Source organism: Canis lupus, chromosome 8, assembly GCF_003254725.2.
Source record: "Canis lupus dingo isolate Sandy chromosome 8, ASM325472v2, whole genome shotgun sequence".
In the NCBI taxonomy this organism is placed as follows: Eukaryota; Metazoa; Chordata; class Mammalia; order Carnivora; family Canidae; genus Canis; species Canis lupus.
In genome coordinates, this window is record NC_064250.1 from 22,552,232 (window position 1) to 23,128,947 (window position 576,716).

Consider the following 576,716-nt stretch of genomic DNA (forward strand, 5'->3'; position numbering starts at 1 on the left):
ATTAGGTGATTTTTAAGGTTCTCTCTTGTTCTAAAATTCTGTGCTTCTGTCGTAGATTACTCGGTGATCACTTTATTACAATTGTGAACTATCCTTGTTCTTTTTTACTTCTTATGTCATTGACTGGTTTTCTAATGTATTTGGCTGCCTTTTAAATTGTGATTCTTTGTATTACTCCATGACTGCTGAGGGAATAAAAGGGGTTTTACAACAATTCGAAGCTAAGCTGAATGGAAAGTAAAGACTTGGTTACCATGGAAAGTAAAGACTTGGTTACCTTTTCTGTTTGTAGGTATTGTTATATATATATTCATAGTTACATATATGCTTTTTAAAAATGCTTTATCTTTTCTTCTAAGTGTATTTTATGTTTCTATAGTTTAGGTCTGAAGTTGACAAACCTTCTGTAAAGGACCAAAAAGTAAATATTTTTGGCAAGGAGATTGTGATATATTTTTTTTGTTTTTTGTTTTTATTTTTTTTAAAGCCCTTTAAAAATGTAAAAAACATTCTTAGTTCAAATCAAACAAAAATAGATCTCTGGCATAGTTTGTCAGCACCTGGTTTAGACTCTTGATGTCAGTTGTAAATCTGAAATCATCATTAAATTTTGCTTTAGCTCTCAGTGGTATACACCATTGAAACAATAGTCACAGATTCCAAGTATTGTTAATTTTGACCATTGTCCTTGTGTCATTGTAAATGTGCCTACTAAATTCGCATTGATTGATTGTTGGATATATTGAAGGTAAATTTTAAATTTCAAAGGCAAAAGACCATTACTTTATGTATAAGCTTAATTATCCCTTTTACAAAAAATATGTATACTACGAATTTTCCATTGAAAAAGTACAGTAAAGGGGCGCCTGGGTGGCTCAGTCAGGTAGGCCTTCTTCTCAGGTCATGATAGCAGGGTCCTGGGATTGAGCCCTGTGTTGGGCTTCCCTGCTCAGCAGGAAGTCTCCTTTTTCCTCTCCCTCAGCCCCTCCCCCCTGCTCATACGTGCACAATCTTTCTCTCTCTCAAAAAAAAAAAAAATCAATAAAATCTTAAAAATAAAAATACAATAAATATAATCACTACTACTAATATGAGGACTTTACATAGAAAATACTCATTGTGTAACAGAGTCCCAAGCCTTAAAGATTTCCTCTATTTTAGTAACTTATTGATATTGAACACTCAGAAATCTAGCACTCTGTTATCAAGAATTGTTATCAATCCAGAAGTCAACAAAGAATTTGGGGGACTGATCACTGATTGAAAGAACTAAAGGAGCCGAAAGACTGAATAAATTGGAATGAAGGAATTCTTTGTACAAGCAATAATAATAAAAAAGTTTATCCCCATCATCAGTGCAACTAAAAACTAAAAAAATTTAAATGGCATAAATAACCAGTGGAATCTATATCATATAGTCGTTGAAAATGTTAAATAATCACAGGACAATATCCATAGTGTGTCAAAAAAAAAAAAAAAAGCCTGACCTCAAAATAAATACAGTTTCTCTAACATATATGCACACAGAAAATAGAACTGGAATTATATACCTCTAACAACATGTTAAACTATAGTAAACTATGAGTAAAGAAGTTAATTTTTTTAGTTTACTATTAGGCAGTTTCTATTTTTTCAGAAATGAGCAACATGTATTGCTTATGTAATATAATTTAAATTACAATAAGTGAAAGTCTGAAGAGAATCTGAAGAAAAGGTAATGTGAGAAAGAATATGGCAAAAAAAGAATGAATATTAGTACTAAGGGAAGTGAAAATAACTAGAAAGGAGATGACAAAGGGAAGCAAGTTACTATAAAGAGCTTAACACTGATTTAGAAAGCATTGATTTGGAACCTCGTTTGTTTATTTTTAAGATTTTTATTTATTCATGACAGACACAGAGAAAGAGAGGCAGAGACATAGGCAGAGGGAGAAGCAGGCTGCCCATGGGGAGCCCGATGTGGGACTCCCAACAGGAGACTCTGGGATGACACCTGGAGCCGAAGGCAGACACTCAACCACTGAACCACCTAGGTGTCACTGGAACCTAATTTTATTATTACTTACCAAACGTTACGTATGTTCTGAGTTACTGTGGGATCCAAAATTAAAATGGGATTATGTATACGAAAACATTTGTAAATCTCAAATTTTCTACAAAGGTAATTTATTCCCAAGAGCAAATGAAAAAAAAAAAAAAAACAAGCACAAATCTTTAGTGCTAGGATAAGTTAAGCTACTTACTTCATTGCTAGTTAGAGGATTGAATATGTCAAACAGGCAAAATCAATTAAGCACTATATTATTGATTTGTGGTGTCATAGCATGTACTGTAAAAGAGAACCTAAATTCTCACTTCACAGTTAAACTCTGGGCAGAACAATGGATAAACATAGGCTTAAATTTAGGCATTAAAGTGATTTACAGATTTAAGCAAAGTAGTCAATTAAAAAATACATGTAATATAAGTGCTTGGGTAGCTCAGTTGGTTAAGCATCCAACTCTTGGTTTTGACTTCCATCATCATCTCAGGGTGCTAAGATCAAACAAGATGTGGAGCCTGCTTGAGATTCTCTCTCCTCTCTGCACCCCCCAACCCCCACTCATGCACGTGCTACAAATAAATATCTTTTTTTAAAAATACATGTAATGGGACAACATTATGTAAAATGAAGATAGAATAATCTGGTGGGGGATGCCTGGGTGACTCAGTGGTTGAGCATCTAACCTTGGCTCAGCGTGATCACCAAGGTCCTAGGATCGAATCCCATGTCGGGCTTCCTGCACGGAGCCTGCTTCTCCCTCTGCCTGTCCCTGCCCCTCTCTCGCTCTCTCTGAATAAATAAATAAATCTTTAAAAAATAAAACTCTGACCCAAAGGGACTAATGGATTTTATCAAATGTTCCAGTCTAATGACAATATCAGCCTGTGCAATGTGTTGAAAAAGATTATAAAATTATATCAAGTTTCAATAGGAAGGAGTGTAGAGATCCGCCCAGAGCCAGACTCTAGATAGTAAAGATCTAAACTATAGTAGAAGCAGTGAGAACTAAAAAAATTGATCTGAAAGAGGATCAACTGAATTGCTGACACACTTAGGTTTGGAGGATAGAAGGGTCAAATATTAATGAAGTTTATACCACTGGTGATTTTCTCCAGAGGTTCTGCTTTTTTATTTAGGAAAGGAGGCCCTTTTTATGTACTTCTAGGTACATCTCATTGACTATTCTTGGATTCAAGGGAAACTAGGGAACTGAGTATTTCATTTTTTTTCTTAGTCTCAGTAGTAGAGGAAGATAATGAGATTATAGTGAGAATAAATATGACTGACTCAACCTACAGGATCTACCATATTCTGTAAGCCCCCATTTTGTCTGATGAACCACAATAGCACTTTATACCCCTGGGAACTGATACTAGTTCAGATCCAGTGTTCAGTAAATTCTGAAAAGCTCATGTTTTTCCCCTGTATGAAATTACCTTGATAAGTAGCCATAGATCTCTTTAAGGGAATAGGAGGGTTTTTCAAAACAATATTACTGTAGAATTCTTAAAGATTACTTGCCCTTGGGGAGGAAGCAAGATGGTGGAAGAGTAGGGTCTCCAAATCACCTGTCTCCACCAAATTACCTAGAAAACCTTCAAATTATCCTGAAAATCTATTAATTCGGCCTGAGATTTAAAGAGAGACCAGCTGGAATGCAACAGTGAGAAGAGTTCCGGCTTCTATGAAGAGAAGACGGGAAAAAAGAAAGAAAGAAACAAAAGGCCTCCAAGGGGGAGGGGCCCGCGAGGAGCCGGGCTGAGGCCGGGGCGAGTGTCCCCAGGACAGGAGAGCCCCGTCCCGGAGGAGCAGGAGCTGCACCGACCTTCCCGGGCGGAGAGGGGCTCGCGGGGAGGTGGAGCAGGACCCAGGAGGGCGGGGATGCCCTCGGGCTCCCGGGGACACTAACAGACACCTGCGCCCGGGAGAGTGCGCCGAGCTCCCTAAGGGCTGCAGCGCACGGCGGGACCCGGAGCAGCTCGGGGGGCTCGGGGGCGGCTCCGCGGAGGGGGCTGCGGGGCGGGAGCAGCTCGGAGGGGCTCGGGCAGAGGAAGAGGCTCCGTGCGGAGGGGGCTGCGCGGTTCCAGGAGCAGCTCGGAGGGGCTCGGGCGGCGGCTCCGCGGAGGGGGCTGCGGGGCGGGAGCGCGAATCCAACAGCCCAGGCCCCGGAGCACAGGGCGCCGGGACACAGCCCAGGATCCCGCCTCCCCCGGGACAGGCAGAGGCCGGGAGGGCCCAGGACAGCGAGGACGCTCCTGCCCGAGCTGAGCAGATCAGCGGCCCCGCCCGGAGCCTCCAGGCCCTGCAGACGGAGTTCCTGCCGGAGCTGAATCCAGGTTTCCAGAGCTGCCCCGCCACTGGGGCTGTTCCTCCTGCGGCCTCACGGGGTAAACAACCCCCACCGAGCCCTGCACCAGGCAGGGGCACAGCAGCTCCCCCAACTGCTCACACCTGAAAATCAGCACAACAGGCCCCTCCCCCAGAACACCAGCTAGACTGACAACTTCCAGGAGAAGCCAAGGGACTTAAAGTACACAGAATCAGAAGATACTCCCCCGTGGTTCTTTTTGTTTGTTTGTTTGTTTGTTTGTTTTGTTTTGTTTTTGTTTTGTTTTGTTTTGTTTGCTTTTTGATTTGTTTCCTTCCCCACCCCCTTTTTTTCTCCTTTCTTTTTCTTCTTTTTTTTTTCGTGTTTTTTTTTTCTTCCCTTTTTTTCTCTTTCTCTTTTCTTTCCTTCTTTCTCTCCTCTCTTTTTCTCTTTTTCCCAATACAACTTGCTTTTGGCCACTCTGCACTGAGCAAAATGACTAGAAGGAAAACCTCACCTCAAAAGAAAGAATCAGAAACAGTCCTCTCTCCCACAGAGTTACAAAATCTGGATTACAATTCAATGTCAGAAAGCCAATTCAGAAGCACTATTATACAGCTACTGGTGGCTCTAGAAAAAAGCATAAAGGACTCAAGAGACTTCATGACTGCAGAATTTAGAGCTAATCAGGCAGAAATTAAAAATCAATTGAATGAGATGCAATCCAAACTAGAAGTCCTAACGACGAGGGTGAACGAGGTGGAAGAACGAGTGAGTGACATAGAAGACAAGTTGATAGCAAAGAGGGAAACTGAGGAAAAAAGAGACAAACAATTAAAAGACCATGAAGATAGAATAAGGGAAATAAACGACAGCCTGAGGAAGAAAAACCTACGTTTAATTGGTGTTCCCGAGGGTGCTGAAAGGGACAGAGGGCCAGAATATGTATTTGAACAAATTCTAGCTGAAAACTTTCCTAATCTGGGAAGGGAAATAGGCATTCAGATCCAGGAAATAGAGAGACCCCCCTCTAAATCAATAAAAACCGTTCAACACCTCGACATTTAATAGTGAAGCTTGCAAATTCCAAAGATAAAGAGAAGATCCTTAAAGCAGCAAGAGACAAGAAATCCCTGACTTTTATGGGGAGGAGTATTAGGGTAACAGCAGACCTCTCCACAGAGACCTGGCAGGCCAGAAAGGGCTGGCAGGATATATTCAGGGTCCTAAATGAGAAGAACATGCAACCAAGAATAATATATCCAGCAAGGCTCTCATTCAAAATGGAAGGAGAGATAAAGAGCTTCCAAGACAGGCAACAACTAAAAGAATATGTGACCTCCAAACCAGCTCTGCAAGAAATTTTAAGGGGGACCCTTAAAATTCCCCTTTAAGAAGAAGTTCAGTGGAACATTCCACAAAAACAAGGACTGAATAGATATCATGATGACACTAAACTCATATCTCTCAATAGTAACTCTGAACGTGAACGGGCTTAATGACCCCATCAAAAGGCGCAGGGTTTCAGACTGGATAAAAAAGCAGGACCCATCTATTTGCTGTCTACAAGAGACTCATTTTAGACAGAAGGACACCTACAGCCTGAAAATAAAAGGTTGGAGGACCATTTACCATTCGAATGGTCCTCAAAAGAAAGCAGGGGTAGCCATCCTTATATCAGATAAACTAAAATTTACCCCAAAGACTGTAGTGAGAGATGAAGAGGGACACTATCTCGTACTTAAAGGATCTATTCAACAAGAGGACTTAACAATCCTCAATATATATGCCCCGAATGTGGGAGCTGCCAAATATATAAATCAATTATTAACCAAAGTGAAGAAATACTTAGATAATAATACACTTATACTTGGTGACTTCAATCTAGCTCTTTCTATACTCGATAGGTTTTCTAAGCACAACATCTCCAAAGAAACGAGAGCTTTAAATGATACACTGGACCAGATGGATTTCACAGATATCTACAGAACTTTACATCCAAACTCAACTGAATACACATTCTTCTCAAGTGCACATGGAACTTTCTCCAGAATAGACCACATATTGGGTCACAAATCGGGTCTGAACCGATACCAAAAGATTGGGATCGTCCCCTGCATATTCTCAGACCATAATGCCTTGAAATTAGAACTAAATCACAACAAGAAGTTTGGAAGGACCTCAAACACGTGGAGGTTAAGGACCATCCTGCTAAAAGATGAAAGGGTCAACCAGCAAATTAAGGAAGAATTAAAAAGATTCATGGAAACTAATGAGAATGAAGATACAACCGTTCAAAATCTTTGGGATGCAGCAAAAGCAGTCCTAAGGGGGAAATACATCGCAATACAAGCATCCATTCAAAAACTGGAAAGAACTCAAATACAAAAGCTAACCTTACACATAAAGGAGCTAGAGAAAAAACAGCAAATAGATCCTACACCCAAGAGAAGAAGGGAGTTAATAAAGATTCGAGCAGAACTCAACGAAATCGAGACCAGAAGAACTGTGGAACAGATCAACAGAACCAGGAGTTGGTTCTTTGAAAGAATTAATAAGATAGATAAACCATTAGCCAGCCTTATTAAAAAGAAGAGAGAGAAGACTCAAATTCATAAAATCATGAATGAGAAAGGAGAGATCACTACCAACACCAAGGAAATACAAACGATTTTAAAAACATATTATGAACAGCTATACGGCAATAAATTAGGCAATCTAGAAGAAATGGACGCATTCCTGGAAAGCCACAAACTACCAAATCTGGAACAGGAAGAAATAGAAAACCTTAACAGGCCAGTAACCAGGGAGGAAATTAAAGCAGTCATCAAAAACCTCCCAAGACACAAGAGTCCAGGGCCAGATGGCTTCCCAGGGGAATTGTATCAAACGTTTAAAGAAGAAACCATACCTATTCTCCTAAAGCTGTTTGGAAAGATAGAAAGAGATGGAGTACTTCCAAATTCGTTCTATGAGGCCAGCATCACCTTAATTCCAAAACCAGACAAAGACCCCACCAAAAAGGAGAATTACAGACCAATATCCCTGATGAACATGGATGCAAAAATTCTCAACAAGATACTGGCCAATAGGATCCAACAATACATTAAGAAAATTATTCACCATGACCAAGTAGGATTTATCCCTGGGGCACAAGGCTGGTTCAACACCCGTAAAACAACCAATGTGATTCATCATATCAGCGAGAGACAAACCAAGAACCATATGATCCTCTCATTAGATGCAGAGAAAGCATTTGACAAAATACAGCATCCATTTCTGATTAAAACTCTTCAGAGTGTAGGGATAGAGGGAACATTCCTCGACATCTTAAAAGCCATCTATGAAAAGCACACAGCAAATATCATTCTCAATGAGGAAGCACTGGGAGCCTTTCCCCTAAGATCAGGAACAAGACAGGGATGTCCACTCTCACCACTGCTGTTCAACATAGTACTGGAAGTCCTAGCCTCAGCAATCAGACAACAAAAAGACATTAAAGGCATTCAAATTGGCAAAGAAGAAGTCAAACTCTCCCTCTTTGCCGATGACATGATACTCTACATAGAAAACCCAAAAGTCTCCACCCCAAGATTGCTAGAACTCATACAGCAATTTGGTAGCGTGGCAGGATACAAAATCAATGCCCAGAAATCAGTGGCATTTCTATACACTAACAATGAGACTGAAGAAAGAGAAATTAAGGAGTCAATCCCATTTACAATTGCACCCAAAAGCATAAGATACCTAGGAATAAACCTAACCAAAGATGTAAAGGATCTATACCCTCAAAACTATAGGACACTTCTGAAAGAAATTGAGGAAGACACAAAGAGATGGAAAAATATTCCATGCTCATGGATTGGCAGAATTAATATTGTGAAAATGTCAATGTTACCCAGGGCAATATACACGTTTAATGCAATCCCTATCAAAATACCATGGACTTTCTTCAGAGAGTTAGAACAAATTATTTTAAGATTTGTGTGGAATCAGAAAAGACCCCGAATAGCCAGGGGAATTTTAAAAAAGAAAACCATATCTGGGGGCATCACAATGCCAGATTTCAGGTTGTACTACAAAGCTGTGGTCATCAAGACAGTGTGGTACTGGCACAAAAACAGACACATAGATCAGTGGAACAGAATAGAGAATCCAGAAGTGGACCCTGAACTTTATGGGCAACTGATATTCGATAAAGGAGGAAAGACTATCCATTGGAAGAAAGACAGTCTCTTCAATAAATGGTGCTGGGAAAATTGGACATCCACATGCAGAAGAATGAAACTCGACCACTCTCTTGCACCATACACAAAGATAAACTCAAAATGGATGAAAGATCTAAATGTGAGACAAGATTCCATCAAAATCCTAGAGGAGAACACAGGCAACACCCTTTTTGAACTCGGCCACAGTAACTTCTTGCAAGATACATCCACGAAGGCAAAAGAAACAAAAGCAAAAATGAACTATTGGGACTTCATCAAGATAAGAAGCTTTTGCACAGCAAAGGATACAGTCAACAAAACTCAAAGACAACCTACAGAATGGGAGAAGATATTTGCAAATGACATATCAGATAAAGGGCTAGTTTCCAAGATCTATAAAGAACTTATTAAACTCAACACCAAAGAAACAAACAATCCAATCATGAAATGGGCAAAAGACATGAAGAGAAATCTCACAGAGGAAGACATAGACATGGGCAACATGCATATGAGAAAATGCTCTGCATCACTTGCCATCAGGGAAATACAAATCAAAACCACAATGAGATACCACCTCACACCGGTGAGAATGGGGCAAATTAACAAGGCAGGAAACAACAAATGTTGGAGAGGATGTGGAGAAAAGGGAACCCTCTTACACTGTTGGTGGGAATGTGAACTGGTGCAGCCACTCTGGAAAACTGTGTGGAGGTTCCTCAAAGAGTTAAAAATATACCTGCCCTACGACCCAGCAATTGCACCGTTGGGGATTTACCCCAAAGATACAGATGTAGTGAAACGCCGGGACACCTGCACCCCGATGTTTATAGCATCAATGGCCACGATAGCCAAACTGTGGAAGGAGCCTCGGTGTCCAACGAAAGATGAATGGATAAAGAAGATGTGGTTTATGTATACAATGGAATATTACTCAGCCATTAGAAATGACAAATACCCACCATTTGCTTCAACGTGGATGGAACTGGAGGGTATTATGCTGAGTGAAGTAAGTCAGTCGGTGAAGGACAAACATTATATGTTCTCATTCATTTGGGGAATATAAATAATAGTGAAAGGGAATATAAGGGAAGGGAGAAGAAATGTGTGGGAAATATCAGAAAGGGAGACAGAACGTAAAGACTGCTAACTCTGGGAAACGAACTAGGGGTGGTGGAAGGGGAGGAGGGCGGGGGGTGGGGGTGAATGGGTGACGGGCACTGGGGGTTATTCTGTATGTTAGTAAATTGAACACCAATAAAAAATAAATAAAAAAAAAAGAAATAATACACAATATGGAACATGTAAAAAAAAAAGATTACTTGCCCTTTTCTTTTTTCTTTTCTTTTTTTTTTTTTTTAGATTTTATTTACTTATTTGAGGTAGCACAAGCACAGTAAAGGGGGTAGGGCAGAAGGAGAAGCAGCAGGGAGTGGGGGGAGGGCAGAGGGAGAAGCTGGCTCTCCACTGAACAGAGTCAGCTAAATGGGGGGCTCCATCCTCGGACCCTGGGACCATGACCTGAGCTGAGGGGAGAGAATCACCTAAATCTAAGCCACCCAGGCGCCCCACCCTTCTCTTATTTCAAGGGGTGAAAGTTGTGACACTTTTTTTATATATATTTTATTTTTATTTATTCATGAGAGACAGACAGAGAGAGAGAGAGAGAGGCAGAGACACAGGCAGAGGGAGAAGCAGGCTCCACACAGGGAGCCTGACGCGGGACTCAATCTCAGGTCTCCAGGATCAAGCCCTGGGCTGAAGGCAGCACTAAACCATTGGACCACCAGGGCTGCCCTGTGACTCTCCTCACTAGAGGGTTTTTAAAATTATAAAACAACCAAGACCTTAGTATTTTAATCATCTGTTTTGATCAATTAGATATTGCTAAATGTCCCTACTGGTCAGACCATTCAATTACCACAAAGCTCTGCTCCCTATTATCCTTATCATACTTCTTTGCCACTAATAATTGAGTTCTCTGCCATCTAGGAACCTTTGTATCACCATTGAAATCATGGCACCTATATCAACAGAAGACTACTCTAGCATCCTCTAGCCACAGAGAATAACCACTATATAATCTTCCTTGACTTATGATGGGGATATGTCCTAATAAATCCATTGTGAGTTGAAAATGTAAGTTGGAAATGTGTTTAATACACCTAACCTATCAAACATCATAGCTTAGCCTAGACTAACTTTAACATGCTCAGGAAACTTACACCAGCCTATAGCTGGGGAAAATCATCTAACACAAAGCCTGTTTTATAATAAAGTGTTAAATATATCATGAAATTTATTGAATACCATACTGAAAATGAAAAAACAGAATGGGTGTATGGGTACAGAATGGTTTTAGGTTGGTTGTTTACCCTCATGATTGAGTGGCTGTGTGTGCTTAATCACTCTTGTACCACTTTGAAGTCGAAAAATTAAGTTGAACCATCATAAGTTGTAGTACTTTCCAAAGATGCTGTCCCTTCACCGGTGTGTTTCTTAAATCTTGGTGAAGGGAGTGTACCTGGCACTCCTAGGATACATAGTTATAGATGAGTGGAAAGTTGTTCATCAGTAGTTCATGCTAACACTCCTATAGAACAAACAGTACCATTCCTGGCTATTTAAGCTAGCATATTGAATTTATACATACATATATATGTATATGTTAATATGTAATATTACAAATATACATATTGCATATATATAGTCTAACCTAAAATCATTTCCTCCTCAGTCTAGCACTCAATGAAATTTCTCATGTATTCTTCATATTTTTGTCAACATAAATTTGTAAAGTTTCAACTGTCTTCCTACATAAATCCCACTGTACAGGTTTGACATTATAATTGGCCTCCACAATATGCTGAAATCTGATTCTGCTGTAAGTTTAGAAAAGACGGTAAGTAGGCCGCCTGGGTGGCTCAGTGGTTGAGTGTGTCTGCCTTTGGATCAGGTCGTGATGATCCTAGGGTCCTGGGATGGAGTCCCACATCAGGATCCCCACAGGGAGTCTACTTTCTCCCTCTGCCTGTGTCTCTGCCTCTGTCTGTGTGTCTCTCATGAACAAATAAATAAAATCTTAAAAAAAAAAATGAAGATGGGAATGTAACTGAAGAGGATGGCTAAGTCTGTCAATGCAAGAAGCCTTCACTCATTTTATATATTCTTTTATTTATTTTTAAAGATTTTATTTATTCATGAGAGACACAGAGAGAGCACAGGGGGCGGGACAGGGGACTCGATCCCGGGTCTCCAGGGTCACGCCCTGGGCTGAAGAAGGCAGGCGCTAAACCGCTGAGCCACCGGGGCGTCCCTATATATTCTTTAAATGATCACGTCCCCAAGCCCCTCATTTGTTTCCACTACGGTTTCCTCTCTTTTGTTTGTTTTTGATGTTTCCTCTTGAGGAAACCTGGGAGGACCCAAGATCTGTATCATCCCGAAGAATGGAGATTTAAGGATGAATTTTTGCTCATGTTCAGGTGGAGGGGTAAGACCTGGGCAGTCGTTGGGAAAACCTTCGGTTTGCTCCATAAGACCACGATAGTTTTCTCTGAGGGGGGTGAGGCGCCGTCTACGGTTAAGATCGAGGATGTAAGAGGCCCTAAACACTTGTCTTTTCGCTTAGAAAGTCGCCGCGGAGCGGAGCAAACGGCGGGCAGCGGCACCGCGGGCCCGGGGCGGGGCCGAGGGCGGGGCCGGGGGCGGGGCCGAGGGCGGGGCCGGGGGCGGGGCCGAGGGCGGGGCCGGGGGCGGGGCCGGGGCCCAGGATCCCGCGGAGGGCGAGGCCCGAGCGCAGCGCCACCACGTGACTCCTTCGCCTCCCGGGCCAGCGGCGCATGCGCGAAGCGCTCCCGACGAGGCGGTCGTGGTGCTGGTGGCGGCTGCTGCGGGACGGAGACGGGGGAAGTGCCATCTTCGGCTCGGTTGGCCCAGACTGCGGCTCATGGCATTGAGTGGCATCCGTCGTCAGGTGGGCTGGGGCGGGCGTCTTGGAACTGGCTGGAGGGGGTGGTTTGCGGGGCAGGAAGGGGCCTGCCGGATTTCGGGCCGCGCTGGGGTTGCGGCCTCCGGCTCCCGCCCCCGCCCCCGCCCCGCTTGAGGCCTGGCCTGGCCTGGTCTCGGCTTCCAGCTGTCCCTTCCTTTCTCCTTCCCACCTGTTGGGTGGAGCAGGGCGAGGCTTCCTTTCTTAGTTAGACCAAACGTTTCTCTGACGGGTGCGCCTTATAAAGGGCGGGTGTCTGTGGGCCTCCACCTGGGCTTCGGGAGCGCGTTGGGGTTACGTGGGAAGCCCTAGCTTCGCCAGGAGCCGGAAGGCCGCGTGCTGGGACGACTGGAAGTGGAGGGGGCCCCATAGTAGCCGGCAGACGACTGCGAGAATTCAGATTCTGTTCGTAAGAGCTTGGAGGCGCCTTGTAGTGGCGCGTTCCGCGTTCCGACCGCCCCAGCCGCGCTGTTGCGACCCTGAGTCACAGCACCGCCAGCGTCGCCCAGGGCTTTTGGCAGCGTAGGATAGAATCGAGAAAAACAGACATTAAAGGTCCCGGTAGGATCTCTTAAAAGGAGCCTGTTTTCAATCAGAGGCCAACACTGGCGTTTGTCTCGCTCTGAAATCACATCTTTAATAAGTAGTACTGCTCTTCATGCGTTATGGATGATCATGTAATACCGTATGGTTTTATGCGGATTATATTGTTACTTTTTAGTTGGATGTTTATGTTGCCTTCCCTTGAAGGACTTTAGGTTATTTGGCAACTGATCCAGTCTGTTCAGAAATACTTTAAACTTGGGATCCCTGGGTGGCTCAGCGGTTTTGCGCCTGCCTTTGGCCCGGGGCACAATCCTGGGGTCCCGGGATCGAGTCCCGCGTCGGGCTCCCTGCATGGAGCCTGCTTCTCCCTCTGCCTGTGTCTCTCTCTCTCTCTCTGTCTATCATAAATAAAAATAAATCTCAAAAAAAAAAAAAAAAGAAATACTTTAAACTTTTTTTTTTTGTTTTTTACAGCTGGAAAGGTTGGAAGCTTAAAGCAAATTTTATACAGGGAAGTATGAAGCTCATGTTGGGGAACCTAAGTATTTTGGTTTCTCTGAGAGCTTAACTGGATTAAAAAAAAACAAGCCCCCCCCCCCCCTCCTTTCTCTGTCCCATTTATCACCTTATTCTAGAGTTGCAAAAGTTGGAACTTTCTACTGTTCAGCTTCTGGTAGGGATAACGTGAACGAAAGGAGTTCTGCTAAAGAACTCTAGTTCCTGGATTGTGAACTCTGGAATAATTAGGGGTTGAGCAAAGATAGGTAGTTAGTAAGTGGTGTGAGATATTTGAAGTGAGAATTAGAAAGCACAATTTTTTTTAGTGTCAGAGTATTTGGTAATATTTTTATTTGCTTACCTATAGTTGAGTAAGAAAAAGAATTTTATAAATCAAATGATAAAAGGTGTGTGTGCACACGCGTCTTAAAGAGAAAGAACAGAGGCGCCTGGCAGGATTAATCAAGAGAGCACGTGACTTTTGATCTCTGGGTTATGAGTTTGAGCCCCACATTAGCTGTAGAGATTATTTTTATTTTATTTTATTTTTTTTTTAGATTTTTATTTTATTTATTTATTCATAGAGACAGAGAGAGAGAGGCAGAGACACAGGCAGAGGGAGAAGCAGGCATCATACGGAGAGCCCGACGTGGGACTCGATCCAGGGTCTCCAGGATCACGCCCTGGGCTGCAGGCGGCGCTAAACCGCTGAGCCACCCGGGCTGCCCTAGAGATTATTTTTATTTTTTATTTATTTATTTATTTATTTTTAATTCATTTTCTGCTACGTAGCTTTTATTTTTTATTTTTTATTTATTTATTTATTTATTTTTACATTTTTATTTATTTATGATAGTCACAGAGAGAGAGAGAGAGAGAGAGGCAGAGACACAGGCAGAGGGAGAAGCAGGCTCCATGTACCGGGAGCCTGACGTGGGATTCGATCCCGGATCTCCAGGATCGCGCCCTGGGCCAAAGGCAGGCGCCAAACCGCTGCGCCACCCAGGGATCCCTAGAGATTATTTTTAAATCTTAAAAAAATAAAGAGAAAGAATGGAACTTTTTGTAGTATGTTAATAAGTAATCTGCATAAAACATAAGGTGTGTGTGTGTGAAAAATATTCAATGGAGAAAGAAAGTACTAGTTCCAGTCAAGTGGTGATTTTTTTTCCCCCCAAAGACTTGGAGGTGATGCAGATATTTATGTAAATATATGTATATAAAGTTGAGTTTCTGGAACATACTCGGTGTCTAATATGTGGAAAATTGAAAAAGGTCAATCTGTGAACATTCTACTTAGCCTCTGAAAACAGTTGCCAAAACCGGTGGTTATGATAGTCTCTTCTTACCAACTTGTGTCTTCATATTGGCTTATCTGTGGAGGAGGGACAGAGTAACTTGCAGATTGTGAAGCTAGTTGATTTGCAATACTCAGATTGCTGACTTTTTAGTCCTTAGTGATGACTTTAGATTTTTTTGTGTTGCTCCGTTTATCAAAAGAGTGTATAGTATGGTTTTGGGTACCTATAGAGAGTTAAAAGGGAAGGTATTTAATTAGACTTCCCACTTTTAGTTAAGTGTTGGTTAAGTGAGCCTCCAAAAGACCTTTTAAATTTTAAGGTGGCATGCTAAATTGTTAGTGAAATGTTTAAAGTATGCTGTAACTGAACTAAAAGTTGAATGTGATATAGCATTGTATTTTTTAGTGTACTACATAGTCACTTCATCATATTTCATTCTTGTGGACTTTAGCCCTCTAATATGATTTTATAAGAAAATGAAATGTAAAAAAAAAGTGAAATATAGTAAAAAGGCATTGATTGATTTGTGAGTTGAGAAAAGGAGGAAAGTTTTGTTAGTCTAAGAGAATAGAGTAAGCCAGGGTTCAGACATGAAAATTATATTGGGCTCTGTAAACTGCAATGAGGAGGAATACTATAGGATTAGTATGTTTGAAAAGTTAAGTGGGGACCAGATTTGTCACTCACTTTTTCAACAGATTTAATGTGCTCTTACATACTAGACACTGTTTTAGGTTCTAGGAACACAGTAGTGAACAAAGGCACTACCTCTGTTCTGCTGAATTTAATATTACACCAATATTAATACATCCGTAGCAGTAGTGTAGCAATGTTTTTAAATTTTTTGACTAGGACCCATAATAGGTTGTACATGTAAATTTTGCAACCCAATAAACAGCAGTTGTATTCTGTATATATTTCAACGGTAAGCCCTTTTGCATGCATGAACTTTGATATATTGTTTTCTTTTTTTTTTTTTTTTTTTAATTTTTATTTATTCATGATAGGCACACAGTGAGAGAGAGAGAGACAGAGACACAGGCAGAGGGAGAAGCAGGCTCCATGCACCGGGAGCCTGACGTGGGATTCGATCCCGGATCTCCAGGATCGCGCCCTGGGCCAAAGGCAGGCGCCAAACCGCTGCGCCACCCAGGGATCCCTTGATATATTGTTTTCAATTCTATATTTTTCCATTAAAAAGAAGAGAAGCTGATTTGTAGCAGTCTGAAATTTGAAAAACATTACTCAAGAGGTATTATAAAATAGGGGTGCCTGGCTGACTGAGTAAGTAAAACATGCGGCTCTTGATCTCCAGGTTGTGAGTTAGAGCCCCGTGTATGGTGTAGAGATTGTTTAAATAAATAAATGAACTTTTTTTTTTTTTTTTAAAGAGCGGAGATGGTAAATAACCTAAATTGTAGTAATAGCAGGACGCTGGGGTGGCTTAGCGGCTGAGCACCTGCCTTCGGCCCAGGGTGTGATTCTGGGATCAAGTCCCACATGGGGCTCCCTGTGGGGAGACTGCTTCTCCCTCTGCCTGTGTCTCTGCCTCTCTCTGTGTGTCTTTTATGAATAAATAAATAAAATCTTTAAAAAAACTGTAGTAATAGCAGTGTGAATGAAAAGAAGTCAACCTTTATGGCAAGGTATTTGTGATTATTTTGTGAATGAGGCTTAGAGAGGTTAACTGTTTTGCTCAGTGTTCCCTAATTAGTTTCTGGGCCAGATGTTTAATTCACTTCTGTCTGACTCTAAAGCTCAAGTACTTTATTATACCATTTCTTATTTGGTTATGAAAATGATATGTTAGTATTTAGTTTGGGGGAACTAAGGACTATAATAGCATCTATTATTCAGTGAATTGAGTGTGTAGTATTAGGCCTCTGGGTGTGCTGTATCCCTGTGTATTGGTAGATCTGGTCCTTACTCTCAGGAAACTTGTAGTTAAGATTACAAAGTGATGATATCAAACAAGTAAAGAAGGTTATTACAGAAGGTTATTACATCACAAATGTAATTTCTTCTTTGGAGAAAAAGAATGCTGTGGAAGCATCATGGAAGGAATGTAACTAATATGGAGTGTATGGGAATACTTTTCAAGAAGTAATGTTTAAACTTCATACAGAAGAATGAGTAGGCTTTAGCTAGGTTGAGGTTTCTAAGTGGGGATGAGCTAGAAGGGTAGCAGAGTATTCCAAATGGAAGAAACTGGGTACACTAAGGACTTGAAGTGGAAAGGAGCTGAACTGGGAAACAAAACAAAACCAAACTTCAACCAAAATAGAATTTGTTGGCTGCAGAAATTAGTAGAGAGCAGGGAGAGTTTTGGTGTTAGAAGAGGTTTGGGGAAAAAAAAAAAAAAAAAGAGGGCAACCACGGCGCAGCGGTTTAGCGCCTCCTGCAGCCCGGGGTGTGATCCTGGAGACCCGGGATCAAGTCCCACGTCAGGCCTCCCTTCATGGAGCCTGCTTCTCCCTCTGCCTGTGACTCTGCCCTCTCTCTCTCTCTCTCTATGAATAAATAAATAAAATCTTTAAAATAAAAAAAAAAAAGAAAGAAAAGAGATTTGAATGCTGTGTCTGTTCCTTACCATGTAACCGTGGACAGATTATTTAATCTTGTCAGTTTTCTTTTTCCCATTCTTAAAAATGGCTGACATTCAACAAAATACTTGTTCAGTCAATAGTGTCTCAGTATTATCCCAAATAGCTAGTAATTGAAATGATAGCAGTATATGATGACATGCTTTCATTCATTCTTTCACAAGTAATGTCTTCAGTATGCCAGGCAACTTAGGATGCAATAATTGAATTTGTGTGTGTGTGTGTGTGTGTGTGTGTATAATCACAGCAAATGTCACAAAAGAATGTACCTTACTGTGTGTGTGAAGTACTCTGATAACAATTCTGTTTTATTTTTCACATGCAAAAAAGGAGAGAAAGCTGGTCTGAAGCAGTCTGCAGGTTGAAAAAATACTGGTCTAGTGGGGAGATAATGATTACTTAAACTATAGCAGTAGTACTGTGAATAGAAAGGGGGTAGTTGATTCCTATGTTAGGGTATACTAAATAAGTAAATTATTATGTTAGAGTACAATATCATGGATAAAAGAAAAAAAAATGAAGGTAAAGGGGATCAAATATGGGAAAAGGGATCATGTGTGCTGGGGATGGGAGCAAGTGACAATTTTAAATAGGATTGCCCAGGTAGGTCTTATTGAGAAGGTGAGTTAATTTGTTTCTTTCTAGATTTATTTATTTATTTGAGAGAAAGGGTACAAGTGGGAGTAGGGGTGGGGAGGGGGAGAGAGAGAATCTCAAGCAGACTGCCCACTGAGTACAGAGCCTGACACCAGGCTGAGATTATGACCTGAGCCCAAATCAAGAGTCAGACTCCCCAAGAGGTGACATAACAACAAAGGAGGAGATCTGGGAGAGGATCACCCTGGGTGGAGGAAACAACCAGTTTAAAGGCTCTGAGGCTAGAGAGTATGGTCTGTTTTAGAGAAGACAAGATGTCAGCGTGGTTGGGGCTGAGTGAGGGTAAAGTAAAAAAAGATGAGGTCAAAAGGTATATATAGTAGGAGAGGGGCCATGGCCTATTGCAAGGACATTGACTCTTACTCTGTGAGATGGAACAGTGGAATGACATAGTCTTTTTTATGTTTTAGAAAGAGTGGTATCTGCTGTGCTAAGAATGGACTGGGGACAGGGCAGTAGGGGTAGGGTGCAACCAAAGGGGAGAAGCGTGAGACCTATAGAAGGTTATAGAAGACTGTAATAGTCTAGATGAGAGATGAGTGGTTTGAATGATAATTATAAGGAGTGGTATGCTGAATCTATATGAAAGATTCCATAACAGAGTGGTTGTTTGTAAGAGAAAGAAGAGTCAGGGGTGACTCCCAAGATTTTTGGGCTGAGCATCTGAAAGGAGGGATTTCCTTTCAGCAGACATGGAAGGCAGTGGATGGAGCACGTTTTTGGGGAGATATCAGAAGTTCACTTAGGGACAATTTGTAATTTGAGATGTCTCTATGTGCAGATGATAAAAGTAGCAGTGGGATATATGGATCTTGAAGAGGGCTGGAGATAGAATTTGGGACTTAGCATATAATTAATATTTAAAACCATGTGAGATTGGGAGTTAATGGAGATAGAGAAGGGTAGATGACCTTGAAAGAAAGATCAGATGCCTCAGTAGGCTAGCTCTCATGCCTCTTCACTCACGAAGAAGAGTGATTGTGAAGTAGGAGAGGTGATGATGTGACTTGGAAGTCAAGTGAAGAAAATATATCAAGTGGAAGAACACTATTAGCCCAAGGAGAGTGTTGATTGAAAAAAGGAGAGAGCTGAGGACAAAATCTCGGGTGCTACCAATTCTTACAAGATTGTTGAGAAGAAAAAGAAATTCTTAATTGAATTTAAATTAAAAATAAATATAAAATATAAAAAAATTATTCAGAATGGTAGGAGGAAAGCTAGGTGAAATATGTCAGGGAAGGCAAGAAAAGAGAACCTTTCAAGTAAAAAGTCATTACTGTTGGATGCTATTTAAAGAGTAAATCAGAAAGATGAATTAGGAAATGTTCAATTGGACTTATAAACAAGAAGATTGTGACCTTGGCAAATTTTAGAGAGTGATGAAGAAACCGAATTGAAGAGTAAATGGAGGCTACAGAAGTAGAAATAACAAGTTTCAATTCAACTTCATTGCCTTTGTCCTTAGAACAAAATCCAAACCCTTAACATAGTTTATGACTGATTACCCGTTCTTTGCTTGCATTTAAGCTAAATTGTAGTATATATGTTATAAATTTTTAAATAGAAGAAAACCATTTATATGACAATGCTAGTGGAAGTGATTTAAGACACTGAGAGAAACTGATAACGGGAGAGTAAAGATAATTTAAGAGACACTATTCCAGAGAAGATGGGTGGGAGAAATGATCAAATCATGAGTTCAGGGTATGATCTTTGTTAGGGGCAGAGATACTTTATCCATTGTGACCAAGGGAAGAGGTGGACCAGTGATGATTAAGTATTTTAGCCATTACAGGAGTTCTATAGTAGAGATACAAAGCAAATAATACTTTGGCAGGGGGAGGGGGGGGTGAAAGGCAACATTACAAATGAGGTGGAGAGGATTCGGTGGTTGATATCATAATAGATTTACTTCTTGGAAATGTAAAGAATTTTAAGAAGGAAATGGAAGCTTCGTAGAAATCTAAGACTGACAACTGGTTGTGACAAATAGCTCATTATGAGAAATTAGTATTTTTATTGGGAGTGGTTGAGGCTGGGCTGGATAGTGAACCAACAGGTGGTTATTTTCCTAGAAAAAATGCTGCAATGAACATGCTTGTTCATGATTAATTCTCTAAAATGGGCTTTAAAAAGAATTATTTCTAACTAGAAAAATGTCACTTTTTTGTGTATTTCTCAGTTGTATAGCAGCTTTGTTAGTCTAATACTTCCAATAGGTTGCCTCTGGATTCCTCAGTATTTCTTTATGAGAAAATTCTACAAGTGTTATTGGTAGGTCAGAATATGTTAATTTAAAGCTTTACGCTAAATGAAAATGGGCATTACATGAGGTTGATGATGATGTATTCAGTAAAGCTAAATATTAGGGAGGACTCAAACCAGATTGAGGGATATTTAAGTAAATCCAGCCGTAGTACTCTTCTTGCTTATCTATGTTTCTGTGACTATGCTAAACAAGCTATTGTCTCAGAATGTGCTTTTTCTGCTGCCTGGAATTTTCTTGCTCTACATATTTGTATAATTTGACTTTCTTATTATATCATCCTTTCCTTTTTTTTTTTTTTTTTTTTGTTCTTAGCACTTAGTATCATGTACATATTGTAGACTTTTTTTTTTTTTAAAGAAATGTCTATATTCTTAAATTAAAATGTCAGCTCTTTGAGAGTCAGGACTTTGTTTTGTTCCCAGTTAAATTTCCAGTGCTTAGAACAGTAGTATCTGACACATGGAAGTTGCTCACTAAATATCTATTGAATGACTATTATTACAGGAGGAAATTATATTGGTTAGAAATTTATTAAAAAATACTGCATGAATGGGGTTCAGCATAATTTTAAACCTAATTTCAGTAAAATAAAAAAATAAGATAACATAAAAACAAAATCGTGTAAACCCTAAAGGACAAAAGACAAGAGGAAGTATCAACATGAGAATTAACGTTTTTGGAAGAAAGAGATGGACTGATTTAACTGGTAAACTTAGGTTTTCATTTTTCTGCATTCATTCTGTGCCTGCAGAGAGGGAAATTCCTAAGAAATAAGAGGGATCTTCCCACAAAACTCCAGAAGGGCTCAGGAATCTTGGTTATCAAGTGTCTCTGAAGATGAGAGTGCTGCTTGGAGCTAAAAATTTTAGGATTAGTTGAAGTCTGGAGTAGTGTAGACTCTAGATTTTACTTCTCCATATAGTTCAGCCAACAAAAACCTGAATGTTTATTATTTGAAAAGGGTGGAACCAGAGAAGTTTTGACACAGCTGGTGGGAGTTGGGACAGGATGAAGGATCTTGATGAAAAAGGGAAATTGAATGAAAGTTTACATATTGAGTGGTAAGATCTCTAGTCCTGTTTTCTTTGCTCCCAGAATGCTTGTTGCCTTCTTTATACATTTTTAAGTTGAAACATTCTTCTTTGGGAAAACTTAACACCAGGGAAATGAAATAAAGCACTGACATTTAGTGAATTCCCCCTCAGTAGAATGCCATCCTGCACTGAAGTTCACCAATTTTGAAGCTTTAGCTTCTGATTTTGTGTGATGCCTCACACTTGAACAGCAGTTAGATCACTCTACTTGAGAGACCAAAACAAATAGTCAAAAAACACTCAGAAGAGAGACAGTGCTGAAAACAGAAGAAAATTTAAAGTGATTTTACAGATAGATGGCAGGAGGTACTACACCAGTGAAACAGGAATAAAAAACTGTAAAATGGATTATTCAGAGTAAAAAGGAATTAAAACTTTGATTCATATATTAAAAATCTAGTAAAAGTGTCTTTTAGAATAGAATGAATCAAAGGGATAGGGGAAAATGTGGGAAAAGATAAGAAAAGTAGAGGATCATCCAATAGGTACAACACCCGAGTAATGTGAGTTGAACAAAAAGAGAAAACCAAGGGGAGAAAATTGTCACATAAATGATAAATATGGAATATATGAATTAAATGATGTAAATATCTAGGTTAAAATAGGCCTTCCGAATGAATGCCAGAAGAATGGGTAGAAAAGACTTCCTATGGCACATCATTTCGGAATTTGAGAACACCTGGATTAAACACTACCACGGAGGAAAAAACAGGTCACATATAGAGAAGTATTCTATATAGCAACACCCTAGGGGCGGCTGGGTGGCATAGTCAGTTGGTCAGGTGTCCAACTTTTTTTTTTTTTTAAAGATTTTATTTATTTATTCATGAGAGACAGAGAGGGAGAGAGGGAGAGAGGCAGGCAGAGACACAGGCAGAGGGAGAAGCAGGCCCCCTGCGGGGAACCCAATGTGGGACTCAATCCTGGAACTCCAGGATCATGCCCTGGGCCCAAGGCAGGTACTAAACCGCTGATGCACCCAGGGATTCCCCCCCCCCCCCCCCCCAATTTTTGGTTTCAACTCAGGTTATGATCTTGGGTTTGTGGGATTGAGCCCTACGTTGTTCTCCACACTCGGCATGAAGTCTGGGATCAGTTATTCTTTTCTCCTTGTCTCTCCATCTCTCCATCTATCCTCCTCTCTGTGTGTGCCCTCTCTCTCTCTAAAATGAATAAATCTTTTAAAACATAAAACAACACCTTCTGCTAGGAAACAAAGATTCCTTCAAAACTTTTTTTTTTTTTTTTTAAGTAATCTGTATACCTAACATGGCGCTCAAACTCACCACCGTGGGATTAAGAGTTGCATGCTCCACCAGCTGAGCCAGCCAGGCACCCCCCCCCCTTAAAAACCCTTAAGAAACAATTATTTTCATTCTAGAATTTTATATTTAGACAATCTATCATTCAGTTATTAGAATTTTAGAATTGAAAAGTCTTAATTTTTTTGCCCCATATACCCTATTTTAGAAATTTATAGAAATGATTCTCTAAAAGAGAATCGAGAAAGAAAAGGATTTTGGCTGTTATAAATGAGATTCAGCCCAGGAAAGGAGTGAAAGGAATTCCTTGTATCAAAGTGAACAAACTTAGACAAGACAAACCAGTCTGAATTGCTGCAGAAGGTTAGCTGTTTCAAAAAGGATGTCTCCCTAAGGGAAAATGAGTATCAATTGTTTTTTTTGTTTGTTTGTTTGTTTTATTTTAAATAAACTATGCCACAACTGGGGCTCAAACTCAGGACCCTGAGATCGAGTCACATGCTCTACCAACTGAGCCAGCCAGGCAGCCCTGGTGTCAGTTTTTTTTTTTTTTTAAGACTTATTTATTTATGATAGACCGAGAGAGAGAGAGAGAGAGAGTGAGAGAGAGAGGCAGAGACACAGGAGGAGGGAGAAGCAGGCTCCATGCTGGGAGCCCCACGTGGGACCTGATCCTGGGACTCCAGGATTGCGCCCTGGGCCAAAGGCAGGCGCCAAACCGCTGAGCCACCCAGGGATCCCGTCAGTTGTTTTTGAAGGCCTTTTATAAGAGCTTTTCAGGAGTTTGAGGTCAATTTTCAAAGAAAACCAGGTATATGAAAATAATGAGAAAATATTTAAAGAAGTAGAAGCAAGGAAATGTAATTAGAGTATACAAGATACCTTGAAAAAAATGTTTACATAGCCATACTGATGTAATCTGAATATTGATTTAACTCCAAACTGATAGAAATTGGAGCATGTATGTGAGAGAGAAGTTGTGGAAGCATGTCTGGTATAATAACTAAATCTTAATCTTCTCTAGTAGTAAGACAGCAAAAATGTCTAAAATTGAAAAATTAAGAAATAAGATAGACCTCTTGATAAACTGTTGACTACTAGTTTTATGATGTCAAAGTCAACAGCTTTTTTTCCTCTTTTGTCTTTTCCTTTTTTTAAAACAGGTATTATTTATTTATTTGAAAGAGTGAGAGCAAGAGAGAATGAGAGTGAGAGAGTGCCCTTTTCTTTAGTATTTTATTTTATTTTATTTTATTTTATTTTATTTTATTTTATTTTATTCTATTTATTTTTTATTTATGATTTTATTTATTTATTTATGAGAGACACAGAGAGAGGGGCAGAGACACAGGCAGAGGAGAAGCAGGCTCCATGCAGGGAGCCTGATGCTGAACTCCATCCCGGGTCTCCAGGATCAAGCCCTGGGCTGCAGGTGGCACTAAACCGCTGAGCCACCCAGGCTGCCCTCCTTAGTATTTTAAAGTATAACATCTTATGTTTGAAAATACTTTCTGAGGAATTTGTTATTTGAGTGATACTTTTGTTTATGTGAATTTATAGACTTCCCACATGCTTCTGTCTCATCTAATGTTCTTAACAGTCCTGTGAAAGTATTATTATTACTCTCTAATTTAGAAGTGAGGAAAGTAAGACTGACCCTAGGATCATAGGCTATTAAGGGAGAGAAGTAGGACTCTCCCTTTCCCCCTAGTTCATTATAATATTTATCTTATTACATCTTATGATGAAGGTGCCTTGGTGGCTCAGTAGGTTAGGCATCTGCCTTTGGCTCAGGTCATGATCCCAGGTTTCTGGGATCAAGCCCTGAGTTTGGCTCCCTGCTCTGCAGGGATCCTGCTTCTCCGTTTGTGTGCTCTTTTGCTGTGTTTGTCTCTCTCAAATAAATAAACTTAAAAAAGCGAAAGGGATTTGGAAATTCTAATTTCTAGTCTTTTGTACTTTTTTCCTAATTTGGTTATTTTTAAGTTGTTCTCTTACCTTTTTTTTATTGTGATAAAAACTACATAACATAAAATCTACCTTAACTATTTTTAAGTGTGTAGTTCAGTAGTGTTAAGTACATATGGTTGTAAACAGATTACCAGAACTTTTCATCTTTTTTTTTTATTTTTTAAGATTTTATTTATTCATGAGAGGCACACAGAGACTGAGACATAGGCAGAGGGAGAAGCAGGCTTCCTGGGGTGAGGTGAGCCTGATGTGGGACTCTATTCCAGGACCTTGGGATCATGCCCTGGGCCAAAAGCAGACACTCAACCACTGAGCCACCCAGGCATACTCAGAACTTTTCTTTTTACAAGTCTGAAACTGTACTTAACTCCCATTTTCTCCCTCTCTCCATTCCCTGGTAACTGCATTCTACTTTATGTTTCTATGAATTTCATTACTCTAGATACCTCATATAAGTAGAATCATACAGTGTTGTTGTTGTTGTTGGTGGTTTTTTTTTTTTTGACTGGTTTACTTCACTTAGCATAATGTCTACAAGGTTCTTCCATCTAGAATATGATAGGATTTCTTTCGTTTTAAAGGCTGAATGAGGCACCTGATTGGCTCAGTTAGTTAAATGTCTTGATTTTAGTTAAAACTCATGATTTTGGGGCAGCCCGGGTGGCTCAGTGGTTTAGTGCCACCTTCAGTCCAGGGCCTGATCCTGCAGACCCGGGATCAAGTCCCACATCAGGCTCCCTGCATGGAGCCTGTTTCTCCCTCTGCCTGTGTCTGCCTCTCTCTCTCTCTGTCTCTCATGAATAAATAAATAAAATCTTTAAAAAAACCCAAAAACTCTTGATTTTGGCTTAGGTTGTGATCTCCGTTGAGATTGAGCCCTGCTTTCTCACGTGCTGGGTGTGGAGCCCGCTTGAGTCTCTCTCTGCCCCTCCTCTCCTTGCTTGCACTCACTCTCCCTCCTCTTAAAAAAAAAAAAAAAAGGGTTGAATAATATTTCGTTGTATATACTACATTTTGTTTACTCATCTGTCAATGGACATTTGGGTTGTTTCCTTCTTCTGGCTGTTGTGGAGAGTACTGCTATGAATGTGAGTGTGCATATAGCTCTTTGAGTTTCTACATGTAGTTAATTTGGATATATACCAAGTTAGGATTCTTAGGTCATATACACTACTTCTATTTTAAATTTTTTCAGGAACCTCCATACTGTTTTCTGTAACAGTTTCATCATTTTACAGTCCCACCAACAATGTACAAAGATTTACAAATATTTCCTTTTATTCTTATGTTGTCTTTTCACTCTCTTGGTTGTGTTCTTTGATGCACAAAAGTTTTAAAGTTTGCTATAGCCCATTTGTTTTTTCTTTTGTTCCCTTTGCTTTTGGTATCATTTCCAAGAAATGATTGCCACATCCAGTATCCTGAAGATTTCTCCTATGTTTTCTTCTAGAAATTTTATATTTTTAAGTTTTTACGTTCAGGCTTTTAATCCATTTTGAGTTAATTTTTGCATGTGGTGTAAGGTAAAGCTCCAGCTTCATTCTTTTGCATGTGAATATCCAGTTTTCCCAGCACCTTTTGTTAAAGAGACTGCCCTTTTTTTGTTGAATAATCTTGGAACCCTTGTCGAAAATCATTAACTATATATGCAGTTTATTTCTTGGCTCTTTGTTCTGTTGGTTTGTTTTTATGCTAAAACCACACTGTTGTCTCCTTCCTTTTGATATTTTTTGCCCCTTTGCTGTTTTATTTTGCCAATTGGAAGTTACTGGTTGTTGTCAAGAATAAAGTGGGACTAGTTAATTGCCACATTATGAAGAATATGTTGGAAAAACTTATTTAAAAAATAACTTCACTGTATTATTATTTTGGCTCTGTGATTTTTGGAGTAATCAGAAAAATGATTTCCGAAGGGTAAGGATGATATTCTTAATTCTTTTTACAACACTTTAATTGTAGGGTGTGGAATAATTGATAGATGCAGGGGTGTGGTAAATTTGCTGATTGCAGAAGAAACCATTATGTCCCACTTAAGTATGCAATTAGAATAGGGCTGGTCAGTGTATCAACCTAAGATTTTGTTTGACAGCGGCTTTGAAATCAAAAGACAGAAACCAATGACTAATTTGCATATGGAAAATTAATCTTCAAATGTGTCTTTTCTTTAAAGGAAGAGGAGGGATGCTTTGGATGGCTCAGAGATTGTGTGTTTGCCTTTGGCTCAGGGCATGTTCCTGCAGTCCCAGGATCTAGTCCCACATCAGGCTCCCCATGGGGAGCCTGCTTCTCCCTCTGCCTATGTCTTTGCCTCTCTGTGTCTCTCATGAATAAATAAATAAAATATTAAAAAAATAAAGGAAGGGGAAAAGAAAAAAATAGAGAACTTCTTTGCCTTTTTCTAGGGCCTCAAATGGCTTAAACCTGGAAAAGCTTATGGGAAGAGAACTTTATTTTTTCTAGTAGTCTGATATTTTGGATTCTTTTTAACTATGTACCAACCAGGTTTGTTGCTTGTATTATTTCTTCGCAGATGCCTGTGTACTTCTGTCATTTTTTCTTAAATCCCTCTGGCTCTGCCCTGCTTACTCTGCTGCTTACCCTTCTTCCCCAATATAAACCATGTTCATTCTGGTCAGTTTCTCTCTCATCTTTGAATCAATCCTAATTTCTGCCTCTTTGTCTACTGTCAAGAAGATTGTTCCATCAAGTCAAGTGGGCTTTTTTCTATTCTGGAATAATTCATTATTATTATTTTTTTTTTCAAAGTTAAGACCCAGTTCTGTATTTCATGAAGCTCTTCTAGATGGATGTAATTTTCAGTTGATTTCTCTAAACTTTGACTTTGTTTCATTTAAATTCTCTTTCTCTTTTGCCTGTTTTTGATAGCCTTTCAATAAATTTTTTTTAAATTTATTTTTTATTGGTGTTCAATTTACCAACATACAGAATAACCCCCAGTGCCCGTCACCCATTCACTCCCACCCCCCGCCCTCCTCCCCTTCTACCACCCCTAGTTCGTTTCCCAGAGTTAGCAGTCTTTACGTTCTGTCTCCCTTTCTGATATTTCCCACACATTTCTTCTCCCTTCCCTTATATTCCCTTTCACTATTATTTATATTCCCCAAATGAATGAGAACATATAATGTTTGTCCTTCTCCGATTAACTTACTTCACTCAGCCTTTTCAATAAATTAATAAGCCTTAGAGTAAAAGGACTTTATCTTATATACGTAGATAATTCTCTACCAGGAATATAATTAGTATTGGACAACGTACATTAGGCCATTAACTTTCTGTCCCCACCCTAACTACCCCCTTCTTTATTTTTCTCTTCTCTCTCCTCCCCCTACCTTTTTTTTTTTTTTTTTAAGTTGTATTTGAGAGAGAGAGAGCATGCACATGCACGTGCATGAGTGCGGATAGGGGCAGTAGGAAAGGGGGAGAGAGAATCTTCAAGTAGATGTCCTTGAGCGCAGAACCCCATGTGGGGCTATATCCCAGGACCGTGAGATCCTGACCTAAGCTGAAACCAACAGTTGGGCCTCAACTGATTGAGCCATCTGGAAGCCAATCCCCACTTTTTTTTTAATGTTCCATAGACTTGGGGCCCCGGGTGGCTCAGTGGTTCAGTGTCTGCCTTCAGTTCAGGTGACCCTGAGGTCCTGGGGTCGAGTCCCACATTGGGGGTCCCCGCACGGAGTCTGCTTCTCCCTCTGCCTGTGTCTCTGCTTCTCTCTCTCTCGGTCTCCCATGAATAAATAAAATCTTTAAAAAAACAAAAACAAAAACAATGTTCCATAGACTTACCTGGTTATAGTTCTTCCAGTGGCATTCAGCCTCAGAAGGTCTCCTGATTTTACATGTTAAATTTCTCCTTTGTTGGGAAAAATTTTGTTTCACTATATTTTGAAATAATGTTTTAAAATTTGGATTTCATATCTGCTTGACAATTTACAAGATAACTTCAATACACACAAAAAACTAGAAAGAAGAAAAACAAAAAATTACAATGTGTATTATAAAGATCTTATTTCCTTAGCTTAAAAAGAGCTTGTATGAATCAATAAGAATAAAAATTAGTAATGTAATAGAAAATATGAAGAAAGGATGTGAAGACATTTAAGAAAAAATAGAAATTCAGCTTTCTCACAGTTAAAGAAATGCAAATCACAGTGAGATAGTTTCTTTTTAATCAAATGAACAAAAATTAGGTTTTATGATACTTAGTGTTGACAAGGGGAAATGAAGAAATGGACATTATCATGCTTTGTTAATGGGTTAATCAATTAGGACTTCATTTGTCTGCAAGTAATAGAAAATGTGTCTATTGATGCTAGTTTAAACAAATAGCAACTTATGTTCTTACACAGTATGAAGTGGCATTGTCTTTCTTATTAGTAGCTTGATGATGTCAGAGCTAGCATTTCTTAATTTTTCTTGCCATTCCCATATTGACTGCTTCAAGGACGTAAGTTGTTTTAGGTATGTTCACATTCAAACTGGGAAGTAGTAGAACCTTCGCTATTTGTGCCTGCCCCCTCCCCTTTTTAAAGATTTTATTTATTCATAAGAGACACAGAGAGAGAGGCAGAGACACAGGTAGAGGGAGAAACAAGCTCCATGCAGGAATCCTGATGTGGGACTTGATCTTGGAACTCCAGGATCATGCCCTGAGCTGAAGGCAGACGCTCCACCGCTGAGCCACCCAGGTGTCCTGTGACTGTCCCTTTTTATCAGAAAAACAAAATCTTTTCCAGAGCTTTGCAGCAGATACCCCTTTCAGTCTCAGGATTCCCTGTAAGGGGCTAAATATAGTGCTAACCTGACCAAAAACAGTATTTTATTAGGAAGATGATGAGAGAAGATATTGGATAGACAACTAAAAGTGACTTGCCACATGGCTAATGCAATTTTTCTAGAGACAAAATGTCAGCATCTTCCCAGATTTAGTATACATGTATTCTTTGATTCACGGTTCCATTGTTTAGAGATCAAGAATGAAATTAATATATTCCTTTAATAGCTAACTGGGGTTTTAAAAGGTGGTTTTGATGATGCCAAATAAACATTTGGAAGATGTTCCTTTTTATTTGTGTTTCCACAGATCATTAACTGAAGACAAACAACTATGCAAAATTCTCACATGGATGAGTACAGGAATTCTAGTAATGGCAGCACAGGCAACAGTTCAGAGGTAGTGGTAGAACAATCTGCTGATTTCAGTACTGAGATTATGAATGTTACGGAAATGGAACAGTCCCCTGATGGATCGCCTAATGTGAATGCAACTACAGAAGAAAATGAAATAGCAAATGCTGTGGACCTTCCAGTGACAGAAACAGAAGCAAATTTCCCTCCAGAATATGAAAAATTCTGGAAAACTGTAGAAAACAATCCTCAGGATTTTACAGGCTGGGTATATTTGCTTCAGTATGTAGAACAGGAGGTTAGTAACTATTTAAATGGGACTAGAAGGGATAGATTAATCAAGTAATATCAGATGAGGTTTACTGTTTTGTAATTAAAGTTGCCTCTTTTATAATTTTCAGGTTAAACTGAATATATGTACATTTTTTAGCTTTAAATAATTTTCATGACATTTGTCCAAGTCTAATATTTGTAATAATTGGTTTGTGTATGTGTGCACATGTGTGTGTATGATCACTGAAGTAAAAGGTTACCTTGCTATTTAATAGTTCCTTCCTTTTGTTTAAAAGGAAAAGACTATAATATGTAGGGAAAAGAGCTGTTGTGTGTGTGTGATTTTTAAATCTGCCATTTATTTTATTTGAGATAATACATTTGGAAGAAATAATAAATATTTTTGTGACAAAAACTTCGAAGATTTTTAAACACCTTGTTTTATTTTCGTCAGAATCACTTGATGGCTGCCAGGAAAGCGTTTGACAAATTTTTCATACACTATCCGTATTGCTATGGTTACTGGAAAAAGTATGCAGACCTTGAAAAGCGGCATGACAACATTAAACAATCAGATGAGGTGCGTACATTACTGAATAAAATTATCTCCATTAGGTACTGTAAGCCAAATAATAACGAAACAAAATTTTTTTTTTTTTTTTTTTTTGGCTGGCAGTACCTACGATTTATGGTCAAACAATTTTATAGGGTATTTTATTTGCATTTGTCACTCTTGTGGCATTTGTAGCTAATATTTTCTCTCTTTGTTGGCAGGTGCGTTAAACCTCTACAGTTTGTCAAGCTTTGCAGTGCAAGCCTCTGTATTACACTGCAGCTTAACAAGTAGGGCAGGGCTTTTCTCTCACTTACATTTATTTCTCATTTTCCAAACAATATAGTTGGTTTGCTAGTCACATTTGCTACGTCTTATTGCATTTTTGGTCAGACGCTGTCATTGATGCTCTAATGGGTCTGTGCCCTATGGTCTGTAACCCAAAGCCTGCCCACACAACCCGGTCAGAATGCAGGGACTGCTGCGCTTTGAAGATCAAGACTCTGCACGTGGGGATCAGAACATTGCCATGTTCTATCCAACCTCCACCCAAATGGTAATGGTAGATTATTTAAACAAAATTCCAGTAATTAGTATTTCTAAGGTTCACCGGATAACACAGTGTTGCCTCTCTGTTAAGAAATAATTAAATATTTGAAGTACAGTTTGTTGTTTTCTTCTTAGGTGTATCGGCGGGGGCTTCAGGCAATACCTCTTAGTGTTGACCTATGGATACATTATATAAACTTCTTAAAAGAAACATTGGACCCTGGTGATCCTGAGACAAACAGTACAATAAGAGGGTATGCTAAACATTGATATTCAAATGTATTCAAAGTAGAAATAAGTATTCTGATGTTGATAGTAGAACTACTCATGAATGTTAAACTGTTTAACATAGATTTTTTTTTACTGTTTAAAAAAATGATACATGTAATAAACTTCTACATGATTATAAAAATTGTGGATAATAATGTCCTTGTTTCATATCCTTGTTCCTTATGTCCCCAATCCCATTCCCTTCATGGTTTCTGAATTGTGTGTTCTTTCATATACATACATGTGTACATATTTGATTTTTTTAATGTAATAGAATGTTTTAGAATCTCTCGTATTTTTTCAAGCATTGCAAAAGTATTTTGTGATATCATAGTACTGTATTTTATTTGACCAAATCTTTATTTATAGGAAATAATCAGTGGTGCAGTAAACATGTTTGTAGTTGTCTATTTATGTAGAGCATGCTAGAAGTGGAACTTTTGTCAAAGAGAAAACATAGCTAAGTTTTATCTAATGTATGTTCTTTCAAAAGTGGTATCAATTTTATTTTATTTTATTTTTTTTATTTTTTATTTTTTTAAATTTTTATTTATTTATGATAGTTACAGAGAGAGAGAGAGGCAGAGACACAGGCAGAGGGAGAAGCAGGCTCCATGCACCGGGAGCCCGATGTGGGATTCGATCCCGGGTCTCCAGGATCGCGCCCTGGGCCAAAGGCAGGCGCCAAACCGCTGCGCCACCCAGGGATCCCCTGGTATCAATTTTAAACTCCCACAGAATATGAGAGTAGTCATATTTTTTTTAGTCGTGACACATTCTTTTTAACCTCCAGTGATCTCATTTTTTAATTTTTAAATTTTTTAAGAGATTTTATTTATTTACTCATGAGAGAGACAGATAGAGAGGCAGAGACAGGCAGAGGGAGAAGCAGGCTTCCTGCGGGGAGCCTGATGTGGGACTTCATCCCAGATCCTGGGATCATGCCCTGAGCCAAAGGCAGATGCTCAACCACTGAGCCACCCAGGCATCCTGATTATAGGAATTTTTAAATGTGTTTTTTATTTTTGTTTTTATCAAATTATGTGCATATAGTTTAAAAAGTCACTGTTGAAACTGCTTGTAACAAAAAGCATTCTCTGTACCTCTCCAAGTATTTTAGCTGTTTCTACATTTTTATAATAGTAGCTCTTTCCTGGTTTTTCTCTCTCTTCATTACATCATGGTTTTGTTATGGTAGATGAGATTTTTAGTTCACTTATACCCTGTCTTCCCTTTCTTATTTTTTCTAATATGGGTAGGTTTCAGGGCCTTTTATTTTTCCTTGAATTAATTACTGCTTTTCAACTCTCCTTTTTTCCTATTTGCTTAGTTTTCTTAGAAAACTTACCACTCCCTCCAATAGCTACTTTTGGTAGTCAGTATTAATACTGACTTTCCACAATGTACAAATGCTAGGTAAGTTATTTTTTGGAAGTTAAAAAGTGTATATGTCTGGTGTTATTTATGTAATCTGAAAATTGTGAAGGAGAATTCTACTCTGGAATTTGTAAATTGCATTTTTAACCTTTCCTCTTGGTGGATATCCCTCTTGGAACCTTGTCTTCTATAGTCTGGATTGGTTGCTCTGTTCTGTTTCTGCCATACAGCAATTATTTTGGGATTTCTTCTTCGTGGTTCTAGGAAATATCTTTACCTCTTTCCTGGGATTTCAAGCTCTATTTTTGAGACTTTATTAAATCCTGTTTATTCTTGGCTTATGCCTACCTTTATTATTTATTTATTTATTTAGTATATTTATTTTTTATTGATGTTCAATTTGCCAACATATAGAATAACACCCAGTGCTCATTCCGTCAAGTGCCCATCACCCAGTCACCCCCATCCCCGCCCACCTCCCCTTCCACCATCCCTAATTCGTTTCTCAGAGTTAGGAATCTTTCATGTTCTGTCTCCGTTTCTGATATTTCCCATTCATTTTTTCTCCTTTCCCCTTTAATCTCGTTCACTACTTTTTATATTCCCCAAATGAATGAGACCATATAATGTTTGTCCTTTTCCGATTGACTTATTTCACTCAGCATAATACCCTCCAGTTCCATCCACGTCGAAGCAAATGGTGGGTATTTGTCGTTTCTAATGTTATGCCTACCTTTAGAGGAGTGTGTCCTATAACTTCTTGATAAAGGATTCTTGGATAGAAAAAAAAAATAAGATTTTTGTAAGTTTGAAACACCCAGTTGATGGTCCAGTGAGGTATAGAATTTTGAATTGGAAGTAATTTTTCATTATGGCTTTGAAGGCATCTCTCCATTCTCTTCTAGCTTCTGGTGGTATTATTGAGAAGTATGATAACTCTGTGGCTTCCCTTTGTATGACTTGTTTTTCCTCATGGGAGCTTTTAAAATCTTCTCTTTATCTTTGACATAAATATGATTTTACAATGGTATGCTTTGGTGTGGGTTTTCTTTTTGTAATTTACTGTGCTTACTTAATAGACCTTTTCAATCTGTGGTGCTCACGTCTTTCTCTTCTGAGAAATGTTATTGGGGTGCTTACCTGGCTCAGTCAATACAATATGCAGCTGTTCATCCTGGGGTCATGAGTTGAACTCCAGGTTGGGCATAGAGTTCGCCTAAAAAAACATAATAAAATTAATAAATAATGTTATTGTGTATGTTCTTATGTTAATAATTTCCTTCCTGTGGTTTTCTCTATTATTTTTAATAGTTGGACATTAGATCTTCTGTTTTCATCATTTAATTTTTTTACTTTTTACTTGACATATTTTGTTTGACTTTTTGAGGTGTTTCTTTGATACTTATATTGAATTTTTAATATCTGCCATCATTTTTTTTTAATGTCCAAGAATCTTTTTTGTTTATTGTTCCTTTTCTTATATCTTCCTAGTCTTGTTTCATGGCTTAATAATTTTTTTATTATTTAAAAAAAAAAGTATTAAGTGTTGGAAGTTTTCCTCTGCTCCCAGCACTGTTTCCTCTGAAGCTTTTTTTTTTTTACTTGTTTTCATCTCTGACTTGTCTGATTTCTGCTCATGTTAAGGATTATATTTTAATAAACTGAATATAAGCTCTGTGTCTTGTATGCAGGGTATTATTAGCTGGCTTGGTGGACTTCACAGTAGGGTGATCAAATGGCCACTCAGGTTTTTGTTGGGGGAGTTCCAGTGGTGGTATCCTTATGCCTTACTACTGTACCAGACAGATTCTCATTGAGGGATCATCTGATCTGCCTGGGGAATGTATACCTCTCTCCTGAAATCCCACAGCTGGGTAGGAAGGGAAGTTTAAGATCTCTTACCATTCCTTAAGGCAACCTTCTTGTAAACGTCCTGTCTTTAGTTCCTTACTTTCTTATCATACTTCCTCTCCCAACCTTCCTTCCCCCCACATTTCTTAGTGTTTGTTTGGTGCTTTAATTTTCTGAATCATTTTGGGATTCTGCAGGGGCAGTAACATGTATTTTATTGTCTTGAAAACCTTAGGTGCAAACATATACATGTGTACATGCATGCATATACACACTCTTAATCCTTTTATGTATGTTACCATATTTCTCCAGTTTTAGAACATTTTTAAACTTTGTTTAGGATGTCTTTTTATCGTTTTTTTTAATCTTTTTTTTTTTTTTTTTTAACTGTGGTTCAGTCTTTAATCTTTTATTGGTGTGAGTCTTGTGCCTGTCTTGCCAAGAATATATAAATCTGGTATTTTCTTCTAATTTTTTAAAAGTTTTTTGTGTTATCATTCATCTGACATTTAAATCTGTCTTAAGACAGATTAACCTTTTATTTTGTCCAACTTTTCTGCATTGATTTAAAATTTCTTTATTATATACTGAATTCTCACATGTATACTCCTCTGTTTTATTTTCTTGGAACTATTATGTGACCTATTTTTCTGTTACCTACCCATCACCATACTGTTAATTACTATAGTTTCCTAATTTCTTTTGATACTTTTCAGGAAATGCCCTCTGCATTGGTTTTTTGGTATGTTAGCCGAATGTTAAATGTTAGAATATGTTTCACCTGTTCCAGTCAAAATTTGTTAGAGCTTTGATTGGAATCCTATTAAAGTTGTAGATTAATTCAGGTAGTGTAGTTTTATACCATTAAAAATCCCTCTTACCAAAAAAAAAAAAAAAAAAAAAATCCCTCTTGAATGTATTCATTTTGAAAATATGTACCTAAAAGTTTTATCCAACTGGGATATCAAATCCAATGATTAAAATTGCTTACAAAAATCTCTTGAAATGAGTTAGGTAGTTTAAAAGCACATGGTAGTGGTGGTGGTAGTGGTGTTTGTGTGTTTTTTTTTTTTTTTTTTTAGTAATCTGTAATTTTACAATCAGAAGAGAACTTCTGAAAGTTTTGAAATGTATGTATACTTTTCATTACCTTACAAGGCAGTTGGGTCCCTTCTTGGAGAGTTACTTTGCCAGAAAATGATTCATTAAATTGAGATAAAATTTGTCTCTTCTGCTGTAAATGAATCTATTCAACAAACATTTCAAGTTTCACACATATTTAAGTGTCTGCATTGTCACTCTGTATGTTTGCAATGTGTACGTTTTGCATTATAATTCTGTATAAGATAAAATTACATAAAAGTATACATATTCTATGTTTACTTACTCTTTAAAAAATAGCTATCATACACTTTTCTGTTATTCCTTCTGCCTTTTACTCCCTACTTGTATAGGAACAGATGAATGTAATTTTGACTTTAGTGTGATCTTTTGAAATTTAAAGATAATGTTTTATTTTTATTTTTATTTTTATCTTAAACTGAAGTATAATTGATATATATTAGTTTCAGTTGTACAACCTAATGATTTGATATTTATATATATTGCAAGGTATAGAAATAATATTTTAAAAGTGATTTTATTTTGGAAAGATAACTTAGAGGTAATTTAATTTTTCAGAACTTTCGAGCATGCTGTTCTAGCTGCAGGAACAGATTTCCGATCTGACAGACTGTGGGAAATGTATATAAACTGGGAAAATGAACAGGGAAACCTGAGAGAAGTTACAGCTATATATGATCGTATTCTTGGTATTCCAACACAGCTGTATAGTCACCATTTTCAGAGGTGGGTGGAAAAAATCTGATCATTAAAATATATTTGATTATTCAGGTAATTAATTAGCATTGAGGATTATAATTCTCTTGAAATGTGAGATTCTTTTAGATACAAACAGGAATAAATTTTCTTGCTTGATAACCACAATTTATGCGCTTTTAAATTTTGACATTTTTCCATATACTTTATGAAATGTTTAGGAATTTTACTACTTTTAAACAAATTTTTCTTCATCTATTTTATGGATTAAGAATAATGGGAATTCTATCTAAGACATTTCAGAGTAGATATTTCAGTGTGAAAGAATGAGAATAAAGAACCTAAGTTTAATTATTCTTTGTGGTACTAAGTTAATAGAGTACATGGCACAGAAAGATGCTTGTTTAAAACTTAATGATTTATTTGGGGTTCCTTGGCATGGGTTCTCTGTGGAGCATGTGACTCTTGATCTCAGGTTTGTAAGATCAAGCCCCATGTTGAGTGTAAAGTTACTTAAAAAAATTATTTTTTAAAGATTTTATTTATTTATTAGAGAGAGTATACTAGAGAGAGAGCAAGCACAAATTGGGGGCAGAGGTAGAGGGAGAAGCAGGCTCGATTGAGTTCATAGGCCTTGATCCCAGGACCCTAGGATCATGACCTGAGCCAAAGGCAAATGCCTAACTGACTCACCCACCTGGGCACCCCTAAAAAATAAATCTTAAATAAAAAGCGACTTAATGGTGTACTAACAGTACATTCTTGTGATTCATATAATACCTTATACCAAATGGTGAAAGATGATTTCACATAGTAGGTCTAAATCTGTTTATATTCAATTAAAAGTAATTCCATTTAAATTTTTCACTATGATTTTCTGTCATGACTGGTATCATTTCATTTTTATGCATATTTGAAAACAGCTAATTTTGTGTGATGTGATTTCCATGTTCTGTTTTCTGCTGTACTCAAAATATCCCACTGATAAAGACTCAGTGTCCTTCTGGACAAGAAAGATTATATTGCAAGTATTTGCTGTGTTGATATGTACTTGCATTTTTTTTAGCCAACATATTTTCTACATTTTTGCTATAATTTTTATAAGTAGTATAGTGTTAGGGCCTATAAACTTAGGTTCTTTTTAAGTAAGTGTTTTTCTAAATTTTTCTTTACTAAAAAAGTAGAGGACTGTTTGAAGCATCTAAAAAGTTATGTGGATCAATTTGCTAAAGAGAGCAGAAGTTATGCAGATCCAGGTTAGGAATAGGAATTGTGTAGATCTGAATATACTGTCTCTCTTTTTTATGGAATAGAGGAGATGGCCAGGTTTCTAGAGTGTAATGACCTAGGAAGACACTTGATAAAGACCTAAAACTTGACACATGGAAATGCTTGATGAATATTTGTTTTTTTGTTTTTTAAAGATTTTATTTATTTATTTATTCATGAGAGACACAGAGAGAGAGAGGGGCAGAGACACAGGCAGAGTGAGAAGAAGCAGGCTCCATGCAGGGAACCTGACGTGGAACTCGATCCTGGGTCTCCAGGATCACACCCTGGGCTGAAGGCAGCACTAAACCGCTGAGCCACCAGGGCTGCCCTGAATATTTGTTGAATAAGTGAATACAAAGGTTTTAAAAATCCTTATGAGGCAAAGAGAATGCCTTCTCCTAAACCAATTCTTCTAGGATCTACAGTATACAATAAAGTCTATGATGATAAGAATTTTATTTTTGGTAAGAAAAATAAAATATAATTAGGAAACACTTGTTACATAGCATTTGCTGTATGCCAGAGTTGTTCTGAATGTCAGATAATATTTTTAATCCCCACAACAAGCCGGTGAGGTATAGGTACTTTTATTGTCCCCATTTTATGGAAGTACAGTCACAGAAAGATTAAAATACTTGCATGAGGTTGCAGAGTTAGTGGTTGGAAGCTGATTGGAACCTTGATAATGTGGCTCCAAAGTTCTTAGTGTCGTCTCCTCCAAATCTTTCTTTTTGTTGTTAAATCAATATCCCACTGGGTTTTAAAAATTGCATATATGCTTATAGATATTAGTTGATTATATTACACATACTGCTCTTTAATCTGCTTTTTCTTTTAATATATTGACAACCACTATTCTAATCAATGTATGTAGCAAACTTACATGTGGTGTTTAAGTAAATCTTATGACATGACCTACTGCTTTGAGAACTAGTGAAATGTGTTCTTTTGCCTAATACATTCTTCCTGTTTGGTCATTTATTTAGTGCTTGCTATGTAAAGATTGTATGCCATTTAAGTTGAGAAATAATGCCTCAAAGGAGCTATGTGTGAATGGTGTTGGCCCTCAAGCTGGTCAGAAGTATAGAGGAGGAAGCATATGTTTAAAACAAGTGTTCAGGGACACCTGGGTGGCTCAGTTGGTTGAGCATGATTTTCAGGTCTTGTGGAGGTTGCTGGGTTCTGGGATCGAGACCTGGGTCAAGCTTCGTGTTATGCTCCGTTGTGAGTCTGTTTGGGGTTCTCTCTTTCCCTTTCTCTCTGCCCCTCCCTCCATTTGTGGGCATGCGCACTCTCTCTCCTTGCTCTCAAATAAATAAATCTTATAAGAAAAGTGTTCTAAGTGCTGTAATAAAAGTATTTCTGTTCTGTAGGTTTGTACGTTGGATGTATACTGATGACATTATCTCTAAGAAAATAGGTAGTTTAAAATTTTCCTTAGCATGAGAGTTTGTGATGTTGATCTAACTAACTTCTCAGACCCAGTCTCTGGTATTCCTAAGCTCCAGACATATGTAAATACTGATAATTTCCCAGTAGGCACTGTTGTTTTGTACTTCTGTGACTGTAATACCTTTTCTATTTGCCATTTTTCTGGTTAACTTATATTAATCAAAACCATACAGTATGCTTAATGTCTTCTGTGTGAAACTTTATCTAGTTTGCCAAAATAGGAAGTCTTTGTTCTGTCATTTGTGCCAGCACTTTGCCTATTTATTTACATTTATCTTTTTTTTTTTTTTAAGAATTTATTTTAGAGAGAGAGTGAGCGGAGGTGGGGGGATGACAGGAGGGGAGATGGGGAGAGAGAGAGAAACTTTAGCAGACTCCATGCTGAGTGAGCATGATCCTGAGATTGTGAGCTGATCGGAAACCAGGGCTGGAGGCTTAACTGACTGCATCACCCAGGTGCCCCAGCATACATTTAAACATTAATAACACTGCTTTGAAATTATGTCTCTTCTATACCACTCTGTACATCTGTCAGTTTCTGAGACTTATTCTTTTTTATCCTAAATATGAAGGAATAGGGCTCAATACATATTAGACACTCAGCCATTCTTTATTGAATAAATTAGCTTTATAGTAGGAAAGGCTGATAAAAAATTACTGCTTAGTATTAATATTTTATCCCCATTTGAAACAGTTTCTTAGATAATGTAGTCAATTTGTGCTCTGTAAGTAGTTAGGAATTTTATCCTTTTTTAAGTTTTTTATTTGTATCATAACAGTTTTGAGTTTTAATGTTTATCTGAATAATAAATCTGTTCATTTTCTTACTATGCTTTTGAAAACTACTTCCTAATTCCTAATTTTTTAAAATAAGGCAGTCTATTTTTTCTCTCCCAGTGGTAAAATGGATCAAGTTTAAGCTTCTGTATCCATTGATTCTGCAAAATCTAGATTAGATTCCAATATTATTTATATATATTTGTGAGAGCCTTAAAATCTATGAAAATTGCGGTGTCAATAGCCAAAATCAGTTTTAAGAAACTTGGGGAAAAGCCTGTAAGATTGGAACAGAAGGTACATGTACAAGTATGTCTGATAATTAGAAGAAGTCAGTCTAGGTCAGAATATGAAAGACTATCTAAGGAATTGGATTTTAGCCTGAATGCAGGGTAAATGTACAGAAGTTATTGTGGCAGGAGGGAGATGTGATCATATTTGGTATTTTGGTTTCTTTTTTTACTTCTTTTAAAAAATTGTTTCTTTATGAGAGACACACAGGGAGGCAGAGACATAGGCAGAGGAAGGAGCAGGCTCCATGCAGAGAGTCTGATGCAGGACTCGATCCCAGGACCATGGGAACACACCCTGAGCCAAAGGCAGATGCTCAACCACTTAGCCACCCAGGCATCCCTTTTTTGTTTACATTCTAATAACATTTTTGATAGTATTAGGGTTGAGATGGACATAGTGATACTAGAGACTACAAGCCCAGTTTATGTATGTTTTATCCAGTGAAAAATGAGAAGGACATGAAGATGTATTTAGAAGGTAAAATCAATAGGGCCTGGTACCCAATGGAATATAAGTGATAAATAGGGTCAAAGAGATTCAGAAACTGAGTGGTTGGCAGTACCATTAATCAAGATTTGTGGATAAAAATTACATAATATAGTTCAAGATATTATACATAAGATTCCAAATTTAGATAGTGTAGCTGTTTTACCTCTTCAACTTGGTGTTTTTGATTAAAATTTGCACATATATATATGTATACACACACACACACACACATATAAAGTATGTAAAAGTGAAGTGACTTTTTTTCAAACCACTCTTGGTTTAACCTATTTCCTTGTGCAGAGTTTTGGCAATTGGATAGACTAATTTAGAATTGAGGAAAACCGTATGGGCTTGAGTTAAAGTTTTGAGAGTCATCATAGTATGCTTATTATTTTTGTATTAATTAGATGGGTTGGGAAGGAAATGAAAATAGTTGAGAACAAAATGCTAAGTGGAATCCTTGGCAGTACTAACATTTAGAGACTGATAGGAAGGGAGAATCCTCAGAGATCAAGGATTGGTCAAAGGCTTGGAGGAAAACCAAGAGAAATGTAACTCAGAGCCAAGGCTTAAGAAGGTGCCAAAAAGAAAGCATGGCTAAAGGCCTTAAGTAGTGAGGACATTCATAGGGTATAGGCTGTACTATGAAACAGGTGTCCATTTTAATTTTGCATGTAAGAGGCCCTGGGTGACTTTAATTAGAGCAATTTCTTTGGAGTGTTTGGCACAGACACAGATTAAGGAGTAATTAGGAGGTGGGGAAGGAACTGCAAACATTTGTTGATCATTTACAAATGATCATTTATATTTTACATAGGCATTATATTTAATTTTAAAGTCATTTTGCAAAATAGTATTGTGCCATTTTACACATGAGAAAACTAAGACTTAAAGAGGGAAAAACTTCCTTTAGGTCAATTTGAATAACTAATAATGGAGAGAATTAGAATTTGAATTTATGCTCTCCAGGCCTTCTCCATTCTACTGCAAAGGCATGAAGAAAATGAAGATGTCTATAGATTGTTTCATCAAGTGGTAGGTTTTTACTATAAAAAAGGAGACTTTGGTGTTTTAAATCAGAGTTTTTTTTTGGAAAAGAAATATGTAGTAGGAATTGAACATGGGATCTAAAATTATGCTTCATATATAGGGCATTTATTTTTATTGGCTTCTTTTAGATTTAAAGAACATGTACAGAATAACTTGCCTAGAGATCTTCTAACTGGCGAACAGTTTATTCAGCTGCGAAGGGAATTAGCTTCTGTAAATGGACATAGTGGTGATGATGGTCCTCCTGGTGATGATCTACCATCGGGAATTGAAGACATTACTGATCCAGCAAAGGTAACCAGACTTACTGAAAAATCCTTCAGTGTATGAGAAACTAGACTTTGTATTTCTTGACTGCATGTGTTGGATGATTTGTGGCTCATATAAAATTAGTTTCTGATTAAGGCAAGTGGGAATTCTTGAGCTTTAGTGTGGTTTTAAATACAGATTTAAGGTAAGAGAATCTGTTTTACTATGAGAGATACCTTAAAAATGTCCTTAAAAGGGACATTTTGTCTGTGTGATGATCTACTAGTCCCCTATTAAACACACACACACAGAGTGGTTTATTAGGAAATTCTGTTATAAATTTTAGTATTGTTAATTGTACTTTGCACATAATTGTTAACAGTTTAAAACTTAACACTATTCTAAGATTTTAAAGTAGATGTGGATAATACTTAAATGAAAGCAATAATATGAAAAATTTCAGTATATAACTTGTGTGATTTAAATTTTTTTTTCTTCCCAAGCTAATTACAGAAATCGAAAACATGAGACATAGAATCATTGAAATTCATCAAGAAATGTTTAATTATAATGAGCATGAAGTTAGTAAAAGGTGGACATTTGAAGAAGGTGTAAGTGTTTTTGTTTTGTAATAGGCTTCAAAATATAAAGATAGGAATAATGTATTTTTCTTTCAGTTTTGAATAATGTCTCTACTACTTTTTTTTGTTCAAGTAGTAACTTAAGATTTTTGCCCCATTTACCTCTAGCATTATTAATTTCCCATAATCAATTTTATCATTTTTCCATTGTCAGTTTTAGAATCTTATAGAATGAATTCAGATTTACTTGAGTTGGAATATACCTATTTAATCTGAACATTTTATTACAGTCGTCAGTTTTTAAAATCAACTTGAGTTCATACTTTATGTACAACAGATGCACCCATTTTAGATGTAAAATACTGTAGTAAAATGAGGGTTTCCCTCAGATTCTAGTTCTTAATTTGTTTTTTAAACAGCTTTATTGAGAAAGAATTCACTTACCATATAGTTTACCCATTTAAAGTATACAATTTCAGTAGTTTTTAGTGTATTCACAGATACATACAGCCATCACTATGGTCCATTTTGGAACATTATCACCTTACAAAGAAACCCCTTACCTTTTAGCTGTCATTCCTCTACTCCCTCACCTGTCTGTTCTACCTCTCATTCCCAGTCCTAAGGTAGCACCAACCTTTCTCTTTCTATAGATTTTCCTGTTCTGGCCTTTCATATGAGTGAAATTATTATAGTATGTGGTATTTTTGTGACTGGCTATGCGGTTTGACATGTATATGCACATTACAGTGCATCACAGCAATCAGGATATGGAAGTAGTCTGTTATCTCAGAAAGTTCCTTTGGCCCCTTTTCATTTGGTAACCCTCACCCCACTCCTAGTGCTAGGCAACTACTGGTCTGCTACCTGTAATATAGTATAATTGTTCAGTTTTAAAATACTCAACAAAGGAAAAAATTTCCTCAACATAAAGGAAATTTTGTAGTGCCATTACAGTTACTAAATAAATGGAAAATACATTCTATTTCTTCAGTTTGTAAAGCCTTAAAAATTTTAATTTTAAAAGTTTTGCCATGAAATATGGTGATTAAAATTTTTTGGCTCACCATAATTACACACATAATTTAGATAATTTGTATTGTTATATGTTCATGCATTTTCTGGTATTGGTATTGATTTACTTTCATTCCTATGTCATACTTTTTTTTTTCCTATCGTACTTTTATTACAGATTAAAAGACCTTATTTTCACGTGAAACCATTGGAAAAGGCACAACTGAAAAACTGGAAAGAATACTTAGAATTTGAAATTGAAAATGGGACTCATGAACGAGTTGTGGTTCTCTTTGAAAGATGTGTCATATCATGTGCCCTCTATGAGGAGTTTTGGATTAAGGTAAGAAAATTAGATGCTCTGAAACTTGAACATATTATAAACATTGATCTAGTGACTAACCTTTTTTGTACTTCTGTTGAATGTTGTTCATATAACTATATCTGTTGCATTAGGAGATGGTCTGCTTGCAACCAGATTTGACTGCTGCATATGCCAACCTCGTTGCCTCTCTTCGTCCTTCCTTACAGAAACTAGTCTAGTGGTTCAATAAAGGTGCTGAATGGGTTTACAAATAGAATTTTATCGTTCTGTCACATATTTAATGGCTTGTTCAACTGTAAATTATTCAGTATTTCCTCTGTTTCTGTATGTAGTATGCCAAGTACATGGAAAACCATAGCATTGAAGGAGTGAGGCATGTCTTCAGCAGAGCTTGCACTATCCATCTCCCAAAGAAACCCATGGTGCATATGCTTTGGGCAGCTTTTGAGGAACAGCAGGGTAAGAATGAGGAAACTCAGTTGATATTTTTTGGATTTTAAGTTACTTCAGGATAAAGTTAAAGGAGTTGAGTCTTGGGATGGTGTAAAGCAGAGGTCAATAAGCTTTTTTCTGTAAAGGGCCAGATAGTAAATTCTTTAGGCTTTACAGGCCATTGCTCTCTTTTCTGATGACTCTGCCATTATATCCCCAAAGCATCTGTAGATAATAAACAAATGAGCGTGGCTGTTTTCAGTTTTAAATAAAAAAACAGGCAGAGGGCTGAATTTAGCCTGTGGACTGTCATTTGCCAGTACCTTGCTGCATAAAGGATATCTCAGAGATTTAAACAAAAGCATAAACATTTAATTAACATTTCTAGGTAATATTAATGAAGCCAGGAATATCTTGAGAACATTTGAAGAATGTGTTCTAGGATTGGCAATGGTTCGTTTGAGAAGAGTAAGTTTAGAACGACGGCACGGAAATATGGAAGAAGCTGAACATTTGCTTCAGGATGCCATTAAGAATGCCAAATCAAATAATGAATCATCATTTTATGCTATCAAACTAGCCCGACATCTTTTTAAAATACAAAAAAACCTTCCCAAATCAAGAAAGGTGCTTTTGGAAGCAATCGAAAGAGACAAAGTAAGTATTCGTATTTTAGAATATCTTCCATAAACAAAACAAAACAATGGCCGTTGTTTGTTTTCTCATTTTGGCAACTATGATGAAAGATTTGCTCTGTATGTAATATATTTTATTACTACATGAAGACAGCAGTCCCTCTAAACTGATGTTGCCATTGTTTAAAAATGTTTTGAAAAGAAATGTTTTGAATTAAAAGGTTGAGAAAATTAAGATTATTGGATTAAAAAGTGTTGCAGACATTGTGACACTTTATATTTCCCTCATGTTGAGAAATTTTATAGCAAATTTACTGATTATTGTAGGTAGAGAGCATGGGAGAGAGAATACCTTATAAACAACTATAACAATGAGATTCTCCTCCTCCAAAATATTTCACTTTATTAGTCGATTAAAGCCAGTGTTTTTTATATTTTTCACTTTTTTAGATTTTAAGCTAATGCCAGGGCTAAGACACAGGCTTATTTATTTATTTATTTATTTATTTATTTATTTATTTATTATTTTTTGATTGAAGTTCAGTTTGCCAACATATAGCATATCACCCGTTGCTCATCCCATCAAGTGCCCCCCTCAGTGCCCATCACCCAGTCACCCAAGACACAGGTTTGTAACAGTGTGTTTCCAGCTGCAGTTTAAGATGATTATAGTTGTAAAAATCTAAATTACTGGGAACTGTAGAAACCATTTTTTGATGCTTCTTTTATATTTGGCCTGGTAGGCCAAGGCTCATTAAACCCAAGATAGGATATAGGCTTTTAACTTACAGGTATTTAACAGTTTGCATTGTTTGGGAGATACTAGGATGATGTCCTTACTTATCAATGTGCTAATGTTTTTTTCACCTGTTTTGATGTATGCTCAAAACGTTTAGTGTGTTACATTTTAATATGATTTTCTTTTCAAATTTAGACATTAAAATGAAGACATTTTAAGTATATATTCTAATTAAAGTATCTTAGAAATATTATTAATTGATACTGCTTTTTACACAGGAAAATACAAAGTTATACCTCAATTTACTTGAAATGGAATATAGTGGTGACCTCAAACAAAATGAAGAAAATATCCTAAATTGTTTTGACAAAGCTATACATGGTTCATTACCTATTAAAATGAGAATTACATTTTCTCAGAGAAAAGTGGAGTTTCTTGAAGATTTTGGTTCAGATGTTAATAAGTAAGATCTTAATTATATATTATCTATTTGTATAGTAAATGAGCATTGATAATTTTCGATGAGAGTTTGATGATTAGTACAAATTAATATATTGTTAAATTTAAGATGTGTGTCTAGGTTATTTTTTCCTTAAATATATGGGGGGTAATTCAATTTTGCAAATATGTATGTGTTTAACAGGATATATAGTTTGTGTTTCCTTCAAAATTGTTTTCAAAATTTTAGCATGGTAATGTAAACAATGAGAGATGGCAGGAAGCAGTAATTCCATGAAAAAAAGAAATGGATCAAGGATTGAACCCTAAAACACAAACAGTATATATAGGCCATGAAAAGTGGATGGGATTAATCAGAGATAGGGATGCTGTTTTATTTCTGATCAGAGAAAATAGATCTGGTTGCACAAATCATGCCTAATGAACTCATTTTCATACATTTTAAGAAGCTGAAAGTTGAAGGTAGCAGAAGGATTTTACTCTAGGGCATTTGGGAAAAAAGCTTATGATTTATTTTTGCAAAATAGAAGTATTGATTAGAGTATTGCTGCTGTTTCATTCTTAACTGATTCTAGTAGGCAACTTATCCCAGTTCTTCTATCTTTTCTAAATACCCTATTATAGAGTGATTTCCATTGAAAACAGTTCTTGATAAAATGAGGATTATTTATGTGGCTGTTTTACATATGTTTGTATACATTTTTGATGGCTGAGTAAAATTTTAGTTAAACTAAAAAACATTTTAACATAATTTTTAATACAATTGTATATATGTGCTTGACATATTAAATCTGTTATATGAATTATCTAGTGTAAAATATGGAACAGTCTAATGAAAGTATAGATACTGTTTTGTTGTTTGTTGGTATTGTTCTTTTAATAGATGAAGAGAGGCTTAAAGAGATTAGAAGTTTTTCCAAGGTCAGTTAGCTCTTATTACATTGTGCAACTGGGATTAGAATTTGCTTCAGAGTCTGTGCTTCTAACCACCTGGGCTGTATATTTAGTGTCTTTGTTTTGTACTGAAAAAGTACACAAAAGAAATGGGAATTTAATTCTAGGTTTTAGTCTAGTTGGGTGGTTTGATGATCAGAGGAAATAGGTATATGAGGTGGTACTGTTAAGGCTGTGATTTCTGTGGATCAGAATGGATTTGTCATCCTTCGCAGAGGAGATGAGGCTTCATTTAGTTACTGGATTCTGACAGAGGATAAAATGGTGGAAGTTAAAGTTCATTTAAAAGTAACATCTGGTTAATGGAGGGGTTTTGAAGTAATGAGTATGAAGTTGGTTGTGCTATGCATTGAACACTAGGCTGGGTTGGAGCACATGCAGTACCACAACTGACGGTAGGAAGCTATTCGAGTTTTGACTGAAATTAAATGACATAGTTAAATTTGGCAGTAATATGTGGACAAATCTGAGTCATAACACAAAGATGCCAGTTAGGCCCCTCAAAATACAGAGGTTCTGCGTATCCGGTTTTAAAGATTTTTATAGTTGAGATTTTGAAAAGAATTGATTGAAAAATAAATGAGCTTAGAAGTTAAGGTAGCAGTATAATGTATTGGTAAGAATTGGTTTAATTCAGACAAATACATGCTTAAATCTTTACTGTGCCACTATTTGTGTATTTCTCAGTTTTCAAATTTTCTCATGTTATGATTGAATCTCTCATCACCTAATGCACAGGTTGTTAAAAGCCTTAAAAAAATTAGTACATTTAAAGTGCTTGATGAGTAAACACTTTAACCAGAGATTGCTGGTATTAACAATTTTATAGTGTCTTGAACATTTTGGAATAGAGTTACTGGTTGTTATTAGATGTGTATGTATGCAGGCTGCTCAGGGAAGTTGTATATGCATGTAAAGTGTTAATGGTCATTCCTCAGAAATGTTAATTATCTGTGTTCAAGTTTATGATTACCTTAAAAATAAGGCCATTTGTCTTTATAAAAAAATATTTCAGAAAATGGTAAAAGGAAAACAATCTTTAGGATATTACAGTCAGTTTGGCTTCAAGTGACATCGTTTTTGAAGTTCTGAGTTCCAGGTGAGACTTAATACACATATCATGTTAGAATGTTTTTATTTAATAAGTTATCTTAAAAAAAAAAGATTTATTTATTTGAGAAAGAGAGCATGCAGGGGAGAGGGGCAGAGGGAAGGGGAGAGAGTCTTAAGCAGACTCTGTGCTGAGCACACATCCCGACACATGGCTTGATCTTACAACCCAGAGAGCATGACCTGAGCTGAAACCACGAATTGGATGCTTAACCAACTGTGTCACGCAGGTGCCTCCTGAAAATTATCTTTTTAATCAGTGATAACAGTTAAATTGTAGTTTTTTTTTTTATATTGTAGTTTTGTATTAGTTTTAATTCAGTTTATCATATGGCCAAAGTTTAAATATATTTTATCCTGATATCAAGGATCTTTAATAAGCATTGTTAAATTAGATCTCAAAAATATGTAAATTACAAAATGGTCAGGACTCCTTTGCAATGGACAAAAACACATTCTCAAGGTCACTATCTTAGTTATATAATAATTTCCTAGGCAGGTGTTCCACATGTGTTAGAAATGATCCCAAAGATAGCTCTTGACCAATATCCCATCAGCTTCAGCCAACTGTAGTATGGAGAACAGGCATTTTCTAGTAGCTCAAAAATCCCAGGACCGACTAAACGTTTTGGTTTGGGTCATAGGCTCACGCTGAACCAGTTCTTGGTCAGGGTATATAGTACTGGCCAGTCCTGAACCCCTGAAGCCTCATTTTGAATCACATGGACTGAGAAGGAAAGTGCAGAGTAGTGGTTTCCCAAAGGAAATACATTGAAAAGGTAGCTAGCTGGGAGGTTTGCTTACTGGTTCATCTCACCAAAAAAAAAAAAAAAAAAATCAATGTTCATCGCAACATATTTTTATTTCCAAGTGGAAATAAGTCTAAAACTTTATGAATTTAACAATTTGATTTTTGTATATTCTAGAGGATTTTTTTTCCTTTCAGGCTTCTGAATGCTTATGATGAACATCAAACACTTCTAAAAGAACAGGATTCTTTAAAAAGGAAAGCAGAAAATGGGTATGTAACTCCTTGAATTGGGAAGGGATGCTTAAAAGACATTTCATTTCATATTATGGTAATTTAAATAGTTTATATTCACGATTTGAAAAAAAAATCATACAAAACTTGAGTGATTAAGAACTTTACTAAAACAAATGTACATAGATACAAATGTACACATTCACCCATTTGTTTTAAAAGTACTTACCTGTTGGAATTTTGAAAGTTTCTTTTTTGTCCTTTTATTTAGATCAGAAGAACCAGAGGAAAAGAAAGCTCACACAGAAGATACAAGTTCATCATCTACACAGATGATTGATGGTGATTTACAGGCAAATCAAGCTGCATATAATTATAGTGCCTGGTATCAAGTGAGTTCACATAATTGAATTCTTTGTGCATAGATGTTATTAGAAAAGCATAAATTAGGATAGTTTTTTTTTTTTTAAAACAACTACTTCTATTCCAGACTGTATAATTGTCTTTTGTGGTTAAGTCTTAGAATTTTAGCAGTGAACACATGCTTGTTTTCTTAAACATATCCTCTTTAATTACTTTTATAAATAGAATTCAGCCAGTTCTAGCATGCTAACATGTGTGCTTTTTCCTTTCAGTACAATTATCAGAATCCTTGGAATTATGGACAGTATTACCCTCCCCCTCCAACCTGATGAGAAAATGTATCAGATGGAATTTGTGAAAGATATGAAATTATTTTTTTTTAATGAGGGATGTAAACATAGCATAAGCTTGTTGTATTTGATAACTTGTCTTCCTGTTTCTGTGTAACATGATTTGTTTAGTAATAGGGGAAGAAATGTCACTTATTAGCTTACCACAGATACTATTTCCTACCATTTATAAAATTTACTTTTTATTGGAGAACTATTTTTTTGATTTTTGCATTAAGTGGTCTAGAATTCTTTTGCAATGCATTTGCAACAGAGTTTTGTAGCCTTAAGGGGTAGGAAAAAAATAACTGACTGTAAATCATGTCAGTGTAGTACAAGATTCTGAAAATACATAAGGGCTGGTTATTAAGGATTTACCTCTGTAAAAAAAAATGGATTTTTAAACTTTGATGACAAGGTTTTGTCTGTTTCAATTATCCTTGTGAATTTGGATCTAACTGCAGAAAAGATACACTATTAAATACTATGTCTTGGGATAGAGATTATAAATGAAAAGGAATGTTTGCATCCCTTTTAAAAAATGAAAATCATATCAAAAGTATGCTGTTTCAGGAGACTTTGTATTTAGAATATTCATGTAAAACTTGTGAGCAAGCTTTCATTTTGATCAAACTGATCATCTTCATTTTTGTAATAAAACTGAAGATTCCTCAATGAATTGTTATGAATTTATTGGGGGGGGGAGGAGGTGGATCACCTAACAATATCAACTTTATTAATCATGATTAGTGGTTTATTGGTTTAAGTATACTTTTTTTGAACTTAGTTATCTTCTTGCCAGGATTAGACCATTTAGCTTTTTGCTTCCTCAGTTTCTGTGCTTGTTTTCTCATTATACAGAAACATTTAAAGATTTTTTAAAGAGGAGGGGCGCCTGGGTGCGGCTCAGTTGGTTGAGCGTCCAACTCTTGGTTTCGACTCATGTTGCTATCTCAGAGTAGTGAGATGGAGCCCCACATGAGGCTTTGTGCTCAGTGGGGAGTTTGCTTAAGATTGTTTCTTCTTCCTGCCCCCCCAACCTGTGTGTGTGGTCTCTTTTTAAAATAAATAAAATATTAAAGAGCTTCTAAAGCTTTAGAAAAAAGCTTTACGATGTTATGTATTTGAGATAGAAAGATACAAGAGAGAGCATGAGCAGGGGGATTTGAGGGAGAAGTAGGCTCTCTGCTGAGCCAGGAGCCCGACCTGGGACTTGGTCCCCAAGACCCTGAGCGAAAGGCAGACACTTAACCCACTGAGCCACCCAGGTGCCCCCTTAGAAAGTCTTTAAAAAAAAAAAAAAAAAAAGATTTTAAGAGTGCCCCTGGCAAAGCTCTCTAGACAATTTTGCTTTTAAGTCCCTCTTCTGATGAAGTCTTAGTTCTGGTTAATCCTGGTTAACCTCAGAACATTTATATATTAACACCAAACAAATCAAGACACTGAATACGTTTTTATTGAGCCTTTTAGTTTACAACATGAGGTAAAAGGAAAGTCACTTCACCTTAACTAATATTTTACACAGCTGTAGTAAAATATCTCAAACTTTAAGGAATTATGATGGATTACATATATTAAAAGTTGGGGATTGGGTAAACAATATCTGAGTTCTTGAATTTTCCAGTTGACTCTCCCCTTACAATAGTAACCAGCTCTAGTTACATAAGTTTCTTCAAGGCCATGTTTTATTGTTGCTAATGTCTTTATATCTGAAGCATTGCTATTTCAATCAATATCCACTAATTCCACTTCAAAAATGAGTTTTGCATTTGGTGGAATTCTATTGAAGTAGTCAAGGTAAATTTGATAAAAATAATTTCTTCCTTCACTCCCAATAACCTCAGTCTAAAATTAGAATTATATATGGAAATTGGGTATTAACCCCAAAGGGAAGGGCTTTATGACTGAGTGAGGTGCCTAGTGGTTCCTAAAAGTATCTTTGTGAATGGGGATCATAACCTATCAGTATAGGTTGACTAGATCGGTTGAGCTTGAACAAGGATCTTCTTTTCCTAGTATTCCCAAATTAGCTACCACCTAATGAAGATTGCTAGTCCATGCTTAAGAAAATAAAGGCGATTTCGATCTAGTTGAGTGTATAAATTACATTAAATCAAAGTTATCATTTGAGGTGTAGTACCTGATATTTGCTGTGAATTTTAAGGTGCTGAGTTCAGAGAAGTGTGGTTTTTATCTGATTGGTCTTGACATAGTTCACAAGAGAGAGGGAGCTGTAGTTGAGCCATCTAATTTTGATAGGTTTAGAAGAGGGCTATTATATTCCCAAATAATCTTAACTGGTAAGATTGGAGAGGGCTTCCAAATTTTTAAAAAGTTACTTTAACTGATCCAACTAGTCCAGTGGGAATGGAACCAACAACTGAAAAAATTACTTCTCACTTAGTTATTGGATTGTTCTGGTAGACATGGTCAGGAGGTGTGTTTTTTTAAAAAAAGTTTCAAACTGGGCCTATTAGAAAAGTACTGTCATTAACAGTAATCACAGATGCTTCCACTATGTTGGACCTATGGTCTCTCTCCTTCAAAACTGGTAATCCCCAACATGTCCTCCATTTCTAATCTCTGAGTACCCATTTAATTGCCTGAAATTATACTGTAGCATAAAATTACTATAAGTCATACTTGTTTGCTTCAGTTGTTTGTATTGGACATCTTAGTTCCTTGAAGTAAATCCTTCATACAGTAACAACTGCTTTTCAAAGATGGAATCTTAAAACCTCACAGTTTAGCTCTCAAAAATGGAAAACCTGAGTTCCAAGAGGAAAAATGGTAGATTCTATTCTAGCTCAAGTTTGGCATACTTTGTGCCAATAAAAAATATTAACTACTGTCTATATTGGAGCTGTTGACACAGGAATACTAGTATGGACAGGATTCCTAATCTGAAAGTTAACCTAGACAACATATCTTTTATATATATTCAAGTGGCCTTTCTTCGTGTTTTTTCTTTACTCACAAAGGAAAAAAAGGATACTTGGCATCAGGCTGTCCTTTCTTTCCATAAGCCCATTCTGGTTCAATCTCTAGTCGAGCCTTTTCTCCTTTACTCATAGTTAAGAGTGCTTCATCCCACTAAAGGCAAGAACATGCAATAAAAACTAATGATAATTTGCAAAAAATACATGAAAAACTAGAAGACTGAATATACCAAAAAGCATTGTTACTGGATTTCATAATGTCCTTGATTGAATCTTTGTTCCTTTATTACCTCAATTAAAAAAAAAGTTATTTTTTTGTGTAATACACTCTTTAAATGGTACAATGTGAAAGTACTTTTTGTAAATGTTAGCTGTCATACTTTACAGAAACCAGTTATTAGTACTATCATAAAAAATTTGCTATACTTGTTATATCCTAGCGCAAACTTCTGAATTTATATTATAAGGATAAACTAGTAAGTACTTACTCTAGAATCATCTTAAGTTTGCTAGATTTTGGAGTCATGGTGGCATATAAGATAAACTACATGTTACAACATTAGGGGTAAGAGTATTCAAAGAAATAATAACAGGTTTCTAGGTTGCCATTCCAGTTTGTCCAAATTTGGATCTTGTATAATTTTTTTTTTTTTTTTTTAAGTAGACTCTTTCCCCCCCAGTGTGGGCCTCAAACTCAACCCCAAGATCGAGTCACGTGCTTTACCAACTAGGCCAGCCAGATGCTCTGGATCTTAAAGCCAGTTACCAAAAACAGTTAAACCAACAGGATGCAAAGATAAATATATGACTAATATCATATACTCTGTTGAAATGTTCAGTCACATAAAGCTCAAGGGACAGACCTGTTATATAATGGAAATTAAGAATATGGTTTACTAGAAGAAATATGTAAGCAAATTAGTCCTAGAAATAAAAAAATTGATCACCTTGGTATAATCAGGTAGCAGTTAAGGTTATTTTTAGTTAAACCTTTGGTTTCAAGATGTTTTATATGCTATTTTGGGCTGTGGATATGTTCCGTATTTTAGAACTTGCCCAAGTATAAAGAACACCGAGGGTTCTCATAAGTGCATTTAACAGGCATTTCAGTTATAATGTTTGATGCTGTGAATAAAGACCTTTTAATAACAATAGGCCCTACAAAAACAGCTTTGTTCAGTGCTCTATTACATACTCTTGTACACTGCATTGGTCAGTACAGCTCAATCCTACCTTCCCCTTTTCTCAAAGTTCCCTTCTATTATCTCTCACATGTAAAGGCAGGTAAAAAAGCATGCTTATGTGTGAAAAGTTTTTCTGGTTTTTGAACCTTGGTTGTGAGAAGTGAAAAGGCCCAGAACAAACTTCTGCTTCTATAAGGTACTGCAGTGAAATGGATCTTTTACCTTTCTCAATTGTGTGTAAGTGATAAAACAACTATGTGACATTTTTTAAGAATCTTAAAACAGGGATCTCTGGTTGGTGCAGCGGTTTGGCGCCTGCCTTTGGCCCAGGGCGCGATCCTGGAGACCCGGGATCGAATTCCACATCAGGCTCCCGGTGCATGGAGCCTGCTTCTCCCTCTGCCTATGTCTCTGCCTCTCTCTCTCTATCATAAGTAAATAAAAATTAAAAAAAAAAAATCTTAAAACATAAATTTAGAAAGCCAAACTTTCTGATGAATTACTTTATGATGAAAAAATAAAGAGGGGTAGGCATGAAGAAAATATTTGAGCCTCTATTACATTATATACTGTAGTCATGCTCATTTAATTGTTTAGCAACCCTGAGGAAGAATGTACTGTTGTCCATATCTGAAACCCAGAAAACTTGTGTCAGATCAGTTAACAGTGATAGCACCTGATTTGTCAGAATCCAAAGACAAATGTTTTCATCATATCCCAAATCCTACTTATGATACCATAGCAGATACAGCATGTACCAGAATATCTATTGATTCATTGCCATTTTTTACTTACTCCTCGGATAACTTTGCCTATTCCAACCTTAAAACTTAAAGGCTTGGCATTTTTCTTCTTCTTTGAACCTGTAAAACAAATTTTCCTTATAATGCATGATGAAATTAAGTTCCAGTGGAAAAACAGTGATTTGTCTTTAAACTGATTTTAGAACTTACCATATTATGCATTTGAAAAGAAATAAAAATTCAGAAAGTTAACTCATCAAGACAATTCTGTATGTAAAAATAGTTATGGTCCCCAAAGCAGGAAGAGGGTAAAGACCTATGTTTACACTACTAAAACACCACACTATTCTGCCTTTTATGTTAAATACAAAAGCCTCAACTATAGGACATTAACGAAGTTTAGACTAAGCTTTTTTTTTTTGGCTTCCCAACAACCAAGATTTATTCCCCCGGCCAATAATCACAGGTGCAAAGGACTTTTGGAAAAAATTGACAGCCAAGAGAAAGGTATAACCAACTGTTCATGTACCACACAAATATTTTGCAATGCCTTAAAGCTAAAAAGATAGGATTACATTTACACTTACTGGTTTGAATATTAGTATCAAAAACAGTCCCATCCTGTAGTGTTCCTGTATACCAGCAGTGAACAACATCTCCCTTTTTGGGAAAGTTGGTTTTATCTCCTTTTTTAAGGACAGATTTTGTATATTTTGGTGGACCCTAAAAACAAACAAAAACAATACATAGAGTTAGTAACTCACATCCTTCTATGGTGGACGACAAAGAGAATTCTTATACAGCCAACTGTGAACCAAGTCTCGGCACAGAGTTTCACAGATTTGGTTAACTCTGTTGCCTCTGGTTCACCTCTGAGTTAAAAAAATTCATCTAATTGTTGTCTGTGGTGAGAATATTAGTAAGTAGCCTATCTATAATTTAATTTCTTTTTTTTTTTTTAATATTTGATTTATTCATTCAAGAGAGATACACACAGAGGCAGAGACAGAGGCAGAGAGAGAAGCAGGCTCCATGCAGGGAGCCTGATGTGGGACTCTATCCTGGGACTCCAGGATCATGCCCTGGGCCGAAGGCAGACGCCCAACCACTGAGCCACTCAGGTGTCCCTCTATAATTTAATTTCAAGTAACTTCTAGCTACTTTGGAAACCAATGTTCTTTTGACAAAATTGTTATTCAACAAATGATAAAATAAATCCTATTACTTTCCAAGGTTAGAAATATAATTACTATTTAATTCCTATAAAATCATAAGGCATTAAATAACGCATTGTGACTTTTTTTTCCCCAAAGATTTGAGTTGTTTAGCACCAATACTAGACATTACTAAATATTTTTACTATATCCAATTAGAACGAATATAGTAATACTCCATTTGTTTCTGAACTTGAAAGTAAGTTCACACGAGGAACAGAATTATCTATAGAAATTACTCTAACAGGCATATTTCCTAAAACAAAGCAGGATTATCAGTTTTTTAAAGAATGCTAAAGGCTAATAGGTGGTAATTCATATAGGTAAGAAAAGCAGGGTTTTTTTTGCTGTACTTTAAGTATCAGTTTATTACTGATATTTACATTTCAGTTTATCACACATACTATTTATGTGTGAAGAGGAAGAGGGAGAGGAAGAAGCAGACTCCCTGCTGAGCTGGAAGCCTGACATGGGGGTTGATCCCAGCACTTGGAGATTATGATCTGAGCCGAAGGCAGATGCCCAACCATCTGAGCCACCCAGGCACCCCATAACTCTTTTTTTCTTAACCTCATAATGATACACAATCTGCTGCCTCATACCTTTTTATTGTAATTTTCTGGAAGGTAAACTATTTTGCCAATTGCTTTTGCAATCCTTCAATAATTATTATACCTTTACTTACCTTAGTAGCTGCTGAATATCTTCCCAGTACATATAACATTTATCAAATAATATTAGACATGATAAACCTCAAAATTGCTTTATTGTGTGTATATATCCATGAACATGAAATTCTGTTTTTCAACCAAGAGAGTATCCTGTGAACTAACTAGCTTTAGGTATATAAACTTCTATAATTGTATACTTGAACTTACACTCTATCTACAAATATCCAAATGCTATAGTACTTCATCATTAGGTGACATGTCTTCATAAGACCTAAAGAATCAAATTATTATCACTGATACTAAGACTGTTAGGAAGGAGTTATAGCTTAGTTATTAGCAAGATATTATCAGAAGTGGGCAAGATTATTATCAATTTAGCTCTTTTGTGGCTGTTCTAACTGCTGTCCTTGGCTCTACTGAGGCTGTCCCTTTGCAGAAATGGTTTTATCTAGTTCTTCAAACCTTTGTACCAAAATGTAAGACCTATGTTGGGAAAGATGAGACAGAAGACTCCACACCCTGTTGCCAAGCCTGGACTATTTCTATTGCCAAGGATACCATGTACATTAGAAAAAGCTAAAAATAATCACAGTGAAACGGCTTTCACTCAGTCAAACTTGGCTATAGAAGCAGGACTTAAAATGGCTTTGGAAGCTCAGGAGTTCTAGTCAGACATAGAGGAAATATAAAATACAAAGCTAGAGGTATTTTATAGAAAAAGCTTATTAACCATAAAGCACTGGTTCTTACATGTTTTTCTTTTTTTTTCTTCCCTGATTCAGTACACCTAAGGGAGATAACACACCCCAAATCAGTGTTTGGCTCACTCAAAGTAGTCATACTCAACCACCCCTTATTATGAGAAATCAGTGCTATAAACTTTCCTCAAATTCACATGAGAAATAAAATAATATTACATACAAACCTCATCCAGAGTCTCTTCACACTTGGTTTCTTTGGGTTTATCTTCATTAAGCTTCACATTTTTCACCTGCTCAGACACTTTACTTATACTTTCAGTACCTTTGAAACGCTGCAAGGAAAATGTTCTAATGTTTACCATATTCGGGACAGGCTAAAGACTAGAAGGGATATCTAGATTTTCAACTTTTCAATTTAATGAACACCTGCATTTGAATATAGGCTATGTAACTCAAATACAAATAAATGGAAACTAAGAACAAAGGAAAAATCTTATGTTAAGCATTTTAATCAACAAATTATGAACCTCAAAGCATCTCATAATATAAATGCTCAAAAGGGATCTTTAGAAAGGACAACTCAGTGGCATTGGGTGTTTGACTCTTGGTTTCAGCTACGGTCATGACTTCAGGGTCTTGGCATTCAGCCCCATGTTGGGCTCCATGCTCATGGGGAGTCTGGGATTCTCTCGGTCTCCCCTCACTTGTGCTCTCTCTCTTTAAAACGAATAAATAAATACTTAAAAAGGAAAAAGATTTAGAAAGGCCAACTCAAGACTCAGATATGAATACTATCACATAATTCCTTAATAAAGACTCTGTTGTGGAAGATAGTTATTTCATAGTGAACAAATATTGGAGAATTTTTTAAAAATTTGGTTTTCTAAAGGCTCAGCCTAAATCTAAGATTCAAAATTCATTAATGAAATAGAATTTACTTTGGAGTCTTAACTTTTTGGTAGCCCTTTTGTTGTTTTAATTTAAGCTACAGGGAATTACTATTTTTTTTAAATTTCTTTGAGAGAGAGTGAGCACAGACACATGCGAGTGTGGGGAGGGGCAGAGGAAAAGAGTCTCAAGCAGATTCTCCAAAGAACAGGTAGCCCAGTGCAGGGTTTGATGTCCAGACCCTGAGATCACCACCTGAGCCGAAATCAAGAGTCTGATGCTCAACCTACTGAGCCACCAAGGTATCCTGGGAATTATTTTTTAAAATTTGGTTCCTTTCAAAAACATAATATCCTGCTATACTGCAGATTAGCTTTGCTAGATTTGATAGTCCACTTATAGTTAGGAAAAACTCCAGGTGGAAAAAATTAAATAAATTCTGCAAATAAATTTAAAAGTTCTTTTCTCAAACACAAATATCTAAACCAATATTCTGGTAATATGATGTAATAATACTCACCTTACTTTCAAAAAGATGGTTGTAGGCTGTAACCAAATGGTCCTTGTTAGCTGTCTTGGCCACATTTTTAATGTTTCCTAATAACTTATGTTCTGCAAGAAACTATAAGGAAAAAAAGCTGGTTAGTCAAAATAATCTCCCTCATGTAATAAGGGTCTAAACTTTAGAAAATGACCTCTTATGTGAACAATTGTATCGTTAATAAAACTACTACTGATGGAAAAAATAAATATATTTTCTGCCCTACTTCATAACAAAAAAGATCGAAGGAAGATTTAAAAAATACACTATAAAGATTATTGACAAGACTGGAACTATAATATTACATAGGAGTCACACTGTTGCATACTAATGCTCTTCCCATTACAGAACTCACAGAACATTTATATAGCAAGCACACTTTGGTAACTGGATGATGCTGGTACTGGCAGGATGTTACTTGGCCATGGCCATGGGACCCTTTAACCATGTTAGGCATAGCTATCTTGACAAATGTGTAACCCATTCTTGACAGACTGGGAAGCACTGTTACAAAATGCTGGATATATGGTGGTTAAGTGTGCGGGCTGAGGAGTTAGACCACCTGAATCAAAATCCTAGCTATCTGATCTTAGTCAAAGGACAAGCTTTCCTAAAAACTTAGTTTCCATATCATAGTGGAAGAATAATAACAGCATCTATCTCAGAGAATGGTTTTAAGGATAAACACAATAATCCATTTAATGCCTTTCATATTACAGTCTATTGCATGGTGAGAACTCAATAAATATTAGTTGTTAGGACTAATAACAATGTACTTCATAATTCAAAGTAACAGAATCCCACTTCTCTTAAATAAAATCAGCAAAAACAGTTAAAACCAAGTTGGCAAATTGACACCAAAATACTACTTCTGAAATATCGAGTTATCAAAATGTAACATCATCTCAAAATCATGTAATGTGGGGATTTGAAAAATGTCTTCTTCTTATTTTTTTCTGCTTCCTTTTCTGCCTTCTGGTCCTTGATTCCTCATTTTTGTTATCTTCATAAAGCTGGCCCCTGGCACCTATCTTTTTGATAAAACAGCTTTTCTAACAAATCACTACTGTATTTTTTTTTCTCCTCTGCTTTTCCTCTCCCTCAATTAGACAAATGTTCTAAATGATAAAGGCTGAAAGGTAATTTTGATTAAATGGAAGTAATCACTTGCTTTTAGCACTCTTGTGATTTCTTTAGCAAGATTCCAAAAAAATATCCAAAATACCAACAGCTCCTTCATATCTTATGATCAATAAGATGGTGACTGTCAAATATAAGTTTAGGAATGTGAATGAATACTGGAGAATATGCACTTGAAAGATTAATATGTTGAAAAAAATTGATAATTCAAGTCTCTTGAAATTGTCCCAGGTGGGCCAGTTTTACATTAGATTTCACACTGGGATCATTTGTTCTGTAAGAATTTGATTAACTACAGTATTAAGACATTAAATGTTAACAAATGATATGCCTAGTTTACTCTATTGTTCCTGTTGAAAATATGAATTGACTGAAGAGAAAGTAATTCCACTAAAATGGTATAAAATGGAATACCTGAGGTGCGGTCTTTCTTTTTATCCTGTATCCCCTAATACTGAGCATAGTTCTTGCTATAGGTGTTGTATAAATATTTGCTGATGTCTAGGTGTATAGAACTGGATGCTTGAGAGTAACTACCTCTTAAAGACACCTCAAAATGAAAATTAACTACGATCCTAACAGAAGAACCCAGAAAGAATTCTTCTAATTCAAGTTTAGAACTTAAATGAAAAGCTGTAGAGAAACCATTCAGACTGCTGTTTCTATCTCCCAAAAGTGGAGGATCCAGCTTGCAGAAATTCTGCAGTGGTTCGGGAACTTAAGAGAGGTTATGAATGCTCTTAATTTCGGAAAGGAAAAAAGTCAAGTCTGACAAAACAAAACAAAACAAAACAACCCCAAAACACTTGTGACCAGAGTCGGGTGGTTAAGATGGAGCCTATACTGAAAAATGCAGGGCGTACAGGATAAAGAATGTCAAATTCATTTCTTAGTCTTGTTTATAACAATGGGAGATACTGTGCGCTTGAAGGCGCATGTAACTCCCCTGAAAGTATAAAGGTGAAAAGGTCACGTAGAGTCGATATTTTAAAAAGTTAAACTGCAAACTACCGTTTTTTTTTAAAAAAAATTACACGCATTAGTGTTCATTATTTAGTAATCGACGAGAAAAGCAAAACGCACAGACCGTTCCCACAAAAACCTTCACAAGCCTTCCCAGTCCCCTAACGGCCTACTCTCTCCTGCAGGGGCCTCACCCCGGTCCCCAGAGCAAGGGCACCCGTCCCAACCCCCAGGATCTCCTGGTTTTATTCTTTTTTTTTCTTTCCCACAGCTTCCACCCTCACTCAAGGGTCCCAGTGAGGTTCTGATGACGCAATCGCCGCTTGCCGGCCCCAAGCAGTAAAGCTGTTCCCCCCACCCAGATGGGGCAGCCCAGCTAGGGCAAGAGCGCGGCTCCCCGCCACACGCGAGGCCTCTCCGGCCTTCCAGGCCACCAGCCGCGAGAGGACGAGGGCGGGGGCACGGAGGAATACAGAATGTACGGGAATCTCCGGGGGGGTGAGGCGTCCCTCAGCCGCACCAGCCCGGCCGCCCCGCCGCCTCTGGTACCGAATCTGAACCGTGGTCCTGTAGAAACTTGATAATGTCCTTCTTGGGTAGTTGCTCGCTGCGCAGCTGCTCCACGGTCCAGGCCCGCTGTGGAACGGCCGCCGCCATCTTCCCCCGCTGCCTCCGCCGTACTGAGCCAGCCCGCCTCAGTTCAGCATCGGCCCGCCCCTGGGGCGTGGCGCGGGCTCCGCCGGGAGCGCGAGGGGGCGGGGCTGCGGCGCGGCGCGGCGCGGCGGGATTGGGGCCGGGCCGTGAGGGACGTCGCGGCGGTGCTTGGACTGCCTCGGTGGAGTCGGGACGTGAGCGCGCTGATGCGGTCATTGCGGCGGACGACGCGGGTGGCCTGAGCCTGCCGTCCGCTCTTGGCTGGAACCGTTGTGAAGCGACCATTGGTGGTGGGGCTATTTACCAGCCATTGCCCACATTTGTGTATTACCGACGGGCTGCTAGGCCTTTAAAGCCTGTATATAAACTGCCTCAGGAAAACAGCATTCAGGCTTCTAGTCACATTCTATCTAGTTCTAGCCTAAAAACTCACACCTGAATAGTCTCGGTCCTTGTCCATCAGAACAACCCGTACCCCCTATCTCCCTTTATTTTATTTTTTTAAAAAGATTTTATTTATTCATGAGAGAGAGGCAGAGACACAGGCAGAGGGAGAAGCAGGCTCCATGCAGGGAGCCCGACGTGGGACTCGATCCCGAATCTCCAGGATCACACCCCGGGCTGCAGGCGACGCTAAACCGCTGAGCCACCGGGGCTGCCCCCACCTCCCTTTTCAAACTCAGGTGAAACTGAAATACAACTGTTCCTTTCCCTGCCCAAGAAATAAAAAGACGCCGGAAAGTTTAAAAGCAAGTTCAAGAAACTGGCCAAACACAACAATGTAAAGAAGCTGCACGCAGGATGCTGTTTGCGGATGACGACGGCGATAGTATTAATGTTCACAACAACCCACACACGAGGAAGGAAATGTCCAGAGGTTACTCCAAGTTGCCAGAGTTTGGAGCGAAGAAGCGGGGAATCGTACCAAGCCTGAGGTAGAAAGCTGTCGCTAGAGTAGAATAATATCTCACTGACGCATACGGCCTGGTGTCATTTATGAAGATGTAATGATGGAATCAGGAATGCCTTCCTTTTTTTTTCTTTCAGATTTCCTGATGAATATGAAGCCAAACCGTTCACTTCCCTCTTAATAATAAAAATATTAAGATAATGGGCTACCTCTCCAAATACTGGGAAAATGAGACCGGGCATTTTTCTTTTTTTTCTCAGCTTGGATAAAGAAATAAGACCTTTAATTCTACGTAGCCCATGTGTTTTTCACCTCATCTTCCGATTTAAAAACATAGCCAACAAGGAATGTTAGACACTCCATAACGTTAAATTCACAAAAATATGGATATTCGTGGACCTCAAAGTTATTATTATTATTATTTTTTTATCATTTTAAGCAATATCATCATCTTAGCAATGAGGCCCAAACGCCCAGTCATCGGAACGGAACTTAGATTTAAAGTCTATAAGGAAACTGAACCGCGGACCAAATTTAGAGTAACGCCAGGGTAGTGCGCATGCGTCTCCGGGACTACTCCGCAAGGGTTTCCGGGAAGCCAGCCAATCAGATTTCCGACGCAAACTCAGTGGCGGCATTTTCAACTAGATGAACCCACCGACTGCAGTTCCGCCCTCGCGTTCCACTGTTTTGTGTGAAGGTAACCGATGGGGATCCGAATGGCGGCGGTTGAGCTGTTGGAACGGCTTGCGTCTGAGAGAGGCCTCTGGTGATTGTCAGCCTAATGAGCGGACGGCAAAGAACGCTTTTCCAGACGTGGGGCTCAAGCATTTCTCGATCAGCCGGAGCCCCGGGTTGCAGCTCTGGACCTGAGCGGCCTCAGAGCCCGGGCACCTCTACGGCACATTTTCCTCCGGCTGCAGAGGCTCAGCCGGAGTCGGACGATGATGTATTGCTGGTTGCAGTGTATGAGGCCGAGCAGCAGCTGAGGGTAGAGAATGGCGGTTTCTGCACCTCAGCGGGCTCCCTGTGGATTTACCCTACTAATTGCCCAGTGCGGGACTACCAGCTACAGATTACCCGGACTTCTCTGTTTTGCAACACGCTGGTGTGTCTCCCTACTGGCTTGGGAAAGACCTTTATTGCCGCCGTGGTCATGTACAATTTCTACCGCTGGTTCCCTTCCGGCAAGGTGGTCTTCATGGCCCCCACGAAACCTTTGGTGACACAGCAGATCGAGGCTTGCTACCGAGTGATGGGTATTCCGCAGTCCCACATGGCCGAAATGACAGGTATTTTAGAGAATGGGCTAATTTGAAATTAAGAGCTGGGTACTCGGGAAAGCACGCGTTCTGGTGGAAACTGAGCTAAAGCAATTCCATGCGGAATAGTCCCCAGAACACAGCATATTTTACATCTTCTCCCTTAAAGGATTATCTACTTGAAGCAAGCCTGGCCCTCACAAAAAAGGGTTGCTTTACTCAATTTTCAGAGACTCCCTTTAGTTTGTCGGAGCATTTTGAAGCGATTATGTGTGTATACTCCCATCAGTAAGTGAGCAGGAGGTTTCCCGACTTTCTAACCCAGAAAGATTTCCCAGAAAGAAAGTTTGCTTTTCTTAAGACATTGTGTCATTATGTAGGAATTCTCTAAAAACTGTCTAGTTGTGCCTCAGCATTGACATTTGGATCACAACAGAGCTTTAAAATGTAACAGTTCAATGATTTGTTAAATTGTTCTTGGCTGAAGGCAGATTACCAAAGGACTGCATTGTGAAATTAGGCCAGATTATTTATAGATATTTTAAAGATAACAGTCCTGGCATTTAGAATATAGAATGTCACTTTTGTTTACAGGAACTACTCAAGCTTTCACCAGGAAGGAAATATGGCGCAGTAAGAGAGTCCTTTTTCTTACACCTCAAGTCATGGTAAATGATCTTTCTAGAGGAGCTTGTCCTGCTGCTGAAATAAAGTGTCTAGTTATTGATGAAGCTCATAAAGCTCTTGGAAACTATGCTTATTGTCAGGTAATATTTCGTTTAAAAGTCTTTGGACTGTGAACATATTGTTAAAGAGTATTTTAGTGAATACTTATTAATGATGGAAGTTTTGATTGTGTTATCATTATGAAAAAGCCCCACATTATTTCAATGAAAGTAATACTTCATTCAAACAGTGTCTCTGCTGTCTTAAAATTTTTTTTTTTTTAATCCTTAACAAGACCATTACTGTGGGTGTAGATGCTGAAAGCCTAGTCATGGTTGAGGCAGTGATCTGAAATAGGGTATGGGTGGAGTTTTGGAACTAAGATAATAATCCAGAGATTGGTAGCAGATGTGCAGTGTCATTCCTTGGCAGCTAGGTAAAATACTTAACTGTCAAGAGTTGTTACCAAGATTGAATGATCTAATATATGCAGCATACCTAACACAGTGGCTTCTAGTTAAGTACTACATGAATATAAACTATAAAGGTGAAGAAGTGGGATATGGCTGGAGAGGTAATTAAGGTCCAGGCCATGAAGGTATTTGTATATTATGCTTAGCAATTTGAATGCTCTTTGTAGGACATAGGAAATACAGGTGGTGGAGACTCACTGAACAATGTTCAGTGATACTTTAGATTTAAAAGAGATTAGAAGAGAGAAGGCTAAAGGCAGGATGTACAATGAGGAAGAGGAGGAATTTAGGATGACTCCCAGGTTTCTGAGTTGGAAGACTGAGGATGCTCTTAGTCAAGATGAAGAGTTCTGGAGGCACTAAAGATTTGGGGTATTACATGAAGATGATTAGTGTAGTTTTAGATTGTTGAGTTTGAAATGTCTATGAGGAATCGAAGTACAGATACCAGTGGGCAGTGGGTGATAAAAGTATGAATTTCAATGGAGAGTTCTGAGCTGGAGATACAGCTTTGCAAATCATCAACGGGTAGGTGGTGGGTAGGTAAAACTATAATCTGGTGATATCAGGGAGAGGGTATAGCGTAAGAATAAAAGGGAGAGTTGATTTTATTTAGTGCCAAGAGGTGAATTTTACTGCCAGTTTGTGAATTTGTAGTTTCCCTGTTTAAAGAACTGAAGTTTAAGTTTATTGTATTATACCTCTGTGTTACCTTCTGGAGAATTGTCATCTTTAGAGTTGATTTTAGGCAGGAAATGGATGTATATATTTTTTTATTCATATCTTTCCAAGTAAATTAATATCCAGTGTGTTAAGGTTTCTGCTTGAGCGGGGCATTTAAAATTTTTTATTTTAACTCTGTGAATTTATTTTGTAGATTTTAGCTTATACCTAGCAACTTTAATTCATTTATTTTATTTTCAAAGAAAATTTCTAGCACCAGGTGTTTTTTTTTTTTTTTTTTTTTTTTTTAAGTAGGCTCCACAATCAGCATGGAGCCCAATAATGGGCTTGAACTCATGACCCTGAGATCAAAACTGGGCTGAGATCAAGAGTCAGACACCCAACCAACTGAGCGCCTTTGCCCCTTTTTTTAATTTACAAAGCTTATGCTATTATTGAGTACAGTAAGACATGCACTGATTTCATTAAATCCAAACAGTCCTGAGTGTTTATGATGCCTTGAATATTATAGATGGAGAAGCCAACAGGCACACCAACTCCATGAAGAATGTAGCTTCCTGGGTTACAAACACAGCACCATTTCCTTTTCTACAAAATGCTTGAGAATCCCATTTGGATGAAAGTAATGTATTTATTAGGGACATTTTGTCTTGCATCAGTTTTTACTTAGAACAATTCTATGTTAAGTATAATGTTCTGTCTTTATGTTGTATTCCATATCATGTTAAAAAGAAAGTCCATAAATAATATTTTTTGAGATTAGTCAAGATTCAGGGTCTCTTTTAATTCATCCTTTATGTGGGTTGAAATAAAGTTTTTAGATAACCTGTTTTTACTATTTCCCATATCTAATGCAGAGCTATTAGATATTGAGAGCTATTCTTGCAATTCCATTTACTTAGGGGTTCTTTTCCTTGTATTGGGGCATCACGTGAAGGATTATTTAGGAATCTGGTGAAAAATTCAGTATATGGGTATTGAATTCACATTACCAGATATGGGTGTTGAATTCATATTTCGAAGTCTAGAATGATGCTTTGGTGCCATTGAGAAGGTGTGTTAACATTTAAAAGGAAAGTTGGGCTTTTAAAGTCTTTTCCTGAAACAGTTTTTCTCCATTTCAAATCTAATTTCATACTGTTTTTTTTTTTTTCCCTGTCTTTATGTTAGGACTTATCTTCACCTGGTAAGTGTGCAGTATGGATATAGCTGTAAGGCTAATAAACATATGGCTCAAACAACAGAAAGTAGACCCTTTTCTTCTTCGATTTGCCCTTGAATTAACTGAGTATTTTGATTTGCCTCTGTAGTCAGCCTTGATGTAGTAGCTTTATGTATGGAAGAAACTCTAAGATGTTTTTGATTGGTGTAGAATGTAAACCTGAATTATTTGCTCTTTAGATAATGTGACTCATGATGGTTCCATCCCTTAGACCATCAATACTCTATAAGAAAGAATGATAATGGAACATATATAATAGTTTGTTTAACAGAATCACTGTTGTTTTTGTATTGATAATAGAACATATATAATAGTTTGTTTAACAGAATCACTGTTGTTTTTGTATTGGATGGATGAAATTAAAGAACATTTTTTTCTTGTTTAAGGTTGTAAGAGAACTGTTCAAATATACAAATCACTTTAGAATCTTGGCTCTCAGTGCCACACCAGGTAGTGATATAAAGGTAAGTAAAATGTCTTTCCATTTATTAACATTTAAGAAAATAACAGCTTTTGTATGGGGCCGGACCAGTTTGTCATTCTAGTATTTAGTTTGACATCAAGACTACAACATTTCTTACACATTCCTGTTTTCTTCTTTGGTTGGAGGAGATTTTCTACATGAGCAGTTTTTAGATGTCAGTATACATAAGTAGTTTGTTAAAAGTACTAAACTTTTGAATACTCTACGTGTTTTTTAAATTAAGTTTTCAGGTTTTTTTTTTTTTAAGTTTGATTTTGAACTAAGGCTTCCAGAAAATTTGCAAAAATTGCAATCTCTATCTCTACTTTGCTCAGCTACCCTAATGTTAACATATAACCATAGTGTATCAAAACCAGGAAATTAACGTTGGCACAATACTAGTAACTCCTCTGTAGACCTGAGTTGAATTTTATGTTTTCCCACCATTGTCCTTTTCAGCTTCAGGGTCTGGTTCAGGATCTCACTTGCATTTAGTTGTCCTGTCTCAGTCCTTCCTATCTGTGATAGTTTTTCAATCTTCTCCAGTGTTCCATGACCTTGACAGTTTTAAGAGTAGATGTCAGTTATTTTGTAGAATATTCCTCAGTTTGGGTTTGTCTGATGTTTCTCATGATTGGAGTGAGGTTATACATTTTGGGGAAGAACACTCCAGAAGTGATGCTGTACGTTTTTCAGTGCATGGTATTAGAAAATACGTGATGTTGATTTGTCTTACTGCTGTTGTTGTTAATCTTGACTTGGTTAAGAAGATATCTTCCCAGTTTCTGCATTTTAAAATTACTATTTTCCCCTTTGTAACTAATAAGCATATAGTGGGGGATTTACTGAGACTATGTAAATATTTTAGCATCCAATGACTGTTCTTGCTTGCAGCTGTTATTTCTGTGGTGTTTGCCTAATCATTATTTCCTTTCATTTCTTTTATGATTGTTAACGTGAATTCTTTTGTAATGAAGAGTGTTTCTTCTCTTCCATTTATTTAATTCTCTGTATCAATTTGAACTAATGGACATGTATTTTTTTCTATGTGCCACAATCCAGAGCTGTCATTGTTAATTTTGTTGCTCAGATTATTAAAGCTTTGGCTATTGGGACCTCCTTTATGATGGTGCCTGCTTTTGGACATTCCCCCTATCTTTCTTTTGAAAGATACAAGATATTTATGCTCATTTAGTATTTTTCATGTCTAGCTGTGGAATCAACCATTTCTCCAGGTAGCTCTGGTTTCCTTTATTCAAGGGTAGTGAAAATTTTGAGCCCCATCTCATTATGTTCTAATTTTAGTTGCTCTGAGTGGTGTTCTGTATTGGGTTTTGAAGACCTTCTAAGTTTAAATTTCAATTCTGTCAAGTTGTAAGCCTTTTCCTTCTACCCATAGCCTTGATATTTTTCAGAAATTTCTGTGCTGCCTCTGATCTTACTTTAATCACTTTAAACATGCTGGATTGTTTTTAGTCACCTTTTAAGTCTTTGCTGAAATGTTGTGCCTTCAAAAAATTTTACTCTAAACTGTCAAAAGCTAGCTCTCCCTATCTTTTTTGTATGTGTGTAATTTTCTTCTTAATAGTAATCATAATCTGTCATTTTATTTATTTATTTTTTTAAATATTTTTTTCTTTATTTATTTATGATAGTCACACAGAAAGAGAGAGAGAGAGGCAGAGACATAGGCAGAGGGAGAAGCAGGCTCCATGCACCGGGAGCCCGACGTGGGATTCTATCCCGGGTCTCCAGGATCGCGCCCTGGGCCAAAGGCAGGCGCCAAACCGCTGCGCCACCCAGGGATCCCATAATCTGTCATTTTATTTTATTTTATTTTTTATTTTTTATTTTTTTTAATTTTTATTTATTTATGATAGTCACAGAGAGAGAGAGAGAGGCGCAGAGACACAGTCAGAGGGAGAAGCAGGCTCCATGCACCGGGAGCCCGATGTGGGATTCGATCCCGGGTCTCCAGGATCGTGCCCTGGGCCAAAGGCAGGCGCCAAACCGCTGCGCCACCCAGATATCCCCATAATCTGTCATTTTAAAAAAATTAATTAAACTCAGTTTTTACTTAGAACATCAGTCTTCTATAATACCCAGTGCTCATTACATTATGTGCTCTCCTTAATGCCCATCACCCAGTTACCCCATTCCCCCTCCAGCAACCTTCACTTTGTTTCTCATGATTAAGAGTCTCTCTTTCAGGGATCATTTCTATAGTTTGTTAATCTGTCATTTTTTTGACTTATTCATTTATTTGTTGTCTTCTGCCCCATGAAAATAGTAACTATATGAATATACAGATTATGTTTATGTTGGTGGTAGCTCTGTTACTAACTCAATACCGGACATGTGGGAGTCATTCAAATATTTGTTGAAAAAAATAATTAAAAATATCAACATCTTACTCAGTTTTATAAAGTGGTCATAATTCCACTCCAGGTGATGTGGTTGGTCCCTTGGTAATTATAGTGAACTATTTTAGGTACCATACCAGGTGTTGGGAATACAAAGGTAATTAAGATGTGATTTTTGTTGTAGAGTATTTTTTTATTTGAAATTATATTTAGTTTGGGTTGCCAGGCTGGCTCAGTCAGTAGAGCATGTGACTCTTGATCTCAGAGTTGTGAGTTCAAGGTCCACGTTGGGCATAGAGATTACTTAAAAATAAATAAATAGATAGACAGATAGATAGATAATATTTTGTCTTTTGAAACCTCATGAGACTTTTCCAGCTTTGAAAAAAATGCTCTTAATTTCTGGACAATTTCAGAATGCTGGGATCATGACCTGAGTTGAAGGCAGACACTTAACTGACTGAGCCACCCAGGGTCTCCTCAATTTTTTTTTTTCTTAAAGATTTTATTTATTTATTCATGAGAGACACAGAGAGAGGTAGAGACATGGGCAGAGGGAGAAGCAGGCTTCATGCAGGGAGCCCGATGTGGGACTTGATCCCGGACTCCAGGATCATGCCCTGAGCTGAAGGCAGATGCTCAACCACTGAGCCACCCAGGCGTCCCCCCTCAACTTTTTAAAAAATAAATATATATTATTGAGGTACATACTATGTTAGTTTTATGCAATGTTATATTAGTTTCAGGTGTACCACATTAGTGATTTGACAATTCTTTTTCTTTTTTTAATATTTATTTATTTATTTTAGACAGAGACAGATAGCATGGTGGAAATGGGCAGAGGGAGAAGGAGAAAGTCTTAAGCAGACTCCATGCTGGGCGTGGAGCCCAACATGGGGCTTGATCTCACAACCCTGTGATCTTGACCTGAGCCGAAACCAAGAGTCTGACACTTAAGCAACTGTACCCCCAAGATACCCCAGTGATTTCACAATTCCATATATTACTCAGTGCTCACCACAATAAGTATAATCACCATTTGTCACTATACAACATAATTACAGCATTATTGATTATATTCCCTGTGCTGTAGTTTTCATTTCTGTGACTTTGTAACTGGAAGTTTATACTTCTTAATTCCCTTCATTTGCCCATCTCCCCACTCACCTCCTCTCTGGCAACCATCAGTCTTCTGTTTTTAAGAGTCTATTTGTTTTGTTTTGTTTTTTAGATTCCACATGAGTGAAATCATATGGCATTTGTTTTTCTCTGTCTGACTTATTTCATTTAACATAATACCCTCTTAGCATCCATGCTGTCACGAATGACAAGAGTTCATTTTTTTATGACAGTAATATTCCGTTGTGTGTGTGTACACACACACATCATCTTATTTATTTATTTATTTATTTATTTATTTATTTATTTATTGACAGACACTTGGTTTGTTCATATCTTGGCTATCATAAATAATGCTGCAGTAGGTCTTTCACTTCTTTGGTTACATTTATTTCTAAGTATTTTTTTCTTTTGGGTGCAATTGTAATTTGAGTTTTCTTCATTTCTACTACTTTGTTATTAGTGTATAGAAATGCAACAGATTTCTGCATAATTTTGTATCCTGCAACTATTGAATTCATTTATTCTAAATTTTTCTTTCTTTTTTTTAAAAAGATTTATTTATTTATTTATTCATGAGAAACACACACAGAGAGAGAGATAGGCAGAGACACAGGCAGAAGGAGAAGCAGGCTCCATGCAAGGAGCCCGACGTGGGACTCGATCCTGGGTCTCCAGGATCACACCCTGGGCTGCAGGCGGCGCTAAACAGCTGTGCCATGGGGCTCCCCCTATTCTAAGTTTTTCAGTGGAGTATTTAGGGTTCTTTCAACTCTTGATCATCATCAGTACTGAGGTTAAAAGTATATCCAGCATATATTCACATCATATGTAGTGTTTTAAATGGAAAATATTCCACTAATTTATCAATAATTTATTTAGTATAGTATATGCCCTATGCCCTCAATTTCTTAACAAGCCGGTTTGTAAGGTAGTCCTAAGATATATTGTTCCTTTAACAGTAACAAGATTTCACTGGAAAAAAAGTATTTGCCAGGGAACCAGGAAATCTGAGTTATAGCTCTGGCTCTAAAATGGTCTATGATACATAATTTGGAGGGGATTTAGTTTGCTAACCTAAAACTTCGGTTTGTCTGAGCCTTCATAAAATATATTTGGAGGGAGTTTATCACTGCCATTGAAAAGTGCAAAATACCTTTGAGGAATTTGCTGAATGTTTACTAGTTCTTATTTCTTGAGTGTTTGGCTGGAAGGACTATATGAAAAAAAGATGTTTCAAAGCCTTTTCCTCTTTTGTAACACTTCTAATATAACTTATAGTTAAAATAGTTTAATGATTTGAGTTCTAAATTTTACCACTATTTTATTTTTGTTGGTAACCTAAGCTAAAAATTTTAACATATAATGTAGTTATAAATACTTGATTTTCTGTAGGCTATTCAACAGGTTATTACTAACCTACGAATTGGGCAGATAGAACTTCGTTCTGAAGATTCTCCGGATATTTTGCCATACTCTCATGAAAGACGAGTTGAAAAGCTAGTTGTTCCCCTTGGTGAAGAACTTGCAGCCATCCAAAAGGCATATATCCAGGTAAGCCATTTTACCACTATTTAGGGTTTTGATAAATGAACTGATAATGTATTTATTTTATTTTATATAATCTGGCTGAGAGATTATAATTATATCATTTTATATAATTAGTATGTTGAAAAATTCTTTGAAATTAACTTTTGGAATGAGTACCATGTTTTATTTGTTAGTTACTATTAAAGAGGAAATACAAAATGATGGACCATTTCTAAAGCCAATTACAGCCTTAGTTTTTAAGTATATCTATTAATTGCAGTAAAAAACACACATACATATAAATAGCAGAGTGTACAGAACCTAAGTGTGTAGCTCAGTGAATTTTCACATAGGGAACACACTTAAAACACATGTCCAGATTTAACCACAAGTTTCTTTGTAAGAAAATATATTTTCAGTGTTTTCCTCCTGGATCTATTATACAGCAATGATTTTCTTTTTTTTTTTCCCCTAAAGATTTTATTTATTTATTTATTTATTTATTTATTTATTTATTTATTCATTCATTCATTCATTCATTCATTCATTCATTCATGAGAGACAGAGAGAGAGAGAGGCAGAGACACAGGCAGAGGGAGAAACAGGCTCCATGCAGGGAGCCCAACGTGGGAGTCAATACCAGGTCTCCAGAATCACGCCCTGGGCCGAAGGCAGTGCTAAACCGCTGAACCATGCAGGGATCCCCTACAGCAACGATTTTCAACTGGAAGCAATTTTGCTCACCTTCTGACATTTGGCATTTTCTTGACGCATGTTTGGTTGTCATAAATGGAGGGAGTAGAGAGTAGATTGCTATTAGAATCTAATATGTAGAGGTTAAGAATGCTGCTTAACATTCTGTAATGAGCAAGAATAGTTCCCCAACAACAGATAATTATCTGGGCCAAATGTCAATATTGTAGCTACTGAGAAATTGCTTAGCCACTTATCACTTTGAGAAAAATTTGAGGTAACACACTGCTTTTCTATGGTTCCTAATTAGTGTCATGCTAGGAGAACATCTTGTTTTCATATCTTCATTGTTGTAGATTGAAGATGCCTACAAATTCTTTGACACTCCTCCCATGGAGAGATAGATGCATTTCCTTTTCCCTCCAGTGTTGACTGGCTCTGTGACTGACTGTGACCAACCGAATGTGATAAACTCCAAATAAGCCATGATGAACCTCAGCTAAGCCTTGTTCAGGAGAAAGGAGGAACTGATAGCTAAAATCGAGGGCATAGACACATGGCCCCAGTTAAGGTATTACATGTAACATCCAGCCATTCTAGGCTCCTGACATCAATGAACAGAGATTAACTGTCTCTGCAGTGCGGACAGAATTCTTTTTTATTTTTAACATTTTATTTTGCAGTAGTTTTAGACTTTCAGGGAATATGCACAAATATTATAAAGTTCCAGTGGGGAGATGCTTTGACACTACTCAAGTGTCTTGTTTCTCAACATACTTTGCCATCTAATTTTAGCATACAGTGGTCTTGCCTTCTACAGTTATTTATGTTGTTTGCGTAATCATGGTTTCTCCTTTCCCTCAATTCTTTTATATTTGTCAATTTGACAATTATATTTGTTATCATCATACCTATATGATGAAGATCTGTTTCTTCCTTTCATTTATTTATTTATTTTTATTTTTTTAAAGATTTTATTTATTTATTTATTCATGATAGTAACAGAGAGAGAGAGAGAGAGAGAGAGGCAGAGACACAGGCAGAGGGAGAAGCAGGCTCCATGTGTGGAGCCCGACGTGGGATTTGATCCCGGGTCTCCAGGATCGCGCCCCGGGCCAAAGGCAGGCGCCAAACCGCTGCGCCACCCAGGGATCCCCTCATTTATTTATTAATTCAGTTCCTTGTATCAGTATAGACTAATATATTTTTTTCTATTTGTTACAATCTAATTCTATCAGAATGAATTTTGTTGCTCAGATTGCTCCAACTTTAACCATTTAGGGTGTCTTGTGTCCTTTAGAAATATACTTTTTTTTTTTTTTTTTTTAACACTTCTAACTTCCTGGCCTCAAAAGATATTTTGTGCTCATTTAGTATTTCTCATGTCCCAGCCATGGAATCAACCATTCCTCCAAGGAATCCTTATTACTTTTATGGAAGAATGGTATTTTTTTTATTTTTTTTATTTTTTTTTTTTAAGTTTTATTTATTTATGATAGAGAGAGAGAGAGAGAGAGAGGCAGAGACATAGGCAGAGGGAGAAGCAGGCTCCATGCAATAGGAGCCTGACGTGGGATTCGATCCCGGGTCTCCAGGATCGCGCCCTGGGCCAAAGGCAGGCGCCAAACCGCTGCGCCACCCAGGGATCCCAGAATGGTATTTTGAAACCAAAATCTGTGTATTAGGAGTGCTCACTGTTAACAGTGTCTTGGCCTGAGCTCTTAGTGATCTGCTTACATTCTTATTTGAAGAATTCGAGTCATGAGCAAATAAAATGGTTGTTTTTAAATTTAAAATGTTTTGAAGTACTTTGTTTTGTAGTTACAGACAACCAAAGTATTCATTTATCATTTAATCTTTAAAAGTTTTTCTTAAAGAAAAGTTCTTTAGGGATATAGTTTATTTTTTGTTTTCAAATTATTTTTAACAAAATTCTAAGCATTATTAATTTAAGATATAAAATATTTCCAGTAATTTCCTTTTTTTTTTTTTCTTAAGATTTTATTTATTTATTTGTCAGAAAGAAAACTCGCACAGGCAGGGGGAGTGGCAGGCTTCCCACTGAGTAGGGAGCCCAATGTGGGACTCCATCCCAGGACTCTGGGATCATGACCCATGCCAAAGGCAGATGCTTAACCAGACTGAGCCACCCACGTGTCCCCCAGTAATTTCCTTTTTAATTAAAAAAAGTTTTATTTGAGTATAATTGGCACACAATGTTACAGTAGTTTAAGATGTACAATGTAGTATTGGACAAGTTTATGTTATGCTATGCTCACCACAAGTATAGCTACCACTTGTCACCATACAACATTACTACATCATTGACTATATTCTGTATGCTGTGCCTTTTATTCCTGTGACTTATTCATTCTGTAACTGGAAGCCTATATCTCCCACTCCCCTTCACCTATTTTGTCCACCTTCTCAACCTCCTCCCCCATGGCAACCATTACTTTGTCTCTGTATGTATAGGTCTGATTCTGCTTTTTGTTTGCTTGTTTATTCTTTTTTTTTTTTTTTTTTTTAGATTCCACATATGAATAAAATCCTTTGGTGTTTGTCTTTCTCTGTCTCACTTATTTCACTTTTTATAGTATCCTCTAGTTCTATTCGTGTTGTCACAAATGGCATGATTTCGTCCCTTTTTTGACTATGTAATATTCCATTATGTATATGTATCTATATATACACACATCACATCTTCCTTATCCATTTGTCTACTGATGGCCATTTGGGTTGCTTCCATATTTTGACTATTGTAGATAATGCTGCAATAAAAATAAGGGTGCATATATCTTTCAAAATTAATACTTTCATTTCCTTTGGCTAAATACACAGTAGTGGAATTATTGGGTCATATGGTAGTTCTACTTTTAATTTTTTTTAAAAGATTTTATTATTTACTTGACAAGGAGAGAGAGAGAAGCAGGCTCCCTACTGAGCAGAGAGCCTGATGTGGGGCTTAATCCCAGGACCTTGGGATCATGACCTGAGCTGAAGGCAGACACTTAACCAACTGAACCACCCAGGCACCCCTCCTTTTAATTTTTTGAGGAACCTCCATACTGTTTTCCACATGGCTGTACCAATTTACATTCCCAGCAACACTATGTAAGGGTTCTTTTTCTCCACATCCTCACCAACACTTGTTATTTCTCTGTCTTTGATTTTAATCATTCAGACAGGTATGAGGTGATTTCTCATTGTGGTTTTGATTTGCATTTCCCTAATGAATGAAGAATGATGTTGAGCATCTTAGGTCTGTTGGCCGTCTGTATGTTGTCTTTGGTAAAATGTCTATTCAGGTCCTCTCCACATTTTTTAAATCAGATCTCTTTTTTTTGGTGTTGAATTGTATAAGCTCTTTATATATTTTAGATATTAGTCTCATCAGATACGTCATTTGCAGATATCTTCTCTAATTCAGTAGATTGGCTTTTCATTTTGTTGATGGCTTCCTTTGCAATGAAGAAGCTTTTTATTTTGAAAATTAATTATTTAATTTTAAAAAATAAACTCTTTGCCCAACTTGGAGCTTGATCTCCTGATCCCAAGATTAGAGTCACGTGCTCTACCGACTGAGCCAGCCAGGAGTCCCCGTGTTAGTTTGATATAATAATCATCTCCTTAATACTGATATATTTTCTAATGATTAAAATGGTTCCATTTATAAGGATGTAAAAATTATAATTTGTATAAACACATAATAAGCATTCAATTTTATTGATGCTTTTGAAGTGCTTTTGTAGGTAATATGATCAGCTAAGCTAGAAGGGAGGAAAAATAAAACTCTACAAAAATAGTCCTATCCTTAGGAAATAATTAGGTAAAAAGTTAAACAGTTGATTACATATTGCTATATTAGGTCTTCATCTCGAGGTCTCTGTTTTCCTTCACTTTTCCATCAAACTTATCCTACATCAGGACCTTTTGTCTTCTATTTCCTCTGATATGCTCTGTCCTCAGAACTTATCATTCAGATGTCAGCTGAAATATTACTCTCTAAAGAGACCATCTTTGTTTCCCTTACTTATAGTTGACCCTGTTTTCCTCAAAACCTCCATAGCATTACTGTGTTTTAGGTTTTTAAATACATTTATTATAATAGAAACACTCTTTGTTCACTCCTTATTCTTTGCTTCCCTTAATTCGATGTAAACTGTATGAAAGCAGCAACTTCATTTGTCTCAGCTACAAATTCCCAGCATTTGGAACAATGCTTGACATACACTACTAGATGCTTAATAAGTATTTCTTGAAAGAATCAATCGACAGATCAAACTGAATGTACTCAAGAGGTTTTGATTTAGTCAGTAAGACAAAGTCTTACTATATGCCAGACTTTGTTCTTCATACTGAAGATGCAGCAGTGAGAAATCAAAGGCCCTTTATTCACTGTGCTTAGATTATAGTGTGTTTAGTTTAGGGAGAGAGAGGAATTAAGAAATACACAGATAAACACATTTGTTCTTAAATTGTAGTTGGATCCACTCATTGCTTATGCTGACTCTCATATGGCTGTTATCTGGGGATAAATGTTAAGTACTTTTAAGTTTTGTTATTTTGCTATGTTTACTTAAAAATTTAAGACAAACTTTAATATATAACTTCTATTTTAATACGTGAGGAAATAATTGTATTTGAAAAAGGACTTTAAGCTTAAACTAAATTTCACTGAAATTTGCAGGTTTTGGAAGCATTTGCCAGTTCTTTGATTCAGAGGAATATTTTGATGAGAAGGGATATCCCCAATCTAACAAAATACCAGATAATTTTGGCAAGAGATCAATTTAGGAAAAACCCATCTCCAAATATTGTGGTAGGTATTTTTCAATTAATTTTGAAGAGAGATTAAGTTTTTATTTACAGCCAAGATAAAATGTAAATAATGACTGTTTTTTAGTATACATTAGCTCATCAAGAATTCAGATATGATTTATATAGTTTATAAAAGCATGAAAAAAATCTAGCAAAAATACACTTTAGTGCTTCAAATTAAGATAATTTTATCTTCTAATTTTCAATAAAGATTTGGTATTTTAGTTCATTTCTATGTTGCCATGAGGGGGGTAGAAGCTAACTTTTAGACCTAGAGCATTTAGTTTTAACTCTTGATACAGAGCTTAGAGGAAGTATCATAGTAAGCTTCTTATTTCTAATCTTCCTAGGAAAAAATAGATAGAAATATACCCATCAGGCTAGGTACAGAGTCAGAAGAGATGCTCACAAGTACAAAAAGGCACTGAGTCATTCTTTGTTTTTTTTTTTTTTTTTTAAAGATTTTATTTATTTATTCATGATAGTCACACAGAGAGAGACAGAGAGGCAGAGACACAGGCAGAGGGAGAAGCAGGCTTCATGCTGGGAGCCCGATGTGGGATTCGATCCCGGGTCTCCAGGATCGCGCCCTGGGCCAAAGGCAGGCGCCAAACCGCTGCGCCACCCAGGGATCCCTGAGTCATTCTTTGAACTGAGAGGGAATGCATATGCAAAAGAACAGAGGCAATTGAATGAAGTTAGGAAGGAGTCAGCAAACAAGCCAATATTGCTGAGGTCAAATATTAGGAAGTCAGATATGCTAGTTAATCTAGGTTGTGAGCACATAAGAATAGCTTTAAATGTTACACAAAGAAACACAGATTTTTTCTTGTAGTGTCTAGGGAACCACTAAGGGAAACTTTTCTGTAAAGTTACAGTATATTATACTAAGTTTTAATAGAATGTGTTTTAATTTCTGCTAGGCATTAAAGGTTCATTGATACTTTAAGGAGTAAATCTAAACCTATTGAATTTGCTCTTACTGATGAGAGTTTACATTTTACATTTTACAGAGAGGTGGTTTTACCCTTTCAGATAATTGGGGTGCCATATTAGGGCATTAATCACTACCCTGCAAACATTTAAAATGACTATTACTGATACTAAATGTTACCAAAGATTAAGGTAGAGAATAATAGTCTTTATCTTGAGTAAAGGAAAATAATTAAAGCATATTTTCAAGGTTTCTTTTAAAAATTACTATCATTCAGTTATATCTGCAGGATGCTCTCATAAAAGTAATATGTATTTCAGTTTTCTTTGAGAGTAATGGATGAAAGCACAAAGACCCTGAGCCAGATTTCCTGGGTTCAAATACTGGTTCTAAAGCTTCTTCGTGTATAAAATGAGCATAAGCATAGTACCTACCTCCTAGGTGTTGGGATTAAACAAGTTTGTATAATTAATGTGCTTAGAATTGTGTCTGGTGCTAGGACAGAGTCATGTTATTATAGCATATATAGTTGGTATTAAATGTTAGTGTTAAACTGTCTGATTAAATTTTGTTCTAGTGCCAGTAACATTTATGAGGATAGGCCATTAAGTGACTTATTTCCTATTGTATCCCAAATAGCTATTTCTGTGCTTGATATTCACTTTGAAAGAACAAATGAATATATATACTGCTAATAATTTACCTAGAAAGGGAAACAATATATGATAAATATTTCTCTCCTTCACTTATTCTCTTTAAAATGTAAGTTACATATTTTTGAATTAAAGAAAAAAAAATACAGGGGTGGATTTTATATGGAAAATACACTGGCACCTTTCCAAACGATGTCTTATGACATTCAATAGGTAGATCTTCAGTAGAGTGGTAAGTTTCACACAGAACATGTATCTTTTTTCTCTGGTTAAATTTGATATGTGCTTGGTTTTCTAGGGAATACAACAAGGCATAATCGAGGGAGAGTTTGCTATTTGTATTAGTTTATATCATGGTTATGAATTATTGCAGCAAATGGGAATGAGATCATTATATTTCTTCCTTTGTGGAATTATGGATGGAACTAAAGGTAAATTAAATGAAATTACTTGAAGGAATAATGTTATTTTGATTAAACAAGTATTGAATAGTATAGTTACTTAAAATGCTTTATTTTAAAAAGTAATAAAATAGGGGTGCCTGGCTAGCTCTGTTAGTAGAGAGTGTGGCTCTTGATCTCACTCAGGGTCTTGAGTTTGAGGCCTCCTTTGGGCTTAAAGATTACTTAAAAAAACAAAAACAAACAACAACAACAACAACAAAAAGCAATTAAATAGGTAACAAATGATTATGCTTTTTTGTTTTTGATAAATTGGTGGTAAAAAGCAAGCCATTCATTAATATATATGTAAATGTGGAACTGGCAATAGTTGCTGGCTTTCAGTTTAAATTAGAAAAATTGCTAAAGTTTAATTTCTTTTAAATACATAATAAGTTTGATTTATTTTGCTATAATGTTTATTAATTTTGAAAATCTTTTCCTAATTTCTGAAGGAATGACTCGGGCAAAAAATGAACTTAGCCGAAATGAGGACTTCATGAAACTCTATAATCATCTAGCGTGTATGTTTGCACATACATGTGGTACTTCAGCAAATGGCTTTTCTACTATCCAAAAAGGTCTGGTTTTTCTTTTAAAATTTTTTATTATTCCTCTTAGCAGGTTGAGTTTGAAATTTTGCTCCATTGATCCTCATGTCTATCTGTAATCACTTATTTCCAAAGCAACAGATCTGTTAAATGTTTAAAGATTTTATTCTTTAAGTTAGTATAAATATATAATTCAGTTTATAAACCTTAAATACATCATAGATATTAGTAATTAGTTGTTACTGTTAGTGAAAATTCTCAGAACTACCAAAAATTTATTTATAGCTTACCTAAATGCATATTTTTCCCTTCTACTTTGCTGTTGATTCAGGAATTATAATAAATGATAATAAAAGTTAAAGTAAAAATTCAAGGGTGTCTGGGTAGCTCAATAAGTTGAACGTCTCACTCTTGATTTCCACTCAGGTCATGATCTTAGAGGTGTGGGATTGAGCCCCATATTGAGCTTCATATTCAGTGGGGAGATTCTCTCTCCCTCTCCTCCGCGCTCTCTGTCCTAAAATAAATAAGTAAATCTTTAAAGAAAAATTCAAGGTTTATTTTATAGTAGGGCTTCTGTGCTACACAGATGCTACTTATTATTTAAATAGAAAAAAGGTAAGTTAACAAATGTATTTTGAAGATTTGATTTATTTGAGAGAGAGAGACATTTTGTGAGCATAAGCTGGGAGAGAGCCAGAGGGAGAAACAGACTCCCCACAGAGCAGAGAGCCAGATCCGGGGCTCCATCCCAGGACCCTGAGAAGATCATGACCTGAACCAAAGGTAGATGTTTAACTGATGGAGCCACCCAGGCACCCCAACAAATCTATTTTGGAAAAGATAATTAAAATACATTAATGAATGAAAAATCTATAACAATTGTTTGGTGTTTTTGTTTTTGTTACAGGAGATAAAGATAAAAAATTTTTCTACAGTCATCCAAAGTTAAAAAAATTAGAAGAAGTTGTACTTGAACACTTCAAGTCATGGAATAGTAAGTCATATTTAGTAGCTTCAAGGCGAGAAAAAGTTACTGAAAGAGCTCAAACTCTGACTCATTAGTTTGTGCTCACACTTTATGGAGAAGATGGGCTTTTAATTACTCTGGATAATAAATCTAAAAAAGCTTTAAGAAATTTGGAGAGGGTGGGACAAGGGGGGAATGGTGGAAATGTTAAGAATAAGGTATATTCTATGAAAAAGAAAAATAAGTCTGGGGCAATAAAAGGCAAAGAGAGAGTAAAGCAATATATAATAGAATGGTGGGGAAAAGTAAAGCAGTTAAGGAGATAGTCATGGAGGAGTGCTGTTTTATATAGGGTGTCAGAGAAAGTCTGTTTCTAGGGTAATGTTTGAGCTGTTGCCTGATGAAGTGAGGGAGCAGGTCTTGTTGATTGTTGGGGGATGATCATAAAAGGCAGAGAGAATAGTCGATTCAAAGTCTCTGGGGCAATGGGGTGTTTGATATGATTAAGGATCAGTAAAGAAACCAGTGCTGCTGGAGTAGTGTAATGAGGGTAAGAGTGGTTTAGACAAAAATTGAAGAGGTAGCCAGGGACCAGATCATATATGGCTTCTAGGCCAAGTTAAGACTTTAGTTTTTAATTCTACAAATGCTTTGCCTTGTGAAACCATTAGAGGGACATTTAGAGCAATAGAGTGATGTGATCTGACTTATATTTTATAAAAAAAAGATCACTCTGGTAGCTTTCGCCAAGTGTAAACATTAGCCACTTAGGAGACTTATCATACTTAAGAAGATAACAGATGATGGTGGCTTGTACCAACATAATAATAGTGGAGGTGCTAAATGGTTATAGATTCTAGATATATTTTGAATTTGGAGTCAACAGTATTTGCTGTTAGATTGGACATAGGATATGAAGAAAAAAAGAAATCATATGAGTGTGTGTGTATGTTTTGAATAATTATATGAGCAAAGAAAAGATTAAGAACAGCTTACAGAAGAAAGAACAGGCATATTTAGATGCTTTTGAGGTATCTAGTAGGAGATGAATAAGCATTGAATAAATGAATCTGGATCTCAGAAGATTGGTCTGGGCTATTTTTATTTCAACATATATATGAATAAATTTTAGAATCACAGCATAAGGATAATATTTAAAAAAATGGTTATGATCACATTACCAGGAATACAGTTTAGAGACAAATTGTATTAGATGTATGTATTTAGAGACAGTTTAGAAGACCCAGAATGCAGACCCGGAAGAATACCAACATTTAAAGTTTAGAGGAGAGGTGCTTCTCCTCAGTTGATGCTCAGTTGATGAAGCATGTGACTCTTGATCCTGGGGTTGTGAGTTTCAGTCCCATGTTTGGGTGTCGGAGTTACTTAAAAATAAAATCTAAAAAAAAAGTTAGAGGAAAAAAAGCCACAAAGGAGGTTGAGAAAGAAACTGGGCAAGTGAATGACAGAAAAGCTGAAGGAAGAGACAATTTCAGTAAGAAGATGTGGGATATGTTAGATGCTGGTGAAAGGAATGGTAAAATGAACTAAAAAGTGACCATTGAATTTGGCAATATGGAAGTTATTGAGACTTTGGTAGAGGAGCTTCAGTAGAATGAAGGTAGAAAGGCAGCCTATAGTTGGTGAAAGGTGATAGGCTTTGCATTGAAAGCAGTTGGTCAGATGTAGAGGCTTGATAATTCAAAAAGAGGTTTGTCTAGAATAATTTGCTTTGCAACAACTCTTCCTTTTTCCTTAAGTATTATGAATTAACTTTGCATGTATTAAGTCATTTAATTTGTAGGGTTGTTATGAAGACTAAATGAATTAATATATGAAATATTTAGTCCAGTCCCTGACAAATACATAAAAATTAATATAATAGAAATCATAGAAATAAAAGAAAATGAATAAAAAACCCATACAATTTTCAGTTTTTAACCAATTGCTATGTGTAAGTCTATATACTTTATATTCCATTCATTTTAGATATGAAGAAATTAAAGCTTAAATGGAGTAAGTATCATGGTTACACATCACCCAGAGGGTTCTGTGGCCTACCCTCAAAGATCATGCTCATATTGTGTATTCTGCACAGAGACCTTGGGATCAGCTTTGTGATTGACTATAGTCAGATACTGTAGTTATTTTTGGAGAATTTGAAAGTATCATAGATTTAGGAACAATCCCGTGGCCTGGATTAAGAGAGTGCTTTTAGTGGACAAAAAGGAAAAAAATATTTTTGAAATCAGTGGGAGTGCTACAGTTCTGTTATTCTGATTGTAGAAGGTAAAGGGAAATAATGGGCATTGTGCGTGAATTTGAAGGACTGGTTAAAAGTGATTCAGGTAATTTTTACTGGATTTGTTTAGGATTTTATTATGACAGCCATGAGAGGGTAAGAAGCCAAGAATATTAAAATTACTGAAGAAGGTAGGAAAAAAAAAACAGCAAAGATTTAAGATGTCTTAAATTACTTTTTTGCAAGAATTATCATTCATTAGTATATAGTTTCAGGTTTGTCTTGAAATAGTTCTTGGGTATACGCTTTAAAAAATAGTTGAGATTGAAGGGTTTTTTTTTTTGTTATATAGTTCAAAACACCTCTGAAAAGAAATGTGATGAGACCAGAGTTATGATCTTCTCTTCATTTCGGGATAGTGTTCAAGAAATTGCAGAAATGCTATTACAGCATCAGCCAGTTATTAGAGTGATGACTTTTGTTGGCCATGCCTCAGGGAAAAGCATGAAGGGATTCACCCAGAAGGAGCAACTGGAGGTAATTACTTTTGGAGATGTTGAAAACTAAAATAAAACTGATTAGCTTTGTACTTTGCCTCTTATTTTAACTCATTGGTCAGTCAGCTACTTCTTAAAGATAATTTTATAGTAAACATGTGAATAAACATGCCTATTTTAAAATATCAAAAAAGTGTCTTTTGTGGTTTTGAGCCCTTTTTTTTAAAAGTAAGGTAATGTATAGTGGTTAAACAGAAAGACTGAAAACATACTACCTAGGTTGGAGTCTGGCCCTATCACTTACAAGTTTCTTTACTTTTTGTGCCTCAGTTTTTCTTATCTGTAAACATAGTTCATAGAGTTGTGAGCATTAAATGAAATCATACTGTAGAGCCTTCAGTAAATGTTTACTTTTGTTTTTCTTAAGGCACTTTAGTTATATATTCTAGTTATATATTCTAAAGAAATAATGAGCTTGTTTCTTTTCTCTGTTATTAAAAAATCTTAATTTAAAAATATGGTTGGGGGGGCTGCCTGGGTCAATGAGTCAGTTAAGTGTCCTACTCTTGATTTTGACTCAGGTCATGGTGTTAGGGTGGTGAGATGGAGCCCCATGTTGGGCCCCATGCTAGGCCTGGAGTCTGCTTAAGATTCTCCCTTTCCCTCTACCACCATCCTCCCTACCCCACATGTTCTCTCTCTTGAAAAAAAAGAAAAAGATCAGAGGAAACCATTTATCCATTTATGCTCTGAATAAGATGTCATAAGTTTGCTAAGTGCTGTATATATGTTTTTTTGGGGGAAATTTTAGACTTGATTTTTTTTTTTTAAACTGTATATAAGTTTTTCAGATTAGCTATAGGTCTACATTTGAGTAGTCATTGACAAATAGGTGTGTCTTTAATGTCTAATTAATTTTGACAGAAAGATTTTATTCATTTATTCATGAGAGACAGAGACAGAGACATAGACAGAGGGAGAAGCAGGCTCCCTGCAGGAAGTCTGATGTAGGACTTGATCCCAGGACTCTGAGATCATGCCCTGAGCCAAAGGCAGATGCTCAACCACTGAGCCACCCCAGCGTCCCTCTTTTTTTTGACTTTGTAAAGTAAGAGGAATCCTTTTCTTTAAATATCTTTTATACTAGTCCTCATTGCACCAAGAAGAGTTTGTTTAAGCTGACTCTCTCTGGTAAGGACCATCTAAGAGGTTTTCCTGAATCAGAAGAGAGTATCTTTACCTATTTCAAATCTGATTATATGTATTTTAAAAGATCAGATATCTAGCAGGTTATTATTACTACTCTTAACATTTATATATGAATGAAAAATGAAGTGGATTTTTGTCTAAGGTGTTAAGCATTTTGAAATACTAATAGTACCCAACCTAATCTCTAGCCAGTTTTGATAACACCTAAAATCATTATTCCTGAGTTTGTCAAGTGCCATAAGAAACTTTATTGATTTTTTTTTTTTTTTTTAATTTATGATAGTCACACAGAGAGAGAGAGAGAGGCAGAGACATAGGCAGAGGGAGAAGCAGGCTCCATGCACCTGGAGCCTGATGTGGGATTCGATCCCGGGTCTCCAGGATCGCGTCCTGGACCAAAGGCAGGCGCTAAACCGCTGGGCAACCCAGGGATCCCAACTTTATTGATTTTATATTGACTTTGTCCTTTCCTCACTTAATAATATTTTTATGTAGGCCAGAGTAACAACCCTTTTTATTATTCCTGCAATAATTGCTTTCCTAAGAGAGTTTTATGGTAAAATAAGCTTTTGTACGAATAGTTGTAATTAAATTTTTCATTTATTTAGAAACAGGCTATAAAGTTAGAGAGGAATTAGGGGGCTGGATCCTTTAGGACTTTATAAGTCATTTCCATTTAAAAATTTTGTTTAAATTTCAGTTAGTTAACATACAGTGTAATATTAGTTTCAGGTGTACAATATAGTGATTGAACACTTCCATGCAGCACCCAGTACCATTCCACAAATGCCCTCCTTAATCCCCATCACTTATTTTAGCCATCCCCCTACCTGCCAACCCTCTGGTAACCATCAATTCTCTCTAGTTAAGAGTCTGTTTCTTAACTAGAAACAGATTAGAACAGGTTCTAGAACAGGTTCGCCTTTCTCCTCTTTGCTCATTTTTGTTTCTTTTCTTTTTTATTTTATTTTATTTCTTTCTTTCTTTATTTGTGTATTTAATTTGAGAGTGAGCAAGAGAACCAGCAGGAGGAGGGAGAAGGAGAAGCAGACTCCTCACTGAGCATGGAGCCCAATGCAGGGCTCAGTATCAGGACCTGAGATCATGGCATGAGCCAAAATCAAGAGTCAGACACTTAACCAATAGAGCTACACAGGCACCCCTCATTTTTGTTTCTTACATTCCACATACGAATGAAATCATTATGGTGTTTGTCTTTCTCTGACTGACTTATTTCACATAGCATAATACTCTCTAGGTCCATCCATGTCCTTGCAAATGGCAAGATTTCATTCTCTTTTATGGATGAGTAATATTTCATTTTATGTGTATACCACCTCCTCTTTATCCATTGGTCAGTCATAGACACTTGGGCTGTTTCCCTAATCTGGCTATTGTAGGTAATGTTCCTGTAAAACACAGGGATACATATATCCCTTGGAATTAGTGTTATTTTATTCTTGGGTAAATACCTACTAGTGCAATTTCTGGGTCAAAGGATAGTTCTGTCTTTAATTTTTTGAGGAAACTCCATACTATTTTTCACAGTGACTGTACCAGTTTGCATCTCCATTAACAGTGCACCGGTGTTCTTTTTCTCCATATCCTGGCCAACACCTGCTATCTGTTGTGTTATTTAGACATTCTGACGGGTGTGAGATGATATCTTATTGTTATTTTGATTTTTATATATATATATATATTTTTTTTTTTTTTTAAGATTTTATTTATTCATGGGTGACACAGAGAGAGAGGCAGAGACCTAGGCAGAGGGAGAAGCAGGCTCCCAGCAGGGAGCCTGATGTGAAACTTGATCCCAGGACCTTGGCATCACGACCTGAGCCAAAGGCAGATGCTCAACCACTGAGCCACCCAGGTGCCATGTGATTTATATTTTTCTGATGGTCAGTGAGGTTGAGCATCTTTTCATGTGTTTGTTGGCCATCTGGATGTCTTCTTTGAACATGTCTATTTATGTCTTCCCATTTTTTAATTAGATTGTTCATTTTTGGGTAATAATATTTAGAGGTTCTTTATATATTTTGGATACTAATCCTTTGTCGAATATGCCATTTGAAAATATCTTCCCCCATTCTGTAGGTTGCCTTTAATTTTGTTGTTTCCTTCACTGTGCAGGTTTTTTATTTTGATGTCCCAATAGTTTATTTTTGCTTTTGTTTCCTGTGCTTCAGAAGAAGTTACTACAGCCAATATAAAAGAGGATACCGCCTATGTTATCCTCTTGATATTTCAAGTTTCAAGTCTCACATTTAGATCTTTCATCATTTTGAATCTATTTTGGTGTATGGTATAAAAGAAGTGGTCTAGTTTCATTGTTTTGCCTCTTACTGTCCAGTTTTCCCAACACCATTTGTTGAAAAAGACTGTCTTTTTCCCATTGAGTATTCTTTCCTGCTTTGTCGAAGATTAATTGACCATATAGCTGTAGGTATATTTCTGGGTTTTCTTAATCTTTTTTTTTTTTAATTTTTATTTATTTATGATAGTCACAGAGAGAGAGAGAGGCAGAGACATAGGCAGAGGGAGAAGCAGGCTCCATGCACCGGGAGCCTGATGTGGGATTCGATCCCGGGTCTCCAGGATCGCGCCCTGGGCCAAAGGCAGGCGCCAAACCGCTGCGCCACCCAGGGATCCCTATTTCTGGGTTTTCTATTCTATTGATCTTTGTGTCTATTTTTGTGCCAGTACCATGCTGTTTTGATCACTACAGCTTTGTATTGTAACTTGAAGTCTGGAATTCTGATGTCTCTAGGTTTGCTTTTCTTTTTCAAGGTTGCTTTGGCTATTCAGGGTCTTTTGGGTTCCATATAAATTGTAGGGTTCTTTGTTGTAGCTCTGTGGAAAATGATGGTGGGATTTTGATAGGGATTGCATTAAATGTGTAGATTGCTTTGGGTAGTATAGACATTTTAACAATCTTTGTTCTTCTAATCCATGAGCATGGAATGCTTTTCTATTTCTTTGTGTCAGCTTCAGTTTCTTTCATTAGTGTTTTATAGTTTTCAGAGTACAGGTCTTTTTTTCACCTCTTTGGTTAGATTTATTTTTAGGTATCTTATGGTTTTTGCTGCAGTTGTAAATGGGACGGATTCCATAATTTCTCTTTTTGCTGCTTCATTATTGGTGTATATAAATGGAACAGATTTCTGTACATTGATTTTATATCTTAAACTTTACTGAATTTATCAGTTCTAGCAGTTTTTTTTTTTGGTGTAGTCATTGGCATTTCTGTATAGAGTATCATGTTCTCTGCAAGTAAAGCTTGACTTCTTCCTTGCCAATTTGTATGTCTTTTATTTTTGTTGTTGTTGTCTGATTGCTGAGGCTAGGACTTCCAACAGTATGTTAAATAACATCCGTGTCTTATTTCTGACCATAGAAGAAAAGTTCCCATTTTTTTCCCATTGAAGATAATATTAACTGTGGGTTTTTCATACATGAATTTATTATGTTAAGGTATGTTTCCTCTAAGCCTATGTTGTTGAGAGTTTTTGTCATAAATGGGTGTTGTACTTTGTCTACTTGGTCAAATGCCTTTTTATAAATTTTTTATTTAAATTCAATTAATGTATAATATATTATTGATTTCAGAGGCAGAGGTCAGTGATTCATCAGTCTTATATAATACCCAGTGCTCATTACATCACATCCCCACCTTAATGTTCATCACCCAGTTACCCTGTCCCCCCAACCCTATCCCCTCCAGAGACCATCAGTTCGTTTCTATGATTAAGAAGCTCTTAGGGTTTGTCTCCCTCTCTGATTTCGTCTTATTTTTTCCTCCCTTCCTCTATGATCCTCTATTTTGTTTCTTGAATTCCACATATGAATGAGTCCTTTGATAATTATCTTTCTCTATTGACTTATTTCGCTTAGCATAATGCCTTCTAATTCCATCTAAGTCGTTGCATATGGCAAGATTTTATTTCTTGTTGACTGAGTAGTATTCCATAATAGAACCCCCCATCTTTAGCCATTCTTCTTTCAGTGGATATCTGGGCTCTTTCCATAGTTGGCTATTGTGGACATTGCTGCTATAAACATTGGAATGCAGGTGCCTTTTTGGATTACTACATTTGTATCTTTGGGGTAAATACTTGTAGTGCAGTTGCTGGGTCATAGGGTAGCTGCATTTTCAACTTTTTGAGAAACTTCCATACTTTTTTCCAGAGTGGTGCATCAGCTTCATTCCCACCAGCAGTATACAAGGGTTCTTCTTTCTCCACATCCTTTCTAACATCTGTCATTTCCTGACTTGTTCAGTTTAGCCATTCTGACTGGCGTGAGATGGTATCTCATTGTGATTTTTATTTGTATTTCCCTAATCCCAAGTCATGTGGAACAATTTTTCATGTGTCTGTTGGCTATTTATGTCTTTGGAGAAACGTCTGTTCATGTCTTCTGCCCATTTCTTGATTGGATTATTTGTTCTTTGGGTGTTGAGTTTGATAAGTTCTTTGTAGATTTTGGATTCTAGCCCTTTATCTGATATGTCATTTGCAAATATCTTCCTCCATTTTGTTGGTTGTCCTTTGGTTTTGTCAACTGTTTCCTTTGCTGTACAAAAGCTTTTTATCATAGTGAAGTCCCAGTAGTTTTTTTTTTTTTTTTTGCCTTTGTTTCCCTTGCCTTTGGAGATGTGTCTAGTAAGAAGTTGATGCAGACGAAGTTAAAGAGGTCACTGCCTGTGTTCTCTAAGATTTTTTTATTTTTTTATTTTTTTATTTATTCATGAGAGACACACAGAGAGAGGCACAGACATAAGCAGAGGGAGAAGCAGGCTACCGGGAGCCTGATGTGGAACTTGATCCCAGGGAACATCACCTGAGCCAAGGCAGACAGTCAACTACTGAGCCACCCAAATGCCCCTCCTCTAGGATTTTGATGGATTCCTGTTTCACATTTAGGTCTTTCATCCATTTTGAGTCTTTTTTAATATATAATGTGAGGAAATGGTCGTGTCATTCTTCTGCATGTGGCTGTCCAGTTTTCCCCAACACCATTTGTTGAAGAGACTACCTTTTTTCCAGTGGATATTCTTTACTGCTTTGTTGAAGATTAGTTGACCATAGAGTGGAGGGTCCATTTCTAGGTTTTCTATTCTGTTCCGTTGATCCATGTGTCTGTGTTTGTGCTAGTACCAATACTATCTTGATGATTACAGCTTTATTTTAGAGTTTGAAGTCAGGAATTGTGATGCCACCAGTTTTGGTTTTCTTTTTCAACATTCCTTTGGCTATTTGGGGTCTTTTCTGGTTCCATTCAAACTTTTGAGTTATTTGTTCCAACTCCGAAATAAGTTGATGGTATTTTGATAGGGACTGCCTTGAACATTTAGATTGCCCTTGGCAGCATAGACATTTTAACAGTATTTATTCTTCCAATCCATGAGCATGGAATGCTTTTCCATTTCTTTGTGCCTTCCTCAGTTTCTTTCTTGAGTGTTCTTTAGTTTTCTGAGTATAGATCTTTTGCCTCTGGTTAGGTTTTTTCCTAGGTAACTTATAGTTTTGGGAGCAGTTGTAAATGGGATTTACTCCTTAATTTCTCTTTCTTCTGTCTCATTGTTAGTGTATAAAAACTCAACTGGTTTCTGTGCATTGATTTTATATCTTGCCACCTTGCTGAATTCCTGTATGAGTTGAATTCCTGTATGAGTTCTAGCAGTTTTGGGGTGTAGTTTTTGAGTTTTCCATATAGAATATCATGTCATCGGCAAAGAGTGAGAATTTGACTTCTTTGCTGATTCAGATGACTTTTATTTCTTTTTGTTGTCTAATTGCTAAGGCTAGGACTTCTAATACTATGTTGAATAGCAGTGGTAATAGTGGACATTCCTGCTGTGTTCCTGACCTTAGGGGAAAAGCTCTCAGTTCAAATGTTTCTTATACAATTGTTGAAAGGATTATATGCTTCTTATCCTTTCTTTCAGTAATGTAGTGTATTGTATTGATTGATTTGTGAATATTGAAACACTCTGGCAACCCAGGAATAAATCCCACTTGATCATGGTGAATGATTTTTTTAAAGTTTTTTTTAATTTTTTTTAAGATTTTATTTATTTATTCATGAGAGACACAGAGGGAGAGGCAGAGATATAGGCAGAGGGAGAAGCAGGCTCCATGCAGGGAGGACTCGATCCTAGGACCCCGGGATCACGACCTGAGCCAAAGGCAGACACTCAACCACTGAGCCACCCAGATGCCCTAAAAGTATTTTTGGATTTTGTTTGCTAATTTTTTGTTGAGAATTTTTGCATCCATGTTTATCACGGATATTGGTCTGCAGGACTCCTTTTTAGTGGAGTCTTTATCTGGTTTTAGTATCAAGGTAATGCTGGCCTCTTAGAATGAATTTAGAAATTTTCCTTCCTTTTCTATTTTTGGAATAGTTTGAGAAGAATAGGTATTCACTTTTCTTTAAATAGGTATTCACCTCTTTAGGTATTCACAGGTAGAATTTGCCTGTGAAGGCTTCTGGCTCTTGACTTTTATATCTTGGGAGATTGTCGATTACTGATTCAGTGTCTTTGGTGGTTATTGGTTGGTCTGCTCAAGTTTTCTGTTTCTTCCTGTTTCAGTTTTGGTAGTTTATATGTTTCTGGGAATTTATCCATTTCTTGCAAGTTGTCCAATTTGTTGGCATTAGTTTTGCATAATACTCTCTTATAATTGCTTGTATTTCTGTGGTGTTGGTTGTTATTCTCTTTTATTCATGACTTTTTTGGGGGGCCTTTTCTCTTTTTTTTTTTTTAAAGATTTATTTATTTATTCATTCAGAGAGAGCAAAGAGAGAGGCAGAGACACAGGCAGAGGGAGAAGCAGGCTCCATGCACCAGGAGCCCGACGTGGGATTCGATCCCGGGTCTCCAGGATCATGCCCTGGGCCAAAGGCAGGCGCTAAACCGCTGCGCCACCCAGGGATCCCGCCTTTTCTCTTTTTGTTAAGTCTGGCTAGAAGTTTCTCACATTTATTGATTTTTTTCGAGGAAACAGCTCCTGGTTTCATTGATCTAATTTTTTTTTTTTTTTCGTTTCTATACATTTATTTCTGCTCTAATCTTTATTCTTTCTTTCCTTCTACAGGCTTTAGCCTTCTTATGTTGTTCTTTTACTAGCTCCTTTAGTTGTAAGGCTAGATTGTTTACTTATTTTTATGTTTTATTTTTTTTAAGATTTTATTTATTCATTCATGAGAGACACAGAGAGAGAGAGAGAGAGAGAAAGAGAGAGGCAGAGACATAGGCAGAGGGAGAAGCAGGCTCCATGCAGGGAGCCTGATGTGGTACTCGATCCGATCCGGGAACTCCAGGATCATGCCCTGAGTCGAAGACAGATGAGCCACCCAGGTGTCCCAGGTTAGATTGTTTATATAAGATTTTTTTTGCTTTTTGAGGTAGGCCTCTATTGGTATGTACTTCTCTCTTATGATTGCTTTTGTTGCATCCTAAAGATTTTAGACTGTTCATTGTGTTTTCATTTTCTTTTGTTTTTCTGTTTTTTTTTTCTTTGATTTCTTGGTTGATCCACTCATTGTCTAGTAGCATGTTGTTTAATCTCCATGTATTTGTGCTCTTTCCAGATTTTTTTCTTCTGATTGACTTCTAGTTTCATAAAGCATTGTGGTCAGAAAAGGTGTGTGGTATGCTTTCATTATTTTTGTGTTTGTTGATATCTTTCTCTTTTCTTTTTTTATAAGATTTTATCTGTTTATTTGAGAGAGAAAGAGGGCAAGAGAGAGCATGAGTGGTGAATGGTGTGGGGGGAAAGGGAGAAGCAAACTGCCAGCTGACTAGGGAGCCAGACTCCTGGCTTCATCTCAGGACTCTGGGATCATGACCTGAGCCAAAGACAGATGCTTAACTAAGTCACCTGGGTGCACCTGTTGAGGCCTCTTTTTGATCTAATATGTGATCTCTTCTGGAGAATGTTCCATGTGCACTTGAAAAGAGTGTGTATTCTGTTTTAGAATGGGATGTTTTGAATATATTTGTTAATTCCATCTGATCTCATGTGTCATTCAAAGCCACTTCCTTATTTATTTTTCTGTTTAGATGATCTGTCCAGTGATGTAAATGAGCTGTTTCCATTTTAATAACTTTAGCTTGTATTATAAGTGGGATGGGAAAAGAAGCCCTTGGAGAGTTTGAAACAGAGGAGGGGCATGACCTGGTTCATATTTTAAAAGAATCGCACAGTTGCTATCTTAATAAAGTTTAGGCGACTAAGGGTGGAAACAGGAAGACCAATTGGAAGTCTTATAATACCAATCTAAAGAAGATGGTGGCTTAGACTAGAGTGGTAGCAGGGAAAATTGTGAGAAATGGTTGGATTCTGGATATATTTTGAAGGTGAAGCTGAAGGAATTTATTGATAGATTATAGTGGGGTATGAGACTGAGGAATGTGAAGGATGACTCCAGGAATTTGGCCTACAAAAACTGAAAAGAGCTGCTATTAATGAAGATAGATTGAAAGAAAAGCAGGGTTTGGAGAGAAATATCAGGAGCTTGGTTCTGGATGAGTTAACTTTGGCATGCCTATGAAATTAGTGTTTTCCTGACTATGAAAATTGATAGAGGACTAGTTTACTTCCTCTTATGTCACACAGATACTTTTGAACAATACAACAATAATGAATTATTTAAAAAAGTAAAATTAATGAAAACAATGTTCACGGCCAAGTTTTTTTTTTTTTTTTTTTTTACGGCCAAGTTTTTTATTACTAAAGCCAGCAAATATAATATTACTCTACCAAGTTTCTAAATATCTACTCTTAATTTTTGTACTTATGCTGTTGTTGGCTAATAAACAGTTTGAACCACACCAGTTATAAATAATTCGTGAATTACACTTTGAATAGCATTGTTTTAAACATCAAGTAGAGATGTTAAACAGTGGAATATATAAATCTTGAAGTTTGTTAACATGTATACCTTATGTTATACATGGAAGATATGCAGGGAAAAAGGAGTAACTTCCTATGGTGGCTTAGAATTCAGAATTAAATACCATAGTAGTAGAGAAAAAAGAGGAGGAACGTAGGCTTCTTAGTTCTTAGGAGAGAGAGTAATTGATTTTTGGGAAAGATGAATGAGTTCTTAGAAGAATAGATGGGAAGTGTGACAGTTTGTGACCAAGTTTGTCTGGTTGTAGGGATGACTTTTAGGGTCCTGTGATGAGTCCGTTTTTTCTGGTTGATGAAAATCCGAGGAAAGGGATTTATGACAATTGAATTCCTCCTGTTTTTGGACAGATAATGGGAGAGGAAGTCTTTCTCTGCTTTTGCTGTTTTTCACTTGTATACATAGTTCAAAATAACCAATATATCAAAGTAGCATATTTTGGGGCAGTGTGTCCTAATCTCCCACAGTCATATTTTGGGGTGGCATATTCTGCTATCCTTTTTTGGAATGGCAGTATAAAAGGTTAGATAAAAATTTTAGGAGTAATAAAATTTTTACTTCAGATAGACCTAACAATAAATTTAGGTCTAGGATATGATAAGCAGTAATTGCTCTGGTCCGTTTACCTGCCCATAGCCCTTTAGTGACACTAAATAATATTTGGGGTTTCTCATTTATGTGTAAATTTAGGAAACCTTTTTGGCATCACAGTGATTATGAAAGCAAAGACATTAGGACTGTCCTTTGCATTTTACTATGGTCTGTTTTGGTTTATATCGCCATTTTGTCACTTCTTTTCCTATTCCATAGCATCCTAGATTCTTTTTTTTTTTTTTTTAAGATTTTATTTATTTATTCATGACACACACACACACACACACAGAGAGAGAGAGAGAGAGAGAGAGGCAGAGACACAGGCAGAGAGAGAAGCAGGCTCCATGCAGGGAGCCTGATGTGGGACTTGATCCTGGGTCTCCAGGATCAGGCCCTGGGCTGAAGGCAGTGCTAAGCTACTAAGCCACCCGGGCTGCCCAGCATCCTAGATTCTGATTTGTAATCTGATTTCACCATTTTGGGGTGAGTGGGAAAAATGTGCTTTGATCTACAAGTCTCTAACATTTGTATCTGTTTATTTTTATATCATTTTTATTTTAGGTTGTGAAACAGTTTCGTAGTGGTGGTTATAATACATTGGTTTCTACTTGTGTTGGTGAAGAAGGTTTGGATATAGGAGAAGTTGATCTTATAATATGTTTTGATGCCCAGAAGAGCCCAATTCGTCTTGTACAACGAATGGGCAGAACTGGCCGCAAACGTAAAGGCAGAATTGTTGTTATCCTTGCTGAAGGACGAGAAGAACGTGTAAGTAGACTTATAGAAACAGAATTTGATAATTAAAATTTGGGAAATATAGCTTAAGATAAATAGCAATCTCTTAACATTCAAAGTCCAAACAGTCAGGCACCTGGGTGGCTCAGTGGTTGAGAGTCCGCCTTTGGCTCAGGTTGTGATCCCAGGGCCCTGCGATCAAATCCCACATCAGGCTCCTCATGAGGAGTCTGCTTCTCCCTCTGCCTATGTCTGCCTGTCTCGGTTTCTCGTGAATAAATAAATAAAATCTAAAAAAAAAAAAAAAGTCCTAACAATCTGTAGATTTTGGTTGATGTTTTGTCCCCACTTTGTAATAGATTCAGAGTATTCTTTTCTTGTAATTAGGAGAATTTTTAACTGGGTTCAGTTTTGTCATTTTTATCCATATAAAATACTGTACTTCAGTATTAATTTAGAGACACCTAACTACCAAAATCAATACGCATTAGTTTGTTTTACTATTTCCCTGTGCTTCTAAGACCTGTGTTTTGTTTTTAGTTTAGTTTTTTCTTTTATTTATTAATACAGTGAACTGAGAATGGTTTTTACACTTTAAAGAATTGCTTAAACCAATCAATCAACCAACCAACCAACCAACCAACCAACCAAGAATAATATGTGCCAGCGGGGTGCTGGGTGGCTCAGTTGGTTAAGCATTTACCTTTCAAGATTCTATTTATTTATTTGACAGAAAGAGAGAGCACAAGCAGAGGGAGCAGGAGAGGGAGAGGCAGGTTTTCTTCTAAGCAGGAATCTGATGTGGGGGCTCGATCCCAGGACTCTGGGATCATGACCTGACCCGAAGGCAGACACTTAACTGCCTGAGCCACCCAGGCACCCCAGGATGTTAGTTTTCTTATCTGTAAGATAGTCATAATGACCCACATTTAATGAGTACCTACTCTGCTGGGCAGTAGTTCTAAGTGCGTCAGATGCATTATTTCATTTAATTCTGTATGGGGGATAATGCCTTTCTTATATACAGTAAAGAAAATTGAAGTATAGAGAGATGAAGTAACAAGCTGGAATATAGCAATAGTATTTTTTTTAAAGCAATTTACGCTTATATATAAATATTTACCTTATTCAAAAATAGAAAGATTCCAAATAAAAGATTTCCTTTGTGCAATATAGTTATGAAGGTAGGCTTTTATAATACTAGATTTTGAACTGATTTTCAAATGTTAATTGAAAAGGCCTCAAGTTCAAGGTAATGGGTATTCTCAGTATTTAAGTGGATCATAGTATAATTTACTGTTTATAGTAAATCCAAATAAATATAATAACTTCTTATTATGGCTAAGTGATTATTGTAGAAATAATGTAATTTGACATTTGTCTTTGCAGACTTATAATCAAAGTCAGTCCAACAAAAGAAGTATTTATAAAGCAATTTCAGGTAACAGGCAAGTTCTTCATTTTTACCAAGGAAGTCCACGAATGGTTCCTGATGGAATCAACCCAGAATTACACAAAATGTTTATCACTTGTGCTGCCTATGAACCAGAGAAGCCTTGGAACTTGCAGCGGAAGTCCTCTAACTTTTCCTATAAGAATGGTAAATAAAAAACCTTTGCTTTTAAGCTATGTATTTTTTTCCTGTTGTTAGTTAGTAGGCCATATGTTGATATACTTCCTTTTTGAGAAACTTAAGGTACATTCTAGGATGTTATAGGTCTTGGAAAAGATAAGAGATTATTCCTGTGGCAAAGGGAAGGAGACAATGACAGAACAGAGTGAGAAAATCAGTGTTGAGAAAATGAAAAATGTCCTACCAACCCAGAAAATCCTCTTTACCAAGTGTTGCAAAGAAAGAAAACAGTTTTTCTTTCAAATAAGCACTGATGCAGTGAACAGTGAACATAGACAGTTCACTAAGATAATACTAAGACACAAATTCAACCCTATACATCCCTCCAGGCAGTTATGATTCTTTACATACATATTCTCAAGATTAATATAATCTGTCCTACAATGAGAGGATAGCACCTTTTTGCTGTATATTTTTTCATAGTTCATCCCCAAATCACCTTGTAATTGAGGTAGCCATTTGTGTTAGCTTAGTTGTCTTTATTCAAAGAAATCCTATGGTAGTTCTTTTTTTAATTTTTTGAGGAACCTGCATGCTGTTTTCTATTAATGGCTGTACCACTCTACTACTACACCAACAGTGTATAGGGATTTAAATTTCTCTGTGTCCTCACCAACACTCATTTTGTTTTAACTTTTTTGATAGGAGGCATCCTAACAGGTACGTCATAATGTTTCATTGTGGTTTTGGTCTGCATTTAGCATTCTTGTTAAATGCATATCCAGCCTCAACTTGAGTATCTGTTAATGGAAGTTGTATTTCATTATAAAGGTTTATTCCCTATGTAGAAGCCCTATTTAGAAGAAGGTTCCTTCTTATGTTAAAAATGCTTTCTAAAAAAAAAAAAAAAATCTTTCTACCTTTTCCTCATTGATTTAGTTTTATCTTTTAGATACAAAGAATGGTTTTGATCCTTTGATTACCTATGTAGCAGTTCTTTATATATTTGAACACAATACCTCTCAAGTTTTACTATTAGTCTCACTGGTTTTCATACCAGGAAGTTTCAAGGTCCTTTCCCGCCTAGTCACTTGCTTTGGATTCACTTAAATTTGTTAATGTTCTTTCCCTTAACTCAGAGCTAAGACAGAAGTTTCCTGATTCAGTAGTCTCTGATTTTTTTTTTTCTTGCCTTCATCTGTATGGGACCAGAGTTCCTACTTTACACTGTTTATCCTTTTTCAGTTTGATGATTATTTTCCTGAATTGAGATTATGGAAGTCAGAAAGGGTTTAACTTAGTATACTTTTTATAAAAAAAAGTATATTATTGTTTTGTTTTGTTTAGATTCTTGTTAGTTTTTTTTAATATGCTCAACATTTTATTCTATCTATCTGTCTGTCTATCTATCTATCTATCTATCTATCTATTTATTTATTTATGGTAAACCTAGAAAGAGAGAGAGAGGGAGAGACACAGGAGGAGAGAGAAGCAGGCTCCATGCCGGGAGCCAGACGTGGGACTTGATCCCGGGACTCCAGGATCGTGCTCTGGGCCAAAGGCAGGCGTTGAACCACTGAGCCACTCAGGGATCCCCGATTCTTGTTAGTTTTTAAAGTAGTAGGGCTTTTCTCTCTATCTCTATCTGCCTTCTCTCCCCAGCCATTTAAGATTTAAGTTAAAACCCCTTTTTAGTCTTGACATCTTCCCCACCCCATCCAAGTTTCAGATAGTCTTTCAGATAAAAATGATGGTATCATCCAGTTTTCATAGTAAGTTTTTTGACTTTTGTGCCAAGTCTTAGACACAGCATGGAGAGAGTCCAAAAGAAACCAGGATTGAGAGCCTAGCTACCTGGCTCTGTTATATTAATGAAGTCAATATGGAAGGTGATCACCTGAACAGGAGGCTATACTATTACTTTCAAAGATGTGAGAAAAATTTAGAAGATATATAGAAGCAGGAAGTGAATGATTATGTGAAGAATACTAGTTTTAAGGAATAGAATCAGTGGTTTAGCAAAGATGAATAGATATAAACAGATGGAGAGTTTAAGTTGGTGTTGTATGTATTGTGTTTGCTTAGTAGATTTTTTTAAACTTCTTTTCAATTACTTTCAACTTCTAGGAATGAAGCAAAGTAATTCAAAGAAAGATTGGTTCTTATCAGCAGAAGAATTTAAATTATGGAACAGACGTTATAGGTTAAGAGACACTGATGAAATTAAGGAAATAACATTGCCTCAAGTTCAGTTTTTATCTTTAGAAAATGAAGAAAACACACCAGTAAGTTGAACATGTTTTCAGATAACTCCTTATAGGGTTTATGCAATAGCTTTGGGAGTAGAGAGAATGTTCATGATCAGAATGTCAGTTTGCTTAAAAAATTAAGAATGTAAACAGTTTAAAAAGAATAGTAAAGTCTAAGTTTGTAGAACTTTTAATTTTCTTCTTATATTCTTTATTGTGTATATATTTTTACTTGACTGTAATGCATAATGTTTGCTTTTTTTCTATTACTTTCTACTGTATGAGCATTTCCATATAGGCATAATTTACATGATTATTATGTTACTCTGCAGTATACCATGGTTTGTTTGACTATTTTCCTGTTATGTTTTGGAATTCTTTTCAGTGTTACTAATGTAAAATTATACTGTCATGAGCGTCTTTGTACAAACTTTTTCTTTGAAACTGTATAGAACTTTATATTGGGTGTTGTTATTTGACTTATGAACAAATTATTGGTGAACTTAATAAAAGGCAAGAGAATTGTCAAAGGTTATATGCATGCCTAGAGAGCTGGGGAAACAACCTCAGGAAAGATTCCTCTTAGAAGATTTATAGGGCTTGAAATATGGCTATTTAGATTTTATATATATTTTTTATTACCAGGGAAAGTAAGGAATGGCAGCATGAAAAAATTGGAATCTTTATCACTGAGAGGTTATGAATGTGTCCTTATTAGAATATAGGATATAAATCTAGCAAAATAGTACTTTTGAAACCACACATTTTCTTAAATCTTTGCTCTTAACATGGAACTATATAAATTGGAATATAACCAAATACAATTCAAATGATAGTTACTTTCAAAATATATTTCAAAGGTCATTTTTGTACTTTATAAAATTATTTTCTTTATTTTCCTGAGATTTTAGTTGAAAATACCCAAATTCAGATTATTTATGTTAGGCTTATTATCTGTGTATTGTTTTTTTAATCAGTTTATGGAATCTGAGTATGTATATTTATCATTTCTATTATTTTTAAAATCATTAATCAAGAATGAAGAACCAACCATTGGAATTCATCAACTCTCTCTTTCTGAATGGAGAGTGTGGCAGGATCATCCTTTTCCTACGTATCAAGTTGACCATTCAGATCGATGCCACCATTTTATAAGTATTATGCAAATGATAGAAGGAATGAGACATGAAGAGGTAGAGTTTTATTGTAACTTTCTTTTGCTGGTATGATGGTGAAACTAGAAAATTTGGTATTCTTAATTTTTTAATGACTTATTCATTTATTTGAGAGAGAGAGTGTGTGCTTCACTGGGGAGAGGGGCAAAGGGAAAATAGAGAGAGAGAGAGAGAGAGAGAGAGAGAGAATCTCAAGCAGACCCCCCAGGAGTGCAGAGCCTGGTGTTGGCTCAATCCCACAACTCTGAGATCACAACCTGAGTCAAATCAAGAGCTGATCACTTAACTGAGCCATCCGGATGCCCCTATTCTTCTTAATTTGAAGTCATTATTATAAGAAACAAGTATTTAATAGAAATAATTATAGTTAGAATATTTTATTTTTTTAAAAACGTTCCTTGTGATCTCAATAGGGAACAAGTTTTCTGCCTTAGGTGACAAAGTAGACTTAATTAGAAGAATATCAACTGTCGACATAGATAAACCAAAATAAATTTTAATATACTTTTTACAAACTATTAGTAAAGCTAATTTAGGATTCTCATTAGATTGCTATTTATTGAAATATTTTCCATCACATAGGTCATTTGGTATGTCTCTTGTATCCTGATGATAGTTTAGAAAATTATTGATTCTTTGAGCAGTTTCTTGATTATTCTTCCCTGAGAGAATCAGAATGATGAACCTTCTGTGAGTATGAAATCTAAAATGTGTGGTTAGAATCCCAGGTCTCCCTCTTACTAATCATGTATCTGTAAGTTACTAAACCTCTTAGGGCCTCAGTTTCATCTGTAAAATAGGAACAATGATAATACTTTCTTCATAGGATTTTTGCAAGAATTAAGTGACTTAATATGTGTAGAGCATTTAGATTAGTAACTGGCACACTCAGTAGATTGTAGCTGCCATTTTTATTATTACCTATTTTTCATAAATATATATAAATAGTTGTAGATCCCAGAAAAACCTATGGAAATTAATACTTATTGTATTCATTACTACTTAAGTCTCTGAATAGTAGAGGAATACTGACTAAAGTAGCCTCTTAGGGAGAAGAGAGGAAGATATGTCAGACTTCGGGAGGACTTTAGATTTATTTATCTATCTATTTGTCTATCTATCTATCTATCTATCTATCTATTATTTATTTATTTATTTATTTATTTATATTTTATTTATCAATGAGAGGCACAGAGAGAGAGACAGACAGAGAGAGAGAGAGGCAGAGACACAGGCAGAGGGAGAAGCAGGCTCCATGCAGGGAACCCGATGTGGTACTTGATCCCGGGGCTCCAGGATCACACCCTGGGCCAAAGGCAGGCACTAAGCCACTGAGCCACCCAGGGATTCCCTGGGACTTTAGATTTAGAGATAAGAAAAATTTAGAAATTTACTGTAAGAGTTTCAAGGGCATCTGGGTGGTGCCATTGGTTAAGCATCTGACTCTTAGTTTTAGCTCAGGTCGTGATTTCAGGGTCATGAGATCAACTCTGCTTCAGGCTCTGAATGTGGCATGGGGTCTGCTTAAGACTCTCCCTCTGCCTCCCTCCCCACCCCCGCTATGCTTATGCATGTGCGAGTGCGTACTCACTCTCTCTCAAATAAATAAATAAATCTTAAAAAAAAAAGAAATTTACCTTAAGAATTCTTGGTTGGGAAATTTGTTAAAAATAGTATATTCCAGTTTATGGCCTGATGGATATATAGATATACTTATTTCAGATGTTCTAAAAGTTGTTCTTAGTTTACCTTTATCAAGAGGGTAAATTTAACATATTTGTTTGGTTTTCATTTATATATATTAATTACTTAATATCTATTTTTAGGAAGTTAGAATAGGGGATCCTTGGGTGGCTCAGCAGTTTAGCGCCTGCCTTCAGCCCAGGGCCTGATCCTGGAGACCTGGGATCAAGTCCCACATTGGGCTCCCTGCATGGAGCCTGCTTCTCCCTCTACCTGTGTCTCTGCCTCTCTCTCTCTCTCTCTCTCTCTCTGTCTCTCATGAATAAATAAATAAAATCTTAAAAAAAAAGTTAGAATAATTGCTCAATTAAATGTTAGAAGTGAAGAACAGTGCATATAATCTTTTTGTTTTTGAAGAGTTATTTATTTGAGAGAGTGAGTGAGTGAGACTTGGGGGGAGGGGCAGAGGAAGAGGGAAAGGAGAAGCAGTCTCTCACTTGAGTGTAGAGCCTGATGCCGGGCTAGCCAAAACCAAGAGTTGGATGCTCAACCAACTAAGCCACCCAGGTACCCCTATAATAATATTTTATTATTTATTAAATTTGTTCTTTCTGCAAATAGTTATCATGGGTCTTTCATATATTAAGTTCTGAGGATACAGAAATAACTGACTAAAGATAAATTATGATAATTACAGAGTAGTGTCATTTATAATTTTGTTTATTAGAATAACTTTTTTAAGTTAGGAGTGCCTGGGTGGCTCAGTCTATTAAGCATCCAACTCTTAGTTTCAGCTCAGGTCATGATCTCAGGGTAGTGAGTGGGCCCTGCCTCAGGCTCTGCACTCAGCATGTAGTGTACTTGGGATTCTCTCTCTCCTCTCCTTTTGCACCCCCCTCATGTGCACTCTTGCACTCTCTCTCTCAAATAAATAAAGTCTTAAGAAAAGAGTGATTTTTAAGTTATAAAAGAAAATAATTTGAGTAATGTAATACTGTTTAGAAAATATTCTAACATAAAATAAAATTCATTTTTTAATAATGGCTCTTGTTTCCTGTGACTTTTTTATTTTCCTTCTTTCTAGGGAGAATGCAGCTATGAATTGGAACTTAAATCTTACTTAAAAATGGAAGATGTTAGCTCAACATTCAGTGCTCCCAGGAATGAATATAATCCTCTTGCCAATGGTACTTTTACTAGTAACAAGAAATCTTCATTTTTAGGGAATATAAATCAAGGCAGTTCATTCTTAATGACAGAATCTGATGAAGAATGTGCTGAAATTTTTAAACAAACTCATGTCAAACCTGCTAAAATTGCTTCTCTAAAGAAAAAAGCCTCTAAAGAATTGAAAAAAGATCAGCCTATGAAAGAAAATAATGATACTGTTATGAATTCTTTAGATACTGATGGCAGTACTACTGTTGAAAATATTTCTCAGGTAGACCGACTAAATGATAAAAGAGCATCAAATACAGATGAAGTTGCTGCTGCCATATGTGCTGTCAATGAAAATGTTAATCAGCCACATGAATTAATGGAATGTCAATTCACAAATGAATCTAGTTCATTTGCTGGAAATTTTTTAGATTCTGGTTATAACAGTTTCACTGATGAGAAATACAGTTCATCTAGCTTATTTCTTCCATTTGAGGAAGAGCTTTGTATAGCTAAAACAGATGATCAATTTTATAATTGTCATTCATTAACAAAAGAGGTATTAGCTAATGTAGAGAGATTTTTATCTCATTCTCCTCCACCTCTCTCTGGACTCTCAAATTTGGAATATGAAATTGCTGAGTGTTGTAAACTTGATCATTTGCCTTTCCTATCCTACAATGAGTATTTACAAAATGATAAATCTACTTGTTTGATGTCATACTCACCTGTAAATTCTCAACAGGATTTAGAATTGAATTCGCTTAAATTTATTAATCATCCTTCTGAAAAAAGTTGCTTTTATAATGCAACTAATGATAAGATTTCTGATGAGCCAGGTTTCTATGACTATGTTGATAAAGTACAGAAAGATAATAAAAATGAAAATTTAGTATCCAGCAATCATATTCAAATAAACATAGGCCCTCCAAAGTGTTTAGTTGAAGAAAAGAATTGTGATACGGGTAACAGTGGCCTTCCAGTATTGTTCACTGATCAAAATAAGAGTTTACCACTATTCAAAGATCTTAATACAGAGTTTGACCTGAGCCTTTCTCCCTCGAACAATAAATATAAATCTTCAGGTGTGTCAGGCAAAACTGCTGTAAGTGAAATGGCACTGGACTCTCAGTTCTTAATTTCTGATGAACTTTTGTTAGATAGAAATCCTCAACTCCAAGACCAAATTATCTGTGATACTAATAGTTGGAAATCTCATGAAGATATGAGAGGGATATATAAGGAAAAACTGAAGAATGATGAATATGTTTTTGACTGCTCTAAGGATTTATTTTCTGTTACATTTGATTTAGGATTTTGTAGTCCAGATTCTGATGATGAAATATTAGGACATGCATCAGATACAAATAATAAATTTTTAGATGATCTTTCTGGAAGGTGTTTACATATTAAGGAGACCAATGATGCACATTATGTTTCGAATCAAGCAGTAATACCACAAGATCATGTTGCTGGTTTTACAAGTAGAACTATTACTATCCCATCAAGTGAAGATAAGTGGAGTCCAAGTTTTGCACATTTTCCACAGAGTGCAGCAAAAAATAAAGAATTTATGTCTCCAGGGTATTCTCAATTTTCTTTGCCAGTAGGAGAAAAAGTTATGAGTACACCACTTTCTGAATCAAACACATTGAACTCATTTTCTAAGAATAGAAAGGAAGTGCCTAGGACACCAGATTCTAATAAAGGAAAAGTAGATCTACAGAGTTTCAAAGAAACATTGAATTCAACTTTTGTTGACTCAGGACTTCATGTAGAAAAGGCTAAAAGCAGGGAAGAAATCAATTTTCTTCAGTCCTATCATCCTGCTAAAGGTAAGATTCCATCTTAATAAAACACCTAAATCTTTCTGGAATAATTACTCTAAATAAGCTTCTGTAATTTTTCAGAATGTTATGTCTCCGTATTTGGTGTATTGAATTGGATAATTGATGTATTATGCATTTCTTTAGTTGATGCTTACTGATAAAATATTTATCTACATATATTTTTAGCATGCATACCATGGGAAAAGTATGCTAGACACTAAAATATCAATTTGTCCTTGGCCCTTAACTGTAAAACCTAAACAATTGTGTGACATATACATTTAAAAAGATACCAGTAAAATGTGTAAATAACTACCAAATAAAAAAGGTAGTGGATATTTAGGAGCTTCAGAAGATGACAGAATTTTGAATTGCATGAGATTGGAAATGTAGAATTTTTTTTTTTTTTTTTTTTTGGAAATGTAGAATTTTTAATGTAGATTTTAATTTTGGCTCTTCAGGAATATTTACAATTTGAATATGTTGAAAATAATAGGGAATTTGGATGTTATAAATAAAACAATGGGAAAAAGGGAAGTGTAAGATTTGGAGGGAATAGTACAAAGTTGAAGATTTACATAGCAAAATAGTTGGGGGAAAAAAAAGTTGAGAAGCAAGACTATTTGGAGGATTGAGACAAGATCACAGAAGTTCCAGAGGAATCTCTTGATTTCTATGATCTAATTCTACACAATTACAGAAAAACTAGAAAATGTAGTGCTAGGTGTTTGGTATTAAAATGACTTAAGTATCCTTAAGTACTGCGATAGGACTCAACTCTATGTATAGATTATTATATCAGGCCATTTATTAATTTTATTCCTTATGGTTAAGTAAAAGAGTAGTTGTAGGATAAAATTAGTTTGCTCTGTAAGTCTTTTTATAATGCTATTCTCTTTGGTATCAAAGACATGATTTATGAATGTTTTATTTAAGATAAAAATCTTATTGAAAGTAAGTTCAGGAAATATGTTTTACTAAGTTTATGTTACCCATGAGCTGAGGCTCCAATATTTGCTTTAACATCTTTATATTAAGTCTGTTCATGGGCGAGATCATTTTTCCATCTTTTGTCAGATTTGCATTAAAACTTCTAGCATTATACTTAACTACTAACCATGGGCAATATAATTATGAATATATAATTATTAGGGAATATTTAGTATTTTTTTGAGTATAGTTGATATACAATGTTCCATTAATTTCAGATATACAACCTAATGACACAACATTTCTTTACTATGCTCAGGAGTAATAACTACCATCTGTCACCATACAACTCTATTTATATAGCATTGACTATATATTCCCTGTGCTGTAGTTTTTATTCCCATGACTTATTCATATTTAGTATTTTTTTATTTTGCCTAATTGAAATAGAAGATTTAAGATCATTTGCCGTGTTATATTTATACAATAACAGTTCATTAAAGTGCCACTAAAGCAGTTGAAAGTGAAAACCTCCTGGAAAGGTTTGGGAAAACCATGAGTTGGTTACTATACCTGAGCCTTGCATTTTTTTTTTTTTTAAAGATTATTTATTTATTCATGAGAGAGAGAGAGAGAGAGAGAGAGAGAGGCAGAGACATAGGCAGAGGGAGAAGCAGGCTCCACACAGGGAGCCTGATGTGGGACTCGATCCTGGGACTCCAGGATCACACCCTGGCCCGAAGGCAGGTGCCAAACTGCTGAGCCACCCAGGGATTCCCCTGAGCCTTGCATTTAACTCTAAATTCCTTAGAAGGTAATGAAAACAAACAAAACTGGTTGATTATACAGTGCTCATCTGTAAAAAGGATTTAAGTTTATTTGGGTAGGTTTTTTTTTTTTTTTTTTTGGCACAGAGTATAAGGAGAAATTTATTGTGTGATTTTGTGTTATTTATTGCGTAAAAAATTACTACCCCAAACTTACTGAGACTTAAAATAGCATTTATCTGTAGTTTACGAATTGGAGAGTTGCTTAACTAGGTAGTTCTGGTTGAGGATTTCTCATCAGGTTATAGGAAGATTTCACCTGGGGTTGCAGTCACCTGAAGACTTGACTGGGCATGGAAAATCTGTTTCCAAGATGGCTTGTTAAAAAATGGGGTGGTGGTGGTGAGGGGAGACACACAGGAATCTCTGTCCATAGAAATTCTAAAATGCAGCAGAGCAGAAATTGGAAGTTCCTTGATGAGGACTCAAAGCCTAGATATAACCGTCCATGGTTCTTGGCTTCATCTTTTGGAGGCTTGGTCCTTTTTCATAACATGAAGCAGAATTTCCTCAGCGGATTCATTTTAGTAAAAATTTGGGGATTTTTATTTTATGGGGATTTTTATTTTTTTTATTATTTTTTAAAGATTTTAGTTATTTATTCATGAGAGACACACACAGAGAGCCAGAGAGATAGGCAGAAGGAGAAGCAGGCTCCCCTGGGGAGGACCAGGACCCCGGTATCATGACCTGAGCCAAAGGCAGATGTTCAACCACTAAGCCACCCAAATGCCTCTTCTGGGGATTTTTAAAGGCCTCTTTTCATTTGATATTGTCTGTCTTTGCCCCTTTCTGTAGTTGTAGCTGGCTGTGTTTCTTCCATATAATTCTTGTAAATCTTTGTGCATCTCTTCTGAATTTTTTTTTAAAGATTTTATTTATTCCTGAGAGACATAGAGAGAGAGGCAGAGACACCGACAGAGGGAGAAGCAGGCTCCATGCAGGGAGCTTGATGCGGGACTCAATCCCTGGACTGGGATCATGCCCTGAGCGAAAAGCAGCAGCTCAACCGCTGAGCTACCCAGGCATCCCTCTCAATTTTATTGGGGTTCATTCCATTAGATACTAGTCATGCTCATAAATCCTTTGGAATAGCTCCTTCTCTTCTTTGGGCTCCTTCTAAGATGTCTGGAGATAGTTCCTTAATCTTCTTGGAAGCCCTGTTGTTTAAGAGGATCTGTGAAAGACACCTTAGAATATTTAGATCTTTGCCTGGAAGATTTCTTAATTTAATATTGTTTGCCAACTGGAGAAGCTGGGAATTTTCAAAACTAATACATCTCAACTGTTTAAATGTTTAATAATTCTTTCTTTGATTTATCTCTCTTGCATTTTATTTTAGCAGAAAGAAGCAGAAGAAGATAAACATTTTGTCTAGAAATCTCTTTAGCTAGATCACCTTCATTCATTAGATACCTATCCTACTTCTTATGTTACTGCGATGTTGATAAGCTTTCTGGCACTACATAAAGGATTTTGATTCCTCTGATTTCTAGTAAGATTTCCATACTTTTCTTTAAGCCTCCATTCATAGCCTCCTCAATGGCCATTAATCTTCCTACAGATTGTTCCCATAAACAATTCCTTTGAGGCTCTTCAAGCGTTCATTAAAACTCTCTTCAACAGTCCTTTCAGCTTCTGCCCACTTTCTAGTTCTAAAGCTACTTCCACAATCTGGTATAGCAATTCCCTATCTCTGGGTACCAAAATCTGTATTATTTATCTATTGCTGTACAACAAATTATCCCCAAAGCTTAATGCCTTAAAATAACAGATGCATTGTTTCACAGTTTCTGGGGACTAAGAATTTGAGAATGGCTTAGTAGTGTTGTTCTGACTCAGGGTATTTCATGAAGTTGCAGTCAAGATTTTGACCAGGGCTGGAGTTAATCTCAAGGCTTGAAGGAGGATCCTGTTGCTGGTAGTAAGTGGCCATGGTTTCTTCTCATGTGGGCCTCATTATAGGATAGCTTATGTCTTTATAGTATAGCATTTGACTTCCTCCAAAGTGAGTAATGGAAGACAGAGAGCAAGGATAGACTTCAATAACCTTTATGATCTAGACTCTGAAATAACCCACCTTCACTTCCATTATATTCTTTTGGTAGAAACAAGTGACTGGGATGCCGGGGGGCTCAGTGGTTGAGCGTCTGCCTTTGGCTTCAGGAGTGTTCCCAGTCCAGGGATCGAGTACTGCATCGGCTCCCTGCAGGGAGCCTGCTTCTCCCTCTGTGTCTCTGGCTCTTTCTCTGTGTCTCTCATGAATAAATAAATAAATAAATAAATAAATAAATAAATAAATAAAATCTTAAAAAAAAAGAAAAGAAACAAGTGACTAAATATGGCCTATACTCAAGGGGAGAGGAATTATGATCAGTTTTTGAAGGGAGGTGTATCAAAGAATTTATGAAAATACCTTGAAACAACCACAGGGCTCTTATGAAGGTTTCCTAAAGACATGGAAGGTGTCTGTAATCCGAATTTTATGAAAGTACAGAGATTGAGGTTTGTTAAAGTACCTGAAAATTTGAAATATTTGATTTTATACATCAGATGTTGGTTTTTAGCATTACCTCCTTGAATGTATTCTAGTTACAACATTTTGGGGAATATCTTACCAATTTTTATCTCATACTTGTGTACAAACATATATGTAGACATATGTATGTACATATATAAAAAAGAATCTTTTCAGATATTGTTTTGTAGCTTGCATTTTCATTTCTTTCACTCCTTCAACGAGAGTGAAAATAACACACAAAGGGCAGAGAGTGGTAGTAGATTATATAAATGAATTCTGGAACCATTGACTAATAAAATTAGACTTTGCACTCTCCTGGACTACTTTACTTACTTTAGCTAATTTGTAAAATTGAATCTGAGTCAAATATGTGGTTATTAGCAAAAGTTATCATTTCTTAATTTCCTCACTGGCACTGTTTTATTTTTGTCTCATGCTAATTTTTTGGCCAAACTTCTGAAAAACTCTTTTTAAATAATGTACCCATCAATAAAATAGTTGTGATTGGATAAGCAAATCTATTGACCCGATTCATTTTTAATAAATTATAGATGAACAGTTAACAAGCAATGAAAGTGAAGATGATGAGATTTGCCACAGAAAAATTAAAAAAACAAAAGGAAATGTTTTAGAATCCCCTGAGGTGAGTCATTCAATAATCACAATAATGTGATCATGTAAAGTTTTTTTTCTCCCCACCTTAAGTCTATTTTTTTTTTAACCTTCATCTATTATCTACTTTGTGTAGGATCAGAAAAATAGTGAAGTTGATTCCCCACTTCAGGCTGTAAAAAAGCGCAGAGTTCCTCCAAACAGAGTAAGTAGATAATAGATAATGTATAGTAATTCAAATTCTTTTGGAGTAAATATTACAAGAAAAATATGTGTATAGGTGAATGTAGGTATATTTAATCTAACACATATATGCTTAACACAAGAATAGGTAGTAAATTCTATGTGATTGGAATTTCTATTTCCAATGTATACTTCTTTAAAAATTACTCCTGCTTTAGTAAGTATGCTTCAGCACTTCACTAAATATCAACTCCATATCAACTGTGTAAGATGCTGGGGATACTACTATAAATATTATATCCTGGTACTGTGTTAAGTCACCTACAATCTAAAAGAGACAGATAAGTAAACAGATAATTTCAATATAATTTTTTAATAAGTTAAATGATAAAAAATGATAAGCCCTTAGCTTTGTCCTTGGTTTTTCCCGGAAAGTTTCTTGAAGATAATAAATACCTCAGCTAAATCTTAAAGCATATGTGGCAGTCAGGTGAGGAAAGCATTGCCAACAGAGCAAGCAGCCTAAAGAATGGCACAGAGCAGGGAAATAGCATCTTTATTATTGGATGGTAAAGACAAAGATTGCCAGAAATAAAATTGGAGGAAAATCAGGGTCCGTTTTTGGAAGGCTTTATTCTTTCATTTATTTATGGAATGGGTTTGAAAGAAGGAAAGGAAGGAGTTCAGGATGAGTCTCTTTTTTGGGTAGGACTGTTTGGAATATGTCTCACAAATTTAGAGAAGATAAAAAAAGACGATATATTCAGTGTTGAATATGTTTTGAGTTTGAGGATTTTGTGGAATAGTGAAGTGATAGTGTCTGGCAGGCATTGGTGAATTTGATTCTGAAGTTTGGGTAGGCTAATGAGGTTCATTTGTTATCAGCTATAAGCTGGTAATTGTAGGAAATAATGAGATTAGGAAATCATGGGGTTTTTAATTTTCTAATGCAATATAGGATAAACTCCAAATTTAATAAAAAATGCAATCAATTCATATTCACTTTGTTTACTTATATAACACTTTACTAGAAAAATTGCTTTAACTTGCTACCTTAATTAGAATGTCTAATTGACTGATTATAAATGAATTAAAATACTGATAATGCTGAAGTAAAGTAAAATTATTCCTGTTAATTGAAATTATTTTAGTGAACTTTTTATTCTTTGGCTTTATATAATTTTGTAAGAGATAAAGTGATAGACTTCATTGTCAAAATCTGTTACAGTTTTACTGATTTCTTGGTTTGAATGCACTCCTGTACATTTGGACTGATTTGGTGTTTTTTTTTTTTAAGATTTTATTTATTTATTTGACAGAGCGAGCACATAAGCTGGGAAAGTGGCAGGCAGAGGGAGAGGGAGAAGCAGGCTCCCCGCTAAGCAGGGAGCCCTGCTTCAGGGCTCGACCCCAGGACCCTGGGATTATGACCTGAGCTGAAGGCAGACGTTTAATCGACTGAGCCACCCAGGTGCCTCCCTGGACTGATTTTGATAGCTATATTTATAGACTTAATTAATTTTTGTAAAGCCCTTTAGGATCTTCTGAAGAAGATAGTTATACTAAAACTACAAATGCTCATCAAATAAATTTGATGTAAAACTAAATTGAATGAATTTATTATATTACCTAATTTAGTGTTTTAGTACTTAAGTATCACCTGACTTAAAAAAATTTTTTTTTAAAGATTTTACTTATTTGAGAGAGCATGGGGAGGCAGAAGAAGGAAAGGGAGAAATAGACTCCCTGCTGAACAGGGAGCCTGACCTAGGGCTCCATCCTAGGACCCTGAGGTCATGACCTGAGCTGAAGGCAGATGCTTAACCAGCTGAGCCACCCTAGCACCCCTGACTTTTAAATTCTTAAGTATTATGTGTTTTTAACATGGCTCTTGAGTTGTGAGGGTATTTTATTTTTCTAACAAAATAATGTTAGGTCAACTATTTAGAAAGAAATTGAAAATAAAAGTAATAACATATGAGAAATACATTAAAATATAATTTGAATATATTTTCTTATGCAAGAATTTTATTGAATTATATAGTTAGAATTATCATCTAGTGATGAAAGTGAGAATTTTCACAAAGGACATCCACAATTAGAAGATTTTGGAGGTTATAACAGAAATTCAAAAAGAGGCATCAAAGTCCGAAAGAAGCAGAGTCACTTTAAGGTAAACCTTTTTCATTTTCTTATTTGAATATATGTAAATATATACTGTATATATATTAATATATACTATTGTATATATAAATGAAAAATTAGATTTTACATAGTACATATCTCACTATAATTTCTTCATAGAAAAAATATAAAAATTAAAAAATTTTGACCCTAATTTTACTTGTTTTACTGGAATTTAAAAAAAGTTTTTTTTTAAATCACAACATATGATAGTTTTATTTCTTTTTTGTGTTTTGAAACTCTTTCAGTATTGTTATTTTAAATGACTAAATGACGAAATTTTAATGTATTGAAAATTTAAGACTCAAAATACAGAAACAAATCTGGAGTTTCAGAATATTTACTTTTACAGTTTATATTGTTTTTCTTATCTCTATGCAGTACTCAAATCCTTATTAAAGAATTCTCAGCACATTTTTTTTTCTGAAGAGTCTTTTTGTGGTGCCATATTCTTTCTGGCAAAATTAATTAGCGAGAAGACTCGAGAGACTTTATGCTTATGAATAAGAAACATTCAATAAGCTAACAAGCTGACTTGTGGTATATGTTACCCCTAGTAGAATTATCAGAAATTTTAAATAGGTGTGCTACTTTGTCATTTCTTCTTGTAGTTTTTTTCTTTTTTGTCATAAAAGCATTGGCAAAAAATTTATTTTACAGAAGTATTTCCAATTATTTAAAAAAATAAATGATTTTTTTAAGGGTGTCTCCATGTTTTCTAATTTGTCACAGCTTGCAGGTAGGAAGTTTTTAGATGATGAAGCAGAACTTTCCCAACAAGAGGCAGAGTATGTTTCGTCAGATGAAAATGATGAGTCAGAAAATGAACAAGACTCCTCATTACTTGACTTCTTAAATGATGAAACTCAACTTTCACAGGCAATAAATGGTAATTGATATAATGATGCTTTTTCTTTTAATTTTCAGTGCTTTTAAGGTGTTTATATTTAAATATTTTAGTCGTTTTAAAAAACTTTGGCTTTAAAAGGAAGTAAATTTGGTATGTGTGAAATATTTGGTCACTTTCATTCAAAGTCTGTAATATTTGCTTTTTCTTTTGGACGTGATTGTTTATAAGCTTCTGCTAGTTTGATCACTTCTCACCAGAATGAACAGGCTGGCTCAGTGTCAAATGTTCATTTAACAAGTATTTACTCACTACCGTGTGCTGGTAGTATGTAAGGGTCTTCGGAAAGCTGTATCAGTGAACAAAGTAGACAAAAATCCCTGCCCTTATGAAGCTTACATATGAATGGAGACAAAGAATGGAAAGAGACAAAGTGATTTTGTGTAACATAATTACTAAGTTATTGAGTATGAAATGAACAATTTACAGAAAAATGAAAAAAATGAGTAAGATGAGGATTTGGAGTGACAGGGGCTCTGGGTTTTAATAATGGACAAGCTATAATTATAAATAAGATAATTAGGGGCAGACCTCATTGAGAAGGTGACATTTGATCAAAGACTTGAAGGAGATGAGGAATTGAGCATTGCTGATTGTTAACAGCAGGTGAGACACAAACAATGCCTGAGCAGATCTTACTGTACAACATATTAATTGCAGATGATTCAGATTGGCTGTGATAGAAATGGGAAAGATTCCAGTGGGCTTCTCAGTGTTCTCATCTTTCACAGATCTTGCCATTTATTCTGCTCTTGTACTCTCTGATGTGATTTAAAACAGCAAATTTTCCCAAGCTCTACTTTAAAAGTTCTTCGAGACTTAAATTCTTGGTACTATGTCCTTGATACTGATATGATTTGTCGAATAAGGATTCTTAGTATTATGCTCTTGATGTTCATTAACGGGGTGACTTTTGGAGGTTTACAGTATAATCTGGTGGGGAATGTTGGTGCAAACATGTTGACTGGTGTTAACAACCACTTGACATGTCCTGAGGCAGGAGTGTGCCTAGCATGTTTACGGAACAGCACTGTGACTGGAATTGAATGATGGAGAAGCGGAGTGGTAGGAAGCGAGAGCAGAGAAGTAATGAGTAGCCAGCTGCTGGTCTGACTTATTGCAGTAGTATCTCTCTAGCTTTGGTGTCAAGAATGGCCTTCAGGGGAACAAAGGTGGGAGAAGAGACTATTTAGAAGGTGATTGCAGTAATCTAAGGAATGCTAGTGGTGGTTACCAAGGTGGTAGCAGTGCAAGGGTGAGAAAGATTGGATTCTGGATATGTATAGCAGACAGGATTTTCTGATGGATTTGAGAGAAAAAGAGGAGTCAGTGGGTTTGAGCAACAGAAAGGACATAGTTGTTGCTGTCTGATACTGGGCAGACTGCAGGTGGAGCCCTTAAGGTGGAGAATAGGGAGATCAGCAACTCCATTTATTTTATTTAAAAAAGTTTTTTTTAAAGTTTTTAATTTTCTTTGGTGAACTCTGTACCCAACATGGGGCTCAAATTCATGACTCCAAGATTAAGAGTTGCATACTCTTCTGATTGAGCCAGCCAGGTGCCCCTGAAACTCCCATTTTAGACAGAGTATATTTGAAATATGTAGGATTTCAAAGTTTTTTTTGGTTTTTCATTTATATGACATTTGGGGAGAGGTAAAACTATAGGTACAGCAAATAGGTTATTGTTTGTTATAATGATTTGTCAAGATGGAACTGTACCGTAAAGGAGGATGAATTTTACTGTATGTACATTATACCAAAAAAAAAAAAAAATCTGTGAAACAAACAAAAATTCTCTGAAAGCTCCTTGATTCTGAGTTTTCCTAAGAAACTAGAAGTAAAGGTGTCACTAAGTGTATAGGGATTTAGCATGAATAAGAAGTGGATAGGTAATCAGGTAGATATCTAGTATTCGATAGCTATGCTATGGAATGGAGATAAGGGAAATAGAAAATTATGCACCTGGTGCCAAGCGCTATGGTCATGAAATTAGCAATGTTATCTCTGAACATAACCTTAAGTTAATCACTCCAAAATACGTAAGGGAAAATGGGAGACAAAAATAAAATTGATTTTTGATTAAAACCTTAAATAAAAAAGGCAGACAAAAAACTCCTGTGTTTCCCAGTTTTTGCTTAATTGAAAATTATGAAACATACTTACTATTTGCTATGCCTTCTGATATTTTTAAGCATATGTTTCTTTTTTTTTGCCTGGATTTCTTGTGTTCTATTCATTATTTTTTATAAATAAGTTATATTCCTCAAGTTCTTCATATACATTTATTTTTATGAAAAGGCACTGTCTTAATGCTCATTTTCAGAGGAGAGATAGCTAAGTCAAAGAGCTTAAATAAATTTTCGTAATCATCCAACTAGATGGTCTGATTTCAAAAGCTAACTTTACTTTTTTTGTTTGTTTGTTTTTAGACTTGTTTCAACACATATTAAATATTTTTTGTGTAAAATAATTCCACAAGGTTTGAATTACATGAATTTGGAATAGGTCAAAGTTAAATACTTTACTAGGTTTCATTTAAATAATTTTGCTACTTGAAATTCTTTATCTTTACACAGATTCTGAAATGAGAGCTATTTACATGAAATCTTTGCACAGTCCATTGATGAGCAATCGGTATAAAATGGTCCATAAGAAACATACCAACATAAATATTTTCTCACAGGTATGAACTATAGAAATATAGTGGAGAATTTCCTGATGATAATGTTGAAATCTGTTCCTGTAAATGAAACCTACGTTGTTTCTAAAACTGGACTGTCAGAGCTATTTGGGGTAATTTCCGCTCCGAGTCAGGAAAGTGGACTATATGAATTCTCAGCATCCTTTTTATTCCTAATTTGATCAAATTATCCTTTCTTCAAGTTGAGCCTATTAGAATATATTAATTGGATTTTTTTCTAATTAGAAGAAAGTTTAAAAATGAATAGAACTTCTCATAAGTGTTGAATTTTTAATTCTTATTTGTGCTCTTATTTCCCTTGAAAATTATTATTCTTTTAAGATTTTATTTATTTATTCATGAGAGCCAGAGAGAGAGAGAGGGAGAGACATAGGCAGAGGGAGAAGCAGGCTCCCTCTGGGGAGCCTGATGCGGGACTCCATCCCCAGACCCTGGGATCATGACCTAACGCTCAACCACTGAGCCATCCAGGCATCCCGAAAAATATTTTTTTATAAAGATGTTATATTCTGAAAATTATAGATTACTTTTCATTTATGGATATTTTCACATTAGTCTTTGTTTATAAATTGCCAATATTCAGCCAGTAATATGGTCATTCATATCTCTATATTTCCATTGTATTTGTTATGTAGCACTCATCCACATTGTTTATAAATTATTGTTTATTTTTCTGGCTACCTACAATGGGCTGTAAATTTCTAGAGGGTAAATCATTCTTTTTTTTAATCCCAGTCTCCTTGTTTTCTTCTATAAAGAATAGTATCTGTTAGTTGAGCACAAGTGACTGAATTGATAAGCGAAATATTCATAAAGATCTCATGTACTTAAAAGAATATGTTAAATACATACTGATTTCATGAAAGGAATTTATAATGTACTAACTGGTATTTTTACTATAGATTCCTGAGCAAGATGAAACCTACTTAGAAGACAGTTTTTGTGTTGATGAAGATGAGTCTTACAAAAGCCAATCAAGTGAGGAAGAAGTGTGTGTTGATTTTAACATAATAACTGAAGATTGCTTTGCAAGTGGGAGCAAAAAATATAAAACCCGACGTGCAGTAAAGCTAAAACAAATGGAGATGAGACAAAATTGTGCACGTTCAAAAAAGAAATTATCTAGAATTATTTTACCAGATGATTCAAGCGAAGAGGAAAACACTGTAAATGATAAAAGAGAATCCAATATTGTTAACCCAAGCACTGTTAATAAGAGCAAACAGCAGGACCATTGTTTGAATATAGTGCCTTCTGGGTCTTCACTGCAGTCCAAGGACAATTCTCCAATTGTTAATCAGTTGCCAAAGCAGAGACAGCAGGCACTGCTTAATTTAAAGGATGCAGTTTCTGATGTCTCAGACTTCAAACTTCAGAGCTGTAATAAAATTGACTGTACCTCACTGTCATTTCCTACTGTTGATTCACAGAAAGACTGTAAAAAACTTCCTATTTATTCAAAGGTATGGATCAAATTAGAGAAAAAGCCTTCATGTTGACCAAAAGGTTTTTTTGTTGTTTTGCTTTTTTTTTTTAAGTTTTTGTTTGTTTGTTTGTTTGTTTAGTAATCTCTATACCCAACATGGGGCTTGAACCCACAACCCCAACGTCTAGGATTACATGCTCTTCTGCCCATGGCAGCCAGGGGCCCTTGTTCTGCTTTCTTTTGTGTTTTGGTTAAACAGATCAAAGAAAAATTAGCAAGTGGTGACAATTCTTCAAACAAGAAAATAGCACACTAAATTATATTGACAAATTCATATAAGAATGGTTAGGTTTTAGTTTTTTTTTTTTAAGTGTGATAGTTTTCTTAATAAAACTCTATAAGGAAACTTGCTAATTTTGTAGGAAGGAGTAGGAAAATTGGCTTCCTACCAGATAAAATTAGAAATTACATGCCCAGAACTATTTCACCACAGATTAACTTTTCTTTTCCCACTGAAAGCTTCAGATATGTAACTCTCTTTACAGTGGAGAGGAGTTTAGGGACCACTACCTGATTTCCTTCCTTTAAATCCCTCTTCTTTTTTTTTTTTTTTAAGATTTTATTTATTTATTCATGAGAAACACAGAGAGGAGAGGGAGAGAGGCAGAGGGAAAAGCAGGCTCCATGCAGGGAGCCCGATGTGGGACTCAATCCCGGGTCTCCAGGATCATGCCCTGGGCCGAAGGCGGCACTAAACCACTGAGCCACACGGGCTGCCCAAATCCCTCTCTTTTTAGAATGGCCAAGTAGTCCGGTTTCCACCTTTTCCCTGTCTTGTTATTGCTGAAATAATCCCTAAAGCCACTTTTAGTTTTTAAGAGCTTATAGTTACACTATTTTTGTTAAAATAGGGGTTAAAGTTTTGGTAATAGGAATCCCTTAACTGTACATGACTGATTTCTTTCCTTGATTGTCATCTTCGAATGAGACCTAGACCTAAACTTCTATTTCTCTAAATATTTATTCCGGAGGTTTTAGGCCATTCTGCCTTAGCAACATGGTCTACTATTAACACAGTGGCTTGGGGTGCCTGAGTGGCTCAGTCAGTTAAGCATCTGCCTTTGCCTCAGGTCATGATCTCAGGGTCCTGGGATCAAGTCCCACATTGGGCTCTGTGCTCAGTGGAAAGCCTGCTTCTCCCTCTCCCTCTGTGCCTTCCTTCTGCTCTTGTTCTCTCTCAGAAATACATAAAATCTTAAAAAAAAAACCAACAAAAAAATCCCCCAAAACCCCCTAAACAACACAGTGGCTTTTAGATTGGTTTTTCTAGTTTTTTATTTTGGGTTTTAAAAAAAGATTTATTTACTTAAATCTTTAAGTAAATTTTTAAGGGGCAGAGGAAGAAGAAGGAGAGGGACAATCTTAGGCTCCATGCCCAGCATGGAGCCCAATGTGGGGCTCCATCGCATGACCTTGAGATCATGACCTGAGCTGAAATCAAGAGTTATATTGTCCCCAGGTTTTTTTGCACAAAGTTATTTCTTTAGGACATACATAAAATATAGTTGACTGGATTAAGTTTTGTAGTAGATTAAAGGACTAGAGACTAATTAATTTCTCTGAGCCTCAGTATCCTTAGCTATGGTATAAAGATAATAATCCCAAGGGTCAAGGTAGGTAATGTGGTCCCAGGTTTACAGTGGTTCAACTTAATACTTTATTGACATTATGATGGTGGAAAGCAATACACATTGTATAGAAACAATACTTAATATTTTGATCTTGTCCTGGGCCAGTAACATGCAATATGATACTTTTAGGTCATGTTTGCAGCTGCAGCTTCCAGTCAACTACATGATCATGAGGGTAAACAACTAATACACTTGTAACTTTCTGTACCCATACAGCCATCCTGTTTTTTACTTTCAGTATAGTATTCAATAAATTACATGAGATATTCAGTTTTTTTTTAGTAGTCTTTTTTAAAAATATTTTTTATTTGTTCATTCATGATAGACATAGAGAAAGAGAGAGAGGCAGAGACACAGGCAGAGGGAGAAGCAGGCTCCATGCCTGGAGCCCGACGCAGGGCTCGATCCCGGGACTCCAGGATCGCGCACTGGGCCAAAGACAGGCGCTAATCCGCTGAGCCACTCAGAGATCCCTGATATTTAACAGTTTATTGTAAAATAGGCTTTATATCAGATAGGTTTTGCCCAGCTGTAGGCCAGTGTAAGTATTCTGAACAATTTTAAGGCATAGGCTAAGGTATGGTGTATTACATGTATTTTCCACTCAATGATCTTTTCAACTTATGATGGGTTTATTGGGAGGTAATCCTATAATCATAAATTGAGAAAGATTTGTATATGCACAATCCTTTGAAAATCAGTAAGCACTAGCTACATTTTTACATTGCCATGTTCTAACAAAAATGGATACATCTATAATACTTTGAGAACTGTGAAAAAAGATAAATTGATTTTTACAGAAATGTGTTTTAAAATTATACTATTTATGATTCTCACAGGAAGGGTATTCATAAGAATATGAATATTCATATAAGAATATGAGGTAAATTTGGAAAGACAGAAAATAGATTAAATATCCTGTAAAAAAAAAAAAACCTGGTTAGGTATTTTAAAAAGTTAATGTTTATTTTGTCACGTATTTTACAAGTCGTATGAGGTAAATTTGGAAAGACAGAAAATAGATTAAATATCCTGTAAAAAAAAAAACCTGGTTAGGTATTTTAAAAAGTTAACGTTTATTTTGTCACGTATTTTACAAGTTGTATTCCTTGTCATTTGCCTTTTTGTTTGTTTTTGGTGGTTTTGCCATAGGAAGAGGTAACCTTTTTATACAGTCTCAATTTTTTTCTTTACAGTTTCTGAACTTTAGTGTCATGTTTAAGAAGCCATTTTCTACTTCAAAATAACTAAATATTCCCAGTATCCTCTTTTCTTTAGTGCAGTTTTCTTCACATTAAGTTATTTTTGAAATTGAATACTGAATTATAATTATTTTAATGATTATTTGAGTGATTAGGACTTCCATCTTTAGCTTACGATGTAGAAACTGGAAAGAACATTGTTCCCATCCTAGGACCAACAACAAAAAAAGCCAGATAATCCATAGAATCATGGTTTTACTTGAAACTATTATGGAACTGAGGTTTTAGGGCAATCAATTAACCTTATTTCTGTGGAAAGACAAGTGTCTCCAATGAGAGACTTGTTGATTTGGGACAGTCAGTGGGCACTGTATAATTTGGCAAGAAGAATTCAGCTAAAACTAATAAGTTGCAAAAGGCAATGAACTAGAATGAGAGTTTAGAACCCCTGGGAGTTACAGACAGAGAGGAATTCATAAGCCTTCATGAGCTATACTCCATAGACTCAATCAAGTGTTCCCAAGAAAGACAAAATCAGAAAGCCTCCTGGCTGGGGGGAAGTAACCAGCAGTTACTGTGAAAAAGGCAGCAGATCCCATCTGTTTTCTTCTCCCCTATTTCTCCTATAGAACAAAAAGCTTTAAGCTTCTGGGGATGAAAAGCAGATCTTACAGCTATACATAGGTGAAGACCCTTTGCAGATGGAGAAAGGCAAGAAGAAAATAATCTAAGATACATGTAATTGGAATTAAGGAAAAGAAAACAGGTTAGAAGAGATATTTGAATAGACAATGACTGAGATTTTTACAAAATTAATTTGCAAATGAGTATCTGAGTTTCTGTTTTCAGTTCTTTTTGGGATATACCTAGAAGTAGAATTACTGAGTCATATAATTCTGTGTTTAACTTTTGAGGACTCGCCAAACTCTTTTCCACAGTGGCTGTACTATTTTACATTCCCACTAGCAGTGTGTGTTCCCAGTTTTTTACATTCTGACATTTATTTTATGATTTTGTTTTGTTTTGAAGTATAACCATCCTACTAGGTGTGAAGTAGTAGCTTGGTCCTTCATGTATATAGTCACTTTGATCATATTGAAGGAAGAAAAAGCAGTTAAAGAGAGAAAAATAATATTAGTAAGGAAAATCAAGTTCAGATGTTAGAAATTTGTGGTGCTAATATATATTTAACCTGATTGTTACCAATATTTTCTACTTTTCAGGTTGGTAGTACTCTGGAGGATTCTAGAACTTCAGTGGCATACTGTTCCAATTCAAGACCACATTTGGCTGGCACACATGATTCTCTTAGAGTTCCACAGGAAGGCCAAAGAACTTGTATTCTTGTAGATAGTTGTGAAATCACTTCTGGAACAGAAGTAATTTCTTCCCTAAGAGCAATTCATGGCTTACAAGTAGAGGTTTGTCCTCTTAATGGTTGTGATTACATTGTGAGTAACCGCATGGTGGTGGAAAGGAGGTCTCAATCTGAGATGTTAAATAGTATCAATAAGAACAAATTAATTGACCAGATTCAGCACCTACAGAGCATGTTTGAAAGAATATGTGTGATTGTGGAAAAGGACAAAGAAAAAACAGGTTTGTATTTTTAAATGTTTTTGTTTATAAAGTTTATAAAGGAACTCAACTATTATTTAGTTCACCCTTCTGTCGGGATGGGGGAAATTCTTAAAAATATAAATACCTGACTCACGTCACTTCATGTTTATATAAAGCCATGTTTTTATTAGTCATTGTGTTTATTTTATGCTATTATTATTTGCTTCATAAAAAAGGTTTATTTCTGAATTTTTTTAGTCATTGTGTTTAAATGCAGTTTGAGAGTTAAAGAATGAGAAATGGAAGGCAAGTGAACCCATCATGCCTTTTTTCAGGAGTTCCAGAAAGGATGAGGACCTTAAGGCAGTAGTGGGGAAAAGGAGAGGAGGATTCAGGGGATTTAGGAGGCAGGATTAACAGTAGTTGGTGGAAGGAGGCAAGACTTAACTCTTGAATTGGCTGATTTCTTGGTCATGGAGCAGTTAGTGGTGCTCTTTACTGAAATTATGACTGTCAGAGAAGAGCAGATTTGAGGTATAGGAGTGTTCAGTGGAATTCACTGAGTTCTTACTAGGGAGCTGAAATGGGTGCATAGGAGCTTCAGTTAGGGAGTTTCTGTGGGTAATATTTAATTGTAGGGGGAACCATGAGAATGGTAAAAAGGTCATGGAATATGGCATCAGAAGACACACTGAATTCTAGTGTCACTGTAGCTATGGACGTTGCATTGACAAATCACTCCTTCTGAGGGGTTAGAAATATACTTGTCCTATTCCTTGTGTGATATTGTGAGGGTTAAGTGAAATCATGTAGGAAAAAGGCCACTGGAAGAATTCAAGAATTATACAGTCACACAGTATACAGTAAAAGGAAATAGTGTAGTTTATGTAAAACATTGGGTTGGTAATTGCACATTTTACTTTTTTATCCTCATGCTGTCACTGACCAACTGCAGCTTTGGATAACTCCCTCTTTCACTACCCAGTTTTCTTTCTTTGACAAATGAAGGCCTTAGATTAAGTGATCTCTTGGGTCCTCTTAGTGCTGAAATTCTATAATTTCCTCTTTACCAACATATTCTTTACAAAGGAAGTAGATTAGGAATAAAAGTAACATGGCAAAAATTAGGGGAAAAAGGTTTCAAAGAAAAAGTTTTGTTTTTCCATAATGAAAAGTGCCCCAAAAGAATGGAGGATAGAATATGAAAAATGAATGGGAAAGGTAGGGAAGTAAGTTAATAGGCAAGGGTTAAAGATGACATTAAAATAGGTGTGCAGGGGCAGCCCGGGTGGCTCAGCAGTTTAGCGCTGCCTTCGGCCCAGGGCCTGATCCTGGAGACCCGAGATTGAGTCCCACCTCGGGTTCCCTGCATGGAGACTTCTCCCTCTGCCTGTGTCTCTGCCTCTCTTTCTCTGTGTGTCTCATGAATAAATAAATAAAATCTTTAAAAAAATGCTTTAAAAAAATGGGTGTGCAGGGTTTTGAGTTACTCTTGGAATAAATACCTAAGATTTTATAGCAGGTAAGCCAGTACTTGAGCTATTCATCCGCGCTAGCACTATGATTTTGAGAGATAAGTGACACATGGTCTTGGTCTTCAGGAATGCATTAACTAGGAACAATAAGCTCTCCTCTGTCCACTCATCTTCCTATTTGATTCCAATTGAAGACACTTACAAAGATAGTTCTTCCTATTTTATCTCCTAGATATCTGAGAATCATTTTAAATATTTAGTCGAGGGTTTCTCATTAGCATAATGTGGTACTAGTTTGCTTAATGATTGTAAATCTTGGGGTTTTAATAATAGTATTAATGATTCTACTTAATATACATTACTAAGCTTTGCATTTTTCTAAATATAAAATATTTAGGAGACACATCCAGGATGTTTAGAAGAACAAAGAGCTATGACAACTTGCTCACTACCTTAATTGGTGCTGGAATCCGAATTCTTTTCAGTTCCTGCCAAGAAGAAACTGCAGATTTGTTGAAGGAACTGTCTTTAGTAGAACAAAGAAAGAATGTTGGTATTCATATCCCAACAGTGGTGAACAGAAGTAAATGTGAGGCACTTCAGTTTTATTTAAGTATTCCCCATATAAGTTATATAACTGCATTAAATATGTGTCACCGGTTTTCTTCTGTGAAAAGGATGACTAACAGGTACGTCTGTCTTAATATTTTTAGATGGTTACTTTTAAATGATTCTTAGAAGTATTTCATAGAAATTTTAATATTTTTAAAAAATAAAGATGAGTAGCCCATTAGATTGTTTCATTTCAGTAAAGACTTTTTGCTTGTTAACAACCACTGCATGAAGTTGATTTTAATTGGGGGGGGGGGGTGTGTGGAGTAGACACTGCCTTTGGGGAGCTTTGAGCCCTCTGGGAGCTAGACAGTTCTTATATTTGATCTTGCATTCGAACATTTCTGGGCTGTTTGGTTCTGGACCTAGACAAATGTGACAGTGCAAATTTTACTAGTTTTTGACTATTGCTTAATAAGGAAGATTTTAGAAAATAGGTTATTTTAGTTAAACTAAAGGCCCATGTAGAAGATATGGAAATTACTGTTATATAGGACTTTAAATATAGGGAATAAGTGTTTGCTTTATATAAACTGGTGCTAAGGACGTTAAGTAGATGTAAAATGCTTAGGAAGAAATGTTCTTAAAGGCTCTTTTACGTTTGGTGTTAAGCAAGTAATATTAAATTGTACAAGTCAAAAGTTCTAATTTTTTTTTCAGCTCACCTCAAGAAATCTCCATGTATGCACAAGTAACTCATCAAAAGGCTGAGGAGATATATAGATATATTCACTATGTATTTAACATGCAAATGTTACCAGATGGTCTTAACCAAGGTAGACTACAATCTGATGCATGATCATACTGCTCGGGTATATGAAAGAACTCTCGCAATACTAAATGCACTTCAATAATCATTGCTGTGGTTTGTGATGATCAGTTTAAAAGATGTAAAAGAGTATTTCCATATCTATTTTATATTGTGTACATTTTCATTTATATGTTATAAATTATTTAAAAGAAAATCTGACGTTCAGTAATCATTTTGATTAACTAGATTATGAAACTTTTTATTGAATAAAAAAAAGTTACTGAAGGTGCTAATAAAGTAAAAGCTCGAGTTAGATATGTTCTAGGAATTTTCCAGAGATTATGGTACTGTACTTACCATTTGTTAGTATAATAGGTTGAGGTGTCTGCTTCCAACTTAGTAGTTGTAAATAATTTTTCCTATATATGAACAATATCATCTAGAATATTTTAATGTCCTAAGTCTACATACATTTTGTATCAGATATGGGAGGTAGAGGTAGGTGTTTTGTGAGATAAATATTCCAGTTACTAAGAGAGATGAAAATTTAACTGAAAGTGATTATCTTACCAAAAGAGTCCCAATCAAGTATAGTCAAATCCTGCTGTAGTATGAACTCCAGCCTACACTACTTTTTTTGTTGTTGAAATATATTCAAAGAAGCGGAATATTGGCTTAGACTTGGAAAATTAGTATAAATGAATTGTTGAAAGTGGATTTTATTGTGACCATAACAGTGTTATCTGTGATGCTATTTATATTTTAAGATGTCTCCATGTTTTCATCTGCCACATCTGAGCCTCTTCTGGTCAGTCTAGTGCTAATGCAGCCTTTAACTATGCCCCTCCCACCCCCACCCCCCCATTTAGAGTCCTGTATTCTCTCGTTGCCTTACTGTTTCTTCTGTTACACTACAGGGTAGTTGCACCAGGTTCACAGCAGAGTTTTTCTTACCTTAGACTAGGCAGGCACTTCAGTTCATGAAATTCAAATTGCTGTTCTCTTATCACATGGTATAAGTGAGGCCCACAAACAAGTTGACTTATTCAAGTTTACTGGGAAATCTAGAACCAAAACTAGATGCAGTTCTTTTTCACTAAAAAGTTACTCTGATTGTAAACTTAGCTTCTTTGGGTAGTAGTATAATTTATTTCTTCAGAGAGCAGTGGATTTCATAGTTCTGTGGTTCAAGAATTCTGTCAAAGTCAGAAGTTCTAGAAGTTCCTGGCTTGTGCAGTTATTGATTTTTATCTATCAATCAGGCTCAAATTTACCCTTTAGTATCTTGCCTTGCTATAATGGACTGGACTTTCTCAACATTTCTCGCTACCGTGGGCAGGATTTAAGCTTTGTCAGTAGAAGGAAATAAAGGGCTTGTTTCTGGTTCCAGTGTGCTGCTTTGCTTTTTGCTCCTGCTACATGGTGTTCATGGCGCATGGGGGTAGAGACATTTGGTGGTAGTCTGTCCCAGCTACATGCCCAGAAGCATGCAGTTCCTCAGCAACTTCACGTTGACCTGGGCTGCTGGCCACCTTGCAGCATCTCCTCTGCAGACACCATTGTGCTCAAATTCTTTGTGTCCAACCACCAAACGAAATATTCCATAAATAAAATGGCATGAGGGACATAACCTAGAGGATTTTATTTACTTACGCTTGCTGTGTACAGAGCTCAATCCATATTTAAGCTGCAACAGCCCTCTTTATACTCTCATTGGTATCACGTAACTATCAGCACTATTGATTATTAACTCATCTTGGAGCCTACTTTAAGTCTCCTTTGGAGGTTACTTGATAAGCCTTACTAGCTTATCTTATGACCTGATGGGAAGAAATGTGACTAATCAGGTACCTGGCAGGTGGGATACAACAAAATAGACCAGGAAGGACACTGAAGAAGTTCCAGCAGGACACAGGGAATGTGGCAGTGGTGGTGGGAGGCCACATTTTTTGGTTTGTGTTAAGTCTGTGCTATATCAAAATTATCTTTTTGTTTCCCATTATGGAATTTAACTACCTTCTAACTAACTCCTTAAAAAAAATATCCATTAACATTAAGCAGAATAGTATAAACCCAAGTATTGGCAACTTAAGTTCTAAAACAGTATTTGACTCTAAAATAATCCCTTTATTTGTTCCATCCTCCATCTAAATTCTTTGTGGCAGAAACCATTATGATCTAAGTCTAGCTGCAATATTATTTTTAAATCTTGTGTTGCTGTAAATTCTATAGTTCTAGAACTGCTGATTATTACTAAACTCTTAAGAAACATGAGCATGTAGTTTTTAGTGAAAGTTCTGGTAATTTTTGAGGCAAGGAGCTGAACCAGTAACAGAATGCATATTTGTTTACTTTCTATGATCCACTAATCAAACAACAACCAAAATATAAAGTTACAAAAGTAAACCAAGTTTATTTAAACAATCTAACTGGAGAGAAAGAGTAAGTGTGTATATACACTGTAACCAAAGGAAAATATTCTATGTCAAATTTCAAAACAGAGTGGTAGAATAGGCTAAAAAAAGGTTTATTTCTAAAGGAGCTGTCTGAAAGGAAAATAATGTTACTATGACATGGCACGTTAACTTCTGGTGGTAGATCAACTACTTGAATGTTGAAAAGTCTAATCCAGTCGTTTTAACATTGAGACCAAATGTAAACTGCATATGTAAATAAGGCATAGTGCAACAAAATTTGTTCTCTGATTTCTACCTAATAAAATATTGAAAAACAACAAATTTACATAGGTTTCAGAGATATGCTAATCACAAGTTTTAAGAAAAAAATCACAAGATAGAGTGTTACATAGTTTTAACAACATGTAATTTAAACATTAGATCAATTCTGGCTTGTATACCAAGTGGTAACAAATGCTGACTTGGAAGTTTTCATGAATTTAGTAGCTGGCAGTACTATCTACTTCTCATTCTCCCTCCCCTATCCCTTGAGGATAGCATTTTCTGGGAAGCTTTTAAAAAAAATGGAACATGATTTTCTTAACGTAAACAAACTTGGACGGTTAAGAGATACTTATGTAGAATATTTTAATAATGCAAAACCCAGAAATTCATAAGTATCTATACAAGCAAAACAATTTCCTTACATTTTAGTAACCTGCAGCAATGAGGAATAGTTACAGAAAGATGTTTTAGATGAATTCAGAGTAAAACATCCCTCTGTTAACTATTCATCTCCTAAAACCTCTAAGGAGGAATCCACAATTTCGTATGATGGTATATTATGAAGAAAATATATGTATTCCAAAAGAAGATACAAATATATTATCTGCTTCTTGATAAAAATCCTGAAAATATTTTCTCATTTTTACTAAGAAGAATCAGAGTCTGAAAAATAATAATCTTTCTCTTCTTCATCTAAAGACTCCATAGCATTAGCGAAAAGTTTTCCAATACCAGAGTTTTCTCTTAATTCTGTAAAAAGAAGTTTAATAAAAGATTAATATACTTCTAAAAGTAATTTCAATGAAATTGAAAAGAACTGAGAAATTGAATAGATCTGCCCACTTCAGAGCAGTTAATTTTAGTACCATGTTAATACAGAGACTAACTTATAATAGACTGAGTTACAAAAGAAAAATAAATTACCTTTGTTAAACAGGGTTTTTTTTCTTGATGTTGGAGTTGAAAAATCAGTTTCAACCTGCAAGAGAGTTCATGTTAATAGCTAAATAGTACCTCCTGTGAGTTCTGCCTCAAACACAGACAAAATAAGTATGCTTCATCCTGAGTACCTTGAACACATGCCTATAATGATACCTAATCACATTATGATTATCTGTGAAATGTCTAATTCTTTTTCCACAGTTTAATCTATCTAGGGTAAGAACACTTCTTCAATGTTGTTTCCCACCACTGGCAAACATGACTATAAGAAAATATTACAAAAAAGAAAAAAGAAAAAAGAAAAAAAATATTACAAATTAATGCTACAGGGGTGAAAGGATAGTCTATGGGCCTCTGACAGTTGCCAAAATCTAAGTACTCATGTTATTCCATTACACTAGCAAAATTTCAATTGTCTAAAATAGTAATTTATATCACAAAGTTTAAGTGTAAAATACATATTTATTATATCAATGCTTTTTAAACTTTTGGCCATGCCTGGCTATCTTTAAAAAATGAAAAGGAATAGAAAGGAAATATGACAGGGTATATAGTATAGTGGTGTACTAAGGGTAAAAATAGAGTTCAAACTCTTGAGATACAAACTCTTGTTCAGATTGTGACATAACTGTACTTTTTCTTGTGAAATGAGTTAAAAACATTATTCTATCATTTAGCTCTCAAAATCATTCAGCAACATTAAACCAGTATCATGATTCCTACATTGATACCATACATAAATAAAATGAAACTAGAAAGCCCAAGTAGCTTGTTGTCTTATAAAGCTGGTATGAGGAGTTAGGGCTTGAAATCAGAACTTTTAACACTAAATCCTTTGTTCTTTCTATCCTCACACACGACAAAATATTAGTCTATGAAAAAGGACTAAATCACAAGGATATTATATAGTTCAGGAGACTGCTAAAATTATGACCCATTAAGAAAAACAGAAGTCCAGTAGTGTTTAGGATGATGCCAGAAATACAAAGAAACAAATTTTTTTTTTTAATTTTTACTTATTTATGATAGTCACACACACAGAGAGAGAGAGGCAGAGACACAGGCAGAGGGAGAAGCAGGCTCCATGCACCGGGAGCCCAACATGGGATTCGATCCCGGGTCTCCAGGATCGTGCCCTGGGCCAAAGGCAGGCGCCAAACCGCTGCGCCACCCAGGGATCCCGAAACAAATATTCTTAATAGGAAGTGTCCTTATTAGATCTGTCCACGTGAATTTTTCATCACTGTGCAGAGAACAGACTGAGTGGATTAGGATCTTGCTACTAACTCAGTATGGTCCATGGACAGCAACATAGGCATTAGCACCTGAAGCCCGTTAGAAATGCAGAAATCGGGCAGCCCGGGTGGCTCAGCGGTTTAACCACCACCTTCAGCCCAGGGCGTGATCCTGAAAGACCCAGGATCAAGTCCCACGTCGGGTTCCCTGCATGGAGCCTGCTTCTCCCTCTGCCTGTCTCTGCCTCTTTCTTGTGTCTCTCATGAATAAATAAAATCTTAAAAAAAAAAAAAAAAGCAGAAATCTCAAATCCCTGGATCAGAATCTGGTGTTTAACAAGATCACTAGGTGATGCCTTTGCACATTCAAGTTTGTGAAACAATCGTCAAAGCAACCAACTTTCACAGGCAAAATAGGGACCAGAAGCCAACCAAATCCTTCTTGCTATGTTGATTCCAGGTCCTTTGCAACAAACCAAAATTTCATTCTCATAAAGAATGTGGGACTGGGAAAAGGGAATCTAAGAAATAGTTTGTCTACACCTTCAATTTTGGAGATATCCTTTAAAGAGTTTAGTCTCCAGGTTGATTTTTAAACCTGTGTCCAGAAGTATCTACCATTTCCTGTGGACAAATGAAACCATAAAAATTGGATGTGATTATGTAATCCCAATGTTTTAGAAATTCTCTGAGAAGAATTATACTCTAGAAAGTATGCAATATAAATATTTCAACATGGATAAGGGAAGAAGACATTGCCATAGTCTGGTGAGAAGGAATATACAATCAGGTGATAAGGTGGTCCTCGATAAATTGTCATTCTCTAAGATTAACTACTTTGAGGGCAAGAACTTTTACATAACTTGTAACTGCCACAATCTGCCATGTATTACAGTTGTTCAATAGACATGATGAATAAATGAAGAATAAATATACTTACTGTTTTTTTCTTGATATTGCCCCAGACAATGCCACCTTTACTTTTATGGTTTTTTTGCATACGAAAAACATATTTATCACAATCATTCCTGTTTGAATACAAAATTTTAAGTCAACAGTTAACTACCATATTTCTATCCACAGCTTGAATAGCAACTGACAAAAATAATTTTAAATGTGTCTCAACCTTTAAGAAGTATATTTTCTGGGAAAAAGTGTATTTTCTGGGAAGTATATATATATATAAATTTTCTTTTCTGGGAAGCAAAAGCAAAACTAAACTTTTGGGGCTACATCAAAATAAACAGCTTCTGCACAGGGAAGGAAACCAATCCACACAAGTAAAAGGCAGCCTATGGAATGGGAAAAGATATTTGCAAATGACATAGCTGATAAAGGGTTAGCATTCAAAATATAAAAATAACTTACACAACACCCCCCCAAAAAAAATCCAATTAAAAAAAGGCAGAAGACATGAATAGACATTTCTCCAAAGACATCCAGATAGCCAATAGACACTTGAAAAGATGCTCAACATCACTGATCATCAGGGAAATATATCAAAACTACAATGAGATATCACCTTCCACCTGTCAGAATGGTTAAAGTCAACAGTACAAACAATGGGTGTTGGTGGGGATGTGGAGAAAGGGGAATCCTCTTGCACAGTTGGCAGGAATGCAAACTGGTACAGCCTCTGTGGAAAACAGTTTGGAGGTTCCACAGAAAGTTAAAAATAGAACTACCCTATGATCCAGCAATTATACCAGTAGGTATTACCCAAAGAACACAAAAATACAAATTCAAAGGGATATGTGCACCCCAATGTTTAGAGCAGCATTATTTAATATAAGTGCACACATATATATATATATATATATATATATATATGTGTGTGTGTGTAAATATATTAGGTATTTAATATATTTTATAAAATATATAAACATAAATCTACTATACATACACACACACATACTGGAATATTACTCTACCATATAAAAGATCGAATCTTGCTGTTTGCAATAACATGGATGTAACAAGAAAGTAGAATGTTAAGAAAACTAAGTCAGAAAAAGACATATACCATATGGTTTTAGTCCTATCTGGAATTTAAGAAACAAAACATGAACATGAGCCAAAAAAAAAAAAAAAGGCAAACCGGCAAACCAGGAAACAGACTCAAAAACAAAAGTCTATTTGTCTTTTCTACTTTGTAAAAAAAGATTTTATTTATTTATGAGAGAGAGAGAAAGAGAGAGAGGTAGAGACACAGGCAGAGGGAGAAGCAGGCTCCATGCAGGGAGCAAGACATGGGACTCGACCCCGGGTCTCCAGGATCAGGCCCTGGGCTGAAGGTGGCACTAAACCACTGAGCCACCTGGGCTGCCCACGTCTTTTCCATTTTTTAAAAAACAATGGTGTACTGATGGAAATGGACAAAACATTTCAACTTAACATTTTAAAGGAACATTAAATAAGAATAGGAAATTATGGTTTTGCTCATTGTTCAGTGCTCTTTCTGATCACTATCTTGCTGCCTCTCTTTTCCAAAATTCACTGTGACTTCTACCTGGACTCCCTTTTATTAGACCTCTTACTCCTTTCTGTTTACTTGCTTTCCTGTCTACATCAAATAGTTAACCACTTTAAGGATATACCTGGTGATGAAAACCCTCAATTTATAGCTTCCAACTAACTCCTGAGTCATTTCTTTTTAGCTTATTTTCTCCCCCTCTCATTCTTAGCAAATAGGTTTGGCTCATTTTACAGACACAAATGGAAGCCACAGAGAATGGCTATTCTTTTTTTTTTTTTTAAGATTTTATTTATTCATAAGAGACATAGAGAGAGGTAGAGACATAGGCAGAGGGAGAAGGAGGCTCTCTACACGGAGCCTGGGGGCCAAGATCACGTCCTGAGGCAGATGCTCAACCGCTGAGCCACCCAGGTGTCTCAAGAATGGCTATTCTCATTTCCCCCTACAATTCCTAGTCCTTATGACAGTAAATACCAGCTGAACACCAATTGTAATTCTCTCTTAGCTTCATTGATCCTTTATGATCAATTATCCGTTCCTTTATGAAAATTTGGGAGCAACCTTAAAGGTATAACATATTTCTAAATGTGTGACTGTATTAAGATATTAATGTGAACCACAAGCACTGCTACATAGCTAGTGAATAAGCCTAGCCAGCTGTTCAAGGATCTGCACCTCATGAGTCCGTTGCCCTATATGAAATAAATGTTTTAGGAAATATAGTCATGATATAAATGAATCTACCATGTGTTCTATTGGGGAGGAGGGGAAAGTATATTTCCATCATTGCAAAAGTGATATTAAAAAAACCACCACCACCAAAACTCACTTCACTATAATTCTACAATCTAGAGATAATGGCTATGATGTTTATAGTCAAGAAATTTCCTTTCTGAATACATATTATGTAAACTGGGATATTGTTTATAATTTAACTCTTAGCTTTTAAAATCTATTGTCAACTGAACATTATTCTTGGTTGTTAAAAATTCTTGAAGGTATGATTTTTAATTGTTATATCCTATCCTATAATGTGGACAAATCCTCATTTCTTAACTTTCTTTATTGGACATTTAGGTCATTTCCATATCTTCAGTATTATGTTTCATGACAAACATCTTTGTCCGTACAAATGTACATACATACTTGCCCAAATGTATTTCCCTATAAGTGACTAAGAAAATTCAAGGGCCAAAGGGATGAATATCTTAAAGCTTTTGATGATTTGGCCAAAGTACTTATCAAAAGCTTTGCCCAAAATTATATTCTTAGTATACTTTCATCTGCAATGAATACTAAATCAAAAACAATCTGTAGATTTCTGGGGAAAAATTATGAAAATTATGTTTTTACCAAATAAATGCAAATTAAAATTTCACCGACCCTCAGGAGAGGACTGAATACTTTTTTCTCAGTCATTATTACTTGGCTTCTGCCTCACAACCCACAGAATTACTCTTAATAAAAGTCCTGCTTGATTGCCAAATGGAATGACTTATTTTCAGGCCTCATTTTTATTTCTTTCCTTCTTTTCTCTGTCATTCAACTGCTGGTTGTCCCTGATTTTTCTTAGTTTTATTTATATTTCAAGTATCTATATTCACATAGTTCAAAATTCAAAAAGTTTCCTTCTCTCATCTCCAAGTGATCTAGGTTCTCTTTGTAGGGATCAGTAGTGTTTTCAGTTATATATTCTTTCAGATATTTAATCAAAGGAAAGCAATTAGGTATATATACATGTATATATGCAAATATACACAAGTATAAACACAGCCCGTTTATACAAATTTTACACAATTTACCACATTTACAGAAATGTTAACACATTATTCACTGCATTTTTTTCACTTACTAGATCTTGAACGTTTTACCATAATAGTACATTAAGACTTTCTTCATTAATTTCTATGGCTACATAATGTACCAGTTTGATTAGTCCCTTACTGATAGGCAGGAGCTGTTTCCAGACTTTTGCTATTATAAGCAATACTCTAATAAGCTGTATATTCACTATGTGAGAAGCAGGACTGATAGGTCAAATATGTGTATTTATAATTTTGATAGATACTCACAAATTGCTGCCCACAGAGACCGTACTAATTTACCTTCTCACTAGTGATGCATGAGAATCCCTTTCCTTTCCTCTTAATCCATAGGAGTGCTGCGTTAGGAAAATTAGCCTTTTCCTTTGATGAGTTCCATATATTCTTTTGTCAGATCACTGTTTATCTTTTTATTGCTTATGGTAGTTGGGTAAAACTTTTTATCTGGTTGACTTTATGATTCTTTTTGTTAGTGTATTCTGAGTCTAGCATCATAGTGTGAAAAGACTTTCACTTATCAATGATTATAAAATAATCCTCCAAGGTTTCTTTAGGTATATTTTATAGTCTAATTTGTTATGTGAAAAAATTTGATCCATTTAGAATTTATCCTGATGTAAAGTGTAAGTTGGGTCCCTACACTAATGAACAATATTCTCTACTTATTGAAACTGTCCATCCTGAACTTCTAGGAACTATTCTTGATTTTTTTGTTTAATGATGATTCTTCTCATTATCGACATCTACTCTCTGACTCATGAAATGTTAAATGTTGATGCAGAGAATTACAGTCTATATATGCATATTTACCTATTTATAGAAGCTAGCATGCCAGGACTGACATGGTGACACTGAGGAGTTTTTGCCAATGGAAAGACAACTGATGATGGAGTTGTTGGATTTTTGTCCATACTCAGCAGAATATCATCTTCTTCTGCACTGTCTTGGAGACTTGGCAACTAGAAAACAAATAATTGTTACCAGCCAGCAGGCAACCCTAACATGGAATTTCTCATTGTCACTAAATATTCTTAGGTGGGCTGATAAGTTGTTTTCCTCCTTATAATTTTCCAGCTGAGATCTCTAAACACATTAGTAGTTAACAGAGCCTCAGCCTCTAAAAAAAACTTTGGTTCTATTGTGTTAAGTGGAGACAATGACACCTATTTCTAAAAGTTGTGGAAAGACCAGGGATCAGCAAATGTTTTCTGTCAAGGGTCAGATAGTATATTTTAGGCTTTATGGTCCATACAGTATCTGTCCCAAATATTCAACTCTGCCGTGAAAGCAGACATAGCTATGTAAACAATAAATATGTCTCTGTTCTAATAAAATTTTCTTATAACAAATGTGGTCTGCCCGGTCTGACCCATGGGTTATGGTTTCCTTACTTCTGGGTAAACAGAACAAAACAGAACTAATTCACTGATTACTATGCTTGGCACTTAATAGGAACCAAAGCAGTATTAAACTTTTGTGTATACGCATTTCCAATAAATAATTCAATCCTTCATTAAGATTTTGCCTATCTTTACATTAAAGCCTTAGAGAAAGTGGATTTATGCTACAGAAAATGAACTTACTTCACTATTTGTTTTATTATTTTTGTCTTTAAAATGTTGCTACTATTGCATTTAAGCCAAAAAATATATAAAACCTAAAATGATGGTAGAATTATATAAAGGATATAACCCCTAAATGACCATGGCTGTTATGTAGTTGGAACACAGTAAAAGCCTCAGATGGCTCCCTTAAAATACTATTTATTTATTTATTTATTTATTTATTTATTTATTTATTTATTTAAGATTTTATTTATTTATTCATGAGAGACACAGAGAGAGAGAGAGAGAGAGAGAGAGGCAGAGACACAGGCAGAGGGAGAAGCAGGCTCCATGCAGGGATGTGGGACCCGATCCCAGGACTCCAGAATCGCACCCTGGGGCTGAAAGCAAGCGCTAAACCACTGAGCCACCCAGGGATCCCCTTAAAATACTTTTTATATAAAATCCTTTATAATCTGTATAGGCAAAAAGAGCCCAGATAATGATTACTAAATTCTTTTTTTTTTTTTTTTTTTTTTTTTAAATTTTTTTTTAATTTATTTATGATAGGCACAGAGAGAGAGAGAGAGAGAGAGAGAGGCAGAGACACAGGCAGAGGGAGAAGCAGGCTCCATGCACCGGAAGCCCGACATGGGATTCGATCCCGAGTCTCCAGGATCGCGCCCTGGGCCAAAGGCAGGCGCCAAACCGCTGCGCCACCCAGGGATCCCTGATTACTAAATTCTTAAAGCATTGTATAGCCTTTTAATATTGGAGACGTATAACAATATTTAAAAAATGAATAAAAATATTATTCTTGAAGTTAAGCTCACTAAAACAACTCCTTGAACTTTTACACCTCTATCATTGTCTATATCCATTTTGCATTAATCTTAATACTCTTAACATTTATATTTATATTCTAGAAATAGTTTCAAATTTGCACTTTCTATTGTATCTGTTTATGAAGAACATCCTTCTTGGACATATACATTGCTTCCAGTTTTCTGCTGTGAAGAGAAATCTGTGCGACTATCTGTGTCAGGAGTTTGGCTTCTTTTGAATTTCTTAGGATAAATTCCAATGAATAGAATTGATCTAATGGTTCTTGAAAATGGCCATGCTTTCCAAAAGGTATGATTCATTTTACATCCACTGATGTATGACTACATCAGTATCTCCACTGCTTTTTGTTAGTAGATAATTTATTTTGTAAAAGATTCTGTAACTTAGAATATATACATATGATTTATTTATTTTTCCTTTGATTATCAGCTAACATAACCACTTTCCTCAGTATTCATTCAGCCTTTGGAAATTTTTCTTGCCCACTTTACCCCTGTGATCGTGACAATTTTTTTAAAAAGATTTTATTTGTTTATTTGAGAGCGAGCAGGCAGGAGTGGGGAAGGAGGGGCAGAGGGAGAAGCAGACTTCCCACTGAGCATGAAACCTGATTTGGGGGTTCAATCCCAAGACCCTGAGATTATGACCTGAGCTGAAGTCACTTAACTGACTGAGCCACCCAGGCACCCCCTGACAATTTTTATTCTAGTAATATGTGAATTAGTTCTTCATATTATCAACATTACTGGCTTTATTTGTTGTAAATATTTTTTCCCAATTGCTGAAGTTTTTAAGTTCTACAATTTTTCATACTACAAAAATTCTTTTATACATTCAAATGTCAACTTTGTGCTATCATTTAATACCTCCACTAAATTTACTATACAGTAGGTAATAATTTCATCACTTTTTTTTAAAGTTTACCTCATTGCATATGAAATTTTAAATATAGGGACACCTGGGTAGCCCAGTGGTCAAGTGTCTGCCTTTGGCTCAGGTCATGATCCTGGGGTCCTGGGATCAAGACCTGCATCAGACTCCCCACTGGGAGCCTGCTTCTCCCTCTGCCTATGTCTCTTCCTCTCTGTGTGTCTCATAAATAGATATCTTTTTAAAAAAAATTTAAATATGGGCAGCCTGGGTGGCTCAGCAGTTTGGCGCCGCCTGCAGCCCAGGGTGTGACCCTGGAGACCCGGGATCGTGTCCCACGTCAGGCTCCCTGCATAGAGCCTGTTTCTCCCTCTGCCTGTGTCTGTGCCCCTCTCTCTCTCTCAGTCTCTCATAAATAAAAAAAATCTTAAAAAAAAAAAATTAAACATATACATTTAGCCTAATTAAACATTTCTGGGTTTTCAATTTGGCTCTACAACCATTATCTATGAAACTCACTGAAGGGTAGACTCTGGACATAAGAATATAAGAATAGCATGTACTGGCAGGCTACTTCCTATATTTTGGGTCATGTCTGTGGAACTATCAATCCTTGGCCTAAACATTAGGGATGAACACTAACCAGACATAAAAATGAAAAATGTTAAAGTCAGTATGAAGAAAGCAATGATTTCACACATTTAAGACTCTTACCAGTACTCTTTGATTCTGCACAGGTGTTGTACTGAAAAAATCATCATGATCATCTTTTGGCAATTGTTCCAGAAAATCCCTCATTTGTTGCTTCCTTTTAAGAGTTCCCACTTTGGCAGTTATCTTAATAATTTGCTTCTTATCAGCATCACCTATCTTGCCTTAGGAGTCAGCAAAACATTTTAATAAGGATTTGGTTATTTATAGTAACTGCTCTAAATTTAACAGACTTTGTAAAATCTAAATTGTCTATTTATATTAAGTAAATGCATCCTCTATTAATAAGTCTCCTACATAACAAAAGATTCTTTCTATACTGGGATCTATGCAATATAATTAGCTCATAAGATACTCATGAAGAAACTACATCAGATTAGCCAAGGTGAGATGGAAAAGGTCTTCACCCTCTCACATTCTCCTTGCTGAATGCCTAATTTGTTGATTTTCTAAAAATATAAACCTTATTGAATCAGGACAGGGATAGGATACTCCCAAAGGTTAGTCAATATAAGCTCTGTCATAAACCCTGAGCAGGAATGTATACTCGGGAGGAATACAAAAACTAAATTTATTTAGAATTTTATTATGAATTTCTATGAGGCTCTACCCAAGTGGCTTCAAATTAAATTACTTTAAGGGGCAGCCCCAGTGGCTCAGCAGTTTAGCGCCACCTTCAGCCCGGGGCCTGATCCTGGAGACCAGGGATAGAGTCCCATGTCCAGCTCCCTGCATGGAGCCTGCTTCTCCCTCTGCCTGTGTCTCTGCCTCTCTATTTCTCTCTGTGTCTCTCATGAATAAATAAAGAAAATCTTTTAAAAAAAATGAGACTTTTAATAATCCAGAAACTGAAATCTTTGGATTTAGCTACAGATTTCCTGGAACAAACTCAAAGCACAAGTTTGCTCAGGCTATTACTGATGTACTTGATATCTAGATAAAAACTAAACAGATGATCTTTAAAATACTTTCTAGCTTTAAAATTTGGAGAAAACACCTGTATAAGACCACGACAAATGGATAAATATATTTAGCAAGTAGAAGTCAATACTGAGAACTAGGAAAAACAATTTACAAAGGTTACCATTTTGGCCTTTGGGATTGACTGTTTGTTTCTTAGTGACAGGTTTCTGGGTTCCTTTTCCTCTGGGATCTTCCAGGTATTTCCTCTGGCACTCTTCAGCAGATCGAGAACCTACAGCCATAGCTACATCTGACCAGAAGCCAGGTTTGTGCTTTGGAAGAGATGCAAAAGCACTATGGAAGACCAAAACCAGTTAAAGACCAAGAAATTCAAATCAATAAAAACAACCTCCTGAATGTGTACCACTGTATCAATGAGATTTATTGAGCTAAAGGAATTTTAACCAAAATCATTCTAGATAACAGGGAAGAAAAAAATTCTTCCCTCCACACACAGTAACTTACTTGAGTGCTTAAAATATGAAGATGTAATTTAACATATCGAGTACGTATCTTCTATTTTTTTGTATTCTATGAAACCTGAAAAATCATCTCAGGTCTTTCAACATCTTTTTCCTAAGTCCAACCATCAGTGATTTGATCTTTTGGGGTGATTCTAGCATGACTAACTTTTCAACACTGTTGTTCAAGTCTTATTGGTGCTAAGTATATTGGAAAATGAGTTCTTAGTTCCTATATACTCTTGGTTATAAATTCGTACTATAAAGTGTTATTCTTGTTCTCATTCTATCATAATTTATAGAATGCAAGATTTTATATATATTAATTGAGGGAAATGAAAATTGGAAGAGAAAAAAACCTGACAATATAAAGTAGTCACCCAATTTAATAAATGAGTTACATCCTGAAAGTTTACTTGTAAATATTTAGAAACTGGTACACATATTTCTGCTTCCCTCACTCCCCAGATTTTACATGTTGTAATTTAGCTGACCGTTCAGCCAGAAAGGATCTATTTACCTCACCAATTAACCTATGAAGTATTATGCTGATAAATTTTTTTTTAAGATTTTATTTATTCATGAGAGACACAGAGAGAGACAGGCAGAGGGAGAAGCAGGCTCCATGCAGGGAGCCCGATGTGGGGACTCAATCTTGTGTCTCCAGGATCACACCCTGGGCTGAAGGCAGCACTAAACCTCTGAGCCACCCAGGCTGCCTATATGCTGATAAATTTTAAAAACCGGCTCCCTGGGGTTAAAAAAGTCCTTATTTGTAGTGTTTGTCACTTTCTATACTGTAAATACCTCTATGATGGCCGGTTTCAGGCTACCAATGTGATCCCTGAATGTGGAGTAAGAAATGTGTGAAAGGACACAATTATACAGAATTTCCACCATACAGATAAAATTGATATAAAGAATCTTAAGGCATAGATAATAATAAAATATATTAATTAGGAAGTGATGAGTTTAGGGTATTAATAAATTTATTTAATTGTAAATCTATATGAATTAGCTTTTGTGAACAGGTACAAGAAGACTACAGAATACAACTCACTCCATGTAGAAGAGGAAGACAATTACAGGCATTAAACACTAACAAATTCTCTACTTTTTTGCATAATTAATCATTCCACAGATGTTCTAAAGTGGAGAACTAAAAGGACTTGGAGGCTCAAGCTTCCCTATTTGTGTACACCATTAATTTCCAAGTGTAGAACTACCAACAGGACTATTTTTCATAATAAAAATACTTAATTCACTTAATAAATTAGTTTGTAATTAACCCATCTCTAGTTTATCCCAGATAATAAAAGATAATAAAAGGGCAAATATAATGTCACTCCAATCCTACTTAAAACTTGCTTTTACAGGTAACAGAGGGAGAAAAAAAAACTTGCTTTTAGAACTCACTAGCATAAAATCCAAAGTAGTTAATAGGACTTACATTGTTCTTGTCTCTCTAATCTCCTCTTGTACTGTTCTTCCTTCATTTTCTGTACTCGTTATTTTAGTCTTCCATTATTTTGGTCTTCCTTCGGCATTTTTTTTTTAAATTTTTATTTATTTATGATAGTCACAGAGAGAGAGAGAGGCAGAGACACAGGCAGAGGGAGAAGCAGGCTCCATGCACCGGGAGCCTGATGTGGGATTCGATCCTGGGTCTCCAGGATCGCGCCCTGGGCCAAAGGCAGGCGCCAAACCGCTGCGCCACCCAGGGATCCCTTCCTTCGGCATTTTTAAATATGCTTTCTTACTTCTACTTTTATATATGCCATTTTATTTAAAATGAACTTATAAAATTTGGCTTAAATATTTTTTGTCCTTCAGATCTTAGTTCAAGAAGTATCTGCTTAAGCTAAGTTAGATCTCAGAAACCCCTTAATTATTTGCTAACTAGGTTACAAGCATGATGAGTACAAAACAGTAAGATGCAACTAAGAATCACTTGAGGAGCTTACATCAAATGTACAAGCAAGCAGATGAGTTATTAAAATAAGCTATTAGACTACCCCTGTAGATTTCAATTTAGTAGGCTTGCAGTAGGAACACTTTGAATTTTTCAAAAGCTCCTCAGGTGGTTCTTCTGTACAGTCAGGATTGGAATTGCTTTATATTCCAAGAAGCATTAAGTATCATATCTACTTAAGAAAGAAGCATTATAACTAATTAAGTGGATAGTAGGAAGAGGTGATGACAAAGAAAGGTTATAGGGAGGAGGTGATTGACATGTGACACAAAATGTGAAGGATGGATAAAATGTAACAGGTGAAAATGAGGCAATGGCACTGGCAAAAAAAATGAAGATGAAGGGAGAAAAGGCCTAAGGTTAGAGAACAGAAAGTACTTCATATTTGTAGTATGGTAAATTTCAAAGGCATGGCTGCAGGTTAGAGCTGTGAAAAAACTAGGAAAAAAGCAGAGCCTAAACCCAAGCATGCTGTATCTAAATATTTTAATAGTATGCAGTCTAGGCAACTTAACATTCTTTTAAAGTTAACATATAGTAAAACTGTCTTTTTTGGGTATGGTTCTATGAATCTTAATGGATATGCAGATTTGTATAGCCACGATCACAACTGGGATACATAACAGTTCCATTACACTGAAAAAATTCCTAGTGCTCCCTCTTTGTTGTCCAACACTATAACTGTTGGCAATCACGGATTTGTTTTCTTAGTTTGTCTTTCCAGAGTGTGATATAAATGGAATCATACAGTAATATAAACTTTTTTTTTTTTTAAGATTTTATTTATTTATTCATGAGAGACAGAGAGAGAGGCAGAGACACAGGCAGAGGGAGAAGCAGGCTCCATGCAGGGAGCCCGATGTGGGACTTGATCCCAGGTTTCCAGGATCCCGCACTGGGCTGAGGGCGGTGCCAAACCGCTAAGCTACCCAGGCTGCCCTAGTATATAACCTTTTGAACTTTTTTTTTCTTCACTCAGCATAATGCCTTTGAAATTCAATCATGTTGTTACATATATCAGTAATTCTTTTTATTACTCAGTAGTCCATTCATTCTAATTCTGATTTATTTATGTAGAAAGTTCCATAGAAATCAAGAGATAAACTCTATAAAACTACCCTGTAAAGTTGTTTGTGAACTTCTGTGCTCACACCACAAATTTTGATATATCTTCATTTCTGTTCAGTTATCTTTTCTCCCACTTCTTCCTCTTTGACTCATGGATTATTCACAAGAGTGCTATTTAATTTTCAGCTGGTTGGAAACATTCCTGTTAGCTTTCTTTATTGATTTGTAGTTTAATTCAACTATGGTTAGAAAACAAACACCCTATGCATGACTTTAGCGATCTTATATTTAAGATTTATGACCTGGTCAGTGTTCTACCTGGTAAATGATCCATGTATTCTTGGAAAAAAAATGTATTTTTCCCCCTATCGGGTGAACTGTTCCACAAATGTCAATTAGATCGTTGGTTGATGGTGTTGTTCAGTTCTTCTACAGCCCTGCTGATTTTTTACTAGTCAATTACAGGAAAAAGCACTGAAGTTTCCAACTATAAAAGTGCTTTTACCTCTCTTTTCAGTTCAGTATTTCCTTTTAGTTCTCTCAGATTTTGATTCATGTATTTTGAGGGGTTTTTTGTTAGGTGCATATACATTTAGGATTATTGTCTTCCTGGAGAACAGACATTTCTATCATTTTTTAATGTTCTTTATCCTTGATAATTTTCCTGGTACTGAAATCTTTGACAGCTTTTAGTAACAGCTACTTCAGCTATGAGTTTTCAAGGTATTTTTTTATCCTATTTTTAACCTATCATATTTGAAGCTTCTCTTACATGGCACTAAGCAGGAATGTTTTTAAATTCATTCTGACAATCTGTTTTTTAAATGCTGCATTCAGACCACTAATAATTTTATTTGCTTTCTGCTTTGTTCTGATCTCCATTTCTGTTTCTCCTTTTCTGTCTTCTTTTTGGTTAAAAAATTTAAAAATATTTATCTATTATAAATTTAAAAATATCTCTGGTTTCTTAGTAGTTGCTCTCGAGATTGCTACAAACATACTTAATTACCTACTTAGAATCACTATTTTACTGCTTCAATGCAGGAATGCAAAATTTGCCAGAAGTCTCTTCATCCTTCCTTTTTATATTGTAGTTGTTTTATGTATTAAATTTACATATATTGAAAACATCATACAAGGTAATATTTGCTATCAACCATTAAAAATTGTAAGGAACTTAAGTCTGCTGTATTTATCCAGGTAGTTACTATTTCTTATTCCCTCATTCCTGATATTGACAGCCTCCTTCATCGTTTCCATTGTTATTGAGCCTTTCTAGTAAGTTCATTTATTTTCTCAGTTCTAAAATTTTTATTTGATCCTTCTTTTGATCTCTTATATCTGAGATTTTCTAAATTTCTGTTCAAAAATATTTGCTTTCTGGGGCACCTGGGTGGCTCAGCTGGTTATTAAGCATCTGCCTTGGCGTATGCTTAGGTACTGGGGTCATGAGCAGTCATGATCCTGGGGTCCTGCTATGGAGCCCCTCAGCAGGCAGACTGCTTCTCCCTCTCCCTCTGCCTGCCACTTCATCTGCTTATGCTCTGTCAAATACATTAATTAATTAATTAATTAATTAATTAATTAAAATCTCCAAAAAAAGTTTGATCTCCGTTCCTGGAGCCTTTTTTTTTTTTTTTTTTTTTTTTTGACTAGCGACATCTGTTCAGCCTTTATTGGCAGAACACACTACATAAGAGGGTTGAAGTGGGAGAAGTGGGCAGCCCAGATGCTGGGCCTGCTTCACAGGTGGTGAAAAACTTATCCAGGTAGTGGCCAATCATCTCCAGCTTGATTTCCATCTGGCTCAAAGTCTTGCCATTTAGACACCCACCTTACTGCCCACTATCTTGGACATGATGATCATGTCCCCCAGGTGCTCCTTAACCCCCCGAGATTTCTCCACAGGGGCAAGCTCCTTGGCCTTCCACAGATGCTCTTGCAGTGAGTGCGGATTCCTCTGCAAACCCCGGTTCAGCCTCCGCTGCTGCTGGGTGCTGTATAGCTTCATCATTGCTTGTGAAACTGTTCAGCAGCTGGTCAGGGTCTGTGTTACATTAGGTGAACTTGTAGAAGGTATGCTGCTTCTGCTCCACTTCGGCCATCTCGTCAGCTATTTGGAAAGTCTCCTAGAGCATTTTTATATACCTGCTTCAGAACTTGTCAGATAATGACAACATCTGTGCCATCTCAGCATTAGCATGTTTTTTCCCCCCCAGGAGTTGAAATTTTCCTGTTTCTTTGTATGCTAATTCTGGATTATTTCCTAGGCATTTTGAAATACTGTAAAACTCAGTCATGTTTATCTATGCAGAATGTCAATGTTTTTGTTTTAGCAGGCAGTCAATCTGACTATAACCTGAGCTATAAAATCCAATCTGTTTGGTGGTTGCAGTTTCAGTAGTTCTATTTTTAAAGTTTTCCAGTGCTATTAAAATATCCTGTGACTGGCTTGGAGACTGGGTGGCAGTCTGCCTCTTAGTCCAGTTCTCAGTCTTTGGTAGGCTGTGTAGGATCAGATCCTCACATGCAGTTCAAGGGTGAGCCCAGAAGTTCATAAACAACTTTATATAGGGTTACTTTCCCTAGCTCCTCCCCTTTGGAATTTTTAGTGCCCCAGGGTTCCTGTTTTTTGGTTCTCTGGCAGAAATCTAGGCCTTTAGTTACCCAGCTCTGCATACACTTCATACAACTGCATCTTTCTGCAGTACTATGCGGAAAGAGGACAGAAAGGACAGAAAGAGAAAAATGCAACACAGGTTGCCCTACCCCCATTTTATAGAAAAAGATTTTATTTGAGAGAAACAGAGTGTGTATGTGTGGGAGCGGGGAGAAGGGGTAGAGGGAGAGGGAGAAGCAGACTCTTCGTGTAGCATGGAGTCCAAGTTGGGGCTTGATCCCAGGACCTGGGATCATGACCTGAACTGAAGGGAGATGCTTAACCAACTGTGACACCCAGGCACCCCAGCTGCCCTATATGTAACTAGAGGAAGGTTCCCTACTTTCAGAGTTTTAAGTATATGTGGGCCCCATATCTACTGTGATTTTCACCCTTGCAGGTTTACATGAAGACTGTGGTGTAAGAGGAAGGAGCAAAGAAAAAGAGAACTCAGGGACTTCTGTTTTAAGTTTTATAGTCCCCTTCCTTCTCCTCAAATCAGAAGTGGAGGGCTTTTCTCTGAACTTAGTCCTGCCCCAGTGCCCACTTTTAGGTTTTAAGTGACCTTAATCTAGGTTAAGGAACACCAAAGGGAAAACTAGAAATATGCCCCCACTTCAGTGGTACTTAAAATTCTGGTCTTTTCCAATCAGCCTGTAACTATTTATCTTCCTGAATCAACAAAAAGCTCTCCGTGCATCCTGTCCAGGTTTCATAGCTGCACAGGAAAAAAGGACTAGAATGTGCTTTCCTTGTCTTACTGGGAAACTAGAATCTTAAGTTCAGGCATTAAAAGAATCACAGACAATAAGGATATACAGTAAAGGTTGAGAATCTTTACTATAACAAAATGAGGGGATATACAGCTGGAAAGGACACTTAAGGTTAAAGTATTGTATACTGTCAATGCAAGGCAGAAGGATCTCTATATAATTTCAAGATTAGTAAGGATGCAGTAAATGCTTTTGATGTCAGAAGCACAACTATACATTAAAACTAATCTGGAAATATATAAAACAGATTACACAGATGATAACAACGAAGTAAAAATAAAAGGCTACTTCCAAAGTTCAGGTAGGTATCAGAAGTCTGAAAAAGAGTAATGTGAAGAGAAAGGGTACAGATGGAATGATCTTGTGGAAAAATCTAGAGCTCCTTGGGAATAACTTTGATTTAAAACCAAAATCAGTAATGATAAGATTTAAACCTAGTTAACTGAAAGAAACTACATTTTCAGAATCAGAAATGTCAGGCCAAGCAGATTGGCAGGGTAAAATAAGTTTAGTTTTTGACATATTAAGTTACAATCTCTGTAAGTGAGATCATGAAGAAATGTCCAACAGGCAAAGAGAAATACAATTTTTTTTTTAAAGATTTTATTTATGACAGAGAGAGAAAGCACTGGGTGGAGGGCAGAGGGAGAGGGAGAAACAGGCTCCTACTGAGTGGGGAGACTGACCTGGGGGCTTTATCCCAGGACTCTGAGATCATGATGCATAACTGAATGACCCACCCATTTATTCCCAAGGGAAATACAAATCTAAATACAAAAATTTAGGACTAAAAATATAGATTTGGAAATCCTTGTTCAAAGAGTGAAGTTAGATCTTGGAGGGAATAGATCAGTGAGGACTACATTATCATAGCAAGAAAGCACCCAAAATCAAGAACTTTGGAAAAGGAAAATTCTGTCTTAAAAATAAGACAGAGAAAGAACATTTAGGAAAATGAACAAGAACAGAGTGGCACAGAAATTTCAAGAAGAGTGTTTCAAGAAGGTAGATCTGAAAATGAATTCCAAGTGTTATAAAGTTAGGGAGTACCCAAGCAAATGAATCACTGAACGTGGTTTCTATCTTCTTTCTTATCAATCACATCTTTTCTTTCCACGAGATCATTTCCATCAGCACACCACCATACTCTGACTAGAGTCCTCTTATAAACAAGTAAGCAATCAAACATACATCTTCCCTTACCTTCACACTTTTCTATTACCTATCCACTTTTTTGTTCCCTATCACTGCCAATTTCTTGTGCTGTCCACCTAGGTTGTCTTTACTGTTTCATTCACTCTCATTGCTCACTATGCTCTAGCTTCCAATGCTATTGCACTATTCAAATTACTTGTCCAGTCTATGCAGGCAAATCCAATTCTTGTCATACTTGGTTTATCAGCAGCACTAACCATGAAATCTTGGATGTATCACCTAATTTTTGAAGCTATTTCTAGTCTAGAAATGTAGGGAGCAAGGCCGTATTAAATAATCTGCAGGTATGAATTCAGTTTTAAGGTTTCATAATAGTAAATTTAACTATAAAATATTTCTTAAAATATGATGATCTGAGACATCATGATCATAATATAGACAGCAGCATTTGTCTATATTAAAAAAATTTTCCCCACCTTAATTGAGGTATAATTGTCCAATAAAATTATATAAACCATACATGGGATCACTTGATATACATGTACAATATGAAATGACAAACAAAATCCAGTTAAATACACATCCATCCCCTCGCCCTTTTCTTGAGAGAGGGTAGCTCTCTTATAACATTAAATGGGAAGAAAGGAAGATTAACTTTTCCTTTACTCATATGCAAGCTGTAGATGGCCACAAAGTACTTACTTAGAAGTTATCTGTATTCTCCCTCATTCTTTGTATAGATCGTTATTTTTCTCCAAAAGTTTTGGGTTATCTTCCTTATTAATGATTAGAGGTCACTAAATCAGCTCTTCATTGGAATTTTTAGGTTTTCAACTGTTTGGTGACCACTCTCGATATTTCGGAGTGGTCTACTACTTCCCAATCTAACTACTTACCAATGAAGTTTCTGTAATTCTTTCTTATTCCATTCTTCATCCTGAATTAGACCAGGAAAGCATTCAAAGGAATGCCTATTTATCTCATCAGTTCCCCTTGCCTCAATAATTGGAGACTCATTCCTAATACCAGATTTCTGAAGACTGTCTTTAACAGAACATCTAGCTTTCTTTTGTTTGATATAAAATTCACTTTCACTTTCTTCAGTTTCAGATTCAGAAATCACTGAGATTTTCCTTGTGGCAGCTCTTGTGCTTTTCCTCAGGTGAACCACTGTTTCTTTGGTATTTCTTGCTCTGGTTGTCTTAGCAATTCCAGATTTCTTTCTAATTCCCTTTTCTGTTTCACTTTCTTCACTAGACAAATCTGATGAGGACTGATGCTTGTGAAATGACACAGTTGTATTTTTTATTTTCTTCAATTTTGGTAACAACCTTGTATTTTTCTTAGAGTCAGAGGTGACTGTTTGTTTCTTTTCAGGACTAGGTATTTTCATTTTCTGGTTGACAGTGAGTAAATGACATTCATTGCAATCTTCCTTGTTTTTACTTTTATGATCCACACTATACTCAAATGCATTTTTGAAGGTCTTTGTGGGCTTACTAATCAAATTTGTAGTTCCATTTAAATGTGATCTGCTTTCTTTTTGATGCTTTGGCACTGCAAAATCTGTTACTGCTTTAATGGTATCACAGGACAGATCATACTGCATGCATTTCTGTTCTATTATTTTTTTAGATTTAAGAGGTGTCACTAAAACACAAACTTCCTTCTGATTAAGAGTCATACATTTCCTTTCTTCATCTGAGAAAAACAGTTGCCTTGAGGTTAGAATGTCAATGGATACATTCGATTCTTCAGTTCTTTCTTTTCATAAGACAAAACCAAAGATCAAAATCTCAAATTAGCTACAATAAAAATAGAGCACAGAAATTTTTTTCTAAAATAAAATATATTGGTTTCCCCCCATAAACTCTTTTGTAAACACTACTGTCATTATTAGTCTTCCTGAAGCACCAGTCTGTTCAATTGTAAACATAATTTTTTATGCCAACCAAACTAAGTATTCTTACGGTCTACTTAGTGTACACATAAACCCTGTCTGGCCTTCAACATAGTTCTAATCTCTCACAGTAGTCAAATCTGAACAGTATTCTAGATCTACTAGACCACATTTCTCCAATTTTCTTGATTCTCAACTTTTACTAATATCATTCTACTTGGAAAGTTTTCTTCATTCAAACTAAATCACTACCTGTTTTAATTCCATTTTCTAATCAGCGTAGTCCACAAACTTTGTCCTGATTCCCTCAACTAAATGAAAGTTCTTCAAATTTCAAGAATACTTTTAAATAATGCCATGTTTGACAATGTACCCTTCATTATAAATACAGACTTGTCTTATCTTTGAATAGATTGGGAAAAAATCCTTAAGTGCAAGAATTTTGTCTTCATTTTTTTTGGATTTTTTGTTGTTGGAGTTAGTACAGAACCTTTCACATGTACAGCAAATTATAAATCCAGTAAAGATGTATCACCTTAAGTATTTGAAAAAGCGTATTTAAAATGATGTATAGTTTTGTGATTTAAAAAAAATTAGGGGTGCCTGGCTGGCTCAGTTGATAGAACATGTGATTCCTGTTCTTGGGGTTGTCAGTTTGAGCCCCATGTTGGGTATATAGTTTACTTAAAAAAAAAAAAAAAAAAAAGGTTAAAAATATAAAAATTATTTAGTACCTAGATAAGGCAGGCAAACCTACAAGTAAATATGATATGTAAAGTAATGCTTATCTTATTATACAAATCATGTTATATAGAAAAACCTGAAAGTAATAACACTGTATGTTAATTATGCTTCAATTAAAGAAAAAAAGGTATTCTTTAAAAGAAAATAAACAAAAACAAAACAAAAAAAAACCCAACATTTATAATCATTGAAATTCTTGGTTACCATTTTAGATTTGGAAATTTAATAACTTTTATTAAAAACATTTCAAATAAGAGCTGTTTCTTACAAAACCAATAAAGATATATCACCTTGCTTCTGACTTGTAATTATCCTTTCATTTGTTCTTTCGCAATATTCAAGTTTCTCTGAAAACAAGTTTTCATATTCTTTCTTTCCAATTAATTCCTTCAAAACAAAAAGATAGCTTTTTACTTTAATAACGACTACCTATAAACATTACCTCATGTATTTTCACAGTATATATTAAGCATATAAATATCTATAGGTACTTTTAGTTCATACTTTATTAATGAAGGCATTCAGAAACTCATTTGCCAGAGCTTAAGCTTTGGAAGCACCATGTGGGTATCTACTATCTTAGAGATTTCCTTTATTGATTTAATACCTGTGATATGTCAAGTGTATATATCTATACACTCTTTATCTAACTTAAGCCTTACTCTAAAAGCTAAACTGTTATTATTGATTGCACTCTTCCTTTTTAAAAAAATGTTATCTATTTATTCATGAGAGACACAGAGAGAGGCAGAGACATAGGCAGAGGGAGAAGCAGGCTCCCTTTGGGGAGCCTGATGTATGACTTGATCCCAGAACCCGGGATCATCCCCTGAGCTGAAGGTAGATGCTCAACTGTTGAGCCACTCAGGCACCCTTGACTGCACTCTTCCAATGAGACACTGAGAAAATAAGTATCAAGACATTGCCAAGACTAACAAAAGGCTGATATTTACCAAAAAGAATTCATGATTTCTGACTTGGTCCCAAACATTTTTAGTAGCATCATACTACCACTCTACATATCACAATGTACAGTAAAAGCTTACCTGATTAGGTAAGTCATTTCTTTCTCCATTTTGAAAAGTATTATTTATTTGGTCATCTGGAAGCCTTCCTGGTGGCTTATTTTGGCAATTACCATGGCACACGTTTAATTTTATGGTTCTTGGCATCCTACTGTGCTTACCATTTTTCAGTTCTATGAGTACAAAGAAGGAGATTTCAACAAATTATTATACAGAAGATAAGATGCCTTTCCACGTTAATTCATTTTCAAAACATGCTATCTAGAAAGAGCAGTAAGTTAATGTTCATATTTTTTTCCAGCAGAGGGGAGAGTGGGATGTGAAGCAGATTACAGTTTTGACAGAGTTGACACAACAGTTCTGCCAGCTATCTTTATAGCAATGATCATTCAAAAAACATGCCATTCCCTCCATGAAAGCAAACTGGTCTATTAACAAAAATGTAATTTAGTATAAAAATATAGGCATCTATAATACAGGTCTAAGCTAGGTTGGTAACCTAAACACCTTAAATCTAGGAAACTGAAATAACAGTCATTTTTTCACTGACATGTTTATCAGTGTTCTTGGTACTCTAATTAACTAAAAGGTAATATTTAAAGAAGTAAGCTGAATGCTAAGAGCAGACTGTACTGCACTTTTTCAAGTATTAAAAAATAAGAATTTTAGGGCAGTGGTAAGTCAAAAACTCAATACAGAATAAACTATAAACAGATAAATGTGGAGCTCACGTAGGAATCTACCACTATACCAGGAGGAAAAAAGCAAACATACCCAAATGACAACAATCAACGTCATAAGTAGTTCTGGCTCTTTGGAGAACATCCGTTTGGTTTTCTCTTGCATTACTTTTGGATGATTTTTGTACATCAGGGTCAAATCTTCCAGATTTCTGTTTTTGTCTGGACTTTTGCTTTTTCTTTTCACAAGCCCTAAAAACAAGTATAGTATTCTTCCTCTAGTATTTTTTTCTCAAAAAGCAAAAACACTAAACATACAAATAAAGTCCCTCTGATAAAGCTTTTCTCCCCTCAGCAAAGATTACCTTTACTCTTACATTATTTAAGCCTTTATGGCTTCTACCCTATCCCCCACAAAGAACTGAAGGGTAACACTTTAAGTCAAAACAATCAAATAAAACCTGTGTTTACTACTCTATGCTTTTATTTTCTACCTAAACTAATATTCTAAGATAATTATAGGACAAATCCTGCCAGTTGCCTATTTTTGGAAATAAGTTTTACTGAAATACCACCATATTCATTCATTTATGAACTGTCTCTGACTTGACGGGATGAGCACTGGCTGTTATGCTACATGTTGGCAAACTGAACTCCAATAAAAAAAATGCCAAATAAAATAAAATAAAATAAAAAGAACTGTCTCTGGTTGTTCTTCCATTACAAAGGCAGAGCTGAAGAGTTGATAGAGGTAGCATGCCCATAAAAATACTTCCTATCTGGCTCTTTACAGGAAAAAACTGCTCACCCTTGCATTATAAGTTATTACAATTGTATTGTCATTAGTTAATTTAGATCACTTTATCTCCTATGAGTTCCTTTAACTCAAGAGTTAACCAAATTTTCTTTGCTTTTCCTGTGGCAACACAGTGTCTGCCAAGAAACTGACAGTAACTATTGAAGGAATGAATGAAAGAAAAAAGGACCAAGAACTTTATATTCATGTTTAACAGCCTCTTAAAGGGTGGGTGAATGAGGATGATCTGTAAAATGTCAACAGTGTTTTTTTCCTTTTAGATTTATTCCAAACAGAAATTCTAGTAAAGTATTACTGCTTTATAAAAATCCAAGATCAGAGAACTTAGAAACTAGCATTCCCCCCACAAAAGAAATTAAAACCAAAATGAACAGATACATTTATAAAAGCTCCACAAATTTTATACCTAAAATGGGTACATCTTATCATATGTAAATAATACCTTAATAAAATTGCTTTTTAAAAAAGTTAAGAAGTACTTTACCTTAACTGTTCTAGAAAATGATCAATATGCTCTTTCCATTTTTCTGGAAAGCCAAACATAAACTTCCTTATGAGATAATATGGATATCCTATTTAACAATAAACAAACAAAAGATTATCTAAAAGCTGATAATTTTAAAGACATGTCATTGGTTCATTAGATCACTGAAAAAATATATACTTATTGCTTACTTTGTGCCCAGACACTGTCACAGATACTAAGGATTCAGCAGTTAACAAAACAAAACAAAACTTCTTGCCTTCTAGAACTTGCCTTTTAGTGTGAAACAGAAAGCAAACCAATTAGTAAAAACATCCTGTTTGTTAGTTGGTCATCAAGGCTATGGAGAAAAATTATGCTGTCAAAGAGCAACAGGCTAGTAGTGTATTTTTACTGGGGGAGGAGAAAGGGAACAGGCAGCATTTTTATAAAGACAGAGAGGTTCTCTCTGAAACAGCATCATCTGAGTAAGCTTTGAAGGACATCAGGGAGTGAATCATGTGGCAATATGGGATTAAAATACCAGAAGCAGAGGGAACAAAGTCAAAGGTATGAAGTAAGAGTGTGCTTGGCTTGTTTGAAAAATTAGTATAGAGGAACATGGAAGATGATAAGGCTTTGGGGTCATTTTATGGACCTAGTCTTTTACTTTGGATGAGATGGGAAGCTACAGAGAGATAGCAGGGGAACCACAGGTTTTGACTTACTTTAACAAGACTGTATTAGCTGCTATTTTGAGAAGTTTATGGAAATACAAGTGATAAAATAATGATACCAGTTAGGATTCTGCAATGATTCAGACAAAAGATAAGGAGGTCTGGACCACAGAAGTCAGCAGAGGCCTGGCTTCCAGATAAATTATGGAGATAATGTCAAAAGGGTATACTGACCCACTAGTGTGGGTGTGAGAGAGTCTGTAGATTCAAGAGGTCTCCAAGGCTTCTGGCTAGCCACTGGAAACAAGGGAAGAGGGGGAAGACTGTTACCTATACAGATTTCAGGGCGAAGACCAGGTTTTAAACACGTGAAGTCTGAGATGCCTGCAGACATCCTAGTGGAGATGTCAAATTGGCAGATGGAAAATGAGTTGAATGGCTTGTGGAGTTTTTTTGGTAAGAGATATAAATTTGGCATTTGTCACCATACAGATGAGATTAAAGCCTAAAAGAAATCAGCACAGCATTGAGTATATACAAAGAGCCATAGTCTACCCCATTATTTAAAGGCAAAGAGGAAAGAGCAAAATAAGCAAATAAACTAAGAAGGAATAGGGAGTCAGGCAGCATGAAAATCTGAATAAGGTATTCCAGAAGGCAAAGAAACAAGTATTTTAAGGAGGTAAGTATGACTAACTGTGATAAGCAAATACTAGGTTTAGCTATGTGGAGGCCACTGGTAGCCCCGATAATGGCCGTTTGGTAAAGAACTGGAGTTTAAGGCATGATTAAAGAGAATCTTTTAAAAATGGGAAAAGAATTCAAGGAATTAGAATCTTCTGAGCTATTTTTGGTGTAGATACTGGCTGAAATAAGTGAGGTTAAAAGGGTTTTTGTTTTTGTCTTGACAGGATAAGGAAGAATTAATGGAGTGAGATCCTTAAGTGAAAGAGGGGAAATAGGAAGGAGAGTACAAATGGAGAGGTTGACATAGACAGGAACATGGACAGTTCATTCATAACAAAAGCAGGTACAAATGCAAGCACGTCAGTAGATGTGACAGTGAGGTTCTCATCTGATTATTTCTATCGCTCAGGTGCTCCCCTCCTTCCCCCTAGCACCTCTCCTCTGAGAGGAAAAAAGGAGGTATCAAAAGTCTGTAAAAATAAAATAGTGATCAAGGAGGATGGGAGAGTGAATGCAATAGGGAAACATGGTAGGATACCAAGTGGCACTAAGAGACCACAACTTGTTGCTGGTAATCACAAACTTAAAGTAGAATACTCAGGTGTGTTTTTCTTCAGTCACATTATTGTGTACAAGGCATAGGCAGAAAATTAGATTATAACAGGACTGGGGTTGTGTTGGGCACGTTCAACAAATGAGAGAAATTATAGCCCTATAAAACAATTCCTCATATAACACCATTTCACTTGAATAATTAAAAAAACCACTGGACTTATTTAAACTGTCAATAAGAGTGATTAAATCAGAGAAAAATAACACAAAAAAATAATCAACACATATAAAATAGTTTTAAATAATGTGGTCAATTTTTTTAATTCATATTTTTTAAACACCTAATTAAGAGTGAAAAATATATATCACTGTTAGAAATATGGTTAATTGCTTTACTTAAAGAAATTTCTAATAATCAGAGTGATTACCTGCTTCTTTCATGGAAATCCGGTCTATCATTCCTTTTAATATATAAATATTGCCTGATAAAGTCCTAAGTGTGTTGTGTGCAATCCGTTCTATAATGACATTACTGTGCCAATATATGTTAGTGAGGTCTCTAGGAGAAAATAGCTTAGTTAAGGCCAAAATATTCACATTTTACCAGTAATCACAATGGACATATGTAAGCACACAAACTTATAACATAAAGTAATAAATTCACACTCCAGCTACATTAGTAATATTATTCATCTAATCAGAAAACATCTGAGGGCCAAACATTGCAGCAGAACTCAACTGCCTGGCTTATGTGATCCATTAGAGTATGTACCAAGAAACAGTACGGTGGCCAAACCAAACCACTAATATAAAATTTATCAGCAGGGAAGCTAGGGGCTTCTCTAAATAACTGGTGCTGACAATGCTTGCAACTTCATCTTATCTGATGCCATTCCAAAGAATGATTTTGCTGTCCACCTCCTCATAGTCTATACCTGTGACTGTGTTAGCTTTCATCCAGTTACATAGTTTGGATCCCTCAATCTGTGTTTTTTTTTTTTAACCCTCACTAGACACCCAAATATTTTTACCTTCCTCTTTGAAAAGTACCAAAAAGAGATTCTAATTGGGAAAAAGACAAACTGCAAGATCAAGTCACTAACCCATAGATCTACTCTTCATATTTTCTTAAATGAAGCTAAGAACATAAAGAGAAGAGGGCACCTGGGTGTCTCAGTTGGTTAAGCATCTGCCTTTGGCTCAGGTCATGATCCCAAGGTTCTGGCATCAAGCCCCACATTGGGATCCCTGCTCAGAGAGGAGTTTACTTCTCCCTCTGCCCACCTCTCCCTGCCCCAGCTCATGTTCTCTCTCTCTCATGCTCACTTGCTTTCTCTCATATAAATAAATAAATAAATAATCTTAAGGAAAAAAAAAATAAAGATATATTAAATGTTGAACATTCCCAATTCATCAATTAGTAACAAACACACTAAATATAAGCATAATATGACTGTTTGGTCAAATGGGATTAAACTCATACATACTTTAAGACAGTCATCTGTGCTTTTTTTTTATTTAATATTTAAATAGCACTCCAAAAGCACTGTTCTGAAGTCTTAAAAATATCAACTACTTTAATATTCAAAATAACCCAAATAATAGGTAATATCATTATTACCATTGTGCAGATGAAGAAACTAAGAGTGAAAAAGGATAACAGCTTGCCCACACCATATAATTAGTAAGGCAGAGCAATGGTATTACAACAAAGGCAACACAAACTGCCTCTCTCATATTAAGGAAATGCACACAAGACAATTAGATATTCAGTGGGCAAAACAGATTTTATTCATTTATTTTTTAATTTTTATTTTATTTTTTTAAAGATTCTATTTATTTATTCATGAGAGACACACAGAGAGAGAGGCAGAGACACAGGCAGAAGGAGAAGCAGGCTCCATGTAGGAAGCCTGATGTGGGACTCAATCCCGGGACTCCAGGATCACGCCCTGGGCTGAAGGCAGGCACTAAACCGCTGAACCACCCAGGGATCCCAAGACTGATTTTAAATAGTCAACTTATAAACTTCTGGGTAAGTACCCTGAACAGTGATATCCTATATTATTACAACCTTTTTTTTTTTTAATTTTTATTTATTTATGATAGTCACACACACAGAGAGAGAGAGAGAGGCAGAGACACAGGCAGAGGGAGAAGCAGGCTCCATGCACCGGGAGCCCAATGTGGGATTCGATCCTGGGTCTCCAGGATTGTGCCCTGGGCCAAAGGCAGGCGCTAAACCGCTGCGCCACCCAGGGATCCCTATTACAACCTTTTATAACATTTTTTTTAACCACTAAGAAACTGGTTTTGAAAAAGAGAAAATGGTGCAAATAGAATAGCAGAATTAGGCAAAGCCCACTTACCTGATGATGCTTTCACTTTAGGGAGAACCAGAGAGTGCCAAGAATTACTTAACATGTAGCTGTATGGCAAAGTTTTAAATAATTCTGATTCCTTTTCTGGATCAGTAATTTAGATCTGGTTGTCCCAGTTTAGATGTGAGAATCTGGACTGAAATGCATGTAGTAAATATTAACTAACCATATATAATTAAGCAGAACCAGTCCACTTATTAGTACCTCTGCAAAAAATAAAGCACTCTATATACAAATTTGAGCTGTTACTCTTAAAAAAAAAAAAAAAGATTTTATTTGTTCATGAGAAACACAGAGAGAGGGAGAGGGGGAGAGGGGGAGAGAGAGAGAGAGGCAGAGACACAGGCAGAGGGAGAAGCAGGCTCCATGCAGGGAGCCCAACGTGGGACTCGATCCCGGGTCTCAAGGATCACACCCCGGGCTGAAGGTGGCGCTAAAGCGCTGAGCCACCTGGGGTGCCTGAGCTGTTACTATTCTAAAAGTAACTTAAACAGGTGAAAACAAGAAATCTGGTCACAATCAACATGGCCAGCTTCTGCACAGGTCTTTTACTTTTCTGGCTTAAGTTTGTAACCTTGTTACAAAGTCTTTGTTTTGTAATAAGATGCATCTCTTTTTACCTCTTAGGCACAAGTTTTTGTTACAAATTTTATTAGGATGCCAAAATGTTATACTTACGTCAATTTTCCTTCGACACATACAGCAGTATTATTATTAATGATTTTAATCATCCATTCCTGTAGCCGGACCACCTAATCAGCATAAAATGAAGTGTTTATTTCCTGTGTTACTTGTAGCAAAAATTACAAAAATCTATTTATATTAAAAAACTCATATAAGTAATCCAAATGATTCTTTAGTGCTCATCTCTATATATACATTCTATTTTAAATAGCATTTAGGTAAAAAAACTCTTGTATACAATGAATAGAAAAGAGGGAGATTGAATGGAGGTTATACTGCACAATTTGTTCTCCAATCCAGAATCAGTTATACTTCAAATATTCTTCTAACAAATACTTCAGCCATTGGAGAGAGAAAAAAATCACCTAAAATTCTAGGGTATCATTAAAGACCTAACTTAAAGAGTCAGTTGTATAGTATACACTTCACCATCATTCTTATCCCTAAAACACATAGCATTTTTCTTTCTTTTTTTTTTTTTTTGCAAAGTTGATTTGAAGTTGCATTCAATTTTTTTTAAACTACAAACGTGATTGCTAATAATCCATATTTAACAGCATCCTATTCCAAAGCAAACATCTAAACAGCACAGAGAATGTTTTAGGACAGAATCCTATTGTAGAGGAAAATTTCTATGAATGTGGAGAAATTGCTTCTATTGAGTCAAAACTTAACACTGAACTATTTCTGATGAGAAATTCAGCAAAAGCCATAAAATAATTTGAGTAGCCATTTACTTTACATACAAAAAATTATAATTTTATAAGGAGAAATTCTTCAGTGGTAGTTTTATGTTGGGCCAGAAAAAGATGCTAAAATGGAAGGTGCTCTTTGTTACTGCACTTCTCCCCAATTATGTTTATTTTTATTTTTTCCTTAATCATGTTCATCTTTAATATCATAGGTAGTGGAACAAACAATGAAATGCCTTTCTTTTTTAAAAAATATTTTCATATTTGGAACTAAGATAGATAAAGAACAGTCACATGGAAATGAGTAAAATAATACTAGGCAATGTTCCAAGCCTCTTAAGATTCAAATGACTCATGTTATCCTGTAACACTAGGAGGCAGATAATATCCCATCTTCATTTTATAGATAAAGAAACTGTAAAGTCTAGTTAAATAATTTGCCCATGTCACACATAGCTAGTTAGGGGCACAAATTGATTACAAATCTGGGAATTGTGGCTCCAGAATCTTGTACCATCCTGCTTACATAAAATATCAAAATGTTCATTCATATTCATTCAGATTTTTTGAGCTCTGCTATGTGCCAAGCCCTGTTTTAGGCAGTGGATTCAGCAAGAAAAATGGCTGCCCTATTAGAGCAAACGTGTGTGTATATGCTCTCATGCACTCACAGGGGTTGGGGGGTAGATGTGTAGAAGCAAGTGGAGTGGTGGTGGTTATATCCAAACAAATGGACGAATAATGTATGGCAGTGATAATTATAAAAAATAAGGCATGCTTACTCAGATATGATAGGGAAGGTCTTGGAACATAGAACCAAATAAAGTAAGGGTAAGACATGGGTCAACTGGGAGTAGATTCTTCCAGGCAGAGGGAACAGGTACAAAGGACCTAAGTAGATAGCACAGAAGGCACAGTAGTAGTAAGCAAGAGAGCAAGGTGGGGAAGGGTTGTAAGAGATGAGGTTAGGCACGTCAAGGACTGAATTAGGTAGAGTCCTGTAAACAAACTATGGTAAAGGCTTAGGGTTTTCTCTTGAGATAGGTGTTATTGGAGGATTTTGAGCAGAGTAGCCAGATGACTTAATGAGTTGATGGGTAGAAATTGAGACTATATAAAGATTCTAGCAGGGCACTTGGGAGGCTCAGTTGGTTAAATGTCAAACTCTTGATTTCAGCCCAGGTCATGACCTCAGGGTAATGGGATCCAGCCCCACACAAGGCCTGCTCACGGGGAGTCTGCTTAAGATTCTCTCTTCCTCTGCCCCTTCTGCTCATGTATAATTTTTTTTTTTTTTTTTATGATAGTCACAGAGAGAGAGAGAGAGAAAGAGGCAGAGACATAGGCAGAGGGAGAAGCAGGCTCCATGCACCGGGAGCCCGATGTGGGATTCGATCCCAGGTCTCCAGGATCGCGCCCTGGGCCAAAGGCAGGCGCCAAACCACTGCGCCACCCAGGGATCCATCTCCTGCTCATGTATATACTCTTTTCCTCTATGGTAAATAAATAAAATCTTAAATAAAAAAAAAGAAAAGAAGAAGATTCTGGGTTCTGTCTGGAAAACAGAATGAAGGAGAAAGAGGCAACAGAGAAAGCAAGGAAATAATTAGGCTATTGTAGTTATCCAAGAGATTATGGTGCTCTGGACTAGTAGGCACTGGTTGAATAGTGAAAAGTAGACAGATTCAGGATAGCAGAGCCATCAGGATTTCCTCATGGTTTGGATGTGGATTATGATAGAAAAACAAGAGTCTCAAATGAATCTAAAATTTTTAACCTAAGTATCTGGGGAAATGGTATTACTATGTACCATTAGGGGACCCAACAGAAGTTTTGGGGGAAGAAATCAAGAGTTTAGTTTTGGACATATTAAACCTGAGATGGCTATTAGATATCAATGGAGAAGTCATATAGAGAATTGATTATGTGAGTAGAGGGTTTAGGAGAATGTTCTGGACTGGAGATATATATTTGGGAACTATCAGTAGAGAAATGGAAAAAAAGAAAGAAAGAAATGGAATTCAAAGCTACAGCACTGGATAATACAGTTTTACAGAGTGAGTATGGGTACTAGAGAATCAGTTTCAAGGGCTGATGCTGGGGAATTCCAACATTATAGGTTATGACAAGAGGAAGCAGCAAAGGGGAATGAGAAGAATGGCCAGCGAGATGATAGAAAATTAAGATTGTGATATGGAATTCAAAAGGAAAAGAAATACAATGTTTTAAGAAGGGTATTTTGAATCACTGTGTTAAACCCTTGGAAGCAACAGAATAGTAAGAAGTAGTTAATTATTGGGTTTGGTGATACGGAGATCACTGTGAACCTGAAAAGGGGAATCTTCATGGAATGATTTATGAATGTCCAAAGTAGAACATATTTAAGAGGGAGTAAGAAGAAGCAAAAACTGTGAATACATATACTTCTTTCAAGGTGTTCTGCAGGAAGCGAAAACAAAAAAAAAATGGGGTGATAGAAGGATAGGGATAGGGAGTAAAGGAAGGTGGACTTTTTTTTTATCATTTTTTAAAAATGCAGGCCATGTTTCAGCACATTTATACACTAAAGGGATGAGAGAAAATTACGGGGATAATTAGAGGGACAAAGTCCTTTAGGTAGTAAGAGGAAATGAATTGGCTTTGAAAAGGGAACACAAATTGTTCATCCATTATAAGAAAAAGGAAAGCAGAATTATGTGGATAGAGCAGCAAGTATATTGGCAGATTTGGTAATGGGAATATGAGGTTCTTAATACACTGAGAATAAGGAAGAAGAGAGATGTGATTTGGAGGTTATAAGAGAGAAAAGCATGACATACTATTCTGGGAAGGTCAGAGTATAGGATAGATTGACAAGTGAAGTGTAGCAGGACTGATACGCAATACTGAGAGCCTACTTAATGTTTGCTGTCAAATTTATTTTTTAAAAAAAGATTTTATTTATTCATGGGAGACACACAGAGAGAGGCAGAGACATAGGCAGAGAGAAAAGCAGGCTCCATGCAGGAAGCTGGATGTGAGACTCAATCCCGAACTCCAGGATCACGCCCTGAGCCAAAGGCAGATGCTCAACCACTTAGCCACCCAGGCGTCCCTGTTTGCTGTCAAACTTAAAATGAGACCAGTCGGTGTGGCTGTGCATTTTGGTTCCAGTCACATGCTACCTTTTAAAAAAAATATATTTTAGAGAGAAAGGAGTGGAGAGAGGGAGAAGGAGAAAGAATTTTAAGCACTTTGTGCTGAGCACAGAGCCTGACTCAGGGCTCAATCTCATAACCCTGAGATCACAACTTGAGGTGAAACTAAGGGCTGGATGGTCAACCAACTATGCTACCCAGGTGCCCCTACGTTGCTTCTTAGGTATATGAGTGAAATTTAACTAGGGTCACAACTTTTTTGAAAGTGAACAGAGGGAAAAGCTACAGACACCTGAGAGTTAAATCAAGGTAATGGTTATAATGATAGGACTGTGCAATCTGTAAGATAAAGATGGAGATGAGGACAGGAGAGCACTGAGGGGACTAAAGGGTTGCCTTAGTAAGGTGGAGTATTGATGGTGGGGGAGAGGGAAGAGTGCTAGGGGTAGAATGATCTGGAAAGGCAGGAGTTGGTGAGAGCAGGATGCTTGAAAGAATCTGGTGCATGTACTGGCAAAGACAAGGTATGAGTATGACTAGGATAGAGAGTAATGGTAAGGAAAAGGTCATTTAAAATCAAGAATTCAAGAAGGCTGGATGGATCATCTATATAGATGTTAGTGTCACCAAAGCGGATGACAGAAGTAGTAACAGGTGTTAAACACTTCAATGGTAATGCAAAGTCATGTAATGCAAGGTCATGACTAGCAGGTTGTATTACATGTGACTACAAGAAGGAACAGGGAGTGATAAAATCCTAAGACACTGCCTTCAAAGAAGCTGGAAGGGGGGTTATATTAAAGAGAAGGAAGGGGGATGCCCAGGTGGCTCAGTGGTTGAGCTTCTGCTTTCAGCTCAGGGTGTGATCCTGAAGTCCTGGGATCGAGAGACAGATTGGGTCAGAACTAGGGGACGTACAGAACTGTATAGAGAGAACAGTCTTGGGGGGCTTGTTCTTCTTGTAGTAGGATAAATAACATCGGAGCAGTGACAAAATTAGTGCTGTGGGATCTCCCATTATAGTTGTCTTCAAACTTTTTTCCTCAACTATCTCACACATTCTTAAAGTAACATCTAAAAATTTTCATCCTGGTAAGTCTCAATATTTGCAAATAATGCAATTTCCAAAGAATGCATTGAGATATAAAACTCTCTTATGGGGTGCCTAGGTGGCTCAGTTGGTTGAGCATCTGACTCTTGATTTAGGCTCAGGTCATGATCTTGGGGTCCTAGGATCCCTGGGATCAAGCCCTGTATTGGGCTCCACACTCAGCTAGGAGTTGGCTTGAGGATTCTCTCCTTCTCCCTCTGCACCACTCCCCTCTCCCTCACTCATGCATTCTGTCTCTCTAAAATAAAAATAAGTAAATCCTAAAAAAAAAAAACAAACCCATAACTGTTACATCACATTTCCAATGTGGGGCTTGAATTTACAACCCCAAGATCAAGAGTCGTAAGCTTTACTGACCCAACCAGGCACTCCTCAAATTTAGATGGAATTTAAATATCACCATCATCCTTTTAAAAATTTATGGACAAACTTTTAACAATTGGAAAATTTACACTGTATCTTTCTCTTTGAACTTGTATTCTATTTCAGTTCATTCAGAGAATTTATCCTAATGCAACATAGTATGATGGCCTAAAGTGTTTTCTTGATCACTCTATACAACAGGAAAAATTTTCAAGTCTTCGGATGCTATAATCCCTTTCTCTTTTAATTGCTGTTAATAGTAACTCAAGAATCAGAACAAAAAATTAAGAACAGAAATGAACTCCGTGTTCATCCCTAAAGTGAGTAAATTGTTGAAGATTATATAAGTTAGTAATGGAGTAAGATTAAAACTTAACATTGGATTCTCTTACTTTCAACCCACTGTTCTTTTTGCTGGCCCACAACGCCTCTGCACTGAATAATAACACACACAAAAACGAAGCTATTGTTAATGAGAGCATAAGAGCTCAGCTCTTGAAGAATGAGGGTAAAAACATAAATGTAAATCTGCCTGACATTTTCCTACCTTATTTTCTTTAACTCCATTTGTAAGAGTTTGAAGTGTACCTGGAGGAAAATTATTTGAAGCATTTCTTTTTGATTTCCGAGGTATTGCTATATGAAATCTTGGACTTGCAAGCACAATTTTACACGTATCATTCAAGGAACCCAGAAGATCAGTCTCTCTGGGGATTGTGTTCTCATTTCCTTCCTTAATTTCCTGTTGTGTAGTCTTTCTCGTTGTCACCTTACTATCAGAAACCATTAATAGATCATCATTTTTAACAGGAACACAGTTAGTATTGAGAGTTTCAACAGTAGTATTTTGGGATTTTTCAATGACAGAATCAACACCTTCTAAAACAAAGGTGTCCTTTTTAGACTTAGTGGTTACAAACGTGTTCTCCCCTGAATGAAGAATTTGTTTAGCCAACTGAGCTCTAGGTAATGTCTTGTTTGAGAATTCTGCAGTTGAACCATTTTCCTGTTTTTCGTTCAGAAATTGAACTTCTGCAAAAAATACAAAACCAAACAAAATTTAGAGAAAAATTATATGAAATTAAAAGAGAGAAAAATAATAATATGAAACTATTTATATTAAAAAGAAGTGCTCAGGTTAGGAATGCTCCACCCTTCTTCCCAGTTTTTCTCTGAAAAGGACTGCCTACACAGAAAGTATAATTATCTAGAAGATTCAACTACATATTCAACAAAACAAAAAGCACTTTACCATAAGTTAAATTATGCAGAGGTGCTTTCTTTTCCTGCAGAGGTGCTTTCTTTTCCTGCTGACATTGAGTATTTTGCTTTATTGGAAGGTAAGTACTATTTGATGATTCCAGAGGAACTTCTTGCACTGAGGTTGAGTGTTGTTTTTTTTTTTAAGAAAAGAGGAAATTGATCAGATCAATATAGTATACTTCTGTAACATACGTTTCCCCTTATCTTCTCATACTTTCACCCCATTCTCTATATCTACATTATGCTAAGGAAGCATTTAAAAAAATATTCTACACGCTGTAATTTGTCAGCTCTAGACAGAAGTCTATTACTGGACTTAGACTGGAATAAAATTCTGGTGCTGCCACAAATCAGAAAAGTATATCATAAGATTTTTTTTTTAAATGATCCTGTACTTTTTTTTTTTTTTTAAAGATTTTATTTATTTATTCATAGAGACAGAGAGAGAGGCAGAGGGAGAAGCAGGCTCCATGCAGGGAGCCTGATGTGGGACTCGATCCCGGGTCTTCAGGATCACACCCCAGGCTGCAGGCGGTGCCAAACCACTGCGCCACCAGGGCTGCCCATATCTTAAGATTATATACAAAGTACCACAGTCCTGAAAATACTGATTCTGCTTCTGGTTGCTGTAAATTTCTAAAATGTGAAAGAACAGTTGGAGAGTACGTGTAGCTTATATGTTAAAAGTTGCAGTGTTGTGACTCAATAGCAGACCGCAACCATAATTTATACCCCTTGGACATCTTTTTAATAGACCTTCAAAGGCAAAAATCGAGTAGGCTTATCAATTAGACAAGTACAGACTAATAATATTTCTTACATTTTACTCTACTTTATATCCTAGCTGGTTCAAGTTTTGTTTCTTGATGGTAGAAATGAGTTTCTTTCATACAAAAAGGGGAATGTAATAGACATAATTAGAAGAAAAACTGAATTATTTCATACTTTTTAAGATTTTATTTATGCAGAGACACACACAGAGAGAGAGGCAGACACACAGGCAGAGGGAGAGGGAGAAGCAGGCTCCATGCAGGGAGCCCAACGTGGGACCCGATCCCAGGTCTCCAGGATCACACCCCAGGCTGCAGGCGGTGCCAAACCGCTGCACCACCAGGGCTGCCCATTTCATACGTTTAATTTCAAGTAGTATAACTGACAAAAATTACAGTTTTAGCCTTAGGAATCTTAATATAAAGATTTTATTATAACGATGTGTATCATAAAAGAAGGATAAGTTTCTATTTCTTTAACTCATTCTACTAAAAATGGCATGGTAGTGCAGTAAAGACAAGGTAGTAATTTAATCAGATACAACATAATGTAGAATCTAGGTTATTTATTTTAGGGTACAAAGTCCATGCAGATTCTCCAAAAGGTCTCTGAAATTACATACAAAATTTGTATTTCTATATGTGTGAATTTTCTGGGGAAAAGAGTCATCAGATTCTCAAAGCAGTAAGTTACTTCTTCCTAATTCTACTTGGCAAATAAAACATGCTTTAATGTGCATTATTTCATTTGCTTCTCCCCTTTCTCCTACTGTATAAAACATAGATTTTGTGCATTCCCCTACCTCCATCCTAAACTCCCTTAGAAACTGCTTTTTGTGTCAAAATATATCACTGTCTGAAATGTAATATATCCACAGTCTACTGTGCAGTAAAGACATGGGCTTTCAAATAGGTACCTGTATTAATTCTCAGTACATCAGTTATTAACTCTGAGACATGCAGACATAACCTCTTTGTAAGCCCCATTTCTTTGACTATTAAAATGAGCATCTACCCATAGTGCCCGCTGAAAGGATTATATGATAGTGCATGTAAAATCTGTTTATTAATTACTGCACCTTATTAAAATTTCAACTTCAAATGTACCAAATTCTAATCATTCTATCTTTCCTAATCATTCTCTCAAATTCAATGATGATCCTAACACCACCTATTACTTCACACTTCTGCATTTCCTTCAGGTTTTTTCTCTGTGTAACTAACTTAAATTTCATGGTTTCCTTAAACGCACACCTCATCTTCTTTATCCTCTTCATTCTATTTGATAAAAATTATAATTCTGATAAAATACAACTCCCTGCCTATTCCTGAGCAGCACCTATTCAGCTAAATAAGGCTAGAGAAAAACTCATAAATAACCATATTGACTGCCCTTATTTAAGTTCATGCTCACAAGTCTCAAGTAGGTCCTTAATGTTACATAAGAAATCAAATTTAGGCTAGCCTACACTGTTTACTCTTCCATCCTCCTGCATTATTTAAACCTCCACCTCCTCAAACTTTAATACCAGCTTCCCAAGCTCACTCTCAGCTGATGACTTTATTGCCCACTTCAGATTATTTAATATAACACTGCCTATCTTCTTGTTTGATTTATCATCTGTTTATGTTCTTAGCTAAGGCCAAAACCATCACTTTTAGATTCTGTTCCCTCTCAACAACTCAGTGGTACCAATTTAGATTTTAGATTTTCTTTCCCTACCTGGATCATTCCCAATAGCATACAAAAATGTCCTTTCACCACACACACACACACACATTTATATACATTTTTTTTTTTTTTTTTAAGTAGGCTCCATGCCCAACATGGGGCCTGAACTCAACAACCCTGGTCAAGAGTCGCATAGTCTACAGACTGAGCCAGCCAGCCACCCCAAAACAATAAAATACTTTGAAATTATACTTCCGGGCAGCCCCGGTGGCCCAGGGGTTTAGCGCTGCCTTAGGCCCTGGGCCTGATCCTGGAGACCCAGGATCGAGTCCCACGTTGGGCTCCCTGCATGGAGCCTGCTTCTCCCTCTGCCTGTGTCTCTGCCTCTCTCTCTCTGTGCCTCTCATGAATAAAAATTAAAAAAAAAATTTTTTTAAATCTAAAATTATACTTCCCATATTTCTTTGCTCTCTTCAAAGAGTTGTCTATATTTACCATCATCAATTTCTCTCCTTCATATTTTCTCTTCAACTGTCTTGAATCACTTTTTTATCTTGTCACTCCACCAAATCCCTTCATTTCAAAGCCACCAATGACCTCCACATTGCTAAATCGAATCTCAGCCTTCATCTTACTTGATTTATAGCAGCATTAGATACAGTGAAGGACTCTTTCCTTAAAGCATTTTGTTCTTTTGGCTTCCAAAGTATCACTCCTGGTTTTTCTTCCTCATCTTCTTGTGGTTCATTTATTCTTAACTTCTAAATTTTGGGGTCCTCCAGGACTCATCCTTAAATGCTTTCTCTTTCTACACTTACTCCTTGATGATCTATTTTTCTCACCTGGACCACTTCCCTAAATTCCAGCTAATTTTTTCTCAGTAGCCCAATCACATGTACACTTCAATTTTTAATAGATCAAAAGTAACATACAAAAAACTTAATTACTAAGTACCTCCCCACCCTGCCTATCCCATTTCAGTTAAATCATTCCATCTTTACAGTTACTCAAAGAAACCCAGAACCAAACAAACAAAAAGAACACCTTAGAGCCATCCTTTATATCTTTTATATTCCAAACCCAGTCTATGAGCTCTTCCTTCAAAAAAAACCACCCAGAATCCAACCACTTATTTTCACTGCTACCACCTAAACCAAACCTGTATCTTACCTCACTTAGATTACTGCGCTATTTCAAATTGACAGCAGGTGATACTTTTAAAATATAAGTCAGATCATGTCACTTCTCTGCTCAGAGCCCTCTAATGACTCCTTAATTTGCTCACATAAAACCCTAAACTCTTATGTTCACCTATAAAAGCTCTACATTTTTTAATTGTATCTGTCTCCTTCTCTCTACCTCTTTCCACTCACTCTATGATATACTAATCTCATAGCTCGTCCTTGAATTTGTGGAGGAATGCTATTTCAGAGCATTTGTACTAGTTATTACCTTGTCTGGATCATCCTTCCCAATTTTTCCAATATTTTTTTTTTTAAAGATTTTATTTATTTATTCATGAGAGACACAGAGAGAGAGGCAGAGACAGGCAGAGGGAGAAGCAGGCTCCATGCAGGGAGCCTGACGCGGAACTTGATCCCAGGTCTCCAGGATCACACCCTGGGCTGAAGGTGGCGCTAAACCGCTGAGCCACCAGGGCTGCCCTTTTCCCAATATTCTATCTGTATCTATCACTTCCCTCAATTTTTTTTGACTCAAATGGCATCTTCTCATTGAACTAACTCTGACCACCACATGGAAAATTACAACCCACTCCAACTCTCCCTATTATCCTTATTCTGTTCTTCTTTCCATAGCACTTCTCCTATATTGTACCTTTTTTTTTTTTAAGATTAATTTATTCATGAGAGAGAGAGGCAGAGACACAGGCAGAGGGAGAAGCAGGCTCCATGCAGGGAACCTGAGGTGGGAGTCAATCCCGGGTCTCCAGGGTCACACCCTGGGCTGAAGGCAGTGCTAAACTGCTGAGCCCCCGGGCTGCCCTATATTGTACCATTCTTATTTAAATAGTCTCTCCCACTACCTGAATGTGAGCTAATACACAGAGGCTGGGGTATTTGTCCACTTTGTTCACTCCTCTATCCTGAGTACCTAAAACAGTATCAGACCAATAAACACAACACATCATAGCTTTTCAACCAACACATAATAAAACTAACCTCTTGATGAACTGTTATCTGACTGGAATGATTTGTTGTTTTCCTTTTCTTCATAGACATAGGTACGCTGCAATACTCTTTTCTCAGCTCCTTTAGGAGTAAAAATTTTCTTTTTATTTTTTGATGGTTCCAACAAACTATTGTTTCCTGATGCTTGTTCTTGCTTGTCACGCAGTACTTTTTCTTTCATTCTTTGAAATATTTTTCCCGGTGATTCATAGTTTGCTTTATTTTTTAATCTGTCCTTGCTGGGCTTTATAGCACTGATATCAAGAGAGCTGTTAGAGGTGGTAGCCCCTGCTAGCATGGTGGAATGAAATCTATTTTTATTATTAAAATCTGTCATGTCTAGGCAATGAGTCCTTTTATGGTCATTCAATGTTAAAGAGGGGTTCTGATATTTTGCCAAGTCTTTTACAGGAGTAAGTGTTCCTTCAGGAATGGTGTCAAAAAAGATTGCATGCATGGGCATTTTCCTTCTTTTAGAAGATGTCTCTGAAGACAAATCAATTCCTGGATGTTTCAAAGGTGTTGCAATCATCTTGAAAACAGAAGCAACAAGTTTTCCCTAATAGATGATTCACTTAAACACAATTTTCAGGAAAGTAGACTTCTGCAGGGGCCCAGAGGAACCTGTAGTTCAATGTGAAATCAACCTTTATCATGCTTTGGTGCAAAAAAAAGTTTATTTGCTTTCCATAACACAAATATGAAGTTCTATATTTTTTTTAAAGACTCATTATTATTTTAGATGAGAAGTTTGGTCTTATATACTTGAACCTCAAGTCCTGGAGGTTCCAATCTAATATTTGCATCAAAAAGCATTGAAGGACATCTGCATACGGCACTATATTACACTATAAAAGATTAAATTTCACAAACATCACTTTTCCTTTTAGGCACTTAAATTTTAAGGCAGCAGGTATGATGATACATTCTAATGAAAGCTGAAAGATTCAACCAGGGGAAGATAGCGGCAAAGATGGTGGCGGCTGTTCCACAGCGGGCCTGGACCGTGGAGCAGCTGCGCAGCGAGCAACTACCCAAGAAGGACATTATCGAGTTTCTAGAGGACCACGGTTCAGATTCGTTTCTTGTAGAACATAAGTTATTAGGAAACATTAAAAATGTGGCCAAGACAGCTAACAAGGACCATTTGGTTACAGCCTACAACCATCTTTTTGAACATAAGCGTTTCAAAGGTACTGAAAGTATAAGTAAAGTGTCTGAGCAGGTGAAAAATGTGAAGCTTAATGAAGATAAACCCAAAGAAACCAAGTGTGAAGACTCTGGATGAGGGTCCACCAAAATATACAAAACCTGTCCTTAGAAAAGGAGATAAAACCAACTTTCCCAAAAAGGGAGATGTTGTTCACTGCTGGTATACAGGAACACTACAGGATGGGACTGTTTTTGATACTAATATTCAAACCAGTTCAAAGAAGAAAAATGCCAAGCCTTTAAGTTTTAAGGCTGGAATAGAGACAAAGTTATCAGAGGATGGGATGAAGCACTCTTAACTATGAGTAAAGGAGAAAAGGCTCGACTAGAGATTGAACCAGAATGGGCTTATGGAAAGAAAGGACAGCCTGACGCCAAAATTCCACCAAATGGAAAACTCATTTTTGAAGTGGAATTAGTAGATATTGATTGAAATAGCAATGCTTCAGATATAGACATTAACAACAATAAAACATGGCCTTGAAGAAACTTATGTAACTAGAGCTGGTTACTATTGTTAAGGGGAGAGTCAACTGGAAAATTTAAGAACTCAGATATTGTTTACCCAATCCCCAACTTTTAATATATGTAATCCATCATAATTCCTTAAAGTTTGAGATATTTTACTACAGCTGTGTAAAATATTAGTTAAGGTGAAGTGACTTTCCTTTTACCTCATGTTGTAAACTAAAAGGCTCAATAAAAACGTATTCAGTGTCTTGAAAAAAAAAAGCTGAAAGATTCATTCAATTTTTTAGTTAAATAATTGCCAATCCTAATTGAACACCAATAAAAAATAAATTTATTAAAAAAAAAGAAAAAAATAATTGCCAATCCTGATTTTGTTATACTGCTGAACATTTTAACCATGCAGTTTTAATTGAAAAACATTCAAATCGCAAGTAAATTATATTCATTTTTTAAAAAAATTAATGCAATTTAGAATTTTTAGAGGAAATCATGTACTTGAGCACACATGACTTGTTTTAACTTGCTTTTATAAATATATTTTGTATCCCACACCTATAAATCAAGAATTCTAAGTGATGAACCATACATTTTGTAATATTTGGCAAATAAATAAAACATTTCCACCTAAGGAGCTTGGAACTTACCAGTTTCAACTTACTGCATCTCTTATTGCTGAATTTATAACTATTCTAATCAATCTTTGACATCATATAAACATAAAAAGCATACCACAGAAAATACTAATGCAGTCAAATCAAAGATATCAAGTATCTTTATCTAAATAACTTCCATGAGAAGTATGCAAGTTAAGAATTCATACACAAATAGTACCTTATCCAATACTTTATTAAGAGAAAAAAAGGAAATATTCCTTTCTAACAAGGGCTGACAAAGAAGGCTAACTTGGCAATCTGGCCCTGTGACACGAAACAACTGAATTCTTCCACAGAGTGTTAATTTAGTAAATATGTACTAATGCATAGATTTATGTGTTTGGCAATGTGCTAGTGATAGGAATCCTGTGTTGCGAGTTAAAATACTTACTAGTGGTTCACTTTAAACTCTCAAAATAAAAAATGAATAAATGGGGACAACTGCACACAAAAGAAGGGCTAAGTATGTACAAGCTTCCACAATCTCAATTCCTCACAAACTAATGAAATGCTCCAAGGAAGTATAAAATGCAAATAAACTAGTGGAACTGAAAACAGGCCCAATCTTAGTAGACAAATATTACTGTTTTCTAAAGGCAGGTTATTATGGCCCAACTGAAAGGCTCAAAGAACAAACATACACGTCCTTTTTCATGTTGCCCAACCTCTACCCTCCCAATTCAAACACGTAGCAGGATGGGAGTGAGTGGTCAAGATTCTGGAAAACCTCAAATTCTAAACCTGACCTCCAAAAAAGACACAGAAGATTCCTAGGAGCCCCTCTTTCCCATTATATGATAAATAGTAACTCAATAGAAGCCAAAAGAGTTGGCAATAGTTGTCTGTGGCTTCAGTGTGGTTGGTGAGGATGTAGAGGAAAAAAAATTACCTAGGATTTTCTGACCAGAGAGGCTTTGCAGAATAGATACAGAATAAAAACAGGAAATCACCAGGTCGAGACTAAAGCTCAAAGCCCCATTCTCCTCCTAGTTAATAGAAGAGCAAAGCTAAGAAAACAGGTTATGATGCTCAGACTCTGATAGAAGAGGCTGATGTTAGAGGACAGGGATTCAGTAATAGGCATTCCTCAAGTTGAGGAAGAGAGTAGCCTGAAGGCCAAGCACACTCAACCTAACAGAGGGAGGTCACTAACAAGTTCCTTCTTGGACTAGAGAAGAGAAGAATGTGAATTCTAAAATGGTATGCTTCTGCTTCACTAACTGCTTAAAACTATTTGGAAAATCTAACTGTTGCCATTTATTCTGAAAACTGACAAATGCTGATACACTAAGAAAAAAATTGCTATTTATGTAAAAGATTTGGGTATGAGAAAACCATCATATGAAAAAGCTAGCTATGAGCACTTTATAGGTATGTAAATATATACATAAAGCTAAACAACTGTTTTTTTTTATCATGGATATGATGCTGAATTTAACTGTTACTCTTCTTCCCAAAATTACATGAAAAGTTCTTCTAGGGATTTACTGTAGTGGTAGCAATAGTAACAATAACAATTATTATAATGGAAAGGGTCAAAAATCCCAAAGCACACTAATTAAAACTGGGAGGTGGAAACAGAAAAAAATGAGAGGAATTTTAAGTTAACTGGTAAATGATATATGGTGGGGGGGGGGGGGACCCAAAAACAAACTCAGCACTTGGTATACAAAGGAATTGATTGATTCAATTACTATAAATAACATTCAAAGTCACCAAATGAATCAATTTTTAAAAATGAGCAACACAGAAAACGACCAAAAGGTATGAAAGGCAATTGATAAAGAATACAGAAAGCTACTCAGTGAGTCAAATGACATTTCGTTTTACTAATAATTGAAGAGCTGCAAATTAAAACAATGGGACTTCTTGTTTATCAGATTTGAAAAGATCAATTTCAAAATATAGGTGTGCATGCTGTCGATCAAGAAATTCCATTTCTAAATTTTTTTCTTATGGAAACTACATTAAGAATGCAAATATGTAAATGGTAATAACAGTCAATATTTATTGCATATATGTCAAGCACTACATAACCTTACAGCAATTCTTAAAAGTTTTGAAGATGGGGAAACTAAGGCACAGGTGGTTAAATAATCTGCCCAAGGTCCCACAGACAATGATTAGAGCAGGACCTAAGTCAAGGCCCAAACGATATACAGGGACGTTCACTGAAGTACTGGACAAACTATAAACAATGTAGATCTCCACCACTATGGGACGAAATTCTGCTATATTCATACAACTGAATTCTATGTATTCAATAAAAAGATATATTCCTGTATATGAACTGACATAGAAAACAGCGAGGATATATTCAATAAAAAAGGAAGGAGTAGAAGAGGACATACAGTTGCATTTCTATACAACACATGAGCAAAAGCATAGGGAAAAAAATCCGGAATTGTACCAAATTGTGACTTTGAAGAGTAGGATGAGAGGGTCCTCCATTTGCTAAATAATTTTATTAACATCTAAATGTGTTTGCAAACAATGTGTAATTGAACCAGAAGAAATTATAAGCTCGATGGATCAAGTGCGTCTACAGCGCTGTGGATCTTGGGGTCCAAGAGCAGTGATGCACACAAATCATTCTAACGTAAAGGTTTTTTGGGGGTTGTGTGTGTGTGTGTGTGTGTGTTTTTTTAACCAGAAATGATTTTAGAACAAAGTCCTAGAGCGTTCACCACTGAAACGAATCTGAACGACAGCAGACACGCAACAAATACGTAGACAACGAATAAATAGTTATGAAACCCCTACCGACGCCGAAAGTGTAGAAAAGCCCACGGCGGGCCAAGAATGCTGATGGGTGGGGACCCTCAGCGCCAGCGGGGGGGGCGAGCGCGGGACGGGAGGGGAGCGGGGCAAGGAGTTCATACCTTGGGTGAAGGGCCTCATAGGGCTAGAAGCCGGCAGTCCGGGCTTGGCTTCGCGAAGGGTGGGCGGGCGATCCCAGGGCTCGCGCCTCTGGCCCCGCAGCCCAAGCCCAGGCGACCCGTACCCCCTCGCGAGGTTCCCAGTCACCCACAACAGTTGGGGAATTCAAATTCGAAGAGCCCGCCCTCCGGCCAGCCCCGCATTGGCGCGCTCAAGAAGTGCGTCACCGTGCGACTCGAGAAAACTCGGGGTGGCCCCGAAGCGCGAGGGCAATATTCTTTCTACAAAAGGAGGGTAACCCCGAGTTGCCAAGAGAACCTACAAGGCCACTCCGGTCTTTTGAAGAACTCGTTTCCTTTTCGGACGGCCGGCGCCCCAGCACGTTCCGCGGCTTCTCCCGTTAGGCTCTGCGGCCGGAAGGCTTACGTCCGACGTCGCTTGCGTTCTCGTGCGCTACTGCGGGTTGTTAAGTTTGGCCCTTCCGAGCCACCGTCCTCCCGTACGGGTTTGGTAGCGGGCGGCGTCCAGCTCTCGGGTTGCTCAGTGTCTGAAGAATCAGCTTTCCGGGCGCTCGTTTGACAGAGCTTTTAGTTTTCCCTGGCCGCGGTGATTTGAGAATGAGAAAGAACGTTTTGCTCTTGAGACGAAAACAGACTCAATGCAAAGTTAGCGATGCTTGCAATGGGATGTGTAATTTGAGCTATTTTGCCAAGGAGTGTGACGTTTTTTGAACCTGATTGTTATCGAATCCCAAAAGCTTTTAATATTGAGGACTCTGGGTTGCAAAGCCACAGTGAGGTCTGCGGCAGCGCAGTGAGACTGAGCCCTGCCTTAGGTCGCGCGCAGTGGTGCTCTGACCAGCGCGGGTTTGGGGGGCGCCCTTCAACTCAAGGCCCAGGCAAGACGCATTCGCTGGCTGGAAGCATTGTTTCAGTTTTGTGGGCGGAGAAGGAGGAGCAGAGGAGTAACACGTTTTCAACCCCAAACCCCTTCCAGATCCTATCCTGCGTCTTCTGCCCACGAACCCCAGCCCCCTCCCAACAAGTCACCCTGGGGCAGGAGAGTTTCTTTTGCCCTCATCCAAGGAAATTCCTCAGCATCCTAAAAACATGTTAATCGCATTTCTCCGTTGACACTGGACTGATTGTAACGGATTGTTTAAAGTGACTTTTGCAATCCCCTCGTCTAAATCCTGTTTTCACTAAATCTTGCGCACCCCGAATATTAAGAGTCCGAAATATAAACTTGAAACATGCAAATGAATGCAAGTAAGGAGGAGAAAACAGTTGAGATGAGGAGAGGGAAGGAAAGCAAATCTACATAGAGAAAATGAAGTTTCTGTCTGTGCAGCGTAATGAGGAAATGACTGGACATGAACCAGATTTGTGGGAAAAGCTAGACGTTGAGGTACCTATTTAGTGAAAGCATATGAAAGCATGTGAAATGCGCTTTGTGTGCCAGAGACTTCGAGGATTTGGGAATTCATATTCCAAAGCATCTGAAGTAGAAGTAGGAGAGGTTTCTATGCCTGACCTGGAGATGGCCGTGGCTCACACATTCAGCCAGAATAAGAATCTTAAAATATTAAGGATAGACACTCAGAAATATAGACATTTCTTTTTTTAAATAACCTCTTTTCATCTGAGAAACTGCTAGTATAGAGCATGCTCCAGGGTGAACAGCAGCAGGGATCCACCTACGGATGACTAATGATTTTCCGAACAAAATGGGAGAAAACAGTTTGTGGATGAAAGTGTGATGAGAAGGCATACAGGCAAAGGGACAGTGTTCATCCGTCCATTGGGACATCAACATACTGCCCTGAATGGGCCTTCCTTTAAGTTTCAGTCAGCCAGCTGGGATAATCTGTCCAGGCTTAAGTCTGTAACTCCTGGGAACACATGCAGACCCACTTAGGGCCCAAAGGACAGACATAGGAAGAAGGGAATGGAAGCTTTACATTGTGTGGGAGCTGCTGCCAAGGCATCTGGGTCTGCTTAACCTGGAGGAATATTCCCAGGACAATGGTAAGTTCCAGCAGGATACCAATTGACCGTATAGCATTTTGGATTTTGGGGAGAGTTAGAAAAAAAAAGCTCTTTCTTCAAGGTCAGTCGTTCTCAACCAGGGGTGATTTTGCACCTCTGGTGGGAGGGGGGCATTTGAAAAAGTCTGGAGACATTTACATCATACATGTCACAATGGAGAGTGATGCCACTGGTGCCTAGTGAATAGGGGACAGCAATGCTACTAAAATCCTACAATGTGCAGGAAAGTGCCTCCACTGCAAAGAATTATCCAATCTAAAATGTCGATAAGGGATCCCTGGGTGGCGCAGCGGTTTAGCGCCTGCCTTTGGCCCAGGGCGCGATCCTGGAGACCTGGGATCGAATCCCACGTCCGGCTTCCTGCATGGAGCCTGCTTCTCCCTCTGCCTATGTCTCTGCCTCTCTCTCTCTTTCTCTCTGTGTGTGACTATCATGAATAAATAAATAAAATCTTAAAAAAAATAAAATGTCGATAATGCCAAGGGCTGAGAAATCCTACACTTTTAAGATGAAGCCCTGAAACAGGATTTTAGACCTTCCACTCTCTCAGCGCTGTTTCCCCTATATAAAGTGCAACTATACAATCATTACTGCTGTGTCTGGGCCTAGAGGAGAGATGGAGATGCAGTCTAAAGGGAAGTTATCCAGGCTATGTGAAGGGAGAACCTCTCAGTTTAAAAAGCAGTCAGGGATTGCTGTGTAATAGAGACAGTATTATAAACATATAACCATATCTTTATGAATTCTAGTAAGTGCTATAAAGATAGATTAGATCCTGCAAGAAGCTGATGGTAAAATGGAGTTAGGAATACCAGAGATTTATTGGGAGATAAGGCCTGTGAAGGTTAAGGAGAAGAAAGAAGGATTAGGCCTCAAAAATCTTCAGACTTTGACACCGATCTGACATTTGTGAAAGAAAACAGGGAAAGGAAGCAAAATCAGGCAGAGGGACCCTAAGATTGCAATGTAGATTTGACAAAGTATTGGCTAACCTAGCAGAGAGACTTGGGGTAACCCATCAGGGGTGTCCTGGAGTGGCTAGAAACGGACAGATCCTAGAATCCATAATGGTGTAGGCTGCCTGAGAAGAAGATGGCCTTGACTCAAAGGCTTAAAAAAACTTTTTATTTTTTTATTTTTATTTTTTTTTTAAGGGGATCATGGCTGGCTTAGTTGGTAGAGCTTGTGACTCTTGATCTCAGGGTTGTGAGTGTAAGCCCCACATTGGGTGTAGAGATTACTCAAAAATAAAATCTTTTAAAAAACCAATTTTTTTAATTAAAATTTTTGGGGATTGAGATATAATTGTTTAAAACAGTATATTAGGGTCAGATGTACAACCTAATGATTTGATATATGTATACCAAATGTATTTTTTGTATATTACAAAATCAACGCAATTATATCTAGTGAACATCTATCAGCACACAGTTACATGAGAACTTTTAAGATCTACTCTATTAGCAACTTTCAAACATACAGTACTAACTATAGTCACCATGCTGTACATTATATGCTCAGGACTTGTTTATTTTGTAACTGGAAGTTTGTACCTTTTGACCACCTTCACCCATTTTACCCATACCCACCCCTGCCCCTGGCAACTGCCAGTCTGCTCTCTGTTCTGAGTTTTCTTTTGTTTTGTTTTTAGATTTCACATAAAAGTAAAATCATATAGTTTTTGTACTTCTCTGTTTATTTCACTAAGCCTAATGCCTTCAAGGTCCATCCGTGTTGTTGCAAATTCAAGATTTTCTTCTCTTTTTATGGCTAATTAATATTATATTGTATAGAGCAGTCTGGGTGGCTCAGCGATTTAGTGCTGCTTTCAGCCCAGGGTGTGATCCTGGAGACCCGGGATCAAGTCCCACGTCAGGCTGCCTGCATGGAGACTACTTCTCCCTCTGCCTGTGTCTGTGCTTCTCTCTCTCTCTCTGTGTCTCTCATGAATAAATAAATAAAATCTTTAAAAATATATATCGTATATATAAACCACATCTTCTTTACCCATTGATCCTCAATGGACACTTAGGTTGTTTCCATATCTTGGCTATTGTTAATTATGCTGCAGTGGACATAGAGGCACATATATCTTTTTGAGATAGTGATATCATTTCCTTCAGATATATACACAGCAGTAGAATTGCTGGATCATATGGTAGTTCTAGTTTAATTTTTGGAGCTATCTCCAAAAATAGGAAGAGTATATTTTCAGTGGCTTTTGATTTTTTTTTGCAACCCACAATAAGAAATATGTTTTATATTATACCTAATAAATGCATAAACACATATAACTGAAGCAAGAGTTTTTCAAACATTACTTATCCTTATTGTGTGCAATCATGCTAATAATTCGGGGAGAGTTAGAAAACAGATACACGTAATTTCCATATTTCCTGGTTTTTAGTGCTTGTGTATAACTGTAGGACATTGTGAATATTTTCATGTTCCTACATGGTTAACACATTTTTTTCTTTTTAAAGAAAAAACTTAAAACATAACTTAAAATTAATCATTTTAAAGTATAAATCCAGTGGCTCTTTAATATTGAGGACTCTGGGTTGCAAAGCGGTTTGCGGCAGCGCAGTGAGACTGAGCCCTGCCTTAGGTCGCACGCAGTGGTGCTCTAACCAGCGCAGGTTTGGGGGGCGCCCTTCAACTCAAGGCCCAGGCAAGACGCATTCGCTGGCTGGAAGCATTGTTTCAGTTTTGTCCCCTCTTTTATGTTACTATTATAAGTTATGTTTTTGTACATTGTATACCCATTATTGTAGATTTATAATTTTTTATGAATTTCTTTTAAATTATATAGAAAAAAACCAAGCTAAAACCCCAAAACACAATAACACTGGATTTTATATGTATCTGTATAGCTGCATTTATCTGAGTTCTTGATTTCTTCTTGTTTTGCATTGTTGTCTAGTGTCCCCTCATTTCAGCTCCAAAGGCTCTCCCTTTAGCGTATCATATAGAGCAGATCTTCTAGTGACAAGCTCCTCCACCTTTTGTTTATCTGGGATTGTCTACTTTCTCCATTATTAGAGTATAGTTTTGGCAGATATAGAATTCTTGTTAGTCTTTTTCTTTCAGCACTTTTTAGTATGTCATCTTACTGCTATTTGGCCTTCATTGTTCCTCACAAGAAATTAGATGTAAATGTCATTAATTTACATTGTTATTGGTTTCTTGTATGTGACAATTCTATGCTCTCACAGCTTTCATGATTATCTTTTTGTTTTTGTCTTTTGACAGTTTGATTATCATGTGTCTTGATGTGACATCTTTGTGTTTATCCTTGGTAAGTTTTTGAACTTTTTGTATATGCATATACCTATCTTTTATTAAATTTGATAAGTTTCTGATTATTTATTGAAATATTCTTTCTTTGCCTTTCTTTCTTGGCCCCCAGTAATGAATATGTTAGTATATTTACTTGATGGTTCCTATAGCTATCTTAGGCTTATTTTTCTTCATTCTTTATGCTCTTCAAACTGAATTAAAAAAAAAGATTGTATTTATTTATTCGTGAGAGGCACAGAAAGAGAGGCAGAGGGAAAAGCAGGCTCAATCCTAGGACCCCAAGATCATGGCCTGAGCCAAAGGCAGACACTCAACCACTGAGCCACCCAGCTATCCCCACACTGAATACTTTCCATTGATCTAACTTTAGGTTTGCTGATTCTCTCTTCTGCCTGCTCAGATCTGCTATTGTGACCCTCTAGTGAATTTTTCATTTTAGTTATTACACTATCCAGATTCACAATTTATTTTCATTCCTTTTCAAAATTTCTATCTCTTTATTGATATTTTCTGGAAGAGTTTAGGAATGGCAATTGAAAATGCCTCTCATAAAGTTTTGCTATTTTAAATTGCCCCTTTTTTGATTTGGCATTTTCTTGGATGCTATAAGCTTTTTACTGTTTTCCAGAGTACTGACTAAGCCGATTCGAACAGTTTTTGTTTGATTGTTTGATGTGAAAAAAGGGACTCTTGGAATTACCTGATTTGCCGTTTTTACTTGATCAGGCTGTCTGAGTAAAGAAAATCGTCTTATAATAAAGATGAAGAATGTCTCCTTTTACCAGATTCATTTACTCCTCACATTTTAAGGGAGTGAAATACAGAGCCATCTGTTTATATTCCACATGATTTGTTTACCTTAGGTAGATAAGATTTTTTCCTTTTCTCAGGAGATGGGGGTGTAGTGATATAAGCAGTTGTTATATAAGCACTCAGATTCATAATTTCAGGTCTCCTCTCCTATTGTGTGAGAACCTCCTTTGTATACATGTAGGCATAACCACCTGGTTCTTATCATAGCACCCCATACAGGGAGAATGGGGCTTGGGACTCCAATGTAGGTATTGCTCTAAGTAATAATAGTAAGTCCTAATCCGAAAACATTGTGTTAGCCATCAGGACAGGAAAAATAAATGTAAGATTAAAATTTTATCTACCACTAAAATGGTTTCACATCCCACAGCAGTATGGGAACCATATTACAGGTTGTTCTATTACATTAATGGATCAAGGTAGCCTTCTGTTAGACAATAATATTTAAGCTGAGGCCTAAAGAATGTTAGGAGTTAGCTACGTGAAAGAAGGGAAAAATTCCTGGCAGAGCTTTCATCTGGGATGATCACATTGAGATGGAAAGAGTGCAGTGGTTTTTTAGAAGACTTAAAGGATGAAACTTAGCAGAAGAATGGTGATGGATGATGTTACAGAGAGAATTAAGAGTATGATCATTTTTAAGAAACACATTAAGAACTCTAAGGAAAAAGGAAAGACATTAAATGGTTTTAAGTAAGAGAATGACAAGGCCAGATTTGTTTTTAAAGAGATTACTTTGGCTGCAGTGTGGAGATGATCATTTTCAGATGCAGGAAATAAAAACTTAAAAAAATATTGATGGAAATAGAAGAGGCATGACTCAATGAAGTCCTTTAGCAAATAACAGAAAAGAGACCAACTTTATTTTTAATTTTTTCCCCATTTTATTTTATTTTTTAAAATTTTTACTTAAATTCAGTTAATTAACATAAAATGTATTATTGGTTTCAGAGGTAGAGGTCAGTGATTCATCAGTCTTATATAATACCAGTGCTCATTACATCATGTGCCTTCCTAATGCTCATCACCCAGTTACCCCATCGCCCCACGCCATTCCCCTCCAGGGACCCTCAGTCTGTTTCCTATGATTAAGAGTCTCCTATGGTTTGTCTGTCTCTGATTTCAAAGATGTTTTATTTTTTATTTTATTGTTTTATTTTTTCCTCTCTCCCCCTATGCTCCTCTATTTTGTTTCTTAAATTCCACATGAGTGAGATCATATGATAGTTGTTTTTCTCTAGTTGACTTATTTCACTTAGCATAATATCCTCTAGTTCCATCTATGTCATTGCAAATGGTAAGATTTCATTGTTTTGGATGGCTGAGTAGTATTCCATTGTGTGTGTGTGTATATATATATATACACATATTTATATACATATACATATATACACACACGTATATAAATATATATATACACATCCATGACACATCTTCTTTATCCATTCATCTGTTGATGGACATCTGGGCTCTTTCCATAGTTTGGCTACTGTGGACATTGCTGCTATAAACACTGGGGTGCAGGTGCCTCTTTGGATACATTGCATACCTAGTAGTGCAATTGCTGAAAGAGACCAACTTTAAACAGACAGGATGACTTAGGTATACTCTGCCTATAATTGGGGACAAATTAGATATTGTAATCACCTAATTTTCTTCTTTCAACTTATTGAAAGCTTGAATTTCTATTTTAGTTTGATTTTAGCTTTTCATTTAAAAATAACTAGAGATTGTTAGGAAGTTGCAAAGATAGTGTAGAAAGCCCTTGAGTAGCCGTCATCTTTTTTTTTTTTAATTTAAATTTTTGGTCGTTAACATGCAGTGCAATTTGATTTCGAGAGTAGAATCCAGTCATTTGTTACTTACATACAGCACCCAGTGCTCATCATAACAAGTGCCCTCCTTAATACCCATCACCATTGTAGACCATCCTCCACCCACCCCCTTCATTTATTTTCCTCCAGCGGTTACATCTTATATAATTATAAGTATACTACAATATCAAAAATAGAAACTTGACCTTGTTACAACATGTATATAGCTCTCTGTCCATTTATCATATCTGTGGTTTTGTGTAACTACCACTACAATCAAAGTAACAAAACTATTTCATTACCAGGAAGATCATCCTCATTCTAATCTGTATAGTCACCCAAACCTGCCCCTATAACTTCCTGTCCAACAAACCTAATGTTAGTGGTTCCCTGACATCATTAGTATGTTTTCTGTTTCAATAATTTTGTCATTTCAAGAGTGTATATAAACAGATTCATCATACAACACGTTACCTTTTAATATTGACTTTTTTCCCCCAACTCAACATAATGCTCTTGGATCTGTCCAAGTTGTATCAATAGTTTGTTCACTTTTATTTATAGATGCACCCACAGTTTGTTTATCCATTCATTTATTAGTGGAGATCTGATTGTTTCCAGTTTTTTTTGTATTACAAATAAAGCTGTTATAGGAGTGCCTGGGTGGCTCCGTCAGTGAAGTGTCAGTGAATCTTAGGTCATGATCTCAGGGTCCTGGGATGGAGCCCTATGTCAGGCTCCCTACTCAGCGAGGAGTCTGCTTCTCCCTCTCCTGTAACCCTCCTCCCTGCTTGTGCTCTTGCTTGCTCTCTCTCTCAAATAAATAATTTTAAAAATTTTAAAAAAAAAGCTTTTATAAGCAATCATTTATACATTTTTGAGGGATTTAGTTTTCATTTTTCTGGGATAAATGCCCAGGAGTATAATTTCTAGGTCATATGGTAAGTGCATGTTTAGCTTTTTAAGAAATTGCAAATTATTTTCCAGAGTGGCCGTACCATTTAATAATCCCACCAGCAGTGTATAAGTGATTGGATTTCTAAACATTCTTACTAGCATTTGAATTTTAGAATGACCACTTTGGCTCTGTATGGGGAATTGATTAGAATGGGATGACGTTGTAGATGGGAAAACCATTTCAGAAGATTTTGTAGCGGTCAAGGTAAGACATGATAAGAGCCAAACACCAAACTTTGGAAGTGAGGATGGACAGATTGAAGAGAGATTAAAGGAGTCTAGTTGATAGAAGTCAATGGCCATTTTAATGTGGGACCTAGGAAATGGAAAATTTTAAAACAAAACTTTCTTGTGTCTGGTTTGGGCAATTTGATGGATAATGGCACCATTCATAGAAGTAGATAATAGCAGAAAAAGTATTGCTCTTGTGCTAAGAAAATATGTTTAGTGTTGGGCTTGTTGATACTGAAGTTCCTGTGTAGCATCCATGTGGGATTGGCCAGGAGACAGCATGCTATATAGGTCTGAAAATAGCATATTCCTTGAGAGAATGGATTTTGGAGTCAGATAAACCTTGATAGTAAATCCGAGTTCTTTCTTTTACTCTTTCTGCATCTGCTGGCAAGTTATTTTACCTCCATTTTCTTGTTTATGAAATGTGATTATTGTAAGGATTAAATAAGGTAATATGTATAAAACAGCATAGGGGCCGGCATATATTAAGCAATCAGGAAATGGTAGTTGCTATTAGTTTTATAGATTTATGATTTGAATAGTGTTCTCTCTAATGTCAAGTGCTGTCCCAAAGACAAATGTGATACAGGTGAAGTGCAGTCTTTGGATTTAGCAACAATGGGACCTTGGAGGACAACAGGGCTTCAAGAGGGCAGAAGCTCAGTTATAGTAGGTTAGAAGAAGAGAAGAAGTTGAGAAGAAAATGCATGGGGATAGTCACAGAGCCTCCTCCTCTCTTCTTCACCCAAAAAACATATAAAGAGGGGCACCTGGATGACTCAGTGTTGGAGCGTCTGCCTTTGGTTCAGGTCATGATCCTGGGGTCCTGGGATGGAGTCCTGCATCAGGCTCCCCAGAGGGAGCCTACTTTTCCCTCTGCCTATGTCTCTGCCTCTCTCCGTGTCTCTCCCGAATAAATAAATGGAATCTTTAAAACAAAACAAAATGTATAAAGAAAAGAAAGTGATAGCAAGAAGTTAGAACATCTAGGGTTAAGGAAATGTTTTCTCCTCAAGGTTGGAAAGACTTGACTTTGATTAAGTGGGATTTTTTTTCTTGTAGTTAATGTTGATGAATTATTAGCCTGATACCAATGGAGGAACATTTCTTTTAGAATAAATAGCTGGGAGAAGAGAGGAGTAATTGATAAGAGATACATGTGGGTTTTTAGGTAAGGAATAGTTTTAAATTTGAAATCTTCTCATGGTTTTATTTTTGTGATGTAAGAAGAGAGATCATGGGTTAAAAGTGAGTTAGGAGGTATTGAGGTATTTAATCTTCACCATAATTCCTCTGTGAGAAGAGTGAATATATTTTAGAACAACACTAATGGAAAATGTGAGGGCTAATGAGAGAAAGAACGATTGCTGGAGCATATTGAGCATCAGGCTAAAGTTGGAATCAGGATTTGTAGTAGCACCAATCTGCAGTATTGGCAAATCTTGTTTCTAACAAATTTGGTAAGAATAAAGGAAGAAGCTACATAAAGCTACATAGAAGCTATGATGAAGTCAACTTGAAGTCAAGGATTTGAAATGGAACTAGTTTATTAAAGAGTCTCCAGTTAGGAAGTTAACAAGAAATGGTTTGATTTTCCCAATTCCTTTTTCCAATTGCGGTCTGTCAAATATCTCTTTCTCTAAATAGTTGCCACCTTGAAAACATCTTGGCCTAATTCAGCCACCTGAAAATCCTTGCCACTCAAAGAAACCATAATATACCATCTTCTTCCCAATTTGGGCACATATGCCTAAAATCTTACTGTAGTCTTGCTGCCTCCATTTGTACCAAAATGATTCCTAAGAAATAGATTAGGAATGAAGGAATGAGATGCTGACTGATTTGGTTTCTTTTTTACTGACTCATCTAATTCCACAGTGAGTGTCTACAAGGGCCAAGATGGCATGAGACCCAGATCTAATATTTAGCCTGGGGGTACCTGTAACTTTTCAACAATCAACTGGAGTGAACCCTGGAGTCCTGCTTGGTGATACATAAACTGGTCAGTGTCTTCTTTCTTGTTTCTGACTATTATGCCAATTGACCTAACTTGTTGGCCAGCTTTTATAAATTATAGTTTGTCTTTGAAGACTCAGACCTGTCTCATAGCCCCTAAGGTCCAATGTAAACAGATACCTGCATAACTCTTGAGTTCCTTCAATTACTTCATCACACACTATTAGTTCACACACACAATTGGTTCATCACACACTATCTTCCTAGCTCCTAGACCATAGTGGAGCCTATATAATTTGTTTTAGAATATTCCCAAGTTTGTCTTCAGCCATATTTGCCAGTGAGTAGATCTTTGCAAATAAAATCTATAGACACTGTAAGTGATGGCTCAGCTGCACTGAAGGCGGCTCTAAGGTTGTCCTATAGTTTGACTCCACCTTGTGGTTAAATGGGTGGCTGCACTTAGAACCTCTTAATGCTGGTATTGTCTGTTGCCAGTAGGTCTTGTAAGTTGATTAAACGCAATTTTGCTCAGCCACCGCCCCCCCACCAACCGCCCCACCCCGTGGATCTGGATCTGGTTTACACTGACTAGGTTGGTTCAATAAGTTAAAGGGAAACTCTTTCCCTATGCCTCAAGGAAGATTTCACTTTGATTTCCCACAGATATTTCAAATTCAACATCTTCAGAATACAACATTGCATCATTCTGCCTACCCTCACCCCTCTATACCTCCTCCCTGCCCTTACCCCCTTTCCTTCTGTAAATGCCACCCTTAAACTCTCTCCTCCTCTGGTCTTTATCTCAGTGAAAGACAGAGTATCCATTGCTGAAAATTAGAGGCTTAAGAGCAATTCTGATTCTTTTCTCCTCTCCCATTCATTTCTTTATTCTGCCTCTCAATTCAAAATGGCCTTGAATTTTCTTTTTCCTCGTTCTTCTGCTACTGTCAGAGTTATGACTTTTAGTACTTTTGACGCAAACCACTGCAGTTGTTTGTTTCTATCATTTTGCCCATTTTATTGCCTTGCTGATATCAAATTTTCCTTTATTGTTGTCTTCACTTTGATCTGAAACTCATACTTGAAATACTTTAGTATCTCTGCAGAGCTTACAGGGTAAAGCCATCCTTGAGGTGGCTTAAAAAGTACCCTATGAGTTGGCATTTGTCTACTTCTGAGCCTCCTCTTCAATCACTCCTCACTTCACCCTTCTAGTATAGTTCTTAGAATACAGTGAGCATTTTGTTTCATGCTTCTGGGCACCCATTCATGCTGTTCCCTTTTGTTTAGGAACAAACATCTGTAGATCTTTCTCTTAGGCTTGTTCAGATTCACTAGAGGCTTCCGGAAAACTTCCACAGGGAATGTATCTGTTTGGGCCTCCAGGAAGCAGTTGGATCACTCCACCTGCAGTGCATAATGGAAGGGTGCCTTGAGGGGAATTAAATGAGAGGAATATTTACAAACAGGACCCTTCAAGGGATGGTGAAATACCCAAAGACGAAAAACAGAGATAAAGGTTTTATCTCCCCCAGGCCTAAAGATGCTAGGAGAAAGAACAGTGTTACTGGAACCTGGAGAGATCTGTAACTGGATATGAGAGGACAACCAATGGTTGCTGTGTTTGAAAACAGAGGAACGCAGCCACTGTCGAAAGTGTGTGGTGGTGTTGGGGGACAGAGTAGAATACATAGCCCAACCCCTCTCTCCTTCTACCTTTTTTTATTCTGCTGGAGCCTCTCTTTGGCTGATTTTAAGTCAAAGCCAAAGGCATAAGAAGCCTTATAGATATCCTCCCAGAGTAAGGCAGAGATTGGTGGAGAGCTAAACAGAGAACAGTCAGCATAGAGTATAAACTTGCCTGCTATTGGTCTGTGAGAGGACCATGGGGGGAGAGCTAGGGAATAATTCACCTTTCAATATGAAGACTTTCAGTTCATCTGTTTTTGGAGGCAAGTAATCCCTTAGCTTTAACGGGTGTCCCCAAGTCTTAGGCTGGGAAGGTAAGAGAAGCTTTTTTTTTTTTTTTTTAAATGTAGATTCTCAACCATTTTTCCTGTTTTCAGCTCAGTTCAACACTTTGCCTTCAGATATACCTGGAGCATTATTATAATTCCTGAAATTTTCTGAGATTTACAATATAAATCAACTTGATTCTTACTAGCTTCCTTAGTAGGTTAGGTTAGGTCTCTGTTATCTCTTGTCTACTAGGTCAGTTCTCACTGAAACATTTCACTAAAGACATTAGCTTTCTTATTTTGGGTCAGGAAACAAAACTGCCATCTACTCTAGAGGGAGACATCATTTCTATCTTTCAAAACTGTTTTCTATACAAACATTCTGAATAGATATGCTGGAACAAAAGCTGTCAATGCCTCTTTACAACATATGCAGAAACACAAGGGATTGCTAGAAAATTGTCTTTCCACAGTAAGCAGGAGTCAATTCATGGATTGGCCACTTTTGAAAAGAGGAATACTTTTCTAAATTTCTGGTTGGTAGAGACCTCATATCTCTTCAGAAACCGTGGTAAAGTATGCATTATTTTCTTACTCCTTTTCAGGCCATCTGTTTCATGATCAGAATTTAAGTGCTTTCCCTCATGGAAATTCCATCTGTCTCATAGTACAATTTCTCTCAGACTCCAGCATTGAAATGCTCATCTGTCGTAGTTTTTGGTATTGATGTGATTTTGTGTGTGTGTGAGTGTATGTGTGTTTGTGTGTATAGGTGACTTCTTAAGGTATTTAACTAGAAATTTGGGAAAGGCTATATAGAAAGAATAAGTAAAAGGTTAGGAAAACCTTTCTCTTTCTTTGTGGCCAAATTTCACTTTGGATTAGCTTTCTTATTATGTTTTGCTGGAAACCTGTTAAGGTAGAATGTCAGCTGTATAACCAGCAGTGTTATTTTCAGTAAAAATGACTCTGGTGAATTCACCTAGACTAGCAGAGTTGTGAACTATAAATTTCTGGAGTGAACCCAAAACTTTGGGCTTTTCTAAATAACTCATTGTCTTTTGGGGGGTTCCTAGAAGTTATGTTCATGAATATTTGTTCCTACTGGGACATGGGAGTTTCTAACCCAGGATGACCATTGTACATGTCCATGTGGATCTCAGTCTCTTCCACTTGAACTGTTAATTGGTAGTGGTCAATGAAGACAAGCTCCTGGACTGATAGATTGCTTTGAGGATTCCTATTTGAAGGCAATGTCTGATATTACATTTCTGACATGCTTTTTGTCCTTGTATCCTTTGGTTCCAAGTGTAAGCTACTCTGGTCTTATGAGTCTAAATATCTAGATGAACTCAGAGGTGAGCAAAAGGGAGTACTGCTGAGCATTTTTAAAAAAGATATAGTTTTAAAAAGAGAAGTCTGATCTTAGTTTGTAGTGTACTTTAGAACCACCATACTACAATGGAATATTACTCAGCCATTAGAAACGACAAATACCCACCATTTGCTTCGATGTGGATGGAACTGGAGGGTATTATGCTAAGTGAAATAAGTCAATCGGAGAAGGACAAACATTATATGGTCTCATTCATTTGGGGAATATAAAAAATAGTGAAAGGGAATAAAGGGGAAAGGAGAAAAATAAGTGGGAAATATCAGAAAGAGAGACCGAACATGAAAGACTCCTAACTCTGGGAAACGAACTAGGGGTGGTGGAAGAGCAGGTGGGCGGGGGTGGGGGTGACTGGGTGGCGGATACTGAGGTGGGCACTTGACGGGATGAGCACTGGGTGTTATTCTGTATGTTGGCAAATTGAACACCAATAAAAAATAAATTTATTAAAAAAAAGAACCACCATACTGATCCAAGGACAAGATTCCCTTCTATTAATCATTATCTGCAGAGAAAATTCCCAAATTTCTTTTTTTTAATAATAAATTTATTTTTTATTGGTGTTCAATTTGCCAACATACAGAATAACACCCAGTGCTCATCCCGTCAAGTGCCCCCCTCAGTGCCCATCACCCATTCACCCCCACCCCGCCCCCCGCCCTCCTCCCCTTCCACCACCCCTAGTTCGTTTCCCAGAGTTAGGAGTCTTCATGTTCTGTCTCCCTTTCTGATATTTCCTTCCCACTTCTTCTCCCTTCCCTTCTATTCCCTTTCACTATTATTTATATTCCCCAAATGAATGAGACCATATATTTGTCCTTCTCCGATTGACTTATTTCACTCAGCATAATACCCTCCAATTCTATCCACATCAAAGCAAATGGTGGGTATTTGTCGTTTCGAATGGCTGAGTAATATTCCATTGTATACATAGACAACATCTTCTTTATCCATTCATCTTTCGATGGACACCGAGGCTCCTTCCACAGTTTGGCTATTGTGGACATTGCTGCTATAAACATCTGGGGGCGGGTGTCCCAGCAGAAAATTTCCAAATTTCAAACAACTTTTATTTGTTGGAGTTGCTCCTCGGGAAGATCAGGAAAACACTAGAGTAATACTAATTACTCAACAGGACATTTGACATGGACTTCTTAAATTTGAGAACATGGGGTGATAATGCATAATTTCTGAAATAACTGGCTGAATGATGCCACTAGTGGTTGTTTTGACAGCTTTCTCTGCTCCAACCTGTGAGACTTAATATTAATAAAATCCCCCCCTGTTTTATTGAGAAATAATTGACATTACTGTATAAATTTAAGGCATACAGTACAATGATTTGATTTACATGTGTTGTAAAAATGATTACTAATAAGTTCAGCTGGCATCTATCATCTCATATAGATAAAATGAAATGCAGGAAGAAAAGGAAAAAAATTTCCTTCTGATGAGAACTTTTAGGATTAACTCTCAACAACTTTTCAACATGTCATACAGCAGTATTAACTGCAGTCACCATTTTGTTCATTATATCCTAATACTTACCTATCTAATTTTTTAAAGATTTTATTGATTTATTCATGAGAGACACAGGCGGAGGGAGAAGCAGGCTCCATGCAGGGAGCCCGTTGTGGGACTTGATCCCGGGACTCCAGGATCACACCCTTGGCTGAAGGCAGGCACTAAACCTCTGAGTCACCGAGGCATCCCTACTTACCTATCTTATAACTGAAAGTTTGTAACTTGACTGCCTTCTTCCAATTCCCTCCTTCCCTACCCTCCACCTGTAGTGACCATAAGTCTGAACTCTTTTTAATGTAAACTCATAAACTTGTTAAAAAAGATTTTATTCATTTATTCATAAGAGATACACAGAGAGAGGCAGAAACATAGGCAGAGCGAGAAGCAGGCTCCCTGCAGATAGCCTAATGCGGAACTCGATCACAGGACCCCGGGATCACCACCTGAGCCAAAGGCAGATGCTCAATCACTGAGCCACCCAGGTTCCGAACTCATAAACTTTTATGTAAACTTTTAGATTCCAATTGTAAGTAAGATGATATAGTATTTGTCTTTATCTGACTTACTTCATTTAGCATAATGCCTTTAAGGTCCATCTATATTGCTACAAGTGGTAGGATTTCCTCATTTTTAAGTGGCTGCGATATTTATTTATTTATTTATTTATTTATTTATTTATTTATTTATTTATTTATTCCTTCCTTCATTCATTCTTTATCCACTCATATCCACTCAATGGACACTCAAGTTTTCTCATGTCTTGGCTACTGTAAATAATGCTGCTATGAACATGAGGGTGCAAATATCTTTTCAAGCTAATGTTTTCATTTCTTTTGGATATAGTCCCAGCAGTGGAATTGCTGGATCATATGGTAGTTCTATTTTTAATTTTTTGAGGACTTTTCTATAATGGCTGTACTAATTTACAATCCCTGCAGTAGTACACAAGTGTTCTCTTTTCTCTAGATCCATGCCAGTATTTGTTATTGCTTGTCTTTTTGATAATGGCCATTGTAACAGGCAAGAGGTGATATACCACACTGTGGTTTAAATATACATTTCCCTAATGACTTGTACATCTTTTCATGTACCTGTTGGTCTTTTATATATCTTTTTTGGAAAATATCTATTCAGGTCCTTTGCCCATTTTTAATTGGGTTTTGTTTTTTGCTATTAAGTTGTATGAAGTTTTTTAAATATATATTTTGAATATTAACCCTTATCAGATGTATGGTTGCAATTTTTTTGTTGTTGTTCTATGGGTTGTCTTTTCACTTTGTTGATGGTTTCTGTTGCTTTACAAAAGCTTTTTAGTTTGATGTAGTCCTACTTGTTTGTTTTTTTTATTTTTTAAAGATTTTATTTATTTATTTATGAGAGACACAGAGAGAGACACAGGCAGAGGGGGAAGCAGGTTCCATGAAGGGAGCCTGACGTGGGACTTGATCCTGGGTCTCCAGAATCATACCCCAGGCTGAAGGTGGCGCTTATTTTGATTTGATTGTTTATGCTTTAGGTCTCACATCCAGAAAAATGATTATCAAGACCCATGTCAAGGCTTTTTCCCCATATTTTTTTCTAGGAGCTTTATGGCTTTAGGTCTTCCATATAAGTTTTTAATCCATTTAGAGTTAATTTTTGTGAGCGGTGAAAGATAGAGGTCCAGTTTCATTTTTTTATGTGTGAATATACAGTGGTCCTAGCACAATTTACTGAAGAAACTGTCTTTTTTCCTTTGAGTATTCTTTGTTCCCTTGTCACATATTAGTTGACCAACATTTTTATTAAAGATTTTGATGAGGATGATAAAGAAAGGCAAATCAAATGTGCTACCACTGTAACTCTAGGGTAGAGGGCAAACATATGATAAAATCAGGATTTAAAATGTCTTCAAGACTCTTGAGTATTGGTCCTTGTGTACAGAGCTTTTTTTGGTCACAGAGATAGAAATATATCCCAATATAATTTTGGGGGAAATCCAAGTGTTTCACTTTATGAACTTTAAAACATTATTCTGAGAAGTGGTCAATAAGCCTCACCAGACTTCCAATGTGATATGTTTGGAGATAGGACGTTTAGGAAGTGATAAAGGTTAAATGAGATCATTTGAATGCGATGCTAATCCAAAAGAACTAGTGTCCTTATAAGAGCGGTAAAGAACACCAGAGCCTTTTCTCTCCATGCCACAGAGGAATGACTATATGAGGATGCAACAAGAATGCGGCCATCTGTAAGTCAGGAAGAGAGCTCTCATCAGAAACTAAATTGACTGGCATATTGATGTAGGACATCTAGACTCCAGAACTGTGAGAAATTTCTGTCATTTAAGCTACCCAGTCTGTGGTATTTTGTTATGGCAGCCTAAGCAGACTAAGGATTAAGAAAAAATAGGAAGAGAAAGAGGAGAAGCATAAAGAGGTGTGCAAAAAATTGGTGGTGGTGGGGTGATGGATATATGTTTATTGTTTTGATTCCATTCAATCTATACACCAACTTGGGGAGAACTGACATGTTAACAATATTGCTTCCAATAGATGAACTTCATACATGCCCGCTTGTTTATATCCTCTTTAATTCTTAATTCTTAATTAGGGCTGTTAGGCTAATTATATCTGTATTATCTACCCCTACTAAAAGTAACCTGAAAAAAAGGTGGAAGATTCAGTCTTCTTTCCAGGAAGAGTTGGCGATCATGGTCTTAATTTCTTTGTGAAAAATATATCAGGGTTTTGGTTGGCAATTTATTTAGTCAATAATAAATGCAACTATCTGTAGGAGTCATTCATTGATTTGCCTCTCTGGTATCCTTTAACCTCCTTTTGGTAACAATATCTAGAATCTAGTCTTTTTGTTTTTAGAATCTAGTCTTTTCCCACCCTTAGTACAAGATAGTTCTAAATGGTGCTTCACCTCTGGCTCTAGGGATGAAGTAGGTGACCAAGGGTTTCATCAGTCAATGTATTGCACTGCCTGGTCAGTATTTGGTTCAGAGTGGATTTCAATCTAGTAAAACCCCTTGGCTTCTTAATTATGTGAACTCATTGTCCCTTTACTCCTTAAGCCAGTTTAAATTGGCTTTTGTCACTTAACTCATATGTAACTCAAAAATGCATGTAATATTTGACAGCATTACTGGAAGCATTCGGAATAAATGCAGTGATTGATATCCCTGTCCTGTTCTGGACCCTATATATTAGTCCTGGAGTATTATGTTTGTTACAGAATGCCATTCTCAAAGAAGGAGGTAGAGGAAGAAGAGGAGGAAAAAAAGGGAGAAGAGAAAAAAGATAGTTATAAGTGGCCAATGAAAATGAAAATATGTTCAATCTTTCAAACAAATAAGTGAACAAAAACAGCAATGAGGCAGCCCATTTGACAACCATATTGATAAAGATTAAACTGTGATTATGCTCAGTGCTGGTGAGGGCACTTACCTACACAGTTGTTAGAAATAGAAATGTTTACAACTTTTCTAGAGGAAAATTCGATAATAAGTATTAAAGTTTTAAATGTACATATTCTTTGAGCCAACAACCCTACTTTTGGAAATTTATTCTAAATAAATAATTGCACATGTATGCAATAATATATGTACAGGATAAGTGAAATATTGTTTATACCACTTAAATGAAAAATTATCTAAATGTTTTCCATATATAATTGGTTAAATAAAAAAATGATACCTTACACAGATGAATCCTTAGAACTGGTCAGAGAGCCATTAATACTGATGAGAGATGTAGAGGTTTTTCTGTGGAAAGAAGTCCATGATTATTTTTAAGTTAAGAAGCAAAACAAATTAAATAACAGTAATTGTATTATAATCCCACTTATTTGAACATATTTTTGATGCATTTTAAAATTTTGAAAAGATATTCTTTGAATTAGCCAGTAACTCCTAGGGTGGCAAATTCAACTAAAATTAGTTTATATAGAAAAGGAGATTTGTTGAAAGGACTGAAGTAGCTCACACTAAAATAAATTACTTTAAGACTACTTAAAAATAAAATTTAAAAAAAAAATGAGGAGACTGGCTGGCTCAGTAGGTGGACTGTGCAACTCCTGATCTCTGGAGATGTCATTTTAGCCCCATATTGTGTGTAGAGATTACTTAAAAATAAAATCTTTTAAAAAAAGAAAAAAAGAATTTGCTTTAAGAAGCAAGGAAATTTTAGGGAATTCAGGGACCAGATAATGGAACCTGAATACTTCCAGCCTTCCCCCCACCCCTGTCTTTCATCTCTTTGTTTATCTTATTTTAGCTTCATTCTTTTATTGCAGACAGGATTTCTCCATGTTGTGGGGAACATAGCTGCCAGCTACTTCTACAGATACGCATTGTACAACTCTAAAACCAGAGTGGGGAAAAAAGATTCCTCTTTTGAACTTCCCACTTTGAAAATCTCAGGAAAGGATTCTGATTAGCCTTGTATCCTATGCTCACATTTTTAACCAGTGTTACCATGAGGGTGAGAATCTACAATTTGCTAGAGTGTTGTCATGGAAGTAGACTGCTTCCATAGCATGGACGTGGCCACTGAGGTATAGTTGTGAACTGGATAGCCATCTCAATTGTGTCTATCATATACATTAAAATCTCAACTATAGTTATTTTGAGGATGTGGAATTAGGAGGGAGGCTTTTACATATATGTTATATACACTATATTAAATTTTTTACGGTAATAATATATTACTTTCATATGGAGTAAAACAAAGTTATTCTAATTTTGAAACAAAAAGATAAATGATAAGGACTTACTACTGAACTCTACTGAAAAGAAGATTCAGAGGAACATAATAGTTCTGTTTAAATATTTACTGGCTACCTTGTAGAAACATATTTGTATAGCCCCAAGGAATGATGCATGGCACAATGGGTTAGAACTAGAAAGAGTGATTGGAGGCCCTGAAGAGGTGTTGGCTACACAAGAATTTTCAAAGTTAGAATTTTCTTTTTTTTTTAAGATTTTATTTATTTATTTATTCATGAGAGACACACAGAGAGAGACAGAGACATAGGCAGAGGGAGAAGCAGGCTTCCTGTGGATAACCTGATGTGGAACTCGATCCCAGAACTCCGGGAGCCCAAATTGAGCCAAAGGCAGATGCTCAACCCCTGAGCCACCTAGGTGCCCTCAAAGTTAGAATTTTCTAAAAATGGAGTGCATTGTCTCAAGAAATACTAACTACATAAACTGCATACACTGCATTATGTAGACTTTCTTGTTCTCTGGCTTCTAGTTGGTTTAGGCAACCAGCAAGAGGTTGTAGGATGTGAGGAGGGAGAGAGGAGAGATCAAAGCATTTCTTCCTTCTCTCTGTCCTTGCCTTAGAGCTGTGTACTGGCTGTGGTTGAAGCTCTACAGCTGTAGGCTTCCATTTTCCCAACTCGTCCTTCACTCCAGCTCCAGCTTGTCCCTTCAGGCCTAGAAGTGTTAACAGTCCCAGAGTGCTCAACATCCCTGTTGAATCTCTTAACTCTTTTCATACATCTGTGGATAGTCTGTTTATTAAAATATCTTCAAACCTTAGCTGAGTGTCTTCTGTTTCCTGCTGAGACCTATACTCTAGGAACTAAGGTATATTAGTATACTCTTTCATAGGAAGAGAAGTAATTACTCACTCTCATTAAAAAAGAAGCTTCCTGACAGATGATATGAAGTGTCAAAGTTTTTTCCTTTGGAAGTCTTTGCAAAATAAGTGGAATCTTCTCTTTGGAATGGTTTATGTCTGTGTAATAGGTGAGATTAAAATATGAATAACTGTCATATGCATGCGTACTCAAATAGTTGTTCAATGGTCCTGCTCAGCTGTTTCAGTGCTCTTGTGCAGTTTAAAAGTAAATAAAAATGTTTTTTGCTGTTTTTGTTTTAAAAATGTCTCCTCCTCCCATTTTATAAAAAAATCTGAGGTCATCTTAAAGAAGAATCTTGTTGAGGTGTTTCCTTAGGTTTTCTTTACGATTATCTAATTTTGGCAGTTGAAAACAGAACAAATATAAAATTTATTTCAGCTGGGATTTGGGGATTTTCTTCTGCAGGTGTTTTTATTCCTTTGGAAAATAGAAGCCATGGCCGTATGAATGGCCAAGGTTCAAATAGTGAGTGTGTTTTTGTTCAGTGTATATACATATAAAGGTAATTTCATTCTTATCCACATATTACAGAGATGAATGCACTGATGTATTAAACTGGTGGTTGAACCAATAGAAGTTTTCTTTCATATTTCTGCCTCTGTCCTAGGAGAAAATATGCAATAATGTAGTCTCTCTGCCTTTCATGAAACAGTCTTGAAAATCATCACCCTTGCTCCCTCTTTGACCCAGTCCTAAGTTAGGTGATGAGTAATAAAAAGCTCAACACTTACCATAGTCTAAGTTTACTGTGGTGAGCCTTATATCTATTCTATTAAGATGACTTTTTCAGAGCTAAACTTACTTTTCTGATTCTCTTAAGGATAGGAAAGATGGGAACTAGAGTAGTAAGCCATGGTCTTTCATATACCACATCTAAAGGAACAAATGCCAAGCACTTAAGGATTTGCTACCTTTGGGACAGTAGTTTTTGGCTTTCTTCTAGTTTTACTTTTGCCCACTCTTACTGAACTGAGCCTGGTGGGAGTGTGGGTAGGAGAGGAGATATGTAAGGTTACCAGAGGAAGAAGAATCAGAGAGAATCACAAGGGATGTGTGGGGAAGGGAGGGAAAGGAGCAACTTTATCTGGAATTGAGCATTATGCATTAGTTTGTCTCAATCAACCAGTGTCTGATTAAACATGGTTACCAACCTCCAATATCTGTGATTCTTGGTTGGATTTTACCTTTTGGGCCAATATACCCTAAATATACAGGGCATGGTAGAATAGGAACCCTGAGGAACTACAGCGATGTATTTGTATTATTGTAGTCTTGCAGAATACACCATTCCTGTGATTATAGAAATAGTCAGCAGCTATTTCCTGATTTGGTTCCATGAGGCATAAACCTGAGGACCCTTAGATTAGCTCATGAACAAGTGATGTTTCTGGATGTCAATCCATCTTTGTGTCTTACAATCTAGTATCTTAGAATCTAGTGTCTAAGACGGCTTCATTTGGGGTTCCTGTCTGGTAGGTACTGTTTAAGATCAGCATGATCTTCTATCTCTAAATGATAACTAGTGCTCCCTACACATGAATGGTAGACTATGATTTTGATCCATCTTGACTTACAGAATGTAGTTAATCTCATGGAACCTTATTTTCTGCCTGCTTCCTTTTCTTTGTTACAGTACAGGATTTCTAGGGTACAGGTGTTGTGGTGAAGCTTATACACCTCCTGTAAGACCTAGAGGCTGAGATTTCATGACTTTACCACAGAGTGGTAGGCAGGGACACACACCAGCCACATTTTTGGCAGTATTAGTTTACTATGGCTGCTGTAACAAACTGTTGGTTTAAAGCCACATAATATATATATATATTTTTTTTACAGTTCTAAAGTCAGAAGTCCAGAGTCAGTTTCACTGGACTAAGGGTAAGGTATAAGCAGGGCTAGTTCCTTCTGGAAGCTCTGAAGGGAGAATCTGTTGCTCTGCCCTTTTCAGTTTCTAGTGGTCATCAGTATTCCTTGGTTTGTGGCCCCTCCTCCATTGTCAATGTATATTACTGTAATCTTTGCTTCCATCATTATATTGCCTTCTCCTTTGACTCTGACTCCTCTTGCATCCCTTTTCAAAGAACCACCATGATTACACTACTCCTCCAGCTGCTTTCCTCATCCAATAATCTGAGATATTTTCTTCTCTCAAGATCCTTTGCTAGAGTGGATTAGTTTGGCCTTAGGTACATGGTGAGTGGTTACTGAGTTGGAAAATGCTTTCTTTTCTGTTTCAGTTAGAAAAAGAATAAAAAATAGTTAATATTCATATGGAATGGATAATAATATTAATTTATAGGCTTGTTCCAGGGCTGTTTTAAGTCTCATGTCTTTTGTCATAACATAGTTTAAGTAGATATGGACCATCTTGACATTCTGAACTATATGACTTTAATGATGTCATGTTAATTGCATTGGATTTGCAAGAGATAGCTAGGACAGTGGTGGCGTTGGCAAGACATGTACTCTCTAGAATGAAGAGGACAAATCCTATGAAGATTCGAGTGCCTACCACATCTATAAATATTTTAGAGGCCTATTGATCAGTGGTATGCCTGGATATCTCCTAGAAGTAAAATACAAATTATTGTATCATGTATCTCCTATATAAAAAGGAAGCACAATACCTGGTGAACCTCTGAGTTCTGGAGGCAGCATAATTCTAGTCCTAGGGATAATTTTCTGGCTCATATACATAAAAGGCTTCCAACTTTAAAGAGGATCTAGAGTAGAAGAATGCTCAGTGACAGGTCTGGGCTATGGTGTAAGCAGCCCTGTATCTTAGGCCATACAATTTGGCAGAATCCATTATACTAATGGTGTTGGTAAAAAAAAAAAGATAGTGCATGGAGTTTATCACAAGTACCAGTGGACAAATCCTAATGTAAGCCCCTTGAATTCTGGAGCAAGGCCATGACATTTTCTTCTGCAGGTGTTTTTATTCCTTTGGAAAATAGATCCCATTATGAACTGAGTCCTATCAGAATTCCCAAATGATAAGGTCAGACAGGAACACAATAGTATATTGCAAGATGGAAGTGGTAGGTTTGGGAGTAAGTACAAGCTTACTCCATGTACAAGTAAGTACATGACCAGGTAGTACAAACAAGCTTTGTGAGCAGGTATTACAGATCTCCATGGCATCATTATATCAGTGCTCTTCCCCTAGCTTATGCCTCTAATTCTATGAGGGATTCTGTATGCTACTTGAAGGGTAACAAGAAATCTCAAGCTTGGTTTATACATGAGTCAGCTTAGTAAATAGATGAAAGTAAAAAGTAGCCCTACTCAATGGCGGCCTTGAAAGACATTGGCCTGGAAACCATTGTCTACTATATTCTTTGCACACATGCATTTATCCTATCTTACTGGCACATTTTCCCCCCTCCTAACCATAGTTACTATCTCATTATATTTTAAAACCATTAACCTTTCAAATAATTTTATGGAAATTTCTTACTTGCCTTTTTAAAGAATTATTACCCATAACTTTGTCAAGTTTCCTCATTTTCAGAGAGAAGGAAGCTTATTCAACATGTAGATTAGTTACCTTTAACCCAGGAACTGTATATCAATGCCAAAGCTCATGACCCTACCAGTGTAATTTGTTTCTTGAGGTATGAGTTAGTTTCATGAGACTTAGCTACTTCAGAATTTTATCACTATGGTGATTACAGGAGTAGTATTAAACTCAAACCAAGAAGTGCTTATTAAACATGACCATCTATTAAGAAAAAAAAGAAAATGTGTTTAAGGTGAATTTTGATGGTAAGAGGAAATAGTTTCTTGAAGGACAAAATAGATTGGAACTTCATGATCAGACTTTTATCCACAAAAAGATAAATGCAAAAAGAAAGAAGGGAGTACTTATAGAGAAACTGGATGCTAAAATCAGATAGAAACCTGGAATCATGAACCTAATTATATTCTTGGCCTTACTACATGGACACTGTGGAAGAAATTCTGAAATTTCCTTTAAAGAGTATGTGTCTTTTGTACTTTTAATTATTTTCTGTAATTTTCTTTCAAGCCTCATTTGAAAATACTGTAAGATATATGTTATATTGTAAAGCAGATCCTGTTTGATAAGGTGATAATTCAAAGCTGCTACTGCTGAGGATGATGATGATTATTTTGCTCTACCACAGAGAATTTTTTCCCTGTAAATGTGTACAAAAAATTATTAGAAGAAGTTTCTTACAAAAGATATAAAATGAGCAATTCACTTGAATCCAAGAACTTGCCAGAACTCAGAAACAGTGCTGGGATTTAGCAGGTTTCCACTAGATGGCAACCCTCCTCTTTCAATTTCTTGGCGTCATCAAACTAAAAAACTGCAGCTTTTTCAAACTTATATGTTTGTAAAGACTACTGCACCTGTACCAAAAAATAATTAAGGTCCAATTCACAAACTTAGTCAAATTTAGGATCAATTTATTGAGACGGAAGCAAAATATATATTGTGATGTTCAAAAGTTTTATTTGAAGGATGTATATTCCTTTATTCCTTTGATAAACACTAAGTGCCTTTTTCGTGTTTTTCATACTTTTAGTTACTCCCCTCCCAACAATGATATTAGATGTTTTTATTATTCTCATTTTTTTGGACTGAAATGGCATTCATTCCAAGAATGCAAAGTTGGTTTAATGTCAGAAAACTCAAACAATATATAACATTAAGAAAAGTGAATAGCAATATGATCCTCCTAATAGATGCAGCAGAAGCATTTGACAAAATTCAACATCCTTTCATAATAAAAATCCTCATAAAACTAGGAATAGAAGATAACTTCTTCAAACTGATAAAATGTATCTACACAAAATTTACAACAATACCAAACTTATGATGAAACATGAAATTCTTTTCCCCTAAGATTGGGAGCAAGGCAAGGATGTTCATCCTCATCACTTCAATTCAACATATATATGAAGTGCTTAGGACAAGGCCTGATACATAGATGTTCAGTACATGTTACTAGGTCTGGGACACATGAGGTACATGTTCAGCTTTAGTAGATTTTGCCAAATAGTTTCCCAAAGAGGTTGGTGCATACTCTTTTTAAAATGATGATCTTTTTCTATTTTTAAAATTTTAAAGAAAAAATAAAATGTAGTCCCCCCATAACAACCATTGTTGATATTTTGTACATTACCTTTCAGTCTTTTTATTGTAGGTTTATTAATTAGCTAGGGTTATGGTTTTTATACAGTTTTGTATCACTTTTTAAACTTAATATTGAAAAAATAAATATTTTCCCATACTTTAAAAAATGTAAAAATCACACATGTGTGATTTTAATAAATCAGGAAACGTTACTTTTATTTATAAATTCTGAAAAAATATTTTGTAGTTTGTCAGATATTTTTAAATGTTATTTATAAAAGTAAATAAGCCATATTTTGTTATGCAATTAATAGCCTACTTTTCTTTAAAAATTTTTTTCCTGGGATGCCTGGGTGGCTCAGCAGTTTAGCACTTGCCTTTGGCCCAGGACATGGTCCTGGAGACCTGGGATCGAGTCCCACACTGGGCTCCCTGGGTGGAGCCTGCTTCTTTCTCTGCCTGTGTCTCTGCCTCTCTCTCTCTGTGCCAAAGACAAATGCTCTACCACTGAGCCACCCAGGTACCCCTGCGGATTTCCTTAAATGAAGTCCATATTAGAGTCCATAGACATCAGTGTTCTGTAAAACTGCCTGGGATCCAAGGTTCCAAGATCTATTAGTCTCACTTTAGAGATAAGGAAATGGAAGCTTAGGGAGATTAAATAATATATTAGCTCAAGATAAACTTGCTAGGTTCAAGCATAGATCATTTGACCCAGAGCCTGTTCTCCTAACCGCTACATCTTAGTGTTTTCATAAACATAGTAAATTAAAGTATTTAACACACTGTTTGACACATAGCAGTGTTTAAAAGTATTAGTTATTATTTTCTTCTCTCTTGTAGACATTAGTAGGGTTAAACCTAGCATGACCTTTGTGAAAAACTGTATAAAGAAATAAAAATGGTTGCAAAACATTATACTAGAGCAAATAATGTCTGGACAGTGTTACCTATTTAAGCATATGCAAGGTGAAAGAAATGGCATAAAACTCTGCAAATTCACTATAGAGAAAGACAAAGATATATCTATATATATATATCAGATGAGAAAATTGTCTACAAAAATCATAACTTCAGTAACAGAAACTGTTTCCTTATGAGTGCTTCTTGCTGTAGAAGAATTTTATATGCATGCAAATTCAATAAAATGAAAGTTTAAATGTAAGACTATAAAACAACAGAATGAAATAAAAAGGCAAGTGCACAGGAAACTCACTGAGATAATATTTTAAATCTAATAAATATATTCAAAGAATAAGAAACAGAAATGATAGTTAAAATTCAAATTAATGTAATAGAAGAAAGGCATAAGATCACAGCAAATGCAAAGCAGATGGAGATGAAAGCAATTAAAAAGAGGAAGACAAATGTGGATGATTGACAAAGACAATTGGTATCTCTGAAGTAGACAACAGATGGCAAAAAAAGTATTCAGAGATATAGTAAAGGAAAATTGCTTTAATAAGGAAATACACACATTTAACAGGAAAATTTGATATTGAATATCAACATTGAGGCATGCCCTGGTTATTATTGAGCCTTAAAGATTAAAAAAAAGCAAACGTTCTTTAGACATCAAGCAGAAAAAGCAACTTACTTACAAAGGGAAAAATTCAAGCTGATGTCAGTCTTTTGCAGAAAACATTACATGTTGGAAGAAATAGGTATGCCTACTACATTCTTAGACAAAGGAATATTTGTCTAAATATTCAAAATATTATATCCACTAATGTTATCATTCAAATATGAAAGATTCAGAGGATGAACATTAAAGAGTTCTCTAAAAAAAAAAAAAAAAAAGAAAGAAAGAAATCAGCACCAAACTCTCATAAAATGGAGTCCAGTTAATCAAGCTCTTAATAAAAGAGAATCCAGGGGCTCTATGTGGTGCAGTTGGTTGAGTTCCCAGCTCTTGGTTTTAACTCAAGTCATAATCTTAGGGTCATGAGACTGAGGCCAGCATCAGGCTCTTTGCTCAGTATTGAGTCTGCTTGAGATTCTCTCTCCCTCCGTTCCCTTCCCATGCTTGTGTTCTCTCTCTCTGTCTCTAAAATAAATAAATCTTAAAAAAACAAAACAAAACAAAAAAAACCTAGAGAATCCAGGAATGGAGACACCCATCTACTGCTTGCTAGTGTACTAGTTACTGGGTTTAAAAGATGGGTCCAAGGCACTAATGTCCTTAAGGAACTTAGCTTAGTGGAAGAGATCGAGCTGTCAATAAACTTAAATACAACATACTAAGTGCTATTACGTTGGTGGAACAGAAGAAAGACTAATTCTACTAAAACCTGAAATTTGAAGAATATGTATCCGGGAGATAGGGGACAGAACAGAGGGGACCATTTTAGAAAGGAGGATCCAAGGGCAAAAACTTGGCTGCTTGAGCTGGCAGTCTGGGATGGCTGTATGGTGGGGCATGTGAAAGAGGCAAGATATGGGCCTGGAAAGTCATGAGCAGCTCATGAAGGAGTCTGTGTATTTGCTAAGGGGTTGGGGCCACTGGAGGGTTCAATCTGGAAATGATTTTGTTGTTTGCTTGCCTTTTTAAAAAGTCACTGTAGCAATAGTGTAGGGAGGAATTAAAGATGTTCGTTTAGGGGATCCCTGGGTGGCTCAGCAGTTGGTGCCTGCCTTTGGCCCAGGGCATGATCCTGGAGTCCCGGGATCGAATCCCACATCAGGCTCCATGGAGCCTGCTTCTCCCTCTGCCTGTGTCTTTGCCTCTCTCTCTCTCTCTCTCTCATGAATAAATAAATAAAATCTTTAAAAAAAAAAAGTTCGTTTAAAATCCTGACGTTGGGCAGCCTGGGTGGCTCAGTGGTTTAGCTCTGTCTTCAGCCTGGAGATCCTAGCTCTGTGTGTGATCCTGGAGTCCCAGGATCGAGTCCCATGTTGGGCTCCCTGCATGGAGCATGCTTCTCCCTCTGCCTGTGTCTCTGCCTCTCTCTCTCTCTCCATCTCTCATGAATAAATAAATAAAATCTTAAAAAATATCCTGATATTATCACTTGCTGGAGTTTGTTTAGGAGCAGTTTTGCCCAGAAATGGGACCTGGGTTCTCTCCACAATACCTATGTGGGGCAAGGTGGATGAGAAAGACAAAGGGAGGATGTTAATAAGATCTACCTCATTATACTCTATATCTGTCACTTCCACAACAATCTGCACAAAAATTTTATTTCCTATTTCAAATGAAACCTTACATCTGATATTATAATTTTCTTCTTGCCTTTGTCTTGGAGGTGCTTTTCTGATTTCAGTATAGCTACTTCATTTGATCTTATTTAGTAGCATCCTTTGCAACTTTATAAGCAGTAAAGCATACTGAATGTGTTATCATATCCATCAGATTTGTTTTCCTTGGTTAAGTGCAATTTTCCTGTAACTCTCATTCTTGCCACCACAATCAGTTAGTTATTTGTTATTTTACACATTCATACCAATTTTTTTCCAGTTAATTTAAAAGGAATGCAGGACTCAACAATATATCTATTATTAATGTTACTACTATTAATGTTATACTATATTTATTAATGTTACTGCTGATCCACAAACTACACTTTCAGTAACAGGGTGCTATGATACAGGTTAAAATACCCATAAATCTCATTTCTGTAATTGTGTAATAAATATTTGTAGTTTAAAAATTTTCTATTTGACCATACCTTGCAAGTAGTCAATAGATCCATCAGGAGGTTCAGGAAATGCTACTGATAGAGTATGCCATTTAAGTTAAAATAAATGGACCATTCCCTTCTGAGTACTGAGTTTGCTTTATATGAGTTACGCTAAAGTTAATTCTATTGAGTAAGTCATGTTATTTGTCTCACAATGGCCTGAGGTGATGTCACTCTGGCAGCTGGGGCTTTCTTTTTGGGGGTTAGTCCTCATTACTGATTTAGCCCATGTAGTCACATACTTTTCCAAGGAAAAGAAAAGCAGTATTTTTACTGAGCTATAGTCATCTCAGGGTATCTACAGATAAACTCTCAGTGCATTGTAAAAATAGAGCCTGATATATGATTTCATCAGGATAGAATTCATTTTTAAGAAAACAAATCACTTGAATTGTGTAATAATATTTTAAGTTCAGATTTAATTTATATTCAATTCTTTCAGCTGTCTGGGTTAAATATAAAACTTTCTAAAGCAAATAGAAGGTAGAAAAAGTAGAATTAATTATTGGCAAACATTTTGTTACCCAAGTGAGTAGCAATCACTTTGTTTAAAAATAGCTTTACAGTCATGTTTGGAACCTGTCTTCTGACATGCTTTACTTTAGCATAATTTTAGATCAGTTTTCTCATCTCTGATAAAAGTGTTTGTTTTGGCTGGAAAGGAGCCACTCTGGTTTTCTTTTCCCCATGCATCTTACACACAGCCTGTGAGGAATAGAAATGAAATTGTGTGGTAGACTACTCACCTGGTTCATAAATGTGGTATATTCTTTCTTTGTCATTTGTGTCTTTTGTCACACTGAAAATGGCATCAGAAAAGGGCAGAGAGTGCATAGTTTCTCCTGAAAGTATCATGCAGCCCTTCTCTCTTGACACATGTATTAAGATTCAGGCAATAGGAAACTCTTTATGGCGCAAAAGAGTGTTGTTTTAGCCTTGAAAGGGTTTTCTTTTTTGTTTTTTGGCGGTTTTTTTTTTTTTTTTTTGTCTCTGAACATCTGCAACTCCCTCAGGATTCTGGTGCACACTAAAAATAAAACAAGTATAGCTTGTGATTCACCTCATTTTCACTGAGTTAGAGCTGTAGATTCTAGGGAAGATTCAGTGATATAAGAGAGTTATAAAAATGGAAGTAAACTTGCTGAATCCAAAATGAATTTAGAAGATGATCATAGTAAGTTATGTATGCCAAAAATCAAGCCTTATATCTGGAAGCTCTAACTTCTTTCAGATTTTACATGAGGAAATCTATTTTAACTTTGTATTGTTACAGCCCTCATGATTACCTGGAACCCTTTGGGATTCTTCATGTGAAGCTGTGTGCCACAGATGTTAGTATGAGAAACAATATGCCTTAGAGTTTATGTTTAAAAGAAATCAGCAGATCATATCTCTCCCAGATCAGTCTCACTCAAGGCGATACTTTTAATAAATTCTCAGCACAATTCAACTACTGTTGTGAAGAGAAGGAATTAAAAACCTAGGCAAGGATGCTATTAGGTAGTATAGGCTTATGAATAAACAACTACAATAGAACTCTCCTGGCGGAACTCTTTCTCCCACAGCTCTTAAGTTTCATTGTCAGAAATTAATTTCTATTGGCCTTGCAGGTTTTTGGTCTTTTAAAGGTTCCATGCAAAAATATAAACATGCTTTGAAGGCACAGTACATTAAAAACACAGAAATTAGTTTGAAGGCTGTGCTTAAATAGTGCCTAAAATATATCTCTAGAGTCTTTGGCGGTAACATTTTAAAATTATTTTTATTAAAATGACATACTCATTAAACTGGCAAATGATGAAGCTGGAAGGCATAGCTAATATGTCAAATGATAGAATTAAAGTCTAAGTGATTCTGATTAGCTGGAATGGGAGATGGGAGGTTAAATCTAAGAAAATGAAATTTCCTAAAACTGAATATAAAGTGTTTCACTTTGGTGGGAAGCAAAAGACAACAAAAAACCATGTGCATAATGTGGTACATGTGAAAACATTTTAAAGATATTGTTGACTGTAAAGTTAAAATAAGTTGGCAGTGTGATGTAGTTGCCAAAAAATAAAAAAGGTAGCAATCCAATAATTGGTCCTGTCACAGAGAAATAACACTTTCCCTCCCTCCCCTGTGAAACATGTACGGTGGATTTTGTTTAGCTTTGGGTATCATATTTTGAAAATGACTTTGACCAACTGGGGTGTATACAGAGAAGAGAGTGAGCTTAAGCCACATCATATAAGGTACTGAGGGAGTGAAAAATGTATACAATGGAGGAGAGAATAATTCCTGCCCATTGGAGCTCATATTTTGGTAGAGGAGACAGAGCTATAGACAAATAATTCACAATACAACATGGTAAGTGCTTTGGCAGTAGATTATAGGCAGTTCACTAGGGACCAGCATTTGGAATAGACTGATCAGTGAGTTTACATACATGTAGCAAACAATTCAGATAATTCAAATAGGCAACAAGAAAACCATGATGATGCCATACTGATTTATTGTCAACTAAACCATATATTCAAGAAAGTCTGTTCTTGAGTTTATGAAAAACACTGGGACATTTTATTTTCTGGGAAGCTCCAAATGTGTAAGTTCATAGTGTGATATGGCAGCCAAAAGAGCCTATGCTATTTTTTTAAATGTAATAATAGATGTGTAGTACCTGGAATAATGAAAATAATGGAAGTTACACAAGAGTGTTTCTGACATGTAAAAGTAGCATGATTTAAAGGGAGTATTGACAGTATAAGCAATATGATTTTCCAAATGATATGATATACAATAGAAAGAATGGAGTTGTAATTTTTTTTTAGCTCACAAATGATATGACTTATGAGGAGCCTAAACAAATATTTTAATGCTACTTAATTTCATGTGGAAGAATGATTAGAGTTATATAGTCATATCAGAGGATTAACTAAGAACAAACCAGAGAAGTTAAAGAGATGCAAGTTTTGGTTCAGCCTCAAGTATGTATGGTAATTGTAAAGGACTGTCTTTGATCTAATAAACTCCCTGTGTATAGTGGCAGTGATGATCTAACTTTTCATATTCCACATCTTTTACTATGTAACTTAGCAGTGCTTCCCACTATGGGCAGTTTGATCTGTCCTGCCCCTTAACTCTGGCTGAACCATGTGATTTGCTTGGCCAATGGGATGTTAGCAGATGTGACACAAACAGAGAACTAATGTAGGCTTGCATGTTGGGGTTCGTTTTCTCCTGCAGCTTTGCCAGCACCAAGGAACATGCTTGGGCTAGACTGTTGGAAAGTGAGATGCACATGAATCATCCTAGTCTTCCCAGTTGAGGCCCTTATAAATCGGCTGAGGACCAGCTGACCCCTAGACATCCAAGCTAAATGCAACTACATCCAGAACTACCTAGGCAAGCCCGGTTTAAATTGCTGACCCGGGGGAGGAGCAAGATGGCGGAAGAGTAGGGTCTCCAAATCACCTGTCTCCACCAAACTACCTAGAAAACCTTCAAATTATCCTGAAAATCTATCAATTCGGCCTGAGATTTAAAGAGAGACCAGCTGGAATGCTACCGTGAGAAGAGTTCGCGCATCTATCAAGGTAGGAAGACGGGGAAAAAGAAAGAAAGAAACAAAAAGGCCTCCAAGGGGGAGGGGCCCGCGAGGAGCCGGGCTGAGGCCGGGGCGAGTTTCCCCAGGACAGGAGAGCCCCGTCCCGGAGGAGCAGGAGCTGCACCGACCTTCCCGGGCGGAAAGGGGGTCGCAGGGAGTTGGAGCAGGACCCAGGAGGGCGGGGATGCCCTCGGGTTCCCTGGGACAGTAACAGACACCTGCGCCCCGGGAGAGTGCGCCGAGCTCCCTAAGGGCTGCAGCGCGCACGGCGGGACCCGGAGCAGCTCGGAGGGGCTCGGGGGCGGCTCCGCGGAGGGGCCTGCGCGGCCCCGGGAGCAGCTCGGAGGGGCTCGGGCATTGGAAGAGGCTCCGTGCGGAGGGGGCTGCGCGGTTCCAGGAGCAGCTCGGAGGGGCTCGGGCGGCAGCTCCGCGGAGGGGGCTGCGCGGCCCGGGAGCGCGAATCCACCAGCGCAGGGTCCGGAGCACAGGGCGCCGGGACACAGCCCAGGATCCCGCCTCCCCCGGGACAGGCAGAGGCCGGGAGGGCCCAGGACAGCGAGGACGCTCCTGCCCCAGCTGAGCAGATCAGCGGCCCCGCCCCGGAGCCTCCAGGCCCTGCAGACGGAGTTCCTGCCGGAGGTGAATCCAGGTTTCCAGAGCTGCCCCGCCACTGGGGCTGTTCCTCCTGCGGCCTCACGGGGTAAACAACCCCCACTGAGCCCTGCACCAGGCAGGGGCACAGCAGCTCCCCCAACTGCTAACACCTGAAAATCAGCACAGCAGGCCCCTCCCCCAGAAGACCAGCTAGACGGCCAACTTCCAGGAGAAGCCAAGGGACTTAAAGTACACAGAATCAGAAGATACTCCACAGTGGTTCTTTTTTTTTGCTTTTTGATTTGTTTCCTTCCCCCACCCCCTTTTTTTCTCCTTTCTTTTTCTCTTTTTCTTCTTTTTTTTTCTTTTTTTTTTCTTCCCTTTTTTTTCTCTTTATCTTTTCTTTCCTTCTTTCTCTCCTCTCTTTTTCTCTTTTTCCCAATACAACTTGCTTTTGGCCACTCTGCACTGAGCAAAATGACTAGAAGGAAAACCTCACCTCAAAAGAAAGAATCAGAAACAGTCCTCTCTCCCACAGAGTTACAAAATCTGGATTACAATTCAATGTCAGAAAGCCAATTCAGAAGCACTATTATACAGCTACTGGTGGCTGTAGAAAAAAATATAAAGGATTCAAGAGACTTCATGACTTCAGAATTTAGAGCTAATCAGGCAGAAATTAAAAATCAATTGAATGAGATGCAATCCAAACTAGAAGTCCTAACGACGAGGGTTAACGAGGTGGAAGAACGAGTGAGTGACATAGAAGACAAGTTGATGGCAAAGAGGGAAACTGAGGAAAAAAGAGACAAACAATTAAAAGACCATGAAGATAGATTAAGGGAAATAAACGACAGCCTGAGAAAGAAAAACCTACGTTTAATTGGGGTTCCCGAGGGCGCCGAAAGGGACAGAGAGCCAGAATATGTATTTGAACAAATTCTAGCTGACAACTTTCCTAATCTGGGAAGGGAAACAGGCATTCAGATCCAGGAAATAGAGAGATCCCCCCCTAAAATCAATAAAAACCGTTCAACACCTCGACATTTAATAGTGAAGCTTGCAAATTCCAAAGATAAAGAGAAGATCCTTAAAGCAGCAAGAGACAAGAAATCCCTGACTTTTATGGGGAGGAGTATTAGGGTAACAGCAGACCTCTCCACAGAGACCTGGCAGGCCAGAAAGGGCTGGCAGGATATATTCAGGGTCCTAAATGAGAAGAACATGCAACCAAGAATACTTTATCCAGCAAGGCTCTCATTCAAAATGGAAGGAGAGATAAAGAGCTTCCAAGACAGGCAGCAACTAAAAGAATATGTGACCTCCAAACCAGCTCTGCAAGAAATTTTAAGGGGGACTCTTAAAATTCCCCTTTAAGAAGAAGTTCAGTGGAACAGTCCACAAAAACAAGGACTGAATAGATATCATGATGACACTAAACTCATATCTCTCAATAGTAACTCTGAACGTGAACGGGCTTAATGACCCCATCAAAAGGCGCAGGGTTTCAGACTGGATAAAAAAGCAGGACCCATCTATTTGCTGTCTACAAGAGACTCATTTTAGACAGAAGGACACCTACAGCCTGAAAATAAAAGGTTGGAGAACCATTTACCATTCGAATGGTCCTCAAAAGAAATCAGGGGTAGCCATCCTTATATCAGATAAACTAAAATTTACCCCAAAGACTGTAGTGAGAGATGAAGAGGGACACTATATCATACTTAAGGATCTATTCAACAAGAGGACTTAACAATCCTCAATATATATGCCCCGAATGTGGGAGCTGCCAAATATATAAATCAATTATTAACCAAAGTGAAGAAATACTTAGATAATAATACACTTATACTTGGTGACTTCAATCTAGTTCTTTCTATACTCGATAGGTCTTCTAAGCACAACATCTCCAAAGAAACGAGAGCTTTAAATGATACACTGGACCAGATGGATTTCACAGATATCTACAGAACTTTACATCCAAACTCAACTGAATACACATTCTTCTCAAGCGCACATGGAACTTTCTCCAGAATAGACCACATATTGGGTCACAAATCGGGTCTGAACCGATACCAAAAGATTGGGATTGTCCCCTGCATATTCTCAGACCATAATGCCTTGAAATTAGAACTAAATCACAACAAGAAGTTTGGAAGGACCTCAAACATGTGGAGGTTAAGGACCATCCTGCTAAAAGATGAAAGGGTCCACCAGGAAATTAAGGAAGAATTAAAAAGATTCATGGAAACTAATGAGAATGAAGATACAACCATTCAAAATCTTTGGGATGCAGCAAAAGCAGTCCTAAGGGGGAAATACATCGCAATACAAGCATCCATTCAAAAACTGGAAAGAACTCAAATACAAAAGCTACCCTTACACATAAAGGAGCTAGAGAAAAAACAGCAAATAGATCCTACACCCAAGAGAAGAAGGGAGTTAATAAAGATTCGAGCAGAACTCAACGAAATCGAGACCAGAAGAACTGTGGAACAGATCAACAGAACCAGGAGTTGGTTCTTTGAAAGAATTAATAAGATAGATAAACCATTAGCCAGCCTTATTAAAAAGAAGAGAGAGAAGACTCAAATTAATAAAATCATGAATGAGAAAGGAGAGATCACTACCAACACCAAGGAAATACAAACGATTTTAAAAACATATTATGAACAGCTATACGCCAATAAATTAGGCAATCTAGAAGAAATGGACGCATTCCTGGAAAGCCACAAACTACCAAAACTGGAACAGGAAGAAATAGAAAACCTGAACAGGCCAATAACCAGGGAGGAAATTGAAGCAGTCATCAAAAACCTCCCAAGACACAAGAGTCCAGGGCCAGATGGCTTCCCAGGGGAATTTTATCAAACGTTTAAAGAAGAAACCATACCTATTCTCCTAAAGCTGTTTGGAAAGATAGAAAGAGATGGAGTACTTCCAAATTCGTTCTATGAGGCCAACATCACCTTAATTCCAAAACCAGACAAAGACCCCACCAAAAAGGAGAATTACAGACCAATATCCCTGATGAACATGGATGCAAAAATTCTCAACAAGATACTGGCCAATAGGATCCAACAGTACATTAAGAAAATTATTCACCATGACCAAGTAGGATTTATCCCCGGGACACAAGGCTGGTTCAACACTTGTAAAACAATCAATGTGATTCATCATATCAGCAAGAGAAAAACCAAGAACCATGTGATCCTCTCATTAGATGCAGAGAAAGCATTTGACAAAATACAGCATCCATTTCTGATCAAAACTCTTCAGAGTGTAGGGATAGAGGGAACATTCCTCGACATCTTAGAAGCCATCTATGAAAAGCCTACAGCAAATATCATTCTCAATGGGGAAGCACTGGGAGCCTTTCCCCTAAGATCAGGAACAAGACAGGGATGTCCACTCTCACCACTGCTATTCAACATAGTACTGGAAGTCCTAGCCTAAGCAATCAGACAACAAAACATTAAAGGCATTCAAATTGGCAAAGAAGAAGTCAAACTCTCCCTCTTCGCCGATGACATGATACTCTACATAGAAAACCCAAAAGCCTCCACTCCAAGATTGCTTGAACTCATACAGCAATTTGGTAGTGTGGCAGGATACAAAATCAATGCCCAGAAATCAGTGGCATTTCTATACACTAACAATGAGACTGAAGAAAGAGAAATTAAGGAGTCAGTCCCATTTACAATTGCACCCAAAAGCATAAGATACCTAGGAATAAACCTAACCAAAGATGTAAAGGATCTATACCCTCAAAACTATAGAACACTTCTGAAAGAAATGGAGGAGGACACAAAGAGATGGAAAAATATCCCATGCTCATGGATTGGCAGAATTAATATTGTGAAAATGTCAATGTTACCCAGGGCAATTTACAAGTTTAATGCAATCCTTATCAAAATACCATGGACTTTCTTCAGAGAGTTAGAACTAATTATTTTAAGATTTGTGTGGAATCAGAAAAGACCCCGAATAGCTAGGGGAATTTAAAAAAAAGAAAACCATAGCTGGGGGCATCACAATGCCAGATTTCAGGTTGTACTACAAAGTTGTGGTCATCAAGACAGTGTGGTACTGGCACAAAAACAGACACATAGATCAATGGAACAGAATAGAGAACCCAGAAGTGGACCCTGAACTTTATGGTCAACTAATATTCGATAATGGAGGAAAGACTATCCATTGGAAGAAAGACAGTTTCTTCAATAAATGGTGCTGGGAAAATTGGACATCCAGATGCAGAAGAATGAAACTAGATCACTCTCTTGCACCATACACAAAGATAAACTCAAAATGGATGAAAGATCTAAATGTGAGACAAGATTCCATCAAAATCCTAGAGAAGAACACAGGCAACACCTTTTTTGAACTCTGCCACAGTAACTTCTTGCAAGATACATCCACGAAGGCAAAAGAAACAAAAGCAAAAATGAACTCTTGGGACTTCATCAAGATAAGAAGCTTTTGCACAGCAAAGAATACAGTCAACAAAACTCAAAGACAACCTACAGAATGGGAGAAGATATTTGCAAATGACGTATCAGATAAAGGGCTAGTTTCCAAGATCTATAAAGAACTTATTAAACTCAACACCAAAGAAACAAACAATCCAATCATGAAATGGGCAAAAGACATGAAGAGAAATCTCACAGAGGAAGACATAGACATGGCCAACATGCACATGAGAAAATGCTCTGCATCACTTGCCATCAGGGAAATGCAAATCAAAACCACAATGAGATACCACCTCACACCAGTGAGAATGGGGAAAATTAACAAGGCAGGAAACCACAAATGTTGGAAAGGATGTGGAGAAAAGGGAACCCTCGTACACTGTTGGTGGGAATGTGAACTGGTGCAGCCACTCTGGAAAACTGTGTGGAGGTTCCTCAAAGAGTTAAAAATAGATCTGCCCTACGACCCAGCAATTGCAGTGTTGGGGATTTACCCCAAAGATACAGATGTAATGAAACGCCGGGACACCTGCACCCCGATGTTTATAGCCGCAATGGCCACAATAGCCAAACTGTGGAAGGAGTCTCGGTGTCCATCGAAAGATGAATGGATAAAGAAGATGTGGTTTATGTATACAATGGAATATTACTCAGCCATTAGAAACGACAAATACCATTTTGTTCAACGTGGATGGAACTGGAAAGTATTATGCTGAGTGAAGTAAGTCAATCAGAGAAGGACAAACAGTATATGTTCTCATTCATTTGGGGAATATAAATAATAGTGAAGGGAATAGAAGGGAAGGGAGAAAAAATGTGTGGGAAATATCAGAAAGGGAGACAGAACATAAAGACTCCTAATTCTGGGAAACGAACTAGGGGTGGTGGAAGGGGAGGAGGGCAGGGGGTGGTGGTGAATGGGTGACGGGCACTGAGGGGGGCATTTGACGGGATGAGCACTGGGTGTTATTCTGAATGTTGGTAAATTGAACACCAATAAAAAATAAATTTATTAAAAAAAAGAAATGTTTAGATAATTGATCAGAGTTGTAATGTAATAAATGTAATAAATAATATACAAGTAAATAATAAAAAAATAAATGTAATTGAAAATAGCTACTGATCATTCCCTAGAGACCAAGCACTGGATTCACTGTTACACCTGCATTATTCATAATTCTCACAGGGATCTCTATGATGGGAGGTATTATTATTATCCCCATTTTACAGATGATAAGACTGAGATTTAAAGGGATTAAGTAACTTGCCCAAAGTCATAGAGCCAGTAAGTTTGTGGTCAGTGTTTAGATTAGCTCTGTCTTACTTTCTGACTTCATAGCTCAGACTGTTTTAAAAAATATTTATTGGGCAGCCCAGGTGGCTCAGCAGTTTAGCACCGCCTTCAGCCCATGGTCTGATCCTGGAGACCTGGGATCCAGTCCCATGTCTGGTTCCCTGCATGGAGCTTGCTTCTCCCTCTGCCTGTGTTCTACCCGTGTCTATGCCTCTCTCTCTCTTTCTCTCTTTCTCTCATGAATAAATAAATAAAATCTTAAAAATAAAATAAAAAAGATTTTATTATATTTATTTATTTTATTTATTTGAGAGAGAGAGAGAGCAAGTGAGAGAAAGAGAGAGCATGGTAGGAGCAGAGGGAGAAGAAGACTCTACACTGATCAGGAAGCCTCACATGGGGCTCCATCCCAGCATCCTGGGATCATGATTTGAGCTGAAGGCAGATGCTCAACCAACTGAGCCACCCAGATATCCCCATGGCTCAGGCTCTTAACCATTATTTGCTATCCATTCTTTTCATTTAAATTTTGGTGTTGTATAAAGAATACTGTTTGAGGCTACCTCCATACTGTGCTGATTACACTTTTATGCAGAGCAGGCTTGTTCTCAGGAAGTGGGGTGGAGGACTTATTGCTCTTTGTGAAGGAAAGAAATGAGGCAGAAAGCACATTATGGTAATAATTTCTTATAGCATAGCATTAGGAATTTGGAACATCTTGTTGATTTTGAAATTATGAAAGAAATTATTCTACTATATTAAAAATATCCTTCTTTGAAATTAAACAAGTGAATTTCCTTTCATCGATTATGAAAGGTAGCTTAGAATTAAACACGACCCTTTAACATGGGTTGAGAAATGAAACCAAAAACTTAAATAGTGTCCTAAAGCATCTATTAGAGAACTGACAGTGTATGCAGTCCTGGAAAATATTAATTCATAAAGAATAATAGATGTTAATGCTCTGCTTAGCATTTCAATGTCACAATTAAAAATTCTACAGGATAGTTAATTGAATATTTTATGCTTCTAGAAAGGGCTTTGATCTTCAGAATTGCATACTAATTCTCAAATTTCTTTTATATAATACAGAATCCCTTTAGGGAATTAAAAATTCATTTATATCTCAGATGAGGACATTATATATTTTTACCAACTTTTTAATGAAGGAAATATCTAGAATTAATATGTTAACTACAAATTTTGTGTTTAAGCCAGACTTTTGAAGCCTAAGCTATTCATGCAAATTATCATAATTCTCCCATGTAATGGAGCTCCCTTTATACGGGCAATAATTATTATTTTTCTTATTGTAATGTCATTGAGTTGTCAGATGAGGATGCAAAACATTACATGCCCCAATTTTCACTTATTAATAATCTTATTTGGCCCTTTCCCTTTCCCATTCTGAGGTTTTTTCAGCCTAGTGTTTATTTTTCTCCTGATGCTAATTAATGAAATTCTGGTACTAGCAATAAAACTGTAGGGACTTCTAACTGCTGATGAAAATCTCAGCAAGGTAAGAAGGATAAAATATTCGCTCTTCCTTTATATCTGTGAAAACACACACAATTTTATTTTTTGTCATAAAACCATCCTTGCAAATTTTATTTCTAGCAAAGAAGTCTTGTAAGAGGCTTGGATTTCATACATTGTTGCTATGTCCTGGAATAGTAATCTGTAACCTCTAAATATTCTACAATTCTGTTGCTCATCTTACATGATAATATGTTGTTCTGAAAATAATATTTAAAGCAACATTTCTGTTTTCTGAAAGGTAAAAATATTCCAAAGTTGAAAAGCTTAAAAAGGTTAGGTCAGAAGGGAATTTCTAGTACTTCCTTTATTTCTAATATGTGGAGAGGGAAAAGATAAAACCTGTTGGATTCCTTATTTGAACATAATTTTTGAAAGTCTAATCTGTTTGATTAAAACTGTTTGTTAAATTTATGATTGTGTCTTACTGAGAGAGGTTGAAAATCTCTTATGAAATTATTATAGCAAATGTCACACCATGCCAGATTTTCCTTATTGGAAGAAGTGGGACTGCTATGTAGTAAAACATCAGCCCAGCTCTGCTCAGGTGGGAAGACAAATGGCTGTGGCACTGAGTTAGTCAGGCTCAAGTCAGGGCTCAGGCACCCCATGCAGGCAGGGCTCTGGGTTATTGCTTCACTGCTGACCAAGCAGGATTTTCATGCACAATAGCCTTGAGAAGAGCTGAACAATTGGAGGAGTATTCTTTGGAATTAGGGCTTCCTTTTCTCTCTTCCCTTCTTGATTTAAGATGAATTTATATTAATCTGACCTTGACCTAGAGAAGTAGGAAAGCTTTTAAGGAATTCTGAATTTTCCCATCTTCTCATGAAATGTTCCCTCTCATTCTGATGTATAAGTTCTTTCTCTACCTTTCCCCTAAGCCATTGGGAAAGCAGAATATAAAGCGTAAAAATCAGCCTCTCTCTAAACCACTGAGGACCTTCCCTAAGGAAGAGATTGATAACCAATTTTCCTTCTATTGTTTTCCTTTTCCTTCTTTTGTTTTCCTTCTATTTTTCCTTCTATTGTTTCTCATTCCCTCACTGGAAATAACCAGTGAAGAAAATGAGTGGCTGTAGCTGGCCGCCCCCCCCCCCCTTTTTTTTTTTTGAGACTTTTAGTTAATGAGGCTGTGGATAGGTTAGAATCTTACTTTACCTAAGCCTGATGAGAGCAACTTTCTAAGCTGAGCCTTCTATTTTTTTTTTAAGATTTTATTTATTTATGAGAGACACACAGAGAGAACCAGAGACATAGGAAGAGGGAGGAGAAGCGGGCTCCATGCAGGGAGACTGATGTGGGACTTGATTCTGGGACTCTGGTACCAACACCCTGAGCCAAAGGCAGACACTCAACCACTGAGCCACCCAGGCGTCCTGAAGCTGAGCCTTCTAAATCAGAGAAGCTTGCATGCACATCGTTATAGCATATGCTAATCTAGAAATGCTAAGCAATTTTCAGTATGTGTAAGTCTCAGTCTTAGTTCACTTATGGTAACACTGTGTTACTGAATGATAGACTTAGGTCAGAAAGAAAGAGTGGGGTATCAGACCATTAGGTTGTACCTTTTCATACCAAGTTAGGTTGTCAGTTTTTAGTTGTTGTGAGGAATACTGCCTATAAGAACCAGACTATAGTTGTTGGAGTCCTTATTGCATCTGTAATGCACTTACTGAACCCCCTGCAGTGAGCAATAATGAGATAGATCAAGATAGTTATATGATGTTTTCAGCCATTTTAACATGAAATGTTGATGAACCTACAGTCAGCCCTATTTGCAGTATCATGTTTAGTTGTGAGTATGAAACTTCAAAATGATGTATTCCAGTTATGAATAAAGCCAACATGAAACCCAATATATGAAATTTTAACTTTACGCATTGCTACAAATATTTCACAAAAAGGTTTACCACAGGTTAACTTCAGGTATTGTGTTTCTAATTCATTTTAAATGATTAAAATAGAAGATTTTAAAATTTAAATTTACCAACATATAGTATAACACCCAGTGCTCATCACATCACATGGCCTCCTTAATGCTTGTCACCCAGTTACTGCATCTCTCCACCACCTCCCCTTCAGCAACTCTCAGTTTGGTTCCCAGGGTTAAGAGTCTCTCATGGTCTATTGTCTTCTTCAATTTTCCCCATTCAGTTTCCTCTCCTTCTCTATGGTTCCTTTCACTACTTCTTATATTCCACATATGAATGAAGCCATATATAATTGTCTTTCTTCAATTGACTTATTTTCTCAGCATAATACCTTCTGGTTCTATCTATATTGATGTAAATGGTAAGTATTCATCCTTTCTGATGGCTAAGTAATATTCATATATATATGTATATATACACACACATATATATCTATTTCTCATGAGAAGACTTTTTAAAAAATATGTTATTTATTTATTCATGAGAGAGACACACAGAGAGAGAAGCAGAGGGAGAAGCAGACTTCACACAGGGAGCCCCATGTGGGACTCGATCCTGGGATTCCAGGATCACACCCTGGTCTGAAGGCTGGTGCTAAACCACTGAGCCACCCAGGGATCCCCAGAAGACTTGTTTTGAATGCACAATAAAAACTTTTCAAACAATAGCACTTACTTCTGTTAAAGACTAAATAGTATTACAGGATGAAGAATCAGGAATATGGTAAAAAATATTGTAAGATAGAAATATGGTAAGGAAGAAAAGATGAAGCCTTTGTTAATTGCAATGATAGGTATGATTTACTCTTTGATGTCTCTTTGATATTTTTATTTTTGGATCTTGATTATTTTGAATTTGGATTTGGGTTAGGTTGTGTGTATGTGCGTGTGTGTGTGTGTGTGTGTGTGTATTATATGTAATCTCATTGTGTTATCCTTGGGAAATTGTTTCCATTATTAAACTTTATTGTGTAGAGTTCTAGTTGTAAAAAACTAAATAGCAACAACAAACGCAAACAAGCAAACAAACAAAAGACTCCACAAAAAAACCTTGCCCCAAAATGAGATAACTGAACCCTTTGTTGATATTACCTATTGAATCAGGGCAAGAGGTGATTCAGAGTTGTTCTTTCTGCAACCTTATGGGGATACGAGTGGTCCTAATTAGGAAATTTTAGTTCTGAGTTCTATTTGTAGCCTATTGCTTTAGAGAAGAAAGCAAGAGAGGGGGAAGAAGGAGAACATTAAGACAAGATATCAAATACAATGATTGTCCTTTTGCTAGGGGCCTTGACTGCAAGCAAGGTCTCTGAAGCTCTACCACTATTACTATTTTTGTGGTAGGTGGGCAGGTACAGTCTTGCACGTTAGAGATGTTCAATAAATTCTTTTCAAATAAAATGCTGTATCTGTCAAAGTGATTTTCTCCTTCTAATAGCTTAATATCTTTTCCTTTTAAAAAGTTTTACTTAAATTCCAGTTAGTTAATATACAGTGTAACATTAGTTTCATGTGTACAATATAGTGATTCAACACTTCCATACTTCCCTTGCTGAATAGCTTAATATCTTTCCATAACTTTCTTGGACACAGGAGATTGGGAAAGATTGAGTTGATAGAGAAGCTGTTTCTTTTCGCATCTATACTGATTTTCCTAGCAAACACCTCCATGTAAGTGGGGGAAACATCCCAGGATGACCTTATTGGGTTCTTTGGTTACATTGCATTTATATTTTGTATATAGAATAAATATGACAACATTTCCTGATTTTCACCCTACATTTTGAGTATTATATGTTAGGTTCAGGTACAGAAACTAGGTTTGCTATGAGAGAATGGGAGCAAGTAGAGTATTTGCTTTGTTCTAGACAGTTATTGCTGTTGCTTTGGATGACTATGGAACATGATAATTAGTAGTAGAGACCTATGACTATATCAAATAGAGGGTTGTGTTGGGATTGAGATGATATACCACCCTACATATTAAAAAATTTTTTAAAGATTTTATTTATTTGGGAGAGAGAGAGGGAGAGAGAAAGAGAGAAAGAGAGCACAAATGGGCAGAGGGGCAGAAGGATAGGGAGAAGCAGACTCCCACTGAGTGGGGAGTCCATCTGGGGCTCCATCCCAGGATCCCAGGATCCTGGGATCACGACCTGAGCTGAAGGCGGACGCCTAACTGACTGAGCCAATCAGGTTCCTCCTGCCCCTCAATTTTATTTATTTATTTATTTATTTATTTATTTATTTATTTATTTATTTATTTTTCAATTTTTAAAAAATGATTGTAACTCATCCTTTCTGAACAAGCCTCAAGCATCATGAATCAGTAGAGAAGCAGTGTGATAGATGGAAGGATCAGATGATGGACTCTGAATCTTGGCTTTGTTTTTACCTTTCAGAGCTTCCATTCCTTATTTGAAAAATGAAGATGAATTATATTTTCTACAGCATCAAAATGTAGTCTGTATTAAATATTATAACGTAAATGTAAGTGCTTTTGTAAAATTGCCATGAGCTATGACAATGGCATTTAATAGTACTCCCACCCAGCCTCTCCTCTCTCATGCATTTCTTTTTCCTATTTATGTCAGTTCTACGTAAGGTAATGACCATATTTGGGGATAAAGAGGTGAGACTAAAGTGAAATTGATTTATTCTGCTCTGTGGGAAGTTCTGTATGCTTCCTTTAGACTTTTCATTTCTTTTAGATTTAGAGTTTGTATGGATGAAAAATGTGTGGGTGAGAAAATGATCTTCTCATGATGATGTTCAAATAACTTTATACACATTAGCCTGGAAGTGTAGCAAATAACCAATTTTATGAATTTGTGAGTTAGCATATATAGCATATAACATATAAAGCACATCATCTAAAAAAGAAGATAAAGAAAAATGATAAAGATAATGAGCAGTAATGGTGATGAAGGCACCTGCTCCACCTATGCCTGGATTAATATTCAGGGCAGTTTTGGCATCAGTGGGGCTGACCTTTCCAGTGGTGCATAAGCAAGAAACAGCAGGATAGGAATAAACAAAGAAGCCATTTCACACACACAATGGTCTGTGTTTCTTGTCAGCTGTCCTATTGACCACCTGACCATAGGCCTTTGCTCAATGCTTACGGACAGCTTATCATAACTTGCAGTTCGTTTCTTTAGGGCATTCTCCCCCCATCCTCTAAGATAATTGCCTTACATGTGTTCTATCAGGTAAAGTCTTCCTAACAAATTTTATTGTGGACAGGTCCAGTATGGCCCATCTTAACAAGAAATAACATTTTACACTTACATATTTTGTTCATATACACATAAACTCTTCAGCACCCATAGGCATATATACCTTTATTTATAGACCTGGGAAATGACAACCATTACATAATAAATACTGAGGAAGAGTGTATACAATATGTAAGTTTGGAGTCCTCTCCAGATCCTTCCACAAGAAGAAGCAAGTTGAACTATCATATTAATAACTGACACTGTTATGATATTATAAGGATATCTGACAGATCACATGACCTATCCTCTCCCCTGATCTGCTGGAAATTATGGCAACATAGCATTGTATAGGTAGGGGTCAAAATAGTGTATTTCCTTTGTTCCTCTCATTGCCTCTTAATAGATTAGACCAGTGTTTTTCAAATATTTTGACTTGTGACTCACGCTAAAAAAGTATTTTATGTCATGACCCAAATACAAATATATAATGTAATTAAAAATGGATTTTATGATCTACTAAACAATTGCAAAGCACAATTTGAAAACACTTCACTAACTGAAAACCAGTTACCTGAGATATGGAGGCTAATTTTCTGATGATCGGTTATGGCTCCTTCTGAAAATAAGGCTAAGGTAGGATTGATGAAGACTGATTTCCTTCATTTATTCCTTTATACATTTAAGATTTGTGAGGCCAAATCTCTATCAAGATTCTCCTTCTCTATGGTTCCTTTCACTACTTCTTATATTCCACATATGAGTGAAACCATATATAATGGTCTTTCTTCAATTGACTTATTTCCTCAGCATAATATCTTCTGGTTCTATCTATATTGATGTAAATGGTAAGTATTCATCCTTTCTGATGGCTAAGTAATATTCATATATATATGTATATATATACACACACACTATATATCGATTTCTCATGAGAAGACTTGTTTTTTTTTAAAGATGTTATTTATTTATTCATGAGAGACACAGAGAGAGAGAGAAGCAGAGAGAGAAGCAGATTCCACACAGGGAGCCACCTGGGTGGCTCAATCTGTTAAGTGTCTGTCTTTGGCTCAGGTCATGATCTCAAGGTCCTGGATTGAGCCCCACCTTCAGCTCTCTGCTCAGTGGGGAGTCTGCTTCTCCCCACTCCTCTCAAATAAATAAATTTTAAAGAAAGCTTAAAAAAAATGATTTGTGAGGCTTGTCTCGAGGGATTGTTTTGTCAGGGCCTATTTGAAAGATCACAGAATAGGTTAAGCCATTGAGCCAGATCAGTTAGAAACCTCTTAGAATGTTTATAGCAGCAATGTCTACAATAGCCAAACTGTGGAAGGAGCCTCGGTGTCCATCAAAAGATGAATGGAGACCCTACCATTTGCTTCAACGTGGATGGAACTGGAGGGTATTATGCTGAGTGAAGTAAGTCAGTCGGAGAAGGACAAACATTATATGTTCTCATTCATTTGGGGAATATAAATAATAGTGAAAGGGAATATAAGGGAAGGGAGAAGAAATGTGTGGGAAATATCAGAAAGGGAGACAGAACGTAAAGACTGCTAACTCTGGGAAACGAACTAGGGGTGGTGGAAGGGGAGGAGGGCGGGGGGTGGGAGTGAATGGGTGACGGGCACTGGGGGTTATTCTGTATGTTAGTAAATTGAACACCAATAAAAAATAAATAAAAAAAAAGATGAATGGATAGAGAAGATGTGGTATATGTATACAATGGAATATTAGCCATTTGAAATGACAAATACCCACCATTTGCTTTGACGTGGATGGAACTGGAGGGTATTATGCTGAGTGAAATAAGTCAATCGGAAAAGGACAAACATTATATGGTCTCATTCATTTGGGGAATATAAAAATTAGTGAAAGGGAATAAAGGGAAAGGAGAGAAAATGAGTGAAAATATCAGTGAGGGTGACAAAACATGAGAGACACCTAACTCTGGGAAATGAACAAGGGGTAGTGGAAGGGAGGTGGGCGGGGTGTGTGTGTGACTGGGTGATGAGCACTGATGGGGGCACTTGGCGGGCTGAGCACTGGGTGTTATGCTATATGTTGGCAAATTGAGCTCCAATAAAAAAAATTAAAAAAAGAAAGAAACCTCTTAGGAAAAAACAAGCTTTCTTTCCTGACAGGATACCCTCTCCTCTTCTTCTTCCCCCCTTCTCCATGTTACATGGCTGTAGGTATTATATTGATGGGGGGAGCAGTGTGAAACTTATAAAGTTATTGAAATGCAGGGACTTAGGAAATACTCATGAAATTTCTATGTCAGGCTGAGACCGTAACTTTTATCTCTGTAGTTGCCAATAAAATCTCAGATTCTGTCAATCTAATTATGTCTGATTTTATTATGTTACCCCAAGACCTTGGAGCTCTTGCTCCTGAGGAGTATTGCATGGGGCCAGAGATGGGTTCCTGTAGCCTCAATAAAGTAAAGCCTAAACTTTAGTGGTGTATACTGTTTATTTCAGACAATTTAGTTTTTTGGTATATGCTGTCTGATATAGTCTCTATTCTATGATTATCAATTGTGTTTCTTCCAGGGAATTTCTTGAGAAAACTTTCTATCTATTATATATTCATCCTTTGCATAGCCCTAGGTATCTACTACACTGCCCAAATATTTATTAATTTATTTAGTGGAAGGGGAAGAAGGAGTCCTAGGTACTGCTGTTTTACCTTTAAGCTAGGCTCCGTCTTTGCTGTGTGTCCATGAGCAGAATATTATCGACTTTACAGTGGGTATTCTTTCTTCTGCTTATTTTTTAAAAACCTATACTACTCACATGTTTTCCTAAATCTCCACTCCTCATTCCTTATGTTTTTCTCTCAAACCTACCCTCAGATCTTTTTAGTGTAGTATAAATAACTAACAATAAATTATAGTGTTACACCCAGAGGTATTTAGACACTTTTGAACTAAAGGAAGAATTGTAATCATCAGCCAGCAATAGTAGCCAAGATTTATTAAGGATTTACTATATTTTATGCACTACTGTTATCACTGCATGTAGATTAATTCATTTAATTTTCACAGCACTATCAGGTAGGTGCTATTGTTATATTTACCTTATAGATGGGGAAACTAAACCACAAAGAAATTAGGTAATTTGCCTTACGTGAGCCTATATAAATGGTGGCACAGGGAGCTGAAACAGGGTGATTTGGTCTAAGCACTCTCATGTTGTCAACCACATTATGTTTACCTATATCATTATTGCATTATTTCTTTGGAAAATTGATTGTTCTAGTCCCATGAAATCATATATTGACTAAAAAACATTCCAGGCAGACTCTGCTTCCAACTCAAGGCAAGCCATTTCACTACATTTAAATCTATGGTAGGCTCCTATTTTTGCTCTATGCCTTCTTGTAGCTAGGATTTGGCACTTTGCCCTTTGTCAGAATTCATCTTTAGAAACAATTTGATTATAAGAAAAACAGTTAAGATATAGTCTTCCTAGTGAAAATTTTAATTAATTGGTGTGCCAACTATTTAGCCAATACTTTTTAGCTCCAAATTGACCCTCTGTTGCCCCAGCATTGCAACCTTATCTGAGTATCCAGAATATTGTCTTTGAGCACAAAATTTAAGGAGGCTGACCTTGTTTTTTGCAGGAGATGAGAGTACTTTCTTAAATTTTGTGCCCTAGGCACCCACTTGCCTTATTCTACTACTACTACTAGTGTCTCATTAGAGTCTTTCATAAAATGCACTTTTTGAACAACTGTATTTTCTCTGTTCATTTGATATTTACACAAGTGTTCTCTCATGTTAATAATATTTTAATGAGTATATTCAATAGCTGTCTTAGAATCTATCATGTAAATATTCATATAATCATTACAAGCCCTATCATACACATCATCTCATTTCAGTTCTCACAATTTTGTGAGGTGAATGGACAGATATTATTGATTTTTACAAATAGAAAAACTGAGGGTTTGAAAGGTTAAATGTCTTGCTCAAGATCATAAAATTACTGCATAGCAAAAAAATCAGGTTTTAATAATTGCTAATTGTTGCTATTAATAACAATCAACAGTATTCATTGGCGGTCTGCTATTGAGTGTCACAGCTGAATTCTTATTTCCTCTCAAAGACTGTACTTTTCTTTTTTTTTTTTTAATCTTTATTTATTTATTTATTTATGATAGGCATACAGTGAGAGAGAGAGAGAGGCAGATACACAGGCAGAGGGAGAAGCAGGCTCCATGCACCGGGAGCCCGACGTGGGACTCGATCCCGGGTCTCCAGGATCACACCCTGGGCCAAAGGCAGGCGCTAAACCACTGTGCCACCCAGGGATCCCAAAGACTGTACTTTTCACTCTACCATTTTGCCTCATTAAATCAGGACACATTGGAATCATGTGGCATAGACTTTTCTTTATAGGAATGCAGAGGAAAGGAATGCTCAGGGGGGCCTCTCTAAAGGTCAGACTTAAATTAGACCTGAAATGGTGAGGGGGAACTAGGAGGAAAGAAGAAGAGAGAATAGGGAAGAAGTGAGAGAACAGAGTAGAGGCAGGAATGGAGGGGAGTATGGAAGGGATGGGAGGAGTGGGAGTTCATCTAAACAAAGGAGCCGCTGCAAACAAAAACACGGAAGAATAAATATATACTAAGAAACTGTGAAGCCTGACTCCTTTTTTTAAAAAAAATTGGAGTTCAATTTGCCAACATATAGCATAACACCCAGTGCTCATCCCGCCAAGTGCCCCCCTCAGTGAGCCTGACTCCTTTAGTGTGACTGATGCATGTTTGGAAGTAAGGCCAACTGAGATTATTGATGTTGTTTTTATGGCCTTATAATTGGAATGATCTTTTAGAAAGTTTACTTTCACATGGAATTTGTATCTGTCTGTAGCTGTGGTGGAAGAGGAGTGCAACTCTTTCTGTTGAGTTTAATTTCTCTTTTGATTTTTCAGTTTACTCTTAAAGATATACAACATTCGCCCTTTCCTCATTCTATGTATTTAAAAATTATCACCCTGGAACAGACCAGGAGTCTTATAGAGTAGGGTGAAATCCCTCAGTAATTCACTTGATCACATTTGTAGTAGTATTCCTCCAGGGGTGGAGGGTAATTTCATTTAGATCCCAGCTAGAAGTCAGCTTATTCATTAAAGCCTCAGGATTGAGACCCTCTGTATAATTTTAATAAGAAAAATACATTATAAGAAACTCATGCCTTGACAAAGGGACAAATCAGACAGACATCTTCTAACTTCCATAAAGTTCTTTCCACAGTGACAGACTGATGCATAAAGTTTTATTTCTAAGATATCTTTTATGTTAAGCATTTAAAAAATTACTTGTGAATGATCAAATAAAAAAATCAATAAATAGGAAAAATTTGCTGAGTATATTATGTGCTCAGAGTAGGCTATTGTGTGTAATTTTTTGTTATATGTGGCTGAACTCTTCACTGGTTTGCTAGTCTTTTAAAAATTCTGTTTTTTAAAAAAATAATCTTAAATCACCTTAATTATATGGTTATTTAAAATTACATAGTAGATGGCCTCCACATATAGAAAAATAAATGTATCAAATAGGATTCTTTGGGCTGCAAGTAACAGAAGCCCTAACTTAACTAACCTAAACAATAAGGGAATTTATTATCTCAATTTATTATTATCCAGTTCAGTAGGCTATAGATTTAACTGCTTTAGTGATACACTAATATCATTGGGACATAGGCCCTTTCTGTTTTGCCATTATGCTGTCAGTAGTATTAGGTTTCAAACCAAGGCTGATTCCCTTGTGATTTTTAACTGGCTACAATCTGGGTTTTATATGTTTTCTTATTCATTTCCAGCCCGTAGAGAGCTACCAGATTTTTTTTCTTTTTTGCCACTGACTTAGAAGGAAAGAATAATCTTTCTAAAAGTTTCCTGCATTTCTTTTGTCACATATAATTGATAATAGTTGTGTCACATACTCATTCCTGAACCAACCACTGGCAAATTTGAGCTTAAATATGTTTCTGAAGTTACAATTTATATTACTCAGTGGAAGAATGGGAGAGTAAATATTGAGTTATTTTTTATAAGGGTCACCACAAGGATTTTATTAAGTGGTTCTGGAGTTATCTGCTATACTTTATGGCTTACATTATAATCTTTCTTATTGTGTCATTATTATATACAGCACAATATAGTGCAAAGTGTCTGCTATAAAGGCTTTTATTAGTTATAAAATATCTTTCTTTCATATTTTGAATGGCTAAATTGCCTGCTTGAATAAATTTCATATGTGTTGGAATCCAAAAGTTAAAATACTTCTCTCTTGCACTGCTATCCTAAGTCAGGAAGGGTTCCTGAGGAAGGGAACAAAGTGCTAATACTCGATTCTTGGATATAATGTTAAAATTCCATAGAACAAAAGGTGAATGAAGCAATGGAAATAAAATACAAAATAGAGTGTGGTAAGCATGAATTTGGCAGTAACTACAGAATATTCTCTTCCAGAATCTTCTATGCTATCTACTTTAAATATCTTTTCATTGTGTATAGTCTTTGAGTCTGTGTTTTGAGGAGAGATAGGCTTACGTGTACATGTGCTGATACATGTGTATTGGGAGAGGAAGAGTATTTGTTCCTTTTACAATAGGATTACTATAGAAAAAGATAGCCAGTTAATTATTCAGAATGCTAGTCCTAAGCCTAGTTACACTGAGTAATAGCAAAACATTGCTCCACAATACACTTTGGAAAATATGTTGCTCTGATAATTTCAGGAGAAACCAAATGCTAAGGTATTTGTTGCTGAATGTAATAATTCCTTTATCTTTGGTTGCTGTCAGTAACTTGGGACTTTGGCTGTTCCAAACTTCTGCTGTATCAAATATTTGTGAAAGAAGAAACAGACTTGGGATTGATATTGTGTTTCTCAGTTGGAATGGGTTCGTTTGTTTATGTGATGAATATTTATTTAAATATTCCAGTGGGTCAGACACTATGCTAGGTGCTGAGGATATGTTGGTGAACAAAATAAACCTATCTCTGCCTTCCTGATCCTTACAATCTAGTAGAATATAGTTAGAAGCTGGGGGATAGGTTTGTTGGTGATGTAGATTGCTGAATATGAAGAATGGAAAGAACCTCATAGTTATTTGGGTCCATACTTAAATGTGAGAGTAAGAGACAAAGTCTAGACAAGTTTAATTGTATGACTGGGGCGAAATCAAGTCAATGGCAGATCCAGAAAAAGCACCAGAAATAGAATTAATATCTCAGCTCACTTAACCCCTAGCATGCTTTTTGATGATACTGTATTTTTTCATACTGGTGAAGTGTTGGACCACGATACAACACAATGCCTCTAAGAGTCACAGACTATTCCATTTTACTCTTGGAGCTCCACTTCACCCTTAAGTCAGGTCTTAAGTTGTGAGAAGGACACCCCCTGGACATTATCTCATTTTTAAACTCCAAAAAAGTATATTTGCATCACATTATCCTACAAAAACAAACATTTAGAATGCAAAGTAGCCATTAGATGATTATTATTTTTTAAATAAATGAGCTAGTTTAATAGATAAGGCATATACCCCAACAGTACAGATGATACATCTTTGTAATCATTCTTCATTGTTTCAGCTCGTTGTGAGAGAACTGCCAAAGAAGCTGAAAGAATTAGGTTTCATGAATTATTCATTGGATTCAGTTTAACACTCTCATTATTTATAGTGCTTCAGGTTTGTCTGACTATTTGCCTTAATAAGGATGGGAATAATGACTTGGCAGTGTATCTGTTTGCATTAGTGTGTGTTATTGTTTGCTGAAATAAAGCCCAAGGTATTTTCAGAAATATGCCTCTTTAAAAATAGTCATGGCTGAGAAATACTGCATTTCATACCTCGGGGCCTAAAAACTTGTATTTGTATGAAATATTTTATCCCTTAATGAATATGATTAATACAAGGAGCTGCATTCTTATTTAGGGTATCGTTGTGTGTTGTTCAGCTAATACATGGTGGGGTTGTATAAATCTTGCTAAGCCTGGTTTATTTTGGAATTAAAGAAAAGTACCTAAAGAGGCAAACTAGAACTAGTTAGATTGAAGTTAGTTTGTATACTACTGCTCTGCTATTTGAATTCCAATGATGGGTATTTATTTTAGATGGGAAAGTTTACTTTGTAGATTAGATCATAGCAATTATTTCCCAATTATTTGTTAGATTAAGTTTATGTATATGTTATGTTCAATGAGTAAAACATACCTGATGGACAAATTATTTTTTTTCTAATGCTATTATTTAAATTCCAGTTAGTTGACATATGGAGTCATATTAGTTTCTGCTGTAGAATCTAATGATTCATCACTTATATATAATGGCCTATCACAAGTGTGATGAGCCGGTTCAGAAGAATGCAGTTTACTACATATAAGTGTGAAGGAAGGTAATTTTTGTTTATTTTTGAGATAATCCCACTAGGCTCTATTAATAAATGCCTATTAAAGGAATGAGAGAGACTAGAAAAGGATGGAAAGGTATCTAGATGGAAAAGCAAGAAATAATAAATCATTAATGATATCCAGAAAACATTTCTAATAATTTCCTATACTATTAGATTGGTTGGCCTTTTAAAGCTAGCTTTAAAAAAAAAACATAGCTTATAGCTCTATACAATGATTGGAGGATTAGTCTGAATTTTTTTGGACAAACTATTTTCCATATTTTTGTAATGTAAAGCACTGTGCTTCTCTTCAATTAAACTTGCCAATTTTAATCATCAAGCTGTGATTAGACCACAGTACAAACAACTTAGTCTTAATTTGAAGTATGATCCAAAGCTACCTTGTGAAACTTTGCCAACAGGTACTCCTGTAGCTCACCTCTACTTTGGAGAAAATTCACAGATTGGTTACATAAAAAATTCATGATCTCTGAAATTAACTGGGCTCTCAGTGCTACTTGAAATCCTTCTATGTTTCTCTGGTCATCTGTTTCCTATTTTCTATGGAAGCTACGTAAAATTTCTTTTTTTTTCCCTTGATTTTAGAAAAATGTATATTTAAAACTTTTTAAAGAGTTTTAATTTAAATTCCAATTAGATAAAATAAGTGTAATATTAGTTTCAGGTGTACAATATAGTGATTCAACATTTCCACACAACACCTAAGTGCTTATCACAAGTGCACTTCTTAATCTCCATCCTCTTCAAACTTTAGACCTCTCCTACCTTCTTCATCCCTCTTACCAGATTACCCCACTTTCTCCTAACAGAAAAAACCGAGAATATTAGATGCATGCTTCTTCACCCCCTGCCACTGACCAACAGCTCTGACCTCAAACACCCATCCTTTTATTTCCCTTCTATGAAATGGGACAGCCCAACCCCCCCTTTCTTTAAAATCTGAAGCTGATCATTTCACTTAGGGAAAACATTCTTTTCTGCCTGCTCAGACACCTTGCATATTGATGATTTCCTTCTTCTTTTGTATTTTTAACCTCTCCTTTTAAATACTATAACCTCTTATATTAGTTATCTATTGCTGATAACAATTTACCAGCTTAAAACAACACACATTTATTATCCTACAGTTTCTGTAGATCAGGAATGTGGGAGATTTTGGCTCAGAATCTCTCATGAGGTTGCAGTCAAGATGTCAGCCTGAGGCGACAATCATCTGAATGCTTGATTGGGGTTGGAAAATCTGTTTCAGATGGCTCACTTACATGGCTATTGGCAGGAGGCCTCAGTTTCTTGCTAGCTGTGAGCAGGATGAGTGTTCCTTGCCACATGGACCTCTCCATAGGGCTGCGTTAGTGTCTTCACAAGATGACAGCTGGCTTCCTCCAGAACTAGTGATTCAAGAAAGCAAAGCAGAAGTAATAATGTCTTTTATCATTTAGCTTAGGAATCACACACCATTATTTCTACACATTCCCATTACTTGCACAGATCTGTACTATTCAATGTGTGTCTGGGGAATGCTACGTGAATACCAGGAGGCAGAGATCACTGGAGTTGTCTCTGGCTGGCTACAATGTTCCCCCATAAGCATTTAAACATATCCAGTTTTCACCTATCTTAAAAACAAACACAAACAACAGACTAAACAACTAACTAAACAACAAAACAAAGGAAAAATTACATCAATAAAATCTCCCTTCTAGTCTTGCCTTGTTTTTCTCTTTTTTTTTCCTTTTCTTAACATTTGAAACTCTTGAAACTGTTGTCTGTATTCCGTGCTTCCTTCCAGTTCTGTCCCCTCCATTCAGTTCTTCATCTTTTGCCATATAGACTCCTTTCATTTCACTAAACTACCCCTGTCAAGGTCCTGACTTCATTGTTCTGAGTCCAATGGATATTTTTCAGTTCTTTTTATTTTTACTTGGATTATCAGTAATATTCGACACTGTTGACCCAATGTCACACACAACTCCTTTTTGAAAACTCCCTTTTTCCCTAGTTGGCTCTGATACATCACTCTCCCATTTTTCATTATTTCTCTGTCTTGCTTTTTCTCATATCTTTGACCAAACGTCAACATTCCTTAGGCAATCCTCAAAGTTTTGTTATACATCTTTTCTTACCGTACACATCTTCTTGGGTGCTATTCAGCATTATCATGGCTTTAAGAATTACATCTATGCTGCTGACTCCCAAATCTACATTTCCAAAACACAACTCTCTCTGAATTCAAACCCCACCCAACCACTTGTGTATCATATAGTTATCTTACTCTAAAGCCATCTCAAAACCCTAATGAATAACTTCCTTCCAAACTCTCTTCTACTCCTATTACGTTTCCAGTCTCTGTGAATGACACTATATCTACCAGATGGTAAATTTTGGAAGCTTAACTCCATTCTTGCTGCTTTCTTCTCTCTTACCTCCATCATCTCATCAACTTGCAAGTTATGATGATTCTAATTTTTAAGATATTTCTTGGAGATATGAAGGATGAATAAGAATTAGTGAATCAAAGAACATATGAATGAATGCTTTAGAAAGAGCAATAGGGGAAAGAAATTGAACTCAACTCTACTGGAACAAAGAGTAGAAGAGTTTTTTAAAGTGTTGAGGTGAACTAGTGGAAAAGTACTGGAGAACATTAGGGAGAAATTGGTCAATGGGATTAGGCTATCTGCTAATTGACACTTATTGAAGTTAGGCTCCTACCCTCCCAGAGAGACTGGGAGAAAGGGACACTATCTTTCTTGATGATTCTATTTCAAAGTAATGGCTCTTAAATCCTGGGTTATAAAACTGGTAATAGGCTGGGAGAAGAGTTACATCTAAAGGGGCAGAGAAAGAATTTACAGTTTAAGTTTTCTAAAGTAAATGCTCTAAGAAAAGGGGAAGTCAGGGACTTAAATTCAGGAAGAAACTTAAGTTTTAGTCAAGCTGAGGGCAACATTAAGACTGTCTTGTTCACATTAAAAATAAAATTAGATACTAAGTGTTGCTAATTTTGAGACTAAGTTCTTAATCTTTACAGAGCTGGGGTCACTGAATTTCTGTAGCAAATTATCTGTATTGCAAGAAAGAGTTTTCAAACCTTTTAAATAGTCAGTTTAGGTGTAATATGTCTTTATTTTTATGGTAATACGAAACTGTCTTCTATTTGAGGAGTTATTGTTTTTAGACTTTATGGAAAATTTTTATCTTTTCAAGTTAATCTTCCATATCACTGCAGAGATAATTTTTCTAAATGAGAAATTTGATGTCACAAGTTTTCTTAAGATCTTTTCTCTTCAATTTTAGAATAAAATGAAAACTCTCCAATATGATATAGTCAAAGTCTTTAAAAAAAAACATAAATCCTACTTGCTTTTCTAGCCTTTACTTTCATCTTTTAGAATTTCTTCAGCCCTTTATTTTAAAATTTTCATGAAGTTTTTTTCAGTATAAACTGCCTTTGTATCCTTTGTTAAGATAACTCTCTTCTTTCAACTGGCATGGCTGAAATCTGTCTTGAAACCTATCAAGTTGTATTAATTTTCTTTCTCCTCCTTTAGACTCTGAGCTCCTTGAAGGCAGGGACTATAACTTTCATCTATTTCCCCAAGCTAAGTAGAGTGCCTGACAAGTATTTAATATAAACATTTGTTGTACAAATGAGTGAATGAAGGTGGGCAATTAATTCCTTTATGACCATGACTATTGGGTGACTTACTGAGTTATTGTTAATAGAATAAAGGAATTTCTTGCTAACCATTTACTAGTAACTTCACAACTTTGTTCTTTCTACTCATCTAAAAAAGAAGACATGCTAGCACTTAAACACTGATAGTTAAATTAAAATATTACTTATTATTTTTCTGGAGAGAGCATCTGTTTTCAAATGGGTTAAGGAAGTAAATATATTGGCAAATCAGGATTTCTACTTCTAGTAAAGGAGCAAATATGAGGTATCATTCCTGAATTTTTAAAAATAGATAAGTGGCTCTATGGATAGAAAAACTTTAGAAAGATTGGAGAGTGTCCAATTCTAATGAAGTAGTGTTCCGTCTGTTTAATTAAAAAAACAGATGGATTATCTGGCCTGCTGATGGCTAGAAGCTTTGTGAGGATGACACTTATTTTTACTCAGAAGGAAATGGAAGAAAAGACTCTTATTGAATAGGTTTTGTGTTTTTATCAATCTCCTTACAGTCTGTTCTCATCATTTTTAAAAAGATGAAAATAGGAATTAGAGAGGATTAAGGGAGGGCCACATAAAATATGGTAAAAATCTGCCACATTGCTTAGATTACATAAAATCTTAATTGTACCTTCAGAGCTCACTTCTAATTATATTTTATGTTTATTTGTGTATATTCTTGTGTTTATTTATTTATTTGACTGAGAGAGAGAGAGAGCACAAGTAGAGGGAGCAGTAGACAGCAGAGGGAGAAGCAGGCTCCCCACTGAGCAGGGAATCCGATGCAGGGCTCGATTCCAGGACCCTAGGATCATGACCTGAGCTGAAGGCAGATGCTTAACTGACTGAGCCACCCAGGTGCCCATTTTCTTGTACTTTGTATATTGACATTTCATGACAACTTATCCATTTCAATTGTACTCATGGCATTGGGGAGCCAATTTTTCTGGAATTGTTGCTATATAAGTAAAAATTATCTGTTGTTCTCTAAGGCCTTTACAGAATTCTTGAAGATTTCAGTAAGCATGCTATTTATTAATTTATGAATTAAACAAATATGTATTATGTAGATACAGGTCCTGTTTATATTGAACTTATAGTCTGGGAGAAAAGAATTTATTTATTTATAATAATCTTATAAATAAATTTAAAATTCCAGTCATGATTATGCCATAGAAAATATATGCATTAATTTCCTGAGGGCACATCTGAAAGATGGATAGAAATTAGTTATGCAACTGTGAAAATGGTTGTAAGATTGGTAGGAAGTGCTGGAAGAGTGTTCAAACCTACAGGAGCATTATGTGCAAAAGGCCAGTGGTGGAGGGCATATGTAAGGTTAAAATTACTGAAGGAGGCTGTTGTGGCTGAAGGAAAGCAATGGCTCCATGTAATGGGGGGAACATGATGGAGATGATGCTTAGACCTGACCCTGCAGAGTTTTGAAGACCATGTTATGGATATCGGTTTATATTTTAAGAGAAAATGAAAGTCATTATAATATTAAAAGTAGGAGGGTTGACATAGCAGGATCTGCATTTTGATGAGATCACTCTCGTTGTCAGTAGAGAATGGAAGGAAGGGAATCATCCCTAGTTAGGCAACAGTAGGAATTTAGGCTAAAGTAGACGGTTTAGTCTACTACAGTTGTGTGGAAAATGCACTGCACAAAAGCTTTGTGTTCCACTTGTCCAGAGGCTTTGTCTAATCACAGGGAGGTGGTGATAGATGAGAAATGTGGATTAAGAGACATAAAAATCAAATTTGGTTCTGGAGTTATTGACTAAGCCACTGGATAGATGATGTCATTCAGTATATATGCTTGGATTTCTGATTTTAAGGATATTTTTCTATAGATGTATAAGGCTTTATGCTATCTTTTTAAAAATTATTTATTTATTTATTAGAGAGAGAGAGCACTTTTGGGGGGAAGGAGCAGAGAGAGAGGGGGGGAGAAAGAATCTCAAGCAGACTCTGAGCTCAATATCACAATACTGAGATCATGACCTGAGCCAAAACCAAGATTTGGACATTTAACCTACTGAGCCAGCCAGGCACCACAAAACTTTATGCCATCTTTACCCAAATAAACTCTCTAGCCCCATCACATGACATTTATCTGGATTATAGGAATGACAAGGAGTCCTTTTCATGCTCCTATACCTTTGCTAATGCTATTTTCCCTGGCTAGTTTTGAATAGATTTTCCCTATTGTTCTGACAGGGAAACCACTAAACATTTAAAAACAACTTAAAACCTTTAAAAATTTAAGGTTCTAACCAAAGAAGACTGAATCTATGTAGCTTCTTTACAACCTCTTTCTGCCCAAAGAGGAATGAATGTACCTCCTTATGTTTCCCCCAAACATTTTGTACATGCTTCTAATACTACTTAACCAATTACAGTGGGATGTCTCCCATTAAATTGTGGAACCCTTGAGGGCAACTGCCTTTTCTTTCTTTATAAAGATTAATTTTCTTTTTTAAGAAAAGAAGATTTTATTTATTTATTCATGAGAGACACACACACACACACAGAGGCAGAGACAGAGGCAGAGGGAGAAGCAGGTTCCATGTAGGGAGCCCGATGTGGGACTCGATCCCAGGACTGTGGGATCATGCTCTGAGCCAGAGGCAGATGCTCAACTGCTGAACCACCCAGGCATTCCTTCTTTTTGTTTTTAATCATATGATCTGAAAAGTCAAGTAGTCAAAAGTCAAATGGTAAACCAAGGCTTGTTTCAAAAAGGAACAGACTCTCCTGTCCTCTTGCTTTCCAGCCACTTTCCTAGGCAACCATTTTCAACAACTTAACTATTTTACTTTGATCATTTATTGCCAAATTAATATATTATTCTCAATTTTTTAGTTTTAGGCATTATTCTTGACTCCTTCCTGTGAGAGATGATAGCTTTTTATTTATTATTTTTTAAAAGATTTTATTTATTAATTCATGAGAGACATAGTGAGAGAGACAGAGACATAGGCAGAGAGAGAGGCAGGCTCTATGCAGGAAGCCTGATGTGGGACTTGATCTGGTACCCCAGGATCATCCCCTGAGCCAAAGGCAGATGCTCAGCCTCTGAGCCACCCAGGCATCCCTGATAGCTTTTTAAATGAAGGATTTAATTTTTTTTCCACATGCTACCTTCAGCACACACATTACTTAATATGTGTGTATACTCCTGTATTCTCTCTTGTCCTTTATCTTCTCAATAGTGCTAAATTGCAATTTTGGCTAGTTCAAAATCTGGTGTTTACATTGCTATTGAAAGCTGATCCATACAGTAGACATATATGTACAACTTTTTGTTTTCCTTGAGGTTATAATTGTCATTTTTTGGTTTGTTTTGTTTTCTACATTCTTATTTATCTCTTCGAAATATGTTCAAACATATCAGGTATTCTATCAATTTCATCTTCTTAAGATGCACAAAAAGAAATGAAAATATTTTCTATCTTCATATCTAATTTATAGTTTGGCTTTATAAAATTCTAGCAAATAATTTTAGGAAATAATTTTGAAGGCATGGTGTCACTGATCTTTTAGTGTCCAGTGTGGCATGTGAGAAGTTTGGGTTTATTCTGAGTCTTGTTTCTTTTCTTTCTTTTTTTTTTTTTTTTTTTTTTGCATAAAACTTCCCTTGAGAGCCTCAGAAAAGATGGACTTGCAGTAGTCAGAGTTACTCTTGTATTATATTTCAATATAGAGACAGGCATGGTGACATTCTGGAGAGGGTATGAATTAGACAAACTTGGTTTAAATCCTGATTCTTCCCATTACTAGCTGAGAAACAGCAGATAAGTCCCTTCAGAACCCTGAGCCTTAGTTTCCTAAGCTGAAAATGGAAGGAATGATATCCATCATTTGGGGTTGAGTGAACATCAGAAAATGAGACCTAGAGTAGGTATCTTACCAGTGATCATCATTATTCTTTGTGGATTACCATGAAAAGATAATCAGTAACTTAAAACATTTTGCTGAATTTTGAGTAGTAGCACAGATAAATCATGAACTTTCAACCAGGAAGGATTTTGTCTTTGTTTTCTAGCAGATTTTTTGTTTTTCTGAGGTGAGTGCTTCTCCAAAGTCCTTAGAGTTAAAATTTAAATATCTTTGATTTTTTCTGATTATAAAAGTAAAATATGCTCATTGTAAAATACCTAACTATTAGGGGAGCAGAAGGAATTAGGAAATCACCTGTTACTTTATTGGTTTATTCCTACTTAATGTTGACACATAAGATGAGAGAAGATGACCTGGAGGGTAAACAGCTGCATATGCATATCATGAATAGGACCTGTATCATGTCCTACGGATTAATACTCTAGTATATTGAACCCTTGGTTAATGCATTTCGTAAAAACAGGATAGGATATATTTGGATAGAGCAAAATTAATTTGAGAAGGTACTAAATTGAGTATAAAGGGGGAAGAAAAATAGTCAGATAAACTAATGAAAACTAGTGCCTAATGATGACACCATCTATAAGTTGGAGCAAAGAGTGAAAGAAGATGCTTCATACAGATGATATAACAATTAGGAAGAGGTCAATAATGCTACTTATATCCTAGAATTTCTCCTTATAATAATAAGTATGTGTAATCAACAAAGTAAACTTAGGAAACATTGGTGGTTTGAAACTCAGGACTGAAATATTGTCAGGTAACAGACTGTGTTATTCAGAGGAGTAGACAAGTTAAGAAGTGGAAGAAGAATATTGCTGTGAACAATTACAAATGCCCATGAGAAAACCCATGGGAAAAAAGGGAGAAGAGAGAATATTACAGTGGAATTTCATTATCAGTCACATTGCCAAATGGGAGAATGGATGTTAAGTTTGTATGATCAGATCACAGAAATTTCCATTTTAAAAGCAAACTAAGGTAGTGATGGGCATTTTCAGCTATCTAGAACATTCTAAATCTTTTTTTTAAAGATTTTTTTATTTATTTATGATAGACACACACACACAGAATGAGAGAGAAAGAGAGAGAGAGAGAGAGAGAGAGAGAGAGAGAGAAGCAGGCTCCATGCCGGGAGCCCGATGCGGGACTCGATCCCGGGACTCCAGGATCAAGCCCTGGGCCAAAGGCAGGTGCCAAACCGCTGAGCCACCCAGGGATCCCCGAACATTCTAAATCTTGAATAAACTAAAATACTTGACATGTTCTTCACTTGTTTTACTGATAATTTCATCTAATAGTTAAGAGATTTGCTACTTGGAACTTAATTCTGACCAACAAGAGAAATGTTCGGGTTATGAGTAAGGGAGGATATTTGTCAGATAACATGGCAGTTATTTTTTGTAGATTATATTTCTTTTCACTCAGTAATTTTTTAAAATTTTTTAAAGATTTTATTTATTTATTTATGAGAGAAACAGAGAGAGAGAGAGAGAGAGAGAGAAAGAGAGAGAGGGGCAGAGACACAGGCAGAGGGAGAAGCAGTCTCCATGCAGGGAGCCCGACGTGGGACTCGATCCCAGGTCTCCAGGATCATGCCCTGGGCTGAAGATGGTGCTAAACCGCTGAGCTACCTGGGCTGCCCTTCACTCAGTAATTTATGAGGTAAGTATTAGAATCTTAGCATCACTTCCGGTTGTGAAATTGGGGCTCCGAGAAGTTATATAACTGATCTCCATGGTTGAATTATGGATGAAATATGGGATTACAATCCAGGCTTTATGATTTTTAGCCTCTTGTCTGTGACTGCATGACTGTGTACTAAATGGTAACCAGTGAGAGGAAGACTGGGCATAATAAACAGCCTAGATTTTATGAAGGCAGACTTTACAAAGTTGAGAAGAGAAAAATAAGCATAATTACATGGCATGAGTCTCTGAAAGAGAAATGAGCTAAAGGTTTAGAATATTATCAAAGAGGCCATTCTTACCACATGATTACAAATGAAGGAGAAGAGGAAGAAGGACCCAAATAAATCATCATGGATAGACACATTGAGGATTCCTAATGAGCTGAGATTTTAAAAGCTATGACCAAAGATAGAAAGAAGAACACAGGACAGAGGATGGATGTGGGACTGTCATAGACTTTTAAGAATAGAATAAGAAGGATTATATTTTCAGATGAGTTGAGTCTTGTAAAAAGTATGGTGTAGTTAAGACAGTTTTTAGGAAATTTAGATTATAACAATGTCAGAGAAGCGCCATGTCCTGCTCAGACCCATGGAAAAGCCACTGGGTGAAAAAGGGAAGAAATGAACCAGACCAATTCTGCTTCTGTCTTCTCTGTGAAAAAAAAAAAAAATCTTAAAATTGGTAAGGGTAGAACAAATATTTGAAAGAGGAATCTAAGGCTCTAAAAAAGTGAAGAGGTTTTAACAGGACACCTACTGTCTTCAAGTGAATAAAGTCTCCAAAATAACCTCCGAGGAGATAAAGAATTGAGCTGCTACTTGTGTTTTGGTATCTTAATTCACTAGCACTGGTTGCCCTAGAGTCAGGAGGACTGATTCAATAAGTTAAAGAGGAGATACCACTGTAGTATAAGCAATCAAATGGGTTGGGTAGATTCAGTCATAAGCATCAAGCAAAAGACACAACAACAACAAATGTAAAAGGAAGAGAGGCTGGTAAAGATTTGACCCGACAGTAGTGACAGTCATGGATGCATGGTATCAGTCGTGCAGATAACTGCATGAGTGATAGGTTTATTTTTTGTGATCTTGGAGGTGGGATGGTGAATGGGAAAATAAGCTTACCTTGAAGAGCATAGATACATGCTGAGATATACTAAAAACTACAGACAAAAAGAAACCTAAACACCTAAAGTTGTCAAGATTGGGAGATTGGAACATGGAAGCTAATGTGGGGCTGAGTCAAATAATTCTCTAGGATTGTTTTAAAGGGCTGATCCTGGGATGCCTGGGTAGCTCAGTGATTGAGCATCTGCCTTTGGCTCAGGGCATGATCCCAGGATCCTGGGATCGAGCCCTAAATTGGACTCCCCAGAGCCTTTTTCTCCCTCTGTCTGTATCTCTGCTTTTCTCTCTGTGTCTCTGAAGAATAAAGTAAAAAAAAAAAAAAAAAAAAAAAAGTCTTACCCCTTTTGACCCAATGGTGACTTTAAAAAATTTCTCACAATTTTGAGCACAGTTTAAAAATCTTTTGAATGGGTGACGGGCACTGGGTGTTATTCTGTATGTTAGTAAATTGAACACCAATAAAAAAATAAATTAAAAAAAATAAAATAAAAATCTTTTGAAATTTGCCATTTTACAATGTTCATTATTAGAATAAATAACACCGTAAGCAAAAACTCATTTTAAGGGGCACCTGGGTGGCTCAGTTGATTAAGTGGCCAGCTCTTGATTTCAACTCAAGTCATGATCTCAGTGTCCTGGGTTAGAGCCCCAGGTTGGGCTCCATGCTCAGCAGGGAGTCGGCTTGAGGATTTTCTCTCTCTCCTCTCCTTCTCCCTCGTCCCTGTTCACGTGCTCTATCTCTCCCTCTCTCAAAAAAATAAATAAATCTTTTTAAAAAACTTCTTTTTAATAAATGCATTTCAAGTCTCAAAGATCATAAACTGAGATTGTCTATGGCTCAAATGTAAGCAACTTTCCTCTGAAGACTATATTAGAAAAAAGAAATATTTGTCAAAAATAACTGATAATGTTAAATAAAGACATGAAAGGTGATGTCTTTCTTTTCCCCGTTTAGAGATACCTATGATATGGATTTCTGGGTTGTCATAATAAATTTCAAATATAGCAATATCAAATTGTACTTTAATTTCTCTAGATCTTAACTTCCTTATCAATAAGAGGTATAGACATTAATTATTTTTCTCTGTATTTCTCTGTCTTAGTCTCTTTATCATATTCTGTAGTTTTCTTCGGTGACTCAGAAATCAAAGCATTTTATCAAAATGTTTACCCTGTGACATCTTAAACTCTCTTGCTAGCAGTTGTCAGAGTCTGTTGCAAGCCCCTAAGTGAGATTGTCATGTCACAAAGAGGGAAGCCAGTGGCCAGGGTTAGACAAAGAGTGAGGATCAAAGAGAAGAGGTCACAAGTATGTCTGGAGATTAATGGGTCCAGTTTATCTCAGTTTTTACTAGTTCAGTAGCTTATTATTTATTACTTTCCTTTTAAGAGCTACTGCTTTTTTCCTTTGTCAGATAATTGTATATTATATTCCTTCTTGGCTCCCCAATTCCTAAATTTAAACTTCTGTGTTGCTCTTTAAGCTCTGAAGTCTCCATTTCCTCTTCTTGCTTCATTTTGGACTCTTGGTTCTAGCATCCTGGAAAAGGTTCCAAGAGCATCTTTTTTGTCATTATTCAATACTAAACTTTCTTGAAGTAATAATAACAAAAGCAACAAATTCCAACGTATCTCCAGGGGAATGCAAGAGAACCTCCAAAGTATAGTATACTCAGTATCAGAACTGTGAAGGTCTAAGGTTTTACCCTGTTTGCAAATTCACAAGGTACTCTGCACAGTTTCACCAATGCTGGCAGACAGGATTTCTGAGTCAGATATGAAGGACATTGTTACTCATAGCATAGCAGGTAGCCTGAGCTTCACGTTACCCTCAGTTTCCTGTGCTCCCTAAGTCCCCACAGGGTTACTTACATGATGCAGGCCCATGTGGGTGCTGCACAGACAGTGCTTTGCCTCAGAGCGAAGGAGTCTGAGTTTAGAAACCCTAATCTTTTGTAAGGAGCTGCAAGCAAACCTGCACAAAGTTTGCCCCAGAGGGAGATGACTTTATTTTACTGGACAGCATGTTGGCTCTTATAGACATCCTTGAAAAGGTAGTCCAGAGCAAACACTGTCAGTGCCTCTGCTCACAATTAATGCAAAAGACCATGGAGAATTGTCTCTCACTGCTCAGTTTCAGACAGTTCCTGCACACTGAATAAAGATAATAATGAAAGACAATATAAGACAAACATTGACTTTCAAGTTTTATTTAATGTCTTTTCCTAGTTTTTTAATTTATATTCCATTATTTGATTTTTTTCTAGAAAATATATATGTGTATTACATATATGTATAATTGTAACAAATGTCATATCTTCAAAGTCATATTCTGTGGTAATTGCATGATCACCCAGTGGAAAAAGCAGAAAATAATATTTAAAGGATGAAATTACATAAAAGAGTCAAATATAACAATGATTTTATTCCATTTTAAGTTTGGAGCACAGGGTAAACAAGTCCCAGCAGTAAAAAGTTTTGTCTTCTCATTTCTATGATTTCTTTTACCTGTAGTTTATATTAAAAGATTTTAATGCTAAAGAGTTTTAAGTAGAAAACCTTTGTAGTCCGCTTTAACAAATCACTATATATTAGAGAAGGGCTGTGGAGGGTGGTCGGAGTGGTAGTGTCATACTCAGAAGCCACAGCCTTGAGCCAACATTCCAGAATGAGATAACAGAGAGAATAAAAAACATATACTTCAAAAGTTTTAGCTTCTAGGAAGAACATTTTGATACCCCTGTTTGTAGGCATATTACTGTCAAGTCATACCCTCTCTTAGCTCTTTCTGTTGGGTGTAAATCAGGCCCTGTCAAAACTATCTTTCCTTGAAATAGAGATGTTGGTAATTTAAAATAAACATATTTATGCCAAGTTTAGTTTAATTTTTTTAAGACCATTGCAATTTGGTGTACAAGGGAATGTCAACCATCCTGGAAATGATTAAATGTAGAGACTCACTGTCCCTCACACCTAGACTAAATATCTCATCAACCCATCTGGTCAGGCTCCATATTACACCACATAGACCTAATCCAAGCAGAATTTCAAAAGTTTGTTTTTACTCTTATCGAAGGGAATATATATTTATACAATAACATGTAATATGCATTTATATGTTCAATGAAGAAAATTCTGAAACCTCTAGGCACATGTAAACCGATTAGTTTTCAGTACGATCTCAGAGACTTGGAGAAAGATTTGGTGCCTATGTTTTAATGCAGAGCTAGTTACTCATAGAGAAAACATTAACTTGAAAACTTCATTTATGCTTAGCCACCTCTTCAGAAAAGGGTAGGAAAATAGCTTAGCTTTAGGTATGCTCTCTCCACCATTCTAAACCTTTGGCATTTATTCAGTGTACCTTTGGTGAGTCTGTATCTCTGACCACTAAACAGAGATTTCTCCCATTTGTCTTTGAGGACAGAGTTACTTGAAAAAGATCAGGAAATTCCCCTTGCTGCCTTTAGCCTCCTTCTCCTATTCCTCCTTGATCAAGGACTGGACCCAGAATTTGGGAATCAGTCTTCAACTAATTGGCCTCAAGTTCCTGACTTGCTTTCTAATGTAAATGACATCACTTTTTCTCGGCATAGTGATTTAATAAACCTGGGCCCCTGGCCAGGTGTACTTAGAAGACCCTAGGGACCTCATCTGGAGGTCTGCTCTGATCATCCCAGCACCTGCATTGCTCATGTCACCCTCTCCCCTGAGCAGAAAGAGGAGGGGAAGGTCCTTTCAGTTTGTCCTTCCTGGTTTCCTTGCGGTTTGGCACAGTGCCTCCTTCAGTAGTTGGTTGTTGCTTTTTCACTTCTGCTGTCCAATTGATTTGAGTCAAGAGTGCACAGGGATTGTCTCTTCCAGCTTCATTACTTTTCTGATTTGTTCTAATTCTTCAGCTATCCTGGCCCTTATCATGACCAAACCTTGTAGGACTTCTGGTTCTCTGCCATGGCCAGCACCAGGGGCAAATCTTGCAAAAGGAACTTTGTGCTTTGGATATCTGGATGCCTGGTCTCTCTTCTTTCCTTGCCCTGAGGAAAACTCTTCCAGTTTCATCATTTGAACATCTTCCCCACAAGTTCCCTTGGGGTCCTGAAAAGATTCTCCCTCCCCACATCTCTCCACCCCCATACCTCCACTGATTTTTCAGATAGATCAGATATAAACTGATGTGAATTTAACATGATCTTTTTGGGAAACTCCATCTCAGAGAATATGCCAGGCTATGTTCTAGTTCTATCATCCTTTTCAGTACTGGACAGTAAGTTGTGTTACCTGTTACCACAAAAAGTGACACAGCCACCTGTCGTCCCTGGAGGGGGATGCTGGATGGAAGGAGAGACTGAACCATCCAAACATGTGTCTGCCCAGCTGCAGAATCCTCACACAGGTGTCAGCCAGTCAGAAGTTATCTTATCCTAGGCCAGAATTCCAGGTACTTGGTGTGTTTCCTTCTACAGTAATGCTAACCGGTGGATTAGGAAAGACAATCTGAGCTCTTGCTACATGATTTATTACTCAGCTTTGGCTTGTCCAGAGTTGGTAGAAGCAGAGTCATCAGTAGAATCTACAGAACCTTTGTGAGAATATAAAAAGTCTCCCTTTTCATTTGGCTGATGCTGGCTTTATGCAGCTTTGTACTCAGTCTGGTAAGTGGACTTCAGTCCCCACACAGGCACTTGGCTACGCATGCCTGGGCAGGGCCCAATTTAAGCTTTTCTTAAATGTAGAGACTCAGTTAATTTTGTGTCGCATTATTACAGTAATGACATGATGTAATGTAGTGGTGAGTTTATTTTAGAGGCAGAATTTAATAGTTTTACAAATGACTCCAGTCTCATATTTATGGAATCATTAAACATCTGAAGTAATCACCGAAAATTTTCAGTTGTACCTCACTGAGCTTTATGAAGGCAATGGTATGCTTTTGTATATTAACAAATTAGGGATTCATGAAGGGCTCAGGACACAAACTTGGGTGTAACAAAGGCCTATGATATTTTCAAAGCATTTGGATGACTCTATTCTTTTTCCTTTATTGCAAGGCTACTTTACACAAGATGGGTTGGGTATATTTTAATATTGTTTTATTTCAAACATCATATATCTTTTTTTTTCCTTATCCAGAATATTTAGAGACCTAATCTGTGCATAAATAAGGGTAAATCAGTATGGGTAGCAAGATCATGGAAATTAAATGTGCAGTCATAAAGTCGTTAATATAGTAGATACTTAATATGATCAAGTGGAGTTGTGACTTATTTTATACAAATATGAAAACCAACATGCTATTCCTTACATTTGGATTTCCTTACATAAGGATAATAAGTCATAAGGTGTTAAGGTACATGACTTCTGAATATTGTTAGGAAAATTTCTAAAGTATATTGGGTATCTAATATAAAGCTAAGTTATTTATTGAAGAAATCTGTTGATATACTTGATTGTCTGTTTCAAGGAATTAAGTGTATATTGAAAATAAAACAAAAAGATAAAGCAATTATCCTGAAAGTCATTTGACCTTTTTAAACAATATACACGGTAATAATTGAATAATTAAGGAATTTAATTCAGGTGAGTTGTAAACTAATTTAGCTATGAGCACCAACATCTTGTTCCATGACTATGGGAAATGCTTTTTAAATTAAGCACTTTTTGATAGCTCCAACTGCCTTTGTAATTCATTATTCTTCACTCTTTTTATTTATTTTTTAATCTTCAAGAGCAGACTGCATGCTGGGATGCCATAAAATTTCACTTTTAATTAGTCTATAATGGTAAGGGTCACAATTCAATATTTGCAGTATAAAAGCAGTGTACCTCAAGAGCTTGGGTTTAATGTTTTACCAACATAGCATGGGGTAACCGTTAATGCTTTTGTTTTAAATAAAGGATCTGAATTAACTTTTTTAAAAAAAGTGCTATATTCTTGGCTATGAATATATACTGATTGATGAGGTGAGAGAGAATGTTTTATTGTGATTAAGAACTAGAGATGAAGCCAGCCTAAATTAGTTTTTTGAGTAGTTCAGGTATAGGCATAGCAGTGATCAATAATGAACAATAATCTCATGGGAGGCATTATTCTTGTTCTGACCACTGTGTCCAGCTGCCAAATGTATTCTTAACAATGGAATATAATATTAGCAGCAGGGCACATGGCATGGGCAAGTGAGGGCAAAGGTTATGACATAACTTCGCTCTAAGTATTGCAGGAAGGTGTGAGAAGCATCTAGGGGCAGTAGTACAAATGGGCAAAGCAACAGAAGAGAAATTGTTTTGGAAGGATAGTAGCCTTGGGCATCTGTTTACCATTCATTATTTATTTTCCTGGAGGTTTGCAAGATTGCTATTTGCTAGGAGAAGTACTAGTAATAGGAATTTCTTTCAGTGATTCAAAGGTAAATAAATCTTTTCTTTCTGCTGAGCTATAGTGGTTAGTACTCTGACTTGAGAGGGCTGATGAACTACCTTCTTCTCATCCGTCTACTTTATGGAAGAGATAAGGCATTTAAAAATCAACTTAAGGTCTAACATCAGAGATAAGCAATTCTGGAAGCTTTTTCTTTTCTTTTTTTTTGCTCCGGAGATGTAATCAAATCTGTCTTAAGAACTCATCAAGCCTTAAAAGGTAAATATTTACAAGCAGAAATAATTCTGACAAAGTATCAACATCACTCAAAGTAAGAAGTGGTTATACCTCCCTGAAAAGAACGGGAACCTGAGTGTTAGGAGACATGGAAAATTCTGGGTGTGCCTCTTGCTGGCTGATGACTCTGGGCAAGTTGTATAGTACCTCTGACAAACGGGTGTTTCTTTTTTTCCCGGAAAAAATAAGCAATTTTTCCATGTTCTGGATTTAAAAGTGTTCTATGAGGCTTCAGGATTCTCAGAGGCACCTCATTGTCCTCTTTGGAGGCTGAGTGTCAGGACTTCCAGATGGCTGACCTCCTCTGAGCTTGCAGCTAACCCAGCTTTTCAGCTTATCCTGTTGTATGTATTAAGTAATATTGGGTTTGGAAAAAATGATAGTCTGGGTAAAAATATTTGAAAAACACTGAGTTAAGATTAAAAATAAAATAAATAAAAAATTCCTGAAATGGTATTTTCCTGGAGATAAGCATTTTGTCTCTTTGTCTTTTTTTTTTTTTTTTTTCTCTTTGTCTTTTTACTATCTAGCACATAACAGGTACTCTGCATATACTTATTATATAAACACAATAATTGTAATGTGTAAGTGGGAAGGAAATGCAAAAATACAAGGTACCATATTTGTATTAATACACCTGGGTGTCTAATTCTCTACAGCTTCTGATAACTGGTAGCAAAGAGCAATGTGGACTATGTTTGATGAGCAATAGCTAATTTTATTGGATTTGTGTATGTAATCAGAAATTCAGTCTAAGAAGAAGCCACATTATTACAGATGTCTAGGAAACATAGAAAAACTGGGAAATTTGGAACGGACTAGAAAAATAACACAGTTTGATTAGAAAACACAATCTAAAGAATAAAGCTAGTTTGCAGTTTCTTTCAAACAGGATTGAAAACTCTTTTCCTTTATGCAGTTTCTAAACACATCAACATTTTCTTTGCATGAAACTATGTATTCTATGACTTCTTCTAAACAGAGAAGAATTTATCTTCTCCATTAAATAATGTTTTTTGTGTGTGTTGCAAAAACAAGAGACTCAAGAATAACTCTAGCGGATGCTTAAAGGTTTAACTTTAAAAACACATGAAAATGTGATTCGTGGTAATTCTGTGCACTGAATGAATATTCCCAAATCACAGCTAGGAAAATTTTGGAGTAAATTGATTTAACTTAGGATAAATCAGTATGGTCGCTGAATTGGAGTGGAATAGATGAACAAGAAAAAAGATTAGTTGACAGGACTCCACTAAGGAAAACAACATTCAAGTAACTAATGAGATATTCTACTGCCTAGAGGAATTACCAGGTTTTAGTAAGGTAAAATCAGCTTCACTTGGTAGGAGGTTTGTTTTAAAAGTAAAATGAGAAAAAAGATCTTGGCTTACAAATGATATGGGAAGATATATTATCAATAAGGGAAAAATTAGAAAATAGCAACCAACTTATTTCCCCACCACAACCAAAAGGAGGAAGAAAGAAAACAGTATCATGTGCTCTAGTTAAGCACTTTTCTTTATCCTTACTAACAGGGCTTGTCAAGATGGTTCTGAAATTGAATGAATGTAAAAATGAATCATGATAAACATTGGTGAAATACTTTGTTTCTATTTCTCTTGGCTCATTGTTTCTTGCTTGATTTTCAAGGGAAGTTTACAGTCATTTTTCATTCTTCAAGTAGGTAGTTCCTGACTTTCTTGGTCATGAGATTGGACACATTATAAAAGGAAGAAGATATAGTCTTGTTCTTTCTCAATCTCTTTCTCTCTCTTCAGCATATCAGCATATTGGTGGCAGCAAATCATGAATGGACTCTGGTTTTAAGCTTGATTCCTAAATTACCACTCCAACTATAATAGGATGATGTTTATTGTATCTTTGAGACAGGCACACATTGTATAGCTTTAATGAGCTCACTTCTAAGATAGCCATATATAAAATGCACAGGATGAAAAAGAATAATTTGAGTTCCTCCTAAATAATCTTAATGTCCACAATTCTTTATTTTCATTGCCTTTAATAGTTATTGGAAGGAAACTATTATTTTACTAACTTGATTTATTTAACTTGGTTCTAATGAATAATAAAACAGTATTATTCAGTATTATTTATTTTTTCGTCCTATATCAGGACATATAGATCGATCTCCTTGATATGTAGTATTATATTCCAGAACAAAGGAGAGTTAATGAAACTAATAGCAAAACTCCTTAATCTAGACATGTTCCTTCGGCTTTAGTTCTTGTTCTAAAGATTAAGAAGGTGAGTTGGAGTTGACTTTAGCACCAGGGCCAAATTCACAAGGAAGTTATTAAGATGGCATAGTGGTCATGTTAATTATTGAAGGAAAATGCCCAGTGTAGGAAATACCAATAATTATTAGCAAATCTGATTTAGATTTCAGTGTTTTCTTCTCCCAGTAAACCAATCTGTCATAGAAACTATCATGGTTTTAACTTCAGGGTTAGTCTTATCAAGACCTATTTAATTTATAAAGTACTTTATTTTCAATATTATTAGTATTTTACAAGGTCCCTCATGTTCTTATTATTCATGAAATTCTCAGATTGCTGAAGAGACATACTGGATGTTTGGGGACCTAGGTGAAATTGTGAGGGACAGAATGGAACAACAATTCAGTATTTGCAGTAGAAGAGAAGAGATTTTTTTTTTTGAAAATCCACTGATTGTTGACTGCTGGTAGTTTCCACAGCAATGTCATGAGAGCGATTTGGTGGGAGTGAGGCGGACAAGGTCATGACAGTTATTCATATGATGGATTTTCAGGCACTGAGTCATAGAACTAAACAATTTTATACTTAGGAAATTACTTCCTGGTGTGATAAATGTAAATCAAAAATAGAGTAAAAGTGATAAACCTTGATTTGTCAGGCACTGTCCTCATTTATACCTGTTGTCATGGCATAATTATTAATAAGATTCTCCAAGATGGTACCCAATGATCCTGCCTCCCAGGATGCACACTTTACCACAGTACACCAGGTTGGTCTGTCTGACCAGTAGAATAAAGCAAAAGTGATTATATGGCACTTCTGAGACTGGATTATAAAAGGCACTATGATTCCATCTCCTTCTCTCTGTCTCACGTACCTCTTCCTGATCATTCACTGCTGGGGAAGCCTGATACCTTGCCAGGAACAGTCTTCATGGAGAGACTTATGTGAGGAACTGAAGCTTCCTGCCAATAGCCATTTGGGATGTGAAAACATATCCTCCAGTCCAGTCAAGCCTCCAGCTGACTATAATCTGGGGCCTATATCTTGACTGTAGCTTCATAAGAGACTCTGAATAGAACCATTAAGTTAAGCCTATCTTGGATTTATGACCCTGAAGTATTTTGTGAGATAATGAGTATTTGTTGTTTTATGCTGCTAAATTTTGGGATAATTTGTTACACAGCAAAATATAATAAATAAAGTACCCCTTCTATTCCTAAAAGGGTTTTGATTTGGATGAAAAATTATAAAGTCACTTTATACAAAGCTGATATATTAACAGAATCTATTCATGAATTTATTAGGGATTTTTCTTTTCTATTGATAGCCGGAGCTTTCACTATGACATTAACATGCAGATAATCACGAAGGTTGTTAGAATAAAAACATTTGGTATTACCAAAAGTCTAGACTTCTGAATCATGAAATACATTATAGCAGAATAGATTGAAATACTGGATTTAGAATCAAATTTTCCTTGAGTTGAATTCTGATCTTATCAATTACTGGCCTTGAAAAGTTATTTAACTTTTCTCTATCTCAGTTTTACATGTAGAAAAATGGAGATAATAATAGTATACTCATAGGATTTTATTTTGGCGGATTAAATATGTGTAAAGATCTTACAATGATGGTTGTCATATGTAATTCTTCAATAAGAGTTACCTATTATTTTTGCAATAAGGAATTAAGTTTATTTTTTTTCTCTGTTCCACTTATGGCTGAAAAGATATTTCCTTTCCAGTGGTATTCTTAATGATTCATTTCTTAAATGTTCTTATATTCTTACTGTGTGCTACAGATATTAGATAGAAATACATTACCATTTAAGAACTTACAAAGTTGGGATGCCTGGTTGGCTCAGCAGTTGAGTGTCTGCCTTCGGCTCAGGACGTGATCCCGGGGTTCTGGCATCAAGTCCCACATCAGGGTCCTCACAAGGACCCTGCTTCTCCCTCTGCCTGTGTATCTGTCTGCCTTCTCTCTGTATCTCTCATGAATAAATAAGTTAAATATTTTTAAAAAAAGAACTTACAAAGTAGTTGAGAAGTTTTCCTTTATATATATTGTTATATAACAATGTATCATTAAATACATTATATGTATATATACAGATTATGTATGTGTATACTAGTATACTAGTCATAAAAATTATTCAGCTCAAGGACTAGATGATAAGGTATAGGTTATATACAACAGAAAATGAGATTGGATTAAAAAAAAAGAAAAAATGGGGGCACAGAACTAGAATGGGATAGCTTTTTGGAAATGGGGAAGCACTTTGAAAGAAATATATGAACTGGAAAATCTCAGGGAGTGGGAGTTTCAAACTTGATGAGTGTCTATCTTATTTATTTTATTTTATTCTATTTTTATTATGAGGGGGAGGGGGTGTGAGGACAGAGGGAGAGGGAGTGAGAGAATCCTAAGTAGGCTTCATGCCCAGCATGGATCCTGATGCAGGGCTTGACCTCACAACCCTGAGATCATGATCTGAGCTGAAATCAAGAATCGAATGTTTAACTGACTGAGCCACCCAGATGCCCCTATCTTATTTTTTTATTAGTCTTGTTGAGTGCTGTATCCTTAGCCTCTTGAGCAGTGCTTCGCAGATAGTAAGTATTCAGCAAACATTTGTCAAATGAATCTGAGAAAAAACATTAAAGAGGAAAAAAACTATTTTCTTTTTGAGAGAGTGAGAGAGGGAGTACATGAATGGGGAGTAGGGACAGAGGGAAAGAGGGAAAGAGAGAATCTTAAGCAGGCTCCATGCTCATCCTCATAACCCTGAGATCATGACCCAAGCCAAAATCAAGAGTTGGATGCTTAACTTACTGAGCCACCCAGAAGCCCCAAGAAAAACTGCTAAAATGGTAAAAAGAAATGAGAATTGGTGCAGTTGGAAAGGACAACAAAGGACTGGTTGGTAGCTAATTTGGTGGGAAGAATTTATCAAAAGAAGATGTGTTTTGATAACATGAGTTTGAAGCTTAGTTGTAGTCAGCATGGGAGTCTTCAATATTGTGGTGATAGTTCAAGCCATGAGGAAATAGATGAACTCTCCACAAAGTGAATCTGGAGAGAAATTCTCCCTCAAAAAGGTACAAAAGTGCTGAGGTTTGCATGGCTGTAGGGTAGAAAGTGAGGTGTACAGGCCTATAAGTGAGGGAAAGGAGAAGTTAGAAGAGCTAGTTTAAGAACCATTAGAGGAGAAGGAGGAGGAGATAGAGTTAGAAAAGAGATAGTAGTCAACTATATCAAATACTGCAGAAAGATTTGTGTTTGAAAGATAAAAATGGATCTTAGATATTAGTTTCAGACTGTGGAAGCAAGATTTTCAGGAACTCAGAAGGCACGAAGAAAGGAAGGTGGCATTTATAATCAGGAATTTGAGGAGTTTGTGAAATGAACAAAATAAATAGAATCATAGAAAAAGCAAAAAAGCAAGAGAGCCAGTCTTAAAAATTGAGACTCAGGGGACGCGTGGGTGGCTCAGTGGTTGAGCATCTGCCTTCGGCTCAGGGCGTGCTCCTGGAGCCCCAGTGTTAAGTCCCACATCAGGCTCCCTTCATGGAGCCTGCTTCCGCCTCTGCCTGTGTCTCTGCCTCTCTCTCTCTCTCTCTCTCTCTCTCTCTTGTGTGTCTCTCATGAATAAATAAAATCTTAAAAAAAATTGAGACTCTGTTAGAAGATGGAAAAAAAACCTGTTAAAACAGATTTGAATATTATACAATTACAGTGCAAGACTTTATTTTGAAGATTGTTCCTTACATCTTGTATTCTATGGGGATTATATTGCCTGTAATTTACTTTAAAATATTTCAGTACAAATAGTGTGAGATATGTGGTGTGTTTAAGTTAACTTTCTTTTATAGCTAGGGGGCTTTTAGTGAAATCAGAGGTGTCCTAATAAGAATTTACATTCCAAGGGTTATTGGTTACTCTCTGAAGTAACTTAATGAGGAATATACCCTCCAGAGGTTGTTAAAGCAAACAATGCAAATATCATCATCAGTCAGTACTAAGATGTTCATTAGTTAATAAAAAGGGATGTTAGAAATAATTATCCCTGCTGAAATGAGTGGTGCTCAGGAAATGTTGAGGACTAGAATTGTATATACATTGCCTGTCTTGCAAAAACAGAGTAAAAATTTGGAAAATTCACTTAATACAAAACAGTGTTAACAGTGACCTAGATCTGGAGTTCTTAGAATTCAGTTTCTTGATTTCTAGAGAGTTGGCTGATGTTGCCTTCAGGATATTACTGTGTTCACTTTGAATTGAACCTTTTATGTGTTGCAGTCATCAAAATGCCTAAAAGGACAGGGTGGTGTGAACTTTACCAAGCTTACAAATTTATTTTATGTGACTATTTGGGGCATGATGGCTAATAAGTGTTTTTATATATAGTAGAATTTGTTTTGAAGCTTACTTTCATTGTAACATACTATCTGGTAGTCTGGTTGTGGAGAAGAAATCACAGCACCTTCCTCTACCTAATGTAATTGGAGGCTCTAATAACTATGAATAACCATATTGGCTTATATCAGTTTTCAATCAGGGGATATACATATACTGACAAATATGGCTTGGTACAGCTATTACAAATAAAGCAAAAAAGAAATTTCCCTAATCTCCAGCATTTTCTAAATGCTTGCTAGTTTGATTTGTAGATTTCATATTAATCTTGTTTATTATCCATGTCTCTTATCAATTACACGATAGAGTGCCTTAATGACCCTCATTCTTCACCTCTTTTTGTTAACCACACTCTTTGCCAGCTGAGTTTACCAGTCCTTCCATCAAGAGGCAGAATATATTTTCCATTCTATTGAATCTGTGTTAGACCATATTTCTTGATTTTGTCAATGGGATACTAGAAATTATGATATAAGCACAAGTTTGAAAAAATGCTTGTGTGATTTCAGTTGTTCTCTAGTAATTCTACCACTAACAATGAGAAGGACATGTCCAGCCTAGTCTGTTAGTTCTAGCAGGAGGATGAGAAACACTTGTAGTGGAGTTACCCTAGGTAAGCTATCCCAGACAAAGCCAACATAGAACAGAGTCCCTAGACAACCTCTAGTTGCATGAATCATATATAGCAGATGTATAGGTGAGCCCAGCTAAGTTGAGTTGACCTCTCGCTGGCTCATAGACATGTGAAGTACAATAATAAATGACTGTTGTTTTAAGCCTTGGAGTTATGTTGTGGTCTGTTACCCAGCAATAGCTAACTGATACAAGCATGATAATCTTCATTTATGTCTTTTACCAAGTAGTAAAATATATAACGTAACTTTCCTTTATAATCTTGTATAGACATTACTTTATTAGCATAAGCTATTTTGTTACATAGGTTTTTGCACAAAGGGAGAGATATTTAATTAGCATGAGCCTTTACTTTCTTCAAAATGATACTACTTTACAAGTGAGATAATCTAGTGAATAAATCTTTCAAGTTCATCTACTCACAACTCTTCATTTCTGTACATTTTCTCTTATGTACAGGACAGAAAGTAGGTCCCTAGAGGTTTAGCTTTAAAACTTTTCATAGGTAAAAGTTGTGCATTTTATTAACAAGGGCAGAAATAGAATGGATTTTTCAACTGCCATAGACATTGTGCTTAAAAAAAAAAAAAACAGTGTTTCAGATTTTTACTGGGGGCTGTACTGTCTTAATCTTCCTAGAATGATTAATGACCACCTAACAACACCCTAAAGATCGCATATATTCATTTCTTTTCCTAGTTAATTAATTTGTGTCTTTTTTATTGACATCAAAAATTTTTACATTACTAAGAGCTGAACTACATCATCAATTAAGCTTGATATGGAAAAGAAATGTAGGGAAAAAATCTAATGGCCATCCAATGTATTCTCTAAGACAATTTTGTTTTCCATGAATAAAGGCCTCTTTTGGCATTCATTTTAAAGCTATCTTAAACACATATCAACCATGTAAAATTAAACTCATTTTTTCTCTCTCTTGAAGAAAAAATAATTCAAATGAATTCTGTATCTAGAATGAAATACACAGACTTTAGAGGAGAGGTAATTTGTATTTAGATTACTTGACTCATCAAAATTGTATATAATTTATAAGTGTTTCACTAGCTAGAGATATTTAAGTTTGTTAAGGGGATGAGCTTGGTGGAATGAGGGTTTTATTCCCTTTTAAAGCTTTTCTGTCTTTATTTTTCAATCTTGATAACTTCTGAATGTTTCATGTTATCATCTGACACACACATCATGCCAATTTTGTCCTAAGTTTGGCATACTCCTTTCTTTCTAAAGTTAGTGAATGCTTTTGGAACAAATTCCTTAAGGCAGTAGTGTTAGTAGGGTAATGCTTTGGTGCCTAACTAGTTTTGATTGCTTGTGATGATATTATGACTTTATCCTAAAGCAAGGGGAAAATAAGTCAGTCTAACAGTTTGAATTGCATATTGCTGACTTAGGGAGAACCTGGGGGCATGAGCCATGCCTGCTTTTCTGAGTGCTTCTGGGCCTGAAATAAACTGGCTTTGAGGGTAAATGAGACCAAAGTGAAAATCTGAGTGGTCCACCACAATGCAGTCATCCACATCTGTTTGAAGATCTTAGAGGGGTTTGAAGAAAGTTTTTGGTTCTCATTCTCTCCATCCCACAAAAACTGAGATACATCAATACAACTTCTGTACCAGTTTTGCAAGTTTTGTAGCAAATGATTGTGATTGATCCTACTTTTTTCCCCCCTACTTTTGATTAAAGATGGAAACCTTTGTCTATCTACTTTAGATAATAGCAGTACACCGAATTTTATGTAATTTGCATTGGATGGTAGAACTTGAATTTTATTAATCTTTAAGAATATGCAGAGTTTTGAATCCATATGCATTCACATTCGTTTCTTCTATTTCATATTTTCTAGTCACTAGCAGTTAAGAAATAAAGAGATTTTTAAATGATATGACTTAAATCTGAATTTGACAAAAATGAGTCAGTGGATTTTCTAAGAGGCACAGTCATTTGTGGAAATAGGAAGATGAAGTGTCATTTGTTGATGAAAGAAAAATTGTCTCTGTGATAAGATATGTTATTTTGGGTGAGAAATTGACATCATTGTTTAAATGAATGAGGGCTTGAATGAGGGTTTTCAACTGGAAATATCTTTCATATTAAGTGACATAATGCATAATTATCTATTACAGTTGTTGATGTTGTTTTGTGTAAGTTATGATGTTCAGTTGAAGAACATCCCACTTACAAGGTTTATATAATACAACACATAAGAAACCTGGTGTCCCAGAGTTTTAAAAATCATTACTCATAGAGAATTAAGACAGTTAATCAAGTCTTAGACACTGACTAAAGATTTTCCCTGAGGATTTCTACCTTGAAAATCTTTAGAAAATGATGGTTTTTGCTTTCTACTTGACTGCCCCACTAAGCCAATTCATTTTCCTCAGAAGTAGCTCAAGGTCAATGATATGACTATGTCAGCTTTAAGTGATGTTCTACCTCACACATGTAAGCTAGACTTTCACTGTTACGACTGATGCTGAGAGTGGTATTGTCAAGAAGAAGCCATCAAATTGTCTAGGAGGAGATTAAGTAAAAGGAAGGACCAATAATATTGCACATTTCAATTTGTCTTCAAGTGAAAATATTTGATTGAATATTTATACCTCCAGATGCAATTACTTTTTTTTATAGTAAATGATATTGCTCTATCATAAGAATATGCAGAGGAATTAGGCTAGGCCATGGCATATTACTCTAGGAAAAAAATCAAAGAAAATATCTAATTGGGTTAATCTCCGTAAATTTTATAATTTCCATAATTAGTTTCAGATAGAATTTCTTAATCAGGTTTTCTTCTTTGTTTCTCCTGGGCTCTCCATGTTAGTAAATTATTTCAGCACTAAGTCACAGAGACTGGATTCTTGAAGTCCCGGCAGAGGCAAATGTCTCATTAACGCTTATCTAAGAGGCATCTGTGATGAGCTTGTATATATCCAGCCGATTTGAGAGATGATCTGAAGAGCAGCTCTGAAGTGAGGCAGACTGAGAATGAGAATCCACCAGAATGAGATGATCACCTCTCTGTTTTCAGAAAATGACCTCATAACCCCGGAATTATATGCTGAATTTCTTAAGGCTTAACTATATAAACTCTTCCAATACATCATCCTTTACAATTTGAGAGTGAATTGGTGGATTGAGTAAAACTTTCAGGAGAATTCAAGCTCCTTAAATCCATTTCACTCAGACATATTGGAATTTAGATAATCCTGAAATTTGTTTCAGTTCTTTATTTTGTAGAGACTTTCTGGTCTCTGATGTAACAATGATACATTCTTCTTTCCCAAGCTCTGTTTTGTTTTAGTTTTTTAAAATTTATTTATTCCTGAGAGACACAGAGAGGGAGGCAGAGACATTTGCAGAGGGAGAGGCAAGCTTCTCACTGGGAGCCTGACATGGGACTCGATCCCAGGATCCCGAGATCATGACCTGAGCCGAAGGCACATGCTCAACCACTGAGCCACAAACGCGCCCCTATTTTTTGTTTTTGTTTTTTTTTTTTTAAGGAAAAAAAGAGAATGCCTTAAATTTGTGGCAAAACAAATCATATTGAAAAGAGAATTTAAAATAGCCATTTTCTCCAGGAGTATATGTCAGGCCTGGAGTTTATTGCTAGAATACATTCTATAGTGAATGGTAAAGTACTAAAGGGAAAAAAGAGACTATTAAAGATAGTGATATGTTGCTTTCATCGTCTGTTTTCTAAAGAATGATAGTTAAAAGAAAATTATGTCATGTAAAAAGGAATTTTTAGCAGTCAGTTGAAAAATAAAAGTAAAGCTGTGGAATGATACTATTCTGTGGAATTAGAATTAAGTATGAAGTACTTTTTCAGTCTTTAACTTGTATACTTTCCAAGGCATTTTTCTTCCTTTCTCAGTATACCTCACTATACCTTAGGCATAACTTTAATGCTGAAGTTTACTCTTGTATCAATGATAAGGATAACAAGTATTGAGAACTATTTGAAACAAATCTAAAATTGGTGAATAGATAATGAAAATTGATGCCCAATGAATAATGGAAATTAAAATGGCTAATAGGTTAATATTCTTTTTTTTTCAACTTTGAGATGTTGGGATGCCTCGGTGGCTCAGAGGTTGAACATCTGCCTTTGGCTCAGGGTATGATCCCGGAGTCCTGGGATCAAGTCCCACATTGGGCTCCCTGTGAGGAGCCTGCCTCTCCCTCTGCCTATGTCTCTGCCTCTCTCTCTGTCTCTCATTAATAAATAAATAAAATCTTTAAAAAAACAAAAAGAACTTTGAGATGTTAAAATTAATGTGTAGAGAAATGAATTAATTAATTGTTTAGTTAACAGCAAACAAGGTCCAAATAAAAAATAATTTAAACCAAGTAGTCATGCAATCATGTGTTGAATTCTTTCTATTTTGAAAACTGAAGCAAGACAATTCATCTTACAAACTAGTAATATATTACAATAGTGGTAATTATGCTTATACTACTATAATTAAGTCATGCCATGATTAAGAGTCTGTCTGCTCTCCCAATTATAAGTAAATATTTTAAGCCATTATCTTAGGATTCCATGCTGTTTTCAGGGATGAATTTTTCTTCATCAAATACAAATCAAACCTTAAATTATATGAACCAAAATTTGCTATTTTCTGCAGGTTTCATTGTAATGATGTTTAGAAATAAGACAAGGGTTCATAGTCTTAATTTGCTTGTGTTAAGCAAAATGGAGAATAAAGCAATAAATATTTAAAATAATAATTAAAAAAAAAACCTGGAAAGAAATAGCTTTTGGGACTAAAAGAGTTTACTGTCAGGCTTTATTCTACTTCAGGTTTAGTTGGCTTTTTCTGCTTATTTTTTGAAATTAGCCATAAAGTTGAACTGAAGTTATAAACAAGAGCTTGTTCATAAAGGATCTTGATACCATGTGCTATACTCAATTTCTCCATATAGACCAAAATGAAAGATCCTAGTTGACCACTTAATTTCTTTCTGTTCTAGGTGGCATCTTAGTTCAATCTGGAATTGATTTAATCTATCCCAAATAACCTTGTAGGGGATAATAAATTGCCCATTGACTTTACTGAATCATCAAGAAATATTTGCATGTCCATTGAGTTCATGGTGCTTTAGTGGGAAGTATTCCTCCTTCTGGCTGTCATTTGTTAGGTATAAAATACTTGTATGCATATTGCTAGGTTCTGGGGATAAAATGCAGAACTCTTGTTCTTATCAAATTCATGGTTTAGTGCAAGAGTTGGGCAAGCAAACAGTACTTGCTGTGTATATTATGTACTATGGGAGAGATAATATAAGGTCCTTTGAGAAAGGTGAAAAGGAATGCCACCTAAACCATGACGGGTGGTGGGAGTCAGGGAAAACTAGAGGAGACAATAGTCTACTTAAGTTTCAAAAGAAGACAAAATGCTGTCTTGGTTAAAAAATAAAGGAAAGGCATCCTGGGGAGGGAAGTCATTTGACACAGGGAGCAATATGGCAAAAAGATAGATGATAATAATAATAATGACTAATATGTTAAGTCCTTGCTTGATGCTAAATTACTCCTGGTTCTTTTTGTAAAATTCCCCTTTAATCCTCACAAGAACTGGATGAGGTAGTCATATTATCCCTATTTTATAAATGAGGAACTTGAAATTTTGAGAGGTTAACTTGCCAAGGACAAACAGACATTGTAAAACTGAGGAAGTTTAAATCCTATATTTGCATGACTCTAAAGCCCATGATCTCAGTGTCTACTCTAATGCATAAAACAATATATTAAAGGAACTACATGTTGTTCTGAATTCATTCATTCATTCAACAGACATTTACCTAGCCACACATTGTATTAGGCCATGATGATACAAAGCAAATTCAGAAATGGTCTCTTTCCAGAGGGAGCGTTTGGTTTAATAGTATGGATATGGTCATGTAAACAGTGGCATAAGTAAGCAGTATATTATAGGTGCTTTATTAAAAGTATAGATGAGATTCGATAGGGGGCAAAAATTTTGGTGGGTGTAGGGAGTCAATGGATGGTTAAGAAAAAATTAACTGAGAAGATGATGCTATCTGAATCCTGAACTATGGGTATAGGAAAAAGAAAGAATGGACATTCCAGATAATTAACTGAGAAAAGCCAAAGAGATATAAAATAGCCTGGGTTTGGTGGTAATATCCAGTACTTCTGTATGACTAATCTATAGGAAGTGATGAGTAAGTTTGAGGGAATGGAGAAGAAAGTAATGTTTTGGGAATAGGATAAATAGGATTTAGTGATCATTGAATGTATGAAATATGCAGTAATGCCTAGACTTGTCTTTGTTGGTTGGGTAACTGGTGACTGCAAATCCCAAGAAAAACAGGGTTGAAATTGCAACTGGGGAGAAATAATGAGGATAGAAAGTTTAGTCTTATATATGTTGAGTCAGGCAGAGATATCTGTTTTATGATTTTGTGAGTGTGAGGATGACACATTCTTCAATAAACTTTACATATTAATATCATAGAGTGATTTGCTTTTCAAATATTAACTTTATTGTCCAAAGTTGAGACAACCTTAGTAAATCAAGAACATACAAAATTCCCAAGTTGTCTCTGAGGAGAATATATTTTTTTTTAAGATTTTATTTATTTATTCATGAGAGACACACACAGAGAGAGAGAGAGGCAAAGACACAGGCAGAGGGAGAAGCAGGCTCCACGCAGGGAGCCTGACGTGGAATTCGATCCCGGGTCTTCAGGATCAGGCTCTGTGCTGAAGGCAACACCAAACCGCTGAGCTACCCGGGCTGCCCTGAGGAGGATATTTTAATAAATTTAAATAGTACTTACCCAAAAGCTATTAAAGAAGTTAAAATCTCTGTAGACTATTTAAGAAATTGTAAGAAACTATTCAGAGAGTGACTTTAGCAGGCATTTTGGAGAGACTTTAAATCAATGCCTCAGAGTGACCCCTTCTAAAAATGGCAAAATCCCTGGTAAGATTATTTAGATACAAAGATATGTGTGACTGGAATATGTCTAAGAATTACTTTAAAATAGGAATTACAAATCAGATAATTTTAAGGGGACTTTGCAGAATTGGAGAGAGTATCAGTATCAGATGCTCTTTCATGAGGATATAGTACATTTTGGATGGCTCCTGAACTGAGAAATGACCCAGAGGAAACAATTCGTTAGTAAGCAACTACTGCACAGGAACCTCAATATTTATATTTCCCTATGACCTGAGATAATACTTTTCTATTTGCTCTTCCTGGAAGTCTCTATTATGATTAAACTTCCACAATCCTACCTGAAGTGTTTTAATATCAGGAGATTTCAATTGCTGGAAGGAGTGGGCTATAAAATTCTTAATTTCCAGGTTAGAACATGCTAGCCTATTGACTTTCTTGAAATCTCGCTCCACTGGTATCTTTTATTGGCACAGAAAGGCAAATAAAGTATTCCTGGGGGAACGAGTAATGCCCAGGACTTAGGTTCTATTTTTCCTGGTGACTTTGGTGTTACCAGCTGGGTTCAAACTCTCTGCATTTTGCTTCCATTTACACAGGTCTCCTAAAGAAAACTCAGTGTCTTTTATTGCTACCACACTGTGCAACATGAGCATGTCCAACACTCTCTCTTACAGTAATTGTAATCTTCAGGTTTTTGTATTGCATGTGGCAGAGGATTGGGGGAGAGGGGACAATATCTGGCCCACCTGCCTAAACTTCTTGGTTTCTGTTCCCCATTTGAACTAGATCTGAGCAGCATCCTGAGGATGTCCTGTCATCCTTGACTGGCTCAGCTAGAACTGAGCTGCCACTGCTGTTTTTCTGCCTTGCAGTGGCCAGTAACCACGGGACAGCGAGGGTTATGCCTTTAAGCATCAGCTATCCTCCCACTTGCCACACAGGAAATCTGAAGGTCACCCTTGAAAGTTTCCTTCCCCTACCTTCCTCTCTGCCTTCCATCCAATAATCACAAAATCCTTTACATTTCACTTTCTTAATATCTTTAATTTGTCTAACTTCTTCTATCCTTATCTTGTTTACTTTGCCTTTTCTTTCCTGGGTTCTGGAAATTGCCTCCTAGTATCTCTGTGACATGTTGCCCCCTCAATTTTTCACAGGTAGGCAGAATAATATTTTCAAAAGGCCAATCAATTGGTTTGCTCTCTTGATTAAAATGCCTTCAATAGCTCCCCAACTTACCCCAAAATAGCATAGAACCCTTACGATCTGACTACAGTTTCTTTCTCCAGACTCCTCCATTACAACTCTCCATTTTGCACTCCAGGCTACAGCTCTGGAATATTCCCTGCAGTTCCATGAACAAGCTGGACTCTCAAGTAGGTGCCCTTCTCATCTGTTATAATAGCAGTAGGGGTGTTATTAAAGATATGTGTTACCTGCTTTGGCAGGGGCACCAAGCAATAAAAAAAGAGAAAATTTTGTTCAGAATAGATAATAATTACAAGCAGCCAGCTAAATATCAGTCCTGAGGAGCCCCCATGCTTATCCACATAGTACTTACTACAATGAGTTGCTATCTTACCCATTAGAGTAGAAGCCTCTTGTTTCTGTTGTATTTCTAGTTATGTTGTAGAAACCCCAATGTTTTTGATTAATTTAGTGAATAAATTTGGCAACCAAATTCCAGCTCAAGGATCTATTTATGAAATTCAATTCTTTATCTTGTTCTCCTGGTGGCCTTTAAATACTGAAGGAAATGAAAAAGTGAAATAGATCATCATCTATACTTAGAGTACACACAGATTTGTCTCTCCCTTTATCTCATCCTCTAGACATTCATTGCCAGAGTGCAAAGATGATGGATAACAGCTACCCTTTGAATATTACATATTACAGCTCACTCTTAAGAGTTTTGATTTCCCCTGAATTGCTGAGTTCTGATTCTTGGAGAGGTAGGCCTTCAGATACTCCATTCAGCAGAAGGTAGTGAAACTGCATACCTGATAACAAAGTCTGTTCATTACTGAAGTTTTTGTATGAGTTGGTAGGCAGGACTATAATGGCAAGCCCATGTTTCTCTACCTTTAGCAACAATATTTCCCATCTCACATGTTTTCCTAGAAAGCTGTCAGTCCCCTATCAAGAGATGGAGTTTGTGTCTTCTGTCATTGAAGCTAGGTTGGTTTTTGTGACTGCCTTGATGAATAGAGTATGGCAGAAGTGAGGCTAGATGACTTGAAAGTTAGGTCATAAAATATAACATAATTTGATCTGGTTCTCATGGAATGTTTGCTATTGGAACCAGGCTGTGAGGAAGGCCATACAAGGGCATGGAGAGACCCCAGTAGGAAATCCAGTCCAAGTCTGATTTTGAAGGTAGGAGACTGATGTCCCAGCTCAAGGACAGTTAGGCAGGGAAAGCAAATTCTCTCTTACTCCATCTTTTTTATCCTATTCAGGCCTTCTACAGGTTATATAAAGCCCACCCAAACTGGAGAGCACAATCTGCTATATTAGTCTACCAGTTCAAATGTTAAGCTCATCTAGAAACACCCTCAAAGATATACTCACTATAATGTTTAACCAAATATCTGGGTACCCCATGGCCCTGTCAAGTGAATACATAAAATTAATCATCACAGGTACTAATTTGGGGGTGATTAGCTAAGGAAAAGTAGATAACTGGAATAGATGACTACTCCTTCATTTTAAAGGTAGTAGATTTTGTAAATGTCATCACTGAAGTATAAAAATGTATGTTTGAAAACTTGAAACTTCATTTCCCTTCCCTTAACAATCCATTTCATGGTCACAGTCACATTAATCACATCTCTGTATTGATTTGAATTTCTTTTTTTAAAATTTGAATTTCTAAAGGCAATTCTATACATAGAGATACAAATAAAGATGAAAAGAAATAGGAATGGATTCCTTTTCCTTTCACCCTTCTCCTGAGCAACTTCAACCCTAAAGAAGTAATTTAAAAAGCAAAGAATATGTCAAATTGGGTAAGAGTGAAGGTAGGTATATTCTTGTTGAATGTTCTAAAGATGCTTAATATTCAAAAACACATTTCTGGGGTGCCTGGGTGACTCAGTTGGTTAAGTGTCTGTTTCTTGATTTTGGTTCAGGTCATGATCTTAGGGTCATGGGATTGAGCTCTGTGTGGGCTCTGTGCTTAGTGTAGAGTTTGTTTGTCCCCCTCTGTTCCTTCTCTCCCCAAATAAAAAACCCTGACCCCCCCCCATTTCTGTATGCTTTGTTTATTTTTAAGATCTGTGCATGTGAGGCCAGAGGAGAAGCTGAATGGCCCCTTGCAAAATAATCACATGCTCTCTACCCACCTTGCAGTTAAATGGAGTTAATTGACTGTTTCTGGCCAGTGGGTTGTGAAGGGAAATGATATGGGTCACTATTCACTGGTGACCATAGAAAAATTGTTTTGGTATGAAGGAACTAGCCTGGAAGCAGCCTAGATGGTTGAGCCACCATGAGCTATGCTCCTGACTTGCAGTACACACATAGCCCCAGAGTGTTGAGCCATGGTAATTTTGGGTTTGTTTGTTAGGCATAACCTATTCTGAATAATACAGATACTGGCAGTTGGAACTACCATCAGTATGGCTGATAGCCATCAGGCTGTGCTCCATGAAGTCTTCAGTGGACTATCCTTACCATACATGCATATATTTGTAGTTTTTCACTTTTAAACATAAATGGACAGGAGAACATCACCAGATATTTAAATAAATGTTCCTGTATTAAAGAAAGAGATCATGACAAAGGAACAAAAAATAGATCTCAGAGAAAACAGAAGCAAAGCAGTGAATGGAAGAAATTTTAAAAAGGTAATATAGTTTATAACAATAGGGAAATGTGAGGAGATATTTTGTTCATGAAATAAAAACAGATTGCTGTTAAAAAAAGAGACCAAGAAGAAGCCTCTGGGAATAAAAGTTGAAGTACAACAGCTAAACTAAAGTTCAAGAAAAAGGCTAGAAATAAAGTTAGGAAAACCTTCTAGAAAAAAAAAAAAAAAAGGAAAGCAGGGGGAGAGGAGAAAGGATAAAATCAGAGAGGGAAGTGAAAGACTGAGGTATTCAAAGACTGTGAAATAAGTCAGTGATAATATTTAAACTTACTTAAATAAGAACTATTGATATAAATATATTCTTTAGAAATAAGGAGTAGCCAGATGAAATAATGAAATGTTTAGAAAAACTGCAGAGGATTGCTAATTTTCTTGAGTTTTATTAGTTCTGTTTAACTTGTAAAACTTTGAACATGTGTTAATTGAATAAAAATATTAAATTAAAAAAATTCTTATTTCTCTTTTCCATGTTTTTTTCAATCATGGCACTATTGACACTCTGGGTCAGATAATTCTTTGTTGTGAGAGCTGTCCTGTGCATAGTAGGATTTTTAGCAGCATCCCTGGTCTCTTCTCATCAGATGCCAGTCACACCTTTCCCTCCTCCCCCCAGTCATGATAATCAGATTGTCTTCACACATTGTCAAATATCCCCTAGGAAATAAAGATGACCTGGTTGAAAATCACTGCTCTAAACCTATGCAACACTAACCTTTAAAACAAACAAAAGATAGAGGCACATAACCTCTACAAATGTTGGTCAATAATACGTCAAAACATTTAGAGTTCACTTTGAATTGTACTGTTTGTTAAGCATACATGGACTTTGAGATGTAAGTTCTCAGCATCTGTGCATTTAAATTTGTGATGTGTTGTGGTATGTAGGAAATGCTGTTTGCCTAAAATCAAGATTCTCATACCTATTGTGTACCTGGACTTTTATTTTAGCCACAGTGAATTGATTAGTAAGTCTTACATGAGAGGCATCAAGAGCCCTCCTGGCTCTCTGCTGGACTGTGTCCACACCCCTTTTGTTCAAAGTTGATGAATAATAATCCATTGTTTCAAAGAAGAGACCTAACTAAAGAGGGGATGTAATTAAAAATAGCAAGCTGTGTCTACTGGTTACTGCAGTAGCAAGTTTGGCTTTGTGTGCCTGTGCTATTTGGAGGAAGATCCTGCAGTTTTAACAGAACTTCTCTTGTGTCCATATTAATCAATGCTCTTGTGATCAATCAGAAGTTTGACTGATACTTTCATGCTGATGAAGTAACTCTTCCAGCTAAGAATAGAGTAATAACACAGAGAAGGGATAATAGTAGACAGTTGCAGTTCTAATAGTCATAACCTTTAGTCTGGAGCTTGTCATCCTTGGTAAGGAGTCAGAAGACTGATTTCTTTTTAGTTTGGATGCATGACACCTAGGATTTCACTTTGTACTTTGCATGCCATAATGACCTGGTTAAGCAACCACATGTCACTCAGTGTGTTCACATCACATGAAATTGAATCTAATGTTTTCTTACTGTTTTCTTGGGCATATTTTCTTGGTCCACTTGCAAAGACTCTCAGGAAGAATGATTTTACAGCACAGCAAGGGAGAGAGAGCCCTTAAAAAAGAGGTCTTCTTAATGATTAACTTGCTGCCTTAGGTTTTAAATTTTATACTAATTTAGAATTGCTTTGTGCTTGATTTTATTTTCCTTCTCTCACTTACACGCAGCATCTTATTGTGTCTATGCAACTGATCTACCATTTCCCATGGAAATGCTGATAGATTCTACTTTTTCCCTTAGCAGCTAGACTCTTGGGCTTGATTTGCTCCAGGCATTTCAGTTAAAAAACAAAAAGAGAAATGTTTTTTCCCTTCCTCCCTTTTACTTTCCTTGGGCCCTTGGCATCTCTGGGGTGCTGTGTAGCAGATGGAGAAATGAAACCTGCTGTTTTAGCTCATGAGAAGCTTACCTTAGTGATTCAAACTGGAGATCAAAGAACTGCACAGGTTTGAAAGACACATCAAGATTCAACTTTTTAGAGTTGCCAATTTTTCATAAATCTACACAAAGACAGCCAAGTCAAAGGTGGTATATGCATCTTTTTTCATTAGAGAAGCAATAGAATGTAATTTTCAGGGGCATAAAGACTGCCCATTTTTATAGGTATAGCTTTGTGCTCAGAGGTTGAATTGTAAACTCATTCAAGAGTTTGACAAATTAAGGGTACATGTAATTAAATGAAAGCAAATAGTCAGGAAACTATTTTTGAAACATTATTCTTTCAGTTATCATGAATGTATAAGGAAAAATGACAATTTTGGTTTCACATCAAATAAGCAAGCTTCTTAGGACTTTCAGAGTTTAGAAACCAAGATTACAAGAAAATAATTTACAGGATTTGAGAAATCCACAGATAAATGGTTAATTGGTAACAATTCCTGTTGCTAGCCTCCTCTATAAGAAAAGCTGTAGGTAGCATTCTATATATATTGGTTCTTCTGGACTGACCTGGTATGTGAGAGTTATAACTGTCAAATGAACTAAAGGAACTTACCACATTTCTATATAATCATCCTTGAATCTGAGACAGCCAAGCCATGGAAGTTGTTGAAAATGATTGAGACTTTGAGGGGAAGCCAACCTTTTGTAAGCGGTGTATCAAATTCTTCAGGGAATTAATGGGTAGAGTAGATATTCCCAGTGAGTCTTTCACTGGAGAAAATGTACTGCTCCATACTTATGTTCCTGGTTGTTACATTCAGCAGACGTTTATTGAGCATTTATTATTTTCCAGGCAGCATGGCTGGGAATACAGATACTGAAATATATAGTCATTGGCCTCAAGAAACTCACATTCTAGTGGAGAGAAAGACAAGTAAAAAGATGTTTATGAATCTGTGGTAAGTGCTTAAGTGGAGCCACACCTAACATAGTTGGAGGAAGAACTGGGGGTCAGATAAAGGGTTTGGATGAAGAAGAAGATGTGTTAGACATATCTTGAAAGACCAGAGAGCCATAGTCTGCTGAGGAAGATGAAGTAGGCATTCCAGGAGTTTGGGCTCAGATATTTCTCTACTTTGTGACTATTTGGAACTTGAGTAGGGGCTGAAGAAGAATCACAAGAAGTTTTTAATGGCTTCATGGAGGAGGAGTCTCATCCTTGAGGGGGCTGTTCCAGGTAATCATAATAACATTAGGTATGACCTATGCTAGTAATTTATACATTTTTATTAGCACTCTCTCCCTTGTACTAAAGATTATGATTTTTGTTTGTTTTTTGGCTTTGGTTTGGTTTCCTAAAAGACAGAACAATTCTATATGCTATCATTTAAAGTCTGTTGTGGCAGTGAGGCAAAGTTCTGTTTTTAAAAAAATTTTTTATTTAAATTCAATTTGTCAACATATAACACCCAGTGCTCATCCCATCAGGTGCCCTCCTCATTGCCCATCACTTAGCTACCCCATTCCCCACCCCCACCTCTCTTTCCACAACCCTTTGTTTCCCAAAGTTAGGAGTCTTTCATGGTTTGTCTCCTTAATTTTCCTCCCCATTCAGTTCCCCTCTTTTCCGTTATAATCCCTTTCACTATTTCTTATATTCCACGTATGAGTGAAACCATATGATAATTGTCCTTCTCCGATTGACTTATTTCACTCTGCATAATACCCTCCAGTTCCATCCACATTGAAGCAAATGGTGGGTATTTGTCTTTTCTGATGACTGAGTCCTTCGACAGATGAATGGATAAAGAAGATGTGGAGTATTACAAAGTTGTGTTTAAATAGTGACAATAGTGGGGTACCTGGGGGCTCTGTCAGTTAAGCATCTGACTTGGGCTCAGGTCATGATCTTGGGGTCCTGGGATCAAGGGACCCTGGGATTGAGAACCCCTTCCCCCAGCTCAGCAGGGAGTCTGCTTCTCCCTCTCCTTCTGCCTGTCCCCTGCTCGCTTGTGTGTGCACGTGCTCTCTTGCACTCTCTGTCAAATAAACAAAATCTTAAACAATGACAATAGTAATTTATTTGATGAAAGAATCAGAAAGATTAGTGATTATTAGGCACCATTTAATCCATGTATTGACTGCTGCTTGCTTGTCCCTAAGAAACTGGTGTTTAATCATAGATGAAAACTAGATTCAGACACTATTTCTAGCTGCTTTCTAATTGCTGGGCCATGGGAGGCAATCCAGGACCTGGATTAAAATACAAAATACACCGGAGTTTTGGATGGACTACCTTTTATAGGTCAGATTTCAAACAGTTCATGGAACAACCATGCTATAAGTAACCTGACAGAGAGCTATGTGTAACACTAACTTTTAGAAGCTTTTACCTCTAGCCTTTTGTAATCAAAAGAATGCTAAGAATTACATTTTTGAGTGACAGGATCAGAATTTGTTTTGATGAAAGCTACTGTAAATTCTTTAATACCAAAATAAGAACATATACATTATCAGGTCTTTCCCCCTGTTATTAGTAGGGATTTATAAAACAACTTTGTCACAAAGCCTGGACAGATTATTTCTATCAGACCATAACATAAAATACCATAAGATGTTAAGGGCTTGCCAATTAAGGGTTTATCTTTGTGACAGAGACAGCAGACAAGCGACAAAAATGTGCTATTTCCGTCCCCTATAATCTGCAGAACTGGCTAGGAGCAGATCAGCTGTATGAAAGAAATTCCATGTCTTTATGTGCAAATCACTCACTCAAACTTGGCTTTCTTCATAGCCCTTTTCCTTGTTTTGCTTTTTTGCATGTTTACTAATTATAAGTCTAGAGATGTAGTGAGTCAGTTGGAAGGAAAAATGTATAATAAAGCAGATAGACCCTGGACAAAGAACTCTGGACTTCAGAGTGCTTATTAGCTCAGAAAAACTGGACTGAGACTTTAAAATAAAATGACAACTAAGAAACAGTGGCTTATGTCAAAACCTCTAAGATATCTGAGACTAGCTGCACTATTATTGTTCTGCTAGTGTGTAGATTTTTGCATTCTTTTTTAAGTTGAATACTCCTGTCTACATTAATTCACCTCAACCCTAGTCTGCAGGGCCATCGCTGAGGTGTGACAACTGAGTGTGGCTTCTGCAGTACTGAGAAACTCCAGGGCAGGGACAAGTGCAATACTCCTGTGGAAGGGGAAACTGTGCTTTAATGCAGGGCTGTGGCTCCCTGGTGCTGCCTGTGTATGGCTTTCTAAAAGGTTTCCCCTCCAGGTGGAACAGTTTTAAAGAGTGGAGTGAAAGCTGGATTTCAGCTGTTACTCATTCCCTTCAGTCAGGTGCTGCTCGAATGGCTTGTGTGTGTTTTTAAAGATTTTATTTTTATTTAGAGAGAGCAAGAGTGAGAGAGGGAGAAGCAGACTCCCCACTGAACTGGGAGCCCAACAGGAAGCTCTATCCCAGGACCCTGAGATCATGACCTGAGCCAAAGGCAGACTTAACTGACTGAGTCACCCAGGTATCCTGAGTGGCTTGTGTTTTAAAAGAGGCCTATGAAGAGAGGCTTTTGTAGTAGCTGCAGAAAGCACATTCACTAGACTCTTAGGTTCATGTCAGCCTTTTCCTCTATTTTACCCTAGGCCTAGTACGAAGCCCAGCTTAGTAAATATTTGATCTATAACTGCAACTGATGAGCTGACAAACAGGTGGGCCTCTCGACTAGAGAAGTTGTGACTTGGCTGTGTCTCCCAATTACATTTAAGGAAGGAGGATACTTTAGTTGTGATAAAGCAGTTGGATTCTCTGTGTAGGTCTAGACCTACAATTTTAACTCATTGGCCGTTATGATAAAATGTCCCTTATTGACATGTATGACTTGCTTACCCAAATGCTTCCTTTATCAGAAGAGGCTATGTTAAGTAATTCACTCTGTTCTTAATCATAGTACAAACACTACAGAGACATGAATATTCATCAAAAGTTCAAAGAAGTGGCAAAGTGAAAAAAATGGGAAGTAAGAAACAAAGAGAGACAAAAAGGGTAAGAAATATCTGCAACCATAGCAAGTCAGAGGTAACTGGCTCAGTAATGACATTTTCCTTCTCATGTTGTTTTCCTTTCTATCCCCAGGGGAATATCGTTTCTGAACAAGCATAAAGCTTTCTCTATTTTCAGCAAAGACATTCTCTGCTAGCTCGGTACCTGGGCCATCAGAACAGACACTTGTCTGTTGCAACAGCACTCTCCTGTTTGGATAGATTACATTAACTACAAACATATGCTACCCATGAAGAGTTTCCTAGATATAGCCTAAAGCATCTTTCTTTTGAACATTTTTACTTTGCATTCAAACTGGGTTTGGATACTGTGCCAAAAAAATATCTTGCAATTCTCTTATTACCAGAAACCAGAGGTAGCATTCTTAGTTTGGAACCATATGTGCCCTTTCTCTTGCTTCTTGTAATCTCTTGTACTCCAAATTTTGACTCCATGGGTGAATCAAGTGCAGGGGAAATTTCATGCCCAGCTTCCTCTTTCTCTACCACTGATTCAGAAACTACTCAGCTTGCCATGGAGACAGAGAAGAAATGCTAGCAATGTTTTCAATTTATTTGGTGATCTATTTCTGTTTCTAAGAAATTCCTAACTTTTGAGTTCTAAATTTGTGTTCCTCCTGACAGCTATTTTTGTCTAAGTGGAAACTGGACAGGAGTTGCAATTTAGTAAATGTTATCATTTGAAATGTTTTTTCTTAAGGGCCTAAATTGGAATCTTTCAGAATTTTATGTGATAGTGGTGGCAGTGGGGGACAAGGAGGATGGTGAAGCAAAGGCCAAGAAATGGCTTTAAAGCTATTTTATGCTCTGTATGATCTTCATGAAAATGGCATTTATTCAGCTTAATCTGAGAAGAAATAGTATGTACTGCAAAGAACAGGGTACATAGAAAGCTGGTTTATTTTTCTTAGCCAAATATTTTCTCATTCTTGAATGTGACTTCAATTATAAAAGAGTTACAAATTAATGGCTTAGCTTATTATCATCTTCATTTCTTGGTGCAGGCTATAGAAAGGTGATGCTGAGGGTCCTTGGGTGAAAGAAATTGTGCCCCCAAACACTTGAGGAGGTGAGTGGCACATAACCTGGGAACCCTCTTTACTAGACCAGTGAAGGAAGGCTTTCGCATTTGGTCAATCAGCAATTTCTCTTCACAACAGGGGGAATTCCAGCAAAATGTATTTAGGCAAAGAAATAAAAATGGCTTGGAGTGAGTCTATTAAGTCTTCAACTATAACATTTGAGATTTGATAATGACTCTTGGCGATTTCCTATAGGAAAGTACCATGCTGACTAGCTTACATCAGCACAGATGCTTGCCCTCATTAGCTTCAGGGTGTCAAGACTGTGACTTGTAAATTTTCACCCTTCACCCTGGTGTGAAAGGCCATGCACTAATTGTTACAGAGAGGATAGGAAAGAATTTATTTTCCAGAAGGTTTAAGTGATTGGAATATTGGACTCAATATTTTTCTCTTGAACTATGTCTGTTCTTTTGAATGTGTAACTAGATACAAAAAAATAAAGCATAGAAGTTTGAATGAACTTTACCTGAGGTGAAAATAGTAAAGCTAAGTATAGCTAGCTTAGAAAAACAGCAATTAGAAACTGAAAGAGAAAAAGGATTGAGAGCAATAGCAAAGGGATCACTGGATTTTAAACATGTATTATTTTTAGTTAAAACGTAACTACAAAATCAACTTTGCTCTCATTCATTAGAAAGATACCTATATTTATGGAAGGTTGCTTTAAAAATATATAAAAATATTATTTTCCCTTAGTGTGAGGACTCTCCTTTCAGATAAGGATGAACAATACATAACAGAAAATAAGTATCAAGAAACTGCTAAGATTTTGCCTTAGCTTTGCATGTACAGTGTAAGAATATTAGCAAAATTTTGTTCATCTTTTGATGCTTTCTCCATTTGGAGAGAATTTGTAATTATTTTCGCTACAAGATGCAAATCAATAATTATGTCTGAAGAATTTTTTCCCTGAAGCAATAAGTGTAACTTAGTATGAAAAATATACCTAAGATAATAATCATAAACTTAGGACAAGAAAATAATAGAATACACTAATCCAGGGTGTATTGGGAACTGGATAGGAAGGGGATATGTATGGGAACATGCTTGGGTGCTGAGCAGTATATAAAACTAGTAAAACAACAGCAAATATGATTCTGTGGTACATAGTCCAATAACTGCAGGGCTGAAAAGCAGTGTGAAACATTGTCTAATGATGAAAACTTCATTAGGAAGTAAGCTTTGTTGATTATAAATTAAATGTTATCCCGTTCTTCAAACTTAAGTTTAGGATCTGGGCCAAGATTCGCAGCAATTTTCTTTGAACCTTGTTCTCCCTCCACTTGGCCAGTCTACTTTTTATGTTGAAAATATTTCAGAGGGAAGTTTGATACTGTGGCATTACATAGAAAGGGTATTGGACCGGAAATTTGAAAACTTAGCATCTAGTTCCAAATACGTCACTAATTAAGTCTGTCAAATTGAACAAATTAAAACTTCTTTGGATTTCAGTTTCCTCATCAGTAAAGTGATAGGTGTTCTTCCAGTAGTAAAATTCTATGATTGGCTGTAGATCCCCAGATTCTTGTGACATGGGGAAGGAGCACATCTGAGTCCTCAAATGGAACCTTGCCTTGGGATCTGGTCCTGTGAACGTGTATCCAGCCTGCCTCCTTCTTTATTTGTGATGCTGTTAGTGAGGAGATTCTGAGTGATACGTTTGGAACCCAAAGAAGATACAAAGCAATTTTAGTAATTTCAGGGATGAAATGAAATGGAAGAATAGAAATTGTACAAAAAATTAAAAGAAGTCAGAGGAAACTTATGGCACGATAGGTTCTAAGACTTGAACACGACAAAAATCAGACGTGGTATTATTTGCAGGCTATTAAACTGCTGTATATTCTTGAAAACAGCTCCTTGTTTCCCTGGTTGAAACATGTGGGGATATATGTGGTGCTCTCTCTCCTCTACCGAGGTCCCCTCAGTGCTCAAATTCTGTGGACAGAAGACCCAAACCTCAGGATTTTATTCAATGCTACCACTAGGTGGCACCAACGGTGCATTCTCTACATAAAGCTTTTTAAAAACAACAACAACAACAACAACAACAACAACAACAACAACAAACATGGGTGGTCTCTTTCCTGTTGCTGTGTTTGCTTAGAGGCCATAGTAGGAGAACCCAGTTCTAGGACCTCCTGGCTATACCACGAGTAAATGATTTAATATTGATACAGCCAATGTTCTTACAGTAAATGACTTAATGAGTCTTCCTAGAGAATGTGACTTAATGATTTATTGAGCTCACTTCCCTGTAACTGTAAAAATATCAGCATAACATGAAGTTAAACTGGTGTGAGCAAGTTACTTTTTTTGTGTGTGTGTGTGCTTTCAGATAGATGAGTATTGTGGAAGTCCTTTCCTTGCCTGTAATATCTCCACAGGAAAGGAAGAGAATTTCTCAGGTTAATCCCTCAGGGAAAGTTTTTCCTGATATATAGCTAAGCTTAACTTTTACTTGAGGTATGAGGACTTGACCTAAAGCCTTTTATAATATTATGGCTTGCATAATATTTGAAATATTCTTCCATGTTTTTTTTTCTCACTGCATTCTTCCCTTTCTCTTCTGCTTATTCAAACAAGCAGTCAATTTTGGGTTCATTGCCTAAGAGGAGGGATATTGTAGCAGGACAAGAAACTGACGTGTGTTGTGAAAGTCTCTGAACTTTGTGTTTCAAAATTCTAAATCATCTTAGAAAGAGAATTTATGGAAACAGAACAATTCCTTGACCAGAAGCTGGGAAAAGAGCAAGACTGTAAATCACCCCAGATGAGAAATAACTTTCCTCAGGGTAGGAAGAGTGGAAGGGGACAGAGGGACAGAGGGACAGAGGGACAGAGGGAGATCTGCTGGCTGCCAGTGCCTTAGGGCATCTGTAAGACTTTAGAGAGGAGGTAGCTGCCTTTCATTTTTAGGCAGATGGAAAAATTCTGGCATCATATCTGATTTCTGTCTCACAGTTGTGAAATGGAAATGGTGGAGAGCCATAACAACGGAAGGGGTTATGAGATCAGAGATAATGGATGTTTCAATGGCAATCCACTTGTGTGGATCAGACCCCTCCATATTACATCAGAGCCACAGTCCCCAGTGCCTTGACACTACATATAACTTGGAGAAGGGTAAGATTAATTTTATTTTCTATTGGTTCATAGTGTGGTGGAAGTCTTTTCTCTGTACATCTATAATGATATTATTGACATTATATTCCCTATGCTGTATATTACAACCCCATGATGTATTTATTTTATAATTGGAAGTTTGTACCTCTTAATTCTCTTCCCCTATTTCACCTGCCCCCCAGTACTCTCCTCTGGTAATGAATAATTTGTTTCCTGTTATCTGTGAATCTGTTTCTGCTTTTGGTTCATTCATTTGTTTTGTTTTTTAGATTCCATATACAAGTGAAATCATGTGGTGTTTATCTGACTTATGTACTTAGCATAATACCCTCCAGATCTGCATATGTTGTGGCAAATGACAAGGTTTCATTCTTTTTCATGGGTAATATTCCAGTGTGTGTGTGTGTTTGTGTGTTTGTGTATACCACAACTTCTTTATCCATTCATCTATCAATGGACATTTAGATTGTTTCCATGTCTTTGCTATTATAAATAATGCTGCAGTGAACATGGAGGTGCAGATATCTTTTTGAGATAGTGATTTAATATACTTTGGATAAATACCCAGCAGAATTACTGGATCCTATAGTAGTCCTATTTTTAATTTTTTAAGGAAGGTCCATATTATTTTTCATAGTAACTGTATCAGTTTATATTCCCACCAGCAACATGCTAGGATTCCCTTTTTTCCACATTCTCATCAACACTTCTTATTTTTTGTCTTTTTGATAATATCCATTCTAACATGTATGAGGTGATGTCTCATTGTGATTTTCATTAACATTTCTCTTGTTGATTAGTGATATTGAACACCTTTTCATGTGCCTGTTGGCCATTTGTATTTCTTCTACAGACAAATGTCTATTCAGATACTCTGCCCATTTTAAAATTCGATTGTTTGGGTACTTTTTGCTATTGATTTGTAGGAGTTCTGCATATATCTTGAATAGTAACCCTTTATCAGATAGTTTATAAATTTTTTCTTCTATTTGGTAGATTGCCTTTTCTATCATTTCGTTGATGGTTTCCTTTGCTGTGCAGAAGCTTTTTAGTTTGATGTAATTCCACTTGCTTATTTTTGCTTTTGTTACCTTTGCTTTTGGTGTCAAATCCAAAAAATCATCACTAACACTTATGTGAATGAGATTACCATGTGTTTTCTTCTGGTGTTTTATGGTTTCAGGTTTTGTGTTCAAGTATTTAATCCATTTAGAGTTAGTTTTTGTGTATGGTGTAAAATAGTGGTTCAATTTCATTGTTTTGTACATGGCTTCCGGTTTTCCAGGTCGTTTTTTCTTTAAAGAATTAAGTCCAGATATAATATTACAGCATCATATTTTGCTATCCTTTCCCCATTGTGTATTCTCAACTCCTTTGTTGTAAGTAATTGACCACATGTGACAGGTTTTTTTCTGGGCTCTCTATTCTATTCCATTGATATGTTTGTTTCTATGGCAATACCATGCTGTTTTGATCACCATGGCTTTGTAGTATAATTTGAAATCAGGTAATAAACCAATATTTATCTAAATGACTGATGCAGGATGTTATAATATCAAATTAAAGTGTGAGATATCAATGGATTTTAATGTAACATAAAAGTTAATCAACATGATTTCAGATTCCATATTGCAATTAACCTTCAAGAAACTTCCGTTTGTTGAGTTTGGTGTATTATCAAAGAATATCTATAATTATCTGAAAAACTATTAGAAGATTCTCTCCTTTTCCAACTACATATCTGTGTGAGGCTGGATTTCATCGATATACTGTATTTATTTTTATTAAAATATTTTATTTTTTTATTCATGAGAGACACAGAGAGAGAAGCAGAGACATAGGCAGAGGGAGAAGCAGGCTCCCCACAGCAAGTCTGATGCAGAACTCGATCCTAGGACCCTGGGATCACCACCTTATCCAAAGGCAGATGCTCAACCACTGAGCCACCCAGGTGCCCTATTGATACAATTTAAGAGACCATTTTATATTAGATTAAATATAAAAGCAAATATGAAAATTCAGCTTATTTTATAAATCCAGACATTAAAGAGGTTTTTAAAAATGTAAAACAATGTCACTGCCCTCATCTAATTTTTTTTTCATAAAAAAATATGTAATTACTTTGGAACTGTATGGATAGTTATTTTTAAATGACCCAATAAACATGTAATTAAAATATCTCAATTTTAAAGTCGAAATTAATACTCATTAATAGATGTAATCCACATAAACAAAAGCTTTTTGGGACTCTCAATAATTATTAAGATTGCAAGAGGGTCTGAAGACCAAATGGCATAACAACTGAGATAGAGAGGAATGAACATTAGTAAGATGATCAGGAAAGGACTGTTTGTGGAAATGATATGGAGTTGAGAATTGAATGATGAGAAGAAAGTAGCTAAGTAAGGAATTAGAAGAGCATTCCAGGCAAGGAGTTGATCATGGGGAGCCACTAATGGAAAAGCTCTGAGACAGGAAAGATTTTTGAGTGTTCCCTGGAATAAAGAAGCCAGGAGGAGATCAGATCAGAGAGGTGGGTAGAGAACAGGTTATTAGGGTCTCAGAGATCATAATAAGGATACTGAAATTTATTCTATATATAATGGATTCCATCTGGGAGTAATAAGGAAGGTAGTGAAGGAGGAAGATAAGGGGGAATGCACTGTTTTAGCAGTGGAGATGGTAAGAAGTGGTGTCTTAGTTCATTTGTGCTGCTACAGTGAATGCCATAGACTAGGTAGCTTTTAAACAACAGGAATTTATTTCTAGGGGCACTTGAATGGCTCAGTCAGTTAAGTGTCTGCCTTCGGCTCAGGTCATGATCCCAATGTCTTAGGATTGAACCCCACATCAGGCTCCCTGCTCAGCAGGGAGTCTGCTTCTCCCTCTCTGTCTGCCTGACACTTCTCCTGCTTGTGCTCTCTCTCTCGTTAAAAATCCAAAACCCAAAAAACCAAAACAAAATACCCCCTCCCCCTTTTCTTATTTCTAACAGTTTAGTCATTGAGGAGTCCAAGATCAAGGCACCAGCAGATCTGGTGACTAGTAAAGGAAGACTTGCTTCCTAATTCATAGACAGCCATCTTCTCTTTGTGTCCTCCCATGGAAGGAGAGGTGAAGGATCTTTCTGGGGTCTCATTTATAAGGGTACAATCCCATTCATAAGGGTTCTGCCTTCATGACTTAATCACCTACCAAAGGTCCCACCTCCATACATCATCACACAGGGGATTAGGTTTCAACATGTGGATTTTGGGAGGACACAAACATTCAGTTTATGATAGGTGATAAGATTTGGATGATGATTTTTTTGAAGGTAGAAATGACTAATAAATTAGATGTAGGATGTGAGGGAAAGTGATGGACTAGAGTTTGGTTGAGAAACTGGGTGGGTGGTAGAGATATTTACTGAAACCAGGAAGAGTGGGAGAGATACAGTACTAACAAGGGATGAGAGAGGGAATCAAGAGTTCTGTTTTGTACAAGTAAGTACAAGTCTTATGAGATCGATACTATTATTTTCTACATTTTAAAAAGAAGACACAGTGGTTCAGAGAGGTTATGAAACTCATCAAAAATTACTGCTGTGTAAGTGGATGGAGGCAGTATTTGACTCTGGACATTCCAATTCCAGAGGCTGCTATATCAGTCACTAAGATGCAAAAGGACACTTGGATTTTGGGATGGTGAACCACCAGAGTGATCTTTTATAGTGTAAGTCAGATCAGGCCTCTGTCTCATACTATTATTCCTTTCCATGACTTTCCACTGGCACAGAGAAGAAAATCCAGTCTCTTGACTATCTCCACTGTCATGAGACACCATTTAGCCTCTTGTGATGCTCCAACACTCTGGCCTCCCTCATGTTCCTGGTATATGTCAAGTATCTTCCTGTGGTAGAGCCTTTGTAGGGCAGTAAATATTGAATCGGAAGACTTCTTAGGTGGCCCCTCACTCCAACAGGGTTAGTCTTGTTCGAGGTTAATAAATAAGTAGAGCTAATCACTCCCTCTATAATTCTTTGGTACCCTATAGATATCTCTGTTTATTTACTGACAAGGTGTAAAGTACTTCATTTACTCATTCAACACTGAAATGTATGTCAAATGGATATTCTCTTCTAGGCATTATCTTGGGCCGAAGGTGCAGTGGTGAAAAAAAGCAGAGTGGATCTACCTTCATGGAGGTTCTTGTGATAAAGCCATACGGTATAAAAGTAAAGAAATAAGTAAACAAAATACTTTCATATTACAAAGGTTCATGAGGAAATAAACAAGGTGCTGAGGTTGTATGTACCAGGGAATGCTCCTTGAAAAAAAAAATTTGTCAGAGAACTCTCTGAAGAGCTAACTTTGACCCGAGATCTGAAGGATGAGTATGACCCAGCCAGGCAAATAGCTGGGGAAAGAACTTTTCAAGTGGAGGGAATCTGGTAATGGAATGATATTTCAACCCATTTGGATTGGCTATAACTTAGTTCATGAAATGTCTAAATCAGTTATTTAAACCATCCTACATGTATTCAACTGTAAAGATACTTTAATCTCAGAGATTTAAGTGATGCAACCTTTGCAGGAGAGTCTTATGAATTATTGAAATGGTGAAACAAGAAGCAAGCAGTTACCTAATTTGCCCTTGATGATGAATGGCAGGGCTTTAGAGATTAATCTCTTTCTTTGAGATTTATTTTCTGTTAAATGAAGATGTAGACACTATCATTTGAGTTATACTGGAGAGGAAAACATCTTTCCAAAGTTTATTAGCTTTCCAGCTGTGAATGCAATAAACTGCTTTTTGTAAATTAATGTTTGTTTTCGTTCTTATGGTTTTAGCAATTGTTTTTTATTCTGGGGGATAGAAGTGCAGGTGTTGACTTGGGAATAAATTACTTGTGTTGTCCATGGTTTAAGGCATTAATATGTAGACAATATTTTCTATGAAGTGGCAAAAAAATCATGACTTTTTGGGGGCAGCTTTTATTTATAACTTATTTATGCTATTTTTATGGTTATCAAGCAGGAGAAAATGTTTTTCCTTAAATTCAGAGCAATGGGCTTTGTTGTTGTTTTGTTTTGTTTTTGTTTTTGTTTTAGTTCTCATCTCTTTGAATTGAGCATGCAGTGATATTAAGTAAAGCATTTTCTTAAGTACTGACTGAAGGCGATTTTTTTTTGTCTTCAGAATTTTTAAAAATCCTGATTGGATTATTGGCATCCTTACAAAAGCTAAATAGCTATTCTAAATAATAATAATAGTCTGAAGATTTAAGTTTAGCCCCAAATTCTGTCTTAGCACTGGCTGATGTAAACACAGAACCCCCTTCCCCTCTTTATTCTTCCATTTCTAGAACAAGAATAGATCATAGGTGTTCCATAAATATGTGATGAATAGATGTGGCAAAATGGAGACTATTTAATGATACTTAAGTAGAGCTGTCTTGGTAATAGCCACCTTAAACAGAATTATCACAGAGAAATGAAAATCAACCCCTTATGTCCCTTTGATTAGCTTTTTTCCCAATGAGTCTCGAAGCTGTTGTTAGTATAATATCTAAAAATTAAGCAACACAAAGTACCATGAAGAAATAGAAAGCTAGAGTAAGTCTTATCAGTAGCAGTAAGCCATATATTCCTAAAGTAGTTATGATATAATCATCATTAGTAATCAGGATTTCCAGATCTAAGGTGAATAATGTGTTGATTTTTACACATATATTGTGAAATGATTACCAACCTAGCATTAGCTTCTCTATGAAGTCACGTGATTACCGTTGTGCGTGTCCATGGTGAAAATATTTAAAATCTACTTCTTAGCAAGTTTCAAGTATATAACACAGTACTATTAGCTGTAATCATCATGCTATACATTAGATTCCTAGAACTTATTCATCTTAGAAATTGACCAGTATCTCCCATTTCCTCCAACCCTCATCTCTGGTAACCACTATTCTACTTTCTGTTTTGTGAGTTTGTCTTTTTTTAGATTCCACATGTAGGTGATATCGTGCAGTGTTTGTCTTTCACTGTATGAATTGTTTCACTTAGCAAAATGCCCCCAAGGTCCATCCATGCTGTTGGCAAATGGCAGGATTTCCTTCTTTCTTATGGTTGAGTGGTCGGGATTTTCATTACTAAGATAATAGCCAGTATAAAAGCAGTTACTGTTCTATCAATAGCAGAATTTGGTATATCATCAATTCATCATTGGCACATTCTCTACTTTCATATTCCTATCACACAGCCATACACTCAATACCATGTTTCTCCAACTATTTTTTGGTTCCTGAACCAGGAAGCATGAAAGTAGAATGACTATTTCTAAATATAAAAGGAGTATCATGTTTTCAACTTTATTATGAGCAAGTGAACCAATGTGTTGAAAACGGTGGCAGTAAATCAGGACCTTGTGAGCTTGGATCCTAGTGTCTCTTACTAGCCAGAAGGAACTTGGAAATATTTTATATTATGCTTTTATAGTATTATTGACAGTGATGGACTCAGTCTATATGCTAAGCCAGTCTCTCTCTCTCTCTCTCTTTTATGGTTGACACCTAGAGATGTTTCTGAAGTCTGTTCCAGAGACATAGCAATAGCAATATTTTCATTTGGGGTTAGTTGAACAGTAATAAATCTTTGAATCCCCCAAGCCAAGTACACTCCTTTGGCTATAATCTACACAAAGGCCATGGCTAATATTTCATATTGCTCTGTAGTCCTTTGTGGTTTCTCTGTAGTTGTACTTCTAAAAACCCAAAGCATTTGGAGTCTTAGATCTTCAGAGACACATCATATACCTTAATATTTCCTTTGATTTGAAAGCAGAGAAATTTTTAAATGGAAGTTATTGAACAAGAGGATTATGGGACAGATAGGTGTCATCTTAGAAAATATAATAACGAACTTTGATCTGAAGAATAATGTACTAAGTGGGATAATAAAGCTTTCACTGACTTCAGAGCATTGCCTTGTTAAAAGTAGCTTTCTGGCATTTTGTACTTTTCTTAAAAAATAAAAGATGGCTTATGTAACTAAAATACATGAGCCTAAAATACATAAGGCTGAACATAATCAGCATGGCTTAATGTGAGTTAGGAAAAAGTGTTCTATGTTCTGCATGATATGGACCTGCATATAATTTTTTTTCTGCATCCTTTTCCTATAAACAGGAAATTCTATGATTTATAATTCTTTGAATTGCAAGTCTGGAAATTCTGTTTATGTTTTTGATTTAGCAGTATTAAAGTGCTAATGATTAAAAAGCAGGTAAGAGGGTGAGGATGAATTGAACTGCATGCCTTGAATTCAAGTATGGTTTTATTTTCTTTCTTAAAATACTCTCCATCTCAAGTTATATATTGAGTACTAATTGATAAATGTTCAATTAAAAGAATTTGGAAACTATAGGAAACTATTAAAAAAAGTCACCCTTCAGAGATAACCTTTCTTAGTTAACAGTGTGAATATTCTTTTCAGTTGAAAGTTGCATATTTTAAAAACATAATTTGTAAATACATCTTAAAAGTATTTTAGGGACACCTAGGTAGCTCAGTGGTTGAGCATCTGCCTTTGGCTCAGGGGATGATCTGGGGTCCTGGGATTGAGTTAGGCATCACGCTCCCTGCAGGGAGCTGGCTTCTCCTTCTGCCCATGTCTCTGCCTCTCTCTCTATGTGTCTCATGAATAAATAAAGAAAACCTTTAAAAAAAGTATTTGAAATCATTTTTTTTTCATGTAAGAAACTTAGAATTACTGGATCAGAGTAATTAATATTGTAGATATTCTTAATCAAGTACTTGCATTGTTCTCAGCACTTTGCTTTTATTAGATAAAGATCAATTTTGGTCTTTGGTAAAATTTTATTTATTTATTTATTTATCCACGAGAGACAGAGAGAGAGAGAGAGAGAGAGAGAGAGAGGCAGAGGGAGAAGGGGAGCCTGACGTGGGACTCGATCCCAGGTCTCCAGGATCACGCCCTGGGCCGAAGACGGCACTAAACCACTGAGCCACCTGGGCTGCCCAGTCTTTGGTAAATTTTTAATGACACTTTTATCATATTTAATATCATGATTACATTTAAATAATTTAAAATTTACCCCAGGAACTCAATATCTCTGTGTCCAAATATGCAACTTAATTACCTAAGTCAATACATGTAGTATAAATAAGAATCTAAAAGGCACATGGACAGATTTCTTTGAGTCCTGTTATCAGCCTGTCTCATGTGTTTAGACATTTGTGAGTATCTCCATTCTAAAGAGTCAAACCCCTAAAAGTCTTTGAAGGTGTTTAATTATATTAATGACATATTGATGTATCTTACATAGAATTGAATGGCCTCTAGAAACATCAAGTTTAGGATTTTGACCTTGTTGCTTTTACTCTACCTCAATGTCAAACTCAAAATGTCCTAGTGAGCTTAATAAATCTTGATAAATTGGTTAAAGCAATTCTTTATAAATGATTAAATTTCATTAACTTGGTTAAAAGTAGCAAAAAATGTGATAAACTTGAATACAAGTGATATGTATGCAACAATAGTTCTTAAAAACTCAAACCTCAGAGTGAGCATCTGAACTTAAGGAGTCAGTTGTCAGCATGTGACAGACACTATCTTGAGGCCATGTGTTACTTTGGGTCACTATTTAAGTGGACATGATTATAAATCATTGGTAATAGTAGCAACTCAATTTAGACATTGTTTTCTGTTTTTTGGTTCTTTATATGTGGGATTTGTTTGGGTAAAACTATATTGCCATTGTTAGTTTATATTAGCAACTTCAATTTTGAAAGGAAGGAAGGGAGGCTGAAGATCTTCACATAATTTAATGTTCAGATTGCTAGAGAAACCCTCATGTTCCAATTACAGACCTCACTCCCCAAACTTAAATCCTACTTAGTCTAGCAAATATTAAACAAGAGTGTTGTTTCAGTAATGCATTTGGTTCAATGTCAATTATAATAGCTTGCCTAAGAGTTAAAATAAAAGAGTTACTTTGTAGAGGGCCTTAAAATATTAAGATAACCTTTTTTTTTAAATGAGAGTATTTATTGTGAATCATTTAAAAACATACAACATAGAAAAAAAGAAGACAAGCTTACCTATAACACCATAACCAAATATCCTTATTTATAGAGCCAGATATTCAAAACTATTCATAAGTGGAGTCAGAACATATGTACTATTGAACACTCAATATTTCATTCCTGTAAACACACATGTTAATATACCAAAGCTAAGTTTATTATGGCTCATTGTAGTAAGAAAGTCACTGCCATGACTTGGCAGTGGCTCAAAAGGGGAAATTAAAGAAAGGTATTTTTAGAGTTTTAGGCCTGGGATGAGTGATACTATATTTTGTAATTTGGCATTTATAACTATTACTCATACACTTTTATATGGAGTTTTAATATGCTTGTGACATTATATATGTTTATTGCTATTATTTTTGAATTCCTTGGTGCTTTATATGGACAGCTTGGGAAGTATTTTGAATTAAAAAGCTTTTTATATTTACCTCTTTTTATTTATTTTTATTCTTTTAAAAGATTTTATTTACTTATTCATGAGAGACACAGAGAGAGTCAGAAACATAAGCAGAGGGAGAAGCAGCCTTCCCTGTGGAGAGCTGATGCAGGACTGGATCCAGAACCCCAGGATCACAACCTGAGCCAAAGGCAGATGCTCAAACACTGAGCTACTCAGGCACCCTTATTAACCCCTTTTTAAACTAGATATTCCTAGCAGTGGGTCTGCTAGCTGTTTAAATGGATTGCTTCAATCTGGTTGTTACTGGGTTGAGAATGAAATTCATCATCTATATTGTACCTTAGGGGAAGTCTCAACATGGCAGCTTGATTAGCAAATAAGTAAATTATGGGCACTCACTCTTAAATGGGATGGTTGGAATAATTTAATTCTGATACTGAATGCAGCATACTTATATGAATAAAAGGCAATTTCAGAAGTGGCTTTCATAAGCACCCTACTCCTAAGCCCTTTTTCTTCTGCTATACCACAGTAATGATTATCCCTATTGGAAGACTGACTGTATAGTACACTAGATGATCAGGCATATTTTGCAGTTGTGTTAAAAAATGACTTTTCCCTTTCTATGTATATAATGCTTATACATTAACTAAGCAAGCTCTACCTCATTTATGGATTTGAAGTAGCAAGGAAGAATCTTCAGCACTTATAGGTCTTAGGTAAGAGACAAGTTCATTTCAAATTGACAATTCTAGAAATATGCTATATTTTACAGAAATATATTTCAGGGTTATAAATGCTTGTCAATAGGAGAGATGTTTATTTTATTTTATTTTCCTCTCAGGTTGACAGAATATAAGCACACTTGTAATAATTAAGGTCTCTGTCTTTATAACTTAAAATATTGGATATTTTTAACAGGCCTGGTAGGTTTGACTAGTTTACTTAGTACTTTTGCTTGGAGCATTCTTATTCTAAGCAACTGTACATTTAAGGATGCCAAGCACACCAAAGGGAAGATAACTATTAATCAAATGATACTTTATAGACCCTACTTCAGTGCTTATAACAGGTGATTTTTATGTCAGTTTTACAAAGGTGGGCTTCGTGATTTTAAGATGGGCTTTGCAAAGTGGGGAACAGGTTGATTGGAAAGATGTTATGACATAAAAGCATTGGATTAGATGGACAGAACATAGTGCAGGTCTTGAAGTGAGACTGATAAGTGAGCAATGTTGTCTCAGAAATTAATTTTTAGGGCCTTCAAGCAGTAATTTATTGTTTCATTGTCTTAACTTTCCTGGGCAAACAACTTAGTCATGTTGACCCAGGTGGTCTTAGTTCTTGGTGCTAATAGTTATGTCATATTGATACAGGTGGTTGTATTTCTCACTGTTTTGTAAACTTTTTTCTTAATGTACATATCCTGAAAGTTAATTCAAGAACGCATGAATCTCAGGCAAGCATAATCACCTCTCCTTGGAGAGGATCTTAAAATATATACAGAAATTATTGTTTCAAATGCGGAAAACTTTATATTTTTATCTGAGCAAATGCCTTGAAAAGTTGTGCATATGGCTTATCCTTGAGACTGAACCAGAGACTCTCTTTCCTGCTCTAACCCCACTTAGCAACCAAACCTGAAACAAGCTAACTCAGATTCTTGAGTGAGGAAAGGAGAGGGAGTACACTGGCCAGATATCAGGTGCCAGGTGAGTCTGATATATGTACAAGTGGAGATTCCTTTGTTACATACTCTTATAGAATCCTATTTTTTCTTTTTCATAGCTCATTATTTCAGTTGGTAATTAAGTATATGTTTAGTTACTGATTGTAAATTTCAAGTGAGCAAGAATATTTCTGTCTTGCTTGCCATATTAGTGCAGGGCCTAGTAAGTGACCACAACAATAAATGCTTACTAGGTTCCACTATGTGCCAGTCGCTGTTCTAAGTATTTTATTAATTCATTTAATTCTTAAACAGTTTCATAAGGTAGATACTATTCCTTCTCCCATTTTATAGATTGGGAACTTAAAGCACAGAGAAGTAACTTGAGTTATGTAACTGGTAAGTAGCAAAGCTAACATTGGAATCCAGTCTAGCACCCACTAAATATTTATGGAATGGATGGAATGAATGAATTGCAAAAGCTCTTTTGGACTATTTTAGATGAAAGCAGTAATGCAGTAGGATGCTCTTAGTCCTATAGCTAGAATATTTATAAATACTAAGTACAACCTACAGTATTAGAGCATGATATAGACTTATTCAAGTAAACAAAGAAAGGCAGCATCATGGAAGCATTTATAAATGAAACACTTAATTCACTGAGGACTACAAAATGAAAACTGTTTAAATTCAATCCCCATCTTTTAAGTCTCCCAAAAGTTTACTTCCAAAACCATCAAAGGAAAATGAAGCATTCTGGATCAGCAGGTGAGCAAGCTAGGTGATTCTCCTTCTGCTTCTCCTTTTGGTAGTTTGTGATACTTTATGCAACAAGTACCTCGTAGAACCATCTATAGCTTAATCTGTTGGGATGTAATATTTTTATAAAGTAATTCAGATATCAAAAATCTTTGGGCTTCTGACTTACTAATTTTTAATGCTTTCAAGAATACTGTTCTCTAAGAAATGAATTTTAAAATCTGAGCATAGCCTGATAGCTTCCCCCCATCACTCACCTTGATATTTTTTGTTTTCTTGACATGCTAAGTTTTAATCTACAATGCACAACAAAACCTTACTAACTCCCCAAATCCTCCTTCTTAGTAAATTTGTGTAAGAGCCTTTGTTTTCTTAGAAATGTTTAAAATAAATATTAGGCATAGCTGTCTTTCCCTGTAACATGTCTATATTTGTTTCCCATTTCAGGCAGGTCAGGATTTTGTTTTAGTGGAAGCTGACTGAACTTATTAACTTTAGCTAACATTGACAATTTGTATTGACAGGATTAATTGCATAGAGAATTGCTTCCATGGGTTTGCTATAGATAATTTACAACTTGGTGTTACTTTTTTAATACTTTGCTATTTGAGGTGGAATCATATATGGTTTTCCAAAGATGATGGTATAATATTTCACAGGAGTCAAAAGTTTCATTTGAAACTTGGAGTTTCATTTGAAATTTGAAAGATAGACTGTAGTATAAAATGAACAATGAAAGGCATTAAAAATTACTGTCTACTATGAGAATAATGTAATGGTTGTTGCAAATCACCAGGATGGAAGTTAGTCAGAAGTTAGTGTCATAATTTCATGTATCTTTGCCTTAGAGTATTCTGAGTGACTTACTTTTGATCAGAATATTTGTGTTGTACTTGGATAAGCTTAGATGAAAAATGGCCAGGAAGAGTAGTAGCATTGTGTAAAAGGGGGAGATATGGGACTTCCTTCTTGGTATAATTTGAAGGATGCTAAAATTCATAGTCCTAGAATTTAGAAAAGTTGTGGGTATGGGGTAACTTCCATGAATGATCAGATAAGGGTGAGATGTTGCACTGGCTTAGATAGCCAAGGAATAGTTGATAGTGATGAAGGATGAAGTGTATCTTTATGGAGGAAGTAGAGTAATACAAAACACAAATAGGGCCTGCTTCATAATTTTGCATAGTGTTTGACTTATCCAATTGTTTTCATTAAGAACCAAGATATGGGGGGATCCCGGCATGACTCAGTGGTTTAACACCTGCCTTCTGCCCAGGGCATGATCCTGGAGTCCCAGGATCGAGTCCCGCATCAGGCTCCCTGCATGGAGCCTGCTTCTCCCTCTGCCTGTGGCTCTGCCTCTCTCTCTCTCTCTCTGTGTCTCTCATGAACAACACCAAAAAAAAAAAAAAAAAAAAAAAAAAAAACCCACAAAAAAACAAAAAACAAACAAACAAACAAAAAACCCAGGATATGGGCAATGGCATTCTAGATTCTACTGGGGACCAAAGCCAATATCAGAATAGACAACTTTAAACCTTGAAAATGTTTATGAAGACACTTCACATATTGAGTGACACACAGTAGATATGATTGTTGAGTGAATGAATGAGATGGTAGAAATAAGTTCGCTAGGAGAAGATAAAAGTGGAATTTCTAGGAAAGTAATGACTGTGATCTTTTTCTTTTCTATCTACCTTGTCACATACTTTGAAAAATGACTACTTGGAATGTTATTTAGGCTTCAATAAATAAGATGTTATTTATTAATCAAATAATAATTATCATAAAATATATGATATGAAATATTTATTATGAAGCTCACATTCTAGTTAGGGCACAGGAAAGAGGGAAAGGAAGAGAGAGGGAAAGGAAGGGAAGGAGGGAGGGAGGAAGAGAAGGAGAGAGAATTAGTCAAATAATAAATACCTTTTAAGTGGTGATAAAGTCAGGGCATAGGTCGTATTGAAGATTTTTATATAGAATAGTCAGATTAAGTCTCTTTTTTGTATTTGATTAATTTTATTATTCTGTTAGGATAATACTTTTTCAAAATGTTTAATATTCAGAGTTCTTTGATCCAACCGCCTGTCCAATGGACCAGAAATAATGCTGGTGAAAATAACTTCATTGGACCAATCTCCATTTACCATTCGGCCACACAGGAGGGCTTTGAACCAATGGGCTGGTAGACAAACTGCTTAGTACCATTGCTGCTGTCACTTTGTCCATGTCCAGTTCCTCTGAAGATTTCCTTGCTGGAGGAACATCAATATTAGAAGAAACAACTTTTCGTTTTGCTCAAGGAGACAGATGGAGCGAGTAGGATGACATTTGAGCAGAGACCTGGATGAAGTAAAGAAGCTGGGCAAGTAGATATCTGGAAGAACATTCCAGATAAAGAGGTAGATGTTGAAAATCATTTGGTTTCCATAGTGCTCTAACATCTGTTTGCCACATGCTGCCTTGAGCTCCAGGACCCCATGCAGTATATCCCACAATTCTGTCTTCTTGGGGAAGAGCCAATGTTTTACTTCTTTATTACTCACCTGTTAACAATTGCAGTACCCATTTATTGAGTACTAACTAAAGTGCCAGACACTGGTTACCTAATTTATTCCTTACAACAACCCTGCTAAGGAGGCATTACTATCTCCATTTTAAAGATGAGGAAACTGAGGATTGAAGAGGTCACATAATTTAACAGCATATAGTAGTCTTAGATCTTTGGGACTTAAAGGAGATTTTTTTTTTTTAATTTTTATTTATTTATGATAGTCACAGAGAGAGAGAGAGAGAGAGAGAGAGGCAGAGACACAGGCAGAGGGAGAAGCAGGCTCCATGCACCGGGAGCCAGATGTGGGATTCGATCCTGGGTCTCCAGGATCACGCCCCAGGCCAAAGGCAGGCGCTAAACCGCTGCGCCACCCAGGGATCCCTAAAGGAGATTTTCTAATTGTGAAACTCATTTTGCATTTATTTGGCTTATCTCAGTCCCATGACCTTGCTTTTAGGTAAGAGCTAGTGTATGTAAATGCCAAATAATGTTAATGGGTCAGTATTTTTAAAACTGAACATTTTATTTTTAAGCTAATTGTACATTCATATGCAGTTGTAAGGAATAATACGGAGAGAGATCTTGTGTGCCCTTTACTCTGATGTCCCCAATGATAACATCCTATAAAACTATAATGCAATAGAGAAAAGGAGAATTGAGGCAAATCTTAAAGATTGTACAAAACTATAGTATAATACTGCGATTTGGCATTGACACAGTCCACTGATATTCAGTTTTTTCCTAGTTTTACTTGTATTTTTGTGTGTCTGTGTGTGCGTATTTAATTCTATGCAATTTTAGCACATGTATAGACTCAGGTATCATTATCACAGATGAGATACAGAATATTTCCATCACCACAAATATCCCTCGTGTTGTTCTTTTACAACTGCACCCATTTCCCCTTCCCCAATTTCTTTATTCTTAATCCTTGGCAATCAGCAATCTGTTCTCCATTTCTATAATTTTGTTATTTCAAGGATATTATATAAATGGAATAATATAGTATGTAATCTTTGGTTTTTCTTTTCACTTACCATAATTCTCTAGAGATTTATCCGAGTTGTTGTGTGAATTGATACTTCATTTCTTTTGACTGCTTAGTAGCATTCCATGGGTTACTATTTTACTATTCTTAGGAAATATGTGTGTTTTAATAAGGGCTACCTGAAGACAATGTCTTAAGTCAAAATAGAGTTCTTAATGTTGAGAACATCGCTATAAAATAGGGGATCTTTTGGGAAGGTAATGGTCTTGGGTTACTTCTTGGTTACACCAGGTAAGTACAGGATGGTGGGAAACTTACTTTTCCATTTTATGCTTGATCCCCCTGACAGTGTTACAAATGATGCTGTCAGGGTACATCCTGCAACTGGATGAGATACTTTGCTTTACAGGAGAAAAAACTTTTCCATTTCTTGTACATTGTGTCAAATTTATAAGGGAAGAAAGGTTGCCATGTAAATAAGCATGTTCTGTTTTTCCCACTGGGAAAACAGCAATGAGAAATACCATGTCTATCTTTTAGAATTTCCTTATGAATAAATCTCATGTGGTTTTGCTCCTGTTTTCTCTCCACTCTAACCAAGCATCCCCACTATCATCTATAAACCTTAAGTGGGCCAGACTTGTGGATTGATTCCTTCCTGACCCAGGAGACATAAAGAAAATCTTGGCATGATGCAAATGGTTGGCTTTATTATTAAAAAGTATACTTGTCCCTTCACTCCAGCTTGCTTTTCAGGTCTCAGCTATTGGTCCTCTTACTGTGTTTTTGATTCTAAGTGCCCAGATTACCCTACTAATTTCTATCTATCCTACCTAAACTGAATTTAAGACCTGAATCTGGGGATCCCTGGGTGGCTCAGCGGTTTAGCGCCTGCCTTTGACCCAGGGTGTGATCCTGGAGTCCCAGGGATGAGTCCTGGGGTCGAGTCCTACATTGGGCTCCCTACATGGAGCCTGCTTGTCCCTCTGCCTGTGTCTCTGCCTCTCTCTCTCTCTCTCTCTCTCTCTCTCTGTCTCTCATGAATAAATAAATACAATCTTAAGAAAAAAAAGACACCCGAATCTTTAAATCTTGCCTTATTTCTTTTTGTTTTTTTTTCTTATTTTTTGCCCACTGCACCAAAAGCCCATTGGTATGTGTGCTCTGGCCTGCTGGGATTTAAAAAGAAAATCTGTATAATGCTGTGATGTATTTTAGGGAGGCATATGCACCATTTCTTTTAATCCTATTAACCTAAATTACTATGAAAAGGAGATTAACACTTCAATTTCAATGTGAATTCAGTTAGTACTTATTGAGCACTTACGCCATGTAAGACCAGCCTCAAAGGTGAGTTGTCCTTCAAAGAACATGTCCTAGGAACAAAGGTAAGGCAGGTCTATCACTCTAGATCAAGATGCTGATAGAGTTCATGGAAACCTGAGAGGATAATGAAGGTCTGTTGACCCTGTTTTTTTCATAATGTTAATTTGATGTCTCTGTCACCCCCTCCGGGTTATAGAACACACTCACAGTTTTCACATTCTTTTTTAATTTTCATGTTTTTTGTCTGTAGATTAAGTCAGTGAAGCACAGACATCTGGAGACTGGGTTTAGAGACAAATCCAGGGCTTTATCAAGAGGCTTTACATTCTTATTTATTTATTCATTCATTCATTATTTAGTAAGAACTTTAGGTTGTAAAACTTTACCTAAGGTCCTATGGTCTACCTTGTGACTGTGATGTGGAGGTGAAGAATTTAAGAGTCCATTTCAATCATTTCATTTTCCTTTAAAATAATAATCCCAAAATAAATACTTTTTCCCCCCTATAAAGGACATGAATTAACTAACTCTCTCTCCAAGGATATAATTTTGAATTATGTTGCTTGGAGGTTAAATCAGGAGAACTACATATGAGTCTATGAATGTTTAAATAATTATCGTTAATTTAAGTGTCCTTAAGAGAGCTTTAGCTGCTCAAGTGAGCATTTGCTTAATTTAAATTGAATTAAACATAATCTTTGGGAGAAACAGTTTCTAAAGTGCAACTTGAGTTTCATGGAAATGGGAGGAATAAGATGTTGTGTTGCAAAGATCTCATATTGTAAAGATGGTATTTTGAAGCACCCTGGTGCAGATATACCTGAATATTAGATTGGTAGAAAAGTACAGTGTCAAATGATACTCCAGAGGGGCAGAAAAATTTCTGCCAAAAGTTTCTTTCCTGCAGCAGAGAGCTCTATGAAAGGTACATTTCTTGCTTTCAAATTTAGGAACATCTAGGAAATTACCTGAAGGATAATTTTATGTAAAGTATATTAAAATGTTCCAATTTTGCTCACCTTCCAGGTGGCTGAGCAGAACTCATAGGAAAGGAGATTACATAGGGCCTAATAAGTGATATGAAATAGGTACCAAAGCAACCTCTTTGTTTTAGAAATGTGTTTTTGGAGAATTGCATTAACAAACCAGTATATATGGTTGGTGTTAATGCAATTGGTATTCAATTTGCCAACATACAGAATAACACCCAGTGCTCATCCCATCAAGTGCCCCCCTCAGTGCCCGTCACCCATTCACTCCCACCCCCCGCCCTCCTCCCCTTCCACCAACCCTAGTTCATTTCCCAGAGTTAGGAGTCTTTATGTTCTGTCTCCCTTTCTGATATTTCCTACCCATTTCTTCTCCCTTCCCTTCTATTCCCTTTCACTATTATTTATATTCCCCAAATGAATGAGAAGATATAATGTTTGTCCTTCTCCGATTGACTCATTTCACTCAGCATAATACCATCCAGTTGCATTGACGTTGAAGCAAATGGTGGGTATTAGTCATTTCTAATGGCTGAGTAATATTCCATTGTATACATAAACCACATCTTCTTTATCCATTCATCTTTCGATGGACACCGAGGTTCCTTCCACTGTTTGGCTATTGTGGACATTGCTGCTAGAAACATCGGGGTGCAGTGTCCCGGCGTTTCATTGCATCTGTATCTTTGGGGTAAATCCCCAACAGTGCAATTGCTGGGTCGTAGGGCAGATCTATTTTTAACTCTTTGAGGAACCTCCACACAGTTCTCCAGAGTGGCTGCACCAGTTCATATTCCTACCAACAGTGTAAGAGGGTTCCCTTTTCTCCTCATCCTCTCCAACATTTGTGGTTTCCTGCCTTGTTAATTTTCCCCATTCTCACTGGTGTGAAGTGGTATCTCATTGTGGTTTTGATTTGTATTTCCCTGATGGCCAGTGATTGCTAGAACTCATACAGCAATTTGGCAGCGTGGAAGGATACAAAATCAATGCCCAGAAGTCAGTGGCATTTCTATACACTAACAATGAGACTGAAGAAAGAGAAATTAAGGAGTCAATCCCATTTACAATTGCACCCAAAAGCATAAGATACCTAGGAATGAACTTAACCAAAGAGGTAAAGGATCTATACCCTAAAAACTATAGAACACTTCTGAAAGAAATTGAGGAAGACACAACGAGTTGGAAAAATATTCCATGCTCATGGATTGGCAGAATTAATATTGTGAAAATGTCAATATTACCCAGGGCAATTTACACGTTTAATGCAATCCCTATCAAAATACCATGGACTTTCTTCAGAGAGTTAGAACAAATTATTTTAAGATTTGTGTGGAATCAGAAAAGACCCCGAATAGCCAGGGGAATTTTAAAAAAGAAAACCAGAGCTGGGGGCATCACAATGCCAGATTTCAGGTTATACTTCAAAGCTGTGGTCATCAAGACAGTGTGGTACTGGCACAAAAACAGACACATAGATCAATGGAACAGAATAGAGCATCCAGAAGTGGACCCTCAACTTTATGGTCAAGTAATATTCGACAAAGGAGGAAACACTATCCACTGGAAGAAAGACAGTCTCTTCAATAAATGGTGCTGGGAAAATTGGACATCCACATGCAGAAGAATGAAACTAGACCATGCTCTTGCACCATACACAAAGATAAACTCAAAATGGATGAACGATCTAAATGTGAGACAAGATTCCATCAAAATCCTAGAGGAGAACACAGGCAACACCCTTTTTGAACTCGGCCACAGTAACTTCTTGCAAGGTACATCCACAAAGGCAAAGAAACAAAAGCAAAAATGAACTATTGGGACTTCATCAAGATAAGAAGCTTTTGCACAGCAAAGGATACAGTCAACAAAACTAAAAGACAACCTACAGAATGGGAGAAGATATTTGCAAAAGACCTATCAGATAAAGGGCTAGTTTCCAAGATCTGTAAAGAACTTATTCAACTCAACACCAAAGAAACAAACAATCCAATCATGAAATGGGCAAAAGACATGAACAGAAATCTCACAGAGGAAGACATAGACAGGGGCCAACACGCACATGAGAAAATGCTCTGTATCACTGCCACCTCTATTTTAATGGGAAAAGCACTAGTAGAAGTGAGGGAAGAAAATGGTGAGATGAACAGCTCTGGGAAAGAATAAGAGGGAATGAACATGATTGTCATGAATGTGCATATGGTCTTTTCTACTTGTTCTCTGCCATTGTTATATCTTGAATGCTTGTATCAGAAAGAGTACAAGACTGTCTTGGCTTTGATTACCATGCAGGTGGGCAGGCAGCTGAGGATAAACAAGTAACTGAAAAATTCAGCTGAAGACCTTAAGACAAGGCCTCAGACAGTTTGCCAAATTTTGGGAAACCTAACCTTCCAGAGGCATGGCATTAGGAAAGGGATTCAAATCACTTATCTAGATCTCAGGGGCCAGAGAAACTCTACAGAAGAATTAACATAGCTGCCTTAGGACTGCTATATTTAGAAAGGTCTTGTTGCAAAATTAAGCATTGTCTGGTGTCTAACTCAGATTCTCAGAATGTTCCCACCATTCCCTAACTGATTAGGGTGGTTTACTGCACAACATGTTTATGCAAACAATATGGCCTATGCTTAACACCTGTTTTCATTCTGAGAGTCTGGAATTTTGGTATGGTGTTAAGCAGAGGTACGTCTGTGACCAGTCCGCAATAAAAACCTAGGACCCTGAATCACTACTAATGAGAGTCCTTGAGGGACAACATTCCACACATATCACACAATTTAGTGCTGAAAAAATTAAATCACTCTGACTAAGGGGAGAAGACTCGTAGAAGCTTGAGCCTATTTCCTCCAAACTTTGCTCATGTATCTTTTCTCTTTATTGATTTTGCTTTGTATATTTTTACTGTAATAAGTTATAGCTGTAAGTCCTGTGAGTTCTAGAAAATCACTGAATTTGGAGGGGGATTTGGGGACCTCCAACACAGAACCCTAACTGGAAGAAATTTATAGATGAAATGAGAGTTGTAATGTAGAGAGTGGTATATTCTGGAACTTAAACTAGGGATGAGTTTGGAATCACTTTTTACAAATATTTAGACTCTTGACAACCTTGTCCAGAAATTAGTATGAACTAAGGTTCTTCTATGAACAATAAAATCAGATTAAGGCAAGTGGGGCCCATGTATTGCTCCTGGACTTAACATGAACTGAATCTGGTGAATTCAGTGTACTAGAAGAATAGTGGATAAATTGTTAGTGGAAAAATCCCTAACTAGACATTTTGATAGAAAACTCCAGGCAGTGTAGGCACAGATAGGAGGAGAAGGTCCCCTTGCTGGCATGGCAAGAATTTTAAGGCCTAACATTAAACATTAATAATTAATATATTGAATGTTTCTTAGTTAAATGTAAATAGAGTTCCTTTCCCTTTTTCTCTTTGCTGAATGTTATTTTTAAAGATGGTGATTTCATTGATAGCAAACTCTGTTAGAAGCCAAAGCAGGATGTCCTTACATCCAAGGGAAAGTGCTAACTGAAATTGTAAATATCTGCAATTCAGTGTTAGCAGCTAGTCTGGCTTGCACAGAGGGAGAACTCCTCTAGGAAATAAACCCCCTTACTTAAAAAAAAAAATCACAATAAACAAGTTTCAGTCTCTTAAGAGTCTGTCTAAAAGTGTTCAACTGTTCCTTGACTTGCTTTTTTCTCTAAAGTAGGAAGTTCTCCCTTTGAAACTGATAATATGCAGTTAAGTTATATGTCTCTTGTTGGTGTTTTGTCACTTAAAGCTTTATGAAAGCATGGAGAGGCCACTACTGTGCAACAAGATTAGCATAGAAAATATTGATTCTCTACATGAGTGAACAAAACTGGATTTATACCCTGCCTTGTTACCCTGTTGTGGGACCTGAATTAAAGGAGATAGTCTTGGAATCATGCAGTCTTGGTTCTGTCTCATTCTTACTGTCACCTGCTGGTTGCTATTTTCACATACTGGCAAAATAACTGACATGTTGTTCAAAAGGAAAGTGCAGTTAGAATTCTCATATAATAAACTTGGATATTTCATTTTAATTAATTAGTTTTTATTTTTTAACTTGGATATTTTGAAGTCAGTTTTTTGGGCAAGACCCTGTATGTATACACAGGGTCTTTAAATTAGGGCAACTTAACATCAAATAGGATGATTGTATAGCTTATTTAGTTGGGCACTTTAGAGAATGAAAAGAACAATTAATAATTATACTGGGGCCTGTATAAACTGGGACTGTTCCTGGTACAAATGAGACACATGGTCATTCCAGCTTTGAATACTTATTTTCTATTCTTTTTCCTTTCATGGGTATTAAAGGATTTATTAAATTGTGAAGTATTTTAGATGTTGCAGAAAAAAACAGTAAACCCATGTTTGTCAATATTAAAACACAGCCTCAAAATTATATGACACTTCTCCCATTGAGAGGTGGAGTCTAAGACACCACTCTTTGAATCCAGGTAAGCTTGTCATTGCTTTGACCAACAGAGAGTATGATGGAAGTGACAATGTGATTTCCATGGCTGGGTCAATAGATGATGTAGCTTGTTCCCTGGGACTCTCCTGTCTGGAGCCCTAAACTGGCATGTAAAGAAGTCTGACCCCCCATTCCTCTACCCTCCCAGGGCTTTATGTTGTGAGGAAGAAAGCTATATGAAGAGGCCACATGTAGGTAACTGGTCAGCAGTCCTAAACTTCAAGTCATCCCAGCTTAGAGAAACATAAATCAGTGAGCCTTCAGGGGTGATGTGGGCTGTGAATGAATAGTCAAGAAAGAATTCTTGAGATGTTTTCAGTGAAAAAAGGCCCTTTTATTATAGCACAGGGACAGGACCTGTGGCCAGAATGAGTTGCACTGGGATTATGAGGAGTAACTCATTGTATACTTTTTAGTTAATGGAGTTTAGGGATAGTGTAAGTCTCTAAGGAATTTATTGTGCATGTGAAAAGCAAGGTCTCCAGGACGTTGGAGGGCTAGCTGCTGTTAAGATAAGGTTGTTTACTACTGTCTAGTAAAACATTAGTCATGAGACCCTTCAGATGCATGTCAGTGGGCCATATGTTTGAAAGGTAATTGTTAACATATATCTTGGGCAGGGGGTGTTTATGGCTATCAGAGGAAAGTAACACTAACAAGAGCAAAGCCATAGTGGTAAAACATTAAAGGAAGTCCTTGAGAAAACTGTTAAAATTGGTGTGCATCAAGAATCCTACCTGGAGACTATGAGCTGCAGCAAAGTTTGGCCTTTGCTCCTTTTTCTCCCATCAAGGTGACCCCACGTTGTAGCTTCAGGTCTTCCCAGCTAAGGCCAGTGTTATCTTGAAGCAGAGATGAGCCATTCCTGTTTTGCCCTTTCTACATTTCTGATGCACCAAACCCATGAGCATAATAAAAGCGTTATATTAAGCCACTAATTTTTAGGATAATTTGTTGCACAGTAAGAGTAATGGGAATACTGTACTTTTTATTTGTGCATTTAACTGTTTCAAGGTATTCCAGGACTTTCCCCAGTACCCTTGGTTCTGAGCAGAGATGTCTCATTGTTATACAATACACTGTTGTTCCTCTCTGAGGGGGGTTCCTAGGTCTTATATCACCCTATCCACATATTAGCTATCTTGAAGCACATCTACTTTCTTGAAACCTGCTTTGTGTACTCTGATATTTATTGATTTTCCCCTTCTCGAAATCACAGTATTATACACTGTAATATCAGCCTTATGGCTTTAGTACATGCTATGTTTATTTTTCACTGTTGTTTTGTATGTGTCTTTCCCTCTCAAGTAAGTGGTAATACAAGCTTCTTGAGGGCAGGGGTATACTGTATCATTTTATTGTACAGCAAATACAATGATAAATTCAAAGGGGAGAAAATATATATTCTCCCAGTACTTCTTGGGACCATATTTCATTTTCAATATTTCCCTTTGATCTTGAAATGCAGTGGTACCCTGATGTATTTGAAAGCCATTGTCAAGGATAATTCTAAATTGTACAGAAAAAGCAAAGAGACTATTTTAGATATGTTATGCAAGATGAGTTAATGAGATGATGAGAAACAAAAGCACATAATGAATGGCTTTATTTGTGGGATAAATAAGGCTTTCTGAATGTGCCAATACAAAATCCTTTATGATTAGGTGGATTTAGATTCTTTTAAAGCTTTTGATCATGTTTTACAGGCTAATAAAGCTTCTTGGGAGGAAAGTAATGTCTAAAATCTTTCCTATAAATTAGTTGATGGTTTTTTCCCCCCAAATCGATGATTGTGTTCCAATAAGGAAAACTTTAAGGGAGGCTTCTTAACAGTGGATAAGAGAAAATTCTCAAAGAATTAGAAAGATGTTAAAGAGATGCAAGAGAACATTTTAAGGTTAATTGCCTAGGAGAGTTTTCAGGTTCCAAGACTATGAAGATAGGGCAGTCCTGATATAATGTGTCACTCCTATAAGTGTTTTTTTGGGGGCTGACAGTGATACTATTTTTATCCCCTTTCCTTGGGCTTTATTCGGTTTTGAAATCTGCAGTAGAAGATTGGGGTAAAAGCTTCCAAGTTCTCCATTTCATCTCTTGGGAGGGGCACAAAGTGTCAAGGGAAGATTTGATACTATATTCTAATATAGTAGGAAATAGGTGGAGCTGTAGAGAAATGTCATACATAAAATTTTCAAATAAACGAAGACATTGCACAAAACTATCTAAGAGAAGTCTCTTACTTAATTCTTTTTAAGAAATAGTACAAGCTCCATTTTATTTTATTTTATTTTTTTATTTTTTTTATTTTTTAATTTTTATTTATTATTATTTTTTTTTTAACAATCTCCATTTTAAATTCTACATTGCTATAGAGTTTTGGTCAAAATGGATGACCCTTCAATTTCTGTTTCTTAGGGTTTATTGTACCTTAAAAATTGTCTTATTTCAAGACTTTACATCAACATAATTCCTTTGACCCTAAAAGGTTTTTTTCAACATTCAGATCATTTTGAAGATATGATACAAGGTTTAGAGAATTTATAATAATTAGTCACTTTTCTTTTACTTCACCAATTCTGTGGCTGCCATTAAACCTTAGCTTTGAGCACTAGGAGCAGTGGTTGACCCAGAAAGTTGCTTCTTTTCAGTTCCATTGCACAGGGAGATTTTTCAGGATCTATATGCCATAACTGTTGGAGAAGGTTCAGGAACTAGTGATACAAGTTGATGATCTCAGAATCCTATTGCAATTAGGTGATTTATAGAACATTGCAAAGAAATCAGTCAGTGAACACACCTCAGGGCAAAGTGATAATGGTACATAGCTTAATTCACAAATGTGGGAGATGTGGAAATAGACATGTTGGCACAGTATGCCTTGTATCATCTCATTTATCTATGTGCTGCCTTGGTTGCACAAAGATAAAGTGAATTGTGTCTATTGAGTTTCTCTTTTATTAAACATCGCTTGGTTTCTGAAAGAAACAGCCATAGCAATTGATTTTGGAGGAACATATAAATCTCAGAAGTTGACAGCTCCAAGTTGTCAGAGAAAGTGTAGAATCTGGAGCACAAACATATATTCTAGTTGCTAGGGTCACTTGTGGTCATCCTCTGCTTTTTTTATTGTCTTGGTAGCAGTGGGACATAGGAAAGGGCAGGTGGTAGCATCTTTACACATTCTGAATGAAATTTTAGATTGCTCATATGTCATGAGTTGTATTTGAAATGGGAGGTACACACTGAAAAAGGATAGAGGAAGAAGGAAAACTTAAATCTCAATTTCCTATGGGTCAGGAAATATTTGTATCATGGAAGAAAAATAATAAAATTTACAGATTAGCTTTTTGCTTACTTTTTATAAAAAGTTATTTTTTGTATGTTAACTAGTTTTTAAAAATTAAAAAAGTTATTTTTAAGAGGGTTGATTAGACATTGGGGGATTGAAGTATAAGCAGAAGCACAAGTCACAAATTTAATTGTTTTCTCTGTTGTGGACCACAATTGTTTGATCTTTAATAACAATAGTAAGTAAACATACTTAGAAATGAACCTTATTAAAGAGAACTGCTTACCTGTTATCCACTCTGAGTGCCAGAAATTCTTCTCACTTCCTATTTATAAAAGTAATATGTGCTCTTCGTAGAAAAATTTTCTGATATATAAGTAATACCTTTATAGACCTACCACCAGAAAGAACTACTATTAATATTTTTCTCTGTTCCTAATTTTGTATATTATTGATGTAATAATGAATATATAAATATATTCTCCTTTTAATATAAGCATTTTCTTGTTTTATTCAAATTTTTCATGAACATGTTGAATGCTTTTATAATATTCTTTCGATTCTGGTTTCATGTTAGCTACTTACTTTGAGTGGAGTCCATCCTTCTGGGTATTACAAGCAATAGGGTAAGCAGTCTAAACAGCAGGCAGCTGCAATCGATCCAATCCCAAGCCAATTTACCCAGGCTACTGGGAAAATGAGCTTTGCCTTTTTCTGGCTAAAAGTTCCTTTCTAATAATGATGCAGATGAATATAATACAAATTATGAATTTATAATACAATTTATGAATACAAATTATGAATATAATGCAATATATATATATATAGCCAAGTCAGCTATAGGAACAAGGTGTCTGCAATTCCTGCAATGCTCCCAAGCACCTAGGCACAGTGAAATTTCTGATATATAAAACCCAAATTCATTCTCTGTGTCATTTAGAACCTTTCATTTCACTGATTCAGTCAGCCCCTCTCAGAACTTTCCTTAAGGAGGAGCTAACTAGAATATATTGTTGCACTTCTAATTAGTCATTACTTCATTTACATTACAAGAAGGAGGCCCTGACCTTAGGACAACAGAAAATCAATTTGACTTTTGCTGACACCTTAGCTATACTAGGTGACTTATTACTACAGAGGTCTTGGGGAACCTCATCTCTATTTTTTTTAATAATTTAAATTTTCTGTAGTGTCTGTTTCCCTCTTTCATTAGGGATCTTTTATCTTTCATCTGATTTTCCAAAATGTTGCACCAATCAGTAGGTTCTACTCTGAATTTACTGACAACTTTGTTTCTAACAATACTTGATATCATCTCTCCTTCAATATTGATAGCTCTGATAAATATCATCCAACATACTACTCAATGCATTCCAGGTTATGAGAATACCATGCTTTCCCAACCATTCTATAATATGTATATGAAGTATTCTGTGTGTTTGGGATTAGTTCTTGGGATATACTTTCTTAAATAACATTACTAGATTAAAGTTTCTGAACATTTTAAGGCTCTTGTCATCTATTTCCGAAGAGCTTTCCAGTATGCTAGCTAGCATATGATATACATATGAAGTAATTACTGACAGTGATTCCAGGATTTTAACTATACTTGTTAGGAAAGATCTATCTCATATATGGGTTTTTATGTATATTTATGATTACCATCTATGAGAGATTTTAAGTTTGAAGCTTTTTGATGAAATGAGAAAGAGTAACTCCCACCTCAACACTCAACTGAATGATAGCACACTTACTCTGTAGTTAATTTGAACATACATTAAGTTAAAAAAACCATGAATAACACCAAAAACATCCTAATATCAATTTCTAGTTGTTATTCTCTGAGGAACCAGTCAGCATCTATTGTTTATTATGCTAAGAGAACAATTGTTCCTCCAGCTTGACTTCTTCCTAAAATTCCTTTGTCCAAGTACGAAAATAGTCTATCACATGTTCCATCTATTTACTAACTCCCTTTTATTTGGAATTGGTCCTTTTCTTGCTTAAGGACTCATTACTATTTACAGACATTTCTTGTCTCTATCATTTCTAAATACTCAAATATTCCTTAAAGTCCTGAGTATTTACTGATGTATTGATATGAAGAGCTGATTTTGCAATTATGTTTTGGTTGCATGTTTTACTTATTCCTTGGGATTCACTGTTTCTTGCAAATTTATTTCTTCATGTATGTTAACTCACATGCTCACAGAGTAGTGCTCTCCAACTATGGTTTTAAATATCATTTATATACTGGTAACTGCCAAATTGCTGAATCCTGCCTAGATTTAAACCCAATTCTAGAATTGTATATCCGACCATCTAATTGACACCTTCACTGAGATGTTGAATAACTACCTGAAACTTCATACATGCAGAACTGAACTTTTAAAAATCTCTGTCCCTTCTTCACACCCCAGTGGCACTCAAACATGTATCTATCAGCAGTTTTTCATAGATCAGTTGATAGCAAGTCTGTCTTTCTAGTTGCTCAAGCCACTACACGTGTTATACAGTGCTCTTTCCCTATTTTTATGTGCTGCAATTTCTGCTGTGCTATATATAGTTATAGTTTATGAAAGGTGTTTTAAACTCTTTTAATAGCCACCTTATAGAGTTATCATGAGTATTTTGTGAGTTGTTAGATATAATGTACCTAGAAATATCCTGGCATGTATTAAGTGATTGATAAATATTACTTCTTAAAAATTTAAATATTTATTTATTTACATCTTATTTTAATTCCAGTGTAGTCAACATACAGTATTATTATATTAGTTTCAGGTATACAATATAGTGATTCAGCACTTCCGTACATCACCAAGTGCTCATCACCAAAAGTGTACACCTTAATCTCCATCATCTATTTAACTCATCCCCCTACCCACCTTCCCTCTGGTAAACATCAGTTTGTTCTATATAGTTAGGAGTCTGTTTTGAGTCTGTTTCCTGGTTTGTCTCTCTCTCTCTTTATTTCTTCTTTGTTCATTTGTTTTGTTTCTTAAGTTCCACATGAGTGAAATCATATGGTATTTGTCATTCTCTGACTGACTTATTTCGCTTTAGCTCCATCCATGTCATTGCAAATGGCAATATTTCATTCTTTTTTATGGCTGAATAATATCTATTTATCTATCTATCATCTATCTATCTATCTATCTATCTATCTATCTATCTATCTATCATCTACCACATTTCTTGTAGATTAATGGGAGTAGGTGGGAGAATAAACACAGCTAGTGGATTTCTTTGATTTTTAGTTAAGTGTATTGTTAAGATTTTGGTACATTAAAACATAATTTCTGCAGGACTAATATTAGTAGATTTATTCCACATACTGGATTTACAAGTAGAGAATAAACTCTTAAAAATTAGGGAGCTTTTGAAGTTCATTTGAAACTTCAGTGTATCCTATACTAACCCAGATAAAATAAGAAATTTGATAAGTGAGATTACAAATAAAAATCCTTTCTTAAGGATTGAGAGATGATTAAACTCTAAGACAGAAAAAAGCTGAAAAAATGATAAATTAAGTATATAAATATATGCTAGTGTATATGTCTACATATATTTCTATATTCTCCCTATAAATATATACATATTTCTATTTATTTTGATCCCTATGTTATTGCTCAGGTATTTCCTTAGCCCTTTGTTCCCACTTGTTCAGTGTGTTATCATTTTCTTTTTTCAAAAGCAGTCTTATAATTTTTTTCTTACTTGGTACATTTTGATTTTCTTTATTTTTTATATTTTATATATACTGTTTGAATTACTATCTTTACCTATTGATTATCACATGAACTGATTTTTAATGTCTATTATGCTAATGAATTTAATAATATTTTAAAGTTTTCTTTCCCTCTTGCCATTCTTCACCTCCATTAAAATAAAAGTTATTTCGTTTTGTCTCAGTTTGCAATGATTTTCTATTTGACCTGCAAACCCTGTTCCCTTCTCATCCAGCAAACTCCTACTTGCCCTTCACGATGACTCAGCTTATGTAAGTGCTACCTTCCTTGGGAGGTCCTGTCTGAGTGCTTCCCATCCCCTTCTCAGGAAGGACAATGTGGTCCTTCTCTGTGTCCCCGCACCAACAACTATTATCACACTTTTTTCATCTGTTTATCTTTTCTTTGAGGTCCTTGATGGAAGGATCATTTTGTTTTTTTGGTTCCTCAGAACCTCTAGAACATATCTAGAACATATCTGGAACAAAATAGATGCCTTTATGTTTTTCCTTTTGATAAAAATCATTGTATTAAAAAAATCCTAGGAGTTAAAAAATACATTTAGATATTAAAATTCAATTTGCTTGGAAGTGTTACAAATACTTATGAAATCTTAAAAAATAGCAATCACTGCACCATAAACTTTTAGCCAAGGTATTATTTTTCAAAAAATATCAAAGTAATAACACCAATAAATTAATAAATATTTTTTGTATGTCAATAAGCACCCTTATGTGTATTTTTCTAAAAAGTGTATATTCTCATTTTGGTTCTTAAAACAGCCTTCACAATATAGTTTTCTTAACTCCATAGACATAGAAAATGAGTTAAAAATAATGTCCCTTTTTACCTCATTGGAAACCAATAATCAGCTTCCTTGACATGTCTACTCCTCTTCATTGTCTCCATTCTCAGTGAATGGCACCTCCTTTCACCAGGATATCCCAATCAGGACCAGGGTGCCATTTATGACTCACTGACTGACTTTGTCCTCCCCACTTTATGTCTGTCACTTGGTCCTATAGATAGAACTTCTCCACAGTCTCTGAAATTCAGCCACTTCTCTGTATTAGTGCAACCACTTCCCTAGTCCAAGCTGCCTTTATTGCTTACCTGGGTTCCTGCCACAGTTTCTTCATGTGTCTCCCTGTTTCCAGCCTATTTGCAGTTCAAGTTATTTTACACCATCTTTGCAACAACAGGAAGCTTCCTAATACCCAAGTATGATTATGTAACTCTTCCTCTACAAATATTTCCCCTATGCTCCCAGAATAAATCAAAAACTTATTTCTTATCTGGATTCTTTTTTTCTCCTTGTTCATGAATCACTGCTCTATAGTTCACTTGATATTCCAGTCCAGTTGACAGGATTTTCTGTTCTCCAAAGCTCTTTTGTTTTCTTTTCCTCTCTCTTTTTTCTAGGACTTTGCATGTGTTCTCTTGCCTCCATGGAATGTTTTGTTTGTCTGCCTTCTTGTTGCTACTTCATCTATCTGGTACTTGCTCATCCTGTTAGGTCTTAGTCTAGAGATTCCAACTTTTCTAGGAACATTTTACTAATCAATACTCATTTTGTTCCCAACACTAGCTCCATCCAAGTAAGATGGGCCTCTTGTGTACTTCTATGGCATCTTGCATTTCATCCATCATAACATTTACTACAGTAAAATGCTACTGCCTGTATTTTCTGTGTCTCAAGGGCTGGGCCAATGTCTTGCACATCTCTATATTCTAATCAGTTAATGCTATGCTTGGCACACCTTAGGAAGCATGCATATAAGGTTTGTCAGATGAAGGATTAAGCCTTAAAAAAGTTTCCTACTTTAAAACAAGAGAGAATGTTCTCAACATTATTTGATTATATCTCAAGACAGAATTCAAATATTAATGTTAAATATTTTCATAAAACAACGTTTTGTTTTTCTTCAATATTTATTTATTCGCGATAAACACACACACACACACACAGAGGGAGAGAGAGAGAGAGAGAGAGAGAGAGAGAAACAGGCAGAGGGAGAAGCAGGCTCCACACAGGGAGCCCAATGCGGGACTCGATCCAGGAACTCCAGGATTATGCCCTGGGCCCAAGGCAGGCGCCGAACCGCCGAGCCACCCAGGGGTCCCCTTGTTTTTCTTCAAAAGGAATTATTTATTAACTTGAGATTGTTCCCATGGACTTAATCATTGGGAATTTCAGGGATCGGTACTTGAGGTTGAAAAACGTATGAAGAAGAATATTAGCCTTAATTATATAGAGTCTAGGTCATTTTTTAGGTTGAAGTAGATAGGAAAATTCCTATGAGATTATTATAAACTGAGAACTAGAAAGAATATCTGAATCATATATGGAACACAATGACTCCAGGACTCAGGTTTACTTAGAATCTTGGGAAGAATAAAATTAGCTACAAAATAGTTATAAGGGCTGACAGTCATAAATCATAAGAGGAACAAGTGGAAGGAGGAAGGAAAAGGGACAATGAGATAGCCTTCAGCTGGAGAAAGGGAGATATTATTTTTGGGAGACAGATTAAGACATGAGATGTCAGGGTACATATATATGAAAGAGTAACGAAAACACAAGCACTCTTAACCCCTTCTAGAGAGAGAGGGTTATTTTAGTTCTTCCTAGCTAAAACAAATGATAAGAGGTGAGATCTCAGGTACAAAATTCAACAGACAGACCCAGAGTTTGCCCACACCATGAAACAATTGAAGAATGCCTTCATAAATTTGCAGAGAGGGAATCAATATCAAGAGCTTTTGAGGAGTCTTCCCTGGATGATTGGAAAGCCTACACTAGTGATTAGAGAAATTTTGGACAAGTTTGAGGTAGCTAAATTGAAAATTTCACTACTAACCACCTTGGACATTATTAAATGAGTTTCAAAGTGATCTCCCTGGATGATTGGAAAGGCTATACTAGTGATTGGAAAAATTTTGGACAAGCTTGAGGTAGCTAAATTGAAAATTTCACCACTAACCACCTTGGACAGTATTAAATGAGTTTCAAAGTGATTATAGTTAGTGTAAGTAGGAAAACATATACTTGGTAAGTCCCTTGCTTAGAAATTTATAAGATTTTAATTCTATGAGAATGTGCATTGATTAAGAGGCACATTAAAATGAGTTAAACAGGACCAATACAGACAATAAAATACTGGATTACAAGTTGGACTGATGGAAGGCTATTTCCTCTGTGGAATAACATTTAATCCTGTCCAGGGAATTGAAGGAGGGCAGAATTTATTTGAACAATAGATGTTTGTAGCAGACCTTGGACTTAATGTCTCCATCTCTCTCACTGTAGAGGACTCTATAAGACAGAATCTAGAGTTGCAAAAACCAATTTGAGGGTGGGAAAGCAAAAGAAAGGAAAAGACATATTGAACTAGTAAAGAGAATTATTGTTATTACTTCCTGTGGTAGAAGGGGAACTGATACAACCTAAGGATCATGTTGAAATGATTAAAACCCACTTGGCCCTGCTTAAGAGGACAAGGGCAACTGTAGTTGGATGTGGAAGGCTGGAAATGTGTTCCATTAAAATGAAGAGCAAGGTAGCAGAAAGGAGTTTCTGCTGCTAATGTATTGGTACAGGTTATAACAGGTTGGGGAATTCTAAAACTGAAGTTATTAAGAACTTTGGGGATAAAATAATGTCAGATGACAGGCATAACAAGTGTTATGGGGTCACAAGATTCTAGAACATAGAACTCTGAAGTGATTATCTAGTGGAAACAGATGTGGAGATCAAAGATAAAGTCCTGCTTGGGATGAAGATGAATATACTCAATGAATTCTAGACTAGGAAGTAATAACATCTGCCTATTTGATATAGGAATCTTTCCAGGGATGCAAGATACAATGAAGAACAAGTGCTTGGGACTGTGGGAAAGTTCAAGATCATGAACTTTGCTTGGAGGAAAGTGGAGTAAAAGTGGAGGCTGCTGGTGTGCCTTATAAATTATAATTTACAAATATAAATTATAAATATATATAAATATAATAACATACATTAAATTTTCCATTTTGGAGCAGACACTAAAGGATAAAAGAGAACCTTATGATAAGGCTAAGAGGTGAATCCTAGAAGTGCTGTTGTTGCAAATTCCTACAAAGTTTTGAATAAAATACAGAAAATATATTATGAATAAATGTTATCCTGATTTCTAAAAGATAAATGGTAGACTCTGGGTTCTACAGATTGGTGAGTTTAACATGGATTAATATAATAAAATAAATAATTGTTTTGAGCAATTGGAAGTGATGATTGGTCATGAATTTTCTAAAAACTATTTTATAAGTTTGTTCATTTGTTTATTCATTCAGTCTCAGTAAGTGTTTGACTGGAACTGGTTGAATATCAGATTGTACTGGGCACTGGTATTGATGCTATTGGAAGAGCAGAGCCCAAGAGAAAGTGGGGAAAACCAAATATAGGTAAAGTAATGAATCAAAAAGATAATCACAGATGATAGCAAGAGTTATAAAGAAAATAAGCTGAGTAGAGAGTAAGGTCATGTGTTGAGGGTGTTAAGATAGAGAGGTTGGGAAAAGGCTTTCTGAAGAGATAAATTTGAATTGAATCTGGGAGAATGAGAAAAATCCAGCTGTGCAAAGACCAGTGGAAGAGGGAACAGCATTTTCAAGACTCAAAGGAAAGAATGAATTTGAATAATTGAGGAACTTAAAACAGATCAATATGTCTGAAGTACAGTGAGAGAAGGAATGAGAGAAGAGTCAAGTAAACTTGGAGAGGAAGAAAGGAATCAAGGCACACAGTGCCTTCTGGGTCAAAATGGGAATTCAGAATTTATCCTAGGAGCAGTGGGAAGTTAACATTTCAAGTAGAGGAGTGATTCATGTTTTAGTGAATACTTTGTGGAGAATAATTTCTGAGATGGGTGGGGAAAGAAGGATAGGAGGTCATTATAGAGGCTTAGGCAAGAAGTGATGGTGGTTTATACTAAGATCATGACAGTGGACAGGAAGTGATGGTTTAAACATATGTACTGGGATGGAACAAAGAAATTGAGCTGATTGATTGGGTACAGGAAACAGAAATCAAGGGAAGCTCTTAGGTTTTGGCCTGAGGAATTGAGTGAATAATGATTTCCTATGATAGAGAAGGCATAGTTTTGTTGGAAAGAGGAGGCAGGAGTGGACTCAAGAGTTGGATAATGTAAAAACAAAAAGTTGGACAATGGAAGTTAGAAAAGTCTATTAGACAGTTGAGTAGGGTGGACAGTTGTCTACAGGAATCTGAAACTCTGGAAAATTCAGAACTAAAGAGGTATATTTGGGAGCTTGGAGCATATAGGATGTATTTAAGGGCATGGGACTCAACAAGAGCACCAACAAATGTAGACAAAGTAGATAAGAAAGCTCAGCCTGAAATTTAGTTTTTGGAGATTGTATGAGAAGAACACTGAAAAGGCAGGGCTGAGAGGGAGGAGGCAAATCAGGAAAGGTGGAGGCATGAAAACTAAGAGAAGGGTGTTTTTCAGGAAGGTATGATCAGATGTCAAGTGCTGCTAAGATGATAATGAATAAGAAGACACGGAAAAATAATTCTACTATCACTTCCATTTAGTCTGTAAACCTCTTGCTATTCAAGGACTCTTCTTGCAATGATCTCTTTATTTTGAATTGTGAATTCCTATTTCTTGTCAGAAACATGAACCTTAATATAACTTATCTAAAAAAATTCCTTGAATGTTTATTCTTCTCAACTCTTCCTTTTATCATTAATCCTCTTTATAGACCATTTTGTTAGAATTACACAATTGGTCCTTCAACCCCACCACTCTATTGAAATGGCTTATATTGTGGTCTCAAATGACTTCCACTTTGCCATATTGAATAAAGAATAATGTCTTTATTTGAAATGAAAGTCCCAGCAACATGTCTGACATACTTTAATTGAACGTTTATATTTGTTTCCTTAAAACCATGTTCTCTAAGTTTTCCTCCTACCTCATTAGTTTCTACTCTTTATATCTTCTACTGGCTTCTCCTCTTCCTGGTTTCTATATTTGAAGTGCTTAAGGGCCAGACCTTGGGCACTTGACTTAATATGCCACCTATAGTGCTATTTAAATATTTATCACTAGCCTTCACTTTTTCACGGAAGGTTATTAATTAGTTTTTCTTGACACAGAAACCTAGATTTCTAACATCTCATAATTATTCTGTCTAGGACAGAACTTTTGATTTCCTATCCTTCTGCATGAAATATATTCTTCTCCGGTCTTCCTCATTTATATTAAAATCCCTATTTCACTCATCTATTTGATTAAGCCCAAACTTTTAGAATTATTTTCATCAATAAGTCGTGTTGGCTTTTCTTAAAAATATTTTCTGAATCTCATCATTTAAAAACTTATTCCCTTTTTAAATGCTCTCTCATATGCCTACACAATAAGACAAGACCTTCATGGATTTTTTCTTCTTCTTCATTTCTGTTCTTTTCTCCTTATTCTCCATTTACAAAGTGGTCATATTGTTCTTCTAAAAGGGAGATTCAGATCATATAACTCTGTTACAGTGTTGTTGTCTTTTTTTATTTTTAATCTCTCAAATTTCTTTATAGTTCTTTCTTAGGATTTCCATCTTTCTGCTTACATTGTTCTTCTGTTCTTGCATGTTTTTACTTTATCCATTATAGCCCTTACCATATTAATCATGGTTGTTTTAAATTCCTAGTCTAACAATCCCGACATCCTTGCCATGTCTGGTTTTGATGTTTTCTCTGTCTCTTCAAATTGTACTTTTTGCATTTTGGTATGCCTTCTTTTACCTGCAAGAATAATTGACATCTAATATTGTACTAATTTCAGTTATACAATATAATGATTTGATATTTATATATATTACAAAATGGTCACAATAAACCTGCTTACCATCTGTCACCATACGAAGTTATGTTATTGACTTTGTTTCTTATGCTATACATTACATTCCCATGTCTTATTTATTTTATAACTGAAATATTGTATCTCTTAATCTTCTTCACCTATTTTTGTCCATTCTTCCACCACTTCCCCTCTTGCAATCATCAATTTGTTCTTTGTATCTCTGAATCTGTTTCTGTTCTGTTTTGTTTGACCTTTGTTTTGTTCCTTAGATTTCATATATAAGTAGGATCATATGGTATTTGTGTTTCTCTGATGTATTTCACCAAGTGTATACCCTCTAGGTCCATCTATGTTGTCATAAATGGCAAGATTTCATTCTTTTTTATAGCTAATATTTCATTACATGTGTATATATATTCTTTATTCATTCATCTATGGATGGACATGTAGGTTGCTTTAATATCTTGGCTATATTAAATGATACTGTGATAAACATAGGGTGCATATAACTTTTTGAATAAGCATTTTCATTTTCTTTTTTTTTTTTTTTTTTTAATTTTTATTTATTTATGATAGTCACACAGAGAGAGATAGAGAGAGGCAGAGACACAGGCAGAGGGAGAAGCAGGCTCCATGCACCGGGAGTCCGACGTGGGATTCGATCCCAGGTCTCCAGGATCGCGCCCTGGGCCAAAGGCAGGCGCTAAACCGCTGCGCCACCCAGGGATCCCGCATTTTCATTTTCTTCAGATAAATACCCAGAAGTGGAATTGCTGGATGGTATGATAGCCCTATTTTTAATTTTTTGGGAAGCCTCTGTAGTTTTCCATTGGTTACACCAATTTACATTCCCACAACAGTGTACAAGGGTTCTCTTTTCTCCATATCCTTGCCAGCACTTATTATTTCTTGTATTTTTTAAAAGATTTTTAAATTTTTTATTTATTCATGAGAGACACAGGAGAGAGGTAAGGACGTAGGATGAGGGAGAAGCAGGCTTCCCATGGGACCCCCATTTGACATGTGTGAGGTGATATCTCATTATGGTTTTAATTTGCATTTCCCTAATGGTTAGTGATATTGAGAATCTTTTCATGTACCTGTTGGCCGCCTGAATGTCTTTGGAAAAATGTTTGTCCAGGTCAAGTGTCCACTTTGTAATCCAATTGCTTTCATGATATTGAGTTGTATGAATTGTTTATATAATTTGAATGTTAACTCCTCCTTGGAAACATTATTTGCCAATATCTTCTCTCATTCACCTGGGTGCTTTTTGGTATTATTGATAGTTTCTTTTGCTAAACAGCAAAAGCTTTTAAGTTTGATGTAATCCCATTTGTCTATTTTTGTTGTTCTTGCCAGAGGAGACAGATCCCCAAAATGCCAAACCAATGTCAGAGAGCCTACTGCCTATGTTTTATTCTAGGAGTTTTATGGTTTCAGGTCTTACATTCAAGTCTTTAATCCATTTTAAGTTTATTTTTTTGTATGTGGTGTAAGAAAGTGGTCCAGTTTCATTCTTTCACATGTAGCTGTCTAGTTTTCCCAGCACCATTAATTGTAGAAATTGTCTTTTCCCCATTGTATATCCTTGTCTTCTTTGTTGTAGATTAATTGACCATATATGTGTGGGTTTATTTCTGGGCTCTCTATTATGTTCTGTTGATCTATGTGTCTTTTTGTGACAGTACCATATTCTTTTGATTAAGTATAGCTTTGTAGTATACTTTTTAAAATTGAAGTTCGATTTGCCAACAGATAGTATAACACCTAGTGCTCATCCCATCAAGTGCCCTCCTCAGTGCCTGTCACCATTACCTCATCCCCTTGCCTGCCTCCCCTTCCACCACCCTTTGTTTGTTTTCCAAAGTTAAGAGTCTCTCACGTTTTGTCACCCTCTCTAAATTTTCCCACTCATTCCCCTCCTTTCCCTTATAATACCTTTAACTATTTCTTATATTCCCTGTATGAGTGAAACCATAAGATGACTGTCCTTCTCCAATTGACTTACTTCACTCAGCATGATACCCTCTAGTTTCATCCACATTGAAGCAAATGGTGGGTATTCATCTTTCTAATGGCTGAATAATATTCCATGGTGTGTATATACCACATCTTCTTTATCCATTCATCTGTCAAAGGACATCAAGGCTCCTTCCACAGTTTGGCTATTGTGGACATTGCTGCTATAAACATTGGGGTGCAGGTGTCCCAGCATTTCACTGCATCTGTATCTTTGGGGTAAATCCCCAGCAGTGCAATTGCTAGGTCATAGGGTAGATCTATTTTTAACAATTTGAGGAACTTCCACACAGTTTTACAGAGTGGCTATACCAGTTCACATGCCCACGAACAGTGCAAGAGGGTTCTCCTTTCTCCACATCCTCTCCAACATTTGTTGTTTCCTGTCTTGTTAATTTCACCATTCTCACTGATGTGAGGTGGTATCTCATTATGCTTTTGATTTGTCTTTCCCGGATGGCCAGTGATGTGCAGCATTTTATCATACACTTGTTGGCCATGTGTATGTCTTCTTTGGTGAAATTTCTGTTCATGTCTTTTGCCCATTTCATGATTGGATTGTTTGTTTCTTGGCTGTTGAGTTTAATAAGTTATTTATAGATCTTGGATACTAGCCCTTTATCTGATAGGTCATTTGCAAATATCTTCTTCCATTCTGTAGGTTGTCTTTTAGTTTTGTTGACTTTTTCCTGTGCAGAAGATTTTTATCCTGATTAAGTCCCAATAATTCATTTTTGCTTTTGTTTCCCCAATATTCCCAATATTCATAGATGTATATTGCAAGAAGTTGCTGTGGCCAAGTTAAAAAAGGGTGTCGCCTGTGTTCTCCTTTAGGATTTTGATGGATTCTTGTCTCACATTTAGATCTTTCATCCATTTTGAGTTTATCTTTGTGTATGGTGTAAGAGAATGATCTAGTTTCATTCTTTTTGCACTTGGCTGTCCAATTTTCCCAGCACCATTTATTGAAGAGACTGTCCCTTTTCCAGTGGATAGTCTTTCCTGCTTTGTTGAATATTAGTTGACCATAGAGTTGTGGGCCCGTTTCTGGGTTCTCTATTCTGTTCCATTGATCTATGTGTCTGTTTTTGTGTCAGTACCATACTGTCTTGATGATCACAGCTTTGTAGTACAGCTTGAAATCTGGCATTCTAGTTTTCTTTTTTAATATTCCCCTGGCTATTTGGGGTCTTTTCTGATTCCACACAAATTTTAAGATGATTTCTTCCCACTCTCTGAAGAAAGTCCATGTTATTTTGATAGGGATTGCATTAAATGTGTAAATTGTCCTGGGTAGCATTGACATATTCACAATATTAATTCTGCCAATCCATGAACATGGAATATTTTTCCATTTCTTTGTGTCTTCCTCAATTTCTTTCAGAGGTGTTCTATAGTTTTAGGGTATATATCCTTTACCTCTTTGGTTAGGCTTATTCCTAGGTATCTTATGCTTTTGGGTGCAATTGTAAATGGGATTGACTCCTTAATTTCTCTTTCTTCAGTCTCATTGTTAGTGTATAGAAATGCCACTGATTTCTGGGCATTGGAAATCATGGACTCTCTTCATTTTTTATTAAACTCAACAGCCAAGAAACAAACAATCCAATCATGAAATGGGCAAAAGACATGAACAGAAATTTCACCAAAGAAGACATACACGTGGCCAACAAGTGTATGATAAAATGCTGCACATCACTGGCCATCCGGGAAAGACAAATCAAAAGCATAATGAGATACCACCTCACATCAGTGAGAATGGTGAAATTAACAAGACAGGAAACAACAAATGTTAGAGAGGATGTGGAGAAAGGAGAACCCTCTTGCACTGTTCGTGGGCATGTGAACTGGTATAGCCACTCTGTAAAACTGTGTGGAAGTTCCTCAAATTGTTAAAAATAGATCTACCCTATGACCTAGCAATTGCACTGCTGGGGATTTACCCCAAAGATACAGATGCAGTGAAATGCTGGGACACCTGCACCCCAATGTTTATAGCAGCAATGTCCACAATAGCCAAACCTTGGAAGGAGCCTCAGTGTCCATTGAAAGATGAATGGATAAAGATGTGGTCTATGTATATAATGGAATATTATTCAGCCATTAGAAATGACAAATACCCACCATTTGCTTCAACGTGGATAGAACTGGAGGGTATTGTGCTGAGTGAAGTAAGTCAATCAGAGAAGGACAAACATTATATGTTCTCATTCATTTGGGCAATATAAAGAATAGTGAATGGGATTAGAGGGGAAAGGAAAGAAAATGAGTGGGAAATATCAGTGACAGTGACAGAACATGAGAATCTCCTAACTCTGGGAAATGAACAAAAGGTAATGGAAGGGTAGGTGGGTGGGGGGTTGGGGTGACTGGGTGACAGGCACTGAGGGGAGCACTTGACAGGATATGCACTGGGTATTATGTATATGTTGGCATATTGAACTCCAATAAAAAAATACAAAAAAAAAAAAAAAAAGAGAGACCCTCTTGTTCTATATACTATATTCTCTTGATTTTCCCCTAGTCCTGGAGCTTTCCAGTGCTGCTTGGTCAAGAACTTGCTCTTCCTCTGTCCTTCCAGCTGGCCTTCTGGGGGAGGGGTCTGCTGTGCTGATTCTCAGGTATCTGTGCCTGGGCAGAATTGTCCTGCCCCTTGCTTGGTGCCAGGCTCAGTGTGAGTTGTTTATCACATAAGGCCATTGTTCCCTGGCAGCCCCAGGTGAAACAAGGAGGAAAAACAACAATGGTAATGGCCAGATCTCCAGCTCTGGAGTCACATGGCCAGATCTCCAGCTCTGGAGTCACAGCTCCCTGGAAATAACTAATGCAGTCTCCCAGTCCACACTGGCCTAGATGCTTCTGCAGCCAGCACACATGTGCTTATCTGCACAGCTTGGGGGTGCCCAGTGGCTGGAGAGTTCTTGCTGTCCTGTGCCCTCCCTGGTTCCACCTGTTCCAGGGAGAATGTAGCATCACTGGCTCTGTCTGCTTGGGTGCCGTGGGATCTGGGGTCCTGTGCTACTGGAACCATGCTGCCTCTACCGAAGGGAATGGGGCTAAGCCACCTCTGTCCAGAGCCAGCCTGTCTAACTGACTGACTTCTCCCAAATGCCCCGAGGGCTGCAGCACTCCAGCCCTTTACTGATATCAGAAGGCGGTTTGGGGTTTGCAGTTTGCAGTGAGGTTTCCCCCAGGTGCCCCTCCTCTAATAGTGACTCCAGGTATCTTGAAGCTTCATTGTCCCTCCTGGGATTTTGCCTAATTTCCCTGTTAAGCTTCCATCCGGGAAAAAGCCAATGTGGATTTTTAAAGTTCCCACTTCTCTAGGGCTGGGCTTTCCTGTCCCAGAGTCTTTCCCTGCTCTCCCTTAGCTCTGATACTCGCGATGCCCCTCCCCCACTTTATCCTTTATTCTTATTTGTTTTTTCCTGCCTTCCTACCTTGTTAGAAGTGAAAATTTTTCTCTCTGTAGCATTCCAGCTGTTTTCTGTTTAAATCTCAGGTCGATTTCATATGTGTTCAGGATGTTTTGAAAGTTATCTAGGTAAGTTGGTGGGACCAGGTGAGTTGAGGACTCCTACTCTTCCACCATCTTGCCTCACCTCCCCATAGTATAGTTTTAAGTCTGGAAGCATGATATCTCTAACTTTGTTCTTTTTTCTCAAGATTGACTATTTGGAGTCTTTTGTGGTTCCATACAAATTTTTGGATTCTTTGTTCTAGTTCTGTAAAAATGCCATTGATATTTTGATAAGGATTGCATTGAATTTGTAGATTACTTTAGGTAATATGGACATTTTAGCAAGATTAACTTTCCAGTCCGTGACCATAGAACAATTTTTCATTTGTTTTTATTATCTTCAAATTCTTTCATAAGTGTTTTGTATTTTCAGAGTACAGGTCTTTCACCTCCTTGGGTAAGTTTGTTCCTAGGTATTTCTTTTTGATGCAATTGTAAATGGAATTATTTTCTTAATTCTCTTTTTTGTACTTTGTCATTAATGTATGGAAATGCAACAGATTTCTGTATGTTAATTTTGTATGTTGCAACTTTATTGAATTCATTTACTACTTTTAATAGATTTTTAGTGGGGGCTTAAACGTTTTCTACATATTGTGCCATGTCATCTGCAAAAAGTGACAGTTTTACTTCTTCCCTTTCAATTTGGATGCCTTTTATTTTTCTCACCTAATTGCTGTGGCTAGGTCTTCCTAACACTGTATTGAATACAAATGGCAAGGATGGGTATTTTTTTTTTTTATTCCTGATATTAAGGAAAAAACTTTCAGCTTTTCACTAGCTTTTCACTATGGAGTATGATGTTAGTTGTGGGTTTGTCATACACAGCCTTTATTACATTTAGGTATGTTCTCTCTATAACCACTATGTTAGGAATTTTTATCATAAATGGATGTTGAATTTTGTCAAATACTTTTTCTGCATTTGTTGAGATCATATGATATTTATCCTTTTTTTGTTAATATGGTATATTATATTGATTGATTTGCAGATGTTGAACCATTCTTGCATTTTTAGGATATATCCCACTTAATCATGGTGTATTATCCTTTTAATGTATTGTTGAATTCTGTTTGCTAATATTTTGTTGAGGATTTTTTGCATCTATGTTTTTCAATGAGATTGGCCTATAATTTTCTTTTTTGTAGTGTCTCTGTTTAGATTTGGTATCAGAATAATGATGGCCTCATAGAATGAGTTGGGAAGATTCTTTCTTCTTCAATTTGTTGGATTAGCTTGGGAAGCATAGGGATTAATTCTTCTTTAAATTCTTGGTAGAATTCACCTATGAAGCTCTCTGGCCCTGAACTTTTGAGAGTTTTTTGATGTCTGATTCCATTTCACTACTAGTAATTGTTCTGTTAAGATTTATTATTTCTTCCTAATTCAGTCTTGGTGGGTTAACCACCCTCCAGCCCCAAAGAATGATCTGGACCAAAATGTTAATAGTGCCAAGATTGAGAAACTCCTATATAGTGTTTCTTAAATTTTAATGTGCATCAGAATCACCTGGGGATTCAATCACCTGGGGCCTGAGAATTAAAATACAGATAATGCTAATGCTGCTGGTCTGGAGGCCACATTTTATTTTATTTTATTCTTTATTTTTTAAAGCTTTTATTTATTTATTCATGAGAGACAGAGAGAGAGAGAGAGAGAGAGAGAGAGAGAGAGAGAGAGAGGCAGAGAGACAAGCAGAGGGAGAAGCAGGCTCCATGCAGGGAGCTTGACATGGGACTCCATCCCAGGTCTCCAGGATCTGGCCCTGGGCTGAAGGCAGTGCTAAACTGCTAAGCCACCTGGGCTGCCCTGGAGGCCACATTTTAATAACCACTGCTATTGGCTAATATTTTTAAGAGAAAAAATTTTAAAATCCTGAATTAATCAAACAAAAAACAAACACAATGAAAATTGGCAAAAAGTCTGCTATTCTTATATTGTTTGGTTTATTTTCCTCTTTATTTTAAATTATATAACCAGTTTGTGAATATCACCATAGAATATATTTCTGTAAATTTTAGCCCATGTATTGATTCCTGTAACCACGAATGTTTTCATGATACAGAACCATTCTATCACTCTTAAAAAAATGTTTTTAAGCCATCCCTTTGGAGTCACAACTTTCTTTTACCCCAGTCTCTGGAAAAGCACTGAATGTTCATGGTCATTATAACTTTGTCTTTCTGAAAATGTCATATTTATGGAAGTGTATAGAATATAACTATTAAGACAATTTATTTCACTTAGCCTAATACCTTTGAGACTCAGTCAAATTATTGGGTGCCTCAATAGTTCTTTTTAAATTATAGAGTAGTGTTCCATTATGTAGATATACCATAGTGTTTTTGTTTGTTTGTCTCTTTGTTTTGACCTACTTACCTGTTTTTTAAAATTTTTTTAATAAATTTATTTTTTATTGGTGTTCAATTTACCAACATACAGAATAACACCCAGTGCTCATCCTGTCAAGTGCCCCCCCCAGTGCCCGTCACCCATTCACCCCCACCCCCCGCCCTCCTCCCCTTCCACCACCCCTAGTTCGTTTCCCAGAATTAGGAGTCTCTATGTTCTGTCTCCCTTTCTGATATTTCCCACACATTTCTTCTCCCTTCCCTTATATTCCCTTTCACTATTATTTATATTCCCCAAATGAATGAGAACATATAATGTCTGTCCTTCTCCCATTGACTTATTTCACTTAGCATAATACCCTCCAGTTCCATTCATGTTGAAGCAAATGGTGGGTATTTATCATTTCTAATGGCTGAGTATTATTCCACTGTATACATAAACCACATCTTCTTTATCCACTCATCTTTCGATGGACACCGAGGCTCCTTCCACAGTTTGGCTATTGTGGCCATTGCTGCTATAAACATCGGGGTGCAGGTGTCCCGGCGTTTCATTGCATTTGTATCTTTGGGGTAAATCCCCAACAGTGCGATTACTGGGTCATAGGGCAGGTCTATTTTTAACTCTTTGAGGAACCTCCACACAGTTTTCCAGAGTGGCTGCACCAGTTCACATTCCCACCAACAGTGTAAGAGGGTTCCCCTTTCTCCACATCCTCTCCAACATTTGTGGTTTCCTGCCTTGTTAATTTTCCCCATTCTCACTGGTGTGAGGTGGTATCTCATTGTGGTTTTGATTTGTATTTCCCTGATGGCAAGTGATGCAGAGCATTTTCTCATGTGCATGTTGGCCATGTCTATGTCTTCCTCTGTGAGATTTCTCTTCATGTCTTTTGCCCATTTCATGATTGGATTGTTTGTTTCTTTGCTGTTGAGTTTAATAAGTTCTTTATAGATCTTGGAAACTAGCCCTTTATCTGATACGTCATTTGCAAATATCTTCTCCCATTCTGTAGGTTGTCTTTGAGTTTTGTTGACTGTATCCTTTGCTGTGCAAAAGCTTCTTATCTTGATGAAGTCCCAATAGTTCATTTTTGCTTTTGTTTCTTTTGCCTTCATGGATGTATCTTGCAAGGAGTTACTGTGGCAGAGTTCAAAAAGGGTGTTGCCTGTGTTCTCCTTTAGGATTTTGATGGAATATTGTCTCACATTTAGATCTTTCATCCATTTTGAGTTTATCTTTGTGTATGGTGAAAGAGAGTGGTCTAGTTTCATTCTTCTGCATGTGGAAATAGCCAGGGGAATTTTAAAAAAGAAAACCATAGCTGGGGGCATCACAATGCCAGATTTCAGGTTGTACTACAAAGCTGTGGTCACCAAGACAGTGTGGTACTGGCACAAAAACAGACACATAGATCAATGGAACAGAATAGAGAACCCAGAAGTGGACCCTCAACTTTATGGTCAAATAATATTTGATAAAGGAGGAAAGACTATCCATTGGAAGAAAGACAGTCTCTTCAATAAATGGTGCTGGGAAAATTGGACATCCACATGCAGAAGATTGACCTACTTACCTGTTGATGGACATTTGGGTTGTTTCTAGATTTTGGTAATTATATACTTGCTATACACATTTCAGTGGTAAATGTTTCTGTGTGAACATAAAATTTCATTTCTCTAAAGTAAATATCCAGGAGTAGTAATATTGGACATATGGTAAATGATTGATTAACTTTACAAGGAACTGCAAAATTATTTTCCAGGGTGACTTTGCCATTTAATATTCCCACTAGCAATGGATGAGAATTCCAATTGCTTTGCATCCTTGTCAGCATTTAGTGTAGTCAATAATTTTAATTTTAGCTATTCTCATAGGTATATAGTGGCATCTCAGCATGCTTTCAGTTTGCATTTTTCCAATGGCTAGTGATGGTGAACATCTTTTCATGTACTTATTTACTGTCTATTTGTAATGTTTTGTTAACATGTTTGCTTAAGTGTTCTGTCCATTTAAAAATTGGGTTGTTTGTTCTCTTACTGTTGGGTTCTGAGAATTATTAAGTATTCTGGGTAGAAGACCTTTGTTAGATATGTGATTCGCAAGTGTATTCTTCAGTCTGTTGCTTGTCTTTTCATTACTTTAATTGTGTTTTTTACAGAGCAAAAGTTTAATTTTTTCCCTTTATGGATTTGTGTTTGGTATGATGTCTAAGAACTTTCTAGTTGTTTTCTATTTATTCTGTTTTTCTTTTTTTTCTTCCCTTGCTGCCTACTTCTAGAAGAGTTGAGTATTTTTTGTTTCCATTTTATCTTTATTATTGTCTTGTTATACCTCTATTTCTAGTTTTTAAGAGGGTGTCCTAGGGTTTGCATTATACACTGTTAATTTATCATGTCTATAATTTATCATAGACTGTTATACCACTTTGTGTATAATATGAAAATCTAGGACTGTGTACTTCTCATTCTGCAGCACTATCCTATGTGCTATAGTTGTCACATTTCACTTTTACATATGTTTATATATGTTACAAACTCTAAATATATTGTTTAAAGCAAATGTATTAGCTATTATTCTTTAAAGTCATTAAAAGTAAAGAAAAGTCTTTTTATTTTTCTTTCCATTTTTACCAGTTTGGGAATTCTTCATTTATTTCAGCAATTTCAGGTTCTTGTTTGATATTATATTTTTTTCTGCAAGGACTTTCTTAACATTTCTTACTGTGCAGGTCTGCTGGTCATGATTTTTCTCAGCTTTTACTGGTCTGAAAAAGTCTTTATTTTACCTTTACTTTTGAAAGATATTTTGGCTAGATATAGAATCCTGTGTTGACAGTTTTTCTTTCAGTACTTTAAAGATATCACTCTATTGTCTTCCAGCTGCATTGTTTCTAATGAGAAGTCAGTAGTTATGTTTAGCTTAGTTCCTCTTTATGTATGTATCTTTTAAATATGGGATGTTCTCAGTGTGTTCTCTTTATATTTCTTTCCAGCAGTTTGAATATGCTATACATAGGTGTTTAAAAATTGTATACATTCTGTTTTGAGTTCTTGGATCTGTGGTTTGATATCTTCCATTATTTTATAAATTTCTCATGTATTATCTAATTTCTAAATTTTTTTCTATTCCATTCTCTTTACCTTTTAGGGTTCCACTTACAAGTATGTTAATCTCTTAGCTATTTTTCTCATAGCTCTATGAGGATGATCCATTATTTTTGTTGTTATCCCTTCCAATCCTCAACCCTGTGTTTCAGTTTGAGTGCTTTCTGTTAATTTGTCTTCAGATCATGGATTTTCTTCCTCAACAGTATTGAGCCTACTGACAGGCTTTTGAAGAGATTGTTTTTGATACCATTTTTCTTATTTCTAGCATTTTTATTTGATTCTTTCTTGTATTTCTATCTCTCCACTAAAAGCTCACATTTATTGAATGCAGGTTGTTCATTTTTTCCTCTAGATCCTTTCACATGTTAATCATAGCTATTTAAAATTCTCTAATAGTTTCAACATTCAAGTAATTTCTGAGTCTGATTCTGTTGGTTGCTTCTTTTGTCTCATATTTGATTAAATGTTGGACATCTTATAGAACAAAAGATACTGAAGTTATAATATTTCTGTCTGAAAATGAGCTTGCTTCCTCTCAGACAGCATAGGTGAAGAGTGAATCAAACTAGTCAAGAGTTGAGATGAAATTAGGTTTTATTCTTGCTATGATTACCTTCAATACATCACAGGCTTTGAATTCCCCTAATAATGCCTTGTATCTAGAGTAGGGAATGGGATTGAGCCTGAGGGGTGAGATTTTTCTCAGCACTCCTACCCTTCCTTCAAATTCTTCCTTGTATATATGGCAGGACTTAGTTAAGAGAAAGTGTCCTTATCTTTACTCAATGCAGTGTTTTCAAACTTTATAAAAAATTTCATCTACTAAGAGTCTTTTAACATACTTTTTTCCCTATTTATATCTCCTTATGAAATTTTAATTCTAGAGATATGTCTGTTTATATATTATGGCCCTTTTAGAATTAATATTTTAGGTTTTTGTTTGTTTACTTTCAATTAATGTATTTTTGCCCCCTTTGGGAGAATATATTTACTTTATTGAGAATTACGGTTCAGTGGTATGTCACTAATGCCATTAGTGTAAGATCATGGGTTTAGACTGTTTCTTTTCTTCCCCCAATAGAATTTTTTTCTTCTGTTCTTTCCCAGGAACAATGAACCTATATCTGAGTCACAAGGAGAACAAACTTTGTTTCCCCAATCTCAGAGTGTTAAGGCTTTTGAGGGAAAAGTTGGAGCAGACAACTGTTTTTGTCTCCTTTTTCATCATCACTGGGCAATCTCCAACTGCATATCTGTGCCACTCAGGGAGGTTCTGTCTGTCTGCTTTCTTTCACGGGCCCTATGCTATGGAGTTTTAAAGAAAAAGCCTATGCATGGTGTAAATTCTTCTTGTTTCTATAGGTCATAGAGATTCTATACTCTTACACCAGCCCATATTGTCCTTCAGAATTTATTAAAATTTCATCTGACTTCTTCTTACCTTATTTCTATGCTGACCCCCATCTATTTCCATAAGTGACTTACGTCTGTGTCTTTCCTCTCAGATTTGGGCTACTTGGTTGATCATGACTTCAGTTCTTTGATGGGTTCAAAAACATTTATTTTTTCCAGTTTACCTGGATTTTTCTCGTTGTTAGCCTTGAAGTGATATTCTTCTTTTTTTTTTCTTTTTGAAGTGATATTCTTTTCAGATTTTATGTGCTAGGCAGAAATGGAATTTGATACTTAGTTTTAAGGTCTTTTATGTTAAAAAGTCAAAATTGAACAGTTTTTATGTGAAAAAAATCCTATAGTTTATTATCTACATTTTGATTTCCTTTTCACTCCAGCATTTGTTTAGCAGGATTGAAATTATTTCTAAGTAGATATTATTGGAGAGGACCATGGGGAGCACTTAGCTTATCCATTTTTAAAATTCTTATATTAAGGTTTACTGATTTCTTTTAGAATTTTTTTTTTTTTATTTTGTTGAATTTTCTTCTGTGGCTTTAAAAGTAAAATTTAAGAGTTCTGTTGGTGATTTGCCTCTCTAGTTCTAATCTTTCCATTTTGGAAATATGTCCTGTAAAGATTCACCTATCTCATTTTCATATTCATTTATTGAGAACTTGTGCTATGCCATGCAGTTATTAGGATTTCAAAAGATGATTCTTGGTATTCTAGAATGGTGACTCAGTATGGAAGATAGTAAAAAAAAAAGATAATTAAAATGCAGCATGTAATTACTTTAGGGAAATCCTGGGAACAGTACCTAGGAAAATTTTGGAAACAGTATTTGAGAAAAGTACCTACCATTGTCTGGGTTGTTAGGTATAACTTTCCAGAAAGATTGTCTAAGCAGACATCCAAAGGATGCATATTTATTCAGGTAAAAGATGGGGAATGAATAGGGAGAATAGTGGTTTTGTTTGGTCTTGTTTTGTTTTTGTTTTTGTTTTTATTTTGAACCATATATATATATATATATATATATATATATTTAATTTAAACTCAATTTAACTAACATATAGTGTATTGTTAGTTTCAGAGGTAGAATTTAGAGATTCATCAGTTGCATTTGATACTCAGGGCTCATTCCATCAAGTGCTTTCCTTAATGCCCATCACCCAGTTAGGGAGAATAGTGTTTTGGGTTAGAGAGAAAAATATGCATAAAATCACAGAGTAGAGTGCAATGAGTTCAACTCTATTGCTGCAATATAGAATGTGGGGTGGGAAAGTGATAAATAAGATAAATAAGGGAAAAGGTGACACCATGATGCTGATGAACCTTATAGACCATAATTTATTTGATTATTTGATAATTATATTGGCATGTATTAAAAGTCACTATTGATTAATAAGTAGATTGGATCAGGGGAAGATTAGAGTTAGGATACCAGTCAGGAGGCTGTTGCAGTAATCCAGGCCAGAGACGGTAGTGGTGTGAATGAAGATAGTAGAGTGGAAATGGAGAGCATTAGATGAATTTGGAAGGCACTTTTGGAAGGTGAATTTGGTGAGGTTTTGGTGACTGTATTTGGGTAATAAAGGAGAACAAGGTAATAAAGATGATCTTCTAGCTTTTGGATTATGAAAGAATGGTGATAAGAGGGGTATGAGTCACTGGCATAGGAGTAAGCTATAGCTGCAGATTTTTGAGGTGATGGCTTCATTTGGGACACTCTGAGTGTGAGATACCAATGGCCCAGTGAAGTGCAGATGGCTTGTAGACAGGTGGTTATATAGATCTAAGTTCAAGAGCTAGATTTATAGATATGGGAAGAATAAGTACAAAAATAATGATTGAAGCTGTAGAGGGGAATATTGGACAGGTGTCTGAGAATATTTAGGAGAGATGCAGAGGCTAAGGAGCTCATAAAGCAGATGGATGCTTCTGCTGGATAGCAGAGGAGCAACAGGGAGTGAAGTCACTTGAATTGAGAAGAGAAGATTTCAAAAAAAGGGAATGTAATAAACAAAGACTGAGAAATGTATATTGGATTGAGAAAATAAGGCATTGATTTTGGCAAAAATAGTTTTAATAGAGGGGTAGGGGAAGTAGCAGCTTGTGCGTTGATGAATAGTGGGAGATAAGGAAGTAGAGACAATGAATATAGACTGTTTTGAGAAGTTTAGATGTGAAGAAAAGAAAGGAATTGATTTATCATAATGATTAAATGTACAGGAGCTAATATCATTAATACCTGGATTTGAATGTAGGTTCTGCCACTTATAGATTTTATGAAGTTGGGCAAATCAGTTAATCTCTTGAAGATCAAGTGTTCCTTAACTCTAAAATAAGGATAATAATATACCCACTGAATATGATGTACAAAGAATTACATGAAACATATCATACCTTTAGTTTTTACAAACATACTTAGCACAGAGTATTTAAACTCATTTACTAAACATTCAGCCAGGGATTCGATTATACATTCTATTTCCTTTTTTTACATTTTCTTTTCCTCTCTTTTTTCATCTTCTCATCATCTTTCTACTCCTGCTCCTATCCTTTGTGGCTTTGCTGAAGTACATAGTTTTACATAAAATGATTACCACCTGCCAGAGAGGAATCACTCTTTTTTTCCTTATTGCTGCAATCAATAGATACACTATAGCTTTAATTGCTTTGTTTTTCGTTGCTCTCATTTAAATGTGTTGCTTCTTATGTTTGGAGACTTTGGGAAATATTTCTGAGTCCCTAGTTTGTACAAGTGGTTTAGAATACTTGGATGCTACTATATCAGATGTTAGTTTGATGCTTTCTTTCACTTTTACTTTGAATATGCACTTAACTTTTCCTGGAAAGGCGTGTGAAGACAGTCTTTATGGACACCAATACCATGATTCAATCCAACTCCCTTATCATCTTACCTTGATTTTATACCCAAATATCATCTTCACTTCAAAAAGATACTCTCCTAGTGAACTGCATAAACTCAAGGGGCTTGTTTTTTTGTTTGTTTGTTTGCCAGGAAAAGTGTTCTCCATTTATCAGGCCTATGCATATCTTTATCGTAAACTCTTTACACTGTGAAATAGAATGCTGAAACAGATGATTTTGGAAAGCTGCTTGCTTCAGACTATGTGCTGTTAGATCTCTTTAACAGCCTGACATGAACTGCTGTCACTGGGCATTAAGGCAGCTGCAATATTACCTGTCATTAATAATAGTCTCTGCTATTCTGCCGTCATAATTGCTGACCTTAGCTTGGCCTTCTGCGATGAATTAGAATTTCTGTTAAGAGGGAATATTAATGAAACAAAGTTAAATTCCTCAGCAGTATGCAATTGGAATTAAAGACAGTCTCTATTTCATTTTTAAAAGAGAATGGCTTTGAATATACAAACGCTGCTATAATGACTTCAAAATGAAGATACATGAAATAATTATACTTAGAAGTCTATCTTTTTGAGAATGTTGGGATAGGTGTCTTGTTCACATTACAAAATTCCTGGAAAAATTAAAACATTTATTTCTAAAGGATTGATACAGATAAATATAAATGATATAAAGTAAAGGATATATATGATAAATGAGATGAAGAATTACTTAATGAAAGGTATAAGAAGGATAAATGTCCTCTTTTCATCACCATGTGTTTTGCCTATTTTAAATAAAAAATTATGTTAGGACATTACCTCTTTAGCAATGTACAAATATATAGATTATAGAGCATATTCTATTTTGTTTCTGAATGTGTGTTTTATGTTTTACTCTGCTTCCTAGAAATACTGTCATTTATATTTTTATAGTAGAAATTAAGAAAAGTTGACTCATACATTAGACCAATCATGAAAATGACTATAAGGTTGATGGAATATGACTGGCTTTGGGGACTTGATAGTTGTGATGTGTTAGAAGTGCTCTATAATGCTTTCTAGGGATCATAAATAATTTTATAAGTTAAAAACTTAACTTTTACTTTAAATCATCTCTTACCGTACTGTTTTATGGGATACCGGATACTGTGGAATCCATCATAATAGAATCTAGGAACTGGAGGAGGTATTTTCAATTGTATATTCTAATCACTTCATTTTTAAAGTGAGAACTTTATTTTGAAATTATATCCAGTTTCCAGTTATTTATTTCATTGAAAATAATTTCTTAAATTTATTGCTTCAAATAAATGTTTTGCTTTTGAGATTATTTCCTTAGGTTAAATCTCTCTGCTCTTGTCTTTTCTAGCTTTGAAGGCCATTATTGGTTCATTTATCTTTTTGTGAAGAATATTTACTAGGGTAGTAAAGGTTAGTAGCAAGAGAAATTAATGTAATTCATCTGGCATTTTGAGTTTCATTTAATACCTCAACATGATTCTATTACTTCTGAACATTACTATGGAATTGAATATTCACAAAGCCTTCAGAAATGGCATTAAGACTTACGATAAACACACATTTATTTATTTATTTACAAAATATTTTATTTATTTATTCATGAGAGACCGAGAGAGAGACAGGCAGAGGGAGAAGCAGGCTCCATGCAGGGAACCTGATGCGGAACTCGATCCCGGGACTCCAGGATCATGCCCTGGGCCGAAGGCAGGCACTAAACCACTGAGCCACCCAGGGATCCCCCCCGCACATATTTAAAATGATTGATGTTATTAGTTAAGTTCAAGTGATGGGAAGATGATAAGATTGGATCTTTAGGCACACTTAAAGAATTTGTGCATGATGATGCAGATGACAGCTATTTCTCAAATAGCATGTCAGTTTTCACCTAGTAAATATGTTGCCCTGATGAATTATAATCTTAAGACATTGTAATAAGCCGGATTTGGACAGAAGATCCAAAAGGCGCCATTCTTACTGTATTGCCTACCTTCAGTTTTTTCAAAGTGGAAATTTTTTTGCAAGCCAAATAACATTTTTTTCATGGCTTTGGGATAGTGCAAGAGGTTTGAATGTAAGATAGTGGGGATAGTGGACTGTAAGTGAAGGCAATTTGACTAGAAGATTTGATTTGACTGTCTACCATCTCCGATTCTCAGAAGTCTACTGGGATAAGGTTTCAGAAATAGTCATCTAGGCCAGGACAAGATCTGTGCTTACTTCTTTGGCAAGAAAACTTACATTCCCAATCCTAGTTAAAAGGATTGTGGTTTCAGAAGAAATACAGGATAAAAATTAATATTATAAGATAAAAAATGAAAAGATATATCAAGCTATATAATTATCAGGGCAGCTCGAATAATTTGGCAATCATCTTGTAAATATAGAAGTATTTTCCTCCCCTCAATCTGGCAGCTGTAAAGGGAGCCAAGGAGAAAATTAAAGAAACTTTAGCAAGGTTAGTTAAAGCCTGACCTCTCTGCTCAGACTCTGTGCAATCTCCTTAGTGATTGCATTATCACTTGGCCTTCTTTTCTGGGTAGACAGTTGGAATAGCTGCAGTTCATTTTGAAGGTAAAAAAAAAATCAATGCTTAAACTCTTGTTAAGATGATAGTAAAGTTAGGCAGCTCCAGTAAAGCCTAAAAGGAAAAATTACATTTCATTTTGGTTTCAAAGTATAAGCATTTTTGAAATAAACTTTGCTCTGGAAAAAAATGCACATTAATCACTAACAAGATTGTTTCAAGCTTAAAAATTTGGAATTTTCAGACAAAAACTAGGCTGCAGTTTATTTTTAAATTGTCTATAAAAGTTGGAATAAACAAGCAAATTAATATAAAATTTTGGGAAAAATTATTAATAAGCATGGTAAAATGACAAGATTGTTTCCAAATATATTGGTATATACTAATATGAAAACAATTTATAGGAATGAAAACCAGTTTCAGCTTTTTTGTTGGAACACATCCTGCTATGGTAACACTCACATTAGTACTGGAAATTAGTAAGCTTTCAATTACTTAGTATAAAATAGAAAATAAACTTCATTAATTTTCATTGTTCTCATTCTGAATCAGGAAGTTGTGGTAAGGTATTTGATAACTTTTGAGATACTTTGAGTATTTTAACTGAACAAATAACTTTGTGTAATATTGTGTTGGTAGTAGAGAGATAGATAGGATATGCAAATGAATATCTTAAAAATAAGTAGAGGAGGGATAATGTGACCTAAAGGTGTCAGATTCCACCCCAGCTGCCAACACAAATGACTACTTTGGGTTAAAACACAAAAGTCCTTTGACAATTCCAAGCATTTTAAAATCCTCTTAGCTAGAATGACTATATCAATCCTGTTTGCTCTCATATTGCCATCTAAGTTGGGGAGCCAGTCAGATAATAAGAATGGCAATAAATCGCTGGGGGAAGAAGTAGGGCAAGGGACCAGGTGAAGATAATGTTCATCCAGAGTGGACATCACAGGTAATGTTTACTTAATTTGCCTTTTGCTGAATATGTATGTATTGATTATGTGAATATAAAGTGGTAGAAAGTAGAATAACATTATGCTATCCTACCTTTCAAACCTATGCTGTGTTAGATTGCCACCATGATGAATATTTCTTCTTTAAGTGGCTGCTTAATACTAACTTCAGGTCATGAAGTAATTCCTGAAATTATGATGAATATGCAAAACAACCCCTGCCTTTGGCAGAAAGTTAGTGTGGCTCAGGGGCAACCAGCATCAGACCTAAACAGTCAAAGTTATGCCATTTAATTCTTATGCTAAGATCTACTGCTTGAACTGGACTAAACCCACTCTTTCTGTCTGTAACTTATTGAAGAAGCAGAAGAATCTGGATCCAGTCAACGAAGTCCTTATTTGTGAATGAATTTTGTTTTTTTTTTTTTTAATTTTATTTATTTATGATAGTCACAGAGAGAGAGAGAGAGGCAGAGACATAGGCAGAGGGAGAAGCAGGCTCCATGCACCGGGAGCCTGACGTGGGATTCGATCCCGGGTCTCCAGGATCGCGCCCTGGGCCAAAGGCAGGCGCCAAACCACTGCGCCACCCAGGGATCCCTGAATTTTGTTTTTTAATAAAGCTTTTGCACATAGAGAAATATTTAATGGAAACATGAATTTAAGCCGTAACAAGTGAAATAAGGAGTTGAGGAAAATTACTTTGCAATAATTCAGACTTAGAGTAACTTTCATCGAAACTTTGAGATAATACAGAAAAAAAAATTATTTGGAATTTTTCTTTTTGTTTAAGTTATCTGTGTCATTGCCTCTTCTGTGTGTGAATCTGGAAATCACCCATTCATCCATTTTTTATTCTACAAATGTTTCTTGAACACCTACTCTGGCTAAAAACTGGGAATGTGAAGTGAGATGAATAATACTGTCTGTCCAAAAACTTATTGTATTATGGAATTCTTAACCTTTTAATAACTGGTTTTATTAGTTTGTAAAATATAAGCGTAACATATAAATCTAGGCAGCTTTAAGACCTACTCTTGAGATATTAGCCATCAAGAATAGAATCAGACCAATGAGTATTCTTTTTTTTTTAAAGATTTTATTCATTTATTCATGAGAGACACACAGAGAGAGAAAGAAAGAGAGAGAGAGAGAGAGAGAGAAAGAGAGAGAGAGAGACACAGGCAGAGGGAGAAGCAGGCTCTATGCAAGGAGCCCGATGTGAGACTCCATCCCAGGACTCCAGGATCACGCCCTGGGCCAAAGGCAGGTGCCAAACAGCTGAGCCACCCAGGGATCCCCCCCTAAATTTCCTAAAGCATGCCAAAGTGAGACTGTAATAATAAAGCCCAGCTTAGTTTCTTACCCTCTACCATTTCTCAGCAAGTAGGCTCTGTTTCCTATGTCTCTGAACTTCTTCACTACAAATGCCCTAAACCTCTCTCCAGGCTTTCATGTCTCCCTTCCACATCTCCATATTCTATTCCCTAACTCTGTCTTTACAGAGCTCCTCAATTCTCCCTCTCTCACTTTCCTGACTCTGTAAAACAAAGACCACATCACTGAGCTAGAATACACACGTACACACTTTTCTTTTTGTGATGTAAAAACTTATGGAAGAGTATTTAAGTCAGAGTTTTAGGTTATCCAAAAAGCTCAGAAAAAAAATTCACAGATCTGAAAATGTAAATTTTTTGTTTCAGCCATTCAATATGAGTTAATTTGTTAATTTCATATATCTCTTTGCCTTGGATCTTCATAACTCTGGCCTGAAGAAGCATGCATAGGTTAAACCATTTTGCAGTTGTAGAGCAGCCAAATAGACTATGATATATATGTTATGTTTTTCCAGAACACATTTATGTAGATATTTTCTTCCCACACTGACACCATAGTCTGGTATATGTTAATGTCCTTTAATCTCTTAAAACCAAAATATTTTTAAAGACCTCCACTGTTTATATTTGGAAAAACTGCTGCTTTGTGCAGTAGCTTGAGTATGTCTCATAAAAATTTTATCTCTAGTGCTAGCTATGTCTATAAGATGTTATGGTGGCATTGAAATCATAATTGTTCTATTGATGTCATAATTGCTCTGAAGTTCCATTACAATGTAAATATGCAAGTGCTCCTGACAAGCTACACTGTTAAAATGAAACTACCAAAACCAAGCTAAATGTAACAGCCTAGATATAACAAGCCTGCTGAAGAACTGGTATTCGAGACAGATCCTTCCTTCCTTGGCTAAATGGTTAGGGACTGAGGAAGCAACTTGTTTTTTTGTGGGTTTTTTTTGTTTGTTTGTTTTGTTTTTTGTTTTTTGGTTTTAAGAATAAGTAAAACTACAAACCTGGAAGAGGTCTAAAGAGTCATTTAGCTTATCTCTTTTGCTTTTGAGAAGAGGAGAAGAGGCAAAGGGAGGATAAAGATTTATTTTGAGGTTTTGTAGCTGATGGCATAATCAGAACTAGAGTTTAAGGCCTGACTTCTGTTCAGGATTTCTTTCACTATGTAGTTACCATTCAGTGACAATGTAACTCCAGACAAATATACCTGTTTTAAACATGTGTTGTCTCCCCATTTGGGGGAAGGTGTTGTTCCTTGTCCCATTATGAGATCTTGATTGCCATCTGTGCTGTTCAGAGATGAGCTGGAGTGTTAACTAAAATGAGCAGAACATTCTTTGCATATAAGTAAGAAGATTTGAGGAGGAAAGAAGGAAATGCTCTCTGAAATAGGATGGAATATCCCCCTCCCCAGAAGGTAGTGAGGTGACTTTCTGGTAGCATGTTCTTTCTGCCCATTGCAGGGAAAAGAACAGGAAGGGTCAAGCCAGAAGATTGGTAAGGAGAGCAGCAGCCTCCTAGCTTGGACCCTTGTCTACTTGCAGGGATTTGGGGGTGGCCTGCTTGATGGTCCTGGATCAGCCTTGTTCTGAAAGAGTTAAAAAGTTTGAAATGTTAGATTTCATTTTATAGGGTATTATACATAGAAGTTAAACATTTCATCTGGAAGCTCAATGTTCTGATTTAGGCTTCATTGCTTATTCCTCCTTTCCATAAAATTAAGGATGAGAAAACTCTAGGAGAAGGAGCAACATCTTAATTTAATGATTTTTTAGTCTGTGATTTAAATTAGTGATTATTTAGAGAAAGATGCTAAACAACCATTAACAATTATTTTAGAAGTTACAGTTATGTGTACTTTGTAGGAGAAAGCCTGTGGGCCTTGAAAGGGTAAAATCCAGGACAGTGGCTTAGTTGAAGAGCACAGATGGCTTTCTTAGCAAAGTGACACTTGAGCTAAACTCAAATTGAAGAAGGAGTAGGAAGTAACAAGACATAGAATAGAGGAAGAACTTTCTAGCGAAGGACAAAGACCTCAAGATTAGAAAGAATATGGCATGTTTAAGAACCTGAGAAAACATAATAGTTGGAAAGCAGAGAACAGAATGAGTGGCCAGAACAGACTCATGAGAAGGCTGATCAGATGATGCTTAATAATTGAATATTCAACAAACTATAAAAGTATATATATTTGATACAGGTTGATTTTTTTGAAGAATTAAGTGGGATGACATTTTTAAATGAAAAGTTTTATGCTTTTGAGTATTTTTACTGAAGAGATAATTTCAAGGGAGTATAAATGTGTGAAGTTAATGACAGATTCAATACATAAGTTAATTAGTTGTTCTTTTTTTTATGAGTGAATATATTTCAAATTCAAGAAAGATCAATTTTTCTATTTAGAAGTAAATGTAACACACACCTAGGTTATAAATGGAATACATTAAATAATGAACTAGAATGATTTTAGTTACCACCATCATTTTTCCAAGCTGAGAGATATTTTTCTTTTCTAATCATTCATTATGAATGAATTAACTTCGTTTTTTCATTCAGCACTTTCCTTCCTCTTGGTTGATTATATTCTGAAAGATTGTAATTTTTGAGTTTGAAAACAATTAGAGAAGTTATTTAACACTTTATTGGTTAATTCATTCCTTGAACTTCATGCTAGTTTGCCATTAGTTTTGACTGAGGGAAATATGCTACTGGAGTGATGACAGAATGAGTTTAGTTACTTGGAGATCAAGCAAATTTAAGAATAAAACTTGTGATTGAAACTGTTAATTCCTTGATGAAAAAAGTTAGCCAGTCTGGCTATATTGTAAGTACATGCAATTACAAATGCATTTGTTTGCACATTTAATAATCTCAAATAAAAATTCCTGTTTTGGGGCACCTGGGTTGCTATCATGATCCCAGGGTCCTGGGATTGAGTCCCTCATCCAGCTCCCAGCAGGAGCCTGCTTCTTCCTCTGCCTGTTTCTGTCTTTCTGTGTCTCTCATGAATAAATAAATAAAAATCTTAAAAAAAATTCCTGTGCTGATTGGCCTTTCCAGTGACAATATGGTTACTTTTAATTGGGTTTGATTCTGAATCTTTTTTCAGTGAGAATAGTGCTGTGGTAAAATATCCCATGCACCAGTATAGGAATCAAATGGAATATTTGCTATTTTTATACTTCCTGTAGTAGTTTATTCAGCCATATGTATGTTCCAGTCTCTTCCAGGATGGCATCACACTCCAAACAGAAGTGGAGGTGCAGGTGGACTTTGTATCACACATTAATCAAAGGCCAGATGCTGTGCTGGGTGCTAGGCACAGTTGGAAGCTTACAAGGCAGGCATGATATTTATCTTCATGGAACTTCAAGTCTAGATGGAGAGACCCACATCTCAAACTAGTTATCTAACATACAGTTATGACAAGCTTTTGAGAGCACATAATGAGGGAGCTAGCTGTGTTTTGAGTGTTCCTGAGAAGATGAAGGCACCCAGGAAAAACTTTCTTCTGAGCAAATGACATTTAAGCAGAAAGCTGAAGGTAATTACAAATGAAGTTAGAGCCGAGTGAGAGGAAGAGCCCTCAAGGAAAAACCTTGAGGTGTATAGAGGGAGCTGGCATCAATTCAAGAATCTAAAAAAATTGTAATTTTTATTTTATTTTAAAAGTATAGTTTACAAATAATATTATAGTAGTTTCAGTTGAACAACAGTGATTCAACAATGGCATACATTATGAAATTACAAAGTGCTTATCACTATAAGGTGATAGTAACCTTCTGTACCTATATAGTAACCTATATAGGTGTAGTAACCTTCTGTTACCGTACAAAGTCATTATAAACTTACTGACTGTATTCCCTATGTTGCACTTTTCATCCTTCTGACTTATTTATTTGATAACTGCAATTGTTACCTCTAAATCCTCTTCACCTATTTCATCTATCCCTATCCCCTTCACCTATTTATCTCTCTGGCAACCATTAGTTTGTTCTCTGTATTTATGAGTCTGTTTCTCTTTTGTTGTTATTTGTTCATTTTGTTTGTTTTTTAGATTCCACATATAAGTGAAATTATATATTTGTCTTTCCCTGTCTCATTTATTTCATTTTGCATAATAACCTATACATCTATCCATGTTGTTGCAAATGGCAAGATTGCATTCTTTTTTTATGATTGGGTAATAATCATTTACATACCACATTTTCCTTATTCATCTATTGACGGACATTTAGTTTGCTTCCATATCTTGGCTTATTGTAAATAATGCTGCAGTAAACATAGGGGTGCATATCTCTTTTAGAATTAGTATTTTCAGGGCACCTGGGTGGCTCAGTGGTTGAGTGGCTGCCTTCAGATCAGGTCATGATCCTGGGGTCCTGGGATTGAGTCCTACATCAGGCTCCTTGCAGGAAGGCTGCTTCTTTCTCCACCTATGTTTCTGCCTGTCTCTCTGTGTTTCTCATGAATAAATAAACTAAAAAATATAGAATTAGTATTTTCATTTTCTTTGGGAGTAATAATTGATAGTGATAAATAATAATTATGGCAGAGGCCAGTAAGTGAGAGACCCACCAAAAGTGAAATATTACCCACTCTGCTACTCTACTTGAAGAGATTCTTTCTGCTGTGTTAAATTTGTTGATACAAGATTTAATATTTTAGGATGGGTCCTTCTTACTTAAAGATTGAGAAAAATAACTAAGAAATCACTGTTTTTTAATGCCTTTTCTTCTTTTTTGCCAAACATTGAAGATCATAAGAATTTGCTTGTTTCCAAAGAATTTTGAGCTGTAAATGTAAAAACCTTTCCAGGAAAAGATGAAAATAGAAGTAATCACACATATGGGAGTAGGGATTATCTACTTTTTTTTTTTTTTAACTAAAGCCAGTGAAGACATCACAATATGTTAACCAGAATTTTAAAAGCATGCCACTTTTAGGTATAGATTCCAGTTAGCCTACAGATAAGTTTGACAGAAAAAAATGGATAGGCTAAATACTTTAATTCAACATTCAGTGGAAGACCTTTGTTGATTAGCCATTTATTCAGGCTTCTGTTGAATCTTCATGTTAGCAGTCTTATTGGGCTTTGGTCTTAGGTTAGTTAGGTTAGTTAAACCATTAGTTACATAGTTGGTTAACATTTAAATATCACCATTAAGTTAATGGCAGTGTACTGACATATGCCTTCCTTAAGCAAAAAAAAAGTTCAAGATGACTAAATATGAAATGACAGTGACAGGCTTCCTTAAAAGTGGTGTTAGGTCTATTTGGTTGTGGAATCAGGCAGCAGTTTGGATCGTTGATCATTTTAAATACTAATGGCTATCCTAATGTCTACCTCTGATAAAATTTTGTTTCTTATGAGTAGTCTACACACTCAAGTTATGTTTCATCAGTGATAGGGAAGGAAGACAAATTCATTCTACTGACAACCATCTAATGTGGTACTGTCCAATAGAAATATAATGTGAACAACAAAATTTAGTAGTTTCTGGCAGTCACATTACAAAAGTAAAAAGAAATCTGACTAATTTTTTACATAGGATATTTTACTTAATCTAATATATCCAAAATATTATTTCAACAATATAAAATTATTAGTGAGATATTATACATTCTTTTTTATACTAAGACTTCAAAATTCAATGTATATTATACACTTACAGCACATTTCAATGCTGAGTAGCCATTTATCAACTGTTTAATAGCCATGTGTACTAGTTTTTACTATTGAGACAAGAATTTTATGATTGTTTCTTTTTGTGTATAACTTGTTTTCACAGGGCTAAATTGCCTTTTGTTTTTTATGTATTAAATATCATTATTTTTTTCTTGTTTATTGATAATTTTTTAGACACTCACACATACCAAATAATTTATCAATTTATTTTTCTTTCTCCCTTCAGACTTTCCCTGACCTATCTCCCCGTCCTTTTGTCTTGCTGCTACAGTCCCTAGGCTTTGGTGGATAGCTGAAATTCAGTACTCCTCTTTGTTATTCTTTGTTCTAGATCCACTATTTCTTGCATCCCATGCTTTTCTTTTTCTTGGTTCACTCTCTTGTTTTGTTGGTATTTATCATTTAGTAGCTTTTTACCAAAAATGGCAAAAGCATGAAAGATAATGTTTTCATTTGTATTTAAATTTGCATAAGTTATATTATGAAAAAAACCTGGTGATTTTATGTGTTTAGTTCATGTGCTTTGTATATGAAATGGCACCAATTGCTTGTTGAATACCTACTTTCTCTCAGGAGGTTATAACGGCAGTACAAGTCTGCAATTTATGTATTGTGTATTGCTCTAGCCTCATGGTAGAGGATAAACTGTGGGTTTTAAAAATTGTAGAGCACAGCAGAGAGTAGGCTGTGGTCAAAACTCAAGTGAGAGAGTAGAAGGCAGTAAGGTTGAAGGGAGGGTTCTGCATGGCGTTATAAAGCAGGTAGACCCTAAGTGAGTTTTTGACCAATTGACGCATAGTTAAGTAAGGGAATGTTCACATGTACACGTGTGCTAATTGAATGTGTACCTGTGTTTGTGCAACGTGCACAGTCCTTCCCTATCCCTCCTCATCAAAGAAGGATAAATATTGTAATCTATCTCAAGGGGCAGTGAGGAGGATTGAGATAGTCTATGTCATGCACTTAGATGAGTGCCTGGCATGTAGTAAGCACAAAATAAACTTTAGTTATCAAACTGAGTTACATCTTGAACCCTGAAGTGCTTGGGGATTGACTGGAGGGAAAGTCCCTGCAAAAAGATCTCAGAGTCCCTAGTATCTGTTCAGGTGCCTACTCAGGTACAGTGTCAGTCCGGTAGGATGGGACACAGGGAAGAGAGGTATTCCTCTTGCAGCCTAGAGACATGATGGAATCTTAATCAGATCAGAGGGTGGTTATGCTGCTAAGGCTTTTCCTGTGGAAAATATAGTTAAGAGGCTCCTCAGAACATTTTAAGAAGTACAAAAAAATTTAGATCGTGCCTTACCTACTTCACAGACTTACATTCAGTGAATGCGGATCTTTGTGCAGAATAACATATACAGGAGACTTATCCCCTATCCTGATTTTCATCTTACTTTAGGATTGAAAGATCAAGTGTTAGTCCCTCAAGCGGCCATGATTTCTTTGAATTTACGCAAAATGGGGAGAAGTGAGATTTGTTGACCACTGCATCTTGTCCCTGTTCAACCTCTCATCTTTCTTACTTTCTTTTTCAAAAATCTTCAAGTATTTTAAAACAAACCCTGACGCGCTATTTGTATCCTCTTCTTTCTTGCCCCTCCTTTTTCTTCCTCTCTCAAGCATTCCTTTCATCCAGATTCCCTTCTTAGATCTCTACTTTCTTTGAATAGTAGAGATGAATAAAAAGATTCTCTGAATCTTGCCCATCTTTTCTTTGTGTTGAGGAGAGAAAAGGGAAAGGTGGGTTTTGGTCGCAAGTTGGGAGGGAGCTGAAAAGAGGAAAATGTAGCAAAAGATTATAGGTGGTGCTAAAAGATATAAGCAATGAACATATCTGACTTCATTCTTTGTGTCCTCAAGTCCTCATTTATCTGGGAGTTCCCCAGACGTAAAAATGTTTAATCTATTTATTTGAGTGATGTGTGTATTGTTATTCACTATTTCCAAGTGGGATATATATTCTGAGTCTCCCTTGCCACCCACCCCCTCTGTCTCAGTAAGAGAAGGAGGTGAAGGGGAGAATAGAGAAGGGACTTCAAATTACCCAAAGAGACACACTTCCTTTTTGTCTTTATTTTGTAATTTAATATCTACTTTTTATTTTGCTGATTGATTATTGTTATGCTCCCAGAGGCCAGCTATGTCCCCTCACAGGGCCAGTTGTCTTTTATGCTGACTTGCTCTCTCTGATCAGCAGGACCTCTGTTGTGCTGCCATCTGACTGTCCAGGGCCCTGGGCTGCCGCACTCCATCCAGTTTGGCACTGAATTTGGCACCAAGGCTCTGTCTCATGTTTCTGTAATTGAATGCCTGCTGCCCTCCAGAGCTGCAGGTTGCCAACTCTCTTCATTGAACCTTCTTGTGATAAGATCCCCTTTAGGTTCTGCTGAAAATATGAGGCAAGTCCCTGGAGTATGCATGCTGATGTGTTATCCTGGAGGGCTCAAACCAAAGGTAACTTGGTTTTCTTTCCCCTGCTTCTTGCTCTGTATTCAAGCAATGGCCTCCAGAGGGTTTTAAGCTCCCACAGCTATGTCAGGAGAAGAGTAGTTCATTAAAAAAGTTTCCATGTCCTGGCCTGCTGCATAGTCTAGTCACATAGGGGGCTCCCTGAACATCAGCTTTCTCCTGCCACTGCCATTCTTTATATTTGCTTTCTGCTTTTTCTACCAGGAATGCCTTTCTTGGCTTGGTTTGAGTGTCAATACTCAACCTGTATGTCTTTCCTAACACAGTCCTGTGACAGACATGATTTCTGTTGCAAAAGAACCATGTACCTTCCTTTGTCAGGGGTCTTTGCACAACTTATTTTACAAACTGAAATGTGTCCTTACCACACTTTAAGCAATTTAAGGGAGGCCCCACATTCTATTCATTTTGAATGATCAGCTCTTTGTACATTGCTTGGCACATTGCAAGTAATCAGCACAATCTCATTGCATTGCATGAACATGTTATCTGTGATGGAAAGACTGATAGGGAAAGTTATGAGCCAAGTGATACAGGTTCTGAGAGGAGGCAGAGAGTTACATGTGGACCATGCAGTAATATCCCCAAATGGTATCATTTAAAGCAGGTGCTTCCAGGTCCATCCCTAAGGCCAGATTTTCTTTGAAGGCATTATTTTTTACATGTCTCCAAATAGATAACCTGAGAGATTATTTCTTATATAAGTAGTATAAAAAATGCAATAGATTTTCTATGAATAAGCACTTCAATATTGTGTTTCTAATTTTTTAAATTTCATCCTTGAAGTATCAGTTTTGATATAGGTGGTTTTGTCTTCCATTTTTATGAGCTAATGTATTTTATAAAAAATTCAATCTTCACTTTCTGTCATTTTCTCTCATTATTTTAGCTTGCTTGCAGAGTTGTGGGTGAAGGTCCATGTAGAGAGGTAATCTGTTCTATACCCTTGCCCCAGGTAGGACAGCTGTGTCATTAAGACAGTTGGCTAAAATCTTGTAGAGGAACACAAAGAAAGCTTGGCAATCTGTTTGTCAGTCTGTGTTTTGAAGCAAATGGCTAGTTTAGAAATCCTGATAGTAAAAGTCAGTGCAAACTCCTCATTGCTTTACCTCAATTATGCACTGCACAGATTATTTCAACCCTGGTGACCTCAACTGGTACAAGTAAGAAGTATGTACTCAATTCTTGTGCACATCCTAAAATGTGCATATGGCTATATTACTATTCCTCTGTAAAATATTATACTTTTTCCTATTCTTTCAAGTAGGAAAGGAAAACAGTAATAAATAGATCTGTGGATACTCTCTCCCTCCTTCTATCATATATTATGTAGATTTCTTTATCATATAGATTTTGAGATGTATAATTGATTAAAAAGAGCTGCTAATCAGATAAGCATTCTTTTAAGAAAAAGGTAAACCAAAAAGGAAAAACAACTTATACCAATATAGCATGTTAATGGAAATTAAGATCTGAAATATCCATTTACCCAGTTTCTAATTTTCATCTTATCTGTAGTGTGAACTTGGATAAGATTCACCTTTACAAAGTTAAACTGTTTGCTTTCTGCATCTTTAGAACAGATTTATCAAATACACAAGTTAGTAACATTTCTGTTAATTGCCTCTGAACATACTGAAAAACTGCTGTGTGTGTAAAATTGTTACATAAGTAGGATTGAAGCCCTGCAGAGCAGATTGTGAATTTTGCAATTGCATTTTTAGAGCCAACTCAGTCTAGCCTATAACTATTTCCTTGGCTTGAATTCATATAATGGATAATGGGTGCTTTCTATGAGGTAAGCAGATTGAAATGAATATTGAAGTTTGTATTTCTTTGCTTGAGAAGGCTGACTTTTTAAAGTTAGGCCCAAACCACAGTAGTCTTTACAGACAAAAATAATCTAACATTCACAAAAAGTATATTTCAAGCCTATCATCATAATAACAATGGAATGGAGGTTGAGAACTGTTCCCTGAAGAAGTGGTTCTTAGAGTTTTGACATGAATTTCTCTCATATAGAAAAATAGCATAATTGCTTTCCCATCTTCTTTCCCTCCTCTGCCCTATCTTCTGCCTTTCATTTCCCTTCCTCCTGTGAAATTCAACAACTCTAAAGAAAAAAATTAAATAATGAAATTAAACTCTATTTCTCTTACTTTACATTAATTTAATATCTAAGGAACTATGTATGAATTCCAGTTGTATGTATCATTTTGCATTCCATAATATCTAATGGTGTTATCTGTGTCTATATACATATACTTCCAACATATTTGAAATATTTATTTATTTTTTTTAAATGTACTTTTTTTTTAGAGCAGTTTTAGGTTCACAGCAAATTGAGCAGAAAGTATAGAGAGTTCCCATATACTTCTTTCTCTCACACGCTTACCACCTCCTCCCCAAACATCTCACACCAGAGTGGTATGTTTGTTATGGCTGATGAACCAATGTCAACACATCGTTATTACCCAAAGCTCATAGCTTACATTAGGATTCATTGTTAGTGTTGTACATTCTGTAAGTTTTGACAAATGTTTTATGAAATGCATCCATCATTGTGGCATCATATAGGATAGTTTTATTACCCTAAATATCCCCTATGCTTCATCTATTCATTCTCAAAATGTTTATTTTAATAACTTTATAGTGTGTATGTTTTAGCCATATCCCTATTCTTGGGGAGATGGATCACTTTCAACAATTTTAAATTATAAATAACACTTATTGGAGAAATTGACGTTTTCTTTGCTTTGGATCATATCTTTAAGGTACATTGTATAAGGCAGAATTGAGTTAGAGTGTATTAGAAAGTTTATAGTACTTGTTTCTTCATCCAACAAACATTTTATGAACACCAGATACTAGGGTTACTGTATCTGGATATTAGGATTCTGTGCCCAGATACTAGGGTTACAATAATAATAAACAAAGTACAATTCCTGCTCTCAGTTTTGAATATGTAGGATGAAGGTAGATATGTTAGACAGTAGATATGTTAACTAGAAAATGAATGTCATAACTGAGATATGGAAAGTGATTTTTGGTTCCCAACAAGGTGTGATAGCAGAGTATAAGAAAGTGAAAAAAAAAAGTTTAAGAAAGATGGAAGGACTTTTCAGGTAGGTCCTGAGGATAAAATGATTTCCTTTGCAGAGAAATGAGAAAAGGATTTTCCAGGATGAGGGACTCATATGTGCAAAACAAAGACCCAGTAGCACCAGCCACATTTGGGCAGTAGTAATACAATAGTTGAAGCTGCAGTAGGTGTTTGTATAGGTTGGGATGATAGTGAAAATTATGGGAATTGTGGGGAAGAGACTGGATTCTTGGGCTGGCCTAACCTGAGAGATGTCCTGTCCCCACAGGAACTTAAGCTTTACCCTTTGGTTAACACTGTCAGCAGAAATTACCAGAACTTCCCCTGATAATCTGGGGATTAACAAGAGAGTGGTGTAAATGATAAGCAACAAATATTATGTAGTCCAGGGGTTCTCAAACTTTTGTGTGATTCTGCATCACTTGGAGAGCTAATAAAGGCTAGGGAAGCCAGACTTGTTGAAGTAGGATGGGGCTTAAATAGACCTCTGGATTAATGCCAACTTTTCCCGATGTTTCTGATAAACACCAAAGTTTGAGAATCACTGATAACATAGACAACAAGCCATTGTGTGGCTTTCAGTAGCATTCCAAGAAACGTCCTTTCACATGAAAATTATGAGAAGACTTTATTTATTTAAAGATTTTATTTATTTGAGAAAGAGAAAGAGAGAGTGAGAGCACTAGCAGGGTGAAAGTCAGAGGGAGAAGCAGGAATCCCTGCTGAGCAGGGAGCCTGATGTGGGGCTCAATTCTGGGACTCCAGAATCATGACCTGAGCCAAAGGCAGACATTTAACTGACTGAGCCACCTAAATGCCTCAAAAAGACAATTTAAATATTTAATAAAGTCTTTAAAATACCACCAAAGTAGAATGCCCTTTATAACTTTTTGGATCCTGCTCTCCCAATCTCTCTTATTATGAGCATGGATTTTGGAGTCAGGAGTCATGCAGACTTAAATTTAGGGACCAAGCCACCTATACTACTCACTACTGGAATGATTTCAGGCAAATGATACTTGATTAATTTATTGTCTGTGAAGCACAAAAATCATAATAATGAATACTGAACAAGGCAAGTTGAGAGATATGAAAATGTCTAGCTTAATGATTGGCAAGGAGTAGGGTCTTAATCAGTAGTAAGTTGTTAAGAGAATGGAATCTGTAGCTAAAATGCTTGGGCTGGAATACAGTTTGTACACTTCCTGGCTATGTGATCTTGGGAAAGCTTTTTAATCATTTTTATACCTCAGTTTCCTGTTATTTTAAGTGGGTACAATTAATCCTATTATTGGATACAAAAATAATATCTCTTTGTAGAGTTTGTAAAGCACTTAGAATAGCAACTCATACATGGGCAGAGCTAACATGATAGGTTTTCTTTATAAATATAAATAATCAATCTCAATCTTTTGGATAGAGGAATTATTGATTCATTTTTCCCCTCACTTTTACTTTTTTTTAGAGATTTAATGATTTCAACCTCCATCCTTTACTGATCAAAGTCTAATCCCAGATAATATGTGTGCTTTAGAATGTGTTGACTTTACCTCCCTTCACCTTTGTGCTGTTATTGTATTTTAATTTCTACTTTAACCTCATGAAACATAACTATTGTTTTCCAATGAATATTTGTTTATATTTACTCATGTATTTCTTGCATCTCTTTCCTTTCATCTGGGATAATTTTTCTTCTGCTTGAAGAACACTCTGTAGTATTTCTTTTAGTGTATATTTTCTGGGAAGAAGCCTCCCAGTTTTTGCTTTTCTGAAAATGGCTTCTTTTACCTTCATTTTGAAATATTATTTTCACTAGGTGGAGAATTTTAAAGTGGCAAGTATTATCTTTCTTTTTTTATTTAATTAGTTAAAATTTTAAAAAGTTTTTATTTTAATTCCAATTAGTTAACATACAGTGTATATTAGTTTCAAGTGTACAATACAATGATCCAACAATTCCATACATTGCCTGGTGTCAACTGGCACATCCACTTTGGAACCAATTTGGTGGCAACTATACCTCTCTCCTCTCCTCTAATTTATCTTCCACACAGCTTTATGAATTGTTCTCTTATTAAAAATGTTTCACAAAAAAAGAAAGGAAAGGAAAATTGAACGTTCACAATAGCAATGATAGGTAAATCAAATAAACTCTCCCACTTAGGCCAATGAGAAAAGCTTGCAAAATATATACTATATTAAAATTATCTACTTGAATGCATGACAGAATTAATAGTATAGTGAAGAATTACATAGCCAAGACCTATGAAATATCCAGAAAAGTAAACCTATCATTTGTGGTTGCTTGACCCCAGAGGGTATTTGCCAATTACAGAAGAGACAGACCAGAGGTTAAGCAGTACTTTGAAAGCTTCAAGTTGGAAGCCAAAATCCATGAAAGACTGAAGCTCTAATAAAGCTCCTCACAAGTTCACTTGGGAACTCCAATAGGATTAGAGTGAACCAAAAGTACCATAATCCTTGCACAGACTGCAGTCCAACTTTGAATAATTTGCATGGACCCAAGAAAAACAATTGTGGGCTATTCAAACTGTTACTGCCCCAGGTACTTTGGCAGAAATGAGGTCATCTTTGAAGGGAAATATCATAGACCTTCCATTTTCTTACCAACAACTTTGTCAATACAATGTCTGGCAAAAAATAAAAAATAAACTGGTAAATGAGAAGATCAAGACGGCATGACAAAAATAAATAGAATCAACACAACATAAAAATAGAACCACTAAAACTACAGATAATAAAATTTTTGGGTATAGATTTTGAAATAATTATGCTCATTAAAGAAAGATAAGATTAGATTCAAAATCTAAGCAAAGAACTAGAAACCATAAAAATAGCATAATTTTGAAAGAAAATAAAATAGAAATTTTAACAATAAAAAGTACAACTGAAATTAAGAACTTTCTGGATGGCTTTAAAAGCAGATCAGACGCTGATGAAGTGAAGATTTTTGAAATGGAAGATATGCCAGGATATCCATAATTAAGCACAGAGGAAAAGTATGAAAAACATGGAAGAGAGGATAAGAGAGACATTGTGACAAGTTATAACATGCATTGTGACAAAGTATAATATGTATTATATGCAAATATACAATTATAATATCATTGTAAGATGATGAGAAAGGACAAAGAAAGTGAAGTAGAATCAATATTTGAAAAGACATCAAAGACTTCTCTAAAACCATTAAAATACATTAATTCACAGATCTATAAATTCATATAAGCACAACCAGAAAAAAATGAAAGAAATTCACACCTAGATGCATCATACTAAAATAACAGCAAAACAAAAAAGGAAAACTCCAAAAAGCAGTAACAGTAATGAAACAGATTCATTTCAAATGCCTTTATGCTAACTGCTCAACAGAAAAAAAAAAAAAACAAAACAAAACAGGAAAGTCAGAAGACAAAGGAACATGTCTTCAAAGTACTAAAAGAAAATAGTTGCCACAAAGAAATACAAACAATTCCATACTTGGGGATTGGAAGAACAAATACTGTTAAAATGAGTATACTATGGAAAACAACCTATTCATTTAATGCAATCCCTATCAAAATATCAACAGCATTTTTCACAGAACTAGAACAAACAATTCTAAAATTTGTATGAAACCACAAAAGACCTCAAATAGCCAAAACAATCTTGAAAAAGGAAGCAAAGTTGGAAGCATTACAATTCCAGACTTCAAGTTATATTACAAAGCTGTAGTAATCCAAACAGTATAGTACTAGCACAAAAATAGACACAAAGATCAGTGGAACAGACTAGAAAACCCAGAAATGAACCCAAAAGTGTAGGGTCAATTTATCTTTGACAAAGCAGAAAAGAATATCCAATGGAAAAAGGACAGTCTCTTCAACAAATGGTGTTGGGAAAACTGGACAGCAACCTGCCAAAGAATGAAACTGGATGACTTTCTTACATCATACATAAGAATAAACTCAAAATGGAGTAAAGGTCTAAATGTGAGACCTGAAACCATAAAATTCTAGAAGAGAGCATAAGCAGTAAGGTCTCTGACATTGGCTGTAGCAACTTTTTTCTAGATAGGTCCCCTGAGGAAAGGGAAACAAAAGCAAAAATGAACTAACTATCAGGACTACATCAAAATGAGAAACTTCTGCACAGCCAAAGAAACAGTCCAAAAAACCAAAGGCAACCTATTAAATGGGAGAAGATATTTGCAAATGACACATCCAATAAAGGGTTAGTATCCAAAACATACAAAAAATGTATAAAACTCAACACTCCCCAAAATGAATAATCCCATTAAAAAATGGGCAGAAGACATGAACAGACACTTCTCCAAAGAAGACATCCAAATGGCCAACAGATACATGAAAAGATGGTCATCATCACTTACCATCAGGCAAATGCAAAACAAAACTAGATGAGCTATTACACCTATCAGAATGGCTAAAATAATGGCAAGTAACAACTGGTGTTAATGACAATGTGGAGGAACAGGAACACTACTGTACTGTTGGTAGAAATGCAAACTGATGCAGCCACTGTGGAAAACAGAATGGAGGTTCCTCAGAAAGTTAGATATAAACTACCTCAATCCAGCAATTACACTACTGAGTATTTACCCAAAGAATACAAGAATACTAATAGAAAGAAATACATGCTCCCCTATGTTTATAGCACCATTATTTATAATAGCCAAGATATGGAAGCAGCCCAAATGTCCATCAACTGATGAAGGAATAAAGAAGAGGGCATATATATGGAAGGGAGGTGGGTGGGGGGATAGGGTAATTGGGTGATGAGCATTAAGGAGGGCACGAGATGTGATGAGCAATGGGTGTTATATTCAACTGATGAATTATTGAACACTACATCTGAAAGTGATGATGTACCACATGTTGGCTAATTGAATTTAAATTAATAAAAAAGAAGTGGTACATATATAATGGAATATTATTCAGCCATAAAAAATGAAATCTTGCCATTTGCGATGGCATACACATAGCTAGAGAGTATAATGCTAAGTGAAATAAGTCAGAGAAAGAAATACCATACGATTTCACTCATATGTGAATTTAAGAAACAAAACAGATGAATATGGAGAAAAGAGAGAGACAGGCAAACTATAAAACAGACTGTTAACTATAGACAAAAAAAAAACTTGAGGGTTGATGGTGGAGATGGATGGGGATGGGTTAAATGGGTGATGAGTATTAAGGAGGGCACTTGTTGGGATAAACACTGGGTGTTATATTGTGAGTGATGAATCACTAAATTCTACTACTGAAACTAATATTGCACCAAATGTTAACTAACTGGAATTTAAATAAAAACTTTATAGGGATGCCTCGGTGGCTCAGCAGTTGAGCATCTGTCTTTGGCTCAGGGTGTGATCCCAGAGCTCCAGGATGGAGTCCCGCATCAGGCTCCATGTGAGGATCCTGCTTCTCCATCTGCCTGTGTCTCTGCCTCTCTCTCTGGCTCTCATGAATAAATACAATCTAAATAAATAAATACATACATACTTTAATAAAAATGAACAAAGAGAAAAAAAGAAAGAAAGAGAAATCAATAAACAAACTCTTAACTGCAGAGAACAAGCTTACCAGAGGAAAGGGGGGTGGGGGTTGGGTTAAATAGGCTATGGGAATTAAGGAGTATACTTTCTTCCTCCCTTCTTCCTTCTCCTCCCTCCCTCCCTCCCTCCCTCCCTCTCTCTCTCTCTCCCTCCCTCCCTCCCTCCCTCCCTCCCTCCCTCCCTCCCTCCCTTCCTTCCTTCCTTCCTTCCTTCCTTCCTTCCTTCCTTCCTTCTTCTCCTCCTTTCTCCCTTCCTCCCTTCCTCCCTTCCTCCGTTCCCTCCCTCCATTCCCTCCCTCCTTCCTCCCTGGATGTTTTCTGTTTATTTTAGTAGCTATAAGGATACCATTCACTTTTCTGTCTCCAATGCTCAGTCCAAATGTATCTTCAGTTAGATCTCCCTCAGCAGAATATATTTAGAACATTATCTTGGGGAGGGATAGAATTAGCTGTAAATATTCTGCTGTTTGCTAATTACCTGGTAGAATCCGTTGTGGGCTTTTCCTTTTCTAACCCCCCTACACCCATGTCTTTGATCTTTGTGCCACTGCTGTGTCTGCTGGGAAAACTTTCTTGTTTAGAAAGTTGTGTGTGGTTGTGGATTTCTGACAATGTTGGATTTCACCATTAATTTTTTCCTCATGTGTTATATATCTTCCAGGAATTTCTTATTGCTTCTGCTGGCATTTTCCTTGTTTTTTTCAATGTTTAAAAAATGAAATATTTGTTAATATTATTTCATTTTGAGGAAGAAGTAAAATTTGTGGACTTCTTCGGCCATCTTGATCAGAAATCCCATAAATTTCCATTATTATGATCACTGACATATTTCAAAATAACTATTTTTATGACTTCTGTCATTTGTACTATCACCAAGCAAATAATATACTCCTCCAAGAAGATCTAAAAAGAATAATAACTTGGTTTTACGTTTCCAATCCTCTTTTTTTCTTCATTGTTTGATCTCAATAGTCTGAAATCCATCTGAAATTCAATGTTCAGTTCTCATATTAGCAAGGCTGTGTCATCTAATAAAATAATGTTTAGCTTTCTTCATTATCAAATCTGTTCTAAATTTTTTAGATATATTTTTTATCTTTTAACTTCTATGGTTCTTTGTGTGTGTGTGTGTGTTTTTAAAGATTTTATTTATTTATTTATGAGAAACACAGAGACAGAGGCAGAGACACAGGCAGAGGGAGAAGCAGGCTCCATGCAGGGAGCCCGACCTGGGACTTGATCCCGGGTCTCCATGATCATGCCTGGGGCCTAAGGCAGCGCTAAACCACTGAGCCACCCAGGCTGCCCCATGGTTCCTTGTTTTGATCATTAAATCTTTAATACTTTTTTTTTGACAAATTGTTCCAAGTCTTGAAATGTACTTATTTTTTGGTTTGAAGGGAAAAAGACAACTCTGACTCTTTTAAATTTTTGTAGATTTTTCTTCAAGCTTTTTTTTTTTAAATCTATAAACTTTGGGCAAAGGAAAAATTCATTCTTATTGTCCCTAATTTAAATACTATGGATTAGTTTCTTTTAGGTGTATTGTTAAGAGTCTTAGCACTGGCAATCAGGTATTTAGGGTGTACTAGCAAGGGCGTGGAGATTGAACAAAAACAATTTTTTACAGGCATCACATTAGACACTGGAAGACAGTGGTAAATAAGAAGATATAAAGCCTACTAATGGAGAAGGGAGAAAATCACATAGTGATAGTAATTAAGAATGATGAGCTTTATGACAAGGCAATTACTAGGATTTATCAGAATATACAGTAGCATTTTCTATCTTAATCTAGAGGAGAGAAAGTCTCCTAGGAACATTATGATATCCCTACCAGGACTGTGATTTACACATCAGCAGTACTGTCTGAAACTAATACATTAATTATAGATTGAATCTTCTGTTTGTGTTTTCTGTTTTATCAGATGCTTTTCATAATTCTTTTTTTAATAATAAATTTATTTTTTATTGGTGTTCAATTTGCCAACATACAGAATAACACCTAGTGCTCATCCTGTCAAGTGCCCCCCTCAGTGCCCGTCACCCATTCACCCCCACCCCCCGCCCTCCTCCCCTTCCACCACCCCTAGTTCGGTTCCCAGGGTTAAGAGTCTCTATGTTCTGTCTCCCTTTCTGATATTTCCCACACATTTCTTCTCCCTTCCCTTCTATTCCCTTTCACTATTATTTATATTCCCCAAATGAATGAGAACATATAATGTTTGTCCTTCTCCGTTTGACTTACTTCACTCAGCATAATACCCTCCAGTTCCATCCACGTTGAAGCAAATGGTGGGTATTTGTCATTTCTAATGGCTGAGTAATATTCCATTGTATACATAAACCACATCTTCTTTATCCATTCATCTTTCGAAGGACACCGAGGCTCCTTCCACAGTTTGGTTATTGTGGACATTGCTGCTATAAACATCGGGGTGCAGGTGTCCTGGCATTTCATTGCATCTGTATTTTTGGGGTAAATCCCCAACAGTGCAATTACTGGGTCATAGGGCAGATCTATTTTTAACTCTTTGAGGAACCTCCACACCGTTTTCCAGAATGGCTGCACCAGTTCACATTCCAACCAACAGTGTAAGAGGGTTCCCTTTTCTCCGCATCCTCTCCAACATTTGTAGTTTCCTGCCTTGTTAATTTTCCCCATTCTCACTGGTGTGAGGTGGTATCTCATTGTGGTTTTGATTTGTATTTCCCTGATGGCAAGTGATGCAGAGCATTTTCTCATGTGCATGTTGGCCATGTCTATGTCTTCCTCTGTGAGATTTCTCTTCAGGTCTTTTGCCCATTTCATGATTGGATTGTTTGTTTCTTTGGTGTTGAGTTGAATAAGTTCTTTATAGATCTTGGAAACTAGCCCTTTATCTGATAGGTCTTTTGCAAATATCTTCTCCCATTCTGTAGGTTGTCTTTTAGTTTTGTTGACTGTATCCTTTGCTGTGCAAAAGCTTCTTATCTTGATGAAGTCCCAATAGTTCCTTTTTTTCTTTTGTTTCTTTTGCCTTTGTGGATGTACCTTGCAAGAAATTACGTGGCTGAGTTCAAAAAGGGTGTTGCCTGTGTTCTCCTTTAGGATTTTGATGGAATCTTGTCTCACATTTAGATCGTTCATCCATTTTGAGTTTATCTTTGTGTATGGTGAAAGAGAGTGGTCTAGTTTCATTCTTCTGCATGTGGATGTCCAATTTTCCTAGCACCATTTATTGAAGAGACTGTCTTCTTCCAGTGGATAGTCTTTCCTCCTTTATCGAATATTAGTTGACCATAGAGTTCAGGGTCCACATCTGGGTTCTCTATTCTGTTCCATTGATCTATGTGTCTGTTTTTGTGCCAGTTCCACACTGTCTTGATGACCACAGCTTGGTAGTACAACCTGAAATCTGACATTGTGATGCCCCCAGCTATGGTTTTCTTTTTTGATATTCCCCTGGCTATTCGGGGTCTTTTCTGATTCCACACAAATCTTAAAATAATTTGTTCTAACTCTCTGAAGAAAGTCCATGGAATTTTGATAGGGATTGCATTAAACATATAAATTGCCCTGGGTAACATTGACATTTTCACAATATTAATTCTGCCAATCCATGAGCATGGGATATTTTTCCATCTCTTTGTGTCTTCCTCAATTTCTTTCAGAAGTGTTCTATAGTTTTTAGGGTATAGATCCTTTACCTCTTTGATTAGGTTTATTCCTAGGTATCTTATGCTTTTGGGTGCAATTAAATTGGGAATGACTTCTTAATTTCTCTTTCTTCAGTCTCATTGTTAGTGTATAGAAATGCCACTGACTTCTGGGCATTGATTTTGTATCCTGCCATGCTACCAAATTGCTGTATGAGTTCAAGCAATCTTGGGGTGGAGGCTTTTGTGTTTTCTATGTAGAGTATCATGACATCGGCGAAGAGGGAGAGTTTGACTTCTTCTTTGCCAATTTGAATGCCTTTAATGTCTTTTTGTTGTCTGATTGCTGAGGCTAGGACTTCCAGTACTATGTTGAACAGCAGTGGTGAGAGTGGACATCCCTGTCTTGTTCCTGATCTTAGGGGAAAGGCTCCCAGTGCTTCCCCATTGAGAATGATATTTGCTGTGGGCTTTTCGTAGATGGTTTTTAGGATGTTGAGGAATGTTCCCTCTATCCCTACACTCTGAAGAGTTTTGATCAGGAATGGATGCTGTATTTTGTCAAATGCTTTCTCTGCATCTAATGAGAGGATCCTATGGTTCTTGGTTTTTCTCTTGCTGCTATGATGAATCACACTGATTGTTTTACGAGTGTTGAATCAGCCTTGTGTCCCGGGGATAAATCCTACTTGGTCATGGTGAATAATTTTCTTAATGTATTGTTGGATCCTATTGGCCAGTATCTTGTTGAGAATTTTTGCATCCATGTTCATCAGGGATATTGGTCTGTAATTCTCCTTTTTGGTGGGGTCTTTGTCTGGTTTTGGAATTAAGGTGATGCTGGCCTCATAGAACGAATTTGGAAGTAGTCCATCTCTTTCTATCTTTCCAAACAGCTTTAGTAGAATAGGTATGGTTTCTTCTTTAAACGTTTGATAGAATTCCCCTGGGAAGCCATCTGGCCCTGGACTTTTGTGTCTTGGGAGGTTTTTGAAGACTGCTTCAATTTCCTCCCTGGTTATTGGCCTGTTCAGGTTTTCTATTTCTTCCTGTTCCAGTTTTGGTAGTTTGTGGCTTTCCAGGAATGCATCCATTTTTTCCAGATTGCCTACTTTATTGGCGTATAGCTGTTCATAATATGTTTTTAAAATCGTTTGTATTTCCTTGGTGTTGGTAGTGATCTCTCCTTTCTCATTCATGATTTTATTAATTTGAGTCTTCTCTCTCTTCTTTTTAAGAAGGCTGGCTAATGGTTTATCTATCTTATTAATTCTTTCAAAGAACCAACTCCTGGTTCTGTTGATCTGTTCCACAGTCCTTCTGGTCTCAATTTCTTTGAGTTCTGCTCGAATCTTAATTAACTCTCTTCTTCTGCTGGGTGTAGGATCTATTTGCTGTTTTTTCTCTAGCTCCTTTAAGTGTAAGGTTAGCTTCTGTATTTGAGTTCTTTCCAGTTTTTGAATGGATGCTTGTATTGTGATGTATTTCCCCCTTAGGACTGCTCTTGCTGCATCCCAAAGATTTTGAATGGTTGTATCTTCATCTCATTAGTTTCCATCAATCTTTTTAATTCTTCCTTAATTTCCTGGTTGACCCTTTCATCTTTTAGCAGGATGGTCCTTAACCTCCACGTGTTTGAGGTCTTTCCAAACTTCTTGTTGTGATTGAGTTCTAATTTCAAGGCATTATGGTCTGAGAATATGCAGGGGACGATCCCAATCTAGAGCTAGATTGAAGTCACCAAGTAGAAGTGTATTATTATCTAAGTATTTCTTCACTTTGGTTATTAATTGATTTAAAAATTTGGCAGTTCCCACATTTGGGGCATATATATTGAGGATTGTTAAGTCCTCTTGTTGGATAGATCCTTTAAGTATGAGATAGTGTCCATCTTCATCTCTCACTACAGTCTTCGGGGTAAATTTTAGTTTATCTGATATAAGGATGGCTACCCCTGCTTTCTTTTGAGGACCATTCGAATGGTAAATGGTTCTCCAACGTTTTATTTTCAGGCTGAAGGTGTCCTTCTGTCTAAAATGAGTCTCTTGTAGACAGCAAATAGATGGGTCCTGCTTTTGGTCCAGTCTGAAACCCTGCGCCTTTTGATGGGGTCATTAAGCCCATTCACGTTCAGAGTTACTATTGAGAGATAGGAGTTTAGTGTCATCATGGTATCTATTCAGTCCTTGTTTTTGTGGATTGTTCCACTGGACTTCTTCTTAAAGGGGAATTTTAAGAGTCCCCCTTAAAATTTCTTGCAGAGCTGGTTTGGAGGTCACATATTCTTTCAGTTCCTGCTTGGAAGCAGGAAGCTCTTTATCTCTCCTTCCATTTTGAATGAGAGCCTTGCTGGATAAAGTATTCTGGTTGCATGTTCTTCTCATTTAGGACCCTGAATATATCCTGCCAGCCCTTTCTGGCCTGCCAGGTCTCTGTGGAGAGGTCTGCTGTTACCCTAATACTCCTCCCCATAAAAGTCAGGGATTTCTTGTCTCTTGCTGCTTTAAGGATCTTCTCTTTATCTTTGGAATTTGCAAGCTTCACTATTAAATGTCGAGGTGTTGAACGGTTTTTATAGATTTTAGGGGGCGATCTCTCTATTTCCTGGATCTGAATGCCTGTTTCCCTTCCCAGATTAGGAAAGTTTTCAGCTAGAATTTGTTCAAATACATATTCTGGCTCTCTGTCCCTTTCGGCGCCCTCGGGAACCCAAATTAAACGTAGGTTTTTCTTTCTCAGGCTGTTGTTTATTTCCCTTAATCTATCTTCATGGTCTTTTAATTGTTTGTCTCTTTTTTCCTCAGTTTCCCTCTTTGCCATCAACTTGTCTTCTATGTCACTCACTCGTTCTTCCACCTCGTTAACCCTGGTCGTTAGGACTTCTGGTTTGGATTGCATCTCATTCAATTGATTTTTAATTTCTGCCTGATTGCATCTAAATTCTCCAGTCATGAAGTCTCTTGAGCCTTTTATGCTTTTTTCTAGAGCCACCAGTAGCTGTATAATAGTGCTTCTGAATTGGCTTTCTGACATTGAATTGTAATCCAGATTTTGTAACTCTGTGGGAGAGAGGACTGTTTCTGATTCTTTCTTTTGAGGTGAGGTTTTCCTTCTAGTCATTTTGCTCAGTGCAGAGTGGCTAAAACCAAGTTGTATTGGGAAAAAGAGGAAAAGAGAGGAGAGAAAGAAGGAAAGAAAAGAGAAAAAAAAGAAAAAGGAAGAACAAAAGGAAAAAAGAAGAAAAAGAGAAAGAAAAAGAAAGAAAGGTGAAAAAAAAAGGGTGGGGGAAGCAATCAGAAATCACAAAGAAAAAAAAAAGAAAAAAAAAACACGGGTGAGTATCTTCTGATTCTGTGTACTTTAAGTCCCTTGACTTCCCCTGGAACTTGTCTGCCTCGCTGGTCTTCTGGGGGAGGGGCCTGTTGTGCTGATTTTCAGGTGTTAGCACTTGGGGGAGCTGCTCTGCCCCTGCCTGGTGCAGGGCTCAGTGGGGGTTGTTTACCCCGTGAGGCCCCTGGAGGAACAACCGCAGTGGCAGGGCCAGCTCTGGAGCCCTGGATTCAGCTCCCGCAGCAACTACAGATCTCTCAGTCTGCAGGGCCTGGAGGCTCCGGGGCGGGGCTGCTGATCTGCTCAGCTCGGGCAGGAGCGTCCTTGCTGTCCTGGGCCCTCCCGGCCTCTGCCTGTCCCGGGGGGAGGCCGGATACTGGGCTGTTTCCCGGCGCCCTGTGCTCTGGGGCCTGCGCTGGTGGATTCGCGCTCCCGCCCCGCAGCCCCCTCCGCGGAGCCGCCCCCGAGCCCCCCGAGCTGCTCCGGGTCCCGCCGCCCGCGCTGCAGCCCTTAGGGAGCTCGGCGCACTCTCCCGGGCGCAGGTGTCTGTTAGTGTCCCGGGGAGCCCGAGGGCATCCCCGCCCTCCTGGGTCCTGCTCCAACTCCCCGCGAGCCCCTTTCCCCCGGGAAGGTCGGTGCAGCTCCTGCGTCTCCGGGACGGGGCTCTCCTGTCCTGGGGACACTCGCCCCGGCCTCAGCCCGGCTCCTCGCGGGCCCCTCCCCCTTGGAGGCCTTTGTTTCTTTCTTTCTTTTTCCCCGTCTTCCTACCTGGATAGATGCGCGAACTCTTCTCACTGTAGCGTTCCAGATGTTCTCTCTTTAAATCTCAGGCCGAATTAGTAGATTTTCAGGATGATTTAAAGGTTATCTAGGTAATTTGGTGGGGACAGGTGATTTGGGGACCCTACTCTTCCGCCATCTTGCCCCTCCCTCCCGTTTTTCATAATTCTTATTTGTATATTTTAGTTTGTGCTTCTTAAACTGATAAAACTGCCATAGGGATATGAGGTCACAGGACACACGTGTCTTGTTTTCCCAGAGTATTTTGTTGTAGAATACAAGATATACATGAGTTTATTTTAAGAGAAAGACTATGATTTTCAGAGAGAGTTCTTCCTTGTGAAAGGCTTGGGGAATACATTCACTGTCCCCTTTCATTATTTCAGAAGAAAAACCTGAGAAGCACCAATTTGAGTATTCTGTGTTGTTCTTTACTACCAGTTGTCTTATTTATTTTTCATATAATTTATTCTACTGTACTTAAACCTGGTCTTCCCCTTAATTTCACATGAATTCTCTCTCCCTCATTTGTAAGTATATTAAATTAAATGTCAAATTGTAATGACTTCCTCCCCTCAAGTCAGTTGTGGAATGTTAAGGTGGACCCTGCTGAGATGAACTCTTAAGTGGCCTTATGGCTCAGTCTGATTCTGCACTTGTTAAGGATGAAGTCTGCTGACTACGATAGTGTGGTGAGGACTGATTATTATAGGATCATAATGACTTGTCTTTCTGGCAACTATATGGTAAGTACAAAGTTCTGTTATTCAGTAATTTCAAATTTCAACTTTGTACTGTGTCCTTGGAGTCAAGACTGGTTTTAGAGTTCCTTGTTTGGTATTAGGTTTTTCATTTCTGTTTCTCTCTTAAGGTAGCCTGGGAGCATTGCTCACAGCTGTTTTTTTAAGTCTGTTTGCCTTCATGAAAGCCATAGGAGGCTTCTATCACAGATTGGAGGACTACCCCTCCTTTAAAATTTTTAAAAATTGGGCAGCCCAGGTTGCTCAGCGGTTAGTGCCACCCTTCAGTCCAGGGTGTGATCAGGGGGACCCGGGATAGAGTCCCACGTCGGGCTCCCTGAATGGAGCCTGCTTCTCCCTCTGCCTGTGTCTCTATCTCTCTCTCTCTCCTCTCTGTGTATTCCAATGAATAAATAAATAAAATGTTTTAAAAAATAATTTTTTTAAATTAAGCTAACCTAGGTTTTTTTATTGGGAAGGGTGGGGTCAAGACTTTGAGAACCTTGAGACTCAGAGATAACTTGTGTGCTTGATGTAATGATCAGGGAAAAATTCAGGTGTTGAGAAGACTAGCCAATCATACAAATAAAAGAAAGCTTTAGAAAGAAACTTAGAGATGCTTTGATTTAACATCTTTTTATTAGAGGTGGAGATAATTCTGGGCTCAGCAAGTGTGAGAGACTTGCTCAAAGATGAGGGACTTATTCAAATAAATTGATAACAGACTTAAATTAGGCTTTTAGTCTTAGGATGATTTTTGTACATTTAAAATTGCAATTCTGCCCAAAGTCTCTGTGGCAAGCATGTCAGAACACTCTGGTAACTGGTTTCTTGGCACCACAGTATTCAGCCACTAAAATTGGATTTTACTTCTCTACCTTTTGCAGCAGACTTTTTCCTTTACCTTTCTCTCAGGTTCCCTGGAATTTCTTCAGGTAATTAAAAACAAACTTTATTTTATTTTTATTTTTTAAGATTTTATTTATTTATTTATGACACACACACACACACACACACACACACACACACACAGAGTGGCAGAGACACAGGCAGAGGGAGAAGCAGTCTCCATGCAGGGAGCCTGATGTGGGACACCATCCCGGGTTTCCAGGATCAGGCCCTGGGCTGAAGGCAGCACTAAACCGCTGATCCACTGGGGCTGCCCTTAAAAACAAATTTTAACTTAAACTGAGAGATGAACAGGACAGACTGGAAAGAGATGAGTACCTCTGAATGCTTTAATCTATTCTTATCCTTAGAAGTTCTTTTCAATATTGCTAATAAGGTACATTTTTATAATCAAGTTGTTAATATTATTTAGGCTTTTAAAACTCAGAATTCTGTAAAAAAATTCTATATATTTCATGATTCATTTCATTCTACTTATACTATAATTTGGGGATTTAAAATTTTTCTTTCATAAACGGTGACTATGAATGATTTTGTAGAAATTATTCCCTTAAACTTTCTTTCTAGACTTAAAAGAAACAAACAAAAACCCTGATGTCACTATGAATCTTCAATCTTTTGGTATGACTTGCTTTATTTGGAAATAACTCCTCATTAATATTATTATTTCAGTGTTTATAGTAGATAGTTTTATTTTAGAGGAAGTTATTGTCTAGTTGGCAAATAAGTTTTAAAATAACACTAGAAATATCCATAATTCTTGTTCTTCCTAAACCTCTGCTTGGTATTTTCTTCAAAATAATATTAATTTTCATTTTATTTTAAAAAATCAACTAATCATGAGTATTTATTTACTAATGACTATTAAACACAAATTTAATCTGACATTTTTTTTATTCAGACCCATTGCTCATAACCTTGGATTATGTGTGGGGTATGGAAAAGAAATTTAAGGCCATTATCAGTTCTCAATTTAAAAAAAAATGATATATATATACATATAGGCATCCACAGAATAACATTTTCTGGCTTTCTCATTCATTGAGTAGTAGCCCATATAATTTTCAGTCATTTTGGATTTCATACTGTTGCTTTAATATGCTGTATTTATTATAAGACAACTGCATGCCTTTCCTTATCATATTCTGTCTAGGATGTCATTCCTCCCTTACTCTCCTGATTGATCTGCTCGTTTGCTTGCTTATCTATAAAGATTCAGTTGAAGAGTCATTCTCCCTATGGCAGTCCTCCGCAGTAACTCCTCTCCTTAATGTAATATTAAAAATAATCCTTTTCTTTGTCCTGCTTCAGTACTGTGTACATATGTTTTTGTAGAGCTAGAGAACACTTGATTGCTAAAAACAGCAACAACAACAAAACAACTTTATGTCTGTGATTATTGATGATCTCCATTATGTATTAGGTAATTTCCTATATGGAAAAAAAAAAACATTTACTTGTCAAAATCTGTAGGGAAAATATATAACAAATCATTGAAAAACTCCAGAATCAAATTCTTAGAGTGATAATATGTTCGTTACACTTTTAAAAAGTTTGTCTCCTTTTTCTTTTTTCACTGTGAACTTCTTGAGAGAGGAGACTATGTCCTTTTTAATTTTCTGTTTTCCCTACTTAAAAATGTATTTTACCCATTGAGGGACTCAGTTGCTATTTGTTGAATGAATGGATGGGCAACCAGGGATTGTGGCAAATAATGTATATTCTTTCTGCTTGCTCTGTGTGTTGTGTATTTTCCATTTGCCCCTCCAGATCCATTATCTGCTCTTATTACTTTGCTGCCTGGGCCTGACTTTTAAGACCTGTGTTAATGGGCTTCCATGTCCATTAGATCTCAGTTGAATTTAGAGATTCAACTGAGGAGATTCTTCTTCTAAGGAATTCCTTGAAGGAGATTGGAGGAAGAGAGGGTTTATTTCCCAGCGTTTCTTCTTGTGAGATCACTTTGGATTAGTTGTGTGCCTTACTGAAGATCTCTGTTACTCTCAATAGGGTTTCTCTACAGGACTCTTTGCTTCTTGATTTAGTAACTACTCCTTTCCCTTATTCCTATGGGCAACTCTTCTGAGTATTATATCTTTTGTGGTCCTTCTATACCCTACTTATATCTTTATAATTCATCTTTTCATAAGTAAATTTTCTTGAATTACCATATTTGATGTTCCATTTGTTTCCTGTTAGGACTCTAACTGCTAGACTCAACAACCATTCTGGTTTCTCTTTGGATGAAAATTCTTCTTTTCCTTTCAGTAACACCCTTTCTCTGTGTATAGCTCATGGTGCTGATCCCATGGGATTGTTCCAGGGATTGGCACATGACTCAGATTTGGTGGAGTAGCTGTCCCTCTAGCTTGAGTTATTGGTTTATGTATGGGCTCAGTGCCAGAAGCATTTCTTTTCTTGCATTTTTTTTCTAACACTACTGGGAAGGAGGCAGTCCTTCCTGAAGTTGTAGTAAACTGGGATTATCTGGGAGCTGTCTTTGTCTTCATGTGGAGAGTCTTTATGAAAATGAAACCAATACATATGGTGTTATTAACATTCACGAACTATGCTTGTGTGTTAGGAACTGGGAGGAAGAAACTGACTATATGTGAAGGATGAATTGTAGTAATTTATGACCAAAGCATCTAGAGAACAGAGGTCATTTTGTTTCTGCATGTGTCTGTGTATCTATTAGCTTGTGGTTGTCAAGATTTAAACACTAATGATTCTAATTCTAGGTGATTATAAGAAATTTATCTACATGATATTAAGAAGCTTATTTCAAATTTTCTCAAAAATTGTAGCATGGATCTTTTCTACTTTGGGTTTACAGTAAATGTCTTATTTTCCTACTTGAAAAATATTTATAAGCTTAGTCTTTTTATTCTTCCATGGACCAATGTTTTCCAAATAAAGATTACTAGGTTTAGCCTTAGTTTGAAGAAATCTATCAAATTGATTTCACTTGTGATCTAAGTTTCATTTTCACTTAAATCTCCAGGGCAGGAAACCTACCAGTTGCACTAACTGTTCTCTTAGTAAGAATTCTGAGTGAAGCTGAGAGCAAATTGCCACAGGCAAATAGAATATATTCTTGAAAAATGCCTTGTTTCTGGCTGCATCTCAAAATAATTGAAACATGATAATTTCCTCAAGCAGGAGTTTAAGGTGCATAATGTATCTAAGAGACATTTCCTAAGACTTCAGCCAGTTAAGCAAGTCTTAGAATTCAAAAGTCATGGTTGCATTTTTATTCAAACAAGTCTGAACATTCAAACCATGCTTCTTTTCCTGAAAGAGATGGAAATGAAAACAACAACAAAACAATGTGTTCTTTTTTTTTTTTTTTTTTTTTTTTGACGTTTTCCACTACCCTGTTTTCCAGTAAAAACAATGTGTTCATTTTTAAGGGTTGGGATGAAAGGATGCTTCTTGATTTAAAAGCTAATAAAAGAGTTACAAATCTCTATGTAAGTGTCAAGTTTTTGTTTTTGTTTTTTTTTCAGGAATTGAAATTCTTTCAAATAACACAATTGATATTCTTTTTCCTAAGGTTTGATCCTTTGGAACTCAATTGTCAGTTTTTCTAAAAGGAAAATACTACAGAAACAATGTTTCAGTCTGGGATAAACAATCACATACCTTCTGATTTGGTGGTTAAAATATTTGCTAATAAATAAAATACTTGCTAATAAAACACTTGCTAATGAGTCTGAATCTTGATTGTTCAGCTCTTCCTCTGAGTCTCAGAGGTAGCCCTGTAACCTCCCTTCAAAACTCCCACCCTCTTATTTTGTAGGATTTTTCCTTTTTTTCTTTTTCCTCACTAGCCTGAGTTGATTCTATTGCTTGCGACTAAAATATTTTAATCATGTGTTCTAAGTGGTTGCACTGTTTCTTTATTATAACAGGCAATGGAAGATGGCTACCCCTGGGAAAAGCACAAATCTTATAATTTTACTCCAAAAGTATTAATGACTCTTTCAAAAGAGATTAAAGTAAATGTTAGCAAAAAAAATCGAGTGATCCCTATCAGCAGTTATGTCCACTTCCACATATAATATTTCATTTGACTTTATATTAGTTTACTAAGGCTACCTAACAAATTACCTCAAACTAGGTGGCTTTAAGTAACAAAAGATTACTCTCTAACAGTTCTGGAGGCCAAAATTCCAAAATCAAGGTGTTGACAAGGTTGGCTCCATCTGAAGTCTCTGAAGGAGAATGTGTTTCATGCCTCTTTCCTAGCTTCTGATGCCTACTGGCAAGTCTTTGAACTTCTTGGCTAGTAGCTGCATAACTTCATTCTCTTCCTTAGTTTTCATATGGGCTTCCCTTCTGTGTCTCTGTATCTTCTCCATTTCTGTCTCATATAAAGATACTTGTCATTGGATTTAGGGCCTACTCTAAATCCAGGATAATCTCACATCTTGAGATTCTTAATTAAATCTGCAAAGACACTATTGTAAAAGAAGATCCTGTTAAGAGGTACTGGGTGTTAGGACATATCTTTTTGGGATTGCTATTCAGCCCATTAGATCCTTTAGTAGTCTGTGAGATGGGTGAAATGTTATTCCCTTTTCACACATGCGTAAACAGAGGCTGAAATCACATATCCAGCACAGTAGAAAAGCAGGACACCAACCAAAAACACCAACCAAAACCTCATTCTAAGACTAGTGCTTTTTCTTCTATGTCACAGCCTCTCTTGACATATTACTTTTGGCTTACATAATCATTTCATCTTTTTTTTTTATATTTTTTTTATTTGAGAGAGAGAGAGAGAACGCTCACGCACATATGCACACAGGGTGAAAGAATCAGACTCCCCACTGAGCAAGGAGCATGACATGGGGCTTGATCCTAGTACCCTGGGATCATGGCCTGAGCTGAAGGCAGATGCTTAACTGACTGAGCCACCCAGGAGCCCTTCATTTTATCTTTTAAATAGAAAATAACACATAGTTTAACATTGTTCATAGGTTTGACAAAGTTATATATTTTATCAGCATCATGTTTCATTTCCTTGATATTAAATGATTCTTGTTAACAAGCTATTCCTAACAAAATCCCTCAGCTTTTCAGAGAGCAAAGGAATTTAAGAGAGAAACCAAATATATTTTTCCTCATCATCCTCAGCCATTATTTTTTTACTCATGATTTTAATCTTCTGTTTATATTGCTATACTTCTGCTTATTCTCATCCCACTTCCAGATCCCTGGGGTTTGGCTAGTGATGAGCACTTCTGAAGAATCCCAGGGAAGGCATGCTGGCTCTGTCTGCAACCCCCTTTTCTTGGCACTCTGTGTAAATAATCAAGGATGCACCTGTTCCATTACAGATATGGGAATAAGACCATGATGCATGTTTGAGTTTTGGGTTTTAAAAGCATCTATTTTGTAGACTGGTCATGTTGAGGTCAGACCACAGAGAGTACAAGGTAACATGTGAATAAACTTGCTGCAAGATATGCCACATGGCAGTAATTTGCCTGAGTGACCTAAGAAGCCTTGTCTATCTTCCCATGTTTTTCTAAGATTTGGAATATTCTACAATCTCACAAAATTCAAATATCCAATTCACATTGAATCATTTATAGAAGTTCAGAATATATAGGAAGGTTGTAATTTGGTTTTATAAAACAATTCTTGACTTAAAAAAAGGTTTCATTCCTGTATTACTGAACTTTTGCCTTATATTAATTTGATTTTATTGCTTAGAAGGGGTTACAAAGTAAACAATATGTGGGTAAAAAGACTAATCTAAAAAATTGAGCATTAAATTTTTTTTCAAATTAAATACCTATTCACATACACATTCTAGTTTCACAAAAATAATTCTTCCTTGAAGTCAGTTCCACATTTTTCAAGAAGTCCTAAAGTCCAGGTTTTGATGTCCTTCTCTTCTCAAATTTGATTAGCAATTAGTTTGTATTCTATGATTTAATTTTTTTTACAAAATTTTTGTACATTAATTTTTTGTACATTATGGTTTTGAGTGCTTATCCCATATCTTATCACCAGACTATCCCGAACCTGGTACTTGTCTTGGTGTCTGCAAGTAATAGCCAAACATACCAAATACTGAGCTATGACTGATACAAGTACAAACTACAATTATTTTAAGCCCAGAACTGATAGCACCATATTTCCTACTATATTACATGATATTTTATTGCAGGTTTGCTGAACAGTGTATCAGACACTGTTCCAGATGCCTTCTATATATTCACATCAGTTTGTGGAAAATTTGAAGACAATGGTTTGTTGGGAAATCATAGCAGCATTGTTATTGTTTTGAGGAATATAATTTTCATCAGAGTTTTGGTTGATAGCCCTTTCTGGAGGATTTAATTCCTATTATGCAAAGTCAGGATCAACCTGACTTTCATCTTCACTTTTCTCTTCTAACCCTGTCCCCTTTCAGTGTTTTCAAGAATTCACATTTTTTATCAATGCCCATTCAAATCAGTTTGGATAGATGAGGCCTGTTGATTAATTTTGTCAACAAGTGCAGAATTTGAGTGATTATACTCTTTTATTAAATTTTTTGTACTAACATTCGTGGCAGCTGATTCAAAAGTATTAGAATTGTCAATATCGTAGGTGGACTTAGGAGTGAAAGAAATCCCAGCTTTAGTTTCTTTAGTTTGGCTTTTCCATACTGAGCTTTTGTAGGAAAAGCAGCACATTTAGGGACTAAGACTTTATACCACTTGAAGCAGCCTTGTTCTTAATTGGCTATAACTAAAAATTTTCTACTCCTGGGAATCCAGATATCTGCCAGTCTTTATTATTTTTTAATTATTATTTTAAAGATTTAATTATTTTAGAGAGTGCATGTGTATGAGTGGGGGGAGAGGCAGAGGGAGAGAATCTTCAAACAGACTCCCCACTGAGCATGGAACCTGATATGGGGCTCAGTCCCACAACCCATAAAATTATGACCTGAGCTGAACCCGGGAGTCAGTTGCTTAACTGACTGAGCCATCCAGGTGCCCCTCTGCCAGTCTTTTATATCATCTTCCTCAATGACCAGCATTCTTAATACTCTAGGTATAGGTTTTAGAGGCTATTCTAAGAAAGAAGCTTAAAAGACTCTTGGTTGAGTATTTGGGTGTTTGGGCATGTAGCCCTATATACCTTAGCTAATGATGTTTAGTTTAATTGTTTCTCATATTCAGGAGTTAAGGATATATACGATCTTCAGCCTCAATCTGTTTGCATTCTCACTTATCTCCCCTTAGCACTCTTCATTCCCACCCCTGGTTTTATTGCTAGGGACATTATTTTTGTGGAGTTGCTTTTTTTCCAGAATGGAAAGTACTGCTGTAAGAATAGGAATTTCTACCATAGTATCTGTCATGGACTGAATGTTTGTGTCCCCCACAAATTCATATGTTTTAAAGTTCTAATTCCCAGTGTGATGGTATTTGGAGATGAGGGCTTTGGGGAAGTAATTAGGTTTAGCTGAGGTCTTAAGAGATGGGTCCTCATGATGGCATTAGTGTCCTTAGAAGAGACCAGCAAGCTTGCTCTCTCTCTCCTTTCTATGTTAGGACACAGCAAAAAGATGGCCATCTGTAAGGCAAGAAGAGAGCTCTTACCAGAACCTAACCATACTGATATCTTGATCTTGGACTTCATAGCCTCCAGAACTGTGAGAAATGTCTGTTGTTTAAGCCATGCAGTCTATGGAATTTTCCTATAGCATTTTGAGCAGACTAAGTATATCCCTTTTAATAATTTATATTTTCAATGCGATTTATCTCCTGTATACACTATCCAATTTTTCTTACCTTACAGTGTTAACTCCATTAGAATGCCCAATACCAGAGTCAAAAATATTTCAAAAATTTTGTTATCTATTATTTTACATTAGAAGAACTTTCTGTCCATGTAAAGTTTTCATAATGCTTCTCAAAATTCAATTATGATTTTTGATGGTAGAGAAGAAAAATTGAAGTTATGCTGTGCCATTTTGGGTTAATTAGTCTTTGATTCAGTAAAGAGCAGTCTTCAATATCTCATGGCAAATCCTAAATCCAATAGGACTGCACAGAAATGTGCTAGGATTTTTCTCTGAAATAGTGTTTTCTAGTTTGTTTTTTAAACTTTGGTTTTTTTTTGAAATGATACCCAGGTTTTCACATCTGAAGGAAAAACATTTTAAATCATCAATGGAGGCATGTAGCTACCTTGGCACTACCATGCTCCTGTGAAATGGCAATATCTTAAATATATTTACACTTTTAATGTCTTCATTTAGAAAAGTTGTCCCACTGTGACATAGAACAAGCTTACATCAGAAATTCCTATAGCTTTAAATAAAGATAAAAATATCTGTCATGAAACTTCAGCAATATTTAAACGGTAATTTGAAACTGTTTAAAGTTCTTAGCATATGGATCAAAAATATCTTATAGCTCTCTGAAGAATACCAATGAAAGGGGAGAAGGCAAAAATTCCACCAACTTAAATCCTTACCATTTATAGTATAAGGCAAAAATTCCACCAACTTAAATTCCTTACCATTTATAATGTTTTGAACCTAAATATGGAAGAAATGTCTGAATCTTTAAAAAATTAAAATTTTGCTATTTTATTTTTATAAGGATCATATAAAAATTATCCAAAACTTAGTTTTTAAAAATTAATTTTCCACTCTTATTATAATAAATTTTGGGGTTAAAAATATTCAAAATGATTATATTCTAAAAAAGGGTCACCTCAAATATCTGGAAACTTTTATTCAAAATCTAGATGATATTCTTTGTATGTGAATTGAGTCTGAGTAATTCCTTTCTAACCAGGGATGCCCTGGCCTGAGTGCTGCTATGCTTAGTCATAGGACCTGGTTTTCAGTGCTGTTTTTTCCCTTCCCATAATCAGTCTCAGTTCCCAAATGGCTCCCACTTGATTCATGGTGTTCTGGGCCACATTTCACAAGAGCCTCTAGACTTTGGTTTTGAACACACTGAATTTGAGCTCATACAGTATATCCAACTGAAGATGTCCAGAAGACTGTGCCAGGTGAGGCCTTCTAAGAAGCAGTTACCAAGACAGAATTTGAAGTGTAAGAGATTTGTTAGGAAAATATCTTTGAGAAATAAGCAGGGATCCTGAGGGATCAGGAGTCAACATGGAACCAGCGGATGCAGGTGTAACACCTGTGAAAGGTGTGAAAGGCAAAGATGAGGATTGGATAAGAATTGCTTCAGACTGCTGTGAAGTTCTGAGTAAGTCTTGGCCAGGCCATTGGGAACCCCAGAGCAGAGACTGTCCTTCAGGGTTCTGTGTTGAGCAGGTACTCCCAGTTCCAGTGTACCCTCTGTTTGGTCATCAATAGGGAGCAGCCAGCAAGACAACACCTCTGCATAGGTATGAATGCTATGGTAGATCCTGAAGATAGAGGCTGTCAGTGAAATACATTCTTTTTGGCAGGTTGCTACTTGAAGGAGAATCTGAGTAGCATTCCTTCATGGTCAGCACAAAGGCATGTGGAACTTGGTTTAAAAATATGGGAAGGTTGTCTTCTAAATAGTTGATGGAGCATTCCTTTATGAAGGAAACATTTTGGTTTGCAAAAAATAATGAACCAATCAATGTAAACAGCATCTGCAGAAGCCCAAGTAATACAACTGATGGTTAAGATGGTCTGCATGAGGAAAATCCTTTTATGATTTAGTTAACAAATATTTACTGAGCACCTAGGTCATTTCAGATATTGTGAAGACAGAGCAGCCATAAAAACAGACCATAATCCCTTTCTTCATGAGGTTTACATTATAGTGGGTAAAAGATAATAAATAAATGAGCAAGTTATCAGATCATAAGAAAGTGATAAGCACTATGGGGAAAAATAAAGCAAGGAAGGAGCATAACTAATTGGGAAGTGAAGGGTTGCTATTATAAAAATGGTGTCTGGGAAGTTTTTACTGAGCTGACAATTGAGCAGAAGCTCAAGGAGGCAGGGGGAGTAAGCCACTTAGATAACTGGGGGAAGATCATTCTAGGCAGAGGGAAAAAAGGATCTGGGGCAGGAGTGGTCCAGAACTGCAAGGAGAATTTTGTTTGAACAAGGCAGGAGTTGGTAGGAGAGAAACCTGAGAGTTACTAGGGGGACCAGGTCAAGTATAACACATTGTAAGGACTTTGGCTTTTCTACCAAGTGTTATGGGAAGCTATTTGAGGATTCTGAGCAGAGGAGTGACATGAACTGACACCCTTTCAAAGGATCTCTCTGGTTGCTATGTTGAAAATGGGCAGTAGAAGGGCAAAGTGTAAGTACAGAGACCAATTAGGATGTTATTGCAATAATCCAGGTGAGAAAATGGGAGGAATTAATTTTTTTTTCTGAGACAAAAGGGGGCACGATGGAAGGGGGAAAGGAGAGTATAAAGAGAAGATATAAGGAGACGTGGCCAATGAAGGTTTCCCATTTGGGGTGGATAAGGGACATTTTAAGAAGATGAATGTCAAATATGATCTTTGAAATTGTTGCCATGTTTCTGTTTCTGCCTCAGATGTCTAGTCAAGGCTATTTACTCACAAATGTATTGTTGGAGAGTGTTTGTCTATCTATAACTTTTTTTATTCAACAAAGGGACTGGGTCTGGGTTTTACAGTTGTGTTGGCATATAGAACAGTGGATAGTAATGGTAGCAGGAACTTGAAATCAAATATAATTAGGAGAATGGAAGCCCTGGGAGTTGGCAGAAATCTTGAGGAAGGTCTCAAAGTGGAATTTGAACAAATCTTACCTCATTGCAGGAAGCTTGACTCCAGCTGACTTCTGACTTAAGGCAAAGCTAGAGATTTAATTTTTTTGAGCTACCCCATATAGAGATGATGAATAATAGAGGACTTCTTGGTGGGAGAATATCAGAGAAAAAAGTCTGTACTTTAGTAATTATTCCAGATAGAAGAGAGAGATAGTAGATTTAGTAATGACAATGAAAGCCTGAGATGTTAGATGAGAACCAGTGTCACCTGTTGTGACGATGTATGCTGTTTTCTCACCCAAATCCATGTTTCCATTTCTTATTTACAAACTATTTAAAAACTTTTTTTAAAAAGATCTTATTTATTTGAGAGAGAGAGAGAGAGAGCATTAGTGGGAGGGAGGAGGAACAGGGAGAGGGAGAAGTACACACTCCATGGAGCAAGGAGTTCAGTGGGGGGCTCTATTCCCAGACTCCAAGATCATGACCTGAGTTGAAGGCAGACACGTAACTGACTGAGCCACCCAGGTGCCTCTACAAACCCTGATTTTTATTACATGGCTAGAATATTGTATTCCCTATCCTCCCTGTATAGCAAGGCTTGGCTCAGTTCTTGCCAGTAGGTGTATGTAGAAGAAGTTGGATGGAAGTTGTTGACAGAATGAGAAGATGCTCTGAAAGTGTACAGGCAGCTGGGATGAATCCTTTTTCTTTACCCTTTTTTCTTTTGTCTCCAGGAAGTTGGAAATACAATGATGGCTGAAGCTTCAGCAGTCGTTTTAGACTATGGAATGCCCTCGAGGATGGGTAATAATTGCTGGAATGATAGAAGAAAATAGTGAGAATCTTAGGCTTCTTATTTCCAGAATTCTTTTATATGAAACAAAAATAAATGATTTTTCTTATTTAAGCCACGGCTAATTTAGGTTTTTTGTTTACGGCAATTAATTGCCATGTAATCCTGGCAGCCACCATTTATGGAGCCCTATTATATCTAAGGAACAATGCTAAGAACTTTATACTATTAGCTCGATTAATCATCACAGTAATCCTGTGACATAGGTGCTATTATTTTTTCAGAATTAATAGATGAGGAAAATGAGACTTAGAAGGGTCATGTGAATTACCTGAGATCACCTAGCTAGTGTGTAGTTTCAAACTTATTTGTCTGACTTTAAAGTTTAGGTATTATTTACTCCAACATAGTGTCAGATGGGGATAAAACTTAATTGAAGTTCTGAGAGTCTTATTTGAAACTACTGTGTTTCTCTAAACTTAGCACTTTATCATTGACCAACTATACTTCTCTGGTCTGTCTTCTTTCACACATGGTTTTGACAAATCCCCATCCCACCTAAGACCTTATCCACTGCAGCTATGCTACAGCCCAGCATGATGTTTAAATCCTGCCAGAATCTGCTTTGTACAGTTCTCTATGAGAGCAATCCCGAGGCAGGGTGAGAGCTGTGTTCTCAGAGGGCATGTCTTTGTTCAAAATCGAAAGGAGGTAGCAGCTGGCCTAAAATTATGACTGGCAACTGGTCTCAGGCTTATTATGGTTGCCCTGATGCTTTCTCAGATTCACTGAAATGTTTTTCCTCTGAGAACAAAGCTTCCAGAAACTCAAAACACCTGTATTAACTGGTGACCTAAAAGGAGCACTTACCTGCTAACTTCCTGGCTGATTTTCAAGTAGCTTGGCAGGACCTTCCTGCTGTTACTAGGCTTCTGTAAGAATTAATTATTCTGGATAGCTAGGCCGATTTCAACAGAAACTACCTCATTTTAAAAATCTGTCTTTTGAAATTTTCTAATAACCATTAAGAGCCCATTAGCAAAATTGTAAGGAAAATAAGAAAGTAAGACTAGTAAAGGCATTATCCCAATCACCCCTACTGAAGATACAGCAGCATGCATTAATTTATGTCAATGTTTTTGTTTTATAATTATTTTAGGTGACAGAGATGAAAGAGCTTAAAATATTTTTATTCATGTGTGTGATTGGGAGTGGAGTATGAGAGAGCAAGTATGAATGGAAAGGATTATTTAAATATTTTATTCAAAATTATGGGAATAGCTACCATTTACTGAGTGCCTTTTAAGTGTCAGATGCCACATGAAGTACTTCTCTCATTTAATACAATCTCCTCTCCAGTCCCTATGATGTGGAGCACAGTTTGTAAATATGATGATGTTCAGAGATATTGAGTGACTTGCCAAAGGTCACACAGTGGGAATTTATATAGAGATCTATCTGTGTCCAAAGTATATGCTTTTTCTGTTTTATTATTCTATGGCGAAAAGCATTAAGTGTTATGGGATATTTTAAACAGAGATTTGCTTTATAGAAGAACTTAAGCAATACAGAAAACTCAAGTGCTGCTTATAAACAGCCCTCAATGTCTAGTTTGAAGTTTTTAGATCCCATATTCTTTTCTTTCCTGCAGCTTTCCTTTGACCATTTTATATATACTAGAAGAAATAATGCAGTTAATTAATTCTGTTCATTATTAACTGCCTTGGCAAAAGTTTAGATGAAGGAGGAGATGGAAATGAACTTTATTATTTTTCAATTTCATTTAATGGTACATTACCATGATTTCTTGAATTGACTTTAGTTTTTTTTTAAATCTCAAAATTGTTCTCATTTAGCAAGTGAATACAGTATTGTTTTTAGAAATAAGAAAACTAAATTATATTTGCCTATAATAGATTATAACTATTCTAATAGTCACATAAAGAAATAATGTAAATCCTTAGAGCAACCAGCTTCATTTGTTACTTTGAGGAAGACCAAAAGCTACAAAATAGTAGTCATGGCTCTGCAAGACCTTAGTGTGGTAGGGTCTCAACCGAGTGGCGTATTGGTGTACTTGATAGACTCTCTGGCTATGTATACAGTTGGTGCTTAAACTCCTTACAGTAGCTGTAAGATTTTATCACTGTTAGCAGTAACTAACATCATGCAGTATACTATAAAGTTTCTGCTTAAAGGAAATTTAACATTTGCTAAGTTTTACATGAAAGCAATACAATGTTGACTATTTTAGTAGCCAATGAAATATACAATATATATGCTTATCATCTACTCTCTGTGGAAATTTTGAATCACAGATGAATATTATTATTTAATTTCCATTTTGTATATCTTTCTAGCTAATGATGTTTGGAGAAATTAATAAGTAAATTGAGTTTCTCTCTTTACATTTGAATAAAATATTTTTCAGATTCCTTTATGGGTTGTATATTGACTACAAGTTAATACTAACTTTTAGGAAATGGTACAATAAATTGATTATTCAATGTGTGTGGGTCATTTGTTTCTTTGGTAACACATAAAGAGAAAGTATTAAATATTTACAAAGTGATTGAAAAGATTAAATAATCTAACTACTAATTTGGTGCTGATAGTATTTATGGGTGAATGTGTAGGAAAAGGAGAGTTTATATATAGACTCAGACTCTGGCTTATCTGTTCTCAACTCATCCAATAGCTTTTCTAGAGTTGGGGTATAAGCAGGAAACATGAACTTCCATTGCAAAAGGAAAGTTTGTTTGCATCAGGAGCTTTCTTCATCCCTTCTCTCCAGGGTTTGTTTTTATTTGTTTGTTTGTTTCTTTATTTATAAAATATTTTATTTATTTATTCATGAGAGACAGAGACAGAGAGAGGCAGAGACATAGGCAGAGGGAGAATCAGGCTCCATGCAGGAAGCCTGATTGATGTGGGACTCGATTCTGGGACTCTGGGATCACACCCTGGGCCAAAGGTAGATGCTCAACGGCTGAGCTACCCAGGCGTCCCTCTCCAGGGTTTAGAACTAGAAATTACCAGGGTAACTTCAGTCAAGTTCCAGTGACAAGGACAGGAAATAGAACAAAGAAATAAAATGGCCTCTAACAGTCCTAATCAAGCAAGCCTAACACAAAGGACCAAATGCAAAAGAGCACTGGTTTTCAGTGTGTGTGTGTGTGTGTGTGTGTCCAAAACCAGTTACTCTAGCATGGTGGTTCTCAAACTTTGCCATACATAAGAATCTCCTGGAGGGATAGTAAGCACAGATGTTTGGGGCCCACATCCAGTTTCTGATTCAATAAGTCTAAAGTGGTGTCTAAGAGTTTTTATTTTCAACCAGTTCCTAGGTGATGCTGCTGCTATTGGTTCAGGGACTGCACTTTGAAAATCATTGCACCCACCACACAGATAAGGGGTTTCTGTGAACCCAGAGTGCTGTGACTATGTGGGGAATTATGGGGCTTTGGCAGGAAGCCAGCCCAGAAAGGGCATTGCTGGAACAGTGGACAGCTTCTTTTGAACTCGACCTGATATCTTTTGTAGCTGTACTATGACGCAGTGAAAAGCAGTAGTGGCAGACTTGTACCTTTACCTTTTAATCTCTCTTTACCTGAAGTTTGGAAGCAGGACTAACTAGAGTAGCCACACTATTCTGAATCATTCCTGGAAGTTTTGAATATTCTCATTGCCCAGCTTGTAATAAACATTTTAGAAAATGTGCCTACTTTTATTTCTATTATCTTAGTTTATAAAAGTGAACTTATACAATATATCTGTATATTTTCATTACTACTAAAACATTTTTACTTTATTATTCATTATTTATTATATCACTAAAACATATTTATTATTCAATAAAGTACTTATTCACTTTACAAAATCATATTTTCATAATACTAAACCATAGGTAGGGTGACTATTAAATATGTTGAATAGAAAACGAGGATGTGGGGATCCCTGGGTGGCTCAGTGGTTTGGCGCCTGCCTTTGGCCCAGGGCGCGATCCTGGAGTCCCGGGATCGAGTACCGCATCAGGCTCCCTGCATGGAGCCTGCTCCTCCCTCTGCCTGTGTCTCTGCCTCTCTCTCTCTCTCTCTCTCTCTGGGTCTATCATGAATAAATAAATAAATCTTTAAAAAAAAAAAGAAAAGAAAATGAGGATGTTCTGAGAAATTGAAGGTTTTTCCCCCAACCCTTGCTCCATCCTGAAATGTGACTTTTTTTGCATTGCATGTCCAGGAGATGGCAGGAAGTGTAATGTTTCAAGTTTCCAAAAAGTAATATTAAGAAGTCAAAACAGGGAAATGAAGCGAAGCAGAGTGCCCCACCCCCTAGACACCGATTTGCTATTTGTTTTTTTCTTTTCTTTTTTTCTTTTCCATTGAAGAAAAACATGTCTTGTGGGCATAGAGTGAATGGGAGTGTACATTCCAGGGGTGGGGAGGCTAGTAATGGGAGTATATCAGGCATGCCACCCATTTATGTATACTTTGATGTCACTGGCTTAGTAAATCATTCTTTATATATGTCATACCTGGTACCATATGTTTAAAACAAATTAGTTTATGCATATTAAAATTCTTTCCTAGGCTTATACATCTATCTAAATAGAAATATAATGTAAAAAGTTTATTTGATAGACTACAAATTGCTACAGACTTTCAACCTTTGTCTTTTTTCTTCCTCTTTACTTGCTGAACCAGTTTATTCTTCCCATTATTTTCTCTCTTAGATTTACTTCATTTTATAGTAAGATGTTCACTCAGTTAACAGTATGGTGTCTTTCTTATATATTTTTTATCTATTTATACCTATCTGCTTTAGTTATCTACCCTGAATTAGAGCAAAAATGACTTTTTCCTCTAGAAAGCTGAATGCTTCTCTTTAACTTTCACATAGCTTTAATTTTATCCACTTATTATTAGTCTCTGTGGATTTTGTCTCATGACAGAAACAACCCAGAAGCATTTTTGGCATTGTTTTCTTCATTGATATGACATAGTATTCAACAATATAAAAAAATGTTCATTCAGCATTTAATAGATTAACTTTGTTTTAGTGACTACCAGCAAAAGTTCTACACAACTACATAATTTAAAGAAATTGTTGGAATGGAAATCTTTGAAAATGTTGATCTTATCAAAGTTCTTATAAGATTACAGAAACTTTACAAGGCATGACATATTAAAGTCTCAACAAAGATTTTGTCCTAACATGTTTCTAAAAACCTTTATAGGCTTCATTTCTGCCCATATACATATTCTGATGGGAACAGAATCAGACTCTTTATTTGTGTTATATCACCACAAAGGTGGAACAGTTTAGTGGATCTGTGAAATGTTGATTTTTCTAATTAATTCATTTTATGAAAGGCCAGAGAGTTTAAAAAGAGGAAAACAATTGCTTTGCGTTTCTGGGTTAGGTTAGTTCGCACTACCTGTGGTCTTTGGAAATTTAGGTGTAGAATAAAAGAAGTAATATAATTAATTTATAATTCTTATAAGAGAACATCAAGATACTGCTACTCACATTTTCCACTAATCTTTCTGTAACTCAGAGGCTCATACTGAGAAGTGCAGGGTAGCTACACTGCCCTGCAGAGCCATCCCTTCCACATTTCATATCCCTTCCTCATACTTGTAGGATTGCTTGTCCCTGCCTAGTAGGAACAGCTTCAAGCTGGACCTCCAGATAGAAAACTCCAACAGGGTTTAATTATGTAGGTAAACTGCTTTGCTTGATTGTGCACCTGGAAAATTTAAGAAGAAGAATAACTTAAAAGTAAATTAAATGTAGGACAGAGGCATTATCATTTCCCAACAGCTTACAACTGAACCTGAGCTAGAGTAAGTTTCTTGCTCCTTTATGTCACCGAACAAAGTCAGAAAATTACTTAAAGTCCTAAAAAGATCTTTTGGGTAGGGGAAGGTGATCACACAGAGTGGGCAAATTCTGCTCCTGTTTATGCTAATTTATTTTACAATCTTCAACTTCCTATGGGAGAATATGGTTCAAAGAAACAGAAGAAACATAGAGGAGGAGGAGGCAAATAGCTATAGTTGCAGAGGAAGGGAGAGGAGGAGCTTTTGGTGGAGACATGACATTGAAGCTGGATCTTGAAGAGTAAGTTCTTCAGTAGAGAAGATGCTTCAGGCAGAGGGCACAACTTGCACAAGAGTAGAAATCAACATGGCTGTGTGGTGACTGCTGTGTGCGTATGTGCACACATGTAGCTAGGGAGCAAGAGGTAGAGCTGGAAGGGTAGGCAGGGCATGGAATAATAAAGGTCTCTTCCAAGTTGCAAGGCAACTTGGATGCTGATCTAGGCCTATGATTACAGACAGTGCTCCAAAAGCCTTTTCAGGGCTTTGGGACTCATCCTCATTTCAGCCAGGATTAATTTACATATTTTATAAATTTGGGTTCTTCTTGGTCTCTAGATTAAACAAAGTGTCCTGCAGCTATCTTATTCACCCTCGATGGTTATGTTTTTCTTGCCATTTTTGGCATAGTCTTTTCGTTTTTTGACATGTAGCCTATAAAACTATAGGCCATTGTATTAGTCTATGAATTTTATATATTTATTTTGCTTGCTTCACTCCCTGCTCTCCTCCTGAAGATAATTTACAATTTAATAGCCAGGATAATGTCATGTAAAGGCTCTAGTCCTGTTGGCCTATTTTCCCTTTTAGGTTTGCATGCTGTAGAATTTTGAATTTTTTCTCTGAACTTTCAAATTCTTATCTTACTACATTCTAGACTTATATCAAGCCATCTAACTCACCTTTTTTTCCCCCTGGTTATTGTAAGCCTCCAGGTGACAGGAACCCTCCCTTGAATCCTAAGATTCCCATTACTTTTGCTTTACTAACCAATTCTTTTTTGGTCTTAAGTCCCAAGGTGTTTCTTTAACCTTCTTAGTGCCCAAATTATGAAGACCTGTGTGTCAGAAGCTTTGTTTGAACAAAATGACAGACAAGAATTAATTGAGGTCCTTAGTATGACTGTGTCTATTTTGTGACCTGTCTTAGTAGCACATTCTAGAGGTGACTCAGGAATGTTACAATTTCATAATACTTTTCATTTCTTTCCTCCCACAAATTTGTACCAAAATGTTTATCTTCATTAATTGACTTCTACTGCACTTACCTTCTACCCACATAGAGAGTCCTTTATTTTATTTTTATTTTGTTATTATTATTTTTTTATTGGAGTTCAATTTGCCAGCATATAGCATAACACCCAGGGCTCATCCCGCCAAGTGCCCCCCTCATTGCCCATCAGCCAGTCATCCCAACCCCCCTTCCACTTCCCCTTCCACTACTCCTTGTTCATTTCCCAGAGTTAGGCGTCTCTCATGTTTTGTCACCCTCACTGATATTTTCACTCATTTTTTCTCCTTTGCCTTTATTCCCTTTCACTAATTTTTATATTCCCCAAATGAATGAGACCATATAATGTTTGTCCTTTTCTGATTGACTTATTTCACTCAGCATAATACCCTCCAGGTCCCTCCATTTTGAAGCAAATAGTGGGTAGTTGTCGTTTCTAATGGCTGAGTAATATTCCATTGTATTCATAGATCACAGCTTCTTTATCCATTCATCTTTCGATGGACACTGAGGCTCCTTCCACAGTTTGGCTATTGTGGACATTGCTGCTATAAACATTGGTGTGCAGGTGTCCCTGCGTTTCACTGCATCTGTATCTTTGGGGTAAATCCCCAACACTGCAATTGCTGGGTTGTAGGGCAGGTCTATTTTTAACTCTTTGAGGAACCTCCACACAGTTTTCCAGAGTGGCTGCACCAGTTCACATTCCCACCAACAGTGTAAGAGGGTTCCCCTTTCTCCACATCCTCTTCAACATTTGTTGTATCCTGTCTTGTTAATTTTCCCCATTCTCACTGGTGTGAGGTGGTATCTCATTGTGGTTTTGATTTGTATTTCCCTGATGGCCAGTGATGCGCAGCATTTCCTCATGTGCTTGTTGGCCATGTCTGTGTCTTCTTTGGTGAAATTTCTGTTCGTGTCTTTTACCCATTTCATGATTGGATTGTTTATTTCTTTGCTGTTGAGTTTAATAAGTTATTTATAGATCTTGGATACTAGCCCTTTATCTGATACGTCATTTGCAAATATCTTCTCCCATTCTGTAGGTTGTCTTTTAGTTTTGTTGACTATTTCTTTTGCTGTGCAGAAGCTTCTTATCTTGATGAAGTCCCAATAATTCATTTTTGCTTTTGTTTCTTTTGCTTCGTGGATGTATCTTGCAAGAAGTTACTGTGGCTGAGTTAAAAAAGGGTGTTGCCTGTGTTCTCCTCTAGGATTTTGATGGAATCTTGTCTCACATTTAGGTCTTTCATCCATTTTGAGTTTATATTTGTGTATGGTGTAAGAGAATGGTCTAGTTTCATTCTTCTGCATGTAGATGTCCAATTTTCCCAGCACCATTTACTGAAGAGACTGTCTTTTTTCCAGTGGATAGTCTTTCCTCCTTTGTCGAATATTAGTTGACCATAAAGTTCAGGGTCCACTTCTGGATGCTCTATTCTGTTCCATTGATCTATGTGTCTGTCTTTGTGCCAGTACCACACTGTCTTGATGACCACAGCTTGGTAGTACAACCTGAAATCTGACATTGTGATGCCCCCAGCTATGGTTTTCTTTTTTGATATTCCCCTGGCTATTCGGGGTCTTTTCTGATTCCACACAAATCTTAAGATGATTTGTTCCAACTAGAGAGTCCTTTAAAAAAATAGGGTAGTTTTCTCTTATTGTTACAACTGAAATTAAGCTTATCCAGCAACTATCAATAATACCTACATGATCATGGTTATTATTGATATTATATATTTAAGCTTGATGTTAATTCAGTTCAATATAGTTTATTTTTAGGGTTCTACATAGTTACATGGTTATGTTAACATCATACATTGCATTTCTGATCTTTAAATTTTTTTTCTTATTGTAATGGTTGAACATCTGCTTGCCAGTTAGGCTTTCTAGCAGGCTGATGAGAGAGACATGTTGGGCAGATAGAACTTTCATCATTTCTCAGTAACACTCAGAATAATTGTGTACTCTATGTGCAGTGGTAACCATTCATGATGTGTAAGCCAAGAGATTTCTTTTAAGAGTGGCAGGGAATATGAGGAAGAAAAAGTGGAAAAGTGTGCTAACCTTGCAGTCATTGGGGATTTAGCAAGTTGGTGCACAATAAAACTTGAATAATCTTTCCCCTCATAGATCACAATTTGAGGATATTATCAGATTAAGACACATAATTGTACTCATCATTGTAAAACAAAGATCATAGTGAGTGTATTTGGAGAGAAATGAAAAGAATGAAATGTTATTATTTAATTTTTTCTGGATAGTAATGCACAGTTTGCTTTTGATGTTATGAATGGATTCTGTTAGGTTGGTTCTGTAACTACAGATGACCATTAATTGCTATTTAATTTACAGGGAGCCTGAAAACTCAATTTATTTAAGCAAGTGAAATGATGTAAATTTTTCATGGTAGATCATTAGTTCAATATTCTAGTTTTATGCTTTTGAGGATCATGACAAGTTTACCTTTAGAGACAGGTGTCATCTCAATAGATTTCATTCTTCTCTGTGAATCTACTTTTCCACTTTGTTAATGGTTCTAATGTTAATGCTCAAGGGACAGAGTGTTATTATTTCATTAGCATTATTTCAATGCTATTGATTTTGTTTTACACAGTGGTTTTGGTTCTTTTGCTTATCACTTCTTGAGAATATTGGTTCATTCCCAGTGCTGTTTGGGGAACTGAATGAGGAAGGTTTGTAACAAAGACTGATGCCAAAATATTTAGTAATTAAAAGATGTCTTTGGCTAATGCCATCCATGCTACAGCTTTTCTTATTTCAATACTTGTTTTTCTTGATAACTATGATCATAGAAATGAGATATTGACCTCTTTATTTTGGAAGATAAGAGAATGTTACATTATTGGAGGTGGAATTGAAACATGGTTACCTTAGGTGTGAGATTTATAGTGTGTATATCCCCTGGATTATAGGCAGTCAAAAGGTTATCTACTATAAAAACTGTTTAAGATTATAAGTAGTTCTACTGAAAGTTAAATTAATGGATTTTTTGGGGGTACATTTTATATAGAACCTAGAATTTGAGTACCTGAAGCTTAGAAAGGAGAAGGAAAAATGACAAAAAGAAGGCTAAAAGCTTTTGTCGTGCATACCAGAAATCAAATGTAAATTTAAGTTAAAAGAGACTTACATAATAAAAAGTCTCTTTTAAAAACCAGTTATAAAAAAAAAAAAAAAAAAAAAAAAAAAAAAAAAAAAAAAAAATAAAAACCAGTTATAAAACAAAAGACATTTTCTCAAATCTCTTGCTTTTTGATATTTCAGTCTAATAAAAACTACATTGAAACTTCTGATACAGATTCAGTTTGCATGGACAAGATCATGAGCACTCTTCAGGCTAGTATGGGACGGGGCTTCCACCTAGTTCCCAGGTTTTGTTTATATCTCTTAAATCATATTCCAGTGACCTTTGAATGCTAGAATTCCTCTAATTCAGCTTTTCTGTGTGTGTGTGTGTGTATGTATATATATATATTAGAACCTGCTTTATTCGCTAAGGTGAATGGATGGAAACCTTCCATAAGAGGTGAACCCTGTAAAGTTTGTCATCTGGTAAAAGCATGACAAAGCTTTCTGATGGTACTAAAGAGAAATACATGAATAAAAATACAACTACTGCTTGAGCTTTTCCTGCAGATGGCACTGGTGTTACTTAGATAAGAAACATTTTGTGTTCAGCAGCTTTTAGTTCATTGTGCACAATGGAAAGGCTCATATGTACTAGGAAATTAAGTAAATGTCTTGCAGTTAGTAGTCACTTATCTGTGCATGATTGAACCCCAGCATAGCTCAACTGGTCATTTTGGAGGTCTACTTTTCAATTAATGCATCACATGACAAAATCCAATAGAGTACTCTTTTTGACCAGGGAAAGGGTCTACTACTAAAAGCACATTTCAAACTTCAGGCCCATCCTCCCAGTTGCATCTACATGAAAAATCCAGCCTTGTCTGAAAATGCATAAATAACAAGGAGTTTAGAGGGAGGTTATATGATTTTTTAAAGTAAAGAATCCTAGGAGATTTATTCTGAAAATGTTAAGAAATTCAACAAAGACTTATTGAACGCTTATTTGAGGCAACGATTGTACCAGACTGTTATGGAGAGTTCAAAACTAAGTATAACATGCATCTTCTCAGGTCTCTCCAGCTAATTGCAAAAATAGATATTTGCATAAATATGTGAGGTATAAATGTGTAGGTCCATTCAGGCCATTATAATAAAATACCACTGATGGGTAGCTTATAAAGAACAGAAATTTATTTCTCATAGTTCTGGAGGTTGGAAGTCTGAGATTAAGCTGTCATTATGGTCAGGTGAGGGTTCTCTTCTAGGTCACAGACTTCTTGTTATATCCTCACGTAGTAGAACGGGCTAAGGGTCTCTTGGGAGCCCCCTTTATAAAGCACCAATCCCATTCTTGAAGATTCCACTCTTATGACTTAAGCATGTCCCAAAGGCTCCACTTCTAATTCCACCCTCTTTAGAAGTTAGGATTTCAACATATGAATTTTATAGGTACACAAACATTCAGGCCGTAGCATACAAATTAGTTTTATAAGTGCAATAGGAATAGGGAAGGAAAGAGTAAGGAAGGAATGTTGAAGTGGACTTGAGGTGGACCATGAAAGGAGGGCCTGCCTTCAGCTAAATGTGAAATGGGAAGGAGCAAAATAGAATTCCCAGTGAGAGAACTGTAACAGCAAAGCAGTGAGCAAAGCAGATTTAGAGAATGGTGTTCTTTTTGGATTTATTGATTTATTCAAGGACTGATATTTTCTATGCTCTGTATTAGGTGCTCTAAAACCTAACTGTATGCCACTTTTGTCTCAGTTAAGGCTTCTATAACAAATATACCATAGACTCAGTGACTTAAACAATAAACATTTATATCTCACAGTTCTGGAGGCTGGGAAGTCCACAGTCAAGGTGTTGGCAGATCCCATGTCTGGTGAGAACCTGCCTGCTGGTTTGCAGATCTTCTCATTATATCCTCATAGTTGAGATCAGAGAGAAAAGAAGAAAGCTTTTATATATATATATTTTTTTATAAGAACACTACCTTTAGGGGATCCCTGGGTGGCTCAGCGGTTTAGCACCTGCCTTTGGCCCAGGGCGCGATCCTGGAGTCCCGGGATCAAGTCCCACGTCGGGCTCCTGGCATGGAGCCTGCTTCTCCCTCTGCCTGTGTCTCTACCTCTCTCTCTCTCTCTCTCTCTCTCTCTCTCTATCATGAATAAATAAATAAATATTAAAAAAAGAACACTACCTTTATTGATAAGAGCTTCTCCCTCATGAGCTAATTATCTCCCAAAAGCCTTACCTCTAAATACCATCACAGTGAGAATTAGGCTTCAATATATGAATTCTGGGGGGACACAAACATTTAGTCTGTAGAGACGTTTTAGTTCAGTGCTCTTGGGTTATTTGAACTCTTTGTGCCTTTGTTTCCAATCAGTAAAATGGGGTAAGAGTATTTACCTGAAAGGGTTTCTGAGGGTATTAAGTGAGCAAACACATATATAGTACCTAGCCATAGTAATAAATATTGCTTTAATCATAAAAATAAATGTTAGATGTTATTTGTGTTTTATGCTAGTGATTCTCTAAGAAGAATTCTAATTCTCTCAGAAAACTTAGAATTAAGTATCCTTACAATTTAACATACAAGAAAATTTAGGCTTAGAAAAATTAATTAACTTGCTAAAGATAATACAGGGTACTTTCTTTAAAAATAGAAGTATAACTGACAGTTTAAAATTGTATATATTTAAGGTGTATAATTTGATGATTTGATATACAGTGTATTTGAAATAGTCACTATAATCAAGCTAATTAACATGTCCATTGGTACAAGCTGCATTTGAAACAAGGCTAAACCTATTCTTTTTTCTTCTTCACCATTCACTTTTTCATAATTAAGTTGATTGTAATCAGTCTCAGTGGTGAGTGGATGGCAAGAAGCTACAGTAGGATTTAGAGATTGTAGAGACTCAGAGTTGAGGCTTCTAATGCTTGGTTGAGGGTTTAAACTTTGTTATGCAATGGAAAATAATTTATGGGCTATCATGGACATTGCCTGTCTCCCCTGGAAATAATGAAAGCCAGTTGAAGTCTTCAGAAATCAATTAAGTGAGGTTGAAGGGTAATTTAAGAAAAAAATATTCCAATACCAAATGTTCAACAGCCATTCCTTTATCATTTGGGGTTCTGGTCTAGGTGAATGTTCTTAAGATATCAGGCTGGTCTTATCCAGGGATATAGTCAAGAGATCTGAACATGAGAGAATATTTAACTTTTAGATAGAGGCTGAGGTAGAAGATTAATCTGAGTGGTTAGGGGAGAACCAGGAGATATTTTGAGAGCCATCGATTCAGATAATAGGAAATGTTCAGCAAAGAACAAAGTGTTGACTTCTGTAAGTGATTGAGCAAGCAAAAGACCTGACATGATTAGACTTCCTGAATAAGTGAACATCTGTAACAGTTGGCAGAACAGATTTAGTCCAGTGTTGGGGTTTCAAACTGATGGGTGAAGTAAAGGGAGATTGAGAACAGTAAGTGCGGACAAGTATAGATTAGACTGATAAGAACAAAGTTTGGAGATAACAGAAAGATAGTTGTAACAAGAGAGAAGCATTATTACCCAAGGGGAAGTAATATCACTGAGGATTTTCCTTTATTAGAGAGAAGGGAGAATGGTAGTAATTCAGGGGATAACATAGCAAAAGAGACTAAAAAGGGACAGCTGGAGAAGGAGAAGAGCAAACAATTGGTTATTTTTGGATGAGTATGAACATGATGGTCACAAGAGCATCAGAGGAGTGATGAGTAATGTCAAATGCAGAAGAGAAATCAACTAAGGTATCAGTGGAGGAAAGAAAACAGAAGCTGTGTGGAGAAACTTCTTTTGAAGAGCTTGAGGTGCCTAGTTCTGAAAAGAGATGAAGCCTCAGAGGTGATGGGTTTTTTGTTTGTTTTTGTTTTTAAGGATAGGAATGTGTATATAGTTTTTAAGGAAGATGCCAATAAAACTGAAGCCAGAGGAAGAGATTAAATGACGAAGTAAGGTCAGAGAATGATAATCAAGAATCAGGGAAGGTTTAGTCATCCAGTGCAATGAAGATTGGAAAAGAGAAGAGTGACATGGATATGTTTATGAACAAAGGTAGAATATTGAAGGAGCTTTTTTTTTTTTTCTTCACAGAGGAAATCAAGTGACCAGGGACTATGAAATACACTCTGAATTCTCATATATAACACATTAAACCCTGACTGATTCCCTAGCTTTCATCTCCTGCTCCTTTCAGATTCAACACAACACCATCTAGAACTCTTACCATGCTATTTATATACTGTGTTTTTACATGTGATGCTCCCTCTATTAGAAAGTTCTTCAGATAATTTAACACCACTTCACCAGTTCTTCAGATGCCTCTGCTGTTCAAGCAGAGTTTAATGTCTCTCTTGCCTCTTGAGCTCTATAAAACTCTCCCAAACAGACTTTATTAGATTGTCAGCACCTTAGGAACAGGGACCATTTTCCAGTTACCTTATTGTTTCTAGCTGCTGGCACACAGTAGTTGCTCAATCAATATTTGTTGAATTTAATATATTTTCCAAACAACACATTTGTGTGTTTTTAAAAGTATTTTGTTAGCAGTTGGAGATGATTCCAATATATATACTTCCAATTTATAAAGCTAAATTAGAGGCAGATTTGATTTTAAAACTGGTGGAAATGGTAATTTACTGGCTAAATCACTTTTAGGTGCATACTGTCTTCGTTTGACTCATGTGTAGCTGCCATTTTGTGTGGATCATGGGACATTAAGTGGTGTTAAATTATCAAGGGCAGAATTTAATTTCTGAATCTAAAACTTAGGCTTGCCAGAACTATGTTCAATAGATACCTATCAAATAGCTAGTAGATTTTATTAAATAAATAGACGTGCATACTCTTTATGGGTAGACTGTCTTTTTTTAGGAAGTCATTTTACATCCCTCTGTCTCATTTACTTCTCTCTCAGTGAAGTGATTCCATCTGTTAACTTCTTTTCTACAATATAGTTCAGAATTGATCAGGTTACATTTGATTAGTAATTTTTACTTACAGAAGAAAAGTACTATATAAATAATTATTCAGCCAAAGGAAAAGTTCTTAGTCATGTGCTGGCCTTTCCAGTGGATGACTACACATGGATAATACCTGCACGAATCATCTTTGTATGCAGTCCTTTAATAAATAATATAACAGGTGCTTTTGTTTTGATTTAAATTAATATGCATGTATTGTCTCTGTTCTTTAAATGATCAGTTCTCTCTTCTCTCTTATTTAGATCACTTTAGATGCTTCCATCTCCCTTCTTCCATAGTTTGTTCTACTTCTCATCTCAGTCCAAGATATTACTTCCTGATCTTTGTATTTCCTTCCTCAGCTCATAGAGTTTCTCACCACCTGGAGTGCAAACACTGTCAACATGTATTGATGGCTTTCATATTATGTGTTGACAGTGCTACTACTCAGGAGTGGGGATGTGGTCAAAAAGACAGATATGACTGTTAATCTTTTCCAGAGTATATTGCTGATAAGAAACATTCACAGGAGACTTTTCTGTTCTTGTTCTCAAGGTAACTTTGGTGTGTACACCTCACTTTTTTTCCCCAAACATATACTTTTGCTAAGTTTCTGAAAGCTTTGCTTGATATCATATCCTAGTGTTTTGCTTCTGTGAGTTTTACTTAGCAGGCATGCAAAGAAATAGTGGTGTTGACATTATCTATCTTATTTAGAATATTTTATCCAGAGCCCAATCTACTGTGTAATTTAATTTAATTTAATTTAATTTTTTTGTAATTTAATTTTAAATAATAAGTTGAATACAAATGGAAATAGTGTCCTGTCTTATAAAATATTTCCTGGAGCCCCTTTCTTGAGATTGCTGTGACTATCAAAGTACACTATTACAGAAACATAACCTTATGTACCACTCCATGTTTGAATGTGCATTGGGAGGGCAGGATCCAAGATAAAATGCAGTCACATTGTATTTTAAGTTTTTCAACCATAAAAAATTATGTCTGTAATGTGATTTTATATAAAGATTGTACCATGATATTAAATAAAATTGATTTCTTAATTAATATATATAAATACAATTACTGCTGTATTCAGACTATAGAGATCATGAGCAAAGAAAAATGGATTAAATTGACTAAGCATGAATAAAGTAGGAAAAAGTAGCATAGAATTAGAGGAAAATAAAGGAGAATATGTTTACAATCTTTAGTTGAAATAATTATAAGACACACTGTAGAATATTTAGCAGAATAAATAAATATAATCATATTGAAGTTTTAAAACTTTTGTTTAAATTGGACACTATAAAGTCAAGACAAGCACTACTGAAAAAAACGTTTACAACTTCTTTATCTCTTCACTTTCTTATTCATTCTTCCAGCAAACATTTATTGAACCTACAATATGTGCCAGATGCTGTTTTAGGCCCTGGGGATCTAACAGTGAACAAAGCAGATAAAAAAATCTTCTGCCATCACAGAGTTTACAGTGGATCATATTCAAAATATATAAAGAACTCCTCCAAACAACACAGCACAAAAACACAACAGGAAAATGAGCAGAGGAAATGAGTAGGTAATTCAAAGATAAAGTGCATAGAACCAATGAACATTGCATGTCCTAAAACCTCATTGTACCTCTTAAGTACAAATTAAAACAATGAGATAGTAAATGTTCCTCAGAAAATTGTAAACAATTAAGAAAGATTGAAAATCCAATGGCAGTGGTATTGGGCATAGGATAGTTTCAAGCATTTTGGTATTCAGGTAAGTTAGTAGTCCTTTCAGGAAACAATCTGGTAGAACCTTCCACGCAACACCTCCCAAGTATGTATCTACTATGTACTGAATGTTATTGTGTCTACAAAATTCATATCTTGAGATTTTTGCTTCTAATGTGATGATATTAGGAAATGGGGACTTATGGAAGTAATTAGGGTTAGATGAAGTCATGAGGGTGGATCCTTTCAAAGAAAGACATGAGGGAGCTTACTTTCTTTGTCTCTGCTATATGACATCACAATAAGAAACATGCTCTCTGGGATCCCTGGGTGGCGCAGCGGTTTGGCGCCTGCCTTTGGCCCAGGCCGCAATCCTGGAGACTCGGGATCGAGTCCCACGTCGGGCTCCCGGTGCATGGAGCCTGCTTCTCCCTCTGCCTGTGTCTCTGCCTCTCTCTCTCTCTCTCTCTCTGTGTGACTATCATAAATAAATAAATAAATAAATAAATAAATAAATAAATAAATAAGAAACATGCTCTCTGCAAGCCATGAAGAAAACTCTCACCAGAATCTCACAAGATAGCACCCTGATCTCAGACTTCCAGCCTCCAGAATTGTGGCGGAATAAATTTCTCTTCTTTAAGCCACTAGTCTATAGTATTTTGTTACGGCAGTCTGGGCTAATATAATATCCTAGGAAAAAAAATAGTGTATAGTCATGTTCATTGAGTTTTATGGCATTTTTTCCAATGGTAAAAAATGGAAGATGACCAACCAGAAAACAATAAACAAAATGACAGTAAATACATACCTATCAATAATTACTTTAAATGTAAATGGTTTAAATACTCTAATAAAAAGACATAAGGTGGCTAAATAGTTAAAAATCAAGACTCATTATATACTGGGGACAAGAAACTGAAGACCTAAAGACAAATGTAGACTGAAATTGAGGGAATGGAAAAAGGTATTTCATGCACATGGCTGTGAAAAAAAAGCTGGTGGAGCAATACTCATATCAGACAAAATAGACTTTAAAACAAAGACTGTAACAAAACAAAGAAGGGTATTACCTAATGATAAAAGGAAGAATTCAAGAAGATATAGCATTCATAAATATTTATTCACCCATTACAGGAGCACCTAAATATATAAAGTAAATATTGATAGACACAAATTGACAGTAATATTAAAAATGGAGGATGCATGAGGGAAGATGAATAGATGGACCACAAAGAATTTTTGTGACACTGAAAATACTGTGTATGATATTAAAGTGGATACATGCCTTTATATATTTGTCCAAACCCATAGAATGTGCAACACCAAAGAGTAAACTCTAATGTAAACTATGAAATTTGGGTGCCAATTATGTGGCAGGGTAAATTAATCAATTATAAGACATATACCATTCTGCTGCAGAATGTTGAGAATAGGGGACACTATGCATGTGTAGGGGAAGGGAGTATAAGCAATATCTCTGTGCCTTCTGCTCAATGTCATTATGAACCTAAAACTGCTGTAAAAAAATCAAGTCTTTAAAAAAACAGGAGAGAATAAAACAAAACAAACAAAACAAAATGGAGGTAACTCAAATATCCATAGTGGGTGGATTTGTTAAAAGAGAATAAAATAACGCTGAACTGTTATAGCAGATCTCTATTACTGACATGAAAAGATTATTAAGAAAATAGTTAAGGAAAAAATATCATTGGTGTATAATTCTATTTATGTAAAATAAATATAAGTACACAAAGGTCACATATTTTATATGTATATATGTATTTATGTATTTTATATGTGCATATATCAATACATATTAACAGTAAAGCTAACAGTGATTACTCATTTGGAAAGAAAAGGGGAATTGGATAGAAATCCAAGGAACATTTACCATTATTTGAAATTCTATGCAAGGATTAATTTAATAGTTATATAATTAAAATTATTTTAAATAAAAACAAATTCAGAAAACTAAAAAAAGTCAATGAACGAAAAAGAAAATTGGCAGCTGAGAGTAATATGGGGATTGAGTGCTCCAAAGTACAAGAACATAGTGCCTAGTCAAGTTTTTCTGATGTACAGATTATATATTGAAGAGTGAGAAGAAAAAAACCTGAAAAACTGTACTGGAAATGTTTGTGTAGGCTTTTTAGGGTTGGACTACAATGTGTGGATTAAGTGTAAAGCAGAAGTATGAGGTTATTGGACCTATATTTTATGAAGTTTTACCTGTTGTACAAGATACATTGGAGACTCTAGAAATGAGGGCTAATGTGTGTGTGTGTGTGTGAGAGAGAGAGAGAGAGAAAGAGAGAGTGAGAGAGACAAATTTATTACATCTTACAAAACAAACTTACAAATACACTACTAGTGGTCAAATAGAAATAACTGGACACACACATTTCTGTGTCCACATAATTTTTCTATCTACATAATTTTTCCATCTTGGCTACTGCTATATTTTATATACACTTAAGGAGAGACATTTCATTTATGTCCAATTATGCTTATTTCAAGATGTCAAAATTATTAGAAGTTAGCAAAACTTTTATTTAGTTTTCAAGAACACTTGTGCTTTTTTCAATTCCCTTGACTTCACATTCTTAAGAAACCATGAACCTTATATCAGGTCAAAAAGACAGATGATAACTACTTCAGCATCTATCTCAAGATATCTTTCTGACTTCTTTAACTAAAAAAGATGGGTATTGAGAAAGTCATCAGTCACTACTGCCTTTCCTCTACTGGTGATAGAGATGGAGTCAGTCAACCTGAGCACCTGCCTGATCAGAGGACTAAAAGGGACTTTTGACATGGGAACAAATTTCACAATATAGTTCTCCCTCCAGGATGCATCCTTATTTTAACTGTGAACTCTCCTTATTGTTTTTAAGAAGGAAGTTGATGTTTCTATCTCAGGGGAACTGTCTACTTTTTTCTATGCTGTTTTTCATCACCAACCCTTTTTAAGGTTATGTCTTATAATTTTAACACAAAACTGCATTTCCCAATTGCATTCTCACCTCCTATAACATGATTTTATACTTAATTAATTAATTAGTTGGTGCACAGTGTTACATTAGTTTTAGGCGTGTAACTTCGTGATTCAACATCTCTATTAGTTACGCCATGCTTGCCACAAGTGTAGCTGCCATCTCTCACCATATAAGGCTATTAGAGTATCATTGACTATATTCTGTTTGCTGTGCCTTTTATTCTCGTGACTTACTCATTCCATAACTGGAAGCTTGTATCTTCCAGTCCCCTTCACTCATTTTGCCCAATTCCTATAGCTTCCTCCCCTCTGGTAACCATAAGCTTGTTCTCTGTACTTATAGGTCTACTTCTGCTTTTTATTTATTTATTAATTTGTTTTTTAGATTCCACATATAAGTTAAATTATGTGTCTTTACATAATTTAAGACAAATTATTGTCTCTGTTTCACTTATCTCACTTAGTATTATACCCTATAGGTCCATCCATGTTGTTGTAAATGGTAAGATCTTATTTTTAATGGCTGAATAATATTTTATTGTGTATATATATTATATTTTCTTTATCCATTCATCCATTGATGGACATGTAGGTTGCTTCCATATCATGGCTATTATAAATAAATAAGGCTGCAATAAATATAGAGGTGCATATATCTTTTCAAATTAATGTTTTCATTTTCTTTGGGTAAATACCCAGTGGTTGAACTATTGGATTATATGGTAGTTCCATTTTGAATATTTTGAGGAACCTACCTACTGTTATACACAGTGGCTATATCACTTTACATTTCCACCAACATTGCACAAGAGTTCTTTTTCACCACATCCATGCCAACACTTGTTTCTTGTCTTCTTGATTTTTTAGCTGTTCTAACAGGTGTGAGGTGATATGTCATTATGGTTTTGATTTGCATTTCTCTGATGATTAGTGATGTTGAGAATCTTTTCTTAGGTCTTTTTTGGCCATCTTTCCTTGGAGAAATGTTTGTTCATGTCTTCTGTCCATTTTTAATTGCATTATTTGCTTTTTGGTGTTGAGTTGTGGAATTCTTTATATATTTTGGACATTTATCCCTTACTGGATATATAATTTGCAAATATCTCCTCCCATTCAGCAGGTTGTGTTTTTGTTTTGTGGATGCTTCTCTTCACTGTGCAAAAGCATTTCATTTTCATATGTGAAAATATATGAATAGTTTATTTTTACTCGTTTCCTTTGCCTTAGGACACAGATCTAGAAAATGTTACTATGGCTGATGTCAGGGAAATTATTGCCTATGTTCTTTTCTAGGATTTTTATGGTTTCAGGTGGCACATTTAGGTCTTTAATCCATTTTGGGTCTATTTATGTGTACAATGTAAAGAAGTGGTCCAGTTTCATTCTTTTTCATGTAGCTCCCAGTTTTCCTGGCACCACTTATTGAAAAGACTGTCTTTTGCCCATTGTATATTCTTGTCTATGTTGTCTTAGGGTAATAGGCCATATAAAAGTGGGTTTATTTTCTGGGCTCTGTATTCTTTTCAATTGACTTATGTATCTTTTTGTGTTAGTACCATACTGTTTTGAATTTGACAGCCTTGTGGTATATGTTGAAATCCAGAACTGTGATCACTCCATCTTTGTTCTTTTTTCTCAACATTGCTTTGGCTATACAGGGTCTTTTATAATTCTATACAAATTTTAGAATTATTTGTTCTAGTTTTGTGAAAAACACTGTTGGTATTTTGATTGGGATTGCATTGAGTAGTATGAACATTTTAATAATATTAATTCTTTCAGTCCATGAACATGAAATATCTTTCTATTTATTTGTGTCATCTTTAATTTATTTCATCAGTATTTTATGGCTTTCAGAGTACGGGTCTTTCACTTCCCTGGGTAAGTTTATCCACAAGACTTTTATCCTTTTTGGTGTAATTATAAATGTAGTTGTTTTCTTAATATCTCTTTCTGATACCTTGTTATTAGTATATAGAAACACCACTGATTTCTGGGTGTTAATTTTGTGTCTTGAAACTTTTCTGAATTCATTTGTTACTTTTAGTTTTTTTTGATGGAATCTTTAGGGTTTTCTATGTATAGTAATATGTCATCTGCAAAGAATGACAGTTTTACTTCTTCCTTGCCAATATGGATGCCTCTTATTTCTTTTTGCTTTTTCTCTAAGATCAGGAACAAGACAAGGATGTCTACTCTCACCAATTTTATTCAACATAGTACTGAAAGTCCTAGCCATAGCAATCAGACTAAAGCCTGATGTTAAAAGTTAAAAAGGGAAAAAGAAATCTGTTTTCTGTAGCACATATTTGCTGCTACATACTTGCCAAGTTTTCAAAAGTGAAATTAAATTGGGGATGGTAAATGAAAATAGTGTTCTATTGATCTTTTTTTCAAGTTCACTTAATTTTCCTTCTCCTCTCCATTATCAGCCTCCTACCTCCAACAATACCAGTTCCTGCTGCTCACACTGTATTTAATTGGACAGACATTTGTTCAGTGCCTACTAAATGCAAGTCCCAGTGTAAGAGCGCCGTCCTGTCTTAATTATAGTTGGCAATCCACATTTAAAAACATTAAAAAAGGAAAGCAATACAGTGGCCAAGAGTTCTTAAGCATAGGATACTTTCATCCAACAAATACTGAACACTAGGTACTATGGACACAAACATGCTTTAGATGGCAACTCTGCCTTTGAGGGGCTCAGGTATACAGGGAAGCCTAAAAGTAAACATGCCATTTTAATACAATATCATAAGTGCTGTAACAGAGGTTTTTAAAGATTCTGCATGAGTTCAGAATAAAAGTAGACTCAATTCATGTGGAGAGAGATCAAGGAAGGCATCATAAAGGAGATGACACTCAAATGACCAAGGAAAAGTGCAATGAAAAGGGAGAAAAGGCTATTCCAAGCAGTGTGCGTGTCATGTGTCAAAGTAGAGAAAAGGAAAACATTTATTACTTAGGGAAAAGAAAATTGTTCAGTGTAGTTAGAAAATAGAGGTAATAGAGGGGAGTTTGGGGAAAAACTGGGGATGTGGAAGGGCTGAGTGAGGTACTCTGCTGGTGGGAATGACATCACTGTTTTTAATGTTTTACATATATGTTCTCTAACATTTACTTATCGCAAAAATTCTGAGTATTATTACCCCCATTTTACACAAAAGAAATCTAAGCCCAGATAAAGTAAAAACAAAACCAAAAATATCTCAAGTTATGTAGACAGAAAATGGCAGAGGCAAGATTTGAATTTAGGTATAACCCGGCCTTAAACTTTGTATTTTGATTCATGGAAGAGAGGACAGTAAAGGGAAGTCTACTTGTGAAGAGGCTTGTATGCAGTGGAAATTTAAATTTTTTGTACATGTAGTAGGAAGCCAAAGAAACATTTTAAGTAATAGGATGAATAGTCTATCATATAAAAAGAGGAAAACATGGTTTTTCCAGGATTTCTTTTGCTAACATTAGTCCTATACAGTCATTGGTATTAGTTAAAGATTTTACTAAAGTCATATAATTGGGCAGGAACAAAATATAATTAAGTTGTTCTATGGTAAGTAGATGTAGTCATCTACATAGAACTAAACTAAAATTATCATTTAATTTAGGAAAGCACCCTGGAAAGGACAAAAAAACTAAAGCTAGCTGACTGCATGATTTTCAGTATGAATATTCTCAGCTCCTTGAAATTTAAATGAATTCAGAACAGAGACCAACTCAAATAAATGTGTAAAAGCACTGCTTCTGTAATTATTTGGGGTTAATGTCAACACAAGATCCAAATAAGCCCAGTATGATATAATGACTGTCTTAGCCAGGTTTTTCAGACTTGGTGATAGATTCAAAATCTGTATAAATTTAAAGCAATCTATATAAATTTGTTAGCATCAGATGGAAATCAGTAATTACTTCCTTATATGTACTGATTTTTATCTGAAACAAAAGGCATACTATAATCTCTTGTGCTATAGGAAATAAAGTATAAATCAAGAAGGGTCCCTATATTAGGCCCTATGATGTCCTTGAACTATGTACAGAGAAATTCAATTGATGTTAAAAGCATAATGGTCTGTTATGTGACAAATGCCTTTCTTTTCTTTCTTTCTTTCTTTCTTTCTTTCTTTCTTTCTTTCTTTCTTTCTTTCTTTTTCTTTCTTTCTTTTTTCTTTTTCTTTCTTCTCTTTCTTCACTTTCTTTTCAATAAGTGAAACCATTGATAAGATTGATACATTAATCTTTTCATATTATCCTCTATTGCAAAGTATGTATGTTATAAAGGAAATCTTAAAATATAAATTGACTTGAAAATAATTTTTTCAAAATGCAAAAGTGAGGAAATAATACGTTTTTTCTCTGAATTTCAGATGATGATTGTAGGTTGAGTAGACTCATTCAAGCTGATTCTTCTACTTTGAAATCTGAGTCTTCCACTTACTAACTAGGTGATCTGAACAAGTTAACAGCTCTGAGGTTGAGTTTCCCCAACTGGAGAATGGGAATGAAATTCCTTTCCTTTTAGACCTGGTAAGAAGGTTAAATGTGTTAATGTGTAGGGGATGGTAGAAGCTCAGTTCATGCATGGATGCTCCCCACCTCCCTGTTTATGGAAGGCTATCTGGTTGTTATCAAAATATGCAGTCTTCTGAGAAATATATTTGTTTGTCCAAAACAAACTAAAGATGATTATAGGTGTGAATCTTAGACTTTATCTGAATATTCAAATACTGTTTCATATTCATACTACTTATTCGAAAGTCAGAGTTCTGATGCTTCTTCCTTCTTTGAAGCAGTTACAGTTTATCAAGAGATTTTTAAAAAGATAACAGCTGGACAGGTGGTCTGCTCACGAAGAGATCCTTACATGACACATGACTTATGAAGATGCCTTCTTTACTCCCCAAATCTAGTTTGAGATTCTTGTTATGTATAGACAGCTTGTCTAATTGCCAATCTACAAGAATAAAACAATCTTACTGTCACCCTTATGACAGTTTTGAAACCAAGCCAAAAATGTTTCAAAGATGCCCAGGATAACTCTGCCAAGAACTAGGATGAAGGTCTGTCTTTTTCTTTAAATTTATTTATTTTTTCCCTTGCAGCTGACTTGGGGATCTGCAATTTACTGGTTGCCATGGAAATGAGTCACATGTGTGAGTTCCCGTGGCAAAAATGCCATCCTGTGAATGGTGAATATTCACGGTGGCACCAGGCTGGATCATCTCTGCTGAGAATAGTCCAGCTCTAAAATGACCAGAATCTTAGTAGTCATAGCTGTAGCAAAGGGCACTGTTTAAGTGAGTTAAAAAACAATTGCCTAATAAATTTTTCTACTGACTGGAATGGGCCTGGTTAGACAGTAAGTTCTCCAGTGCTGGTGTGTCATGGTACATATTTACATTTTTACCAGGACACATTGGTTTCTTTTTTCAAATAACAAATGCACTATTAATAAGAATACTGACTTGATATATTAGTATTAATTAGTTTTTACTCAGTCAAAAGTCACCTTTGCAATTTTTAAAGCAATCATGAAATAAATCTCTTTGTAATATACTTGGTTAGAAACCAATATTTGTTTAGTTTAGTTGAGCTGTCCACAGAAAACCTCACACTAAAGGAAGATTAATATGTTAAACTGTTTTCATCATCCTGTGGGTTGTTTTTCAAACTTTACAAAGAAGAGCTTTTTAAGTTTTACTTTTTAACGTATTTCTCCAATCCTCATTCTGCTCACCTGTTTTCTTACCTCTTTTACTTATTAAAATAGATAGCAGACAGTAGAATGGATGAAATAATAAGGAAATTGCCAATGGTATACATTCTGAGGATGTACATTTAGAGGTCAAGACATTAAAGAAGTCACATTTAGATATTAATTAGTATTTTTATCATGTTTTAATACACTTTGCACTTGGCTTTCTCTGATATGACTAATAAAATAGATTTATTTTAATGGCTAAGAATTTCTAGTTATAGAAACACAAGAAATTTCCTATTGCTTTGACAATTTCAAAAAAATTTTTAAACTTTACTATTTATATGTATGGCTGGAATTCCCATTCTGGTTCTGTTACAATATTTCAGATTTCAATTCAACACCTTTTCCAAGATTTATAAATCTAGATAGTTATTTTCTACTGTACTCTGACCACTTTGGATAACTATGCTTATATGCCTTATCTTTTGTATAGCATTTTCATAGGTACAACTTCTTTTAATTCACCACCCACATTGTATATGTGGTATACGTGTATGTCTATCAATATATTATCTTTCAAAGATTACATATGAACAACACAATTTTTTTCTTGTTTCTAGCTGCCTTGATCACAGAAGACCTAGAGATTCCATTTGAAGTTCATAGATTTGTCTTAAGTAAGTATGCAAGACAAGTGCTAACAGGAAAAAGGTAGATTCACTAACCCTCAAAGATAATATCCCTAATCCCCCATAGTAACATGAAAAACAACTCCATTCCCCAGCTCCCTACACTACTTAGTTTGTGCAGAAAAAAATGTCATGATGAACAATTTATAGGTTTTTGCCGATTGCATGTATATGAAACCAGAGAGTAACTGGGTAGAATCTCAGCGGAATAAGGTAGAACAGACCAAAAACAAAACTGACACTGGGAAGAGGGATAAAGGTGAGAACTTAAGGGAAATGCTAAAATGAAACCAGAGGGAAGTATTGAAGAGGGAGAGAGAAACATTACAGAGTGAGAAAAGATGTAAAAGAAAATGAACAGATTGCAGACAGAATCATTCTAGAACTGAACATATCCAAGTGTCAGGCAATACATTTCTAAAAATATATTTTGGAGTGCAGTAATTTCTTTTTAATACTGGGGTATTCTCAAGTGTAATGAAAGATGCATGAGATTGAGTGTCACTTGTACTCTTAGTGTTCATTCTTTCTGTATAGACGCAAAGGAAACCACAAGGCTGAAAAAAAAGGTAGAAGGCAGTTTTTATAAAAGGGACAAAAAGAAACAATGTATTGGTGTTACTGGAAAATGTATTTTAGGAATACTACTCTTCCAATTTCTTAAGCATCTGTACTTTGAATTGTAGGCAGCTTTGATGACATTGTCGCCAAACATTGATTGGAAATCAAATGTCTTGCAGCCTTCAATTATATTTCTTTTTTTTTTAAAGATTTATTTATTTATTCATGAGAGACACAGACTGAGAGAGAGAGAGGCACAGGCACAGGCAGAGGGAGCAGCAGGCTCCCCGCAGGGAGCCCAAAATAGGACTTGATCCCAGGTTCCGAATCCTGGGATCCTGGGATCACGACCTGAGCCACCCAGGCATCCCCTTCAATTATATTTCTAAAAAAGCAGAAGAACTAAATGTTGTGACCTAGTGAGATTTATTCCAGATGTGCCAGGCTGGTTCAACATTTGAAAATTAATCAATGTAAATTGTCATATAAATTGACACAGCAAAAGCATTAGACAAAATCCAGTAGCTATTCATTAAAAAAACAAAAACAAAAACTCTCAACAAATAAAAAAATAAGGGGAAAATTCTCAATTTTCTTAAACAATCTACAAAGGATCTACATAAATATCATACTTCCTAGTAAGAAACTGGATACCTTCAAGATCAGTAAGAAAGCAAGAATGTATTCTTTCACTACTCCTATTCAGCATCTTACTGGAAGTCCTACATAGTGCAATATGACAACAAAAAGAAATGAAAAGGATAAAGATAGGAAAAGAAGAAATATAATCATCTTTATTCACAGATGATATGGTTATCTATGTAGAAAATATCAAGCAATCTACCAAAAAGCTCCTGGAACTAATAAGGAATTACTGAGAGATAGCAGTATATATGTTTATTATTATTATTTTGGAAAAAAATACCCTTATCTATTAGAACAGTTAAGAGTAAAAAAAATAAAAGATTTTATTTTACTTTTATTTATTCTTTCTCTGATGTTTTTTCCTATTAGAAAATGTAGATCTGAATTTCTGACTTAAGCGTTTTTCTTTTCTCTGAACTTTTAACATTTCTTTTTTGGGCAGATCTGCTGATTATGAATTCCCTCAGTTTTTGTTTGAGAAAGTTCTTATTTCTTTCTCACTTTTGAATTGAGTTCAAATGTTCTTTTACTTTCCCCTTAAGTCAAACCTTGTAATTTTTGCTGGAATCTGGACATGGTATATTGGGTAACAGAAACTAAAGTAAATAGGCCATTTGTGTGTGGTTTTATTTTAATGTGACAGCAGTTGGACTATGTTCATACTTTCTGTGACTGTTGGTATCAGAGATTTTAAATTCCTCCAGTGTCCTTGTTTTTGTCTCCTCTGTTGTTTTTGGGTTTCCCTAAGATCTCTTTCTTAGAGTCTGAGCCTTGCAGTTCTTTCAACTCTAATTCACTATTATTATACTATTGATGTGGTAGTAAGGACTGGTGGAGAGTAGCACTCTATCTATACTCTTATGATCAAATCTTAGTCTTTTAGTGGACTTATGTTCCTGGGGTGACTTTTACAGGTGTTTTATCTCTCCCACTTAGGTGAGACAGGAAGACTAGAGAGGGCTGAAGTAGGGTATTTCCCTTCTGCCTATGTGAGATTGGACTCCAGTAATTTTTCATTAGGGATTAAGCCTTTGTTATAGTATATTTGAAATAGATGCTTTCCCCCTTCCCATATCAAAGACATGAGATGAATATTCTTGGTTCCTCACTGTGAGAATCTGGTGGCATTCCTGGAGAGAAAATGCGTAAAAGTGTGGTGGCAGGATACAAGATTAATATACACATGTCAATTTTTTCTCTGTATACAGAAATGAACAATTGGAATCTATAAATATATTTTGAAATGTAGAAAATACCATTTATAATAAGACCAAAAATGTACTTAGGTATATATTTAACAAAATATATGTAGGATGTGTATACAGAAACCTATTAAACTGGTCAAAGAAAATTTAAATGGAGAGATTTTTTAAATTCATGGATTGGAAGCAATTCCACTGCTGGATGTGTGTTTGAAGGAAATGAAATCAGTGTCTTGAACAGATAATCTGTAGTCTTGTGTCCATTGCAGCATTATTTACAAGAGCCAACATTGGAAAGAATCTAAATAACCATTGACAGTTGAATGGATAAAGAAAATATGGTGCCTCTATATACAATGGAATATTATTAGTCATAAAAGGTGATCCTTCCATTTGTGGCAACATAGATAGACCTGGAGAGCATTGTGCTAAGTAAAATAAGTTAGGGAAAAACAAATACTATATGATCTTGGCTTATATGTGGAATCTAAAAAAACCTGAACTTTTAGAAACAGAGAACAGATTGGTGGTTGACAGAGCATGGAGATGGAGGAAATGAATGAAGGTGGTCAAAAGATAAAAACTTCCAATTATAAGATAAATAAGTTCTGGGATTTATAGCATGGTGGCTATAGCTAACAATACTGTATTGTATATTTGTAAGTGGCTGAGTAAATTTTAAAAGTTCATATCATATAAAAAACTGTCACTATATGGGTGAAAGATGTTAACTAAAGTTATTGTGGTGATCATTTTGAGATACATATATATATATACACACACACACACACACACACAAATATACACACAAGATACTCTCATATAAATATATGGTCAAGGGCAGCCCCGGTGGTGCAGCAGTTTGGCGCCGCCTGCAGCCCAGGGTGTGATCCTGGAGACCCGGGATTGAGTCCCATGTCGGGCTCCCTGCATGGAGCCTGCTTCTCCCTCTGCCTGTGTCTCTGCCTCTCTCTCTGTGCCTCTCTCTCTTTGTGTGTGTGTGTGTCTCTCATGAATAAATAAATAAAATCTTTAAAAAAAATATATGGTCAATATGTTGTACACCCTAATCTAATGCAGTGTTATATGTTAATTATATCACAATAAAACTGGAAAAAGAAGTATGTGCTTTTTTACTATAGTTAGCCGAAGTATAATTTTATATAACAGAGACACTCTGATATTGATTTCTACATCATTAGAGAACTAATAAAGTTTTAGCTCTGTGGGACCAAGACAATTAGTTTTGCTCTCCTAGGCCTGATTTCTCTTGATGTGAACTACAACGTTTAGACGTTCTCTTCTGAGTGCACCCTGAACTTCTTGAAAAGATTATCCCATTTTAAGGTAACGGTAGCAGACATTTTTACAGCATTCACCATAGGACTGTTTAATGTGTTTTAAGGTGTTAGTTAACTGACTTAATGCTCACAACAACTCTACTGGATGGTTTTTATTAATATTTCTGCCCACAAAGGTGGGAAATTATTTTTACATTCTGTAAAGGGCAAAGTAGGGCCTATGTAATGAAGTGCTAACTATAGGGTTCTCCATAAAGATATGACTCTGATTTATTGGTGTCCATATTACTAATTTACTACATTTTTAGTTTGTATATGATAGTGCTCAATGCACAGGCTTTAAGTAGCAATTATGTTCAAAAGAAAGCTTTGTTTCCTCCCAAGTGTTCAAAATAATGCCGCTTGTCTGCTTCACAGACCATTTCAAAGAATGACCAACTTCTGCTTGCCACTGTCTCTTTGCTGTCTGACCTCAGCTTTCAGTGTTCTTCAACATCCTGCTCTTTGAATGTTCTGCCCCAGCTTCTATGGAGGACAGGAATTCTAACCTGTTTCCTGTTATTGGAAGAACAACTTCTTGATTGAAGCCCAAGAGGAAAACTGATTTCTCAGGCCACCCCCACCCAGGCCAATAGACATCAGTACTCCTTAGTTGTGTCCCTGATACAGTTTTGAACTTAAAAATTTTGACTTATCTAATGAAAAGTGTTTGAACACAGATTTCTAAGATACCAAATGTTAATAAGAACCATCAAATATCTAATAATGATTTCTTTGCTTGATAAAAGATCTCCACAGGAAGGAGATTGGCAATTTAGTACGTGGCACTTTTCCCACTGAGCCAGAACTAAGCAAAACCCCAGGAATTCAACCCACCTTGGGAACAGGTATCTTTCCACTGAGAAAAAGGACAAAGGAAGTATTTATTTATGGTATTAAAACTATTTTTTTTGAAATGCTCAGGTGTTCTGGTTAAAATCCAGTTTGGATAATTACATTCTTTTCACAGAAATTCCACCTACAATTATAACTGCCAACTACAATTTTACCAACAGTTTGAATTCTAAGTGGTCGCTTTTTGACACACATTGTTTTTGAGTTCCATTTTGCAATGACTGGCCAATTGCCCGCCCCTCCTCTGTAGCTAACTAAGATGAAACACTACAGGAAAATACTTTGGGATATAATTAAATGATTTGAAATGAATGGCACTATATTAAAATGATGTAGTACTTATTACAACACAATCTGATTATGTAAACTCTCATAGATTTTGGAATCTTTCTGATGATGAATATCTTTTGACTTTTTCATTAGTGATAACTTACAAAACTTGAATTTTATGTACTATATTTTTTTGTTCTAAAAATACTTATGTTTTATGATTCTTCTTTTAAAAATGTAAGTCTATCACCTGCCTGACGAAAACATATTCATGTTGTTGATATTCATTCCATGTAGCATGACATAATATACTTGAAAGATAAAGCACTTTACATGGAAAACACAGAATACTTCACTACACATATCAAATTCCTTCCTTAAACTGAAGAATAAGTGAAAGAAAGTTTGTTTTTGTTCTCAAAGAACTTATGATTTTTAAATTGAGGGAATCAAAAATACCAGCAATTTTTCTTAAACCTAATATTCAGAAGAGATAAGTTATATCTTAAAGGTAAAAGCAGTTTTGAGAAATAATCTCATTACTGTCCCTCTGTTTCTTCTGTTCTTCTATCCTTTTGCATGCCATTCTTATCCCTAAATTTCAGAGAAACGCATTCTAAATTTCTTATTCTTTCTTCCTACCAGTCTCTTCTGCATTAGTATTCATGTTTTCCTTTCCTTACCTCGCAGCCTCCTCTAAAATTGAATGTATGTAATGAATTTCAACTTTCCATTAATGCCTAGACAATGGATAATAATCACTATTCAGATAAACCAAACTAAATCTTTTGGAAACACTGAGAACTTTAAAAAGTACAAAGCATTAGTCATTCAGTGAAACTTATTGTGTACTCATTTTAAGATAGATATTTAGAAATGTTAGATGCAATAACTTACTTTACTTTTATTTTACCAAGCCCAAGCCTGTGTCAAAGGGTGAGCTTGATCCAAATACCTTCAATCCTAGCCTAACACAATATGAAGCATCCACCACCTTTATGGGTAGTTTTTGAGTGGTAGACTTTCAAAAATGCAAATATATAATGTAATAGGAGCATGTATTAACATCTGTTTTACTTCAGTAGAATATATAAGGGGTGGGACATGTGACAGGTAAATTTTAATCAGGAAGGAGTGTTCTGGAAAACTACTCTGAGATTAGGAGTTTATCTGATGAAAGTACATGTTTGCCTAAAACCACAGTGGGGGATCTTAGCAATTTGGCTTTGAGGTGAAAGATAGCTCACACATGAGGCACAAGGTGTTAAAAGGGGAGAAGGGGGGAAGGCTATAAAATCAGAAATGTTTGGACACTGGAGATGGCAAAGATATAATTGAAGTGGATTTTGCTGCCTCAGGTTTGTCTATTTTTACAATAAAATAAGTTCTAGCAAACACCTTAGATGGCAGTGGAAAAGAATAAGTCACAGAGGGTTCCCCTCATAACTTACTGAGTTTTATAAATGAAGGAAAGCTTCATTTCTCTCAATTCTGACTCAGGGATCTTAGCTGAAAATGTTGCTTGTCTCTTTTAGGAAATATAGAGACAGGATGGAACCATACTGTATTGTTAAATACTGAAATTTTAACAAAAAAGGCAAATAAGAGATTTATTTTTTGTAATTTATAAAACATTTAAACATTCTCATTTTTTGAAGATTTTATTTATTTATTCACGAGAGACACAGAAAGACAGAGACATAGGCAGAGGGAGAATCAGGGAGCCCCATTTAGGACTGGATCTGGGACTCCATCCGGGACTCCATCTGGGACTCCAGATCACTCCCTGAGCTGAAGGCAGATGCTCAACCACTGAGCTACCCAGACATCTCTAAACATTCTCATTCTTTACATACTCTCATTATCAGTAGGATATGGCATTTAGATTGATTTTCAAGGATCATGAGTTATTTGCATTGAGCCACATATATTCCTTTCCCTTATCACTTTTAAGGACAAGATCATGCATCAACAGCAGGTAACTGATTTTCTGAGGGCAACCTTTGACATAGAAGAAAAGCAAAACTAATTGATTTGTGAAGGCATTGAACCCAAGACCTTGACCAAGTTCTGATCTATAACAAAAAGAAAGCATTGAGAAAGACAGCTATTTCAATTATTCTCATTATAGACAGTGGCTTCAAAATGTATTTTACAGAACCCACTCCATTCTCTAAAGATGATAATACCTCTCCAAACTCATAGTACAGATACTGAAAGTGCTAGTCCCCAAAGCTTTAGAAATAACTGTTTCTTTTTCTATCTAGGGAATGATTGTTCTCATTCTAATAAGTACCTGATGATTTCATTAATTTTATTAAAGGAGATGATATGATTCCTGGAAGGGATATGACTCTCTAAGTTGTGTTGACTGGTGAATTTTTTCCCACATATTTATAAGGACACATTACTATGATACTTGGTTTGAAAAAAATAATCTTCACAGATCATTTTATTTGTTTAAATGTGGATAACACTAACCTACTCAGATTAGTAGGGGGAAAAATACTGACAAGAGTGGTGTTAAATCCCTTTATATCATCTAAAAGGAGATGATAAAAAGGTGAACATTACCCTTAAATTCTAGTGGTATATTTGCTTTGGCAGAAACAGAACTAATCTTTATGCATTGATTTTATCTTAGATTATGTAAGTATGTACATCAGAATCAAAAGCTGCTTTTCATGGCTCCTCCCATTAAATTTACAGGGTATTGTCTAAATGTGTCAAACTGGTCAGATATTGCCAATTCCATCAAAGAATCTGATGAGATTCTGACCATTTGAAAGTAATTAAAACAGAGCAGTAAACACAAAGTTCTTCTACTCCCACAGCAGAATGCTACTTTTCTGAATGTAAAGTGGGTATAAAGGACAATTGTGTGGCATAGGAGAGTATGAATAGAGTTAGGAAGTCACCACTTTTATGCTCCTGCCCAGCAAGCACTGGCATCCAATAAGAGGTCATCCAATAAGAAATTACTCAGGAAGTCTTTTCATCCCTGCAGGAATATGGTTAATTATAAAAACTGAGGCTGACACTGAAAAAGGCTAAAACGTTCACTGTTTTCCGAGCAATGCCTTTGAGTGAACACAATTATCACATGAGACTTCCCACTTTACAACAATAACGTTTTAGTCTAACAACTGTCATACACACAACCTAATGCAACCTGATTCTCTAATGGACAAGTAAGTTCTCCTTCATTGCTCCCACAAATTTGACAGCTCAACATAAACAGGAATTTTATTGGAGGATTGCCATCTTGTTCAGTTACCAGACCCGTGAAACTGCTTTAACAGATTTGCAAGAAGCCTATTGATCTGCTCAGATTCATCTTCTGGAACATGCACAGCTTCTGTCTTCTCTGCCATCTTTTCTCCAATATGTCTTTGTTTCATTTTCCTGGGGGTTTCCCTTTTCCAAAAATATCCATTATAAAAATGACCTTCAATAAGTCCATTTCAGCACTTTGCCATCCATACAAAAAAATCCATTATTCATAGCTCTAAAACTCAAGGTTAAATCTTCATTAAGAAAGCCAAGCACTTCAAAGCACGGCTGCCTTACCTTTGTATTCTTGTTTATATGTTGTTTTTGTGTTTTGAAAAGATTTATAACTTTCACCTTATTTTACTTCCTTAAAATTAAAATATCCATTAAAAAATAATGTAAGTTTGACTCTAACCATCACCTTCTAGTTTCTTCATCTCCAAATACATATATATACACACACACACATACATACAGACATACAAATATCATATGAATTTTATTACATAAGCATTCATAGTAGATAAAAAGCTAGAAGACAATAAACCCTACATGCATCTAATAAGCACATGTTCATTCTACTTGAACTGTTAGATTCAAAAGCATTTTCTTGCTCCTCAACTATTGTTTATAGTCCTCAAATGAAAAAAATTCTTGAGAAAAGGGAACTGTGTGCACTGGTGGTAGGAATATAAATTTGTGCAGCCACTATGGAAAATAGTATGGGGGTCTCTCAAAAAATTAAAAAGAGAGTTACCATATGGTCCAGCAATTCTACTGCTGATTATTTATTCAAAGTTAAATGGAATCACTATCTTGAACAGATATCTGTGTACCTATATTCATTGAAGTAGAAAAGACATGGAAACAACCTAAGTGCTCATCAATGGATTAATGGATAAAGAAAATGTGGTACATATATACACAATGTATTCAGCCGTAAAAAAGGAAATCCTACCATCTGTGACAACATGGATGGACTGTGAGGGCTTTATGCTAAGTGAAATAAGTCAGAGAAAGACAAATACTGAATGATTTCATTATATGTAGACTCTAAAAAATCTGAATTTGCAGAAACAGAACAGATTAGGAGTTGACAGAGGGGTAGGGAACAAATGGATGAAGGTGGTCAAAAGGTATAAACTTCCAATTATAAGATGAGTAAGTTCCAGAATATAATACAGTAGAGGGACTCTTAAAAGTTCTCATTGTAAGAAAAAAATTTGTGAGGAATTACTTTGATTAATCCATATTCTGGAGTCAACAATTGTTGGGTTAAAAAAAAAAAACAATTGTTGGGTTATTGATTTTACAAACTTTTCCTAGCCATCCTGCTTAGCTGGAAAATCTAAGACACTAACAAAATATATACTGTTGATTGTTAGAAAACAAAAACAACCAAAAAACCAAGAAAACTTTATAATATTCTTAAAATGCCATTTCCATAAAGCTTCAATGATAACCTACCACCACCTATCTGAGATAACTGAATGTATTTTCTACTTTGAACTGTCAAATAAGTGTGTATCTCAACCATCCATCTATTCACCCATCTGTTTTCTTATTCATTCAATTCAATCCAATTCTAGTTCATGCATTGCTAGAACCATATCCAGCATTTAGGAAAACATGTACAGTCCTGGCTCTAAAAGAGCTTGTGGTCTATCACTGGGGATGGATAGCCATTCCACAAAATCAAACTTATTGTAATTATAGAATTGGACATTATTCTTTTTGTTCCTCTGCGAGAATATGAGGACATTAAGAGCAAGTACTGTGCCTTCTTCATCTCTGTATCCTTGTATAGTCTAAAATATTATTTGCACCAAACAGCTATTCAATTAAATATTAAAATTTAGAAGGCTTTGTATCTAATTCCAACCTAATTTTAATGAAAATTTTTGACTTAATGATTTTTATTCTTCCAGGACAATTGTTCTGCTTGAGAATTCTAGTTGTTAGGAAATTTTATTAGATAGAAACTGATTTGGCCTAATTTTAGCTAATGTATGAAAGATTTCTGGTGATGACTATGGACATCAGAAAAAAACCACTCAAATATAATTAAACTTCCAAAGAGTTATATTTTCTGTGGAGATTTATTTTATTTTATTTTATTTTAATTACTTTTTTTTTTTCAATTTATCTATGATAGTCATACAGAGAGAGAGAGAGAGAGAGGCAGAGACACAGGCAGAGGGAGAAGCAGGCTCCATGCACTGGGAGCCCGACGTGGGATTCAATCCCGGGTCTCCAGGATCGCGCCCTGGGCCAAAGGCAGGCGCCAAACTGCTGCGCCACCCAGGGATCCCATCTGTGGAGATTTATTAAAAAAAAAGTAATTGTTTCATTGTAGAATACAAGTATTTATTTTTATTTTTATTTTTTTTTTAGAATACAAGTATTTATAGAGAAATTTTCTCATGAGTATCCAGCTTGATGATGAAAATTCCACAAAGCAAATATCTGGAATAAGCATTCAGAACAAGAAATTGAATTGTAAATATCTATGCAAATACAAAATCATGTGATGATTTTTATCCTAGTTGGGATCAAATGACTATCACACTGCCCTTCATAGATAATATTTTATAAGATTGTTCTAAATTTTTAAATACAATCTGCCTGAATTTCTTGGGCTATGCTCATTTTAATGCTTGTACTATTACGTAAAGTAAAAATGTGCTTCTTATAGTATGTGCTTTCCCACAAAATCAGTTGAACACTTAAATCTGTGCTGGAATCCTTTGCCCTCTTGGCCTTCTGTTACTCCTATTTTGTCAACTCTCATGACTGAGTGAGCCTGAGTCTGATTCTTTTTTCAGAGCTTTTGACTATTACTGGATCCACCACAATTTCATGCTGGGTATTCACCATGCTGAGAAATTCTTCATTTCATTTTTTGTTGACTTCTATTTTGTTACTGAAAATGACAGTTTCCAGTTGGTTTGAATTCTGCTTCAGCTCACAACTCTAACTTTTAGTAATTTATTTGTTTTGTATTTACTGAAAAGTGTGAATTCTAACTTTTACATTTTATTCTCATTTAATTTTTCTTCTAGGTGTTAATATTCAACTTGTCTGTTTTATTCCCTAATTACGCAGCAATTCTAGTTCTTTACTCAATTCTAGTTATTTTTGATGTTTTGCAGTATTCAACATTGTTATGCCTCTACAGCATGTGGATATATTGGGTACAGAATGACGTGCTCCTCTTTTCTTTCCCTCTATTCCTTCTTGCATGTTTCTCCGTCCTTGGCTTCCATCATACTTCATATATCCTGGTTTTTCTGCTAATTTTCATAGCTCTGAGGATCTATGAAAGCTCCAGGGCACAGCTCTGAGGAGGAAAAAGTGGTGCGTTTATGGACATTCTTAGGATTCACAAGGAAACCAACTATGTCCTTGGATGACATTAAGATGAAATCTAATGACTTTTGGAGAAGTTTTCTTCTGTCTTCCAAACTAAAATATCTATAAAACTTTTAAACTCTATAACACATAGTTGGTGCTTAACAAATATTTTTGGCTTAATAAATACACTGAGATTCTCTCATTTTTCTGTCTCTTCATATTCTTTTTCATTACTTCATTTATTTTTTTTTTCCTCTCTCTTTCTTCTCTATCTTAATAATATTTCTCTTTTGGCAACTTTCCCAAGATCCATAAATAGGCTTAAATCCCCTTCCTTAAATGTAAAGGCACAGAATAAATGCGTGTAGTTAAGTTTTTCAGTTGCAAAATAATGGAAACCAATTCTGGTAATTTAATTTGATTGATTGATAGGGAGTGCAAGTGGGTAGAGGGGCAGAGGCAGAGGGAGAGAGAGAATATTAAACAGGCTCCACAGCCAGTGTGGAGCCTGATGTAAGGCTGATCTGAGGACCCTGAGATCATGACCTGAGCCAAAATCAAGAGTTGGTGCTTAATCGACTGAGCCACCCAGGTCCCCCTGATTAAATATTTAAAAAATTACCTATGAGTCTCCAGAAGTCTCATAAAATCAAGGGGAATCATGGAAGGCTGGAATCTGGTTGAAAAAGACTTATTTACTACCCATAAAAAAGGAGTACAAAACATAAAACAAGTAATGTAAAATAATTTTCCTTCATACACGTAGATATAAGCTTATTTTCTTTTTTCTTTCTTTTTTCTTTTTTTGCTTCTCACTTGGAAATTTTATTGGTCAGGGAGAAAGGAGGTCAAGCAGCCCCCCAGCTTCCCACCCAGGGTGCCACAAGCTCTCACTGCTTCCTGTTGCCATTGATGGAGCGGTTCACGTGCTCTGGGGATGCCAGGAACGCCTTGAGCTTGGGCCTGGTGCTGAGGCATGCCACTCTAAGCTTACTTTCTACTCAATATTTCATACTCCATAAACAGACAACTTCAAAATCTGGCTTATAATCAACTTCCCTTTAGTTCTGTTGTGATTCTACCTTGATATTCTGCAACCTATAGCCCAAGTTGTTAAGTTTGTAATCCAAATAACTTAATGTAAAGTGGCAGAAGAAAGAAAAAAGAAAATTACACATATAAAATTATGTACTTTTAGATTAATTAATTTTCAATTACTACTTAATAAATTTTAATGATTAAATATACTAACTATAATATATTAACATATATATTTTAATCTGTATAAAATGCATATGTATATGTATATGTACATAAACATTTGACATATTGAGGGACACAAACACATTTTTCAGCTTTTACTCTTATAAATAGTCATGAAATTACAGATGCTTTTGTGATTTCTTCCTCTAACACCCTTGATGTTCTCCATGATTTCCCGAGAAATGTTTTGTGGTTTCTGGCTTATATCTTGGTAGAAAGAAGAAGCTTTTATAATAGCCTTTAGAAGAAACATGGATTCACATCAGAATCATCAGAGATGAATCTAGAATCTGGCACTTACAAGCTTTATAAACTTGGGCGTTACTTAACTTATCTGTGTTTTAATTTCTTTATACATAAAATGAAGATAATAGTAGCACAAGTTTGCTGTGAGGATTAAACAAGTGAATGCATATAAAAATTAATAACAGTGGCTGACACATTGCAAGTACTCAAGTGTTAGTGATTATTATTAGTAGTAGTAGCAGCAGCAGTAGTAGTAGTAGTAGTAGTAGTAGTAGTAGTAGTAGTAATTCTTCAAGGTTCAGGTAGCTAACGGGGATTAACAATATGAGGGGTTCAGAGTGTCACTGGCCAATAATGAAATAGTCTCAACTAAAACTTCTTTTTATTTCTTTATTTGGGGACCATTTTGACAAGTGGACCACTGTAACAATATCACTTTCTATGAATTTGTGTTGACTCAGAGTAAATGGTAAATATCTGAATGTTTTGGAGATGTTCCTTTCCTTAGTGCACTGTAACCCTAGTGAATGGGTGCAAGCTCCATCAAGAAAGGCCAGAAGAAAGATGGCAGAACATACTTTGATGTTATTTCAAGGGCCTTCCTCAAGTTATAACCTTCCCTGCATTCAAGGGGACTATAGGAGTGTAAATTGCCTTAGGTCTCAGAATTGGTTGAGGAGTCATGGCTCTCAGTTGTGTTATGGATTAGGTAGTATTTTGTTCCTAAAAAGCTCATGACCCCAAAAGTTCCTGTTGTTGAAATGTTCTGGTTACCACAGTGGCCATACTTCTTATCATAGTAGCAAGCTCACTTGGTTTCCTCTGGTTAAGTATCATTACTGGGTTCCTTTCAGTACAAAATCTTTTATATCACCTTGAAATTCTTTTCTATACTTTTATTCTATTATTATTCTCACTAAATGTCTTTTGTTTACTGTTTTATAGTGGCCATTATTTTCTTTAGGAGGCCAAATTATTTCTTCAAATTTTCTTCTGGTTTCGTATATCACTTTTAGAAATCCACCATTCCTCTGAGTCTTCATGCTCCACAATAGACTTCTTTGCTTTGCCCTTTTGTTTTATCCTTTTTGAAAAAGGAATAGTTTTTCCAGACACTGTGCTTATCAAATTGGCTTTTCTGACCACTTGAGTGGTGGTCAAATCCCCTTTTAGATCTTCAGCCAGTCATCAAGTTGATACAAATGGTATGTAGTCCAACTCCTCCTGTAAGTGAGTTTTAATTTCTTGTGGTTCTGCTGTGATGTTGACAACTGCTGAATTGGACACTCTCAGCATGAAAATGATAATCCCCAGAATGTTCTTTTAAGCCTCTTTTGATATTCGTTCCCTATCTACTAAATTAGTCGTAGGAAATGTGCATCCTGGAATGCCAAATGGTACTTCTAGTCATTTCTCCATGCTTAACCAGTTTTCTGGGAACTCTATCTCCCCTTGGACATATAAAGGGAAATATTATCTGAGGTGTGGGCACAATTCTTGATGACTTGAAAAGCTACAGCTTGGTCAGTTTCCTAGTTAGTAGAGACCCTGAGTTTCTGGTCTAGGGGCAGAAGGTGAGGCATAGCTTGTGGATTGGCATAATATAACATTTAAAAATTTGATCCTGTGAGGCTTGTAGTAGGTAATGGGAAATCCTCCTAGATTCTGACATTAAGCTGAGCATCAATCCTAATTTGAATGGATGGTGTGAATTTCCATTATTTTGGTCTTCATAGATGTTTCAGTGAGAATTTAGGAAAGGCTAAATCAGTCACATTTGCCACTTTAAACCAGAAGCCTTCATTCATTGAAATATTTGGATAAAATTTCTCAAAATATACTTCAGATACACAATTTTAAAAATTACATTAAAAAGTGTTTTGCACGGTGCCTTGGTGGTTCAGTGGTTAAGCGTCTGCTTTCAGCTCAGGTCATGATCCCAGGGTCCTGGCATTGAGCTCCAAGTCAGGCTCCCTATGCAGCAGGGAGTCTGCTTCTCCCTCTGCCCCTGCCTTTCCCCTGCTTGTTCTCTCTCTCTCAAACAAATAAATAAATAAAATCTTAAAAAAAATGTTTCACAAGGTAAGCTAGGACATTTGAGTTATATTGAAATAAAGTTAAACATATCTGTTTGAAATGAAGCTTCCCTGGGTGGCTCAGCGGTTTAGCACCTGCCTTCAGCCCAGGGTGTGATCCTGGAGTCCCAGGATCGAGTCCCACATCAGGCTCCCTGCATGGAGCCTGTTTCTCCCTCTGCCTGTGTCTCTGCCTCTCTCTCTCTCTCTCTCTCTCTCTGTCATGAATAAATAAATAAAATCTTTAAAAATAAAATAAAATGAAGCTTCCCAAAGCTTTCGCCATGTTAAGGTATATAGAGATGTATATAGGGAATCCCTTGGCTAGGGATAGAGTATGTATTTTTTGTTGCCCCAACTTATTTGAACACAAGTCCCTCCCACTCCTTATTTTCCATAAGTCATCTTCTGAGAATAGTGTTTTATAGAGCATATTTGGGAAAAGACAGTTAATAGGCTGTTTTTGTTTTCTGGAAGTTGCCTACATCTTACTGGAGCTCTTTACTTTGTTGTTGACTGTCCTTGAGAGGAGAGGGAGTTGAGACCAGAGGGCATGAATTCTCAGCCAGAACTTCTCTCTTCTCAGGCTTATCACTTCAAAGAGTTTGCCAGTAAGTGGAGTAAATATCTAAACAGTTCATGTCCAGCAAAAAGAAATACATTTTTTCCATTTGCAAGTAAATTTACTCCTCAGATGTTTGATTGCAATGGAAGTTCATACACATATACTTCACTTTGTATCACCTTGTTTGTGACCTCTATTAAATTTTCTCTGCTGATTTTACTCAGTTGCCAAGTCAGGATAAAATTTTGGTTGTTGAAGGAAAGGGAGTAAAATATAGATAGATTAGTATTATTGTGTTTTGTTTTCTGATTCCTTTTTTCAGAATCCTAGTAGTCTGTAATTAGCTATGACTAGACTGGGTAGGTCTGTTTCAGGAGATCTAAATTGGATCTCAGCTTTACTGCCTTTGGAGGCTGCACATCTTGAGAACCAAAAAAGATTCACTGTCTAGATTAGTATTTCTCTACTTAAACTGTACTGTGAGCTGTTAGTCTCATTAACCAAGAGTTGCAAACTTTAGGGAATACATAGGTAATAACACTTATGGTGAAAAAGGCTTTTTTAATTCTCTGACCAAGAATAATATCTGTCTAAACACACTGCCTTTTAAAACATTGTGTGAGAAACAACAAAACGGCCCTAAATCCCCTTTCCATGCCACCTCCTGCCCTTGCACACCATGGCTAAGGCCCAGAAGACACCAGTTGACAACTACTGATCTGAACACAACACAGTGAAATGGCAAGAACAGGGAGAGAGGAGATGGGTAGTAATAGCTATAAAGTATAAGGAGGAAGATGGAGGAGGTGGATGAAAATGGTAAAAGCTTACTTCATCAACTACTAGGAACTGCCAGTATTGAATGCTCAGAGTAACTGTGGACCAGTTGGATCTTGCTGAATGTGAGTCTGTAACTTTGGGAACCTGGCCAAGACTGTAGTAATCATTATATTTAAAAATATTTACCACAAGGTAGACACCATCATTGTAGTGCTAAAATGTTTTCCAAGTGCTGGTAGGTTATGTTTGAATTCTGTTTCTTAGCTCAAGCTAGTATACCTAATGTGTCAAAATCTGATGCTTTCCAGGATCTTTAACAAGATTATCAGTAGCAAATATTTTATCTGTTATTTATGTAGTAATTATAATTAATTTGTAAGCTTCCTGTGAAGGATTGTATTAGACAAGATTCTTGGTTGCAAGCAAAAATTCAAAGCAGCTTTATTTCAACTAGAACATATTTTGAAAAATACTGTGGTAGATCACAGAGTTGAGTGAAAAGCTGTAAGAACCAGGAAAGTTCTAGTAGGCTACAATTGGATTTCTACTAGAATTCCCTTTGTCATCTATCTTCTCTGATTGATGTGGGCTTGGTCCCATACTTATCTTCAACTAAGAGAGAGAAAGAGAGAGAGAGTATTAAAAAATAATGAAAAAGAGATGTAGAAAATAAAAAATTATAGATATTATATATTATTCAGTTTTAACATAGTATTGTATACATATGGCCCCTCCATAAGTATTAATTTGATTTTTTTTATACCTCTTATCGAGAGAGATGCCATTCTTGAAAATGTCTCATCGAAACTTGTGTCAAATCTAGAGGAATCCTGGAAAGATGCAAGTGGTCATAGGATGACTATTTTAGTTGAGTGAATTTTGGTCTCTGGCAGTCTGAAAGCATGGCTTATGTTTTAGGTGAGAGTCATCACTGTCTGACCTGGCATTGAGTAGGATGGGTACATGGGGAAGGGATCTAGTACCTAATATCATTATGGTGCCTCCAAAGATAGTTACTAATTTCTACCTAAGTGCTTCTAGTAATAGAGGCTTCTTGTTTTAAGGAAGTGCATTTTCTTTAATAGCTATATTGTTACATTGCTTCCATATATTGAACCATATTATTATCTCTTAGATTTCTAGGGGCTTTATGTAATCAAACGTTCTTTTATGATAATCATTCTTCAATATTTGAATATTGCTCTCAAGTCCTTTGAAATAATCTCTTAAGGTCATTAACCTTCTTTTTTTTTTTGCCAACCAATCATTTGTGAATGACACTTTAAAATTTCTCCATAAGTACTTAGCAGTACACATTGAAACCTTGAAAATATTTTGCCTTATTAATCCTACTTCTAAGAGTTTATCCTAGGGAAACAATTACGTATACAAAACTATCAGACTTAAGACACTTTGTGTGGAAAAAAGAAAATAATTTATAACAGTTGAAAGTTATAATGGCTTAAATGTTAAATAATAATGAGTTGGCTAAGGGAGTTTTGAAATGCTCATATGACAGAATATTATAATGCCATTAAAATACTACATAAATAGATCTATTGACAGGTGATAATATTCATTATATAAGGTTGTTTCATTTATCTCTTCCTGCATAATAAATCTCTCTAAATCTTAGTGGCTTAAAATAAAAACAATTTATTTCTTCTGATTCTGTGTGTTAGCAATCTGGGTGGTTCTACTTGTCTTGTCTAAAATCACTTACACATGTCTAATTATCTATTGGCTTACCTGGGCTAGAGAATCCAAGATGGCCTCCCTCATGAGCAGTAGTCCATGCTGTTGATTATGGTGCCTCAGTTCTCCAAGGCTCTAGATTTTACAGTGTCATGTCTACAACATTCTCTGGGTTGAAGCAGGTCACAAGACCAATCTAAATCCAAGAGATGAGGAAATAGACTATACCTCTTGATGGATAGAGCTATAAATAATTTATGTCCATGCTTGTGATCTATCACAAATAACACATAAAAGAAGCAGGTTATAAGTAGCTTGACTCAGATTTTCTAATGTTATTGAAAAACTCATAAACATAGGGATAATAGTTCTTGAATGATATATGTACAAATATAAAAAGTGAATTTTTAATGGATGATAGGATTATGGCTATTTTTTGTGGGATTTTTCTATGAGTAATATTATTATGATTATCTAATATTTTCTACAACTAATCAATTGTGTAATGAGTTTAAGAGAGTCATCTTAAAATACTATTGTTATGTTTTTTTATGTTTTTATCCCTACTCCTCTGCTCTCTCATCAGTGCTTTTAGGGTCATTTTTCTCTTCCTCAACTTAAAAAAATCTCTGCAAAAGAGGAGATTCAGATACAACTTACAGATAAAAATGGGGAGAAGAAGAGGTAGAGGGCAACTTGAAGAATGGAGAAAGAAGTGGAAGGTTTCTACAGTGGAAAAAAGAAGGAAGGTTCTTCACAGGAGCACCTGAAAAGCCCTAAATTTGGACCTTTCATGCACCTGTCATGTGTGGACAACCATCTGAGATACTTACAAATCACTTAATGAACAGTATATGGTGGAAAGAAGAGGGAAGGTCAAACTGTGCTCCCAATCAAGGGATTAGTATGTAAAAAGAATTAGAAATTTCCCTGTGAATGAGACAAAAGAGGAGGCATAGGGGCATGGGGGCATACAGCTATTTTACATATATGCTTAAATTATTAAAAAAAAGAAATCTGTACCTAGTCGTGACTCTCCAGTAATCAGATCAGAAGAAATCATTAAGATAGCTTCTATTTCTTCCTCCAACTATAGTCTTCCTGTCTAGAGGCTAATATTACTCCATAATCAATGTTAGATATAGTTTAACTGGGCATATCAAATTGCCAAATTATACTATCATCTAGTTCATTTTCCCCATCTTCAGTAAAACATCACAAAAGTGATCTTTGTTAAATGCCTTGTAGAGATTGATATGTACTCTGCTTATGGCTTTCCTTTTGTTAGATTACTAGACCTACTTAAATAGAATGAGGTTACTTGCATATCTTTTTCTTTGTTGTTTCATTCTGGGTTTCAGTGATCACCACTTCCTTTTCTAAGTGTTCACAAATCACTTTAGTGCAAATCTCTTTAGTAATTTTTATTAATCTCTTTAACAGTTCTTGCTAGAATGTTGGGAGTCATGTTAGGCTCACCAGATAGCAATGAACAAAATTATTATGTAAGTAGGAGGACCAAACTCACCTACCTGAAACAATTGCTAGTACCTATGAGTTGTCTTGGTATATAAGGTCTCCCTTTCCGTCCTGTCCTACTTCCAACTTCATGTGTTTAGGTACTCTCCATTATGTGGGCCAGCTTTAGATCCATTTCCTCTTGAAAGCCCTCTCAGCTGTTGCTAGGCAACACTGATCTCTTACTTTCAGAAATTTTGATTGCCCTTAATGTCTATACTCTCCAACTTAATATTTGATATATTTTGCAGTGCCTCATAAAGTAGGGGCAAAGTCCTTCTACTATATCTGTGTAACAAGTTTATTATACACTACAAGGGACCCACCAATAACTAGCAAACACTCATTGACTTGACTGTTAAAAATTATTGTTTTCACTTAGAAGTTTACTTTTTTCTGAAAATGTTTATCACCTTCTGAGTTCTGTAAATTCTCTCCTTTCTGATTATTCTGTACTGTCCTCTTAGCCCTTCTTGCCCTGTGTCTGCCCTGAATTTGTACTTAGAGGTCCTAGAGTTTTGCCTTAGTTTTTTCTTCTGTAAATATATTCTTTTTTTTTTGATATTGATAACTTTATGAGAGTGGAGTAATATCTCAGCAGTTGGTGATGATGTCCAACATCCATTCTGAAACTTTAAATATGATACTTTAGGATTTGAAAATTAAGTTAGCTTGCTATTTATTAATCTCAGCATTCAGGAGCTTATTGCAAACGATACCAGTGTGTATTTCAAGTGCTTACAGGCAATACTCTGAGGAAAAGCATTATTTAAATTGAAGTAGCCTGACTATGGTTGAGGTACCATTTAATGCTTACATGTTTCTTTACCAATCATATTCACTTACCTCAAATATTTAATGCATCTGTGTAGGTATGTTTTATATCGTTTGTGTGTGTGTGTGTGTTTATCTTCCTTTTTGTCCTCCTACCCACTCTTTTTTAGGCGTATGTTGTCAATACTTTGGCTGATAGCCATAGTGGCTATTGACCACCTGAAAGGTGGGTAGTCAAAATTGAGGATGTGTTTTAGGTGTAAAATACACACTGGAATTCAAACTTTTTAGTAGAAATACGTAAAATGCCTCAATAATTTGTATATTGATTACATGTTAAAATAATATTTTGATAATCAATTTAAATAGAACAAAATATATTAAAATTAATTCTACATGTTCCTTTTTACTTTTTTAATGTGTCTGTTAGAAAGCTTAAAAATTCAGATCACATCTGTGGCTCAAATTAAATTTTTGTCAGACAGTGCAATCTTAGCTTAAAAATTAGGCTAACACATTTCCTTCCTTCCTTTCTTTCCACTCTCCTTCCTTCCCTCTTTCCTTCTCCACTGTGACCAGAAACACCCTATGCATAATAGTACAATGAAAGTTAAATGGTCAAACTGGTCAGAATTTTGAAGGAAGATTATTTGAAATAATCTTATGGGGATGAAAGTGAATGTTTCCTCAATGAACAGAGGAAACTGTTCTGTTCAGACTTTTCATCTCATATTTTAAAGTAGGTCAAAAACCAACTAAATTATTTGGTCAGGATCTGCAAAGTTTATCATATTTCCCCTTCCATTTGGAAAGTTGTCTGCTTACAAAACATGTAAATCTGAACAAAATGTAGCTGAAGCTCTCAACAAATATTATTCACTACAAGTTCAAAATTATAGCTGAAGTTTCAAGGACCAATTTAAGTATAGCTATTATGAGAGATTATTTACTGGATCAAAATGTTTTATCTAGTACTGTGCTATCTGGGAGTTACACAATCCTTTTAGTGTGATCAATGATGCACATAAGTTTGCTACTTTGGACTCTGTCCATTTTCCTTAACACCAAACAAAAATAAAAGCCTTCAGCCAAAGGGAGACATAAAATAATTATAAAAATGTATCTTTTGGTCAAATATTATACCAACAAAATTCTTTCAAAATTTGTCATCTAGCAGTTCAAAAAATTGTATACTGAAATTCAGAATTGTTTTGTTTTTATGAAGAAGAATTGGTGCATTAGTATCTGATTTTACAGCTTCTAGGATAACTATTCAGCAGTGTTGAGAGAAAATAAGAACGACTGAATTTTAGCAGTCTCTGTTCAGCCTTCACTGACAATTGATCCACAACGTATAATTTTCTCCAATATGCTATACAAAAGGCCAAACCTGGGAAAAATAGGATTAATTCATCAAAGGAGCAACAAGTGGAAATATTTCTACTTCAATAATAACAAAAAACAAAAAAAGGCATTTATATTTTTTCCAACTGTTTCAAGCAAATTAGTTTAGTTTGACTGTGAACAAACATAACACCTTTTCTAATAATTTTTAGAATTATTTTCTTTAATGACATTTCCCTATCTCTTCCAAAAGAAGCTCTTGGGAACCAAAAGACATGAATACTATTTGGGGATTTTATTCTTGCCTATAACTTTTCTTTTTTTGCTAGAATATATTTTTTTAATAACCTGTTTAAAGATGAACTTCACAGTGTCCCTTTGGGACTTTGTCTGCAGACAGGGTTCTGGACTGGGTTTGTCAAATCCCAGCTCATCTATTCTCACAACTCATGGAATTAGCCATTCTAAATAACAGATACTAAAAACAAAACAAACAAACAAAAACCAATTAGTCTTATTTGCTGGGTGAAGTCAATAAAGGATTTGGTGATTTTACCCTTTTCCTCCACCATGGGTTCTCTCACTTAATGCATAGGTGGGATGATGTATCTGATGATAGATGGCAGTGTTAATGGCTCTCTTTGGTCCACTGCCCTGCTTTCTATGGGATTCAGATGAAGGTGACAGAATTGGTTTTCAGGATCTTTTCTTCCCAAAGTATGCGAAATAAGTCAATTGCTGCAGTCCTCTTCTGTGAATACTTGTTCCTTTACTCCGTGGGAGGATTTATTACTTAGGGTATATTAGAGTAAGCCAAAGTAATGAATTCAGCCCCAAATATCAGTGGTTTAATAAAACAAAGATTTTTTTTCTTGTTCACATTTTTGTCCAATGAAGATCAGTGGTGATGGTGTGGGATTCTACTCCATGCAGTTGCTCAGGGATCCACTTTGTGATATTTCCATTTCAAAATGTGGTTGGCTGTATAATTGTTACAGTAGGGGAAGAGCAAGCTGGAGAGTTGTACATTGGTTTTTAAATACTTTGACTGGAAGTGACACATCTCCTTCTGTTCATGGCCTATTGGCCAGAAGTAATCTAACAACCTGCCTAGGTAACTATAAGGTAGCTGTGGCATGTAGAGGGACACATGCATATTTGGTGAGCAATAAATATCTTGACATAATATTCTTTTCTGATCATAATATTCCCTTCTACCTTGACTTTCCTGACATCAAATATCTCCTCAAAGGAGGCTAAATTCCATCCAGTTATTGCATGAATCTCAAAAATTAGGATGATACACATTAATCTCTACATCAGGTCTTAATGTACCCCTATCAGTGTAGAGTTCTGTCAATTAAAAAGATAAGTTATCTTCCTCCCACAACCCCACCCTGAAGTAGTATAACATGGCAGGATAACTACAGTCCATACTTCCCTTTTAGAAATAGAAAAGATGGAAGACATGACAGTCACTTGTCTATAGCGATTCTGAAATCCCACCTGCAGACTCTGGGAGGGTGGGATTCCTATCCTGGGTGGAGGAGTATTCTCTGACTAGACTCAGCTCTCCTGGCACAGCTTCTTTGTCCATTGTTCTCAATAGCTTTGACTGTGCTGTTTGTGAGCTTCTTCTTTTTATCTTCTTGGGCCACTTCTGAAGTAGGCATTGAATAATATTACCTTTTGGGAGAGTGTATGGATTTTGAAGCTTAATTCCTTTCACTTGAAATTTGGGAGACTGAGTCATTTTTAAATCTCTGTCATAAGCATATAGTTTCCTTGGTGATCCACTCTCTTGAAAATTTAATAGGCTTTTATTAGAATCCAGTCAGGTACATAATCTAGTAACTAAATTGACCATTATGTTTGAGATTTACTCCCCAGATTTGCTGTCTTTCTTTGCTTTTCTTCTCTCACATACTCATCTCAAATTCCTTTTCTCTTTCTTGATGATGGATACATTGAATCCATCTAGAATAGATAGATGGCCCCACCCTTAATGTGGTTATTTCCCCTAAAGCATTTTATTTTTATTCTTTTAAAGATTTATTTATTTATTTTAGAGAGAGAGTGTGTGTGTGTGGGGGGGAAGAGCAGAGGGAGAGAGAATCTTAAGCAGACTTCCCACTAAGCATGGAGCCCAACTCGGGGCTTGATCTCATGAGATCATAACCTGAAACCAAAATCAAGAGTTAGGTGCTTAGCTGACTGAGCCACCCAGGTGCCCCTCCCCTGAAGCATTTTAATTGATTGATAAGTTTTATTCGGCATTATCTGCTCAATTTTAAACTCATTATCTATAGTTTAGGATTTGAAAGCAATTGGATTATACACTCTACAGGGTCCTTTTTTTGTTTTTGTTTTTGTTTCGGATGTTCTCTTTTCTCTTACATTTCTTCCTTCAATCAGTAAATTATTTCTTAAGAATCTTACCTTTTTCAGGTACTTACATGTCAGATTCAACCCAAAATAACCAACACACACTAATTTTCTTTTTTTTTCCAACATCTTCCTCTACAGCTCCTTGCTTAGTACTCAGTTGTCTGCTTTCCAAGTTAGGTCCTATAACTACCAAATATTTTGCCATTGCTTAGTAAAGATGGCCATATTTTTAGTCTCTGATATCAGTTTCCTTGCACCCCACTCCTGGCATGAATTCTGCATTCACTAGATAGGCTAGATTATGCTGTATTGATACATCTACACTAAAATGTCTGGTTTAACACCACACTGGTTTATTTCTTGCTCATACTGGATGTCCAGCAAAACTTCATGCCCCCATACAATGTAGTTACTAACAGACCTAGACTGACCAAGCTTCCTTCATCCTCTAATGCTACTATTTCAGTATATGATCTCATGGTTGCTTCAAAGGGAAGAGGAAGTTATCTACTGGCTCCTAAATGTAGGGGAGGTGGAAAATAAGAAAAAGAAAAGAGGTATTTGTTTAGTAGTAAACATCACGGTGGAATAAATTCAGAGGGGTTCTTACCTAGTCCAACATAGGCAGATGAAAATTATTTATGAATTAAATAAATAATTAAATTATTGTTTGATTATTATTAATAATTTAATTATTATTATTAAATTAAATAATTAAGCAATATATTACTGATAATGTGTTATCATCAACTTTATGATACCAATCATAATATATTAAATATCAAATGTATTTTATTTCTCCTTTTCTAAGAGTATATCCCTATAGCAGTATTATAGCAAAAGTTTTCCATGTGCAGTGTGATACTTGCTCTTCTTTTCTCTTATTCCCCTTTAGATGAACTATTACAAACAGAACAGTATTTTTTTTACCTTTAAAGATGGAGATGGTGGTGATAAGTAGAAGGAAGACTGCATCCTCTTCTCAGGTACTTCCTCCTCAAGATCAGGGAAATCATAACATTTACTTTTGGAAATAGTTTGAGAAGTAATATAATTCAAATTCTTTATTTTAAACTTGTGAGAAGGGAGAGACTTAAAGTGATTAAGTCACTTATCAAGTTACCCAACTAGTTTGCTGTCAGGAACTGTGAAAAGTCTAAAATTTTACCCTATTTGCAAGTTATTTAGCTTGTATTCTGCTGTTTATAGATATTGGTAGAAGACATACGGGATCCCTGGGTGGCGCAGCGGTTTGGCACCTGCCTTTGGCCCAGGGCGCGATCCTGGAGACCTGGGATCGAATCCCACATCGGGTTCCCGGTGCATGGAGCCTGCTTCTCCCTCTCCCTGTGTCTCTGCCTCTCTCTCTCTCTGTAACTATCATAAATAAATAAAAATTAAAAAAAAAAAAAAAAGAAGACATAATACTCCTGCATCAGGGACAAAGGACTTTATTTCTCACAGCAAAAGCAATAGCCAAAATTTCATGTTTATTTGAATTTGTTCTCTATGTCCCCTTATTTCCATTCCAGTAGCTTAGATGCCTGCTTTTCCAGTTCAAGTCCCCAGAGACAATGGTCATAAATATGTTCTACATTAGAAGTCTGGGGAAGTTTAGGAGGAGGAGTTGGAGCACAACATCCTAACCTTCTGGCTTCTAGGACCCTGGGGCTAATGGACAAGAGCATAGGTGCAGAGCAAGCCCTCTCCTCTTCCACCTTTGCCCCAGGGTAGCCCCTAGATTTATTATAATGCATTTGCACTCCCCCCAGAAGGAAAGACTGCTGAAAGGGTTCAGGTACAAACCTTATAGGATCAAAAATACCCCTCCTAACCTGTGGGAAGGGTCCCCCAAATGATTGGAAGCAGGCTGCATTAGACACTACCTTGTTCACAATGCAAGACCCCACTCACATAAAAGGAAAAGGAAAGGATCCCTGTCACCTCAGGGCAGTTGCCACCCCTGGGCCTGCCCACTCTCCCACCTGGAGAGTGCACTATCCTTAATAAAGCTGCTTTCACTTTGGACGCTGATCTCTAATTCTTTATTGCGTCAGTGCCAAGAGCTGAGACATAACGCCTTTCTCCCTGACAGATTGTGTTATAGGAGAGGAACACTGAACTCTCCACTTGGGGATTCAATGCTTTTATAGTGAGCAGGAGCAAGCTGCTGTTTGTCTGAAGAGAGGCATTACCTCATTTTTTCAAGGCTCCTTGCTGCAAACATCACCCTGATAAATGGGCCTAACTGGATCATTAGAGCCTTTCATTTTTTGGCATACCTAGCAAGAATGTGAGAGGTGCTTAGGGTTTGTTCATGGTAGATTGCTGCTTCCAACAGTTGGAGGCAGAGTTTACACTAGAGCTAGCTCTCTCAATTCCTGGTTTACTAAACTGCCCATAACACTGTCTCTAAACACAAAACCTTTTTAAAAAAATATCTTCATTCTGTTTGAAGTGTTCTTTATTAATTATCTTCCATTTTGGAAAGGACCCATATTTTCCAGTCCTATTTACGTATTTAATTTTTTTCCTGTTAATGATCTGTTTGGTAGACCAGTATTAGGCAATATGACCCTTAATTATTTCATATATAGTAAGACCTAGTCAAGGACCAACAAATTTGTGCCAGCAAATCTTGAATTATAAGAAATTTGTCTTTTGAACATATCACATTTTACTTTTAACTTGTTTTATACTTTCTTTTCACTAGTCAACATTTATAAATCTCCTACTTTGTGTCAATCTATACTCAGAATGTAGGTTATATGATAAATATATATATGTCTTTCCCTCCTAGTGCTTATAAGACCCTGTATAAGAAAGTGAAAAATGAAAATGAAGAAACATATGCTAAGAGTGGAATGAGCAGCGCAGCGCACAGGTTTATTTGATCCCAGAAGAGTCAGAGATTTCTTGCTATTTTAGGCAGAATTCATAGATGAAATGGGGAAAGGAAGGTAATTCTCAGGGAAGGGGGAGAGAATGAATTCTGCATTTTCTCTGATTTTAGAAGTAAATATTAAAGGATATTTCTTTAACAGCAAGCATTTAGGCACTTTTGTCATCTGTTTTATTCACTGCTCAATCTTTAGATCTTAGAAAAATGTCTTGCCCATGTTAGAAACTCATATGTACACTAATGAGTGAAGAAATGGTGGTTGAAGGTGTGCACGATTTAGACTATTTGTCTTCAACATTGATCTTTTACAGAGACCACCCACTGATACAGTATACAGTCCATACAGAGACAGTTTCTTACTCGCTGAGTTTTCTCACATGCTTCCTGGCCCTGAGAAAAGGGACTTGATGTCACATGGCATTACAAGAGGTGTTTTTAGCCAGCTACAAAACCTCCTCAGTTGCACCAAATCTTTCTTATTATCTGCACTGAGGGGCCTGTTGGGATACCAGTCGTTTGAATCTTGGTATACTCATAGTGATTTTTTATCTAGCCTAGCTTACCTTTTCAGGTAGTGGTCTCTGCCTCCCACTTCTTTCACCACTCACTCCTAATTGCAGGTTCAGAGGTGTGGGGGCCCCATAAGTGCTGATGGAGAGTGGTGCAGCGAACCCATTGTTGTAGCAGTGGATATAGCCTCCTTTTATCCTGTTCATCATGCATACTAAAGCATGTGGCAGAGGCTTAAGGACCAGGGATAGCTTCAACACCCATATAAAATGATAGTAGATCCATGGGAAGGAGACAAGAATGGATCAACTTTCTGTAGTTCCTTGGGACACCTGGCATTCCTTTTACCTGTTACCAATTCCTGATATTCCCCATGTTTGTTACCATGTTGCTTTAGTAGTCTCCAAACTACTATTATTATATAATGTATAATATATAATAATATCCTTATATATTATTAGCTGCTGAAACATAATATTTTTAATTTGTATGGGGATAAAACCATCCTGAAGCCATATATATTCAACTTTCCAACATCGGACTTTCAAATATATATTCAGAAAAATAGGAGATTGCCTATCTTTTTGTTCTTGGACCATAGATTTTATGAGTACTACTAATGATAACTGTGCAACTTTCAAGTGAAAACTTTTAACTGAGTGAAGATAGACTAATAATTAGAGAAGAAAAAATAATTAGTGGGGATAGGAAAAACAAGATAAATTAAATTTAGCAACTACTGGGATGCCTTTAGAAGTATTTGCCATAAACATCATGGAGTAGGCCATTTAGAAATATTAATTAAAAGGAATCACTAACTAAAAGTGTTATATTGTTGTAGAAACCTTTTCTTAGGTAATGAGTGCTACGTTTTCACATGGCTTTTTATAAAATTTTAATTTTGCTCATGATTTATGAATGTAGTGAATCTAACAAAGATTAATGTGACTCTTACCTTCCATGGAAGGAAGCTATTAAATTAGATGTTATAACCTATATATTCACTTCCTTACGCGGAGAGAGTCATTCTGTAGAAATGTCCTTCTGTTTAAAAATCTTCCTGTTGCAATTATGTAGATTTCTGAAGGGAAAACAAAATGGGTAGCCTGAGAGAAATTACAGATGGTCCAGCACTGCACAGAGAGATGTGAAGCCAAGTATAATGCCAGGCAGTGCTTACTAGGATCATAGTGGAGGTAAGAACGAACGAAAGAGTGCCCTCACTCTAAATCTTTCATGCGTAGGTTAATTTTAGGAACTCATGAACTTTGTAGGCCTGTCCACAGTTTGGAAGATGGGAACTGGACTACAATGTAGCTTCCCTATTGGATTTAACCTGATCTCAGGTAACACAGAAGTCAGAGAGCCTGTAGGTGTTAACTGAATGAAATGTTATGATCTAGCTAAAGGAATGATCAGTAGGTATCAACTTTTCCATTTCCATATGTTAGCTAAAACCCTATAACCCTGACAAAACTCAGCTCTTGAGGGAATCCCAGATCCAAAGATGATGGTGTTAGGATGTGGGAACTTTGGGAACTGCTTACATTGAGGAGGAGAGCCTTCATGAATAAGATTAATGCCTTATGAAAGAGTTCCCAGAGAGATCCCTAGCCCTTCCATTATGAGAGGAAATGGTGACAAGTTGTCAACTAACCCAGAAAGAAGGCCCTCACCAAAACATGACCATGCTTTTACTTTGATTTTGGGCTTCACAGACTTTAAAAGTATGAAGAATAAATATTTGTTGTTTATAAGCCACCCTGACTGCAGTATTTTGTTATGGTAGCCTGAATAGACTAAGACATCAGATAAATTAAGAATCTGAAACTAGATATTTGTCAATGGTGCTAAAGGATTATGAATCAGATCTTATCTGGGTAATGTAGTAAAATATCACTAGTCATTCATTCATTCATTCACCCAGTGGTCCTTAGAAGTACCAGATATTCTGCTGGGCCCTGGGAGAGACAAGCAGATTAAAGACAGTCTTGGTCCTCAAGGGCCTTCTGATTTAAGTGGACAATCATTTTTTTTTTTTCCTTGAGAGTTTTATATATACAAAAGAGGGCTACTTATGTGGTACTGGGGACTGCCTGGTTCTTGGCTTTCCCCATGTAGCATACCTATCCACTTGAGTGCTTTGTTAGTCAATGCGCTAATATACAAATGTAACCACAGTAAAGTTTGATCAGCAACAGTTTTAAAATTTTTAGTGTGCTCTTATTAGAAGAAAGTAGATTTTAACAAGTTCTTTTCGTTACATACCCTTCCCAATTGTTGGTCATTCATCTACACAATTTAATGTAAGAGCAGGTTTCACGGTTTAGTAGGGGAATGTTAGGAATAGTTAGTTGTAAGCTAGACATTCTTACCTCTACCAACAACAAAATTACCATTAAGTTATGCAGAAAATGTTTGCAAAAAAGCTTTCACAGAACTCATCTCTAGAAAAGTAGAATTACATCATTGGTGGACTGTTGACAAGGTGCTGGTGATCCCTGAAGATTGAAAAGGAAATTTATTTTTTTTTTAAGTAACTAAACTTTCATCAGTACTTTTATGCAATGTGTATAGGTGGAGGAAGCTATAAAGAGAGCATAAAACACATCCAACAAACAGTTTTTACTGATTGGAAAAGTAATAGTACAGAGAGAGTGAAAACAAAACTAAGAGGTTATTAGTTAATAAATATTTACTTAGTAACCACTATGGGAGAAAAACACTGTGCTGAGCATTGCAGGGGATATAAAAATGACCATGACCTTTGATCCTTACATTCCAGGAGGTTGCAGTCACCAGGTTTAGGAATATGCCAAACAGATACCATAATAGGTTAAATGTTTCTATGACAAAGGGAAAAATAAAAGGCTAAAGGTTCAGGAAAAAGAACATCTGGTTAAGTATGTGTTTGGGGCTTAAAAACACTGTGGAAGGGCAGCCCTGGTGGCGCAGCAGTTTAGCGCCGCTTGCAGCCCGGGGTGTGATCCTGGAGACCCTGGATCAAGTCCCACATCAGGCTCTCTGTATGATGCCTGCTTCTCCCTCTGCCTGTGTCTCTGCCTCTCTTGCGCTCTCTCTGAATAAATAAATCTTTTAAAAAAAAAAAAAAACAACACTGTGGAATTAGTGAAATGGGATTTCTGCTGAGTTTAAGGATAGATGACATTTAAATCAGCAGAAATGGGCAGAGGTGCAGAAGTAGGAAATCACATTTGAGGAAATGGCCAAAAATTCTGTTCCAGGGATTGCAGGGCACACTATGGGAATAAATGACTGATGAAGCTAGAAAGATGGTACTGAAAAAGATTACACGTATTTCTTATTTGTGTTTTTCTTTTCTCTTATTTTTACCCTTTTTTTTTAATCTGAATTTTTCCTCCTTTTTTTCTTGAACTTGCAGGGAAAAATCTGTCTTCTAAACAATTATTTTAATTGTAAGCCCATTATATGCATTTTATCCAAGTGTCTATTATATGTGATTTTCAAAAGTCACAGCAATGACTGATGAAGCTAGAAAGATTGTACTGAAAAAGATTACACATATTTTTTATTTGTGTTTTTCTTTTCTCTTATTTTTACCTTTTTTTAAAATCTGAATTTTTCTCCTTTTTTTCTTGAACTTGCAGAGAAAAATCTGTCTTCTAAACAATTATTTTAATTGTAAGCCCATTATATGCATTTTATCCAAGTGTCTATTATACGTGATTTTCAAAAGTCACAGCAATGAAATTGTACTCCTAAGTCTCTAGTGTAGCAAGTCTTAGAAGATCAAAAAAGGGAAAAGAATAAAAGCTAGGCTTTGAATATATGGATGTGAAACCAGGTGGTTTTCCATAGCAACATTTTTCCCCATAGGTATGCAGTTTTGATGCGTTGCCTTTTAACTTCTAGTGGATTAAAGATAAAACCTCAGAGTTGAAACAGATCAGTAATTAGATTTTTCTCAGTCTCTTTATTTTAAGGAAGAAAGCAGGCTACTCTCTATCTTGAGTTACTTTATTTTTGGCTCACCTTATAGTTGTTCAGATTTGAGACATTTCATGTTTAGATTAAGCATGCCTTTGGGCAAATTTGATTTTTATCAGAGTAATTCCAAATCATGTTGCATTCACAAAGTTAGAGGTATAAAAGCTTATTTCTGATCACCTTTAATAGGATAATATTGGTGCCTTTTGTTAATTTTTAAAAGTGAGATCTTGGATAATGTAATTATTATCGTTCTATCATAGATCAGTTATGTGCAAGTGCTTGCTACTTAGAATTATGAAAAACCACAAATGGTTACCAAAAAGTATTACCAAAGCTTGGTGTTACTTTGGTGGCTAATAGTAAACCTGATTTTAAGTCCAGATTATATTTGCCTTATGTATAAGTTTATTTTTTAAATTTTAGAATGATTATGAAAATATCAGGTTAGATAAATTTTCTTTATCATGGTATTGGAATCTTTTTTTTTAAACAAAATTTTTGCATGATAAGAAATTGTCAGTGTGTTTCTTATTCTGTTTCCAAAATCAATCATCCATCCTAATTGTGTTCTGTTCATTTATACTAATGATTATAAAATAACATGCTGGAAATTGTTTTATTTGTTCTATACAGAGCAAGGAAAGAATGCTGCCTGAATGTATGCTCTTACTTAAAGTTCCTCCAAATTAGTGGCACCTGGGTGGTGCAGTTGGTTAAGTATCAGACTCTTGGCTTCAGCTCAAGTTGTGACCTTGGTTTTGGCTCAGGTACTGATCTCAGGGCTGTAAGATGGAGCTCCAAATCAGGCTCTGCATCAGGTGCAGTCTACTTGAGATTCTTTCTCCCTATCCCTCTTCCTCTGCCCTTCCCACTCATGCTGTGTCTAAAATAAATGAATAAATCTTTAAAAAAAAAAAAACTTAATAAATAAAAAATAAAGTTTCCTCCAAATTAATTAAATGAAAACAATTATAATTTTGTATGATTTTAATATACTTACTTTGTGGCTTTTATTACTAAGATAAATTTGTTTTGTACTAAGTTTATTAAATTTTTATTTAGGCATTTCTTTTAGCCCTTCCTAGGCTACTTAAAACATTTCTCTTTTTGTTATTCTATTTACTAGTTAGGTTCGATTTTATAATATTTGGTTTAAACTTAAAATAAGAACCTTGACTTATAATCCATATTTCTTTTATTTATTTTTTCTTTTTTTGGTTCAGTGAAGAAATTCTTTTATTATTAAGATGCCACCTCAGCATTATGTTGAAACAAAAAAATTCAGGAATTGTTCATTTTATTTATTAAGCTGATAATGTCTTCACAAAAGGACGTTTCTGCCCAAAGGAGTATCACTGACATAAATAACAAAGTGCACTCAAACTATTTCCAGGGGAGGACTGAACAAAAGTACATATGACTTGAATTTATATGAAAAATAATTTAATGACTAATATACTTGTCTATATTAAGAAATAGATTCACCAGCCTACAGGGTCCATCATGGAGGAAGTAAATTAGAGGTCTCTTTAACAACAGTATAAAAAAAAAAATAACTGTTTGCTCCTCATATAAAATGATTTCCTTTCTTTGAAAAGAATAAAATGAAAGTTCCTCTCCATAATAAGATGAGTCAATCCAGTCTTCCACAATTAGTACTCTTGTTTAAAAAATGGAAGCAACTCATCATGGTTGAGTTCCTAGATTGCATTTCTTTCTCTCATCAGATTTTAGGTTTGTTTCTGCAGATGGAGAAATGCTCAGGTTTCATGTAGTTGCAAACTATGTACTCAAAAGTTATTGATAGCCCCTTTCTTTGTTCCTATGTTGAAATTGGAGTGCTTAAAGTTTATAAGGATGGTTTAAATGTTAAAATTAAGAGCGCAGAGATGGTTAGAGATCTAGGCAGATACTCAGTCCATAGAAATAAAATTATAGAATAACATTTTTTGTGGATGGAGATTTCTTATTCCAGTAGTACTCTTGGGTGATTCAGTTTCCCGGAAGCTATCCTTTTTTTTTTTTTTTTTAAGATTTTATTTATTTATTCATGAGAGACACAGAGAGAGAGAAGCAGAGGGAGAAGCAGGCTCCACACAGGGAGCCTGATGCGGGACTCCATCCTGGGACCACAGGATCATGCCCTGAGCTGAAGGCCGATGCTCAACCACTGAGTCACCCGGAAATCCCTAGAGGCTATCCTTGATGTAGTTGTGGAAAGGCTGGCATTCTTGGAATTTCAGCCATACAGTGCAACTGGTATTAATGGAAAATTACAGAGAAGAAACTCTCCTGTTTTATATGGCTAAGCTCTGGTAGATAAATATTTTATAAGTTCCAAGGAGTATCAGTCATAAGTATTTACCATTACTGGTATGGAATATTGCTAAATATAGCTGACTATAGCTCAGTATATTTGACAGCACACAATAGGAAAAGTAAGCTTTGAGGGTATTTTGTTTTCTCTTGATTGATTTAAATTCACAGGTATAGCTTTCTTGTCTGTATCAGCATTCCACTGAATACAAAGATTGTTCAGTGAAAGTGCACAAGACCAGCATGCCTAACGTTCCCTGCTCAGTTGAGAAAACCATGATGCAGAGTTGAATAGACCTTTGCCCCTAATTTGTATCCTTTGGCTTTTGCCAAATTCTTATTCCTAATAATTTCCAGGGCTTATTGGATAAATGGACATTTAATATTCCTTTTTGATATAGATGCTTTAGCTATGACAATAATTTCTAATTAAAAGCATACATGTACTATAGTTCAAATATAGTCTCAAGAAAAAGATTCTAGAAACATTTGTTTGGACTTAAAAGTCTAGAGACTTTTTTTTTTTTTTTTTTTTTTTTGGACCCGGTGACTTACCAACTGGTTTAGACATTTCATGAAGTGAGTCCACATTACATTTCTAAATATGTCATTGTTTATTGGAAGGAATTGAAGTGAAATTATTTCTCTTTATCATTTGCCTTCTTGTTAGTACACTCTGGCCTCCCACTCTAACTTTTAAAGATGTTACTTTCTTATTAGTATCTCATAGTGCTTAGCAGAGGGCATTGCATATAGCATGAATATTGTTGAATTAGTGTGAAAAAAATGTTTAAAAGTTATGTTACACCTTTTTGTAATGGGTGCATTTAGAGGAGACTGGTTGACTCATTTTGGAACATCAAATTTGGCTATTCCAGATAATTTTTAAGATTGCCATTCAGCCTCTTATTTGAAGTTAACAGTTGAAGTTATTCCATCCTGTATTACACACTGACTGCAATATGAGAGATTGCTTAGTATTTTGTGGAGAAAGGAAGTAATGCATGTTTTGGACATATAATGTTCTGGGCTGCAGTAGTGTTTCTGCCACATTAGTATAGGGGCGAGTCCTTAGAGTAATGTGGTAATGTACCAAATCATGAGAAGCCTTCTTTTTTTATTGTTTTCGTTGGCTTGGAAATTGTAGCTACAGTGACTTACATGCAGTTGGGTAATTATCCTGTTAGTATCCTGTTTACTAGTCTGTGTGTAGTATAGATCTCTTGGATATTATAGCAATTTTCAGCGTGAAATGTGAGAAGACTAAATAGTAGTACTTTAAAGATAGATCTTGGTATCTGAGCACTTACAATAGTTAGTGTAGCAAATAATGTCTTTGCTTTATCCTATCTGATAAAGCTTTTGAATTCGGCCTATCTTCCATGTCACTGTAAGAAGGGTTTTCATCACACTTTCTCTCTCTCTCCCTCCACCCCCCATTCTCTCTCTGTGTGTTTTTTCCCCTCCTCTCTGTAGTTTAGGAAACTTGGCTTAAAAATAATAAGTAACAAAATCATTTAGCTTATTAAAATATGAGGAAACAGAATTTCAGTTTTAATCTCAGTGACTGCTAAATCAATAATTTAAAAAAACACTGAAATTAAAGGGAAAATTATTTAAATTAATGAGCCCATGTCTTTCTTGAATAGGATAAGTCATCTAAATGTGGTAATTGGTTGTATAGGGTTTTTTGTTTGGTTTGTTTTTTGCTTTGAAAACTAACTTTTTGCTTTTTTATTTCCATGCTATTTGGGGAGGGGACACTAAATATTTTCATGAACTAAAAAGTAGATTCATAAAGAAAAAATTGTCCTAGCTAATAGCCAGTTGAATTCTGCACTATTAATGTGGGAAGAACAGGATTGTATTTGCTTAGTCTTCCACATAAAAACACTTTGTTTCTTCAAGCCTTGTGAAGCCAATGGGATTCATCTTTTACATATAAGTGGGTTAACCACAATGCTCATTGAAAACAGCTTGCTCAGGCTACTGTCAAGCCTTCCAGCCAATATAAATGCCTTGCAGCCAGATATAAATGCAGCCCATGCATTAAAAAAATATTAAAACATTTAATGGCACAAGCTTATAGATGGTATTCAAGTTTCATTCAGGCTCTGGTATCTGAAAGTCTCTTATGACTTTCCTATTTCCTTTTGCTTCAGGACATTGAAATAAGCCTGACTCAGAGACAAGATATGCATATTTATATATGTTTTATAAGAACAACTAACCTTGAAAAAATGCAGAATAACTCAGAGAGGGCTGAATTATGCTTACTTTTCAAATTCCCAATAGTCCTTTATTTTCTGAACAGTGATTTAAAGTCCTTGTGAGTGAAGAGCTTTTGAAAGGGGCATTTATTAATGTGCTCAATATATTTATTTATGACCAAATATATTTTAAAAACAGCATGTGTCCTAGATTTGGAAAATGTTGTTAGGCTTCTTTAGTGTCATTTTACTTGCTCTGGAAGACTTATAGTCTCAGTAAGTATTTTAATTTTGACTGGAGAAAAAGGCAAGATGGTAAAAGGAAACCCACTAAAGCGTTTTTAGCGTACAGTTGTTTATTCAGAATTCTCATTACCAGAAGTCTCAAATAGCATTTCTCTAAATCACACATGCAATGATAATTGATTTTTATAATGGTAAGTTTTAGTTATTGCTACATATTGAAGAGCCTCTGAATCATTTAAAAAACATTATGATTAGATTAGTTTTAGTATCAAGTGTTTAACATTATATCTCCTTTCAGGGTACAATGTATCATTCACAGAGATGCAAATTTGCCTTTCAAATTTTGCACATGCCTGAGAAAGCTGTGCAGGCTGGTTAAACATCCCTTATGTTAGCACATACTAGATTGAAAAGGATCCTCTTCTCTCTCGAATGGCTTCATCGGTATCAAAATATTTAGAAACATGGGTCTGGAGAATAGCTGAATCCATCCTGATCATATCTGGCTTTAAGAAACCAGGTCTTTGGCCCAGTTCGGACTGTCCTCTGCATTGGTTCCTCATACATCTGTCTCCCTTGCTTCCTTCTTTCCCCAGTGCATTCATCACAACTTTGAAAGATAATATTTTTAAAAACATACTTTAATTTGTGCCACACTTCTGCTTCTGAACCTGCACCTGCCATGTGTTCCTTCTCTGTTCCCCTCTCCTACTCAATTTAAACCTATTTTTTTTGTCGGCATCTAAGTTTGAGGTGGTGGTCAATGGGAGATAGAGAAGAGTGTCACGAGGGAGAAAAAAAACTGAGATTTGAAAAGAGAAGATGAAACAATTAAAAGAGATAAATTTGGATTCTTGGACACTCAGGATAAATGATTTATAATAATTTATAATTTATATACTTTGTATTATTCTGCAGGTTGGAAATATTGTTTTGAGATTCTCAAGATGGTTGTCTAGAGAATGAACTGGGCTATTTCCTTTGTTAGAAATTATGGATGATTTTGCTGCTTTGGAAACCCATGAATGATGACCCAGCTAATATGTATCTCCAATATTATTGATATTTTAATTTTCACTTATGCATAGTTACATCTGTTATCTAGAAAATATAAGACAGGCTGACAAACTATCCTCTAAAATCTGACTGGGAAGGATCATTTCCCTCTTAGTCTCCCATGAGCTATACCCCATGCATAAATAGATAAGTTATAGATTTTGGAAAGAGGAACTGTACTAACTTGTTATTTTAGAGGTTGTTTGACTTTCACTTTTTCCATACTGCAGCTTCCTTGCCTAAACAAAAGAGGTTAAACTTTATTGAATCCTACTTTATGTTAACTCTGCTTACATTTTAAACCATGTTTATTGTAAAATAAAACACAGATACAGAAAATCACCTCAGTCAAATGTATGGCTTAATGAATTGTTATAGGGTAAGCATCACCCAGGTCAAGAAATAGAAATTTCCCAGCTACCCAAGAAGCCCCTTCTATTTACACCAATCCAGTTATTGGCCATTGTCCTGACTTGTATAGCAATGACCTCCTTGCATTTTTCTTTTCATAGTTTTGTCACTAAACATGTATCATTGAACACTAGAATTTAGTTTACAGTTTTGAAAATCTGACATAATTTTAAGTCTAAAAAATCTTTATGATCCTCTTCCACTCCTTTTGTTTCTTTGCAATATATCTGTTAAAAAACCTGGGAAATTTGATACGTAGAATCTCCCACCGTCTGGATTTTATTGGTGCTATCCTTGTTGTAGAGTTCAATATATTTCTTTGTCATAGATATTTTTTGCACATTGTCTACTAAATCCAGAGGGTGGATCTGACTTAGGTTTGATTCTTTTGACAAATCTGTAATAGGATTTGGTATGATTATAGGAAGTACGAGCCTACTTTTCTCTCTTTTTGTGATTTTAGCAACCATTAATGTTGAAAATGCCTATATAAATCATTAATTGGCATTTATAAATGGTGTTTTCTAATTTTACCATTTCTTTTTTTCATTTATTAATTAGAATATTTTTATAAAGAAGGATTTTAATAAAGAAAAACTTCCCTATACCTCCCATTTGATTACCTACTGGTACAGTTCTCTATCATAATTAGAAGGTGACCAATGCTTAAAATATTATTATGAATTCATGAATTTGAATGTAGTTGACAGATTTTACCTCATTGCAATTTGTATCATTGTTGAAGCACAAATGTTACGTGATTGTGATTAACCCTATTTAATCTTTATGCTACTAGTCATTATTATCTTGCTAGGGATGGCCTTTTCATCAACTCTTTTTTTTTTTTGATAGGTTTAATTCTTTCATCTTCTATTTCTCCTATAGAATGTAAGCAACCTTGTGTAATAGAAGTGTTGTAATAAAAGAAATATGTTTATTGTTAAAAACTATTTAAAAATTAAAAGAGGGGTGCCTAGATGGCTCAGTTGGTTAGCATCCAACTCTTGGTTTTGGTTCAAGTCATGATCTCATGGGTTATGTGATGGAATCCCACCTCAGACTCCACACATAGTGGGGAGTCTGCTTGAAGATTCTCTCCCTCTGTTCCTCCCCTTACTCATCACTCTCTCTCTCTCTCCCAAATAAATAAATAAATCTTTTAAAAAATTAAAAGAAAATAAAATTGTCTTATGACTCAGAACTAGCTAATGTCACACTTTGGTCAATAACCTTCCAGAATTTTCTAAGCATAAAATATAGACTTGAAATCTTAGTTCTTGTTCTATTTTATGATATATATGATGAATTTATTTTCATGTGAATCAATATAGACTCTGTCATTACTTTTGATGTATGGATATAACTTAATGGACACTTAGTTTCTACTTTTACATAAAAAATAATGGTACTGAATAGTCACTGAAAATAATGCTATAAGAAATAATTACTTTTGTATTAGAGATGCAGGACATTTCCTGACCCAATGATATATCTTTAGAAATTTTTGAATAGGCAGTGAAATAAGACATTACACCAACCCCTCTCCCCACAACAAGGATATTAAATTGGGGTTTTATAAAGCAGCTTAACCCAAAGTTATGAGATGAGTAGTAATAGTCACATTTCCTCCTTAACAATTAGGAATTGTGAACTAATAAACTGTGCTAGTCACTGATAATATAAGTTGGGAGTTGTAGTTGACCATATTTGACCATATGCAACTTGAAGTTTACAAAGAAATAATAAGTCTATTGAGAGAGGAAAAAAATACAGTAGACATACAGAGCACCTACTATGTGCCACTCACTGTTCTAGCTGCTTGAGATACAATAAAAAATAAAACAATGATCTCTTGTTTTTATAGAGTTCTATAAACTCTGTAAAAACTCTGTGTTTATAGAGTTCATCTCCAGTACATTCTGGAGATGAGAGACAATAAGCAATTGACATTTTAAGTGAGCAATATAGCATATCACAGTCATATGGAAATAAAGAAGGGAGAGGGCAGATTAAGGAAGTAGGAACACAAGTTGTAGGGATGGATGATGTGTCTTTTATGAAACAAATGGAGAAACTCATTGTCCTGGTTCTGGTAACTCTCCAGTTATTGAATCCTGTTTAGCTATACTCATTTATAGTGCTTGGCTTCTGTGACATTGAGGTTTCCTTTAATAAATCTTCTTTTTAATATTAATTAGTTTTAATCTGTTTCTGATCTTTTCAACTTTGATGAAAACATTCTTACGTACTAATTTTTGGACACTTATCCAATTATTTTTCTAGGATAAGTTCTTGTAAGTGGATTGATGGATTAATGAGAGTTCATATTCAAATTTCTCAGATATCTTTTGGCTGAATTTGTGTCTTAGTTTCCCAACTTCTGGTAATATTAAGGGGGATGATAAGTATCCATGTGGCATATTGCCAAACATATAATATATCAGGCAGGATCTAGTCAGGAGCCAGAAACCACACCAGTCATTTGATCAAGGGAAATTTGATATAATGAATTTTTTTATGAGATAAAAGGTGAGTAACTATTAAAAGAGATAAAAAAGAACAGTAACATCTATAGAGGTGGCATTTTTAGGGAGCAACTACTACCCTCAGAGCTGGGGGGCATGTTAACAAGGAAGGAACTGAGGAGAAGGTCCTGCAAGGCTGAGATTCAGAGCTTTAAGGAGAAAGTACGGTTGCCACTGGATAGGGCTGTTTACCACTATGGTGATGAAGGAGCTTGCCTTGAAAACTGAGAGTCACCATTTTTATGGTGGTTTTTGTTGATGGGCCTTTATTCCTGAATTTCCAGGAAAACCAGTAGCCACTGACGTCCTGCAAGTCCCGTTTCCCACTTGGAGCTTGGCAGTGTCCCTCCAGGACTCTGGAATGGCCATAGCTAATAGTAAGCCAACTCGCAAAATAGAAGTCTAGTCTGCACAGGGAAGATAAAGTGGGTTTGAAGTTGGGAAGCAATACATTAATACTGGCAAATGTGGTCAGTGTGTTCTGACTATAATTTAAATCCATTAACAGAATAGTTTTGATGTAATAGAAGATAAGGCAAAAAAATCCTTTTGCTTTTCTCTATATGAAAAAAAATAGTGTATTTGGGTACAATCCTATTTGATATGAAGCTATTTTGAGCATAAGAGAAGTTTCTAATATTTTAAAAATTCCATCTCTGGGCTATAATTCTGTATCACTATCTGGTGAAGTGATGGAATGGTTTGTTTCATCTTTCAGTTTTACCACCTGAATGAAAACCAGATAGTGCTTGAGTCCAGAGAGAATTTTATTGATTTGAGTTTAATACTGTGTATTAATCTTGCTGTGAACAGCCTTTCCTACTCATCAGATTCCCTATATACTACTTACAATTATTTTCCATGTATAACCTGCAAGCCTTTTCAAATGCATTTGTCTCATGGGAATCCAAAAGCTCTAGAAACATTATAGTGTGTATTTCACTGGTTGCAATTTCAAGGTGCAGCAGCACCTGGTGAGACCATCACAATTCATATGCTGTCTCTTAGGGAATGTACTAAATTGTCCAATGAACTAGATATTTTTTTCTGTATTTATTTCTCTTTTTTTTCCTCCACATTGCACCTGCTCAACAAATTTACTAATATAAAGAAAGAAAATTATTCTAAAATGGTATTTGACTACAAGTGTTATTTATATAGATTAGTAATCACTGATGATTTTTTAAATGAGTAAAAGCCTTCCTCTTATTAGCATCCCACAGTCTGAATTCAAACTCACATAATATCTCACTTAGATTATTAGGTTAGCCTACTAAATTGTTGCCTGTACCCTATTCTTATGTGCCCTAAATATGCCCTCCATTACTTTCGTCTGTGAGGCCTTTCCAAAAGACCTGATCTTGTTCCATAACAGCTTTTCTCCAGGATTTAAAAACTCCCAGTTTTTCTCCTTTTCAAGGAGACCATCATCCCCAACTGCTCACCCCCATATATTTTGTGTGTCAGTTGCCTGAACCACTGGTCATTTTGTACAAGTGCATGCTATTTTATGCCTACTGGATTTCTACTCATCCTTCCAGACCCAGATTAAGGTTTGCCCTAAAGATGCTTTGGAAAGAAAGAGTTCTTTAATCTGTGCTACAGTGTTTTATTGTGGTACTCATTCAGACATGTCAAATATTTGAGCACTTACTGTGTACAATAGTAGAGAATAGAGCGTGTTGAGGTAAAAAGGTGGGAGATTTTAGGGAGAATGACTGACTTCTCTGAAGTAATGTTGAACAGAGAGGTGAATGAACAGATGGACTGAAGCAAGTGGTTCAGGGTATATAGTAGTACAAAGGCCCCGAGATAGGGATGTGCTTTGGTATAGAAAATAACATGGAGAATGCTTGGCAAGAGAAGAGGGAGCAAGGGGAAGTGGTTAGAGAGAAAGATGGATACTGAGGTGGGATGAAGGCAGATCACATAAGACCTTGTAGGCCATGAAAAAGATTTTGGGTTTTATTCTGAGTGAGATGGGATATGAAATATTGTGTAAGGGGATGTAGGGTTAAGTCCTTCTCCCCTGCTTGCTTTCATAGTAGAAAAAAAATAATTCTTTAGAACATGAGAGCATGGCATTTTTCAGTTAAAATTCTTTTCACTTTTACAGCAAAACCTATTGGGCAAGAGTGGGTTAACCTGCTTTTTTGCCTTTTGTGTGTAGGAGATATATTTAGGTGAAAGGAAATGATGATTCTTGGAAAAATCAATTTCTTCTTATCAAATCTCTGAAAATGAAAAAGGCTCACAATTTTTGCAATTCCTTGGAAAATAGCCTGTATTCAGTAGTAGTTTTTGATCATGTATTAACCCATATTGATCAAATCAAAGTGTTGCAATGGCTCATTGTTTTTTGTTTTGTTTTGTTTATCACTTTATGTCTGAATACATGGGCTGTATTTATGATTTAAATTACTCTTTAAAAATTCATAGTAAAACCTTAACAGAGGCAACAAAAATAGAAGTATACAATTGTTTTCACTATGGAAAGGACTTTTTAAAAAGAGAAAAGACCTTTATCATTTTATAGAATAAACTAATGTGCAATTTGCATGACTCTTTTGCAATTTAATGGAATTTTAAAAGTAATATAGAATATAATGTATCTGGAATTTTAAACGACTTTTAAAAATAAAAAGGATGTTTTAAAATCATGGACAGCCTTACGATTAAAATCAAAGTGTATGTTAGAAATTATATGTGAAGGTCAGGGTATGGGAATCTCAATAGTGCTATAGTTCTAACCAATCAAAGTGGATATGGTTATGTCATTCACTTTATATCATGGGACCCATTCCAGTTTTGATATGAATTTTGGAAGTATAGTACCAAAACTGAAATTGGAATCTACATCTACAGAACTATATTGATTTCCTTTTAATAACTGAGGATTTTAGATGACTTAACATCTAAACCTACCACATAAATTGATCAATAAAAAATTTGGTTTTGACAACGTTAAAATAATAACAAAAAAGTTCAACTACATAAAACTGTACCAAAGAGATTTAAAGTGCATTGGAATCCAATGGACAAAATGAGTGAAAGGGTGTGGGAGATACAGGCTAGGAATGAGTGTCACAGAAATAAAAGGTGTGAAGGCCGAGAAAATTAAGGCCATTCCACTTTAAATTCAGCGTTAGCACAAGTACACCCATCCCAGGCCCCTGTGAATCAGAGGTGAAATGTTCATTACTTCAGTTACAGGAAAAAAAACAGCTTACAGCTTGACGCTCTAGGATGCCCCATATTAGGATGTGAACAGAGCCCAAACCAGTGGCAGAAAGCCCCATATCCGAATGAGAACAGAGCTCTCAATGCCCTTGAAAGCCCCATATCAGAATGTAAACAGAACTTGAGAAATTCCCCATCCCTTCTGGAGGTCCCCTAGACCAGCCCTTAAAACTAAGCTGAAACCCACCTCGGGGTCCAAGTCCCTGCTCCGCTGTGTTGGGTATACTTGGACCCAAGCTCGAGCTTGTAAATAAACCCTCGTGTGTTTGCATCATTGTCGGCTCCTTGGTGGTTTCTCGGATTCGCAATCTTGGGCACAACAAAGGCATGGCAGAAGGAATTCAGTCAATGATATTTTAATACTGTTGTATGGTGCCAGATGGTAGCTGCACTTGTGGTGAGCATAGCATAATGTGGAACTAGTATATTGTCACCTGAAACTAATGTAACATTGTGTGTCAACTATACAAAAAAAAAAAAAAAGCTTTGTAATGTATTAAAAGGAAAAATATAAGGCTCCAAATGGATATATAAGGCAACTATGTTTAACAAAAAAAATTTTTTGAATAATGCTAAAAATGATGATGATAATGATGATAGAAGGAAAAAAAGAAGAATTTAATGGGAGCACAGATTTGACGCAAGCTCGTGTTTCTACTCCCCCAAATCTTATATTCAGGGCAAGGCGATAGTGATAAAATGGGTCTCCCCATATGTTTAAAAGTAATCATACCAGAAAAGGAGAGGCAGAATGAGCCAGAATGAAACTTTCTCTAAAAATATTTTAAAGAGTTGCTCTTCCCTACACTTATCATATATTAGATGTAGGTTATTCTGTTTTGGATACTTGGTGTTTTGTCAAAAAATAGAATATTTCTGTTCTTTTAAAGTTTCCTATTTAAGGCTTCCATACTTCCCAGAATTTCACTGGAGTTCCAGAAGATATTCAATATAAAACTAGATGTTTTAAAAAGTTGCTGAATTACTGTCCCATTCTTGGTCAAGTTAGACAAAGCCCACGTGATTCAACAGACACCATTTCATTTACAGTTCTTTCTGACATTCCTTTAGTGTATGTGTGTGTGTGTTTGTGTGTGTTGTTCATTCTCAAACAACCAAAGAAAATATTGAATAAGAATGATTTGTGACTTAGCCCATACACTCAGTGTGATAACTTTTGGATAAAGTGTAGTGCAGTGAATTTGACCAGAAAGACAGAACAACAGAGAGAAAAAGGACTAACAGAAAGAAAAAGCCTATGTTCAGGACACTTTGATGTGGTCCAGCTGCCTGGCCAAGCAGTGTGCAAGAGTCCCAGGAGTTCCAGATCCTCGTTAGCCAGCTGTCAGAATACTACCAGAAAAATCAGCCTGCCTGAATGTTTTTGTTGTGATGCATTCTAATTCTGGTGTGCCACACTTTGTTCTGGCCTCAAAGTACTTGAGACAGTTTCAGGACAATCTTGGAGACGGAAAACATGGCTGGGAAGGTAGCATTTGGGGAGGTGGTGGTAGATAGGTTCTGTCTGGTAATTTTGTATCCTAAGGGGCATATTTTTGCTATGCCTGTTTAGTCGCCAATTCCCCTTATTGTAGTCAAGGAAGAGAGGACAGGAGATTCAGAAATATTAAAAATGCATGGACAAATGTTCTCATAAAGAGACAGTAAAAGTCAGGATCTGTGGGAACCAGGAATGGGAAATTCTTAAAAAAGAAATTATGATAATCTTGTAAGACAGTTAATAATAAGAAGCAGGAATGGGATTATTTAAAGAAAGAAAGAAACATTGAGAAAGAAATAGATGAACAAACATCCAATTTTCTTCATAGTAAGTAAAGCTTCCAAGGTCATTTTTCACATTTTGTGACAGAAAAATTCATCTGTGATGTTAGAGCCCCTTACACAGGAAATTTTTAGACTCTCTGATTCTGCATATTCTGAACATTGATGGTTCCTCTCACATGGCTTGGCCCTTTAGAGATATTCTTGTAACCACATTTCTTCTGCTAATCAACCCGGCAGGCTTTGGAGGTTATTAACACCGGCCTACTTTCAAAGTCCTGAGCTGAAACCCCAGGGTATCCAGTTGTAGAGAAACCGAGAGAGAAGAAATGGCAGTGTTTCTATCTCTTTATGGGGAAGAAATCATCTCTGTTAATTAAATGAAGAGTTTGAAAGGTGCTTGGAGAATTGTTTGTAGCTCTCCTGCGGACAGAGTTTTCTTTGTCATATCTTTGGAAGTCAAGCTTCCAGTTCAGGTTTTTCCTTTGTGAATTAAAATTTGAACTTTTGTCACTAAGGAAAATTAAATTTTTGCTATCAAATCTCTAAGTATAAGTAAAAATCATAGATCTCAAATGTGGATTTGGATTATCTATCCTACTCATTTAATTAGAACTCTAAGGAAATGGTTTAGAGATCAAAAGTAGTGACATATATCATAGTCAAAAGCCCAAATTTTAACTGGATTTTTTAACTGTCATTGATGTGATCTCTTTTTGATTATCTGCTACAAATACTGCGGGTTGAAACTGCTATGTGCAGTTAGCTAGGGCACCAAACCCTGAGCCTACTACAGAGTTCGTTTGTGTTGCTGCAGGGTGCTGACTTGTTTATAGCGCATTACCATTTTGCCCTTTAAGGAGAATGGAAGGGCAGCTATGAGATACCAAAGTAATTCTTCCACTGTTTTGCTGAAGAATGGAAAGAGCTTGCATTTTGGAGCCAAATCTGGGTTCAAATTTCTGCCTTCTTCCTAGTTGTATGGACCCTAGGAAGGTTGCTTATTTCTTCAACCCTCATTATAAATATGAGAAATTTGTATACTGGTTGTATCATCTGAGACACTGCCACGTACCTGGTAGGCAATTTTTAAATAGTAACTACTTTATTATTTAGGCATTGATTATTAAACTATTGGCACTTTGAATCTTTTCTTAGACTTGAAGTCTTCTAGTGATCATATACATCTTCATTCTTGACTCAGGTACTTAAGGATTAAGGCATTTGGAAGAGATGGGTTTACTTTACTGTGTCTTCAACTTATTTGTATGCAAATTTCTAGGCAGAAGGCCATTACATTGTTTGAGCACTCATTATCTCCAAGGTCATCTTCTCAAACTGCACCCCTCTCCCCCAGTACACTTCTTATCAGGGAGAACTAGATCTGATTTGTTGTACTATTGCACAAAATGTTGCTGACTTCTTTTCCTTCATCCTCTACCTCAGAACTCAATACAAACCCTACTCAATACCACCTCAGAACTCAATACCACCCCCACTCCACTCACACAGTAGACTGACAACTTCTCTCCTTCATAATCTCTTTCTAACTGCTCTCTTTTGCATTTGGAGTCCCTAAGTTAAACTCACTCTCCCCTGGCTGTTGTCACCTGCATTGATATAAATAGTAATTATTCAAGGTTACATAAGAGTACCTTTTTAATAGCCTCTAATTCTTCCAGCTGTTTTATAACTTGGATCCTGCCAAAGACTTTTAAAGTTGCCTCGATTCTTTTCACTTGAATATTTAAAATACGTGAAACAAAAATTTCAAACAAAAATATACTTATGATATTCCATATTAAAATCGTTTGTTTCTGATGTTGCAATTATGTATCATGCTTCAACTAGGTAGTAAATGTATAAATAAAGATGCCTGTTTTTGTAGTGCTGTAAAAAATAGAATAAATTTAACAAGGAAATCAATTCTGGTTATTGACCAGACTTTGGAAAGGGTCTGTATAAAGCAGGGGTTGGCAAATTATATCCTGTCAAATCTGGCCCACTGTCTCTATGGGGCTTGCAACCTAAGGATGGTTTTTACATTTTTAAATTGTTGAAAAACATCAAAAGTAGACGAATATTTTTTTAAAAGTAGAATAATATTTCACAATACATGGAAATAATATAAAACTCAAATTTCAGTGTCATAAGTAGTGTGTTGTTGGAACAGAGCCAGTCTCGTTTGTTTCCACATTGTCTGTGGTTGCTACTACGCTGCCTCAGCAGTTGAATGGTTGCAACAGAGATTGTATGTATGGTCTACAAAGCCTAAAATATTTACTATCTGACCCTTTATAAGGAAAGCTTGCTGACTTCTGATCTAAAGGCTTCCCTGTATTATCTATTTTATGATTTGCATTATACTTTCCTAAGTATTTAGACTTCTTCCATGTAATTAAATGATTTGTCTAACACCCAATGTAGTGGCAGAGCTTGGGTTTCACATATCTTTTCAACAAAATTAACATTTTACATTTAATGAAAAAAAAAAAGAATGTTCATGTTAGGAGAAGAAAAATGTTTATTTTAAACATATAGAATAATTTTTCTCTTTCATCTATCCAATAGGATTTATTCAAACCCAGGGATTTTTCAAGTAATTTATAAGGACCTTATCCTTGGATTATTTACAATATAATAGATTAGGAAATAAATACATTCATGAAATAACTGGTGAAATATAGAGTGAATCCATGCTCTCAAGCTACAGATTTTGTACACACATGCACAGTGAATGCAGCAGAAAAGGTAGTATGAAATGAGGTTAACCTGGAAAAAGAGTTTAAGAGTAGTATTTTCCTTCCAACTTTCATGATGAGTGATTTTAAATTTTGTCATAAAAATTCAAAATGACATCAAACATAAAATGGAAACTGTTAAACTAGAATAAATCATTTTATGTATTTTCTTTTATACTTATCTCTGAATAAAAGATACTCAATAAATGGTAGTTGTCATTACTATATGATTATTTTCAATGGAAAACAGAGAGAAAATTCCTGTAGGTAAGGAAAGAATATTTGAAGAATAAATGATGTTTTATAATTATATAAATGGCATATATTATCATCTTATAGTTAGGCATTGACGATCTTCTTTTGGCTGAAACTCAATCTGATGCGGTATAAAAAACTGTACTGTGGGCGGTGGCAGCAGTTGGGAGGTGGGGGGAGGGCCGAGGCAGATGGGAGGAACATCAGCGCTGGGCATCCCACTTCTGGAAGCTTCTCGGTGTATCACACAGCCAGTGGGCACCTGGCGGGCAGCCGCCTTGCAGCTAAGATGCCCAAGAGGAAGGTCAGCTCCGAGGAGGTGATGGCGAAGGAGGGCCCCAAGAGGAGATTGGTGAGGATGTCAGCCGAATCTGATCCTGCAAAAGTGGAGACGAAGCCAAAAAAGGTGGGGGGAAAGTATAGTATTCAGACAAGTGCAAACAAAGGGGGAAAAGAGGAGCAAAGGGAAAACAAGCTAAAGTGGCTAACCAAAGACTTATACCTGCAGAAAATGGAGAAACTAAAAATGAGAGTCCAGTCTCTGATAAAGCAGAAGAGAAAGAAGCCAAGTCTTAATTAATACCATATATCATGTGTTATCAGTGGTCCTTGTCTCCCTTCTTGTATAATCCAGAGGAACATTTTTTTTTTCAAAGATTTTATTTATTCATGAGAGAGAGGCAGAGAGAGAAAGAGAGAGAGAGAGAGAGAGGCAGAGACACAGGCAGAGGGAGAAGCAGGCTCCATGCAGGGAACCCGATATGGGACTGGATCCCAGGTCTCCAGGATCAGGCCCTTGGCCGAAGGCGGCGCTAAACCGCTGAGCCGCCAAGGCTGCCCCCAGGGGAACATTTTTTTAAACTGTTTTGTAGATGTAAGTTTTTTAGTGGCTCTAGAATCATTTTTAAGAAGGAGAGAATTCCACCTCATCCCATTTTTTAAGTGTAAATGCTTTTTTTTTTTTTTAAGAGGAGAAATCATTTGTTGGTTGTTTCATTTTTGGTACACCCCCAAATAGTGGGATATTGAATATGAGAGGCTTTGATTGTCATGGGTGTTCTCTTAACATCCCATGGACAGGGTAGTTTTTATGTCCTATAATACCAAGCATACTAAATGGCAATTTGGAGTCAGTCGTGCATTTACTGTCTTGGGCATTTTAAATTACTTCTATCCTCGAGCTGTTTTCAATAGAATTGTTTCCTAAAGAAAGCCACTTCTTGATCTTGGCTCTCCCTGTCAAAATTTTGTGGACTCTGAAACATCTTAGTCGTGGTAGTCCAGTTTTACTAGTGACTTAGTTAATGTGCTGTCCAAGACTGAAAATTTGCATATGTAGTATATACTATATTAAATTAATGGGACTTAACAATATAAGTCCCCCCCCTTTTTTTTTTTAACAATGTAACAGTGCATTGACAATTGAAGATATTGGTACTTGATCAACTGTTAAGGAAAATTTGCTTCCCAATTTTAGCTGGAAGGTCATTGGAAAACCTTTTATTTATTTATTTATTTTTAGAAAACCTTTTAGAAAAGAATCAAATCTATGTGATTTTCTAGATTTTTGGTACATATGTTAAGAACTATATATGAATTGAAGTGTGTGTACTGATCTTCAGAACAACCAAGGAAAACCCTCAATTTAAAAAAAAAAAAAAAACGCCCCTATACTGTAATGTAGCAACAGATATTATAGAAGCTTTTTATTAAGGGTAATTTGAAACATATGCAAAAGTAGAGAGAATAGTATAATGAACCCTTTGTGTAGCCATCACCTAGCATCAACAATTATCATTTTCATTTTTAAAAAGCCCCACCTGCCACTGGATTATTTCAAATTATGTGCCTGTAAATAGTGCCTATATGGATTTCTAAAAGGTAACCACTTTAAAAAATAACATGATTATAGCTAAAAAATAATATTAAGTCAGCATCCACATAAAATACATACATCTGAAATTAGTCACCATGTCTTTAAATCTATACTTTCTCTATCTTTTTTGTCCATGGAATATTTCTTGAAGAAACCAGAGCATTTGCCCTGTAGACATTCCTGCATTATTAATTTTGCTGATTGTACCACGCTGGTGTTATCAAACACCAGTTTGATAGAGGATTGAACCAATTCATGTTCAGTTTTAGAACAGTTTTAGAATACTTCATATGAGGATCCATCAGGAGGCCAATGAATATCATGTGTCTTTCTTTTTATGTTTTAGGGGACTTGATGATCATTGCCTAGATCCATTATTTAATTAGGGTGACATTATAATTCCATGATTTCTTTTTATTAGTTGGAAAACTATAAAGGGAAGCTTCTCATCTTCTCTCACACACATATATATTAAATGCACTACTTTATGTTTTCAACAAATTGCAGTTACTATTTTTATTATTGCTCAAAATGTTCCACTTAAAAAACCTTTAGTTTTGGATAGTGGGAGTTTAGCTACAAAATTTTAAATATATTATTAAAAGATTCCCTTAATTTATGTCAGGAGGGTTTCTTATTTTTAATTTTTTTTTCAGGAGGGTTTCTGTGTATGATTTTGTTTAAAGTTTAATTTGAATAGTTTTAATACTTTTTCTTTATACAATGCAATGAGTTCTTCAGTGCTTATCATTATTCAACTGAGAATTAAATATTTCAATTTGAGTTTTGTGCTAGAGATGGCAATCTCCATGCTTCTAAGGGCAACTTTTCTTGAATCCTGTGATATGTCACCTGGGATGAGGCTCCCTGCTCTCTCACTACTTTTTTTTTTCTTATTTGATGTAGCTTAAAGGAGTTGCCTGCAACCAAAAAAGGTTAAGACGGACAGAAATGTTCCTGTCAATAAATAGTAGTTTGAAAATAGATTTGGTTCTTGCTCTGACTCTGGTACTAAGTAAGATACAATTTACCAAATTGGTCTAAATCAGCATTTTCCCCAATGATATCCCTCAAAACCAGAGTTCTGTGGGATCCTTTGTAAAAAGAGCTTCTTGCTCAAATAAATTTGGGACATATTGTCTATAATTTTCCTGTCTTGGTATGTCACTAGGCCTGTTAGCATAAAAAGTGCTGAGAATTTTACGGAAAAGAAATCCATTTAACTTGGAATAACTGTGGGGCGTCTGGGTGGCTCGGTGGTTGGGCATCTGCCTTTGGCTTGAGTCATAGTCCTGGGGTCCTGGGATCAAGTCCTGCATCAGGTTCCCTTGCGGGGAGCCTGCTTCTCCCTCTGTCTATGTCTCTGCCTCTCTCTCTGTCTCTCACGAATAAATAAATAAAATTAAAAGAAAAAAAAACTCGGTATAACTGTGTGCTTTCCTAAGTCTACCTGGGCACCAAATCATTAACACTACTATCCTGTGCCTCTGAGTTCCAAGGTGCACTCTGTGGGAAATGCTGGAATAGCTAATGTCCAGATCTCTCTTAATTCTGAAAGTTAGACTGTCATGATAAAATGTTTCAGAAATCAAATTTTATTTCTTCCATGTGGAACCTGCCTTCTTCGTCTCCCTCTGCTCAATCATTGAAGCTGACATCATCTCATTCCAATTATCCTAGGGAACAATATTCTTGGATATTAGACTTTGGGTTGGATGTGAATTTTGGTTGCAATTATTTTCTGAAGAGACCTAGAGAAAAGGAGGTCTGGCTTTGTCAAAGTAGATAAAGGGAGACTCTTAGGAAGATTAGTGTAGTATTGCAGTATTATATAATTAACTTAGAAAAATGAGAACTTGAAGTCATACAAAATAGAGATTAAAACCTAAAACAGGGCAGTCATCATGGAAATAGAAAATGGAAGAATGGAGTTACTCTTTATCGCCTGGCAGGATTTTGACTCCAGCACACATATTTAGCATCATCAGGGCTTTTGGTTTATAGACCTGGAAACTATTTGGCTCTAGCTCTGCCACTAAATGGGTCACCCTCAATAAATCATATGGGCCACAGCCTCTTTATGTGCAAAGTGAGTATTTCACTAGATGATCCCCAAGGTCCCCTTCTGTTCTAAATCAGTGATCCTTGTGAAACATGTTTAAAAAGCCTCTGTGTTTTATATACTATCGGTGTGTGGAGAAACAAAGTAAAAAAGACTTTCCTTCTTTTCAAGTGTATTTATATTCTCAAGAATCAACTTAACTTAAAATATGGGCTGGAATTTTCCTGAAGATACTGGTAATGCACCTGGTGAAAATAGTGTGGTGTTGGGAAAGGAGTTTAGATAAAAGAAGGATATGATAGAGCTCTATAAATCATTTTTTCCTCTTGTGTATACAAATGAACAAATAATTTGAGGTAATTATTAGCAACAGGCAATACAGCAAATATTCTGAATGTAAATAATTTTGATTATTTGCAGAAATTAAAAACAGAAAGCACAAGAATAGGTGATAGCAGGGAAAGAACATGGACTCTGGGACAAGTAGAGCATTTGAGATAATTTTCTACAATGTGAGAAAGACCTTATGGGCAGGCTGGGACATCATTTCAGATTTTTATTTTCAATTCCCAGCATGTTCTTTTACTAACCTTTTCCTTTTTAATTGCATTCTCTTTTTATCCAAGCCAACAGCTTCCGAATTACTGTGCTTTTCGTTTCATGCAGTCAGTTTGCAAATAGAGCATGTCTGGGTTTTTCTTTGGCAAAAAGAATTAAAAACAAAAGTTAACTTTGATTCTGTGACAAAATGTCTGTAAACACAGCAAAACTTAGTCATAATCCTACATTAAGTGGCTTTATTAAGCTATCTGATCGTAACTGTGCCCAACATAAAGTTTTAAAGCTCCCTAAAAATATTTATTAGCCGGAAGCAACCAAAGGTAAATGGCCTTAATATATACTTCTATCGAAGAACTAGATACTCCAGATACTTGAGGAAACAAAAGTAGTCCAAGTATTCAATGGCGCTAAATAGAATAACCAATTTTTTATTTCTCACCTCAGGCCTGCAAAACTATTGTGTAAAGTGGTCATGAGTAGTGTCCACTTTTAATATGGTTTTGCAATTCAAATGTTTTTCTTCCTCAATTTTAATCTGCAGTTGCAAATACGACATTTCCCTTTTGCTTGTCATATCCTCAGGGCTTTCTTCTGCCAAATTGTTGGCTCACTACTTTTCATGGTAATTTATAGAATCTAGTTTACTTTGTGTCACCACAGGTTATAAATGAAAATGAAAACAATTTGCTCTTAAGAAATCTTACTGAAACAAAATGCAAATAACATATTGAAACAAACTAAAGCTATTTACAAGAGCAGTGCAATTTAATTGTAGGGGTTGTATTACAACAAACTTCTTTTTTTTAAATATTCTCTCTCTGTCAGAGGATATCCTTCTTTCTATATTTAAATTAACATACTTTCTCTCTTAGGAACTTTTTATCTATTCTTGTTTTTCTCAATTAGTTAGCATCAAGCCCTGGACTATGGTGGTGGAGTTATTCCTGAGGATTTGCAAATCTATCTGTGTACCAAGTATTGTCACTACACTGAATAACCTGTTTTTCACATTGATGGACTATTTATTTTTATTTTTTTATATATTTTTTTAATGTTTCAAGTTTTTATTTAAATGATAGATTTTTGTTTTAAAATTTTATTTATTTATTTGAGACAGAGAGAGATTCTGTAGAAAGGTCTGCTGCTAACCTTATTTTTCTTTGCCTGTAAATTAGGGATTTCTTTTTCTTTGCTGCTTTTAGGATTTTTTTCCTTGTCTCTGTATTTTGCAAATTTTACTATGATATATGTCTTGGTGTTGGCCTACTTTTGTTAATTTTGATGAGAGTTCTCTGTGCCTCCTGGATTTGGATATCTGTTTCCTTCCCCGGATTAAGGAGGTTTTAAGCTATAATTTCCTTGAATGAACATTCTGCTGCCTTTTCCCTCTCTTCTTTTTCTGGGACTCCTATGATACAAATGTATTATGCTTTATTTAGTCATTGAGTTCCCTAAGTCTACATTCGTATAGCTTCATTATTTTCTTTTATTTTTTTAATCTTTTTTTCTTAGATTTTATTTATTTATTCACAGAAACACACACACACAGAGAGAGAGAGAGAGAGAGAGAGAGGCAGAGACAAGGCAGAGGGAGAAGCAGGCTCCATGCAGGGAGCCTGACGTGGGACTTGATCCCGGGTCCCCGGAATCACGCCCTGGACTGAAGGCAGCACTAAACCGCTGAGCCACACTGCCCTATTTTCTATAATTTTATTGTCTATATCACTTATTTGTCCTTCTGCTTCTTCCATCCTTGCGGTCATTACATCCAGTTGGTTTCACACCTTGGTTATAACATTTTTTATTTTGCCTGACTAGTTTTTTATTTCTGTGGTAAGGGACTCTCTGGTGTTTTCTACACTTTCCTCAAATCCAGCTAGTATCCTTATGATTGTTTTAAATTCTGGATCAAGCATATTACTTATATCTGTTTTGATTAGATCCCTGGCCATGACCTTTTCTTGTTCTTTCTTTTGGGATGAATTCCTCCATCTTGGCATTTGTTTAGGTCTCAGTCTTCTCTGTGTTAGGAAAGCCTATTATGTTTCCTGCTCCTGAGAGTAATGGCTTTATTAAGAGGTCGTATGCTGTTCAGGGCCTGGTGCTTCAGGAATTATTTCTGGTGTATGCTGTGTGCACTCTGCTGCTGTATTTTGGCAGCTCTTCCCCTCAGGTCAGTCCTCTGTGGAGTTTCTCCTTGCCTGCAATGTTTGGACCTTTTCTGGAGTGTGGCAAGTTTTAACTAGATATGCTCTGATCTGCTTATGAAAAGAGGCCTGCTCCTATTTCCACTGGATCTGAAGCTTTGGCACACTCTATGGTCAGTTGACTTGGTGCCTGAAGGGGGTTTGTGCTGGTTCTCTGGGGAAGGGGCCCACTGCTTTGGTTGTCAAGCACACTTCCCTTAGTAAAGAATAACCTGCAGAGTGAAGAGGATGGAGCTTGGTGTAAGTGGCTCAGGTGTCCGCTCTTGTCACTATGCTGCTCACTGAAGTCAGTCTGTGCTGATGAGGAGGGCAGAAAAATGGTGGCTGCCCTCTTGCTCCTACCCAGAGAGGAGAGTCTGCACCCACCACTGTCCAGGAAGCCCTTAGAAAAGAGTGAACAGTCTCTCATCTGTGTCCCAGCTGTCCCTCAGATCCCTGCCTTCACCCTGTGTCCATGTGATGTGCCTATCTGGCAGTGCAGTGCATCTGTATTTTATCTCAGACATCCTGGCTGAGTTTCAAAACTCTAAACTTTAGAGACTTGGAATGGCACACACCCACCCTGGTCCCCAGGGAGGGCCTTGCCATCCTGGGGCTGGTATTGATTTGTTCCAGAAGAGGAATTGCACTAATGCATAGAAACTTAGAGTTTAAAGTGCAGCCAAAAGCCTGAGTTCTGGGCAGCCCCAGTGGCTCAGCCATTTAGTGCTGCCTTCAGCCCAGGTTGTGATCCTGGAGACCCGGGATTGAGTCCCATGTCAAACTCCCTGCATGGAGCCTGCTTCTCCCTCTGCCTGTGTCTCTGCCTCTCTCTCTGTCTCTCATGAATAAATAAATAAAATCTTAAAAAAAAAAAAAAAGAAGCCTGAGTCCAGGTTAGCTGCCTTTGGCAGGTGTCTCTGCCCCTATGTTTAAAGGGCAGGGGAGTGCAATGGCATCCACCAGCTCTCTTGTCCCCTGAGGGGCAATGCCACCTCTCCCAGATGCACTCCAAGAAGGCGGAAATGTCTCTCCCAGTGCATCCCAGGGGATCCTTAAAAGGGGATCCTTCTCCACAGGAGCATTGCAGTGCCTGCCAAACTCCACACCAGCCTTAGTGTGGACTTCTAAAACTCCAGTCTTTGAGCTCTGCTGCTTGTAAAAACTCAATATAATCAGCCCCTCTCATTCTTCCAGTCAATGATTTTGGAGAAGTGTTTTCCTTGTGCAATCCTCAGTGGAATCTTCTCTCTCTCTCACCTTCTCTCTTGCTTCTTTCCATGATCAGGAATCCCTCACCTCCATAGCACTAGCAATTCTTTTCTCCCCACAAATCATATCTCTGCATTTCCTCCCTTCCACTATGTGTCTTATTTCCCTCTAGTTATACAGTTTGTTCTGTCCTCAGATCAATTTCTTGGGTGTTCAGAATGATTTGATATTTATCTAGTAGTGTTCAAAGGATGAGGCAAGCCTAGGGTCCTCCTTCTCCACTGCCATCTTCTAAATTTCCATTTATTTTTAAATATAGCAGAAGTTGTGATTAAATTTCTTTAAAACTAAAATTAAATCATGTAAAATTTGTTCTATTATGCATTTTCCTAATAGGCTTTCAAAGTATCCCCAGTATTTTTTTAATTAATTAATTAATTAATTAATTAATTTTTAATTTTCCATGACAGTCACAGAGAGAGAGAGAGAGAGAGAGAGGCAGAGACATAGGCAGAGGGAGAAGCAGGCTCCATGTGCTGGGAGCCTGATGTGGGATTCGATCCCAGATCTCCAGGATCACGCCCTGGGCCAAAGGCAGGCGCCAAACCGCTGTGCCACCCAGGGATCCCAGTATCCCCAGTATTAAGTAAATATGTTACATGTAAATCTAAAAAGGTGTTTCTCATGCTCCTGGTTGTACACCACTTCTCTATCCAATATGTTGTAATAATAGAATTGAATCAGTCATTAGAAGGATCACTCTGAGTTTCAAATATGATTCTTTTAGAGCAGAGTTTATTAATCATGAGTTCATGGATTCCTGGAAATAACTTGCAAAATTTTAGGTGTATATTTTGTTTGTAGCATGTATGCTGTATGTTTGTAGCATGTTTTTTTTTCTTTCTTTTTTTTTTTAAAGATTTTATTTATTTATTCATAGAGACACAGAGAAAGAGAGAGAGAGGAGAGAGAGAGAGGCAGAGACACAGGCAGAGGGAGAAGCAGGCTCCCTGCAGGGAGCCCGACGTGGGACTCCATCCAGGGTCTCCAGGATCATGCCCTGGGCTGCAGGCGGCGCTAAACCGCTGCGCCACCGGGGCTGCCCTGTTTTTTTTGTTTTGTTTTTTTGTTTTTTTTTTCTGAAGAGAAAATTCATAGCAGTGTTCAATTAACAAAAGTGTCTGTGACCATAACAAGATTGGGAACTTTTTTATGAGGTAAAGAGATGAAACTGAAAAGAGTGAGTATATTCTAAATTACTTTGGAATTAACTATATTTTAAAAATATGAAAAAAATTCTAAGTCAGCAAGTAAGAAAAGCTTTTTTTTTTTTTTTAAATATTTTATTTATTTATTCACGAGAGTCAGAGAGAAAGAGAGTCAGAGACACAGGCAGAGGGAGAAGCAGGCTCCACGCTTGGAGCCCTATGTGGGACTCAATCCTGGGACTCCAGGATCAGGCCCTGGGCTGAAGGCGGCGCTAAACCGGTGAACCACCCGGGCTGCCCAAGAAAAGCTTTTGTAGGAGAGAGTGGCATATCCCCAAATTAAATTGAATATACTCTTGTAACTGCGTAGAGATAAGGAAAATTCAAGTATACTGTATTACTTATTTTTTTCAGAGAACTATTGCCAGTACTAACCAGTGTTCTTATAATCAACTCACTTTTATTTTGCCCTCTGTGTTTGTAAAGATCTATCCTTTACTAGAAGAAATACTTCAGACTAGAGATGGAGAGGTTGGTTTTAACTTTTCCTCTTCCATTGCTTGATCATTTACTATTGGAAGAGCAGATTGTGATACTTATTTTTAAAATGGTCTATTAATTAAAGATAAATTTTATTGGTTGTCTGATTTTGAACAATCAAGAGAATCAGATGATGGACTGCTAGAAGTAGCCTTCTTTAAATTAGTCACACTGATGTCAAATAATTATGAATTTAATTTCCCTTTGTTTCAATATTTCTACCCATGAAACAAATTTAAGCATACATTGCTATATGGTTATGGAAATACTAAAAATATGGATACCATTTGTGGACATGTAAAACTCAGAAAATTGAAATATACTTTGTGTTTACTAGAAAATTCAGACTTAATCACCAGAAAAAACAAAGTATATGGGCCACGTATTTAATAATTTCCATACTCTCTTCTTCCTGCTTATGCTAGTCCAGCATGTTGGATTTCAGACCTACATCTCTAATCCCAGATAATCTGGTAATTTCATTTAGGCAAAGGTGGATTGTCTTTTCATAGTGCCCATGTATTGGTGTCCATATTAAAATATGTATGGACACATTTTATTTTCAAATATGTAAAGATTTTGCTATGAAAAATGACCAAATAACATGCCCTGTGCTTTCAAATATCACAAAATTCCTCAACAACATTCTATCTTTAAGAACACATGCATCCCTAACTGGCACCATATGATGTCATTTCAGCAATGATTTTTGACTAATCACCTAGGATATTTTCTATTTTAAAATACTTTATTACAATAAAATATGCCTATGATATGCATAGACTTCAAATAGATAATTCAATGAGTTTTCACAAATGTGTACACACATATAAAAAAAGATCTCAAGCCAAATATACAAAGTTTCAATCTCTGCAGAAAGTTTCCTGTACAACCACCTCTTAGGTGACTGCTGTTCTGATTTCTATCACTATATGTTAGTTTGAATTGTACACAAACATTATGTAGATAAAGTTATATAATGTGTACTGTTCTGTGTCTGGTTTCTTTCATATGCACATTTTTGAAATTTGTCCTGTTGCTTTTATTAGTAGTGTGTCCCTTATTTTTTATTCCATTTTTTGGCTACTCTGAACAAAACCATTATAAACATTTCACACAAGTCTTTGTGTGGATATATATTTTCATTTTTCCTGAGTAAATACCCAAGAGCACAGATACTCAATTATAGATTACATATATACTTAACCTTGTTTAGAAATTACCAAGCAGGGATGCCTGGGTGGCTCACTGCCTGCCTTTGGCTCAGGGCATGATCCTGGAGTCCCAGAATCAAGTCCCACATCAGGCTCCCCACAGGGAGCCTCCTTCTTCCTCTGCCTATGTCTCTGCCTCTCTCTGTGTCTCTCATGAATGAATGAATCAATCTATCTTTTAAAAAAAAGAAAGAAACTACCAAGCAGTTTTCCATAGTAGTTGTACCATTTTATATTTCATTAGCAATGGTTCCATTTAAATTCCGTTTTGGGGTAGTCTTTTCCCCATTTAAAATATTGGGCTGCCCTTTATTATTAATTTGTAGCAGTTTAAAAAACATATTTTGGGTATTTTGTGGTGTATGTATGTGTGTAGCTTGACTTGCCTTTTTTAAACGTATTTTTAGAAGGAGACATTTTCAATTTTGATAAAATCTAATTTATCATTTTGTTTTTTTATGGCTAGTACTTTTTGTGTACTCTCTAAGTCATTGTCTCCCTCAAGATTATGAGTATTTTCTCCCATGCTTTCTTATAGGTTTACAGTTTTAGCTTTTATCTTTAGGAATATGATGTCTTAAATTAAGCTTTATTATGAATTGAAGTAGCTTGCATTTTGGTTAGCGATTCCAGTATAATTTATTGAAAAGACTCTCCTTTCTTTATGGAACATATATGTGCTGGTCTATTTCTAGACTCTCTATTCTATTCTATTGATCTCTTCTTCTAAACTTTGCCAATGTACACTATCTTGAGTACCGTATATTTATGGTAAGTTTTGAAATCAGGTTGTATAAATCCTCCAGCTTTGCTTAATTTCTTTTTTCTTACCTCAAATCCATAGGGGTTTCTTAGATTATTTGGACTCATCTTGTAAGTTTATATAAGAAAATCTGCTAGAATTTTGTTGGAATTATGTTGAATCTATAGATGATTTGGGAAGAATTGATATTCCTTCAATGTTGATTCTTTCGATCCATGAACATGGTATATCTCTCCATATATTTAGGTCTTTATTAATATCTTTAAAATGTTTTGTAATTTCAGTGTGCAGGCATTTTACACTTTTTGTTTAAATTTTGTTTTCAATTGTTTGTGGCTAGTATACACATGTATAATTGCTTTTTTCTGTATTAATCTCTTATCCCATAGCTTTATTAAATTTACTTATTCTAGTATATTTTTGCTGTAGTTTACTTAATATTTTATATATAACATATAATAAATTTATGTAATTTTATTCCAGTGAATAAAAGCAATTTAATACTTCTTCCAATTTTTATACCTTTTATTTCTCTTTCTTCCTTATCACACTAACTAGGATTCCTGAACTTGTGTGACAAAGGGTATTGTTCAAGATTTACTGATAAATATAATGTTAGCTGTAGGTTTTCATAAATGCCCTTTGTCAGAATGAGGAGTTCTTCTTCCTTTTAGTCTGTGAATTTTATTCATGAATTGGCTCAGAACTTTGCCAGATGCCTTTCATCTTTATAAAGGTATTGATATATTTTTTAATATCAGTCCTACTTGGTTATGATATATTCTCTGTTTTTATATATTTCTGGATGGACTTGCTTATATTTTGTTCATAAGTTTTGTATGTGCATTTTGGGGGAGTATTGGTCTAATAATATAGGCCTAATATATATATTATTAGATATATATCTCTAATGCATATTATTAGATATATCTATTAGATAATATATCTAATAATATATATTATACCTATATATTATATATATAATATATACATTTTACACACACATACACACACTTTTTTTCCCCCTTATAATATTTTCTGACATTTTGGTAGCAGATTAGCCTGATATTTTTAAATTCTTAAGTGTGCTTTCCTCTTCTGTTTTCTGAGTTTTAATGAGATTCATATTTTTCTTACTTAAATGTTTGATGGATTTTAACAGTGAAAAATTGGAATCTTTTAAATTATGAATTCAAATTCTTTTTTTTTAAATAAATTTATTTTTTATTGGTGTTCAATTTACCAACATACAGAATAACACCCAGTGCTCATCCAGTCAAGTGCCCCTCTCAGTGCCTGTCACCCATTCACCCCCACCCCCCGCCATCCTCCCCTTCCACCACCCCTAGATCGTTTCCCAGAGTTAAGAGTCTTCATGTTCTGTCTCCCTTTCTGATGTTTCCCACACATTTCTTCTCCCTTTCACTATTATTTATATTCCCCAAATGAATAGACCATATAATGTTTGTCCTTCTCTGATTGACTTACTTCACTCAGCATAATACCCTCCAGTTCCATCCACATTGAAGCAAATGGTGGGTATTTATCGTTTCTAATGGCTGAGTAATATTCCATTGTATACATAAACCACATCTTCTTTATCCATTCAACTTTCGATGGACACCTGGGCTCCTTCCACAGTTTGGCTATTGTGGCCATTGCTGCTATAAACATCAGGGTGCAGGTGTCCTGGCGTTTCATTGCATCTGTATCTTTGGGGTAAATCCCCAACAGTGCAATTGCTGGGTCGTAGGGCAGGTCTATTTTTAACTCTTTGAGGAAACTCCACACAGTTTTCCAGAGTGGCTGCACCAGTTCACATTCCCACCAAAAGTGTAAGAGGGTTCCCTTTTCTCCACATCCTCTCCAACATTTGTGGTTTCCTGCCATGTTAATTTTCCCCATTCTCACTGGTGTGAGGTGGTATCTCATTGTGGTTTTGATTTGTATTTCCCTGATGGCAAGTGATGCAGAGCATTTTCTCATGTGCATGTTGGCCATATCAATGTCTTTCTCTGTGAGATTTCTGTTTATGTCTTTTGCCCATTTCATGATTGGATTGTTTGTTTCCTTGGTGTTGAGTTTAATAAGTTCTTTATAGATCTTGGAAACTAGCCCTTTATCTGATATGTCATTTGCAAATATCTTCTCCCATTCTGTAGGTTGTCTTTGAGTTTTGTTGACTGTATCCTTTGCTGTGCAGAAGCTTCTTATCTTGATGAAGTCCCAATAGTTCATTTTTGCTTTTGATTCTTTTGCCTTTGTAGATGTATCTTGCAAGAAGTTACTGTGGCTGAGTTAAAAAAGGGTGTTGCTGGTGTTCTCTCTAGGATTTTGATGGAATCTTGTCTCACATTTAGATCGTTCATCCATTTTGAGTTTATCTTTGTGTATGGTGAAAGAGAGTGGTCTAGTTTCATTCTTCTGCATGTGGATGTCCAATTTTCCAGCACCATTTATTGAAGAGCTATCTTTCTTCCAATGGATAGCCTTTCCTCCTTTATCGAATATTAGTTGACCATAAAGTTGAGGGTCCACTTCTGGGTTCTCTATTCTGTTCCATTGATCTATGTGTCTGTTTTTGTGCCAGTACCACACTGTCTTGATGACCACAGCTTGGTAGTACAACCTGAAATCTGGCATTGTGATGCCGCCAACTATGGTTTTCTTTTTTAAAATTCCCCTGGCTATTCGGGGTCTTTTCTGATTCCACACAAATCTTAAAATAATTTGTTCTAACTCTCTGAAGAAAGTCCATGGTATTTTGATAGGGATTGCATTAAACGTGTATATTGCCCTGGGTAACATTGACATTTTCACAATATTAATTCTGCCAATCCATGAGCATGGAATATTTTTCCATCTCTTTGTGTCTTCCTCAATTTCTTTCAGAAGTGTTCTATAGTTTTTAGGGTATAGATCCTTTACCTCTTTGCTTACGTTTATTCCTAGGTATTTTATGCTTTTGGGTGCAATTTTAAATGGGATTGACTCCTTAATTTCTCTTTCTTCAGTCTCATTGTTAGTGTATAGAAATGCCACTGACTTCTGGGCATTGATTTTGTATCCTGCCACACTACCAAGTTTCTGTATGAGTTCAAGCAATCTTGGGGTGGAGACTTTTGGGTTTTCTATGTAGAGTATCATGTCATCGGTGAAGAGGGAGAGTTTGACTTCTTCTTTGCCAATTTCAAAGCCTTTAATGTCTTTTTGTTGTCTGATTGCTGAGGCTAGGACTTCCAGTACTATGTTGAATAGCAGTGGTGAGAGTGGACATCCCTGTCTTGTTCCTGATCTTAGGGGAAAGGCTCCCAGTGCTTCCCCATTGAGAATGATATTTGCTGTGGGCTTTTCGTAGATGGCTTTTAAGATGTCGAGGAATGTTCCCTCTATCCCTACACTCTGAAGAGTTTTGATCAGAAATGGATGCTGTATTTTGTCAAATGCTTTCTCTGCATCCAATGAGAGGATCATATGGTTCTTGGTTTTTCTCTTGCTGATATGATCAATCACATTGATTGTTTTACGAGTGTTGAACCAGCTTTGTGTCTCAGGGATAAATCCTACTTGGTCATGGTGAATAATCTTCTTAATGTACTGTTGGATCCTATTGGCTACTATCTTGTTGAGAATTTTTGCATCCATGTTCATCAGGGATATTGGTCTGTAATTCTCCTTTTTGGTGGGGTCTTTGTCTGGTTTTGGAATTAAGGTGATGCTGGCCTCATAGAGCAAATTTGGAAGTACTCCATCTCTTTCTATCTTTCCAAACACCTTTAGGAGAATAGGTATGGTTTCTTCTTTAAATGTTTGATAGAATTCCCCTGGGAAGCCATCTGGCCCTGGACTTTTGTGTCTTGGAAGGTTTCTGATGACTGCTTCAATTTCCTCCCTGGTTATTGGCCTGTTCAGGTTTTCTATTTCTTCCTGTTCCAGTTTTGGTAGTTTGTGGCTTTCCAGGAGTGCGTCCATTTCTTCTAGATTGCCTAATTTATTGGCGTATAGCTGTTCAAAATATGTTTTTAAAATCGTTTGTATTTCCTTGGTGTTGGTAGTGATCTCTCCTTTCTCATTCATGATTTTATTAATTTGAGTCTTCTCTCTCTTCTTTTTAATAAGGCTGGCTAATGGTTTATCTATCTTATTAATTCTTTCAAAGAACCAACTCCTGGTTCTGTTGATCTGTTCCACAGTTCTTCTGGTCTCGATTTCATTGAGTTCTGCTCGAATCTTAATTAACTCTCTTCTTCTGCTGGGTGTAGGATCTATTTGCTGTTTTTTCTGTAGCTCCTTTATGTGTAAGGGTAGCTTTTGTATTTGAGTTCTTTCCAGTTTTTGGATGGATGCTTGTATTGCGATGTATTTCCCCCTTAGGACTGCTTTTGCTGCATCCCAAAGATTTTGAACGGTTGTATCTTCATTCTCATTAGTTTCCATGAATCTTTTTAATTCTTCCTTAATTTCCTGGTTGACCCTTTCATCTTTTACCAGGATGGTCTTTAACCTTCACGTGTTTGAGGTCCTTCCAAACATCTTGTTGTGATTTAGTTCTAATTTCAAGGCATTATGGTCTGAGAATATGCAGGGGACAATCCCAATCTTTTGGTATCGGTTCAGACCCGATTTGTGACTTAGTATGCGGTCTATTCTGGAGAAAGTTCCATGTGCACTTGAGAAGAATGTGTATTCAGTTGAGTTTGGATGTAAAGTTCTGTAGATATCTGTGAAACCCATCTGGTCCAGTGTATCATTTCAAGCTCTCATTTCTTTGGAGATGTTGTGCTTAGAAGACCTATCGAGTATAGAAAGAGCTAGATTGAAGTCACCAAGTATAAGTGTATTATTATCTAAGTATTTCTTCACTTTGGTTATTAATTGTTTTATATATTTGGCAGCTCCCACATTCGGGGCATATATATTGAGGATTATTAAGTCCTCTTCTTGGATTGACGCTTTAAGTGTGACATAGTGTCCCTCTTCATCTCTCACTACAGTCTTTGGGGTAAATTTTAGTTTATCTGATATAAGGATGGCTACCCCTGCTTTCTTTTGAGGACCATTCGAATGGTAAATGGTTCTCCAACCTTTTATTTTCAGGCTGTAGGTATCCTTCTGTCTAAAATGAGTCTCTTGTAGACAGCAAATAGATGGGTCCTGCTTTTTTTATCCAATCTGAAACTCTGCGCCTTTTGATGGGGTCATTAAGCCCATTCACGTTCAGAGTTACTATTGAGAGATAAGAGTTTAGTGTCACCATGATATTAATTCAGTCCTTGTTTTTGTGGATTGTTCCACTGAATTTCTTCTTTAAGGGGAATTTTAAGAGTCCCCCTTAAAATTTCTTGCAGAGCAGGTTTGGAGGTCACATATTCTTTCAGTTGCTGCCTGTCTTGGAAGTTCTTTATCTCTCCTTCCATTTTGAATGAGAGCCTTGCTGGATAAAGGATTCTTGGCTGCATGTTCTCCTCATTTAGGACCCTGAATATATCCTGCCAGCCCTTTCTGGCCTGCCAGGTCTCTGTGGAGAGGTCTGCTGTTACCCTAATACCCCTTCCCATAAAAGTCAGCGATTTCTTGTCTCTTGCTGCTTTAAGGATCTTCTCTTTATATTTGGAATTTGAAGCTTAACTATTAAATGTCGAGGTGTTGAACGGTTTTTATTGATTTTAGGGGGGGATCTTTCTATTTCCTGGATCTGAATGCCTGTTTCCCTTCCCAGATTAGGAAAGTTTTCAGCTAGGATTTATTCAAATACATATTCTGGACCTCTGTCCCTTTCGGTGCCCTCGGGAACCCCAATTAAATGTAGGTTTTTCTTCCTCGGGCTGTCGTTTATTTCCCTTAATCTATCTTCATGGTCTTTTAATTGTTTGTCTCTTTTTTTCCTCAGTTTCCTTCTTTGCCATCAACTTGTCTTCTATGTCACTCACTCGTTCTTCCACCTCGTTAACCCTGGTTGTTAGGACTTCTAGTTTGGATTGCATCTGATTCAATTGATTTTTAGTTTCTTCCTGATTAGCTCTAAATTCTGCAGTCATGAAGTCTCTTGAGCCCTTTATGCTTTTTTCTAGAGCCACCAGTAGCTGTATAATAGTGCTTCTGAATTGGCTTTCTGACATTGAATTGTAATCCAGATTTTGTAACTCTTTGGGAGAGAAGACTGTTTCTGATTCTTTCTTTTGAGGTGAGGTTTTCCTTCTAGTCATTTTGCTCAGTGCAGAGTGGACAAAAGCGAGTTGTATTGGGAAAAGGAGAAAGAGAGAGGAGAGAAAGAAGGAAAGGAAAGAGAAAAAGAAAAAAGAAAAAAGGAAAACAAAAGAGAAGAAAAAAGAAGGAAAGGAAAAAAAGGGTGGGGGAAGGAAACAAATCAAAAAGAAAAAAAAAAAAAACCCACGGGGGAGTATCTTCTGATTCTGTATACTTTAAATCCCTTGACTTCCCCTGGAACTTGTCTGTCTAGCTGGTCTTCTGGGGGAGGGGCCTGTTGTGCTGATTTTCAGGTGTCAGCACTTAGGGTAGCTGCTGTGCCCCTGCCTGGTGCAGGGCTCAGTGGGGGTTGTTTACCCCGTGAGGCCCCAGGAGGAACAACCGCAGTGGCTGCGGCCAGCTCTGGAGCCCTGGAGTCAGCCCCCGCAGTAACTCCAGAGCTCTCAGTTTGCCGGGCCTGGAGGCTCCGGGGCGGGGCCGCTGATCTGCTCAGCTCCGGGCAGGAGCGTCCTTGTGTCCTGGGCCCTCCCGGCCTCTGCCTGATCCGGGGGGAGGCCGGATCCTGGGCTGTGTCCCAGCGCCCTGTGCTCCGGGGCCTGCGCTGGTGGATTCGCGCTACCGCCCCGGAGCCCCTCCGAGCTGCTCCCACCCCGCAGCCCCCTCCGCAGAGCCGCCCCCGAGCCCCCTCCCCCCAGCTGCTCCGGGTCCCCCCGTGCGCGCTGCAGCCCTTAGGGAGCTCGGCGCACTCTCCCGGGGCGCAGGTGCCTGTTAGTGTCCCCGGGAGCCCGAGGGCATCCCCGCCCTCCTGGGTCCTGCTCCACCTCCCCGCGAGCCCCTTTCCGCCCGGGAAGGTCGGTGCAGCTCCTGCTTCTCCCGGACGGGGCTCTCCTGTCCTGGGGACACTCGCCCCGGTCTCAGCCTGGCTCCTCGCGGGCCCCTCCCCCTTGGAGGCCTTTTGTTTCTTTATTTCTTTTTCCCCGTCTTCCTACCTTGATAAAGCGCGAACTCTTCTCACTGTAGCGTTCCAGGTGTTCTCTCTTTAAATCTCAGGCCGAATTTGTAGATTTTCAGGACGATTTGAAGTTTATCTAGGTAATTTGGTGGGGACAGGTGATTTGGGGCCCTACTCTTCTGCCACCTTGCCCCTCCTCCTCGAATTCTTTAACATACATGAGACCTTTCAAATTTTCTGTTCTTTATCAGCTTTTGAAATTGTATCTTTGAAGCAATTTTTTTTCCATTTATTTTTGTCAAATTTATTGGCATAAAGTTTTTCTATATTTTCTTATTTCACTTTAATGTCCATATAATCTCTAATCATAGTGCTGCTTTCATTTCTAATATTGATAATTAATGTTTTTGCCTTTTTTCTCATTTTTTTCTAGGAATTTATCAATTGTATTAATCTGTTCAGAGAATCAACTTTTGACTATGAATTACTCTGTTCAGAGAATCAACTTTTGATGATGAATTTTACTGTTTTTTATTTCTTTAATTTCTGCTTATATCTTTAGTTTTATTTTCTATTTACATAAGGTTTAATATGCTTGTCTTTTTCTTATTTCTTGAAGTGGAAACTTAGGTCACTGGTTGTAAACAGTCTTCTTATAAGAATTTATTCATTTTTTTTTAATATAAGAATTTAAAGGGGAGAGGCAGGGCAAGATGGCAGAGGAGTAGGGTCCCCAAGTCACCTGTCCCCACCAACTTACCTAGATAAGTTTAAAATCATCCTGAAAACCTACGAGTTTGGCCTGAGATCTATCAAGAGAACAGCTGGAATGCTACAGTGACAACAGTATGTGCTTCTATCAAGGTAGGAGGAGGGAAACAAATAAATAAAAAAGCATCCAAGGGGGAGGAGCCCCCGCAGGAGCGGGCTAAGGCCAGGCAGCAAGAGCCCCCAGGACAGGAAAGCCCAGGCCCTGAGAAGCAGAAACTTTATCAATATTCCCGGACCAAAAGGCACTCTCAGGGAACTTGGGCAGGATCCCAGGAGGGGTGGGGATGCCCTCAGGCTCACAGGGGCACTAACAGAGGAACTGTGACTTGGGGAGAGCGCCACACACCAGCCGGTCCGAGCTCCCTAAAGGGCTGCAGCGGGCGCCCCGCGGGGGGCCAGCAGCAGCTCCAGAGGCGGCTCAGTGCAGAGGGGGCTGTCCGGCCCCAGGAGCGCAATTCCAGTGGTGCAGGACCCGGAGCCCAAGGCACGGGGGGACACAACCCAGGATCCTGTGCTCCCCGGGGAACATGGAGGCCCGGAGGACACAGGACAGCAAGGACGCTCCGGGAACTGGGCGGCCCCGAAGTGTGCAGATCAGTGCCCCCTGCCCCTGATCCAGGCCCCTGCAGACTGGGAGCTGTGGAAGTTACTGCGGGAGCTGACTCCAGAGTGGAGAGCTGGCCACAGCCACTGTTGTTCCTCCTGGTGTCACCTTGTACCTGGGACTGAGCAGGGGCCTCACAGGACAAACAACTCCCACCGAGCCGTGCACCTGGCAGGGGGCTGGGCAGCTCCCCCAGGTGCACACACCTGAGAATCAGCACAGCAGGCCCCTCCCCCAAAGACCAGCTGGAAGGACAGGGGAAGAGCAAGTTATTGACCAAGCATCCCTGGAAAGTCGAGGCATTTACAGTTTATAGAATCAGAGGATACTCCCCCTTGATTTTTGTTTTGTTAGTGCCCCCCAACCCGCCCTTTTTTTTCCTTCCTCTTCTTTTTTTGTTTCTCTTTTTCTCCTTTTCCAGTACAACTTGTTTTTGGCCACTGCACTGAACAAAATGACTAGAAGGACAAACTCACCTCAAAAGAAAGAATCAGAAACAGTCCTCTCTCCCACAGAGTTACAAAGTTTGGATTACAAGGCAATGTCAGAAAGCCAATTCAGAGGCACGATGATAAAGCTACTGGTGGCTCTAGAAAAAAGCATAAAGGATTCAAGAGACTTCATGACTGCAAAATTTAGATCTAATCAGGCTGAAATTAAAAATCAATTAAATGAGATGCAATCCAAACTGGAGGTCCTAAAGATGAGGGTTAATGAGGTAGAAGAATGAGTGGGTGACATAGAAGACAAGTTGATGGCAAGGAGGTAAACTGAGGAAAAAAGAGAAAAACAATTAAAGATCACGAGGAAAGGTTAAGGGAAATAAATGACAGCCTCAGAAGGAAAAATCTATGTTTAATGGGGTTCCCGAGGGCACCGAAAGGGACACAGGTCCAGAATATGTATTTGGACAAATCATAGCTGAGAACATCCCTAACTTGGGAAGGGAAACAGGCATTCAGATCCAGGAGAGAGAGAGATCCCCCCCCCCCAAAATCAATAAAAACCGCTCAACACCTCGACATTTAATAGTTAGTGAAACTTGTAAATTCCAAATATAAAGAGAAGATCCTTAAAGCAGCAAGAGACAAGAAATCTCTAACTTTTATGCGGAGAAATATTAGATTAGCAGCAGACCTCTCCACAGAGACCTGGCAGGCCAGAAAGGGCTGGCAGGATATATTCAGGGTCCTAAATGAGGAGAACATGCAGCCAAGAATACTTTATCCAGCAAGGCTCTCATTCAAAATGGATGGAGAGATAAAGAGCTTCCAAGACAGGCAGCAACTGAAAGAATATGTGACCTCCAAACCAGCTCTGCAAGAAATTTTAAGGGGGACTCTTAAAATTCCCCTTTAAGAAGAAGTCCAATGGAACAATCCACAAAAACAGGGACTGAATAGGTATCATGATGACACTAAACTCATAGCTTTCAATAGTAACTCTGAACGTGAATGGGCTTAATGACCCCATCAAAAGGCGCAGGGTTTCAGACTGGATAAAAAAGCAAGACCCATCTATTTGCTGTCTACAAGAGACTCATTTTAGACAGAAGGACACCTACCACCTGAAAATAAAAGGTTGGAGAACCATTTACCATTCAAATGGTCCTCAAAAGAAAGCAGAGGTAGCCATCCTCATATCAGATAAAGTTTATCCCAAAGACTGTAGCATAAGAGATGAAGAGGGACACTATATCATACTTAAAGGATGTATCCAACAAGAGGACCTAACAATCATGAATATTTATGCCCCGAATGTGGGAGCTGCCAAGTATATCAATCAATTAATAACCAAAGTTAAGACATGCTTAGATAATAATACACTTATACTTGGTGACTTGATGTAGCACTTGTTACAATCGACAGATCTTCTAAGCACAACATCTCCAAAGAAACAAGAGCTTTAAATGATACACTGGACCAGATGGATTTCACAGATATCTACAGAACCTTACATCCAAACTCAACTGAATACACATTCTTCTCAAGTGCACATGAAAGTTTCTCCAGAATAGACCACATACTGGGTCACAAATCAGGTCTTAACCAATTACAAAAGATTGGGATCCTCCCCTGCATATTTTCAGACCATAATGCTGTGAAACTAGAACTAAACCACAAGAAGAAGTTTGGAAGGATTTCAAACACTTGGAGGTTAAAGACCATCCTGGTAAAAGGTGAAAGGGTCAACCAGGAAATTAGGGAAGAATTAAAAAGATTCATGGAAACTAATGAGAATGAAGATACAACCATTCAAAATCTTTGGGATACAGCAAAAACAGTCCTGAGAGGGAATTACATCGCAATACAAGCATCCATCCAAAAACTGAAAAGAACTCAAATACAATAGCTAACATGCACCTAAAGGAGCTGGAGAAGGAACAGCAAATAAAACTTTCCACCAGCAGAAGAAGACAGTTAATAAAGATTTGAGCAGAACTCAATGAAATAGAAACCAGAAGAACTGTGGAACAGACAAACAAAACCAGTAGTTGGTTCTTTGAAAGAATTAGTAAGATAGATAAACCATTAGCCAGCCTTATTAAAAAGAAGAGAGAGAAGACTCAAATTAATAAAATCATGAATGAGAAAGGAGAGATCACCACCAATAGCAAGGAAATACAAATGATTCTAAAAACTTAATATGAGCAGCTATACGCCAATAAATTAAGCAATCTAGAAAAATGGACGCTTTTCTGGAAAACCACAAACTACCAAAACTGGAATAGGAAGAAATAGAAAACCTGAACAGGACAATAACCAGGGAGGAAATTGAAGCAGTCATCAGAAACCTCCCAAGACACAAAAGTCCAGGGCCAGATGGCTTCCCAGGGGAATTCTATCAAACGTTTAAAGAAGAAACCATACTTATTCTACTAAAGGTGTTTGGAAAGATAGAAAGAGATGGAGTACTTCCAAGCTAGTTCTATGATGCCAGCATCACCTTAATTCCAAAACCAGACAGAGACCCCACCAAAATGGAGAGTTATAGACCAATCTCCCTGATGAACACAGATGCAAAAATTCTCAACAAGAATCTAGGCAATAGGATCCAACAGTACATTAAGAAGATTACTTACCATGACCAAGTGGGATTTCTCCCCAGGATGCAAGGCTGGTTCAACACTTGAAAACAATCAATGTGATTGATCATATCAGCAAGAGAAAAACCAAGAACCATAGGATCCTCTCAATAGATGCAGAGAAAGCATTTGACAAAATACAGCATCCATTCCTGATCAAAACTCTTCAGAGTGTAGGGATAGAGGGAACATTCCTCATCATCTTAAAATCCAACTACAAAAAGCCCACAGCAAATATCATTCTCAATAGGGAAACACTGGGGGCCTTTCCCCTAAGATCAGGAACACCACAGGGTTGTCCACTCTCACCACTGCTATCCAACATAGTACTAGAAGTCCTAGCTCAGCAATCAGACAATAAAAAGGAAAAAAAAGGCATTCAAATTGGCAAAGAAGTCAAACCCTCCCTCTTTGCGGATGACATGAGACTGTACATAGAAAACCCAAAGGACTCTACCCCAAAATTGCCAAAACTCACATAGCAATTCAGCAGTGTGGTAGGATACAAACTTAATGCCCAGAAATCAGCGACATTTCTATACATTAACAATGAGCCTGAAGAAAGAGAAATTAAGGAGTCGATCCCATTTACAATTGCACCCAAAAGCATAAGATACCTAGGAATAAACCTAACTAAAGAGGTAAAGGATGTACACCCTAAAAACTACAAAACACTTTTGAAAGAAATTGAGGAAGACACAAAGATATGGAAAAATATTCCATGCTCATGGATTGGAAGAATTAATATTGTGAAAATGTCAATGCTACCCAGGGCAATGTACACCTTTAATGAAATCCCTATCAAAATACCATGGACTTTCTTCAGACCGTTGGAACAAATCATCTTACGATTTGTGTGGAATCAGGAAAGACCCCAAGTAGCTAGGGGACTCTTAAAAAAGAAAACCATAGCTGGGGGCATCACAATGCCAGATTTCAGATTGTACCACAATGCTGTGGTCATCAAGATAGTGTGGTACTGGCACAAAAACAGACACATCGATCAATGGAACAGAATAGAGATTCCAGAAGTGGACGCCTGCACCCCAATGTTTATAGCAGCAATGTCCACAATAACCAAACTGTGGAAGGAGCCTTGGTGTCATCGAAAGATGATTGGATAAAGAAGATGTGGTATATGTATACAATGGAGTATTACTCAGCCATTAGAAACGACAAATATCCACTATTTGCTTTGACGTGGATGGACCTGGAGGGTGTTGTACTGAGTGAAATGAGTCAATTGGAAAAGGACAAATATTCTATGGTTTCATTCATTTGGGGAATATAAAAATTAGTGAAAGGGAATAAAGGGAAAAGAGAGAAAATGAGTGAAAATATCAGTGAGGGTGACAAAACATGAGAGACTTGTAACTCTGGGAAATGAACAAGAGGTAGTGGAAAGGGAGGTGGGTGGGGGGTTGGGGTAACTTGGTGATGGGCACTGAGGGGGTCACTTGGTGGAATGAGCACTGGGTGTTATGCTATATGTTGGCAAATTGAACTTCAATAAAAAATTTTAAAAAAAGAATTTAAAGGTATAAATTTATTGAAACATCACTTAATCTGCATGCCATAAATTTTTACATGTTGTGCTTCATTCAGTTAAAGATATTTTCTAGTTTCCCTAGTGATTTCTTCTTTGACCTGCTAATTACAAGATCGTTTTTAGTTTACAAATATTCAAAAATGTTATAGATAGTTCTATGGATGTATTATTTTTTTTTTAGTGGGGGTAGGACCAGAGAGAAGGAAAATGAGAGAAGTTAAGCAAGGTCCACATCCAGCATGGAGCCCGATATGGGCTCAATCTTACAATCCTGAGATCATGACCTGAGCTGAAATCAATAAGTAGATGCTTAATCAGCTGAGCCACCAAAGCACCTGAATAGTTCTATGCATTTAAATTTAATTCTCTGTGGTAAGAAAACATATTCTGTATGATTTCAGTATCTTAAAATTCATTATGAATCTACCATGGTGACCATTATATGAGTACTTGTAAAGAATGGATTCTAAAGGCATTGGATATAATTTCCTTTACATGTTAATTAGGCCATATTGATTGATATTGTTGTTTGAGTCCTCTGTGTCCTCACTGGGCCTTTCTTATTTTATATCCTTGAAGTTGGCCTTTTTAGATGTACTTTTAATCAGGGGTTATGAGAAAATAAAAGAAGATTATAATAGATTTATTTTTCTATTTTATTTTATTTTACTTAGGTGTCAATAAAACTTAATGGCAGTCTGTTTATAAGGCAAATCCTCTGCTTTCATGGAGGGAGGATAGCATTTGGGAGCAGTATATTATAAGTCAAGGGACATTGGCTTGAAATCAGACATTCTAGGTTATTGTCCCACTTATGCTACAAAAATCCTTCCTAGTGGTATTTTTTACTTGAATTGGTCATTTTTCATTTTCAGTGATCTTTTGTTTTGGGAGAGATATGGGTCAGAGATTCTTACCAATACCTTTTATTTTCTCATATGTTTTCCTTTAGTTTTCATTTTAAAGCAATATTCGTTATTTCCAAAAATATTCATTGATCTTCAGGTATTTCCACACACTCTTATGGATACTTATATAGACATATCCATGAAACAGATAAAATTCCTGTACTTTTGGAGCTTTCATTATCTTGGGAGGAAATAGTACATATAATAAATAAGTAAATTATGTAGTATGTTAGAAAGTGATAAATGCTATGGGATACATAGAAGAAGGTAACAGAGATTAGAGTGCTGGTTTGAGAGTACTACTGAGACATTGGCTCTGGGCACAGACTTGAGGGGGATAAAATAGTTAGCTATTGGATACCAGGGGAAGAGACTTCCAGAAAGAATGGACAGTCATTGCAAAGGTCTTAAGAGTGTGCCTGGTGTATATGGAGAATAGTAAGGAGACAACGTTCCTAGACTAGGGTGAACAGGGAAGAAAGTAGTAAGAGATAAGATCTGAGAGGAGCCAGGTCACAGAGGCTAGTTTGGGCCATTTTTAAGGACTTTTAAAAAATTCCAAGTAAAATGGCTTTTATTACTTTTTTTTGAATATATATTCTTCCTTTGTTTTTTAAATTTATTTAACATAATGTATTATTCATTTCAGAGGCAGAAGTCAGTGATTCATCACTCTTATATAATACCCAGTGCTCATTACATCACATGCTGTCTTTAATGTCCATCACCCAGTTGCCCCATGTGTCACCCTTCTCCCCCCAGCAACCCTCAGTTTGTTTCCTATGATTAAGAGTCTCTTATGGTTTGTCTCCCTCTCTGATTTAGTCTTGTTTTATTTTCCCCTTCCTTTCCCCTATGATCCTCTGTTTTGTTTCTTAAGTTCCACATATAAGTGAGATCATAATTGCCTTTCTCTGATTGACTTATTTTACTTGGCATAATACCCTCTAGTTCCACCACATCATTGCAAATGGCAAGATTTCATTTTTTGATGGCTAAGTAGTATTCCATTGTATATATATCACATCTACTTTATCCATTCATCTGTTGATGGGCATCTGGGCTTTTTCCATAGTTTGGCTATTGTGGACATTGCTGCTATAAACACTGGGGTGTAGGGGGATCCCTGGGCGGCTCAGCAGTTTGGTGCCTGCCTTTGGCCCAGGGCGTGATCCTGGAGTCCCGGGATTGAGTCCCACATTGGGCTCCTGGCATGGAGCCTGCTTCTCCCTCTGCCTGTGTCTCTGCCTCTCTCTCTCTCTGTGTGTCTATCATAAATAAATAAATAAATAAATAAATAAATAAATAAATAAATAAATCTAAAAAAAAAAAACACTGGGGTGCAGATGCCTCTTTGGATCACTACATTTGTATTTTTGGGGTAAATACCTAATAGTGCAATTGCTGGGTCATAGGGTAGCTCTATTTTCAACTTTTTGAGGCCAAACCTCAATGCTATTTCCCAGAGTAGCTGCACCAACTTGTATTCCTACTAACTGTGTAAGAGGGTTCCCTTTCTCCACGTTCTTGCCAACATCTATTATTTCCTGACTTATTAACTTTAGCCATTTGACTGGTGTGAGGTGGTATCTCATTGTGGTTTTGATTTGATTTGTATTTCCCTGATGTTGAATGATGTTGAGCATTTTTTCATGTGTCTGTTGTCATCTTTCAAGAAATATCTGTTCATATCTTCTCCCCATTTCTTGATTTGGTTATTTGTTATTTGGGTGTTGAGTTTGATAAGTTCTTTATAGATTTTGGATTGGAGGAACAAATATTGTTAAAATATCTATGCTACCTAGAGTAATCTATACATTCAGTGCAATCCATATCAAAATACCATCAACTTTCTTCACTGAGCTGAAACAAATAATCCTAAAATGTGTATAGAACCAGAAAAGACTATGAATGGCCAAAAGGATTGAAAAAATAAAACTAAAGCTAGTGGCATCACAATTCTGGACTTCAAGCTGTATTACAAAGCTATAATCATCAAGACAGTATGGTACTGGTACAAAAACAGACACATAGATGGGATAGAATAGAGAACCCAGAAATGGACCCTCAACTCTATCATCAACTCATCTTTGACAAAGCAAGAAAGAATACCCAATTTGACAAAAACATAATCTCTTCAACAAATGATATGGGGAAAATTGGACAGCCACATGCAGAAGAATAAAACTGGGCCATTACCTTACATCATATGAAAATAGACTCCAAAATGATGAAAGACCTAAATGTGAGACAGGAATCCATCAAAATCCTAGAGGGGAACATTGGCAGCAACCTCTGTGACCTTGGCTACAGCAACTTTTTGCTAGACATGTCTCCAAACTCAAGAGAAAGGCAAAAATAAACTATTGAGACTTCCCCAAGATAAAAAGCTTTTGATCAGCAAAGGAAACAGGTGGCAAAACCTAAAGACAACCAACAGAATGGGAGAACATATTTGCAAATGTCTTATTAGATAAAGGGCTAGTATCCTAACATGGCTTTTATGCAGAGAAGTGTCACAATTTGACTTTCATTTTAGAAGTATCATTGCAGATGTTTTGATAATAAACTATTGGAGGACATGGGTCAAAGAGAAAGATATGCTAGAGGCTATTGCAGCAATGCATCTGAGAACTTAATTTGGTTTGGACTGTGATGATTGAATAGAGGTCATGGGAAATAGATTCTGAATAAATTTTGAATATACTGCCAACAGAATTTGCTTATTGATTGTGTATGAGGTATGAACAAAGATGATTCAAGAATGATGTGATGTTAGCCTTAACAATTGGAAAGACAAAATTAGCATCCAGTGTAATGGGGAAGGGTGTATTTCCCTTGGAAAGAGGTGAGGAAGATCAGATATCCACATTTGGAAATGGCAAGTTTGAAATGATGTGTAGGTATCGTGTAGGCATCTGAATATGTGAAACTTCCACATGAAGTTGGATGTATTGTATTTAGATGGAGCAGGGCAGGGGACTAAGGATAAATTCTTAGGGCATTTCAAATTTAAGAGGTCTGAGAGAAGAGGCAAAACTAACAGAGACCACTGAAAAGGAGTGATGGGAAAGTTGGGAAGAAAAACAAAAGAGCGAGATACCTTGGAAACCAGGTAAAGAAAAACTATCAAAAAAAAAAAAAAAGGGAAAGGGCAGCTCTGTCAGCCTCTACTGGTAGGTTGAGTAAAAGAAAGGCTGACCAGTGGCTTTAGCAGCATGGAAACCACGTGAATTTTGAGCAAGAGCAATTTTGTGATGCATTGTGTGTTAAGGGGGGGGGGAGGTGAGGGTGGGAAATCTGATGAGGTGAGTTTTGCTGGAAAGGGAAATTAAGAAATAGGACAGTGCCTGGTAGGAAGTGTAGTCAGTAAGATTTCATTTTTTTCTCTTAAGGTGGGAGAAACTAGAAGAAATTTCAAAGATATGTAATGATTTTCTTAAAAAAATATTTACTTATTATTTGTTCATGCGTGTTTCCTTCCCAAAACTCTTTGAGGTGGATTACAACAACAACAACAACAACAACAACAACAACAACAACAAAACAACAACAAAAGCAAAACAAACAAAAACAGTAAAACAAAATAAAAAGAGAGGCATTCAGTAATTTCACCTCTTTATAAAGCCTTGAAATTTATGCCCACTAGGAAATAGGGTAGGCAGCATTTGTATTTTAGAGGAGAGACAAGCATAGTTATTATTTGTCTAGTTATTTTTTCTTTTCTATGAAACATACACACCATGGAGCCCTTTTTCCAGTTTGTGAATCATTTTTTTGTTGCTGATGCTAGAAGTATATAACTTTGGTATCTATTTTGCCTGGCTGCTCCCAAAACTTGATTTAAAGTTATATTTCTTGTTGCAGTTAAAACAGCTGAATGATATGTTGGTTAAATTGCTTTTTCAATTATAAAACAAGTTCTGAAATGTTACTTGTCTTGATAAGCAGACATATACTAGCATTTTACTGTTATCTCTATAATTTATTCTCAAGATGATGCTTTATCAAAATGAAAGTTACTTTTAAAATCTTATAATCTTTTTTCTCAGTTTTATTGAGATATAACTGATACACAGCACTGTATAAGTTTAAAGTATAAAGAATAATGACTTGATTTACATATATATATTGATATGATTACCACAATAAGTTTAATTAACGTCTGTCATTTCATATAGATACTTATGATACCAAAAAAAAAAAAAAGATACAAAAAAAAAAGAAGGAAAAAAGTCTTTTTTTTCTTTGTGATGAGAACTCTCAGGATTTACTCTTTCTTCCTTCCTTCCTTCTTTGGATTGCTTGCTTCTTTATGTTTCTGTGCTGGGTTCTTTATGGGGTGGTCTTTCTTTCTTTGTCTTTGCTTGGGAGTCTGGCGGTTCGTTTTGTTTTGATGGTCTGTTCGTTCTTCGTCTCCTTCCTTCCTTCCTTCCTACTTCCTTCCTTCCTTCCTTCCTTCCTCCTTCCCTCCCTCCCTCCCTCCCTCCCTCCCTCCCTCCCTCTCTCTCTCTCTCTCTTTCTCTCTCTTTCTTTCTTTCTTTCTTTCTTTCTTTCTTTCTTTCTTTCTTTTTCTTTTTCTTTCTTTCCTTTCTTTCTTTCCTTTCTTTTCTTTCTTTTAGATTTTATTCATGAGAGACACATACAGAGAGAGAGAGGCAGAGACACAGACAGAGGAGAAGCAGGCTCCATGCAGGGAACCTGATGTAGGACTCAATTCTGAAACTCCAAGATCATGCTCTGGGCTGAAGGCAGGCACCAAACCACTGAGCCATCCAGGGATCTCCTCTCATCCTTCAAATATACTGTATGGAAGTATTGACTAGTCTTCACGTTGTGCATTACATTCCCAGTAATTGATTAGAAGTTTGTTCCTTTTGACCACCATAATCTAATTCCTTCATCTCTCACCTCCTGCCTCTGGTAACCATAAATCTGATCTCTTTTTTTGTTTTTTAAATTCCTTTCCTTCTTTTTTTAAAACTTCCACATATAAATGAGATCAGATAGTATTTGTCTTTTCTGTCTGACTTATTTCACTTAGTATAATGCCCTCTGATTTGCATGGGTATTGTCACAATGTCAGGATTTCCCTTTTTTAATGGCCAAATAATATTCCATTTTGTGTATGTGTGTGTATATGTACACACACATTGATACATATATACACACATCACAACTTCTTTATCCATTTATCTATCAATGCATACTTAGGTTGTTCTCATGTCTTGGCTGTTATAAATAAAGCTGTTATAAACATGGGATTACTATGAGTTTCTCTTCAACAGAGTATTTTTTTCCCTTTCTTTGGGTATATTCCTAGCAGTGGAGTTGCTGGATCATATGGTAGTTCATTTTCTAATTTTTTGAGGCACCTCAATCCTGTCTTCCATAGTGATTGCATCACTTTACACTCCCACCAACAGTGCACAAAGGTTCTCCTTTCTTTATACCCTTACTAGTGTTTGTTATCTCTTACCTTTTTGATGATAGTCATTCTAACAGGCATGAGGTGGTATCTCATTGTGGCTCTCATTTGCAATTACTTTTTGATTAGTGATGTTAAGCACACTTTCATGTACCGGTTGGCCATTTTTAATTTTCTTTGGAAAAATTTCTATTCAGGTCCATTGCTCAATTTTTAAATTGGATTTTTTGCTATTGAGTTGTATGAATTCTTTATGTATTTTAGATATTAACCTTTTATTAGATAAATGATTTTTTCTTCATTGGGTGTTCTTAGCTCCCCTACAAGTATTAGTTGACTTTATATACATGGATTTATTTCTGGGCTCTTAATTCTGTTCCATTGTTCTATGGGTCTGTTTTTTTTATGCCTGTACCATACTCTTTTGATTACTATGCTTTATAATATAACTTGAAATCAGGAAGTGTGATGCTTTCCACTTTTTTCTTCCTTCTCAGAATTGCTTAGGTATTTGGAGTGTTTTGTGGTTCCATATAAATTTTTGAATTTTTTCTACTCCTGTAAAAAATGTCATTGGAATCTTGATAGGGATTGCATTGAATATAGATGGCTTTGGGTAGTATGGACATTTTAGATGAGATTGGGTATATTCAAGGTGTTTTGGCTGTAGACTGGATATTTTTTTAATTTTTAATTATTTTTAGATTTTATTTATTTAATCACAAGAGACACACAGAGAGAGGCAGAGACATAGGCAAAGGAGATGTAGGCTCCTTGAAAGGAGCTTGAAGTGGAACTTGAACCCAGGACTCTGGGTTCATGACCTGAGCCAAAGGCAGATACTCAACCACTGAGCCACCAGGTGCCCTTGGACATTTTAACAATGTAAATTTTTCGGTCCCTAACATGGGATACCTTTCCATTTATTTGTGTCTTCTATTTCTTTCATCAATGTTTTATTAGGTTTCAGTGTAGAAATCTTTCACCCCCAGGTGAAATTTATTACTACATACTTTATTATTTCTGTTGCCATTGCAAATGGAACTGTTTTATACCCCGTTCAGATAATTTGCTATTATTATATAGAAATACTACTGAGTTTTGCATGTTAATTTTGTATCCTGCAACTTTACTGAATTTGTTAATTAGATCTAACAATTTTTTGTGTAGTCTGCAGGATTTTCTGCCTACAAAATCGTGTCATCTTGCAAATAGGAACAATTTTATTTATTCTTTTCTAATTCTGAATCTTTTTCTTTTTCTTTTTTTATTGGTCTGGCAAGAATTCCCAGTACTGGCTTACATAGGATTGGTGAGAATGGGCATCCTTCTCTTCTTTTTGCTTTTAGAGGAAAATCTTAGAATAAAGGCTCGCTTTGTTTCTGATATTACACCATGATGTTAGCTCTGAAATTGTCACATGTGGTCTTCATTATGTTGAGGTACATTCTTTTTATACTTATTTTGTTAAAAGTTTTTATTTTTTTATTTTTATTTTTTTTAAGATTTTTTATTTATTTATCGAAGATACAGAGATGCAGAAACATAGGCAGAGGGAGAAGCAGGCTCCACACAGGGAGCCCCACGTGGGACTCGATCCTAAGACTCCAGGATCACGCCCTGGGCTGAAGGCGGCACTAAATCGCTGAGCCACTGGGGCTGCCCGTTAAAAGTTTTTATTATCAATGGATGCAAATTTTGCCAAATGCTTTTTCTGCAACTAATGAGATGATCATGTCATGTTTTCATTTCATTCTATTAATGTGATGTATTATATGTATTGATTTATGTAGGTTGAATCACCCTTATATCCCAGGAATAAAACCCATTTGATTATGGTGAATGATCCTTTTAATGTGCTCTAATTAAATTTATTAGTATTTTATTGAGGATTTTTCAATTATATTTATCAGAGCTGTTACTTATAGTTTTCTTGTAGTGTCCTTTACTGATTTTGATATCAGAGTAATTCTGGCCTTATAAAAATGAGTTTGAAAGTGTTCCCTCCTCTTCAATTTTTTTTTGAAGAGTTGAGAAGAACTAGAGTTAATTCTTTCAATGTTTGATAAAATTCATCAGTCAAGTCATCTTGTCCTGGACTCTTCCTTAGTGGTAATTCTTTTTTTAACTGATTCAATCTCCTAACAGTAATTGGTCTGTTCAGATTTTCTTTGTGTGTGTGTGTGTGTTCTTTTTTATTTATTTTTATTTTCTTTTTTATTCTGTTGTAGTATTTTCTGTTTCTATTTCTTCTAGGTTGTCCAGTTTGTTGGTATATAATTGTTCATAGTAGCTTCTTATGATTCTTTGGTATATAGTTGTTCATAGTAGCTTTTTATGATACTTTGTATTTCTTTAGTACAAATTTAATGTTTCCTTTTTCATTCATAATTTTGATTTGGGTCATTTTTCTGTTTTTCTTAGTTAGTGTAGCTGAAGTTTTACCAATTTTGTTTATCTTTTCAAAGAACTAACTCTTACTTTTGTTAATCTCTATTGTTTTCCTGTTCTCTATTTCATTTATTTCTGCTCTAATCTTTATTATTTCCTTCTTCTAATTTTGGTCTTAGTTTGTTCTTTTTTTTTTTTTTTCTATTTCCTTGAGGCATAGAGTTAGATTGTTTATTTGAGTTTATTGTTTTTCAATGTAGCTATTTATTGCCATGAAGTTCTTTCTTAGAATTGGTTTTGCTCTATCCCATTAGTTTTGGTATATTGCATTTTTGTTTTCATCTGTCTCAAAATGCTCTTTTATTTCCTCTAATTTTTTCTTTGATTCATTGGTTTTTCAGGAGAATGTTGTTTATTTTCCAGTTTTCCTCCTGTTATTGATTTCTAATTTTATACCATTGTGGTCAGAGAAGATACTTGGTATGACTTTAGCTTTTTTGAATTTGCTAAGACTTGTTTTGTGGCCTACCATGTGGTCCATCATAGAAAATGTTTCATGTACACTTAAGAAGAATCCGAATTCTGCTGTTGTGGGATAGAATTTTCTGTGTATGTCTCGTAGGCCTATTTAGTCTATAGCATTGTTCAAATCTGCTGTTTCGGTGTTGATTCTCTGGATGACCTAACCATTGTTGAGAGTAGGGTATTCAAGTCCCTAACTATTATTGTATTGCTGTTTCTTTTTCCTCTTGGCTCTGTTAGTTTTGGCTTTATATATTTAGGTACTCTGATGTTGGGTGCAAAATATTTACAATTATTCTATCTTGATGGATTGACCTGTTTATCATTATATAATGACCTTGTTTGCCTTTTTGAATTTTAACCATATTTTAGTTGACTATCTATTTTGTCTGATATAAATATAGCCACTCCTGATTTTTTTTTAAATTGTCATTTGCATGAAATATTTTTCCACCAGTTTACTCTCAGTCTATGAGTGTCTTTAAGGCTAAATTGGGTCTCTTGTGGGCAGTTTCTTATATTGCTGGATCAGTTTTTTTTTTTTTAATTCATTTGACTCTTCTGTTTTTTTCATTTAAGAAGTTAATCCATTTTTAATTAAAGTAATTATTGATATGTTAGGATTTACATTGCCATTTTGTTGTTTTCTGGTGTCTGTAGATCCATTGTTCCTTGCTTATTATCTTGCTTTTTCTGTGTGTTTTGATATCTTTTGGTATCAGTATGCTTTGACTTCATTATCATGCTCCTTGTGTAATCGTTGCCAGTTTTTTCCCTTGTGATTACTGTGAGGGTCAAAGAAAATATCTTAAAATTATAACATCTTATTTTAAACTAATAGCAACTTAACTTTAATGACATTTCTAAAATTTACACTTTTATTTATTCTGCCCCTAACATTTTAAGTCACTGATGTTACATTTACATATTTTTATTTTGTGTATCCAGTAATAGATCATTGTAGTCATGATTATTTTTACTCATTTTTATAACTTTGAAACTAGAGTTGAAAGTGAATTACATACCATCATTACCATATTACAGAATCTAATTTTGATTATATATTTACCATTACCAATGAACTTTATGCTACTTATGATTTTATGGTGTTAATTAGCATCCTTTTCCTTCTACTCAAACTCCATTTAGCACTTTTTCTCCCAAGTTTTTATTTAAGTTCCAGTTAGTTAACATATAGTGTTAATATCAGTTTCAGGTGTAGGATTTAGTGACTCATGACTTACACACAACACCTAGTGCTCATCACTACTAGTGCCCTCCTTAACTCATCACCCATTTAACCTATCCCCCGACCTGGCACAAAAACAGACACATAGATCAATGGAACAAAACAGAAAACCTATAGTACTCCCTTTTCTTTTCTTTTCTTTTCTTTTCTTTTCTTTTCTTTTCTTTTCTTTTCTTTTCTCTTTCTTTTCTTTTCTTTTTTTCTTTTTTCTTTTCTTTCTTTTCTTTTATTCTTTTCTTTTCTTTCAAATTTTTATTTAAATTCCAGTTAGTTAACATATAATGTAATATTGGTTTTGGGAGTAGGATTTAGTGATTTATCACTTACATATAACCCCTGGTGCTTATCATAATAAGTATCCTCCTTAATACCCTTCACCCATTTAGTCCATCCCCACCCACCTCCCACCATCAACCCTCAGTTTGTTCTCTATAGTTTAGAGTCTCTTATGCTTTGCTTTCTTCTCTCTCTCCTTTTCCTTCCCATATGTTCTGTTTTGTTTCTTAAATTCCAAATATGAGTGAAATCATATGACATTTGTCTTTCTGACTTACTTCACTTAGCAAAATATACTCTAGCTCCATCCATGTCATTGCAAATGGTAAAATTTATATATATAATGGAATATTACTGTATATGTTGTATATACAGTATATAATGTATACACACACACACACACAACACCTCTTCTTTAACCACTCATCAGTCAATGGACATTTGGGCTCTTTCCATAGTTGTCTATTGGTGATAATGCTGCTATAAACATTGGGGTGCAAATACCCTTTTAAATCAGTATTTTTGTGTCCTTTGGGTAAATTGTTAGTAGTGCAATTGCTGGAGCATAGGTAAGATAGTTCTATTTTTAACTTTTGAGGAACCTGCTGTTTTCCAGAGTGACTGCTTCCAGTTTGAATTCTCACCAAACTGTGATGTTGAGCATCTTTTCATGTGTCTGTCAGCCATCTGGATGTCTTCTATGGAAAAATGTTTATGTTTTCTGAGCACTTTTTTTTTAAGGGAAACCTAGAGGTGATGAACTCCCTCAGCTTTTGTTTGTTTGGAATTTTTTTTTAAAGATTTTATTTATTCATGCATGAGAGACACAGAGTTAGAGAGACAGAGACAGAGGCAGAGGGAGAAGCAGGCTCCATGCAGGGAGCCCCATGAGGGACTCGACCCCAGCACCACAGATCATGCCCTGAACCAAAGGCAGATCCTTTAGTTGCCTCAATTTGTAAAAGGGAGATGATAGCAATATGTTTTCTTCCTATTTCACTGAAATATTCAGTGGATCAAGTAAGATATTTCTGTGAAAGTGGTTATAAACTGTGGTGTTCCATAATTATTAGCTGTTGTGATAGACCATTTTCTCCTCTTCTTCAGCAGCATAAATTCTCATCCTACTGATGTAACAACTGCCACCTATTTTTTGTTTTTGTTAAGCTTTTTTATTTTAATTCCAGTATAGTTAACATCCAGTGTTATATTTGTTTTGGGTGTACAATATAATGACTCAACAATTGTATATACATTACTCATTGCTCATCATGATAAGTGTACTTTAATCCCCATCACTTATTTCATCTATCCCCCACTTACCTCTCTCCTTTAGTTCACTAAACTTTTAAATATTTATTTATTTATTTATTTATTTATTTATTTATTTATTTATTTATGAGAGAGAGAGAGAGAGAGAGAGGCAGAGGGAGAAGCAGCCTCCATGCAGGGAGCCTGACATGGGACTTGATCCCCGGTCTCCAGGATCACACCCTGGGCTAAAGGCAGTGCTAAACTGCTAAGCCACCAGGGCTGCCCTCACTAAACTTTTACAAAAGGATTATTCTAAATTCTTTTTCTAGCAAGTTGTAGACCATTCTTTAAGTTCAGTTATTGGAGCTTTATTAGTTTCCTTTGGTGGTGCCATGGTTACCTGAGTTTTCATGATCCTTAATTCCTTATCTTGGAATCTATGCATTTCAGGAAGCATTTTTCTCTTCCAGACTTCATAGGTTTGCTTTGATAAAGACGGTTCTTCACCCAATAAGCTGAGTTTTCATTCTGGATGTGTCTGCTGGTAACTTTCTTGGGCAGACGGGACTTGCTATCAGAGTTTATCCTGGGGCAAAACCACTATCTGAGCATTGAGGATGGAGGGGGTGCCACTGGATGAGAATAGTTGGAAAAAACTGCTGCCTTGGTTCTCTGCCCAAGCAAGCCTGGGTTTGGTGGTTTTCTGGGTTCTCTGATCGGGCTTTCTAGACTGCTGGGACTAGGTATTATATACAGCAGTAGATGAGGCTATGAATTAGTTTTTCTGACCTGGCAAGGCAATAAAGTAGGCCCCAAAGGCTGTGTGGTTCATTGTTTGGGGACCTGAATCATGAGAGACTGTGTCCTGAATTCCCTGGCCAGACAACACCACTGATTTTGCTCTCAGATAGGAAAGGTCATGGGCTGTTCAATCTGTTCAGGTGCCACTGTAAGCAGGGATGTGGGATGAGCTAATGCAGCTTCTTATATCTTTAGTTGTTTTTCCATAGTGGGACTGGCTGAAGGCTATATTTAGTAATGGGTGGGGTTATGAATTAGTTTCCCTGCCTGAGTAGAGTGGGAGACCTGGCTTGGAACTACACTCCAAGTTCCCTAGTTGAACAGTGCCACTGGCTTTGCTCTGTGGATGATCAGCTCTGCCTGCCATACTCTCTGCTTGAGCATTACTGAGCTATGCACCTTCTAGTTATTCCCACTAGGCTTTTTGATCAAGTAGGCCTGGGAGCTATACTCAGCAGTGGACCAGACCATGATTCAGTTTCCCTGTCCTCTCCCCACCTTCTTCAACAAAATCAGATTCCCAGTGGTCAATTCCCACAGATTTTCTTACAATCTCTGTGAGCCAACATGGGCATGAGGATTACCAAGAAGTGACCCACAAAGCTGGGGAAGTTGGATGTTCAACCTGGGCTTTCTTTTCCCACTGGAGGAATCTAGGCTGAGGAGAGACCTCTTGGTGTGGTGCTGAGGTAGGGGCAATGTGATCAGTGTGCAGGTGCTTCTCTTACCCTTCTAATACAATCTGTCTTAGACCCTGTGCTTCATCCTCACCCTCTTATTCTAGGATTTTCTTAGTGGTGTCTTGTCCATGAATAATTGTTAGTATTTCTTTTTATGAGGGACAATAGTCAGAAACCACCTCTATTGTCATCTTGGTGGTAATACTTCTTAAAATCTTATAGTCTATTAACCTACTTTTAAGTCATAATCTTCATTTTTAAGAGCAATAAAATTCTGCTTTTGATTTTTTTAAAGTTGAATCTAGAAAGATTTTGCTTCAGAGTACAAAGGCCATTTTGGCTGAATAGCTATATTAGCATTGGCAGTTCATGTTTGATTTTTGGTTTTCTTGATAGCTGAAAGGATTTTATAAAAACAATTTCCTTATGGGTTAGTTACCTTCTCATCAGAAAAATGAAACTATTTTTATCCTCTGTTTTGGGGGACTTCTTTTATTTGTTAAAAGAAGAAGTTTCATTCAATCTCTTCACCATATGTAGACCATCACAAATTAAGAACCGTATTATTTGACTCTCTTCTTAGATTATATGATTTTTAAAGAGCGGCTTTTATTATCCTCAGCACCCAGAACTGATATATGGGAGGTGCTCAATAAATATTTTAAGGGTCATATTATTGGTCTTGAATTTTCTAAATCATATGTCAGTCCTTTATTATAAAACCATCCTCAAAGGTGCTTCCATTTATAATATAGTTATATATTACATATTTTACCATAATTTAGATTATTTTGTGGATTTACTTTTGTAAGCAATAAAACCTATATAGGATGTAGACCCTATATTGTTTTATTTTATCTTATTCAAATTAAAATCAGATTTGAAGAGATATTTTTAAGAGATTTCTAATTTATAATTTTTGAAAGGATTATAAAATAATTTTTGTATGGATTATTTCACATGCTTTTTGGATATTCTTGCTTCTTCTTTTGTTTCTTTTGTATTTTGAATGCTTATGCTATAAATACGCTCTCATCACCTTAATCTACATTTTTCCCCCTATGGTAGTTGCTCTTGAGAGCATCCCTTTGTAGCATTTCTGGGTGTTACTTCTTGTGTTCCTTGAAGTCTGAAGTACTCAAGTGAGACTGGAAACTAAAAAAAAAAAAAAAAAAAAAAAAAAAAAAGTATGAGTCCATTTCATGCCCACATTTCCTTTCCTTTTCTATATATTTAGAATCAGTTGGTTTTTTTTTTTGTTTTTTTTTTGTTTTTTTTTTTTAATGTTCCTCCTTTCCCCAAGGACTAAGAAACACATTTCAACTACTTATTTTATGGAAACAACAAAAAAAAAATTTACTCTTCCTTAACTTTGTTTTCCAGGGTTACTAATTTATTTACACACTTCCTCTAAGAAGATTATCACATTAATTTTTTTAGTTTCCTAAGCATCATCCCAAGAATTCTTCACCGAGATTTTAAAATGCAGAGAGGAGATGGAATTGTCATGAAGAGGAATTCTGTTACCTATATATTGTCAACTCTTCTATAGAATCACTTATTTATATATCAGAAGCTTAAGCATGTCCAACAGAGCAGAGAATGCTTTCTGTTAGGCTTGGAATTCATTGGTATATAAATTCTAGAAAACTCTATGAAAGAAAAGTGCAGGGCTGAAATATAAAGGCACATTCAGTGCCCACTAGGAAAAAAAGGAGTCATCTGGAACATGATTTACCCATCTCCATTTTCTAAGTTCAACCCCTAAAAACGTATAGTGTGGTGAAGAGAAGGAATGAACAAATTAACTTTCATTTTCCAGCAGGAGAGAGATGGGGGATGCCCAGGAATGAATCAATCACTCTGCCACTCACTGCCCTGACAGCATTCATCCGCGTGAGCAAACTTCTGTGTGGGCAATGCCAGTGAAATTTATTTCACGGAGTGAGTTTACTGCTTACATTCAAGATGTCTCATCTTTCTGGCAATCAGGATAAATTGTGTCTCAGTAATAATATTGTAGCAAGCTATTCTTTACTTGAGGAGCCAGTAATGACTGTGTTTTACATTTGCATTAATTCTGACAAGATTTACTGGTGCTTGCTGATCTGTAAATTTCAAAATGGCAAACAGCAGCAAAGGTCAACACAGCAATAATATTAATAGCTTTAGGGAAAGGTTGAGAGACTCAGAGATTCCAGATGATAGCCTGGGTGAGAGAGAAATTCAGTGAATATTTTTGTCATCTATTTCTTCACTCCTTATTTTATAAGGTAATTATAATACCCTAGCAAAGGAAGCCTGAAGTCCCAAAGAAAAATAGTGTGGAATGTTATTTAATCATAAGTAACATTTTCCCCAGGGTCTCTACCTTATAAAAACACTTGGAAAATATGGTGAGAAGATGGAGATTTGGGGTATTTTTGTTCATAGTTATGGCACATGGAATTTTTTTGAAGGTTCAGGACAACTCAGTAATACTTAAACATTCTTCTTTATATTCCTCACTTAATGGAAAACTCATGAGCTAGAAAAGAATGTTTAAATATAAAAGATATCTTGATTATTTAGGTTTATAATGGGAGAAATGTGTTCTACATCATACTGGATTCCTGTCTTCTGGGAAGTCTTTCCTGATGCCTCCAGAACAATGAGTTAACCATTCCTTCTTCCGTATCATTTCTTACCCACATGGCACAGAAGTTTATTTCTGTGGATGACCTCTTTGTTTGTCTTTTAATTTATTTGTTTATTTACTATTGTCCCTTTCTAGATTCTATGGCCTACAAGGTAGAAATTGTGTACTTTTCATCTAACAGAGTACATGGCTTATAATATAATGCTCCATAAATATTGTAGTGACAATATCTGACTCCAGCTTGGCAACTGTGCACTTTGTGGTCAGACACATCTTTGTTCCATAGATGACAAGAAGAATCAGATGATTTTAAGGTATGAAACAAGAGGTTCCTGTTGAGTAGCTGAAATATGTAGTCCATCCAGAGGGACTCAACAAAAGGTACATGACCAAAATAGTCCTTTGTGTTTTGGCTAATCTGGATATCCATCTTGAATACAATCTAAATGAGTTCTTTAGGTATCTTGAAGACCACAGAAGAATGAGTGTAGAATAACTGAAATCCCCTGCATGGGAAAAGAACTAAGTGCAGCTTTGCTTTACAGTTAAATTAAAGTGATTTTATATCCAGCAAGCTATAATGATATTGAGAGCTCTGGTACAAAGGCCGATAACTTTTTCTCACTAAAGACAGACATGGAGAACATTCTAAAGCAGAAGAGAATATTTTGTTCTTGTTGCACATGGACTCCCTTCTTATTTTGTTGTTTCAGATCTTCTAGGCTCTGTGGTGATCTGAGTCAATATTTGTTTGCATTAGAACCTTTATTATTTTTTTATTATTATTTGCAGAAATGTCTCAGTCTAAACTCTTTATTGATTAGATTTTAAAGGCGGTTTGGTCCCATTAATGAATTGTTACAAATGCTCTTAGAAAATTTCTATCAAAAAAAAAAAAAGAAAAGAAAATTTCTATCTTTCTGATCTTGTATCCGTTCATCTTTCTCTGATATCTGCATGTTCTGAATTTTCCAGGGTATGTCCTAAATTATCCCTGATATGGCAATTGGAGAGGTTGTATTCTGTTCTTTTGATGAGGAGAGTTAGGAGCCAAAGCAGTGCTTGCATTTGGGCCAAAAGGCCACATCAGTTGCACTGTGACACAGTCCAGTATCTTTTCTGGCTAAAATGGTTCATGGTTTTCCTTTTGAATCATTTAACATCTGATAAGATATGAGCCTCGGAAACATAGACTGAGGATAAAAGCAGGCAAACATCTTTGTTTAGACAATTGTTAACAACTAACTGCCTGAGGTCATGAAGAATAGAATTATAAGGCATGGCCATTGTAGGGAAGAGATTTCTCAGCAGGTCCATTGTAGTAAATTACCATGCCTAATTCTTCATCTCTCCCTATAGCCATGCCCTTTGCTATGTAAATAAGAGTTCAACCCCTTGTCAAGTATACTTCCCTATCCCTAAATTGGAGCTTAATCTTATGCTTCACTTGGGTCAATGGGATGTCAGTAGATAGAAAATAAAGATTTGAAATGTGCTTGCATAGTTAGGCTTTCTACTGTGTCTTTGCCACCATCATGTGAAGAATTTCCTTGAGGTGCACCTGACTGGCTCAGTCAGTTAACAGTCTGACTTTGGCTCAGGTCATGATTTCAGGGTCCTGAGATTTAGCCCTGAGTTGGGCTCCCTCTGCATGGAGTTTGCTTATTCCTCCCCCTCTCCTCATATTCTCTCTCCTGCTCTGAAATAAATAAATAAAAATAAAATCTTAAAAAAAATAATTTCCTTGAGATAGTGGCTGTCCTTTAAACATGGACACCATGATAAATACACATAATGCAGATCTGATCCTAACTACAGAGAACAGACAAGCCCAATGGAATCTGCAAATTGAAGTAGAGTCACCAGTTCAGGTCATCTGACCTCCCAACAGCAATCATATGAGTGAGAATAAATGGTGGCTGTTTTAAGATAATGGTTGTAAATGGGTATGTTTTTGCCCTTCCAGAGACATTTGACTATGTCTGGAAACATTTTTCATTGTCACAACTCAAGGGATGCTACTGGAATCAAGTAGATAGAAGCCAGAGATGCTGATAAACATCCTACAATGCACAGGACAGCCCCCTACTACAAATAATTATCTAGCCCCAAAGTGTTAATAGTGCTATTGTAAAGAAATCCTGTTTTAAGTCAATAGCTAATTGATGCATCTGCCATCTGCCTTTTTCTACTAGATGCTCCCTAGCCCCCATAAAAAAAAAAGAATCAAAGTTGACCAGAGCCCAGAATCATCATTGGGCCAAGATTTACTAGTGAACAGAATTTTGTCTTTAAGGTATGACTCTGTTCTATGTGCTGCCATATTTTTTTGTCACAATATTAAATAGACTTAGGACCTATGTCTTTGTGGATAAATTTAACTACTCCCCTCTCATTTATTCTTTTCTTTCTCTTGGGTCTCTTTTGAATGTCTTACTCTTATGTTCTTACTCTTATGTTCTTTCTTTTTAGATACTCCTGAACTTGCCTTTAGGCCCCATGATATAGGTTAGGTTCAACTAACTATGAGGGCTTTCTGCTACTTGCTCAGCTATAAATATAATGGTACTTTGATTTCCATCCTGCTGTTTTCCTTAGTTTATAGGGCTCCCCCAGGAATCCCGCAGAGAAGAAGGCTTTTGACATGACAGGATGTAGGCAGTTCTTGGTCCCAGGTGGTAATACCATCAAGCAGCACTGAAACCTATGTCCCTAGGATCCTCACAGTCTCTCAGCTGTAAAATTGTCTGGTGAAAGTGTTAAATTCCACAGAAGTTCAAAGAAGGAGGTGTGAAAATCACTAAGAAAGACTTCATAGAGGAAATAGGAAATATTTAACAACTATTTGTTGAACCAATTTCAAATAGGCTTTTAAGCACTCAACACCCTTCAAAATGTAGCTTTGCCCTTTTTTCTACCCTAATCTTATTTACCTTAGTCTCTGTACTCCACACAGTAACCAAACTAGATGACTCACTGCTTTTCAGATAAGCCTGTGGCTTTATACCTCAGTAGGGTTGCATGTGGTCTTTCTGTATCCAACCCATTCCCCTGAATTTACACAACCCTTTACATTTTAATGTTTCTGGCCAGTCTCTGTTGTCACCTTCTTGGTATTTTCTGTGTTCTTTCTTTTTTTGAACTTATTAGAATTGTGTTTTTGTATTTCTTAGTGTTTCAGTATTCCTGACAGCTATTAATCTTTGGGAATCAGGAATAAGAAATTGAAACTCCTAGGAATTCTTGAGAATTCCTAAAGTCCTAAGTTATTCTTAAAATATTTCAGACTTTTTATATTATTAGGGATTTCTTAAAAGGTTGCACAGTAAGTAGGATATATTAATTCATAAGTATTTAAAAGACTATAAAGAATAGCCTATAGTAAATATTTAAATGCTGGAAAACACCAGCCAACATTATAGGGTAGTAGGCAAATAGTGTAACATTTGGATCTCTTAGCAATATTTAGAGTACTACAGAGAATCATCTGTCAAAATTGCCAATTTAAAACTTATTTTCTTTTCATTACCTGTTAGTTCTTGGAACTTCACTTATAAGATTTGTTTATAGTATGATGCATATGAACATAATAATATTTATTTCATTTGAAAGAATGACAATACTCATCATCATAGGGCCATGAATACACAGTTATAACAAGGGAACAGCTACAAGCAAGACTGAACAAAACAATGAACACCTTTCTCCTAGTTGATCCTGTCTTGCTTCCTGGAAGTGTAGACTTTAACTTTTTGACCTAGTGTGTCAGCATTTTCTGTCTTGCTTTCAATTAGACATCAGTGATACCCTCTTACTGGTGATACTTCTATGTTAATTGTTAAACTTTAATTTTCATAGGAATATACTTTTTCCATCTTTATGATTTTTGACTGATTTTTATTGGAATTTAGCAGAACTTGTTTCCCAAGAAATGCCTAGAAGGTACTCCTGCATGGAAAAACTAATGCCTCTCAACTTACATATCCTGTTTCCTATAATGCATATTCAGACTTCTACATGGTACAAATCTGGTATAGGTTTTGTGGAGGGGAGCAATATGCTAACTGTAGGCCTTTACCAAGATGAATCGGACACCTGAAAAATGTCGAATTGCAGGTGGTAGAGAACAGGATAGAAGTAAGTGAGTTTAGAGAGAGGTAACTTATGGAATGCTAATGCAGTAATCCAGGTATGAGGAAACCTGACCTAGAATAGGAGAAGGAATAGAGAAATGACTTGATAGTAACTTGATAAAGACAATAGAGCAGAGGGAACAGTCGAAGACCTGAAATATTAAGCTTGGGGACTAACAGAACTGTGGGGGTACTAATAGAAATAGGGAATTTCACAAAAAAAGTTAACCCTTAGGAAGTATTGGCTAATATGCCAAGAACTGTGCTACTCACGCTTATATATTATCTAATTTAAAAGTAAAGTCAATTCAAAGAAAAATAGTAATATATTTAAAAATAGAATATAAGGTTGGAGGAAATGGAAGAGTAATTGGTGATGTCCAATTGGCAATGGGAAATAAAGGACTTGAATATAAATGAGAGGTCAGGGTTGGTTACACAGTTGTAATTTTAAGGAATAAAATTAGAAACAATGTTTATAGCTATGAGAAATGGATGTAGGCCTCTTTAAGCTGGTCAAAGTCTTATCACCATTTAAAGAATAATATTTAGGCATCATAAACTGAAAGGAAGTAGAGAAAGTATGTCTTTCCATCATTATGATTGACATTTGCTAGAAAAATCCCAGGATATGTTTAACTATTTTCTTTCTATGTTTGGATACATAACAGAACTTATTCATTTTATAAAAAGCTTTTGAATATAAGCCATAATGATTTTGTAAGATCTGCTAGTCTTGTGATCTGCTATGCTAACAAAATGACCCTTAGCCTTAGATTTGAGATAGCAAGTGACTTTTGGGAATTTTTGGAATGTAATCAAGTTGTTCTTTTGGATATTGATACCATGGATGATTTGTTATTAGAATCCAGCAGGTACGGATTTAGGTTTAGATATCAAGCTCCTTTGCTATTCCTAATTCCTATGTTGGATTTGAGTGATTTTTAAAAATATTTTATTTATTTATTCATGAGAGACAGAGAGAGAGGCAGAGACACAGGCAGAGTCAGTAGCAGGCTCCACACAGGGAGCCCGACATGGGACTCAATCCCGCATCTCCAGGATCAGGCTCTGGGCCAAGGCGGCACTAAACTGCTGAGCCACCTGGGCTGCCCGGATTTGACTAATTAAGTAATTCACTAGTGTTAAAAGAAGTCAGAGGAAGGATAATGATCCAAACTTTCTGACCCCAAGAATTTTCCCCACCATCATCTTCTTTGGTACACGGTTAGAAAAAACAAACAAACAAAAACCAATCCTGTGAGGAAGGAAAAGTGACCTGCTAATATAACTAGTAAGTATAGTATAAGAATGGACCTGGTCAGGAATAGTGTTAGTATATTTATTATTAGAAACCTGTACTCCTAGAAGAAAAATTGAAAAGTGATAAAGAGATTGGGAAAAAAGTGAGAGAGTGGTTAGAAATTGGAAACATGAATACTTCATTGTTGACCTTTTACTCTCTGACTTTTCTGATGCCATTTAATTTTCAGCTGTGGGCTAGTCCTTGCTCATTTGTTCCTTTTTTCTCTTAATGTCTTTACTTATAGTGATTCTTTTGCATAATAGAATACTCCACTTGTGTGAGTTTGCTGTGTTTCCTTAAAATATATGATGAAAGTCTCTTCTGTCTATGCTGCATCGAAATTATTTCCCTCACAAGCTCAGGGATAATACACTTAAGAGGCATTAATGGAACTAGGTTTAAGTGAAAGTCATTCTTCATTTTATACATCCAGCACTCTTTTAAAGGATAGTGAGTTTGTTATCAAAGCCAAAATTAAGCAGAATTTTCACCAGAGTTAGCTACTCAGAGAGCAGAAATGAAAATTGTATGTTGTGTATAGCCCAAATGCAACTACCTTATTGAATGAACATTTTAGCAGATTGTACCAATGCCATGATTATAGGGAATCTATTATGAGAAGTTTTCTAAGTTACAGGCCAAGAAATGCTTTGAATCTCAGTCAGATATGGTACATGTTGAGTTATAATTATTAACGGAGGCTCTCTACCCTTTGAAGGAGAAACACAACTCGGTGGCTCTCTATTCTTTGTTTTGTATTTCTTCAGACAGTGTAAGTGACCACAATTGTATCTCCTATTAATTTTTGTCCAAACTTATTTTACTATCAAATAAATGATGCCATTTTGGAATAATTTGTTCAGCTACTGTGATTTTTGTTCGCTGAACAAATTCTTAATTATCTAAGGGCAATTGAAATGCTCCACAAATCTTTGTGCAGTCAAAGTTATTTCTGTGAATAATGTACAAACTAACCTCTTGGGAGCCCATCTATATTTGAAAGGTTTACTAATGGGCTGCTTCTTCCCCTTGCACATATGCTGGTTTATAATTTACAGCAGCCCTCCAGGAGCTGTGTCTAATCCCATAGCCCTGCCGCACATCACAGCACACAGCTCTCAACTGCCACAAATCCCTGGCTGGGAACTTTCTGTTTTCTTCTCTTCTTACAGTTTATAGTATTTTGTATCTATGGTCTTAGTATTTCCAGTTAATGGAGACCAAAACATGTTCAGTTTTATGTTATTAAAATATTTCAATAACTTCCTTCTTTTGAGATATAGATTTGCATTTTCTATAATATTTTTACTTTTCAGCCCAAGACATGTTTCATTATTTCTTTTTATAATTAAGTAATTGGTTCAGGAGTCAAAATAATTGGAAAGTTCTGAGAGTATTTTTTTTTTTTTTTTTTTTTTTTTTTTTTTTTTTTTATTTATGATAGTCACAGAGAGAGAGAGAGAGGCAGAGACACAGGAGGAGGGAGAAGCGGGCTCCATGCACCGGGAGCCCGACGTGGGATTCGATCCCGGGTCTCCAGGATCGCGCCCTGGGCCAAAGGCAGGCGCCAAACCGCTGCGCCACCCAGGGATCCCTGAGAGTATTTTTTTATGGCTGTTTCTCCCATTGCTGTTCATTACCACCCATGTGCCAGATCTGCTGTCTTCTCTGCCTTTGTGGGTATTTCTTCAAAACTAGGATGAATCTCTTTGGGAATAGCAGTTGTCTTTTGTCTTTGTGTTTCTTAGGCATATGTTCACACTTGGAGTTGTGGAATGGAAGAAAGCCAAATTAATTACACTTTATTCTTTTAGTTCTTGATGTGCTTTTTTTGAACAGGCTGTCATTACAGGCTGTCATTATGTTAGCTTAATGCCTCCTATCTTGGGGGCTTCTTTTTAAGGAACTGAATCACATTCTATTATTTCTAGTTTTGAATCTTCCAAGTAATTTATAGGACTAAATTAAGGAATATGTTCTTAGTATTTTATTTTGTTTTCTAATCAAATTTATTTCTGTGCTAAATAGAGCCCAGTGCCTCTTTATGATTTTTGATCTTTTCTCTTATTTGATTTGTATATTGTTCATTATTTTTCCTTCACGGTGCTTCCAGTTAAATGCAAACTCGATATATTGGCTTTGGGGTCTGAAACTGACAAAGTTTTCTGATTTCTTTCAGGAGAAATTCCTTTCTTCCTATTAGAACTATCTTTTGCCTTTGGAACTTAGAGTATTGCCTATAGTTCGGTCATTTCATTTTATAAGGAACCATTTTTCCTTTATATTGCTTCTAATTTTATTTTGTTTTTCTTGATATTATCTTAAGAATTGTATATTTTAAAGGAAAAAATAACATTCTGTCTGTTCTTGTTATTTGGAAGTTAGTTTTTTCATCACTGCTTCAATTTATTAAAAGCTGTTTTTACAAAAAAAAAAGTCATTTGCTGCACTAGTCATTCTTCTAAATCTTTTTTGCTGTTTCTTGAGCTTTGTCATATTATTGAGGCTGAGAATAAGCCAGATTCCTATGGAGAAGGGAGATTCCAGCTATCTTGAACACAGTGGTGTGGGATCACCATGGAAATATACCATTAAGGCCATAATGACTGATTTACATTGGTAATACAATGTTCTCCCTTTCCTATTAAACTTTTTGTCAGGAGAAATGATTAATCATGTGACATTTTCTTTTTCATTACATTCTGTGTGATGAGAATATGAGACTGTGAAATGCCTATTACATTTTATGAATGATGGGCAAGTGCAATAACATTTTGATTTTTTTTTTGTCTACACTGTTTTATTGGCCAACTGTCTTATTCTGTTTGACTGTGCAGCATTCTGACTTATGGTTCAGAGTTAGCTAACCCAAATGCAGAATACTAAGATCCTATAACTCAAAGGCAACATCAATCTCATGATACAATTTTCACATTAAGACCAGATTGTAGTGAAATATGCCAATATCATAATATGACCTGTTCTCATTAAACAATTGGTATTCAAATTGGACAAAGAGCAAATTGAAATTGGTCCTATTCAAAATAATTCATTGCATTTTTCCCTCAAAACATGCCATAATTTTTTCAGGCAATTGGGCAATTACATAATTTTTTAACATGAATACAAAAAGCCTATCATGTACAAGGATCATAGTTTTGAGTTAAAGAATGTTAGGGGTCAACTAATGGGCATAAGGTACTTGAAAATCCTCATGGAAGTGGCAGTAGCGATGAGACATAGGAAGAAATCAGAGTGCAGGAAGCATATAATGTACCTCCGGTTCTATTGGGCGATAGACTGGGCTCCCTGACTAGTTTTTCTTTTTTGGCTTCCTATTGCAAGATTGTCTATTCTTATCAATTGTAATTATCGCTCTCTTTTTGGGTGCCATGACAACATTTACACTATCTTCCCTGAGAGAACATTGTTTGGATCTTGAGAAATCTGGAATGGAAATGTTCAGCAAAGTCCCCTTGCTAATGTTAAAGTTCTTATTATTCACTTTGGTTTACTGCTATGGCAGTTCAGCTCAAATTCCTAAGGTGACTCTTAGGAAATGAATTCCATTGTCTGTAGGTTTCTTGACTTAGTACTAGTAGAGAATAACATGCTGGTTGATACACTCTGCCTTTGTACCTCTGTCACCTTCATGAAATAATAATCACCTTAAAAGCAACAACTGTGTATGAATTTATCATTGTATTCCTCACAACTTTAGATGTGTATTGCCTTATACTTAATAGTATTCAATAAATATTTGTAGAATTGAATTGAGAGTCTAATAAGAGGAAATGAGCTTACATTCCACAGTAGATAGGATTTTAATTACCTTCACTGTTGAGCTTACTATATGGATATTAAGAAGCACTAAATAGCTATTTCTAAATGTCTCTTATTTGTTCAACTAACATTTATTGAATCTACATGTCTAGTACTGTGTTGAGAACTAGGGACATAGAAGGGGCTTTAAGAGCCCAATCCCTCAAGGTGCTCCCACTAACAGGATGTCTAGTGATATTTAGCTGGAATAGGTGCTAGATTACTTCAAAGTTTAGATCACAGGGGTGCTGGGATCAAAATAATTGGTTTACTCTTTCAGTCCATTAGTCAGACACTATACTTTATGGCTTCTCTCAGGCCTACGTACCTCATCAAAAGTGGGACATGGTGATAGACTATTTGTGAATCTGTGTCCAGTCATTATCCCTACGAGGAAATCCTCTAAAACATATGACCAAAGTGGTCGTAACATTATCTCTTCTTACAAAGAATATTTACATGTCTAAGAATTTTGTTGTTGTTTTTATAGGCTTACAATTATAGAAACTAAACCCTTTGAGTTTCAACTCTTAATTTCAAAATAACCCTGGATGTTTGACAAGAAAAAGGCGTGGTTTGTGGGAGCTTCTTTGTGTAGTTGTTGCTGACTTTAGTTGTTGTATGATAGGCTATAGTACTAGTAGCACTTGTCCAAAGTCTGCTAGCCTATACAGAATCTTTGGGAGAATTATAAAAAGGAATTTTCTAGGAAGATGAATTAGAAAGAGGCCCTTTTTGCCTGGAGGCTGATGGAGCCCTACACCAGAGCATAGAGTTTAGAGTAAGCAGAGAGCATGGATTGAATTTCAGTCCTATTCATACCCTCTGTCAGATCTCTTTGTGCTTAAACAAAATGCATAACTGTAGGCCATGGTCCTGGCACTTGAAGATGAAATAAAATTTAATTTATGACTCTATAATGATATCCACTTATTTTTTTAACCCTAAAGAGAGTGCTGATCCTATTTCCATAAATATTCTACATTTAAAGATCTACTAGCTAATGGCATGTCTCAGGACTCATTTCAATACACAAGTTCTCTCACATAAAGCTTAAGAGAAGTTGGTGTCTTGAGAGAGCAGTTCAGTGCTACTTCATGAGTTCTCAGAGCTGGTGGAATGGAAATTATGGGAAGGTGAAGAGCAGAGCATTAAGCAACCTGAGGTTTTTTCAATGAGTAACAGGTGTGTAGTACATGTTATTATTTTAATGCTATTTGATAAATAATATGCTCTATAATTTATGCTGCTTTGCTTATTTGTGAAGAGCCACACAGAAATATTATTTATAGTTTTTAACTATAAAATGGCATTTTAACTATAAAATTTATAGTTTTTAACTATAAAATGGCATACTGTGAAATCTCAGTGTTAAAAGGATAGGTTTCCCCCTAAACCTAACTCTGTAAGAAAAACAAGAGCCTCTTAACCCTTGTGAATCTAAGCAGGCGGTTTTGTAGTCTCCAGAACACAGCAGTTGCCCCCTTTACTTATCCATAAAAGCATATAAACATGCACATAAGCATAGTGCTAGGCATTTTTTGAGAATGGCTTAAATTCTCCTCTATCTGGTATAGCAGAAAAATGTGAACAACATAATGCCAACCTTGATTCTTTCTGATTCTTTCCCCACTGCAATGTAAAATAAACTGTGTTGAGACAAGAATTTTGTTGTCTGGTTCATTCTGATATGCCCAGATCCTGTAGCAGTGTCACTAATGTTCAGTAAATTTTTAAGATATGTATTTGAATAAGTAATGAATTAATGTTTAAAAATTATATAATTGTTAGTTTTTTAAATCAAAATAAAATGTAATGATTTTTCATACCTAAACTAGGCCTAGTTGAGCTAACCACAGAACAATTAATAATTAAACTTATGATACTTTCTAGTTAATTTTGGATTTACTGATGCATATTTGTTTAGAGAAAAGAAGCCTATAGGGAATGGATCAATCTGTGCCATAAATTAAAAAGACACCATGTACAAGTGACTAGAAATAAAAGGGTGTCTTTTGCTCCCAATATTATTGTAGCTCTCATCTCTTCTTTCTTTCTTTCTCCTTTTCTTTTTTTCTTTCTTTCTTAGTGAGTGGTTCTGGTCAGAAGGAGGCTAAAAAGATGGAAGTGGGATAATTTTAGAAAAATGTACACTGAATGAAAAGGACATTTTATAAAGCTTAGATTGGTAGTAAAACTTTATTATTAATTCTAATATGTATTTTTTTCCAATTTTAGTATCAACAGACTAAATTTCTGGCAAGCTGATCACATGGTTTGTTTGTGGACCTACCTTCAGAGCTGTAATGAATTGTGGTGTGTGTGAATGCATGTGTGTTTGTCTTTACCTAATCTATATAAACTAATTCATATAAATATATGTACTTATATATAAAACTATAAATTATATTTGCTAGAAATAGCTCTGAGAATTTTAAGAATATATGTTTTGAGTTCTAACATGAATTTTCTATAACTGGGAAAAATAGGAGAGGTCTGAACTTGGATTATCTAAAATCATGTATGAATACAAATCAGGCAATTGTTAGCATTTCCATTTGCAGTACTAATTAATTGGCAGATATTTGTAGCTTTACAAGCCAACACTCTTGCAGATTGTTGCATTAGGTATTCAGGGAGGCAGAACCTATTAGAATAACTCTGATGGAATCATAATATGAAGTGATATATGTCCTGTTATTCCATAATATCCTGAGATTGTACAAAATAGTTCAGTGTGGTAATTTGATCTATATTAGACTCTGGTGTAGAACTGACTTTACCACATGGCATGAAGCCATAATCTATCTTGTTTTAGAGACTCAGAGAAGGGCTCTTTCCCCCAAATCTTTTTCTACTACTTAGGAATGATTATAAATCTCCTTTCCTCCAGACCAGTCCTGCTTTACACTTGTTTTCCTGGCATAATCATTAAAAGTACCTCTTTCACTCTCAAAGTATTCTGTTCCTGTTTTAACAAGAAATTATTTGGACCCGCTACTGCTAATAATTTGCCCCGAACACTAGTCATTTATATTTTAATGTGAATGCAATTTAGAACCTTATTTAACAGTAGATTTTTTATTAAAAAATTAGATCAGGAGGAGGCATAGACTCTAAGAAAGTAGAAGTGATACTTAACTGGAAAGTTGGGGAAACAGACACCACCTTAATCTATTCCACAGTTTTCCCAGAGAAATACCTTTTAGGAATCTATTTTAAATAGATTTACTCAATTTATGTTTCGTATTCCCCTTTCCTTTCCCTTTGATTTTGAAACTAAAATACAAATGTCTAGAAGGAGAAAACCTGGAAAATTATTGATCATTTTCCCTTAGGTAATCAAAAACTGCCTACTTTTGGGTAATTTTTATACATAGCATTTTAACTTTATTTTTTTTAAAGATTTTATTTATTTATTCATGAGACACAGAGAGAGAGAGAGACAGAGAGGCAGAGACACAGGCAGAGGGAGAAGCAGGCTCCATGCAGAGAGCTCCATGTGGGACTCCATCCCCGGTCTCCAGGATCACTCCCTGGGCTGAAGGTGGCGCTCAACCGCTGAGCCACCCAGGGATCCCTTAACTTTATTTTAAAGGGTTTCCGCCTTCTCTCCTCTTTGCCTATGGGTCTCCTATTGAATTCCCCTCTTTCTTGTCTCTCTTCCCCCTCCCCATGTGTTATTCTTTGTCTCATCTTCTATCTCTGTCTTTCCTTATCTCATTTCTCTCTACCTCTTGCTGTGTTTGATGCCATTTGCCTTTCTGCTTACTCTCCTAAAACAGTAAGCCAAAGACCTCAACATATAGAGCGGGGTATGCTGATATATTTACATAGCTTGAATTTCAACATATGCTGGTATAAATGTTGGTTTTGGAAAGCTGCAATTTATGTTTTCCTATGACTGTATTTATATTTGCTTTTTCATCACTTAATAGCATTTTTTTTTTAACATGCATTGTAGACTGAGAACTTTGAAAAGCATTGTAGAAAATTTAATAGAACAGCAGCTCTTATACCCAAATGGGTGCTTACAGTGGAGTTAGGGAGGATTTGATTTTAGTGAACATTGCAAGTCAGAATATGGACTGTTGCCATGTTAAAATAGAGTATGCTTCAAGATTATTTGGGAGATAGTCACTTAGGAATCAGAATGCTTTTTCCACACAGAAAAATATGTGGTCATAATAACTAAAAAAGATAGTTATAATTATTTGGATGAGTGGTGTAAAAGAACTTAAATCCTACTAGGAGAAGATACTCTGGGTATTAAAAAATTAATGGCTTCTTATTCACATTTTATATCATCTTCCTGCATATTTATCCTAGTTGGTTATTTCTTGAGTTAGTCCCTCCCTCCATTATCAAATTTTTAACTGGCTTGAAATCTGCTAGTTGGCTATTCTCACACCATTGCTATGTTCATGAAGCATCTTCTCAGATGATAGAGAACAAAGGTAGCAAGGAGAAGAGGAAGAGGTTCTGTAAGCCATGGCATCATACTTTAACTATATGCAGCTGAATTTCAATTATCTGCATGAGGACCATCTGAATTTGTGGATTATGTTAAGAGCTATATGAAACTGGGAAAATTTTCCTTTCATGTCTCATAAACCTGGGACATATTCTTGCACCATTCAATTTAATGTTAAGGTTTGTAAACTCAGCTCTGCCAAGTAAAATTGGAAAGGCATGCTTTCCTCAAAAGCTAACAGAATGCATTTGAAAATGCAATTGCAGAAATTTGGATATCATACCTGTATAAGAGAAATGTGATACAGTAGAAAGAGCATTAGACTTAGAGCACAAGACCCAGAAGTTGTTCCTGTTGGCTCAATTTATTAGGTCTGTGATCTTGAAGGCATTAACCAATCTGAGGCTCAGCTTCTTTATCTGGCAGAAGTAGCTAATAACACAAGCCTGTTTATCACATAGGAGGTTGTAAAGCTTGAATGAGATAGAGAGAAAAGGATACTGTTGTGGAAATGACTCTACAAATCTACTGATCATTTTATTATTCTCTTGGCCCTGAATTACAATCTCAGGGCTTGTATACCAGGACTTCTAGAGTTAGATGGTACCTCAAGATACCAGTTAATCTATCCTGCTGCTTTTAAGCAGATAATTAAATGCAGAAATTGAAACCCAGAGAAGGTAAGTGCCTTGTACATTGTCACACAGGCTATGAGTAGTTGAAAATTGAAGTAGTGTTTTTTTTCCACCAAAACAGACTAGCTTTTACAAAACATAATGCATCTCATTGGAGCAGAATATTTTTAAAGTGTCCATTTTTCTTCCCTTAAAATATATGCAAACATGATTTCTTTAAAGGAGAGGTATGGAATGTCTGCAATAGTTACCATTTTCGGAGTGTGAATTTGGGATATAGGGTATAGAACATCCATAATTGTATTTCTTAGAACAAAATCCCATTTAACTTAAAATTCCAAGATGCAGGGATGCCTGGGTAGCTCAGTGGTTGAGCATCTGCCTTTTGCTCAGGGCGTGATCCAAGGTCTGAGGATGAGTCCCACATCACTCTTCCCACAGGGAGCCTGCTTCTCCCTCTGCCTGTGTCTCTGCCTCTCTGTGTCTCTCATGAATAAATCAATAAAATATTTTTAAAAATTTTCGAGATGAAGATTTTGACCCTTTTTTTCTTGAGTAACTAAAATCATTAAACATTGCATAGGTTACTCATCAATACCAAATTTGTGGGAATCAGAGAGGGTATGGGTATCTGGTAAATAAAGAGAAGGGTATCTACAGTGTTTGCTAATTAAAGCAATTGATATTATTTAAATAAAGAGGAGGGTAAGCCTTTATCGAGCATTCTTCCCCAGCGGTTAAGGGAGATCAATGGAGCTCAGTCTCAGCTAGCTGAGGGCTGCAAATTAGGGAAAAAATTACTTTTATCCTACATTTACCTCACTTTATCCCTTTGGATTTAGGAAGCTATTAGTGAGGTGTGCATGCAGAGAAACAACAGACTACAATGTATATTGCTCTCCTGATGAGTTGCCACTCTGGCACTAATCAAAGCAACTTAAAAAATAATGATCAAAATAAAAATAAGATCATTAAACAACAAACAGAAATTTTTTTAGTCTCAATTCTAAGAGAGGATTTATCACTTCTTGTTTATCACTAATTGCTAAAAGATGGCAAACTCAGAATTTTTCAACCTTACCTGGCTGTTTTCTTTTCACTTCACTGAGGTCAAGTGCTATTTGCAATTGGGTGTGAACTTTGATTTATGGCTATTTGAATAGGGCAGAAGCTTGAGAAAATTGTCTGTAGTGATATAATTTAGTTGGTTTATAAGTATGCTTGATCTGAGGCAGTAGAATAAAGTTCTTCATTATAAAGTCTCCAAGAAACAAAACCAAGTATTTGCTATTTACTCAAATTTTCTGTTAGAGGAATTGAGTTGTAAATCTTAAATGCCTGGGCTTCCTCAGGAGTCTTCTAGCACTTCTACTCAAACAGAAAATACGTAAGAAGAGCATTGCAGTAGTGTTCAGTTACTTTTGGTCTTAAATCGACTCAAAATAGTGGGATCATAGAATAGTAATAAAACAATCATGTCGTGACATAGTGAGACACCCCTAACTTAAGGAGTGTTCTCAGGGCTGTTTTTCAGTCGAATTTTTTACTTACCCTATTGAACCTGAAGACTTGGTCATTATGTATGATGATCAATTTTATAATCAGTGTAGTTCTTATAGGACTATAAAAAAGACTTGACAAATGTCTTAGAGAAAAGAACATGGATAATACAATTACAAAAATTTATTGTAGCTCTCAAAACTAAGAAATAAAGTAAAAGAACTTTGATCAATTTCCTCATGCATTGAAACAATAGGCCCTTGTGTTCATAGCGTATTTCTAACTCCCTGAAAGTTTGGGGGTTAAGTCTTTGAATTTTTCTGGAAATTCACAAATGAAGTAAAATCATCAAAACCTATGAATCTTTTGCTTACTTGTTTTTATTGACCAAAGTATTTTAAAAATGATGATTTGAGAACTTCTTTTGGGAAAGTGGTGAAAGGAAATAAGTGCAATTGAATATAATTGGGTTTACAGAAAACATAGGAAAATTATAGAGGAAATCTTTTAAATAAAATTTAAAATTAAATGGGTAGATAAATAATAGGATTATAAAAGTAACACATGTTCATTATTGACAATTTGGAAAACATAAAAGGCACAAAGATCTCACTACTTAGTAATCATTATTTCCCTTTCCAAGTGGTTTTCCTATACATTTTTAAATTGTTCTCTTCAGTTTGGTAACTTGAGTCATCACTTAAAAACATATTGTGGGGTGCCTGTGTGGCTCAGCTGGCTGGCGTCGGCCTTCAGCTCAGGTCATGATCCTGGGGTCCTGGGATCAAGTCCCACATGGGGCTCCCAGGTCAGTGGAGAGTCTACTTCTCGCATCCCCGTGCTTGTGCCCTCTCTCTCATGCTCTTTTTCTCTTAAATAAATAAATAAATAAAATCTTATGGTTTTTTAAAAGATTTTATTTATTTATTTGTGAGAGACACAGAGAGAGAGATATAGGCAGAGACACAGGCAGAGAGAAGCAGGTGCCATGCAGGAAGCCCAATGGGGGACTTGATCCCGGGGCTCCAGGACCACCCCCTGGGCTGAAGGCAGACACTAAGCCATAGATCCACCCAGGGATCCCCAATGATATGGCTTTTATGATTATTTTCCCTCTGCATGGATTATTTCTGAATGTCTTATTGAAATTAAGTAACTGGTCCAAGGTCATACAACTAGTTAAGTGGCAGAGCTGAGATTTTAATCATAGGAAGTCCAACTCTAGGTTCTAAAGCCTGTTACCTCCCAAGCATCTGTGTAATTTGGGTTTAAATATTTTGTATGTGACAAAACTTTATAATATACTTTCTTGAAAAATGGAGACAGGTGTACTTTTATCAGAGTATGTGAGGAAGAGAACAGAGGTCTGGGAAGTGAACTGTAAGAATGAGTGTGGAAATATTAATGTTCTCTTAAGGGAGTCTGTACATCTTAGAACAGGGAGCCTTCTATCAGTAACAATTAGTATCTCATTTGCTGAATATTTAGGCCTTGGTTTCTCCTTTATTTGCTATACACTTAAAATCTCAAATCTATCTTAAAACTGAATAAACCTCAAAGTGTTTAAGATACATAAGGAAGAATAGGTATGAGAATATAATGGCAGCTTTGAAAGCCATCTGAAGTATACAACCTTAGAGGGTTAAAGAAAAAGTAAGCAATTTTGAAATGTAAGAATTCATTTTGTTATAAATGGCATATTAATTTTGTTCTTTAGTGTTTATTTTACATGCCTTTGTTTATTAATAAGTGTGGGCCATTATTGCTTATCTTTTGAAAGATTTATTTATTTATTTTAGAGAGAGAGAGAGCAAGTGAAGGAAGGGGCAGAGGAGAGAATATCCAAGCAGACTCCTCTGAGTGAGAAGCCCCACGACCCATGAGATCAGGACCTGAGGGGAAACCCAGAGTTGGTGACTTAATGGGCTGAGCCACACCAGTGCCCCCATTATTCTTTATTAAAAAACAAACACTGCCTTTCTTTTCTCAAAACAAAATTAAGATGGGATACACTTCATGGATGAAATGGGTGAAAAGAGTATTTCCAGAGTACTGTTCAAAGTTTATCTACCGCTGTGGTAATCTAAGGTTACAAACACTTGTGAAATCTCAGTGGCATACAATAAGTGTTTATTGCTTTCACAGTGTGTGGGGTGGTTAGCTAGGCAGCTTTGAAGATCTTGGTTGGGCTTGCTCACTGGAGTGTGAGCTGATCTAGACTGGTCTGGCTGGGATGACAGGTGGAAATCAACTCTAATAATATGTTTTTCTTCTATCTGTAGGTTGACTGATGCATATTTGCATGACTGGCAGGGACACGAAAGCACAAACAAGTGTTTTTACAACTAATTTATATAATGTCTTTTACAATCTCATTTGCCAAAGGAAATTACAGTCATGTTCAGAATCAAAGGGTAGAAAAATATAACTTAAAAAATATTATTAAAGTATAATTAACAATGTTATACTAGTTTCAGGTGTACAACATAGTGATTCAAGAATTTTACATATTACTCAGTGCTCATAATACATGTAGTAACTATCACCACATAGTATTATTATAATACTATTGACTGTATTCCCTGTGCTGTACTTTTCATCTCCATGATTTGTTTACCTTATAACTAGGAGCTTATACCTCTTAATCCTCTTCACCTGTTTCATCCATCCCCACCCCCCTCCCCTCTGGCGACCACCAGTTTGTTCTCTGTATTTAAGAGTCTGTTTTTTTATTTGTTCATTTATTTTGATTTTAGATTCCACATATAGTGAAATCCTAAGGTATTTGTATTTCTCTCTCATTTATTTCACTTAACACCCTCTAGATCGATCCATGCTGTCACAAATGGCAAGACTTCATTCTTTTTTATGGATAGCAGTAATTTCATTGTATATATATGCTATATATATGCTATATCTTCTTTATCCATTCATCTATTGATGGACACTTGGATTGGTTCCATATCTTGGCTATTTTAAGTAATGCTACAATAAGCATAGGAGTACATAATACTTTTTTTGAATTAGTGCTTTCCTCTTCTTTGGGTAAATACCCAGTAGTGGAATTACTGGATCATATGGGAGTTCTATTTTCAATTTTTTTGAGGAACCTCCATACTGTTTTCCATAATGGCTACACCAATTTATATTCCCATTAACAGTGCACAAGAGTTTTCTTTTCTTCTACATCTTCACCAACACTTGTTATTTCAAGTCTTTTTGATACTGGACATATCTAACTGGTAAGAGGTAATATCTCATTGTGGTTTTGATTTGCATTCCCCTGATAGTGATGCTGAGTATCTTTTCATGAATCTGTTGGCCATCTGTACATCTTCTTTGGAAAAATGTCTATTCAGGTCCTCTGCCCATTTTTATTGGATTGTTGGTTTTTTGGTGTTGGGTTGTATAAATTCTTTATATATTTTAGATATTAACCCCTTAATAGATATATCACTTGCAAATATATTCTCCTTCAGTAGGTTGTCTTTTTTACTTTGTTGATGGTTTCCTTTACTATATAAAAGGTTTTTATTTTGATGTTGTCCCATTAGTTTATTTTTGCTTTTGTTTTCCTTGCCTGAGGAGACATAGCCATAAATATGCTGCTAAGGCCAATGTCCAAGAGATTATTGCCTATGTTTTATTTTAGGATTTTTATGATTTCAGGTCTCTCATTTAGGTTTTAATCCATTTTGAGCTTATTTTTGTGTATAGCATAAGAAAAAACTACACCTTTTGATTGGAAGAGGTCAAAAGCCAGATGACAAAGGCTATGAATGCAAGGAGGGCTGAAGAATTAGAGCTAATAATGCAATTAATTGTTGGTTAGATGCTAAAATTGTACAATTATTTTTATATCCACCATGTAATGTAAAGACAATTGTAACATATCATTAATAATATTGGCTTTAGTAGGTAGAAGTAATCATATTCTATTTTCTTAGTTCATATGTGCTAACGACTATTTGCCAGAGTGTATTTCTTTTGTGACTAAATGGAATGCAATTACAAATTTACCTTTAAGTTTGCCACAAGAAAAACTAAGTGATTAATGAAGAACAATCCAGATTCCAATGGCATCTTTGAAGACTAGTCATCATAAATTATATCTATACCCAATGAGCTGACTGTACAAAATATTGCTCCAGTATATGCTTATTATATGACTACATTGGGGTTAATATCCAGTGTTTTGTAATAGAACTTTTCCTGGGACTTATAAGGCCATACCATAAAGTATGTTTTACAGATGAGGAAATTGAGGATCAGAGAGTAGTCACCTCAAAAACAGAATAGAAGAACTGCAATTTGTTCCCAGTTGTGTCTGGATTAAAAATCTGTTCTTCTTCCATTGCAGTACTCTGCTTGATACATATTTTATATATGTTTGCATTAAGTAAAATAACTTGAATATGTTTTCATGTTTACTAGAGAATAAAAATATTTTTTTCTGAATATTTTAGAATGTTGTGCTATTTTTAATTTTTAAAATTTATTTTAAAGATTTATTTATTGGGATGCCTGAGTGGCTCAGTGGTTGAGTGTCTGCCTTAAGCTCTCAGCATGATCCTGGAGTCCCAGGATCGAGTCCCACATCAGACTACCTGTAGGGAGCCTGCTTTTCCCTCTGCCTATGTCTCTGCCTCTCTCTCTGTGTCTCTCATGAATAAATCAATAAAATCTTAAAAAAAATTTTTATTTAATTTTCCCAGAGAGAATGAGAGAGAGAGAGAGAGAGGAGATGTGCATTGGGTGAGGAGACCCCAAGCTCAGCATGGAGCCTGATATGGGGCTCATTGTCATGACCCTAAGATCATGACCTGAACCAAAACTAAGAGTTGGATGCTTACCTGACTGCATCATCCAGCTGCCCCAAGTGTGGTACTATTTTTTAAACAGACATATTGAAATATAACTCACATACAATAAAATGTACCCATTTTAAGTTTGTTGAATTTTGGCAAATGTATATAATATTGCAACTGCCACCACAATAAAAATTTAGAACCTCCACATCACCCCAGAAAGTTTCCCCACTCCCTTTTGCAATCATTCTCTATCCCTGTCTCTGGCATCAGATGACTATTGATCTGCTGTCACTATAGTTTTTTCCTTTCTAGAGCTTCAAATAAATGGCATTGTAAAACATGTAGTCTTTGTCCTCTTTCACTTAGTACTTTTTGAAGGTTCATATAAGTTGTTTGTATACTATTAGTTTACTCTTTTATTTGTGCTTACTTGCTCCTGTTTATTTATTCATTGTTATTAATATACCATATTTTGTTTATAATTTACATGTCCATGGACATTTGGATTGTTTCCAGATAATGTTCATAACAGCATTAGCACACAAGTCTTTGTGTGGACATTTGTTTTTATATCTCTTGCAATGATCCTAAGAATGCAATTTCTAGGCCATACACCAAATATATAGTTAACTTTATAAGAAATTGCTGGTGTGACTGTACCACTTTTCATTTCCATAAGCAATTCATAAAACTTTTTATTGTTACATGTTATGGGTTAATTGTGTTCTCTGAAGATTCATATGTTGAAGTTTTAACTCACACAATGTGATCTTATTTAGAAATAGGGTTGTGGCAGAAGTATTAGTTAAGATGAGGCCCTTATAGTAGGCTCTAATTCAATATGACTGCCATACTTTAAAAAAAGGAAATTTGAACACAGAGAGACATAGGGAGAATGTTATGTGAAGATAAAGACACAGATTGAGGGAATCCCTGGGTGGCTCAGTGGTTAAGCACCTGCTTTCGGCTCAGGGCGTGATCCTGGAGACCCAGGATCAAGTCCCACATCAGGCTTCCTGCGTGGAGCCTGCTTCTCCCTCTGCCTGTGTCTCTGCCTCTCTCTCTCTGTGTTTGTGTGTCTCTCATGAATAAATAAATAAAATCTTTAAAAAAAAAAGACACAGATTGAGGTGATGCTTCTATATGCCAAGGAAGGCCAAAGATTGCCAGCAAACCATCAGAAGTTAGGGGAGAGTCATGGAACAGATTTTCCTTCATGGGCCTCAAAAGCAACCAACCCTGCTGACACCTTAATCTCAGACTCCTGGTCTAGCCTCCAGAATTGTGAGATAGTAAATATCTGTTGTTTAAGCCACACAATTTGTAGTGCTTTGTTATGGCAGTCCTAGCGAACTAATATATTCCATATCCTCATCAACTCTTAGTTTGCACAGTTTTTTAAATTTTAGCCATTCCAGTGTGTGTGTAATGTTCTCATTATAATTTCAATTGACATTTCTTTAATGACCAACATGTTGAACATCTTGAGCTTGTTGACTTTCTGTATATCTTTTTTTATCCATTTTTTAATTCAGTGTTTGCCTTATTTCTGAATTTAAGTTCTTTATTCTGGAATCAAATCCTTTTCTGTAATACAGCTTGCAAATATTTTCTCTCAATCTGTGGCTTATCTTTTCATTTTCAGAACAGTGTCATTCGAAGCACACATTTTTAATTTTGATGAAGTCAAATATACTGTTTTTATTGTGTTTTATGGTTTCTTGACTTATCTAAGAATTTTTTGCCTAATCCAATATCACAAGATTCTCTTATATTTTCTTCTACAAGTTTTGTAGTTTAGTTCTTATATTTAGGTATACTATCTCTTTTAAATTATCTCTTATGAATGGTGTGAGATAAAGGTCAAAGTTATTATTTTCTCCATATAGGTATTCAGTTATCCCACTACCAGTTTTTTGAAAAGTTGATCTTTCCATATTGGATTACTGTTACACTGTCAAATATCAATTGGCCATATGAGTGTGGATCTATTTCTGGAGTCTCCATTCTGTTCCATTGATACTTATGTCTTTCTTATTCCAATACCATACTGTCTTGATTTACCAGCTTTATAGTAAGTCTTAAACTCAGATAGTGTAAATTTTCTTTGTTCTCCTTGAAAAAAAATTGTTTTTGCTATTCTAGGTTAAAATCCTTGGGGGGCGGGGCAAGAAGGCGGAAGAGTAGGGTCCCCAAGTCACCTGTCCCCACCAACTTACCTAGGTAACTTTCAAATCATCCTGAAAATCTACAAATTCGGTCTGAAATTTAAAGAGAGAACAGCTGGAATGCTACAGTGAGAAGAGTTTGCGATTCTATCAAGGTAGAAAGAAGGAAAAAATAATAATAAAGAAAAAAAAGCATCCTAAGGGGGAGGGCCCCCAGCGAGGAGCCGGGCTAAGGGGGCGGTGAGTGCCCCCAGGACAGGAAAGCCCCATCCAGGAGAAGCAGGAGCTTCACCAATCTTCCCGGATGGAAAGGTGCTTGCAGGGAGCTAAGGCAGGATCCCAGGAGGGGTGGGGATGCCCTCAGGTTCCCTGGGACACTAACAGAGGAACTGCACTCCGGGGGAGAGTGCACCACACACCCTAAAGGGGGTGCAGCGTCCCCCAGGCCTGCGGGCCCGGGAGCAGCTTGGGGGGTGGCTCCACAAGGAGGGACCTGCACACCCCGGGGAGCACGATTCCAGAGGCGCAGGCCCTGGAGCCCAGGGTGCTGGGGGACACAGCCCAAGAGCCGGGGCTCCCCCCGGGACAGGCAGAGGCCCGGAGGGCACAGGGCAGCAAGGATGCTCCTGCCGTGGACAGCCGGAGCTGTGCAGAATGGCGCCCCCCACCCCGGAGCATCCAGGCCCCTGTGAACTGGGAGCTGCGGTACTTACTGCGGGAGCTGACTCTAGAGTGGAGAGCTGGCCGCTGCCACTGTTGTTCCTCCTGGTGTCACCTTGTACCTGGGACTGAGCAGGGGCCTCACAGGATAAAGAGCTCCCACTGAGCCGTGCACCTGACGGGCTGGGCAGCACCCCAGGTGCACACACCTGAGAATCAGCACAACAGGCCCCTCCCACAGAAGACCAGCTGGAAGGACAGGGGAAGAGCAAGTTATTGACCAAGCAGCCCTGGAAAGTTCCAGGGGAAGTCGAGGCATTTACAGTTTATAGAATCAGAGGATACTCCCCCTTGTTTTTTGTTTTGTTGGTTCCCACACACACACCCTTTTTCTCCTTCTTCTTCTTCTTCTTCTTCTTCTTCTTCTTCTTCTTCTTCTTCTTCTTCTTCTTCTTCTTCTTCTTCTTCTTTTCTCTCTTTTTCTCCTTTTCCAGTACAACTTGTTTTTGGACACTCTGCACTGAACAAAATGACTAGAAGGACAAACTCACCTCAAAAGAAAGAATCAGAAACAGTCCTCTCTCCCACAGAGTTACAAAGTTTGGATTACAATGCAAAGTCAGAAAGCCAATTCAGAAGCACAATTATAAAGCTACTGGTGGCTCTAGAAAAAAGCATAAAGGCCTCAAGAGACTTCATGATTGCAGAATTTAGATCTAATCAGGCTGAAATTAAAAATCAATTAAATGAGATGCAATCCAAACTGGAGGTCCTAAAGACGAGGGTTAACGAGGTAGAAGAACGAGTGGGTGACATAGAAGACAAGTTGATGGCAAGGAGGTAAACTGAGGAAAAAGAGAAAAACAAAGATCACGAGGAAAGGTTAAGGGAAATAAATGACAGCCTCAGAAGGAAAAATCTATGTTTAATGGGGTTCCCGAGGGCACCGAAAGGGACAGAGGTCCAGAATATGTTTTGGACAAATCATAGCTGAGAACATCCCTAACTTGGGAAGGGAAACAGGCATTCAGATCCAGGAGAGAGAGATTCCCCCCATAAAATCAATAAAAAATGCTCAACACCTCGACATTTAATAGTGAAACTTGTAAATTCCAAATATAAAGAGAAGATCCTTAAAGCAGCAAGAGACAAGAAATCTCTAACTTTTATGTGGAGAAATATTAGATTAAGAGCAGACCTCTCCACAGAGACCTGGCAGGCCAGAAAGGGCTGGCAGGATATATTCAGGGTCCCAAATGAGAAGAACCTACAGCCAAGAATACTTTATCCAGCAAGGTTCTCATTCAGAATAGAAGGAGAGATAAAGAGCTTCCAAGATAGGCAGAAACTGAAAGAATATGTGACCACCAAACCAGGTCTCCAAGAAATACTAAGGGGGGCTCTAATAGAAAGAGGAAGTCCAAGGAAACAATCCACAAGAACAGGGACTGAATAGGTATCATGATGACACTAAATTCATATCTTTCAATAACTCTGAACGTGAATGGGCTTATGACCCCATCAAAAGGCGCAGGGTTTCAGACTGGATAAAAAAGCAAGACCCATCTATTTGCTGTCTACAAGAGACTCATTTTAGACAGAAGGACACCTACCACCTGAAAATAAAAGGTTGGAGAACCATTTACCATTCAAATGGTCCGCAAAAGAAAGCAGAGGTAGCCATCCTCATATCAGATAAAGTGTATCCCAAAGACTATAGTAAGAGATGAAGAGGGACGCTATATCATACTTAAAGGATGTATCCAACAAGAGGACCTAACAATCATGAATATTTATGCCCCGAATGTGGGAGCTGCCAAGTATATCAATCAATTAATAACCAAAGTTAAGACATGCTTAGATAATAATACACTTATACTTGGTGACTTGATGTAGCACTTGTTACAATCGACAGATCTTCTAAGCACAACATCTCCAAAGAAACAAGAGCTTTAAATGATACACTGGACCAGATGGATTTCACAGATATTTACAGAACCTTACATCCAAACTCAACTGAATACACATTCTTCTCAAGTGCACATGGAAGTTTCTCCAGAATAGACCACATACTGGGTCACAAATCAGGTCTTAACCAATTCCAAAAGATTGGAATCGTCCCCTGCATATTTTCAGACCATAATGCTGTGAAACTAGAACTAAACCACAAGAAGAAGTTTGGAGGATTTCAAACACGTGGAGGTTAAAGACCATCCTGGTAAAAGGTGAAAGGGTCAACCAGGAAATTAGGGAAGAATTAAAAAGATTCATGGAAACTAATGAGATTGAAGATACAACCATTCAAAATCTTTGGGATAGAGCAAAAGCAGTCCTGAGAGGCAATTACATCGCAATACAAGCATCCATCCAAAAACTGAAAAGAACTCAAATACAAAAGCTAACATGCACCTAAAGGAGCTGGAGAAGGAACAGCAAATAAAACCTTCCACCAGCAGAAGAAGACAGTTAATAAAGATTCGAGCAGAACTCAATGAAATAGAAACCAGAAGAACCGTGGAACACATCAACAAAACCAGGAGTTGGTTCTTTGAAAGAATTAATAAGATAGATAAACCATTAGCCAGCCGTACTAAAAAGAAGAGAGAGAAGACTCAAATTAATAAAATCATGAATGAGAAAGGAGAGATCACCACCAATAGCAAGGAAATACAAATGATTTTAAAAACTTAATATGAGCAGCTATACGCCAATAAATTAGGCAATCTAGAAGAAATGGACGCATTTCTGGAAAACCACAAACTACCAAAACTAGAACAGGAAGAAATAGAAAACCTGAACAGAACAATAACCAGGGAGGAAATTGAAGCAGTCCTCAGAAACCTCCCAAGACACAAAAGTCCAGGGCCAGATGGCTTCCCAGGGGAATTCTATCAAACGTTTAAAGAAGAAACCATACCTATTCTCCTAAAGGTGTTTGGAAAGATAGAAAGAGATGGAGTACTTCCAAATTCGTTCTATGAGGCCAGCATCACCTTAATTCCAAAACCAGACAGAGACCCCACCAAAAAGGAGAATTACAGACCAATATCCCTGATGAACACAGATGCAAAAATTCTTAACAAGAATCTAGCCAATAGGATCCAACAGTAGATTAAGAAGATTTTTCGCCATGACCAAGTGGGATTTCTCCCCAGGATGCAAGGCTGGTTCAACACTCGTAAAGCAATCAATGTGATAGATCACCTCAACAAGAGAAAAAACAAGAACCATATGATCCTCTCAATAGATGCAGAGAAAGCATTTGACAAAATACAGCATCCATTCCTGATCAAAACTCTTCAGAGTGTAGGGATAGAGGGAACATTCCTCAGCATCTTAAAAGCCAACTACAAGAAGCCCACAGCAAATATTCTCAATAGGGAAATACTGGGGGCCTTTCCCTTAAGATCAGGAACAAGACAGGGATGTCCACTCTCACCACTGCCATTCAACGTAGTAATAGAAGTCCTAGCCTCACAATCAGACAACAAAAAGAAATAAAAGGCATTCAAATTGGCAAAGAAGAAGTCAAACTCTCCCTCTTTGCAGATGACGTGATACTGTACATAGAAAACCCAAAAGTCTCCACCCCAAGATTGCTAGAACTCATACAGCAATTCGGCAGTGTGGCAGGATACAAAATCAATGCCCAGAAGTCAGTGGCATTTCTATACACTAACAATGAGACTGAAGAAAGAGAAATTAAGGAATCTACCCATTTATAATTGCACCCAAAAGCATAAGATACCTAGGAATAAACCTAACCAAGAGGTAAAGGATCTATACCCTAAAAACTATAGAACACTTCTGAAAGAAATTGGGGAAGACACAAAGAGAAGGAAAGATATTCCATGCTCATGGATTGGAAGAATTAATATTGTGAAAATGTCAATGCTACCCAGGGCAATTCACACATTTAATGCCATCCCTATCAAAATACCATAGACTGTCTTCAGAGAGTTGGAACAAATCAACTTAAGATTTGTGTGGAATCAGAAAAGACCCCAAATAGCCAGGGGGATATTAAAAAAGAAAACCATAGCTGGGGCATCACGATGCCAGATTTCAGGTTTTACTATGAAGCTGTGGTCATCAAGACGGTGTGGTACTGGCACAAAAACAGACACATAGATCAGTGGAATAGAATAGTGAATCCAGAAGTGGACCCTGAACTTTATGGTCAACTAATATTCAACAAAGCAGGAAAGACTGTCCCATGGAAAAAAGACAGTCTCTTCAATAAATGGTGCTGGGAAAATTGGACAGCCACATGCAAAGAATGAAACTAGACCATTCTCTTACACCATACACAAAGATAAACTCAAAATGGATGAAAGATCTAAATGTGAGACCAATTTCCATCAAAATCCTAGAGGAAAACACAGGCAACACTCTTTTGAACTTGGCCACAGCAACTTCTTGCAAGATACATCCATGAATGCAAGAGAAACAAAAGCAAAAATGAACTATTGGGGCTTCATCAAGATAAGAAGCTTTTGCACAGCAAAGGATACAGTCAACAAAACTCAAAGACAACCTACAGAATGGGAGAAGATATTTTCAAATGACATATCAGATAAAGGGCTAGTTTCCAAGATCTATAAAGAACTTATTAAACTCAACAGCAAAGAAACAAACAATCCAATCATGAAATGGGCAAAAGACATGAAGAGAAATCTCACAGAGGAAGACATAGACATGGCCAACATGCACATGAGAAAATGCTCCGCATCACTGGCCATCAGGGAAATACAAATCAAAACCACAATGAGATACCACCTCACACAAGTGAGAATGGTGAAAATTAACAAGGCAGGAAACCGGAAATGTTGGAGAGGATGTGGAGAAATGGGAATCCTCTTGCACTGTTGGTGGGAATGTGAACTGGTACAGCCACCCTGGAAAACTGTGTGGAGGTTCTTCTAAGAGTTAAAAATAGATCTGCCCTACGACCCAGAAATTGCACTGCTAAGGGTTTACCCCAAAGATACAGATGCAGTGAAACGCTGGAACACCTGCACCCCAATGTTTATGGCAGCAATGTCCACAATAGACAAACTGTGGAAGGAGCCTCGATGTCCATCGAAAGATGAAAGGATAAAGAAGCTGTGGTTTATGTATACAATGGAATGTTACTCAGCCATTAGAAACGACAAATACCCACCATTTGCTTCCACGTGGATGGAACTGGAGGGTATTATGCTGAGTGAAATAAATCAATCGGAGAAAGACAAACATTATATGGTCTCATTCATTTGGAGAATATAAAAATAGTGAAAGGGAATAAAGGGCAAAGGAGAGAAAATGAGTGGGAAATATCAGAGAGGGAGATAGAACATGAGAGACTCCTAACTCTGGGAAACAAACAAGGGGTAGTGGAAAGGGAGGTGGGTGGGGGGTTGGGGTGACTGGGTGATGGGCACTGAGGGGGGCCCTTGATGGGATGAGCACTGAGTGTTATGCTATATGTTGGCAAATTGCACCCCAATAAAAAGAAGTTAAAAAATAAAATTAAAATACTCCTCAACAAAGTAGGAGTAGAAGGAACATATCTCAACATCATAAGGTCCATATATAAAAGATGCACAACTAAGGTAATCCTTATGTAGAAAAACTGAGAGCTTTTCCTCTATGGTTTGGTAGAAGCCAGGGATGTCCCTGCCATCCTTGTTATTTAACATAATACTAGAATTTCTAGCCTCAGCAATCAGACAACAAAAAGAAATAACAGGCATTCAAATTGGCAAGGAAGAAGTCAAACTTTCACTATTTGCCAACAACATGACACTCTTTGTAGAAAACCGGAAAGACTCCACCAAAAGTTGTTTTTTTATATTTTAAAACCATCTACTCAATTTGTACCAAAAAACCCTGCTCAGATTTTGATTGGGATTACATTGAAAAAATAAATCAATTTGGAGGTATTTGACAACTTTTTCATATTAATGTGATATACATTTCCTTTTATTTATGTTTTCTTCAGTATTTCTCAGCAATATTTCATGGTTTTTGATGTATAGATATTCCACATTTTCTCTTAAATGTACCCCAAATTATATTTTTATATCATTATAGATGGAATTCTCAAATTTCATTTTCATATTATTGATAGTATGTAGAAATAAAATAGATTTTGAAAATATTGCTCTTGCATCATGCTATTTTGCTTTATTCACTTATTAGTTCTAATAGCTTATTTATAAATTCCTCAAAATTTTCTACATCAGAGGAAGTATCTTTTTCTCTAAAGGGTCGAAGAGGAAATATTTTAGGCTTTATAGGTCATTTGGTCTCTGTCAGAGCTACTCAACTCTACTGGTGTAGCACAAAAGCAGCCACAGACAATATATAAATGAACATTTGACATATATTGTCATATTATCTATAAGTAAAGAATTGTGTTTAATCCTATGCAAGCTGTCTTACTGCACTGGCTAAGACTTCTTTTATCATATTGAGTTGAATTACTGAGTGGGTCTCCTTTTATATGTAATCCAATTACAGTTTTAGAAACTATTTTTCATCAGTCATTTTTTTTTGTATGCTTTGGTTCAGATAATTTCTATTTATCTATAGTCCAGTTCATGAATTATTTTTCTTCTCTATGATCTCTAGTCTTCTCACTGATTTAAAAAAAATCATGGGTAGCTTATGTGTGTGTAGCCCTCACTGTCTGGTGCCATTACTAAACACTATGCTCAGAAGATTGTCAGTTCACCTGGTAACCTTAAACCTTTTTGGCTTTCCTGATATCTTCTTTTAGTTAGTCCCAACTTTCATAAAATAACAAATTCTTGTGTCTTGCTCAAAGAGACTCAGAGCGTCTTTATCTTCTAGTGTTGTATAGATCAGAAGCCTTCCATCTTGCTTGTAGCATCTTCTAAGGAGTTACTTTCCAGAAAGATGTGTCATTCATCTGGGGCAACTAGCAGGAGCAAGATATGACACATGAGTTTGAGAGGTGGTTTTAGAGTTGGTTGAATGTTAAGAGGAAAAGAATTAAGAAAGTTGGAATTTCTTTTAGATATTAAATTTATATATGGACCCCTTTACTCCATCTTAGCAAATGATGTTTAGTTAGCTTTTTGAGAGCCAGATAAAGTATCATCTGTGGAAAGTGAACTTAAGTCCCTACACAGAATTAACAAGCTATGCTCAAACTTGTATTATAGCCCTTTTCATACTGCACTGATATTATTTGCGTATTTTTATTTTCACTGGATTTTGTCCTCAGCTGCTTCGTAGCTTTAGTGATAAGCAGTGCCTATCTTACAATGCATCCTTGTTGAATGGATGAAGTGGATTTGGGTTGCAAAATACTTTCATATGACAGTAATCCTTCTTTTCTTCCTTCATTTCCTCTTTCCTTCCTAATTTCTTTCCTTATTTCTTCCCTTCTTTCCTTTCTCAGGCCCCTTCTTTCCCCTTCCCTTGCTCCCCGCTTTCTCCCTTCCTCCCTTTCCTCCTTCTTTTGTTCTTTCCTCTTTCTTACATCTTTTCTGTTAGGCATTCCAAAATTCAAATTCTCATAATAAAGTAAAACAGTACTTTTAGCCCATTTTTTGGCTTTCCTGTTTTAAAATCTGGTGTTCAAATATAATTTGTTTATTTACACACTACATTGCTAAAAATGGTGTTTCCTATGGAAAATAAATAGATATAACCTCCTGTTTGTATTTATGTGTTTACACATACCCATACTGTTCTTACAGTATGTCAAGGAACTTGAGGTTCTTTTGGTTGCACATACTTTCACCTTTATGATTCTAGGATAATTCCAGGTCGTTCTGAAATGCAGATTCCAATCATTGTTTCATAGTGGAATCTGTTAATGAACAAATTCACAATTAGAGGGCTACTCTAATTTCAGGAATGGTTTTTGTGTTTCCTAACCAATTATCCTGTGGAATCTGGACCTGTTAATCCTGGTTTTCAGTGAGATCAGAATTGATCTTACTCAGTGAATGAAATAGCTTTAAAATGTTCTTTGCTATATGTGCTCCCAGCAGCAATTCACATCTGTAATCCATCTGCTGAGTTTCAGTACTTTGGCTTCTGAAATTGCAAATAGATTGCTTGTAGCTGAAGGACTACTTTCTTCTAAATTTTTAGTTAAGGAACATTTTCATATTGGCCAGAATTCAGACTACAAGTCTATTTCTCATACTACTGGAAAATAATGCCTTATTTCTTCGTTCTTGTTTCTCAGAATTATCACCCAAATAAGAGTGTGTATATGGTGCAAGTGGTATTGTGGGAGAGAAAAGGTGAGGGTAGAACAAAACATACTCTTTCTCAACACCTCTTACTGATAATATTTTTAACATTTAAAAAAAACCATTTTGATAGGAAGATATGGGCTCCAGGGATGTAAAGCTGAATAGGATCTAGTTTTACTGGCTCTATTGCCCAGTGACCATGAATTTCATTCTCAATATTAAGACATTGCAGTATGAGAAAAGCAGAGAAAATATGGGAAAAGCAGAGAAGAAGAGAAAGTTTGTAAGTAGGTCCTTACAAACATGTGACATGTTTGTAAGACGTCATCCAAGTGGATGAAGTCTCAGTACTACAGGGAAAGAGAATATAGGCAGGCTTAAGTTCTAGTCTTCATCTAGTTCTTGAGACAAAGACTTAATCCTTTAGATAGCCGAGGTTTATAGTAAGAAAGAAACAAGAGACAGGAGGTAAATTTGCTATAAAAGCTATTGAGATGATTTATATTTCACCTCTGCTGTTTACCATATCATTTGAATCAAGGCATTGTCTTTTTCTTGCATTGGTGAAATTGCAAAATCTCAGATTATGAAAGATTTGTTTCTCTAAACAATATTTTATTGAACAATGTATATTTTTCTATGTGCATGGTTTGCTCTTATTTACCTGAGGGAAACTGATTCTGTGCTTTGTTGGGTACTGGTGTCAGAGGCTAGTGTTTTTCATGTGTTTAGCATGTAGTGGGGTACACCCCTGTCTTAGTGTATTAGGTTTCTATTGCTGTATAACAAATTCCCACAACCTAGTGGCTTAAAATAATTTTGGTCTCTTTATTATCTTACAGTTTTGTAGGTCAGGAGTCTGGGCATGTGGTGGCTGGGTTTTTTAATATATATATATATATATATATATATATATATATATATATATATTTTTTTTTTTTTTTTTTTTTTTTTTCCCCTCAGTGTCTTGAAAGGCTGTAGTCAAGGTGTTGGTCAGGCTAAGGTTGGTCCTATGTGAGGCCCTAGCCTTCTTTCAGGCTCACATTTTTTTTTTTTTAATTTTTTTTTTTTTTTTTTTTTTTTAATTTTTTTTTTTATTTATTTATGATAGTCACAGAGAGACAGAGAGGCAGAGACATAGGCAGAGGGAGAAGCAGGCTCCATGCACCGGGAGCCTGATGTGGGATTCGATCCCGGGTCTCCAGGATCGCGCCCTGGGCCAAAGGCAGGCGCCAAACCGCTGCGCCACCCAGGGATCCCCCAGGCTCACATTTTTGTTGGCTGAATTTAGTTCCTTACAGCTATAGGACTGAGGTCACCAGTCCTAGTTATTGGACAGGAACTATTCTCAGTTTTTAAAGGATACTCTGATACTAGCTATATGGCTCTTGTAGAACCTCATGGCTTACTACTTCGAAGACAGTAAGAGAGTTTATTGTGCTTTAAATCTCTTCCTTCTAGAAGGTTTAAGGTCCCTTAAAACAGGTTCACCTGATTAGGTCAGGCCCACCAAAGATAACCTCCCTTTTGTTTTTGTCTTCATTAGTTTCAGGTGTACAACTTCATGATCTGACAAGTTTATACATTATACTATGTTCACCACAAGTGTAACTACCCTGTGTCTCATCACATTGCTATTGCAATATAGAATAATCTCCCTTTTATTTTACCCAAAATGAACTAATTTATGATGTTAATTACATTTGAAAAATCTCTTCATTTTTAACATAATAGATCACTTAATCAAAGGAGTAAAATCCATCATATTCACAGTCTAGCTCACACTCAAGGAGAGAGGATTATACAGGATATGTATACCCAGGGTGGGGATCATGAGGTGGGCATCTTAGAAATCTGCCCACTACTCTTTGTGTATTCTTGGAGACTAGAATTTCATTTCATATTAAACTAAACAGGGGATAACTAGGGATTTGAATCTGCTGAGAAAAAAAATGCTGTTTTGTTTGTCTCATTTTTCTCATGTATTGATTTTATCTTCTTACCTAAAATTTTGTAAATATCTCAAGATCTTGATGTTGGAACTACTGAGGTATAAATAAATACTAAGAAACATTTATTATTTTTTAAAAATCAACATGAATATTTAAATGTTCACAATTTTAGATTATTTGGGTCACATTTCCTTTCATTCATTCCATTAAGCTAATATCTTTTTGGTTGATAAAATCTTATGATAGTGTGACTCAGTGATCAATTTTATTTTATTTTTTTAGTGATCATTTTATATTGAGAATTTTTTAAAGATTTTTTTGTTTTTAAGTAATCTCTATACCCAACGCGGGGCTCAAGGGCATATATATCAACCCCAAGATCAAGAGTCTTACCCTCGGGATCCCTGGGTGGCGCAGCGGTTTGGCGCCTGCCTTTGGCCCAGGGCGCGATCCTGGAGACCCCGGATCGGATCCCACGTCGGGCTCCCTGCATGGAGCCTGCTTCTCCCTCTGCCTGTGTCTCTGCCTCTCTGTCTCTCTCTGTGTGACTATCATGAATAAATAAAATCTTAAAAAAAAAAAAAAAAAAAAAAAAAAGAGTCTTACCCTCAACTGACTGAACCAGCCATATGCCCCAAAACAAAGCATTTTGAAGATTGTGTCACATTATAGTTTTCTAGTATGTTTGTTTTGAGTAAACATAGTTAACAAATGAGCAACTTTTTGCTATTTTTTTTCTAATTACACGGTTAATGGTGGAAAATTTAGAAAATGCATGTTACCTTGTTACCTCAGGCTTTATAAACCAAAAAACAGATGTAGTCCTGTTTTCTTTAATACCAAAATACTTGAGACAGTGTCCATCTTGTCATTTCTGAGCCCTGTATATAGGATGGTGGGTAAGAGTACTAGTGTCAGATACCCCTGGATTTGAAGTTGAACTTAGCTATTTACTAGGTGTGTGAGCTTGGGCAGATTATGAAAGTTCCCTAATCTTTTCCTCCTTTGTAAAATTGTGACAATAGTCATCATTATAGTTCTATATTTATTTTGCAGATTAAATGAAATGTAAAATGCTTAGCATACTATATCACACCTAGTTATATTCAGTAAATGTTAGCTACTAATACCATCATTATATGTGAATTTATCAGATCGATGTTCTTTTCTAATGTCAAACATGTTTAGTTTGTCTTATAACCTAATATTGTAGTGGGATGAAAGGTATAATTAAAGGTATAAAGCGCTGGTAGGGTAATAGTAGGCAAGTACTGGTCTTGGGAGACAAGAGTTGGGGTGAATCTGGTGGTAAACAGAAACTTGAAACATGGAGAGGGGATTAGATGGTCCTTGAACCTGCTAGGAGATCTGGAAGAGGAATTATCACATTTCCTAATTCTAGTCTTGTTTTCCTCAATTTGGTCTCCTCTCTGGGGTCAGAATTGTCTTTCTAATAAGCAAATCTGTATTCCTTTCTTCCTCCAGAACTTTGAGTGATGTTTTATGGTTCAACTGGTGGAATTCAAACTCTTGGATAGGGATCCCTGGGTGGCGCAGCGGTTTAGCGCCTGCCTTTGGCCCAGGGCGCGATCCTGGAGACCCGGGATCGAATCCCACATCGGGCTCCCTGCGCATGGAGCCTGCTTCTCCCTCTGCCTGTGTCTTTGCCTCTCTCTCTCTCTGTGACTATCATACATAAATAAATAAAAAAAAATTAAAAAAAAAACTCTTGGATAGTGTGCAATGTTGGTTTTTTATGATCTCACCTTGTCTATCTATTCCTTTTTTTTTTTTTTAAAGATTTTACAGAGAGAGACAGAGATATAGGCAGAGGGAGAAGCAGGCTCCATGCAGGGAGCCCAATGTGGGACTTGATCCTGGAACTCTGGGATCACACCCCGGGCCAAAGGCAGGCGCGCTCAACCGCTGAACCACCTAGGCGTCCCTGTCTATCTATTTCTATCACCTTTTACTTCTTCCCTAATTTACTTCCTCTTTACTTCTTTTCCTTTTAACTTCTTTTCCTAATGATTTCCTCTACCTGGAATGCCCTGCCTTTCCTTTTGATCTGCTAAATTCTTACTACAAGTTTCACCTGAAAGGTACTTCTCTTAACCCTCACAGATTCAGAAGGCGGATGTGGACACTTTATTCCACTGTACTCTGCAGAGTCCTCTATCATGGTAGTTGTCATCATGCATTTCTATCTTTCCCACTAGATTATAAGGAGGGGCCATGTATCGTCAACTCTACCACACCCTTGGCTCAGCACTTGTTCAGATATTTCACTGTTATAATTTCACAGAAATGGTACCAGAAGCCTGGTAGCCAAAATGAAAAGGGACTGCATACTTAGGTATACAGTTTTTTCTTAAAAAGAGGGCATAGGGGAGCCTGGATGGCTCAGTTGGTTGAGCATCCAACTCTTGATTTTGACTTAGGTGATGATATTGAGGTCCTGGGATCAAGCCCCATGTCAGGCTCCATGTTCAGCAGGGAGTCTGCTTGTGATTCTCTCTCTCCCACCCTCTCTGCTGCTTCTCCATTCACATGTGCTTCCTCTCTCTCTCTCCCTCTCTAAAAACAAATAAATAAATCTTTTAAAAAAGAGAAGGTATTATATTAATTTGTCCAGGTAAGTTTCCTAGGACTATAAAGTGGAAGCAACTGAGTTCAACCAGAAATTATCTATTCAGCTTTCAGAAGTTGTCCTCAGAGAAAGATCTCACAGATAAAATAATATCTCAATCCAGGCATCCTCACCATATTTTAACCCATGGAAAAGCAATGTTAAAATATCACTTTCAAATGTACCAGAATTATAGCCAACTGTTCCAGGTTTTGTGAGGCCTGAAATTTATTGTTTTGGAGACTGCCTCTAAGAAAAATAATTAAAAATTATGAACATAAAATTGAGAACAAAAATATATATTTGTTTACAATAAAAAAATCATAACAGATTGTAGATTAGTAAAATCTGACATATATTACAAATGTTTCCTTTAGTTTGATTTTAGCTTCCATAAGGCTATTTCCTTTATTATGTTAAAGTACAAAATTAAAGATTATTGGACTAAATGGAGAGTTAAGCAGGGAATCTAATCCAACACAAAAGCTAAGCTCTAGGGTTAAGGCTTGGGGGAGGAATCCAGTGCCTATCCCATGTTAGGAAATCAAAGTATCTGAATGCTGCTGATTGGCTGTCCTATTTGGTCTGATCAGGTTAGTTAGGCCCTAGGTAAGTATAGAGCTGCCTGTTTTTGGATCTTCTAGAAAGTGATTTATTTTTGTGTACAAGAAGTACTCACTTCCAGACTACAGTATTTTGTTGTGGTTGCTTTGTAAGTGAGGTGCCCATTTCAGGATCATTGCACCTTGAGTAGTCGTTTTAGTAGCAATTAGGTCTGTACTGCTGTCAGCAGGTTGGGTGGTCAGGTCAGGATTTATTATCACTCCTTTTCATCATTCTGCTTATCCAGAGAAGGGCTGACCATAAAGTGTTCTATCTCTTTTTGGCACAGAATCATCACTTCAGTGTCCTTTCTAGATAACAGCTGCATGATATAATGAAAGCACCTGATAATTCCTTGAATGAAAGCAAAAATAATTATTATGGAAAAATGAAGTCCCATTATTATAATTTAGAAAATTTCATGTAGATCAGCTTCAAATATGACCTAGTCAAAGCTAAATAAATAAAAACTCAGACTTAATTTGTTTATTCTTTGAAACCCAATCAGCTTTTTAAAGAGATTTCTTCTCCCTATTTGCCTTGAAGCATTAACCAGAAACAGCAGAATATATTAGCCAGAGAACAGATATCCCTTGTGAGGCCAGTAAGTGCTTTAAAGTTTAGTGATCTCTATTACCATGGTAGCAAATGACTCTTTGGATATGCCTATATGGCATTTACAATCTCCTTTGTAATTTCAGCCATGGTACTGTGCACTCTGTTTCTTTTAGGCAACTTTCATAATTTCTTTGTCATTTATTCTACTGCTTACAAAACCTTCCTACATTTTGCTTCTCATATCACAATTTAACATTGTATAAACCTTAATCCCTCCAGATAAAGGGAAAAATTACATAACTATTTAGCTATAACTCAGGATGTATGTCTAGGACTGCTCTTACAAATACTCCTTTAATGAATCCTGATTCACTGTTTATAAATGGATTTTTCTTGAAAATGGCAGATATTTCCTATACAGGACAAATACTCATCCTGGAATATGCAGCCATTATATCAACTTTATTGCCTAATGCTCTATTTTCCCAACTGGCAAAACTAATAATTTTGAGTTGAGCCTGAATACTGGCAAAAAGGAAAATGGTAAACACTTACCATATGGTAGACACATGATTTATGATTTTGAGGTGCTATGGAAGCAAAGGGGATTTGACACATTCAGATAATCTGATAGGAAAATAATGAAGTGATAAATGTCATATTAGAAGTTATTAAATTCTGAGGAATTATCAGTTGTGGAAGCATAAGATCATATTTCTGAAATCAACATAGAAGCCAAAGGCAATGTGCTTGCTGATTTCTCTGCTAAACAAGTAGCTCTTGTTATCCTACCTGTCTGGGTGCCACTAATTTGATGTTTATCCTCATCAGGCTTTCTGAAGGACAATTGACTATATTTAGATAAACTACAATTGCCAAATGTTAATTTTATAACTATTATTTCTTCTCCATTTAATATAAGGAAAATTTTTCCTTCTCCCTTTACTTTACCTATTCATTTGTTTTTTATGGAAGTATAGACTCATAGATTTCTTCTTATCCTCTGAATATTCTGTTACTACTGTTATTTGAACACTCAGTTTATTTCATATTTAGTGAGTAGAAACCCTCAAACTGAAACCTATGTCTTTTTGGCTTACCTCCATCATTTTTTAAGCACAGTTTTACTTTCTGGAACTACGAGATGTCCCAGGCTCACTTTTTACTTTCCTTGCCTCAACACTAAGAGTCAACTATATTTCCAGTGAGTCCAGTTTCTTTTAATGGGAGATGGTATTTAGAAACCAAGATCAAGATTTAATGAGGGATGGTATATTAAAAACCAAGATCAGGATTTAGGATATATTCCTTGCAGATGGTGTCTTTCCTTCTGGCTCTGAACAGGCAATACTAAAAAATTTGAATAGAACTACATCCACTTACTATTTCTATTATCTATCTATCATCTATCTATCTATCTATCTATCTATCTATCTATCTATCTATCTCTATCATCTATCTATCATCTATCATCCATTCATCCATTCAAAGCATGAGTTTATACTAATTACTTTCATTGCAATTCAACACCATGGAATTCATTCTAGCCTTCTTTCCATATTTGTAACTCCCTTCTCCAACAGTAAGAGATTTAGTTTATTTAATCCTCTAAATATTTAATCATTTGCTTAGTTCTACAATGCACAAAAGGTAGTTTAGGAATTGTAAACTCAGGCAGCCCAGGGTGGCTCAGCGGTTTAGCGCCGCCTTCGGCCTGGGGTGTGATCCTGGAGACACAGGATCGAGTCCTGCATCGGACTCCCTGTGTGGAGCCTGCTTCTCCCTCTGCCTCTTTCTCTCTCATGAATAAATAAATAAAACATCTTAAAAAAAAGAATTGTAAACTCATACTACCATCAAAAACAGACCCTCTAACTAGAGTTTTAGTATTTGTTTATAGGTTTTTGTTTTTTGTTCTTTTTTGGCTTCAGACTCAGGGTATAGAGTCAAAGTATTGTTCCAAAGTTACTCAGTTTAGTTCTATTTTTTCTCTTCAGTGTAGTTATTTTTTTTTAATTTGGGATATAGTTATATTATGTCTCTGTTATTTGAAGTTTTATTTTCCTAGTGTTTTAAATTTTATTTTTTGAGTACATAAAAACAACATGATTCAATGTCAAAACTACATATAAATATATATTCAGAAAAGAGTCATCACCCTTTCCACAATCCCTCCACTCTGTTCCCACTTAGCCCCTATGTGTAACTAATCCCATTAGCTCCTGATTCATCCTTCTTAAATTCCTTTTTTTAAAAATTAGAAAAATATGAAACATTTTAAGAATTTGTATGTTATCCTTGCACAGGGGTTACAATAATCTTTTTTGTATTGTTTCAGTTTTAGTATATATGCTGACAAAGCAAGCACTACAGGCTTTATTTTTATTGCCTTGTGATAGCAGCAGATATAATAAAATAATAATTAGATTTTTGGAGGTTTGGCATTGTTGGAGCCCCAAATTGGCCTGCTGGGCTTTATTCTTAACTTTTCCAATGTTTTACCAGTTTACGCTATCAGCATTAATTGTAGTCTTATATATTTTAGGATCGTTTAAACTGAACAAGGAAAAAGTAAAAAGTAAGTTAAAAAAATAAACTGAACAGGGCTTTCCCTTCTTAGCCTTGGAAGAGTTTGCTATTATGAATAGGCTATTCAGTTTGAACTGATGTGAAACATTTTATTTTTTCCTTCGTATTTCTTTTAGTTTTTTCTGATAATATTCTGCTGCCTGTTTTACTTCCTTTAAATTGATTTCTTGCCATTTACTTGGGTTCTGCTTTGTAACTAGCCATTTTTGTTTTTAACAAGTAGGGCTTAATGAACCGACTTTAATCAGCTGCTATGTTTATGCTGGAATATTTTTTAAAGGTTTTGAAAATCTACTGATTCTCAATACTTTTTAATTTAATTTTGGAATTTGTTTCAAATTAGTTTGATAGGGAAGACTTGGAAAGACTTCTAAAATATCTGAGGTAAGTGCTCTTCTATTTCTTTAAACTTTCCTTTATTCCTGATATCATACATTGTGTTTATTGGAGTCCCAGCCAACCCTTTTTGAACCAATTTGACCTATTAATGGAGAAGCTAGAAACCTAAGTTGATGAAGGTATGGCAGCCCTGGACTACAGGTGCTTATGATTGAAATCTCCCAGAAGAAAGGTCTAGAGTTAGAATTTCCAGGCGGAGGATTTCTAGTTTATAGCTATGAGGGGCAGAACAAGGTCAGTCTATGTCAAGTTTTAGCATCTGCTGGCTGTAGACAAGGATCTTATAAAATTTCTTCCTTTAATTCTGGGTTTGGATGAGTATGTATATTTTGTGCTTTGAACAGAATGACCTGTCATAGAAAGGCCATATGGTATAATGTAGTTTTTGACTATGACCGCCATTGACAATATATTTTTGCTTATATTTTTTCAATGAATATATATTTATGTAGAAGTTATATACTTGTTCTACTATACTCATATAATTTTAAGTCATAAAGCAAAAGTAAGAATTAATGCTATATATACAGTATACAGCATTGAATTTATGTGATAAATTTCTATTTATTGTACATATAAATAGAACTTTTAATAATTTCTTTTCATGCTAGTAGATGATCTTGTATACATCTTGGGTGCATAGACCCCCACTTTGGAAGCCATGGCTGTGATGAAAATCACACAGAATTTAGAAGACCTATGCTCTAATTTTGAGTTTACAGTTACTGACATAGTAATCCAAAGAGATTTACCTATTATCTGTACACTTTACTCTCCTCTTTTGTAATTAGGATCAAATAAAATGATATATGTAAACTTTCTAGTATATCATTTGGTATAAAATATTTTCAACAAATTTTAATAGAATCTGAACAGTATTTCATATTTTTTTCAAGAGCTGTGATCAGGGAATACATTTAGATATAAATGCTAATGAAGAGTGAAGGAATTTTATTATGATCATTTATATTACTTGATGAGGGAAGCAAAAGTTTGCCCAATAGAAAAAGTTATCTGAAAATTTCAGTATTCTTTTCTACCTGATCACATTTATGATTTCTCAGCAATACATCAAATTCACTTCCTGTACTTGTAAATTAAAAAATATATATATTTAATGAATGCTTGGCATTATTCAGCCTCTGTGCAAGGTAACAGAATTGTTGAAAAGATGGGTATGTAGATTGTTATTTACTTGAGATTTTGTGTGCTTTGTTTTTTATTTGATTGATTTTCTCCAACTGAGTTTAATATTTCAGTTATACAAATCATGAGTTCAACATGGTTTACAGGAGAAAGTATGGAATTTGAAGTTAAATATATGGGTTCAAATTCCATCTCTGTGAATTGTAAACCATGCAATCTCAAGCAATATTGTTGAACTTTATTTTCCATATCTGTAAAATGAAGATCATTATTTTCATTGTTGGATTGTTGTAGGAATTAAATGATAATGTTTGTGATGAACTCACACAATTCAAGGCAAGTGAAGTTATGTTCAACAAATATTACTTTTATTTTTTATTTTTTTAGACCTTTCCTTAGACAAAACCATTTTTTTATAATAAATTTATTTTTTATTGGTGTTCAATTTGCCAACATACAGAATAACAGCCAGTGCTCATACCATCAAGTGCCCCCCTCAGTGCCCGTCACCCATTCACCCCCACCCCCTGCCCTCCTCCCTTTCCACCACCCCTAGTTCGTTTCCCAGAGTTAGGAGTCTTTATGTTCTGTCTCCCTTTCTGATATTTCCTACCTATTTCTTCTCCCTTCCCTTCTATTCCCTTTCACTATTATTTATATTCCCCAAATGAATGAGAACATATAATGTTTGTCCTTCTCCGATTGACTTATTTCACTCAGCATAATACCCTCCAGTTCCATCCACGTTGAAGCAAATGGTGGGTATTTGTCATTTCTAATGGCTGAGGAATATTCCATTGTATACATAAACCACATCAACAAATATTACTTTTAGAAGACATTTTGAAAGATCCTTGTTAACCATAAAAATAAATATATACATCCCATTTCTAGAAGAAATGCCATTTAATTCATGTCTTTTTTCCTCAGATCAGAGCTAAGTTCATATTAACATGGCTATATCTAATCCCTACTGTAACTGTTTCTGAGTTTTAATCCTATATTGAGTTTTAATCTTAAATTACCTTTTCTCATATATCAGGTGAACGTTTGCATTTTAGAAAATAATTTGTTGATTTTTTTAATTTTCTTTTTAAGACATGTAAGATGAGGGATGCCTGGGTGACTCAGTGGTTGAGCATCTGTCTGCCTTTGGCTCAGGGCATGATCCCCATCTGGGGATTGGGTCCCACATCGGGCTTCCACTGGGGAACGTGCTTCTCTCTCTATGTCTCTGCTTCTCTCTGTGTCTCTCAGGAATAAATAAATAAAATCTTTAAAAAAATGTAAGATGACCATCAGGAATGACATAATTTAGGTATTTCCAAAGCAATGAATGCTGCATATTTGTGTTTAGCTTTTTGCCTGTGAGAATTTTAGGAGGAAATCAAACAGTACATCTAAGGAAATACTGTGTGTGTGTGTGTGTGTGTGTGTGTATGTATATATATATGTGTGTGTGTGAGTGTGTATAAATATTTTAATTGCAACTTATTTCAGAGCTATTTCACAGGACTTCAAAATGCCCTTTTAGAGTTATATTGTTTGTTTCAAAGGAATTATAACTATAAAGCAAACCATTGTGTATTAAGTAGGACTCTGCTTAGTGTCAGAAATCAACATGAGGAGACCAATATAAAATGAAGCACTATAATTAGATGTCAAGGTGTTGATTATAGCAAAAAGCAGAAAGGCCATAAGCGATGTGGAGCAGGTGATGCCAAATTATTAGCATTACCAAATTATCTGATTCTGACTCCTATTCATTCAGTCCTTTGCCTTATTGTTTTCTCTCTCCAGAGTGGCTTTTTTTCCCCCTAAACAATCTACATGATGTGCTGAAAATTTATGCCACACGGTTTCATGTTTAAATATTACACATCCAGCTGGACAAAGGACTAATTATCCTTCTATCTTAATTATAACTTAATTAGGGAGAAGTAGGTTTGAGTCTTCTTGAGTTCCTTCTCTACCATTCAACTAGTCATCTGTGGACACATGGCAAGAGTCATACAGCAGAAATGACTCTGCTAGGTCTTTACCTGTCTGGAATGATTGTGGTGAGGTTGGATGTGGCAAAGAGAGCAATTCTAAGAAGAGTGGTTCTGTAGGTGTGGTCTTGTGGTGTTCCTTTTAAGTTGTTTGTCAGGTCAAACTATATTCATGATACTACTAATATACTGTTTTCCTTTTCCACTTTTTTTCTTTTATGAGTATGTGCATGAATTTTCCTAAGGTTATGTGACATGTAGCATATTGAATACAGAAGCAGATATGAGATTCCAGTTATCTTATACTAAGCTTATATTAAAGGAATTTTGTAAAAATGTAAAATGATGATACTGTCCTCAGTAAATTTTTTTTTGTTTTTGGAATATAAGTCACTGTTTATTTTTTAAAAAATTTTATTAATGTTAGCACAGTGACTATTATTATTTCATTTTATTCTTATTGATATATAATTGACATATAATATTAAGTTAGTTATAAGTGTTCATTCTAATGGAATGAATCTATAGATTGGTTTGGATAGTTGAACATTTTAGCAATATTAATTCTTTAATCCATGAGCAAGGAATATCTTTCCAATTATTTCTGTCTTTCTCAAATTTTTTTCATTAATTGTTAATTAATGTATAGCCCTTTATTAATGTATAGGGTCTTTCACATCCTTGATAAATTTACTCCTAGGTATTTTACCCTTTTTGATGCAGTTGTAAATGGGATATATATATATATATATATTTCTCATTCTGATAGTTTGTTAGTAGTATATGGAAATGTAACTGATTTTTATTTGTTGATTTTGCGTCCTGCAACTTTCCTGACAACATTTTGATGGACTCCCTAGGAGGACTTTCTAAGTATAATATGTCATCTGCTTATGGTGGCAATTTTACTTCTTCCTTTCGGATTTGGATATTTTATTTCTTTTTATTGTTTAATTGGTCCAGCTGGAATTTTCAGAACTATGTTGAATAAAAGTGGTGAAGGGAGGTGGATGGGGAATGAACTAAATGGGTGGTGGGTATTAAGGAGGGTATTTGTTATGATAAGCACTGTGTGTTATATGTAAGCAATGAATCACTAAATTCTACTCCTGAAACCAATATTACACTATGTGTTCACTAACTAGAATTTCAATAAAAACTTGAAACAAACAAACAAAAAGTGGTGAGAGTAGACATCCTTGTCTCCTGATTTTGAGAAAAAGCTTTCAGCTTTTCAGTGTTGGGTATGATGCTAGCTGTAAGCTTGTCAGGTATGGCTTTTATTATTTTGAGATATATTTTCTTTATACCAGCTTTTTTTAAAGCATAAATCGATGTTGAATTTTGTCAAATACTTTTTCTACATCTATTGAGATGATCATATGATCTTTTAATAAAGATTTTATTTATTTATTTATTTATTTATTTATTTATTTATTTATTTATTTATTTTAGATAGAAAGAGTGTGCAAAAGCTGGGGGCAGGGAGAAGAGGGGAGGTGGAAGGACAGGGGGGAGGGAGAAGGACAAACAGACTCCACAGTGAGCATAGATCTGATGCCACAACCCTGAGATCATGATCTGAGCCAAATTAAGAACTGAATGCTCAACCAATTGAGCCACCTTGGTGCACCAAGATGATTATATGATTTTTATCCTCTATTTTGTTAATGCGGAATATCAATTAATGGATTTGTGGATATTGAAATATCCTTGCATCCTTGGAATAAATCCCACTTGATCATGATGCATGATCCTTTAATGTACCATTGAGTTTAGTTTGCTAATATTTTATTGAGGATTTTTGCATCTATGTTATCAGGGATATTGGCTTGTAGTTTTCTTTTCTTGTGATGTCCTTATTTGATTTTTAGTGTCAGTATAATGTTGGTCTTGTAAAATGTCACCTCTCTTTTTCAGAACACAGAATACGATATGTATTATTTCAATCTACCTAATTAATTGTTATTTTTGTCAATGAAGATTGTCCATTTGATCTATCATGGACCAAGAAAGGTGAATTGAATTTTTCCTTGCACAGCCTTTTATTTTCTGACATTCCAAATTACTGTTTTTGAAATATGTCTTATATATAGAAAATATTTTTGTTTTTCCTGATTTTTTCTGAAAATACTTTTCTTTTGAGAGATAAACTTAGTCTTTTGCATTTATAATTATGGAAAATATGTTTAGTATTATGTCTGTCTTTTATTTTATAATTTACATGTCTTAGCCTTAATTTTTGAGATGCTCTTTCATGATCAGATCTGCATTTTCTTTATTTTGAGGGTATATTTATTTTGTTAATTTGAAAGATATAACTTGGGATGCGTGGGTGGCTCAGTGAAAGGCTCAGTGTCTGCCTTTGGCTCAGGCATGATCCTGAATTCCTGGGATCGAGTCCCACATCGGGCTCCTTGCATGGAGCCTGCTTCTCCTCCCTCTGCCTGTGTCTCTGCCTCTCTTTATGTGTCTCTCATTAATAAATTAAAAAAATCTTTAAAAGAAAAAAAAGATACTTTTTTTGTTATATTACTTTCTTTAAAGCCACACTTTGATATAATTCTTTCAATCCTGTTTTTTAGACAATTTCTATTGATTTATAACTTTGATGAGATTAATCTATTTTTTTGCCATCCTCATTCTTTCTTTCTCTGTCACCATTTTGTTTATATTTATAACTCATATTTAATTTACCAGTTTTAAATTGTATATTTGATCCTAGACATAAATGATATTTTTAATTTTATTTCCTTTTCATCTTGATATATTTTTCTTAAGCTTGTGTTCTATTTCCTTTATTGTTCTTTTTTTAAGATTTTATTCATTTATTCATGAGAGACTCACACAGAGAGAGAGAGAGAGAGAGAGAGAGAGGCAGAGACAAGGCAGAGGGAGAAGCAGGCTCCATGCAGGGAGCCCGACATGGGACTTGATCCTGGGTCCCCAGGATCAGGCCCCAGGCCAAAGGCGGGGCTAAACCGCTGAGCCACCCGGGCTGCCCATATTTCCTTTATTGTTATTTAAACATATCTATGGTTGTAATTGTGTTTATTATAACCACATCTGGTTATAATTTTTTTTTTGCTCCAGGGAAACATTTTTCTCTTAAGTAACCTTTTTTTTGTCCCCCCCCCATTATTTTTCTCTTGTGCTGTCTTTATAAATATCCTATGCTGTGTCCTTTTTAACTACTCATCATGGAGTAATTGAAGTTCTTCCTGGACTAGCTATTTACATGATTTTTATGTAGAGAATTTGCCAAAGCTGGATTGTAGGCTAATATGAATTTTCTCTGTTGCCAAGAGATTTGCATGTGGGTTATTTTGGCCTTGACTTTTTCCCAACCGAAGTAGAGACAAAGTTGTGGTGCTAGTAATACTATCTCTTTTTTCTCTTAATGCTCACCAACAGATAAATTCCTGCAAATGTGCCTTGTTTGTGTTTCCTTTCCTAGAGCTGTCTTTTTGTTCTCAAAACCCAATTTTTTCCTTGAAAACTCATACTGCCAGTCTATTCAACCTTTCCTTGTTGGAAATAAGGGATTTTAGGTTTTAGCAGAAAAGAAGAGCCTTTAATCTTGAATATCTTGGTTTTCTGAGATCAACAGAACCATGTATTCATTTTTATGAACTCCTACATGCCCCTTAATGCTGTTAATAATGATCTGATCTGTTTTTTGAGTTGTGATTTTAGCTGTCTTTGATTTTTGTTGAATATCGATATGCATTTCTATTTCTCATTTTCCTTATTTCTTTGAAGTGGCTTATAAGAGGTGAAGAACGAAGTTCTAAATTTACCCTGCTTTTTGAAATTGGAAGTTTCTCATATCAATTTCTTATGAATTAACTGGCTCCATTTATAATCTTTGTTGAAGATCATGTTTGCAGCACATTTTCTCCTGGCCATAACTGGTTGGATATGGAACAAATTTTCCCAAGGAAGATCAATCAATTAGAATGGGTTGAACCAATCAGATTTTCAAAGAGTTTAAACTAAGACTTTGCAGTTAGTTTGTCACAGGCACTTGAGATGAAAGGTCATAGAGATTCAGCCAAGGTGGTCATACTGAGCTATAACTTGGATAAGTAAGCTAAAAGAAGAGAAGAATGGAACATGGGTGTAGAACAAAGTGAGAAGCCATGGAAAAGAGAAGCAGAGATCAAAGAAACCCTGTGATTCCTAGGAGATAAAAAAGTATTTTATCTCTAGTCCTTTTTCTGTTCCAATGAGGGTTGGCTACAGTATATCTTATTCTTCAATTCTATGAAATCTGTTTTTCTGCTATACCCTCCTTGATATATATAGTAGGTTCAGTATGTCCTTACTTCTTGCAAACAAAAAATACAAGTTAAAAAAGAAAGGTTCTTGGGACACCTGGGTGGCTCAGCTGTTGAGCGTCTGCCTTTGGCTCAGGGCATAATCCTGGAGTCCTGGGATGGAGTCCTACATCGGGCTCCCTGCATGGAGCCTGCCTGTGCCTGTCTCTGTCTCTGTCTCTGTCTCTCATGAATAATAAAATCTTTAAAAAAAAGAGAGAGAGAGAGAGGTTCCAAACATAGGATTGATAGCACTAAAATTAGATGGTAACATACATATTGGAATAATAGTTCACATAATGGAAATTTTTGCACCATAGACAAATTCTTGGAAAAGCCTGGCTGTATGTTGAGGAATATTTATAAAGAGTTAAGGCAGGTCATATATAGTCCATGTTAATCTGAGTTCATCCCAGAGAGGGCATGTTGATTTTGTGTGAGACAGTAAGTTAATTAGTGCAGTAAATTAATATAGCACAAAAGTGACAATATTGTATCCAAGGCAATTTATTGGTGTTAATTTCTTCATTTGCAAATGAACAAAGTTCACCTATTGAAATGGATGTTTTAATATATACTATAAATTGTTTCTGAACTTGCACATTTAAAAAAATTATCTGTAGTTTAGTTAAAGTTGTGTGAGGGTGCTGGAGAGGACCTTACTCTCTTAACCCTGCATAATTGTGTATTTATGCTTTATGTATAGGGAAATAGGCACTGCTAGGGCCAGAGGCAGAACTGTGAAGGATTTCCTGTCCTCTGGTGTCCTCATGCTTCCTTTTCTTTGTATTTTCTTTATTGCAGAGATTATTTTCCTTCTCCTTGCCTTACATGTTCAGGACCCAAGCTCTTTCTTCTTCCGAAGCTACTCTTAGTGTAGGATTTGAAACCTGTTCATACTAAGATTTAAGGAACTGATAAAAATGCTTTATTCTCATTTGTAGTATTAATAATATGTCTGATATTTATTTAGCATTTTATACCTTACCAAACACTTTTATATACCTTATATCATTTAATCACCACTACAACTCTGTAAAGTAGTTGATACCTCAAATGAACCAAGACTCAGATACTAAAACAGGGTTTTGAATTTAGGTCTCTAAACTCTGTTTTAAGATTTAAAAAAAAACCTGAAGCTAAAAAAAAAATGAATCTTTATATGTAAAATTTCTGGTGTCACTTGTCTACAGTGAATTCTCTTTCTCTATTCAAACATGGTCACAGCTTATGGACAGTAACAGGAACTGATAGGTTACCAGGCATGAAATCCAATGTAAAGAAGATAAGGAGATGTCATTTAAATTAGGGAAAAATAACTCTCTAAACTACCGAAGACTATTACAAAGAGTTTTGTAATAATTAAGGTGATGTAGTATGGTAGAAAGAGGATGGGCTTTGAAATCCTACAGAGAAGGTCTACGGCCATACCACCCTGAACGCGCCCGATCTCGTCTGAAATCCTACAGAGAAGGGATTTGAACCCAATTCCAGATCTACCACTTACCAGCTGTGTTACTTCAGGCAAAGATACTGAACCTCTTTGAGCCTCAATTTCTATATAATTGGAACTATTGATACTTGTTTCATGGGACTTTTGTGAATGTTCCTTGAAAAACATATGAAGTTAAAATGATACAATCATTTGTTGAGCACAAACTAAATGTTCGTTTAATTTGTATGGAGAACTATTCGATAGGTAATATTGTTGTGAGGATTTAACAGGTGAAGAAACTAAGCATAAAGATGTTTATCAACCTGACCAAAGTCACACAGCTAGTAATTTTTGGAATCAGGGTTTGGAATCAAGTCCACCTGATTCTGATACTTGTGCTGCATAGTACATAGTATTTAACGCTTGATACCTTTCCTATAGTGATCAACATTTATAATGATGGCTGGAGTGGGCATCTGTCTGTTGTTTTGGTCCATCCAGAAACACTTTCCGTCTTCTTCTGTTAATAGCATTTCTCTTCTGTTGGGAAACTAGTTCTCAGCCACTTCAGAAGATGGGCATGTCAGCACCCAGCACGAAGGCAGGTATGTGACTCCAATAAAACCAATCAGAACTCTTCCTTGTGTTATATACAGGGAGTGAGAGGCCTTCTAGTTCCTTTGGGATTGCTACAGTAGGATAATGTAAGCTGGAAGCTGAATAAAAACTGATAATGTAAACTTACATTATATTATTAAACTATAGAGGCTTAAAATAAAATAATTTTGTGTTTAAAAGGGAAAACATTAATTGTATGAAAATTTTCAGTTATAATTTCTCAGAGAGGCTGAAAAATGAAGTACCATTTTAAGGATTTCTTTAAAAAAATGACATAGTAGGTAGTGATAGTCATGATTCAGTATTAGATTTATCTAAAACACAAAGGAGAATAATTTTTGACTGATTAATTTGACACCTTTATAAAAATATATTATTTTCATTGCTTCTGCTTGCAAAGCTCTTCCCTCAAATACTCAAACAGCTCCTTCTCATGCTTCATTCAAGTGTCTGCTCCCTATTACCATGAGGCTCCTTCTGACTCTTCTCTCTAAATAGTACCCTACTTACTTTTTACCCTCTTTCTGATTTATTTTTTATTTCATGGATTGTATAATTACCTGACACTGTACTTTTTATATATTTGTTTATTGCTACTTCCCACACTAGAATATAAGCTCTATAGGGCAAAGATTTTTGTCTCAACACTGGAATGAATGAATCTTTTTAGGGGAAAAAAAGAAACAGGGAGTAAAGATAGGTTGGCTGATTAGCTTTGATCAAGCCTACATCCTTCTTTTCTTGGGGACATGCCAAGTCCATATTTCTCAGTCCACCTTGCAGTTGGGAGTGGTTTTGTGATAAATTAGGATGTGAACAGGAGTGATGTACACCACTCCAGGCATAGTCCATTAAATCTCCCGCACATACAGTTATTATCATCTCAGTATGTCTAGGACACTTATGGGTTACACTTGTTGTTGTCAAGTGGTACTTCCAGTCTATAAAATATCCTGGTTTCGACAATTTTAGAGACACTATAACTAGCATGACACTCTAGGCCTTTTCTTCTGCAGCACATCGCAGATAAGCCCTGTGACTCTGAAAGCCACACATTACAGATTTCATAGCCACAAGAAAGAAGGATACTGGATCCTTAAGTCACCACTTGGGAGAGAGCTGCCCATCTGGTCACTCTGGACATAGAAAAAGAAAAAAAATATTTTGTGCTTGAGCTGTTATACATATTTGAATTTGAGATTTAAAGCAATTAGCCTACCCTAATATAGGAATCTAAAAGTCAAATTGTTAATATTCAGAATATATAAATTAGGAAATGTAGATGCTTATTTTTAACTAATACAAATATAATTTTACTTTCCAATTATAAATCACTATTGATGATCCTTCAACAATGCAGGTACTAGGGGTATTGACACCCTCCATAGTAAAAAATCCACGTATAATTTTTGTCTCTTCAAAAACTTAACTGCTACTAGCCTGCTGTTGACTTACTGATAATGTAAACTGTTGATTGACAGTTTTGTATGTTATATGTATTCTTACAATAAAGTAAGCTAGAGAAAAGAAAATATTATGAAGAAAATCATAAGGAAGAGAAAATACATTTACAGTATTGTAATGCATAAAAATCTGCATATAAAACACTTCTTAAACCTGTGTTGTTCAAGGGCCAACTGTATTTTAAAAGACTTACTGAATCAGATTAGGTATAATATTCCAATATTTTATGATTTATTTTATAATGTCAATGTTGTTAGTAAAAATCAACTCAGAGTCATAATAAATTGAGCATAGGCTGCCTGTTCCCACAGGGATGGTTAATCTGGCTATTCTATTGTGGAACATTCCATGTACATGTAGGAAAATGCTATATGACTGGTTGGAATAATTTGATTACTGTATGTTCACCAACTGGAAAGTCTAGTCATAATATCCTTTTTGTCTTCATTTTGTCCCTTGATAACCAATTCATGAAGCTAATCAAGCTGAATCAAATCTTTCTGGAAGGCAGAAGTCTTGCAAACTGTCTCTGACACCATCTGCTGCACAAAGAAGGAAAATACGGTGTACTAATTGGTATGTTATAAAATAGCCAAGGGACTGAACCGTAGTGGTTTTGGAGTCAGTGGATTTCTGTAAGATCTCAAATTCTGAGAGATGCTAGAGAATGCACAGTGTCTGGCCCTAGAAATGTGGAGAGAACTTCTTTCCTCAAGCTTGACTTGCCTCTCTCTGCCTTTGTGGTCATCCAGACAAAAGAACAAATGCAGATTTCTTTTGGGCAGTTATGTACACCACGAATTTTATTTTATTTTTTAAATTTTATTTTATTGTATTTATTCATTCTTTTAAAATTTTGTTTATTCAGACAGAGAGAGAGAGCGAGCATGAGTGGGGAGGAGGGGCAGAAATAGACTCCGAAATGAGCAAAGAGCCCAACATGGAGCTCAACCCCAGGACCCTGGTGTCATGACCTGAGCCAAAGGCAGATGCTTAACTGACTGAGCCATCCAAGTGCCCTTATACATCTAAAATTTTAAACTAAACAAATACACATTCACTGAAACCATATCCAAAGAATACAGAATTGCATATTGAAGGATTTTCTGGTTCTTTGCAGATAAACTGCTACAAAAAATTATTTGTTTTGGTTTCTACTTTTAATTTTGAAAGATTTTCACAAAGGTCTGGTGACCTTTATTCTTTGTTCATCATTAGGAATATTACTAAAATATTGCTTGGGAGCTCTGTGTGGGAAAGCAGGTCCTTTTGACAAATGAGTTTAACCATAGGATGATTACATATGACAAGCTGGAATTTTCATTTTGGCAACCTCCAGTATCAATATCTGGAGAATGTTTCTTTCCTGAAGTCATTTGGGCCTTTGCCTAAAAAGTGTAATTCTGTGTATCAGCCTTCTTAAAGTTAGACTAGAGGAATAGAGTCAGTCTTATCACTCAGTATGCAGATTTTTCTTTAATCCCCAGATTCCAATCTCTAGTCTCAACCTTTCTTTCTTTCTTTCTTTCTTTCTTTCTTTCTTTCTTTCTTTCTTTCTTTCTTTCTTTCTTTCTTCCTTCCTTCCTTCCTTCCTTCCTTCCTTCCTTCCTTCCTTCCTTCCTTTCTTTCTTTCTTTCTTTCTTTCTTTCTTTCTTTCTTTCTTCTTCTTCTTCTTCTTCTTCTTCTTCTTCTTCTTCTTCTTCTTCCTCTTTCTTTCTTTCTTCTTTCTTTCTTTCTTTCTTTCTTTCTTTCTTTCTTCTTCTTTCTTTCTTCCTTCCTTCTTTCTTTCTTTCTTTCTTTCTTTCTTTCTTTCTTTCTTTCTTTCTTTTTCTTTCTTTCTCTTTCTTTCTTTCTTTCTTTCTTTCTTTCTTTCTTTCTCTTTCTTTTTTCTTTCTTTCTTTCTTTCTTTCTTTCTTTCTTTCTTTCTTTCTTCTTTCTTTCTTTCTTTCTTTCTTTCTTTCTTTCTTTCTTTCTTCTTTCTTTCTTTCTTTCTTTCTTTCTTTCTTTCTTTCTTTCCTTTCTTTATTTTTAAGGTTTTATTTATTTATTTATGAGAGACACAGAGAGAGAGAGAGGCAGAGACACAGGCAGAGGGAGATGCAGGCTCCTTGCAGGGAGCCTGATGTGGTACTCGATCCCGGATCCCAAGATCAGGACCCGAGCCAAAGGCAGGCACCCAACTGGTGAGCCACCCAGGCATCCCTCAACCCGTCTTTCAAGCCAAATGTTCTTGAGGTCCAAAGTTTAAATCCTTTTGGTTTAATTTATTGAGGGTAAACCTCCCATCTCTGAGGTGATATTGGGCATTCTGTGGGGTAGCATCTGTGCAGAGAGAGGCAGGGTTCTGAAACTTTGAATTTTCCCCTGTGCTTCATCCTTACTTTCTTTGGTACTTTGTGACTCTATGAGCCTTCAAGTGGAGTGGAATAAGGAGTTTGCTCCCAAATTTCTCTGAATAATCATATTTTGTGGACTGAAGAAATTGCAAATTATTTTACATGATGTAACCAATATGGGCAAACATATACACAAAAAAACAAAAAAATGTGACTAAGTGTAACCTTTATCATGTACTAGTGACATGTTTATTGATATTAGCCTCTGACTTTGTTGAGTGGGTATTTTAAAGAAATATTTTCACTTAATGACGATAGCCAGTATTCGGCCATTGCTGTTGTCCGTGTTACTTCTTCTTCAACAGAAATGTTCTGTAAGTTGATTTGAGTAGAAAATTGTATAACACATGACACTTTCCTATTGAACTTTTTAGTATATGGCTCAAGTTTTTCTTATGGTGACAGTTATTAGTAGAAGGTAAAATTTTTATAGTCTATTATTCTCATGAACCAAAATATTAGACTATTGTTTAGGAACATGATATTACTAGCACAATGAAACATTTTCTTTTATAAGCAAATTATAGTTATATTTCTTTGTACAAATTTGTAATATGTATTACCCACTCTAAAAACAAATATCATGCAATTTATAGAAGGAAGATGGATCAATATATTTTGTATTCTACTAAATCTCTGAACAAGCTTAAACAACTTAATTCTTTTTCTCTTTTAAAAATTTATTATTGAAGTATAATTGACATACAATTTCATATTAGTTTCAGGTATACAACATATTGATTCAATAATTCTATGCAGTGCTCACCATGATAAGTGTAGCCACCATCTGTCATCATTCAATGTTATTATAATATCATTGATTATATTCCCTGTGCTTTGCCTATCATCTATTTGACTTATTTATTTTATAACATAGTTATTTTTTCAGTCTGAATAAATCTTCCTCTAAAGCAAGTAGGATGAGCAGATAAAAGTAAAGCTATCTTATTTTGAGGAAAAGTCTTTAGTCATTATTTGAATTTGTTGTTCACTGAGATGTTTGCCAAAATAAAGAATGTGCTTATTTTGGTTGTTATTAAAAAAATGTTTGAAGTCAACACAAACAACACCAGATGTGTCTAGGGATGCAGCCTCTGAGATGGCAGCCTCAGGCTCTGTATTTTTTTTCCTATTGCTGCCATAATAATATTATTTCAAATTTAGAGGCTTAAAACAACCCAAATTTATTATTTTACACTTCTGTGAAAGTCCTAGACTGGTCTCACTAGGCTAAAATCTAGGTACATCTAGGGATGAATTTCTTTCTTGAAGCCTAGTTGAGAATCTATTTCTGTTCCAAACTTGAAGAACTTAAAGAAGTTTACCTTTTAGAAGTGTTGTTTTTTGTGCTTTTTTGTTTGTTTGTTTGTTTGTTTTTTAGTCTCTGGAAAAATGTTCAGTTGTTGATCATTTTGAGTGCTTTTAACCTCAGTTGACCCTTTAAAATGTACTTAGTTTCCAGTAAAGAAGGTATTTTGTGCAGACCAACAGAGTAGAAAGGGCTCTAAGGAAGAGAAAATACTTTTTACTGAATCTAGTTATCACTTACTTGGGTGAAAGGACTAATTTACAAAGCTGATTCATTAGCTCGGTCTTTTTTTTGAATTATGGTGCTAAACAGTTTATGACCCGACTGCAATGATCACTTATCACTGAAATTCCCAGCAAATGTCTGTAGAATGCTTTCAGTTGTCCCCAAGACCCCCTTCTCACTCCTTTTTTAAAAAATTGGCAATTTTCCATTTGCAACAACATGGATGACTTAGAGGCTATTATACTAAGTGAAATAAGACAAAGACAAATACCATACAATTTCACTTATATGTGGAATCTAAAAAGAAGAACAAATGAATAAACAAACAAAAAGCAGAAACAGACCCATAAATATAGAGAACAAAGTGATGGTTACTGGGGGGTTGGTGGGGGTGTGGTAGATGGACAAAATGGGTGAAGGGAAATGGGAGCTATAGGCTTTCCAGTTATGGAATGAATAAGTCATGGAGATAAAAGTATAACATAAGGAATATAGTCATTGAATTGTAATAGGGTTGTATGGTGACAATTGGCAGTCTCATCACTGGGTTGTACACATGAAACTAATATAACATTATATGTCAACTATACTTCAAAAAAAAAACCTGGCAAGTTTGCATGATTACTACCCTGAAAACTCCCAAAGGGACTGTGCAAATTCTGGACATGTTAGGAGAATGTTACCAAAATTCATGTAGAGTAAAGGAGAGCATAACAGCATCTGTGAAGTACTGTCTGGAAAGAGAATCCCTATTTTTAGTCCCACTACTCCATGTCCTGCTGCTACATTGCATTCTGTACTGTTATTTCTTTTCAGTCTGGACTTCTGACTTATTTGTACCATATATCTTCTTCTGGAAAGTGTGGGTTGGGTCAAAAAATCTAGTTTAACAGCAGAGTGTTATTGCTTCATCCTATTACAGGACGTTTGTCACTTTCAGATAAAAAACCTCAGTCCTTTTGGATGTTGTGTTAATTATACAAATTAGCCTAAATATCACATTGATAAAAATAAATAGATAGGTACATTTTAACTTAGAGTGTTAGCAGACAAAAAAGATAGATGAGGTTATTAGTAATTTTGTCATAAGAACTTGGAATTCTTAAATTTTATTGCAACTTAAGATGATAGGAACTCCAGAATTTTCAAGTGGAACAGGAAGTTCTTGTAATAAAATATGAAGAACATGCATGTTATTATAGTATAAAGATTTGCAATTATGCGTTGATCGCAGCTAAGGGATTACATGTTTTTAATGAAGTGCACATTGTCAGTGTGCAAAGCAATAAATGAAAAAAGTTACAGAATGGAAAATTTAATATATATGATAATACACATAAATCTATTAGAGAAAGAAAAGCAGAATTAATTATAATTCAGTACCCGGAGGGTGAATAAAAATGGTAAAGAATTATGAAATAAAAAATTCATTTTGTAATTAGTTTAGCATAGTAAAATTAGAAAAGAAGTAAGTTTTTTAAAGGTCCTTATACTTATAAAATATTTCATGAAAGGAGGGATCCCTGGGTGGCGCAGCGGTTTGGCGCCTGCCTTTGGCCCAGGGCGCGATCCTGGAGACCCAGGATCGAATCCCACATCAGGCTCCCGGTGCATGGAGCCTGCTTCTCCCTCTGCCTATGTCTCTGCCTCTCTCTCTCTCTCTGTGACTATCATAAATAAATAAAAATTAAAAAAAAAATTTAAAAAAAAAAAAAAAAAAAAAAAAAATATTTCATGAAAGGAGAGCAGGAAAAATGTTAATTATAAGCAGTACCTAAAAGAGGAAAAATCTATTTTATCTTGAAATAACAATGATTAAGTTTCTAATTAATTCATGGTTTCATTTTAAAAACTAATCACAACAATGTTTTGAATATTCTAAATAGTCAAGTGAAATGCAAAGATATGCTTAAAGCATTTGTGAAGCTCAAGTGGTTTTGAGCACCAGTAATTCTCTCCAAGGCATTTTTGAAAAGCAACATGAAGTTAAACTTTTTCTTGCTTTGGGATTGTCCAATGTAGTTATTAATATTTGTGAGAGTTCTGATGGGCTATTTGTCTATATATTGATTTGGTGGTTCTAATATATCAGGAAATACATTTTTTATTACATCATGTTGTTTTTTCATAAAAAACAGGGTTATTGTGATGAAAAAAGTGTCTTAGTAGTAGAATGAAGTAAAGATACAACAACAGCCAGACTTACTCTCAGTCTTTATATGTAGTGAGTACCTACAACATTCTTAAAGCCACCTCGTTGATAGGTTAGGCTTGATATACGCACATGGTTTCTGAACCAGCATAGAATGATGGAGTACATAATTTCAGGTGAGCTATAACCTTAGCCAGTCAGGGTTCAGAGAGATTAAAAGTTGTTTTTTGTGAATGAGCATGGTTGATTGATTTGACCAAAAGTAATTCTTTAGGATATTTAACTGTTCTGCCTCCGACAAGGTAGATGTGTCACAAAACAAAACAAAACAAAACAAAACAAAACAAAACAACAGAAAAACTGAGGAAAAATTATTTTAGTATAGTATCATTTTTTAAGGCAATTGATACTGACTAGTTCAACTAAGGTTGTCAACTAAAAGTTATAATTCAATTCAAAAGTTCTGATCAGTTCTTTACATAGAAGGCAAGTATGTTTGATTAGTATTTTTAGATGTCTCTCAAAGGTTCCCTGGCTTCTCGTTTGCCAGATTTTGACATTTAATATATTATTTTAATGTAACTGAAATTGCTGGTTTGTGTGGAATTGGCTACCACCTAAAATGACTGTATTTGGAGATAGGGCCATTAGGTAGATAATTAAAGTTAAATGAGGTCAAAGGGTGGGACCCTAAAATCATAAAAGAAAAGAAAGAGACACCAGAAATCATTCTCCCTCTCTGCACACCCCCCCCCCCCCCGCTTCTCTCTGCATGAACACAGAGGCCATGTGAGGATATGAGAAGGTCACCATCTACAAACAGAAGAGATATCTCACCAGAAGCCAATCCTGAAGGCACTTAGATCTTGGACTTCTAGCCTCCAAAACTGTGAGAAGATAAATTTCTCTTATTTAAACCACCCAGTCTTTGGTATTCTCTTATGGCAGCCCCAACAGTACTCAAGTGGGAGGATTGATTGGATTACGTTAAATATTTTGTGATCATACATTTTGATGTCCTTGTGTAGGGAACTTGGAGATTAGATTGTAAATGCATTGGAGACCCAGGCCATGTTCCTTTGATGTGGTTTTTTGGGCTTGCTTTATTATGGATACTATGTAATACTCAGGAAAAATAATGCAAAGATCAATAGAGCCATCTCTTGTTTTTCTAAACTTCAGTTTTATATGAATTATTATGCTTTATATGTATTGATTCATGTATTTTATGGCCATTACAGTGGAATGTTCACCATTTTATATCACATTCTTTTAAGCTAGTGTTTCAGGGCAGTGTAACCCAACACAAATCTCTATATAGGCCTGGCTCATAGTTCAGATTTTTGTGCCTTTTTAATCTTTGAAGAAAGTTCATAATGAGTAAAGATATTTTAATGTATATAATTCTGTGGGGAAGGTAAGAGAGGAATACTGATTTATTCATATAAAATCTATCCATTTAACTATTTTTATTAAGAGAAATAACTTCATACATTCTATTTTCTAGCACTTTTTTGGTTAAGAGCTAAACAATTGTTAGTAATCACATCTTCATAAATTAAGAACACTACTTTCATCTCCTCTGCTCCATTTCATTGGAATATGTATTTTTTTTATTCTTCCTACATAAGTCAGCTAAGATGGAATAGTTTTTAATTTGAATATAATGCTCTCAAAATGAAAAAAGATGTTTTGGGTATACATACCATTACAGAAAATACTGCCATTTTCCAACTTTGCAAAAAATGAAAACATTTATTTCCATCTTTGACTTTGAAAATAAATACTACTATTTTATAGCATTACATCTTTTATTTGTAGCAGTGTGGTATTATGGAAAAATATGGACAGACTAGGGCTTGCATCCTGGCTCTGTCTGGTGATTTTATTACAGTCATTTTGCTTTTTGGCTCTGGTTTTATCAGCAAAATATGGATAATAATTTATGCATTGGAGTTGTAAAGACTGAGCAAAAAATTTATATGTGTTATACTTAGCATAGTGACAGACACATAGATAATGAAAATTATTTCTCTAAAGAATGAAATTTTGAAGAGCTTCTATTAATTCACTGCATTCAAGATTGCTAGAAGCTGGGCCTGAGGTTAGTGTTAATGTTTTTCCAGAATGTCCTATGCTTTCAAGTGGTGCTGGGATCATTATATAGGCATGGGCCAATCTTTTATTTTGTGCTTGCTTTATAGGGTCTATGAAAGGATTAACTGAGGTAATGCATATTTGTAGAGCACTTTTCATAGCCTGAGAAGCAGTAAGGGGCCACTGCAGTGAATGGTAGCTGATGACATTGTGATCATTGACTACCCTTCAGGGATCAGTACTGCTCATTTCCCATTCTGATTACTTGGGTGGTAGTTTTGGCAATGGCATGGTGATTTGGGGACTGGCTGCATCTAATAATCCTGGGTTTTATTTTCAGGAGAATCTACAATGAATTAAGCAGTGGTGATAGAGACAGGATGAAGGCTCCTCAGTATATTTTATCATTATTCCATCTAATTTTTGGCATAATTTAAAAGGTGAACAGAGACTAATATTTGAAGAGGGTTAAATGAAAAGTGCTGGTCTCTTACACAGGTGTGTCTCTCTCTCTTTTCACACTTGTTTGTAGCCAGGAAAATATTTCAGCCATATATAAAAGTGATAGAATATCCTTTACTGGACAGTGATTGCTTACTATGTGGTGACATGTGAAAAGTACATTGGAACTAGTCCAAGTGGTGACAGCAATTTATTCATATAGCATTAGAAATAGAAATAAATGACCTTATTGAGTTTTTTAGGACCCTGTGAGTGTTATTCAGATGCTTGAACATGTAGTTGTCTGATGTACTTCTAGATGTATATAAAGGGCAATGAATGTTTTTCTATTTTTTTAAGATTTATTATTATTTTTATTTGAGAGAGAGAGAGAGAGAGAGAGAATGAGTGAAGAGAGGGATGGAGGGAGATAGAGAGACAGAATCTCAAGCAGACTCCCCACTGAGCCTGAGCCTGACATGGGACTGAGTTTGTCAACTCTAAGATCATGGCTTGAACCAAAATCAAGAGTCCAACACTCAACAAACCGAGCCACCAAGGCACCTCAATGAACGTTTTTCTTAAACAACTATTATTTTTACTAAGGTTATTAGTGGAAATGAGTAAATTACACACATAGAACTCCAGTGTCAGGAAATATGACATGTGGTGTGAATGGATGAAGTAAAAGTACCAAATCATTATAATGATCATAATTGGTACTAGAAGACAATAAAAATTACCACAGGTCATAGACACTGAATATATATTCATTAAATGAATGATCACTAGGTGAATCAAAGCTTATATATCTTAAGGGTAACTCTTTAGGTGTGATATGCTTCTATTTCAGTAGTGTATTACTATGCGCGTATATTTTTGGTATTAGTTTATGATGTGACATAAATAATGGGAAAGGAATTTTTTTAATATTTAAAAAAAATCCAGAAAGAAAAAGAAACTGTTAAGTGGCCTAGACTTGTCTTTAATGCCATATCACACACTCCGCAGTTCTCTCCTGTCCTTTGACAGCCTTCATCCAGGATACTTGTGTCCACTCATTTCTAGTACTAGGCCTGTCTTCTTCAGGCAGTGCTTTTACTTTCCTCTTGTTCCACCTATCACCAGTTGAATATCTTGATTGTCAGGCTGTGCACTTAGCTCTCTGTTGAAAGGGTGGAAGGATCTGAGAACTTATTAGCATATGATTACACCTATATTGACTTACTGTATTACACTTTGGCTTGGCAATATCATTGGCATTCACTGAGTAACAATGAATAGTTGCTGAATTAATTTATAGACAGAGGTTACTTAGGTGAAAAAAGAGAGGCAGGGAAGAGGGAAGGTGTTTCTGCATATGAAATAGCATGGAGTAGATGTAAAGCAAGCCATGCATAAAATATTTTTCATGGAGTTATGAATGGGAATGGCTGTGTGAGCAGAGTGGAGGGTACACTACATGGAAAGAACTGAGCCTGCACATCAAGCCCAGATTACCAAGAGTTGGGCAACACATTTTATTTCCTGTTCCTCCCCTGATTCATTTCCAGAGTGTGTATTTGGACCTGGTTGACTCTTAAATGGCTATTTCACAGCTTTGCTTTTACAATGTGAGCAATGATAGAACTCCTGTTGTTTCCAACAACAAAGGTATAGGTGACAAAATTTGGTTAGGTTTCTAATACATTGGGAAAGAGGTACGAATTCTATATATCACAGGATAAATCAGAACAATGTTTCACCAAATTGAGATTAATTTCTAAGGGAACAGTATGATTTAATGTATCAGAGATATTTAAAATGTATGCTAAAATAAAATGTTTTTTAAAAACTGGATAAGAACAAGTATGTCACTTAATCAGAATCATAAGTTCATAATGAGTAATTAACAGTATTGATTTTTTTAAAAGATTTTATTTATTTTAGTATATGTGCTGCTGAAGTGAGCACAGATTTTATTTATTTATTTGAGAGAGGGAGTGAGTGAGTAGGGGAGGAGCAGAGGGAGAGGGACAAGCAGAGTGAGCTGAGCATGGAGCCCCACTTGCGGGGCTTGATCCCACAACCTTGGGATCATGCCCTGAGCAGAAATCAAGAGTCAGATGCTCAACCAGCTGAGCCACCCAGGTGCCCCTAATTGCACTGATTTTTGAAAGCTATCAGGAATAGTTGGTATTAGAGAGCTAGGAATAACTATTTTAGGATATTTAGTAGTAGTCAAACTTTTATAAGGGAATTGTTCTAATTTTGATATTTAGATTTTAGTAAATTTCTAGAGAAGTAAGAGAGAATAAAAAGATGAAATATAGTAGTACACATTTTGAAAGAGATTGTAAGAGGTATATTAGTGTTTATGTTTTGCTTTGTTTTGTTTTAATTAGGATGGAGAAGATTTCTGTTTTCAGATACTTGAAAGGAAATTATGAAAAGGATTGTGTTCAATTATTCTTCATCTCCACTGGGGATTGAAAGAGAAGCAAGGGGCTTAATTTGTAACAAGAGGGAAAATTCACTTAGGAAGAGATTTTTTTTTTTTTTGGCTTAAATTGTGATTAAACATTGTAACAATTGACCAAGAACTGTTAGGAGTTCCTACGCTTCTCTCTTTTTAGAGTGAATAGAGACAAATTTACAGGTTTATTCATGTGAATATACAATTCTCACTTCATGAATCTTTGATGATCCTATATGGACTTTAACATTTCTGCTGAAATAGAACATTTCTGTTAAAAACATTGGGGGGGGGGGGTATATTTGTTGGAAGACTTTCTTCTCTTCCAAACATTTTATTTTTATTTTATCTTTTAAGATTAAACCCATCAGACATTGTCTGCTTTGATATCTAAACAATTTTATGAACATTCATGCTAAAAAGAAATGGGAGAGGCCAGGTAAAGGCCATTTAAACTTTCTTTTCTTTTTTTTTCTTTTCTTTTCTTTCTTTCTTTCTTTCATTTTTTTTTTTTTTTTTTTTTTTTTTTTTGCCTTTGTTCTTTCTCTCTGATCCCAGGATAAATGTAAAATTCGCTTGAGAAGCTGCTGTGAGGTTGTATGGGCTGCTGCATTCTCAGGCAGCACAGCCCATACCTGCCAGTGCTTCTGAAGGGAGACAGGCTGGACTTGTGGCACTTTTCAGGCTTGTTTCTTAAACTCAATTCATTTGTAAACAGTTTCGGTGAGCTTTTCAAGTGAGTCCCGGGAGGTGGATCACCTCCCTACTGTTCTACATTAGAGTAAAATTTAACAGACTTTTAAAAGCATTTCACAATCTCAGAACAGAAACATAAAATAAATTCAAGTATTTGGATTTTTGCCAAGTCCCCAGAGAAAACTCAAAAAGACTCTCTTTTTCCAGTGGGTATATCTTGAAATTTCCTTTGAGGTTTTAGTTAAATGGAGGGATCTGTGGTTCTCATCTCTCCAAGTTCAGACGTAGGAAATGATTCCCTCTTAGGGTGCTTGCTTGACATCAATAGAGCCCAGGGTTGGGACCTGCTTAACAATTCATTGTGTGTGTGTGTGTGTGTGTGTGTGTGTGTATGTATGCGTGTGCTGACACAAGCGCAAGCGTTTTCTTTTACCTTTGTAGCAGGCAGAGAGAGAGAGAGTAGTAGCCTAAAAGGACAAAAAGAGAATAATTAAATATTTGGAAATTAAAAGGAAATTATAGAAATATTTAGGAACCATCATGATTTTGAAGGCATGTTCTAGAAATCCAACGTTCTACTGGCTTTGCTGCTTACTTTCCACTTTGCAAATCCTTGGGCAAGTTACTTAGCCTCTCTAGTCTGTTACTTCATCCATAAACAAGGAATAATAAAAATAACTATCTCACAGAATCGTTATGAGAATTAAAGCTGACAATGAATGCAAAATGTTTATTACATGAGAAGCACTCAACGTTAGCTATGATTGCTAATATTAAGGATGAAAGGTCAAATATATTATGAATGACAAAAACCTGTAGCTGAATTAGCCATTTTCACAAAGTTTGTGACTTCTTAGCTTTCTGCAGAACAATCTGGGATAAGTAAAATTTCCTAGTAGGCCAGATATTACTGTTTGCTGCTATGCCCTTTATCTGCTTCCAGAGGAATTTCCTTCTAGGCTTGCTGCTTTATAATGCACCTTATGCACCTGTTGGCAGTCTCTTAAGGATGCATAGTTTGGGTCCTGGGCTTTGGCTCAGCTTTGCCAGATCAAGTGAGACAGAATCTCCTGTCCCCATGAACATGCAACAGTCAGGGGGTTCCAGCTGCTTCCTTGCCATTTACTCTTGGCTTCATCCCTGTGAGGTAGATGGGTAATTAGCATGGATCTTCTAGCCACCTTAAGAGAAAAGGAACTTACCAAGCAAATATAAATGTGGCAGGGAATTTGTCTGTCACTTCCTTCTTAGCAATCTAAGATGCATTGTGCAAATATTTTCCAGCTCCTAAAGTTCACCGGTGGTGAAATTCAAGTTCTCCCTCTTTTTTTTTTTTTTTAATTTATTTATGATAGTCAGAGAGAGAGAGAGAGAGAGAGAGGCAGAGACATAGGCAGAGGGAGAAGCAGGCTCCACGCATCGGGAGCCCGACATGGGATTCGACCCCTGATCTCCAGGATCACGCCCTGGGCCAAAGGCAGGCGCTAAACCGCTGTGCCACCCAGGGATCCCCAAGTTCTCCCTCTTTTAAATAATCATTTATCCTAAAGGAAGTTTTCTCATTAACAGTAACAAAACCACACAAATATGTCAGTTGTCTATGATGATATTTATCCTTTTGTATTTAAATAGTTGTAGTTGGAGAAAAAAAAATAACTATTAAACCTTGGCTTTCTGTGTATTAAGCTGCATAAAGGCTTCTCTTTGATCTTTTGGGCAAGTTAACATAAGGTGCCAGGATTCAAATAGTTATATTATTAAATGTTTGCCCATCCCTTTCTCTCTCTGGCCCCCTCAATCTCTGAGAATTTGCAGAATATGAATTTTTAATTCACCTGAACTGATGCTCTTTCCAAAGCCCTTGTATATGTACAAGGCTTATGGAAGACATGAGAAGGAACAAGGACAAGTAAAGCGACATGCTTTTGATATTTGATATTTTGATATTTTGATATTTTTTTGATATTTTGATTTTTTTTTTTTTGATATTTCTTAGAGTAAAACATCAGTGACCCATATTGTCTTTTTTGGTGGAGAGATCTAGACTTGTGAATTGACTTCTGGTCAAATGAGAACATTCCTGGTTTCGATATGTGTTGATTCTGCTTCGAAACCCAGGTAATAGTTTATCAGACCAGTCAATTATTTTTATAAGTGCCTGAGTGCTTGCTTCATGGCTATTTTTAAGTCTTGCTTAAGCTTCTCGATTCTTCTATACTGGAGTTCCTCTTTTAGATTCAGATCACATAGCATGATATGATTATTAGTTTCATTAATGTATGTTTTGAAAATTTATCTCATTAAATAATTAAAATGTATTCCAAAGACCAATATAAATTGGCTTTAGGATTGTCTGAAGTTTTTTTTTTCTTTGAGGACAATCAACTATAGCCATAAAACGAAGGGAAAAAATACCACATTCAGCAAATATGTATAAATTTAAAAAAATTTTAAACTTCATGTTATTTTTGTCAGCTAAGACAAACAAAACATCATTTAGAACCTAAAAGAAGGTATAAGCTGATCTCTTCCTCCCTAATGCTGCTTTAAAATTCTGTTGTTCTGTTCCATTCAAAGATACCTCTTTAGGGATCTGTATTGCATCCCTCATCACCTTTATGCCCTCATTGGACAGTTTATGTTCCTGTTTAAGCTGCTGTTTCTACGGACTGAATTCAACTTGAAGATGATTTTATCTACAACTGAATTTCATGGAAACACTGCACAGGAAATTGCCTGTCTATGAGGCCACAAATAACTATATTTTAATTTGAGGAGGCACATCAAGTGTTTTGGTCCCCCCCCCGCCCTAGTATCCTTTGAGTGTCTCCCTACACTAGAAAGTGAAGTCTGACCTAGTAGGGTGCACACTCCATGCTTCACTTCCCTGCGGTGCCGTAAATAAGGAACTTGTAATTGTCATGCTCTCTATCTCATCTTCAGCCTCTGGAAAAACATATGGAGTGATTTTGTTTTGTATATAATAAGCAGATATTTAATTTTCACTGTTTTCTATATCCAAATCTCAGATAATACTCAGCTAGAAAAATAATAGATTTATATAAAGTGCAATACCTCAATGAGAAGATAAGAATAATAGGAAAATGATTATTTAAACTCATTAAAGTATTTGAAAAGAGAGGAAGAGAGTGAAAAGGAATAAAATGTTCAAACAATTAAGTGTAAAAAAATGAAATACATTACTTTTGAGTTTTATATGGTATAAAAACTAAAAAATCTCATTAGCAAATGGAAACAATTAACTTAAAATAGGCCTTTATTATTCCACACATGAGAAAAAGAGAAGGAAAATGTTCTTACTTATTTTGAATTTCTACCAGTGATTTCAAGTTATGGATTTACTTGGTCCAGTGAGGTTAAGTGTTACTTGAATTTCCCCCCTGAGCTCTGTGTTTTCCTGGAAACAAAGAAAGAAAAACAAAACCCCAACATCTTGAGTGACTTTGTTAGCTATGAAATGAGTAGATATTTAATTTTCACTGTTTTTTATCCCTAAACATATAATATGGATCTCAAATAATACTCAGCTAGAAAAAATATAGATTTATATAAAGGATAATACCAAGGAATTATACAAAGAGGAATAATAAGATGATGGTTAAGTTCATTAAAGTATGAGGAGAAGAGAGAACTTAAACTTATTTTTATATGAAATAGAGAATAAAAGGGAAATAAAGTTCTCTAGATGCTCTTGTGAACACTATATTCATTCATGCTTACAACTGCATGGAAATTTTTAATTATGTAAAGCATGAAACTTTGAACCTAGTCATTTGTCATACTTCCAAATTCCCACAAGATGGCAGACTTTCAGAGCATTTAGAATATGTGCTTGGCTAAGTAGCTAGAATTATTTTAAATCTTGTAACTAGGTTAAGCACAAATCCTGTTTTCTGATCAGTGATGCAAGTAATACACAGAGCAGGGTCCAATTTTTCCTCTTGTAATTTACAGATTCTACTAAATTGAACTAATCAAACAATGGATTGTGAGTTTATAGTACTCCTCAGGTTGAGAACCACGTTGTTATTTTTTAACTCTAATTTGAGGTCATTGATAATCACCCAGGAATGTGCAGCCTCATCTACATTTAATTTATTTTATTCATGAAGGTCAGAGATGAGCAGGGATGCAGGCCTTAACAGATGGAACTCCACGTCTTGGTATTTTAGAGGTTCTGGCCACATGGCAGTGTGGTTCTGCAAGCAGCAAGGAGCAGTCAGTCCTGTCCATCACCAAGCTTGTGCCTATGAATATTTAAATGATTATGTTTAACATGCACTGGGTGATACAGGCTTGTTGGTGGAATCCTTTCTTCAAACTCCTTTCTCTGTGTGTGTCTCTTCCTTTCTCTATCTCTCATTCTGTCTTGTCTCTCTTTTGCTAGTGGTGATTGTAACTGTTAGTGACTCATCAAAGACAAGTCCCTAAAGCAGCCACAAATACTTCCATAGCCTAAGACAAGAAAGAGGTTTCTGGAACCAACTTAGAGTAAACTAACAGTAACAACATAAGACATAGGTGTTTGAAATTAGCACCAAGCTTCAAATTTTGCTTGAGCTTATATTTGTCTTTTTTTTTTTTTCTTTACAGATGGGGATTTTATATCCTTCAATGTCTTTCATTTCTCTAGCTAGGGATAGAGTTATCCAGGGATAAGTGACTTTTCTTTTTTGGGATTACCTTTCTAAACTAGACTGTTAGACAACTAAATTAGTTAGATAGCTAGATAGTTCCTTCATTTGATAAGTAGGGTGTATGTACTTTTGAAAATAATTCTATTTAAGTGATAGTCTTGGTGCCAACATTATAATTCTGTTGGAATGCACTTGGTACTTACCCAGTGCTAATGGGTAGTGCCAAAGCTCATGTGAAGAAATTACTAGTGGCAAACATCTCTAAACTGAAGATGAAAATTTGTTATCTCTCAATATCAGAACTGTTAATGGTGAGATTTGGGTTTTATGCTGTTATATAAGGGCATCTGAACTTGAGAAGTGATTATATTAGTTGGTTAGGTGGAGGCTTGTGTAATAGGCTGATAAATGCTTGAGGTAAAATTTATTTGTGTGAGCGGAATTTCATTTGTTGTATGAACTGCACCCAAAATGCTTATGGCACTGTGTGGACAAAATTTCTTAAGATTTTGCAAACTAAATTGTTTTGTTTTGCCTCCCTGTGACTGTGTGCATAGTGCATAGCCACTACAAAAAGGCACCTCAGTATCCAGAGCAAATAACAACTTTGAAATCTGCCTAATTGTATACTCATAATCTCATAATGTCAGAGATCAACTTGAGGGGATCCCAGGTTCCACTGAATTCTACTTCCCAACCTCTGATGTGCAGGCTGAATGGTACCCTTCCTGTTCCATCTCAACATTCACTTGAAGAAAATTCAAGGTGATTTTGTTTGTAAGACAGAGCTCACAGTAAGAAATGCATAAATTCTGGGAAGAAAATTCAGAGCTCTGGAAGTAGATTTCTACAGTCCCTCCCCCCTGCCCCATTTTGAATTTTGAAACAGCAACTAGCAACATAAAGAATTAACTACATTTAAAAATATTTCAGGGCAGCCCGGGTGGCTTAGCGGTTTAGTGCTGCCTTCAGCCCAGGGTGTGATCCTGGAGACCTGGGATCAAGTCCCACGTCGGGCTCCCTGCATGGAGCCTGCTTCTCCCTCTACCTGTGTCTCTGCCTCTCTCTGTGTGTGTCTCTCATGAATAAATAAATGAATCTTTAAAAAAAATATTTCAGAGAAAAAGTACTTCAGATATGATCTTTATATTTTACTCTAATGGTTAAATATACAGATAAAAACATTCAAGCTCTAATAACAAGAAGCCTAACTGTTTTTAGCTGACCATGGATTAGGCTAAAAACAACAAAACCTAAAACATCTCCCACTCCAAATTCATTCAGGTGCAGAGAACTGAATCTACTCTAACTAGTTTAAAATATGAAGGGATTTATTGCCAAGTATTAAATAGCTTATAAAATCATTCGGAGGAACTGACTTTTAAAGTCACACCACAGGGGATCCCTGGGTGGCTCAGTGGTTTAGAGCCTGCCTTTAGCCCAGGGTGTGGTCCTGGAGTCTCAGGATGGAGTCCTGCATTGGGCTCCCTGCATAGAGCCTGCTTCTACCTCTGCCTGTGTCTCTGCCCCTCTCCCTCTCTCTCTGTGTCTCTCATGAATAAATAAATAAAATCTTCTAAAAATAAATAAATAAATAAATAAATAAATAAATAAATAAAGTCACACCACAGAAATGAACTGCAAAATTGCTGCTTCTTCTGTTTCCATCAAGAGGTTTTCTGTTGAACAGAGAATTGCTGCAACAGCTACTGACTTCAGAACAATGTCACTACTGCTATAATGCACACCAGCAAATGGAAGTATGGAGCTTTGCCTTTCTAAAACTTACCTCAGATCAGAAGTCAGGTCTTTCATAAGGGCATCTAATGCAAAAAATGATATTATATCTGGAACATTGTTGCAAGGGAGTTCATATTTTTCCACAGTGCAAATTATGGTAAGAAAGATAATTGAATTTTTAGGATTGCTTTTATATTTCTTAGGAAGAACAGCTAATTGAACACTTGAGATGCTGAATTACCTTCTGTCTCAAATATTTACTCAAAATGTTTTTTAGGAATTTTCTCTTTTTTTTTGTTTCAAGTTTTTATTTAAATCACTTACATATAATACCCAATGCTCATCACAAGTTCCCCACTTAATACCCATCACCCATTTAGTCCATCTCTTAACCTACCTCCCCTGTTCTCAATCATTAAGAGTTCTCAATCATTAAGAGTCTCTTTATGGTTTGCTTCCCTCTATTTTTATTTCTCCTTTCCCATATGTTCATCTATTTTGTTTCTTAAATTCCACACATGCGTGAAATTGTATGGTATTTCTCTTTTCTCTGACTGACTTATTTCACTTAGCATAATATGCTCTAGCTCTATCTACAGCATTACAAATGGCAAGATTTCATTCTTTTTGATGGCTGACTAATATTCATATATGTATACCACCTCTTCTTGATGTGGCATTCATCTCTTGATGTGGTATTCATTCACCTATTCATCTCTTGATGGACATTTGGTCTCTTTCCATAATTTGGCTATTGTTGATAATGCTGCTATAAACATCAGGGTGCATGTGTCCCTTCAAATCAGTAGTTTTGTATCATTTGGGTAAATACCTAGTAGTGTAAATTGCTAGGTTATAGGATAGCTCGATTTTTACCTTTTTGAGGAATTTCCATACTGTTTTCCAGAGTGGCTGCACCAGTTTGCATTCCTACCAATAGTGTAAGAGGCTTCCCTTTTCTCTGCATCCTAGCCAACATTTGTTGTTTCTTTTGTTGTTAACTTTAGCCATTCTACCAGGTGTGAGGTGGTATCTCATTGTAGTTTTTGATTTGTTTTTCCCTGATGATGAGTGATATTGAGCATCTTTTCATTTGTCTGTTAGCTATCTGGATGTCTTCTTTGGAAAAATATCTATTCTTGTCTTAGGCCCATTTCTTAACTGGATTATTTGTTTTTTGGGTGTTGAGTTTGATAAGTTCTTGATAGATTTTAGATACTTTAGGAATTTTCTTATTCCTGCCTTTTTTTAAGGTTTGCTCTTATATAAAATGTGACAGACTGCATGAAGTTCTGGTCCTAATATGTTATAAAAGGAAAGCAAAGCTTATGAAGGAAAATATACTGAAAAGAAGATAATAGAGCAGCTTTTGATAAGGAAGTATTGAAAAATCTAGGACTCCTCAGTCTTGGGAGGGTAAATAGAATTTGTCAACTGTAAACTTGAAGGAATGGATAAGAAGAAAAGACAAAATTAGGATTTAGTTTGAATCTTGAATAGGTGATTTTAAGGTAAGTACAAGGAGGTGCTACTCACCCAACATATGTCATTTCATTCTTACTGTATATACAGAACTGGCTAGACCCCGGGAAGGATTTTTACCAGTAAAATTTTTTTACTTTTTACTTTACTTTTTTACTTACTTTAATTTTTACCAAATTCACCAGAAAGTGAATTTGAGTTCCCTGGGGAACATGGAAATTGTATGTGCTCAAGTATTTTTTCAACATTAATACTTTAATGAAAATAAAAAATAAAAAAACATTCAAGACTCATTATATTAATTCATGAAAAGCAGATTATCAAAGGAAGTCAGGAGATCAATATCTCTAAACTTTTGGGCTAGGTCATGGGAAGGAAGTGTGGCACAATGGAAGGGCTTTGGGTCTAAGCCAAATTTTATTTTATTTTTTTATTTTTATTTTTTTAAGCCAAATTTTAATCCAACTTTGCCATTTGCTAGTTATGTGATCTTTAGCAAATATCTTAACCTCTAGTAGCTTCAACTTCTTTCTCTGTAAATTGGAGATAATATATCTAGCATTTAAAGCTAGATTAGAGATAGAAAAAGTAGAATGGCTAGCTACATGCTCTGGTACATACCAGATGAAAGAAAATGATTTTTTTTTTCAATATATATTTATTTGAGAGAGAAAATGCAAGCTGGGGGAGGGTCAGAGGGAGAGAATCTCAAGCAGACTCTCCAATGAGTGCAGAACTTGACATGGGGCTCAATCTCTCAACCCTGAGATCATGACCTGAGCTGAAAACAAGAGTCAGGTGCTCAACTGACTGAGCCACACAGCCATCCCAGAAAGTGACTTTTAATTAATTAATTAATTTTTTACTACTGCTTTGTTAGAGGCAGAATGCCAGTGAGGTAGACACTTGATACAAACTTGTGTGCCAGTGTTCATCACTCATGCATGTGTGTAATCCCTTATGATATTCCTCATACTATTGTGTATAAATTCTTGCATGTCAGTGCATATCTTATGCTTAGCTGATGGCAGGCAGTCACCTTCTGATGGATCTTTTTTGTCTCTTCCACTCCTACTCCTGTCCTTATTCTAACCCACTTACTAGTCACATACTAATTTTGATCTTTTATAGCCCCTGCCAGATATCTGCAATGGCTTCATATCATGCTTATAATTGTTTTTGTATGTATGTATGTATGTATGTATGTATTTAAAAAGATTTACTTTATTTATTCTTGAGAGACACACAGAGAGAGGCAGAGACATAGGTAGAGGGAGAAGCAGATTCCTCTCAGGGAGCCTGATGTGGGACTTGATCTTAGGACCCCAGGATCATGCCCTGAGCTAGAGGCAGACACTCAACCATTGAGCCACCCAGGTGTCCCTATAATTGTTTTTAAAATGCACAGTTCCATTTCACCAAAACTTTAAGTCTTACTTTGTGGAGGTTGGTGAGGATGGAAGACGGTTGGGACCAAATTAAGATGGTTGAGGGAAGTTCCAGAGGAAAGTCAGTAAATAAGTAACAAGCCAAATAGATAATCTGTAGGTGGATTAGTAGGTATTTAGATGATTGATAAATAGATGATAGGGTAAATGAATTAGAATAGGAGTGTGATGAAGCTGAGAGTGTGTGGTATAAAATTGGGAGACCCAGGTTCTGGGTCTTGTAATCTGACATGTCTCAAGTCTCTCTCTGGTCAGATATGCACTGTTTAGCTCATGTGATTTAATTTCATATGCTTCTAAATGAAGAAGCGCTTCTTCTCTCCCTCCCTCCCTCCCTCCACCCCTCTCTCCTTCCCTCTCTTCCTTCCCTTCACTTCCTTCTGTTGTAATTTTTGCATTATCACCATATTTCCTTCATACTTTCCCAAATAAATCATATTTTTTTTCTGGGTAGGAAAATAGCACATTCTTCTTGCAAATATAAGTACTAAGAATAAAAAGTCCATGTTCTCACTTACTCATTTATGTTTATGATTTTTTTGTTGTTATTATAAACAACTTTCAAACATTAGACATTTGGACATGTGAATGATCATTTCCTTTACATAAAATCCTAGCAATGAAATTCTTGAGGAAGAGTGCACATATCTTTAAGGGTTTTAACATGAATTTCCCACTTTTGCCTCCCTTTCCCCTTCCCTTAGGGCAGATACAGGGTATAAAAATGTTGGTTTTCCCACACCCTCACCAACACTGGATATTATTGATCTTTGAAATGTTTTCCAATCTATTTGGTACAAAAAGGACATCTAATGGATGTTTTAGTTTGCTGTTCATTGGATAATAGTGATCTAAAATTATTTGTCTGTGATTATCGGTTATATGTACCAGGCAATATTATACTGAAGCTTATCATCACATTCTTTCTTCAAGAAATGCCATTATCCACTCCTCTATAGCTAAAAGTAGTGAGTATATGCTAAGGAAGTTTCTGTGTGTTATTGTCCATGCAGTTCTTAAGAAGAAAAAAAAAAGCAAAACTATGTTATTTGATAGTGGCCTAATACATGATATCCAAAATGAGGATTCAGAATCTGTGCCTTATAACCTTGTGCAAAATTAGTTTATTTTGGATTTTCTGTTGTATTCCATCTTGCCAGTAGAGGTATTACACAGAAATACATGTGGCATGTGCTGTTTTTATTAATCTGATCATTTTCACATTTTCACTTTGCCATAGCTGTTTCCCAGCATGAGTTATATTTGGACCAATTTCACTTTTCCATGTTTGCTAAAGTGGGGCCTAGTCTACTGTCATGTGAGCATCTTTATGAGGGAATTCTCCACTGATTATGTTAGAGAATAACTAAGCATTGCCCAAATAACAGTAATGTTCACCTTAAAATTGTCTTTCAAACAATCCCTCATAGTGCTTCAGCAGCATTAACTAGCAAGCATCTTTATTATCCTTCTTTATAGAACTGGACTTCTAATGTTTGAAATGAAGAAGCAAAGGCAAGTGAAACATTCTCCATATTAATGTTGAAGTGAATAAGAAAAGAATGCAGAGCCTTTATCAATGTTTCTTTTTTAATTTCAGATTTCTGATATTCATTTAAAGCCTTTTTTTAAACTGATGAGTTCTGCATGCATAGTCTGCTAATGTGTGCCTTATACACTAAGTACTTCTTCCCCAGTGGGGAGAACAAGATCATTTGGAAGAGATTCAATTCCAAACCTCCTCTTATCAGGTTTGCTTTATTAGCTTTGGTGTCTGGATATACACAGTACACCTTATTCCTGCTGCAAGTGGAATTGTTTGCTGGGAGAGGAAAACATTCTTTGCCCTTGAGAAACCTTCAAAGTGAGTGAAAATTGCTGTGATGCAAACTCTGGAAAGCAATTTGTAAACCTTTGGGCCATCGGCATTGCTATTTCACATCTTAGTGTCTGTACTCCCTATTTCATCGCATTTTTATATGTCTTGTTATGTCAGAAGAATTATTTTGTTTGCTATAGTAGGCTCAGGGATATAATCTGGGGAGAAGATCAAAGTGCCAAGGCAATATAATCCAGCAAGTGAGGACACTGTTGGAATTTAAGGAAAAATCCATAGAAATGATATTTCATTGTTAAGCTTATGTCCTTTTCCCCTCCCTTTTCCTTCAGTCACTTTTCTAGTAATCTACTAACCAATATCTTTTTTCAGTTCTACACTTCAAGACACTACTTGTGGGATCACACTATTATTCTGCTAAGGATTACCTGTCCCTTTTTCAAAAGCATATGTAGTTTAAGGACAACATTCTGTGTCTGTTAAATACTGTTGATTAAATGTTTAATGAATTGAACTGAGTGAAAAAAAAATCCCCAAAGATTCCTGGCCACAGACTATTTAGCCTTGGAGTTCTCCATCAGTTCCCTAATATAAATGCTCTGTCCAGATAATTCAGCTTAGGGTAAAGTCTTTTTTATTTTTGCTGGTGGGAGAGGGGAGGTAAATGGTCAATGCATTGATTAAAGAATACAAATATTCTGCCTTACAAAGTTTCGAAGATACGAAGCAAAGTAACATACTTTGAGCGAGAAAATATTCAAAATAGGAAGTCAGAATTGTCTTTCGGAATATAAGGAACAAGAGAAAAGAAGCTGGTTACTAAAATACACAAAAGACTTAAATTTTCCAAGTTCTCCACACCAGTATAGGGAAAAGGAGCATTAATCTTGCCAAATATTAGCCAGTGGGTAAAATTAAATTTGGGGAATGACTTGAATATTCCAGTAGGTCATGATTACACTTGATATCTGGTTATTCTCTCTTTGTCCATGGTCATCCCCTTGATCCACATCTCTGTCTCTGCTCAGCTCTGTGCCCCCACAAGAGTGTCCTCTGTGGATTGCTTCCTTTCCTGGGTCTCCTTGTCAGCTGCTCCCAGTCACATTTCATTGACGAGAGACATTAGCAGGTGACTAGAGAGCGGAAGGAGGGAGGCTAGAATATTTCTTTCCTCTGACCCCCACTCTGATCATTTCTGGCAATTTCTATGTTTCCCCATCACCACAGCTTCCTCATGTGGCCCCTTCTCTAAAGTTCAGCTCTCTAGGGTTCAGGTAATGGGCTTTTTTTTTTTTTTTTTTTTTGTAGTCTCTCCGGTGCTTATGGTGGTGATGACTTTCCAGTAATGCTGGCCTCTGAGTGCCTCTCTATCCCTTGTTTATTCTCTTATCTCTACCCACACTTCTCACATTTTAAAGGACTCCTTTCACCAGTCTCTTTATATGAATCACCTGCAGATTAATTCTGTGTCCTGCTGGGGACCCTGACTGATAGAGTATCAAACTTCCCAAGTCGTTTATTATTTAGTGTCTATATGAAGACAGAACAAGAATTTTTCAATGTTCTAATCATACCCTTGTTTATAGGAGCCTGTATCATGGAAATATATTTTAAATTCAACTAAGTGAGTATAAAAGAGGAAAAAGAAAAGAGGAATTGGGCAGATTGTAGATCTCCTTAAGCCATTTTGACTTAATGTGGTGTGTTTAGCAGTAAATGGGCTGGAAAACAAAATTGGAATGTTTTTGATCCCACTAAGTTCACAAATATTTAGTAGTGGACCTTTGGTTATTAATAATCATCAAACCAAGAGTATTATAAGAGATTAGAGTCACAGAAGTAAATACTTTTGAAATCATGATAGAAGAATGAGAGATGGACTATTAATACTGCTGTTGGAATTCATGCTTTTAATGACATGGGAAAAGGTTGTCACGTGACACTCATGATGGTACTGTAACTATTGCTAGCTTGTTCAGTTTTGTGAGTTTGGAACACTTTGTATGTAACAAGAAGTATAGTGTTTGAAATGGGCCTTTAACATAAAAGCTAAAAACCTCTGAAAAGCTGCTAAGTGCCTGGAAGCCAGCTCTGTTCAGTTATTTGTATGACATTTTGCCTGGAATGGTGTACCCTTAAGTACTTTTGGAGGAAAATAATTAAATATGGCCATAAAACTGAAAGAAACAGGTGACTGTAGGTTTTTATTCTACTATAAACTAATTTGTTGACTTTCTCTCTAAATTTCCATTTAATTTTGTATTGGAGCTGTAATTTTCTATTGGAACTACACAATTTAAAAAAGAAATTAATCACATGGTGTCTTTTCCTTAAAGGTATTATTGTGTAATCAGAAAGAATGTACGTATGAAAAAGCTAGAGAACATTTATAAGGTGACATGTGAGTACTGACCAAATGTATTATTCAGGACTCTTAGTTGCAAATGACAAAAGTCCTAATCTAGTTAGTTTGGGGAAAATGGATTTATTGGTTTACATAACTGAGAAGCATAGGGAGTAGAGCTACCTTTTGGCTAAATGGATGCCCTGAGGTCACTTATTCTCTCCTCATCCATCATCTCGTCTTTCTTCTATAATAGCTTTAATCTCAGGCAATGTCTTCCTGATTAGTGGTAGAGTTGGCTATTGGAGGGAAGTTTTAAATTCATATTATCTTTATAGCAAACAGTTTCAATCAAAAGCACATGCCTTGAAGACATACAAATGGCCAAGAGATGCATGAAAATATGGTTAGCATCACTATTCATCAGGGAAATGCAAATTAAAACCATAATGAGATATTATCTTCTACCAGTCAGATATGGCCAGTATCAAAGAGAAAAGAAACAAGTGTTGGTGAGGAGATGGAGAAAAGGGAACTTTTTCACACTATTAGTGAGATTATACACTGTTGTAGCCACTATGGAAAAAGTTTTTTCTCAAATGATTGAAAATAGAACTACCATATGATCCAATAATTCCACTACTGGGTATTTGCCCAAAGAAAATGAAGGCACTAATTTGAAAAGATTATATGCACCCTTATGTTTATTGCAGTATTATTTACCATAGCTAAGTTATGAAAGCAATCCATGTGTCTATCAGTATGTACATATATAGAATATTATATATATGTTAGAATATATATATATGTATATGTACATATTTTGGAATATTCTGTAGCAAAAAAATTCCATAATATTATGGAATATTGTATAGCCATAAAAAAGATGAGATTGTGCCATTTGAGACAACATGGATGAACCTAGAGGGTATTATGCTAAGTGAAATAAGCCAAAGAAAGTCATATATCATATGATTTCACTTAGATATGGGATCTAAAAATTAAAACAAACAAAAAACAAAAACAGACTCATAAATGGAAAGAATAAACTGAGGTTTGCCAGAGGGGAGGGAGGTAGGGGGCTGGGCAAAATGGGTGAAAAGAAGTGAGAGATACAGGCTTCCAGTTATGGAATGAATAAATCACGGGAATAAAAGGCACAGCATAAGGAATACAGTCAATGATACTGTAATAGCAGTGTATTATGATACAAGATATCTACACTTGGTGAATTTAGCATAATGTATACACTTGTTGAATCACTACATTGTGCACCTGAAACTCATGTAACATGTGTGTCAACTAGAAAGAAAGAAAAAGAGAAAGAAAAATAGAAAAAGGAAAGAAGGGAGAGAGGAAGGAAATGACTCTTTTCTGTTATTTGCAGGTAAAGTTGCAATGAAGGTTGTGATTGGTCTGAACTAGATCCTATACCATCCCAGAGTATCTTGTGAGCAGGTATTAGGTACTCTGGCCCATCTTGGGTCATGTGCTCATCTGCACAGAAAGTGAGAATGGGATGAAAAGAGTCATAAATTGAAATTTCCATGAAAAGACAGACTGTAAACAACAAGAGAATGAGAAAAAACAGGATGGACAGACAAAACCTATGATTATCATACCCCACTACCATTTATTTCTTGACGGCTCAACAACAAACTTCCTTTGCATGAATCATTTCAAAATGCACTGCCTGCCAGTGGAAGTATTAGACTTAGATCCAAAAATGCACTTATCCCTGAAGCTAAGAGAGGGAAGTCAATGTCTCATCCAGGTATTCCCTTGAATTCCCAGATCCTCATCTATGTTAACTCCATCCTCTCACATTTTACATTCTGTTACTAGCAGCATTTTACTTCCTGATATTTCTGTGTCAGTCAGGGCTCTCTTGTATAAAAGTGATAGAAAACTAGTGGAAACTATTTCTTTCCAAAAGAAATTCATTGGCTCCTATAAATGAAAGTTTACAACTGCATCTCAGGTATGATGGATTCAGGGATAAAAATGATACTATCAGGACATCACCTCTCTCCACTGACTCTTAGTTGATTTAATTTGGAGGCAGTTTTTCTAACACGGTAGCAGAGCTGGACTGCTATATCTGTAAGCTTACTTCAATGGCATAGCCAGTTTCAATGATTAGTGTCTACTTTTCAGGGTCCAGCAAAGTTGTCAGGGACTGAGCTAACTGACAGGAAAATGCCCATCCCTCAGCCAGGCACTGATGTTTGGCATATATGTGTGTGTGTTGGGTGGGGTGGGGTGCTGGGTGGAATACTCTGATTTGCTGGCCTTATGTCATGTGAACCCCTCAGTTGTAGTGATAATAGGGAGAGGTCAGCTCTATCTGGACCGTGTGTAGTAGGTTTCGCATGAAAATGAGAGCCTATTTTCAGCAAAAATAGATTACATAGAAAGATAACACACAAAGGCCATGACTGCTCCACTACCCAATAAGTGATAGAGTGATAAAAAAAATTAGTCTTCATTGAGTTCTTATAATGTACCAAATATTTGGTACATTGGTTCACATTTATTAGATAAATTTTCTCCAAATTACATACTAGCAATTAGTGCTACTAGGATTTTTAAAATCTGTCTAGTAACTCATGGCATTTTAGTATATTCCCTACCACTTTAGAGAAGGCAATCCTGTATTTCCTTCTCAGAAAACTAGATTTTGGAAAACTAGGGAGAGCCTTGGAGCATATAAAGAGAAAGATAAATGATGTGGATATGGGAAGAATAGGACATGCAAGAAATAAGGTTGGAGTCTACTTGATCAGAACTGATTAGAGGGGATCCCAGAGTGGAACCATGAGAAATACCAGTGGACCAGACATACACTAAGTTTCCTTCATAGACATCCTTAAATGCTTAGCTGGGAAGTTTGGATTTGTCCTGAAATATGATAAAAAAAAAATCAGTTGTTAAGAATTTTGAGCAGAAAGGGTCTATGACAAAAAGAATGCTGAGATTTGTGCATAGTGATAGGCAGAGGGTACTAAAGAAGGCTCTCCAGGCAGAGAGATAAACTGCCAGACTATTATATCAGCTTCTTGATATGTAGTGATAAGAATTCAGACTAAAGAAGTGGCAGGAGTAATTGAAAACCAAGATTCAGATGGATGATTTTGAAACTCTGGGATATATAGAAGAGCATCCAGTAGAATGTTCTAACATGCAGATTCCAGGGATATTCTTCAGCTTTAACAGGTCTGGAGTGGGGCACAGCAATGTGTATTTTAACAACCACTTAAGATGAGTGGATGCAGGTCATTCATAGGCCCCATTTTGTTTCTGAGGAGGATTAGACAGGTGTGTGATTCATTATGAAGGGCAATCAAGACAGGAGGAGAGGGGAATCTGCTGTTGATGGTAATTGGAAGGTTGAGAAAGGGCCCTGATTATAGGGAGAGTTGATGAATTCTGTTTACATAATTCTTATTCACGTTAATGTTTGAACTTCTGGTATGTTGATTTCAGTTGTTATCTGTGTATATAAAGCTGTTGATAGAAAGGTGTTCTGGAATGAAAACTATTAGGCATTTGTCCTTGATCACCAATACTGGAATTGCTCTGGGCACTTACTGCTTTGGCTGGTTTGGAGCAGAGTTTGAAGTGGAAGAGGGAAGTGAATGTAATAAAAGCCATGCTGAAGCTGTGTGTTTTTCAAAATGTCTGGTTAGACAGTCTTTTCCTTGCCTAGAAATTATGACTATCAAAACTACTGTCATGGTATCTGAAAAACCAAGATGAAAGTGTTGCTAGTATGAAACATGGATGCTAAAATTCTCTTAGCATATCTCACAGTGGCCGAGATGTTAATAATGTTGCCAATGATTTCTACCCATTAAGGTAACAGTACCTCATGGGACAAATTATCTCCTTTGAGCTAAGTCTGTCTAATTATAGTATTCTTTCAATTTACCTAAATAGTTTAAGAAAGATTCACTATTCCAAGAAAATGCAATGTTGATAGTTTTTCTTTTCTCTTTTACTTTCAGATTTGGACCACCCTTTCCTGGATCTCTGTGACCCATATTGGGCAACCAAGATATCTTTGTGGCATGATCACTTCTTAACTTCTCAGAGGTCCCTTCTACAGTTTCAGTTATTTTAGTGAGGGAGAGAAAAGTTGTCTCCATAAGTCATTTAACATTTCTAAGTATCATTTGCCAAGTAAGCCCTTCACCAAAGGCATTTTCTCTCTATGATACTGAGCGGTTTCATGAAATGTGATTAATATAGTATTTATTTACTCACAGGAGAAATGCTTTCGCTCAGCCTTTCTTTTTTAAAAAAGCTTTTTGGCCTTTCTTTCTTGATGCTAACTCAGTAAAGATGTCTGTCTGATCTAGAGAGGTTATGAGTTTTCATTTCTTTCTTCCCAGGTCAATGTATATATTTGTGTAAGAGTAAAGCAGGTTTAAATGAAAACTTACCCTCTACCCTAGTATTTATTACCCTGATATATTTGGTCACAGTGTACTTTTCTCTATTTTTTTTTTTTTACTATAAGTGAATATAATTTTAATCCTTTGAGACTTTCTCCCCCATTCTGCTACATTTTGCTGTATGCAAATCATACCCCTATTATATGGCTTTAACAGAAGGAAAAAATACTAAAATGATAGGGATTTACCATCTTGATCATTCATAGGAGCTCTCCACTCCTCCTCCTTTTTGTTGCGTTTATTCTGTACAGTAAAGTACGTTATTTTGTTGTAAGCATCAAGGCCAAGGGGACAATAACTTAGAAGTTACATGATCCCTTTCCTTTTCTGTTAATCATTTTTCCCTGCCTTCTCTCTCTTTCTCTTTTTTTCTCCCTCTCTCTAATGTAATCTCTAGCATTGCCTTTCTAAGATAGCAGGAAGGTATATTGGGTTACTTTTTCATATGGCATACATGGACTAAAATCTCTTCCCCACAAAATCTGTGGCTACTTAGCTTACATGTATATACATATTCAGCTATTAATCTCAACGACTGATCTCTTCGTGTCCATCTTTCAATGACTGGGAGTGCGAAACTAAAGTCCAATTATGCATTCTAGGAGAAAGCAGCCATCATAAAATGTTCACATTGTTTCCTCTGCTGCTTTGTTCAGACCTCATAGATAACTTCTGAGACTGATTAGAAGAGTTACTGAAATTTCAAGCAGGACTATAAAGACATTAATAATGAGCTGACAGATAATGCTGCCCTACGGAGTTGTTATCTTAGTCAGGTTGGCTCCCCCTTGGTATCATCTTCTAAAGCCTTGGACCAAAGTGCATTTGGCTGGCTCTAATCTCTTTATTATGGCATCAAAGAGTGGATAGCTACAACTTTAAAATACACACACACACACACACACACACACACACATATCCCAGAAAAACTGAGGGTGACATAACTATCAGAATAGAGTGTGATTTAACTTCTCATATGTGTGGGCATATTCTGTTTTTTCACCAATAGAGAGAGAATGGACAATAAATGTTTCCATTTTACAGTTTGTATCTGAAATGAAAGTACATTTAATTCAGCAAAACAAAGTCAATGTGCCTAAGGAATATCAGGTGTGATATTTAATTAAGAAATCCATTAGAGTCATGTTTGGAAGTTTATTTCACTTCTGAGCTTTAGTTTCCTTTTCTAAAACAAAAATTCTAGAACTTTATCATTAGACTTTGTGAAGACCAATGAGGAAAAACTATGATAGAGGGAAATATGAATAAAATTGAGGGAATAGCTTTTGGAGCTTAGCACCAGTATTTTGGGAGTAAGGTCAATGACTAATGACTGTATAGGAGATAAAGTATGTTCTAAAATAGTATTTGAGTACAGTACACCAACACCAAAATTTTAATACTTTTTTGAAAATTATAGAAAAAATTTCATCAGTTTACATATACTGTATTTATCTGTCTGTATACTAATATTGTGATCTGAAATTTCTTTTGGTATAGAATTTTCCTGGTATATTTTCCCTAATATTTTACTCTCAGCCATTCTGTTCCCTTAATTTTAAGTTTTTTGAGATAATTTTCACACTATAAAAGTCATCCATTATAAGTAGACAATTCAATGAATTTTAGCAAATTTATAGAATTCTGGAACCATCATCACAATACAGTTTTAGAGCATTTTGATCACTCCCAAAAGTTCCCTTCTGCAAGTAGCCTCTGGTCCCACTGTTCTGCTTTCTGTCTCCATAAATTTTTTCTCTTATGGACACTTTATATAAATGAAGTTAGTATGTAGTCATTATGCCTGGCTTTGTTTCATTTAGCATCATGTCCTGTTTTCATTTAGGATAATTTCATCATCTCTGTTGCTGCATGTATTAGTTGTTCAATTCTTTTTTCGGTTAAATAGTCTTCCATTGTATGAATATACCACTTTTTTTCTTATACCTTCACCTGATCATAAGCATTTTGATTCTTTCCAGCGTTGGGCTCTTATAAATAATGATGCTATGAAAATTTGCATACATACCTTTGTGTGGACATATATTTTAATTACTTTTGGGTAGATTCCTAGGAGATGAGGGGCTATATGGTAAGTATATTTTTAACTTTGTAAGATACTGCCAAGCTGTTTTCTTTAGTGGCTGTTCTACTTTACATTCCTACCTGCAATTCCCAAGGGTTCCAGTTTCTTTGCATCCTTGTTAACACTTGATATTGTCTGTCTTTTTGATTGTAGTCATTCTTGTGGGAAAGAAGTGGTGTCTCATTGTGATTTTTTTTTCTCTCATTGTGATTTTAGTTTACATTATCCTGATGACTAATGATGTCAGGCATCTTCTAATGTGATTAGTGTTTTCTTTTAAAGATTTTTATAATTTATTTTATTGAGAGAGAGAAAGCAGGAGGAGGATCAGAGGGAGAGGGATAAACAGACTCTGTGTTGAGTGTGGAGCCCAACACAGGTCTCAATCCCATGACCCTGAGATCATGACCTGAGCTGAAATCAACAGTTGGATGTTTAACTGAGCCATCCAGGCACCCCTCTTCATGTGTTTTCCTTGATGAAATGTCCATTCTATCTTTTGTCCATTATTACAGTAGTTTTTTTTTATTTTGTAGTTTTAAGTATTCTTTATATATTTGGGATACAAAACTTTTTATCAGATGTGATTTGGAATAATGCACTCTTGACTTAACTTTATGTTAATTGGTAGTTTTTCCCTCTTCCTGAAAGCAATGCAAGAATAGGGAACACTTTCAGCATTTATTTCTCTCCCAGGATATAATCTACTCATCATGTATTTTAATTATCTTTATAGTTAACATCTCACAAGACATTATCACTAATGTTTTATGCAGAAAGTATGCATTTAGATTTACCCATATATTTACAGTTTTTCTTCATTCTCTCATGCATCCTTGGCTTTCTATCTGAGATCATTTTTCTCTATTCTCCTGTGTTAGTTTTGGTAATCTGTGCCATTCATGGAATTTTCCCACTTTATTTAGGTTTTTGAAAGTATTACCATAATGTTTTCATAAGTCTCTCTTGTTGTTCTTCAATATTGGCTGCATCGTTAGTGATGAAATTGTTGAATGTCTTGGTACAAAGTTGTTCATATTATCCCCTCATTATCTTTCATTAGTCTGTAGGTTCTGTAGTGATGTGTTCTCTTTTTTCATTGACTTTGGTAATTTGTGCCTCCTCTCTTCTTATCATTCTAGCTAGAGTTTTATAATATCTATTAATTTTAAAGAAGTTATTTTGATAATTTTTCTTTTTTATTTTCTATTTAATTAATTTCTTTCTTCTCTATGTTATTTCCCTCCTACTTTGTGTTTAATTTTCTCTCTAAAGTTTTTATTTTTAAGTAGGAGGTTAGAGAATAGATTTTAGATCTTTATTTTTTTACTAATATAAGCAATTATAGCCACAAATTCTTCTCTAAATACACTCTTGGTTGCATCCCATAAATTTTTATACATTATGTCTTTGTTTTTATTCAATTCAAAATATTACCCATGCACACTTAAGAGAATTTGCATTTTGCTTTTGTTGAGTGACATGCCCTGTAAACATCAATTAGGTCAATTTCTATGATAGTAGTTTTCAAGTCTTCTACATCTTTATTGGTTTTCTATCTACTCCTCTTAATTACTAAGAGTGTTGAAATTCCAACTATAATTATGGATTTGTTTATTCCTTCTTTCATTTCAACTACAAATTGTATTTAGCAATGGAGCTGATTTTCATTCTGGTGCAAGCTCCTTATCCTGTCATGGTGCAGCAACAATCAGATATCAGTTTTGTGCCAGTACATGGATCACATTTTGAATATCTATTCTGGAATCCGCAGTAAACTGCGATGAATATGCCAAATTAAACATGCATTAGAAATTTCAAAATGAACGGATGAAGTCTTAATAAGAAAATGAGACTGTTTAAATAACTGAGTGACTGAAAGTTATTTGAGATGTCACTAAGGAAGCGTAGTACTTTTTTTTTTAAAGGTTTTATTTATTTATTCATGAGAGACACAGAGAGAGAGCGAGAGGCAGAGACACAGGCAGAGGCAGAAGCAGGCTCCATGCAGGGAGCCCGACGTGGGACTCAATCCTGGGTCTCCAGGATCATGCCCTGAGCCAAAGATGGGCACTTAGCCACTAAGCCACCCGGGCTGCCTGGTAGTTGCAATTATTTTAAAAATTACAACTTTATTTTCCCAGCCTGATGGATTCACATTCACTACCAGAACTATTATATTTAGTATACAAAATCCTCAGTTTAAAGTGGTTTAAACTTAAGCCTCCTCTGTTATTACCTAAATAAATACTCAATTAACAGAAAACTGAGACTTAGAGTTCAAGTTCACATAGAATATGTTGGAACCAGGGTCTTGAATCTTTGCCCCTCTGTAAAGCCCACGCTCTTATCCACATTACTATGCCTCACTATTTTTCTCTGATGTTATGAGATCTTTGGCAAGGCCATCTCTTTCTTACAGTAAATAAGAATGCCTAAAGATGTTTCAACCAAGAGTCATTCTTTAATAAAAATATGCCTTTTTCTGATTCCATGACCACCAAGTAATCTTCTAATATTTTGGTTCTCTTTGCAGTTTTCTCACAGGAAGGGAGTCAGCTGGTCTGGTCAATATGGACATTTGGTATAAATGCTAGATTTATTTCTTACTGTGAATTAATACAATGCCATTCTCCTTTTCACTGGTTTCTGAGAATTTGTCCTAAAGGGACAAATCCATTTTTAGTGGGCTGATAAAAATTAGTGTTTTGAACCCATGGCACAGAGGACCAGCTTAAAGTGTGTTGGATTCACCAAGCTAATTGCTATCCTAGTGGTACTACCTATTGGAGCTGATACCCAGACTTCCTTATACCATGTAGTTAAATGCCATGATATTTAAAACCATGGACTTATAAAAGCACAAAAGATATAACAAGATAAGAATGAATGAAGAAACAAGGATGAAAACAAAATAAAGTATAAAGATAATGTGAAGCCAGATATAAGGTTAGTACACAAAGTACATGCCATTGGATTAGATGTATTGCTAGTAACAGGCTTTAGATTTGAGTCTGTGCTTCTTAGAAGGCAAATAAAAGTAGGAAAACATGATAACTATAAAAGTTTTTTCTTTTTATTTGTCCCTTTCTAAAATAACACAAGGAATATATGATTACTACAGAAAAATTAGAAAGTGAATAACAATTATTTTGAAATCATATAGTCCCTCCACCAGAACTAATAATTTTTAACATGTCAAAATGATTCAATGTTAGAAAATTGATTCAATGTCAGAAAAAATAGTCATTTTTCCAAAATTCCATTCATATAAATATATATTTAAAATGGAATATTACTGTTTTTACTTACCAATATTTGCAACCATTATTTTAATAGATATTAATTATTATTTTCACTGACTACATAGTCATCATAAATGGATAAGTCATAATTTGTTAGCATTCTAACTCTGTTCAACTCAGATCTATTTTTTTTCTATTATAGACAATGCTTTGATGAACATCCTTGTATATCTCTATACATGTGACTAATTACTTACTTGGGATAAAGTTCAAAAAGTGACATTGCTGGATCTACATAAGATTTAACAAAGTTTTGTTTTTGAGCCGAGGTTTAAAGAATGAGGTAGATTTCATCAGGTGAAGAATCAAATGGGAAACAATAATACCTTTTCTAAAACCTAAATTAGTTGTGATAGTAGGGTCTTTTAGCTATACCTGTTAAAACCACATTAACGAGTATGCAAGGTGAGGTCATTTTCCCAGGATGTCATAGCTCCATCTGATTAAAAAAGCAAATGATGTGACTCATTCTCTTTTTTCATTTATGCGTCAATTTACTTAATAGATATTTAATAGATATTTATTGATTAAAAAAGCAAATGATGTGACTCATTCTCTTTTTTCATTTATGCGTCAATTTACTTAATAGATATTTAATAGATATTTATTGAGTAACTAAGTGCCAGGCACTGTGATAGTTCAGTGCCATGTATTGACTTGATCGACATGGCTAAATATATGTTGGTGGAGGCTATGCTGCAAATCTTCACAAATATTTCATTTATGTTTGCTATGCTTTTGTTGTTACAGATTTTCTGAATCAGAATATTTTTATATGTGTCAGATATATTTGAAAATGTGCCAATATGATCTTTTTGAAAGCCAGTGAGCTAAAAGATTGCTTTCTGAACTATCTTGTTCAATCTCTGCAAAGACATTTTTGCTCTTGGTTTGGGTTTTAATTATAAAGTTTGCATTGAGTTTTCACACTTAATTTATTCCCAAGATTATTATGCAGGGGTTTTATAGACGTAATAAAAGGTTATTTAGATCAATGGTTCTTAAGTGGGTTAAGACTCATTTTTTGAACTTTTGGGTGTGCACAGGCATGAACTGTATGTGTGAGTCCACCAACAAATAGCAAGGCAGCTGTGATTGGAGCAGAGAAAGTAGCAGGCTACAAGAATTGAGAGGGAGAATGGAATCAGATTACCTATGGCCTCTAGCCCTAGTTAAGGGGTAATTTAATTGCCTTTATATTTAAATATCTTGCTCAAAATACTTTTTCTTTCATAATTCTACCCCTAGACTCTTCAGTTCATACAGATATCTCCTCTCTTGGAAGTCCTATTCCAATTCTTATAGCATATGATCTAGCTCTTAATAATATTTTTATTACTTATGTTACTGTTGTTTCAACAAGAAGATGTCTTTTGAGGTCAGATTTGGTATTACAGATAATTTTGCCTAGCATAATACTGGACCCATAGTCAATATGCCATAAATATTAGTTTATAGTTCCTGAGAGATTGGGGTGGGAAAAGAACAAAGGAAAAAAATGAGTGGGTGATATTGAAAATATGTCACTGCCATTGAGAAAGTGAAGTCATTCACTTAAAGACTGGTGAATCATTTCAAAATTATTTTCTGGCAATTTATGTCCCTTATTTTAAGCCATGTTTTAATTATTTATCAGGTTTTATATTGAAGTGCATCTATCATTTATTTATTTCACTAAGAAAGGTCTATTTTATTTTTCTTCCACATGTCCTGATTTAATATTCATTCTCGTCAGATAGGTTGTTCACAGCTCAGATGTTACTGTGAAATTGGGATGAATACAGCATTGTTCCACTATGCTTTTGAAAAACTGCTGTAACTTTTATATTAGGTAAATAGACACAATTCCAAAAAGGGATATACATTTCCATTCTAATTCTTTTCATGCTGATGTTACATAAAGCACATTCTGAGAGCCAAGAATGAACAAGAACTGCTTCTTAAAGAAGAAAGGATAAATAAAGCAAGATAAAGACATCAAAGCTATTGCCATTACATTTTATCCTGAAAGAAACAAGAAATTACCAGGAAGGATCAAAACCTAACCGAAAAGGGTTGCTGCTACAAATCCCCACAAGCATTTCAGAGGGGGAGTAGGACTTTTTCAGGGGAGGAGTTATATTTATCCACCTGACAAGGAGTCTGTGAAATTATCTAGTTAAAGCAAACAAAAGGCAGGGGCTTTAATGTATCTACAAGGTACCTGACGTTTCAAAAATCAGGGAAACATACCTAAAAATTTGTAAAGTTAAAAGTGTCTACAGCCAGATTTTGAACTTTTAAAGACACTTTCAAGATTTCTCAAAGTACAGCTTCAAGTTCAAAGTGAACCCATTGAAAACTGGTTTCACTAAGATCGGGCATCAGCATCAAGCAGCATCAGCGGATTATTAAGGCTAAAGTTTCCCACGATGCCAGGTGACAAGGAAGTCTTTTTTTCATTTTTAGTATTTCATTTGTTCAACAAATACTTTAAATCTCCACTTTTTGTAAGGCACTGTGATAGGAAAAGTAGAGGATTCAAAGATATTTGAGGTAATTATTATGCCCTTGAGGAGAAAACAGTGGCAGAAAGTTAACAGTTGCTGATATCTTTAAGCAAGCTTCTCAAAAAAATAACTTACATAAAATTAATAACTTACAATGCGATCTAAAGTACCCTTTTGGGGCCTGGGTGGCTCAGTCAGTTAAGCGTCTGCCTTGGCTCAGGTTGTGATCTCAGGGTCCTGTCCAGCATGGGACTTCCCTGCTCAGCGGGGGAATCTGCTTCTCCTCCTTCTGCCTCTCCTCCCAACTCATTCTCTCTCTCTCCCTCTCTCTCAAATAAATAAACAAAATCTTTTTTTTTAAAATACCCTATTGTTTTAGTTTCAAGGAATATTATATTCTAGCTGTACATCTGATTTCTCTTCTGTGACCTGTGTCCACGTTTGGCCCTTTTCATCTGAGTTGTGTGCATGTCCTGAGGAACCTAGCACCATTTGTGAGTATAGACAGTTGTGAGCCTAGACCGTGGAATGAAGAACTTAGTTTAGAACACCTCTCCCAGCACTTTGCAGTTTTGTGATTTGAGCATATTCCATAATCCCTCTCTACCTCAGTTTTATATTCTGTAAAATGGGGATAATATGATTGACTTTACAGCATTGATGTAATGATTAAATAAAATCTATAAAGCACTTAGCAAATTGTGTAGCAATAATAAATACACGTTATTTAAAAAAATAAATAATATAATTCTTTTGTTTAGACGCCTCTAATTCCTTCCCATTGCACTTAGAATCAAAGTTGCCCCTTACCACTTAAGATGGCCTACAATGCCTTATAAAATCTGTCCTGCACTTGTCCTAGTGCCTTCTCACACAGCACAACTCTTTCTCTACCTTCCAGACTTCTCAGCTGCCCTGGGCTTCTTGCTGTAACTGGATGATGCTAAGCCTCCTCCCTTAGGCATCTCTAAATATGCTTATGCTTTCTCTTTTATCTACAAAAACTCTGACAAGATTGTTGTGTGGCAAGGTCACACCCATTTTCACATGGAGCATTTTCAATGAAGTTTCAGTATCAATATTATTTCCTCAGATGTGCCTTACTTGGCTGTCTTATTTAACAGTTATTTCCCTTAAGAGTGTCCCCTTCTCAGAAGTGTCCCAGTCACTCTATATCCTCCTTGACACTTAAATTCTTTGTTACTTATTTATCTTTTCCATCCCTTCCTGGAGTATAAGTTATGGAAAAGGAACTATAAAGGAAGAACTTTGTCTTTTTACCTGTTATATCCTGAGTCCCTATAATAGTGCTTCACACATAGAGATACTTGAAAATTTTTGAATGACAGAAAGTGTTTATTTCTATGGATAATAAGTCCTATTCTTCCAAACTCTATTTCTAGAGAAAAAGGATACTATTTGGAGTTAATTTTTTATTGATGGTTTCTTTATTGATGGTGACCTCTTTCAATGCATAAAATAAAGCTTTGAATTTTAAAGAGTACAAGAGTTATAGATAAGAAAAAATAGCAAATTCAGGAGAAATCTACTCAGACTCCTTTGTTGTACCTCAATTTAAAACTTTAATTGTTAATTCTAAATGTGTATCAATTATTACCTAGTGGCTATTAAAATTAAAAATGCATCTGGAGTTTGAAAATCATGAGCTTGTACTTCATTTTAACAAACAAGATGGGTTACTACTAATCCAAATATTACTTTTAAATCCAAAGACTAAGTCATAGTATATAGTCACCAGCCCAATGTGTCCCTTAGAGCCTGTGTTGTTGTGTCTTGTTGTCTAATTGCTTTATGTGCATACATCTCTCTGTGAATTCCTCCAGTGCAAGAATATATTTCTTTGATACCCCTAGTAGCTTGTGCAGTGTAAGACAATGAAAAGTTTTTCCTAAATAATTTTAGTAGAATTGGATTAAAAGATTTTTAAAAAATGTTCATCTGTTCGCATTTAGCTGGCAGACTTACGATAGAAGATATTTTCAACTTTTTATTTTTCAGGGTTGAATATTTGACTAACTAAGTTCTTTCAGCCTAGCTTTTGAACTTCTTACTATAAATTGGACACTGAACTAAAAAATGAAAGTGGGATAAATTTAAACGGTATAAAAGGTGTTTGTAAATTTAGGAGAGCAAAACTATTCCCATTTCCTATTACTATAGATACTAAGTTCAATGAAGTCAAGAAAAGATATGAAGATAAAATGATTTAAAAAAGATAAAGATTTGTATGCAATAGAGTTTGAATTAAACATTTGTAGTATATGCTGTTTGCAATATAAATCACATTCTTAAGGTATCCCCTGTTAATTATAACAAAATTATTCATTCATTCATTCAGCAAATATTTGCATGCTTACAATGTATCAGGCACTGGAGATACCTGAATGAACAAAACACATAAATCTCTGCGCACAGTAATTATTAGTTATTATCTTAAATGATGTTTAACTTGGAAAAATTTGAAGTTTCTTTAATGACCTCTACTAAATTTCCCACTTCGTAAATCTACTGTGGGCAAATTTAAATATATTTATTTATTTTCCAATTTATATTTTGTAAGCACCTGTTGCTTTTAAAGCATAGAATTGGCTGCTTGAATAACTAATAAAGACATTAAAGACTTTACTCTTAAGGAACTGGTACTAATTGAAATGAAGAGTGCCTACCCATGGAAAAAAATAAGTAAATACACAAATGTGCATATCAAAATAGGGATTCAAGATACTTATAAACACCTTTAATGTTTAGAGACAGGACACTAAATATGAAATCATCAAATAGACCAGGCTGCTGAGTAATTCAAATGCTCATTAGTATTTCCTATGTATATTTTCAATTGCCTTGCAGTTTCTTTGGAAGTGAAGCCTTAGATAGCATTTTTACTGAGCTTAGGCAAAGGATTTGTATTTAAAATAGTTGAAGCTTATATAATGATGGTAGCCTTCTCTGCATAACAAAATAATGGATAATGGATATAGTAGATTCTAAGTATTTACAAATGAAGAATTCCTGGTTTCAA

At 36.2% G+C, this 576,716-nt stretch overlaps 4 protein-coding genes, 5 long non-coding RNA genes, 2 other non-coding genes and 3 pseudogenes across 18 annotated transcripts; 8 read left to right on the top strand and 6 right to left on the bottom strand.

The window, feature by feature from the left end:
* Positions 1-12,373: 12,373 nt before the first annotated feature.
* PRPF39 (pre-mRNA processing factor 39) lies at positions 12,374-50,766 on the top strand. 2 transcript variants are annotated; one of them, XM_025442870.3, is made up of 14 exons: positions 12,374-12,533; positions 29,851-30,192; positions 30,622-30,747; positions 31,405-31,523; positions 36,448-36,615; positions 42,048-42,213; positions 42,672-42,779; positions 43,942-44,106; positions 44,421-44,547; positions 44,909-45,177; positions 46,173-46,357; positions 49,364-49,438; positions 49,671-49,791; positions 50,035-50,766. In XM_025442870.3, the coding sequence occupies exons 2-14, from the start codon at positions 29,875-29,877 to the stop codon at positions 50,089-50,091; spliced, it is 2,004 nt and encodes a 667-aa protein (XP_025298655.1). In that variant the 5' UTR covers positions 12,374-12,533; positions 29,851-29,874; the 3' UTR covers positions 50,092-50,766. The 2 variants fall into 2 exon arrangements, with proteins under 2 accessions (XP_025298655.1, XP_035575981.1); XM_035720088.2 differs by lacking the exons at positions 12,374-12,533; positions 29,851-30,192; positions 30,622-30,747 and adding an exon at positions 31,136-31,276.
* Positions 30,584-34,141, bottom strand: LOC118355547 (uncharacterized). Its single transcript, XR_004818239.2, has 2 exons — positions 34,057-34,141; positions 30,584-31,446 (listed from the first exon to the last, which is right to left on the bottom strand). It is a non-coding gene; the product is annotated as an uncharacterized LOC118355547 (long non-coding RNA).
* LOC112658207 (small nucleolar RNA SNORD127) lies at positions 45,249-45,334 on the top strand. Its single transcript, XR_003135599.1, has one exon. It is a non-coding gene; the product is annotated as a small nucleolar RNA SNORD127 (small nucleolar RNA).
* A 759-nt stretch (positions 50,767-51,525) lies between the features above and the next one.
* Positions 51,526-61,833, bottom strand: LOC112657597 (FKBP prolyl isomerase 3). 2 transcript variants are annotated; one of them, XM_025443639.3, is made up of 7 exons: positions 61,625-61,833; positions 58,952-59,053; positions 57,768-57,875; positions 55,545-55,680; positions 55,010-55,077; positions 53,087-53,184; positions 51,526-51,871 (listed from the first exon to the last, which is right to left on the bottom strand). In XM_025443639.3, exons 1-7 carry the CDS (start codon positions 61,730-61,732, stop codon positions 51,817-51,819), a joined length of 675 nt encoding a protein of 224 aa, XP_025299424.1. In that variant the 5' UTR covers positions 61,733-61,833; the 3' UTR covers positions 51,526-51,816. The 2 variants fall into 2 exon arrangements, with proteins under 2 accessions (XP_025299424.1, XP_025299425.1); XM_025443640.3 differs by lacking the exon at positions 61,625-61,833 and adding an exon at positions 60,527-61,500.
* Positions 61,834-62,221: 388 nt separating this feature from the next.
* FANCM (FA complementation group M) lies at positions 62,222-126,325 on the top strand. Its single transcript, XM_025443636.3, has 23 exons — positions 62,222-63,931; positions 64,496-64,668; positions 67,333-67,410; positions 72,287-72,445; positions 77,805-77,936; positions 79,821-79,953; positions 80,418-80,543; positions 81,424-81,510; positions 84,078-84,262; positions 95,512-95,718; positions 97,075-97,285; positions 99,386-99,543; positions 100,545-100,700; positions 103,450-105,358; positions 110,182-110,273; positions 110,379-110,447; positions 112,470-112,598; positions 113,342-113,498; positions 116,095-116,201; positions 117,122-117,682; positions 121,762-122,137; positions 123,971-124,262; positions 124,846-126,325. The coding sequence occupies exons 1-23, from the start codon at positions 63,424-63,426 to the stop codon at positions 124,982-124,984; spliced, it is 6,144 nt and encodes a 2,047-aa protein (XP_025299421.3). The 5' UTR covers positions 62,222-63,423; the 3' UTR covers positions 124,985-126,325.
* A 999-nt stretch (positions 126,326-127,324) lies between these two features.
* MIS18BP1 (MIS18 binding protein 1) lies at positions 127,325-174,564 on the bottom strand. 4 transcript variants are annotated; one of them, XM_025443638.3, is made up of 17 exons: positions 174,461-174,564; positions 168,914-169,546; positions 164,281-164,406; positions 163,576-164,060; positions 157,720-157,793; positions 155,089-155,219; positions 152,766-152,853; positions 151,559-151,716; positions 150,806-150,957; positions 150,050-150,146; positions 148,012-148,879; positions 139,149-139,321; positions 138,068-138,228; positions 134,904-135,052; positions 130,735-130,822; positions 128,542-128,596; positions 127,325-128,367 (listed from the first exon to the last, which is right to left on the bottom strand). In XM_025443638.3, exons 2-17 carry the CDS (start codon positions 169,452-169,454, stop codon positions 128,264-128,266), a joined length of 3,450 nt encoding a protein of 1,149 aa, XP_025299423.1. In that variant the 5' UTR covers positions 169,455-169,546; positions 174,461-174,564; the 3' UTR covers positions 127,325-128,263. The 4 variants fall into 4 exon arrangements, with proteins under 4 accessions (XP_025299423.1, XP_025299422.1, XP_048969094.1 ...); XM_025443637.3 differs by lacking the exon at positions 174,461-174,564 and adding an exon at positions 174,141-174,281; XM_049113137.1 differs by lacking the exon at positions 164,281-164,406.
* Positions 169,858-170,866, top strand: LOC112657596 (peptidyl-prolyl cis-trans isomerase FKBP3-like; annotated as a pseudogene).
* Positions 174,565-174,572: 8 nt separating the features above from the next.
* LOC112657598 (uncharacterized) lies at positions 174,573-279,765 on the top strand. 2 transcript variants are annotated; one of them, XR_003135147.3, is made up of 5 exons: positions 174,573-176,165; positions 179,439-179,484; positions 185,183-185,306; positions 274,849-275,010; positions 279,135-279,765. It is a non-coding gene; the product is annotated as an uncharacterized LOC112657598 (long non-coding RNA). The 2 variants fall into 2 exon arrangements; XR_007412294.1 differs by lacking the exons at positions 274,849-275,010; positions 279,135-279,765 and adding an exon at positions 267,589-267,966.
* Positions 279,766-363,755: 83,990 nt separating this feature from the next.
* On the bottom strand, positions 363,756-365,181 carry LOC112657901 (vasculin-like; annotated as a pseudogene).
* A 28,178-nt stretch (positions 365,182-393,359) lies between these two features.
* On the top strand, positions 393,360-421,532 carry LOC112657394 (uncharacterized). Its single transcript, XR_003134976.3, has 4 exons — positions 393,360-393,514; positions 395,309-395,365; positions 420,421-420,511; positions 420,735-421,532. It is a non-coding gene; the product is annotated as an uncharacterized LOC112657394 (long non-coding RNA).
* Positions 412,230-415,174, bottom strand: LOC112657393 (uncharacterized). 2 transcript variants are annotated; one of them, XR_003134975.3, is made up of 4 exons: positions 415,034-415,174; positions 413,556-413,697; positions 412,570-412,636; positions 412,230-412,418 (listed from the first exon to the last, which is right to left on the bottom strand). It is a non-coding gene; the product is annotated as an uncharacterized LOC112657393 (long non-coding RNA). The 2 variants fall into 2 exon arrangements; XR_003134974.3 differs by having other exon boundaries at positions 413,556-413,775.
* Positions 421,533-443,939: 22,407 nt separating the features above from the next.
* LOC112657000 (non-histone chromosomal protein HMG-14-like) lies at positions 443,940-444,267 on the top strand (annotated as a pseudogene).
* An 80,092-nt stretch (positions 444,268-524,359) lies between these two features.
* On the bottom strand, positions 524,360-524,466 carry LOC112658113 (U6 spliceosomal RNA). Its single transcript, XR_003135518.1, has one exon. It is a non-coding gene; the product is annotated as a U6 spliceosomal RNA (small nuclear RNA).
* A 297-nt stretch (positions 524,467-524,763) lies between these two features.
* Positions 524,764-565,695, top strand: LOC112657580 (uncharacterized). The gene is made up of 3 exons (XR_003135119.3): positions 524,764-525,071; positions 542,924-543,030; positions 565,347-565,695. It is a non-coding gene; the product is annotated as an uncharacterized LOC112657580 (long non-coding RNA).
* Positions 565,696-576,716: the final 11,021 nt, after the last annotated feature.

Coding starts and splice junctions, on each gene's coding strand:
- MIS18BP1 (XM_025443638.3), bottom strand. CDS start 169,454: ATGATTGCAACACCTTTGAAACATCCAGGAATTGATTTGTCTTCAGAG. Junction 164,407..168,913: donor AGATAACAGTTCATCAAGAG/GTTAGTTTTATT, acceptor ACTCAACCTCAG/TGCAAGAAGTTCCTCTGGAA. Junction 135,053..138,067: donor TGCAGAATCAAAGAGTACTG/GTAAGAGTCTTA, acceptor TTTGTTTTCTAG/TTGCCAAGTCTCCAAGACAG.
- FANCM (XM_025443636.3), top strand. CDS start 63,424: ATGAGCGGACGGCAAAGAACGCTTTTCCAGACGTGGGGCTCAAGCATT. Junction 84,263..95,511: donor CCCAGAAGGAGCAACTGGAG/GTAATTACTTTT, acceptor TTTTTATTTTAG/GTTGTGAAACAGTTTCGTAG. Junction 112,599..113,341: donor AGAAGCAGAGTCACTTTAAG/GTAAACCTTTTT, acceptor AATTTGTCACAG/CTTGCAGGTAGGAAGTTTTT.
- LOC112657597 (XM_025443639.3), bottom strand. CDS start 61,732: ATGGCGGCGGCCGTTCCACAGCGGGCCTGGACCGTGGAGCAGCTGCGC. Junction 57,876..58,951: donor ACCATCTTTTTGAAAGTAAG/GTGAGTATTATT, acceptor TTTTCCTTGCAG/CGTTTCAAAGGTACTGAAAG. Junction 55,078..55,544: donor TGATACTAATATTCAAACCA/GTAAGTGTAAAT, acceptor TTTGTTTTACAG/GTTCAAAGAAGAAGAAAAAT.
- PRPF39 (XM_025442870.3), top strand. CDS start 29,875: ATGCAAAATTCTCACATGGATGAGTACAGGAATTCTAGTAATGGCAGC. Junction 42,214..42,671: donor ACATTACTGATCCAGCAAAG/GTAACCAGACTT, acceptor TTTCTTCCCAAG/CTAATTACAGAAATCGAAAA. Junction 42,780..43,941: donor GGTGGACATTTGAAGAAGGT/GTAAGTGTTTTT, acceptor CTTTTATTACAG/ATTAAAAGACCTTATTTTCA.